The sequence below is a fragment of the Mirounga angustirostris genome, unplaced genomic scaffold (genome assembly GCF_029215605.1).
Source record: "Mirounga angustirostris isolate CCGP_5_RB_7025 unplaced genomic scaffold, mMirAng1.0.hap1 SCAF_16, whole genome shotgun sequence".
Taxonomy (NCBI): domain Eukaryota; kingdom Metazoa; phylum Chordata; class Mammalia; order Carnivora; family Phocidae; genus Mirounga; species Mirounga angustirostris.
Window position 1 is genome coordinate 47,523,833 of NW_026991724.1, and position 429,855 is coordinate 47,953,687.

The following is a 429,855-nucleotide window of genomic DNA, read 5'->3' on the forward strand; positions in this document are numbered from 1 at the left end:
AGAGGAATCACAAAGGTGCCCTGGGGGGTGGGGTGCACAGGGGTTATCCTGTGCACTTGCTTAGTCATCCAAGACCCCATTTAAAAGCCAGTGGGAAGGTGGGCCTTCTTTCCTGATCCCAGCGCACATGCTCAGGGCTGATGGTTTCAGTTATAGGTGCTCCCAGGCCCGCACAGAATCCCCACGCTTGGTGGGCACCTTGGGCGGAAAGTAGCCGCGCAGGTGGGCGTCATGGGTGAGGGCACGTGGCAGCACGCTGATGCAGCGCTGGATCTCGTGCAGCACGGCGTTCGTGTAGGGCAGGTGCTCCCGGTCCTCCAGCCTTGGGGTGCACATCCGCCCTACCACAGCATCCAGCTCGGCCCGCACTTTGGCTGGTGTGGGCAGAGGATGTGAGCTGCGCACGCCCTGGCTGCCAGCCATCCCCAAACCCTAGCCCCCACACCCCAGGCTTTCCAGCTCCCGGACCTGCCACCTCTGGGTACTTAAGCAGAATGAGGAGCCCATAGCGCAGAGTGGTGCTCGTGGTCTCGGTGCCGCCGAAGAAAAGGTTATGCGTCGTCATCACCAATGTCTCCTCCTGGAAATGGCTCTCTGGGTCTTTCTGTGGACAGAGATGGGTGCTGCGGCGTGCCTGGCACCTCCTGGTGGGCGGCAAGGGGAGAGTTCTATGGTCGCAGGGGCCTGCACCTTATCCATCTGATCCAGGAACCAATCGATGAAATCACGGGGCTCCCCAGGCCGCCGCGTCTGCTAGTGCCGCTGGATTTGCTCAGAGATAAAGACCCGAAGCTCCGTGAAGTTTTGAAAGATTCGGTGGTGCGGGCCCGGGAGCCAGTCAAGGAAGGAGGGGAAAATGTTGTACATCTAGGGCGACAAGACCGCAACAAGACCTCGAACAAGTCCACTAGTTCCCCTGTGGGGAGATTGCACCAGGACTTTGATGTTCTAAGTTCTAGAACTCTCCCCTTCCAAGATTCTAAGACTTGACCTAATGATCCAAGGTCGGTAGGTCTATGTACTCCGGGTTTGGCGTAGGTTAGACACAGGAGGGAGGGTCTGAGGCTGGCCCTCTCACCTCGCCCCATCTGGAACTCATAATGCGGAAGTTGTCATGGAAGAGGTCCAGGAGCCTCAGGAACTCCGGGTCCTCATAGCCATAGCGGTTCCCGAAGACCACTGAACAGATAACGTTAGACACAGCATCATCTAGTAGCCGCCGGGGGTCGAATGGCGTTCCTGGGAGTCGGAACAGGACAGGGTCTTTTCGCTGTGGCTCCGCTTACTGACTTCGTTCCACGACAAATGTCTTCCCGCGTCCCCCGCCTTGCTTTTTAAATATTTTATTTTTAAGTAATCGCTACACCAAACCTGTGGCTGGAACCTACAACCCTGACGGAGAGTCGCTTGCTCTACCGACTGAGCTAGCCAGACACCCCACCCTACCCCTTCTTGATCATTGGCCACATCCCCACCAGGCCGCACCAATGGTGCCTTGAAATTCGCCGAGCAGACAAGCCGCTTCCTCCAGGATGCGCTCCTCTATGGTCCGCGTTCCCAGTCCGAACTCCTTTAGTGCTCCCAGCGCAAAATTGCGCAGCGTCCCCCAGCGCCGCCCGTTCGAAAACACGATGCCTGGGGGTGGGGCACGGAAGGGGCGGGCCGGGGATTGGCCACGCCCCATCGTGGAAGCGTCCAGTGTTGGAGCCGGCTTCCTCGCAACCCTTCAATTCTGCTGCTTTCAGACCTCTTGGTTGCCACCCAGCCTTCTCGGCCTTGTCCGCACCTTGGCCCCACCACTGCTGCTCTCGATCCCTCACCAGTGCTTGCTACCTTTGGCTTTGACTCTTGGGCTCGTCTCTTCTAGTGGCTGCAGCAGAAACCAGCGCCCACCTCCCCCCCCCCGCCCATTCGGCTCCTACACTTTAGCTCCGCCCCACCGTCTCGCTGTTTGCCTTCATTGGCCTTCTCATTCGGCCCCGCCCCATCCCCCGGCCCCGCCCTTTATCGCTCAAACTGGGTGGTCCAGGCCCTCACTTCCACAGCCTGGGGCTCACCGTTTCCGCGGGTGAAGCGTTCGAAAACAGCCATGGTCCCGCGGCCGGAGAAGGCATCCGCTTGCAGCACTAATGCGTCCCGCAGCGCTGAGTAGCCGCACAGCACCACTGCAGGACGCGGGCCCAGCCGCACTGTGAACACTGGGCCCCAGCGGCCAGAGAGCTACGCGGAGCGGGTGCTCAGCGCGTCCTGGTCCGGGCTCCTGACCCCTCCTCCACCCCAGAGCCCCCGCCCCCTGCTCCCTTTCCTTCCGACCCAGGAGTCCCCATCTCATCCCCTCATCACTGGCGGAGGAGGTCAGATCCCCACCTCCTTCCTCCATCCGCAGGAGTCCAGGCCCCCAGCTCCCTCTTCCCAGGGGATTTACAAGACCAGGGCCCGAGCCCTCTGCACCCTCAGAACTAGCCGTCTTGGCCCTCGGTACTCTCCTCCCCGCCTTGAACCAGGAGAACAGACCCCTCGGCACCCCTTCCCGCCGCCCCCCGACCTGCCTTCTCACTCTAGGCTCCTCCTCCCTCAGGACCCAGGAGTGGGGCGGGGGGGGGAGGGGAGAGGGGGATCCCAGAGCGACTCTGCCAGGAACCAGGAACTCAGGCCCACTGTCCCTCTCCTCTCTCAAGCAGATGTCCAGGCTCCCGGCTTCCACCCCTAGTCTCCTTCCTTCCTGGAACACAGGACTCCGGCCCCTCAACCCTCCTCAGGACTCATGGGGTAAGAGCCCTCAGCTGTCTTCATTCAGAGAACCAGGACCTCCAGCCCCCCAGCCCACGGTCGGGGCTACCTCCATGAGTGCACGGTCCAGGCGTCCGGACTCCAGCTGCAGCAGGTTCCCCAGCAGTGGGAGTGCTGTAGGCCCCGAGGGTAGGGCCCCCTGAGTCTGGGCACCCTGAGCACTCCAACCCCACCTGGCTAGGGCCAGCAGCAGGAGGAGCAGCGGCACTGTGATGCCCATGAGCATCATGCCCTTTAACCTCCCTGCCTGCCCCCCTTCGCCTTTATTTGATTCCCTTTGGGTCTTGGGTGGAGCCCCCGCCAGATACCTGGATACCCAGAGTGGGAGTGGTGGGAGAGGTGGGCGTCTCCAGGCTGCTCATATTGCAGATTCCCCAACCCAAGGTCTCCACTGAGCCCCCCAGCTCTGTCACTGTTGTGCATTCCATTCCATATCAATACACCTGACCAACAGGTGCACCCTACTGAGCCTTTGGGTCCTTGGGGTCCATCTTCCTTGACCCGTAGGTGTGCATTTCTGAACCCCCTGGCCACCTTTGGGCCCGTGACCCCCTGAATGCTCTACCTTATACTTCTGATTCCTAAATACATGTTTGACTTCCAAATACACTTCTAAAAACACCCCTGGTGACATACCCGTTAGCCTGGCACTCCTGTGCCCTGTGCTTGTGATTCCTAGGGACAGGCGCCTGAGCCCCTGTCACTTCCATGCCCTTGCTCTTGGAACCGTGTATGCTGTACCCGTTCACTGTTCAGGAAGGCGACCCACCCTCCTGCAGGCCCCTGCCTGGCCGGATCCAGCCTTCCGCCAGGTGCCTGGCACAGGGCCCAGACCTGGGGAGAGGGTGGGGACGGCACAGCCTCTGGGACTGGCCTTGTCTCTGGGAGTGTCTCTCAGGGTCTCTGTCTCTCTCTGTTTATCTTTGTTTCAGCTCTCAGCGTCTTCCTCTGTGTTTCTTTGTTCATCTCTCTCTCTCTCTTTCCGCCTCTGTTTTACTCTGCTTCTGTTCCTGTTGGTATCCCTCTCAGTTCTCTTTCCCTTCATCTCCCCCTTCCCCGTCTCCCTGCCTCTGTCTCTGCCCTGGATCTCCCGACCTGTCAGGCTTTCTCCGTCCAGGAACCCTGGTGAGCCGCCCTCTCTGGGTCGCTTCAAGAGCAGGCGTTTGTCCTGTTCGCTTCTGTATCCCCAGCACTAAAACAGTGCTCAGCGCACAGAGGGTGCTCAGTATATGTTTGTAGAGCCAATGCATGACTCTGTCCCGATTTCTGTCTGTCTCTGTCTTTAACTCGGACTCTATTTTCCTCCGTCTCTGTCTTTTGCCAGATCCTTGTGACCGTCTCTCTCCTTGTCTGTCTCTGTGTCTCACCTTGTATGGCTCCTGTCTCTCTAGTTCCCTTTTCCTCCTGCTCTCAGATCTCTGTCTCTCTTCATCTCTGTTCCTCTCAATTTCTAGCTCTGCTTTAGAATCTCCTTGTCTTCCTTCTCTCTGGGCATGTCTCTCCCTTCCTGTCAGTGCCTCCCTGTCTCTCTGTGTCTCTCCTAGTCTGTGGTTTTCAGGATCTCTCCTGTCTGTCTCTCTGCATCTCTCTGTCTCTCTGCATCTCTTTTTTAGTACGTCCATGTGTTTCTCTTTGCTGTCTCTTCATCTTTCTTCCTCAAGACCTTGGAGTCTCTCCCTCTCTCTCTTCATCTTTCTTCCTCAAGACCTCGGAGTCTCTCCCTCTCTCTCTCCCCCTCCGTGTCCCTGCCTGGGCCCTTGGGGCAGACTCTGTGGTTGGCCTGTGGTGAGAACAGCGTGGGGATTAAGGAGCCAACGCCTGGTATGGGGACCGCCTATAAGTCTCAGCAGAGCATGTCCCAGTTTCTGGATGGCCTTGGGGAGACCCCGTTTAGGGTATGGTCATCCGGGCCACCTCCACCCATGGCTGGGGAGCCACCACCACTCTGCCTAACTCTGACTCCACGGAACCGAAGACGCCCCATTCATTGAGAAATGCTTCTGTCAGCAGGATGTCAGGCTGACAAATCCAGTCCCAGGTCAGGAGGCCCCATGCCCGGGACTGCTATCCCCACCCCAAAGGGAGGAATTGCAAGACAAAGGAATAGTCTGAGTAGTCTTCCAGTGTCTTACTTCTCCCCTTCATAGCTCTTCCTCTCTGGACTTCTCTGGCCATTTCTGTTTCTTTATCGCTCTCTCTCTTCTCTCTGTCTCCCCATTTCTCCATCCGTGTACCCCTCTGCGTCTCTGACTTGTGATGTGGAAGGGAGCAGTGTTGGAGTCTGAGTTCTGTTCCCAGCCCTGCCTGCTTCCGGCTATGTGATCTTGGCCAAGTCATTTCACCTCTCCGAGTCTCTAAAAGTGTATAATGTGGGATGCTTGGGTGGCTCAATCGGTTGAGCATCTGCCTTCAGCTCAGGTCATGATCCCGGAGTCCTAGGATGGAGCCCTGCGTCGGACTCCCTGCTCAGTGGGGAGTCTGTTTCTCCCTCTCTTCCTTGCTCGTGGTTTTTCTCACTGTCTCAAATAAATAAATAAAATCTTTAAAAAAGTGTATAATGCTTCTTTGTCTTATAGGGAGATTTAGATGGGGGGCATTTATAGTGAATAGGAAGCACTGTGTAAGTATTAGTGTTATTTCTCAGTCTCTGTGTCCCTGTCTCTGGGTCTGTCAAGTTCTCCCTGCTTCCATCTCCATCTCCATCTTGTATGGCACCCTGCATCTCTTGCAGACCCGTCCTGTGTATCTTTGGGCTTCTGCCTTTTTCTCTGTCTTGGTTTCTCTGCCTCTCTGTCGTCAGGCTGTCGTCCGACCCTTACCCCAGGACACAATTTCTCCCAATTTCTAGCCACTCTAAGAGTGAAGGTAGAACTAGTCAGTTCGGTGTCTCCTTTGAGCCAGACCTTCCTTCTCCCCATCCTAGGGGGCTGCCCTCCTCCCTGTAATTCAGCCCAGGCAGGTTTGAATCTTTTATAAAGATACTTTATTAGAAAATTATAAAAACAGCCCCCAAAAGGGCGCGCGATAGAACGAGGCAAGCTCTTCTCCTTCCCCTTGCGTTTCTCTGCCTCTGGGGGCGCAGACCAGGTCAGGATGGGGGTTGGGGGCTGGGGAGGCGGCAGGCACAGGTGCGGGGAAGCGAGCGTGAGGGCGATGGGATGGGGGCACAGCGGAACGAGCAGGTGACTGGGGCAGCCCCCGGCGGGCCTCCCCGCCACCCGCGAATCTGGAAGGGCCGTAGCGTCAGCGCATGCGCAGGCACAGCTGGAAAGGCCGCGGTAAGTTGCCCAGCCCGGAGCTGAGCGGCGTCAGGTCGATGTCCTCGGGCGCCCCCAGCGGCTGCAGCGAGAAGCTCTGCAGGATGGCGGTGAGGTAGAGGAAGAGCTCCATGCGCGCCAGCGACTCGCCCAGGCACAGTCGGCGACCTGCGGGGGTGGGAGGGTGCGGAGGGGCGGCGAGATAAGATGGGGTGAGGGGCTCCAGTCGCAAATTCTCGGAGAAGAACATACGAAGCTAATGACTGGCGACGTCACAGAGCCACCCTTCTAAAGGTCTGGGAAAGATGCATTAAGTAAATCCGGGGCCAAAAAGGATCTGGCCGATACAAGGACAAGTTCATGGGTTCGAATTCTGACTCTGCCATTACTAGTTCTGTGATCTTGGGCAAGCCAGTTTCTGGGTACTTAAAATGGGGATGATAAAAAATAAAATAAAACAAAATAAAATAGGGCGCCTGGGTGGCTCAGTTGGTTAAGCGACTGCCTTCGGCTCAGGTCATGATCCCGGAGTCCTGGGATCGAGTCCCGCATCGGGCTCCCGGCTCGGCGGGGAGCCTGCTTCTCCCTCTGACCCTATCCCTTCTCATGCTGTTTCTCTCTCTCTCTCTCAAATAAATAAATAAATAAATAAAATCTTTTTAAAAAAATAATAAAATAAAATAAAATAAAATAAATGATAGTATTGCTTCATTAGGTTGCTATGAATGCTAAATGCAGGTAAAGAAATGAGAATATAATGCCATGTAGGTCATACTGCGTGTCATATGTTACTCTAGGCACTATACTGATATTAATTAATTTAATCCTAACAATTCCAAGAGGTGGGCCTTGGAATTCTATCGATCATTCTCCATTTTATAGATGTGGAAGTTGAGGCACAGAGAGGTGAAGTAACATATTCAAGGCCATTATAGCTGGGAGACGACAGAGCTGGGGTCTTGCTGGAAAACCTAACTCTTAGCCACCACTCTAATAGCTCTTCTTAAAAGTAGCGCCTGGCACACAGTGGGCAATATGGTAGGTGGCTTATTATTATTATTCCTCCCTCCCCCTTTTTATTTCTGCTACTGGGTTAAACAGGAAAGATTTTTTTCAGCAGGATAAAGACCAAAGCCAAGGAAACTAGAACTGCTCACCTGCGCCACCCAGTGGGGAGATTGACGGTGATCGCTTCCAAGTTGAATTAATATCCTACTTGCCCCTCCTCCCTCCTCAAGGATTTTAGCCATTATCTGCCTATGGGAGCAGAGTTGGGAGGGAGAACAAATGTCTCCGCACATCCAAAGCTGAGGATGAGGTGGGATGAAGAAACGAGAGGGTTTGGAGAGTGGAATGAGGTAGGAATATGGGACCCCAAAGACCCTTATTCTTGTCCCCATGGCTCTCACCAGCTGAGAAAGGCATGAAGGCAAGGTTCTTCTTGAAGGACTGATTGGCATCCAGAAAATGCTCAGGGTTGAATTCCTGGGGCGTCAGGTAATGGCTGGGGTCATAGTGGACTGTGTTAAGGAGGGTGATGATATCCGTGCCCTGTGTGGGTGGGGAGGCAGAATCAGTAGGGGTAGAAGGTCTGGGAGATTCTCAAGCTGAAATCTCACTCCACAGGGCTGGAGGCCCCCGGAACTTGATAAAGGGGCATGGAGCCCAGGACTCCCAACAGGGATTCGGGAAATGTGTGTCGCTGTCTGGAGTTACACGAGATGGGTGCTAGAAGCTGTGTTGACAGGGATGGGGGGTACCTCCCCTTGTCAGAGCAGATTTGGGGTTTCTGGGACTAGGGAGAGTTCTCTCAGAACAGTGTTTAGGCACAGTGGGTCCCCAAGATGAAGTCTTAGACCCTGGGGATGCTGGAGAGGGGTCCTAGGAAGGGGAGCTGTATTGGGCAAGGGGTCTGAGGTTCAGGTCAGGGTCCAGTCCATTATAGTACTGAATAGGCCCTGGGAAGGGGCTGAGGTTCTGGATTTAAGAGCTTCAGATGTCTGTTGCTAGGGCTTGGGATGCCAGTCACTAAGGCCCGGGGTACTGATGGCTAGGGCCTGGGATCCTCCTTGCTAGAGACCCGGATGCCATTCGCAAGTCTGGGATGCCTCTTGCTAGTGTGCCAGACGTCCATTGCCAGGTGCCCAGCACACCTTGGGTATCAGGAAGCCGCGAAAGGCTGTGTCCCGAGTGACGCGGTGGGGCAAGTTCATGGGGATGACGTCTGCGAAGCGCTGCACCTCGTGGATCACCGCGTCTGTATAAGGCATGGCCGCTCGGTCGTCCAGCGCAGGCAGCCGCGCGCGACCCACCACGCGGTCGATCTCCTCCTGTACGCGGGCTGGAGGTGGAGGGGGGAGCGTTAGTCAAGGGTACCAGTGGGCTCGACTGGGCTCCCAGTCGTGTGCATGTGTGCATGTGTGTGTGTGGGGGGTCCAGCCTACGCTTCCCAGTAGGGACGCCGCTACAGAGATGCCTATGATGGTTAGCAGGAGCCTCGAAGGGCAGGGTTGGTTTGGGAGACGTAGGTGAGAGTGAAAATTAGGTTGGTGCCCGGGCTCCTAGGGGCGGGGTTGTGCGGGCGGGGCTTAGGGGCTGCCGGGAGTCCAGGTCCCGGATGGGACAGCGGGCGGGGTTCGAGGACCAGGCCGGATGGAGGGTGGGTCGAGTGGGTAGGCTGTACGAAAGCCCGGAGAGATCGGGGGTGGGGCAGGCGGTATGGACCCTAATAGACTCAGTGCTGGAGGCCAGGGTTCCGGGATCCGCCCAGAGGCGGGGTTTGGAGAGGTGGGGGTCCCAGACCGTGCTGTGTGGGCGGGTGGTCAGACAGCGAGGGTCAGACTGATGGTTCCTGGCTGGCCCTGTGGCTGAGGCTCGGGGCCAGGCTCTAGCCGACTGTTGAGATCGGGGCGCTGAGGCCGGACGCGTGCTGTGTGGTCAGGGTCAGGGGTGGGGCGCAAAGCAAGGCCACGAGGGCGGGGTCCAGGTTCCGGCCGACTGTGTGGACCGCGGGAGCCTGCGGATGGGGTCGGCCTCCGTGTGGGTTTGTGGGTTTGGCTGGGGGTCTCAGGCGTAAACTGGAGGCCTGGGCTATCTGGCATGCTGGGCGGGGCCGTGCCCATTGGTTGTGGGCGGGGCTTAGAGGTAGGCGAGTTGAGGCTCGTGGGGCCCGAGTGCCCAGCAGGTGTGCCCCGCGGCGCTGTGTGCAGGATCTCCGAGCCAGGCTTGGGGCGCGCGCACCTTGCACTTTTGGGTACTTCATGAGCACTAGGAAGGCGTGGCGCAGCGTGGTGCCCACGGTCTCGGTGCCGCCAAAGAGCAGGTTATGTGTGGTCATCAGCAGGGTATCCATGTGGAAGTGGCTGTGCGGGTCCTGCTTCTCCTGCGGGGGTTGAGGGGTGGCGATATGAGCCCGGGCCGGATCACTGACCACAGGCTCGGAGTCTGTGCGACCCGCTCCCCACAGATCTGCACGCCTCCTGCTGGGTGTGTCCGTTCAGTCCCTACCCTGTTTAACTTTCTTTCCTCGGGGAAGCTGGGGAGCGCGAAAGGGCCGGGTAGAGAAAATCTCAGCCGCAGGGCCCACGGTTAACAGATCCTTAAGGACTTCCTAATGAGCTGTTAATTGGCGATGGGCCCCCTAGTGGCCAGGTGTTCCAACTTCACTCCCCAGATGTAGGGAGACCCGTCTCAAACCCGCTCAACCCGGGATCCTCGTTGGTCTGAGGCGGAGGGAAGCAGGTCAGACCAGAGATGCGACTTCCAGGCCAGGCTTACTTGTGCCATCTTGTTGAGAAAGCAATCGATGAAATCCCGGGGAGAGCTGGGGTCGAGGGAGTCCTGGTGGTCGCGGACGCTGCGGGCGATGAGGTCCTTCATGCACCCGTAGTTCTGGAAAAGGCGTCGGTGCGGCCCGGGTACCCAGTCCAGGAGGCTTGGAAAGATGTTGTACAACTGGGGATGAGGGAGAGTCGGAGGGGTTTGGAGGATCAGGTAGCGCAAGCGCGCGCTCGTATGTGTGGAGGGGTTGCCAGCGAGGTCAGGGTGGAGCAGGTAGGCACGGGCGGGGTTTTGTGGGTCAGCTGGGTTCTGGAGAGACCGAGGTGGGGCGGGGGCCCTCGGTGTCTGTGGAGACTGACCTTGGCTAGACAGCTTAGGGCGATGCGGGGGCGGAGCCAGACGGGAAGGGGCGGGGCCAGGGAGGGTCCAACGCATCCTCTCCCCGCCCACTGTTTCCCGTTTCCCAGGACTGGATGAACCCCAACCCTGTCCCGCCCAACCTGGGCCTCCTGACCTCTCCCCAGGGGCCGCTCATGATTTGGAAGTTGTCACTGATGAGGCGGATAATGGTGAGCAGACGCTCATCGTCGTAGTCAAAGCGGCTGCCGAAGATCACAGAGCAGATAATGTTGGACACGGAGCGGCTGAGCACAAACGTGGGGTCGAAGGGCTTGCCTGCGAGTGAGGGGCGGAGGGGGTCAGGGGGCGCGTTGTGCAACACCCCAGACCCCGAGCGGCACTAGAGCGCACGACATCCAGCCCAACCATGCCTATGGGACTCGCAGCACAGAGCAAATGGTCTTGGCCACCTGACCTGCAGCGTAACACCCCGGGTCCTTGGCAACACGCCAGGCAGGACAGAACCCACAACATCCTTTGGCACAATGACAACACCACCAAGCAGCGGAACAGGCTATTCTTCACGATACAACACACAGCACACACCACGCAAAACAACATACATACGATACACAACACAATACAATCGCGCATCAGGGTCTGCCAACACCACGACCTCACCCAGAAATGGCACAGCAACACGACGCGACACCTGACACCCAATGATCCGACGACGGAACAGATCACAGACAATAACACATGAGGCATCACAACAACAGCATGGCCCGGAAACTGAGTCTGGAGTTAGGTCGACATAGTTTGGATTTTGGCTTGGCCGCTCAGTTTCGGTGTGGCCCGGATGAGCCGACTTCCCTTCTCTGAGCCTTGGTTTTCTCGTCTGTAAAATGGGCTTGATGACAGTCTTCTCCTCATGGAGCTGTTTTAAGGAGTCAGTAAAAGTGTGACTGGCTAAGGGCCTGGCCCATCATGAGCCTGTGTGAACCACGGTGGTGTGGTAGGCTGAATAGTGGCCCCCCCAAATATCCATGTCCTCCTCTCTAAGAGCCTGTGAACACGTGATTAAGTTAAGGATTTTGAGATGCGGAGATTATTCTGGTTTATCCACGGGGGCCTAATGTAATCACAAGGGAGGCAGAAGGGTCTGAGTAAGAAAAGGTGACGTGTTGGTGGGGAGAGAGGGAGAAAGAGAGAGAAGAGAGGGAGAGATTTTGGAAGGTGCTATGTTGCTGGCTTTGAAGATAGGGGAAGGGGCCACAAGGCAAGGATGCAGGGCACCTGTAGAGGCTGGAAAAGGCAAGGAAATGGATTCTCCCCTAGAGCTTCCAGAAGGAGCCAGCCCTGCCAACCCATTTTAGTTTTATGGACTTCCAGAACTGTAAGAGAATAAATTTGTGTTGCTTTAAGTCACTAAGTTTGTGGCTTTTCTTTTCTTTTTTTTTTTAAATAGCAGCCATAGGAAACTAACTCAGGCAGTCATTATTGCTTTATTTACATCATATCATTTAATCCCTGAAGCATCACTGGCCACATTTCCCCCCTCAAAAGCCAGCAAGATTTGGAGATCAGGGTAGAGGGCTGTTTGCTTCTCTGCTTCAGTTTCTTCTCCTGTAAATTGGGGTTTATAATAGGATCTCCTTCACAAAGTTCTTGGAACAGTGCTGGTTACTTTTATTTTTATTTATTTTTATTTTTTAAGTAGGCTCCATGCCCAGCATGGAGCCCAATGCAGGGCTTGAACTCACGACCCTGAGATCAAGACCTGAGCTGAGATCAAGAGTCAGATGCCTAACCAACTGAGCTACTCAGGTGCCCTAAGTGTTGGTCATTTTTATTTTTTTTTCATGGGTGAGCAGCTTTGACCTGGGTTCACATCCCAGCTCTGCCACTTCCTGGGCACGTGACTTAAATCTTTCTGGGCCTCAGGTTTATCCTTGTAATAATTTCCCAGGGTTTCAGGGGAGGTGAGATGTGTTCATACATTTGAAGAGTTTAGTATAGTGCCTGGTCCCCAGGAAGCACTCAGTAAATGGGCATTAGTGTGTTGAGTATGGACCTTAGACACAGGTTTAAATCTTGGCTCCTCCACTGACTAGCTTTATTATTTCAAGCCAGTTAATTGACCTTTCTGTGCCTCTGTTTCCTCATCTGCAAAATGGATCGTTCAGAGGCTTAAGGGGCTTATGCGTGAAAGTGTGCTTAACACAGGGCCCCACAAGTCGTGCGTTCTCAAGAGTGTCATCATCACCATCATCTTCCACCACAATTATACAAACTGCGTTCAAAATACCACACGGAGGGGCGCCTGGGTGGCTCAGTCGGTTAAGTGTCTGCCTTCCGCTCAGGTCATGATCCCGGAGTCCCCCTGATCGAGTCCCAGGTGGGGCTCCCCGCTCAGCGGGGAGTCTGCTTCTCCCTCTGCCCCTCCCCCCTCTCATGCTTTCTCTCTCTCTCTCTCTCAAATACATAAATAAAATCTTTTAAAAAATAAAAAATAAAAATCTTTCCTTTAAAAAATTACCACACGGAGGGGGCATCTGGGTGGCTCAGTGGGTTAAGTGGTGGACTCCTGTTTTCTGCTCAGGTCATGATCTCAAGGTCAGGAGATCAAGCCCCGTGTGTGTCACCGCACTCAGCAGGGAGCCGGCTTGAAGATTCTCTCCTTCTGCCCCTCCCTGCCCACTCTCTCTCCCTCCCTCTCTCTCTCTGATAAATAAATCTTAAAAAAAAACCCCAAAAAACACCACACAGAGACAGCAACAGAGAGGCCGCCACATATCCGCTCACCATTACCTCAAGGAACACAGCACCGGAAGCCGATCCACCTCCAGGGGGCGCCACTCTTACTGCGGGTCAAGTGAGGAGCCTCCAGGGGTTTTGAGCTGGTGCCCACACTCTCTGGCCAGTCCTGACTACTAAGTAGGATGGGTGTGAGTTAGGGGTTATCTACTGCGTTTGGGGACCCCAACCTTCAGTTTTCTTTAGCTCTGCCAGCAGGAAGCTGCCTTCCTCCAGGATCCGCTCCTCAATGCTCCTCTTTCCCATCCCGAAGTTCCGCAGAATCTGGACAGAGAACCTCCTCAGGACCTTCCACCGGTCCCCGTTGGAGAAGGCGATACCTGGAGAGAGGAGAGGGGCCAGCTCAACTGATGCACTTGTCCCCAAGACTACTGCCATCCGAGTCCCCTTTCCTGGTGTTTGCTGGGAGAGAGACTGAGAATTTGGAATCTACCCCCTCCTGGGAAGTCCTACATAACCCTCCAGGCTAGGTCAGGTGCCACAGCTGAGCTTCCATAGGGCTCTGGGCTTCCTCACCATAGTCTTTATCACCCTGCCTCTGTTTCCCTCAACATAGACCTGGTCACTCTGGATTATCACAGTGTGGCCATCGGGCTATCTCCTTCTCTAAGCTGTGAAGGTGGGGGTGGGAGTGGAAGGACGGAGGGGCTGTCTTGGTCACCACTGTGTCCCCAGCATTGCCAGAGCAGAGCTTACCACATGGGAGATGTTGGTGAATGCTTATTAATTAATGAAAGCACAAATAAGGGAGAAAGGAGAAATAAACACTGAGACATTGGGACTTCATCCAGGAACAAGACAGACCCTGTTCTCTTCTTTCCCTGGACTCAGGGTCTTTGCACAGGCTGGTCCTTCTTCCAGAACACTCTTCACCCTCTGTCTGCTCCTGACTGGTGATCTTCATCTTTTAGGTCTCAACTGAGAGGTCCCTTCCTCCAGGAAGCCCTTGCTGGCCCTCCCTCCCTGCCTGACTCAAGTGCTTCCTCTGGGCTCCCAAAGTTTCCCTGCCTCCCCATCCCAGCCCTGACCACTGTAGGTGGTCATAGTCTGTTGATGGGACTACAGTAGGATAAGGTCTCCGATGTGTTTATCTCTGATTTCCCCGGAGCAAGCAGAGAACTAGATGCTGAAGAAGAAAAAAATCTCAGTGATTGCCTTGTATTGTCTGCATTATCTCATTGACTTGTAACAACTTTTTCATGCTAGCTGACTCAGGGTCAGAGAGAGGAAGCCACTTGTCCAAAGGTACATAGCCAGTAAGCAGCAGAACCCTGTTTTTTGTTACCCTCTGTACTATGTATTGAAGAATTAGATGGTAGCTATTTTTAGTAACAGATAATGTATGTATCCAGATGTTCTCTGTGCAAAAGTAGCAAGGTGACTTTCTCAATTGCTCTGTGTCCACCTCCTTGCATTTGGTGTACGTGGGCTGGTGAGGTCATAAGATCAAGCCCAGGAAGGGGACATGAAGGTGGAAAGTGTATTCAATACACAATAGTGGGTTTTTGCCTTTAACCAGAGCGCTTTACTTCCAAATTCTGGAACAGCTGGGACTCATCTAGTCAAGGGGACCGGGGGAGCCCTAGGGCTTCTTTAGGAGTAGAAGAATAGTCCAAGGTGCAAGCCTCCAAGATCTCCTTTTCAATCAGAGCAACTTTCTGCCAACTTACTCTCTCTCTCTCCTTTGTCATTTATTGGGCCCCGTCATATATGGCTTCTTTTGAATAAATGATTAATGTTAAAAAAAAAAAAAGAAAACCCACAAGACTAGGTGATTTCCAAACCTAAGGAGGACAGGATATTGAGATAGAAGAGGTTTGGAGTTGATGTGAGTTGCTGGATGGGTGGATTTGGGTTTGGCTTTGGATGGGGATGACAATGGGCAATGGGGGGGGCGGTTATGGGACTCAGGATAAAATTGGGTTTGAGGTTGCCGATGGGAATGGAGTTGTGTGGAATGGGAAGGACTGGTAGACTGGGGTTGAGATTGAGCTTGGGCTTGGGTAGATATGTGACAGGGTTGGTTTTGGTGTTGGTAGTTTGATTAGGGTTGAAAATGGAAGTGGGGACTGAAAACTTCAATAGGTGATTGAGATAGAAGATAGGGCGGGGGAGAAAAATGATGGTGGAGTTCAGTTTGACTGAAGGGTTAGGATGGGGTTGATAACAGATTTTCAAGTGGAGACTGGGAGAGGGTTCATAATGGAAATGGAGGGAGGGAGATGAATCAGCGTTGCAGATACAGATGAAGTTGATTTTGGAATGGGGAACATGGAGGTAAGGTTGATGAGGACTGGGTTGAGGTGGGCAATGTGGGCTGGGCCAGATAATTTGGCCACTTGACTGAGATGGAAATTTGATGATGTGGTTAGGCTAGAGGTAGGGATTGGGATGAGAATGGAGTTGGAGTTGGATGGAGGTGGGGATTGGTGTGGAAGTGCATTTCAAGATGGTGGTGGGATGTGGGGATAGGGAAGGTGAAACAGACTACCTCGACTAGCGCTGTCTGGCACCATCCTAGCTGGTGTAATTGGTGAGATCAGTGGCCCTGAGTATCACTAAAATTGGGAGGACAGTCCCTCACCCTTACCCGCTCCCTCAGTGTGGAATGAGTTGGGGTGGAGAAGATGGGGGGCAGGCTTACCATTGCCCTTAGTGAAGTTGAAAAAGACAGGGTAGTCACCACGGCCACTAAAATCCTCCCCTTGGTCCACAAGGGCCTCCTTCACAGCTTGGTATCCGCTGAGGACAACCACACGCCTGGGCCCCAGGTGCACCGTGTACACGGAGCCATACTCCTTGCTCAGCTGGGAGTAGGAAGACAGACGTCACAGGGGGGTCTGGGGCCCTGAGACCCCTCCCCCAGTTATTCCCTCCTCCTCCAAGCCTAGGTCCTTGCACCTTGGTGAGAGAGGCCAGCATGTCTTGGGAGCGCAGCTGCAGCAGGTTTCCCAGGAATGGGAGAGGCCTGGGGCCTGGAGGCAGCCGGCCCTTGCCCTTGGAACTGAGGATCAGGAACAGACAGGTGAGAGCCAGGAGCCCGAGCAAGATGGCTATGCTCAGACTGTCCATGGTGAAAGCAGCTGCAAGCATCTGGAGGGCAGAGTGGGAAAGGGCAGGACTGGGAAGGGAGTGGGATCCCTTCATTCCGCATCTCCTGGGACTTGCCTTCCCCAGGCCCTAGAAGTGAGGGCAGGTGAAGAAAAGAAAGGAGGTAGGGAGAGTCAGGGACAGGGAAAGGCCAGGGATTGAGGGAAGAGAAGGGGAGAGGAGGGGAGGGAGAGAGAGAGGACACGGAGACAGGCAGAGACAGTCAAAATACAGTGAGACTGACAGTAAGAGAGACAGCAACAGACAGAGACAGACAGAGAGACAGAGAGACACATGGAGATAATGAGGGATATGGAAAAACCAAGTGAGGTATCTGAGTATCTGTAGATGTCCGCCTATCATCTATCTGTCTGTCTATCATCATCTATCATGAGACCGAATCTCACACAGAGACAGTGATAAGAGACAGAGACACACGGGTAGAGACAGACAAATGAAGACACAGAGCTAGAGAAAGACAGAAGACAGAGATGGAGAGACAGAGAGACACATACTTCCTGAGAGACATACAGACAGACATTGAAAGAGAAAGAGCAGGAAAGAGACAGAGCTAAACAGAGACTGAGGGAGAGAGAGAGAGAGTGACACAAAAGAGAGATGCACTGAGACAGACACACAGACACACACACGGAACATTAGACAGAGACACGCAGAGACAGAGACCAAGACAGACTGGAGACAGGGAAGGGGGCAGAAGCAGAAGCGGAAGTAGAGGGGAAAGAACCAGGGGTTCTGACCCCAGGGGCTCAGTCCACAGAGAGATGCCACCTTCTGGGTAAAGCACCAGTACCGAGGTCCTGGTGCCCAGCCCCGCTGTGGGCTCTAAAACACGTGTCTAATGAATGAACACAGAGCCAGAGAAAGCCCCAGAAAGACAAGCCCAGGGGCCTTGAGAACCCTTGGAGGAGGTGACAAGGGAGATCCCAGCCAGTCTTAGCGACAGATGAAGCCGGTGACCCCTCTCTTGAGAACCCTCCTCCTCTGTGACCTGCACCTTGTCCTTTACCTGCTGAGCGGAGGTGTGATCTGCTCCAGTTCTGTGCCCTGCAGCTCTGGGTATGCCTGAGGGGTGGGGGCTGCTCTTAAATCATCTCTGTCCACACCCCCTGCTCCCCCCCACCCTGCGCCGTTTTCCCAAGGACTTTTAATCCCTTCTATTTTCTTGCCTTACCTTACGAATGGCTTGGGGCTCGCAGCCAGCTGGAGTGATGCCTCGGCTGGGTACCACTCCTTGGGAGCCCTCCAGTGGCCTCTTTGAGGCTGACCTCAGCTCTCCTTACTGTGCTCAGTAGTGCCATTTGCCCTGCAGTAGGCAAAATCTTTTCCACTATTTCTTTAAAGATTTTATTTACTTATTTGAGGGGAGGGGCGTGAGCGAGGAGAGGGGGAGGGAGAGGGAGTATCTGAAGTAGGCTCCAAGCCCCGAGTGAGCTTGACACTGGGCTCCATCTCATGACCCTGAGATCATGACCTGAGCCGAAATCAAGAATCAGAGGCTTAACCAACTGAGCCACCCAGGTGCCCCCAAATTTTCCTTTTTTTTTTGCCATTTGGGGTCCTGGGTCTGGTTTTGGGTCTGATCTGAGGTTTCGGGGCTTGGCCAAATGAGCCAGGGATTGGGGCAGGGTCTTTTTGGTGTGTGGGGCACTTGGCTCTATTTCTCTGGGTTCAAGTTCATTTCTGCCCCTGACTGGTCACATGACCCCAGGCAAGTTCCTTTCTGTTCTGGGTTGGAGTTCTCCCATTCTCTGTCTCTCGTGGTTTGTCTCTGAAATTCTGTGTGTCTCACTTTGCTTCTGCCTCTGAAACTTTTTGTCTCTCTTTATGTCTCTGTCTCTCTCGTCCTCCCACCCTCTGCGTCTCTGGGTCTCTCATCTCTGTCCTGTCTCTAATTCTCTCTGTGCTTTTTCTCTTTCTCTCTGACTCCTTCTCCCTGTAAGTCTTTCTCAGTCATCGTCTCCTCCTGACTCTCTGGGAGTCTCTCTCTTTCTGTCTCTCACGCCTCTATGAGTCAGACTACAGTGAAGTGGGCTGAGGTTGAGGGAGGATTTGGGGGAAATGCAGGAGAACGGACTTCAGATTTGGGTTTGTGGTTGTTTTTTTTTTTTAAGATTTTACTTTATTTTAGAGAGAGGGCAGAGAGAGCGTGAGTGGGTCAGGGAGGGGCAGAGGGAGAGGGAGAAAAAGAATTCCAAGCAGGCTCCACGCTCAGCGTGGAGCCCGATGTGGGGCTCGATCTCACGACCCTGAGATCACGATCTGAGCCAAAATCAAGAGTCACACGCTTAACTGACCGAGCCACCCAGGCGCCCCTAAAGATTTTATTTTTAAGTAATCTCTATACTCAACGTGGAGCTCGAACTCATAACCCTGAGATCAAGAGTCTCATGCTCTCCCAATCGAGCCACCCGGCACCCCTGGACCTCAGATTTGAATGACTCCCCTGCTGCCTTCTGCCTACACAGTCTTCCCCCTGCTCTCCTCAGCCCCCACCAACTGTATCTGCTCCGGGTTACTGCCCCAAACACTGGCCAGGTCAGAAGGGCTGGTTGTAGGGGTGCCTGGGTGGCTCAGTTGTTAAGCATCTGCCTTCGGCTCAGGTAATGGTCCCAGGGTCCTGGGATCGAGCCCCGCATCCGGCTCCCTACTTGGCGGGAAGCCTGCTTCTCCCTCTCCCACTCCCCCTGCTTGTGTTCCCTCTCTCGCTGTGTCTCTCTCTGTCAAATAAATAAATAAATCTTTAAAAAAAAAAAAAAAAAGAAGGGCAGGTTGCAAAAGCATGGATCTAGGCTAGGACTCCAGTGCTAGGAGTTAGGGTAGGGGAGAGAGCCCCTGAGGTCAAGGCTCAGGGAGCCTAGGTGGAAGTGTGGGTGTCCCCAAAGGTCCGTGGGTATACACCGTGTTTGCCTTTCCCATGGAGGCAAGGGAGGAAGTGCTTGAAGATCCTGGGAAACCTGACACCCCAGGTCCTAGGCACGTGGCAGGATGGAGGTGGGGCCCGTGCTCTTGGGTAAGTCCCAGAGAGGCTGGTTAGGGGTGAGTCCTGGAAGAGGGGTGAAGGCTTGATTATAGGATTATATATCTCAAGTTTCCCTTGGCATCTACTCCTACTTCTGGGGGAGGGGGCAGGACTGGATCCATCTGAAGCCTGTAAGTTACTTTTCACTGACCCTAGAACTGAGTTGAGAGGGTCTTGATGGGGCTGCCTCACTGGGGAACTTGGCATTCATGAGAAGGGTTTTTTTTTTTTTTAAGATTTTATTTATTTAATTAACAGAGAGAGAGAGAGAGAGACAGCGTGAGAGGGAACACAAGCAGGGGGAGTGGGAGAGGGAGAAGCAGGCTTCCGGCCGAGTAGGAAGCCCAATGAGGGGCTCGATCCCAGGAGCCCGGGATCATGACCTGAGCTGAGGCAGTCGCTTAACCAACTGAGCCACCCAGGCGCCCCATGAGAAGGGGTTTTAAGGGGCTTTGAGTTCTTCTTGTAGTCTGACTTGCTCTTCTGCTACAGAGAAAACGTTGGGTAGGGAGGGCTGTGTTGTAGGGTTTCAGACACTTAAATGACTGAGACACCCAGGCATCCCTAGAGCTGCTGATTGATTAAATGAATGAAATGAATTTCCCGTCATATGCTTTCTAAGTACCTCTAGCTTGGAGGTCAAGGAATAGGGAGAGTTTGGGGAGAGATGTCCAGGCACAGGCTTTATCATCATGCCGTGGAAGGGAACTCCTTATAGGCTCCAAGTTCCTCTGCACGGTCGATGAGACTTTTTTCAGAACCTCTAACCCGGACAGCACTCTTCCGTGTTGGAGGGCTCATGAACTGCTCTGCACAGAAGCCATACTGGATGCTATGTGTTGGGGAGTGAGGATGGGGGACACCAAGGGACACAGCTCTGGATTTTCAAGGGAATCAGAAGTTGGGAAGATTTGGTTAGGAGATAAGCCTTGTCTAATACCATGTGAAACAAGATTTTTTTTTTTTAAGATTTTATTTATTTATTTGACAGAGAGAGATACAGCGAGAGAGGGAACACAAGCAGGGGGAGGAGTGGGAGAGGGAGAAGCAGGCTTCCCGCCGAGCAGGGAGCCCGATGTGGGGCTCGATCCCAGGACCCCGGGACCACGACCCGAGCCGAAGGCAGACGCTTAACAACTGAGCCACCCAGGCGCCCCGTGAAACAAGATTTTTAAAAAATCTACCTTCTAAGAATATACAATGGTGAAAAGACAGTCTTCAATAAATGGTGCTGGATTCCCAACTACTGGACAGCTACATGCAAACAAATGAAACTGGACCACTTTCTTACACCATACACAAAAATAAACTCAAAATGGATTAAGACCCAAACTTAAGACCTGAAATCACAAAACTCCTGGAAGGAAACAGGCAGTAATCTCTTTGATATCTGCTTTAGCCATATTTTTCTAGATATATCTCCTAAGACAGGGGAAACAAGAGCAAAAATAAACTATTGAGACTATACCAAAATAAAAAACTTTTGCACAGCGAAGAAAACCAACAAAACAGCACAGAAAATCAACAAAGCAAAAACGCAACCTACTGTATAGGAAAAGATATTTGCAAATGCTATATCTGATAAGGGGTTAATATCCAAAATATATAAAATACTTATACAACTGAACACCAAAAAAGCAAACAATCTGATAAAAAAAAAATGGGCAGGGGGCTCGAATAGACATTTTTCCAAAGAAGACATCCAGATGACCAATAGACACATGAAAAGAGGCTCAGCATCACTTGTCGTCAGGGAAATGCAAATCAAAACCACAATGATGGGGGCCTGACCAGCTCAGCTGGAAGAACTCGTGACTCTTGATCTTAGGGTTGTGAGTTCGAGCCCCATGTTGGGTGTAGAGATTACTTAAATAAAACTTAAAAAAAAAAAACAAACACACCAGACCCATAAACACAGAGAACACACACAGAGAGAACGGATGGTTCCCAGAGCAGGGAGGGGGAAGGGCTAAATGGGTGAAGGGGGGCGGGTAGAGCCTTCCAGTTATAAGTCATGGGGATGAAAGGTACAGCATAGGGAATATGGTGAATGGTATCACAAAAGCACAATAGCTTTGTTTGGTGACAGATGGGAGCTACACTTGTGGTGAACGTAGCATAACATATAGAATTGTCCAATCGCTATGTGGTACCCCTAAACTAATGTCACATTGTGTGCCAACTACACTTCAATAAAAAAAATAATCTGCATGGGGCACCTGGGTGGCTTAGTCAGTTAAGCGTCTGCCATAGGCTCAGGTCATGATCTCAAGAGTCCTGGGATCGAGTCCCATGTCGGTCTCCCAGCTCAGTGGGGAGACTGCTTCTTCCTCTCCCTCTTCCTGCCTCTCCCCTGCTTGTACTCTCTCTGTCTCTCTCTCAAATGAATAAATAAAACCTTAAAAAATAATAAAAAAAATAAAACCCCAGTCTTCAAGTTAAAAAAAAAAAATCTGCATGCTGGGTTTAGCTCCACAGATCGCCTTCTCTGTTCTTCAAACTCATCTGCATGGCTCACTCCTTCATTCAGATCCCTAATCAAATTCTCTTCCTCACAGAAGCTTTTCTGATCATCTTATGGGAAACAGGCACCTTCATCCCTCTGCAGCCATGAATTGCTGTATCTTCTTGAGGCGCTCACTGCTCCCTGACGTTTAGAATACATGTGTGTTTATCTATTTACAGCCTCTGTGCTCCTGGAAAGTGATAAGAGTGTCCACCGTGCTTGACTCATAGTAGGTGCTCAAGGAATGTTTAGTGAACCAACAGACATTAGAGAGGCGTGGACTCTGGAATCAGACAGACTTGGGCATGAGTACCAGCTCTACCTTGTCCTTTCTGTGTGTCCTGGATAAGTGAGCCACAGTGACCTCAACTGACAAATGGGGTATTGGTCTCTGCACCATCAGGCTGTTGAGAGAACTCTGTGAACTTAAGCATGTCATGCTCCTCCTCTGTTCCTGGGCACAAGGAGCTCCCGCAGAAAAGAACAGTCACATCCCTCCAGAGCCTTCTCCATTTCAACCCTGGGGACTCACAGACACTCCCGCTCATTATCCCTTCAGCCTCCCTTTGGCATGCAAAGGGTCAAGGGCAGTGGGAACGTGGCTTCCTTATTCAGTCCCAGACCTGGAGACTTGACCCGGGGTTCGGGGTTCAAAGCAAAGATGGGGGAGCTGAGGAAGTAAAGACAGACTTAAGGACCTAGAGATTTGAGTGGAGCAGAAGGGGATGAACCCTCTCTCCTCCCACAGGCACATCAATGCAGGTGAGAACACAATATTAACCCGTATCCCTAGAAAGAGCCATTAGTGGAGAATAAGTAAGAGATTGGAGAATAAGCCAAGGAGAAACATGTGGAAGAAGGTTACAGGCAGAATCAAACAACCACAGATATTCCATATCAGTGGGACAGATAACACTGGGGGGAGAACCCTTGAAGGGCTTGGAGGAGGGGCTGGCTTTATGAGGACAAGACACTGAGAAACTGCAAGCACAGGAGCTCCGGAGAAGAGCTGCCTGGGAAGAAGGGGCAAGAATCAGAGAAGCACAACTAGAAGACACTGGGAGGGGAGTTCTCACACGGGATGGGGTGTGGGGGGCAGGCAAAGACAGACTCCCAGGGGAGGAAGATCCCAGAGGTGAGAGTGATGGACAGACGGAGCAGGTCGGAAGGATTGTCCTATTGTCTGCTGGGCTGATGGTGGCTGCCCACTTTAGATGGGGCACCTGCTCTCAGCCCCCAGTCCCCTCCCAGCCCAAATCTCTTGCTGGTGACCTGGGGGCATTTGAGTGTAGGGGACGGTAGGTATTAAAGGGCATTGGATGCCAGGCTGAGGAGCTCAGACTTTGTTTCCTAGGTCCTGGAACATGGTTGCTGAGTGATGAGCCCCATTGCACCCAGTGCTTGACTCCCAGTTTACTAAAGATGAGACTAAGGACCTCCTGGCTGAGAGCTGAGGCAGAGACCCCCAGGCTGTCTGGGATCAGAGAAAGAAGGAGAGGAGTCTACCAGGGAATAACTGAGTGGTACAATTGGGACAATCACTCCATCCGAACTGGCCTCCATAATAGAGGACACTGTCATTTTCCACCTGTATCATTGTATATCCCTCTTCCTGCCTCTAGCCAGTCCTCACCTTCTTGATGGAGCCAGAGTAATCTCTCTCAAAATCACCACGTCTTTAGTTCATTCATTAATCGAGTCAACAAATATTAATCGAACATCAATAAGTATAGGCACTGGAGATAGAGCAAAGAATAAAACAGACAAAAATGCCCTGTTCTCACGGAGTTGACATTTTAGCTGGGTTACCTCCCGTGCACAGCTGTGAGTGTATCCCTAGGATCGATGGCTAGAGCCAGGATTGCTGGCTTGGATTTGGCATTGCCAAATTGCTCTGCAAAGCAGCTGAACTAATTTGTACTCCCACCAACAGTATATAAAGAAAGATTCCTGTGTTGTCATTCAATCCTCGATCCCATCAGTTATAAAATTTTGCTAATCCAATGAGTGTGAAATTCTATCCCGCTTTCATTTACTTTTCTTCAATTGGCCAGCTGCTGAGTTGAGTGTGGGTGTTGGCCATTCAGTTTCCTGGACTGAGGACTGCCTCTGAATATCTTTTTTTTTTTCTTATTGGTTTATAGGAGTTTATTTTTAGTCTGATCACTAATTCTTGGTTGGAAGGCCTCAGTCTCTTCCGAGGGCTCAGCCCCTGGCTGGGTCAGGCCCTCCTGGGATGATCTTACTTTATGATTAACCTCAAGATCAATGGATTTGGTACTCTAATTACAACTGGAAAATCCCTTTTGTCATATAATGTAACATAGTCATGGGAGTGACATACTATCCTATTCACACGTCCCACCCACACCCAAGGGAAAGAGATTATATGAAGGTGTGTGTCCTTGGAGGATCATTTTTAGAATTCTGCTTACCACACTTATTACAAGAAGTTAAATGATTTTTTTCTTCTTAAAGGAGGAGTGTTTGATTTCATAGATTCTCTCTACAGTTTTTGTTGTTGTTTTGTGCTTCATTCATTGCTGCTATTAAGTTTATTATTTCTTTCCCTTTCCCTTTTAGAACAGATTTCTCTGTTGTTTTTTATTTTTCCTATATTGGATGCTAAACTCCTTAATTTGCAGTTTTCCTATTTTCACACATAAGCACTTCTCTTGAAAGTCTGCTTTACCTGCCTCCTCTGAGTGTTGAGATGTAGATTCAGCTGTAAACATTTTAAATTTCCAATGTGATTTCTACTTGGTTCGTCCATTATAGAGCAGTATGCTTCAACATTCCTAAGCATTTTGGTGTTTGATCTCCTCTTTATTGTCGATGATTTCTTTCTCTCTTTCTCCCTCTCTTTCTGCATTGCAAACAGACTGTATTGTCTATGATATCATTTCCTCAACATTTATAAACATTTATGTCTTGGCCTGGTTTGGGGCTAATATTTATAAAACCTCACATGTGATCGAAAGGAATGAGGATTCACAAATGAAGAGTTTAGGGATCTACAGTGGTTAATTGGATCAACCTAATTATCTTTTTCAAATATTCTATACCTTTACTAATTTTTTTATCTGTTTGATTTATCAAACTTACTGCTGGGGTAAGTTACAATCTTGTAATTTAGAGCTATATTGTCATATGTCGGGATTTGTATATTTTCTTGGTGCATCGCTCCTTTTATCACAATATTCCTGTTGCTCCTAATAATTCTGTTAAAATAAAAAAGTGGAGACCAGCCTTGAAAACACCCTGACCAGACAAAACCAGTGCAGTCATTAAAAACTAAGCTTCGTGTAGCTTATGTTGGAAGATTAACTTGACCTGGATCATTTCTTGCTTATGCTTCTGGAAATGATGTGCAAAACTTGACCTGTTTCCCAAGGTTGATATAAGGTAACCACTGACCAATAATTAAGAAAATCTTCATGGGCGCCTGGGTGGCTCAGTCAGTTGAGCATCTGCCTTCGGCTCAGGTCGTGATCTCAGGTCCTGGGATCGAGCCCCACATCAGGGCTCCCTACTTAGTGGGGGGTCTGCTTCTCCCTCTGCCCCTCCCCCAGCTTATGCTCTTTCTTTCTCAAATAAATAAATAAAATCTTAAAAAAAAAGAAAACTTTCAATCGTTTAAGAAAACTCCAATATTATAACCAATCCCTGTGAAGAATAAACAGTCACTGCTTTCTCACAATATAAGCTGCTTTATAACAGCAATATACCCCTGAGCCTCATTCTATGTTTTGGTTTGAATGCTCCTAGTTTGCAAACTCTTTCTGGTGTGTGCACAATAAACTTCTACTAATTGCTATTTAAACAATTCATTGGTTTTACTTCTTTTATTTCTGTACTTTTGACATTTCCTTTTGCCATAATGTCAATTTTATATTATAGAAGTATAGCCACACTGTCTTTCTTTCAGAGGACATTGGGCTGCTTTGTCTTCTCCCATTCATTGATATTTATCCTTTCTGTGCCCTGTGAGATTTGTTTTTTATTTTTTAAAAGATACTAGCTTTTATTTATTTATTTTAAAGTATTTGTTCATTTATTTGTTTATTTATTTAGAGTGCAAGCAGCGGGAGGGGCAGGGGAAGTGGGAGAGAGAGACTCTCAAGCTGACTTCCTGCTGAGCACGGAGCCTGACCTGGGACTCAATCTCAGGATCCTGAGATCATGACCTGAGATGAAATCAAGTGTCGGATGCTTAACCAACCAAGCCACCTAGGTGCCCCTTTTACTCTTTCTATAAAGGGGATCGTGCAGAATGTACCTTATGCCTGATTTCTTTGGCTCAGTATTTTCCCAGGACAGTGTGGTGAATGAGAGTGTGGGCTCTATAGCCAGGCTGCCTTGGGCGAGTTATTGAATTTCTCTGTGCCTCAGTTTACTCATCTGTGCAATGAAGATAATAGCAGCAACTAACTCTTGGGGTTGTTGTAAGGATTCAATCAGTTGAAAATTTAAAAGCACTTAGAACAGTGCTTGACATGTAGGGAACACTGAGCACATGCTTAATGTTTACTGGAGTCATTGACAGTTTCCAAGCTCTTGGCCATCTGGTTACACTTTGGCTTTTGTGGAAGACTTTCAAAGGAGGGAGCAATGGCCATCATCGTACCCAAGATTACATCATACCTAAGATTACATTTATGGCCAAGCCTGGGCAAGATCCCTACACCCCTGCCTTCCCTAATTCTTCCTTCCCCTAAGCCCCAGAGATGCCTGGGATCTCAGTTGAGAGCTGAGTTGGGTTTAGCTGCTATGTGGGGAGTGACCCTTCCAAACTGTTGGAGTGGGGATGGGCTGGGTTTGGACAAGAAAGCTCTGGAAAGTTGGTGGATGGAGGTGATTCCTCTCATTGCTTCTGGTACTACTTGCAGTCACACCCATGTTCTCTATTAGCTTTGGGATTTGGGGGATTAGCCTTCATTCCTTCTTCTGTGTTGTCTTTCCCTGTGTGTGGCAGTCAGCCAACCTCAAACCCTTCTTTTGCAGGAGCTCTGCGTTAGCAAACCAAACTGGTTCCAGCCATCCCTTCCTCACAAGAGGTGAGTAGGGAGGATTTATGATGACTGGTGGAAAGAAACCTCATTTTCTTAGAAGAGATTTGCTACCAAGGAGAGCTATAGATGTCATTGGTAAAGATGAATGCAGAAGAATCTTGGAATCTAGATTTTTGGGTGTCCTTGATTCTAAGATTGGGGGAGTCTGAGATTCTCAGATGCTTATTCTAGTACTAAAATTTGTTTCTGAGTGTCAAGGGAAGTCTCATCTTGAAGAATTACAAAATGATGACAATTTGTGAATTGTCAAGGGTCAAAGTGCACTGATGTCTGCCACTTATTTTGAAATGTATCAAGAAATAGATGAATTGGTGGAAGGATCAGAGAATGTATAGATGGATAGATGTGTCATAAAGCAAGTATGGTAATGCTGACTACAGAATCTAGGTAGTGGTTTACTGTATAATTCTTTCAACTTTTCTATATATTTCCAAACTATCGTAAGAAAATGTTAGGAGAATACGATACTATTCACCTTTGTCTCTTAGTGGAGACAGCTGATTCCCTTGGAAGAGTTAATCAGTTGAGATTTTTTTAAAAAAGATTTTATTTATTTATCAGAGAGAGAGAGCACAAGCAGGGGGAGCAGCAGAGAAGAAGGGAGAAGCAGGCTCCCACTGAGCAGGGAGCCCAATGCAGGACTCGATCCCAGAACCTCGGGATCATGACCTGAGCTGAAATCAGATGCTTAACCGACTGAGCCACCCAGGTGCTCCTCATCAGCTGAGATTTTCAAATGGGAGTTGAGTCAGCACTCAAGACTGCTGGAAGGATGTAACAGAGCTTGACAAAGGCTTTCCTCCCAAAGATCCGGGATTAGGACTTCTGTTACAAGTGGCGGAAATCTAACTCAAACTAGTTTAAACAAAAATGGGCATCTATTTTTGGGAGCTATGGGGCAAGCCATGAGGAGGCAGATAGGCTGGATTCAGGCTTTATGTGATGTCTTCAAGGACTCTGTTTTTCTTAATCTCTTTGCACTCTTTGCCCTATCTATCTATCTATCTATCTATCTATCTATCTATCTATCTATCTATCATCTATCATCTATCTATTTTTATTAAGTAGGCTCCCTGCCCAGCATGGAGCCCAAAGCAGAGCTTGAACACACAACCCTGAGCTACAGACCTGAGCCGAGATCAATAGTCAGATGCCTACCCAACTAAGCCACCCAGGTGCCCTGCTTCTTTCTGACTTTACTGTCTGACAGGCATTATCCCTGTGAGGGAGAAGAGCTGCTGGAAGTCTGAGGCTTACCTTGGCTGTGGTGGATTGTTTTATTTTCAAAATGTCTTCTTCCCTCCCATGGGTCCTTTCCTTAGGAGAAGATTACACTTTCCTGTGTCCGCTGACAGGCTTGGTCATGTAATTCGCTTTGGCCATGCCTCCTGTTGGCCCTCCTTGTACCTATAGGTCTTGTCGGGTTCCAACAACTGCGCCCTCCCTCTGAACCTTCAAGGATGCAGTGCAGCCTCTCCGTAGCTAATATTCCGCCACCCCTCGCTGGATTTCCCTCAGTTTTGTAAATAGTCCTGTCATTAAACTCTAAACGATCCCATTTGTGTGTGACTCACCTTTCCTGCTGGGATCCTGACTGACACAGCATTTCACGGTATGGCTGCTCCATAATTTGTGTGGTTGGTCATCGGACTACAGTTATTTCCAATCTTTCACTATTGCACGAAGCTGCAACACGTAAGCGTGCGCATAGGTCATTTTGCACACATTTGGGTAAACCTGTAGGATGAACTCTTAGATGAGGGACTGCTGAGTCAAATAATACATATCTTTATAATTTGGGCTGATAGTGTTAAATCGTGCTCAGGGGTTGTAGTAATCCACAACTCCAGTAGCAGTGGATGAGAGTGAGGGTTGTTTTTTAGACTAAATCCACAATCCAAAACGTTTGGACACCTGTCCTGGAGGCTACTAAGAATTCTCAAGATAGGGATGCCAGATTTCTGGTTAGTAATAGGCAGGTATCTGGAATAACAAATTGAATAAATGAGGCGTGTGAATGTATTTGTTTTCCATCTTGGAATCTCTGATCACAGTAGTTAAGAGAAATTTTTGAAAGTTCATATTAGAATATTTTTATTTTTAAGGGACTATGATTCTGTGTACAGTGATTATAATATTTCAAGTCTTTGGTACTGAGACCGTGGTTCCCAGATCTCATGAATCTTTATGCCGTACCTCGAAGATTGTGTGAGTCAAAGGTCTTCAGCTTCTTCCCAAGAGACAGTGCACGTGGATGGTTATAGTCTGAATAGGCACTTGTTATTAGTGTGCTTGTTATGAAACAAGATACGTTTGGGGTTTCCTCGTACCCTCCCATCCCTCCCCCATGGAAAGCATCCGAAACTGGAACCTGAGCTGTTCACACAAATCTGAAAATGTTCGGAACCGGATAACTATGGTGTATTATTGGGGTGCCTGGGTGGCTCAGTTGGTTAAGCGACTGCCTTCGGCTCAGGTCATGATCCCAGAGTCCTGGGATCGAGTCCCACATCAGGCTCCCAGCTCAGCAGGGAGCCTGCTTCTCCCTCTGACCCTCTCCCCTCTCATGCTGTTTCTCTCTCTCAAATAAATAAATAAAATCTTAAAACAAAACAAACTATGGTGTATTATGAAACACACAGGGCTCTGGAGGTTAAGTTACTTCATACTTGACTTTTTTTTGCCTGTGTGTAGAATGAGAAAGGGCATGAAAGAGCCAAAAAGATCTGATTCAAGTCTGGGTATGGCTACTTTTTAGCTGTGTAATCATGACTATGTCATTCAGTGGCTCTGAGACTCCATTTCCTCACTAGCAAAATGAGAATAATGGTCATAAGGAATCAAGGGCCCCAAAGTCATCAATTTGCCTGTCCCACCATGATATATTTTGCTATCCCAACTAGGTCTCCCCAGAATGGCACTCCTCTCATCTCAGAAACATCCCACCCAAGTTTGGTAAAATTCAACCTTTTCCCCATGCATGGAAACCATGGTGCCTTGGCACATTATCCTCGCCACCATATCCTCCCCGTCCTGATATTTATATTTCCTTCTACCACTGTCAAATTGCATGGTTCTTTTTCTCTCAACCAGGACCTTAGCTGGTTTGGGTCACTTACGAGTGATGTAACCCAAAACTTTGTATCTGAATTATCTGACTCTTCAATAGCTTGAGGTGTTTTTTTTTTTTTGCCGTTGTTATAATTTTCTTTTCTTTTTTTTTTTTTAAAGATTTTATTTATTTATTTGGCAGAGAGAGACACAGCGAGAGAGGGAACACAGGCAGGGGGAGTGGGAGAGGGAGAAGCAGGCTTCCCGCGGAGCAGGGAGCCCGATGCGGGGCTCGATCCCAGGACCTTGGGATCATGACCTGAGCCGAAGGCAGACGCTTAACGACTGAGCCACCCAGGTGCCCCCGTTGTTATAATTTTCCACAAACATTCCATAATCAGGCTTTCAGTCTCTGCTAGGGGACACTAGCAAGCAAGGAACTGTATCCTCCTTGTGGATAATCTTTGTGGATTTTCTCTGGTCCAAGGAGAGCCCAGAGAAACAGTACAAGACTGTGATTAAGAGTCGTGGCTTTGCATCTAGACTGCTTCGGTTCAAATACCCAATTCACCATTTACTTGTTCTGCGAGTTTAAGCAAATCATTTCACCTACTGAAGTCTTACTTATTCTCTTTGAAAATGAACACAAACTAGTGGTGTACTGGAACACGCCGGTACCGACTCACGAGAGCCACTGTGCATCTCTTCACAATTCCACTGTTTAGTGACTTTATGTTGAGTTGCTAGCTTGGAATCAGCTAGAAGCCAGAGCATCCCCCTACCCTGACTGCCGAAAGCCAGCTGTTAAACACTTCCCAGTAGGGCGCCTGGGTGGCTCAGTTGGTTAGGTGACTGCCTTCGGCTCAGGTCATGATCCTATAGTCCCGGGTTCGATTCCCGCATCGGGCTCCCTGCTCGGCGGGGGTCTGCTTCTCCCTCTGACCCTCCCCCCTCTCCTGCTCTCTCTCTCTAATAAATAAATTAAAAAAAAAACAAAAACAGGGCGCCTGGGTGGCCCAGATGGTTAAGCGTCTGCCTTCGGCTCAGGTCATGATCCCAGGGTCCTGGGATCGAGTCCCGCATCGGGCTCCCTGCTCGGCGGGGAGTCTGCTTCTCCCTCTGACCCTCCCCCCTCTCCTGCTCTCTCTCTCTAATAAATAAATTAAAACAAAAACAAAAACAAAACACTTCCCAGTATGCCAGTATACTGTCCCTTCCTCTCGAATTTGTTGTAAAGACATGGTGACACCACGCAAGACAGATGGTTATCATGTCTACTGACACACTCAACAAATGTTAACCCTTATCATTATTATTATATGGGTAAGACAAAACAGTCACTCAACAATTGTTTATTATTATTATCTGATTGCTATTTTTTAGGACAGGCCTCTCAGAGCTGCTTAACCTTCCAACTAACGCCATGAATTGAGATGTTCACTACATGGGGAGTCACCTTTCAAAATTCTGGAGCTGGGCATGGCAACAGTTTGGTCTCAGAAGAGCAGGGGCGTAGTTGGCTCGGAGATGATTCAGCTCAGCACCTCTGCTGAAATCTGGTCACACCTACTTTCTCTGTTAGCTCTGCGATTATAGGATTAATTGTTTCTCCCTCTTCCCATCCATCCTCTCCTGCCTATTGATCAGCCAATCACATGTCCTTCTCTGGGATGAGCCCCAGGCTTACAGAACCAAGCCGAATATAGCCACCTCCTTCATTATAAGCAGTGGTGGGAAGGATTTTTGATGGGTGTTGGGAAGAAATACCAACCTCTTCAGATAGAGATCTGCCGTAGTTCTAGGGGATCTTCTGATGTAGTCTCTAGATATGAGTGATGCTAAGATTTAGAGAGTTAGTGATTTTCAGGTTCTTATGCTACGGCTCTGGTTCTGTGTATCAAGGTGTGGCTCATTAGGGAGAACGAGGAAGAGAAAAGTTGTTTGCTTCTAGGTGTCTTCGTGATCATACCTGTTCATGTTAGAACAGACTCCAGTTTGAGTTGAATTATCCCTCAAATCCCTGGGAGAGGTGTAGGACAGGGATAAACAGAAGCCTCTCCAATAGCCCTGGGTCAGGACTCTTCTGTTGCAAGTGGTAGAGACTCAATTCAGACCAACTTTAGCAAAAATAGTAATTGTTAACTCACCCTGAGTTTGGATTCGGGTGCTCAGATGAGTCTTCCGGACCCTGTCCATAACTGCATTTTTTGGATCTACTGGTCTATGTATGACTTTGTTCTCTTTTAGGGCTTCCCCAAGTGGTTGTATGATGGTTTTTTACAGTCTTAGGCCTACCTTGTCTTTGGCAGATTATATTCCTTCCCTACTGGGCCTTACCCTATGGGCAGATTATATTTCTTGCCCTTCTACTTCAGGTTTGCCCATTTAACTTGCTTTGGGGAATAAATTGTGAGTGAAAATGAGCTGGTAAGCATAAACTTTAAGGATCGTCTCATTGCTTTGGTACTTTTCTTCCCTCACATGGTACTGGCCGATCCCAGGTAGATGCTCCCTCTTCAGCATCAGTCCAGCAACAAGAGGACAAGTAGTAAATCCATAGCTAATTAGCAACAAGCATGACTTTGTGTGAGTACTGTATCCTCGTTGAATCATCCCTTAGTGCTGTGTAACTTAGTTTAAGCTGACTGATACATTGTATTTATGGTTCTAGTTTTTAGAGAAGGGGCAACTCTTTCCCCCAGTTGCTCAAGCAAAAGTTTCAGGAAAAAATCCCAGTGGTCATGTGGCCATCTCTTATGAAATCATGGTGGTTGGCAGGGAGTGGTGTACTGTGATTGGTCATGCCGTCATCATGATCCCACCCTTACCTTCTCCATCCCAAACCACACATGAACTTGAGCAAGTTTCCATGGAATGGGGGAGGCACTGTTCCCAAAGGAAGAGATACTGATAAGGGATAAAGTATGTCCAGTGCAGATCTGTTCTTCAGTGGAGAGCTGGTGTCTGGGTTAGAATGAGATGTTTGCCTAGGGATCAAGGAACCTGGTAGGACATTCTAACCTCTCCCCTTCTGAAGCTCATTTTTCTTTCTTTTTAATTAATTAATTAATTAATTAGTCAGAGAGAGAGAGCACACAAGCGGGGGGAGTGGCAGGCAGAGGGAGAAGCAGGTTCCCTGCTGAGCAAGGAGCCTGACATGGGGCTCAATCCCAGGACCCCAGGATCATGACCTGAGATGAAGGCACATGCTTAACCGACTGAGCAATCCAGATGCTCTGAAGCTCATTTTTCTTAGAACCCCTCTCATAGATTGGGATGTGTCTGATGTTTAAGTCTGATACCACAAAAAGACTCCAAGGCCCCCAGCGGGAATCTCACTTTGAGGGCAGAAGGGACCTGTAGTAGGTCACCTTGCATACATGTTGATGGAAAAGGAAATGGTCCAGGCAGAGTGCAAGGTAGAAGCTGGAAGAGCCTTCAACTTCACTCATCATGACTTGGGAACCCCATCTGAACATGTGAATGTAGCAGAAGAGCCATAATCCTAGAAGCTCATTTTTGGGATTTTATATATATATATATATATACACATCTGTATACACCATGTACACCATGTACATGTACATGCAGTAATGGGCATGGATATTGAATTAATGGGTTTGAAGAATTTCTACATCTGTATACACCATGTACATACTACTCAGAATGTTTCTGATACTTTGGGATACTTCTAATTTGATGGGCATTTGGGTTGTTTCCAATGTTTGGCTATTTTGACAAACTCTGCTGTAAACATTCTAGTACTTACCTTTTGTGGGACGTGTGCACTCATCACTCCTGGATATATACCAAGGTTTTGCTTCCTCATTCGTTAAGCATATGTTTAGTCTTAGTAAACTGCCAGTTTCCTAAAGGGATTGTATGACTATACATCCCCAACAGCAAAGTATGAAACTTCCTTTTTTTTTTTTTTAAGATTTTATTTATTTATTTGAGAGAGAGACAGAGAGAGCACGAGCAGGGAGGAGAGGGAGGAGCAGGGAGAGCAGGGGGAACAGGGAGAAGCAGCCTCCCTGCTGAGCAAGGAGCTGAACACAGGGCTCCATCCCAGGACCTGGAATCATGACCTGAGCTGAAGGCAGACGCTTAACCGACTGAGCCACCCAGGCGCCCCCACCCTCCCTTTTTCTTTAGGATTTTATTCTCTGTTGATAGCTGTTATTTTCAGGATGCTTGACCCAGTAGGAGCTACTCAACCATTACCAGACTCAGAAACTCCCCAAAGCACTTCTAGAGTATGACCCTCCACCCTCTTATGAAAACCCTTCCTTTTTGGAGTCTTTCTCCTTCATCCCCGTCTTCTGTCAAACTTTCTCCCTCTCTCTCCTCTAATACCAGTCCTGCTCCTGTAAGGAGGCACACAAGTGGCCATGGGCATGAGCTGTCCTCACAACCAGAGAGAAAGAACCTTGACTTTCTTCTGCTCCTTGACCTTCCCCTCCCTCAGCTCACCCTGATCCTTGCTGCCATCTGAAACCTGAACACAAACACTTTGCTCTCTAGCCAAACCCCTCATTCTGCTCACTCTCCACTTCACCGTGGTGACAATGCTTGACCGGGTATTTGGTTAATGTTTTAAAGAGCGCAAACTCAACAGAAGGTCAAATATCGCTCCTATTGAGAGACCTGTTTTATTTATATTTCTTTTATCACATTCGTAATCTGCTGCTTTAGGCTTACAGGGAAGTTTTTCAAGAACCACAGGATTATCAGGAACAGTCTTCTGATGTCTCATAAAGAGAAAAGGTGGTAGGGCTTAGCAGTTCAGCATGGTGGTTAAGAGCATGAAATCTAGAGTCAACAACACAAGGCCATGCCCAGGTTTTACCCTGATCAGCTGTGGTGCCCGAAACAACTCACTTCCACCTCTTTGGGCCTTGCTTAACTCATCTGCAACTGGGGATGGTAAACCCAACCTCACGGGCTTGCTATGAGGACTTAAGTAAGATCATGCCCATAAAAAGCTTCACACAATAAGTAAGATAATAAGCTCACTGAATGCTACCAAGAAGGTTTACCTAAGATACTCACGTGGGAATGTTTTGAAACTAGTTAGAGGTGGTTGGTTTCTCAACTCTGTGAATGTACTAAATGCCACTGAACTGTTTGCTTTAAAAAGGGTAATTTTTAATAAGTATTTCTTGATTTATTTTTTAAAATTTATGTATTTATTTATTTAAGCTCTACACCCAACGTGGGGCTTGAACTCACAACCCCAAGATCAAGAGTTGCATGCTCTACTGACTGAGCCAGCCAGGTATCCCTTCAATTAAAAACAAAAACATGTTCATTTGGGAGAGGGTCATAGATTTCAGCCACACTTGTGGGCATGAGCCAGGTTTTTTGGAGAGTTTTGGGTCAGGCTGGGAGGTAGAGGACAACAAGTTGATTGATGAGGTTGCAGAGGGAGAAGGGGGTGTAGCAGTCACATAAGTCCGTTGTGTCCCACCATCTCATGTGTGCAAACCTGGCCTGTGAGGCTCTCTCTGCCCGGCCCTCCTCTCCTCCCCCACCTGTGAACTCATCCGGCAAGACCCAGTTCAAACGACACTGTCTCTAGGAAGCCCTCCCAATCCTCAGCCCCAAGTACTAAATTATTACACATAATTATTAATGAATGCTAATGGAATCATGAGGACTTCAGTTTATCTGGGTCTGCTCTCCCACTAGTCTAAGAAATCCCTAGAAGCATGGATAGTGCCCGGTTCCCAACATGTCCAAGGTGGAACTCATCATCTCCTTCCTCAAACCTGCTCCTGATCTGTGTCCCCAAACTAATAAACGACACTACCATGTACCCCCACACTGGGCTCCTCCCTCACCTTACCCCACACAGCCACACATAACCAAGTAAGAATTGGTTCTTCCCTCTGTATCTTTCTCCAACCCATGCCTCCTCCCCGTGCTCATGGCCCTGTCCTCTGTCCCCTGGAGCCTATAGAAGCCATTTCCGTGTCTCCGGACCTCTAGTCTCATCTTCTCCAAAGATATGAACCATCTGTCTGAAACACAAATTTGGCCATTTTGTTCCCCTGCCTAAGACCCTTCTGGGGCTCCCCATCATCTTAGGACAGAATCCACACTCCCCACCCAGTCACATAAGGTCCAGCAGGTCTGACTCAAACAGCTTGGGTACATGTCTGGACCCAAACAGCTATGGATACCCACTTATGCACACACACACACTCCATAGACAGGTGTGTTCATAAATACATATATCAACATGGACATGCTGATACAGACATGCACTCAGATGTGCAAAGATTTCACACACATGCCCAGAATGACACAATATACGATGTATAAGTAAGAAGATACACAACAGAGGCTTCTAGGAGAACCCACTGCACACACTGGCACGAACAGAAAGACCCAGAAGCACACAAGAGGGTTGAAGGGCAGGCTGACTTGCAGGGAAGACAAAGAACAAGACAGACACAAGGGGAGACGCAGATGATGGGCAAGGTGCTGTGTGGGGGCCATGCCTCCCCACCCCCAAACAACCCCCGACCCACCCTCCTCACACAATGCCTACTCCACTGTCAAGGCCGCCTCCAAGGTCAATGTTCCATTCGCAGCTCCTGGGGGAAGGCTCAGCTGGGTCAAAGAAGGAAGGGCAGGCAGGTTCCCGCAAGGCTTTCTCTCCCTTCCTCCCTTACCAAAGAAAAGGTATTCGGAACTTTAGACCAGAGAATATAAAATCTGGAAGGGGGTTTAGAGAATCCCTTATTCCCGCCTTCATCCTGCAGATTAATAGGAACAGCTAGTACTTGCTGGCACTTACTGCCAGGTACTTCAAACCAATAAATCAATGACTCCTCCCATAATAAACTAAGAGGTACATCCTGTTATTGGCCCCAGGAGGCTCAGAGAGGTGAGGTGACCTGTTTAAAGTCCCACAACAAAGAAGCAATAAGGTATTCCAATCCATGCCTTAACTGTGCTCTTAACTGCTGTACCATTGTCCAGAAAGGGAAACTGAGTACCAGGGAGGGAAAGAGTTTCCTGGGCGCTCCCCTAACTCATCCTGGAAGCTGATACCCAGGCCCTTGCACGCTGACCTGCCATACTCCTGCCCCCGAGGGAGAAGTCATATGATGACAGATGCTAGCCTCACTCCATGTTGCCAGGTTACCAACACGGCCAAGCGCACTTGACCTCTCTGTGCTAAGTACTTCTGTCGGCCATATGCCCTACTCCTCCCCAGCTCATGGCAGCCTGTCTGAACACTCAGTGCCCTGGCTGGTGCCAACTTCACTGACAAACAAACTCTTGAAATTCTACCTCCCTCCTTGCCAAGGAACAGCAAGGGGAAGGCGGGGGTGGGGGGCACCGCAGGCTTGTAGCCAGCCCAGGTGCAGGCTGGTGTTTGGGATTAGGGGGACTGATACCTGCCAAACCTGTGCTAATCCTTCCCTCCTCTGCTCCCTTTAAAACCAACAAACAACTTTCCTCTCTGCTTTGTTCTCTGCTCTTGGTTCCCTCCCCACAGGATTCCAGCTTAGAGGTCTAGAACACTTTGAGCCACATGCCAGTCCTGAGAGCGCCAACCTCACCCACCTGCACTCGTCCAAAGTTGGAGCTGGCCTGAGTGGGCGGAGGGAGGTTTCTAACCTTCAGATGCTGCCTCGTGCCCATGGGGGCCCCTGTCAGGCCCACGGAAGACCAACCCAGCACCCACATGGTGCTCATGTCACAGCCGGCTGGGGCCACCTCAGAGCTACATGGTGCCACCCTGATGACCCCCAGAAGCCAGCCCCAGTGGCCACCGGGGCCTACTCTCAGACCCTCCTGGCGCCAGAGGTGGCTCTGTGAGTGTTCTCCTGGCATCAAGTTCAGGGTCAACTTGCTTTCAATTCCCATGTCTAGCGGGGGCGAGCTGATGCCAACAGCAAAAGTTGCTAGTGTATCTCTGTGTCCAGCGCCGATGCCAATCCCACACCACCCCTTGCTAAACTTGGTCTCCACTTGGCCCTCAGGGTGGGCTAGGCCAGTCAGTGGAGGAAGGAGAAGACACGCTTCAAATCCCAGCTCCCTACCTGCTATCCGGGTGCCTCGAGCAAGTGGCAGTAGGGAAGGCCTGCTCTTCTGAACAGCAAAAGGAGGATGCTATGAATGGGACCCCTGCTAGAAGGATTCCATGAGACCACATGTCCACACACTGGCTCTGCACAATGAGTGCTCGCCAAAGGCTAGCGCCCTATTGTTAAGGAAGAAGGTCGCTGAGGGAAGGACAGCAAGGCTACCATCTTCCCTCACTCCCACTTCCAGCCTCCAGGGCCTGGCTCTCTCCCCACTCAGGAGTTTTCCCAAACCTCTCCCGCCATCGAGAGGGGAGATCCCAGGGAGTGGATCTGAGGGTCTTGGGGTGAGGGAGGACCCCTGGCTGTGATGGGGGTTTCCCAGAAGAAGTATATGGGAGTCCAGCAGGATCAAAGAGTCGGTACCTCCCCCAGGCTTTGACCGACCTTTGCTTTGGACACAGTACCTCCTCTGGTGCCCAGAATCCCCATTGGGACCTCAGAGCAAGGTCAGGATCAGTGTCATTGCCTGTCTGTGTTTGGAAAAGGGGTAGAAGTCCAGAGCCACGTTTAAGTGGAACCTTTCTCAGGAAAGAAGAGTAACTTGTGGTCTCCGTGGCAAAGGGGCATAATTTACAGAAAGCCTCACTGGTCCTACCCAGATCCCTGGGGGAGCTCACTAGGTTCATCATTTCCATTGTTGCTGTTAGTAGTCGTGCTACTAATGTTCCCCATTTGGTGTGTGAGAATACTGAGGACAGACAGCAGAGGGTGGGCAGGGGCTCCTGTGTCTCCTGGTCTGCATGCTTACTCCCCCTTCCCGGGGCTGGGTTTCCCCGCCAGTGGGAAGGGGGCACTTGAGAAGAGGAGGTGGAGTGTGAGGGTGTGGGAGGTCCCTCTGGGGTGATTCTGGGTTTGGCAGGGCTGCTGGCAGCAAAGAGAGGGAGTGATGGCGGGAGAGGATTGGGAAAACTCCTGAGTGAGGAGAGAGCCAGGGAGACCTTTTTTATTTTTAAAGTAGGCTCCACACCCAGCCTGGAGCCCTACACTGGGTTTGAATTCATGACCATGAGATTAAGACCTGTGCCAAGACCAAGAGTCCAATGCTTCACTGACTGAGCCACCCAACAATCTGCTCCCCTCCTGAGACCTTTATTTTATTTATTTATTTATTTTTAAAGATTTTATTTATTTGACAGAGAGAGACAGCTAGAGAGGGAACACAAGCAGGGGGAGGGGGAGAGGGAGAAGCAGGCTTCCCGCTGAGCAGGGAGCCCGATGTGGGGCTCGATCCCAGGATCCTGGGACCATGACCTGAGCCTAAGGCAGGCGCTAATGACTGAGCCACCCAGGTGCCCCCTGAGACCTTTAAACATACATTCCTCCTCATCAAAAACCCCAAATCCACAGCCACAGCCACACATGCTGTCCCATTTCAACTCTTTTTTCTTTCTTTCTCTTTCTTTCTTTCTTTCTTTCTTTCTTTCTTTCTTTCTTTCTTTCTTTCTTTCTTTCTTTCTTTCTTTTCTTCCTCTTTCCTTCCTTCCTTCCTTTCTTCCTCTCTTTCCTTCTTTCTTTTTTTAGAGAGAGAGTGAGGTAGTGCTGGCAGGAAGGAGGGGGGGACAGAAGGCAGAGGAAGGGGGAGGGGCAGAAGGAGAGGAGGGTGGAGAGGAAGGAGAGGGAGAGATAGAATCTTAAGAAGGCTCCCTGCCCAGCCCAGAGCCTGATGCTGGGCTTATCTCACAACACTGAGATCACGAACTGAGCCAAAATCAAGAGTCAGAAGCTTAACTGACTGAGCCATCTGGGCGCTCCCCATTCCAACACCCAGATCTCTGGATTCTTTTCTCTGGAGACCTCAAAATCTACAATGTTAGGGTCCCTTCTCACTCTGAGACCGAAAATCCAAAGCTCAAGAGGCTCCACATACAAGTAGTCTAAACTCTTCAGTTCTGGAATTTGTCTACTGCTTCAATCAATTCTACAGCCCTGGGGTGGTCCCTCCTGAGGGGCAACACACTCTGTCTTGGGACTTACTCCTTGTTAATCCTCCTGGGGTTCCCTCCTCCTGCCTCATTGGCTGTGTGCCAAGCTCAGCAGTGAGCCCAGGGTGGGGGTGGTGTAACTGGAAACTGAAATGGTACAATTATATAATCAGCACCTAACTCTGCCTTTCTCTCCCAGGTCATATAAAGGCAAACAACCCCAGTCAGCATCATCTGACCGTCTCTCCCAGTGCCACCATGCTGGCCTCAGGGTTGCTTCTGGTGGCTTTGCTCACCTGCCTGACCACAATGGTCTTGATGTCTGTCTGGAGGCAGAAGAAACTCTCGGGGAAGCTTCCTCCGGGACCCACCCCATTGCCCTTCATTGGAAACTACCTGCAGCTGAATACACAGCAGATGTACAACTCTCTCATGAAGGTGTCAGGACAGGGGATGGGTGGAATGGGGGTGGGGCTGGGAGCCTGCCTAAATGAGCTGGGACTTGGTGGCAGGGGATGGGCAAGGTTGGGCCAGAGTCTTAAGAAAGTGGAAATTTGCAGGTTGGCCAGCAGGGTCCTACATAAGAAAGAGCAGATTTTGGGATGTCCAGGCCCTTCAGTATCAGAACCTGGGGAAGTGCATGCAGTAGGTGAGGGCTGGGCACAGGCCCAGTTCCCAGTGCGGGCCGCAGCCTCTAAGCATTCACCTGCATCAGATCAGCGAGCGATATGGCCCAGTCTTCACGGTCCACCTGGGGCCCCGGCGCATCGTGGTGCTGTGTGGACACGAGGCGGTGAAGGAGGCTCTGGTGGACCAGGCTGAGGAGTTCAGCGGCCGAGGCGAGCAGGCCCTCTTCAACTGGCTCTTCAAAGGCTATGGTGAGGAGCTCCGGGTGGGGGCGTGTGGTCAGGCAGACTTGATGGCCTCAGTTTCCCCACTGCTCTTCTCCTGACTCACTCACCCAAGGCTGTGGCCGAGTTCTACCCCTGCTTCCCTCTGTCCTTATCCCTGGTTATTGTGGCCTCTCCTTGGTCTTCTCTAGCTTGACTCAGGGTGTCTGAACCCCTGCTTCTCGGCCCACCTCTCTGTTCTCTCTCATGGATGCCTCTTCTTTCTCTGGGTCTGGGAGGAGTTCTTTGGGATTTCTGCCTTGGAGGCCCGGTCTTCCATCCCTGTGTCCTTGCCTCTTACTCCTTCTCAGCTTCTGAGCTTCCCCGTGCTTCTGCCTCCCTCTGTCTGCCTTTTCCTCCTCTGTGTGAGAATCTCACCTTGTTTCTGCTTCATACCCCATGGCTCTATCTCTGGAAACATCTTCTCTCTCCAGATCCTCTCTGTTGTCTCTCCGTATTTTCCTCTTTCTCCAGCTCAGCGTTAGGATCCTTGTGATTTTTATTGCCACTTCCCAGTTCTCCACAGAGGTCAGACTCCTCCTCCCTCCCCTCCCTCTTTCTCTCTGCTTACATGTCTCCGTATCTCGGTTTCTCTGGGCATCTGACTTGCCTGTCTCCTGATTGTTTTCTTCCAACCCCGTCTTGATCTCTTTCAGTATTTCTCTGACCCTGAGTTGTATTTCTCCCTGTCTCCCTCACCCCCCAACCCATCCTCCCACTCCTGCTATCCACTCACCTTTGCCCACCTCTGTCCCCACCCCTCCCTGACTCACCACACCCCTACGCTCCCTCCCCAGGCTTGGCATTCAGCAACGGGGAGCGGGCCAAGCAGCTCCGGCGCTTCTCCATCACCACGCTGCGGGACTTTGGAGTGGGCAAGCGCGGCATTGAGGAGCGCATCCAGGAGGAGGCGGGCTTCCTCATCGAGGCCCTCCAGGGCACACGCGGTGAGTGGCGGCGGGGGGGGGGGGGGGCGGGTTGGGAGTGAGCAAGAAGGAAGGGTCCACCCACACGGACGGGCACTTTCTCCACCGGGAAGGGGACTGGCTTGGGGGAAGGCATCTGGGCTCCAGACTCTGGGATCTTGTGCTGGAAGTTTGGCTCCTCACTCCAGTGCCCTCCTCCAATACTCAGGCTGGCATCAGACCGCCCAGTTGACGCTCCCCCAAATCCCTGTGTCTTCCCCACCCCATCCCATTTCCCAGGTGCCTTCATCGATCCCACCTTCTTCCTGAGCCGAACAGTGTCCAATGTCATCAGCTCCATTGTCTTTGGGGACCGCTTTGACTATGAGGACAAAGAGTTCCTGTCACTGTTGCGTATGATGCTGGGAAGCTTCCAGTTCACAGCTACCTCTATGGGGCAGGTAACCCGTCCAGTCTGGCTCTACAACACCCTTACCACAACCCACCAATTGCTTTCCCACATGGAGACAGGTGCCCTGAACTGCCATCCTCCTCCAGACCAGGTTCCATCAAAACCACTCTTGTGACAATGGAAAGGTTACACCAGAACACCCACTTTCCAAGGACACCTGGATATCTCAACAGATGCTCCCCCCCACCAAAAAACCAAAAACCAAACCAAACAAACAATGAACAGAGCCTGCAGGCAAGGTACATGTTATTGGCCCAGCCATGCCACCTGGGGATGTGTTCCCATCCCAGCTTACCTACTGGTCCCTATTACGATAGTCCATCTCTTAATACCTTAACACCTGAACAAGTGACCACCTCAGCCCACCTCCTGAATATCTGAACACCTGGCGCTATAAAATCCAGCCTGCCAAAGTCATTTGGTAATTACACACGTGTCCCAAACCACCTAGATAAGTGCCCCTATAGAGCCCACTGAAACACCTGAACATCTGGACAGGTGACCCAACCAAGAAGACCCCTACACATGTAAATACCTGGATAGATGTTTCCCCAAACACCCAAATAGTGTCCCCCAACCCAGCTGACTCATTTACAGAAGTGCCCCCCATCAGCCCCTGTGAACATCTGAAACACATGAACAGGTATCTCCCCCACCTCAACACTTGCATACCTGTCCCACTTTCACACCTCAACCCCTAATCAGAAGCCACCATTCTATATCCCTGAAATATCTGGATAGTTGTCTCCAACTGAGCCTACTCCATACCTAGAGATCTAAACAGGTGATCCACCATATCAGTCAGAAAAAATAGGTCAACACCTGAACATGAGTCTCCCAATTCAACCACATCTGAATATCCGAACACCCAGATGTGTTCTGCAATCCAGCCTCACCCCAATACCTGAAACCTGGCTATGTGTCCCAACCCATCTCACCTACATTCTGGGACGGAGGCCTTCACACTCACACACTTCACACACACTGAAACTCAGCTATCTCCTCCCATCCAGCCCCATATAAATCCTAAACACCTGCAGAGGTGCCTTTAACCCACTGCCTTCCTTGCCCTGAGAAAGGTCCTGCTCCCAGCAGGACCTGCCAGTGAACAACTATCCTTCCCTTTCTTCTCTCCCCATCCTCAGCTCTATGAGATGTTTTACTCAGTGATGAAGCACCTGCCAGGGCCACAGCAACAGGCATTTAAGGAGCTGCAGGGTCTGGAGGACTTCATAGCCAAGAAGGTGGAGCAGAATCAACGCACCCTGGACCCCAACTCCCCGAGGAACTTCATCGACTCCTTCCTCATTCGCATGCAGGAGGTACAGCTCAGCAGCCAGGGTGGACAGCTGCAAAGCCAGGCAGAGGGAAACCAGGCTGGGATGGGGCGAGCAGAGGCCCCTTCAAATCATCCCCCTCATAACATCCTCACAATCTCAAGAATAATAACCGTGGCTGCTCCATCCACCAGCACTTGTCCATGGGCAGGACCTGTGTGCGAACCATAAAGCAACACTTCCATACCATGCACTCGCTCTCTGTATCCCTCTCCTAAATATTCCTACCTTAAAAAAGTGACACCAGGGCTGATGAGTAAAGGACAGGTAGGCAGCCAGGTAAAGAGTGTGGGAAGGACATTTTGGGCAGAGCCAGCAGCCTGAACAAAACCCTGGCAGAACTAGGGTCTCTCTTCCCACCTCTGGTCTGGACCTAAGAGAGGTGGGTCCAAATGGAAAGACCCCAGAAGGGCTCTGAGAGCCCTGAAGGGAGTGGGCCTGGCCTGAAGGCCTCTCTCCCTTCAGGAGCAGAACAACCCCAACACGGAGTTCTACATGAAGAACCTGGTGCTGACCACACTGAACCTCTTCTTTGCGGGCACTGAGACGGTCAGCACAACCCTGCGGTACGGCTTCCTGCTGCTCATGAAGCACCCAGAGGTGGAGGGTAAGACTGTGGGGGCGGGGCAGTGAAGTGGTGGCCACAGACCCTCACACTTCCTCTGAGCCCACTGCAATGTCCCCACATTTCCCAGATGTCTGGAACCTCAGACATACCCTGTTATCCAGACGCTAGGTGATATTCTGCTGATAAGCACCAGCTGAGTTTCACTGGCTGTTAAAATCCTGAAATATCTGAACGGATGGGTAAATAGCTCCTGTGCTGAGTCACAGCTCCTGTGTTGAGACCAGGTGAATAGGACACTGCACCAACAATGCTTATGGTCAAGGTCTGTTTTGAATGATCTACGTCCATATCACACATGGATGTACATATTTGGACTATCATCTCCACCCTGAGACCCCTAGATACCTAAACACTTTCCCCTCCTCCCACAGCCAAGGTCCATGAAGAGATTGACCGGGTGATTGGCAAGAACCGTCAGCCCAAGTTTGAGGACCGGGCCAAGATGCCCTACACAGAGGCGGTGATCCATGAGATCCAAAGATTTGGAGACATGATCCCCATGGGCCTGGCCCGCAGAGTCACCAAGGACACCAAGTTTCGAGAGTTCCTCCTCCCCAAGGTACTTTCCTGCCCCACCTAAGGGGACCTCCAACCTGCTCCCTGTGACCCAGCACCCCATTCCCCTTAGAAGCTTCCCAGCCTCTGTCCCACTACCTCAATCAAACACTTCCCCAACCACCATGACCCTTCAACCTTCCCACTCAGAGATTCTTGAATCCAGTATCTCCCCAGAGCTCTTGCTGCAGGGATTATGAACCCCATGTCCCCAAACGTCTTCTCTCAAAAGACATGAACTTCATTTCTAGACCTCCTCCCTCAAGGACACGAGGCTCGTGTCTCCCAAAACATCCCGCCTAGGAGACATAAACCCAATGTTTTTCAAACTTCCTGCCTCTGGAAGCATGAACCCCCATGTCCTCTCAACCTCCTGCCTTGGGAGACATGAACTGCACATCCCCTACACCTTCTGTCCTAAGAGACACAGAACCTGTGTTCTTCAAACTTCCCTTCTCAGGAGACGTAAACCCCATGTCTGCATAGCTTCCTGTCTCAGAGACCTGAATCTCCTGTCTCCCAAAGCTCCTCCCTAAGAGGACCCACACTCCTCCCACACCTCCCATTTCTCATCACCTAGGGCATCCCAATCGTCCCTCCAAGCTCCATGCCTTTTCAGCATACTCTACCCCCACTCCACCTTATCAAATACCCCTTCTCCTCCTCACCAGGGCACTGAAGTGTTCCCTATGCTGGGCTCCGTGCTGAGAGACCCCAAGTTCTTCTCCAACCCCCGAGACTTCCACCCCCAGCACTTCCTGGATGAGAATGGGCAGTTTAAGAAGAGTGATGCTTTTGTGCCCTTCTCCATTGGTAAGAGACCACTGTCTGCTGCCAAGCCACCACTCCCACCAACAGGGGCTCCTTCATCCCAGCTCTCTTCTCTAAGGTGTAGCCTGGTGTCTTTCTCCAGCTTGGAAGTCCCTCTCATGATCTACCTTGGAACCCCTCAGCTGCAACCCCCAGAACGACTTGAGCTTAAGCAGAAGGATAAGGATGATCACACCTGTTTCAGAGATGGGGAAAATCAAAGTCCTTAGTGAGTCAGACACTTGTCCAAAGTCATTTAAATTCTTTAGATTCCTCAGTTGGAGGTGAGGGCCCAGCAGCCATATCTGAGTGTGTACTTGGAGGGAAGGGGCATCTAAATTTCCCATTGCTACAGCTAGCTCATCCCCATCCCATGCACAAGGGAACCTGATGCTCAGAGAGGATTAGAGACATCTCTGGAAGTCTCTGAGGCCACGCTATTCCAGCCCCTCCTCCCTGGGAGAAAGCTTCTGGGGGTGGGTAGAGGGGCAAGGGAGCAGGCCTCACCTCCAGCCCTCCGGTTCTGTGTCTTCAGGAAAGCGGTACTGTTTTGGAGAAGGCCTGGCTAGAATGGAGCTCTTTCTCTTCCTCACCACCATCTTGCAGAACTTCTGCTTCAAGTCCCCGCAGCTGCCCCAAGATATCGACGTGTCCCCCAAGCTCGTGGGGTTTGCTACCATCCCACGAAATTACACCATGAGCTTCCAGCGCCGCTGACCAAGGGCTGTGGGAGCGCAGGGCTAAGGGGAAGAACAAGGTGGAGGGAGGAATCAGGGGTGGGGCTACTGAATCGGGTGGGGTTAAGGGAAGGGCGGGGCTAGTAGGGGGGAGGTGACTTAGGGGGAATGAAGGCACAAGGTGAATAGGAGAGGAAGAGGAAAGGAAAGGCCTTTTGTCTGTTGACTTTGCTGCAGATAGATCCTTAAGAGGTGGGGTAAGAGGGAGAACCTTACACTCTACTGTTAATAATAATAATAATAATAATAATAACGCTTAATTATTTATTGTATCAAATTATGCATCAGTTCTGTGCTAAAAGCGTCACTTACATCACTTAATGCTCACAAACCTATGTGCCAGGGAACGGTGTTCATGTCCATTTTACAGGTGTCAAAGCTTAACTGATTCCCAAGGAATCTACAGCAAGAACAAAAAAATCCTCTTTATTATTAATGAGTTTAGTAAGGTCACTAAACATACAAAAGTCTTTTTCTGTTGTTGTTTTTCTATATATTTTAGAAAACCAAAATTAAAAACACAATAACACTTTAGTCACTGAAAAAAACAAAATACTTAAGTATAAATCTGACAACACGTGTACCGAGCCTGTATGGTAAAAATTACAAAATACTGATGAAAGAAATAAAAAATATATATATTTTTTAAAGATTTTATTTATTTATTTGACAGAGAGAGACACAGCAAGAGAGGCAGCACAAGCAGGGGAAGTGAGAGAGGGAGAAGCAGGCTTCCTGCCTAGCAGGGAGCCCAATGTGGGGGCTCGATCCCAGGACCCTGGGATCATGACCTAAGCTGAAGGCAGATGCTTAACGACTGAGCCACCCAGGTGCCCCAGAAATAAAAAATATTTTTAAAGATTTTATTTATTTGAGAGAGAGAGAGAGAAAGAATGAGCACAAGTAGGGGGAAGGGGCAGAGGGAGAGGAAGAAGCAGACTCCCCACTGAGCAGGGAGCCCTATGTGGGACTTGATCCCAGGACCCTGGGATCAGGACCTGAGCCGAAGGTAGATGCTTAACTGACTGAGCCACCCAGGCGCTCCGAAATAAAATATTTTTTAAATAAATAGACATACTATGTTCATAGATTGGAAGATCAGTACAGTAAAGATGCCAACTTCCCCCAAATTGGTTTAACACAATTATTATAGAAATGACAGCAAGATTTTTTTGGTATGGATTTAGACATTTATTTGAAAATTTATAGGAAGGCAAAGGAAGAGCTAAAACAGTTTTAAAGAAGGGTAAAGAGTGAAGAAACACACTTTCTGATTTGTTCCCTTGGGATTCAGAAAAAGCTCTGTTTAGAGATAAGTTTGTAGCCTTACATTTTCATATTGGAGAGGAAGGAAATCTAAAAATTAATGTAAAAATTAAGTGTCCATCTTTAAAAGTTAGAAAACGGCCTCCTGGGTGGTTCAGATGGTTAAGCGTCTGCCTTCGGCTCAGGTCATGATCCCAGGGTCCTGGGATTGAGCCCCACATCAGGCTCCCTGCTTAGTGGGAAGCCTGCTTCTCCCTCTCCTTCTCCTGCTCCCCCTGCTTGTGCTCTCTCGCTCTCTCTGTCAAATAAATAAATAAAATCTTTAAAGAAAAAGTTAGAAAAAGAACAACATAGAAAATCAAAGATAGGAGTGCTTGGGTGGCTCAGTTGATTAAGCCTTCAGCTCAGGTCGTGATCCCAGGGTCGTGGAATTGAGCCCTGCCTTGGGTTTCCTGCTGGGCGGGGAGCCTGCTTCTCCCTCTCCCTCTCTCTGTGTCAAATAAATAAATAAAATCTTAAAAAAAAGAAAAAGAAAATTCAAAGATAGTGTAAGGAAGGAGACAACAAATATCAATGCAGAAATTAATGGAAAAAACTTTTAAGTTGTTATGAAGAGTATGGATTCAATATCTCTTGTCAACATGGCTACACTTCCTCTTCTTTTTATTTTGATATAGATTCACAAGAAGTTGTAAAAATAAAAAGTACAAAGAAGTTCTGTGTATTCTTCCTCCAGTTCCCCCCTATGGTAACATTTTGCATAACTGTAAGTACAATATCAAAAGCCAGGAAATTGATGTTGGTACAATCTACAGAATTTGTTCAGATTTTACAAGTTTTACGTGTGTGTGTGTGTGTGTGTGTGTGTGTGTGTTTCAATGCAGTTTTATCACACCTGTAGATTCAGGTAAGCACCACTCATATATAAAACAAAGGACTTATATACGGAGTATGTAAAGAACTTTCAAACCTCAACATAAGAAAACAAACAACCCAATTTAAAAATGGGCTAAATTTTTGGACATGCACTTCACTAAAAAAAATATGTGAATGACAAACAAGCTCATGAATCAATGCTCAACATCATAGTCATTAGGGAAATGCAAATTAAAACCTAATGAGATAACCCACACACCTATTAGAATGACTAAAATAAAAAGTACTAGTGATACCTAGCATTGGCAAAGATTTGGAGCAACTGGAATTCTTATATATTGCTGATGGAAATACAAAATAGTACAGTTACTCGAGAGAAAGATTTGGCAGTTTCCTTAAAAGCTAAATATAATTTAATCAGATGACCCAAAGTCCCATTTCCAGGTATTTATTCTCAAGAAATGAAAATTCATGTTCACACAAAACCTGTACATGAATACCTATGGAAACTTTATTGATAATCTCCACAAACTAGAAACAACCCAAATGTTTTTCAGAGTTAAATGGATGAACACACTGTGTCACATTCATGCAACAATATTACTCAGCAATAAAACTAACAACTGTCGATACACAGAATTTGGATGAATTGCAAAGGCATTGTGCTAGGTGGAAGAACCCAGTCTCAAAAGGTTATATACAGTATTATTCCATTTATATGAAATTCTGGAAAGAGGCAAAAATATTGATACAGAGAACACATCCATGGTTATCAGGAGGTAGAGGTAGGGTAAGGATATGAAAACAAAATATAGCATAAGATAATCCTTTGGGCTCTTGAAATTGTTCAGTATCCTGTCTGCAGTGGTGGTAATAAGAATCTATACATTTGTAAAACCTCACTGTAAAAAGGAAGTTTTACTGTATTTGAAATTGTTTTTTTAAAAGAGTAACTAGTATTTTTTTTTTTTTAGGAGTGAGCCAAATCTATAGGCAGATTATGGGGCAAAAATCTTAGCTGCAGATGATCTAAAATGTGCTATTAGCTTGAGGTTACTGTGAACAGTCATGTGTCTTTTTAAAAATTATTTATTTATTTATTTGAGGGAGTGGAGTTGGGATTCCCACATGTATGGATGCAAATGGAGGAGACAACACAGCCTAATTACCTTGATGTGGCAGCTGAATGGGATGTGATGGAGAGAGAAATAAGTAACAGGAGAATTTGGGGAAAGGAGAAGCTAAGAAGGAAGAAAACAGGCAGACTCCAACAACACAGTGCTTGAGGGGTGCCGATGGATTTCTGATGTTTATGCCACTCGGGTGCTGTACTTCGTTCTCACAGCCCTAGCAAGCTAATATGCCCAGCATGGCCAGGAACAATGACTCAGTAGGAGGCACCGAAGACCTTCCTCCCCATCATCTCCTTTGGGCTTGATGCAAGATGCCCTGATAAGACCTGGGAGCAGCTGACAGTAGTGATTCAAGAACATACAGGACCTGGTCACTGCTGTGTGGTTCTCAGGCTTCCTCCTCAGTACCCTTGGGCCATAGCTCATCAGTCCTGCAGCCAAGCACTTTGTAAGAAATATCCTGGGTGTGCATGTGGAGAATCTGTTGAAATCCCTGAAGGAGGTGGTGGGGAAGCCAGGGATGAAGGAGGAGAATGTGGGCACCTGCTCTTCTCCCCGTTTCTCCAAGCTGACAGTCAGGATAGCAGGGGGAGAGTACGTGAACTCAGGAGGGGAGTTCTGGTCTCAGATAGGAGATGACAGTGTGGGGCGCCTGGCTGGCTCAGTCGTTAAGCGTCTGCCTTCAGCTCAGGTCGTGATCCCGGGGTCCTGGGATTGAGCCCCGCATGGCGTTCCCTGCTCAGCGGAAGCCTGCTTCTCCCTCTCCCACTCCCCCTGCTTGTGTTCCCTCTCTTGCTGTGTCTCTCTCTGTCAAATAAATAAATAAAATCTTTAAAAAAAAAAGAGATGAGACAGCGTGAAGGTACAATGGGTATGTTTTAGAGATGTGGATCTCTGCCCACCTCTGCCACTGATGCTTTGTGTGGAAATTCACAGTCCAAAAAATAGACAAAATCCCTGCTTTCATGGAGCTTACATTCTACAGGATTGAGGAGTCTATGATTCTAAGTTTCATGGTTCTAAGACTGATTGGATCTAAGGGTAAATGTTTCCAGGATTTTGTCTGTTATCTAAAAAATAGTCACAATGTACTATTCTGAGGACTGCCAATTTCTCACTCACAGTGCCTATCACACAGGATCCCAGGGGCCATGAGGAAGAGAGGGACAACCCCTGGGTCTCCTGATCCTACATCTCCCAGCTCACAACCCTGAGATCAAGACCTGAGCTGAGATCAAGAGTTGGACACTCAACGGACTAAGCCACCCAGATGCCCTGACTTCTTCTTATTTTTTAAAAACTCTTTAAAAAGTATTTGGGTGTTAAAGGCAAAAATAATGATGATACATGGTAGGATTTCTAATACATGCACAACTCTTGACAATAGCACAAAGACCAGGAGAAAGAAAATTGCACAATGCTATCCTGAGGTTCTTAAACCATGGGTGAGGTGGTACATATTACTTGAAGGTAGACTGTGATATGTTTAAGATACATAATATAAACCTAGAGCAAACACTTGGAAAACCAGATTTACAACTAGGAAATAGCACTACTGTGTATTATGAATTATCCTTAATGTTTTACATTTATAAAATGAATCCTTACCGTAATGTATGAGGTAGACACTACCTTATTTATTTATTTATTTATTTATTTTAAATATTTTATTTATTTATTTGACAGAGAGAGAGAGATAGCGAGAGCAGGAACACAAGCAGGGGGAGTGGGAGAGGGAGAAGCAGGCTTCCCACCGAGCAGGGAGCCCGATGTGGGACCCGATCCCAGGACCCTGGGATCATGACCTGAGCGGAAGGCAGACGCTTAACGACTGAGCCACCCAGGTGCCCGATACTACCTTTTTAAAAAAGATTTATTTATTTGACAGAGAGAGAGAGAGACAGTGAGCGAGGGAACACAAGCCGGGGGGAGCGGGAGAGGGAGAAGCAGGCTTCCCGCTGAGGAGGGAGCCCGATGTGGGGCTCGATCCCAGGACCCTGGGATCATGACCTGAGCCTAAGACAGATGCTTAAAGACGGAGCCACCCGGGCACCCCGAGGTAGATACTACTTTAACCTCATTTTATTTTATTTTATTTTTAAAGTAGATTCCACATCCAATGTGGGGCTCAAATTTACGACTCCGAGATCAGTAGCCGCATGTTCTTCCGACTGAGCCAGCCAGGCACCCCTAGCCTCATTTTTTTTTTTAAAGATTTTATTTATTTATTTGAGAGAGAGAGAGAGAGCACAAGAGGGGGGAGTGGGAGAGGGAGAAGCAGACTCCCTGCCGAGCAGGTAGCCCGATGCGGGACTCGATTCCGGGACTCCAGGATCATGACCTGAGCCGAAGGCAGTCGCCCAACCAACTGAGCCACCCAGGCGCCCCCCCCCAGCCTCACTTTAAAGAAGAAAATTAGATAAAGAGATTTACAGCTCTATTCCTTGATCTTTGAGCCTTCATAACTTGTGGGTAGACAAATGTATCAGGTGACTGCAGGTTTTAGTTAAATGATGTTTTGTTGTTGCTTGAAATTTTGATGTCATTGCATTGCCATTCATCATCTTGTTTTGCACTGTGTTCCAGAATATTCTAGCTGCATGCTGTTATTATTCAGCTGTGTATTTTGTACTGTGCCACTGGGTCTTGCGAAGTGTTCTGAGCTTCCCTGTGATTACTCTTAGTATCGGGCTTTGTTGTGTACCACAATACAGTTGTCATGTTTGCTGTGTGTTTGGCTGCCATGTGTTCTTAGGTGTTCTCTGGGGGCCTGCTGAGCTACGACATACTTAGGAGCTTTTGTTAGGCTATATCTTGCATAGCCATGTGCATGTTCTGTGCTGCCAAGTATATTTCTGTAGATTAGTCCTATGTTGTGTGAACCAGTAAGTATATTTCTGTAGATTAGTCCTATGTTGTGTGAACCAGTTTTGTGGTTGCACAAACTCTGTTGTGTTCTACACTGGGCTTCCTGACTGGTGGGGCAACCACTGTCCCACCTTCTTTATCTCCCACCCATAGGCCAACCCTTTGACTCCACTTTAGTGCTGAGTCACTCTTTGTGCAACACCATCTGCTCCGTGCTCTTCAGTAGCTGCTCTGACTATAAGGAGAAGCATCTGGTGTTGATCACCTGGTTCCTCCAAGACAACTTCCAGATCATCAACAACCTCTAGGGCAAGGTCAGCCACCTTCTGATCTTCCATCTAGGAGGGGCTGGAGATCTTTGAGAACTTGGGGACAAAAATTATGAGACTGGGGGGTAGGACAATGGAGAATGGGGAGCAGAGAGTTTAGGATGTGGGGAGAAGGCACCAAGGATCAGGGGATACTGCGGTAGAGAGACTAAAGCTGAAGTGGAGTGAAGATTACCCCACAGGGCAGGTGTTGGAGACACCGCAATGATCACTTCACGCACCTCACCTCTAACTTCCTGACTGACCTCACCATTCCCCACCTGATACCTCAGCACCTCCTTCCATGTCTCACCTCTCCGCTCTCTCCCCGCCCCCACCCCTTTCTACATGAGGGAACCCTCCTTTTTCTGACCCCGTGTGTTCCCACCTGCCTCTCCTGCTTCTGCCCCATCCTCAGGCTCTGAGACTGGCTGCCCGGGCCACATCATGGAGTGGTGGCCACATCATGGTCTTCCAGAGCTTGGAGTGCCTAAACGACCTCATCACTCAGTGTTCTTGAACCCCAGGCCTCCTTCCACCCCAGCTTTCCCTGGGACTTCATCAATTGCTTCCTCGCCAAGATGGCACAAGTATTAACTGCTTGGAAGTCCCATCTCTGTCTGCAGACCCTGCCACAGGGAGAGACTGGGAGCCCAGCCTTGGGTTGAGCAAGCTCAGAGGACAGGAAGGGGTGTTCTGAGATCCTCATCCCCACGACTCTCAAGCAGAGCACAAACACCTAGCCATTTTGGTCTGGAAAAATCAGCCAAACTCACCCAGGTCCTGGCTTGCCAATTCACAGCTTTTTAAGAAGTCCTTAAGGCACCCACAACCCCTGACTCCCCCAAGGGAGGGTTTAGACCAGGGAGAAATTGACATCCAGGGACTGGAGTGCACATCCGGTGGGTTAATGTCACAGAGGCTCCAGCCCCAGACCGTGGCTCCATACACCCTACCCCAGTACCATCAGAACCTGCTGATGCACACCAACTTGGAGACCTTGCTGATCACCATGCACAGTCTGCTCTTTTCTGGCATGGAACCCTTGGGTATCAGGATGCTCCATGCCTTCCTTCCTCTGCTGAAGCACCCGACTGCAGAAGCCCCGCCCACAAAGCACAGAGCCTGTCCCAAGCCTCCCACTGAGAGCCTTCCCAGCCCCGCCCCATCACACACCTAGAATTTCAAAGGCTCCTGTTTTCCCTTCTAACACACCCGCTTATCACTCCCCATACTCCCCAGGACTTTTTTGAATCCTGCCCACACCCCAGTGGGGTACCTGACTGGAACCTCCCTGCCCAGAAGCCCCGCCCACATACCCAGTTCTAATCGCCCCAAACTCACCCATATCTCCAGGACTTCATGACCTGTCCACCCACTTCCCCTAAAAACAACCCGGTCGGGCGCCTGGGTGGCTCAGTTGGTTAAGCGACTGCCTTCGGCTCAGGTCGTGATCCTGGAGTCCCAGGATCGAGTCCCGCATCGGGCTCCCTGCTCGGCAGGGAGTCTGCTTCTCCCTCTGACCCTCCTCCCTCTCATGTGCTCTCTCTCATTCTCTCTCTCTCAAATAAATAAAATCTTAAAAAACAAACAAACAAAAAAAACAACCCGGTCTCTCAGCACTGTGACCCAATGCAACCACTTACCACCATACCATTTGTGAATCCATTAACCCCATTAGCACCATCCCTTCCTTCCCAGTCTGTGGCAAACCCCAAGAATTTCCTATGCCCCTGCCTTCTGCTTCTAAAAACAAGAACAGATTCCCCTGGCCACCCCACATATCCCCACAGAGAGGCCCAACCTAAATGACAGTGCCTGCCCCCTCTAAGGCCCCCACTTGCAGTCCGTGTGCAGCAGGAGAACCACCGCATGGTGGGGCATGCAGGGCTGTGGGTGCTGGAGGATCACCAGGCCTTGCCTTACACGTACCCCAAGATCCATGAGGTGCAGGGCTTGCAGATGTCATTCCCCTAAACTTTCAATCCGTGTCTCTAGGGCATACCACCAATTTCCTCTTCCCCTATAACAGAGCACAGATATCATCACCCTCCTCAACACTGTTGCCACAACCCCAGCCAATTCTTGATGCCCCAGGAGTTCAACTGCGAGCACTTTCTGGATGCCAGTCAGTCCTTCAGGAAGATCCCCGCCTTCATGCCCTTCTCAGCTGGAGAGAGTGATCAGGGTGGGAATCACAGCTTTGGAATGTCCAGATTCCCATTCTCCTATCTCCACCCATCCCTGATCCCACTCCCCCTCTCACTGCCTCCTTTCCAGCTATGGAAATACGGGAAGCTTCGAACAGTGTTTGCTTCCTGGGCTCAGAGACACCCCCAGCTCTGACTGTCCAGTTCTGCAGTTGTAGGCAGAGAGTGATGAAACCCTTTGAGGTAGAGCTTACGCGAGCATTGTCATCTGGTACAATAAAAGTGGTTCTAGTTCTTCGTATTTAGTCTACTACTAGTATGGGGGAAAATATTAATGTTTACAGAGTAGCAGAAAAATGGAATAATTGTAAGAGGTAACACTTATATTGCCAACAGTGCGCACCCAGCACATGCGAGGAAGACTACAGGGGCGGGTTAAGAAGACACAGAAGCCAGGCCTCTGCTTCTGCGTCTTGGCTCGGTCACTGTTAGCTGTGTGGCCTTGAGCAAGTCACAACCTCTCTTCTCAGCTATCATTTCAACTCACACCCTGTCCTTACTCCGGGGAGTCCGATGTGCCCTGGGCGAGTCGCTGGCGCGCACGGAGCTCTTCCTCTGCCTCACCGCCATCCTGCGGAGCTTCTCGCTGCAGCCGCTGGGGGCGCCCGAGGACATCGACCCGGCCCCGATTGATTCTGGCCGCAACAGGCCACCTAGGCTCGTCCCAATGCGCCTGCGCAAGCGCTGAGTTTTGTGTGTGTGTGTGTGTGTGTGTGTGTGTGTGTGGCTTCCCCCCCCACCCCCCTCCCCACGTGGGCTGATCTCTCTCCTCGTCACACTCTTTTGGCTGCATCATCCTTGCCATCAAACCCTCCTACCCCCCCCACAATCAGTCTTCCACATGCTCTGTCGCCCTCCCATGGTTACCTACCAACCCGGAGTCAACAAAAGACCTTAAGGAGGAGAAGCCTTATGTTTTAGCCACTTACAGACCCTGAAACTCGCCCGTGTCTCTCCCCTTTCTCTGGAGCATTTGTTTCGTTTCCTAGGAAAGTTATCTTGGAAATGAACACAACACAGGCTGCCTGAGTTTAAGGGAGGAGGATGGTTCCTTGCGAAAGAGAGTGAGTTCACCTCTGCCGGTTCTGGCTGCAAGGAGGGGAGACACTGAGCTGGAACTTCTGCTCTCACCTCAGGGAGCCCACGGTGTAGAATCTGAGTCCCTGGAGGCAGGCTTGGGGATAAAGACTGTGAAAGACTAAAGAGGAAGGGCAGAGAAAGAAGAATCAAGGCGGAAGGGCGGGAAAAAACCAACAACCTACAAGATAGTCTGGGCAGAGAGAGAACAGGAGACTAACAGAGGGATGGGCAGAGAAAGAGGCACGTGTCAAGCGAAAAATTGACGCAAGAGAAAGAGAGTAAGAAGTAACCTGTTACCCATGAGAAATCACCTGTCCCCTAGGATTCTGAATGCTTGACACATACTCACTCATTTATGTCCCAAAATAGACTCATGAAATAGAGGCTGAGACTATTATCTCCCCTTAGAGATTGGAAAAATGAGGCACAGAGGCACTGAATCACTTCCAGGGTCACGCAGCCAGGGAGAGACAGGGCTGGGATTTAAAAACCCAGCTTGTCTGGCACCAGTGTCCATGATCTTAACCACTGCTTCTCAATAGAAAAGGAAAAGGCAAGGGGGTGCTTGGGTGGCTCAGTCGATGGCTGCCTTGGCTCAGGTCATGATCCCAGGGTCCTGGGATCGAGTCCCGCTCTGAGTCGCTTTGGGCTCCCTGCTCAGCGGGGAGTCTGCTTCTCCCTCTCTCTCTGCCCCTGCTCATGTGCTCTCTCTCTCGCTCACTCTCTATCTCAAATAAATCAAAACCGGGGCGCCTGGGTGGCTCAGATGGTTAAGCGTCTGCCTTCGGCTCAGGTCATGATCCCAGGGTCCTGGGATCGAGCCCTGCATCGGGCTCTTGGCTCAGTGGGGAGCCTGCTTCTCCCTCTCCCTCTGCCTCTCTCTCTGCTCATGCTCTCTCTCTGTGTGTGTATCTCTGTGTCTCAAATGAATAAATAAAATCTTAAAAAAAAATAAATCAAAACCTAAAATAAATAAATAAATAAATAAAAGAAGAAAAGGAAAAGGCAAGAATATTATTCATTCACACTGGTCAACGCCCTGCCATACCAGATGGTTAATATTTAAAAGATCACCCTTGGGGGTGTCCTTGGGGGACACTAATCGGTGCTGGGCACTGTACTAGTTAGTAGAATTATGTTTAACTTCTTTTAACTTGTTGCTTTTTTTCTTTTCGAACTCTGGCTTGATTTATTTTGGCTAACAAATTTATTTGGGTAACAAACAAACCTGTTTGTCTCCTCAGAAACATATGGTCTTTTTGAGGCAGAGCAGGGACTGGACTCAGGTCCCCTCAACCCTGACCACAAAAACCCAATATATTTTTTTTAAGATTTTATTTATTTTTTGACAGAGAGGGACACAGCGAGAGAGGGAACACAAGCAGGGGGAGTGGAGAGGGAGAAGCAGGCTTCCCGCAGACCAGGGAGCCTGATGCAGGGCTCGATCCCGGGACTCTGAGATCATGACCTGAGCCGAAGGCAGACCCTTAATGACTGAGCCACCCAGGTGCCCCTATGATTTTATTTTTTAAGTAATCTCTGCACCCAACATTGGGCTTGAACTCATAACCCCGAGATCAAGAGTCACACCCTCTACCAACTGAGCCAGTCAGGTGCTCCTCTAGCTTCCTCCATAAGAAGGCTTAGTTGACCTGAGCAGATGCTTAACCGACTAAGCCACCCAGGCACCCCTTTATGCCATATTTCTTATGATTTTCAACGGAATCATTTTCATTGGTATGCACACTGTCACCTAAATTAAATATATATAAAATAATTGTCATTATGCTCTTACCAAACTCTACTCCATGTATTAAGTTGACCTGAGCAATCACAAAGGCCTGGTTATTCATCACTTTGAGGTGACTTGTTATCCTTTCTTATAGGGTGTCAGTAAATCCTTTCACCTTTTAGTTCATACATTTTCCTTTCTTTTTAAAATGTTTTTCTTTTTTTTTAATGGTGGAAAGAACATTTAACATGATAACTACCCTCTTAACAAATTAAGTGTACAATACAGTATTGTTAACTATAGACACAATGTTGTGTTGAAGATTTCTAGAAATTACTCAGCTTCCACAATGGAAACTATACCCGTTGAATAGCAACGGCCCCTTTTCCCCTTTCCTCTAGCCCATGGCAACCAATGTTCTACTCTGCTTCTATGAGTTTGACTATTTTAGATTCATCCTACAAGTGGATTCATACATTATTTGTTCTTCTCTCCTTGGCTTATTTCACTTAACATAAAATCCTCAGGGTTCATCCAAGTTGTCACATATGGCAGGATTTCCTTTCCTTTTATGACTGAATAATATTCCGTTGCATGTATATATCACATTTCCTTTATCCATTCATCTACCAAAGGGTATTTAGGTTGTCTATTTAATAATGATTTGATTTCTTTCTTCAATGTTCTGTAGCTTTCAGCATACAAGTTCTGTGCCTGTGTTGTTAGATTTATAGTTACCTATTTCACTTTTTTGAGTGACTATAAATAGTATTGTGTTCTTAATTTTGATTTCCTAGGGTTCATTGCTAGTATATAGAAAAAACAACACAACAAAAAATTTTGGTATGTTTAGTGACCTTGCTAAATTCATTTATTAGGAGGTTTTTTTTTTCTTTCTTTTTTTTTTTTTTTGTCGTTGTTGTAGATTCCTTAGGAATCAGTTAGGATTTGCCACCTGTAAAATGAGCATAAACACTGTTCTCTGTTGCATAGGCTTGTGAGCATTAAGTGAGGTGAACGTGTTAATGCTTTTAGCATGGACCTGACAGAGAATATTTGCTCAATAAATAATTTCCCTTCCTCTCGTCCTATCTCTGAAGGATCTATCTCTACCAAGGTGAACAGACAGAGCCCATTCCTTTCCTCTTCTTCTTCCATCCTCTTTGCCCTTCCTATTTCCCTAAGCCACCTCCCTCCTGCTAGCCCTGCCCTCCGAAACCCCGCCCCCAATAGCCACGCCCCTGACCCTCCGTCTGCTTTGCTTCCCCAACCAGGCCTGTGCTCCCTCAGCCTTTTTTCAGCGGGGCTGGAAGCTCATGGTGTAATTTCGTGGGATGGTGGCTAAGCCCACGAGCTTGGGAGACACGTTGATGTCTTGGGGCAGCTGCGGGGACTTGAAGCGGAAGTTCTGCAAGATGGTGGTGAGGAAGAGAAAGAGCTCCATTCTAGCCAGGCCTTCTCCAAAACAGTACCGCTTTCCTGAAGACACAGAACCGGAGGGCTGGAGGTGAGGTCTGCTCCCTTGCCCCTCTACCCACCCCCAGAAGCTTTCTCCCAGGGAGGAGGGGCTGGAATAGCGTGGCCTCAGAGACTTCCAGAGATGTCTCTAATCCTCTCTGAGCATCAGTTTCCCTTGTGCATGGGATGGGGATGAGCTAGCTGTAGCAATGGGAAATTTAGATGCCCCTTCCCTCCAAGTACACACTCAGATATGGCTGCTGGGCCCTCACCTCCAACTGAGGAATCTAAAGAATTTAAATGACTTTGGACAAATGTCTGACTCACTAAGGGCTTTGATTTTCCCCATCTCTGAAACAGGTGTGATCATCCTTATCCTTCTGCTTAAGCTCAAGTCGTTCTGGGGGTTGCAGCTGAGGGGTTCCAAGGTAGATCATGAGAGGGACTTCCAAGCTGGAGAAAGACACCAGGCTACACCTTAGAGAAGAGAGCTGGGATGAAGGAGCCCCTGTTGGTGGGAGTGGTGGCTTGGCAGCAGACAGTGGTCTCTTACCAATGGAGAAGGGCACAAAAGCATCACTCTTCTTAAACTGCCCATTCTCATCCAGGAAGTGCTGGGGGTGGAAGTCTCGGGGGTTGGAGAAGAACTTGGGGTCTCTCAGCACGGAGCCCAGCATAGGGAACACTTCAGTGCCCTGGTGAGGAGGAGAAGGGGTATTTGATAAGGTGGAGTGGGGGTAGAGTATGCTGAAAAGGCATGGAGCTTGGAGGGACGATTGGGATGCCCTAGGTGATGAGAAATGGGAGGTGTGGGAGGAGTGTGGGTCCTCTTAGGGAGGAGCTTTGGGAGACAGGAGATTCAGGTCTCTGAGACAGGAAGCTATGCAGACATGGGGTTTACGTCTCCTGAGAAGGAAAGTTTGAAGAACACAGGTTCTGTGTCTTTTAGGACAGAAGGTGTAGGGGATGTGCAGTTCATGTCTCCCAAGGCAGGAGGTTGAGAGGACATGGGGGTTCATGCTTCCAGAGGCAGGAAGTTTGAAAAACACTGGGTTCATGTCTCCTAGGCGGGATGTTTTGGGAGACACGAGCCTCGTGTCCTTGAGGGAGGAGGTCTAGAAATGAAGTTCATGTCTTTTGAGAGAAGACGTTTGGGGACATGGGGTTCATAATCCCTGCAGCAAGAGCTCTGGGGAGATACTGGATTCAAGAATCTCTGAGTGTGGGGCGCCTGGGTGGCTCAGTCGTTAAGCGCCTGCCTTCGGCTCAGGTCATGATCCCGGGGTCCCGGGATGGAGCCCCGCATCGGGCTCCCTGCTCCACGGGAAGCCTGCTTCTCCCTCTCCCACTCCCCCTGCTTGTGTTCCTTCTCTCGCTGTGTCTCTGTCAAATAAATAAATAAAATCTTAAAAAAAAAAAAAAGAATCTCTGAGTGGGAAGGTTGAAGGGTCATGGTGGTTGGGGAAGTGTTTGATTGAGGTAGTGGGACAGGGGCTGGGAAGCTTCTAAGGGGAATGGGGTGCTGGGTCACAGGGAGCAGGTTGGAGGTCCCCTTAGGTGGGGCAGGAAAGTACCTTGGGGAGGAGGAACTCTCGAAACTTGGTGTCCTTGGTGACTCTGCGGGCCAGGCCCATGGGGATTATGTCTCCAAATCTTTGGATCTCATGGATCACCGCCTCTGTGTAGGGCATCTTGGCCCGGTCCTCAAACTTGGGCTGACGGTTCTTGCCAATCACCCGGTCAATCTCCTCATGGACCTTGGCTGTGGAAGGAGGAAAGTGTTTAGGTATCTAGGGGTCTCAGGGTGGAGATGATAGTCCAAATATGTACATCCATGTGTGATATGGACGTAGATCATTCAAAACAGACCTTGACCATAAGCATTGTTGGTGCAGTGTCCTATTCACCTGGTCTCAACACAGGAGCTGTGACTCAGCACAGGAGCTATTTACCCATCCGTTCAGATATTTCAGGATTTTAACAGCCAGTGAAACTCAGCTGGTGCTTATCAGCAGAATATCACCTAGCGTCTGGATAACAGGGTATGTCTGAGGTTCCAGACATCTGGGAAATGTGGGGACATTGCAGTGGGCTCAGAGGAAGTGTGAGGGTCTGTGGCCACCACTTCACTGCCCCGCCCCCACAGTCTTACCCTCCACCTCTGGGTGCTTCATGAGCAGCAGGAAGCCGTACCGCAGGGTTGTGCTGACCGTCTCAGTGCCCGCAAAGAAGAGGTTCAGTGTGGTCAGCACCAGGTTCTTCATGTAGAACTCCGTGTTGGGGTTGTTCTGCTCCTGAAGGGAGAGAGGCCTTCAGGCCAGGCCCACTCCCTTCAGGGCTCTCAGAGCCCTTCTGGGGTCTTTCCATTTGGACCCACCTCTCTTAGGTCCAGACCAGAGGTGGGAAGAGAGACCCTAGTTCTGCCAGGGTTTTGTTCAGGCTGCTGGCTCTGCCCAAAATGTCCTTCCCACACTCTTTACCTGGCTGCCTACCTGTCCTTTACTCATCAGCCCTGGTGTCACTTTTTTAAGGTAGGAATATTTAGGAGAGGGATACAGAGAGCGAGTGCATGGTATGGAAGTGTTGCTTTATGGTTCGCACACAGGTCCTGCCCATGGACAAGTGCTGGTGGATGGAGCAGCCACGGTTATTATTCTTGAGATTGTGAGGATGTTATGAGGGGGATGATTTGAAGGGGCCTCTGCTCACCCCATCCCAGCCTGGTTTCCCTCTTTGTCCTGGTGGATGGAGCAGTGCTGGTGGATGGAGCAGCCACGGTTATTATTCTTGAGATTGTGAGGATGTTATGAGGGGGATGATTTGAAGGGGTCTCTGCTCGCCCCATCCCAGCCTGGTTTCCCTCTGCCTGGCTTTGCAGCTGTCCACCCTGGCTGCTGAGCTGTACCTCCTGCATGCGAATGAGGAAGGAGTCGATGAAGTCCCTCGGGGAGTTGGGGTCCAGGGTGCGTTGATTCTGCTCCACCTTCTTGGCTATGAAGTCCTCCAGACCCTGCAGCTCCTTAAATGCCTGTTGCTGTGGCCCTGGCAGGTGCTTCATCACTGAATGGAACATTTCACAGAGCTGAGGATGGGGAGGGAAGAAAGGCAGGGAAGGGTAGTTGTTCACTGGCAAGTCCTGCTGGGAGCGGTGCCTTTCTCGGGGCAAGAAGGGCAGTGGGTTAAAAGCACTTGTCCAGGTATTTATGATTTATATGGAGCTTGATGGGAGGAGATATCTAAGTTTTCATGTGAGTTAAGTATGAGGGCCCTTGTCCCAGAATGTAGGTGAGGTGGATTGGGACACATATCCAGGTTTCAGGTACTCAGGTGAGGCTGGATTGGAGAACACATCTAGGTGTTCAGATAATCAGGCAGGGTTGGGTTGGGAGACACATATCTAGGTGTTTAAGCATTCAATTGGTCTCACAAGTTTGAGACAACTGTCCAGATATTTAGGGGATCTGAATTGGGGGCTTTTGTCCAGGTGTTCACATATTAAGTGGGGCTGGTATACAGGTGTTAAAGTGGGGGGAGACACCTGTTCATGTGTTTCAGATATTCACATGGGCTGATAGGGGGCACATCTGTAGGTGTTTGAGTGAGCTGGGTTGGGGGATACTTATTTCAGTATTTGGGGAGCAGTCTGTCCAGGTGTGTTTACACATTTAGGGAATCATTATTGGAACCTGCCCTGATGTTCAAATATTTAACTGGGCTTGTAGGTGGCACTTACTAGCTATTCTAGTGGGCCAGTGTGGGACACCTGTGTAAATATCAAATGATTCTGATGGGCTGGATTTTATAGCACCTGGTGTTTGGGTGTTTGGGAAGTTGGCTGGGGTGGTTACTTGTCCAGGTGTTAAGATATTCAGATAGAGGGGCGCCTGGGTGGCTCAGTCATTAAGCGTCTGCCTTCGGCTCAGGTCATGATCCCAGGGTCCTGGGATCGAGCCCCGCATCGGGCTCCCTGCTCGGCGGGAAGCCTGCTTCTCCCTCCCCTACTCCCCTGCTGGTGTTCCCTCTCTCGCTGTGTCTCTCTCTGTCAAATAAATAAATAAAATCTTAAAAAAAAAAAGATATTCAGATAGAAAGATGGAATATCTTAATAGGGAGCAACTAACTGTTAGATATTAAGGCAAGTCCAGATGGGAACACTTGCCCAGGTGAGAGAGCTGGTATGAGGATGTGTTTCTTGTCTGCAGGCTCCGGTCACCATCTCCTCCTCCTCCTCCTCCTCCTTCTTTTCTTCTCCTTCTTCTCTTTCTCCCTCTCCCTTTCCCCTCCTCTCTCCCTCCCCTCTTTCTTTTTCTTCTTCTTCTCCTTCTTCTTCTTCTTCTTCTCCACCCTCCTCTTCCTCTTCCTCTCCTCCTCCTTCTTCTCCTTCCTCTCCCCCTCCCCTTCTTCCTCTTCCCTCTTCTTCCTCTTCCTCTCCTCCTCTTTCTCCTCCTCCTCCTCCTCCTTCTCCTTCTTCCTCTTCCCCTCCCCCTCCCCTTCCACCTCCTCCTCTTTCTCCTTCTTCTCCTTCTTTTCCTCCTCCTCCTTTTCCTCCTTCTCTGTCCTCTTCCACTTCCCTGTCCCCTTCCTACTCCTTTTCTTCCTACTCCTTTCCTTCTCCTCCTCTGTCTTCTTCTTCTTCTTCTTCTTCTTCTTCTTCTTCTTTTTCTTCTTCTTCTTCTTCTTCTTCTTCTTCTTCTTCTTCTTCTTCTTCTTCTTCTTTCTTCTTCTTCTTCTCCTTCTCCTCCTTCTCCTTCTGGTGAGGAGCTACTGTTGAGATATCCAAGTGTCTTTGGAAACTGGGTACTGGGCACCTGTCCTCTATTCTGGTGCAACTGTTCAGTTGTCCAAGAGTGGGGGCTGGTTTTGAGGGTACCCTACTATAGGAGGATGGGAGTTTAGGGCACCTGTCTCCATGAGGGAAAGCAATTGGTGGGTTGTGGTAGGGGTGTTATAGAGCCAGACTGGGATAGGTTACCTGCCCCATGGAGGTAGCTGTGAACTGGAAGCTTCCCAGCATCATACGCAGCAGTGACAGGAACTCTTTGTCCTCATAGTCAAAGCGGTCCCCAAAGACAATGGAGCTGATGACATTGGACACTGTTCGGCTCAGGAAGAAGGTGGGATCGATGAAGGCACCTGGGAAATGGGATGGGGTCGGGGAGAGACAGGGATTTGGGGGACCATCAACTGGGCGGTCTAATGCCAGCCTGAGTATTGGAGGAGGGCACTGGAGTGAGGAGCCAAACTTCCAGCACAAGATCCCAGAGTCTGGAGCCCAGATGCCTTCCCCCAAGCCAGTCCCCTTCCCGGAGGAGACAGCGTGGGTCCCTGTGACCCACAGGGACCACTCTTTCTTGTTCACTCCCAGGCCTGCTCACCGTGTGTGCCCCGAAAGGCTTCAATGAGGAAGCCCGCCTCCTCCTGGATGCGCTCCTCAATGCCGCGCTTGCCCACTCCAAAGTCCCGCAGCGTGGTGATGGAGAAGCGCCGGAGCTGCTTGGCGCGCTCCCCGTTGCTGAATGTCACCCCTGGTGAGGCAGAGAGGGGTGGAGACAGAGGTAGGCAGAGAGCAGGAGTAGAGAAGGATGGGTTGGGGGGTGAGGGAGACAGAGAGAGATACAACTGAGGGTCAGAGAAATACTGAAAGAGAGTTGGAAGAAAAGAATCAGGAGAGAGGCAAGGACACGGGGATGTAGGACCAGGGCTTCAAGGCAGAAATCCCAAGAGCTTCTCCCAGACCCAGAGGAAGAAGAGGCATCCATGAGAGAACAGAGAGGTGGGCCGAGAAGCAGGGGTTCAGACACCCTGAGTCAAGCTAGAGAAGACCAAGGAGAGGCCACAATAACCAGGGATAAGGACAGAGGGAAGCAGGGGTAGAACTTGGCCACAGCCTTGGGCGGGTGAGGTCAGGAGAAGAACAGTGGGGAAACTGAGGCCATCAAGTGTGCCTGGCCATGCACCCCCACCCGGAGCTCCTCACCATAGCCTTTGAAGAGATAGTCGAAGGTGGCCTGTGCGCCTCGCCCGCTGAACTCCTCAGCCTGGTCCACCAGAGCTTCCTTCACCGCCTCGTGTCCACACAGCACCACGATGCGCCGGGGCCCCAGGTGGACCGTGAAGACTGGGCCATATCGCTCGCTGATCTGATGCAGGTGAATGCTTAGAGGCTGTGGCCTGCACTGGGAAGCGGCCCTGTGCCCAGCCCTCACCTACTGCATGCACTTCCCCCAGGTTCTGATACTGAAGGGCCTGGACATCCCAAAATCTGCTCTTTCTTTTTTTTTTTTTAAAGATTTTATTTATTTATTCATTTGAGAGAGCGAGAATGAGAGAAAGAGAGAGCACATGAGAGGGTGGAGGGTCAGAGGGAGAAGCAGACTCCCTGCTGAGCAGGGAGCCTGATGCGGGACTCGATCCTGGGACTCCAGGATCATGACCTGAGCCGAAGGCAGTCGCTTAACCAACTGAGCCACCCAGGTGCCCCAAATCTGCTCTTTCTTATGTAGGACCCTGCTGGCCAACCTGAAAATTTCCACTTTCTTAAGACTCTGGTCCAACCTTGCCCATCCCTTGCCGCCAAGTCCCAGCTCATTTAGGCAGGCTCCCAGCCCCACCCCTATTCCACCCATCCCCTGTCCTGACACCTTCATGAAGGAATCAGACATCTGCTGAGTGTTCAGTTGCAGGTAGTTCCCGATGAAGGGCAATGGGGTGGGTCCTGGAGGGAACTTCTCCCAGAGCTTCCTCTGCCTCCAGACAGACATCAAAACCATTGTGGTCAGGCAGGTGAGCAAAGCCACCAGAAGCAGCCCTGAGGCCAGCATGGTGGTACTGGGAGAGATGGTCAGATGGTGCTGACTGGGGTTGTTTGCCTTTATACGACCTGGGAGAGAAGGGTGGACTTTGGTCCTGTTTGTTAATTGCCATTTCACTTCCCAGCTACACTGCCTCCCCACCCCCACCCCCAGACTCACAGCTGAGCTTGGGATAAGCCAGCAAGGCGGGGAAGAGGGGAACTCAGGGAGATTAACAGAGAGTGGTCCCCAAGACTGAATGTGTCACGCCTCAGGAAGGGCCACCCCAAGTCTGTAGACTTGGGTGAAGCAGTAGACAAATTCTGAACCTTAAGATTTTAGAATATATAGATTCAGAGTCCTGAACTTTGGATTTGAGCTCAGAATGAGAATTGGCCCAAAAATTATGTATTAGGGCATCTTAGGAGAAAAGAATCCAGAGATCTGGGTTTAAGAGTGCTGGAATGGGACAGCATGTATGGCCATAGTTTTGGGATTTTTTCCTGAGGAGGGATGTACAGTTAAAGGTCTCTGGAGGGGAGATCCCAGGGAGTGGATTTGAGGGTCTTGGGGTGAGGGAGGACCCCTGGCTGTGATGGGGGGTTCCCAGAAGAAGTATATGGGAGTCCAGCAGGATCAAAGAGTCGGTACCTCCCCCAGGCTTTGACCAACCTTTGCTTTGGACACAGTACCTCCTCTGGTGCCCAGAATCCCCACTGGGACCTCAGAGCAAGGTCAGGATCAGTGTCATTGCCTGTCTGTGGTTGGGAAAGAGGTAGAAGTCCAGAGCCACGTTTAAGTGGAACCTTTCTAAGGAAGGAAGAGTAACTTGTGGTCTCCTTGGCAGAGAGCCTGGGAAGGACTTGGAAATAGTAATGACATCCACCCATATGGTGCCAAATAGTCCCAACTGTCTCAAGGGGCATAATTTACAGAAAGCCTCACCGGTCTTACCCAGGTCCCTGGGGGAGCTCACTAGGTTCATCATTTCCATTGTTGCTGTTAGTAGTCGTGCTACTAATGTTCCCCATTTGGTGTGTGAGAATACTGAGGACAGACAACAGAGGGTGGGCAGGGGCTCCTGTGTCTCCTGGTCTGCATGCTTACTCCCCCTTCCCGGGGCTGGGTTTCCCCGCCAGTGGGAAGGGGGCACTTGAGAAGAGGAGGTGGAGTGTGAGGGTGTGGGAGGTCCCTCTGGGGTGATTCTGGGTTTGGCAGGGCTACCGGCAGCAAAGAGAGGGAGTGATGGCGGGAGAGGATTGGGAAAACTCCTGAGTGGGGAGAGAGCCAGGCCCTGGAGGCTGGAAGTGGGAGTGAGGGAAGATGGTAGCCCTGCTGTCCTTCCCTCAGCGACCTTCTTCCTTAACAATAGGGCGCTAGCCTTTGGCGAGCACTCATTGTGCAGAGCCAGTGTGTGGACATGTGGTCTCATGGAATCCTTCTAGCAGGGGTCCCATTCATAGCATCCTCCTTTTGCTGTTCAGAGAGCAGGCCTCCCCTACTGCCACTTGCTCAGGGCCACACCCGGATAGCAGGTAGGGAGCTGGGATTTGAAGCTTGTCTTCTCCTTCCTCCACTGACTGGCCTAGCCCACCCTGAGGGCCAAGTGGAGACCAAGTTTAGCAAGGGGTGGTGTGGGATTGGCATCGGCGCTGGACACAGAGATACACTAGCAACTTTTGCTGTTGGCATCAGCTCGCCCCCGCTAGACATGGGAATTGAAAGCAAGTTGACCCTGAACTTGATGCCAGGAGAACACTCACGGAGCCACCTCTGGCGCCAGGAGGGTCTGAGAGTAGGCCCCGGTGGCCACTGGGGCTGGCTTCTGGGGGTCATCAGGGTGGCACCATGTAGCTCTGAGGTGGCCCCAGCCGGCTGTGACATGAGCACCATGTGGGTGCTGGGTTGGTCTTCCGTGGGCCTGACAGGGGCCCCCATGGGCACGAGGCAGCATCTGAAGGTTAGAAACCTCCCTCCACCCACTCAGGCCAGTTCCAACTTTGGACGAGTGCAGGTGGGTGAGGTTGGCGCTCTCAGGACTGGCATGTGGCTCAAAGTGTTCTAGACCTCTAAGCTGGAATCCTGTGGGGAGGGAACCAAGAGCAGAGAACAAAGCAGAGAGGAAAGTTGTTTGTTGGTTTTAAAGGGAGCAGAGGAGGGAAGGATTAGCACAGGTTTGGCAGGTATCAGTCCCCCTAATCCCAAACACCAGCCTGCACCTGGGCTGGCTACAAGCCTGCGGTGCCCCCCACCCCCGCCTTCCCCTTGCTGTTCCTTGGCAAGGAGGGAGGTAGAATTTCAAGAGTTTGTTTGTCAGTGAAGTTGGCACCAGCCAGGGCACTGAGTGTTCAGACAGGCTGCCATGAGCTGGGGAGGAGTAGGGCATATGGCCGACAGAAGTACTTAGCACAGAGAGGTCAAGTGCGCTTGGCCGTGTTGGTAACCTGGCTAGCATCTGTCATCATATGACTTCTCCCTCGGGGGCAGGAGTATGGCAGGTCAGCGTGCAAGGGCCTGGGTATCAGCTTCCAGGATGAGTTAGGGGAGCGCCCAGGAAACTCTTTCCCTCCCTGGTACTCAGTTTCCCTTTCTGGACAATGGTACAGCAGTTAAGAGCACAGTTAAGGCATGGATTGGAATACCTTATTGCTTCTTTGTTGTGGGACTTTAAACAGGTCACCTCACCTCTCTGAGCCTCCTGGGGCCAATGACAGGATGTACCTCTTAGTTTATTATGGGAGGAGTCATTGATTTATTGGTTTGAAGTACCTGGCAGTAAGTGCCAGCAAGTACTAGCTGTTCCTATTAATCTGCAGGATGAAGGCGGGAATAAGGGATTCTCTAAACCCCCTTCCAGATTTTATATTCTCTGGTCTAAAGTTCCGAATACCTTTTCTTTGGTAAGGGAGGAAGGGAGAGAAAGCCTTGCGGGAACCTGCCTGCCCTTCCTTCTTTGACCCAGCTGAGCCTTCCCCCAGGAGCTGCGAATGGAACATTGACCTTGGAGGCGGCCTTGACAGTGGAGTAGGCATTGTGTGAGGAGGGTGGGTCGGGGGTTGTTTGGGGGTGGGGAGGCATGGCCCCCACATAGCACCTTGCCCATCATCTGCGTCTCCCCTTGTGTCTGTCTTGTTCTTTGTCTTCCCTGCAAGTCAGCCTGCCCTTCAACCCTCTTGTGTGCTTCTGGGTCTTTCTGTTCGTGCCAGTGTGTGCAGTGGGTTCTCCTAGAAACCTCTGTTGTGTATCTTCTTACTTATACGTGAGAGATCTTTGCACATCTGAGTGCATGTCTGTATCAGCATGTCCATGTTGATATATGTATTTATGAACACACCTGTCTATGGAGTGTGTGTGTGTGCATAAGTGGGTATCCATAGCTGTTTGGGTCCAGACATGTACCCAAGCTGTTTGAGTCAGACCTGCTGGACCTTATGTGACTGGGTGGGGAGTGTGGATTCTGTCCTAAGATGATGGGGAGCCCCAGAAGGGTCTTAGGCAGGGGAACAAAATGGCCAAATTTGTGTTTCAGACAGATGGTTCATATCTTTGGAGAAGATGAGACTAGCGGTCCAGAGACACGGAAATGGCTTCTATAGGCTCCAGGGGACAGAGGACAGGGCCATGAGCACGGGGAGGAGGCATGGGTTGGAGAAAGATACAGAGGGAAGAACCAATTCTTACTTGGTTATGTGTGGCTGTGTGGGGTAAGGTGAGGGAGGAGCCCAGTGTGGGGGTACATGGTAGTGTCGTTTATTGGTTTGGGGACACAGATCAGGAGCAGGTTTGAGGAAGGAGATGATGAGTTCCACCTTGGACATGTTGGGAACCGGGCACTATCCATGCTTCTAGGGATTTCTTAGACTAGTTGCAGACCCAGATAAACTGAAGTCCTCATGATTCCATTAGCATTCATTAATAATTATGTGTAATAATTTAGTACTTGGGGCTGAGGATTGGGAGGGCTTCCTAGAGACAGTGTCGTTTGAACTGGGTCTTGCCGGATGAGTTCACAGGTGGGGGAGGAGAGGAGGGCCGAGCAGAGAGAGCCTCACAGGCCAGGTTTGCACACATGAGATGGTGGGACACAGCGGACTTATGTGACTGCTACACCCCCTTCTCCCTCTGCAACCTCATCAATCAACTTGTCCTCTACCTCCTAGCCTGACCCAAAACTCTCCAAAAAACCTGGCTCATGCCCACAAGTGTGGCTGAAATCTATGACCCTCTCCCAAATGAACATGTTTTTGTTTTTAATTGAAGGGATACCTGGCTGGCTCAGTCAGTAGAGCATGCAACTCTTGATCTTGGGGTTGTGAGTTCAAGCCCCACGTTGGGTGTAGAGCTTAAATAAATAAATACATAAATTTTAAAAAATAAATCAAGAAATACTTATTAAAAATTACCCTTTTTAAAGCAAACAGTTCAGTGGCATTTAGTACATTCACAGAGTTGAGAAACCAACCACCTCTAACTAGTTTCAAAACATTCCCACATGAGTATCTTAGGTAAGCCTTCTTGGTAGCATTCAGTGAGCTTATTATCTTACTTACTGTGTGAAGCTTTTTATGGGCATGATCTTACTTAAGTCCTCATAGCAAGCCCGTGAGGTTGGGTTTACCATCCCCAGTTGCAGATGAGTTAAGCAAGGCCCAAAGAGGTGGAAGTGAGTTGTTTCGGGCACCACAGCTGATCAGGGTAAAACCTGGGCATGGCCTTGTGTTGTTGACTCTAGATTTCATGCCCTTAACCACCATGCTGAACTGCTAAGCCCTACCACCTTTTCTCTTTATGAAACATCAGAAGACTGTTCCTGATAATCCTGTGGTTCTTGAAAAACTTCCCTGTAAGACTAAAACAGCAGATTCCAAATGTGAAAAAAATAAATAAATAAAACAGGTCTCTCAATAGGAGGGATATTTGACCTTTTGCTGAGTTTGCGTTCTTTGGAACATTAACCAAAGACCCGGCCAAGCAGTGTCACCACAGTGAAGTGGAGAGTGAGCAGAACGAGGGGTTTGGCCAGAGAGTGAAGTGTTTGTGTTCAGGTTTCAGATGGCAGCAAGGATCAGGGTGAGCTGAGGGAGGGGAAGGCCAAGGAGCAGAAGAAAGTCAAGATTCTTTCTCTCCGGTTGTTGGGACAGCTCATGCGCACTGGCATGCCTTCTTGCAGGAGCAGGGCAGGTGTTGGAGGAGAGAGAGGGAGAAAGTTTGACAGAAGACAGGGACGAAGGAAGGGTTTTCATAAGAGGGTGGAGGGTTATACTCTAGAAGTGCTCTGGGGAGTTTCTGACTCTGGTAATGGTTGAATAGCTCCTACTGGGTCAAACATCCTGAAAATAACAGCTATCAACTCAGAATAAAATGATAAAAAAAAAAAAAAGAAAAGAAAACCTGATTCCCTGACCTCACTGGAGAGTGAATCAAAGCAGGGGGTCAGAAGGGAGATTCCTGTTATTAAACCTTTTGGCCTGAAGGCAGGTCGGGACAGTGCCTCGAGGATGGCGGAAACCCAAGCAGAAGCTTTGTAAGTTTCCTGAGTTGAAGAACCAGAGGACAGAATGCATGGTGATTACATTGCCTGGTGGTAGCCGTGATAGGGTCTCCAAAAGGTGAGAGGCAGAGTGGGGGAGCCCCAAATCTCTGTATAAACAGTGTCCAAATTTCTGACCTGTTATTGAAGTACTTATGTGCTGAGAAACTCCATGTGGTGACAGGTAAGTCTAAAAAACTGAAAGGAGATTTCAGAGCTGTGCATTTGAGTTCATCCAAGTTAACTGCTCCCTGAAACAAAACAGAACAAAACAAATTAATATTCCTCAGTAGAACATTACAGAATCCAGAGTCTTTACAATGTATCACTTGTCATATCCAGGACAAATCCAAAATAACTAGGCATATGAAGATACAGGAATATATAATCATACTCAAGAGAAAAGGCAATTGATGAAGATTTTCCTTGGCATGCCCATAATGTTGGAATTTAGCAGAGACAGTTTAAAAGCACATATTATGTCTATGCTCCAGGATATCAAGTGGTATTCAGAAGTAAGAGGTATTAACCTACCTTTTGACCATGAGATTCAATGGAGGTGGTCAAATGTGTCACCTTCACTGGAGAGAGTGTTAGGGAAAGCTGTACTCTTGAGAGGAGAGCCTATTTTGAATGAGATTAGGAAATGGACAGAAAATTTAGACAAGCAGTTTATTCAGCAGATATTAATAGAACACCTATTATGTGCTGGGCACTGTGTCAGGTGTTGAGGATATAGCAGTCAACCAAACAATCCAACATCTGACTCTATGCAACTTACATTCTCAATGTGTCCAGGAATTTAGGTCAAAGGCATTCTGCTCAGGAATCCACTTGGGGAGGGACGCCTGGGTGGCTCAGTCGGTTAAGCGTCTGCCTTCAGCTCAGGTCATGATCCCAGGGTCCTGGGATCGGGTCCCGCATCGGGCTCCTTGTTCCGTGGGGAGCCTGCTTCTCCCTCTGCCTCTGCCTCTCTCTCTCTATCTCTCATGAATAAATAAATAAAATCTTTAAAAAAAAAAAAAAGGAATCCACTTGGGGAAAGGGACATGGAAGCAGAAAGGAAATAAATGGCATCTTGTAACAAACCAGCATAATAATGGCTGTATTTATTATTACAGCTAATGATCATTGAATGCCATGTGCAAAGAAGTATGCTAAGTGATCTGCATGCATGACCCTTGCTTAATTCTAGCAACAGCTCTGTGAGATAGGTTATGTTACTATTTACAGCTTTCAAGGGAAGAAGCTGAGGTCACCAACTCGGAAGTTGCAGAGCCAAGACTGGAATCGAGGTGTGTCTGTGCACGGAGCTGGATCTCTTAACCACTACACAATATTGTAGTCTATCAGGCAGGTGTTGGAAATAGTAAGAGGAATAAGAACAGGCTGGTTCGAGTGAAATCTGTTCACATAGAGCTTAAATTGCTAATGCTGCATATATGGAAAAACTCTAAAAGAGGGCAAGAGAATGATAAATAGAAAATTCAGAATGGAAATTTTTTCTCAGGGGAGGCAAGGGATATGATTGGAAAGGGACAGAGTGGATTTCCAAAGTTTTTTTTTTTTTTATTCTTATGTTAATCCCCATACATTACATCATTAGTTTTAGATGAAGTGTTCCATGATTCATTGTTTGTGCACAACACCCAGTCCTCCATGCAGAATGTGCCCTCCTCAATACCCACCACCAGGCCAACCCATCCTCCCACCCCCCTCCCCTCTAGAACCCTCAGTTTGTTTTTCAGAGTCCATCATCTCTCATGGTTCATCTACCCCTCCGATTTCCCCTGCTTCATTCTTCCCCTCCCGCTACCTTCTTCTTCTTCTTCTTTTTTTTTTTTCTTAACATATAATGCATTATTTGTTTCAGAGGTACAGATCTGATTTTCAACAGTCCTGCACAATTCACAGCGCTTACCAGAGCACACACCCTCCCCAGTGTCCATCACCCAGTCACCCCATCCCTCCCACCCCACCCCCCGGATTTCCAAAGTTTTAATGGTGAAGTGGTGAATGTTCATTTTCTTTTCTTGAGACCATTCTTATATATTTTATACAGTCACTAGTATGTATGATAGGTGCAGCAGGTTGAATGGTGACCCTCAAAAGTTATGTCTGTGGGGGCGCCTGGGTGGCTCAGTTGGTTAAGCGACTGCCTTCGGCTCAGGTCATGATCCTGGAGTCCCGGGATCGAGTCCCGCATCGGGCTCCCTGCTTGGCAGGGAGTCTGCTTCTCTCTCTGACCCTCCTCCCTCTCATGTGCTTGCTCTCTCTCTCAAATAAATAAAAATAAAATCTTAAAAAAAAAAAAAAGTTATGTCTGTGTTCTAATATCCAGACCTTGTGAATGTTACCTTGTTTGGAAGAAGGACTTCGCAGGTGTAATTAATGTAAAGATCTTGAGATGAGGAGAACACTGTGGATTATTTGAGTGGGTCATACATCCAGTGACAAGTTTCTTTATAAAAGAAAGGCAGGGCGCCTGGGTGGCTCAGTTGGTTAAGCGACTGCCTTCGGCTCAGGTCATGATCCTGGAGTCCCTGGATCGAGTCCCGCATCAGGCTCCCTGCTCGGCGGGGAGTCTGCTTCTCCCTCTGACCCTCCTCCCTCTGTCTCTCATTCTCTCTGTCTCAAATAAATAAATAAAAAATCTTTAAAAAAAAAAAAAGAAAGGCAAAGAGAGGGATGAGACAGACAGAATTGAAAACAGACACACAGAGGAGGAAGCAATGAGAAGACAGAGGCAGAGATTGGAGTGATGTGGCCAACAAGCCAGGGTTGCAGGGAACCCCATGGGTTGCAGGTAGCTGGCAGAAGCTAGGACAGAGGCTTGCGATGCATTATGGCAGCCTTAAGAAACTCATACAATAAGTTGCACCAAAAATTTAACTGTTTCAAAACTAGACAATAATAAATACACATAAGTAGTTGGACAGCTCTGTTCTCTTTTGTTTTACTTACTTATTTTTTAAATTTGTATTAAATTTTTATTTTATTTTTTTAGAGAGAGAGAGCATGCACACAAGGTGGGGAGGGGCAGAGGGAGAGGGAACCCCAAACAAGCTCCAGGCCCAGCAGGGCTCAATCCCACAATCCCGAGATCCAGACCTGAGCCGAAATCAAGAATTGGTTGTTCAACCAACTGAGCCACCCAGGCGTCCCTATTCTCTTTTGTTTTAAATTGAATGGCTTTATTACTTTTTTTCCCCTGATGTTAAAATGATACACTCTGGTTATTAAAATAGTTTAAATGAGGGCGCCTGGGTGGCTCAGTTGGTTAAGCGACTGCCTTCAGCTCAGGTCATGATCCTGGAGTCCCGGGATCGAGTCCCGCATCGGGCTCCCTGCTCGGCAGGGAGTCTGCTTCTCCCTCTGACCTTCCTCCTTCTCGTGCTCTCTGTCTCTCATTCTCTCTCTCTCAAATAAATAAATAAAATCTTTAAAAAAAATAGTTTAAATGATACAGAAAAGGATAAAGAAAAAAGTGAAACTCAGAGTAAATTATCCTTTAGAAATGGTTACTTCTCCACATCCCCATGGATAGAGAGTGTATGTCTTCACAACTTGATCTTGGGCATGGCCCAGTGACTTGCTTTGCTTCATGGAAGTGGAGTGATCAAAGACACGAAAGGCACTTGTACAGTTGAATTTTCACTCCTGCACTTGTGGTATCACCATGAGAACAGGGCTGGGCTGGGCCACTGGACATGAGGAAGATGATGGCCATGTGGAGGGAAGCCACCTAGCCAAGCTGAGCCCAGACTGGCAATCCCCCAGCTAACCCTCAGAAACCTAAGTTCAGTAAATGCTTATTGTTGAATGAAATGTTATACTTTGTTACCTAGGAAAAGGTAAGCAGTGCAACCTTAAATTCCCTCTCATAGAAATAAGACTTTCTATTCAGGTAAACTCTCTTTCAGACCTTCCTGAATGCACATAAACATATGTTAGTACGCAATTACATTTACCTGTTCCCTTTGCCTGAAACCTTATTCCCCAGCATCTTGCGACAGGCTGCTTCATAATATTCAAGGCTCATCTGAAGTGGGTTTCTTTTCTTTTCCAGCTTCATTTATAATTGACATGTAGCACTGTGTAAGTGGAAAGTGTACAATGTGATGATTTGGTGCATATATATATTGCAAAATGATTACCAGGATAGGGCTAGTTAACACATTGCCTCATATAATCACTATTTTCTTTGGTGGTGAGAACATTCAAGATTTATTTTCTTATCAGTTTTCAAGTATGTAATATAATATACTGTTAAGTATAGTCACCATGCTATACATGATCTGCAGAACTTACTTGTCTTATAATGGGAAGTTTGTACCTTCTGACCAATATCTCCCCATTTCCCCCAGCCCCCAGCTTCTGGAATCACCAATCTAACCTGTGTTTGTTTGTTTGTTTTTTAAAGATTTTATTTATTTATTTAATTGACACAGAGAGAGAGAGACAGCGTGAGGGGGAACACAAGCAGGGTGAGTGGGAGAAGGAGAAGCAGGCTTCCGGCTGAGCAGGGAGCCCAATGCGGGGCTCGATCCCAGGACCCCAGGATCATGACCTGAGCCGAAGGCAGTCACTTAACCAACTGAGCCACCCAGGCGCCCCTCTAACCTGTGTTTTTATAAGTTTGGCTTTTTTAGATTCTCCAGGTGAGTGAGATCATGCAGTATTTGTTTTTCTCAGCTAAGTGAACCCTAGTGAAACTATGGACTGGAGGCAATAACAGGGTAGCAACACTCCCTCATCAATTGCTGTATTCCAAGTGCTCACTTATCACGTATGGCTAGTGGCAATCTTGCTGGATGGTACAGATCTAGAGGAAGAGGAAATACCCCCTCCACTTCTCCTCTCTTGGCCAAAATGGGAAAGGGAAGTTTGTAATTAGGTGTCATTAAAGTCATTTATTTCAGTGGTTAAAGAGAGTCTTGATAGCCTACCCCTTGGGAGCAGTGAGGTGGTCATCCTATCTCCTTCAAGGAGTCTGTTTTGCACACCCCTCTTGGGAGGGTTCGCCAGTGCTCAGATCCTTGAAGTGGAGAGAAGAAACCCCAGCTGCTGAGAACCAAGAAAGTTGCTCAGGTAACATCTGCTTTTCACTTAATATTTTATCAAGTAGAAAATCAAAGAGACTTCGTTGAAACCTTTTTAGTAATGTTTTTTTCTAGTTCTGGATCTTTCTCTTATTGGAGGAAAAGCACCAATTAATTTACTTAGGGCTTGGTAAGAAAGATGGAGTCTTCTGTTTGTCCAAATATTTCCAGAAGATAGTTTCATAACACAAATATTTCACTACAAGTTATAATGTAATTTTATGTGTCTAAATTTCAATTATTACTTTTTATTGGTTGCTTAGTATCTTATTGTGTGAGATATATCAGCCCCCTATAGATTGATGTTGGAAGAGGCTGTCTCAAAGTACACAGTCGTTTGACCTCCTGCTCAGCCACATACAAATGATTCTTGGGCCTGGAACACTTCTTACCAAGAGAGAAAGAGCCTACACAGCCTGTGCTGGGCTTATCACGTGGGCTAGGAATATCTATTCCTGTTTAAGTTCAATGAGTACTCCTTTGTTCTGCTTAAGCATATGGCACCCAGCCAACCCCACTGCTATATCTGTCCCCACAGAATGGGGACAGGGTCTATCCATGTGGCACAAGAGAGGTGTGCCAGAGGTGAATTGCCCTGTGTCACCTGCTAGAAGAGACCTGCTAGCCATGAGGGATGAATGGGCACTATTAAAGCTGATGTTGCTGTCTCTCCTCTATGTCAATTCACCATTGTTCCATCCAGTACTTGACTGTATTGTATTTTCCTTAGCAACTCTGATACCAAGATGCAGTTGGCAGAAGCGTTTGGACTTTTGTTCTTGGTGGTTGTAATGGTGATGATTTTTCCCATCCTTCATGTAGTTGGAGTCCTCTCCTGGGATTGGTAACTAGTGCATAGTGTTCTGCTCCCTTGGTATTGATAACCAATGCATGCTACTCTGCTAGAAAATGCACATGTGGATTATTAATCTTATTTTTGGCTTTATAAACACAGTTGAAATGAACATCCTTGTGTTTCCATCTTTGCACCCTTTTCTAAAGTGTAACTGTTGGGTCAAAAAGTATGTACAGAGAAGAAATTTTTAAAACTAGAGATAGACAAATCACAAAAAATTAGAACTTGACTTCAAAAGTAATAATTTCATTGTTTAAAAAAAACAACAACAACCATGAATTCAAGGGCAAATGCATCATGAAATCTCTTTATCCAAAACCAAGAATAAAGGTCAGCATCTTCATTACATGACAAGTTTATAGAATCAATGAGAAAAATTCTGAATATAGAGTAGGTACATGGGTGAGGGATATAAACTGACAACTCTTTAAAGTAGAAATGTTAGGATAAACACACAAAAGTCCTATCTCATTACTAATCAAAGAAATAAAAACCTAAACCATAGTGTGTCACCTTTTCTTGATCATTAAATTGACAAATTTTGAGAAGAAAGACAATACATATGCTAAGTGAAGTAAGTCAAGCAGAGAACGTCAATTATCATATGGTGTCAGTCATATGTGGAACATAAGGAATAGCATGGAGGACATTAGGAGGAGGAAGGGAAAACTGAAGGGGGCGAAAATCAGAGGGGGTGACGAACCATGAGAGATCATGGACTCTGGAAAACAAACTGAGGGCTTCAGAGGGGTGGGTGGTGAGGGGATGGGTTAGCCTGGTGATGGGTATTAAGGAGGGCACATATTGCAATGAGCACTGGGTGTTATTTGCAAACAATGAATCATGGAACACTACATCAAAAACTAATGAAACACTGTATGGTGACTGACATAATAATAATAATAATAAAAAGAATGGCAATACATGTGTCTCGAGGGAGAAGTGTGGGAAATTCTGATAAGTAAATGATAAAAACCAAACATGAAGGTGCTAAGGACATGACAGATATGGATAGAGAGAGCCTTTCACACACTACAGATTTAAAGTCCCAAGATCTCCTGGACAATCCAATAAAGAATTCGTTTTGTTTTTATTGATGATCCATCTAACTGCCCAAGGGCAGAACCAGCCTTGCTGCCAGTTTGTCAGCAGCCCACTCAAGAAAAGAAAAATGAAGTTCATAGTCTCCACATTGCCTAGTTTTTCCTTCTGCCTCTATCATCTTTGTTCTATAACTCTGATTTTTGTTTTTGTTAGATGAAACCCATCTAATTACTGGTTTTCCTTGATACCAGTAATTTACGTGCTGGACTGTGAGCCATGTAGTCAGTGACTGATTCTCTCCTGGTCACCTTAATGTCAGCAGATCCCAACAGGGTGCAGGACTGAGGGCAGGAATGTGTCTGGAATGGCTGGGTGCCTTGTGGCCCTGGGGATGTCTCCTCATGAGAGAAAGTGAAGGGTCTTTGAGGGTCTAGAGCTCTTCTGTGCTTCACTCAGAGGGAGATGAGCAATCTTTTTCCCTATTTCATGTATTGGACTTGCACACAGGAAAATCCTGCATAAGATTTTCACAGCTAAGAATGTGTTATGACCATTGGTCTATATACTTGCTAAATGTATTGGTAGCTCTAAAGACTACTCATGGAAAGAGTGGTAGGGCTATAATGATGTGTGTTTGGTACGTCTGTGTCTGTGGTGGGCATGGAGATGTGCCTCCAGATCCCCCTTTAAGAACTTGATGTTCAGCTGCTAAGAGAGCAGTGAGCTGACAGCCTCCAGCTGCAGCACCGTCAGGATCCACCTCAGCTTGGAGCTGAGTCCACACTCTTCCAAGAAAGCCTCAGAGACTGAGGACAGTTGGGACATAGGACATGACAATTTGTCCCCAACATGAGACACCCCTAAAAGACAATCTTCAATCTCGATGTACTTTTTTTTTTTTAAAGATTTTATTTATTTATTTGACAGAGAGAGACACAGCGACAGAGGGAACACAAGCAGAGGGAGTGGGGGAGGGAGAAGCAGGCTTCCCGCGGAGCAGGGAGCCCGATGCGGGGCTCGATCCCAGGACCCTGGGATCATGACCTGAGCCGAAGGCAGACGCTTAACGACTGAGCCACCCAGGCGCCCCTCGATGTACTTTTTGATGGAATGAGACTCTGTCAGCTCTGCATGGAGATCTGGGTCTCTTCTTACCCAATTTTCCTTCTTTTTTCATTCCACAAGTGTGTCACGTCTACACCTGGGTTTGAAGACCCTTCTGACCCATTCTGTTTCTTCCCTCTCTTATCATTCACAAGCATTACCCCTCCATGAAATGCTTGCCCTCCTAACTTCAACTTAGCCTCTGAGTCCCAGAAGACCCAATGGACATATTGTGTGTAAGGAATGACATTTGTTGTTTCTTGCCCACCCCATCTCAAAATCCCTTCCAATTTTGGGAGAATCTCCTAATGTGAGATTCTTGGTCAGGAGCAAGGCTTTGCACCACAGCAGCTAGAGGGACCATTTATTCTTCCTCACCAAACCCTGAGCCCTAAGGCTTTAACATGCGATTGACTGGATAGTTCTGCCTGGAACTTTGAATCATGAGGAAGTAACACAAAATCACAAATACAATCAGGAAGTTGTCCACAGTGGCGGCAATGGGTCAAGAGTCCCACAGCCATGGTTCAGTGTCCAGGGTTGCAGGGGTCACTGGGGGGACAGTGGCGGCAGCAGCCCCTGGCTGTTAACTCTTTTTTTCCCTACTCATATTCTGAGCCCCGGTCTCCAGAATTCACAAAATAATATGAACTTATTGATAAACTCACAGCAGCCAGCAGCCTTATATACTTAAGTATCCACAGTCTGTTCATGTTCCCTAAAATTACAAAGCCAACTCTTATGGGGGCTCATGTACCTGGAACATATGAGGTTAAGAGAGAGATTCCAAAGGCTGAGGTCTCATCCCTGACCCTCTTTTTCCCCCACCCCACATCCATTTCATCAGCAAACCCTGCCAGCTCCATCTTCACAGCAGATTCCAAACCCACTCACTTCTCCTTGCCTGTACAGCAGGTATCTCTGCTTCCCCACCCTCAGTCTATTCTTCATGCAGCAGTCAGAGTTTGCTTTTAAAATATGTCAGTCAGTGTATGTCATCCTGTGCTCACCAGGAACCGCCATCTCATTCAGACTAAAAGCCCAGGTCCTTACTGAGGTCCATGAGCCTCCACACCATCTGGCCCTTTAATGCCCTGCCTTTTTCCCATTTCCCCTACCCTTCCTCCTCCACCCCAGCCACAGTCTCCTTGTGGGTTCTAGAACACACATGCACAGCCTCCTGCTTTACAACTCTGCCATTTTTTATCTCCCTGCCAGAAACACTCCCTTCCCAGATACCTGCATAGCTTGTTCCTCCAACACCTTGTGAGATCTACCCTGTCCCGATCATAATCCCAATCCTGGAATCTCTGCTGTTCTAACATACTATATCATTTACTTATTTATTATGTTTATTCTTCATTGTCTACCTCTCCCACTAGAAGGAAACTCTGCCAGGGCAGGAGTTTTGATCTGCTTTGTTCACTGATGGATCCCAAGTACTTGAAGAGGGTACTGGTACATGTTGGGTATTCAGTAAACATTGGTCGAATGAAATGAAGTATGAAGGAAAGCTTTCATCCACTGAGCAAGTTGATGGAGTTTGGAAATAGAATAATAGAAGTTGGGGTGGCTGAACTATTCTTCAAAATGGAATGGGGAGAATTTGGAACTGGGAGTTGTGAAAGAAGTGCCCTCTAGATCAGGAAGGCAGGTTTAGAGGGAGAGATGATTGATGGGGGTTGGAGGAAGGAGCCAGCAAGATGGTTGAGAATGGAGGTGGACCATCAAGTGGAAAATCTCTGGTGGTGGATTGCTAGGAAGGATAAATAGTAACAAGTATGTCTAAAAGGTCATTTTAAGTAGTTTTCTATGACGTACAGTGATGGTGCACGCAACACATAAGAAGCATGCTACACGCAACAGCCTTGATACCCTGGCGTCTTTTATTTTGTGTGGAAGATGATAATCAGGGAGAAGAATGGCGAACTACATTTGGGTCACTATCACATAAAGACATAGAATCTACAACAAGAATTTGGTGGAGACGAGAATCACCCGTAGAGGGGAACATGAGAACACAAATCCTCCAGATTGTTGCTGAAATCTTGGACAGCGCATTGCTTTTCCATGGAATGCAGCCGATACACATCTCTGTATTTGCAGGTAACCTCCCTGACCTGCAGTCCCATGACAGTAGGAATAGTGCCTTCTCTTAGAGTTGTTGTGAGAATTTAAGCTGTTGTGAGCTCCTCTCCAACTTAGAGGAGATGAGGTGGTGCACCTGTATCCGTGAGCAGAACTCTGTTCTCCCACGGTTCCTTCAGCGCCCAGTAGGGGGCGCTCAGCGGGCCTTGAGGCAGAGCTCGTAGGTTGGAGGGATGTTGCCAAAGCCTGAGACCCTGGGTGTGATATCGATGTCAGCGGGCGGCACCAGCGGGTGTAGAGAGAAGTTCTGAAGGATGGATGTGAAGTAAAGAAAGAGTTCCATGCGGGCCATGGCCTCGCCCAGGCAGATGCGCTTTCCTGTGGGCACAGGGGAGGGTGGGAGGGCTGCTCATATCTGTACTGGGATCATGAGGGCGTGGGGTGCGTTCTGGCCCCATCGCCCCTCAGTGCCCCCCTCAGCATCCCTGGGGTCATGATAAAACCTGCTTTGTAGGGGTTACTATAAAGACTCAGTGGGCTTTGCTAGGATCTGCCACTTACAGGGTCTCAACACATGGCCCCTATTTCTCTGATGGCTTGATTCCATCAGCTCCCAAGATGGAATGGTTCTAAAAAATCCTCGAATTTGAAGTTTCTGTTCATTTAAATTTCTCAAAGGTTTATCAAATGCCTGCTAGGTGCCAGATGTTGGTGAGGGGGAAAAAAAATAGAAAAGAAAGCTCACCCTTAAATAATGTTTACTATTTGTTGGTCACCCTTCCAGTGGTTTGGAGAGATGGATCTCCATTTTACAGGCAGAGAACGGAAGTAACTCACCTATGACTCCACCTTTTGTAAGTGGTGGGGTGGGGCCCTGTTTCCTAACCACTGCACTGATTCAGTGTGGCTTATACTTAAAATACTATTCTAAGGTATTATGTCATGGGTCACAAGCTACTGTTCATTAGGCAAATCCACCTGCTGCCTATTTTTGTACTGCCTGCAAACTGTTAAAAAAGAAAACCAGAGGGGCGCTTGGGTGGCTCAGTCGTTAAGCGTCTGCCTTCGGCTCAGGTCATGATCCCAGGGTCCTGGGATGGAGCCCTGCATCAGGCTCCCTGCTCAGCGGGAAGCCTGCTTCTCCCTCTCCCACTCCCCCGCTTGTGTTCCCTCTCTCACTATCTCTCTCTGTCAAATAAATAAAATCTTAAAAAAAAAAAAGAAAATCAGAGGCCCCAAATGGAGTAATTTATGTTAGGCCCAGTCATCAAACCAAGCTCAATATCTAACCTCCCCCAGAAATGTAGTCTTAACCAGTTAATTGGGAATTTTTTGATCAGCACCAATGAAGTGATCTGTCACATGGGCCCTCTCCACCCCCTAAAGGAAGATGAGGTAATCCGCCTAATAAGAACTTGCCATTTGCAATGACATGGATGGAGCTAGACGGCATCATGCAAAGCAAAATAAGTCAATCAGAGAAAGACAAATATCATATGATTTCATTCATATGCGGAATTTAAGAAACAAAACAGAGGATCATAGGGGAAGGGAGGAAAAAATAAAATGAGACGAAATCAGAGAGGGAAACAAACCTTAAGAGACTCTTAACTGGGGCGCCTGGGTGGCTCAGTTGGTTGGGCGACTGCCTTCGGCTCAGGTCATGATCCCAGAGTCCTGGGATCGAGTCCCGCATCGGGCTCCCTGCTCTGCGGGAAGCCTGCTTCTCCCTCTCCCACTCCCCCTGCTTGTGTTCCCTCTCTCGCTGTGTCTCTCTCTGTCAAATAAATGAATAAAATCTTTAAAAAAAAAAAAAAAAAAAAAAAAAAAAAAAAAAAAAAAAAAAAAAAAGAGACTCTTAACTCTCGGTTAAAGGCATTAAGGAGGGCATGTGATGTAATTAGCCCTGGGCATTATATGCAACTGATGAATCACTGAACTTTACCTCTGAAATTAACAATATACTATATGTTAATTAATTAAATTTAAGTTTAAAAAACCCTGCCCTTCCCCTAGGGGAAGGTGACCTTGCCTATAACAATCCTTTCTTTTCTTTTGCTAATAACTTCTTGCCCACTCTCCTCCCTATACAGACCTTCTATTTCTGCAACTCCTGAGGCTCCCCTCTACTTACAGATGGAATACTGCTTGATTCATGGATCATTTAATAAAGCCGATTATATATTCAAATTTACTCAACTGAAGATTTGTTCTTTAACAAAACTAAGGATGCTTTTCACATCTTCAAATAGGTGAAAACGATCAAAAGCAAAATAATATTTTGTGACCTGTGAATTCGATGAAATCAAAATTTCTATGTCCATAAATAAAGGTTTTTGGCATCACAGACATTCTCATGCATTTTCATACTGTCCATGGTCACTTCTGCGGCATAACGGGGCAGCTGAATAGTTCAGAATGCATAGTTCAGACTGAGACACTATGGCTGATGAAAACTAAAATATTTTCTATTCGGTCCTTAACAGAAAAAGTTTGCTGATACCTGTTTAGTGCTATACCTTTTCTAATTATCAGAGTCAATGGTTCTAATAGCCCATGATTCTGGGATTCTGGGAAATAGCATTCAACTTCCCATTCAGACCTGAATGTCAAATACAGACCAGTGATTGGGGGGGTCACATCTAGCATGTTCCTGGGGTGGGAGTGGGGGGGACTCAGACCGTAGAAACCTACCAGAGGAAAAAGGTACAAAGGCTTCATTCTTCTTGAAGTGGCCCTGCTCATCCAGGAAGTGTTGGGGATAGAAGGCATCTGGGTAGCGGAAGTATTTGGGGTCTTTGAGGACAGAGCCAAGCAGGGGGAACACATCAGTGCCCTGGAGTGAAAATGGGGACAGTTAGGAGAAATCTGTGTTGGAGGATGGGGTCAAGGAACCAGGAGGAGAGAGGAGTGAGGTGGAGGGAGAAGTGATAACAATGAGACCCAGCTCTACCTTGGGCAGAAGGTAGCCTCGGAAATGAGTGTCCCGGATGACATTATGGGGGACACCCATGGGTACAATATCTGTCAGTCTCTGTATCTCATGGATCACAGCATCTGTGTAGGGCATCTTGACTCTGTCGTCCACACTTGGGATCCGGTGTGGTCCAATCACCTGGTCAATCTCTTCATGGATCTTGGCTAGAAGGGGCCAGAAAAGAGCCAACAAGGACACAGGAGGTGTTTCTGGAGGCCAAGGCTCAGCTATGGGTTTGTACCGTTAGTACCTGTGGATCCTGAGGGAGCACGCTATATGTGTGTGCATTGCCTCTTTATTCTTAACACCTGACACATTGGTGGGGTGCTCCCATCAGACCACAGGGAGACACGCAGCCTGGAGCCTTGAGTGCCCTCTGGGATGTTTGGTCTTTATCTTGAAAGCACTAACGAGCAGGGCAGTGTCCTGGTTCCAGACGGGCTGTGATACACAGATTTTTGACAGGATGGGAGAAAGGTACAATACATAACCAGGACAGGATTGAAGCAAGTGATAGCAATTATGTAACAGAAATTAAAAACACTATTGGTGCAGTTACCCCTCCCTGCACTTCCTGGATGAGTGACTCTGAGGCAAATAACTTTACCTTCTGAGGCTCTGTTTCTTCATCTTCCAAATGGATGTGATGGTCCAACAAGCTTATAGAGTTGTAAAATTTACATAAAATCCAGCGTGCAAGTAACTACAACAGTGCCTAGGCACATAGCAGGTGTCCATTAAATATCTGATTATTTAGATATTTCGTTATTATTATTATTTGGTAAAACACAACTTAGACAATGGAGGAGGGGCTAGAAAAGTCTGAGTGGAAATAAGTTAGTTTCTCCCATTGTCTATACAGGGAAAAATTTGTTGGCTTGTTTTGAACTGCATTAGAAGGGAGAGATGCCAAAATTGGGGGTTTTCCTTAAGGAAGGAATGAGTTCCTCATCACTAGAGTTACCCAACCAGACCAGATTGCAATTTATTGGAGATGGATTCTACTGGATTCTGGCACTATAGTTGGCTAAATAATGTCCATCAAAGATACTACCTCCTAATCCCTGGAACCTGTGCATGCTACCATAGAGGACAAAAGGGGTTTTGAAGACATCATCAAGTTAAGGCTCTTGAGATGGGCAGATTATCCTGGATTATCCAGGTTGGCCCTAAATATAATCACAAGTGTCTGTATAAGTGGGAAGCAGAAGGGTCAGAGTCAGAGGAGATGTGACAACTGAGGCAGAGAGATTTGAAGATGCTACGCTGCTGGCTTTGAAGATGGAGCAAGGGTCATGAGCCCAGGAATGCAAAAAATACAGCTCTTGAAGCTGAAAAGGCAAGGGAACTGATTCTACCTTGGTTCCACCCAGTGAAATCCTGTGTGGACTTCTGAAATCCAGAACTGTAGGATAATAGATTTATGCTAATTTAAGCTATTAAATTTCTGGTAATTTTACAGCAGCCTAGGAAACTAACACAAGCACCAAGTAGAAGATTAATTAAATGGACTTCTAAATCAGAGATTATGAGATTCTGTAGATTGAGATTCCAAAGTGTGAAGAGTATAAGGCCATGGGGTTCTATGGTTTCAAGATTATGTCTTCTTCTCCGTTGGGAATGGGAGTCACCTGGTAAGCAGCTCAGGTGGACACTCACCTTCCACCTCAGGATACTTCATCATTAGCAGCAATCCATAACGTAGTGTAGAGCTCACAGTCTCTGTGCCAGCAAAGAATAGGTTGAGTGTGGTCAAGACCAAATTCTTGAGATTGAATTCTGTGTGGGGATTATTTGTATCCTGAAAACGAGAGGGATAGGACACAGAATCACCTTCTTCTGTCTTTATCTTCTTATTGTCACCCTTTGTGAAAACACAATAGATGGTTAAACCAAGTGACTATCTGGGAGAGGAAACAGCCAGAACAAAGGTCCTGGGGCAGAAATGTGCCCGGTGTGTAGAGGAACAGCAAGGAGGAGGCCAGTGTGATTGGAGTGGACAGTGAGGAGACTGGGAAGAGAAAAAAGTAGAGATTTGAAAGCTCTAGGACATTAAGCTATGCAATTATAAAATTCCAAGTGCTGAGGTATGTATAACAAAAAAAATCATAAATTTCTAAAATTCTAAGACTCTATGATATAGAAGTATTAAGCTTCTAAATTTCTACATCTTTAAGACTTTTAAGTTTAAAGCTTAAACTCTTAAGCTTCTCAAATTCTTAGTCTAAGCTTCTCAAATTCTAAGACTGTAAAGACTCATTCTGGTTTTCTGTATTTGTAAGTCTCTGGCAGTTATAATCACAAATGATTTAAAAGGTATAAGTTTTAAGTATCCTTGCTCCTAAAATTTCTAGATTCAAAGTTTATTTTAAAAGCGTAAGAGTGGGCGCCTGGGTGGCTCAGTCGTAAAGTGTCTGCCTTCGGCTTTGGTCGTGATCTCAGGGTCCTGGGATCGAGCCCCACATCGGGCTCCCTGCTCAGTGGGAAGCCTGCTTGTCCCTCTCCCATGCCCCCTGCTTGTGTTCCCTCTCTCGCTGTGTCTCTCTGTCAAATAAATAAATAAAATCTTAAAAAAAAAAAGCGTAAGAGTTTATGCATGCCTTTACAGTTTCTATATCTCATCTATAAATAAAAGTCAACCATGTGAAACAGTGCTTGTCTCCAACATGTTTGCAGGTTAAAGTTGCAGGTGCTAGGGAATAGGATGATGAGAGAGAAGGATTGGGGAAAGGGGAAGAGGTACCTGGTACATCTTGATGAGGAAGCAGTCAATGAAGTCCCGAGGGTTTTGTGGGTCAAGAGATGCTTCGTTGATCTTCACCCTAGAGGCAATGAAGTCCTTGAGTTCTTCTACCAAGTAGTAGATGCAATTGTGTCTTCCTGGCAAATATTGCATGATCCCAGAGTACATGTCATATAGCTGTGGGGAATAGACAAGGGGGGTTTGTCAGCAAATGGGCACCTGGGGCCAACATAGGCTGAGTCTGGAGTCAGCTAGCTGGGCTCAACATCCAGCACTGGGTCTGAGGATTGGGTGAGTCCATTTGTTTCTTGGAGACTCCAGGTGTATTGTTACTTGACTCCCAGGGTTGTGGGGAGGATTAAGTGAGGTATAGGCAGGTACTTAGTTAACTGAGGTTGGCGGTGAGCAGGGAAGTGTTGGTGGGCACCTGTGCCCAAGGTGTGCTCATCTCAATGAAACTCTGATTGATCATCTGCAGCAGCTTCAGGAACTGCTTGTCCTCATAATCAAAGCGGCTTCCAAAGACGATAGAACTGATGACGTTGGAGACAGTGCGGCTCAGGAAGAAGGTGGGTTCGATGGGAGAACCTGGATGGTGGAAATTGTCTAGGTTGGAGACAATGATTAAGAGCACAGGATGGGGAATCATTCAGTCATGGATACGAGTCCTGACACCACTGCTTAATAGCAAGTGTTAGTTACTTCATTTTTGTGTTTTGAGTCTAGATTTTCCAGTATGTAAATTGGTTTAGTAACCACTAAACCTGAGGCTTCAATATAATTATCCATGTGAAATGCTTAGCACAGTCCTTGCCATGTAGTAAGCACTCAAGAAATGCTGGTGGAGTTTAATCATTACTTTTCGGTATTAGTATTTAACTGTGTTTGTGCTGTAGAGCCACAGATTTGGGAAAGAAGTCATGGTATGGGACACATTAAAAAAAAAAAAGGATGACTGGATTCCATATATCTCTATCAATGATTCTATTTGAGCTATTAAGAAAATTCTACCCTTGGCCTCAGCTGCACCATCTAAAACAAGGATGCTGGATCTGGAGACAATGCTCATATTCACAAATACACAATTTTGCAAATAATTTCTGGGGTACATAGATATTCAAAGCCTTTATGTAGACTGTTTAGTTAGCATCCATGAAGCCTAAAAGAAAAACTCTGATTTAGAGAAATTTATCTCTTTGTCTATATCTTATCTATTCCTCTTTGTATTTCTTAGCTGCTGTCTTTTTTCCTCTAAATCCCATTGGTTCCAGACCTTATTTGGAGGCAGTGATTGGATTCCTTAAAAAATATAATCAAATGGGCATAGAGTTTCAGATCTGCAAGATTACAAAGTTCTAAAGATCTGTTTCACAACAATGCAAATACACTGAAAAAGACTCTTAAGAATTGTTAGGATGGTAAAATTTTATGTTGTATGATTTTTATGACAATTGCATGTATGTATTATATGTATACATAAGTATGCAATTAAATTTGATCCTGTCACCAGAAAAAAGCACTAATTTACATATTGCAAAAGTCTGCACATGATTTCAGGGGCTCACAAAATCCCTGAGATCCACTGATTAAAGCTTCTGAACAAGTGGTCTCTAAGGGGCTTGCATGTTAACTTTTAACATGGAACCAGGCTAGAAATCTCAGTAAATCCTTAGTCTTTTTCATCCTCTCCCATTCTAGAGCTTTCTCTCACCAAGGCCCATCTTCTCATGACTGAGCTCTCTATAACCATTCAGTTACCTTTTAGCCCTGCCCCGTGTGCCCCCACCCCACCCCATACCCTTGGTTTTCCGTAATTCCTCTAGTAAGAAGCCAGCCTCCTCCTGGATCCGCTCTTCAATGCTCCGCTTTCCCATTCCGAAGTCCCGAAGAATGGTCAGGGAGAAGCGTCGGAGGATCCTCCATCGTTCTCCATTAGCCAGAGCTACACCTGCCAGAATCTCCGTGTCAGCCTCCTGCCTCCCCTTCCCTTCCTGTGTCCAACTCTGTGCTACACAAGGATGGGGACAAATTATGAAAACTCTACACTCTGGTCTCAGGGAAGCCCCTCCCAACCTCCCAGGCTTGATGGAGAGACTATGGTTCCCTCTCTAAAGGACCCTCAAAAACAGTCTAGGATTGAGATGAAGGGAAAGGAAATCAAGCTAGGAATGATTCAGGGAGATCAAGGAGAGTTTCTTACAGGATAAAGACCTAGAACTGGATAAATAGGAAGGTTGGATGCGTAGGAAGGTGGAGGGAGGTGGATGCATAGGAAAGTGGAGGGAGGTGTAGGTAGAATGCCATTTACAGTACCTTGGAAAGAAGAACTACTTTTATCTTCTATACACCACTTGGATTCTCTAGATATATGCATACATGTACATAGAAGCTCACACCTGTACATCACTATACCTACCTTGTAGTAAGAAACATTTAGAAATTACCAGATGTGCATGGATTGATAATTAATGTTTGGAAATTTAATGAAATTATTTCAGTGGATTAATGAATGGAAGGAAGAGTTTTTTGACTGGAATAACTGATAGATGGATGGACAAAAGACTCAATGGATGAGTAAAGGGTTAATGAACAGATAGTTTGAGATGAATGGATAAATGGTTGGAAAGATTTATGGATTGGAAGATTAATTGATGGGTGAATAATAGAAGGGTTAACAAATGGAATGATGGATAGATGGGTAAATAGAGAGTTAATTCATAGATGTACAGATAAATTAGATAGAAAGATATTTGTATAGAAAGGCTAATTAATAAATGGATGTTTTTTGTGGATGTATGGATCAATAGAAAAGTGGATAAATGGAATGGAATAGACAGGGATAGATAGATGGATGGAAGTATGGAAAGAATAGCATGAGGCTTCTTGAAACTGAAGGGTGTGAGCAGTTAAAGATGGATGTATAAGACACACTAGAAAGATATCTACCTAAATGGAGGTGGCAGAGACCTATGGGTTGGGTGTGTATGTATGTATAGAGAGATAAGAAGTAAGGTTGGCTGAAAGGGCTTCAGTGGGTACACAGTGCCACTAATCCATTAAAAACAGAAGTAATGCAGCAGATACTCAAGAGTCAGATGGTTTGGGTTCAAAACAAAATGGTTCCACTTACTGTGTGATATTACCCAAACTTTCTCAACCTCAGCTTCCTCATTTGAAAAATTAGTAGGACATTAATAGTTCTCTCAATGGAGTCAATGCAATGATTCATACAGAGTACTTATCAAAGAACCTGGGACATAGGAAGTATATTATAATCATTTTGTTGTTGTTGTTACTTACCATGACCTTGGAAATTTCGCTCTATTGAAGCCAGTTTTCCGCGGCCACTGAACTCATCTGCTCGGTCTACCAGGGCCTCCTTCACTGCCTCATGTCCACATAAAACAACTACTGGCCGGGGACCCATGTACACAGTGAAGACTGGGCCATACTTCTCCTTGAGCTGGGAGTAAAGGAAGACATAAGAGGAGGGAGCTGATTGGAGCACCAAGTATAGATCAATTGAGGATTTTAGGGTGGGAATTTCAAGAGGGTACAAATGTAGGAATAACAGATAAAGGTGAGTCTTGGTCTTGGAAGGACTATTGAGAAAAAGGCACAAATGCCTTGGCTCCTGTGATCCTGGGCAAGACCCCCCAAAGTCTCCAAAAGCCTTAGTTTCTTCATCTGTAAAATGGTGGACCTCGATGAGTTGGACTCCAAGATCTATGCTTCTCTTTCTGCAATGCTCAATTTCTAGAACCCTAAGATTTCATGATACTGAGTGTCAAAGTTCTAAGTCCATGAGTTCTTGTGTTTAAGTGTGTAAGGTACTGCGACTCCAAAGTCTGAGATTGTGAGAGTCTTAATTTCCAGTGTGCCAGGAGTCTGTGTTTCCAAGCGTTTAAGATTCTGGAATTTCAGTATTCATAGGCTTTATGAAGTCTGTGTTTCCAAGAGTCTGTGTTTTAGATGTTACAAGGTTATACATATGTCTATAGAATTAGTTGCTTCCAGCTCTGTGAGAGGAGTCGTCAGACTTACCTTCATTAAAGACTGAAAAGTGGCATCAGTACGGACTTGCAACACGTTCCCCAGGAAGGGTATTGGTGTGGGCCCAGGGGGCAGCTTCCCCCCCTTGTTGTTCCGTTTCCAGGCAATGAGGATGAGTAGACAAGACAAGGAGAGTGCCAGAAAGATGGTGAAGGCCCCTCCTAGCTCCATGGTGTCAGGTTGAAGGGTTGTGTCCAGGGAACCAGATCCTGCTTAAATATGTTCTGAGAAATCAGCTGTGCAGAAATCTGAACACCCTGAGATTCAAGTTTTCCGGGTATGGATGCCATTAGAGAGGATATTGCTTTATCTGGGGGGTTGGTTATATAACTTGTAATCTCCCACCTGAATAAAGATGGATTGAATTCACCCAGGGAAATCCACTGGGGCCATCCCTCTTTCTTCATATTTCTAGTCTCTCAGCTCAACCCCTAGTTCAACATGTCTTGGTAGAATGTGGGAGGCAGTCTAGCTGTAGCTAGACTATTGTATTCAAGAATCAGACAATCTGGGTTCAAATTTCAACTCCACCTCTTCTTCATTGGTGAGTCACCTAACCCTCTTGGCCTCAGTTTCTGGAATCTGTCAAAAATAGGGTAACCATACTGTTTTAGAAAGTCTTGGTAGAGAACAAATATGACTCCTTTCTCTTTGCCAGACCCCAATTAATCATTTTTTTTTAAACACAGTAAGATGAAGATTTAGAATAGCAAAAGAAATAATTCAGTTGTAAGGGTTTTATTTTTTTTTTTTTTAAGATTTTACTTATTTATTTTTAGAGAGAGAGAGACAGAGTGCAAGCAGGGGAAGTTGCAGAAGGGATGGGAGAAGGCAGGGAAAGAATCTCAAGCAGATTCCACGCTGAGTGCAGAGTCCAACGTCGGGCTTGATCTCACCACCCTGAGATCATGACCCCAGCCTAAACCAAGAGTTGTATGCTCAATTGACTGAGCCACTCAGGGGGCCAGAAAGGGTTTTATTCAATAAGTTCTCTTGTTTCTATTCAAGGTGATATTAAATAGTAATAATCAAAGATTACTTGTGTTGGTTTATCAGGACTTTGCTGGTGTGTGTGTGTACATTGATTTTCAAAGTCTAAGATATAGAGACCATCTCTGAGCCCCAGTCTCCAGAGAGGAAGACCATCTCTAGAATCATGGCATACTGATTGCTATCTGTAATAATCTAAATAAATAGTTTTTCAACTCCTTTTGTACCAAATATTTGTAAATCTTTACTGTCCTGAAGCAAAATTCCAGGGTGTTATATCTTGACTATACATGTTATTAAACAAAATCAAATGTCCTTCTCATGTGTCCAGATTCTCAGACTTGGGAAATAAATCCCTTAGGAAAGCTGCTGGTTTTGGAGTAAGGCATGGATGGCTGAGTTAAGGCATCTTGTATCCAAAAGAAGTGGTGGGGATTCTGGGAAAACTGAGCGACTCACACAGCACCACCTTCTAGGTCTTCGAGGCTGCTAGGATGTCTTTTTTGGGAGTAAGAAAAGACATAGCTCTAGGCTGCCTTCTAGGACCCTTCCAGCTCTGGCTTCTCCCTTCCATTCTGAACTCCCCCACAACACACACACACACTTACATCCATTCAGGACTAGTCCCTTAATTGTCTGTGATGGTGGGGTTGAGTCTGGTCCTCCCATTCAGACAGGAAAGGAGAGGTGTCCTTAGAACAGTCCCTCTTGCCATCCCACTCTAGGCAAGAAGCCAGGAGTGGAGGCATTTGAACTCAAGAGTGCAAGCAAGTTAATGAGGAAAAATAACTGCAGAGAAACACAGGGAGAGGTGGATTGTGTCAGGTGTTGTATGAGACCAAGAGATGGAGACCAAGACTAGAGAGAAACAAAGAGAAAAGAAGGGAGCAGAAGTGCCTGGGTGGCTCAGTTGGTTAAGTATCTGACTCTTGATTTTGGTTCAGGTCATGATCTCAGGGTCCTGGGATCCAGCCCCAGGTCAGGCTCCGTGCTCAGTGTGGAGTTGGCTTGTCCTTCTCCCTCTGCTCCCTGCCCCCTCCCCGCCATGCATGCTTTCTGTCAAATAAATAAATAAAATCTTAAAAAAAAAAAAAAGAAAAGAAAAAAGGGTGCAGAGAAATAGAACAAGAGTGAGAGTAAAATAGAGTAGAGAGAGAGAATGAGTCAAAGATAGGTATCAAGGAAGACACAAGAGACTAAAGGAAATTCAAAGAAACAGAGAGAGGGAGAGACAATCAGAAAAGAAAAAAAAAATACAGGAAAAAAAAAAAGCTTCATTGAGACAGAGCTAGAGACTGAGAAAGAGACATATGGCCAAGGAAGAAGACACAAGAGAAACCCAGAGAGCTAGCACTCGCTCTCCCTCTCCTCTCCTCCCTCTCTCATCACTGAAAAACCATTGACTCAGAGGTGGAGATGAAGAGCGAGACAGAGGCAAAGAAATACAAAGAAATATAGAGAAAGAAACCCAGAGCAAAGTGAAACGGAGAGAGAATGATTTGGGCTTCACAGGGTGCGAGCATGAAATGGAGCCTGGATCATTTTATGCCTAGTCACACACCTCACCTCTGGGACCAAGAAATGCTCTGATGCTACCAGGGATGTTATTATTTATTTATTGTCATCTCTGTGCCAGGCACTGAGCTGTGTGCTTGACAAGCAGGGTACCTTCTAACCCAAACGTCCAGCTTACAGGATAGGGCGTATGGACAATGCTATACAGGGGGCAGCACTCTAACATGTCTGGAAACCGACAGACATGAAGCCCCTAAGAAAATGAGCCTCCCTCTTGGAGACTTCCTCCTCTGCGTTTCAGAGATGACAATAGTACCTCCCTCATAGGGTTTTAGAGGTTTGACACAGGATAAAGAGCTCAACCAATGTGAGGTTTTTAGCAGCATCAGATGGTTGTTGTCCTAAGATTCCCTGAATACGCCTTGGACAGTATCTGTGCCTCAGTTTTCCCATTTGGAAAATGGGGCAAATGATTGTATTGATCTTTTGGGGTTTGGGGAATTATTCAGTGAGTTACAGCACACAACAAGCACTTAATAAATATCAGTTGAAATGAAACTTAGAGTGCCACTGGGCACAGAGCCAGGACCTGGAAAAGCTGAGTGGTGAAAGGACATGGAAACCTGGAGAAGTCTACTGGTTTCTCTTTTGGCTGTAGTAGAGCTGAGAATACCTAGAATTGAATATTTTTTTCTAAGAAGGCAAGATAAGGATCTAGAGATCTTTATGCATTGTCTAAGAAGACCCATTATGGGAATTGTTTTATGGGATCATTCCAAGACTGAGCTAAACAGCCTCTCCAAGCTGGCATTTTTCTAAGATTCTGTGGTTCTCAGAATCTGTTGTTCTAATGTTTGAGGATTCCAGAATTCTATGATTTTCAGCTTTCAGGGATCTACAGGTTCTTCTAGTTGGGAGTGGGGGTGAGCTTTAGAAGAGGGAAGAGCTGTGGGGAGAGGGGCAGGATGACCTCTCACCTTCTTCTGGATGTTTTCCTCAGGAGTAGGAAGGTATGGCAGGCACGTACCTGTTGCTCTCAGTCACAACCAAAATAAACTCATAGAATCTTAGGATCCAAATTCTAGATGGTGAATGTGGCATAGAGATCATTTTTCTACTGGACATTCTATTGGAAATATAGTGAATGGGGCTTCTGAATTTCTTTCCTTCTGCTAAGAAAAATTATTCAAAACACGAATAAAGAAAAAATGATTTATGGGACTTTTTCATGTCAAGCTAGGCATATTTTCTAACAGGTCCACTTAAACATAATCTCATTCCAAAAATGGAATGTTACTTTGTTTATACAATTAATCAGGATTTAAACTTTTTACAGTTCTGCAAAACTACTAAGTCTTTTCTGTTTGGTAGAGAAGGTGATCTTCAACCAAAAGTTTTTTAAAAATAATAATGCTATTAAATCAGACATTAGCCAGTTTTGTATTTAACTCAGAACTTCTTTTTATTCCTATAAAAAAATCCTACTGTTTCATTTGTCTTTTGAACCAGTTTTGTTTATATCTGGATCCCTCATTAATGGATTAAATAATCTTTGACACATATATATCTATTTTGAGAATTATTTTTTTATCATTTGGAGAATTATCCTTCCTTTATTTCCCTCATTTTCTTCTTCTCTTCCTTCCTAAGTGTCTCTCTTCACCGCCCCCTCCGTCTATTCCCCCTCTCTTTTCTTCTCATCTCTTTCTCTCTCTATCCCCCTTCTCCCCCTGCTCTTCTCTCTTTCAAAGACCCTCTCTTCTTTCTTCCTTCGTTCTCTCTTTCATCTCTCTGCTTCCCTCATTTTGTATTTTCTCTTCTCTTTCTTTCTCCTCCCCTTTCTTCTATCCCTCCCTCCATCAAATGGTGTGTGCCTGACTGGAATGCCAGAGCAAGATGAAGAAGAGAGACATAATGGGACAATGTAAATATTACAAGAAAGAAAGGATGGGTTTTTTCCAAAAGTCATGACAAACACCAAACCACAGATCCAAGAAGCTCAAAGAACACTAATGGAGTACATACCAAAAAACCCACATGTAAGCATATTATATTCAAACTTCAGGAAACCAAAGACAAAGAGAAAATTTTACAGGCAACCAGAAGAAAAAATGCACCTTACCTATGAGGAACAAGGGTAAGTATCATAACACACTTCTCTTAGAAATTATGCAAGCAAGAAAAAAATGGAGGGACATCTTTTAAGTGTTGGAAGAAAAAACTGTCAAGCAAGAATTCTATATACAGCAAAGACATCATTCAAAAGTAAAGCAGAAATTGTAATAGTGATGTATGGTGACAGATGGTAGCTATACCTGTAATGAGCATAGCATAATGTATAAGGGTCTCACAGAATCCTAAGATCAGGACCTGAGCAGAAATCAAGAGATGGATGTTTAACCAACTAAGCCACCCAGGTGCCCCAGCACAGAAAATTATTCTGGCAAGAAACAGAATCTTTGCTGTCTAGGCAGATTACACAGAAAGTAAAGAACAACATTTTATATTGTAGACAGTCATTAATGAATAAGCCAAAGAGACAAGCCCATCAAACCTGAATGAACTTACTAATATTTTAACACACTTCATAGCATCCTTTAAGACTGTGGAATTATAAATGAAGGCAAGTAAAATTCACTTTCCAAGTGTTATCCTTCATTTTGCTCTTTGACATTTTATTTTATTTTATTTATTAATTTTTTATTAATTTTATTTTATTATGTTATGTTAGTCACCATACATTACATCATTAGTTTCTGATGTAGTGTTCCATGATTCATTGTTTGTGCATAACACCCAGTGCTCCGCGCAATACGTGTGCTCTTTCATATTTTAAAACAAACTGACACTATACCGGAGGACAGCAAGTCTCTCTGAGGGGGTCCACAGGTCAAAACAATACCAAGATGTTATTTATGCAAATATGCCATGCTCTCATCATTGTTATCTTCAAATGGATCCATAAATATTTAAAAATTTCCTCAGTCTCAACCTCCACTATGGTAAATATAAATAAACCTTGCCCACATAAACAAAGCTCTTTGGGGTCCTCAATAAAAGATTAAAGAAAAAGTAACCTGAGAACCACTGTTTTTGGACAAAATTACTTTATTCCCTAAAAAAACAAAAGCACACACACAATTGTATTTCTCTGTCATTATTTATCCTAGTCTGAACCACTCATATTTAAAAAAAAATTTTTTTAAGATTTTTATTTATTTAAGAGGGGGTTGTGGATTGAGGGGCAAGGAGGAGGAATCTGAAGCAGACTCCATACTTAGCACAGAGCCCGACATGGGGTTGGATCCCACCACAGGGAGATCATGACCTGAGCCCAAACCAAGAGTCAGCCGCTTAACTGACTGCACCACCCAGGTGCCCCAAACCACTCATACTATTTCTAATTTTTAACCAAAGTAACTAGCGTCTATTTCACAGAGAAAACTGGTGGTGGGGAAGGAGACAGTTGAGAACTGTCTCTCTCATACCAGCACTTCAGCAGACCAGCAAAACTTTCAATACAACTTCCTACAAACCTGGTACATCCCTTTTACACCTTTTAAAAAGTGACAGAATGGGGGCACCTGGGTGGCTCAGCTGGTTAAGCATCCGACTCTTCATCTCAGCTCAGGTCTTGATCTCAGGGTTTTGATCTCAGGGTTTTGAGATCAAGTCCCACGTTGGGGTTCCATACTGGGCATGGAGCCTGCTTAAAAAAATTAAAAGTGACAAAATGAACATGTTCATTAAAGTGACTCTAAGTCAGGATATCTCCATAGCATGTAAAAATAGAAATAAAATTTATATATGTTTACAATTATGCTTAGTCACCTCTGTTGCAAGATTGTGACTATCCATTAAATTTTAATGAAGTCCAAGATTTCAAGACCTTGGCAATTACTTCAAACTGACATACAAGGGTGCCTGGGTGGCTCAGTCGTTAAGCGTCTGCCTTCCGCTCAGGTCATGATCCCAGGGTCCTGGGATGGAGCCCCGCATCGGGCTCCCTGCTCCGCGGGAAGCCTATTTCTCCCTCTCCCACTCCCCCTGCTGTGTTCCCTCTCTCACTGTCTCTCTCTCTGTCAAATAAATAAAAAATTAAAAAAAAAAAAACAATTGACATACAAAAGACATAATTACTATTGAAATAAAGTTTTTCAGAATAATGACTCAATTTAATTGAGCAAAAACTTACATTTTTAAATATCTTAACCATTATGTGGGAAGTAATGTTAGGTTTTTTTTTTTTTAAAGATTTTTCATTTATTTATTTGACAGAGAGAGACACAGTGAGAGAGGGAACACAAGCAGGGGGAGTGGGAGAGGGAGAAGCAGGCCTCCCGCTGAGCAGGGAGCCCGATGCGGGGCTCGATCCCAGGACCCTGGGATCGTGACCTGAGCCGAAGGCAGATGCTTAACAACTGAGCCACCCAGGCGCCCCAGTAATGTTAGTCTTGATCCCAAGGGCTATGTACCTGGATCTGCAAGTTATTCAGCTAGTTGCTCTAACAAGCCCTAAATCTCATTAACTTAATGCAAGAAGGTTTATTTCTTACTTACATGAGACACAAGCTGATGTTCCTGTCCTAACCTAGCTACAAGAGTTATTAGGAAATGTAAATCTTGTATGCCCAAGAGAAAGAAATAGGGTTGGCGAACACTTAGCCAGTTTCTGTCACGATGCCTTCATTCTTTTCTTTTTTTTTTTTTTAAGATTGTATTTATTTATTTGAGAGAGAAAGCACGAGCAGGGGGAGGGGCAGAGGGACAAGCCGACTCCATGCTGAACCCGATGTGGGGCTTGATCCCAGGACCCTGAGATCAGGACCCAAGCCGAAGTCAGATGCTTAACCGACTGAGCCACCCAGGCATCCTTCTTTTTCTTTTCATCGCGATCTCTTTTTACTGTCCTGATATAAAGACAAATAACAGTTGCAACATGCTTTTAATTAATTTTGAAGCAGGACTATGCTTTCCTGAATGTGACACTATTTCCAAACTGGACCTCATGGATATTTCTGCTAAGGGGGTTTTGCACACCATTTCACGGGTTTCGCAGAAACCCTCTAATCCTAGTTATGGACCCTAGGTTAAGATTAATGACCTTTCCTATAAAGAGGCAACCAGGGGTCCCAGTTTATATCCAGGAACACCAGCCCAGACCTTCCCAAGGAGACCAACCCACCTCAGACTCAATGGGACCCCTAGCATGTGGTTTAAGCTTCTCAGGGCTGAACCCATAATCCCCATATTAGTTTCCTAGGGCTGCTGTAACAAAGTACTACAAACTAGATGGCTTAATACAACAGACATTTATTCTCTCACAGTTCTGGAGGCCAGAAGTCCAAAATCAAGGTGTCAGTGGGTGTCATGTTCTCTCTGAAGGTGCTAGGGGATGACTATTGCTTAACTCTTCCTAGCTTCTGGTGATTGCTGGTAGTCCTTGGTGTTCCTTGGCTTCTAGAAGCATTATCCCAATCTCCACCTCCATACGTGGCATTCTTCCTGTGTGTCTGTGTGTGACTTCACATACCGTTCTCCTCTTTGTGTCTGTGTCTCTGTTTTCTCTTCTTATAGGATGCTAGCCATTGGATTAGGACCCACCCTAGTCCGGCAGGACCTCATCTTAAGTAATTGTATCTGCAAAGACCCTGCTTCCAAATAAGGTCGCATTTTGAGGCTCTGGATGGACATGAATTGGGGGGTATGTACTATTCAACCCAGTACAATACCATATCCTTCTTCTCACCCTTAATGCACCCCATGCACATAGTCTTCTGGGACACCTCCGACAGGAAGCCAGCCTCTTCCTGGATCTGCTCTTTTTCCCCAACCTTAAGTCTTAAAGAAAATTCAAGATCTTCCCATGCTCCCTGTTGACCTGTCGCACCTGCTAGCACCTTAAGGTCTGGTTTTGCTTCCTCTTATTCATAGGCCAGGACTGGGGACATGCAAGGAGCTGTCTTGGATCCTTCTTTTAAGGAGGTCCCTCTTTCCTTCATGTGCCCAGCTTCATGGCGAGCCATGCTGTAGGGAGAGTGGAGTGGGGGCAGCACCAGACCCTTATGAGTCCCATTCTTCTTTACCCTCGTTCTATCCCTCACAGCCCTGGAGGCTGAAACCCAGGATAGGAGCACTTCCAGGGGAGAACATAGGGTGGTGGCTCAGTCAGTGATAGGGAGTGAGCATATGTGTTGGGATGAGACCAGTGTATGAGTGATGAAGAAGAACCCAGCCTGGGTCATCTGGAACCTCCCAGAAGCCCATTTTTTATTTTTCCTGCTGTGCCTTCTCCCCATAAGGGCCCAGCTCATTGTTCCTTCCCTCCCTTTCCTCTTTTCTTCTAAAATTGGACAAGGAGATCAGACCTCAAATTTTTCACTCCAAAAAACAAATAAATTCAAATAAATGAAAGGACCAGCAGGACAATGGGGCACGGGAGTGGAAGGCACAACCTGGAAGTGGTCACACATCACCCTCTCATGCCCAAATCTCATCTGGGCACAGTCTTAAAGTCATGCCTCACTGCAAGAGATGCTGGGAAATGTAGTCTTATTTTGGATGGGCTTGAGCCCATCAGAGATTCTATTACTAAAGAAAGAAGGGGTAAATAGATGTAAGGGGTTCTATTACTAAAGAAAGAAGGGGTAAATGGATGTAAGGGAACAATTAACAGCATCTGCCATGGGGATCGACCCCCGGGGCGGATAAGGAAACAAAAGAAAAACTGCAAACAGCACCGTTGATATTCAAGCTGACGCACTCATTGTTATGAATGTCTGGGATAGAGAGTGGGGTCCTAGAAAGGTTCCTGGACATGGCAGAGATGAATACTTTGGGCATCTTGCTGCTTTTGTTCACATGCTTCCAGATGATAAAGCTCACCAGGACAGATATGTGGTAAACAGGAAGAGGGTGAGGACCTCTCAGATCTCCAGGTCACCGGGAAGAAGGAACTGTACTTGGCCATGGATCCTGGCTACAGAGATCCTGGGACTCAGGTTCTTGTAACCCGAATACCTTTGGATTAAAATCCCTGGGGGTTGGATCCCACGTGGGAGCTCGCCAGGGCTGTGGAGCTTATGTAACTTCTAGTCTCCTCTGAGCTCGCCATTGAGTGCGGTGTCTTCATCCTTTCAGTCCCTCTTCACGAACGCCCGCATCCTCCACGTTTGTCCTCCAAGAACATGTCCAAGGTCATGGACGTTCTAGGGTCGGGTGAGAACCAGGTTTGCGTTCTGCCTCTGCTCCTTTTTCTGGGGAGTGTGATCTGGAACAAGACACCTAAATTCTTTGACCCCCTGTTTCCACTTCCATAAAATAAGAATACCTGTAACAGTACCTCCCTTGCCAAACCTGGGGGTTAGTACGGATTAAATGTATTTAAAGCCATCAGCATGGTACCATTACTGTCATTCAACAGCCAACTCTCTAACCTGGGCTTCTCAGCCCTTTGAAATCTGTTCTCAGGGAAGAATTTGCTGTAAGTGCGGCTGATGGCTAGGGCAGGGAGGCTGAGCAAGGCTGAGTGCAGGCTGCGGTAGGTGGCAGGTCATGAGCAGACTACAGGACGGACTGTCAATGGGTGCTGGACTAGCAGAGAGAAGAGGTGGGGGCTGCCCATTCCTGAGCCTCTTCTGTGCTAAACTCCTGACTGTCATACTCTCAGGGATCTTCACGTCTTTGTGCATCATTCCCATTTTACACACAAACAGACTGAGGCTCGCCCAGGTTACTGGGCTCTCAAGGGCAGAATTAGAATTAGCATGCCTGTTTGCCTCTCTAGGAACTCTTTCCCACCAGTGACTTGCCTGGGGGGTCCTCTCCATGTTGGGGGAAGGTTTGGGGATGGGACCAGCTGGTAGGTATCAGAGAGGGGTAAGAATGAGGGAGACTGAGTGGAGTGAGAGGTTCCTGCTGCTGAAACGGAGGTTTGGGAGGGTAACTGCTTACTGTTTTTCTCCGGTGGGTGGAGCCATGGCCTACCGAATTTTCAGGAGCACCATGGTGACCAAGAGTCCCCAGGGAGGGGGCAGAATCCAAAGCACTGTCTCCCTAGCTGAAGCCCCAAATCAGTGGGCTGGGGGAGACACCAGCCATCCTTCCTTCTGTCCTCAGAGTCCTCCGCTCAGCTGAATTGAACAGTTCCCCTAAGTTTCCATTACCACCTTGTTTGCACTGCTTGGCACTTTTTCTAGGGGCTGGGCGAGAGCCCTAGTGCCTGCCTCTCTCCTCCGGGAAGCCCCGTGACTGCAGCCTCTGACCTTTTTATTCTGTTTCTAGGTAAGGGAGGCAGTTATCTGATCTCTGCACCCAATCCAGGAAGAATGAGCTGGGAGAGCATGTATGAGGCCGGGTTGGTGGACTGAGAAAAAAAGAGAGAGCTAAGAAGGGTGAGAAGAAAGAAAATGTTCTTCCTGGCCTCCTCCTCATCCCCCATGGGCCACTATTCATAACAAACAATTACATAATCAGCTCTATCCAAATCCGCAGGAGCCAGAAGGGGAGGGATCTGGGCAAAGGACATGTGTCAGTAAGAAAGGAACAAAGAAAGTGATCTTAAGGTGACAGAAATCAAGAGAGAGAAAAAATATCAGAGAGATGGGGGGAGGAGGGGATGGGAGGGAGGGGTCAACTAGGACCCAGAAAAACAGGAAGAAGGAATCAGAAAAACATATAAGATGGAGACAGAGCCTAGGAGGGAAAGACACAGTCAGACATTCTTTTTCTAGTCCGTGTTACGTGTCGGGTCCTGACAGACCAGATCCCTTGGAGTCCCAACCACAAGCCTCAGTGACAAGGGCACCAGTTAACACTTACAGAACCCTGACTACGTCCCGGGATGGTCTAAGCACCAGCACACACCCACCAGGTGCCACAGCAACCCCACGCGGTAAGGACAGTTATGATCTCCATTGCACAGAGGAGGAGACTGAGGCATGAAGAGGGTTAAGTCAAGGTCACCAGCTAGGAGTCAGGAGTCGACACCCAGGCATCTGGCCCCGATCTGCCATTTTAAGTTCTCCACTCCCAAGAAAGAGCTGGGGACCCTAAAGATGTGGCCTCTAAATTTGAAGAAGGGTTCTTGGCCTTGAGTCCAAAGAGTGATGGAAGGAGCCTCTGAAAGCCCCAAATGATCATGCATCGTGGGGATCTGTCATGCCCACCGGAGACACTGAGTTCAAATACCTTGGATAGGTACAGCTAGAAGGTACAGCCGGAAGGTACAGCTCTAATTGATTCCCAACATGGTTATTGTGCACCCTACTACATGTTGAACACTGTTTGAAAGGATGGGGATCCACAGAGACCAAAGCAAACAATTGCAACAACAATGAATAAATCAGTGAGAATCTCTGTCCTCGGAGATATTATTTGAATGGAGAGAGTCATTGATCCCAGTCTCTTGCCTCAGGCCTTTTGCCCTTGCTGTGCCCTCTGCCAGGAATGCTTCTCCCCACACCTTCCCGCAGCTGACTTTCAGAAGTCACCTCCTCCAAGAAGCCTTCCCTGACCACCCAATCCCCAGCAGCCCCCATCAGTCAGTATCCAACATAGTTCCTTGTTTAATTTTCTTCGTGGTGTTTATCACTAGCTGAAGTCATCGTATTGATTCAGTAGGCTGCTCGCTTTTCGTCAGCCTCACCTGCTAGCATTTACAGCCTTCATGAGGGGAGGGATTTTGATTTTCATGTTCTTTTTTTTCCCTTTAGATTTATGTATTTATTTTTGAGAGAGAGAGAGAGTGCGCACGCCTGTGAGCAGGGGTGGGGGGCAGAAGGAGAGAGAGAGAGAGACTCTCAAGCCAACTCCACGCTGGGCACAGAGCCCGACGTGAGACTCAATCTCACGACCCTGAGATCATAACCGGAGCTGAAATCAAGAGCCAGCTGCCCAACCGACTGAGCCACCCAGGCGCCCCTGATTTTCATGTTCTTTGCTACAGCCCCTATGCCTACATTAGTATGTAGTCTGTGCTCACTAAATCGTTGTCGATTTGTATTGACAACAGACTCATGTGTAAACTCCCCCTGGACCACGAGAGGCGCTATCTGCCTTCCTCCTAAGTATTAACTCAGTTAATCTCCCCGCAGGCCTTGGAGGAGGGGACTGGATGGGGACAAAGAGCTTAAGAAACTTGCTAGGATTCACAGCACTGGATGATTCGAACTCAGGCACAAATACAGAAGCTAAGAAAACACAGAACGAAGGTTAAGAACCAGATCCCCAAATATGGTGCATTAACAGAGTAAAGCATGCCAGGCTGGAAATACTTTTGGGAGGGAAACTTCCTTCCTTAGATTTCACCAGAATATTACAGTGCTGGGTGCTGGGAACACAGCAGTGACGTCTGCCGCCCATCGCCTCCCCTCACAGTGTTCCTGGTGGAGGGACAGCTCTTCCCCGGGGCGGGAGGCCCTCTCTCCAGGTCTCGCTCCTGCTGACAGCAGGCTCATGGACTCTCATCCCAGCCCTCAGCCCTCCCAGCCTTGCATTTCCCGGCTGAGAGAGGCATGGCTGGGGAGGATGGGAGTGAAACTGCCACTCAGCTCAGGAGACACCTCTGAGGAAACCAGGGGAGGGAAGAGATGGACAGTGACAGGAGGGCGTGAGACAGGAGGGCACGGAGGAACAGCGAGAGGTTGGCTGTCCAAACACCCTGCCATCTCACCATGTGGGCCCAAGCCCTCTGCCTGTGCCTCCGGTCTCAGCCCTGACCCCTCTGGACTGTTGCTCTTGAGGGCAGGTTTGTCCCTCCGACCCGACTGTGTGCTCTGTGAGGACACGAACCCCGGCCCATCTCAGTCTTTGCTGTGTCCCCGCTGCTCCCCAATAAATACTAAGGGTCAGACAACTTGAAAGTAGACAGCAGGCTGCTGGAACATTCCAGGGGAGAGGTGAGGAGGCCTGAGTTGGGGCTGGAGAGGTGCGCTAGGGTGAAGGCAGCTGACCCTCTTTTTTCCTCCTCCCCCTCCTCCCCTTGCTCCTCCTCCCTGCTCCCTCACACCCCCTTCATCTCTCCGCATCCCACTCCACCCCCCTCCCCCCTGCACCGCGCCCCCCACGCCCATTCCCGGCTAGGCAGGACCTCTGATTTCATAATCTCAGTTCTGGCTCCTGCTGTCGACACTGTTTCCTTTAGAAACAAAACAACGGTCAGTCTTGGCCGAGGCTGGCCCCTTCCCCACCCACACACAGATCTGGGCCCGCCAGGAAGAGAGCGGATTCTGGAGCGGCGGGGTGCACGGGAAGGCAGCTCAGGCTGGAGGACCTCCGGGCGGGCGGGGGACGGCGGCGCGGGTAACCGGGGGTGGGGGTGAGGGTGGGGGTGTTAGTGCGCCCCCTGCAGGAGGAGGGCTGCAACCGCAGGGCCCGGGCGGCGGGAAGATGGGGAGGAGGCGGGGGCGGGGGCGGGGAGGCTGGGGCGGGTGGGTCGGGGCTGCCAGGATTTCCCTGAGCAAGCAGCACCGTCTTTGCGGTGCCCTGATGTTTAGAAAGCCCATACCCGACTTCTTTCTCTGGTCTCTGCCTTCCCCCAAGTGATAGGGCCATTGGGTACCCGGGGGTGGGGGGTGGGGGGAAGCCATGAGGAGACAGAAGGGAGAGGCTGACGGGGGCGGCAGGGGAGGAGTGCTGGAGGCTGTGACTGCCACAGGATCCAGTAAGTTTTTAATATCAGTTTATTTTTTTATTTTGGCAAAATACACATAACACAAAGTTTACCATTGTAACCACTCAAAAGTGTAGAATTCAGTGGCATTAACTACAGTCACAATTCTGTGCGACCATTATCACTGCCTTGTTCCAGAATATTTGCACCAGGGCAAGGGGAAATCCCAAACCCATCAGGCTGGCGCTCCCCAGTTCCCTCCCCAGCCGCTGGTAACCACTAGTCTAAGCTCTGTCTCTGTGAATTTGTCTATTCTGGACGTTTCGTGTAAGTGAAAGCATACATAGTTGACTCTTGAACAACAGGTTTGAACTGTATATCCACTTACATGTGGATTTTTTTCAATAAATATAGTACAGTGCTGCGTATGTATTTTCTCTACCTTATGATTTTTGTAATAACATTTTCTTTTCTCTAGCTTCCTTTACTGTAAGAATACAATATATACTGGATATAACACACCAAATATGTGTTAATCAATTGTTTATGTTATCAGTAAGACTTCTGGTCAATAGTAAATATCAGTAGTTAGGTTTGGGGGAAGTCAAGGTTATATATGGATTTTCAACTACAAAAGAGGTTTGGTGCCCCTAACCCCCAAGTTGTTCAAGGGTTAACTGTCATATATGATCTTCTGTGACTGGCTTCTTTTACTTAACATGTTTTCAAGGCTTTTGACGCATTTCAGTGTTGTGGCATGAATCAGAACTTTGTTCCTTTTCATGGCTGAATACTATTCCATTGTATGGATAGATCACAGTTTGTTGTCAATGGCTGTTTGGGTTGTGTCCACCTCTTGGCTGTTGTGAATAGAGCTGCTACAAACATTCATGGAAAGCTTTGGTTTGAACATCTATTTTCAAGGACCTAATAATTTTTAAATTATTATGTTGGGTGAGTTTGGCAAGTGAATTTCACTGATGTTGATATTAGTTTGTGTGTTGTTATTTCAGTCCCTGCCTTGTTTTCCTTTACTTTGGAGCTAATGCCAACTGCTTGTCTAGGTTCAAGTGCAGGAAAATAGAATCAGTAAATCCCATTTATTTTTCCTCCTTTTCCAGCATTGTGTTTGTTTCTGTAGCAGCTGTGTATGTCAATCTTTCCTATATATTGCCTTTTTGCTGGAAAATGTATATTGAGTCAAACTTTCTATAAAAATTGAGAGGGAGGCACCTGGGTAGCTCAGTCAGCTAAGCGTCCAACTCTTGGTTTCGGCTCAGATCATGATCACACAGTTGTGAGACTGAGCCCCACCTGGGGCTCTGCACTCAGTGAAGAGTCTGCTTCAGATTCTCTCTCCCTCGCACTCTCTCTCAAACAAATAAATAAATAAAATCTTTTTAAAAATTGGAGAGAGAGGGAGAGAGAGAAAGGGCCACCTCACCCAAGATCATGCCCTCCTAGGGCAGCCCACTTCAGTGAAAGATGGAGATGCAGGACAATTCTAATGGTCTGTGTTTGCTCCAGAGTGCCCATGGAGTTGGCCAAGGCTGGTGTTGTATCTTCAATAGAGCTTAACTTCTCCCTCCACCCACTCCTGCTTCCTTCTCTCCCTTCTACAGTTGTTGGTTGATCCCAATAACACTCCCTAATAAATAAATATCTTGCACACAAAACTCCATATCAGAGTCTGCTTCCCAGAGAACCCAACTTGCAATAGCCATGAACTGCATGAAGATGGTCATCTAAGTATCTAAGTAGATAGAAGTTAACCGTGTGTTCCACTGGGTGAGCACCCAATGTTGTGGGTGCATTAAGAAGTACATTCAGGACATGCCTACCACCTGCTGGCTATCTGTCACGTGTTTTTCGTGTTGTTATGTGCCACATCCACTTCATACACCACGGAGGGAACCATAAGAGGAATCTGGAGAGAGAGTCTGAGAACTGGTACCATTTCAGGAGCTTCTAAGACCTCTGAGACTCTTCAGATGCTTCCAGTTTCCTTGGCCTGGACTGTGGTCGCCCAAGTGGATTCAGGTGAGCCCAGGTTAGCTTGCCAAGGATATCCCTTCTTTGCGGTTCTGTTCTCATAACCTGAGCCGTGTAAACTGTAAAGCCATAGCAGATATGAGACACTGGAGACTAGGTAAGCTGGGTAGCTAGGATATAGGTAGAAACTTGACCATCACCATGCAAACAAAATGTGCCTGATGGGTGCAGCCAAACCACAACGGCGTGGCCTATTTCACTAGATTAGGATATGAGCCTGGTACACATTGTAGTCAGCCCCAGCTGCCATAACAAAAAAACCACAGACTGTGTGGGAAGTCCAAGATCAAGGTGCTCGCAGATTCATTTCTCAGTGAGTACTTCTGGCTTGCAGATGGCTGCCTTTTCCCTCTATCCTTACATGGTGCAGAGAGGATACAAGGTGCCTGCTGTCTCTCCTTTTTTTTTTAATATCTCATTTATATATTTTAGAGAGAGAGAGTGTGTGCACATGGGGAGGAGAGGCAGAGGGAGAGGGAGAGTCTTTGACTAGACTCTGCACTGAGTGCAGAGCCCAACATGGGGCTCAGTCTCACAACCCAAGATCATGACCTGAGCCAAAACCAAGAGTTGGACGCTTAACTGACTGTGCCACCCAGTGTCCTACTTCCTCTTCTTATAAGTGCACTAATTTAACTGAGGGGGCTCCACCCGCATGACCTCATCTAAACCTAATTTCCAAGGGTGCCTGGGTAGCTCAGTCGGTTAAGCATCTGCCTTCGGCTCAGGTCATGATCCGGGGGTCCTGGGATTGAGCCCCACATTGCACTCTCTGCTCAGCGGGGAGCCTGCTTCTCCCTTTCCCTCTGCCTGCCGCTCCCCCTGCTTGTGATCTTTCTCTCTCTCTCTCTCTGCCAAATAAATAAATAAAATTAAAAAAAAAAAACACCTGATTTCCTCCCAAAGGCCTTATCTCCTATACCATCACATTGGTGGTTAGGGCTTCAACCTCTTACTTTGGGGAAAACATAATCAGTACACCATCTTTGTTTTCTAGTTAATCACTTGAGACCTCACATGCCAATATTAGCAAGAATCCAGTGTTTACCTCTCCTTCCCAAATTGTTGAGGAATCTGCTCAGGTCATGATCTCAGGGTCATGAGATTGAGCCTCATGTCAGGCTCCATGCTGGGCGTGAAGCCTGTTTAAAATTCTCTTTCTCCCTCTCCCTCTGCCCTTCCCCTCTCCCTCTCTAAAAAATAATAAAAAGAAAAAAAAATAATAAAAATCTGGAGATGTTTCAATATTAGGAAATGTATTAACATAAGCCATCACATTAATAGATCAAAGGGGGAAAAACCATATGCTCTTACTATGGACCAGGCACTGCAGATACTGCAGAGAGTGACATAGTGTAGAGGAAGTAGACAATAAAAAAATTAACACATAAACAAGGTGTTGGCTAGTGAGTGTAACCAAGAAAATAAAACAAAGTAAGAAAATTAAAAGTAATTTAATTGGAGGGCTACTTTAAATAAGTTGATTCAATCTTAAAAAGAGCAATTATGTAGAGGTCTGGAGGATGAAAGTGAAGCCACCTGAGAAATAAAGAGGAAAGAGAATCACAGGCAAAGGAACAGCAAGTGCAGGAGCCCTCAGCCCAAAAGGGTGTCTGGGGTTCAGGAAACAGAGAGGCCAGTGGGACTGGGGTGTGGTGATTGATGGGGGATGCAGCAGAAGAGGATAACTCTGGCTATGTTTGGAAACAGGAGTCTGGGTTCTCCTGTTTGAATCACTCAACCGCTCAAAATTCAAAATCCAGAGAGGAGTACTTGGTGGATCTGACGTGGATCATGTGGCCCAGGGGAACTTGCAGGGGCAACTTGATCAACCCCCAAATAGATTTCATCTAGTAGGGATGGGGAGATACCCAGAGCTAAATATAGGGGCTGCTACCTAAAGAAGGGGGAATGGAAGCTGGGAGATCCCAAACAAAAGATACCCATTGTACCAATTCAGTGGCACAAGAGCTTCACCCCCAGTGAGAAAAAAATACATTATTTCTTTTTTTTTTTAAGATTTTATTTATTTTTATTTGAGAGAGAGAATGAGAGAGAGGGAGTACATGAGAGGGGGGAGTGTCAGAGGGAGAAGCAGACTCCCTGCCGAGCAGGGAGCCCGATGCGGGACTCGATCCAGGGACTCCAAGATCATGACCTGAGCCGAAGGCAGTCGCTTAACCAACTGAGCCACCCAGGCGCCCAAAATACATTATTTCTTAATAGGAGCAATTATTGGAAAATGATGTCAACATGAATCTCTCCTTCTTCCTGGCTCTCTGTCATGCTGCCACTTCAACAGCTTTTGTACATTTGTTTCTCCCTCTGTTCAGGTGCCTTTCCTTCTCTTCCCATAGAATTCCTTCCTCTGCAGCATCAGATGCTTTGGAGGTTTGTGGAAGTCCCCATTTCTTCAGGACTGGGAGAAAGAGCCACAGGACAGAAAGGCACCCACTCAGCACCACGAACAGCAGCCCACAAACCTCCTTTTCCCTCCCAAACCTTTTCAACCTCATGGTGGTTTTTAGAAATGCCCCTAAACTCTATGACACTCCTCCAGTCAGAGGAAGAGTCTGATACCCCTTCTCTTGAATATGGGTCTGACTTCCCGACTTGTTTCTCTTTGAATCTGGTGGACGAACGGTCTGATTGGGCTGGTGATTAAGCAAGGCTCATCTAAAATAATCTCCCTTTTGATTAACCCAGTTAAGGAAATGCAAGTAAAAATACAGAAGTTACTTTCATGGACCCCATTATGGGAATTAGGGCTGTATCTCACTATCTCTCTCTGGGGACTCATAGCCTGTTTTGCTTCACTCAACATGCCTACTTATTCCCCTTTTTGTAGATCAACTTCTTCTAGGTAGCTTTTAAAGATTTTATTTACTTATTTATCTGAGAGAGAAAGAGAGAGCACGCATGTGCAAATGAGGGGCGGAGCAGAGGGGGAGCGAGAGGGAGGAAGAATCTCAAGCAGACTCCCTGCTGAGAGTGGAGCCTGACACAGGGCTCAATCTCATGACCCTGAGATCATGACCTGAGCCAAAACCAAGAGTCGGATACTTAACTGACTGAGCCACCCAGGTGCCCCATTCTAAATGGCTTTTAATTTGTGAACCCACAAACTATAGCATGAATATGTCTCTGGCTTTCCCTGGCATTGTGCCCTATCCAAGCAAAAGTGACTTTGGGTTCACAGTGTCAAAAAAGAGAATTAGATTGATCTAACCCATGGATTGTTTCCTTGTCCTCTTACCATGTCAGAAGATAATCCTTAGTCCAAACCACCGTGGCCAAGAAGGTGAGGTAATATAGTAAAAATTATATGACTGCCTAACACATCCCTTTGGAAGAGACTAGGGGTGGGGAGTAATTTCAAAATGTCCCTCTGGCCAGATTTTTGTCAATCTCATTGACCACCCATCCAGCCTCTAGAAAGCTGCCTTCTTTTGGTGCAGATGTGGAAACTTTGGCCTCAGGAACAGGGTCACATGATGTAAATCATGGAAACTGATGCAGAAGGAACCAATCTTTTCTCAGAGGTAGATATTGAGACTGTGATGGATTCCCTTCTGGAACACTTTTCCAAGTATCTTCTAGACTCTCTCCTAAGTACTGAATCCTCCAGGGTTCCTAAAACTGTTGTAACAAGAAAGACCTGGGGGGAAGGGGTCTACAAGGATGGACTGTGTCAGAACTCCTGTTGCTGACAGCTGAAATGAATGTTTGAATGTGTGGATTTAAAAAAAAAACAAACACACAACTGGATGATTTAGGAAGAATGGATACTCTAAGTAATGTACAGGCAGAACTGGTAGAAAGTGTGGGCCCTTGGAGAAGAGTCGCTCTAGAGACAAGAAGTGGTAGAAGCTCTTAGTACAGGTGAGCCAAGAAAGAGGTCTTGGAAGGCTGTAAATGAGTCATAGAACCCATAACTGCTGATGGCTGACCTCCAAACATTCTATCTTTTCTTGTCAGTCATCGGCTCAAAGCCCAAGGAATGAGCACTTGATGAATATAGATTAGATTAAGTGCCTGCCCTCTGGCTATATGGTGGCTGGGTAAGGAAAGAGCCCTACTCTCTGAAAGAGACTAAATTGTTCCCAAATTTTCACTCTTCTGGTATAACACTATACACCCACATCCTTTGCCAAGTACCTTTGCAATGCCTTTCACTTGGGGAAGAATGTATAGCCCTGCCCCGCTGATGTTGGTCTTGATCACGTGACTTGCTTTAACCAATGGAATGCAAGCAGATGCTTTAAATCTGTGGGCCCAGGTTGGGTAGCTTCTTCTTTTTTAAGATTTTATTTATTTATTTGACAAAGAGAGCACAAGTGGGGTGAGGGGCAGAGGGAGAAGCAGAATCCCCGCTGAGCAGGGAGCCCGACGCAGGACTCCATCCCAGGACTCTGGGATCATGACCCTGGCGGAAGGCACACGCTTAACCAACTGAGCCACCCAGGCGCCCCAGGTTGGGTAGCTTCTTATGCTGTTATCATCTGCAGCAGCTCAAGTAGCTGCTTCCCCATCAGCTTGGGCCCCAGAAGGACTGAAGGACTCCAGACTTTCAGTTGGATTCAGGTCTTAACAAACAGATTTCCTGGCATATATAATATACATTATCAAACCATAGGAACACACTTGCTACATTGCCTGGCACATAAAAGGTCATTTCATGGGTGCCTGGGTGGCTCAGTTGGTTAAGCGACTGCCTTCGGCTCAGGTCATGATCCTGGAGTCCCTGGATCGAGTCCCGCATCGGGCTCCCTGCTCAGCAGGGAGTCTGCTTCTCCCTCTGACCCTCCCCCCTCTCATGCTCTCTCTATCTCATTCTCTCTCAAATGAATAAATAAAATCTTTAAAAAAAAAAAAGGTCATTTCATTCATTCACTCGTTCAGTTCATTCATTCATTTACCATCTTCCTGTGTATCTTTGTCACACTATTACCCACTATTCCCCCTCCTTCTAGTGTTGCCCTTCCTTTCCGTTGCCTCTCCTCCTCTCCTTCCTCTTTCCCTGATTCTTTTCCTCCCTTTGCTTCTGTGTCTGTCTTGTCATCCATTCTCTGACACCAACAAGGTGTTATACAATCCAGCTCCATTCTGACACTAACTGCCTTGGGTCAGCATCACATTTCATAGATTTAAGGGCTCCATCCCACAAGACTGCCCCCACTTCAGATGCTACCTTCAAGTTTCGGGTATCCTGAGGCCACCCACGCTTCTGCCTAACTGGCTACAAATTCACGGCTTCCTACAACCCTCTCATTAATTCACTAATTCGCTAGAACAACTCACAGAACTCAGGAAAGCACTATACTTAGGACTACAGTTTTACTACAAAGGATACAACTCAAGAGCAGCCAAATGAAGAAGGCACACATAAGGGAAAGGGATGCAGAAATTCTGCACCCTCTCCTTGTGGAATATGGGCATCTTCCCAGCACATCAACCAGGTAAGGATAAACCAGTTTTTATCTGGGTTTCGTTATACAGGAGTGATTGATTAAATCACTGGCCACATGATTGAACTCAGTCTCCAGCCCCCTTCTCCTTCCCAGAGGTCAGACTAGCTTAAAGTTCCAATTCTCTAATTATGTAGTTGGTCATTCTGGTTGACCAGCCACCATCCTATCTCAGGGCCCACCAGGAGTCACCTCATTAGCATAACAAAGTCTCAAGAACCAGGAACAACTACTAGATATATAGTTTTAAAATCATATTTTATCTCATTTTCTTATATTTAAGATTTGTCCATTTGTTTCCCTTAGGGAGACTGAATAAATAGGGAACAAGGGTGCCTCTCCCTGGTCCAGGAGGAGAAGTCAGTCCCAACACCAAGTCCCCACGTGTGGAGAATGGATGTGATCTGCTTACCTCAAGAGATGGGAATAAAGACCAGATCCTCCTCTAATGTCTCCTCCTCATCTAGGCTAAGAAAGAAAATATTTAACTTCTCACAACAGTGAAACCTTAAAAGACTAGGCTCAGGGTAGAGTATATCCTGGGGTTGAGTGATCTTAGGAGAGTTACAGTCTCCTTCCCAAAAAAAACCTGGGAGAAAACACTCTGCACTTCAGTGAACAAAAGAGTCTCTCAGGATAAAGACCCTCATTCCAAGTTTTCCTGGCCTGAGCTAGTCTTATCTTGCAGGTGAATTATTGCTAAAACTAAGACTTATTGGGATGGCAAAGCACTTCAACAAGGGGGAGGTTACAGGGTCTCTGGATCTCACAAGGAACAGCTTTAGTTCAGACATTTTTTTCTAGGTGGTCAAGTGCTTGTGGGTCAGCAGGCCAATCACCTTGTAAACCTCTTCCTGTGCTTCTCCTGGATGAAGTAAGTCTTGGGGAACCTCACTGACAAGGAGCAGCCTTCCAAGAAAGCCTTAGAAGGACTGGTGAGTCTGGAAAAATTGGTCCCAAATGGTTGAGTCATGTCCATTCCATACTCTAACCAATAGGATCAAAAGTCAGGTCTCAGATACCCACTATTTAGTGAGATCATCAAGTGTTGTATGAATAAAAGTCCTATATGGACATTCCTTTGATTTTTAATTCCAGCTGATTTTTGTAAACATGCATGTGATGGAGTGGGGGAAGTCATGAGGAGTCTGGAATCCTGTATTCCAAGTTTTGCCCACACTACTGATCTCCTTTGAGATATTGGATAACCACCTCCCTCTTTAGATCCTAATGTCTAAGAAGTAGGGTTGGTCTAGATAACATCTTCCATCTCCCAAAGCTATCTGAAGAGTCAAGTGTGATGATAACTTCAAAAGTGCTTTGTAAACAGGAGAGCATTCTGTAGATGGCTAGTTGGTGGGGGATGTCTTTTGCAGTGTTCTCTGACTGAAAACCTTTTCTCTAAATTAGCTCCCCACCTCTTCCTATTTGTTTCCTATCTTCACCAGTTCTGAGCTCTCTTCATAGCGCTTATCACTGTCTGCCATGATTTTGTTTATTTATTTTCTCCCCCACTTGATGTCAGTTCCAGTAGGGCAGGGACATCTCCCTGGTTTGCTGCCTAATCCCATCTTAGCATCCTAACATCAGATGAAGGCTGGAGGGCTTGTAAACTGCCCCCCAAGTGCTTTGGAAACGTTTAAGCCTTCATCAAGTGCTGTTCTATTTTGACTTGTTCTATAGGTAGAAATAAAGCCCTTTGTGAATGACAACTTCTCTGTGAATGTTACAAAGGAATTAATAAATATGCACTTTGTAAAATGGAAAAATCACTTTATTACAATGCACTCTGCCACTCTGCTAAGATCTTTTGTAAACAGAAAAATTTTTGTGTTACAAAATGCTGTACAAACCACATGCAATGTTTACAAATACTCTATCCCATGTGCCATCTAGAATCTTTGCAAATGGTAAAGTGCTTTGTAAATGTCAAGCTACTTAAAAACTACAAAATGTTCTGTAAACAACAAGGAGTTCTGTATACTACAGAATCCTCTGCAAACCTCAAAGGGTTTTGCTGAAGGTAAACAATATTTTTAAATGCAAAATTATCTGTCCACATCAAATTCCTTTGTAATTATAAAGTGCTCTTAAACTGCAAAACACTTTATATTTTGGATAGATAAATAAGTTGCTACGTGCTTCATAATAAATTACTGACAAGAGGCAAAGTTTCTTACACAATGTAAAGTCCTGCAAACACTAAATAGTAATTTGTAAATAGGTGCATGTTTGTTGATGGTCACCTGCTTTGTTAAGTACGTGATTTGTTGATTATCCAATGTCATCTCTTTCCCCTCCTCTGGAATCTGGGTGGAATTTGTAGCTGCTTTGGCCTATGGAATGCATAGGAAGTAACAGTGCCAGGCTTCTAAGGCAAGGTCCTAAAACAAGTAGTTTCTACCTGGCTCTCTCTGCTCCACCCTCCACTCACTGATTCCCCATGAGACTAGTGCCAGGAACCCAATCTCATCCCTACTGGAGGATCCCTGGACTGTTCCATCAACTGCTCTTGAGCAACCTCAGTCCCACACAGTTCAGCCACCGACCAGAGCCCTTGAAAGAAAGACCAATGCCCTGTTTTCCTTCTAAAGTTAGAGTATAGCTTCCACAGCTTTCCTTCTGGCCACCTGCTTCGGTTGAACCTGAATCTTACTGCCCATGGCCCCAGTAGGGAAGGGAAGGAACACTGGTTAGGTCCACATGTGACCTCGACCATGACCTATCCCTCAGCAGTGAAGGTGTAGCTCAGACTGTCCAAAGACCATAATCTGAGATGCAGTAAGCCCTCACCCACCCCAGACCCCAGCCTCCCTTCTCCTGAGCACTGGGATGAAGCACCTGCCTGGGGTTGAGGCAGAGAGGATGGAACAGGGAAGGGGGGTTACCTTGGCTGACTGGGACCCCCATCCCCACATCCATCCTCTCAGGCATAGGAACCAGCTACCTCTCCCACCCTTCTCTCTGAAATAGCCTCACTCCAGACATGCCTTGAATGGCCCCTCAGCATGAGACAGGAGGAAAACCAAAGCACGGGGTTGATGGGACAGGCCACCCTTCTCCACAGCACCTCAGTGTCAAGAGCTCAGCCTTGGGAGTCACTGGGCTCTGGTGTTGTCAGGCTCTGCCTTCAGGCCAGTGACTTCACCTCCTGGAGAATGTATTTACTTGTCAGACACTTAAGTGGTATTCACTTGGTGCCAAACACTGTTCTAGCCACTCTGTCAGTACTATCTCATTGAATCTTCAATACCGCCTGTGAAGAGCGTTTGGGTGGGAAGGTCTGGCCCTGTCCTTCCAGAGCCTCAGGTCTGAAGGCAGAAACTAAAGAACACCTTCCTTCCATTCCTGATGGAGAGTAAAACAAACACAGGGCCACCCTGCATGCAAATATCCACAGTGGCACTGTTGACAAGAGCCAAAAGGTGCCAACAACCCACATGCCAATTACCTGATGGAGGGATAAACCAAATGTGGTGTTTCCATACAGCAGAATATTATTCAGGCCTCAAAAGTACAGAACTTCCTTTTGGGGTGATGAAAATGATTGGACCCTGGACAGAGACAATGGTTGCATGATACTGTGATTGTACTAAATGCCATTGAATTGTATACTTTAAGATGGTTAGTGGTTAATTTTATGTTATGTGAATTTTAGTTCAAAAAAAGAAAAAAAAAAGAGCATGGTAGCACAGATAGCCTTGGGTCCAGAAAGAGCGGAACTTTATTTTGATCTCACTGGTTTTGGTGGATGTGATCAGAGAAATATGGACGATGTTTTAAAGTCACAAGCACAGAGGCTGAGGGCTGTCTCTCATTCTCTCTCTCAAATAAATAAATAAAATCCTTAAAAAAAAAGAGTTGAAAATGAACCAATAATTTTTTTAAAGATTTTATTTATTTATTTATTTGAGAGAGAGAGAATGAGAGAGAGCACATGAGAGGGGGGAGGGCCAGAGGGAGAAGCAGACTCCCTGCTGAGCAGGGAGCCCGATGCGGGACTTGATCCAGGGACTCCAGGATCATGACCTGAGCCGAAGGCAGTCGCTTAACCAACTGAGCCACCCAGGCGCCCGAAAATGAACTCATAATTATTGTGTGTCTCTTACAGACCACACTGTGCTAGGTCTTCAGGAATATAACAATGAAATAGATCAACAGATTAACCCGTGAAAAACTGGATAAATAAATGAATACATAAATCAATCAACTTATGAATGGAAAGATTGATGAATGGAAGAGCACTAATGAATGCATGTATGTATTTATTTCTCAACATGTGAATTAATGAATCATTAATCATTGATTAATAAATGGCCCATAGACAAATGAACCTGATTAACCAACAAATCACATAAATGGATGGCTGGCTAGATCTATAGAGGAATAAGTAAGTAATTAAATTAATGAAGGAATAGGTAAATAAAGGAATGGATGGATGGATTGAATGATAAAACAATAAATCAGTGATGAATAACCGAGTGAATTAATAAATGAATAATAGATGGATGAAGGATGGAATGAAAGAATGATGGAAGGGGCACCTGGGTGGCTCAGTGGGTTAAGCATCTGTCTTTGGCCCTGGTCATGATCCGGGGAATCTGGGGATCAAGTCCCACATCAGGTTCTCTGCTCAACAGGGAGTTTGCTTCTCCCTCTGCCCGTCACCCTGCTCTGGTGCACTCTCTCTTTCTCTCAAATAAATAAAATAAAATCTTTTTTTTTTTTTAAAGAAAGAACGATGGAAGAATTAAGGAATGAAATCTAGTTCATAGGACAGATGAATACATGCATGAATGAATGAGCCAATGAATCAATGACAAATACTTCATCTGATTAATCACTGTTTCAAAAGATCAACAGATGAATCAATGAATCCAAATAAAGAATGGAAGTCTATGTCATTGGATTAATCATTAATGAAAGAATCTGAGTGTACAGGTTAATTAGTAAGTAAAAGGATGGATGGGTGAGTGGATAGATGAGTCTGCCTTTAAGTGATGGGAGGAAACAGTGGGAGAACACACTCACAGATTGGTCATCCATCCACCCACAGGACTGGCTTAGTTAGGGGCTCATTCAATACCTGCAGTGGTCCTGGTGTAAGAGATGAACACCGCCTCTCTCATTCGGGAAGGACGCCAACACCACCCCCCTGCAGCCCCCAAAGCGGTCAGAAGATCCCCCCCTCCATGGGCTGTCCCCGGCCCCCCACCTGTGATGTGGGGGTATTTGAGCAGGAGCAGGAATCCATAGCGGAGCGTGATGCTGGTGGTCTCCGTGCCGGCAAAGATGAGCGACAGCACCGTGTAGATGAGGTTCCGCTGGTGGAACTCGCTGCGGGGGTCGGCCTTCTCCTGAATCCATGGGGAAGCAGGGGGCTTTGCTGCACGCTCGTCCCTCGTCCCTCCCTCGGGGCGCCCTCCCCAGCTTCTGGGTTTCTCACACCGTCTAGTCCAGTTGACATTTCTGTGCCCTCTGTGCGCCCACCTAGGAATCCCTCTCCGTCTCTCTGCACTCTGTCTCGGCTCCAGTGCATTTCCCATCTCTCTGCTGTGTTTGTCTGCCCCTGGCTCCCAGCCTCTTTAGGCTTCTGTGAGTCTTGTCACCTGTTGCTGTCCTTCGGTCCACGCGTCCTGCGTTCCCTGTTTCTCTCTCTTCCTCTCTCTTCCCGTCATTTCCCTTTTGCGTCTCCCGTCCCTGTCCCCAATCTCCCTCCATATCCTGCGTCCTTCCCTCCTTCTTCCCCATTTCTTTCCCCTCGCCCCTCCCTTCTTCTCACTCCCCCATCTTTTCTTCCCTTCCCGTCCCTCCCATTTCCCTTCTCCAAACCCCACTTTGTCCATGCGGATCAGGTAGGCGTCAATGAAGTCCTGGGGGGAGCTGGGGTCCAGGGTTTCACGGTGCTTCTCCACAACGCGGTCAATGAAGTGGGTGATTTCCTGCAGGTTTTTGTAGACTTGCCTGTGTGTACCAGGGAAGTACTTCAAGAAGTTGTGGAAAAGCTCAAACACCTGCGGGAGAGAAGGGGCTGTGAGGTCGTCCTGGGGCTGAGTTGTAGGTCCCAGGGAGGGGAGCCCTCCTGGGCCCTAACACTTGGGGTGGGGGAGAGGCTCTCTTCTCCCTGTGTCTCTCTCTGTCTCTGTTGCTCTCTGTCTCTGTCTCCCCCTCACTGATCCTAAGTCTCCTTTGATCTGTTATTCTCCCATTTTTCTCCTTCTGCATCTTTCTCCCTCATCCTCACATCTTGTTTTGGTCCTTGCCCCGCCCCACCTCTCCGTCTCTCTCCTTTGCGCCTCTCCTTACCTCTGTGTCTCTAATCACTCTGACCTTCTTCTTCTTTTTTTTTTTTTTAAGTAATCTCTTCACCCAGCGTGGGGCCCGAACTCACAACCCTGAGATCAAGAGTCCCAGGCTCCACTGACTGAGACAGCCAGGCACCCTCTGGGCACTTCTCTTGTCTACTTCAGCCAATTGATCTGTGTAGCTCAGACCTCTCTGACTCTTTCCACTGCCACATCTCCCTTGCTGTGCCCAACAGTGAGAACATGATGTTTACACAAGATGAACCTACTGACTACCTAGGACTATATTTATTTTGAAACATATTTCTACTGGATCATCTGAAGATTAATGTAATACCTAAGTTCCTGTAAAAAAATAATTGTTTTGTTCCCAAAAAATGTGGGAACAGAGAGAGTACAATGTAAAATTCTTTTAATCCCTCCTTCTAGGGATAACCATTGTTAACTCTGGTGAATCTCCTTCCAGAGTTTTCTCTCTGTGGTTTTCTATGGGAGGAGAAAAGTGAAATCACCTTTTGCGCTTCTCTCAAATACTCACCCTGGGCCCCATTCCAGATTTTTGGAGCAGATTCTCCAGTAGGTGGTCATGGGAATTTGTATTTGTGACAGTCCTACGCACGCATCTGACATCCATTCCTGGTTAAGAACCATAGACAGGCATAGCGCTCTTAAGTTTAATTTCTTTTCTTTTCTTTCTTTCTTTCTTTTTTTTTTTTTTTTAAGACAGGGAGAGAGAAGTGGGGGAGGAGCAGAAGGCGAGCGAGAAAGAGAATCTTAAGTAGGCTCCATGCTCTGAGCGGAGCCTGAGGTGGGGTTCCATCTCACATCCCTGAGATCAGGACCTGAGCCGAAATCAAGAGTTGGAGACTTAACCAACTGAGCTACCCAGGTGCTCCTGCAGTTTAATTTTTTTTTTTAAGATTTTATTTTTATTATTTATTTGACAGAGAGACACAGTGAGAGAGGGAACACAAGCAGGGGGAGTGGGAGAGGGAGAAGCAGGCTCCCTGCAGAGCGGGGAGCCCGACGCGGGACTCGATCCCAGGACCCCGGGATCATGACCTAAGCCGAAGGCAGTCGCTCAACCAACTGAGCCACCTAGGCGCCCTGCAGTTTAATTTTTTAAACTTAATATACAATTGGGGTATTTCCAGGTTCTTTGAGAAAGAGAAACGATACTATTTTGTTTTTAAAGTGGAGCATATTACTTTATTATCTGGGAGACATTTAAAAAAATAACAGAAAGAGGAAGGAGAAATGGCAAAAACAAAGAAATGTCATTCCTTATTTTCATGTGTCCTTTGAATTGTTTCAAGCAAGGGGTTTTGCCAAAGACAGAGGTGAAGGTTTGGAGAAATCAGGGACAGAAGAGGAGAGAGCCTGACAGTCTGATCCATATTCTGTCCCCCGTCTCTTCATCTTTGCCTCGTCATACTAGGCTCTCCAGTCCCTGTCTCCCGTCCCTCCCTTCCGCCCCCCAGCGCTCAGTGTCCCTGGTTCAGTGTCCCTGTCCCTCTCGGTTGTCTCTGCCCCACCTTCCAGCCTGAAGCTGCATTGCTGGGCTCCCAAAGCAGATTGCCCCTCTCCCCTACCCTAGATGCCCACCTCATGCCCACCCTCCTGCACCCTCTCCCTGACCTGGCTGGAGAAGGAGCTGATGAGCGTGAAGGACTGGTAGAACAGGTCCAACAGCCACAGGAATTCAGGGTCTCTGTAGCCAAAGCGTTTTCCAAAGACAATGGAACAGATGATGTTAGTGGTCATGGAGTGGAAGAATAATGTGGGGTCCTGGAGGGCTCCTAGGAGGAGGAGGCACAAGTCGTGGGACACAGACTCAAACAGATGCCTTGGGAGCATTTGTCTACCACCCCATCTCTGCATATCTGCCTTCCCTCGCCCAGTGACAGTAAAGGAAAGGGGACAGGAACAGCTAACATGCACCAGCCCAGATGATGTGCCAGGCCCTATTCTAAGCCCTTCGTATATTATTTTCTTAAATTCCCACCACAACCCTGGAGGAAAGTGCCATTCTGTTATTATTTCCATCTTACAGATGGGCAGAGAGGTGGAGTAACTTGACCAGTGTTCCCCAGCTCCTCATCCCTGGGGTCATGATTCAGACCCAGGGGCTGTGCAGATAGTCCCTCTCAGGTCTCAGCTCTGACCCTGGGAGCAGGGAGTTAAGTCCCAGGGGCAGAGGGGTGCAGAGCGGATGATCAGTCAATCACATGTGCAAATTAAAAAGCTCTGCTCTCCCTATCCCTTGTCTGTCACTGCCCCTTCATCTCTTCTCTCCACCTCTAGGGCTCTCTGGTGTCCAGAGAATTGTTCTGTACTTGCTAGTCGACGTCTATATACATTCTGGTCTCCCTGACTGTGTGCCCAAGAGCAACATGTCATCAGCCTCTCTCTGCGGGTCTCACCTGTCCATCTGGTCTTGTTCCCTCAGCAGACCCTTCCCTGAACCTGTCTGTCTGCCTGTCTCATTTTCTCTGCCTTGGTTTCTTTCTGCCTGTCCCAGGCTCTTCCAGTCTCTCTCTGTCTTGGTCCCTCCATCTCTGCCTCTTTCTCCTTCCCTGTCTCTCCATCTGAGTCACTCTGTTTCTTCCGGTCTGTCTTCTTAGTCCTCTGTCCCTATTCCTTTATTTCTCCCTATGTCTCTGCCTCTGCCTCTCCCTCCCAGCCTCTACATTTATGTCTCAAAATATCTCTTATAGAAGGACCCGGACATCTTTATGTCCGCTTTCTCTTTGCCTTCTTTTTATAAGTCCTATTTTCGCCTTTGATAGATACAATTAATCCATGAGTTGGTTTCCCTGAATCCAAGTAAATAGTGTGCTAATATCTAAGTTTATGCCTTTGAGTTATTCTCGACACTATACACCCCACATCTCTTCTGCCTCCCCGTGTTCCTCTCCTACTCATCTCTGTCTGTTCCTCTGCCTGATGATCTCTCGGGATCATTCTCTATCTCTACCTCTCTTTCTCTGCCCACGGGTGCCCCATGCACCCTGCCTTCCCCAGGACTCACCCTGGGTTTTCCGTAGCTCCTCCACCAGACACTGAGCCTCCTCCTGAATCCGCTCCTCCATACTCCACTTCCCCATCCCGAAGTCCCTCATGGTGGCCAGAGAGAATCGGCGAAGGGTCTTCCGGCATTCCCCATTGGCAAAGACCACAACTGGGGGTGTAGGGAAGGCATGGTTTGCTGAGGAGATTGGAAGGGAACTCTGGGTCCCTCAGCACCCCCTTATCTTCTCTTCCCGGATCCATCCTCCCCAGTTCCCCTTGTCCATCATTCCCCTCCAGGTGCCTTTGAGGCCCTTACCATATCCCTGGAAGACTGCCTCTAGTATAGCAATTTTCCCCTGGCCGGAGAAGGTCTCAGCCTGGTCCACCAGGGCCTCCCGTATGGCCTTTATCCCACATAGCATGACCACAGGCCTTGGCCCCAGGTACACCGTGAAGACATCCCCATATTTCTCTCGGAACTGTGAAGCACATCCACACCGAGGGTTGCTATTAGTCCATATGCACCGATGCGGCCATCCCAGTTGTTTAGCCATAAAGACACTTACGTATAGATTGATCTTGCTGCCCCCAAGACCCTCCACCCCAGGCTGCCTTTCCCCTTCCCAGGATCCAACAACTAAAGGATTAACCCATGACCCAGCCAGGCTCTGCATGAGTGGTGCCCTAAGCAGTATAGATGGTTACATATCTCTTACTCCTGCCCATACCCCTGAGTCTAGCCAGATCTCCCCAGCATTGAAACCGAAAGGTCATCCTCCTTGTGACCCGACATCAACCTGCTGTCTGCCTCCTGACTTTATTTCCCCACAGAACTACCCTGAACCACCCACTGGGTAGACATGAAGGGAAAACAATGGCTTCTGGGATGATCATGAAATCTGAGGAATCATAACATCAGTGCGGCCACTTGCAAAACTGCTCGGTGCTGGGGGCACCTGGGTGGCTCAGTCGTTAGGTGTCTGCCTTCCGCTCAGGTCATGGTCCCAGGGTCCTGGGATCAAGCCCCGCATCGGGCTCCCTGCTTGGCGGGAAGCCTGCTTCTCCCTCTCCCACTCCCCCTGCCTGTGTTCCCTCTCTCGCTGTGTCTCTCTCGGTCGAATAAATAAATAAAATCTTTTTTTTTTTTTAAAGATTTTATTTATTTATTCATGAGAGACAGAGAGAGAGAGACAGAGGGAGAAGCAGGCTCCCAAGGAGCAGAGAGCCTGATGCGGGACTCGATCCCAGGACCCTGGGATCATGACCTGAGCCGAAGGCAGACGCTTAACCATCTGAGCCACCCAGGCGCCCCTAAATAAATAAAATCTTAAAAAAAAAACAAACCTGAAACTAAACACATGTATACTCAGTGACCCAGCATCCCCACCACCAGATGCACACCCAGCAAAAATGTGCACATAGATTCACCAAAATACAAACAAGAAGATTCCTGGAAGCTCAGCAACACAGATGGAGGATAAATATATAGTGATATATTCATGCCGTGGAATACTATGTAGCAATTAAAAAGAATGGGCTCTGTAGCCAGCAACATGAATGAAACTCAACAGGCATAGTGTTGAGTGAAAGCAATCAGACACAAAAGTGTCCATAGGTCATAATTCTATTTATTTATTTACTTTAGAGAGAGAGCATGAAGTGCAAGCAGGAGGGAGTCGGGGAGGAAGGGTGGGGCAGAGGGAGAGGGAGAGGGAGAGAGATGATCTTAAGCAAGCTCCACGCCCAGAGTGGAGCCTGACCTGGGGGGGGGGGGTTCTATCTTACAACCTTGAGATCATCAAGAGTCTGAACCCCAAAAGACTGAGCCACCCAGGCGTCCCCGGTCATAATTCTATTTATATGAAGCCAGGATAGTGGGAGGGTGGTGACTGGAAGTGGGCTTCTGGGGACAGAACGTGTTGTTACTTATCTGTATGTCAATTACATGAGTATGCTCCTTTGAGAGAATTCACTGAGCTGAACACTTAGGGTTTGTGCACTTTTAGGGGTGATGCTAAACCTCAATAACAGTTGACTTAAAATCATAAAAAAGTTAAGGGGCGCCTGGGTGGCTCAGTCGTTAGTGTCTGCCTTTGGCTCAGGTCATGATCCCAGGGCCCTGGGATGGAGCCCCGTGTCGGGCTCCCTGCTCCGCGGGAAGCCTGCTTCTCCCTCTCCCACTCCCCCTGCTTATGTCCCCTCTCTCGCTGTGTTTCTCTCTGTCAAATAAATAAATAAAAGCTTTTTTAAAAAAAATAATAAAAATAAAAGCAAAAGGATGGCAAGGCCAAGATTCAGGAGCATGGTCGCCATGGGGCGAGGGGTAGACAGAGGAGAATGGGGCAACTGGAAGTTCCTGTTGGTCATCCAGTTCCTCTGTTGGGAAGTCAGTTCGTGGGTGTGGACAACATTATTAATAAATAAATGGATCATCAAGCAAGAAATCATGCTGGAAAGCAGTGATCCGGGACCTGGTAAATACCCCGGCGTTAGTTATTACAGCTCATTCATGGTCATTATTGCTAAGCACTCTGTGTCTGGCCTCCCATCCTCCTCACCCCTCTTCCTCCCGACACCAGCACCGACCTGGGCCTCTTTTTTGGGCAGGAGAGGCCTATTTGATTGGTGGCACCGCCCCTTTTTTTTGTTCTTCCAGCACCCGGCAGGCACCCGAGGGGTGGCTGAAGAATGAAATTCTACACCATGGCTCACACCCAGACACCTCTTCAAACCCACTTGCCTGCTCCAGAGACAGTGCCCACACACCTCAACCGAGCAGGGACACCTGATTCTCTGAGCACCATCCAGCATGCTGCACCTCCATGCCCCTTCCTCACCCCACGCCCACGCCTTCTGGGGAGTGATCTCCAAGTACAGAGGCAGGGAGCCCCCCTCAGACCCCATCCAATCTGCATCTCACCCTGAGGGAGGATTTGAGTAAGCCACTTCTGTCCATCTGAAGAAGGTTCCCCAAGAAAGGCAGAGGATGGGGGCCTGGCTGCAGGCAGCCATAGGCCTTTGGGTGGCACCTGGCCAGCAGAAGCAAGAGTCCCGTGAGGAGAGCAAGGAGGAGAAGGACGCTGAGCTCCATGACTTGGTCTGGCTGCCTTCCTCCCAACTGCAGCCTTGAGCTGTGACTTTTATCCCGAACCTGCCTTCCGACCACGTTATGTAACTTCATCCCCACCCCACCTCTCCTCTCATCAAGGCCAGGAGTGTGAACTTGAAAGAAAGAGTGGTACTGACAGACCCATACTTTCTGTTTGGGCAACCCTACGTGTTGGCCAAGACAATGTGGTAACGATTCCAAAGTCCACAGGAATGTGTGAGGCACTTACGTTGTATTTGTCTTGCGGGCACAGGTAAGCGTGCATTGTCCACTTGTGTGCATAAGCTAGCGTGTGTGTGTGTAAGATTTTATATGTGAATTGGTGTTTGCATTGCATGAATGTGCAGATGTGTTTCTGTGTATGAGTCTGCATGACATTGTGTATATATTTTTGCATGTGTATGGGCTTATATGTATTTATGTGGCTTCATACACAAGGGTGTGTTTGCATTTGGGTGGTGGTGGTGGTGTGTGTCCCTGTGCATGAGCCGGTGTGTGCCCGTGTGTTTGTGCATCCCCCAGTCCCTGTCCGTGGGGCGTTCAGGTGCTCTGTGTCTACCTCCAACCCTCCATCCTTCACCCTCCCTTGGCAACCGCCACAGATGGGAGTGATGGGGCCACAGATGGGAGTGATGGGGCAACAGGACGGTGGGGGTGGGGGGGAGAGACACAGAACTGGTGAGACTCAGAGGTGCAGAGAGAGAGAGACTGAGGCCACGCAGGTACGGTGTTCAGGCCCACTGGCTCTCTGATTGCTCTGAGCAGGGCCGGGTGCTTCTCTTTCTGCCTCCAGCTCCATAGGATGTTTCTCTGACCCTCTCTTTGTGACTGTCTCTCTCTTGCTATCTCTCTCTGTCTCGGTGTCTCTGTTTCTGCCTTTACACTCTGAGCTCCACGAGCCCAGAGACTGGGTCCATGTTGGCTGATGTCCCCTGGGCTCCTGTCTGTCTCCATCATAGCACCGGACCTCTGGCAAGCTCAGTCCCGTATTTTGCCCAGTGTGTGAATGAATGTGGCCACATCCACCAGTCGTGCTCTGGGCCTGGCTTTCCACTTCTCTCTGTCTCTCTCCTTCAAAAGGAAATGGGGGGGCGGGGAGCAACCACTGATCTGTTTTTGTTTTTTTTTTTTTAAGATTTTATTTATTTATTTGAGAGAGAGAATGAGAGACAGAGAGCATAAGAGTCAGAGGGAGAAGTAGACTCCCTGCCGAGCAGGGAGCCCGATGCGGGACTCGATCCCGGGACTCCAGGATCATGACCTGAGCCGAAGGCAGTCGCTTAACCAACTGAGCCACCCAGGCACCCCACTGATCTGTTTTTTGTCACTAGAGATTAGCTTGTACTTTTCTCAATTTTATGTGAAGGGAGTCATGTAGTATGCACTATTTTTTGCCTGTCTTCTTTCCACTCTGTATCATTATTTTAAAGTTTGGGGTAAGCTGAATAGTGGCCTCCCAAATATGTCCTTATCCTAACCCCCATAACCTGTGAATGCTACCTAATATGGTAGAAGGGATTTTGTAGATGGGATTAAATTAAAGACCATCAAATGAGGAGTAGGCCAATGCTGTAATCACTTGGCCAATTATAAGGCGGCCAAGTACATGAATTCACCACTCATCATCACTCATTATCAGGGAAATGCCGATCAAAACTACAGTGACATATCACCTCACAGCTGCTAGGATGGATGTTATTACAAAGACAAGAAACAGGAGTGCTTGGCTGGCTCAGTTGGTGGAGCATGTGACTCTTGATCTTGGGGTTGTGAGTTTGAGCCCCACATTGGGTATAGAAATTACTTAAAAAAAAAAAAAAGACAAGAAACAACAAGTGTTGGTGAAGGTGTGGAGAAAAAGGAATTCTTGTGTACCATTGGCGAGAATGTAAGTTGGTGCAGCCAGTGTGGAAAACAGTATGGAGTTTCCTCCAAAAATTAAAATAGAACTACCCAACTAACAAATAGAACTATCCAACTAACCCAAGCAGGAGCTTGCTCTGTCCACTCCACACATCCACCTGGTTTAACGGTGCATCCCTCCCCTCGGGGGCAATACTAATGGTGCAAAAAGCAAAAAAAAGAACTACCGGGGCGCCTGGGTGGCTCAGTCATTAAGTGTCTGCCTTCCACTCGGGTCATGATCCTGGGGTCCTGGGATCGAGCCCCACATCCGGCTCCCTGCTCAGCAGGAAGCCTGCTTCTCCCTCTCCCACTCCCCCTGCTTGTGTTCCCTGTCTCGCTGTCTTTCCCTCTCTGTCAAAAAAAAAAAAAAAAAAAAAAAGAACTACCATAAGATCCAACAATTGCACTTCTGGGTATTTATCTGAAGAAAATGAAAACACTAACTCCAAAAGATACCTGAACACACCACACACACACACACACACACACACACACACACACACCTTTTATTGCAGCATTATCTACAACAGCCAAACATGGAAGTACTCTGCCATTGTAGGGTACTATATATTTATAGGAGTGCTATAAATGTTACTCAGGTCAAATTGGTTGATAGTGTTGTTCACTGCTACCGTATCCTGGTTGAGTTTCCACCCACTTGTTCTGTAAGTTATTAAAAGAGAGGTAACCAAATCTGAGTATAACTGGGATTTGTCTATGTCCCCTTGCAGTTTTATTTGTTTTTGCTTAATGTATTTTGAAGCTTAGTTATCAAGCCCATACACTTTTGTACTTCTGAGTCACCCCGCATGCATGGGAGTGAGGCAAGGTCAATGCTTTATCTGAGTCTGAAAGTCAAAGCTTCACCCCATATGGCTCTAACCCAGGAGGAGAGGACTGACAATCCTGACACCTTGAATTCAGGGGTGGAACCCGTACTTTCCTAACCTTGGAAAGGTGCCACTGTGGACTTTCCTGACCAGAGGTCTTCACTCCTGCTGTGCTGTGTGATTTAGCACTGAGCTTGGGGCCTCATTCCAGCCCCAGGAGTCACTGATGGCAAGGCATGAAGGGCTTCACACAGAGTAACTCACTTAATCCTCACCCTCTCAGTTAGGTATTGCTGTTATCCCCATTTTATAGATGGGGAGAGTGAAACCCAGAGAGGTTAAGACCATGCCCAAGGTAGCACAGCACTCTACAAGTATGAATCAGGTGTCAAATCCCGTCTCGTTGCAGAACATGCTATTCAACTACTTCATTCTACTGCCTTTCTGAGAGAGACGCAGAGACACAGAGACACAGAGAGAGATAGCAGGTGGTGAGAGGCAGAAGGAAAAAGAGAGGGTGAGAGGCAAAAGAGGACAGTAAATTCTGGGGAAAAGGGATTCTTTGGAAAAATAATCAAGGGAGAGACTGGATTGAACAAAGACAAACTGGTTCCTTTCTTGCAGGACTTCTCAGGGCCTTTAGAATGCTAATTTGCACTAATGACCCAGCAAAAGGGGAGGAGGGTTGCCAGCAGCTGCTCAGCACATCTGACTTCATTTTTTTCTTTCTTTCCCTCCTTTTTTTTTTGAAGACCCACCCCCACCTCCAGATCTAGGGCTAGGCTCTGAGGGGACACACTCTAGGAAGCGCTCACGTGTCAGAAGAAAGCACTAATCAGACAGACTCAGTCTCAAACCTCAGCTTCGACCTGTACTTGTCATGCCAAAGACACCTGGGCAAGTGTCTGCTTCTCGAGAGTCTCAGGTTGCCTCCTGGAGTGTGGGTACCTAGCCCATGGGGTCACTATGAAGATGGAGATGAGACCCAATACATATGGCCTGGCACATAGTAAGTGCTCGGTGAATGCACAGTGGCCACAGGAGAGACCCAGAGGCCCAGAGGCCAAGGCTAAAGGGAGTAGAGGCTCAGGCAGACCCAGAAGGAGGGACTCATGATTGACCAAGATGGCAAGAGAGTGAGAAATCGAAGGTGAGACAGCGAGACACACGACAATTACTCATTCATTCAACAAACATTCATCAGTGTGTGCCAGGCCCTACTCTAGGCACCGGGGAGGCAGCAGAGACAAGACAGGTAAATACCTGGCTCTCACAGAGCTAACATGCTAGTGGTGGAGACAGACGACAAGGAGACAGAAATGAATACAGAGTAATTCAGAGTGACAGGGTGATATTCGGGCATTGTGCCCTCAGTTGTCTTTCCTGGCTGTTTCCACTCCAGTGCTCATTGTGGTCGGTCAGCGGCTGCGGGTGCTGAGAGGAAGGTAGCGTGAGCTTCTCCTTGGAGGGCAGCAAGTCTCACTATCTGGGCAGGAGGCAAAGGATGGAACCCTGATACCTGAGGCTGTGAAGGGAAAGATGGGGCCAAGGGGCAGGCGGAGAGATGACGAGATGGCCAGAGAGACACGGGAGCACAGAGACTGAGGACCCGAAGACAGACAGACTCATGGAGACCTGAAGTCTCACTGAGAGGCAGAACAGGAAAGACATGGGTGCTGAGAGACTAGTGATGGGCTGAGGGATTAGGCAGGGGTTGAGGGACTAGTGAGGAGCTGAGGGACTAGTGAGGGTCAAGGGAAGCTAGTGAGGGGCTGAGGGACTAGTGAGGGGCTGAGGGACTAGTGAGGGTCAAGGGAAGTTAGTGAGGGGCAAAGAGAGTGAGGGGGGAGCTGGGGCAATGAGAGTTAGGATCCAGGCTGAAAGGCTGAGAGAAAGGCCAATGCATCATGGCCCAGTGATTAACCTGGGTTCAAGTCCCAGCCCCAGCACTTTCTATATGACAGCTGGAGGGTTACTTAGCCTCTCTGTGCCTCTTTCCTCACCTGTGAAATGGTATAATGATGCTCATTCCCCACCCCCCAGGGATGCTGTGAGATTTCAGGCAGTTATATGTGTAAAGCACTTAGATCCTGGCACATAGTATGTGCTCGCTGAACATTTGTTTTTCTGCTAAAAGCCAATTCATTCGACAAGAAGTTTGCTACAAATCCTCTTTTGCCCATTTACACATTTCAATGCACTATGGTGCCATGGGGGGTCTTAGGATAATGGGTTTATCTATCTATCTATCTATCTATCTATCTATCTATCTATCATCTATCTATCTATTTATTTATTTATTTGACAAAGAGAGACACAGCGAGAGAGGGAACACAGCAGGGGGAGGGGGAGAGGGAGAAGCAGGCTTCCTGCCGAACAGGGAGCCCGATGCGGGGGGTTCGATCCCAGGACTCTGGGATTGTGACCTAAGTCAAAGGCAGACACTTAACTGCTGAGCCAGCCAGGCGCCCCTTAGGATAATGTTTTTAACTGAGTAAAATCGAATTCATGAGATAAGCCAGACATAAAAGGTCACATATTGCCTATGATTCCGTTAATATGAAATGTGCAGAATAGGCAAATCCATAGACACAGAAAGCAAATCTGTCTTTGCCTGCTACTGAAGGAAGAGGAATGGGGAGTGACTGCCTAATGCTAATGTTTTCCTTTTGGGTGATGAAAAAAGTTCTGGAACTAGCTCGTGGTGTGGTTGTACAATATTGTGCATGTACTTAATGCCACTGAACTATATAATTTCAAATAGTTAAAATAGTAAATCTTATGTGTATTTTACCACAATTAAAAAAATTAATTCGTGGGCGCCTGGGTGGCTCAGTCGGTTAAGCGACTGCCTTCGGCTCAGGTCATGATCCTGGAGTCCCAGGATCGAGTCCCACATCGGGCTCCCAGCTCTGCGGAAAGCCTGCTTCTCCCTCTGACCCTCCCCCCTCTCATGTGCTCTCTCTCTCATTCTCTCTGTCAAATAAAAAAAAAAAATCTTAAAAAAAAATTAATTCGTAGGATTCCCACAAAAGTGAATTTTATTGAAAGTTATCAGATTTTATTGATTTTCTTAAAGATTTTGTTTATTTATTTGAGAGAGAGAGAGCACGACCAGGGGGCGGGTGGAGCGACAGGGGGAAAAGCAGACTCCTCGCTGGGCAAGGAGCCAGAGATGGGGCTCGATCCCAGGACCCTGAGATCATGACATGAGCCAAAGGCAGATGCTTAACGAACTGAGCCATCCAGCTGCCCCGAAATTTACTTGGTTATTTAAAAATAAACCAAATATGTGATGTAGTATGTTCTTCCTCATAAACACATCAGATAACAAGATCTAGTCGCAGGTCCACAGCACCATAATTTCAGAGTGGTAATGAATCTAAATGATATTTCAAGAGCTAGAGCTGTGTATATATAATATGTAATATATAACATATATTGCTGAATTCTGTGTGTGGGTCCCCTTCTCCTACATACAAGAACAAAGAATGTCAGAATCAGTGAGGAGCCAAAAGAGGCCATCTGTCTAGACCAGGGATGAGAGACACAGGACACTCCTTAGCATACTCCCACTTCCTTAGTCTTTGCCCACAGCAGGCATCACCAATCAATCCCAGCACTCTTGTGCAAAAAAACTCAGAATCCTTCTCAGACTCCCATTATCAAATGAACAAACTTGACAAATGAGACGAAGCCCATTTAGAGTTCAAGATCTAGCCCAAAAGCTCTGTTATCAGTACATCAATTTTACTGATGGAAAACCTGAGATCCAGAGATGCAGAGAAAATTGTACCTGGTCACGCAGGAAACTAAGGAGTAGAGTGAAGGATTTGGGACCCAGATCTCTTAAGTCCCCTCCAAGAATGCTCCAAGACCCTCAACCCCCACAGATCTTAAAAAAAAAAAAGTCAGACACCTAACCAACTGCATCACCCCAGCGCCCCCAAAGTGACAAAATATTTTAAAAGCAAATACATTGTTGTGAGCAAAACTTACCTCTTTTTTTTTTTTTTATTTGACAGAGAGAGACAGTGAGAGAGGGAACACAAGCCGGCAGAGTGGGAGAGGGAGAAGCAGGCTCCCTTTTGAACAGAGAGCCCGATGTGGGGCTTGATCCCAGGACCCTGGGACATGACCTGAGCCCAAGGCAGACGCCCAACGACTGAGCCACCCAGGTGCTCCAACTTACCTCTTTTAATATTGAGAAGACTTGGCTTTCTTAAGTAATCAAAGACCCGATTAAGACAACACGAAGAACAGGAAATTATTTTTAAGTTTTTTATTTACTTAAGTAATCTTTAGACCCAGTGTGGGGCTTGAACTCACAACCCTGAAATCAAGAGTCACATACTTCTCCAACTGAGCCAGTGGGTGCCCCCGCAGGAAATTATTTTGATAGGACACAAACTTTGCTTTCTAGGTAGATTACTTAAAATGTAAAGAAAACCAGGGGCGCCTGGGTGGCTCAGTTGGTTAAGCGACTGCCTTCGGCTCAGGTCATGATCCTGGAGTCCCTGGATCAAGTCCCGCATCAGGCTCCCTGCTCGGTGGGGAGTCTGCTTCTCCCTCTGACCCTCCCCCCTTTCATGTGCTCTCTCTCATTCTCTCTCTCTCAAATAAATAAATAAAATCTTTAAAAAAAAAAATGTAAAGAAAACCAAACTGAGGGTTCTAGAGGGGACGGGGTGGAGGGATGGGGTAGCCCAGAAATGGGTATTAAAGAGGGCACGTTCTGCATGGAGCACTGGGTGTAATATATATATTTTAAAGATTTTTATTTATTTATTTGACAGAGAGAGACACAGCGAAAGAGGGAACACAAGCAGGGGGAGAGGGAGAGGGAGAAGCAGACTCCCCGCTGAGCAGGGAGCCCGATGCGGGGCTTGATCCCAGGACCCTGGGATCATGACCTGAGCCGAAGGCAGACGCTTAACGACTGAGCCACCCAGGCGCCCCGAGCACTGGGTGTTATACTCAAACAATGAATCATGGAACACTACATCAAAAACTAATGATGTATTGTTTGGTGATTAACATAACATAATAATAAAAAAAAAAGTAAAGAAAACCTTTCACAATGTTTTATCTGGAGCTGACAAATACTTCAGGAAAGCTTAGTCCTTTCAGCAGATGAAAGAAAATTACATACATATACTATTGATATTAAAGCTTTTTTTTCTTAAACACCTTATAGTAACAATTCGATTTTGGCCAACTTGACCACACAAGGTAAAATTCTCTCTTTCTCTCTCTCTCTCCCCAACTTTCTATACCATTTTGTCCTTTATTTTTCTTTTTCTCATTCTGAAACAAGCAGCTTTACTTTAGGACAAAATTATTTTCATTTCCCTTAACAAAAATGCATTTCCACACCCCCTTACCTTTCTTACTCAAAAAAGGATCTTACTTTCCTTGCATACAGAAATGTTTCCCTTATTACTTCTAGTAGTTTTAAATTTTTTTTTTTAAGATTTTATTTATTTGTTTGACACAGAGAGAGAGACAGCGAGAGAGGGAACACAAGCAGGGGGAGTGGGAGAGGGAGAAGCAGGCTTCCCACCAAGCAGGGAGCCCAATGCGGGGTTCGATCCCAGGACCCTGGGATCATGACCTGAGCCGAAGGCAGATGCTTAACGACTGAGCCACCCAGGCGCCCCAGTGATCTAGATATTCAATGAATGTCTCACCACTTAATTTAACTTAGCAAAACTTCACAAAGTTTCAAGTTATACAAGAGATTTGGGAAAATATTTTTTAAGATTTTTTTAAAGTAATCTCTATATTCAATGTGGGGCTCGAGCCCACAACTATGAAATTAAGAGTTGCACACTCTACAGACTGAGCCAGCCATGTGCCCCTGGGGAACTATTTTTTTTGGGGGGGGGAACTATTTTTTTTTAAAGATTTATTTTAGAGAGGGGCGCCTGGGTGGCTCAGTTGTTAAACATCTGCTTTCGGCTCAGGTAATGATCCTGGGGTCCTGGGATCGAGCCCCGCATCGGGCTCCCTGCTCCGCAGGAAGCCTGCTTCTCCTTCTCCCACTCCCCCTGCTTGTGTTCCTGCTCTCACTGTGTCTCTCTCTGTCAAATAAATAAACAAAATCTTAAAAAAAAAAAAAAAGATTTATTTTAGAGAGAGAGTGTGTGAGCATGAGTGGGAGTGGGAGGAGGGACAGAGGGAGAGAATCTTCAAGCCAACTCCCCACAATAAGCATATAAGACAGACTTATATGAATAGTAAACCCAGGCAGAGCAAAAGTACATGCCTATTTAGTTAAACCAACAAACTTAATCTAGCTTTTATTCACTGAAGATTATCCCCGAGCACACGAACTTTAAAAACATTTGGATTATTTCTATATTTCTGAATTTTAGGAATACTTAATTCATAAGTGCTTATTTTTAAGCCAGTTAAATGCCACTCTTTTACAAATTAATATTGGCGGGGAGCCTGGGTGGCTCAGTTGGTTAAGCATCCAACTCTTGATTTCCTCTCAGATATGATCCCAAGGTTGAGCCTGAGACTTGCATCAGGCTCTGTGCTGGGCATGGAGCCCGATTTGGAGTCTCTCTTTCCCTCACCTCTGCTCCTCCCCACCCCTCTCTCTTTCTCTCCCTGTCCAAAATAATAATAATAATAATAATATTGGCAATACCATCGGAGGTAGAGAAAAAAACATATACACAACATAAATTCATACATATACATGCAGACACAGAGATCACAGCTTGCTTTTGTTACAAAATTTCAGCCATAAATCTGGTACAATATAAAACTCACTAGTTTGTTAATTATATTTGAATCCACATTGTATCTGGCAAACAAGAAATTAAGGCTATCCTTTTCAATGGCTAAAACTTTTTACTAGTATTTGTGCAGAAGACTTTTAAGATTTGTGTTTGTCTTTGATGAGCAATCTTAAGGAGGCTGTGGACTAAATTTTGGGCAAGAGAGCTTTTTAAAAAGATTTTATTTATTTATCTGAGAGAGAGCGAGCACAGGTGGGGGGCTGGGGAGAGGCAGAGGGAGAAAGAGAAGCAGACTCCCTGCTGAGCAGAAAGCCTGATGCAGGGCAGGATCCCAGGACCCCAAGATCATGACCTGAGCCGAAGGCAGATGCTTAACCGACAGCCACTCAGGCGCCCCTGTGCAAAAAAGTGTTTATAGCAGTTTGCATTTTAAAAGACCTCTTTTGCATTTTAAAAGACCTCTTTTCCTCTTTTTTTATTTCCTTCAGTCTCAGGCACATTGTGGGCAGAATTTTAGGCACTTCCTGATGGTATTTACATTTCAAAGACTTGGTAAGAGGTACATCTTCAAGGGAACTAGAAAAGGAATGCACGTTTCTTCCTAGGAGATTAGGGTTTTGGTAGTCCCCCCAAAATGTAGTAGCGCAGCCCTGTAATTAGGGGAGCCCTGGTAAAAATAATTCTCTGGACTCAGTGTCAAGTGGGGCCCCTTCAGGGTTGGAAATGAGGAGGGGGTCACTGGAATCACCATGGTCATGGGAATGAGAGACCCATTAGACCATGCCCTTTGTTGCACCCAGGAGTTGGGCCTCACCTTAATGTTTTCCATTCACTGTGAGCCTTAGCAGTGATCACTGTCATGGCAGGATAGGCATGGTGCCAGGCAGTGAATGCCCAAGGGAAGAGAGGGAGGGCCCTGGTACCAATATCAGTGGTTCTGGGAGCCTTTGCCTTCCCTTTCCCCTTTCCTTCTCACTAGAGGCCTCCATGACCCTGTCAGCTTTTCCAAGTGGCAGGGATGCCATTTCTTAGTTCTGCCCCATTCAGGGGAAAGCCAAGGGGACTCAGCATCTGTGGTATCTCAGAGGAAATGAGCACACAGCCTGGACGGATCTGTAAGAAAGTTATGGCTTTTAAAAATAGAAGTACCCTATGACCCAGCAATTGCACCACTAGGTATTTATTCAAAGGATACAAAAATAGTGATTCGAAGGGCTACATGCACCCCAGTGTTTATAGCAACATTATCAACAATAACCAAACTATGGAGCCCAGACATCCATCGACAGATGAACGGATAAAGAAGATGTGGTGTGGGTATAACACACACACACGCACACACACAATGGAATATTACTCAGCCATCAAAAAGAATGAAATCTTGCCATTTGCGATGATGAGGATGGAACTAGAGGGTATTATGCTGAGTGAAATAAGTCAGAGAAAGACAAATACCATATGATTTCACTCATATGTGGGGTTTAAGAAAAAAAATAGATGAACATAGGGGAAGGGAAGGAAAAATAAAATAAGATGAAAACAGAGAGGGAGGCAAACCATAAGAGACTCTTAACTCCAGGGAACAGACTGAGGGTTGCTGGAGGGGAGGTGGGTGGGGGGATGGGTAACCAGGTGATGGGCATTAAGGAGGGCACTTGAGGTAATGAGCACTGGGTGTTACATGCAACTGAAGAATCACTAAATTCTACCCCTGAAACTAATAATACATTATATGTTAACTAAATTGAATTTGAATTTTAAAAAAAGAAAAAAATAAAGCTATGGATTTTTAGGGTCTTTAGAAATACCAGCCAGTTGACACATTTTGGCAGCTGTGAGTAACAATTCAAAGCCTGTTTCTAACAAACAAGAAAACTCAAAATAGCGAATTAGCTCCCCTCTCTCCTTCCTGCTGCATAAAATCTTTAAGAAAGATTTGAATTTCAGGTAAGGTATAGTTTTTGATCTCAGTTTCCACTTCTTGTTTTTCTCCTGTTGCCTAAATCATATGTGCTGTTACTGGCAAGTTTTGGATGATGTCACCGTGAGCCCTCTTGGTAAGTGGCTACTTTCCTGTCCAGGGTGTTCCAAGAGACCTCTCCAGGAGGGAGGGTCTGCCTCCACTAGTGTGATATCCACAGAGTCTTTGGGAAGAGCCCTTAGACCTCTGGAGTCTTAGCATGTTGGTGTGCATGGCCCAGCAAACACCCGTGGAGCTTTGCATTTACCAAGGAGCGGCTGTACCTCCCCAGGGTCCTTAGACGGCAGTGGCATCAGATGTTCAGGACATAGACATCTGTCCATTAATTTTTTAGCAACAGGAGGGCCTGGGTGGCTCAGTCGGTTAAGCGTCTGCCTTCGGCTCAGGTCATGATCTCAGGGTCCCCGGGATCAAGCCCCACATCAGGCTCCCTGCTTGGTGAGGAGTCTGCTTCTCCCTCTCTCTTCTGCCCCTGTCCCCCACTCATGCTCTCTCTCTCTCTCTCTCAAGTAAATAAATAAAATCTTTAAAAAAAATTTGGGGGGGGGGCGCCTGGGTGGCTCAGTCGTTAAGCGTCTGCCTTCAGCTCAGGTCATGATCCCAGGGTCCTGGGATCGAGTCCCACATCGGGCTCCCTGCTCAGCGGGAAGCCTGCTTCTCCCTCTCCCACTCCCCCTGCTTGTGTTCCTGTTCTCGCTGTCTCTCTCTGTCATATAAATAAATAAAATCTTTAAAAAAAAAAAATTGGGGGGGGGGGCGCCTGGGTGGCTACAACTTAAACAGGGCCTGACCTCAGAGCTCAAGCTTTTAACCATAACATCATTTTGTCTCACAAATAACCGAGCAACCACTCCCATGCAGTGATCATTTACTTTGTGCTAATCCTGTGCTCATACATGACAAGCATTATTATGTATGGCTTGATACATGATACAGGAACTCCAAGAGGTGAAGGAACTGGAAGGGCAGAGTTGAAGGCAAGGCTGTCTAAAATTTAACTCCATGCTTTTCCTGGGTATTGCTTCATTGACACGTGGAGCTATGGAGTCCTTAAATTATGGAACTTCAACATTTTAGGATCTTGGGGACATGGCTGACATGCCTGCAATGTTGGTAAAATATCTAAGTACTTCCCAGGCTGGTTGGTAAATAGCCACTACCCCAAGGATTTCCCCATATGGCTCCCATATGGCTCCAGACCGCCCCAGAATCCAACACCTAAAGGGTTAACACTGGGCTCAGCCTCCCCACCCTACTCCTGCCATCTATCAGGTGCCTAATTTTATTGTACAGGTGTCAGACACTTGTAATATCACCCCTAGCTGAGTCTATGATGTGTCATTTCTGGAAGGAGGCGGGATCTTCAGCTCAAAGAATTAACATCAAGTTCACCGGGCAAAGGTATAGAGAAAGGGGCCAAAGCCGGGGCGTCTTCTCAGTAGACATTCCTGAGCGCAGACCTCATCTGGACCCATCTCTCAGGGCAAATACATCCTCGGCACCAAGCCTTTAATCTCCGGTGGAATTCCACCCTCATTCCTGGAGCCTGCTAATATTTGCTGTGTTGTCCACCAAATTACTGCAGCTATCGTCCATTCCTTCCAACGAAGGGAAGGACGTGGGCTCCCGTCCTGCTTCTTCTGGCCGACCCTGGTCAACACACTGCGCACCCCTCTGAGGTTCACCATCTGCGTGGTTGAGGCAGAGGCCACCTACAAACACCAATACCTAGCTTCCCTCCCCTCCCCGGGCACACGCCAGGACAACATTTCCCAGCAGCCCTTGTAGGGAGGCGTGGCCATGTGATACATTCTGGCCAATGGGATGTGAGCGGAAGTCGTGTTCTCTGCAGGTTGCAAACCTGCTCTCCAAGAACTTCCCACGTGCGGTGCTCTTTCTGCCTGCCCGCGGTTGCTGGCTGAGTGACAAGGACTCTGTGACCCCGAAGATGGAAGGAGCTGAGTTTCTGAATGATCACTGGAAAGCCCACCCACCAACTACATACACCCAACTAGACTTTACATAAGTGAAGAGTAGACTTCTATTGAGTTAAGCCAGTGGACTTTGGGAGTTTGTTACAGAAACTGGTGTTACTTATCCTAACTAATTCAGTTTTGTCAGGAACTTGACAAAATCATCTCACCGCTCATCTATGAATTGGGAATAATGAAACGCATAGGTTGTTGAGAAGATTAAGTAGGATGGTGTATGAGTGGCGCACCTGGGTGGCTCAGCTGGTTGAGCATCTGCCTTCAGCTCAGGTCAGGATCTCAGGGTCCTGGGATCCAGCCCCGCATTGGGCTCCCTGCTCAGCAGAGAGTCTGCTTCTCCCTCTCCCTCTGCCCCTCCCTCCCCACTGCTCATGCTCTCACTCGCTCTTCTCTCTCTCAAATAAGTAAATAAAATCTTTTTTAAAAAAGATGGTGTGTCACTATTGCTGGGACATAGACATTTCAGTTCAATATGTACTCATCCTTTCCCTTCCTTCTGTTTCTAATATGTCCATAAGACAGCCTACTAAAAGGAGGGGACTTCCATAAGTGAGGTATCACGGGAGTCTGGGGATGTGGTGCTCTGTGGATGGGCAGGAGACTGTGGAGGCAGGGCCATGGCTGAAGTGATCTCTGGGGAACTCCACATCTGATGCTTAGAAATTAAAATATCTCCCCTGGGTCTAAATGAACAGAGCCAGGACAATCTCAAAATTGCAGGTGACTGCCAAAAAGTAGATCTTCCAAGAGACTGGAAAATTAGCAGCCCTGGTTCTTATCCTGGCTCCAGAATTAGCCTCTACATTCCAGAAGAATCAGCAGGAGAAAAGCCAGCAGGCATGAAAATGGATGGTGTTCTGGGGGTCTGGCGAGAAGCATGGGTTACTTAGAAAAGAGACATGTAGAGAAGATGGTGGGAGAAGGGGCTGGGGTTTGAGAATGCAAGTCTTCCGTGTCAGGCTGAGAATGCCTGTCATCCAAAGGATGATGGGGAGCCATGGAAGGTTTTAAGCAGGGAATGATATGGTACAGCTATGTTCTAGGTAAAGCCCAAGGCAATGGCAAGAAGAAGTGACTGACTGGGTCAGAAGTTGACTTGTGGGGCGCCTGGGTGGCTCAGTCGGTTAAGCGTCTGCCTTCAGCTCAGGTCATGATCCCGGGGTCCTGGGATTGAGCCCCACATCGAGCTCCCTGCTCAGCGGGGAGCCTGCTTCTCCCTCTGCCTCTGTCTGCCTGCCACTCCCCCTGCTTGTGCTCTCTCTCTATCAAACAAATACAATCTTAAAAAAAAAAAAGAAGTTGATTTGTGTCTCCACCCCTCCCACCCCATACTCACATGTCAAACTCCCAGCCCCCAGTGTCTCAGAACATGACCTTATTTGGGAACAGGACCTTTTTTTTTTATTTTTTAAGATTTTATTTATTTATTTGACAGAGAGAGAGACAGGGAGAGCAGGAACACAAGCAGGGGGAGTGGGAGAGGGAGAAGCAGGCTTCCCGCTGAGCAGGGAGCCCGATGTGGGGCTCAATCCCAGGACCCTGGGACCATGACCTGAGCCGAAGGCAGACGCTTAACGACTGAGCCACCCAGGCGCCCGGGAACAGGACCTTTGCAGAGCGCATTAGTTAAGATGAGGTCATACTGGAGTAGGGTGGACCCCAAATCAAATATGGCGGTGTCCTTCTAAAACAGGGAAATTTGGACATAGACATGCACACAGGGAGAACGCCATGTGAAGATGAGGGCAGAGATTGGGGTGATGATTCCTCAAGCCAAGAAATGCCAAGGACTGCTGGCAAAGCACCGGAAGCTGAGAGGAAGGCAGGGAGGGGGCTGTCCCTCGCAGCCTCTGAAGGAACAGGCCTTGCCCACACCTCGGTGATGGACTTCTGGCTCCCGGAACTGAGAGGATGACATTCCTGTTGTTTAGGCCGCCCAGTCTGAGGCACTTTGCTATACAGCAGCCCCGGGGGAGCGAATCCTGAGGCCCTTCCCAGATAGCCACTCCGAGGTCACCCACCCACTCCTTCATTTATTCCATAAATACCTGTATCCACGTCTGGGCCTCTTGGGGCTTGCATTCTTGTGGGAGCGACAGACAATACAAGGAGCACAGAGGAAACTCTGGGCCAGGTAGCAAGCCCTCTGAAGGAAACTAGAGCTCGGGGAGGCCGCCGCCTCAGCTGGGCAGTCAGACAAGGGGGTGACACACGGCAGTGGCCCCCAGCCACTGAGGGCATGAGTCACGAATATGCCCACTGACCCGACAGGAAGGCCGAGCCAACGGTGACCTGGCCAATGGTGACCCCCGGCTTGGACTTTTGTCCCAAGAGCAATGTGGGGGCCACAGTCGGACCTGCATTTTGATGAGAACGCTATGGGCATGAGGGAGAGCGGGCGGCCGGGCAGAGGGCCACTGTTGGAGGCCGTGTGATGCCCAGAGCTGCCCTAGCAAAGCACCACAGCCTGGATGGCCCGAACACCGGAAATGGGTTACCTAGAGGCTGGATGAATGACCTCATCTTAACTCAGTTATCTGCAGAGAACTGATTTCCAAATGAGGTCACATTCACAGACACGGGGGCGTCAGGGTCTCAAGGCCTTTCGTGGTGACATAGTTCAATCCACGGAAGTGGTGGAGATGCAGAGAAGTGGACACATTGGAAAGGTAATTAGGAGGTAAAAGTCACATGGCAGTGAGTTGCACCAAGGCATGGGGAGAGGGATGGGCCGAGGGTGAGGCTGGAGCCAGGGTTCTGGTGGGATCCATGGCTGGCTGGGAAATCACTAAACATGCGAAGGGCTGGGAGTTGTTCTGGTCTTACTACTGTTGCAGGCAAGCAGGTGGGGGCAGGAGCGCCTTTGTGTGGGGGGTGGGGGAGGCCATCCTCAGCAGGTGCCGTACTGGAAGTGAGGAAGCAGCGGGAGGTGCCCCCATGGCAGACTGAATCCTGGAACCTTACAACGAATTTTCTTTTTAAGATTTTATTTATTTCTTTGACAGAGAGAGAGAGCAAGAGAGCACAAGCAGGGGTAGCGACAGGCAGAGGGAGAGGGAGAAGCAGGCTCCTAGCTAGGTGGGGAGCCCGACGCGGAGCTCTATCCCAGGACCCTGGGGTCATGACCTGAGCCGAAGGCAGACGCTTAACCGACTGAGCCACCCAGGCGCCCACAACGAATGTTTTTAATCTTAAAATTAGAGACTCTTCCAACTGTGTGATCTTGTTACTAGGATTCCAAAATCCTAGTAACAAGTTGACATCGGCCAGAGTCTTTCTTAGTCCGAGCAATTTACATTTGTGACCTTGGTGAGCTCTTCCATTGTCTTCTAAGACAACCTCCCAATTTCCAGGAGGAGGAAACAGCACAGACGGAGTTGTCTCCAGCAGAAGTGGATTTGATCCCAGGTCTGCCCGACTCCAAGACCCTCGCCCATTAAGCCTTCCTCAAATTACTGCCGGTATTAATACTTTTAACCACAACGGTCATGATAATGACAAGAATGCTGTCATCACGGAACCTGCTGTGAGTCAGCACTGCCTGGGTGTTTGACCAGCCTCGCGTCACTTAACGCCCCCCCTACCACTTCACAGAGGTAGAAACCGAGGCTCAGCGGTGCTAAGCACCTTGTTCAAGGTCACCAGAAAGGAGGTGGCAGAGGTGTGGTCTGAATCCAAGCTGTGCCTGTTTCCAAAGTCCAGCTTAGGACCGTGGAAAGGGGGACGGGGGGGCGCCTGGGAGGCTCAGTCAGTTGAGGGTCCGACTCTTGGGTTCAGCTCAGGTTGTGACCTCATGGGCCATGAGATTGAGCCCCCAGTCAGGCTCCACGGTAAGTGGGGAGTCTGCTTGCAGATTCTCTCCCTCTGTCTCTGCCCCTCTCCCCACTCGCTCACTTGCTCTAAAATTAATAAGTAAATCTTAAAAAAAAAAAAAAAAGAACAGAACAGTGGAAGGGATCTGCTTGTCTACCCTGATACTACAAAATGAAGGAACCAAAGGCCAGAGAAGGAAAGGTCTCATGCAAGGTGCAAGCCCCCATTCAACACAAAAGGAACTCTCCCACACACGACCAAAAATTCATTTACCCTCCTTCCCCAAATGACATCGAACCCTTATGGCAATGTCTACTGAAGGAACTCTGAGCGAGGTATGAGGTGCAGGCTACTGTGAGGTGTCAGTCGGATGTCCAAAACCTATAGCCGAGTGGCGACTGAAACCATGCTCCGTGCACCTGCGGTGGGTGAAGCCTGTGTCTGTCAGCACCTCAGACGTCCCCATTCTCTTTCTTCTGCCGATAAAGGCCTGTGTCCCACAAAAGAGCTTGGGAATGTTCATTTCCCCAGCACTCCTTTTGGCTAGGAGTACCCATGTGTCAGAGTTTCGGTCAACAGGACATAAGGGGGATTCCTGCTATCGTGTTCCCAAAAAATGATTATTCCCCTTTCATAAAAAGAGAATAGAATGTGAGGTAAGTCGTCTTAAAGTGCAGGCTGCCCTCTGCTTGCTTTCTTTGGAGACAGCTGAGGGGCTCCTGGGTGGCTCAGTCTGTTAAGCCTTCGGCTCAGGTCATGATCCCAGGGTCCTGGGATCGAGCCCCGCATCGGGCTCCCTGCTCGGCAGGAGGCCTGCTTCTCCCTCTCCCTCTGTGAGCCTTCTCGCTCCCTTTGGAGACAGCTGGGTAAGGACTAATGGTCAACGGAGGGAGCAAACAAATGGAGTAAAACACAGGTTTTCTATTTGTTGAGTTATCGAATGCATTCTGACACTGCTTACCTCCAGACTTCTCTGTAAGAGAATTAACTATCTTTATTGTTAAATCCACTGTTGGGCCAAGATTGTTGTTTCACTGCCACAGTTCAAGGTCATCGAGAGCAGACACCACGCACACCAGGCTCAAGTGATACAGCCTTGACTTACAGCAAGGGAGGAGATGGAGTGCACAAGATCCCCCACGATCCAGGCCCCCACGACGGGCAGATCCACCCCACAGCCAACACCAGTATGTACATTGAACACATCCCACTTCATGCTGCCCTGGAAGGGCCCAGACCCCTCCCCCGTGGGATCTGAAATTCAGAAAGTTAGGGACCCACCTGGGGCCACTGACACACGCCCTTAAATAGAACAAGGGAGCGTTAAATCAGAAAAAGAGAGAGATGTTTGCTCACAAGGCGGTAGGTAAAGCCCAGCCCAGGCGGTGAGGGCTTTGGGCCTCTTGGTAAGGAATTGTTCCAGGCCCAAGGCGTGTTCTTCTGCAGCTGAATGGGTGTTGAAAGACTGCCCATGGGAGACTGACTGCCTTTCGCAATGATTCTGCCACTTGCAGAAGTTGGCATTCTAACCGCCAACACCTTGGACGTGCAGCGAGTCCCTGTGACACCCAGCATGGCTGCCTCTAATTCTCTTCTCTGGAAGTTAATTCTCCCTCTTGTCCTCCACGTCCAGCCTGAAGGGAGTTCACAGGAGGATTTCCCTTCTGGGGACGCACTGCTTTACTTCTGGGAGATGCTTGGGCATTCCATGGAAGTTGTCTGTAAAGCCAGAAATCTTGACAGCTCTTAGTTCTTAAATCTGAACTCGGGGTCAATCTGGTGCCCTTGTGTTAATTAAAAAGGCACTCCCTCTAGATGGATAAATTAGGGAAAAAAGGATCTCATCTGGGCAGATCCATTCTTCAGAATGCTAAATTTGATGAGTATCATTTTTAAAAGATTTTTATTTTTTTATTTGAGAGAGTGCGTGCGCATGAGCTGGGGGGAGGGGCAGAGGGAGAGGGAGAAGCAGACCCCCCTCTGAGCAGGGAGCCCTTTGTGGGACTTGATTCCAGGACCCTGGGATCATGACCTGAGCTGAAGGCAGACGCTTAACTGACTGAGCCACCCAGACTCCCCAAGCTCCTTTAATCCTGTTCTGCCATAGTTCAGCGATTCTCAAGTGTAGCCCCCACATAAGCACTCTCAGCATCATCTGGAACTTGTTAAAAATGCAAATTCTCAGGCCCTACCCTGGACCTACTGAAGTAAAACCTCTGGGGGTGGACCCAGCAATCTGTGTTTCACCAAGGCTTCCAGGTGATTCTGATGGAGGACCGCTACTCTACGGTGCTCCCCGGACCTTCATGGGCAAAACGTAGGAAAGACTTGGTGTTTTTTTGTGTTTTTTTTTTAAGTAGGCTCCTCGCCCAATGCAGGGCTCGAACTCACAACCCTGAGATCAAGACCTGAGATCAAGACCTGAGATCAAGAGTGGATGCTCCACTGACTGAGCCACCCAGGTGCCCCAGGACTTTGTACTCCTTGAATCATCCTTTCCTTGGCAGGAGATGGCCTGAATGGAGATCCTCTGGCTGTTCAAAGACCTCGGGCCCAGAGGAAACTTGAATCCTGGGCATGCAACCTGGTTTGAGAGGGTGAGGGAGTCTCGTGGAGCATAAGAGCTTGTGGTACAGATTCTAAACAGGCTGCCTCGGTTTAAATCCCAAAGTTGGGAGCGCCTGGGCGGCTCAATGGGTTAAGCACCTGCCTTTAGCTCAGGTCATGATCTCAGGGTCCTGGGATCGAGTCCCGCATCGGGCTCCCTGCTCAGCCGGGAGCCTGCTTCTCCCTCTTCCGTTCCCCCTGCTTGTTCTCTCTCTCTGTCAAATAAATAAATAAAATCCTAAAAAATAAATAAATAAATCCCAAAGTTGCCATGTACCAGCTGCGTGACTTTCAGGAAGTGACTTCTCACTGAGCTTCCCTATCCCATGGGGGATCATTACTATATCAATCTCCTGGTGCTACTGTGAGAAATCGTGGTGTTATTATATAACCTACATATATGAGCCCTCAAAATATTAGCTCAATTATCTTAATATTTTCACGTTGGTAGGAGCTACTCTCTGTTCACCAAACCTTGTATTGAATGCTTCCCCTATAATATCACACTGAGTCCTCATGATGATTGTGATAGGTGTGTTTTATATAGGGATACTCATTTTATAAAGGAAGAACCTGAAGGGCAGACTGGTAAGGTCAGGTGGGTTACAGGTAATGGAATAGGATTTCTAAAAGTTCCCATCTGGGAAGACTGGCACCATTTCATGGCTGGAGGACTGATCGGCGATAGGAATGGAGAAGGTTCTCACCCTGTTTATAGCCTCTCTAGATTTTCTCAATCACTCAGGTAAGTAGCAGAATCTCCACAGGAAAAACAAGGAACACTGTGCCCAGAGGCAGATCCAGCCCCAGAAACAAGTGTCCAGAAACATATACACCAGAGACTTCATCAGGCACTTTACATCATTGTCTCGGAATCATCCTAACAACTCAGAAGTTGATACTATGATTCATTTTATAAATGAATAAAGGCTCAGAAATAGTCAATGTTCAGGATCTCAGCTAGGAAGCAGCAGAGCAGAATTCAAACTCAAGGCTAGTAATAATCATCACCCCACCCAGCCCCGCTCCCTGTGGAGCTGGGAGACAGCGCCACCTAGTGGTGACAAAATAAAAAGTAATAGCTAACAGCATTAGCCAGGCACTGTTCTAAATGCTTAATTTAGATTTAATTTAAATTAAATTGTTTAACGCCTCCTCCTAACCCCAATTATTAATTATCCTTGCAGGAAGGTGATTAATAATAATCTCCACCCCTCCCCATGTTTATTTTTCTTTTCTTTCTTTGAAAAAACTATTTTTATTGTGGAAGATTTCAAGCATATACAAAGGTAGATATACAATATATCCATCATCCCGTTTCAGCAATGATCAACTCATGGTCCACTCGTTCTCTCGACAATCCCCTCCCCCTACACCTCCAAAAATCAGGATTATTTTGAAACAAAGCCCAGAGATTGTACCAACTGGCCTATAAATATTTTTAGTTATGTACCCCTAGAAGTATCCCCATTCTACTGTCAGGGAAACTGAGGCATCAAGAGGTTACATGACCTGGGGCGCCTGGGTGGCTCAGTCGGTTAAGCATCTGCCTTCAGCTCAGGTCATGATCTCAAGGTCCTGGGATCGAGCCCCACATCGGGCTCCCTGCTCAGCAGAGCCTGCTTCTCCCTCTACCCCACCCCCGCTTGTGCTCTCTTGCTCTCTCACTCTCTCTCAAATAAATAAATAAAATCTTTAAAAAAAAGAATACAAACAGTAGAGATGAAAGTATTGTATCAATGTTAACTTTACTCAAGTTGATAACTATGGTAACTGCATCACAGAACCTCACTGTTCCTGAGAAATACACACTGAAGGATTTAGGGGTAAAGGGCCATGTTGTGTGTAACTGACCCTAAATGATTCAGAAAAAGTACAAGATAGATGAGAGAGAGAGAGACAGGACAAATTAGGAAATGGGATAAGATGTCAACTCAAGGTGAATCTGGGTAAAGAGTACAATGAATGTTATTTGTATTCTATTTATTCTTTTTTTTTTTTAAGGTTTTATTTATTTGACAGAGAGAGACACAGCAAGAGAGGGAACACAAGCAGGGGGAGTGGGAGAGGGAGAAGCAGGCTTCCCGCCAAGCAGGGAGCCCGCTGCAGGGCTTGATCCCAGGACCCTGGGATCATGACCTGAGCCGAAGGCAGACGCTTAATGACTGAGCCACCCAGGTGCCCCTGTATTCTATTTATTCTTGAAACTTTTCTGCGTGCTTGAAATTACTTCCCCTCAAAAGTTTTAGAATTTAGAAGAAGAATGCTTACTATAAATAATATATGATTCTATATGTGTGAAGTTTTCAAACAGGCAGAAGTACTCTAGATGACAGAGGTCAGAACAGTGGTTCCATTTGGTGGGTATCTGCTGGAGACAGGGCAGAGCACAGCTATCCAGGGTACCCCCAAAATTCTATTATGAATGTGTCTCATTAAGCTTTGTGCTTAATTAAAAGCTTTGCACTTGGGGCTCCTGGGTTTCTCAGTCGGTTAAGTAGCCGACTCTTGATTTTGGCTTGGGTCATGTTCTCAAGGTCCTGGGGTCGAGCCCCACCTAGACAGCTGAGGGGCACCTGGGTGGCTCAGTCCATTAGGCATCTGCCTTCAACTCAGGTCATGATCTCAGGGTCCTGGATTGAGCCCTGCGACGGGCTCAGTGCTCAGCGTAGAGTCTGCTTAGGATTCTCTCTCTCCCTCTCCCTCTGCCCCTCCCTCCGCCCCTGTTCATTCTCTCTCTAAAAAAAATAATTAAAATCTTAAAAAAAAAAAAATTAGACCCTGAGAAAGGTCTTGTGGACCTAGAACTCTGAAAGTTAAGTGTAGGATTGTGTATTCAGAAACCCCTGATCCAAAGTTCTGCCCTTGGGTTGGAAACCACAGTTGCTTCCCAATATCAGAGTGCCTTAGATCCACCAGGCAAGGGGGGAGTGCTTCATTCTTCCCATCATAACTCCAAACAGCAAAACTTGCAATCATCTATGACTTAAAGGACAAGGTTTTCTGAGTAAGAAAGCAGTAGTCACTCAAGAAGGGGAATCGTTGTGACACTTCCAGTTGCAGGGTGACCTTGGGAGGAATACTGTTTCCTCCTAACATTGTAGCTGGCTTTATCCCGCGGTTATGCCAGCCTGCCGAATAGCCGGGCATATTTTTACTCTCTGACTAGGAGCTAATTTTTACTTTCTCTATTGAAAATTCAAATATAATACTCTACTTTGCAGTGATAATGGCAAGATTTAGCAAGACACTGACTCTCTGAGCCTCAGTTTCCTCTATGTAGGATGGGACTGACTCATGAGTGTAGTTCCCGTGGGATTTTGCGAGGATTAAAAGGGATCATCTTAGGGGCACCTGGGTGGCTCAGTCGTTAAGCGTCTGCCTTCGGCTCAGGTCATGATCCCAGAGTCCTGGGATCGAGTCCTGGGATCGAGTCCCAGATCGGGCTCCTGCTCCACGGGGGGCCTGCTTCTCCCTCTCCCACTCCCCCTGCTTGTGTTCCCTCTCTCGCTGTGTCTTTCTCTCTCAAACAAATAAATAAAATCTTAAAAAAAAAAAAAAGGGATCATCTTATTATTGCTACTATTTCTTCCTCCGTGTCTTGCCTTCTACCTCTCCAGCCATTTCTGTCCCCACCTCACCGCCTCCCATCCCTCCACCTTCCCGCCTCAGCCCCACATCTGGAGCCGACATTTGTAGGCTCACAGCGCCATCTGGTGGTCTGAAGGGTCTGATCCTTGTGGCAAGTGCAAGACGAGGTGCGGGTAAACGCGAGGGTGGGTGCTGGGCTGGAGAGGGTTATAGAGCCCTGGGACGTTCGTTAGCTGTTACTGCTGGAAGAACATGGTCCGTGTGTGGGAGAGAGAGGGTGCCCCTGTGCACGATGTGCTGAGTCTCGGTGGGTCTGAGCTCGGTGAACGCGTGGGTGCGTCCGTGTAAGGTAGTATGTGAAGGGCCCTTGAAAAGTCTGAGACATACCTGGAGGTTTCTGAGTATGAAAGACAAGGCGGGCACAAGTCTCTCGGAGGGGGAGTATCAACGCTAGGTCTGGGCCCCAACTGCATATCTGTGTTGTTGGGACACTGTGTGTAAATGTGAATATGTGAGTGTACCATATGGACACAATACCTCCCTGAAAACAAAAAGAAATGTAAGACATCTTAAGTGGCTTTCATTAATGATATCATAATAATATATTTTTTAAAGATTTTATTTATTTATTTGAGAGAGAGAGAATGAGAGACAGAGAGCATGAGAGGGAGGAGGGTCAGAGGGAGAAGCAGACTCCCTGCCGAGCAGGGAGCCCAATGCGGGACTCGATCCTGTGACTCCAGGATCATGAGCCTGGAGGCAGTTGCCCAACCAACTGAGCCACCCAGGTGCCCCTCCCTGAAGTTTTATAAGCAGACCACATCTCGTAAAGGTCCCTCCCCTCCCCCAGTTTTATTCCCCAAAATGATTTTGGCTGGTCATTTCCCCTCTAGTAGTGGATCATTTTTTTTTAAATATATATTTTTAAAGATTTTATTTATTTATTTGAGACAGAATGAGAGAGAGAGAGCACATGAGAGGGGGGAGGGTCAGAGGGAGAAGCAGGCTCCCTGCCGAGCAGGGAGCCCGATGCAGGACTCGATCCTGTGACTCCAGGATCATGACCTGAGCCAAAGGCAGTCGCTTAACCAACTGAGCCACCCAGGCGCCCATATATCATAATAATATTGATGCTGTTATTCTGAAACCATTAGTTAGATACAAATATAGACTATGGATATATAATATTAGCATAGGTATATGTATATGGTATTGATATAGATAGACGGTATAAACATATAGTATAAAGGTGACAGAATATAGATAAAAGGATAAATTAATAAATAAAAGGAGATGACATAGAGGTAAACAATCTAAATAGAGGTGGTATAAATATGGTACAGACATATGATATTGATGCATAAATAGGTACAGGGGATAAGAACATAAAGCAGGTAACTGCGTTAATCCTATTAAGAACCAAGATCTTCCACTTCAGAGAAAGGGGGTCCTGAAAAAGCCAGAGGAATGCTTGATTCTTCTATTGCTTTATCAACTTTCAAATAATCAGTTGGTTCTTTTGCATCCTTCAAAGGTGACCCGTGAGGTTCTTTTAAGTATCATGATGCTAATTCCCTGATATGCTTTATCAGAGTTTTACGGTTGTATCAGAATCTAGGGAGGAAATACAAACAAGCGCTTAGAAAGGTAAACAAAAGAAAAATAAGGCGGTTACTAACTCCAGGAAAAACGAGCCTGTAGGAGAAGGAAAATGTAACTGGAGGTCACTCTCTGTGGACTTTATACACAGTTATGATAATGTAAACACTGAATATTGATTTAACTAGAGATGGAGATAAATTCAACTGAGGGACCATGGAGAGGGGAAGGAGTGCTTGCAAAGGCACCCCAGGATTTGGTCCCGGAAGGAATTCCATAGAAGACTAAAGTCCCTGCACCTGCTTTGTCCTGGTGTGGAGGGCTGGAAATACCCACCACCCCCATAGATGCCCACGCCCTCATCCCCAGATGTTCTCCCTTACATGGTGAAAGAGACTTTGCGGGTGTGATTAAATTAAGGACCTTGAGATGGGGAGATTATTCTGGATCATCCTGGTGACCCAAGGTTCTTATTACAAGGGTGGCAGGAGGGTCGGAGTTGGAGGGGAGTGATACAGCCAGCAGCCAAGAAATGAGAGCAGCCTCCAGATACTAGAAGAGGCTGGGCCTTTGCCTAGGCTCTCCCCATTCCCTTGTGCTTGGATGGAGGTCCAATGAAGAGCTAGGGTTCATATTCATTCTGAGGCCTCAATCAGCAGTTCGTTTGTCCTTGGGGTCAGGACTCTGCTGACTTTTACCCTCTTGGAATGTCCAACGATGGAGAGATCACCCAGCCCCTGCTCGTTTAGTCCCTGGAAGAAAAGCCAAGCTGCTGTAGCATCTGGCTTGGGCTTCCCTGAAGTCACCTCAGCCATGCCCTTGCCTCCTGGAGGAATTTCCCAAGAGATTAAGGAACTCGTTCAGCTACTGGCATTAAGTGTTTATCTTCAAGAGAAACTGTGCCGAAGTCCTTGGTATCAGAATGTCAACAGGGAGAGACTCCCACCCATGCCTCCACCTCCCACCCCCCAACTCCTCATACCTATTATGCCTGAGTGCAAGCCACTCCCTGACTCTGGTCTCAGGCTCTCCTTTGCAAAACAAAGGTGATGGGTAAGAGGGCCTCTAGTGAGGTTCCAAGGTTAAAATCCTACAGTTCTGAGAACCTAGAGTCCCCAGGCAGTTTAGCACGGGTCTTGGATTCGGACTGGAGCTCAAGCCTTCACGCCTGCCAGTTACTGGTTGGGTGCTCTTGGGAAAGTGACTGCACACTCCTGAGTATCCGTTTCATCTGTAAAATGGGCATTAAACATGTAATGGTTATTTATAACTAGGTCTGTGCTGGTGGTGCTTGGCCCAGCAACGTAGGGCCAAGCATCCATCAGCACACACAGGCCTGGACACTCTGGGTTGTAATAAATTAAGTGTGGCCAACTCCTTTATTAACCCAGGGCACAAGAGATCAGAGTGTAACAACAGAAAACACAGACTGCTCTTCAAGGTGGAGACCAGTCCTTAATCTGGAATACAAACACACGTGCAAGGATCCATGAAGATTTTCCACCAGATAAGAAGACACAGGGACAAGTGAAAGGAAATTAATGCCCAGATCCTCATCTTCCCAGTGGACAATTCCCTGGGAACTGTCTAAACAAATCTAAACATGATCTAAACAAATCTGCCTGAGAAAGCACCTGGTTATGTAGGACTTAGCCATTTCCTATTTTCGTCCTTCACCCACCTTCTTAAAATACAAACAAACAAACAGAACAAAACAAAACAAAAAACCTGACTTTCCTCCCATCCTCAATTCATACTCTTGGGGCAGAAAATCCCCGGTGACTGAAGAAAGAGATTTAGAACGCTGACACTGGTGTTGAGAAAGGGAGGAACTCTAATGACTGGATAATGAATCCTTGCGCAAGTCTTTGCTTTTCAGGTTTTTGCTTCCAACACTTTTCATTCAACAAAATTGGGGGAGGGCTGGACAAACTGTCAGCTGAGAAATCATTAAACTATGTTCTGGAGATAGATCAGAATTGATTTCTGGCATACAGCTTAAGAGTTAAAAGAATTAAGGGACACCACTATACTGATATGTGTTGGATTCCCATCTAATTTAATGGTGTGAACACATTTTCTCCATGCTTGCTTAAAAAGAGAGAGAAAGGGGACATACTCATTTTCCCCTGGGTATCTCCTATGTATACATAAGATATATGTGTTAATAAACTTCTGTTTATTTTTCTTCTGTTTAAGACAAAAAGAGAGAGAGAAAGGAATGAATTTTTTTTTTAAACAAAAACAAACATAAGAAAGAATACCAGACCAGGGGCGCCTGGGTGGCTCAGTTGGTTAAGTGACTGCCTTCGGCTCAGGTCATGATCCTGGAGTCCCGGGATCGAGTCCCACGTCGGGCTCCCTGCTCAGCAGGGAGTCTGCTTCTCCCTCTGACCCTCCTCCCTCTCATGCTCTCTGTCTCTCATTCTCTCTCTTGCAAATAAATAAAATCTAAAAAAAAAAAAAAAGAATACCAGACCAATCTTAAGACAAAAATTTTTGAAAAATAAACTAAGTAGACAAATACCTGATAAAATAATAATAACAAGGGGCGCCTGGGTGGTACAGTCGTTAAGCAGCCAACTCTTGGTTTCAGCTCAGGTCACGATCTCAGGGTCTTGCGATCAAGCCCCACATCGGCCTCCGCACTCAGTCCGGAGTCTGCTTAAGACTCTCGCTCCCTCTGCCCCTCCCCCCCATAAATAAATAAAATTTTAAATCATAATAATAATAGAACTTGCCAAAACTGACATAAGAAGAAAGAATAAACATGAATAGTCCTATAATGATTAAAGAAATTGAATCTATAATTAAACACTTTCCCCTCTAATGTCTCTGAGAGCCTCACTAGTCAACTTTACCGAACAGGTAAAGAGGAAATAATGCCAACCTTACACAAAGTCTTTCAGGGAATAGAAAAAGAGCAGCTTGGGGCCCCTGGGTGGCTCAGTCGGTTAAGCATCTGCCTTCGGCTCAGGTCATGATCTCTGGGTCCTGAGGTCAAGCCTCTGGTTGGCTCCCTGCTCAGCCAGGAGTCTGCTTCTCCCTCTCCCTTGCTCCTTCTCTCTCTCTCTTGCTCACTCTCTCTCTCTCTCTCAAACAAATAAAAATCTATATATATATATATATATATATATACATTTTAAAAAAAGAAATACAAGTTCAAAGAGAAAAAAGAACACAGAGAACTAAAGAAAAAATTGCTTGTCTTTTTGTAAATAGTTAATAGTAGATCTCAGTTCTCGAAGACTCCACTGGCTATATTTTTAAAAATGGCATACTTTTTATTTTTAAATGTCAATATTTACTATACACCAATGGTAACAATTTAAACTGATGGGAAAAAGTTTTCCATCTACTTGAAAGTGTGAAGATATAAAATTCTAAAAAGAATTTTTATGTACTACATAAGCAAAATAGTGAGACTACTGCTTTTCGGGTATCTGAAAAGGAACTCAGGCAAAATTGTGGCACCTAATTCAGGGATTCACAGAGCAAGATCCCCAAAGCTATGCTTTTGAACAGTAGTCAACTCTGGTTATAAAATTTACAGTATTGATAAAAACGTCCTCAAAAATAGTAAGGGAAGGTAGAAGCATCTCCAGGGATCTCCAAGGCTGGCACAAAGTCCTGAGAAATTTGAATGCAAAATAAATATTAGCCACACATTATTTTTGAAAAATATTACAAAATACAAATTCTGAAGGGGAGTCAGTTGAGAACCTGTGCTTCCTCTTGCTGGTGGTGGCAGGTGGCCTTCTCTCCCGGGCCCTCATCGTCAGTTCCTTGATCCCCCTTCCTCCTCTGACCCACCTCCAAAAGCTGGGATTCCTGGGGGCTAGAACCCACGGTCTCTCTCTCTCTCTCTCTCTCTCTCCTGGTGAGTCCAGCCATTCTGAGGCTTCGAATGCCACCTCTGTCCACTAAGTGTGGGGCATCCCGATGCAGGCAGTGAAAGAATTCACCTCAGGCAGAACAAAGGGGTTAGAAGTTATTGAATATACTGCAAGGGAGGAGCGGGTAGGACAGAAAAAGAGACTGTGCCACGTGGCAGTGGCGAGGGGCTATAGTTATAGGGCCGAATGGAGGAGTATGGGAACGTATGGAATTTTCCCTTTTTCTGGTAATCTTAGGAACTGTGCCTGGTTTTAAGTAGCCCATTGGTCGGTTAGGGCCTATGGCTTAATGAGCTTGTTGGCATTAGCTCAGTAGTCACTGTGTGGGCCCTTTTGCCTTGCTAAAATTTCCATTGCTCAAGCCTGTTGCCTAAAAGCAGCCTCTTCACTAAGGACCCCCAAACCTATGCCTGCTGCCCAGATCTGGTATCATCTGGCCCCTGCCTGTTCCCTTCCCACTCCAGCCACAAAGGCCTTGTTGGGCCTCCAGGCTACCGCTCAGGTCTCAGGACAGGCTGTTTCCCCACCTAGAATGTTCACTCCCTCTTTCCGCCCAAGCCCTGCCCTCCCCGGAGGTGAAAAACCAACTGCCCTGCCTGCTCCCCAACACACTGTGCTGGAATCATCAATCACAACCCCGAGTTCCTCTAATCCCCTGCACCACCCTCTGAACCTCCCAACAGGCTGTTCCCTCTGCAGGGAACACTCTTGCCCATGATCTTCCTCTACTCATTCTTTGGATTCACATATGCCCTAATTTTGGGAAGCCCTCCCTGACGCCACCCTCTGCCCAGGCTAGCAGGCACTTACTCTGGGTTCCCACAGTCCCCTGTGCTCCCCAATCCAGTCCTGATCACACTGGGCAGTAAATGGTGACTGAACTGTCCTCCCACTGAGCTCCATGACGGCAGGGCTGCCTCTGTCCCCACTGTGACCCCAGCATCACCCAGCCAGGCCTGGACACAGAGCTGGCTGGCATCCACTCTGGATGTAACGAACTGAGGCCTGGGGTCTCCAGGGCCTCCAGCATCTGGCACGGGCAGAGGGGCCTTCTGCATCCTCACCTTCTCATTGCCTCCACTTATTCTGGAAGCTAGAGCAAGTTGAAATAAAACAGGGGATTACATGCAGATGGAATTTACTACAGATTTGGAGACACGGGTGCACATAGGGGAATGTGACTTCCCCAAAGTAACACCAGGAGCCAGTAACCCCATGACCCTGGGCCCCACCTTTTGTCAGCTCTCCAAGGGTGGGTCTCACTTTGTGGGAAGATAGAAAGCAATGGAACCAGGCCAGGCTGGTTCTTGCAGGTGAACTAAGAACATCAGTGACTTTAGGAACTCCTCACAACTGGGGTAGGAACAAGGAGCGAGGAGCTGAAGGGATAAAGGGACTTCGTGGGGCGTTTGGGTGGCTCAGTCAGTTAAGCGTCTGCCTTCAGCTCAGGTCACGATCCCAGGGTCCTGGGATCAAGCCCCGCATGGGGGGGGGGGGGGAGTCCCTGCTCAGCGGGGAGTCTGCCTCTCCTTCTCCATCTGCCCCTCCCCCAGCTTATGCTCTGTCTCGCAAAAATAAATAAATAAAATCTTTTAAAAAAGGAGGGGCCTTCTTTTTCTGTAGTCTTGGAAATTTTTATGAGCCCATAATCCTCTACTACGTGTATAATTGACTATGTACGAAAAATTATAGGAGATAAAGGCACTGCGTTTGGGCTGGCCGTCCTGCGGTTTGGGCACCACGCCCGGCTCATAGCAAACACCCAGAGCAAGATAGCAGCAAAGTGTGGCACCCTGCTGGCTGTCTGCCAGGGTTAGTCATTAACCAGGTGATGCCCTTCAGCTTCTGAGGGAGGCACTAATATACCGTTCCCATCCTACTGAGAACTAGAACGAGGGAGGTCAAGTCGCCCGCCCAAGGTCATAGAGCTCAAGGCCAGCGCGGGATTCGAACCCACGTAGCTCCTGGCCACACAGGGCAAGTGAATAGGAAGACAGGGAGAGGTCAGTTCCTCTCGGGTTCTCCTCACCCCCCTCGCCTCCAACCCAAAGCAGTAACCTGTGGGGCAGAGGGCGCCCCCTGGTGGAGCGGCGGAGGGAGGACGCGAGCAGATGGGGGTGCAGCCGTTTGGGGTCCCACCAGGATATGGAAAGGGTGGGCGTCAGAGCGGGGCTCACTCATTCATTTCTTCATCACCACGCAGAGCGACCGGTCTGTACCGTGCAGACTGGGAGTAGGGATGGAGCGAAACAGTCCTCTCAAACCCAGAGAGGGGACAGGGAAGGAAGGGCAGGAGTGGAGAAACAACCCAGAACAGCAGGTGCTTAAGAGCTGTGTGACCTGGAGCAGGTAATAGAACTTTCTTCTGCCCCCATTTCCTCGTCTGAGGTGGGGAATATTTTAGCACCTCCCTCAAAGCAGTAATGTGAGGTTAACAGGATTCGTGCCTTTTGTTGGAGGCGCTCAAAGGGGATTCCTTAACCCAGCCAGGGGTTGGGAGGAGTGAGGGGTCAGGACTTTAAAGGCTGCCCAGTCCCTCCTCTCACGGGCTTACCAAAAAGTTGTGTGTTGTGTGCAGGATTCGGTGCAGACTAGCACCATTATGACATTTGATCGGTACTACATCCTTGGGAGGTAGGTGCAGTTAGGAGCGCATTTACCAGTGGGGAAAACCGAGAGGTTTAACTTGGCTGAAACCACACAGAGATATGGCAGCCGCAGGGCAGAGCTGCATTCAGCTGACTCCTGGTCCCAGAAGTTCCCTCCAAAACTCCCTGTCCTCCTCCCACACCGCACCACCTCCCCGAACATTTCCTGTTCCTTTTGTTGTTGTTGTTGTTGTTGTTGAGTAAGCTCTATTTGGGGCTTGAACTCAGGACCAGATCAAAAGTCCTATACTCTACCGACTGAGCCAGGAATGCAAAACCTCTAAGCCACTCCCTTGCTGCCCTGGCTCCAGCCAATCAGTTCTTAAGACACTGCCCTCCACCAACCGGCTGAGCCACATATTTTTTCCTACCCCAAGACACTTCTTGCCCTATGAGAATTCCAAAGCCAGCTGCTGAAACTGGGACATTTTCATCTCACTTAATGTGTCTTCCCGGTCAGGTGCCCCGGCAGGCAGGGCGCTCAGGGGTGAGGAAGATGCCCTGTTCCCACCCTTGTCCAGCTCTGGGCTTGGGGGTACATCCAGTGTCAGGCACGTGATCACAGACGTGCAGTTTTAAGGCCCCCAGCTTCAAGTGGAGAGTGGAAAGAGAAGAAGGAAGGAGAGCCTGGGGAGCCTGGAGCTCTGGTAGGGGACTGGGGTGGACTGGAGAGGGGAGGACAGGAGGAGGTGGAGTGAGATCAAACGCTGTAGGCTTAAGGAACCAGACCCCCATGACTGGACATTAGAAATGAGGAAGTTATCAGGGTGCCTGGCTGGCTCAGTTGGTAGAGCATGTGACTCTGGATCTCGAGGTTGTGAGTTCGAGTCCCACATTGGGTGTAGAGATTACTTAAAAAAATAAATAAGATGAAATGAGGAACTTCTCAACTAAGTGACAGATGCAGTGTTGTCTGTAAGAGGGAAAACTGAAATACCCCGGAAATTAATCCAAGGGGGAAATGGATGGAGACTCTGCAACAAAGCCATTCCCTGAAATACCTCCCAGGAGTTAAAACAAATGAACCAGAGCCGCATGTATGGGTATGAACAAATCTCAAAAAGTGAAGAAGAAAGGCCAGTTGTTTTTTTTTTTTAAGATTTTTACTTATTTATTTGAGAGAGAGACTGAGAGAGAGAGAGCATGAGAGGGGGGAGGGTCGGGAGGGTCAGAGGGAGAAGCAGACTCCCTGCTGAGCAGGGAGCCCGATGCGGGACTCGATCCCGGGACTCCAGGATCATGACCTGAGCCGAAGGCAGTCGCTTAACCAACTGAGCCACCCAGGCGCCCGAAAGGCCAGTTTTTAAACCTGCAAAGGAATGCTTTCCCAAATGTGGTATGTGGATGCACAGATATGTAGTAAAAGATAAAAACTAAAAAGGTATCTCAGGCATAGAGATATTATTAACTATAAGAGAGCGGTGCCCTGGGGGAGGGAGGGAGGGAGGGAGGAATATGACATCTGGCAGGGGGTACAAGAGACCCCACCTCACTTGGGATTATTTTATTTCTCTAAATAAATAAATGGTTAAAATGTCAGGATATAATAAAAGTGCATGTGCACACATGGCTTAGCATTGTTGCATTCAGCTGACAATTCCTCTAAACCTGTCCTGTCTCTGTGTTTGAAATAATTTTTTTATTTTTATTTTTATTTATTTATTTATTTATTTATTTATTTATTTATTTATTTATTTAGATTTTATTTATTTACCTGACAGAGAGAGATAAAGCTAGAGAAGGAACATAAGCACGGGGAGTGGGAGAGGGAGAAGCAGGCTTCCCGCAGAGCAGGGAGCCCGATGCGGGGCTCGATCCCAGGACCCTGGGATCATGACCTGAGCCTAAGGCAGACGCTTAACGACTGAGCCACCCAGGCACCCCTGAAATAATTTTTTTATTTTTAAAAAGATCTCATTTATTCCTTTGTCAGGGGGAGAGAGAGAGAGAGAGCACAAGCAGGGGGAGTGGCAGGCAGAGGGAGATGCCTCAGCAGGGAGCCCGATGTGGGGCTCGATCCCAGGACCCTGGGATCATGACCTGAGCCAAAGGCAGATGCTTAACTGACTGAGCCACCCAGGTGTCCCTTGAAATAGTTATCTTTAAAACAGAAGAAAGGGCTGGCGGGTATGGAACCCACTGATAAATGGATACAGACAAGGAGAAGAGGGAGCAAGGATAATCACGAAGACCTGCAATTTTATTTTGCTCATCTTTTGGCTGCCTTCCTGATGCGAATTTGTGGGAGCAGTGCCTTACTTTTTTTTACCATCAACACCATCCCATCTCCCCCGCACCCCTCCTGCTCCCCACAGGTTATGGCACGTAGAAGGTATGCAAAAACAGTGGGTGGGCTGCTGTGGAGGAGGAATGGGATCTAGGGAGGGGGTGAGGGGACAGCAGTAGAAGAGTTGTGAAAAAGAAAACCACAAGGGGGCACCTGGCTGGCTCGGTTGGTAGAGCATGTGACTCTTGATCTCTGGAGTCCTGAGTTCAAGCTCCATGTTGGGCAGAGAACTTACTTAAAAAACAAACAAAACAAACAAACCAAAAAACAAAAAACCACACACACAAAGGCTCCAAGTGGTGTCATTTTAAGATTTTATTTATTTATTCATAAGAGACAGAGAGAGAGAGAGGCAGGCTCCCCGCTGAGCAGAGAGCCCAATGCGGTACTCGATCCCGGGACTCCAGGATCATGACCTGAGCCGAAGGCAGACGCTTAACCATCTGAGCCACCCAGGCGCCCTCCAAGTGGTGTCATTTAGACTAAGTTCCTAAACCAGGGCTTGATACTTAATCTAACTGCAGTTTCAACCTCCCCCAAAAATGTAGACTTACCCTGTCAGTCAGGAATTTTTCAATGAGCGCCACGAGTTGGCCACTTGGACCCTCTCCAGTCCCCAAAGAAAGATGAGGTAATCTGCACGGTAAGACCCTTGCTTTTCCCAAACAATGTAACGATGCTAATAACTTTCTTGCCCCACCTCCTGTAAAAACCTTCCATTTTGTACATTTCCTTGGAGTGCCCCTTTATTTGCTAGATGGGATGCTGCCAGATTGATGAATCATTTAATAAGGCCAATTAGAGCTTTAAAATTCACTCAGCTGAATTTCTGTTCCTTAACAGATTAACGAATATTGCTGCTTTGCTTCCTGTGACTGTCCATTCCCTGATGTTACTCACAGCCAAGGATGCTCTTAGAATCTAGGGAAGCATGAGGGCAGGGGTGCCAGGAAGAAAGCAAGACTCATCTTTAACTTCTCCTTTTGCCCAGTTCTCGGTGCTGGGTGGGGCAGCTTTGAGGGAGGGAAGGGCTGTGAGGAGAGAAAGTCGGGGGGAAGGCACATGGGCCAAACACCAGGCAGGTCATGGCTTATCCCCACACAAGTTCTAGAACCATAAGGCTTGGAGGATCCCAAGCAAAATAAACACACACACACACACACACCCAGCAATTTCCAGAACCCACCCACCACTCAGCCTGCTGGATCCCTGGGGATGGCGGCCTGTAGAGTGATCTAAGAAAATACATGGTAGGAGCTAAATTTAAAGAGGGTCATGCTTCAGCCTCACCCAGCCCAGATCAGAGGGTGTCTGATGAGAAGTAGCTGGTAGGGGAGAGGGGTCAGTTGTCGGCCGCCCAGGGTAAAGAGAGACCAGGATCCACCAGAGATGATTCTGTTACTGTGAAATCTATATTGGGAACCAGACTTCTTTGGTCTTTAGACTCGAGAATTTGGAGACCTTGATTGCTCTTTACACAAATTTGAGAGACTAACAAATTGTATTCATTCATTTAACAAAATATTTATTGGACATCTACTGTGTGCCAGACACTGGGAATATATCTGTGAACCAGACAGAAGTCCCTGCCCTTCCTGGAGAGAACATTCTGGTAGGGGAAGGCAGAATAAAAATGCAAATGCATATATAACATGCTTTCAGGTAGTGATAGAGGCTATGAAGAAAATTTTTACATGTTTAACAAACACATTGAAAGCTTCCTATATGCCAGGCACCATGGTAAGTGCTTTAAAAACTTGTTTAATATTTATTAAATGCCTTATTTAATGAATTAAAGCAGGGTCTGGGATTGGGAGAGAGAGCTAATTCCGTTTGTGTGGTCTGGGAAAGTGTCTTCTAGAGGGAACTGGCCTTGAGCTGGGAACAGAAAATGAGCCAACCTCAATCTCCAGGCCAAACATTTCAGGCCGAGAGCTAGTGCAAAGGCCCTGAGGCTGGCTTTGGTGTTCAAGAAACTGAAAGAAGGCCAGTGTGAGTGGAGTTTCATGAGCAGAGAACAGAGTGGGCCAAGGTGATGTCAAACTTAGCAGCCAGTGGACAGATTCTGAAGGGCAATGGCAGCCACCATTTGGGGCTTGAAGTTTATTACCAGGGTAGTGGTTAAGCCTTGTCTTGGAACCTTTAGAATCTTGGGGACTTGGAAGTTTTCTTATCTACAGGATCTTGTGTAAAAATGAATAAAGGGCAACCTCACTAAAATGGGAGTCAGGAGGGTGCCTGGGTGGCTCAGTCGTTAAGCGTCTGCCTTCAGCTCAGGTCATGATCCCAGGGTCCTGGGATCGAGCCCCACATCAGGCTCCCTGCTCGGCGGGAAGCCTGCTTCTCCCTCTCCCACTCCCCCTGCTTGTGTTCCTGCTCTCGCTATCTCTCTCTCTGTCAAATAAATAAATAAATTCTTTAAAAAATAAAATAAAATAAAATGGGAGTCAGGAGGTTGGACAGAGAGAGGTCACGCCCTACCACTCAAAGTCAATCACAAATCCAACAGGAAGAGAAGAACCTTGCCCATGGATACTATGGAGGAAGAAAGGAAGGCTTGGCTCCTCCCCACCCCAATAGCCCAGCTAATGACAGACAGTCACAACCAGCCAATGAGAAGCCACTCTACTTCCAACTCCCATTGTGCTCAAATGGACTTTTTGTTTAAACAGCCTTTCCAACGCCCCACTTCTTCCTCTATAAAAGAGCATACCTCCGCTGTGTTCTCTGGATTTGCCTATCTGTGATTTTGCCATAGCCTGCTTTCCCTGTATTGCAATTCTCTGCTGCTCCCAAAGAAACCCATATTTTGCTAGTAAAATACCTGGCAGTTTTATTTTTAAGGTTGACGTTTGTAATCTAAGCCATCTTATAACATTAGACTCCTAGAACCTTTGCAGTCTTCTAATTTCTCTCCTAGGCCAGAGCCGCGTCCCTCAAAACGTGGCCACCATGTTCCCTGCCGTCTCCTCTGGTCTTGATTCTAGCCTCTTGCATCCAAGGGGTGTGCCCTGAAACCGGGGAAGAGGAGGTGGGGAGGCTGGCCTACACTTTGTTGCTACAAAGTAGGTGCCAGTTCTCAGTTCCTCCTTTGCCTTGTTCTGGAGAGTTCCGGGAGGTCCCCAAACGAACCTCTACCCTTTCTGTCCATTGGGGCTTTAGTTCTGGGACAGCCAACAGGCATCTCAAACTTAATGAAACCAAATGAGAATTCCTGATTCCTTGACCTCCCGTAAAACCTGCTCCATCAGCTTCCCACCTCTGGTTCCCATGGGTTCCCTAATCTCCTTTCTAGCCTCTAGAAGAGGCATCACCATCTTTCTACTTGCCCAGGGCAACAAATCTAGGAGTAGGAGTAAAAAAATTTGTTTCACTAGAAAACATCCTTCTGGGTTATCAGATTCTGGTCTTGTTTCCTGTCTCATGCAGTAGTCTCTTCTCTCTCCTGTAATAGTCTTCCAGCAGAAAATCTCTCCTTACCTGACACCAGAACTGTTTGTATTTGACAGGTTGACCTCGATTCCTTCCTTTGCTGTCAAACCCAGTTTGTCAGTAAATCCTGCATGCTCTACCTCCATAGACATCCCAGATTTATCCATTTCTTTCTCTCTCCCCACTGCCGCCCACTGGGCTCCAGGCCACGGGTATCACTTGCCTGGACCTTGCTTACCCTAGGTTCTTGGCTTTTTCTTCACTTGCTCCCCGGTCACCTGCTGCCCCAGTCATCCACAATTCATTCACCAGAGGGTAGCCAAAAAGATCTCTTTAAATGCAAAGGGAAGGGATGCCTGGGTGGCTCAGTCGGTTAAGCGTCTACCTTCGGCTCAGTTCATGATCTTAGAGTCCTGGGATCGAGTCCCGCATCGGGCTCCTTGCTCAGTGGGGAGCCTACTTCCCCCTGCTTGTGCTCTCTCACTCTCACTCGTTCTCTCTCTCTGACAAATAAATAAATAAAATCTTTTAAAAAAAATAATAAATTCAAAGAAAAAACTAATCTGGGAGGGGGCAGGCATTGATCGGTGCTAGGGGCGAGGAGGAGGGTTTGACTGAGAAGGGGTATGGGGCGGTTTCTGGAAAGACGGTAACTGTATCCTTTTTTTTTTTTTTTTTTTTAAAGATTTTATTTATTTATTTGAGACAGAGAGAATGAGATACAGAGAGCATGAGAGGGAAGGAGGGTCAGAGGGAGAAGCAGACTCCCTGCCGAGCAGGGAGCCCGATGCGGGACTCGATCCCGGGACTCCAGGACCATGACCTGAGCCGAAGGCAGTCGCTTAACCAACTGAGCCACCCAGGCACCCGGTAACTGTATCCTAATAGGAGTTGGGGTCACATAGACGTATGCAGTTGTTGAAATGCATCTTGGGGCACCTGGGTGGCTCAGTCATTAAGTGTCTGCCTTCGGCTCAGGTCATGATCCCAGGGTCCTGGGATAGAGCCCTGCATCGGGCTCCCCGCTCGGCGGTGAGCCTGCTTCTCCCTCTCCCACTCCCCCTGCTTGTGTTCCCTCTCTCGCTGTGTCTCTCTCTGTCAAATAAATAAATAAAATCTTTAAAAAAAAATGCATCTTAAACGCACTTAAGATTTGTGCATTTCACCATATGTAAATTTACCTGGGGTGGGGGGAAATGCCCTGTAAACAAATATTGAACTCTAGCAAATGATGCATGCTGTTGTGCTTAACAGTGAAGTGTCCTGGCGTCTGCAACTGTCTAAAATGCATCCAAATAATAATAATAATAATATGGATGGATGCGGCAAGATGAATAGGTAAGCAACACAGCAAGGATAGTAACATGTTATTGGTGGAATCTAGGTGGTGTCTACTGTATGTTTGAAAGTTTTCATAATAAAATGTTTAATGAAAGTAGAAAGGGAACTAAGTACCTATTCTGCTGAACACTCCGGCACCTGCTTGCTTTTGCAGGAGAAATACAATGCTGATTGTTTTCCAGGTCCCTGCATACCTCCCCGCTGACTTCATCTCGTACGCTCAATCTTCGATGCAACAAATATTTACTGAGCACCTACTGTGTGCCCAGCACTGCTCTAGACACTGGGGCTAGAGCTTTGTACCAAACAGCATGGACCTGACATTGTAACTGTCTTCCCCAACAGAGCTCGTTGCCCTGGCAAACCTTTGAACAACTTGAGATTATCTTAATTTATGACTTCATTTGCATGTCAATATGAGCTCAGGGAAGGCAGGGCCCATGTCTCTTACTCATACCTGCATCTCCAGGCCTAGACAATCTTGTTTATGGTTGGACCTCCATAACGACTAGTTGAGAGAATATTCGCTAACATTTACTTGATAACTCGTTATCTACGCACCTGGCCCTGTTTGAAGTTGTTTGCACATGAACCCATTAATCCTGAAAACTATCCCCATTTCACAAGAGTTAACAGAGGCACCCAGAAGCTAGGCTGTGAACTCAAGCAGTCTGGCTTCAGACATCATGTTCCCAACCACTACAGGAAACTGCTAAGTGAAGGAATGATTCAATCATTCGGCATGGCCCGAGTTCAAATCCCAGCTCTGTGGCCCGGAGCCAACCGATTTATCTCCCTGAACCTCAGATTCTTTCTTGTTCAAGGTCAAGTCCTCCTCCTAGTTCATGGCGAGGATGGAGGATGCTGGAGGAAATTGGCTCCAAGACGCGCACACGCCCAACTCACACCCCGACAACCGTGAGCAGGGAGGTGGGAGCTGGGGAGGGCGGCGCCGGGTCACCGCTCCAGGCACGGGGTGTGGCCTCCTGGAGGCAAAGTCTCCGGCTTCCAGGTTCCTCCAGTGTGCTCACGCCCTACCTGGGGCCCCAGGCGCTGTCTCCGCCCCCCGAACCTGGGTGATCCGGTAGACAGCGGAGCCACAGCCGGTTCCCAAGCAGGCAGCCGCGGTGGTCTGCAGGAAAGAAATCCGGCGGCGGGGATATAATCCTGCCTGTAGGTAGCGGGAGGGGCTGGCGGCCCCGCCCACCTCCCCTCCGCCAGATTTCGTCCAGAAGGAGCCGCCGGGCTCCCGGCCCCGACCCGCCGATAAGCGTGGAGCGTCTGGGAACCGCGCGGAGGAGCCGACCCGCGGCGATGGGGGGCTGCCGGCACCTGGACGGGGCTGCTGGTGCTGCAGCTGTTCTTGGTGCTGAAGCTGGCGCTGCCCCGGACCCGAGGCCACCTGCCCCCCGGGCCCACGCCGCTGCCGCTGCTGGTGAAACTCCTGCAGCTCCGGCCCGGGGCGCTGTACTCGGGGCTCTTGCGGGGGACTCCCTGTGCTGGGGCGGGGGGGGGGGGCCGCAGGGCCGGGCGGGCGCGGGGGATGCCCAGGGAGAGAAAGCGGAGCGCCAGGGCACAGAGGCCCTGGGGTATCCTAGAGGAGGCGGGCCAAGGGTGCAAGGGCAGAGGGGCTAGGGGCGTTCTGGGGTGGGGCGGGCCAAGGGTGCAAGGGCAGAGGGGCTAGGGGCGTTCTGGGGTGGGGCGGGCCAAGGGTGCAAGGGCAGAGGGGCTAAGGGCGTTCTGGGGTGGGGCGGGCCAAGGGTGCAAGGGCAGAGGGGCTAGGGGCGTTCTGGGGTGGGGCGGGAGCAGGGCCAAGGGTGCAAGGGCAGAGGGGCTAGGGGCGTTCTGGGGTGGGGCGGGAGCAGGGCCAAGGGTGCAAGGGCAGAGGGGCTAGGGGCGTTCTGGGGTGGGGAGGGCCAAGGGTGCAAGGGCAGAGGGGCTAGGGGCGTTCTGGGGTGGGGCGGGAGCAGGGCCAAGGGTGCAAGGGCAGAGGGGCTAGGGGCGTTCTGGGGTGGGGCGGGAGCTGAGAAGGTCCAGTGGAACGGGGTGGGGGCAGGGGGGTCTGGGGAGAGAGGACCCTGGTGTGCTAGACTCGGGCTAGGAGGGGCAGAGACTTCTGCCCGCGGAATCCTGGAGAGGATGAGAACAGAGAAGGAAGCAGGATCCGGTGGCAGGGGTACCGGGCAGAGGGGCCCACAGAACCTGGGGCAGGTGATGGAAGGAGGGGATTAAAGCCAGAGGCAGGAGCCCTCTCGCAGAAGAGAAGCGGATGCTGGGATGCTGGGGGGTTTATCTCCCGGGGAGAGGTAGCTGGGGAGGGGCAGAGAAGAAAAGCGGGAGGGGTCGCTGGCAGGAGGGGGGGGCTTGGCTGGAGGGTTTCAGGTATATGCCTGCAGAATCTGGGCACCGGAGTTCTGTGGAGCTCAACTAGGAGGGAGCTAGAAGTCCCCGGGGCAGCAGGGAAAGAAGGCAGAAAGGAAGGCTGAGTTCTAACCTTTGGGGCAGGAGGGGGAGGAAGAGGCCAGAGGTTCTCTGTCGAAAGGAGTCTGGGGGACTTCAGGACATGGGGAGGGGGTGGGGGTCTTGGGGAAAGATGGGGCAGGTGCCCAGCAGTAGCTGCTCCAGAACTTGAGGGTTTAGCAGAGTGATAGAAAAGCGTGGCTGGTTTTGGGGTGGGGGAAGAGCTGAGGAACTGGGAGAGGCCAAAGTCTCAGCTGCCCATTTTTGCAGCCTTATATCTGAGCTGGGGGTTAGGGGTGGTTCTTGGTTGTCCCAGGGTCCGAACTTGGGGCTCTGTAGGAGGTAAGGGGTTGGGGACTCTATGGAGAAGGGAACTGGGAGCCTGGTGCAAAAAGAGAACTGAACCTCCCAAGGGGGTTATTTCTGTCTGGGGGCGGGGGGAGGGGTCCCTCCTAGGTGCCTCATCCAGTGACGGGGCCATGATGGGGACACCTAGACCGAAAGAGGCAATAGCCTGCCACACAGCATGCTCCCCTTCTCCCTCCCTGCCCCCAGTTGAGTAAGAAGTACGGACCAGTGTTCACCATGTACCTGGGACCCTGGCGGCGTGTGGTGGTCCTGGTCGGGCACGAAGCTGTGCAAGAGGCCCTGGGAGGTCAGGCTGAGGAGTTCAGTGGACGGGGGATGTTGGCGACGCTGGACGGGACCTTTGACAGTTATGGAGAGTCATGAGCAGAGCTGGGGACTGCTGGCTCCTTCGCTCAGAGCCTGCCACCGCTGACCAGTGTGACTTTTGTGCATGGCTTAGTGTCTCTGGGCCTGTTTTCCCCATCCATCAAATGGGGTCATAATAATGCTTATTACATAGAGTCATCCTGAGGATTCAATGAGGCCTGGGTGAGGTGTCGTGGTGTTCTCGCTGCTCCAGGTGAAGCCCCCAGGCCTGGGAGGGACAGGGAGAGCTTTCTAGGCACTGGGAATGGGTGGGACCACTTAATGTGTAGAAACTATTCTCTGCTAAGCCTGAAAGTAGAAGCCTAGTGTTGGGGCCTCTGTCGGGACCCAGCCATGACCCCGAGCTTGTTGGCCAGTGGGGAGAAAGACCTATCACCAGGCTAGGATGGGGAAGGCAGAAGGGTCAGGGCCAGGCTAGGGGAAGTCCTGAACTGCTGGGACCAGAGGACGTGTCTGACCCAGCCTGTTCGGTGGGAGATGTCCAGGAAGTCTTGAAAGACGGTACAGGTTGCCTGGCGATGACTCCTAGGATGAGCGGGAAGGGTGTTCCAGGCAGAGGAGTTAAAAAACCATGGAGGGGAGAGAAGAAGCATTCATTTGTTCAGTTGACAAATTTTTATCATGCCTGCCCCCATAGTGGTTACTGGGGACACAGAGGTGACCAAGACAGATGTGGTGTCCTGTCATACCATAGGAGAGATGGACGTGTCATGGGACTGGAGGGGGGGAATAGAATTCTAAAATGAGAGGTACAGCGCTCAGAGCAGGACACAGGGGAACTGTACTGGCCCAGGTCAGGGGAGGGGAGGGAGACAGGGAGGAATCAAGGAAGGCTTCTCGGAGGAGGTGACAATTGCAGTGAGACCTGAGGATGAATGGAGTTAGTTCATCAAGTATGGAGAGGTGAGTGGGGGGGGGGGGATCCTGAAACCACTGAGGAAGTGAGAGGCCAATGCAATTGTAGCAGGATGAGTAACGAAGCTGGAGAAATGGGTCATGCAGGGCCTCAGTCACACCAGAGTGCTCAGCTTTGGGATTTTCTGGAGGCTATAGATGGAAGCAGGGAAGAAGTAAGTCAGAGCTAGAAGGATCCTCGGGTTGCTGTGCGGGAGCCCAGGGAGAGGACTGTGCTGTTCTGGGGCTGGGGGTGTGGGGAAGGGAGGGGGTGGTTGGAAGAGGCATCCAGGGCTCTGGCCAGGGGCCAGGGGCCAGTGGGCTGAGATAGGAAGGAAGAGAGCTGCTGACGCCAGTTTGGGACATGGTGGGAGGGTGGGCAGGGGACACCCTGGAGGAGGCTTCCAGGAGGCCCTGAGGGGCCAGCATTGTACATGTGAGACCCTGGGCTCAGAGAAGCAACGTTTTGTCCAGAGCAGACCCTTAGCTAAAGGAGGAAAATGTCAGTTCCATCCTCCTCTCTCCCGGTTCAGCTTCCAAATGACATGGGGCAGGGAACCCAATAGTACAATGTAAATGTTGGGAAGGAGGCAGGGAGGGAGGGAGGGAGGGAGGGAGGGAGGGAGGAAGGAAGGAAGGAAGGAAGGAAGGAAGGAAGAGAAGGAGGGAGGGAGGAAGGGAGGGAGGGAGATGGATGGATGGATGAAGGAAAGGAGGAAGAAGAAGTCTTCACTCATCCGGGTTCATCACAGAACAGAGGGAGCCTGGATAATCCCAGTTACCAGCTTCTCAGGAAAATGTCACCCTCTGCCCCAAGGTTAGGCATTTATGGAGCACCTACTGAGTCCTCAACCCTGAGCTAGGCTGGAATGGACTCAGCACAGGGCCTGCAGAGTCCCTCTCTGGCACCTCACTGGGAGGGAGGGAGTAGTCCTGGGGAATGGGGAGAGGGGCCAGTCCCTCCTTGAGTCTCATCTTCTGCACAGGGGTTTTCTTCTCCAACGGGGAACGGTGGCGGCAGCTGCGGAGATTCACCCTGCTGGCCCTGCGGGACCTGGGCACGGGAAAGCGAGAAGGTGAGGAGCTGATCCAGGCAGAAGCTCAGGGTCTGGTGGAGACATTCCGGGGGACGGAAGGTCAGCAGGGTGGGGTGAGCCTGGGGTCCCCTGCGGCGTGCCTGAGTGGGCGGAGTCCGGGGCTGGGCTGAGGGCTCTGTTCACCTGCACCTCTGGCTCCTCCTCTACTTTCCGTCTCTGTCCTCCTGTCTCCCCAGGGAACTCTGTGTCCCCAGTACTGTCACTTCACTCTTCCTGCTTCATTTCTTTCTCTATTCTTCTGTTTTTCTCTCCTGTGAAAGTCTGTCTCTGTCTTTGCCTCTCTCCTTGTCTCTCTCCCTTTCTATCTTTTGCCCAGTCTTTCCCAGTCTGTCTCTCTTTCCATGTGTGTTTCTCTGTCTCTCCCTGTCTGTCTGTCTCTTTCCCCCTTGCCGTCTGTTTCTCTGTCTGTCTTTCTTTCCCTGTCTGTCTCTCTCAATGCCACTCCAGCACGGCCCTCCCCCCTGCCCTCTCCCCCTCAGGACGGCCCTTTGCTGGCTCAGGCCACCTCCAACATCATCTGCTCCCTCACCTTCGGCCTCCGCTTCCCCTACGACGATGAGTTCCAGGCCGTGGTCCGGGCGACTGGTGACACCATGCTGGGTGGGGGTCAGCTCCCCGTGGGGCCAGGTAAATGGGCGGGACCCCTGTCCAGCCACCTTTTCCAAGTAACCCCCAGAGCACCCCTCCACGCTGGTGCAGGGCCAGGCCCCATGGGAACAGCTGCCCTTCTCTCCGCAGACCTGTGAGATGTTCTCCCGGCTCCTGAAGCCCTGCCGGACCCCCACACACAGCTCCTGGGCCACTTGAGCATCCTGGCCACCTTCCACTGTCCAGCAGGTGCAGTGACACAAGGAGAGCCTGGACACCTCAGCCCCCCCTATGTGACATTGTGGATGCCTTCCTGCTGAAGATGGCAAAGGTAGGGGAAGGTCAGGCTTGGAGGGGGCCTCCTGAACGGGGCTGGTGGCCTGGCCAGCCCCTACTCAGGTATAGCTGGGAATCTGTCTGTTGTGTAGACGATCTCCAGAACTTTTTTCATCTGCTCAAACTGAAACTCTTGACTTGTTAAATAACAACTCCCCAGTCCCCCTCCCCAGCCCCTGGCAACCACCTTTCTGTCTCTCTGTGTTTTCCAACTCTCGGGACCCCATATAAGTGGAATCCTACAGTATTTATCCTTTTGCAACTGGCTTATTTCACTTAGCGTGATGTCCTCAAAGTCCATCCGTGTCATAGTGGGTGACGGCATTTCCTTCCTTTTTAAGGCTGAATCCTTATTCCGCTACATGGAATGGCTTATCCATTCATCCATCAGTGGACCCTTGGGGCGCCTTGGCCGTTGTGAATAACGCTGCTGGGAATGTGGGTGTACAGATACCCCTTTGAGACCTTGCTTCCTGCTTGTTGGGGGACATGCCCAGAAATGGAATTGCTGGATCGTATGGTAATTCTAGTTTAATTTGTTAAGGGACCTAATACCATTGTCCATAGCAGCTGCACCATATGACAGCCTCACCGATGGGGACAGAGCTCCCGTTTGTCCACATCCTAACCACATGTCATTCTCTGTTTGTTTTTTATAGTGGCCATGCTCTTTCATTTTCAAAAACATCGCAGCCAAAGAGAACTAATATCAAGAGTCCACTTCCCCGCTTGCCCAAACATTTATACAAACCCCCTGATAAAGCTTGAACTTGCTGTGTCGCACCCCAGGCGTGGCTGGGCTGGGCCTCTATTATTCCCTGCAGCCTGAGTTCTCTGAGCCCCTCTGCCTGGTTTCTCCCAGGAGGAGCAGGACCCAAGCACAGAATTGACAAGAACTTGCTGATAACAGCCATTTATCTGCTGTTCATCGGGATGGTCACGGTCAGCACCACGGTCCGCTACACCCTCTTGCTTCTGCTGAAGTACCCTCAGGTCCAAGGTAGGAGGCTTTTGCACCAGCCAGCCCTGGGGACGGAAATGAGGGCTCAAGAGGAGAATGTTCAGGAGAAAGGAGAGCCTGAGCCAGAGCCTGGAAGCAAGAATGAGCCCGGCATCGGGGGTGTCTGAAGAGCGAGAAGTTGGGCGGTGGCTGGTGGCAGTGTGAGGCTCAGTGAAGTGAGAAATGGGGCAGGAGAACTCTCAGGGCCTTGTCGCCTTGGTGGTACCTTGTATGCCTGATCCTGAGCAATGGGGAACCATGGAAGGATGCTGAGCAGGGGAGGGCAGGGTCAAATTGGCATTTTAGAAAAATCCTTTGGGCTGAAAGAGGTAAGGTGTGCAAGAGGATGCCAGGAGCCCAGGGAAGAGGACGGGATAGGGACCTGGGCAGGAGAGGACAGTCCTGGGCCAAGTGTGGGGAGGGAAGAGGGACCATGTGGGCAAGTAGAGCATGACCCGGGAGGCCCAGGGGACAGGGGGATGGTGTGTGGGGGGGACAATGGGGCCACCCTGAGATGGGGACAGAAGGAATGAGGAGCTGTTTCAGGGGAGACACTGAGGCCAGTTTGGGACAAGTGTGAAGAGCCTGGGGCCACCTGCAGGGAGGCATCCAGGAGACCACAAGACCCCTAGTTCAGGACTGGAGATAACAAACTGGGGAACTTGCTCTCAGGGTCCTGGGTTCCAGCAGCATGTTGGGGATAGAGTTTTCTTAAAAGGGGGAGGACACCTGGCTGGCTCAGTTGATCAAGCATGTGACTCCTGATTCCGGGGTTGTGACTCTGAGCCCCACATTGGGTGTAGAGATTACTTAAAAAAAAAAAAAAAAAAAAAAAAAAGCTGGGGTCATCAGGGCCCAGGCAGGAAGTGAAGCTGCGGGAGAGTATCTGGCTGAGAGGCAGAGCGGGGCTTGAGCTCCAGGGAAGCCCAGGATTTTGAGGTCAGGCAACTGCATTAAATGCTGTCAAGCCAGTGGGGTGGGCTGACCTGGAAGATGGGGCTTAGGGTCTGGTGGCCTTGGCAGGGAATGGAGCCCACTGTGACCAGTTCTCTGGGCCTCAGTTTCCTCATCTGGGAAATGGGGATGGATAATGGTACCCACCTCACAGGATTGCTGTGGGAATGCACCCAGCACGAGGGACATCAGGGACCCAAGCTCAGTGAAGCCTGGGGGGACTCCTCCTCCCCACCTGCCAGCCACCCCCCCAGCCACTGCCACTTTGAGAAGATGCAGGTTCCCAGGGTAGAGTCGTAGAGCCCCCACCCCACTCTGACCTCCCTCCCGTCTCCCTCTTCCTGGGTGCAGAGCTTGTGAGGGAGGAGCTGACCCGGGAGCTGGGGGCCGGCCGCGCACCGGGCGGGAGGACCGAGCCCACCTCCCCTACACCGACGCCGTTCTGCACGAGGTGCAGCGGCTGCTGGCTCTGGTGCCCATGGGAGTGCCCCGCGCCCTCTCGAGGACCACCTGCTTCCGAGGGTGCACCCTGCCCCAGGTGGGCCTGCCCTCAGTCACACCCAGCGGCTGTCTCCGCCTCCCGCCTGAGTCTGTGGCTGGGTGTCTGACTTTTTCTGATTACTGGTCTCTATCTCTCCTCTCTGATATCTCCTCTTTCTCTGTGTCCCTCTCTCTGCACCTCTGTCCCTCTGTCTTTCTTTCTGTGTGCCCTTCTCCTGCCTTTGACTCTGTCTCTGGCCCTCACTTTCCCCATCTGTCCAACGGATATCCTAATTCTACCTCCTTCCAAGGTGGCTGGGACAATCACGTGCCAGGGTTGACAGGTGACACAATTTGAGAACTGAGGGCAGAAGGAGTCTCAAAATCAAATGAGTCCCCTTCCTTCCCTCCCTTCTTTCCGCCCCGCCCCCCGCTCCTGCCATCCATTAGAGAGCAACTCATCGCCAGCACCACCAGGGGGTGATGTCCGCCCGGAAACCCCAAGTGCCTTCCCGCAAGCGGCTCCCTCCTTGAGCTTCGTTGTAGAATCAGACCCTTAGCGGTTATGATCTGGTCCTGGTGTTTCCTCGGTGGGACCTTGGGCAAATCACTTCACCCCCTGCATCTCCCTCTACCCCTCTTCTAAATCGGGAACAGTAAGAGTATTAACTTGGGATCTCAAGGAACCTGCGAAATAATGCTTGCAAAACACCACCTCAGCTCTGGGTGCAGGGAGCTGGCGGTTCCCCCCGGGTTCTCCCGGGTTCCCCGATCCTGGCAGCGGCAACCATTGCTAACTCAGTGACTGTCGCCACTCTTGATAATGATTACAGAACCACGGGCATCAATGACTTGAGCACTTGCTCTCCACCAGGTATTATTCTTTTTTATTTTTTTATTTTTTTAAAAGATTTTATTTATTTATTTGAGACAGAGAGAATGAGAGACAGAGAGCACGAGAGGGAGGAGGGTCAGAGGGAGAAGCAGACCCCCCGCCGAGCAGGGAGCCCGATGCGGGACTCGATCCCGGGACTCCAGGATCATGACCTGAGCCAAAGGCAGTCGCTTAACCAACTGAGCCACCCAGGCGCCCCAGGTATTATTCTAAATGCTTCACGAACATAGTACCTTGTTTAATCTTTGGAGCAATCCTACACTATTATCGTGCCCAATTTATAGATGAGGAAACTGGCCTTGAAGGCTGAGAAGACTTGCCGGGGTCACCCAGCCTACAATGGTAGAGGCAGGATTTACACCCAGGGCTTATGCTTTAGCCACAGCTGTCTGCCTTATTTTAATAGCCGTAGTATGACCCTGTCTTCTCCTGAAGCCCCCCCTCCCCGTCCCAGCTCCGACCCTGCTAGCCATAGTCCCTGGCAAACGAGGTCCCTCTCCCTCGCATCTCCTCCACTGAACAGCCCTGGGATCACAGTCACTGATCTCGGCTGCCACTCAGGGACCCGGGCTGGGGAGCCTTCATGGACAGCCCTCACCTACCCACCCTTGGCTTTACCTCTGGAAGAGCCCAGTGGGAAAGAGCTGGACCCGGGCCATGTGGCTTAGGACAGCCACAGATGGATCACAACACAGTTTAAAAACAACATGTAGGGGCGCCTGGGTGGCTCAGTCGTTAAGTGTCTGTCTTCGGCTCAGGTCATGATCCCAGGGTCCTGGGATGGAGCCCCGCATCGGGCTCCCTGCTTGGCGGGAAGCCTGCTTCTCCCTCTCCCACTTCCCCTGCTTGTGTTCCCTCTCTCGCTGTGTCTCTCTCTGTCAAATAAATAAATAAAATCTTAAATAAAATAAAAAATAAAAACAACATGTAAAAACAACTAGCCCCCTCCCAGGTCCAGATGCTATGTTGGGCAAGTTGTGTAAGTTTGGGGGACCTCAGTTTTCCCACCTTTCAAATGGGAATCATGTTAGGAATGGCTTCATAGACCTGTTAAAAAGATTTAGTGAGTTTGAGGGCATATTTGTGTGTGTGTGAGAGAGAGAGAGAGCAAGAAACATGTGCCTATTGCATAACAGAGAGTATATAGGAAATGCTTAATAAAGTGCCTGGCCCGTAATATGTCCTTGAAATACGTGGATGCCTGCGGATGCCGTGGTGCTTTGTGAACTGATGTCCCTCTTGTGTTCTGCCCTCGGGCCTGCGTAGGGAAGAATATTTGTAATCTTATTATTGCTCCCCCTCAGGGCATTGAGGTCTCCCCCCTCCTCAGCTCTGTCCTGCATGATCCTGAGGTCTTCGGTCAGCCAGACGAATTCAATCCAGACCGATTCCTAGATGCGGGCGGACGGTTCCAGAAGCAGGAAGCATTCTTGCCCTTCTCCTTAGGTACCTGCTGGGCCGGTCCTTGTTCACCTGCCAGTCCCTCCCCACGCCTGGGTGTGAGGAGGGCTGACCCAGTCCCATCTCCCTGTTCCCTCCAGGTAAGCGTGTCTGCCTCGGAGAGGGCCTGGCTCGGGCAGAACTCTTCCTCCTTCTCACCACCATCCTGCAGGCCTTCTCCCTGGAGAGCCCCTGCCCGCCGGGGGCCCTGAGCATCCAGCCAGCTGTCAGCGGCTTTTTCAACATCCCCCCAGCCTTCCATCTGCAAGTCCAGCCCCACTAACCTCCCCACCTGTGTGCACCAGATGAAGGAGGGAGGGAGCCGTGGGAGGGGGTGGCCTCCTCATGGAGGTGGGTATGCACATGGTTGTGTCTCCAGAGCCGGCAGCCACACTCACACCTGTAGCTGTTCTAGAGTCGGTCACGCAGACGCTCGGCCGACATGTCCCCAGGGCCCCGCTCACTCAGCCCAGGCAGCTGTTGAGACACACAGCCACGTACCTCATGCAGCCACGAGGGCCACGAGGCAGCTCTGCCACACAGGCTTTCTGGAGGCACAGATTTAGCTCGTCTGGAATCACGATCACGGGCCCAGATAACACACTATCCCGTACACAACACAGCCCCCCTGGGTTCACAACCCACGTGTGGGAGTTCGGCCCCTTCCTTCACAAGCCACGGAAACAGCCACTGTGTTCAGGGCCCACGAGCCCTCTTCATCCAGCCACCTGCCAATTCTGGGAGCCTGGTGCAGAGGTGAACATGCCCCTTTCTGGGTCATGTCCCCGCACAGAGAGACCGTCCCTGTCTTCAGCCCCAACGTGGCCTCTCTCGTGCAGCACATGACCATTGCCGTCCGCATGCCCCCAACCATAGAACCACACAGCCAGCCCACACATGACACCGTCCCACTCCCAAATATCCTCCCAGTGAGACACACCATTCCTGGGGAAGGGGGAGGGCACAGCCCCAGGCTCCTCCAGGCCTTCAGCCCTCAAGGACAACCCTTTCCAAGCACCTTGATCCTCAGATTCTCCCAAATATAAATATACGTCCAGCGTGCAATTGTGCACACAGCCCTGGGAACCAAGTAAACTTGGACACACGGGGACCCTCTGATCAGAAAAACACCTCCCCCTCCTGCTTATGTAACGGTGTTACAAGTCTCCCCAGCCTGCCCCCCGCCCACACACACACACACTGACCCACCTCCCGTCCTCAAGTCCCAGTTAGACCTGGTGGAAGAGGCTAGATGACCAAGGAGGGACCTCATTCCAACTCCCTGTGTCAGGCAAGAGGCCAGCTCTGACGTCCTTGTGACTCGAAGGTCCCCATTTTGCAGTAAAAGCTCATTTCTGGCCCCGGGTCTGGCCCATGGCAGGGCCTGGTGTGCCTGTGACAGTGTCTGTCATTGTGAGTTAAGGGGTGGGGAAGGGGGGTCCGCCCCTCCCTGGAGGCTGGGCGGGAGCTAAAAATCAGGGCCCCCGCCCGCCCGCCCTGGCTGTTGACATCAGTACCAGATGTGGAGGTGGGGGGAGGGGGGCCTGTGCTGGGCCTCACTTCCGGCGAGGCTGATGTGGGGAGGGGGGTGTGGGCAGGGAGAAGGTAGCCGGCAGAGCTGCGGGCCTGGGGTGGGCTGGGGAGGGGGAGCAGGGTGCCCACCCAGAGAAAGCCTGCAGGTGACGCTCCTGATCCAGGCCCTAGGAACTCTCCCAATCTGAAAATGCTGGAGCCTGTCTTCCACAGGCTCTTTTCCTCCTGCCTTCGCTCCACAAGGAAAGCAGACACATCTTTTTATCTGTCAATTACCTAGTAAGGAAGTTTTCAAGCATGGAAAAGTAGAGAGCCTAGTACAGTGAACCCCTGTGCCCATCACCTGGCCGCATTCCATAGCCTGTCAACTTTCTGCCAGTTTCATTTCTGCTATCACTCTCATAATTGTTTTTATTTTATTTTTTTAAGTTTTTATTTTTTTAGCTTTTATTTTTAAGTAATCTCTCCACCTAACGTGGGGCTCAAACTCAAAACCCCGAGATCAACGGTCACACGCTCCGCCCACTAAGCCGGCCAGGCGCCCCTGTTTTTGTTTTAAAGCAAATCCCAGGGGCACCTGGGTGGCTCAGTCAGTTAAGCGTCGCCTCTTGGTTTTGGATCAGGTCATGATCTCAGGGTCGTGAGATTGAGCCCCTGTATCGGGCTCTAAGGTCAGCATGGAGTCTGCTTGTCCCTCTCCCTCGCTCCTCCCCCCACTCAGGTGCTCTCACTCTCTCTCTAAAAATAAATAAATCTTAAAAAAAAAAAAAGCAAATTCCAGAAAATCATTGAACATGCATTTCTAATAGTAAAGGACATTCCCCCTGCCCCCAACATCTTATGACAGTTTTCCAACATGCAGCAAACTGGAAGGAATGACACAGTGGGCAGTCCACCATGCTGCTGAGCACATTGCCATCCACCTGCCCCTGCAGCTCGATTTTTAGGTTTTTCAAAGTGAACTGCACACGTGGGTTCGTCTTCCCCTGGATGCTTCAGCAAAGCATATATGATTACTTTAGAAGTTTCCATGTTTAAAAAGTTTTTCAGGAGGGGCACCTGGCCGGCTCAGTTGGTAGAGAGTGAGACTTGATCTTCGGGTGGTGAGTTTGAGCCCCACGCTGGGCGTAGAGATGATTATACATAAATAAACAAACAAACAAATAAATAAAATTCACACTGAGGGAAGTCTGGAATCAGAAATATCATCAGACTCCCTTAGGGAGGGATGGACCGTATACTGCATCAGTATGAAAGCTGCCATGAGTTAGGGTCATTCCAGGAGCAAGTAAAAGAAAAATCTAAACTCAGAAGGGCTTAATAGGAATTATTGGACCCTTACAGGAATTAATGGAAAGGGAAAATGTAGAATTAGTGTGGTCTTCAGTTCTGTGTGTGTGTGTGCTAAAATACGTATAACATTGATCATTTTAACCATTCCTAAGTGTGTTAAGTCCGTGGCATTAAACACATCCACAATGCTGTGTAACCATCACCACTCTCCTCAAAAATGTTTATCATCCGGGACACCTGGGTGGCTCAGTCGGTTAAGCGTCTGCCTTCGGCTCATGTCATGATCCTGGGATCCTGGGATCAAGTCCCACATCGGGCTCCTTGCTACTCGGGGAGTCTGCTTCTCCCTCTCCCTCTGCCGTTCCCCCTGCTTGTGCTCTCTCTCTCTCTGACAAATAAATAAATAAAATCTTAACAAAAAAAAATGTTTATCATCCCCCCAAAAGATTCTTTACTTACTAAGCAGTAATTCCCCCTTTCAATTTTTTTTTAAGATTTATTTATTTGAGAGAGAGCATGAGAGCATGGGGTGGGTGGGGCAGAGGGAGGGGGAGAGAGAATCTCTAGCAGGACCCCCCTCCCCACTGCTGAACGCGGGGCTCTATCTCAGGATCCTGAGACCATGACCTGAGCCCAAATCAAGAGTAGGACATTTAACCGACTGAGCCACCTAGGCGCCCCTCCCCCTTTCAATTTTTTTTTTAAATTTATTTGACAGAGAGAGAGAGAACAAGCAGGGGGAGCAGCAGAGGCAGAGGGAGAAGCAGACTCCCCGCTGAGCGGAGAGCCCAAAATGGGGCTTGATCCCAAGACCCTGAGATCAGGGCCTGAGCCGAAGGCAGATGCTTAACCGACTGAGCCACCCAGGGGCCCCTCCCCCTTTCAGTTTTTTAAAAGGCACAACAAACAAGCATTTCACTCCTCTCACAGTTACCGAACCTGCGGTCTCCATATTCACGTTTCCCTCACAGTCTCATAAATGTACTTGGGTAGTTGGGTTTGTTCAAACAAGGATCCCAAAACTCACCACACAGTGCCTTCCTGTGAGCCTCTCAGGTCTTTGAAATCTGTTAGCCATTCCTCAACTTGTATACGCCACTTGTTTCTTAAGAAACTAGGTCACTTGCCCTGCACAAATTTTCACATCCTGGATTTGGCTGACACCATCTTTGCGGTGCCACTCAAGATGTCTTTCCATTCCACGAATACCCCGTAAAGTGGGAATTAGGGACGCCTGGATGACTCAGTGGGTTAAGTGTCTGCCTTCCGCTCAGGTCATGATTCTGGGGTCCTGGGATAGAGCCCTGCATCTGACTCCTTGCTCAGCAGGGAGCCTGCTTCTCCCTCTGCCTGCCACTCCCCCTGCTTGTGCTCATTCTCTACTCTCTCTGACAAATAAGTAAATAAAATCTTTAGGAAAAAAACAAAGTGGGAATTACATCAGATTGGGGCTCATTCTGGCAAGAGCTCCTCACTGAAGTTGCTGGGTCCCTTCCTGGTGCATCATGTTGCAGTAATCTATGGCTCCATATATAGGCCAGGTCCTAATCTCTCTGTTAGAAAGTTTCCCACCAACCTTTCACTTACTGGTCTTAGAGGGATCCTCTAAAACCAGATCAAACCAGGTCTCTCTCCTGCTCAAAGCCCCCCTCAGTGGGGAACTCTCCCACACCGTTGGTGGGAAGATAAATTGGTGTAGCCATAACGGAAAACAGTGTGGAAGTTTCTCAAAAAATTAAAACTAGAACTACCATATGACCCCGCAACCCTCCTTCTGGGTATATATCCAAAGGAAACAAAATCAGTATCTCAAAGAGAGATCTGCACTCCCGTGTTCATGGCAGCATTATTCAGAGTAGCCAAAACAGAAACAACCCTGGTGTCCATCAGCAGATGAATGGATAAAGGAAATGTGATATATATGTCTATGATGGAATATTATTCAGCCACGAAAAAGAAGAAAATCCTGCCATTTGCAACGACATGGATGGACCTTGGCAGCATCATGCTAAGTAAGTCAGACAAGACAAATACTGTATGATCTCACTTAAGTGTGGAATCTAAAAAAAGCCGAATTCCTAGAAACAGGGATATAATATACAGCGTGGAGTCTATGGTTAACAATACTATAGGGACACCTGGCTGGTTCAGTCGGTAGGGCATGTGACTCTTGATCTTGGGGTCCTGAGTTTGAGCCCCACGTCAGGGGGGTAGAATTTACTTTAAAAAAAGAAAGAAGATACCGTATTGCGTATTTGAAAGGGGGTCTCACTCTCCACCAACTGAGCCGGCCAGGTGCCCCTCCTGAAAAACTTTTTAAACATGGAAACTTCTAAGGTAATCATATATGCTTTGCTGAAGCATCCAGGGGAAGAAAAGTGAAAGGGGGAATTAACTGCTTAATAAGTAAAGAGTCTTTTTGGGGGATGATCAACATTTTGTTGTTGTTGTTAAGATTTTATTTATTTATTTGTCAGAGAGAGAGCACAAGTAGGGGGAACAGCAGAGGGAGAGGGAGAAGCAGACTCCCCGAGTAACAAGGAGCCCGATGTGGGACTTGATCCCAGGATCCCCCTTGCTAAGAGAATAGGTCTTAGAAGTTCTCATCACGGGGTGCCTGGCTGGCTCAGTTAGAAGAGCGTGCAACTCTTGATCTCGGGGTTGTAAGTTTGAGCCCCACATTGGGTGTAGAGATTACTTAAAAATATAAGTCTTTTTATTTATTTGTTTATTTGTTTTTAAGATTTTATTTATTTATTTGACAGAGACATAGAGAGAGAGGGAACACAAGGAGGGGGAGTGCGAGAGGGAGAAGCAGGCTTCCCGCCGAGCAGGGAGCCTGATGCGGGGCTCGATCCCAGGACTCTGGGATCATGACCTGAGCCGAAGGCAGACGCTTAACGACTGAGCCACCCAGGCGCCCCAAAATATGTCTTTTTTAAAAAAGAAGTTCTCATCGCAAGATAAAAAAATTTTGTATCTGTGTAGAGGCAGATGGTAACTGGACTTACTGTGGTAATCATTTGGAAATAGACACAAATATCCTTATCACTATGTTGTGCACCCGAAACTAATGTTCTGTGTCTTCCTTGCTGGGCCAAGGCCCTCCCTAACCTTATCCAGTCCAGACACCGGTTTCCTTGAAGTTCTTCACATGCCTGCCTCCAGGCCTTCCTACTAGCTGTTCCTTCTGCCTAGAATGCCCTTTCCTCCATGATTCACTTGCTAATTTACTTCAGATCTTTTTATTATCATTATTATTTGACAGAGAGAGAGAGAGCACGAGTAGGCAGAGCGACAGGCAGAGGAAGAGGGAGAAGCAAGCTCCCTGCTGAGCAGAGAGCCCCACAGAGGACAGACGGACATGGGGCTCGATCCCAGGACTCTGGGATCATGACCTGAGCCAAAGGCAGATGCTTCACCGACCGAGCCACCCAGATGCCCCTAATTTACTTCAGATCTTAATCATAGCCTCAGAGGGGTCTTTAAACAGGACCACCCTGTTTAAAATGGCACCCTCGCCCCTTGCTGTTCCCTCCCCTGCTTTGTTTTTCTTTGCTGTGCATACTGTGCCCTGATAAATGTTTTATCTGGTTGTGGTATCTCCTTCCCTTTGGAATATGAACTCCATGAGGGCAGACGTTCATCTTGCCTACTGTGGAATCCCCAGCCCCCCTCACAGGGAACATTTCTGTCCACCCATCTGTCTCATTTTTCTTTCTTTTTTTAATATTTTATTTATTTATCTGACAGATAGAGAGACAGCGAGAGAGGGAACACAAGCAGGGGGAGTGAGAGAGGGAGAAGCAGGCCTCCCGCCAAGCAGGGAGCCCGATGCGGGGCTCGATCCCAGGACCCTGGGACCATGACCTGAGCCGAAGGCAGACCCCCAACGACTGAGCCACCCAGGCGCTCCCGTCTGTCTCATTTTTCTAAATGCATTTGGAAGTCAATTGCTAGCACATAATAGGTGCTCAGCAAATTGTTCTTGAGTGAGCAAAGACACATTCCAGTTGGCAATGCACACAGCCAGGTGCGCAGAGCCCCAGGCGTGTAGGGACCCCCAGCATATTTAAACAGGTGGGCAGAACTTGGCACAAAATTTGCACTCAAAAAAAAAAAAAAGGCCACAATAATTAATTGGCCCCTTTATCACAGGCCTTTTATAGGGTGGTGGGGATGCAGTGGTGATACACCCCAAGATATAGCCTGTCCCTGCTCTCTCAGAGACCACAAAGCAACAGGAGGAGACGGACAGGAGACACATAATAGTGCCAGTAAATTTATCATGACGATCCGTGCGGCGCCACCAAAGAAAAAGACAGAGTGTTGAGGGTGGACAACGGGAGACCTAGGTTAGACTGGGAAGGGCCGGCAGAGTCGTAACGGAGGGCGGATGGAGGACATGGGGCTGACAGATGTGCAGGAGGTGGGGACAAGGCTGCAGGAAGATGCCCCAATGCCTGTGAGCTGGGAGAGAAGCCTGGGGACAGGAAAGGGAGGCTCAAGTGGACTTGGAGGCGAGAGAAGCTGAGGAAGCAGTCTGAGATTTTATCTTGGAAGGTTTGGGGCAAAAGAGGGAAAAGGTCTGATGGGGGATTGAGAAACATTTGTCTTGTCTGGCTGGTGACAGGTTAGAGGGAGGGAGTGAGGTGGTGGTGGCTGGGAGACCAGGGAGGAGGCCAGGCTGGACCAGGGTGAGGGCATGGGTGGCAGAGAGGTCTGTGAAGCTGGGTCCTCCATGGGGACTTAGTAACTTACTGCTGGGCGGGGGATGTCCAAGAGGACGCTGAGGACTGCTGAGGCTGGCACTGAAATGGGACAGGCGTGAGACGTGAGACGGCTCAGGGAAGCTCCTGGTGAAGAGCCCTGAGTGCCGGGCTAAGGAGCTGGGAGCTCAGCCCCAGCACAGTGGGGAGTCACGGTTAAGCGGGAGAGGGACAGGGTCAGATGTGAGTTTCAGAAACACGCCTCTGAAAATGAAGCAGGGGAAACCAGAGGGGGAGACGAAGAACCATGAGAGGCCATGGACTCTGAGAAACAAACTGAGGGTTCTAGAGGAAGGGGGTGGGGGGATGGGTTAGTCTGGTGATGGGTATTAAAGAGGGCACGTTCTGCATGGAACACTGGGTATTTTACGCAAACAATGAATCATGGAACACTACATCAAAAACTAATGATGTAATGTATGGGGATTAACATAACATAATAAAATTAAATTTAAAAGATTAAAAAAAAAACTGTGAAAAAAAAAAAAAGAAACACACCTCTGGCAGAGCGGAGGCATGGAGGCCAGGGAGGAGGCCAGGGCAGTAGCCCTGTGGGGAAGGATGGGGCTGGACGACAGGGCTGGGGAGGGGCACACCAGTGCACAAACAGAATGGCCCAGCGCACAGAGACGAACGTCCATGCAGTCCCCGCCCCTGCACAGACACTCAGGCTTGCAGAGACCTACCCCCTGTGCAAAACACAGAGGGGCACGGAAAACAGACAAGCCACCACATGGGCACCAGATCTATCCACAAGGACCAGGATGCACAGTCCCACCAGAGGGAGACGGCCATTCGAGACACAACAGATGAGGGAAAAATAGACCAGTCGCCAAAACTCAAGGGCACCTTGTCAGCTATGTTACCACGTGCGAAGAACTGCCCGTTCCTTGACCTAAGACATCCTCCCTCTGGCCTACTAAGCGGGTTCTATTCGGATTCCCATCTTAGAGATGGACAAACCGAGGCCCAGGGAGGCCAGTCACTTGCAAGGTCACACAGTTAGAAGTAGAGCTGGGCTGCCAACCCAGGTCTTTGGGCACCCCTGTGAGCCGCCCAGACGCTGGTGTCCTGTCTCTGTGACCACGTGGGTCTTTTTTGTTATGATGACCCACGTCTGCCCGAGTCGATCCCCGATCCCCGGAGATGCCCACCCAGCTGGGTCCTCCCGTTTCTGGTTTCTGAGTTTCTGCCCGAACGGAGTTCCTGATCCGGCTTGTCGAGTGGGTCCGTGGGCCAGAAGCGTGCCCCTGCATGCCTCCTGCTGTCCCAGCCTCTGTGTGTGTGTGTGTGTGTGGATGACATCTGAGTGTGTGTGTCCTCGCCAGCCAGAGGAGCGGGGAGTGTGGGGGGGTGCCTGGCTGGGGCTGGGCTGGGGGGTGGAGGCAGGGGAAGGGGCTGTCGCAAGGACTGAGAGAGGAGTGGAGTTCTGGAGGAATGTTTACCAGACACTGAGAGAGCCCAGAGGGACAGCGCCCAGAGCCAGGATAGAGAGCCGCACAGCCTCCCTGCCTCGCTGGCCCAAGATTCGGGGTGCAGCCCTCGGGGCCCCTTCCCCCTCCTCAGCCTCCCTCCGGGGCCCCTTTAAGACCGGGCTGGTCCTCTCCTCCCCGAGTTAACCCCTCCAAGCCCAGGTGGCCCCCTGGGCTCCGGCCCGGTGGGCGGAGGCAGAGGGGGAGCCAGGGGCCAGGGGCGGGGAAAGGGTTGCCCAAAGTCTGGGAGGGAGAATAGGAGGCTGGGGAGCAAGGAAGGCGGCCGCTGAGCAGAGCCGGCGAGGGGGCCCCCGCCGTGGCAGGCGGGCAGTGCCGAATCCGGGGAGCCCGGAGCTGGGGGGGAGGGCCGGGGACAGCCCGGCCCTGCCCCCTCCCCCGCAGGGTGCCCAGCAACTTCTGAGGAAAGTTTGGCATCGTTTGCGCGGTGCCCCGAGGATGGGCAGGGTCCTGCTGGCCTGGTGCTTGGCGCTGTGCTGCTGGGAGTGCGCGGCCCCCAAGGGTGAGTGATGGAGGTCTGTCGGGGAGGACCACCCGGGGCTGGGCTGGGGCAGGAGGGAGCAGAGTGGGGGTGTATGGCAGGTGTTGGGGGGAGTCTGGGCTGGCTCGAGGAGCGTCTTTGGGACAGCAGAGAGGGAGACAGGGAGGCACCGAGTCAAACGGAGAGAGGCCAGGGAGAGAAAGGGGCTCAGAGAGGAACTGGACAAGAAACAGAAACTGGGAGGGTCAGAGACGGAAAGAGGTGGACACAGAGGGAGATAGAGAGACAGAAAAGCTGGGGGCCAGAGTGGGGCTGGACTTGACTCGGGGAGCCTTAGGGAGAGGGGCTGAGCTGGGGGCTGCCCCGGAAGGAATCTTCCAGAAAGGAGTACGAAGTCAGGCAGTGTGATGAGGAGGGCTCCGGAGCTCTAGGGGAAAACCCTCGTCACTGTCACCCCCCCCACTTGTCCTTACCCCATCACTGTCTGCTCCATTTCTGGGGTGGGGGTCTCTGGTGCTGGTTCTAGCTCCACCATCTCTGTAGGGTTTCATTTCTCTGTCCCGGTCTCCGACTTTCTCTCTCCCTACTTTCTAGGTGTCTTTATAATGTCTCTCTATCTCTGTCTCTGTCTCTCTCTCTGTTTGCCTCGGTGTCTCTCCTCCAACATTTTTCCCGTCTCAGGGGTATCTCTGTCCTCATCTCTCATCCTCTGTGTCTCTCCCTCTCTCTCTCCTCTCCCTCCCCACCTCTTTTTCTTCCGCACCATCCACCAGCCCGATCTGTCAAGTCTCTAGAGACCCTAAGGGTGGGGGGGCAGGGGCTGGCCCTACCAGGCAGTCTGGGGCGTGGGAGGCTGCCAGATCCCCGGCCTACTTCCCAACCGACCAAGGGTCGGGGCCCCTAGGAAGGATGGAGGCCGGACCCCAGTCCCCTGGGAAGGCTCCCATCCTCCCCCAAAGCCTCCACCCTCCACCCCCCCACCCCCACCCCCCCGCTGAGGTCACTTTACAACTATGTGGGCCTAAGGGCCTGGCAGGCTGGGAGGAAAGCAGGGGTTCCTAAGCTAACTATTCCCCATCTCCCCCAGGCGCACAGGCTGAGGCAGACCCCTTTGTGGGGAGTCCAAGGAATATCACCGGTGCCCGGGGACTCATGGGGGCCCTTCAGTGCGAGCTCCAGGTTCAGGGGGAGCCCCCCGAGGTGACCTGGCTTCGGGACGGACAGACACTAGAACTGGCGGACAGTACCCAGACCCAGGTGCCCCTCGGTGAAGACGGGCAGGATGACTGGAAAGTGGTCAGCCAACTCAGGTGCCCAGCCTCCCCCTGACCAGCCGCATCCCTCCTGATCCCTGTCCCCCCACCCCCGGCCTCCATCCCATGGTGGCTGAAAAATTATGGGCGGGAGCCCCACCTGGGCTGGAACCCCAGTGAAGCCCCTCGTTGGCTGTGTGGCTTGGAGCATGTGATGTAACCCTGGGTTTCACTTTCCTCTTCTGTAAAACGAGTTAATAATAGTACCCACTTCTTAGCTCTGAGGAGTTTCTAGGCCAGACCCCCCCCCCTTTCAGTTCTGATGACCCCCGCCCAGTGTCCAGCACAGACCCTGAACCTTTCTGTCTCTCCTCTTGCCCTGTTAGAATCTCCTCCCTGCAGCTCTCGGACGCGGGGAGGTACCAGTGTGCCGTGGTCCTGGGAGGAAAGACCTTCATATCCCAGCCTGGCTACGTTGGGCTGGAGGGTGAGCCCTGGGCACAGAGGTCGTGGGCAGGCAGGAAACCGGAGTGGTCAGAGGGTGCTGGAGAATTCAGGGGACATGCAACCTGGGAGTGTCAGAGACCCTTAGCGGGTCGGGAAGCTGGGGAGTCTCAGAATTACTGGGGGCAGGCCTGGGTGAGATGATATGTCCTGGGGGAGAAAACATCTTGGGGGCTGTGACATGTCCTAGGGTCAACACGGTTGGGGTAGGACATTCTGGGGATCGGAGGTACAACTTAACTCTCTCCCCAACCCCTGGGGGCCTCGCTTTCCTCACTGGGATTCAGAAGTCCCGTGGGTCAGATGCTGGTGGGGGAGTCAGGTATTGGGATCGTGTGTTCTTGGGGTAGAGGCCTGAGGGGTTGGACATCTGAAGCAAGTTCGGGTGTCCTGAGAGCTCAGATCTAGGGGTCAAAGAATCTGCAGCCGCAACATCCTAGCAGTGAGTTAGACACCTGGGGGGCTCAGAGGGACCTCAGCAACTACCACGTCCCCAGGCCTGCCTTACTTCCTGGAGGAGCCTGAGGACAGGACTGTGGCCGCCAACACCCCCTTCAACCTGAGCTGCCGGGCCCAGGGACCCCCAGAGCCTGTGGACCTACTCTGGCTCCGGGACGCTGTCCCCCTGTCTCTAGCCACGAGCCATGGCCCCCAGCAAACGCTTCGAGTTCCAGGTAAGTCTGGGGATGTGCTCAGCCTAGAGGGCCAGGCAGGATGGGAATGGGGAGCAAGGGAGGCTTTTGTGCCCCTGTGTGAGTGTCTGCCTGTCCCTCTGTCCATTGTTTCTTTCTGTCCCTCTCTCTCTCTCTCTCTCTTTGAGTTTCTCTGTCTCTGCATCTCTGTCCATATCTATCCCCTCGTTTCTCTCTCTATGCTTTCTCTGTCTCTTTCTGTCCCTCTGTCCTCTGACTCTCTGTTTCTCTGTCTCTTTCTGCTTCTCTGTATGTGTCTATCTCCCTGTCCCTCTGTCTCTCTTCATTTCCCCCAGCCTATCTGAATAGAATTCTTTGTCCCGGGTTTCCTCTAGCTGTCCCATGGCCCAAATGTGTGTGTGGGCCTGATGCCCCTTTGTCAGCCCTTGACCCCAAGCCGGGCACCGGAAGCAACCAGGCCCTCCTCTCCTCCACCTCCTTCAACCTGCCCACTTCTGTATTGGAAGAGCTTCCCTGGGGGGACAGAGCTGAAAGCAGAGAAAGAGGAGAAAGTGGAAGACAGAGAAGGACAGTTACAGGGAGAGAGAGAGAGAGAATGAGAGACACAGGAAGGGACAGACCACGGAGGTAACCTAAGATGGAGAGAGACAGGACAGGGAGGTCTGAGGGACAGCAAAAAGTCTCTTAGCTTCAGGGTGACCATCCCCTTCTGCACCACAGAGATGGGGCAGGACCTAGCTTGGGATCACAGAACGGTCCAGCGCTAGGACCCCTGGACACAGAGGTTTCTGCCTCAATGAGGAAGGAGGGATGGAGGAACACAGCCGGGGGAGATCAGTCAGAGGGAGGCAGCTGGACCCTGGAGGGCATCAGCTTCCAGCAACCCCAACCCGCGACCTCCATCTGCTGGGATTGGGGGAGGGGAACTCTGCCTGAGGGTCTCCCGGGCTAAAGGGAGGTGTCCACATTCTCAACATTCCGGGGGCCCTGAGTGTGCAAGGAAGAGGTTGGTGAGCATGCCAGCCCCTAGAGGGGTGACTCAGGCCCCGTGGCTCTGGGGTCTGAGTCAGCCTGGTGGGACCCTGGAGATGGGAAGGGAGAGGGGGATGGGCCACCCAGCCCAGCCCAGGAAGAACTTGGGGGTGGGGGGGTGGGGGCAACAGGCGTGAGAGGACCTGTGTGTGTTTCAGTGTGTATGTGAGGTCTGGCTGTGTATGTATCCATGTCCCTCTGGATCTGGGTCTCAGTGTGTCTGTCAGCATCATCCTCCTTATTGGGTTGTGCGTGCTTTAGGGAAGGCCAGCTTATATGGTGTTTAGTGTGTGTGTGTGTGTAAGAATACCAGTGTCAGCCTGGTGTCTGTCCTCCTTTGCGTTTGTGTGTTCCCAGCTGTGACTCACTGCGTGAAGGTGGGGTGTGTCTGTGGGGGGGGCAGGGGAGATGGCAGAGTGAGGGGAGGCAGTGTTTTGTGGCGATTTTCCATACAGCTCCTTGTGGAGAAGTGACAGTGTCCCCTCACAGGTGTTCATCTATGGGTGTGAGTGTGTCTTGGTGTGGGCACCTGTTTGCTGGTGGAGGCAGGATGTATCAGCGGACGACTTGGTGTTCCTCGGTGTGTTTCCACCGACCGTGACTGTCCGTGTGTATTTGTGTCCTTGCGTGTCTCTGTGGTTTCCGTGTCTAGGTCCCAAGGTGAGGGTGTTGGTCTGTGACTCTCACATGGACCCCATATCTGCGTGTGTGTGTGTGTGTGTGTGAGAGAGAGAGAGAGAGAGAGATTCACAGCAGGCAGTAACGACTCGCTCCTGCTTCTGTCCTGTCGCCCCTTGTATCAACCCCAGCCCTGATTGTCTCTCGGTAGATAGACTTACCAACCACTGTGTGTGTGTGTGTGTGTGTGTTCCACCCCTAGGCTCATGGCAGCTTTGTGTCCCCATCAGTGTTTACACAAGAGTGTGTTTTTGTATAGTCTGCATCTCCGTAACTGTCCGAAGCAACCTGAGTGTCCAGCTGTGTTTGTTTGCAAGCAAGTCAGCATTAACCTTATTCATGTCCCGGTGCGTGTCTGTTGGGCCACTTCAACCTCAAGGTCTGTGTGTTGCTCGGTGTGTGTATTTCAGCCCGCGGGGCTGGGTGTTGGTCGGTTTCAGCGGGGGCAGGATGTTGCGTTGCTGGGTGTTCGCAGCCCACGAACCCATGGTTGGTTGTGTGTTTATGCTTGTGGACATGTATGTGTTTCTTTGTGTATGTATGTGTATCAGTGTCGCCCCTGTGTGTAGATACCCGCAAGTCACTGGGTGGATATTGGTGTCACTGCGCGTTTGCGACAACATCGGCCCCTAATGTAGCTTAGCCAGTGCCCCGTTTTCTGCTTTTGGGCCAGCAACGGCCCCTGTGTGTTAAGTGTGATTCATCGTGTGTGCGCGAGGGTGGGGGTTGGTGCTGTGTCAAGGCATTCTGTCCGTTTGTGTGTGTCCGTCCCTCCATCTGACTCAGGGCGTGCCCCCGCTCCTTCCATCCCTCTGATTCCCTCGGAAAAAGCGCGGGGGCGGGGGGAGGAGGAGCGGGAGCGGAGAGAGAGAGGGACAGCGCATCTGGAAAGCACATCTGGAGTGGGCCCGCTCCCGTCGCGGAGGGAGAGCCCGCTGGAGGGGAGGCGGGCGTCCCAGGCCCCTCCACCCCTGCTCTGCTCGTCCTCAAGGTGCGCGCTGAGGCCAAGGACGGGGGATCCTGGGCCGCGCGCGCCCCCGGCCGCCGCCGGAAGTGCCGGAGCGGGAGGGGGGCGCCCCGGTGACTCACGCGGGGGCAGGAATGCTGCGGTCGGAACAGGACCCGACTCCAGAACTCCCTCCCGCCCCGGGGCTCCTCGGGCGGGCAGCGCCAGCCCCCGCGCGGTGACCCTGGCGGGCCCCCACGTGCCAGGTGGCTGGACGGGACCCAGGCGCCCGCCCCCTCCGGCAGCCGGCCCGGGGCCGTCCTGCCCCTCCCCCGCCGGCGGGGGCTGCGGCGGGGCACCTGACCTTGGCTGCGAGCTGCCGCCCGGGCAGCGGCGCTGGGGAGCTTCCCTGCCCACCCCCTTCCGGCCTCGGCCGACTTTCCTTCATTCCACTCCCTCTGCCGACTGAGGAAAGGAAACTTTGTGTCTGCGGGTAGACGGTGCTGGTGGTGGGAACACGCACAAGCCTGCAACATCCCTAGACACGCACAGAACTGCGGTCACACGTGCAGACGCAAGACTTGGTCCTCTTACGTCCTGTCACCCACACACTGTGTGTGTGTCTGTATTTCCCTGTGTGTGCGTCTCCGGGTGTTGTATAGCTGCGTGTGCGGTGTGTGTGTGTCTGTGTTTGTCTCTCTACTTGTGTCTTTGTGCGTGTGTGTGTCTGCCTGTGTACCCACCACCACAACACTGGGGAGGGGAGGCAATCTACCCCCAGACACCCAGAAATGCTCAAGACACATACTGGGGAGCTTGGGTGGCTCAGTGAAGCGTCTGCCTTCGGCTCAGGTCACGATCTCAGGGTCCTGGGGTCTATCCCTACTTGGGGCTCCCTGCCCTCTCTCTCTCTCTCTCAAATAAATAAATCTAAAAAAAAAAAAAAAGACATATTAAGTCACTTACCCGTGGAATTACACAGGCTCATATTTCTACATACATACCCAGAAACACTCGTGGATACGCAAAGGCATACATATAAAGTCATTCACTCATTTAACAAGCATTTATGGAGCACCTACTGTGTGCAAGGCCATCGTGGGCCCTGGGGCATACAGCAGGGGACAGAACAGACAGAAACCCCAGCCTTCCTGGAGCTGACATACAGCGGAGTTGACAACCAGTGAGCAAGACATACAGGTAACAGGTAAAGTATGTTGTGACGAGAAGAGCCAAAGAGGAAAAGTAAAGCTGGGGAGAAGTTAGACATGGATGTGAGGTCCTGGCTCTGAACAGGGCAGCCGGGGACAGAGTGACAGAGAAGGTGGGGTCTGAGTCCCAAATGTGAAGGAGGACGGGAGGGAGCCATGTGCACATCTGTGGCAAGACAGAGAGGACAGAAATGCAAAGTTCCCAAGATGGGAATGTATCTGATGCCTGAGTTCCAGAAACACCCAGGGGCCAATGGCTGGGCGGGGGGCGGGGGAAGGGGGACAGGGGTTGGTAGGAGCTGAGCTTAGAGCTTATAAAGGAGCAAACACCTTAGCTTGACACACACCCAGGAGGGCCTGTTTCTTAAGTGTGTGTCTACTAGGGATACATGCTTCTACGTGTGTCTGTGTGGGTCAGTGTGATCGTGTCTGTGTTTGTGCAAGTATGTGATTGTGTGTGTGTGTGCATGTGGATGTCTGTGTGTGTGCCTGTGTGTGTCTGCATGTGTGTGTGTCTGTGTGGTGGGGCATTAGGATTGAGGCCACCAGCCTGTTCTTGTGGCTGGGGATGGAGGCCTGTGTTCCCAACTCATCCCGTCCCCTTCAAGCAGGTGCCCGTGTGGGCCGCACTGATTGTCAGGCAGGGCATGGTGGGAGGTGGCCCAGCATGGCCTGGGAAACCCTCCTTCCCCTCTCTGACACTGGGCCTCTCCTTCTATGACTCCCAGGCTTGAACAAGACGTCTTCTTTCTCCTGTGAAGCCCATAACGCCAAGGGGGTCACCACATCCCGCACGGCCACCATCACAGGTGACAGGAAAGGGAGCTGGGGAGCTGGGTGTCAGAGGGTGTGGGGTCTGGGCCAAAGGTTAGAGCTGGGGTAGAGGGCAGGGGGGCTGGGGGGGAGGAGCTTTGGGCAAAGGCCCCCCCCCAGGGTCAGTCCCTCCCCTCATCTCTCCACAGTGCTCCCCCAGCGGCCTCGTGACCTCCACCTGGTTTCCCGCCAGCCCACAGAGCTGGAGGCGGCTTGGACCCCAGGCCTGAGCGGCATCTACCCCCTCACGCACTGCACCCTGCAGGTGAGACCTCAGACTTTGCTCAGCCCTCCTTCCGCCACACGTAAGCCGCCAGCCCCATCCTGGGAAACCAGCCCTTCCCAGCCATTCCTGCGTTGAGAGGCAGTAGGAGCCTCGAGTGATGCCAGATGTCCTGGCTTCGAATCCTGACTCCGCCAGCAGTGGCTGCGGGAGCTTGGGCCCGTGGTTAACCTCACTGGACCTCAGTCCTCTCATCTGTAAAATGGGCAGATAAGCTTGTTGTAAGAATTCAATGAGTGAATGCCAGGAGCAACCTTAAAATAGTATCTGGAACACAGGAAATGCATAATAAACTATCAGCTGTTTTAACTTTTATTCTTTTTTTAGGATTAGTAATATTGACTCTGGCCAGAGTGGGAATCCTGAGACAGCAGGGCTCAGAGCCATCTCTGTCACCACCGGGTACCCACAGCCCCGTGCTTCTCCCATCCCAGCCCTGATCACTCTGGGTTGTCACTGTCTGGGGGTGAGTCTGTCTCCCCACCGGACTGGGAGCTCTGGGAGGGCTGGTCCTGGCCTGTCTCAGTTGCCACTGGGTCCTCACGATTACCCAGCGCAGAGTCAGACCTAGAGTAGGACACGTTTGCTGGAGGAGACCTGAAATGCTCTAGACCCAGCCTTGGGCACCAAAGTCGTATCTATTCTACGCTAAGAAAAACAAACGCAGATCTCTGAATACGAGACCCAGTCCTGGCCTGAAGTTCTTTGAGATTTGGAAGTTGGAGTGAGGGTGGGACAGTGCCTGCCACGACAGATGACAATAATTAGTAATGACCAGCTTTTATGGAGCGTCAACTCTGTGCTGGGCCTTATGTGGTGGCTTTATGCACACCCCTTTGTGTGTTCATGGAGCAGGGTCTGTGGAGACACCCGCTTTCCAGATGAAGAAACTAAGGCTCAAGAGTAGTTAAACAACCTGGCCAAGATCGCAGCCGGGAAGTGGCCGAGGTGGGATTCGAATCCTCGTCTCCCCAAACCCAACCAGCCCCCCTCACCTCCTTAGAGACCATTCAGAGCCAGCGCTTGATTAAGTAAGAGCTGTCATTCTGGTAATTACGTGCCCTGGACATTATCTCATCCACTTGTCATTTTAACCCTAGAAAATAATCTGCAAACCTTCCCGTTTCCGAGGTAGGGAACTGAGGCCCAGAGAGGGGAAATGACGTGCCCTCCCCACGGGCTTAAAAGGATAAAACTGATTCAATCCCCAAGGCTGGGCCCACTTGGGAGACCTCAAATGCCAGGTCAGGCATCAGATGTTCCCCCCCCACCACCCACATGCGTCCAGTGCCCAAAAAAAGCAGAAGTGTGACCTCTTACTTCTCCAGGGCTCACTTCCTGCTGTGCTTGGCCTGGGGCAGGAGGGTTCAAATGGGAGGGTCACAGGGAAAAGAGAAGTGAGAGTGAGCACCAGGAGGCTGACTGTCTGGACCTAGGTCCCTGTGTCCCCTTTGTCCCAGCAGAGGTTCCCCTTCTCATCTGTCACTGCAGGTCAGAGAGCAGGCATGGGACAGCTCCCCCAGCTCCCCCATCCTGTTACCCACCATCTGCCCATGCCCTCCCAGGCCTCGTGGTGGGATCCTCTCCCCACAGGGGTCTGTGTGACTTTGGGCAAGCTGCTGAACCTCTCTGGGCCTCTGTTTCCTCATCTGTAAAATGGGAATGAAAAAAGAAGGTGACCTCAGAGGGTGGCAGTAAAAAGGCTGTGGGTTCATCCAGGATTGCACTTGCCACGGTGCATGATACAGAGTCGGCACTCGAGAAATGTTAACTGTTGATAGACTGTGCACACCCACTTACGTGCGGCATGTCATTAAGCCTCACACCCTGCCAGGTAGGGGCTCTTGGATGCCCGTTTTCCAGAGATAGGAATGGAGACTTAGAGAAGTAAAGACACCCACTCTAGGTCACACAACAAATGCTACCCAAGCCAGGACGTGGATATCCAAGATCCTTTGGGTGCACACCCATAAGCAGTAAACTCCCTCCGAACACGCGGTGTGGCGGTGTGGTTGGGTCTCTGGGCTGCTTCGCAGGGGCTGGGGGCGGGGCGGGGACCGGCAGCGTCTTTGCGGTGTGGAGCTGTGATGTGTGGCTGTAGAGGGTTTGTGGTTCTGTGTGGCAGGGCTGTAGAGATGTCTTCCCCCGCTGTGGCCCCTGCCATGCTGATCGTGCTGTTCCCAGGGACCAGGCGAGCGTCCCAGGTTGGGACGCTGTGTAGGACATGCAGTTTGACCCTTGCAGCCCGGCAACCTCTCACGCACACACACACAATAATAACAATAAACACTCCGTGTGCACCAGCTCTTCTAAACGCTTACAAGCATCAATTCAGTCAACCTGCAAGTTAGGGAGCCATTGTTATTATCCCATTTAACAGATGAGGAAACTAAGGCAGAGTGCTAGGGTCTGGTAGAGGCTGGAACTGAACCCCAGATCCAGCATCTCTGTGTAGCACTAAGCTCCACTGCCTCTCTGAACAGAGGAGAAATATTGTTACTATCGCCGATGTTCTTTTTTTTTTTTTTAAGATTTTTATTTATTTCTTTGAGAGAGAGAGAGTGAGCACAAGCAGGGGGGAGGGGCAGAGGGAGAGGGAGAAGCAGGCTCCCCGCTGAGTGTGGAGCCTTACGTGGGGCTTGATCCCAGGACCCTGAGATCATGACCTGAGCCGAAGGCAGATGCTTAACCGACTGAGCCACCCAGGCGCCCCAAGGCAAAAGTTTTGAAGACAGGTTAGGGTTTAGTTTCCAGCTTCATCAGTGACAAGCTGGTGACCTTGGGCAAGTGATTCCATCTCTCTGAGACTCACTGTCCTCATCTGTAAGTGGGGATGCACACGGTACCCACACACAGGGCTGAGGTCAGGGTCAAATGAGTTTTCAGATGTGTAAAGGGCTTTTCTTTTTTATTCAGATATACATGATGTGCATAATCTTTGGTGTACTCCTAGATTGTTAAACATGAATATTCACCCATGTCACTACCCTCCAGATCACCACCCACCAGCTCCCCCCAAGGATCCCTCAGCTCCCAGAGGTGCCCACTCTTCTGACTTCTCTTGTAAGATTTTGCTTTGCCTGTGGTTGAATGTCATTGTCATTTTATCGGTGCTGACCACCTGCCATGTGCTGTGCAGCTTGTCCGACATCCAGCCTTTAGGTAGTCCTGGAAGGCATTCACTCCTCCAAGTGCGCATGTTCCAGATGAGGAAACAGGCTCAAAGAGGGAAAGTCTTGCCAGAGGTGGCTTTTGCAAGTGATGACAGAGCCACATCGTGCAACTGGGGGGTCTTCTCGCTTTGCCAACGTAGGTGCCCATGTTACACCAGCATGGAGCTTATACACACACATGCACCCTTGCGAAGTTGTATTATCACCCTGGGACCACCACCACCGACTTGTGTGACCCCCTCTTGAGATTTCATGGCTGTCCTTTACTCACGCCCCATCCCTCTCCCCAGGCTGTGCTGTCAGATGATGGGGTGGGCGTCTGGCTGGGAGAGCCAGACCCCCCAGAGGAGCCTCTCACCTTGCAAGCGTCCGTTCCCCCTCACCGACTTCGGCTGGGTAGCCTCCATCCTCACACTCCTTATCACATCCGGCTGGCCTGTATCAGTAGTCAGGGCCCCTCACCCTGGACCCACTGGCTTCCTGTGGAGACACCAGAGGGAGGTAAGAAGGGGCTGGTGTGAGGCAGACGTTGCTGCTCGCCTCAGTGCCACCCCGAGCATCTCCTATCACCCATTGACCCCTTGTGGCCTCAGGCCTTCCCGCCCAGCCCCAGACTCCTCAGTGTGGCCCACTGGCATCTCTCCCAGTCCTCTTCCCTATGCTTCCGCTCATGGGAGGCCTGCACGAGGTGCCCACGCTCATGCCCTTTGCACCCTGTCCCCGCTTCCTGGGAACAGGGGAGGGGGTCAGGAAGAGGTGGGGGTGCCAGCTTCCCCTCTCCCCTGTCCTCCAGTGCCCCTGGGCCCCCCCGAGAATGTTAGCGCTATGCGGAATGGGAGCCAAGCCCTCGTGCGTTGGCAGGAGCCAAGGGCGCCCCTGCAGGGCACCCTGTTGGGGTACCGGCTGGCCTATCGAGGCCAGGACACCCCCGAGGTGGGTGCTGCTGGCGGGGCTGGGGCGGAATGGCTGGGAGGAGGGAGATGGGGAGGGGATGGCAAGGCAGACAGGACAGTGGTGCGGGTTGGGGTAGTATGAGATCATACTGCACCTAGGAGAGCACATTCTGGAGGCTTAAGGGGTCCGGGGAAGTTCTACGATTCCATAGCAGATCATCGTAGAACATCTTGAAGAACTGGTGACTTTTCCTAATGGGCGCAAAGGTGGTCTTGGAGCTAGCAGCACCCTGGGTTGGAGAGATGGGGTGGGAAAGGGGGTGGGGGGTTAGGAGGGGGTAGAGGAGTGTGGGTCGAAAGATGAGGGTTCAGTCTCTCCCTTGCTAGCACTTGACGATGGGCGATAAATGAGGCAAAGCCCCGGTCCTGGTGGAGCTGATGGTGGAGCGGGAGTGGGGATGGAGAATGGAGGTAGGGGTGATGGCAAGGGATGAAGCTTAGGAGGAGGTAGGGGGCAGGGGCTGCGGGGGAAGTGGGGGCTTTGAGAAAGATGGGGACTTGAGGCTGAGGGTGAAGTCTTAAGAGTTAGGGGCGGGTGGGGGGGCTCTACCCTGATGCTACATCCGGACGTCCTAGGTGCTCATGGACATAGGGCTAAAAAGAGAGGTGACCCTGGAGCTGCGGGGAGACGGGACTGTCCCCAACCTGACGGTGTGTGTGGCAGCCTACACTGCCGCTGGGGATGGACCCTGGAGCCTCCCTGTGCCCCTAGAGCCCTGGCGCCCAGGTAACTCCACGGCCTTGTTCAGCCCTCTTCAACCAATTCACAAGGACCCTGTCTCGCGCAGATACCCCTGACTTGCTCCCTGTACCTTTCAGCGTTACTTACCCCAATCTAGGCTCTTTTCCCACCCGGAAGCTTAATGGGAGCCTCACCCATTAAGACACCAGTCTTACCCTCTCTGAGTATGTCCTGCCTCTGTCCTTTCTCCTCACAGGACAAGGACAACCAGTCCACCAGCTGGGTAAGGCTTCGCACCCTCTCTCCTCCCTCCTTTCCCTCAACGCCCACTGAGGACCCCATCACCACAAACATACCCATTGCCATGGCTTTCATGTTTCTCAAACTCATCGCTCTAATCTTCTACTTCTTGGGTTTGTGTGGTCCTTGTTGGAGTTACCTGGAATGGCCCCACACATTGTAGGTACTCAATGAATGGTGGATGGATGGATGGATGGATGGATGGATGTGGGATGGATGGATGGATGGATGGATGGATGGATGTGGGATGGATGGATGGATGGATGGATGGATGGATGGATGGATGTGGGATGGATGGATGGGCAGACAGATGAATTATCCCCTTCAAATCCATGCCTCTCAAATATTTCTCCAGCAATTCTCAAACATTCCTTCTACACCCATTGTACCCTCCTAGTACTATTACAGCTCACCTCTTGTAACTCTACCTTAGGTATTCTTTACGTGCCTTCCTGCATTTCTTTGCATACCCTTTCCACACTAATCCCAGCCTCCTTTCCCTTTCATCCTATTACAGTCCTTTGTTCCTCACCCATGCCTCCAAAACCCAGTGCACACCCGCAATTCTCATTCACAGACTCTGCATACTTTTCACACCCTCACCATATATCCCACATTACAAATACTGGGAAGCTTTGGGTTGACACTATCCCACACTCTTCAGTTCTCCTTGTACACCCATTGATACTCCTCACCCCTCGCCAATCATAACCCATTCCCACTCTGTACCCACCCACACCAAACTCCTGGTACACTCAGCATGTACCCATTCCCACCTTTTTACACACCATTTCAGCCCATCCCATGCCCACACTCCCCTCACACCAGTTACATCTTTATTAAATCACTACTCACTACTTGTACCCAAAACTCCTTGACTACTCCTCACTCACATACCCCAAACTCCTTGAACACTCATTGACATTCTGTGCACCCTTCTTTGCATATGTATTTCTCTCCCATCCTTCGCTTTATGGAAACCCCTCCATCATTAGCATACACTCCTCAAGACCGTTCCTTGGCCATTTGTCCACAAGTCTCATACTCTTTGCGCACGCCCCACACACCCGTCCTACACTCCACGAATTCTCTCCCCCGCCCACCTGTTTTCCACACCTCAGTCCATCTCCTTGGATAAGTGAATGCACCCTACCACATGCCTCATTAGATATTTCCACATCTGTCTCCCTCTAACATCACATCTTTGGGGCCTGGGGAGCAGGATCCAGGGCTTCCCCCATGACCTGTGTGCCATACTCCCTGACAGTGAGTGAGCCCCCAGCCCCTGCCTTCTCATGGCCCTGGTGGTATGTACTGCTGGGAGCAGTTGTGGCCGCCGGCTGTGTCCTCATCTTGGCCCTGTTCCTCGTCCACCGGCGGAAGAAGGAGACCCGCTATGGGTAAGTTGGAACTACGTAAATAGGGAGGCTTGTGTGGACTGGGATGGAGAGGCTGGAGTCAGGGAGACCATGAGGAGGCTGGTGTGGGACAAGAGATTTCCAAGAATCAGAATGAGATCAAGGGTCTGGGTGATGGATGGAAGGCAGAGGGTAGAAATCCAAGACATGCTCAGCAAATAAATGATGGAGGGGAGGGCGGGCAGGGCTTGGGGTTAGGGTGGTGTTCACTTTCACTGCTATCAGAAGGAGGGGGGTGCCCCTGGTTCTGCCCTGCCCTCACCTCTGCCCATTCTCCCCAGAGAGGTCTTTGAACCAACAGTGGAGAGGGGTGAGCTGGTGGTCAGGTACCGTGTTCGCAAGTCCTACAGTCGCCGGACCACTGAAGCCACCCGTAAGTGAACCTCACTCCTCCCCGCCCTGGTGGGGGGATGACGAGTGTAGAGATTGGGGCCTGCTGGGCTTCTGTTGATGCATGAACCAAAAGTTTCCAAAAACCTTGGAATGCTAGGACGTTAGAACCACAGACCCTAAGAACAACAGAACTGTGAAACCACACAGACCCTTAGAATAATAGGGTCTTAGACAAAAAAATCATAGACCAAATCTCAGAGCCACATGATCCTAGAACAATGTAATGATGATGATGATAAATATAACGATGATGGCAATGAAGAGGACAGGATGGTAGGATGAGTGTGAAGCCAGTGATGATAGCCAACCCTAGCACTTCCTATGTGACAGGTGCTACACATGTCATTTAATTGAATCCTCACGACAACCCAATGAGGTAGGTACGTCACCCCACCCCCCACTTCATAGACGAGGAAGCTATGGCAAAAGAGTGGTTAAGTAACTTCCTCAAGACCACACAGCTTGCAAGTTGGACAGCTGGGCTTCAAAACCAGGTCATTTTGCTCTGAAGTCCATCCTTGAACTGCCTCTTGGAATTATAGAATGTTAGAGAGAGAGAGTCAGTCTTGGATGAAACAATCACAGGCTCAATACCTTAGATCCTTAAGATCTTGAAAACCACAGGCTCTTAGAACTCTAGACTCTCTCTAAGGCTGTGGAGTTATGGAGGGTCCCAGCTCTGAAGGGACCTCAGAGGCCACCTCGTCAAATGTCTTCATCTTTCCAGCTGGGAAAGCTTAAATCCAGAAGGAAAGGGACAGAGTGATGTCTCTCCCCAGCACACCGTGAGAAGGCTGCCGGGGCCCCCGGGAAATATCAGAAGGGGCTGGGAAAGACATTTATTTAAGAGGAGCAAGAATAGGAAACAAGGAGGGTGCCTGGGTGGCTCAGTTGGTTAGGCGACTACCTTCGGCTCAGGTCATGATCCTGGAGTCCCGGGATCGAGTCCCGCATCGGGCTCCCTGCTCGGCAGGGAGCCTGCTTCTCCCTCTGACCCTCCCCCCTCTCATGTGCTTTCTCTCTCTCATTCTCTCTGTCTCAAATAAATAAATAAAATCTTAAACAAACAAACAAACAAAAAAAAGAATAGGAAACAAGGAGGTCATGGTGCTCTAGTAGAGTAACGTGCAGCTGAGGTTCTCATAGTGTGAGTGGGGTCCCAGTGGGCCCCTGAGACCTCTGCAGGGGGTCCATGAGGTCAAAACTATTTTCATAATAATTACAAGATGTTATTTGCCCTTTTACACTCCCGTTCTCTCACACGTGTTCCGTGGAGTTTTCCAGAAGCTCTCTAATACGTGATGATGTCATCACTCTGTTGGTTGACGAATTCGTGCTCGTTTTTTCTTGTGTTTGAAAGATCTATCCATTTTAACTTGGAATACACTAAGTGTTGATCTATATAAGCCCCCTGAATGAAAGCTCTTTGCCGTCCTCAGTAATTTTAAGAATGTGAAGGGGTCCTGAAGTTTGAGAACTGTTGCTATAGGGCAATGAAAATAAATTACAACTACGCATGATGGGGCACCTGGGTGGCTCAGTTGTTAAGCATCTGCCTTCGGCTCAGGTCATGATCCCAGGGTCCTGGGATTGAGCCCCACATCGGGTTCCCTGCTCCGCGGGAAGCCTGCTTCTCCCTCTCCCATTCCCCCTGCTTGTGTTCCCTCTCTCGCTGTGTCTCTCTCTGTCAAATAAACAAATAAAATCTTTAAAAAAAAAAACAACAACTACGCACGAGAGCTACATTATGGCTGTCTCATAGACACCGTGTTGAGTGAAAGAAGCCAGACACAAAAGAGAACATAGTATATGATTCCACATTGATAATAATATCTCCAAACAGAGAAGGCCAATCTATGGTAAGAGAAATCAGGAAGGTGGCCACACTTGAGAGGGCAGGTCATGGTCTGTTCTTGACCTGGGTGCTAGTTACACTGTTGTCTTTGCTTTGTAAAAATCCACTGAGTTGGGGCGCCTGGGTGGCTCCATTGGTTGAGCGTCCAACTCTTGGTTTCGGCTCAGGTCATGATCTCATGGGTCCTGAGATCAAGCCCTGTGTGGGGATCCCCGCTCATCGGGGAGTCTGCTTGAAGATTCCCTCCTTCTGCCCCTCCCCACCCCACTCGCATGCACACTCTCTGTAGAATAAATAAATCTTTTTAAAAAGTTGGGGGTGGGGAGCACCTGGGTGGCTCAGTCTGTTAAGCAGCCAACTCTTGATTTCAGCTCAAGTCATGATCTCAGAGTTGTGAGATTGAGCCCCGTGTTGGGCTCCACGCTCAGCAGGGAGTCTGCTTGGAATTCTCTCTCTCCCTCTCTCTCTGCCCCTCCTCCCGATCTCGCATGTGGGAGTGTGTGTGCTCTCTCTCTCTCTCTCTCTCTCAGAAAGAAATCCCTGAGCTGCTCCCTTATGATTTGTGCAAATTATAATTCAATAAAAAGTTGCTAAAAATATTTTTAGCAACTGGTATGGCAGAACACTGACTAATCGGGGTGCCCAGTGGTGCAAGATTATGTTCCAGGCTCCAACCCTTCAGCTGCTGGTTTGGGAGAAGATTCAGGGGGTCTACAGGAGGAGCTAGGGTGGGATGTGTGCTCAGGGCAGTAGCTGGTTTTGAATGAATACAGAAGTATTTCAGTACAATAATGGGCACATCCCTCTTGACATCCAAATGTCTTCTGAGTGTCAGCCCTGCTCCATGGCTCTGTCCACCTCCCCCTCCCCCCCCATGCAGTGAACAGCCTGGGCATCAGTGAAGAGCTGAAGGAGAAGCTTCGGGATGTGATGGTAGACCGGCATAAGGTGGCCCTGGGGAAGACGCTGGGAGAAGGTGAGTCTGCCCCATCTCCCCCAGCACATTCCCCTGAACCATGAAGTCCTTCACTTCCCCACCCATACCCAGTCACAGGAAATCAAGAAATGCAGTCCCCACAAGCCCCCCTGAGGTCAGTGTCTCCCTCCGGTCCCCCGCAGGAGAATTTGGAGCCGTGATGGAGGGCCAGCTCAACCAGGATGACTCCATCCTCAAGGTGGCTGTGAAGACAATGAAGAGTGAGTCTGAGCTTGCATGTCCGCTCAGATGGGACCTCCACCCCCTAACCCTAGGCCTTTTCCCTATGCCCCTAACTAGGCAGGAGAGCAGAAAAGCGGGTAGCAAATTAGCCCTGCCACAGAATCTCGGGGTTTCCAGACAGGAAGTGGAGTCCATGCTAGGTACTTCGAGAGAAGGAATTTAATATGGGGAGGTTTACTACAAAGGTGCAGGAATGACTGGGAGCAGTGAGGATGGAGATTAGCGGGAGCAGCACGTTACTTCCACCCCAAGGCGTGAAGGGCAGAAGGAGGAAGTGGTGTTACCAGAGCCCACAGCCAGGGACTCCTGGTGGGATTTGGGATTGCAGATTTAGAGGCTGCCTTGTGGGAGCTCGAAACACACAGCCACCATTGAGGCAATGCTGGAAGTAGTAAGGGACAGGGTGAAATACCCTGACTTCTCCTTCTCCGCCCACCCCCCTGCCGGTCTCCCATTGGTGGTTCCCATTGGCAAACTCCAACAGGAAAACAGTATGAAAGGGGGCCTGGGAAATGTAGTTTTTGGGGACCAGCCCCCTGTGATACCTAACAGAACAGGGGAAGGTCTGGAACGAGGCACACCTGGCTTCATCATTTATCAGCTGTGTGATCTCAGGTAAATGACTCTCCCTCCCTGAGCTGCATTTCTTCATCTGGAAAAAAAAGAATCATAATATTCTTACCTCCTAGGGTGAGCTGAAGCACTTAATGCTAGGGGTGGTATGTAGTATGTGCAATTAATGTGGACTGCGACTATATTATTTACGTGGTCAGAGAGGGTGGGAGCCAGTCTAGGGCCACACAGCACAGGAAGTCCAGGGCCAAGTCCTTTCCATACAGGGAAGAGGCATTGAGGGTCAGGCTGCAGCTGGTGGTGAGGGAAGAAGGATCCTTTCTCTCAATCACTGGGGCGAAAAGCTTGGGTTATGGAGTCATCAGTGTCTCCCCATTCATTCATTATTGAGCACTTCTTATGTCCCCAGTTACGCTCTCCACCTAGGTTTGAGTCCCAGCTGTGTGACCTTGGGTGACTTGCTTTGCCTCTATGAGCCACTGTCCCGAGTTATAAAAGGAGTAATCGTATGGATCCCCAGGGAAGCAGCCTAGCATGGTGTGTGTACCTGGACCTCAGAGCTGGCCCACCTGGCTTTCACTTCTGCCTCTCCCACTTGCAAGTTGTGTGTGCTCTTAGGCAGATTCCTTAACCATTTCATGCCTTGGTTTCCCCATCGTTAAAACAGGGAGAATAATAGTTGCCCGTCAGAGGGTTAAATGAGTTAATATATGTATATATAAAGTGCTGAGTGCAGCACCAGGTACTTAGTAATCATTTTGATGAAGATGATGATGATGATGAAGGAGAGGAGGGGAGGAAGAGTCCTCCCTCCCCTCCTCTCCTCCTTATCCACCTTCCTCTCTCCCCCAAGTTGCCATCTGTACAAGGTCGGAGCTGGAGGATTTCCTGAGTGAAGCCGTCTGCATGAAGGAATTTGACCACCCCAACGTCATGAGGCTCATTGGTGAGGGAGGGGCAGGTTTAAGGAGTCCCCAGGCTCCATGGAGGCCACTCCAGAAGGAAGACCCCTCCCTCTGGCACTGGGAAGATCAAACTTCCAGGCTCCCTGCTCCCCGCCCTCCCTCAGAGTCAGCAAGCTCTCCCCCCTCCTTCTTTCCCTCAGCTTGGAATGTGACCTCTGACCTTTCCCAGAAATAGCTGAGGTCCCCAGGAGGGCTCTGGAAACTTCCCTGGGAACAGTGCTGGAAATGGCTTCTCTGAAGCTTGGTCCTTGCCACCGCCCCCACCCCCAACAATTTGGAAACGAGATTTGAGGGGGAGGGAGAGACAGAGCTGAGGGAGGGGATGGCTTCCCCTCCTGCCCAGCTGGAGTGACAGGGCTGCCTGGGGGGGGGGGGGGCAGGTGTCTGTTTCCAGGGTTCCGAACGAGAGGGCTTCCCAGCACCCGTGGTCATCTTACCTTTCATGAAACATGGAGACCTGCACAGTTTCCTTCTCTATTCCCGGCTCGGGGACCAGCCAGTGGTGAGGGACATTTACTTGTCTGGTTCGCAGGTACTAATTGAGCACCCGTCAGGTACCCAGCCCCGCTCAGACACTGGGAAGACCATGGTGACAAGAGCTTGCTCTCATGGAGTCGTCTGCCAGTGAGGGCACCAGGAAATAAATAAGTTAACAAAAAAATGAGCAAGAGAACTTTAAGTGCTAGGAAGGAAAGAGAGTCAGATGAACCACAGAGAAGCCAGGCAGTTAGTTTGGGTGGACAGAGAAGGTCTTACTGAGGAGGTGACCTTGAAGGAAGAGCCAACTGGCAGGAAGTGGGGAGATCGGCAGGGGAGGGGGGGCGGGGAAGCAGTCCTGGCAGAGGGCACAGCACACAGGCAAAGGCTTAGAGGCCGAAACAAGCATAGTTTGTCTGAAAACCAGAAAGGAGACCCCTGGCTGGAGCGTAGGTAGCACGTCCAGGGCAAGGACAGTAAGAGATCAGCTTGGATGGGAAGGCAGGAGGGGATTATATAGGGCCTTGTCGGAAAAAGGTTGGATTTAATGCTCGGAGCCATGGGAAGCCACTGCAGAGCAGAGATAGGAACACACAGGAAAGGAATGAGAGAGGAGGAATGGATCTCAGGGACTCTGCTGACCTCTACCGCCCCCAGTTCCTGCCCACTCAGATGCTGGTGAAGTTCATGGCAGACATTGCCAGTGGCATGGAGTATCTGAGTACCAAGAGATTCATACACCGAGACCTGGCCGCCAGGAACTGCATGTGAGTGCTGAGCCTTCCACAGACCCCCCCGCCCCCCGCTGTCCGCTCCTCAGGGGAGCTGCATCCCTCCTTTCAGGATGGAAGAGGGGTCTAGACACACGTACCCCTCAGGCAGGCCAGAACCCAGGACTGGGATAGAGAGGTCAGCAAGGGGATTGGAGAAGCCTTCCTGGAGGAGGGGGACCTGGAACTGAGATCCTGGAGGGGTATTTGGATGTGGAGAGAGGAGAGGCAAGAGGGTGGGCTCAGTGGGTGGCATGAGGTGAACAAGGGGGCCGAGATGACCAATGACAGTGGGGACATTGAAAGCCTCATCTCTGTCCCCCTCCATGCTGAGTGTCTTGCCTGGGGCTGCCCGTAGGGAGGGGCCACATCGAATAAGGGGAGCAGACACCCTCCCCACACCGCCCAGCTGACAGACATGCCAGAAAATAGGCCAGACTTAGGTGAGGATGGTGCATGTATATATAAACACAGGCTTCGACTATTAGTTTCATTACAATATGAACTCAGAAACTGGAGCTGGAGAATCGGAATCTTCTTCAAGATGTGTAAACGTTCGCAACTCTTGGGAATATGAACGTTTCTTTGTTTTCCCCCAATTCTTCATGTGGAAAGTTAAAAGCCTTGTACAGTGGATGCCCATACACCATCCTGGTGGAGATTATGCCATATTTGTCCTCTCTTCTCTGTCCTTCTCTCTTTCCTCAACCACTTCAAAGCGAGTTGCCAAGGTGGCAATGCCAGACCCCTAAATCTTCAGTACGTATCTCCTAAGAATGAGATGTAAATGATTACAGTTCTATTGTCACACCTAAGAAGATTAACCATAATTCTGCAACATAACTTCATATCCATCCAATCCATATTCAAATTCAGTTGTCCTCCGAAATGTCTTTTAGGGCTGTTTCTTTTTTGCCCCAAATCAGGATCTATTCAAGGTCCCCCCCACTACATTTGGTTGCTATGCCCCTTTGGGGCTTTTTAATCTGGAATAGCGTCCCCCATCACCACTTTTTTTTTAAGATTTATTCATTGAGAGAAAGTGTGTGCGTACGTGCCGGGGGAGGGGCAGAAGGGGAGGGAGAGGGATAAGCAGACTCTGCACTGAGTGTGGAGCCCTACAAGGGGCTCAAAGCAGGGCTCGATCTCAGGACCCTGAGATCATGACCTGAGCTGAAACCAAGAGTCGGACACTTAACTGACTGAGCCACCCAGGTGCCGTGCCCCCTTTAATATTTTTACAGCATATTCTTTTGGAAGAGACCATGCCTGTTGTCTTGTAGGATATGACATATATGTCTGTTTCCTTGTGGTGGCATTTGCCTCGTTCCTCTGTTCCCTGTATTTCCTGTTAAGTGGAAAATGTATGTAAAGGCTTCAGTAGATTCAGTCAAAATGGAACTTCCTTTCCTTCTGCAACTTGGGCTGATCCTAGGCAAGCCCCCTATGAAATAATGACACTGAAAATCAGAGTAGACAACCCACTGTAATGCACCTGTTGCTTTTTTGTTAAGTTAAAATATTGAGGGGTGCCTGGCTGGCTCAGTCAGTGGAGTGTGCGACTCTTGGTCGCCAGGTTGTGATTTTGAGCCCCATGTTGAGTGTAGAGATAACTTAAAAAAAAATTTAGGGGGTGCCTGGCTGGCTCAGTGAGTAGAGCATGCAACTCTTGATCTCGGGTCGTTGAGTTCAAGCTGCACATTGGGCATGGAGCCTACTTAAAAAATAAATAAATAAAATCTTTTTTTTTAAGAAAGTTCTTGGGGCACCTGGGTGGCTTAGTCAGTTAAGCATCCAACTCTTGATTTCAGCTCAGGTCATGATCTCAGGGTTGTGAGATGGAGCCCCACGTTAGGCTCTGTGCTGAGTGTGGAGCATGCTTAAGATTCTCTCTCTCCCACTGCCCCAACTCTCCCTTAAAAAATAAACAAAAGAAAAGGAAAAAAAAAAGTTCTTTGAAAAAAAAAATTGGAATACTTCCTTACCTAGTTGGCAACTGGCCACTACCCCAAGCCTCCCACCCTCTTCACAGCCACCAGCCTGGATGCCTAAGCATCACTCTTCTCTGCCTCCCTGCCATGATCCTCCAGACCTTCCCTGGACCCAGCAGTTGAAGGGTAACTCCTGCCATATGAGGGGCCTCTGGGGTCTCTTCTGATTGGCCACTGCCCAAGCCCATCACCCTGGCTAGAACTCATCGATTCTTAAAAAAATAGAATCCCAGAAACTCAGATGCAAAAATTAGAGAATCTTCTATTAAAGCACAAAAGCAAGCAAAAGCAATCCATGCTGTTAGAAGTGAAGATTGTGGGGGTGCCTTAGTGGCTCAGTCGGTTAAGTGTCTGATTCTTGGTTTCGGCTCAGGTCATGATCTCATGGGTGGTGGGATCAAGCCCCACATCCCACATCCTGGCTCCGTGCTCAGCAGGAAGTCTGCTTGAAGATTCTCTCCCTCTGCCCCTCCCCCCCAAATAAATAAATAAATAAACAAATAAAAGAAGAAAGGAAGATTATGGCTTCCCTTGGAGGGCTAGGAAGGAGGACTGGTAATGTAATGTGTTTCTTTCTCATACTTAAAAAAAAAAATCAATGTATATTTTACATACACTAAGACACACCTTATGTGTGCAGCTTAATGAATGTTTACTTGTCTATAGACTCATGTAAACAACCAGTACTGGATCAAAATAAAGAACATTTCTAGGCCCTGGCAGGCTCCCTAATGGACTTCCCAGTCACTGCCGCAAGAGAAAACCCTTATTCTGGACTTGAGTCACCTGTTCTTAAATGTCATGTAAATAGAATCATGCAGTTTGTACTCCTTTGTGTCTGGTTTCTTTTGCTCAGTGTGATGTTTTTGAGTTTAGCCCATGTCTCTGTACATATTGGTTAGTTCCTTCTTTTTCTGTGCTCTGTGGTATTCCTTATCCAGATGATGTCCCACGATGTTGTTTCTTAATCTGGGTGCTAGTTACATGGGTGTGTTTGTGAAACTTCATATGGAGGGAACAAGACACGACACATTTCCCTTCAGTCTGGGGTTGACAGATCCTCACCCCCAAGGAGGACAGCCAGAGCGGGAGATGGAGATGTGTCTGAGAGGGAGGGCAGGCTTCCTGATGGAGGGGGCAGTGCGATCATCCCGTTCCTCTCCCCATTCTGGGCAGGCTGAATGAGAACATGTCCGTGTGTGTGGCGGACTTCGGGCTCTCCAAGAAGATCTACAATGGGGACTACTACCGTCAGGGACGCATCGCCAAGATGCCAGTCAAGTGGATCGCCATCGAGAGCCTGGCTGACCGTGTCTACACCAGCAAGAGCGATGTGGTAGGTGCCTCCCTGACAGGAGAGGGGGTCAGTGACCTGTTTGTCTCACACTGCAGCTGGGAAGCACAGGGGCCTAACTGCAGGGGTTAGGCACGTTTGGGCGTGTGGTGGGCATCTGTGAACGGTGGTGTGGACACACTGGGGAGATGTACAGGTCCACGTGTGCATGGTGGCAGGTTCATACGAGGGACGTGTAGACAGTTTAGGTTGGGAGAGGCGGTGGTATGTATATGTGTGTACAGCCAGGGTGTGGAGGGTGACACACGAGACCCTGTGTCTGTGAAGTGTGTAAATGTGTGCGTGGATGAGCATGTCTGTACGTGCACAGAAGAGACCTCTGTCAGCATGTCCCTGCGCCGGCGTTGCTGTGAAGAGCTATGAGACACCTGCTAAGGTAGCTGCGGACACGTGCGCACATAAATGTGGGTGTACCCATGAACCCATGTGTTTGGGGGTGTCTTTGTGCAGGAGAGACCCTCTAATTCTCTCCCCTTTGCCCCCCACAGTGGTCCTTCGGGGTGACGATGTGGGAGATTGCCACACGGGGCCAAACCCCATATCCCGGAGTGGAGAACAGCGAGATTTATGACTACCTGTGTCAGGGAAACCGGCTGAAGCAGCCTGTGGGCTGTCTGGATGGACTGTGAGGATCCTCAGGACCCCACCCTGCCCCCTGCCCCATCCCAGATTTCACTCCAAAACCCTGAGCACCCCACATGGCCTCAACTCTCTAAAACCTGCACAGAACCCCTCAGACTGTTGAGGAAGCCACGCTGAGACCCCACCTCCCAAATTCTAATTCACCCCAGACTTCTGAGCTCCTGCACTTCCCCAATGCTCTTCAACACCGAGGACCCTCTGCCAGCCCTCCAGTTTGCCATCTTAAGCTTCTCCAAACTCACGGGTCTCCTCTGAGATATCCTCAGGATCCTTTAGGACAGAGCTTATCAAACTTTGCTGTCTCACAGCACACAGAGGAGAGCAGAATGTTCATCCAGCGCTTTGAGGGCAAAGTCTGCTCTAGCAAACCCTCACTAGAACACCACCCGATACCCAGAGAGCCTCCCCAAGACCCTTTCCAGCTCCTGAGTGTCCCAGGATCCCCCTTCGGAAACTCTTGAGAATTCCCAAATCCCAATGGAAGCCCCCAAACTGCTCATGATTCCTTCCAGTTCCATGAAATGCCCCCAAACTCCCAGAATGCTCCCCTTCTGAGCTCCTGCTCAGTCTCCCACCCCTCACTTTGCTGCCGTAGGTATGCCCTGATGTCCCGGTGCTGGGAGCTAAACCCCCGTGACCGGCCAAGTTTCTCAGAGCTTCGGGAAGATCTGGAGAACACGCTGAAGGCCCTGCCCCCTGCCCAGGAGCCTGACGAAATCCTCTATGTCAACATGGATGAGGGGGGGGGTCATCCTGAACCACTTGGAGCTGCTGGAGGAGCTGACCCCCCAACCCAGCCTGACCCTAAGGATTCCTGCAGTTGCCTCACCGCGGCTGAGGTCCATCCTGCTGGACGCTATGTCCTCTGCCCTTCTACAGCCCCTGGCCCCACCCTGCCCGCCGACAGGAGCTCCCCAGCTCCCCCAGGGCAGGAGGATGGAGCCTGAGACAACACTCCACCGGGGACTCCCTCTCAGGACCCAAGCTAGGCACTGCCACTGGGGGAGCCTCCCCCCCAACTATTTCCCCACTCCAGGCCTCACCCCCAACTACAGCCTTCTCTTCCTACCTATTCCGCTTCCATCCCAGACAGATCCTCTCTCTTCTCCATGCCTTAGTGTCCCCAGGTGTAAAAGGAAGGGGTTGGGCTGCAATCCCTAGGGGTCCTCCCAGTTCTAGCATTCCAAGATTCTGGATTCTAAGGTTGAAAGGGTCTAGATGCAAAGGTTTGAGGTTTCAAAGATGCTATTAGTCTTCAGCTCTAAGGACCTAAAATCCCAAAGTCTCTAATTCTAAAGTGCTGAGGTTCCAGACATGGAAGTTGCAAGGCCTATATTCTAAGGCTCTGAGAGTCTGTGACTCGAGATTTTTCTGGTTCCAGAATTCTTGATACAGCCCGCAAGATTTTAGGTTCTGAAGCTCTAAGATTCTAGTTCTAGGATCTAAGGCTCTATGATTCTAGGTTTTGTTATTCTAGGGTTCTGAGTCCTTAGCGTATAAGATTCTAGATTCTACAATTCTAGACACGGAGGTTTTAAGGCCTAATGTTCTAAAATTTGAAGTTGTAAGCCTCTTAGACTGTAAATCCTTGGGCTATAAGACTCTACATCATAAGGCTTCAAGATTTTATCTTCTCAAGTTCTAAGTAATGGTTAATTATAAGTTCTAAGGCTTTATGATCCTTCAAACTCTTATTATGAGATTCTGGATCCTAAAGAGCTAAGATTCTAGAATCTGCAATTGAAAAGTTCTAAGAGTCTAAAGATGGAGGTTCGAAGGTCTAATGTTCTATGATGGGATGTTCTAAGACTTAGTCTAAGAACCTAGATTCTGTGTCTAAGATTCTAGACCATATGCTTCAAGATTCTAGATTATTAAACTCTAAGATTCTACTGTTGTTCTGTTCTGTGTTCCAAGACACTCTAGACTATTGGTCCAAGATTCTGGATCCTTAGCATCTAAGGTATAAGACTACAGTTAGTTGTAACTAGCTAGATACCAAAGTTCTAATCATTTCTAATGTTGGACACATTTAGGTTCTACGCTGCGTTCTGCCTTTCTAGGGTTTTAGTTAAGCGTCCAAGAATCCACAGTTCTAAGTCTTAAGATCCTAGGCACTGTAGTTCTACGATTCAAACGTTGTCAGATTCTAAAGGTCTACAGGTCTAGAATTCCAGGGTATGATTCCAAGGTTCTAATCTTATAGTATTCTGTGTGACTCTCCCCTTCTGAGCCACCTCTGCTTCCTCCTCCCCTCATGTGGGGGCATGCCTCCTCTCAAGCCTGTGCAGTAATGCATTAGGGATGCCTCCTTTCCCCAGGAGACAATTTCCCTCCTTTTGGTCCATGCTGCCCCCCTGAGCCAATCCCTCAAGCCCCCTTGTACAGAGGTGTGGACTCTGGCACCTCTAGAGGGGCTCAGATCACATAAAACTTTATAACCACACTTCTGTCTCCTCTTGTTTCCACTCAGCTGTCATGTGGCCCCTCTCCCTGGCAGCTCCGTTTCCCCATCAGTAAAAAGAAGGGTTTGGTGGGGTCTAGGAGTTCTCCCTTTACAAAGAGGGTAGAAGTGAGCATACCCGTAAACAACCTAGACAAAAAGACACGAAACAAACACAGACTGTCTGAGATCCCTAGTGAGGAACAGGCAGTTAGATACTCAGTGTCAGAGACACTCTCCTCCCCACCCCAAAGTAACAGACCCATTAGGACATACTCAGGCACTTTGCCACAAATAAGAGACACTGAAATTCAGACACAAATAGTAACAGACGGGAAAAATGACATAGATACAAACATATTTACAAACATCTGAGAGGCAGATATTCACCAGGAATAGGAAGAAACTAGAGTAACACAGATTACAAAGAGTAAACACAGAGACACACAGAGTACAACAGGTACTCACAGACTCAAATGTTCAGATGCACACAGAAACACAGCACAGAACACCTCCAATCATCACGGGCCCACAAAGGGATTCCTGCCAAGACAAACCACAGTGCTTTGCACGCAATCGAGGGCCCGCGTTCCTGGGTGTTTCCGGCAGCACATGGAGACACCCTCGGCAGCGCCCGGACGCCCCCCGGTGGCGCCTCCTGGGAACCGAGGACAGTTCAATCCGGGCCACGAACTTTTTTAGAACAAATCCTTGTGGGAAGCTGGGAGGAGAGGAAGTCGGACGTGGGCGAGGGGCGGGGTGTCTGGACTGGAACCTCCGGGCCCACGTGAGTGTCTGCCCCGTTTCTGAGTGGGTGCTGTGCGTCGAGGCGGCCGTGTCAGCGTGTAGCGTAACTGTCCTTTGTCTTTCTCATTTGATGCCGCCTGTCTGTGCGGACCTGAGTGGCCACATCGACACCGCAGTTTGGTGTATTTGTGCCCTTCATTGATGATGCATCTGATCTGACTCACGGCCATTTGTTTATCTGTGTCGTGTGTGTTTTTGTCTAAGTAGTGTGCGTTTTTTGTGGGCTTACGGTATGGCTCAGTGGGCAGCGGGCGTTTGCATTGTGTATCCCGATTGTGTATCTTATACAGAAGTTTTGTGTCTTTTGAGTTAAGAGGCGACAGGTGGTGCAGCGGTAGACATTGCGAAACTCTGTGGCGTTTGCGTTTGTAGCGTGAGGCTGAACTACGAACCTTGTGTGCTTGAACTTGTCAGTACAGACGCCAAACAGCCAGAACTACTGAACAGCGGTTTAGAGGATTTGGGGTAGAGACCCGCGAACTTCTGGAGGTCTTCCCGGAGGGGAAGGCTCTATGGTCGCGTGCAGAGCGCCCATTCCACGTAAGATACCAACCATAGAGAAAGACGGCGGCGAAGCTAGGATCGTGGAAAGAGGCGCCCCTTGAGATGAACTATCAAAGGGAAGAGGGTGCGATTTCCTTTTCAACTTTTCTCCCGTTGTCAGCTTAGCCTCTGTCTTCAAACCTGCGGTACTCTCTGAAGTCAAAAGGTTCCTTTCCATAAAGGCAACTGAGTTTCTTCCAGATTAAGGATAATTTATCTACTTTATCTCGTCGGCCTCCCTCTACAGCGACGTTTGTGAAGCCGTCCGCTGAAGAACGGCCAATCTGGTTAGCTTTTCCTAAAGCGATCCCACTGTTCTAGCTACAGTGAGATAAAACAATAATTGCGATTGGTGGGCAGATTGTTTTGAAACCGCCCGAACGGCAAGGGGCGGACCCTTCGCGAATTCATCCTTCCGGTTTCTTAAAGGCAACAGTGAAAGGAGGCGGGGGAGTTGGTCGGCCGACCCTCCGTTTGATTGGTTCTAGTGGTTTTACCCGCTTGGACTCCTCTAGGGGCGGGAGATCTAGACCAATCAGGGTATGTGTTACAGGAGACCCCAGTTTGATGAAAGGACCGCGCAGGAAAGGCCGAGAGTGTTTTGGGGGGGCGGGACGGGCTGCTTTCTGAGATCCCATCGCTGATTGGACCAGGTCTTTACTCCTTTTTCTTCATTTGACCCTACGGGAGCGGGCGCGCGGGGGCTACCCAATCACCGCGTGCTCCGCCTCCCGCCTTTTCCCGCCCTCCGCCCCGGCGGCGGCAGCGACGTAGGCCAACGCTTCCTCCCTGCAGCTCCTGAGCCCTTTCATTGCCGTTCTTTTGAAAGCTGCTCTCTGATTGGCTGAGTCTCCCGGCCCGCGCCCGTTGCCTTCACGCGATGGCCAATTGGCACCCGTGTTGCATCGCATGGGGCCACGGAGGAGGGGGAGGTGGCGGCGGCGGCCATTTTGAGCCGCCGCCGCCATTGGAGTGGGCCCCCCCCCCTTCCCCCTTCGCCTCCTGACAGGAAAGGTTTAAGGGGGACAGAGCCCTGGGAGGCCGGGCCGGGCTCGGGGGCCGCCCCGGGGGCCCGGGCCATGGATGTGCGCCGTCTGAAGGTGAACGAACTTCGCGAGGAGCTGCAGCGCCGCGGCCTGGACACTCGCGGCCTCAAGGCCGAGCTTGCTGAGCGGCTGCAGGCGGCGCTGGAGGCCGAGGAGCCCGACGACGAGCGGGAGCTCGAGGCCGACGACGAACCGGGGCGACCCGGGCACAACAACGAGGAGGTCGAGACCGAGGGGGGCTCCGAGCTGGAGGGGACCGCGCAGCCACCGCCGTCCGGGCTGCAGCCGCACTCGGAGCCTGGCGGCTACTCGGGGCCGGACGGACATTGTGAGAGCGCGCGGGGCGGGGGTCGGGGAGCCCGGAGTCCGGGCCGAGGAAGGGCTGTGGGACGCGGAGCCCGGCGCCTGAGGTCGGGGAGATGGCCTGAGGATTGGGGGATCCCGCTACCCTCCGCTGAAAAGGATCTAGGGCCGTGGGCCTCGGGACGACCGGAGGGTGGACCCTGGCATTCGGGGCAGGGGAGATACTGGAGTGGGGGCACTGGGTTTCGGAGATGAGGAAGGTCCGGGGGGTGTAGAGGATTCCGGAGCCTAGTGCTCGGAGACCGGAAGCCGTGGTTTCTGGAGCCCAAGTGTCGGAAGAACAAGAGGTTTTCTAATCGCGGGCTGAGGAGGGTCTTGGAAATGACGATTTCAGGGTTTGGAGCTGGGTGGGCTTGAGGGCTCTGCTAAGCCCAGCGTATGGGCTGGGCGTCGGGAGCCGTGTTTTTAGAGCTGGGAGTTTTGAGAATAGAGGATCTTGGAGTTTGCTGCTGGGTGGGGTATAGGGAATTCTCCTATTTGGTACTGGGATGGGTTAGTGAGATGGAGGTGCTGGTGTCTGGCCAGGGGGAGGATCTGATGGACTGGGTGCTCTGGTATTTGGCTAGTGAGCATTTAGGGAATGTGGGAGACTACTGTGTGTTTGGACTGTGAGGGACCCACCTCTGTCCGAGGATGGCCTGGGAGACTCTGAGATCCAGGGCTGGAAGGCCAACGTTGAGGCAGGGCCAACTTGGGCATTCGGTGCTGGGAAATCTGGGGACCTTCTGGTTGACTTCAGAGGAGGTTTAGGGAACCCTGGTCACTGGAGGCAGGCAGGGGAGGGAAGGATGCTTCACTGGGCAGCGAACCAAGAGGTCTTGAGCTGGGTAGGTTCTGAGGACAGGTAATCCGGTGGCTACTGCTGAATGGTCTTGGATTAACAGAATGGAGTGTTTGAAGAACAGAGATAGCTGGGAGTGGGGTGGGGCAGATAGCAGTTGGTGGAGTTTGAAGTTGATGAAGGATCTGGGGGACAGAGGATCCTTGTGTCCAGTACAGGAGTGTCTATGTGGCTAGCAAATATGGGAGAGGAGAGAGTATAGAATGGAAAGAGAAAGAAAATCTGTTGACTTGGCTAGGGGCCTCAGGATGGAGCGAGGGAAGTGTTTCTGAGGCTGAGTGTCTCCTTCACGGGAAGGCTCCTTGGTGCCCAGAAAAAGACCCCCAGGGATTGGGGGTCTCAGGGTGTAGTAGGGAACCGCTGTAAGAGCCAGAAGGTATGACTCAAAACGAGAAGTTATAGGGTAGCTCTATGATTGTCTGAAGAGAGAAGGCCCTGGTATGGAAGGGAGGAGATCTGGAGTTATAAAAGTGTGGTTTTCTAGCCGGAGTGGGGATTGGAGAAGTTAAGGAGTAAGTAGAAAAGACTCTGGCATCCAGCGTTTGTGGTATTTCTCTGAAAAGAGGGTGCCATGGGGTAAGAGAATGAGGAGAGCAAGGAGGCGAGAGAAGAGACAAGAAATTGAGTTGGCATTGGGTGCTTACTGACTCGTTCATGAAAGGTGGGATGTCCTGGAGTATAGATTTGCAGTGGGGGCAGCCTAGGGATTGTCCAGGGCCCATGTGCCCGTGTGGGGAAGAATACTTCCCCTTGCAGAGACCTGTGAAGGGAGGAGGAGTGGCCCAGTGTGCATGTGTAGGGCAGGAGAGGCCCTGGCAGGAATGCCTAAGAGGAAGGCCCAGTGGCCAGAGGTGCCTCAGAAGAGGGCATGTTAGACTCAGACGGACTTTGTTTTAAAGATGGCTCTATGACTTGGGCAAGTCAGTGTACCTCCAAGTGGTTTCCTTGTGTGCACAACAGGGATAATAATAGTGCCCCCCAGGATTGTTATTGAATGAGGTCACATGTGTAGGGAGCTTAGCACTGGGCCTGCCTGTTATTAGGAGGTGGATGTTTTAGAGTGGAGAAGGACCCCAGAATCATGGCTTATCCGGGTGTGGCTTCCTCTGTGGGCACAGGAGAAATTCTTGAGAAGAGAGATGTGAATATTTGTGGGAAGAAGAGCACTGTGCTTGGAGCCTAGAAGAAACCGAATGGTTTGAAAAGCCCTCCCTGTGTTCCAATTAAGGAGATACTCTATTTCTTCCTTTTTCCCTTTACCCCTGCAACAAAATCCTCTGAGCCCCCTTCATGCCCTGCTGCAACCCTTCCTTCAAGCTCTGGTAAACAGGGCTGTAACAAACCATGTGATCTGTTATTTTCCTCCCTTTGGGCTGCACCTGGTTTGTGCCCAGATGTATTTGTCCTCTGAGAAAGGATCCAATCAGTTAGCAAGTGGCAGAAGAGTCTCTCCTTCCCTGTGGTTCTGCCGGTCCTGGCACAGCCACTAGAAGGGCCCTAGAGGCACCTAGCAGAGCTTGCCCCTGGGGTGGAAAGCCTGCTTGCTGCTCATCCTGGGTTTCCAAACTTCTCTCTGGCTTGGGCTGCAAGGGTTTTCTTGAGTTTGCTACTCTGGTTTTAGTCTCACCTCTGAGCTTTCACATGTTATTCCAACCCCATGAATGTTTCCTCTGTTCTCATCACTGAGCTCTCTCCTATGTATTCTTTGAGTCAAGGCTTCTCTGTTACTTTCTGGGTCCCTGTCTTAATTTCTTCATAGATGTGAGCACAATTAGAATTTGCTTTTTGTGTTTAAGTATTTGTTTAATGTATGTCTGTTTCACTAACCTGAAGGCTTCAGTGGGGCAAGCTTACTCTTAGCTGTACCCCAGGGTCTGGTGTGTAGTATGCACTCCATGGATAGTTAATATTATTCTAATAAGAATAAGCTTCTATTCTTAGTCTTATTCTATAAGACACTTTCTCAGGACCCTTCCCACCTAGCTCTAAATATTTCAGGACATATTCCCTAATGACTCTAAAGGCCACTGTTAGGACTCCTGTTTTCTTAACAGTTCCTTTCCTTCTCCCTCCCCCCATTTCCCATTTCCCTTTCAGCTGTGTTGGATACCCTTTATCTTTTTTTTTTTTTTTTTAAGATTTTATTTATTTATTTATTAGAGAGAGAGAGCACAAGCAGGGGGAGCGGCAGGCAGAGGGAGAAGCAAAGCAGGCTCCCTGCTGAGCAAGGAGCCCGATGCCTGGGACTCAATCCCAGGACCCTGGGATCATGACCTGAGCTGAAGGCAGGCGTTGAACCAACTGAGCCACCGAGGCACCCATGGATACCTTTATCTTTGCAGCTATTGGGGGGTGGAAGAGCTTCGTAAAGAGGGTTGACTGTGCAGATGGGAGTGAATTGGGCCAGGCAGAGGACTGATTTGTGCCCTAAAGCCAACTCCTTACGCATTACACCATGTCAGAGGACAGCCAGACTGGTGGATTTTAAACTGCTGCATGGAGTCCCAGGTGTCTGTAGAGTTGCCCCAGCCCTGGAGTCGGGACTTTGGGGGTAAGGTCAAGCTGGATACCTTCTCTGATCCTCCTGTCTCCTCACTTTAACCAGAGCAGTTGTACCTCAGTTGGTTTTATTTGTTGGGATTCTGTACAACCCAGTCACAGATGCATCACCCGCCAGCCATTTGAGGGATGAGAGGGCATGTCCTCAGGCAGCTGGGGCCACTGACTGCCCAGATCGGTTTCCGTCTGAAGGTGGTGTCCCACCTTTTAGCCTTTGGCAGACTGTTTCCAGTGGGGATGACATCGTGTAGCACCAGAAAGCCACCTCCGGTCCTAAGAAGCACCCTTCTAACTGGCCGTCTTTTGTTTTAAGATGTCATGGACAATATTACCAGGCAAAACCAATTCTATGAGAGCCCGGTCATCAAGCAAGAGAACGAGTCTGGCTACGAGAGGAGACCGCTGGAAATGGAGCAGCAGCAGGCCTATCGCCCAGGTGGGAACGTGCGCGTTGCACATCTCTTTTGAGGGAAGCAGAATCTGTACGTGGCCCGTGCCCTCTGCCTAAAGCCTGTCTTCCTCTTGGGCAGTCCATTTGGCAGTCACTCTCGCAAGGTTCTTCTGAAGGAGAGAATTTAATCCTGCTCCCAGGTGTTGAGAGAGGGCAGTCTTCATGGTATCTGTTTTCAGATGTTAGTACCAACACCCTGGAGAGTTTAGACTCAGAGGCCAGTACTTGAGTCTTATTTAAAATCTTAGAATGTAGAATCCAGCAAGGACCTTCTGAATCTAGTCCAGTTGTTCCCATGTTCTGAAGAATATTGTTCTAGGAGATATCATTAGGGACTTCCCAGGAAAGGGTTCCCTGGCCAAAATATATCTGGAAAATGCAGCATGTGCTATCCCACCCCTGGGAGAATCACTGTACTCAGAGCATTAAAGGCCCTGAGAAGTCCTGGACTGAAAAAAACCCTGTGTCATATTATTTAAACCCAGGGTTTCCCAAGTATGTCTTTGTAGAACAAAGTTCCCTGTAGTGTCAGTTTGGGAACACCAGATGTAACTCCACTCTTGCCTCCCATTTTATAGACTGGGGAGGTGGCTTGTCTGATGGCAGAGCTGGGGTTAGAACCTGGGAAAGGTGCCTGGGCCACTGCTATTGGTTAATGAGCATTCCCAACCATTTGCGTCCTATTATTTGGAAAGCAAGGTCCCATTGTTGAGTAATGACAGAGCCAGGACTGCCTCCCAGTCTTGTGTTCCTTTCACTGTGTTGTGGCCCTCGTGCCTTTTCTTAGTGAATCTAGTTGATTGTATCTAATTCCCATCTTGGTTCATCCACAAAGTGAAATCCTCAGGATTTTAATTTTAATGTAGGTTAAACTGTAGATTTGTGTCAGGCTCTGTGAGACTTGTGGGATCATTTGGCCCAAGGAGAGTATTTTCTGTGTGTTACCAACAGACACTTATCAGGGCCTCCTGTGAGCGCAGCTCTGTGCTGGGACCACAGACGCTCTCTTCAGATGGGTGAGCGCAGTCCCTGCCCTGGAGGCCCAGGAGCCTTCTCTGTATGTGCCAGAGCTAGGGAGTGATCCAAGGTGGTCTTGGGTTGAGTGCTGAAGTGAGGAGATGTGAGTGATCCACAGCATCAGGCATAGATTCTGGTTCCAGTTTGCTCTTGATTAGGTTCTTAGATTCTTGGTTCTGATTCTTGAGGTCTGCCTGAGACTGGGCCTTTCCTGTGGTTTACAGCATGTTATCCCATCCTGACTTTCTATTTGTGGTGTGACTTATTAAGGCCGTCACACCTATAGGCTGGCCTGAGTGCAGACCCCCCACCCACCTCCCACTTCTGCAGTGATTCTGGGCTTTGTGGTAGAGTGATTGAAGCCAGTGGTGTTTGCTGTGGGACCACAATGTCCTGTTGAATTGACACCCACCCCCCCAGCCACCAGACTAAAGAAGCTTTGTAAGAACTGAGTTGGGAGAGATTCTCTGGGAGGAGAAATTGGAGAATGTCGGATCATGGGATCTCAGTTTAAAGGGATCTTAGAAATTTTCTAGGGCTCTCTCCTGCTTGGTGTGGGCCCAGGTAGCTGCCAGCTTTCATGGGGCCTTTGGCAAAGTAGCCAAAGGCAGCCATTCTACCTTTGGGTGGGCCTTTAAGAGAGCTTGCCTTTATTCAGTACTGAAGTCCCCTCTTCCTCCCCCTGAAGCCTGAGAGTGATTTGACTGACATCTGTCACCTCATCAACTGCCAGCGCTGATGGGCCTGGCTGGCCATCTCCGGCCCCCCTTTACCCTGGCCCTGTTCTCCAGTACGGCCTTCTTGGCTCCCTTGGCAGGCTTCCATTGAACCCAGTAAGCTGCCTGTGCCCAGCCCATCATCACTGTAGTCAGGACCCTGCCAACATCTCCTGAGGTAAAAGGGACCAGAAAAGTGATAACTAGGGAGTTTCCAAGTGTCTTGACTGTCTGGATTTGTCCTGACAGAAGTGAAGACAGAGATGAAGCAAGAAGCACCCGCCAGCTTCCTCCCGCCCGAAGCATCTCAACTCAAGCCAGACAGACAGCAGTTCCAGAGTCGCAAGAGGCCTTATGAAGAAAACCGGGGACGGGGATACTTCGAGCACCGAGAAGATAGGAGGTGGGTGTGTGAGGCCATAGTCCCCCCCCTTTCCCAGTAGGTTTCTGTGTCCGTAGCCTGGTGCCCGCTGGGACCTTTGGACTAACAAAGGGGGCAGGGCTCTCCCTGCCCTTACACACTCGCTCAGCCCTCCCTGCACTCACTGCCAGATTCAGCTTTGCTAAACTTTTGCTCCTTCCCTCAGCTCCTCCCTTCTCATTACCTTCAGGATAAAGTCCAAACACTTTGCTTTTCGCATGTGAGGTGCCAACCTGCCTTTTCAGTCCTTTGCCTCACAGCCCTGTTGTCCTGTATGGTGTCCTTTTCTTCGTGGCTGCTTAATATGCCTTGATGGAAAGATTTATTTCCTGACTCTTCCCCCAAACACACCCTTCCGTCTGTCTCCTCGTTTATTCATCGTCACACTCATGCTCCTTTCACAAGGTGCTTGCCCTTGGGCTGGACACTGGGGACATGGATGATTTGGACAGTGGGTTTTGCCCTCTTTTGGTCCCAGTGTAGGGCCTGAGATAGACACACAAGTACGCCACAACCTAGTGGGGCCAGTAGGCAGGATGCGTGTGAGTGTCAGGAGATTTAGAGGAGGGAGTGGCCTCTCTACCCTGGGCATTTTCCTTTCCTGACAAGCCCTCTCCAACCCTCTGCTCAGCCCCAATCAATCCTACCCTCCCCTCCTTCAGCTTCTGGGTGAAGAGTTTTCTGATCACAAACTAGGAATGACCATTCCTTCTCTACTCATCTAGACTAGTTGTCTGACACATTTTATTTCCTACTTGGTGGACTCCATCCTCTCATGGCTTGTGACTCTGAGACAGGGCCTGGGTCTCTTGGCTGTGACTAAAGGTACGATGTGGAACCACCTCTTAGGAGTTTTCTCCCAGTGCCTCCTGCAGAGCAGAGGCCTAAGCTGCCTGCCTGTGGAGAGCAAAGGAGGAATACTTGCTCCAACTTGAGGTTGGCAGGGAAAGCTTTCTAGGATAGACTTCCTGTGTGATGCGCTCCTTCCTTGTACAGGTCTCTGTGCTGGCCCTGGACTGGCAGGGCTGGAAGGGCACTCACCAGAGGGAAGCCTCCCAGATGGGCCTCGGCTACTTGATCCAGGCACACGGTGGACAAGGGCCCAGTGTCCCAGGCAGGACCCTGCACGTTGGGCCCCATTCTACGTTTCTCCTTTATTCCTATAAGTGGAAACCAGCAGTATTTTAACATTAGTCCCATTTTGGTGTTTTGGTAGGAGATGAGTCTCATTCATAATTTAGGACACTTGACCGAAAGAGACTGAAAAAAAAATGGGTCATTTCAAACACTTGCGGATATAGAGTCTTAGGAAGATGTGGACAGATTGTGATGACTGGGGTTGATCTGAGCCCTTGCATAGTCCCCTTTCTGGCCCAGTCCCTGCTGGACTACTGTATCCTCCCATTGGTAACAGAGGCCAGTATGGAGGCAGCTCTCACCATGCACAGGGCGTGGCTTAGAATCTTGGGGTGTGAGGGGAGTCATCTTTGAACAAGCTAGCTAAATGATTCTGCTGGCCCTCTTGAGCAGAGGGCACCTTCTCTAGTCCCTGTCCCCACTCTAGGAGCTAACAGTCATTGCTCTCATGGCAAGGGTGTAGGGTGGCCGAGTGCTTTTGCTAAGCTCTGTGGGAAGAAACTGAAATCCAGGAAGCAATCTGGAGGCCACTTGTCAATTCCAGCAGAACCTTCATTTCCCTTCCTTTGTGCTCATCCAACTGTTCTCATGGGACTTAACCCTTTTTCTTGACAGGGGCCGCTCTCCTCAACCTCCCGCTGAAGAGGACGAAGATGACTTTGATGACACCCTTGTTGCCATCGACACATGTGAGTCCTTGGGGTGCCTATCTGATTCTACTTTGTAGTCAGTACTGGGAAACTGGGATGTGAGAAACTGGGCTCTGGAGCGAGGGTACTGGTTCAGAGGCTGAAGATCTCCCAGCTCTACCTGGGATCCTGGGCAGGTCGTTTTTCTTCTTTCACCTTCTCTTCAGGGAGGTATAACCCTGCCCTGATACCTTAGAGAACTTTCAGTAACACTCCTCAGAATGGGTACGAGGGCAATTTGGAAAACCCCGAACACCCAGGGGGTTGTCAGCTAACCAAGAAGGGAACCTGAGTGCAGCTGGGGAAACTTAACTCTTTGATGACCAGTCCCCCAGTTTCCATCTACTACTCACATTCCTGGTGAAACTAATGCCACCTTGTCCTCAGAGGCATTAGCCTGGCCCGCCCTGCTCTCCGTCCTCCAGTTTCTTTCCACTGGATAAGTGGCTTCCCCTTGACTATGCATCTGAACCCTAGGGGTAGTGGTGATAAGAGATCCTGCCTCTCCTCAGACAGGATCTCAGCGGTAGAACCTGGGAACCTGACTTTAAATGAAGCCAGATCGTGTCTGAGAACACTGTACTTTTCAACAGAGCCAAAACTTAACAACAATTTGTGTATTTTTTTGCATAGCTCACATTTATAGAGCAGTGGCTTTGTACTTTGGAAGAGAGAAAGACACCTCGTACACAGTCCCTTCTATCATAGGATCTCAAAGCCCATATACCCAGAGTAAAGCTAAACTTTTTTTAAGTATAGGGTGGCAGTGGTCAGTGAAGTGGTGGCCGATCAAATGCCAAATGTACAGACCACAACTCTCAGCCTTTACAGAAAAGATGGGGTGGTCAGGAAAGACTTTCTTGGAGGCCTGACGGGCCCTTTGAAGAGTGGGAAGAGTCGGAGCTCCAGCAGGAGAGTCCAAGACCCACAGAAAAGGTGGGAGCCTGTGGTGCACCTGGACAGTGGTGCCTGGTGGCAAGTGTGGGTCTGGGTCAGATGTTTGTGCAGCTCTTGACAGCAGGAGTCTGGCTCCCAAACCGATAGACTTAGCATGTAAAGGCTAATCCCAGAGCTATACACCCTAACCATTTCCCTGTGCTAAGTCCCTTGAACATGATGAGATACGGACCCTTTCCCTATCACATGTACCTTCCCGGAAAGTGCATTTGTGTACAATTTCTGGGGGCTCCTCCGACCGCCATCCTTGGACCGCAGCCACGTGGAGAGCCCAGTTCCTTTGTGTGATGGCTGCTTTTCCTGTGCCGGCGAGTTTGCAGTAGTTCGGAGCCTTGCTACCGAGTGGGAGAACGGCTAGCTGGTGTGCTGGTTTCTCAGGACCCTGCCCACACGATGTGTCTGCTTGCGTACTCCTGGTTAACGCTCTTGGAGGACTTTTCTTTGCCTGTGCCTCTCCCTCTCTTGATCTTCAAGATATCAGCTAATTCCCAGCTTTTTCCTCACAGATAACTGCGATCTCCACTTCAAGGTGGCCCGAGACCGGAGCAGTGGCTACCCTCTCACGATTGAGGGCTTTGCCTACCTGTGGTCAGGAGCCCGTGCCAGCTATGGAGTCAGAAGGGGCCGTGTGTGCTTTGAGATGAAGGTGAGTGGGAGCAACTGAGGGGTTAGGAACGGAAAGCAGGTCCATCCTTTGGCATGAGCCATTCATCAGCTACTGGGTCAGAGCCACGACTGTAAAAGAGACTGAGCATAGACTGTGTGTGTCCAAGCAAAAAAAGCACGATGGACTCGAGAACCATGTCGTTGCTGAACGCCCTATTGGGAAAGCAAGCCAACCGTACAGTGCCTCATCAAGCTGATTTTTCCTTGGTGGGATTTCTAAAAATTTTTTCCTTCAGTGAGATTTGACCCAGGTATCATACAGCCAACCTCGCTAGGGATAACATGTTTGTAGAACTGGGAAAAGGATTTGTTTGGAAGAAAAATAAGCTAGAAAGAATGGAAGTGGACCCTGCCAGTTAAAGAGAGGCCAGAAGGAGAGCTGGGCAAAGAGCCACCAGGCCGTCCTCTACCATTGTCTCCCCACGGTTCGTGTCAGGTTATGTTTAGAAAAATGGCACAGTCTCGTGTTCAGCGAAAATTCGGATAGCACAGAAGAGTGTAGGGTAAAAAAAGCAGAAATTAGACTCAGATCCTCCTAGTCCCCATTCTACTCTCCAGAAATAACAATGTTAACAGTTTCTTGCGTGTTCCTTGTAAATCCAAACTTATTTATGACCGCTAGTATTTACAGAACTGTTTGCATGCACTAGATAACGGTGCCGGGCTCTTTACATGGACATCTCCGTTAATCCCCACTGTACCATCGTGAAATAGGCACTACGCTCCTCGTTTTTTAGAGGGGCAAGCTGACCAAGGATTATCATTTTTGATTGACTAAGTCTGTCGTTTTTGAGTTGCACATTGTTTTGTGTGCCACTCAGAGAAACACTGTCAATTAAACCTCCAGAGTGCTTTCTTACCACATCAGTTGTAAGATCTACCCTGATTGGGACACATCAAAATGTGGAAATGTGCATCCAAAAGTCAACAGAATAGGTTAACTTTACAGAAGCCACCAACTAATACAGATAGGTAGGGTTGTTAGGCAGTCTAACCTGTAAGGTAAGTCAGAAGGCGCGGTTCATTCTTTCTGCTTTTTGTACTTAGTACCGTGTCTTGGATGACAGGTTCCGTCCCTGTACCTCAGCCATGCTTCGCTCTCTGGCTGCTTCATCTATTCTGTGGCATGGATGTGCCGTAACGTGGCAGTGCCTTATTTTTTAATTTTATTTTTGGCAGTGCCCTACTGATGGTTTGTGGGGGGAGGGGGAGTTGTTTTTAATATAAACAGTGTCACACTGAATATCCTTGTGCGTGTGTCGTGTGGTCACGCGTACACCTATGGGTGCATCTGTAAACTGGAAGTTGAATTGCTGGGTTATAGAGCATATGCATTTGCAGTTTTGATAGAGGTTGCTAAATTGCCTGCCAAAGACATGGTGCCAATTTATCCTTCTACGCTAAGTAGGAAAGTCCCCATTTCCCTTGCAGCATGTTAAAATTGAAAAATAACTGTATTTATGGAGTGCCTGGGAGGCTCAGTTGATTAAGAATCTGCCTTCAGCTCAGGTCATGATTCCAGGGTCCTGGGATCAAGCCCCGCGTCGGGCTTCCTGCTCAGAGGGGAGCCTGCTTCTCTCTCTCCCTCTGCCCCTCCCCCTGCTTGTGCTCTCTTTCTCTGTCAAAAAAATAAATAAATTTTTTTTTTTTTTAAACAACTACATTTTGAAGTGCCTGTCTCTGTGGCGCTGTACTTCCTGAGCCCCTCAGAGTTCCTGGGTTCAGTGCCACAGGCCCTTCTGAGCGGCTTTTCCCCAGCAACAAGAGCCACTGCTGATTTTTAATACCTGCGTGCTGCCCTCTTGTATTGCCTTGTAATCTGCAAGCCTCCGAGCATCAGTTCTGAGCCCTCTTATTCTTTGTCCCCAGATCAATGAGGAAATCTCTGTGAAGCACCTTCCTTCCACAGAGCCCGACCCGCACGTCGTCCGTATCGGCTGGTCCCTGGACTCCTGCAGCACGCAGCTGGGTAAGGGGAGGGCAGCCTAGCAGTCCAGATACTAGAGCAGCTGCCTCTGTCCCTGGATTCTCAAGCTTCCTAAACTTCTCTTCCCAGCATGGGACTCAGAACACAGCTAGCCCAGGGTGGGACACCTCCTGCCTGTCTTCAGGTGTACAGGATTCAACTGGAAGGACCACAGTCATCTTAACTTTTCTATGAGAAATTGATTCTTTATCTTTTAGGAGAGGGTCCACAGTTCTCTTTAGAAGGCTGATCCCTTTCTTTAAAAAGATCTGTTGTCTTCTGTCCTCAAACCATGCTGAAAATAAGTTCCTCAAGTCCCATTCAGTTCTGTCTGGGGTTTTCTGTCCAGAGCCAAACCCAGAGTAGAAGGGGAAGCAGAGAGCAGGGGGCTGGTTGGCAGAGAGAGGGGCTGCCCATTGAGAGGGTTTGAATGTTCAACGGGCCTCAAGTGACATCCGGCCCCAGGTGACTGATTTCGATGACCCATGCAGAGACCTTTTGCTTTGGTCATACAAACATTCTGATTATGAGAATGTGTACTCTTTATAACAGTTCAGGCCGTACGGAGAGGGGGAAATGAAAATCCTCCCAAACTTGCGAGATAACCAGTGTTAACATTTTTATCTGCAGTCTTCTGGACAGTTCTTTTGTTCTTTGTATATCTCAAACTGGGTCACACCATGGTACTATCTTGTAGCCTGGTTTTTTTTCTCTACTTAATAGATGCTGGGCGTATTTTTGTAAGTAAGTAGAGCTGTTTGACCACTGCACAATTTTCCATTTTGTAGTAGTGTCACTTACAAGTAAGTGTTCTGTGGATCATGTAAGTTGATTGCAATTTTTTGCAGTTAAACTCTTGAGCTATCCTTGTGTGTAATGATCTGACTGTTCACTTAAGACTGACCCTTAAAAGTAGAAATGTTAAGTCAGGAGTGTACAGTTCCATTTAGATAGATATTCACACTTTTTATTTCAGATGCCTATGTCCTCTCGATTTCTCTCTGTCTGAGTTTTTGGGTGTAAATGGTGGGTAGTTGATACAGGTAAAGGTTCAAAGCCCAGAGTGGTCAGATGTCCGGGGCGAGCAGCTGGTATGTAGAAGCATTGGGCCTGGAATTCATGCCTGTCAGCGCCTGCATTTCTGGCAGGATGCTCCTTGGGTTCCTGGCCAAGGATCTCCATACACCCTGGGTGTCAGGCAGGGCCCTCAGGATCTCACTCCTCCTCCCATTGCTTCAGCCCCCAGTTCTGTAGCCTGAGCAAATCCAGTGCCTTCCCTAGCGTGTAAACCTCACAGTCTCCAGAAGCAGACAGAACCCAGGCCCTTGCCTGATTTCTGCCCAGAACCCACTGGCACAAAAAATGGATGTCATTAGTAGACTCAACTGTATGTTGAGTGTCACGAGGAAGGTTGCGCCTCTGCATGCAGTCCGCCTTCATCCTAGCTCCTCTTTCCCCTCCTCCCTCTCTTTCCAGATTCTCCCTCTGTTTGTGCAGTGGTTCAGGTCGGCTCCCATCCCCAGACTTCATACCTAAACCCACCAAGCCCCCCCTAGAATTCTGCATAATGAGGGGCTTCCTTTCAGCAGGACCTTCCTCACCTCCTCCCCTCACCCCAAAAGCATCTGATTAGTAAAACGAGTAAAGAAACTAATTTTTTTTCTTTAAAAGTATGTGGCAGCCATAAAGGCTGTTGGGACCATGGTGGGCTTAACCAGTCGTTGACTGTTTCTTCCATCAGGCGAAGAGCCTTTCTCCTATGGCTACGGAGGCACTGGGAAGAAGTCCACCAACAGCCGGTTTGAGAATTATGGAGACAAGTTTGCAGAGAATGACGTGATTGGCTGCTTTGCGGTGAGTGCCAGCAGCCTGTGGGAGTTGGCAGAACCAAACGTTGGTCCTGTCAGCTGGACCTGCAGGCTTCTTTCTCAGAATACCTCTGTCCATCGTCCGCCCCATCCAGCAGCTCTTGCTATAGCTCTTTGCCTCTCTTTACCAGACGGGAATGTTGGCTCTCGTTTTGGGCAAGATTCTGCCATTCTACCCTCTTTGGTTTTTCGTGCGAAGCTGTCACACGGCACCTTGGAGAGGTTTGGGGATGTCAGGTGTGTGCAGCCTTCCTCCAGTCCTAGATACCAGAGGGACATTTTCTAAACACACCCAGGAATTTCTTTTCTCTTCGCTGTGGAATAGCCTGTCTGCTCACAAAGGCAGTGCTGTTGGCGCTTGGCCCGCTGTGGCATCCCCTCATCCCAAAACCTCTCCCTTCCTTCACATCATACTGCTTGAGCCAGGCTTCCTACAGTGCACAGTCTTCTAGAAGTGTGGGGATGGATGCAAAACAGAACAAGATAGAGGGTGGCGGTCCTGCGGTCCAACTTGAGTCCCTGAGAACCGTGACTGACACTTGACAATGCTGTACACGGGACCATGGCTGCAGCTCTGGGGCCAGACTCTGTGGACCCAGCTCCTGCTCGTCCGCTCACAGCCCTGGACAGCCCCCCTCCCTGTATTTCAGCTTGCTCTCAATGGGAGTCACTGAGTTGGGTGTAGGGCCATTAAGCCAGTCCATTAGAACACTTCTACCAATGCCTGGAGCGTAGTAAGTGCTCAGTAAATACTACTTAACGCCGTTATCAGTAGGAGCTCTAGATGTAAAGTGTGTCACGAGACCTCAGGCAGGGTGGCTTCCCCGGGTGCTTCCTCTTGGTCTTCTTCTCCTTCCTCCCTCTTATTTGTACCCGTGTACTCTTTTTTTTTCTCCCCTTCACTCTCACTGGAAGATGATTTCAAACTCAAAAGCCCTAAGAAATCTCAGTCTTGCCCAGATTCTAACATTTGCCAATTTGCTTTCACCATTTCTCAAACACAGAGTATCTGTGTCTGATTCCTATCTGGTCCACGAGAGTAGGGTGCCTACATCATGTCTTTAGTTTTTAGTCTTCAGCCTGCATTTCCTAAGAATAAAGATGCTGTCTTAACCACAGTACAGTTATCGAATTTAACATTGATATAATGTTATTATCTCCTCCACAGTCCACATTTAAATTTTGTCAGTTGTCCCAGCAGTTTCCTTTAGAGCAATTGTGTTCCTGGTCCAGGATCCAGTCCAGGATCATGGATTGCGTTCTCTTGTCAGGGCTCTTTAGTGTGAAACAGTTTCCCAGTGTTCATTTTGTCTTTCGTGACCTCATTATCTTTTTAATAAAAAACATGTTTTCTTAACCAAAAATTCACCACGTTTATGCTCTACAAACTGCTCTAAACCTTGCATTTTTTTTCCCCCATTTAACAATCTTGGCTGTCTTTCCTTCACACAGATAATACAGATCTAGCTCAGTTAAAAACATTTTTGAATAGTTAATGAATTTATGTGGTTTCCAAAGATACTAAGAGAGAGATGTCAGAAGATAACGCAGTGTAAAGTCTCCTGGAGACCTTCCCCGTCCCCACATTGTTCACTTATGCCCTCCCCACACGGGAACCCCCAGTCTTCGGGATTTCTTTATCCAAATACAAGAAAGATGATTGTCATTTTTCTTCTCTTAACACAAAAGGTAGCACAGTATTTCACATGGTTTGTTTGTTTTTAAGATTTTATTTATTTGACACAGAGAGACACAGTGAGAGAGGGAACACAAGCAGGGGGAGCGGGAGAGGGAGAAGCAGGCTTCCCGCCGAGCGAGGAGCCCGACGTGGGGCCCGATCCCAGGACCCCGGGATCATGACCTGAGCCGAAGGCAGACGCTTAACGACTGAACCACCCAGGCGCCCCTTCACATTGGTTTTTACTTAATTATTTATCTTAGAGATTTTTTCTGTTGCTACGTAGGAGATTTTGTTCTTCCACATGGTCTGCAGTCGTTGTGTGTACCTACCATATTCACATCATCAGTTCTCCGTTAGTGGACATTTGCTTAGTTTCTCCCCTTTTTATTTGGTGGCTGCCTCGTATTTTGATGCAGCCATCAGTTTACTCTGTGTTAATTTAGCCGGTCTCCTGTTGGGGGCCCGGGAAGCTTTCTGCTGGGGTAGTCGATGCTGCAGTGACACCTTGTCCTTTTCCCACGTACCACAGTCTCTTGGGGATCTTTCTGTGTTTCCACACTTGGATCTCCTCTGTCCTGTGGCGTCTCCTGCTTCCCCATTGGAGCACAGTGGGCAGTGCTGGGCTGAGGGACTGGCACATCCATCTTTGCATTCTTGTGGGGAGCCACCTGTAGTGTTGATTCCTGGAAGTGTAATTCCTGGGTCAGAGGTGTATTCTTACATTTCGATCGCCGCCACCGAGACCGCACTCCAGAGAGGCTGCGGCAGTTTAACATGTCCTCAGTGTATGGCAGCATCCCCCAGACTCTGTCCCGTCCAAGCGTGAGGCTCTGAGCGTGCGCCAGTGTGGAACTGTAGGCCTTGACTCCTGCTGCAACTATACTTTCAGTCGGGGCACCTCTGCTTCTCTTTTTAAGGTGCCATGCGCAGTTTCTTTGTTTCAAAGGGTGCCATAACTTTTTAAAAGGCTTGGGGTGACAGGTTAGAGGAGGTGTGGAAACCAATGACCTGAGGGAAGCCAGGGGGAGCCCGTTTGTGTTAGATCTCGAGTTCTCAACAGTCACAAAACAGAGGACACAATGCCTTGCCAGGCAGCGAGAACAGTAGAACCCATTTCAGCAGACCGTAAAGAGTGTTGTACTTGGAGCCTTAGGGACGACCGAGGAGGTGTGAGCGATGAGGCCGTAAAACCGGTGGGCTCTGAGTAACACCGGGCATGATGACTTTGAGGTTTGAGGCCCTGGACCGGCACCAGGGTGTTTTAGCAGGAGTAATAGGGCCACACTTGCCTCTTGGACAGATGGCCCCATGGGTGGTGGATTTGTCAGTTGAGGGTGCTGGTTTCTGTACAATGTGGTAAGTTCCCCGAGTGAAGCTGGTGGCCATGAGGAAGACTGACCCCCGGGATGCTCATCTCCATGTGGAGCAAAGGTGACCTGGGCCACTCTTGCTCAGGTGGGAAGATATGGCAGGGATCCTGCTGCAGGGAGTGGGCAGGATTCACTCTGGCAGATGTTTGTGTGTCTGCTGTGCATGATCTTGATCTCTGTGGGCACTTAGAGATGAACAGATAAGGACCGTATAGAGCTGTGTCCTGTGAGCACTGAGGACAGTGGTGAGGAAGCCATTTAGGGAAAGGGGCTCTCATTCCTTCTTAAAGGACAAGTTCCAAGGTGGTCTCCCCGTTCAAGAGGGAAAGAATACCAGGTCTTGTACTTTTATATCAGGAACCTGACCTTGTGCTTTGCTTTAGCTGCCATCTGATCTCAAGTTTTGAGTCTCCCTTAAATGTAAACCTTTACCCTGCACCCAGAGTGATCTTCCTAAAATGGCTTTGAGCAGGCCACTGCCCTGCTCGAAATAAGTCAGGGGCTGTGCTCTGCCATCAGCGTGGAGTCCAAACTCCTGAGGTGACAGAGAGCCTCTCACAATGCTGAGGTCAGAGACCATGTCTCCCCACAGTGCCTGGCATCTCAGACTCATTGGTCCCACTAACCCACTTAGTCCTCTTTGCAGCATAGAATCTTGTCATGCCCCCCCCCTTGTTTGATAAGGAAACTGTAGATGAAACCCCAAGGTCACACAGTTAGTAAATAGCAGAGCTGAAGCAGTCTGCCTTCCCAGTCTTAACCACTACGCTCCAGCTGCTCCGTAAGAACTCTTCGGTTGTTGAATGAACAAATACGCCTGACTCTCCCGCTGCACCTGAAGTTACTTCTCCCTCATCTTTTCTGCTTCAGCCAGGCTGACCCTTTGTTCTCTCACCATCGGATTTATACACAAACAACACTTCTCTGTAGGATTGTCTCCTCCCACCGCAGACTTGGCTCATTTCCATGTATTATTCAGGACTTGGCTTACAGGTCCCCTCCTCAGAGAATCTTGCTCCTGGGTAGGTGCTCTTACCAAATTAGGATAGTGTCCTTGTCTGATTCCCCACCAGGCCCTGAGCCCTGTCAGGCCCGGATCACCAATAGGCCTATGCACCAGGAAGAGCAGGAGCTGCGGAACATGTGGTGAACAAACAAATGAAAGCATTTGTAGAGCTGGACTTGACTCAAAAGGCCCTGCTGTGGCTTTCTTTCCATCTGTTCTCTTCGCAGACTGCCCTGGCTAGGCTTGAGGACACACAGAATCAACCTTTTCCTTCACATTTGTCCCAGGCTAGGCACAAGACTTGGAGCTTCCTAAAATGACACGTGTCCCATCCCCCAGCTTTGGCGTTTGGGGGCAAGGAGGGCTTTGGCCGCACCTTCTCCGCTGTTTCCTGGTGCCGCCTCATGTATCTGCTGGGGGAGGGAGGCTGTCTTTTCCACTCCCTGCATCTCCTTCCTCCCAGCTTTGGCTCCTGATGCCTGACGCTGAGTGTTGGCAATTATCTTCCTTTGGCTTTTTCTCCTAGGACTTTGAATGTGGAAATGACGTGGAACTTTCCTTCACCAAGAATGGGAAGTGGATGGGCATTGCCTTCCGAATCCAGAAGGAAGCCTTGGGTGGTCAGGCCCTCTACCCTCATGTCCTGGTGAAGAATTGTGCAGTGGAGTTCAACTTCGGGCAGCGGGCGGAGCCCTACTGTTCCGTCCTCCCAGGCTTCACCTTTATCCAGCACCTTCCCCTGAGTGAGCGGATCCGGGGCACCGTTGGACCAAAGAGCAAAGCAGAGTGTGAGGTGAGTGGGCCTGGAAGACCGAATTGGAGGCCACCTCCCCAGAGCCCTGTTGGTGGCCAAGGCAGAGGGGAGACACTGCAGCTGGGTGGTGAGAGCAGCCCAGCCTCTTGGGGCGGGGGCGGTGCGCGGGAGCCTCTTCGTCCAGGCTTCCCAGGGCTGGGAGAGAGGGGGGAGGCCAGTGGGTGTGGCTTGGGCTGAAGAGGGAGGGGCTGAGGTGAGAGACCTAAATCTTGGAAAGGTTCCGGTAGGAAGTTGTCGTGTGGCTTCTTCCGCACCGCTGCTTCAGGGAGACCAAGACTGTCTAAGAACAAAAATGACAACAGATCTTGGGGGTTATTTGGCAGCAGAAGCTGTACTAGTGAGCTTTGCTCTCAAAATAATATTTTTTCAGATACGTAAGTGATTTTATGTTTATTTCTAAAAAACTAAACATGAAGATTAATTTCCCATAATTGAGATTGTAAAGTATAAGCATTTTGACATCTGCCCTTTTCACTCAACATTATTTTGTGAGCTTTATCCCACTACATGAAACCCTCTTTTTAAACTCACTTTTAATGGCCTTACAAACAAATCGTTCCCCTCTTGGTGGGCCTTTAGGTTGTATCTAGTGTTTACCAAATTCTAAATGTATTAAATAAATACCATGTTTGTCCTCGTGCGTATAGTCTGTCCCCTTCTCGGACTCCAGGAAGGTTGTACCACTTCTCGTGGCCACTATGTGCACCATTCCCAGTGCATGACCCTCTGTGGGCTTTTCCCTGTCAGAAGCCGCTTAATCCTGAACAGAAATGTAATATTCACGATAACAGCACTTGATTTTGTGCTCGCCCCATTCGAGGCCCTCTGTTTAGAGTCTGACACCCTTGGTGTCTTTGAATTCCAACAGCAACACTGTGAGGTAGATGCTGTTACTGCTTCTGTTTTCCAGAGGCAGCCATGAAGTTGAGTTACCCTTGAGGTCACCAGTGAGTGAGGGCCGTGCCAGGCCGCCATGCCACCCACTGCTACTGCTTCAGTGTCCCTCTTTGTCCCATTTTTGTAGATTCTGATGATGGTGGGCCTGCCCGCTGCCGGTAAGACCACGTGGGCCATCAAACACGCAGCCTCCAACCCCTCCAAGAAGTACAATATTCTGGGTACCAATGCCATCATGGATAAAATGCGGGTAAGGATGGTCCCTGGTCCCTCCATATCCACCCCCTTCGTCCACCAGAGTGCTGCCTGCAGCCAGGACCACCCACCCCTTCACCCTCTGCCCGCAGGTGATGGGCCTACGCCGGCAGCGGAACTATGCTGGCCGCTGGGACGTCCTGATCCAGCAGGCCACCCAGTGCCTCAACCGCCTCATCCAGATCGCTGCCCGCAAGAAACGCAACTATATCCTAGATCAGGTACTTAACTGGTGACCCTCATGCCCCAGGAAATGGCAGGGGCCTGTTAGATGCCTGGTCCTTTTATTTTTTCCCTGTAATGCTCAGACTACAGCGCTGATCAGGGAGTCAGCTCTACATGATGACACAGTCCCAGACTCTTAGCCTAGGTCTCTGAGGCCAGTCTGTGGGTGGGCTCTGGGGCCATGATCCAGACATAACTCAGGCTCTCAGCAGCCCAGAAGAACATCATCACGTGAGAGCTATTTAGTGAATTGGAAGGGACATGGATTTCTGAGCTGGACAAACGGGCTTGAATCCGAGCTCTGCCGCTTCCTAGCTGCATGCCTGTGGGCAGCTGACTTCATCCCCCAAATCTCAGTCTCTTGGTCTGTAAAAGAGAGATCATAATGGTGCCCATGAAACACGGTCTGGCCCATAGTAGCTGGAGGTTGTTGTTAATTGCTCTACAAAATAGGTATGTCTCAGCTTCTGTTAGCATGTTTTTATGACTGTCGGGTACGTATCTAAGTCACGTGTTGTCTACCAGTTAAGAGGAAGGCTGGTATGAAATTAAACCAGAATTTTGTACACAGGCACAGATCCTTTGAAAACAAGCAAACAACTGGACATTTTGAGTTAGGATAGGAAAGTCGTCCATGGCTTTCAGCATTCTCAAAAGGATGAGTGACCCAAACATGGTTAAGGAAGGATTCCTGTCTCGGAGTAACAAGTTCCTCATGTTTACTGCCTATGAGACATCATTCTTGACATTGTCCCGAAGGCTTTCTCAAGTAGCAGATCCTGTATTTGGGGACCTGTGAACAAGCCTCTGCTCCCCTTAGCCTTGCACTTGTGCTTTCTTAAAAATCTGTGAGTGCAACTGTGTAACCTTAGTAGCGCCCCTGCCCTGGCAGCCTTACTGGGGTGCCTTCCATACATGTAGCCCTGGGTACTTGGTTCCCATGAGTTCAGAGTTCCTAATGAGGATGGAGCTGGTGGTGGTGGCAGGCTTATCAGGAAGGTGGTTGGAAACTCCAGGGAACCAAGTTGGCTTTGCATTGGAGTGAGCATCTTAAACAAAACAATTGAGCAGGAGCTCCCAGGCTGGTGGACAGTGGAGATTTGGGAAGAGTGGTCCCCCGCCCCTGCGCACCTTCCCTGTATCTCGCCCTAAGCATCTCTTCCATGTGGTTATTCCCGAGGTACATCCTATTCATAATAAACCAGTAAGCTGCTGTTTACAGTGGAAGAAATGAGGCCTCATAGCCAACATTTGAAAAGAGCACATAATAGGAAACTAGTTTTTTTTTAAATAATTTTTTTAAAGATTTTTTAAAAATAATTTCTTACATAAGTGGGGGCACGCGAGTTGGGGGAGGGGCGGGGGGGAGAAAGAGAAGCCGACTCCCCTCTGAGCTCCAAGCACAATGCGTTGTGGGGATTAATCTCAACCCTGAGAACATGACCTGAGCCGATAAGTTGAATGCTTAACGAACTGAGCCACCCAGATGCCCCAAGAAGAAATTAGTCCTTAAAGACAAAAAGAAAAAAAGCTATTAGCTGTGATAGTTCTTTATGATAGACAAATTAAAGGATCTTGCCAAGCAGTTAAGTGTTGAGAGTGGAAATCTGTGGTTTGCTGGTGAAACAGCATGCTACAAAAACTCAACGTTGGCCAAGGCTGTGCCACACTTCTGGCATCCTTATGTGATGCTAGAGATGTGAGATTCGCTCTGGGTGTTGCTCTTGTGGAAAGTGGGCCTGAAAAGGTGTACTTCCGGGGTGCCTGGGTGGCTCAGTCGTTAAGCGTCTGCCTTCAGCTCAGGTCGTGATCCTAGGGTCCTGGGATCGAGCCCCGCATCGGGCTCCCTGCTCGGCGGGGAGCCTGCTTCTCCCTCTCCTACTCTGCCTGCTTGTGTTCCCTCTCTCACTATCTCTCTCTGTCAAATAAATAAATAAAATCTTTAAAAAAAAAAAAAAAAAGAAAAGAAAAGGTGTACTTTCATCCAGTGAGCAAGGATGCAATCATAGGATTGAGCCCTGAAGACCCGCATTTGTAAAAAACACAGGACATGGTCCCATAATACTAAACTTTCATAAAAATAACTCATTGAGCTAATGGGGGGGAAAAAACACACACACACACACAGTTGAGCACAGGATAGTCTAAGAGCCACTGTGGGTTACTGCCCCAGCTCAGCCCCATTTATGATACATATAGCCAACCTTCTCTCCCCTTAAAAGACTTTGTTCTTTATCTTTCTTTTCTTTTCTTTTCTTTTCTTTTTTTTTAAGATTTTTAAGATTTTTTTCTTGGGGCGCCTGGGTGGCTCAGTCGATTAAGCGTCTGCCTTCAGCTCAGGTCATGATCCCAGGGTTCTGGGATCGAGCCCCGCATCGGGCTCCCTGCTCAGCTGGGACCCACCTGCTTCTCCCTCTCCCTCTGCCCCTCCACTCTTGCTCTCTCTCTCTCCAATAAATATAAAATCTTAAAAAAAATTAAAAATAAAGATTCTATTATTAACTTCTATACCCAGCGTGGGGCTCATACTTGTAACCCCATGATCAAGAGTCGCGTGCTCTAACAACTGAGCCAGCCAGGCATCCCAAAGACTTTGTTTTTTAAACAAGCCTCACTTTGCCCCATTCTTCTTGTCAGGGCATTTTGAAATTGTAGTCCAACTTGGCCTCAGTGGGACTCCGGGTCCTGAAAAGTAGAGAGCAATGCCCTGAGGATTCCTTGTTTGGATACCAAGAAGTATTCCCTGCCTCCTTACCCCACCCCCCCGCCCCGTCCCCAGTTTGCTGGTTCAATCATCTGTGAAACCCATTTCAAATATGTGGCCCAGTGGAAAAGGATTATAGTCCTAGGGGTAGATAATCTTAACATCTGTGTTCAACATCTCAAGGTGGGCTTTCCCTGGAAGTCAGGCCCCCAGCCTCTCAGCCAGGCACAGAACAGCTGAGCTCTGTAAAGACTCACCGTTGGCTTTCTCGTCCTCTGCTGGCTTATTCAGGGACAGGGTCCAGGGCTGTACCGGGTGCGCCTGTGCTCTTCAGGGCTGCTGGCCTCCTGGTGAAGGACCTGCTGGTCAGGTGAAGTGACCCAAGCCAACAAGGAAGCAAAATAACCTAAACTCTGAAGGAGGGGGAGGAGGGTTCTCGGATTAACCGCAGATTGGAGGATTGACTTGGGGCCTCAAGCTGTAGGTTGGTCAGGCCTGGGAAGAGGTCTAAAGCCAGTGGTTTCACCTATTTTGACTTAAGCCCCAAAAGTGGGTTCCAGAAAACCCTGGAGGTAGGATGTAAGGTTCAGAGCAGACCCCTGGCAAGATGGCCGGCACTTTCCACTCCACCAGCTTCGACAGTGATAAGGGGTAAGTTGATGCATAGCTGTCTCCTGAGCTAGAAAGAACTCCCAAAGCAGAGACAGTATAGCACGCAAAGTTCCTGCAGTCCCGGGATCTCAGCTCAGGGCTGTCTTCTCCCTTTCTTCTCTGATTCAGAGTGGTCAGACCTCCCTGTATTTGGCTCTCCTGGCTCTCCTGTGTAGGTTGGCCTCAGAAATGCTCATCCTTGAGAGGGAAGGAGAAAGAGGCTTCTGTGTACCAGGATTCTGCCTTTGGCCAGGATCCCAGCCCCTCTCCCAGGATGTGTCTCATTGAGCACAAGCTCTCAGGTGTATAGGGGCCCGGACCTACATTTCGTGATGACTTGAGTCCTCTTGAGATCATGGAGGTGTTAAGCTGTGGGACATCTGAGGAAGGCAGGAAAAAAAATGGACCAGAGGGGAAGCTGAGGCCTCATCTGGGAAAGGAACCTATTTGAAGTTTGCATTCGGTTTACTGGTAGAACCGGCCTCTGCTGACTTCCCAGAAAGTCACAGCCAAAAATGGTGGGGGCCCTGGTGGAAAATTAGGAAAGCTTTCTGGAGGTGGGGTGCCGGCCAGGACATGGACGATGATAAAAAGAGTTGAGACTTTGTCCTGAGGGCAGTGGTGAACCATGGTCATGTTTTCATCAGAGAGGGACATGGCTCACTTCGCCTGGCTGGTGAAAGGCTGAAGAGAAAGGGGAACAGAGAAGTAGGAGGCCACATCACTTCAACTGTCCTTTGGGGTCCTTTCTTACCTGTGGAAAGCCTCTGGAATGAGGTGCTGCCTGCCCTGGCCCACCACGGAGCTTCGAGACGGTACAGGGCAGGAGCAGGAGCTGACCTGGAGGCCTCGAGAAGGCCTCTGCAGGTCCCTGTATGAAGGCCCCAAACCACCCCCAGAGTCAAGACTGCGGCTCTAACAGCCCAGCGCCAGGCCAGGCAGTAATCAGAAGCAGGGCTGCATGTGACAGCGTTGCCAGCCCTGCCTCAGCCCCGCCTCAGTCAGCAGAACATGTGGGTCTAGTCTTGCTTTGCATCCCTGTTGACAAGTGCCATGCCTTCGCATGAGACAGAAACCTAGGGCTAAGAGCAGAGGTCCAGAGTAAACGGCCTCTTGTTGGCAGGCGTTGGAGAGGGAGGTGGTTCTCTTCTCCACCTTCCTCATCCCCAGAGCCTCAGCCTGTTCCACTGTTGACACTCCAGCCAGTTCTCTTGCTACATGTGTGGTTTCTCCCACTGAGTTCACCTCACTCTGCCAGAGTGAGCTCTTTTGTCACCAGCTTTAAATGTGCTCCTGTGGGTCCAGCCAGGTTTTCTCTCCCTGCCAGCCTGACCCTGTTGAGCTCTGGACAGGGGACAGTGGGACTCTCACAGAACCTGGGCTGTATTTCTCCCTCATGCCACCGGACCGCCACACACCAGAACTACCCACATAGCTTCTCGGAGAAACCCAGCTCCTGTCCTTTGGCCCCCATTGCTAGGGATGGGGATAGCTGGGGAGCCAGGGAACATAGACAGCCCCAGACCTTCTCAGAGCCAGCATCTTCAGGGTGGGACTGGGAGAAGCAGGAGCTGGGCAGAGGGATCCCACGCAGCTGGAAAAGCTGACCTAGCTGTTGTGCTCGTCTCCTAGCAACAGCCACCAGCAGCCCCCAGTGACCAGAGCAGTGCTGGGCTGGCCTAAGGGCTCTGACCTCACTGTGTTTGCTGTAGCAACAGCCACCAGCAGCTAACTCCCTTTCCTCCAGGAAGCCAAGCATTTGCATTTCTGCTGGCCTGGTTCGGATCCTCTTCTTCCCTTCCCCAAGCCCAGGAATAAGGGGAGGGAGAGGCCGTCTCAGAAACGCTCGCCAAGTGTGTTCTCAGCACCTCTGTTCCAGGGTGTCTGAGCAGCCATCCCTCAGAGTCTAGCCACTTCCCAGGACAGGGGCTGGCTATTATTAGGAGCCCAGTCTGCTCTGCCCCGTCTCCCCCCATCCTGCAAAGCTGCAGGGACTAGCGCTCTTGACAGCATTGCTTCTCTTCTTTGCCCCCTCGTCAGCACCTTAATAGGGCAGGTCTGCCCCTTGGAAAACTCCAGGGGGTGTTTATCCCTGCCCCTTGGGGTTCGAGGCAGTCAAAATAGGATCACTTCTTCCAGGCGAGAACCGTGGAATGGGTTGTCCACAGAATGGTTTAGGGCCACAGTCACTCTGGCTTTGTGCCAGGAGAAAACCTCATTATTTAGCTGGAGGAGGCCAAATTCTATCTTGCTATGATCAGATGCCACCTTCTGCTTTGCTTTTAGGAGTGAGTCCAGGAAGAGCAGTGGGGAAAGAGACTTTTCCTCTGTAATCTGATGTGCCTTTTAACCATTTGTGGCCCAAGGCCTCTCCATGGGCCAGTTCTCAGGGCCCAGATCACAGCATGGATGTGTGCTTGCGGCATACATGGTCCTCCCTGTCCTTGAAGGGTGGGACATTTTCCCCGGGGAACGGGGAGGAACATCCCCACCTGGTGTGTGTCAGGACCAGGGGTCTGATTGGTTTAGAGAACAGCTGCACCCACCGCCCAGATCTCCCAGCAGATGTGCACTGGGGTCCCTGGCCTCTGGCTGACCCACAGCCCAGCTTCCTGTTCCATGTCTTGGGAGAGGATCTCTTGTGACTTGTCTTTTCTTCGAATTTAACTTTCCTTGGTCCTTTCCTTTGGGAAGTCTCTCCTGGGACAGTGTCAGTCCTGTTGGCCCTATTTTCAGATCCACCCTATGTGTGTTGACTTGGAACTTTCCCTGCCCCCTTCCTGCCACATGCCAGACATTTTCACATCTGCAAATCCTCATCAGAGCCAGAAGAGCCAGAAGGAGGGTGATCTGATCCCTGTCTTTCAGAGGAAGAAATTTGAGACACAGGCTAATTGGGTGACTTGTCTACAGTCTCACAAATAGTAGAAGGCACAGCTGGGATTTCAACCCCAAGCTTCTTCCCCAAAGCCTGTGTTCTCTCTACCCTGTCTTCTTTTTTTTTGTTTTTTTCTTTTCTTTTTTCTTTTTTTTTTTTTTTTAAGATTTTACTTATTTATTTAGAGTGTGAGCAGGGGGAGGGGGAGGGAGAGAATCCCAGGTGGACTCCAGGCTGAGCACAGAGCCTGACTCGGGGCTCGATCTTACAACCCTGAAATCACGACCTCAGCCAAAACCAAGAGTCGGATGCTTAACCAACGGAGCCACCCAGGCGCCCCCGTCCCTGCCTTTCTGATGGGAAGTCACTATAGCTTGGTCTTCCCTGGCTTCACATCTACTTTACGGTGAGGCTCGTCATGGCACACCTCCCTCCCCAGTGACGGCCGTAACTACAGTGGCTCCCAGTTGTTGGCTTCGCTGTGATCCAGGCCCGGAGCTAACCAAGGGCTTTGACCCACATGAACTCCAGCAGGCTTAATAGTGACCATCTGACATTCATACTCTTCTCCCTTTTCAGGGTTTGAGACTCGTTAAATGCGCAGTGGGTTGATTTTACAGACAAGTAGGCTGAGTGGCACTTGTTCACCCAGAGCCACACGGCTGTGACCTGAGCAAGTCCGATTAGAGCTGGGGTGGCCAGGCCACCCGTACACACACACACTCTCTGTCTCCGTGCTGGAGGCTGCCTCTGAACCCCCAGTCAAGGACTTCCTTGCACCAGGACATTTGTTCTGTCATCCTTTTCTGCTCCATCCTCACCAGCCCTGGCAGGGAGGCTCTTCATCTCTGTTTTCCAGATGAAGCCACTATAAGGACTGGCCAGAGTGAGTTAAAGGCCACACTAGGACTTGACCCGGGGCTTTTCCACCCTGCCAGGCTGTTGATTCAAAATACAGTATTTTTGTGTGTGCGTGCCCCTTTACGACTGCTCCCCGCTGTGGCTTCTCCCTTGAGTCCCTGTCAGAGCCTACAAGTTGTTCAAAGGCAGGTACTTCTCATCACTCCAGTTGTATTGACTGTCTGAGTTTAGATAGAGTGGATACCCATACAGGTTTCTGGATCCCACTTCCAGAGATGGGTTTGGAAATTCCGAGTGGCATTAGGGCCGCTCTCCTTTTCAGTAGCATCTAGGTGGTTTGGATGTACGGGCTGAATCCGGGGAGCCCTGGGGTCCCATGGTCTAGGCCCCGGTTCCAAAGGGCCCGGCATGTAGGAGGTACTCCGTAAATGGAAGCCGTTGGCAACTGCGGCTCTTGGTCAGGTGTGTTCTAGAGCACCACTTTGTGCCACCACTGGCCCAGCATGCACCTGCGCATTACCTGGAGGAAGGGAGCAGAACGTTAGCAGCAAAACTGCACTTGGGAAAAGCACAGGCTGTTGCCTTGCCCAGCTCCATGGTTAAAAGCCTGTGGTTGAGGCTGATGCTTTAGAGAAGGACTGAGGGAGTAAAAGAACCACAGTGTTGATGACAAGAATCCATACAGCTGTCAGAAAGGGCTGGTTAATTATGGCAACCATCCTATAAGTATTATGTAGCCATTAAAAGAGAACACTGGCATGGAAAAATGTGAGAGAAACATTAAGTGGAAAAGCCTTCAGGAGGGGCGCCTGGGTGGCTCAGATGGTTAAGCGTCTGCCTTCGGCTCGGGTCATGGTCCCAGGGTCCTGGGATCGAGCCCCATATCGGGCTCCTTGCTCAGTGGGAGGCCTGCTTCTCCCTCTCTCACTCCCCCTGCTTGTGTTCCTCTCTAGCTGTCTCTCTCTGTCAAATAAGTAAAATCTTAAAAAGAAAAAAAAGAAAGAAAAAGCCTTCAGGAGAGTATGTAGCCTGAGTCCACTTGTGTTATTTTTTGTTTGTTGTTGTTTAGAGATTTTACTTATTTATCTGAGAGAGAGAATGCCAGCAGGAGAGGGCCAGTAGGGGCAGAGGGAGAAGGAGAAGCAGACTCCCCGCTGAGCAGGGAGCCCGATACGGGACTCGGTCCCAGGACTCTGGGACAATGACCTGAGCCGAAGGCAGACACTCAACCGACTGAGCCACCCAGGCGCCCCTCCAATTGTGTTAAAAATCACAGAGATCTCTGCTGGCTTCAGCAGCACATACACTAAAATTGGCCCCTGTGTGAGGATGACCCACAGATTTGTGAAGCGTTCCATATTTTAACTGAGCACTTTCCCACGTGTTGTACCTCTAAGATGTTCCAATTATGTCTCAAAGTAAATGCTTTAAGAAAGAAAAGAAGATTACACAGATCTTTTTAGAAATACATGTTTTCAGTACAGGTCATCTCTGGGAAGGAGGACTGGCAGTAAGCAGATGAAGGGATTCTACTCTAAATTCTTACTCTACCTTGTACTCTGAAGTTTTTACCATGAGCCTGTGTTACTTTTATTTTTTTAAAGATTTTATTTATTTGACAGAGAGAGACCGCTAGAGAGGGAACACAAGCAGGGGGAGTGGGAGAGGGAGAAGCAGGCTTCCCGCCGAGCAGGGAGCCCGATGTGGGGCTCGATCCTAGGACCCTGGGATCACGACCTGAGCCGAAGGCAGACACTTAACGACTGAGCCACCCAGGCGCCCCATCCTGTGTTACTTTTAGAATTGGGGGGAGGATGTAAGGTGGCATACCAAGAACAAATAGGGGTTAAAAGCCCAACCTCTGGGAACCCTTTGTCCTGTGACTTGTCAGCAGCCACTTTCCCAAGTCCGTTTTCTGAGGATGGGCTCAAGAATCTTAAAAGCAGGGGTGCCTGGGTGGCTCAGTCGTTAAGCGTCTGCCTTCGGCTCAGGTCGTGATCCCAGGGTCCTGGGATCGAGCCCCGCATCGGGTTCCCTGCTCAGCGGGAAGCCTGCTTCTCCCTCTCCCACTACCCCTGCTTGTGTTCCCTCTCTCACTGTGTCTCTGTCAAATAAATAAATAAAATCTTTAAAAAGCAAAAAAAAAGAATCTTAAAAGTACAAAAAGAGTAGTTTCCTGAGTTTTTCTGCTTTGGAGAACTAGCGTGCTTTTCTCAGTTCCTGGCCTGCATAATACATGGCAGGAAAAAACCTAAGTCGTAATGTACCATCTCTTGCCTCTTCTGTTACCTACCCCTAGACAAATGTTTATGGATCAGCCCAGAGACGAAAAATGAGACCATTTGAAGGCTTCCAGCGCAAAGCCATTGTAATTTGTCCCACTGATGAGGACCTAAAAGACCGGACAATAAAGCGAACCGACGAGGAAGGGAAGGATGTCCCAGATCACGCGGTCCTAGAAATGAAAGGTAGGAGATGAGCGGTTCCCAGGGGGCCAACACAACAGGATCCTCCAGAGAAAAGCTCCTTCCACAGTCCCTTCCTCCCCAGCTCCTGGCTTACTCCTTTTTTGACCTTGTCCGTTCTTTCCTCCTCCTGTTCTGCCCTTCCCTGTCTGGTGCAGCTGTGAACAGAAGAGCTACCAACAGTCTCTTGGGGCACGGTTTTCAGACTTGCTGGGGCTGGGGCTGGGACAGGATGCGGGAGAGGATGTGAGGGAGCAGACGCTGAAAGTCCCGCACAGTCACTGCCTCTGGCTCCCTCCGGTGCAGTGCTGAGCTGGCCTCTGTCCGCTCCTCTGTAGAAAATAAGGATGCTGATTCCACCTGCCTGCCCACTCCCTGGGGAGGCTGGAGGGAGTGTTTATATTTGGTGGGGCTTAGGCCACCTCTTCAGAAGAGAGACAGGAGGGTCTTTGTTAACCCCTGAACATTGTCAGAGAGGTTGAGACCCTTTCTCGCTACTGTCACTCACTGCTTGTCCCCTCTGCCATCTCCCTTCTGGCAGGCCAGTGTCCTGGGGGTGTAGGGAACCAGACCGCGGAAGGTACTGACCTCTCCCTGTTCCCTCTGGGGCCCTGCCTTCTTCCTAGCCAACTTCACATTGCCAGACGTTGGGGACTTCCTGGACGAGGTGCTGTTCATTGAGCTGCAGCGGGAAGAAGCAGACAAGCTGGTGAGGCAGTACAACGAGGAGGGTCGCAAGGCCGGGCCACCCCCTGAAAAGCGCTTTGACAACAGAGGCAGTGGTGGCTTCCGGGGCCGCGGGGGTGGTGGCGGCTTCCAGCGCTATGACAACAGAGGCCCACCAGGGGGCAACCGAGGAGGCTTCCAGAACCGAGGGGGCGGCAGCGGTGGAGGAGGCAACTACCGAGGAGGTAAGACATCTCAAACAGAGCTTTCTTGGCTTTTGGCTCCCGGGACAGGGTTGAGCGTTGTGACTGCTTACTCAGTCAGCAGGTGGATTTCCCTAGCACCAGCTGTGGGCTGAATTCTGGCAGAGAACCGCAGTGAGTTAAACTCTGGGCCCTCAGGGGACCTCTCCCACTGTCCTGCTTCCCCTAGGCATTGCTCCTGAAGCCCATGCCCCTTTGCAGGTCACTCTGGTGTCATTTTTGCAATTCTTCCTTGCCATCTGACCATAAGCGCCTTAAGAAGAGCGGCCAGACCGAGTTTACTGCCAGTCTTAGGTTCCTGCTCAGGAGCTAGCACAAGACAAATGCCAGGACTGTTTTTGGTTGTTTGGCATTAAAACAAATAGAGAAGTGGGCTTAAGGAGGTTAATTTGCCCCAGACAGACACATCTGCCTATAGTGGCCGTCCAGAAGGCTTCTGGGCTGAGTGGCAAAGCCCTGGGTTAGCGTGAGCTTGGGTGACACCTGATCCAGCCTGGGAGGGAGCAGGCTCGGGAAAGGCCTGCCAAGACACCAGTGTCTAGGCTGAGGTCCAGAGACCAGTGGGAGTTGGCAGGGGGCAGGGTTCTGGGCCCAGCCACAGCAGCTCAAGGGCTCAGGAGAGACCTACCCATTTGACCAAGCCTGAAAAGGACTGTCCTGGATGCTTAGTTTTGTCTTCCTGACCACCTCTTCCGGTTTGTTCAGCAGCTGTTGGGATGCTGGGGACACAGTAGAAACCCAAGCAGCCCTGGTCCCAAGCTCACAGTCCGGTGAGCAAGACAAGCCTGTCAGCAGACAGTGATGACTGAGTTACAGGGCTGCACAGGGGGCATGCCTGGGGATCTGGGGAGACCCAGAGTGGAGCCCCGCTCCTGAGGGTCACCAGTTCAGAGTGACAGGGCCTCTCCCCTGGCTTCTCCGACACAGGCTTCAACCGCAGCGGAGGTGGTGGCTACAACCAGAACCGCTGGGGTAACAACAGCCGGGATAACAACAACTCCAACAACCGAGGCAGCTACAACCGGGCTCCCCAGCAACAGCCACCGCCCCAGCAGCCGCCGCCGCCGCAGCCACCGCCCCAGCAGCCGCCGCCGCCACCCAGCTACAGCCCTGCTCGGAACCCACCGGGGGCCAGCAGCTACAACAAGAACAGCAACATCCCTGGCTCGAGTGCCAGTACCAGCACCCCCACTGTCAGCAGCTACAGCCCTCCACAGGTGAGAGAACACATAGGCGTGTATGCGGGCCAGAGGAGGTGGGCCCGGGGAATGGCCAACAGGCGCTCCGGCCACGGCTCTCCACTCTTCCCTCCAGCCCTGCCCTTCTTCCTGGCAGTGCTTTTGACTGTGATGGACCCTAGACTTTCCTGCCAGACCCAGATTAATCGGGACCCTACTTGTTCTCCCACCCCCTCACAGTCATGTGCAATGAGTGTTGGTTGCTCCAGCAAGTACATTTCTCTCGGTGGTGTCACTGGCCTCTACTGAATCCCCAAGAAAGTACTTGATTGGAGTTACTTTTGCCTAGGCTGGCAGGGGCTGACCCCCTTATCTCCAGCATATGGAGACAGGCCCTAAGCTTGGGAGGTCTTGCCCAGTGTCCTGAGAACTTCACTCTGGAGCAGCTCCTGGCTCAGTTCCAGTTCTCCAAAAACCGGTGCACAGGCTCTGGAATGCACAGGCCCCTGTTAACCAGAACAGTCCACTGCCGTTTCCTGAGCGCCTTCCACATGCCAGGCCTGGGGACAGCTGCCAAGAGACAGATGAATGGCTCCCAGTCCTGGTCTAACCAGAATGTTTCCTAGAACAGGGTGGGTAGGCACAGATTCAAACCCCAGCCCCACAGTGTCTCGGTTTTATAACCTTGCACAAACGGTTTCACCTCCCTGGACCTCATTTTCTTTATAAAAGACCATGGAGTTGTTGGTAGAACTCATTTGCGAGGTTTGTTGTGAGGGATGGGTGGTATTTTAGCTTTGTGGGTAAGGTTCTGGAACGAGGCAGACCGAAGGTCAAATCCAGCTCCACCACTTTTTACTGTGTGACTCGGGTCAACTAATTTCACCTCCCTGAGCTTCAAGTTTTGAACCTCTCTGTAAAATGAGGCTAGTGGAGCCTGCCTCACAGAGTTGATGGGGCAATTAGGTGGGTTAATGGTACAGTCTGCATGTGGGCAGCACTTGAGAAATCGCTACTTCTGTTCTCAGCAGACCTTTTCCCAAAACAACTACCACCATTTATGGAGTGCCCTAGTGGCCTGTGCACTCAGGCTTCCTGAATACGCAAGGCAATCGGAAGGGGTAGTTCTGTTGTAATTCTCATTTTACGGTGCTGCGGGGGGAGCAGTGGAATTTCAAGAGATGCTGTGTGCCTTGCTCCCCCAGGATCTTGGAGCTGAGAGTAGAGTCCAGAACACAACCCTGTCTCCTTCCCTGTCCCACCATGTCACAGAGCTGACCCATTTCCTCAGCCCTCAAACAGCCTCCACCAGGGAAGTTCCTTTGTCATCCACTGCTTACAAAGACCCTTACTCTGTCCCAGCTGAGCCATTTCACAGCACCCTGGTTTTCTCCCCCCTTTACAGCCGAGTTACAGCCAGCCACCCTACAACCAGGGAGGTTACAGCCAGGGCTACACGGCCCCACCACCTCCACCTCCACCACCACCTGCCTACAACTATGGGAGCTATGGCGGCTACAACCCGGCTCCCTACACCCCACCGCCGCCCCCCACCGCACAGACCTACCCTCAGCCCAGCTATAACCAGTATCAGCAGGTAGGTGCCAGACTCGGGGTGGGGGAGCAGGGGGAGGGTGGGCATAGAGACTTCCAGGGCACCCGCATGAATGTATATTCCCAGACTGGAGTCCCTGTTTATTCCTACAGAGATGGGCTGGCCTCAGGCTGGCATTCACCTGATGTAGCCATTCCACTTACTGAAATTTCTGCACTGGCTGCTAAATAACTGGTATCCGAACCTCTTCTCCCCAGTGAAGCCACTAAATGGCCTAGCAAGGGCCTCCGAATCCTGCTTCAGCACCATGGCCAGTGTCCATTCCCCTTGGCTGGTGCTGGGCCATCATACCTGTTAAGTGTTTTGAATGTGGTATCTACCTATACCTGAAAGGACATTAGGTTGGCAAGCCAGGAGGTCTGGGCTTCCGTCCCTGACTCCCCACCCATGGGGCATCAGGTCGGTCACTTGTCCTCCCGAGGGACCTTGATTTCTCTGTCAGGGGACCCATGTCAGTACACTCACCTCTGACCTGCGTGGGAGTGGGGTCAAGGCAGGAGCCAAATACGGGTCTGGGTAAGGACAACGTGTGCTCTTGGTTTCTCTCTCCAGTATGCCCAGCAGTGGAACCAGTACTATCAGAACCAGGGCCAGTGGCCACCATACTACGGGAACTACGACTACGGGAGCTACTCCGGGAACACACAGGGAGGCACAAGCACACAGTAGCCAGTGTGCTCTGGAGGCCCCTGCCGGCTTCCTCCACCAGCGCCCACCCTGGCCCCCTCGTCTGCCCACACTGGGTCCTGCGGTGCTGGGGGACGGGTCATCCCAGGGCTGCCTCCTTTCAGCCCACTGCCTCCCCTCCGAGGGGCTTCTTCCCCAACACAGGGCCGGGCATTTTTCTCTGGATTCAAACAGGCAACAATGACCTTTTATTTTCTGTTTGTCCCCTCACCTTCTTCCTTTCCCTCCTCCTCTTCTTCCTCCTCCCCACCTCCTTTTTGACTAAAGACCCCCCCCCCCTTGGTCATACAGTGAGGCTACAGTGGCTGAGGGAGGGCCCCTTCTGCCCACCTCTCCCAGCCCTGCTCCAGCCCCTCAGCTTCCCAGACCTTCATGTAGTTGGTTGTACATTCTTCCAGGAGCTGTTTTACTGTCTACTTTTCAGGATTAAAAAAAAAAAAAAAAAAAATCAAAAACTTAGGAAAAAAAAACACCAATACAAAAACCCACAAGTTTAAAAAGTAAAATGCGGAGGGAGGAAGCAGTGACAGATATTTTTTGGTAATTATGCTTTTTTTTTTTTTTTAATTTTTAGAATTTCTCTGTTTTTACTGTGGCTGTTGATATTTCATCAGGATAACCATTTCTTTGCTGAGTTCAGGTGACCGAGGAAGAGCCACACCCTCAAAACAAAACACACACAAAAACAAAACCACAGAATCATCTTTAACCTAACTTTTTATACGATGTCTCAGTTTCCCGTAACCTTGCACACAAGCTTCTGTGTTGAGTTGAATTGTAACTGCTTTTTGTATTTGGAGAGAGTGTGACTATTGAACTTGAAACCTTTTATTCCGGGCGTCTTGGTAGTTTCTGGTGGGATTAAGTGGGTGAGAGGGAAGAAGGGGAGGTTGGGGGGGGGGGCTCCTTCCCTTCAGAACCTGAAATTTCTCCCACCGCCTCCTCTCCAGAGGTCTTCCAGGTGCCAGACCTAAAGGTTTTTCCTACAATGATCCTTTGATTATTTTTACTCCCCCTTGGCCCATATGTTTTAACAGAATTTTAACAAACTGCACTTATTAAGAAATGTGTTTGCTTTGTTTTGTTTTCTTTCAATAAATGACATGGCACCTCCTAGCAGGAATGAAGCAGGGTTGAAACCCTGAAGTATTACTGCAGTTGGCCTTTAATTGGGGTGGGACGTTTTCAAAGGGGACATTATTTACTCCTCCATTAAACACTTACTGAGGGTTTCACGTGCCTGGCCCTGTTTTTGGTGCTGGGGCTCTCAGTTTAAAATCCACTTTCATTTTAAAGTAGTTCTCTGGTCCCTCCTCTTTCTGGTCCATTCACAGCCCCAATTCTCTCCAGGAATTTGTGACTAGAAGGCATGGCAGGTCCCTAGGCAGAGGGTGAGGTAGGGCTGATGGGATGGAGACCAGGGCTGGACTGTTGGGGGTCCTCATGGGGTGTGACTGCCCAGCCACCTCGGTCCTGGCTTTGGGTGCTGGACTTAGGACGTGTCCTGCCTGCAGTCCTGGATCCAGGCTCGTGGGGATTCCAGGAACTTCTTTATCCAGCCACTGTGTGTTAGGTGCTTGCCTCGTGCCTCACTCTCTGGACAGTGCTGGGGATACAGCACGGTCAGGGCAGTCCTGAGCCCGGCTCTCACGGGTCTCCCAGTCCAGAGGTAACACAGACTTGTCATCAGATGGTGACAGCACCAAGTGGTCAGCTGTGAAAGCCCGAGGGTTAGGAGTGTGGTAAGGGGAGGTCTTCCTGGAGAAGGGAACAATTTTTTAAGTAGCCAGGGTAGAAGACTTTCGTGTTTGCATCTCCATGGAGCCTAGTGGCCTCTCCTGGCAACTGGAGTCATTTCTTTATCCCCTCTGGATATGTGGTGTTCCCAGTGATACTGTGAGGGACAATGCTGGGGCACAGGAGTGCCAGCTGAGCCCCATCCCTTGCCTAACAGGAAGTACCTCAGAGCCTTATGAATGGGACATAGGCTGCAAGAGGAGGAGGAAGGCTGACTAGTTTTGAGGTCAGGGATGAGGCATCTGAATGTGAGATGGAGCCAAAATTGGTAGCTAGTTGGGCTAAAAGGGACCCTAGAGTGCCACCCTCTGCCTGCTCAGGGAGAGCAGGAGGGGAAGGGCCTCATCTCTGGAAAGTCCCCTTCCTTGCTGGTCCACGTGTTGGGCAACAGCACCCTCTGCTGGCCTCTCTGAGTAAACTCTTAAATGTAGTTCCCACCCATCGGCTGTGGCAAATGGGCCTCTAGGTCCCTTATCCTGGCAATGCAAATGGGAAGTTATTTCTCTGCTCCTGTCCACAGTGTCTGGATCATTGCACCAGCCTCCTCACAGATCTCCCTTACCTCCAGTCCCTTACCCTCATGCTTTCCCCCCTCCTGCCTGCTACCCGAAGGATAAAGGAACTCAAGCTACTTAGTATGGCTTAGAGAGGCCCTGTGTACCTGACCCCTGGTGACCTCTCTGGCTTCATATCCTGGTGCTCCCCCTTCAAACTTAAGATTGGTGGTTGGTTCTGGGGGGGTCACAAATCTCTAAATCCAAATGCCATGAACTCTGCTTTGGAAAATATACATGTACATGGAATTTTGCATAAATATTCAAGAGGTTCTCAAATCCTCTGCAGCCCAACCATGGCCTTCCAAGTTAGAACATTTTTATTCCTTGACCACACTGAAGTCGTTGGCAGTAGCCAGAAAGATCCATGCCTGCCTTCCCCTCTGGGTCTTTGCCTCGCCCTTCCTGCTGCCTGAAACCTCCCTTTTTAATTCCTGCTCATCCTTTAGGTCTCAGCTTGGGTGTCCCCTCCTCCTAGAAGGGAATCTTCCCTGACCCTCTAGGCTGGGGTGGACAACCCCATCAGAGCCCGGGCCACTCAGGGTGGTCACTTGTGATAGTCTGTTGCTTTGTTGGTAACACACCTGAATGAGTCACTACCATCACCCAGAGCAGATCAGGACCAGGGTTGTCCCCTTTCACATCTGCAAATTCTTCATGTCCTGGAACACAGTAGGAAATTCTATCTGATCTCACCACCCATCTCATGCTAGCCAGGGACTGGCTTTGATCACAGAAGCAAGAAACAAAGCTTAGTAGATATTTTTCGAGGTGGTGACGGAAGAAAGGGATGGATTGGAGTCTAAACCAGAGCACAAACCCTCAAGAGGCTCTGCGCGGTGGCCATTCAACCATCCATCCCAGAAGTAAGCATGCCGGGCTCTGGAGTCCCAGCGGTGAACAGGTTGAACGATGGTTCAGATCCCTCCTGATACTGCAATTCAGTAGCAGGTCAGATGGGGGCGGGGGGGGAGGGCGCGGAAGAGCCTCTCACTCGGGGGACCCTTACGTTCCCCGCGGCGGGGGGCGGGACCTGAGGGAGACACGCATGCGCATGGGAAGGTCCGCCTTCACCCCGGAACTGTTGTTTCGGGCTCGGCGGCGCACCGGGTCCCCCTGGAGTGTGCTCAGCCGGAAGTGGCCGCTGAGGGCCTGGGGCCGGGATCGGCGTGTAGAGCCTCCCGCGGCGGCTAACTAGTAGAGAATCAGGATGGAGGCCGTGGCCCCCGCGGCGGCGGCCAGGGAACCCGATGAAGGTGAGGTCCCGGCCGCGCGGAGGCGGCGGGAGGGTAGGGTGCGGTGTCACTGGGAAATGATTCCCCGTGGGCGCGCAGGAGGACTCTTTATAGGGGGACACCTGCCCTCGGGTCTGCCAGTCCCCTTCGCCACCTTGTCCAGGTTAATCCTTTTCTCGTTGCGAGCTGCCGTCCTTTACCCCGTCCCCTCCCCCGAAATTAACCTCCCCCAAGTTCCGGGCCAGGCTGACCCGATTCCTTACCGGGCTAACTCTCGGGTCAACATAAACTTGCCCCCTGTCCCGGCTGAGTCCCAGTGTCCCAGTCCACCCTGCCTCTCAGTTTCCTCCCCTGCATCGCACTGACCCTCCCCTTGCCCCAGGCTGACCTTCCTCCTGTCCCACGCAAACTCTGCTTATTCCAGACTCACGGTTCCCCCATTTCATTCTCATTCCCCTTTTTCCGAAGTCCACAGTGCCATCTGCCTCCTCGGGTCCTTACTCCGTTTCTGTGCTCCCTGCATCACTCTCCTTTGCATTTTCAGTCTCTATTTCTCCCGATGCCTTCCCATCAGTATCTAAAACGCTTTCGTTTTGCTCATCTTAAAATTTCATCCCGCTGCTTCAGAGTCATCCCAGGTGGGTCGAGGTGTGGTTGGGAGATTGGCGGAAATGTCCCTGGCCAAGAATTGGTCACTGTTGAAGCTGGATGGTGGGGATATGGGGTGGGGGTGGGAATATGGTCGTCTTCTCGACATTTGTGCATGTTGGAAATTTTCCATTTAAAAATGTTTTAACCTGGGGCGCCTGGGTGGCTCAGTCGGTTAAGCGTCTGCCTTCGGCTCAGGTCATGATCCCAGGGTCCTGGGATCGAGTCCCACATCGGGCTCCCTGCTCAGTGGGAAGCCTGCTTCTCCCTCTCGCACTCCCCCTCCTTGTGTTCCCTCTCTCACTATTTCTGTCAAATAAATGAATAAAATCTTTTTTTAAAAAAGTGTTTTAACCTAAAAAGAACGTCTATCCCTCGGTTCCATGCGCCTTCCGATACCAGGTATCTTCTCCAAAGAGTCATTCACACCTGTCTCCGTTTCTTCACCTCCCACCCACTTGCAGTCTGGCTTTTACCTCCAGAAACTGCTCTGATCAAGGTTGCCAGTGGCCTCTCTGTGCACCCCCCCCACCCCCGGTGTAGTTAAACGGAGTCACCCCATTCAGGTTTTCTCTTACTAGACTTGGAGAGTTCAATGCCATTGATCTCTCCATCCTTCTTGAAAGTTGTCTCTTGCTTTCTTTTGTTTTCGTTTTAAGATTTATTTATTTTAGAAAGAAAGAAAGAAGGAGAGAGTGGGGGTAGGGGCAGAGGGAGAGAATCTTCAAGGGGACTCCCCATTGAGCAAGGAGCCCATAGCCCGACTCAGCTCCATCACAAGACCCATGAGATCATGACCTGAGCCGAAACCAAGAGTTGGACGCTCGACCTACTGAGCCACCAGGCGCCCCCTCCTTGGTTTCTGTGACACCACTCTTTCCCTTTCTCTTCCTCTCTCTCAGGCTCCTCCCGCTCAGCCTCGATCAGTTTTCTATGGCTGCTGCAGCAGATGACAAGCTGGGGGGCTTAAAACAAGAGAAATGTATTCTGTTTTGAGGGCCAGAGGTCTGAAATCGGTACCACAAGGCTGAAATCAAGGTGTTAGCAGGACTGAGGAGGGCCTCCCTCAGAGGCTCTTCCAGCTTCTGGTGGCTCCTGGCGTTCCTTGGCTTGTGGCCACATCACTCCGATCTCTGCTTCTGTCCGTCTTCACATGGCCTTCTCTTCTGTGTATGTCCAGTCTCCTTTGGACTCTCTCTTATGGATACTCATCATGACCCACCTGGACAATCCAAGATAATCTCCCTGTCCCAAGATCCTTAACTTGATCACATCTGCAGACACCCATTTTGGCCATCAACAGTAACACAGGCTCCAGGAATTAAAGCGTGGCTGTCTTTCAGCGGCCCATTTTGTAGCCTTGCATGGCCTCCTTCGTAGGCATGGCTTCTCCCTATCCAGTCGGGGCTCTTTCCTAGCCCACTCTTCTCTTGTCCCTCACACTCCCCTTGCCCTCCCCATGACCTCTCATTTCCTTCGGCTTTGGTTCCTGTCTTGGCTCCATAGCTCTGTCCCCAGCCCTGCACTTTTCTCCTGAGAAGTCTCTAGCCCCACAGACCAGCAGTCTCTTAGATGGTCCCCTTGGATGTCCCCTGGGCCCGTCCTACCTTCCATGTCTCAAACTGGCCTCAGCATCTCCCCCCACCCCCAAATCTGCTCCTTGTCCGTGACTGTCTCAAGGACAGTTTGATTAGTCCCCAGACCTGAACCCCGGACCTGAACTGGATGCATCCCTTGCCTCCCAGCCCTTCAGCCCCATGGCTTGTCTACTCAGCCTCCTGAGCATCTTTCTAACTACCACCCCTTCCTGTGCCCTCCCCCACACCCCTTGCCCTGGTCCAGCTCAGTCTTCTCTGGTCTCAGTGATTAAAACCCTCCCGGAAACCCACTGCACTTGTAACCCTCACCCCCTCCCTCTTCCCCGTCCCAGCCAAGCTGCCCAAAGGAGTTGCCTATACTTTGTCTTCTCTTATTTCCTGGCCGCTCAGCCTCACTCCAGTTCCCACACCTTTTGAGAAACAGCTCTTGACAAGGTTTGCCTAGCGCCCAGCTTGCCTGTTACCAGCACCCGTGTTGTCTTTGACCGTCCTGGCTCCCGCATCACACTGGCTGTTTCCTGAGGGCAGATGTTGGGCTGCCTCACTCCCGTGGATCCTCAGCACGGCCCAGCTCGGGACCTCACACAGATTTAGAGTTGCTGAAGAGTGGCTGGATGAATGTGTGAATGAGTAGGAGAGAGAGGGAATGAGTGAACAATTTAGTGGATGTGTTAGTGATTTTGTGTGCAAGTGAAAAGGCAAAGAATTGTGTCAGTCAGTGAATGAGGTGGTAAAGGACCAAGAAAACACACCAAGCACCCTCCTGCCTCAGGGCCTTTGCACTGGCTGTTCCCTTTCCATAGCCACCCAGGCGCCCCTCTACGTAGCTCTTGGAACCACCCAACAGACTGTATGTCTGCTAACGCATCATATGTTTTCAGTAATTAGGTTTTTCACGGTCCATGTCCCCTACTAAAATGTCAACTTTGTGCATCCTGTGGTATCTTTGGGACCTAGAACAGTGCCCAGGACATAGTAGGTGATCAGGAAACATAAAATGAGTCTTTTCCACCCACCCCACCTTCCCCCGCACTCCCATCCCCGGACTAACACATCTCCCCTCCCCCCACAGGCTGCACGCAGCCCGGTACTGGACACTGGGGGGAGCTGAGCTGGACACCGGTCCCACCCAGACCCCAGGACAAGGTGGAGGCCGCGGAAGGAGCGCCAAGGGCCCCAGATGATGACGCCCTGGGGGCTGAGAACACAGCAGTGAGTGCCATGCTGCGCGCCGTGGCCGCCAGCCGCCTGCCTGTGTGCAGCCAGCAGCAGGGCGAGCCTGACCTCACCGAGCGGGAGAAGGTGGCCATCCTGGGCCAGCTGTACCATGAGAAGCCGCTGGTGTTCCTGGAGCGCTTCCGCACGGGCCTCCGCGAGGAGCACCTGGCCTGCTTTGGCCACTTGCGCGGCGACCATCGTGCAGACTTCTACTGTGCTGAGGTGGCCCGGCAGGGCAGTGCCCGACCCCGCACCCTGCGCACCCGCCTGCGTAACCGGCGCTACGCTGCCCTGCGTGAGCTCATCCAAGGTGTGAGGACAGGTGGGCTGGGCGGGCGGGGAGACTGAGGCAGAGGAAGTAAGAAACAAGGATGCAAGAGCGGAGACACAGACAGAGGTCCTGGAGATAAGTTTTGAGACAGGGACACAGGGAGGTTGAAAGAGACACGTGAAGCGATGAGGCAAGATAGGTAGAGGCAGACGGGAACCCAGGGGAAGAGAATGGGACAGGCAGTGAGAAGGGTCAGGATTTAGTAGATGACACAAGTGCCATTTCACAGAACCCAGCACTGTGATAAGTGCTTATCCCTCAGGAAAACGAGACTCTCTTACACCATGCACAGAGGCGCTGAGGAAACCCAGGGGAGTCTGTCTGTGACTCTGGGGACACACAGGCCCTCTGAAACAAGGCACGCGTCTGGAGGGCACGATACCTTCTTGACCGCAGCATAATTACAAGCATCTCTGTGACCAGAGACACCAGAACTAAAGTTGAAAGAGGAGAGCAGGGGCGCCTGGGTGGCTCGGTTGTTAAGCGTCTGCCTTCGGCTCGGGTCATGATCCCAGGATCCTGGGATCAAGCCCCACATTGGGCTCTCTGCTCCACGGGAAGCCTGCTTCTCCCTCTCCCACTCCCCCTGCTTGTGTTCCCTCTCTTGCTGTGTCTCTGCCTGTCAAATAAATAAAAGCTTAGAAAAAAAAATAGAGGAGAGCAAACGAGGCAGAAAGCGAGTGAAGATTCTGGTTAGGGTGAAGACTCAGGCCCTAGGGCCAGGGAGATGGAGAGGGTGGGGCGCAGCGACAGGTCGGGAAGAAGGAGATGGGAGGGAGGAGGGATGAATGAATGGGGGTTGAGGTGACAGACACGGGAGGCCTGAGTCTTCACCGGGAGGGACAGGTGGGTGGAGGCAGAGCGGCAGAAACAGAGCCAGGGAAACGGAGGGAGGGAAACAGAATATGGTGGGTAACACCAGAGGGAGAGAGATGGGTAAGAGAGGGGGCAGGACAAGGACGGTCACAGACCCCAGTGCTGCAGAGGCCAGAATTCTGGGCAGATTCTCACCCTGGGCTCTGAAGGCGGGGCTGGGACCGGTGGGTGGGAGGGACTGGGCAGGTGTAACGGTTTTCTGAGGGACAGAGCCCCCTGCAGGAACAGGCAGCCAGCCAGGGGAGACAAGAAGGTCCCGGGTTTGGGGGTGGTGGGGAAGCCAAGCCCACCCGAGGGATGGCTGCAAAGGAGAGCACTCTGGGGAGAGGTTAGATCTGGGGTCTGGAAGAACACCAGGGGTACCCACATCTGGCACGGCCAGCTGTGTGCGCAGCCAGCCACACGTGATCTGCATCCTGGCTCCTGTGTGCAGGACCCTTGCCTGTGGCCTGCTGCACGCTGCCTCGCAGACACTCGCAGACACGCACGCAGGAGGGTGTGCACACCTGTGTGACCAGGCACAGCGACGGGCAGGGGCCCCACACCACCAGCGCCTCGGGGCCCGGGCTGGCCAGGGCCGGGCGTGCGCACACAGGTGTACACGTGCAGCCGCGGGGCCGCTGACGCGCCCACGCTCAGACGCATGCGTGCTCGCGGCCACGGGCCCTCAGGCGGCTGCGTGCTCCCCCGCCCGTCCGAGTGCGCACGCGCGCGCTGGCCCTTGTGCGCGCTTGGCTTCCTACGAGCGCGATCGTGGGCGCGCGTGTGCTCAGACAGGCTGGCCCCGCGCCCAAGCCCCTGACCCCGGGCGCGCCGTGTCTCTGTGCAGGCGGCGAGTACTTCAGCGACGAGCAGATGCGCTTCCGGGCCCCGCTGCTGTACGAGCAGTACATCGGGCAGTACCTAACCCAGGAGGAGCTCAGTGCCCGCGCTCCGGCCCACCAGCCGCCCAAGCCCGGCGCCCTCGGCACCCCCGCCTGCCCGCTCTCTGATCTGCTGCTCCAGTCCTACCAGGAGCGGGAGCTGCAGCAGCGGCTGCTCCAGCAGCAGGAGGAGGAGGAGGCCTGCCTGGAGGAGGAGGAAGATGAGGAGGACAGCGATGAGGAAGGTGAGGGCCAGTTCCAGGGGGCTCCAGGCTGGGCCCCCGAACTGCAAGAGCAGACCTCGCGTCCCTCCCCTGCCTGCCCTGAGTGCCCAGGCTCTTCCCAGTCCTTCCAGCATCTCTGTCCCCCACTCCTCAAAGGCACCCAGCAGTCGCTCCCCTCCAGGCCGTTGCCCACGCTGTTTCCTCTGCCAAGAATGCCTTCCCTTCACCAGCCTCCAGGTAGCAGGTCCTGATCCTGTTCTCCAGTCTCCAGAGCACTGTATTGTCATTGTGTGTTTGGCGTGTGGCCGGGGAGGGCAGGACAGGGGCTGTCTTGGTCACCACTGTGTTCCCAGTGCCACCAGGACAGAGGAGGCGGCTCTCCATGGCTTTGTTCTCAGCCCTTCCCCGAGTGCGCCGCTCACATCCTCCCCGCTGTGGGTGTCTGCCCCTACAGACCAGAGCCCCAGCAAAGACTCGGAGGCCTGGGTCCCCGACTCAGAAGAGAGGCTGATCCTGCGGGAAGAGTTCACCAGCCGGATGCACCAGCGCTTCCTGGACGGCAAGGACGGGGACTTTGACTACAGGTGACTCAGGCTCCCCCTCCCCCCCCAGCCCGGCACCCCACGGCCCTCGGCCCGGCTCAGATGGCATAAGGGTCTCAGATGAACCAGAGATCAGTGGGCGTCCTTGGACTAGCTTTGTGCATCTCTGAGCATCAGTCCCCTCACCTGAAGAAGGGACTGAGCAGGGCTGACCGCTCAAATTTGACAAAACACTGAAATATTTGCATTCGGGTGAGTGGTGGTGGCCTGGTAGGATGCCACTGCCCCAAGCCCCCCAGGTGTCCCCCAGGCAAGCCAGCTTCTTCCTCAGGCCCCCAGACCTCCTCGTGCTTCAGGAAGTAGCCACTGGCAGGGTTAATGCCTAGCACGGAGGGGCCTGTGGTGGCCGCCCTGCAGTCTGTTTGCTGTCCCCACCGTAACCCCAGGGCGAGACACACAACCACTGCTTTGGAAAGGATTTTGCCATCAGGGAAAAGGACACTGAAATATCAAGTATCGGAGTCAGAGATAAAAGGTTTTGACAACTGAGGCAGTCTTGCCTGGTGGGTGTGCTAGCCGAGGGCCCGGCTTCAAACCCAGCCCCGGCAACACACGAATAGGCCGACCCTCACCAGTTGGGTGGGGAGCGCCAATGCCACGGCCCCCAGGAGCACCGCCGGCCTGATCTAGGGCCCCCTGGCTCCAGAGGCAGGTCTGGCTGATCCACCTTCCAGCTGGGGTGGAGCCTCTCGGCCTGAGTTCCCACAAAAAGCGGGTGCAGAGCACCTGGGCCGTGGGGAGCCCCCAGAAAGCCAGGTGCCCATGAGGAAATTGGGCCTGGCGTGAGGATTAGGGATGAGGGGGGATCAAAGCCCAACCCCCCTGTAGGGCAGCTACTGGGCAGCAGGGACAGTGGGTCCCTTCTCTGCGTTCCGCCACCATGTGCTGAGCACCTGCTGTGTCCAGACTCTGGGGATGAAGCAGTGACCAAATCCAGTGACGAAAGGGTTCCCTGCCCTGAAGGGAGTTCCGCTCTAGTGAGGAAGCAAAAGAAGTATGGAGCATCTGGTGCTGACGGGGCCATAAAGAAAATTAAGGCAGGGTCCAGGGGCGGGGGGTTGGAACGAGGTGGCCAGGGAAGGATCTCTGAGCAGGTGACGTTTCAGCAAAGGCGTGCAGGATGTGATGGGTGAGCAACATGAATGTCTGGGGTCAGAGTGTTCCTGGCGGGGGGAGCAGCAGGTGCAAGGATCCTGTTGACAATTTAGGATCACTTGACACCTTAGGGCAAACACTTCTCAGCACCGTTGACCTTTCGGGCCAGATCATTCTTCTGTGGAGCATTGGCCTGGGCGCAGCAGCGGGTTGAGAGGCGTCCCTGGTGTCGAGTCATTGGGGGCCAGTAGGAGCCCCCCAGTTGTGACAACCAGAATGGCTCCAGTTATCCCCCCATGTCCCCTGAGGGGCAGAATCGTCCTGGTTCAGAACCACTCTCTGGGGAATGGGGGTCCTCCTGTCCCCACATGTTCCAGCTTTTTGAGAGAAACCAGAAGTTTTTATGGAAAATCTCTACTTTGGAAAATGTTCCTTTTGTTTGAAGCCCTGAGAGACTCCTAGCCTCGCCCCCTGCAGGGGGGCAGCTTCCATTTACAGCTGCCAGCATGTGGCCTTCGACTCTGGGGGTCCCACCTCCTCTGAAGAGTGAGAAGCAGCCGGGCCCCCAGAGCCAGCCCCTGACAGCCCCCTCCCCCTGCAGCACCGTGGACGACAACCCCGACTTTGACAACCTGGACATTGTGGCGCGGGATGAGGAGGAGAGGTACTTCGACGAGGAGGAGCCCGAGGACGCGCCCAGCCCAGAGCTGGATGGGGACTGATGGCCGCGGCCGCCCGCCCCGCCCATGACTCCGTCTAGGGGACAGCCTCGCTGGCTCTGGTGCCATCCCTGCCCCCTCTTTGTGCGGGGTTCCCTCCCTTCCCCCCCACCCCCCACTCCACCTCTGTCTCTCGTGGTCTCTCTGGCTCACTCGCTTTTTCTCCCTGCCTTTGTGTCTCTTGCTTTCTGCGTCCCCCTCCCTCTTGCAGCACCTCACTGTCTTTTCTCTGTGCCTTTCTCTCTGTCCCTTTCCCTGCGCCCAGGCCTCTGTCCCCACGATAGGGCCCAGGCTGAAGGTCGTCCCCTTGACCGAGGCCCTTCGTAGCCGGAGCCGGCCGGGACGATATCAGTGTCCTGTGTAGGGTCCAGGTGAACCCCGGGCTTCGCCCCCGGCCTCTGCCTGTTTCCCACCTCTGTGCCGATGCGGCTCGTGCCTCCCTGCCTCTGTTTCGGTCCCATCTCCCTCAGCCTCGCTCTGGGCCTCTGGCTCTTCCCGCTGTACGCTCCCATCTCTCGGCCCCCACGCTACCTCTGGCCCTCCGTCTGCCTCTCAGCCTCTCTCTCTCTCTCTGTTTCCGTGTCGTTTCCCCCCCACCCCCTGGCCCAGCCACTGTGGGCAGCAGAGCCCTGACTGCTGAGGAAGGTGGCCTCGCTGGGCGGGCTACCAGCTGTCACTTCTCCCTCAGGACCCAGACTTGGGAGGGGGGTGCAGGGGCAGCACCAGGGCCACGGGCCTGCCAGCTTGGGTGTGGTGGGAGGGGGCACGGGGAGGGGGGCTCTCCCCTCTCAGCCCCACCGGCCTCTCTCTTTCCCCGGCCACAATGTTCCCTTCCTTCACTTCCTCCGCCTCCTTCTCCCTCCTGTTTACACTCCCCAAATACGCACAGGCTGTTATCATGGGTCCTGAGTCATCCCACACACAGCCTGCCCCAGCATCCCTGCCCCCAGCTGGCCACAGGGCCCGCCCCGCAGAGCCCCCCGCCGCCCCCGGCTAATGCGAGCCAGATGGCCTCCCGGTGACTCAGCCACTGGCCTGTGGGAACCCAGGCGTCTCACCTTCCCATGCCCCCACACCCAGCTCCTGCTCCCCCAGTAGACATGCACATGGAGAAGGGGTCAGCTGCTTGCCGGGAGGGCCATGGGGCAAAGAGGTGGGGCCTGGGGACCCCTCGCTCCTGGGAGCCAGAATGATGGCACCCCACCATAGCCAAGCCTGCAGGACCCTCAAAACCACCTCCTCAGGCACATGGCCCAGAGTAAGGGGGAGACCCTGAGGCCTCCCAGGGCCACAGCTCTTGACCCCTGGGCCTCAGCTCTGCCCTCTGGGTCAAGCAGGACTAGAGCCAGACACAGAAAGTGAGAGCTGGCCTAGAGGCCAAGGGACATTCACACGGAGAGACTTAAATACGGAAGCTCCCAGTTAGCAGTTCTATCCTCTGCCGGACCTGACGCCACACTGAATCCTCCTGACGACCCTGTGAACTAGGGACTCGCCTCCATTCCATAGGTGAGTCAGGGGAGGCCAGAAGGGAGGTGTTAGTTGGTCGAGGCTGCACGGCCAGTGAAGATGAAAAACCAGGTCTAGACCCTCACAGGTCCTGGGGACCATCCTCCTAGGTTGCGTGTCAGGTCAGGGCCACCCGGAGCGGTCGGATGCACGGATTTGCTCAAGAAGAGCAAGGAAGAGGTGGCTATGGAGGGTGATACCAGCAGCTAAGCTTGGGCGGGGAGGGGGGGCGTCCCATGTGCTCGGCACCGCCCTGCACACGGGCGCCGAGGTCGGCACCTGGACAGGAAGCCCCGCGGCCCTCCTGCGCCACATGGACGGTCCACACTGCCACCCTGGCTGCCACGGAAGCCCAGGGTGGGCCAGCCGGCGCGACGCGCCCTCGGAGAGCCCGAGGCTGACGGGGGTTTGCCCCTCGGGTACATGTGCGCGCCCGCCCGCGGGCCCAGGGAGCTTTTCTAGCACGGGGAGCAGCCCTGCGTGATGTGCGCGGTTTGGGCCAGCTTGTCATTGGATCCTTAACGTTGTTTGTGATATACTTTGCCGGACGCAGACTTGTTACATAATAAAGTGATGAGAGACTACAGCAGCTGAGTCAGAATTAGGGTTAGTCAGATGGCGGAGACAGAGGTGGGGCCAGTCAAGAGGGACTGCGGGAGACACGCCCCCGGCACAGCCCCCGCCACTGCGACCCGGAGGTGCCCCGGGGGGCGCCTGGCCCTCCGCCCCCAGCCCTGGGTCAGGGCGGACGGAGAGGCTGAGTCAGGGAGGGAGAGCCCCTCCGTGGGCATCCGGCCCCCACCCCGTCTCCCGTCTGTCCTGCCGGCTGCCGCCCGCACCCCCGTCTGACCCCCCTGCGTGTCCTGCCCTCTCATCCTGGTCTCCCACTGCTGCCCCGCTGCGCCTCTCCCTCTCCCCCTACTCTGCTTTGCCTCTGGCCGCCCGAAGCTCCCATCACTTCCCCCCTCCACTCTTGCCCCGCCAGTCCTGCCCAGAAGCTCTGCCACCCCTCTCGCTTCCCTCCCGCTCATCCCCCCACACCGGTCCCTGAGCCTCCGAGACCATTCCTGTGCCTTCCTCCTGGAGTCTCCACCCCCACGTCTCCCCCTCCCTGCGGTCCCCGGCCCGCCCCCTCACGCCTGTCGGCTGGCCCCTCTTCTCTGTCTCCCAGACCCTGGGAACCCCAGTGAGGACGTCCAGAGGGTGGCTGGTGGCCCCTGGGAGCCCAGGATGAGGGGTCACCGCCACACCCCCATCCAGAAAGGGGGCGGGAAGGGGCAGTGAGGCCGTAGCCTGTCTGGCCAGAAGGAAGTGTATTTGCTGTGGCCTGGTCACCCCCGCCCCCAGGACCTGCAGGGCTGCCGCCGCCGCCGCCCTCCACCCCCCCCCCCGCCCCCCGGACTGGGGCCGAGTAAACACAGCCGCCCGGCAGCTGGGATATTTATACCGAGGTCTGGGCGCAGGTCCAGTGCCCACCACAGCCCCTGCCCTGCCCGCCCGCCACGGCCAGCCCCGGGCCAGCGTGGCACCAGCCGGCGAGGGGACACACCGCAGATGCAGCCTCCACTCAGCACAGAGGCCTCTGGGTGTGTCACTCGGGATGCCGGCGGCTTCCCTGGGGACACACCATGCCCCTCCTGCCCTGGAAACACCAGCACAGAATGCAGACCTGCAGGACACACGGCCACCCCACCGAAAATTCAAAACACCTCGAAGATCACGTGGTGCAAACAGAGAGACCCACACCACAGCTCACACGCCAGAGTCACCAGCCCACATACGGGGAGACAAAATGCAAACCCCATCTGCGCATGGAGTGTGTGTCCAGTCTCGGCGTGGACACACACTCACACAAGCACACGAGGAGGATGACAGCAAGCGTGTTGGAGACACACCCCACAGACACAACGCGCTCAGAATAGCAGCAGGGCACACATGGATCACAGACCTCCCCCAGAAACAAGCCGCCCACAGACGCACCAACACCGGGCACTGGCCCCCCGCCACACACACACACCCCCCCGCACTGAAAACACAGCTCGGCTAGCAAACACAGAGCACAGCAGCTCCCGGAAACACGCCTCCCTCACAGACATGCAGACAGGCACAGAAAACATCCGCACTTCGAGTCACACTTACCGAAGAACGCACAGATTTACACCCAGAGAGCAAGAGCAAAGATGCTGAGAAAAAACACAGACACACAGCGCGCCCCAGGGATGGGACCCCACTCCTCCACACAGACTTGCTGAGACACGGTGTCATGTCACAGAGCCCAGAGAGGACACCGGCTTCTAGACAGAAACACAAAACTCGGACCCACACGCAGCACAGCCAGACACACGGAGGGGACACGTGCTGGGGACGCACACTTGGACAGAAGCTGTCCACACTCAGCATGGCCAGCCGGCGCCCGCTGGTGTGTTAGAAACCCCCATGCTGCACACACAAAATCCACAGCACAAAGCTTGTAGACACACACACACACACACACACACACGGGTTCTGAACATGTTCAAATTTACATTAGGAACCCAAAAGAGGGGCGCCTGGGTGGCTCAGTCGGTTGAGCGACTGCCTTCGGCTCAGGTCATGATCCCAGGGTCCTGGGATCGAGCCCCGCATCGGGCTCCCTGCTCAGCGGGAAGCCTGCTTCTCCCTCGCCCACTCCCCCTACTTGTGTTCCCCCTCATGCTGTCTCTCTCTCTCTCTCTATTAAATAAATAAATAAAATCTTAAAAAAAAAAAAAAAAGAAACCCAAAAGACACCAATCACGAAGTTGGGGGGAGGGGCTTTCTCATCCCCCCCCGCCCCCTCCCTTGCTCGCCCCACTCCTTCCAGCTGACCCAGCTCCCAGGCCTGTCTGGGGGAGGGGGCAGGAAGGCCTGAGCTGGCCTCCCCGGCCCCGCTTCCTGCCCCGTGGGGGCCGGACGGGAAGCTGGGGCTCCAGCCGGAACCCAGGCTCCCCCCACGACTTCCCTCCCCTCCCGGGGCTGCCCGCAGGAGCGGGGGAGGGGAGCGGGACTCCCTGAACCCCGGGTCCTGCCCCCGCGCTTGGGCGCTGGGCCAGAGGCCAGGACTCCCTTGTCCCCACGGGGCCTGCCCCCCGCCCCCCCCCCGCGGGGTCGGGGGTGCCGCGTAGCAGGGCAGGGGCAGCCCGCAGGCAGTCCAAGAAGGTGCTGAGCCCGCAAGTTTCCCTTCCTGGGCGGCCTCCGCGCCAGCTCAGCCGGGCCGGCAGGTGGGCGGGGTGTGTCACGAGGGCGTGGCGAGGGCTCGGGCCACCGCGGGGTGTGCAGCCCTGTGCGGCCAGGACTTGTCCTCGGGCCGGGCCCGGGCTGGGCGTGCGAGGGCCGCGACCCTGGGGGTGTGTCTGGGTGTGTGGGACTGCTCCGTCTGGGACCCGGGGTGTGACAGCGCGTCTGGGTATGACGGGGCCAGCTGCTGTCTGCGCGGCCTCGTGGGACTCCCCAGGCCTCAGCGTGTGGGGCCCAGAGACGTCAGGCTGAGTGGGCACGACCGGCCTGCAGTCTGCGCCACCGTGCCGTGTGTCTCCATGTGTGGCGTGTGTCTGGGTGGGACTGGGATGCGTCCGGTTGTGCCTGTTCGCGAGCGGGGACCCCGCGGAGGACGTTTGTGTAACTGTTGGCGGGTCCCAGCAGGAGTCTCTGTTTCACTTCCTGATGGGGCTCTGAGGCTGGGCGGTGTGTGTCTGCACGTGGCACCCTCTCGAAATCCGTATCTGGTGTGCGGGGGTCGTGTTTGTGTGACCGTGTCCGGCTGTGTCCCGGTGAAGCTCCGAGGCTGGGCTGGGCGCGCGTGGGCTGTGGCCGCCGCCCCTTGTCACAAGCTTCTGTGGAGCCACTGTGGCTCTGAAAGGTGGATGCGTTTGCGAGACTGTGGGACACGGTCCACATTCGAGCCTCTGTTGTGAGTGTGAACGTGTGTGTAGCTGTGCCACATTTTCACGGGGCTACAGTGACGACGGTCTGTGTCACCGTGTGCTTGCAAGTGTGTGCACACAGGAGGCTCGTGAAAATGGCAGCATGTCCCTACACAGGGACCCCCACCCTAGGGCCATCCCTGGGCCAGGAGCAGGTGAGGGCCAGGCCCTGGGAAGGGCAGGAGAGCGTGGGGCGGTGGGGGCAGGACCAAAACCTGGGAAACTGGAGAGGCTGAGGAGGAAGCAGGAGAGAGTCCACGGGCAAGACCAGAGCAGATGGGAAGAAACGGGGCAGCCGCTGGGGAGCCACCCTGGCTCAGGGCGGTGGCATTGCTCCCTTGGACAAATGGTCTCCCTGCAGCTCCCCTGGCCCGCATTCAGTCTACTCAACCATCAGCCAGAGGGACTCTCTGAGCACCAAAGTCCAATCACTCTCCGCTTCTGTTCCGAACCCTGACGCGGCTCCCACCTCCCTCGGAGCACAAGTTCCCACAGGCCCCCACAGGTCCCCACAGGCCCAGTGTGGACGGGGAAGCAGTCCCCGTGCAGAGGTCAGGTGCCTAGATCCTCAACTCCAGCTGTTTGGGCTCGAATCCCAGCTCTGCCGCCTGCTAGCTGTGTGACCTTAGCAAGTAACTGAGCCTCTCTGTGCCTCGGTCTTCCCGCCTGTAAAATGGGGCGCAAAGGGTCTCTATAGTAGGAGCTGGCACGCTGTTTCTGTAAAGGGCTAGACAGTAACTATTCGTGACTTTGCATACAGTTTTTACTCAGCCCCGCCCTTGTAGCACCGAAACAGCCCTAGGTGATGCACAAAGGAATGAGCATGGCTGTGCTCCAATAAAACTTTATTTACAGACACAGGCAGCGGGCCAGGATTGGCCTGCAGGCGGTAATTTGCTAATCCCCTGCTCTGCTGGGCTGTGGGGAGGATGCGGGGAGCTCCTACAGCCCTACCTGGCAGGGGGAATATTATTACTCTCTGGCCCATGAGCGTTAATCAACTGACTCAGCTCCCAGCACCCTTCTTCCCCTTGTCCCTCCCTTCCAACCACATTGGCCTCTCCTCTCAGTGTCGCTCACTCCAAGTTCATCCTCATGGCCAGGCTGTGCCTAGGTCTTCCTACGGAGAACACTCTCCCCGAGTGCTCCCCCAGACTGCCTGCCTCCTTGACTTCCTTCAAGTCCCAGACGCTGCCTCCTCCAAGGAGCCCTCCCTCCTCCCCCAAACCATCTCTGGCTCCATCCTGCTTTCCTGTCTTAGCGTCGCTTCCCGCATCTGTCTCCTCCCCAGAAAGCAGGTTCCTGGTGGGCGGCAACTATTCCCTTAACCTCGTGGGGCTCTGGCTTCCTCACCTTTAAAGTGAGTGTTACCTCAGATGACACTGTATCTCAGAGTTTTGTTATGGTGATTACATGAGTTAGTCAATGTAAGGCATTTGGAACAGGGCACAAGGTGCTCAATAAATAAATCTAGCGGCCGCCGGGAGTACTTGGTACTTCAGGAGCGCTCAGCAGGTGTTTGTGGGAGGAAATGAATGGTGGAGAGCGACAGGAGGGGGGCACATGGAGCGGGAACCCGGGAGCGTCGGGAATGCCGAGAGGGAGACCCCAGTCAGGGACCCAACGACACGCACAGAGACCCCAGTCCTCTCTCCACCTTTAATGGGCCCCAGGGGCGGGGGGGGGGCGGGGCTGGGGCGCGGTGTCCTTAAATACAGCCCGGCGCAGCGGGCGGGGGCGGGGCCGGGCCTGCCGGTGGGCGGGGCCTGCCGGGCGGGGCGGGGCCTCAGCTGCACTTGCAGGAGCGCACGATCATGTTGGACAGCTGCTCCACCTTGGGCTTGCGGCCCACGTAGTACACGATGGGCAGCGGCTCCAGCGCCTGAGGCACGCAGCACGGCGCCGCCGACGCGCCCGGGTTGTGCTGGTTGTACAGGGCCAGGACCTGCGGGCGGGGGCGGGGTGGGGGGGCGTGGGCAGGGTGCCCCCTCCCCCGCTCCCTCTGTCTCATCTCGGGCGGTTCCGTTCTCGGTTGCAGCCTCACTCTCCCCATTTGCCACCCTTGCCTTGTCCTCAGTGTCTCTCTGTCTCGGTGGCGGTCTGTGGACTCCGGCCTTTTTCTCGCATACTGACCCTGCCGTTCCCTCTCCTTCCGCCTTCCCGCCTCCCGCGCCCCGTCACTCGGTCTCCGTGGGTCTCCCGCTGCGCCCTGTCTCGCTACCTACTCTGACCCTGTCTCCTCCCGTCTCGGCTCCGTCCCCTCCGATCGACACCCGCCCCCCCCCCCCCCCCCCCGCCCCGGTCTCTCTCTACTTCTCAGCTGGCCCATTCCTCTCTGGTTTTACCTGTTTGTCTCCCTCCACTCCCTTGATCCCTGCTCCTCCCAGCGCACCCCCTGTCCGAGGCCAGACGCACCTTGCTGTACTGCGTGTCCAGGCTCCAAATGTAGGGGCAGGGCCCCAGGCAGAAGTTGGCGTGGTAGCCCTTGGGCTCGTGGATCCACTTCCAGCCCAGATCCTTCCGGAAGTCGATATAGAGCTGCCGCACGCAGCAGTTCTTCTCGGTGGAGCTGCGGGCGGGAGGGAGGAGCCCGGGTCAGGAGGGGCTGCTGCAAAGGCGGCTGGGCCCCGGGGGGCACCCTGGTCCCCCCCAGCACAGTCCCCATCTCGGTCCCCCTTGCACCGCCTGTGACAATGACAGCAATAGCGGTGAGAGCAATCATACGCACTAACGCTGATAAAGCACTCGGGCTAGGCAAGCACCGTGCTAAGGGCATCATAGTAAACCTTATCTCACGCCAGGCTCAGAACAACCTGCAAGAAGCCAAATGACCGTCCACATGCACTAAGTTCTACGTGTGCAACAAATGTTTGCTGAACCCCACTACGATGTGCTTGGCTGGGATCTACTAGGGACTCAGTGCAAACGACACAGACGGAAATCCTCGCCTTCTGGGGCCACATGCTAGAGACTGTCGTGTCGTTCCTCTGCTCCGAACGAACGTGGCTCAAACATCACTCGGGGCAAATGCCCAAGTCCTCACCAGGAACCCCAAGATGCTGCCTGGTCGGCTGAGCTCAACTCCCTCCCCACTCTCCTTGACTGCCGGCCACATTAGCATCCTCCCTGTTCCTCAAACACAGTCCTGTCCCAGGACCTCTGCACTTGTTCTTCCCTCTTCCTGGCTTGCTATTCGCACAGATCTCCATCCACTCTGGCTCGGTTCTTCAGTTCATTTAGACATATGCTCACATGTCCTTTACACAGGGAGCCTTAACTCCTAGAACACCGGCTGACATGCAGCAGGTGCTCAGTAAATATCCAAAATACCAATCCAAATGATCATGAATTCCATTCAGTGTAATAATGGCATTTCAGTTATGCAAGAAAACATGACAATGTCTATATTAGAAGTGGGGCAAATTTTTCTGGAAGATTTTATTTTTAAGTAATCTCTACACCCAATGTGGGGCTCGAACTCATAACCCTGAGATCAAGAGTCACACGCTCTACTGACTGAGCCAGCCAGGTATGCCAAGTGGGACAAATCTTAATACCTGTTGAAGCTGGATGAGAATTCATGGGACTTCATTATACTATATCTTGGCTGCTTTTGTTTACATTTCAAATTTCCATAATAGAAAAAATTTAACCAGGATAGAAAGAATCGTCCCCAATATCTAGTTTTTTTCCTCTCCTCTTCCTCTGATTTATTTTCCTTCTTAATACTTATTGCCACATGGGGCGCATGGTTGGTTCAGTCAGGAGAGTGTGCAATTCTTGATCTTGGGGTTGTGAGTTCAAGCGCCATGTTGGGCATAGAGATTAATATTGTGTGTGTGTGTGTTTGTTAGATTTTTAAAAATCACGTTGGAGAATAGTGGTGTATAATACTCTACTGCTCTGGACTCATAATCTCTGTCCCATGCTCAGAAGCAAAAACCAGTCCTCCCCAGCCAGGAGCCCGGGCTCCTGCTTGTCTGGAAGGAACTGGGACATTTTATGTGCTGGCCTCTGAGGCCATGGCTGAGCTGGGCAGGGACCTTGGCTAAAAAGCTTGATTTATGGGCAGCCGAGAATGCTTTATATTCCAGGTTCATAACATATGAAAGAAACACTAGGCAAAGCTCAAGGACAGTATGATCCAAATTCTGTTTTTGCATAAAAGAACTGGAAGGAACTATATTCAAATGTCGACTTTTTACATGTGGTGGAGTGATGGGTGCTACCTTTCTGTATTTTCCAAATTCTTGACAGTGGGTGTGTGTTACTTTTAGAAGAAGGAAGGAAGGAAGGGAGGGAGGGAGGGAGGGAGGAAAAGAAAGAAGGATGGGAGAGCGGGAGGGAGGAAAAAGTATGCAGCGCCTTCTCCACATCCACCCCAAAGGATTCTACAATTTGGTCAAAATAAAAAAATACATGGAGGGACGCCTGAGAACGGAACAGACCAAGATGAGACAGAGGGAGCGGGGGAGGGGGCACCCTGCCCACGCCCCCCCACCCCGCCCCCACCCACAGGTCACACAGCTAGCAGGTGGCAGAGCTGGGATTCGAGCTGGGTGGCTCAGTCGGTTAAGCATCTGCCTTCGGCTCAGGTCATGTTCCCAGGGGCCTGGGATCGGGCCTGCTTCTCCCTCTCCCTCTGCCTGCTGCCCCCACCCCCACTTGGGCTCTCTCTCTCCCCCGCCTCTGTCAAATAAATAAATAAAAGCTTTAAAAAAATATATTGGTTATGTATAAGTGTTTCAGAGACTGTCTCTGGAAAGAGACACAGAGACAAAAAAACAGGCTGCCTCCTCCTCAGGGGCGGGGGGCGGTGGTGGTCAGAGCTGGAGGGTCTCTGAGTATTCTTTCTAGGTTTGGTCCACGTGCACGTATTTACCTAGTCAAAAATTAATCAACAGAGAATGAATTAATCTCAAAACCCTGTGAGGCAGGCCTTATTATTATTCCCATTTGAAGGGTGAAGAAACTGAACCCAGAGAAGGGAGCGCTCCCTGCTCACATGCAGCGGGCAAGCGGTGGAGCTTGGGGCCGGCTTCACCACCAGCTCTGCACCACCCAGGGGCCTGGGCACGGCCATGTCAGCTCAAGCAGAGCAGGAAGAGGTGATGATACAGATTTCTCCGGGGCAAGACAAGGCCTCTCCAAAAGCCACAGAGCCCTGAGAAGGGAGCCAGGAATCTGAGATCCCTATGAGCTCAGCCCAGTTCCTCCCCAGTCTGGTTGGGCCTCAGTTTCCCTATCTGTCCAAAGACACAGGGGATGTTAGGTCAACTAAGGTGTTGTTAAGGGCCAAGGAGGCATCAGGAAGTCCATGTGTGGGTTCAGCGAGGGTCTTGAGCTCCTGAAACCACAGGCACATACGTGTGCCTTTATAGACATTTGTCTGGGGCGATTGTCTGGCTTTCAGCTTCTCAAGGGGGTCCTAAACTCAGAAAAGGGAAAGAACCCCTGTCCAGAATAGTCTTTCACTTCTGGTTCACCTCTGACCGGGGGTTCTGAGGTCCTAAGATTTGAATAGCCTGTGACTCTTATCACCCACCTGGGACATGCTCCATGTGGGCTCCCCACAGCGGCAGATGCACCACCTGTGAACTTGTACAAAATGCAGATTCTCCGGCCCCACCCCAGACTTACTGAATCTGAACACGGGGGTGGGCTTGGGGCTGTTGGGGGACAGCAGGCCATATTTAACAAGCCTGCAGGTGACTCTGAGACACTGTGTAACCCATGTGTTCAGTACAAGTTCAAGGCCTTTTGCAAAGCTTTTAAGTACGCTCTGTGCTCAATGTGGGGCTTGAACTCACGACCCGGAGATCAAGAGTCGCATGGTCTACTGACTGGGCCAGCCAGGTGCCCCTCTTGCAAAGCTCTTGCAGAGCCCCTCTGCCATCCAGTCAGGGCCTGAGAGGTAAAAGAAACCTACTTGGGGCCCCAGGACAGGCCAAAGGGCCTCACATCGTCCTTGGACACTAGGGAAGCGTTCAGGGAGGCTAGCTTCCACAGTCTCACGTCATGGCCAAGTTCACTGCATCTCTGCCCCCTACCCACTTCCTCTCCCCCACTGGACAGTTTCGAAGCACATGCCATCCACCATGTCATTTCATCCACAAATATTTCCACATGTATCTCCAAGAAAATCAGAACTATTTTAAAACATCACCACAATACCACATAAAAAAAATTCACAACGATTCTGTGATATCATCAGATACACAGAGTTCACATTTCCCCAACTGTCTCCCAAACGTCTTTTCATTTTTACTCGCCTGCATAAAGATCCAAATAAGGTCTACACATTGCAATTGGTTGATCTATCTCTTCAGATTCTTTTAGAAATCTAAAGAACCATCTCTGTCCTTCCCCCCGCTCTGCCTTGTGTTTGTTGAAGAAAGTGGGTCAGGTTTCCCACAATCTAACTGCAGCTGACTGCAAGCATGTGGTGTTGTTTCACATGTTCCTCTGTCCCTGGGTTTCTGGAAAATTGGTAGTTGGATCTACTATCTTGATCAGCTTAACGTTCAATTTTTTGGCCCAGCTTCCTAGGTAACACTGTGTCCCTCCCTACAGAGCCTCACATGGCTGCCTGCCTCCCTTTGTAAGTTTGTTAATGTTAGAAGCAGTCAAAGCTTCAATTCGTGCATTCATTCATTCACAAGATTGCTGGGCTGAAGGCTGGGGCTGGGGCTGAGCTCAGGAGCAGAACTGACTCTCCAGGAGGGGAACAGCATATAAGAAAGCCCAGAGGTGCCATCAAAATATTAAGCAGGGGAGGGACAAGGTCAGGTTATCGTTCTAATTCTGCAACATCCAACTCTGAATGTCCACATTCTAAGGAATCCAACTTTTCGACTCTCTTAGATCGCAATACTCCAGCATCTCGAGGTTCTCACACTCCAGCGGCATTTCCAACTTGCTGGGATCCCCACATTCCTGCCCCACATTCCTGTGCATACGAGCGTTCCACAATCCTGAGCCCATCTCTCAAGAGGTCCAAACTACCACCTCCTAAGATCCCAGCCCTCCGAGATTCTAACACTGAGCCCCAACACTCTAGGATCCACTCTGGCTTTCTCCAACCCCAACATTTGTGGATGCTGGTATTTTAACACAGGCTTGCCCCATCCTGAGCCCAATATTCAAGGTCTCCAATCTGCCAATGGCATAAGGAATCCAACATGCGCGATCTTCCAATTCTGAATGCCCAAATTCTAGGATCCCAACGTTCCTGGAGTGCAGCGTTCGCAGATTTCAATCATTCACACGGAATCCTAGTGTCCTAGCATCCCAACCTTCTAGAACCGCAACCTGCTACCACTGAACTCCCACACGCTCGGTGTCCCTCATTCCAACATTCTGGTTCCAACACACCAGCAAGAAAGCAACCTGACCTCCACGTTCTGGGGCTCCTGGGGCACCCATCCCAGCATTCTAGCACTCGGACCTCGTCCGCTGAGCCTTCCAGGCTGGAGGAGAGGCCCACGCACGTGTAGCCAGATGCCCAGTGTGGCCGCCTGGGCAGGAGCCGACCATCACGCCCCCCCCCCAGGAGGCCCCGGGCGAAGGCAGAAAGGTCACCTGAAGCAGTAGTTGGTGTCCAGGGCCCGGCGCTGCCGGGAGCTGTGAAGGTGCTGGGCCCTCTCCAGTGGGGTGGCCATGAGGAGCAGGAAGGGCCGGTTCATGCCGTGAATGGTGGCCAGGTCACCTCGGCGGCTGGAACGGAGCCCTGCTTTGGTTTGGAGGGGTGGGGGGTGGGGGGGAGACAGAGACACACACTCTCAGATGGATGAACGGGGGCAGGGGCAGGGGGAAGAAGACACACACGCGCATGCGCGCGCGGGCACGCTGCCATGGGGCCAAGCCAGGGAGATGGGCCTCACCGTTGATGTCCACTTGCAGTGTGTTATCTTTGCTGTCACACGAACAGTGGGCACTGAGGCGAAAGCCCTCTACTTCCCCTGTGGGAGTGGAAAGAGGGAAGCCATTGTGAGGTGTGGTTCACCCTGAGGCTGCAAGGGGAGGGAGCAACCCTGGGGGCAGGCGGGGGTGGGAGGGCCCTGCCTGCCTCCCTCTTCCCCTGCCTGCCCTCTCCCTGCACCCTCTTGCTTCCTCCTCCTTCTCTTTCAGGTCTCAGCTCAGAGGTCACCTCCTCCAAGAGGCCCTCCGGGACACAGGCCCCTCCCCCACAGTGACATCACTTTATTTTCTCCATAGTACTTACCCTCCCTGACATTTGTATTTGGCTATTTAGTTCCCTCATTGTTCCCTCAGTGGAAAGCATGGGGGCAGGGATGCCCGTTTTCTTGTTCCCCGCTGGGCCTAGCCCACAGTCCAGAAAAACAAACATCTACCGGGTGGCCCTGTTCTAAACGCTGTGAGCATGTGAGCATTATCTCCTTCAATCCTCACCAAAGCTTCCCATTTTGCAGACATGGAAGCCGAGGCCCACGGAGAGGAGAGGACTTGCCCCAAGTGGGAAAAGGTAGGGCCAGGATGCAAACCCACAGGGCAGCTGGGGGAGAAAGGTTTCTTGAATGAATGAATGAATGAATGGGTGATTTTCTAAGCTGCTCCTAGGTGCTGGGCCCTGTGCTGGGTGCTCTAGACCCAGCAGTGACCGAGAATGGCCTTTGTCCAGCCGCACAGGACACTCCTCCCAGCTCCCACCTGCTCCTGAACCCCCACCTTTCAACACCTGGACGAACCACCACTTATCCCGCAAGTCTCAACACTATCACCTTCCCCAGGAGGCCCTCCCAGACCCTCGGATGGGCGCAGATACCTGGGCCGGCTCCTGCAGCGCCTCCCCGCCCCGACACTGCTCCCTGGGGTCATCACTGCCGCCTCGGGCTTTGGCAAGACTTTCTAGGTATCTGGAAGTGACTGTGGGCCCCTGGAGGGCAGGGTCTAGAAGTGGTCTTAGTTACCACCGCGTACCCAGCATCAAGAGGGAGATTAGGAAAGGAGATGTGGGTGCTGTGGACTCCGTCGGGCAGGACAGACCCAGTCCTCTTACAGACAGATCAGGTGTGCCAGGCACTCCCTGGACTCAGGGTCTGCCTCGAACGCTCTTGCCCCTCCTTCTTTTGATGTCCTCCTCCAGGAAGCCCTCCCTGACCGGAGGCTGGGTCAGGCATCTCCTCTGGGCTCCCCAGCCCAGCCCTACCCAGTTTTCAGGACTTTCCCCACTTCCCCCACCCCAACAATGGACCACGGGCTCTGGGAGGGTAAGGATGGGGCTGTTTGGGTCGCTGCTGTGTCCCCAGCATCCCCCAGCACAGGGCAGGTGATCAGGAAATGGATTAAGCGCTAATCACTCACGTTTCTGAGGGTCTGGGAGGAAGGCCAGGTCTTGGCTCTTTGGCACCAACATGGGGTGGCAGCTGGTAGGCAGGGCAGCCCCAGGACAAACAAGGGGATCGATCCCATTACAAAATAGGGGCGGGGCAGAGAAGCAGTCCTCACCTCCGTGGCTCAGCCACTGCCGCACAACTCCAGTGACATCGAAGGACAGCCATTCTGGCGCGTCGCTGGGCGCCAGCAGCCGGTTGCTGAGGTAGCGCCAGGAATCGTTGCTGTATTTCTAGGGGATGATGAATTTGGGGGGGGAGACAGTGAGTAGATGGTGCTCCACACCCCCAAATGCATTGACTGTACCCCCCTCCTTCTGCTCCACCACACAGGCCTCCAGAGAGCCCCTCACACGGTTCCCTCCCAGACATCCACGCTGTGGGACCCTGCGGGAACCCCCCCCCAGAGCGGCCCTGGGAGGAGAGGAGGGAGACCCCCGGGCCGGGCGAGGGGGAAGTGGGGGTCAAGGCACCTGGCCGGCTCAGCCTCTGCCCTGAGCCCCAGGCCTGAGTTCCCTCACTGGTGAAACGCCAGGCCCCCTTCAGCTTGGACAGCCCACCACACTAAGATCCTCCGAGGACATCCTTTTTTTTTTAAAGATTTTATTTATTTATTTGAGAGAATGAGATAGAGAGAGAGAGCATGAGAGGGGGGAGGGTCAGAGGGAGAAGCAGACTCCCTGCCGAGCAGGGTGCCCGATGCGGGACTCGATCCCGGGACTCCAGGATCATGACCTGAGCCGAAGGCAGTGGCTTAACCAACTGAGCCACCCAGGCGCCCCCTTCCGAGGACATCCTGAGGTCCACCGAGCGAGCATACAATTCTGCAAATCTGACGCCCTGCCTTCTGAGAGTCTGTAACTTCCTAGGGGCTTATGTTAGAAGTCATTCCAGAACTCCAGTGCTCAGGAGCCCCCGAAGAATTACGCACTCAATGAGCCTGAGAAGTTCTACACGCCCAGGAGTCTGACACGCCCCAAACCCAGATGCTGCCAACGCCTCACACCCCCGTGTGGTGATCCTCTGGGGCCGGGCAGAACACTCCAGGCCCTGGCAGCATAAAGCTGAATTCTCCAGAATCCAAGAAGTTTGACGATCGACCGCATGCCTTTGTTCTAAGAGTCTAACACCCACCCTTGAAACCTTATGTTCCATAGGACATGGATTCTAGGTCACATAGCCTTCTGGACACTCCAGCCCTTCCGGAGGCCCCAGCCTTCCTGGAGACTCGAAATCTTCTAAAACAGAGCTATCCAAGGGAACTTTCTCTGGCGATGGAAATGTTCTTTATCTGTGGCATCCAAAATAGCAGCCGCTAACCACATGTGACTACAGAGTACTTGAAATATGGCCAGTGAGACTGACGAACTGAATTTTCCTTTTACTTAATTTTGGTCAACTTAAATGGCCATGTGAGGCTAGTGATTACCCTATTGGACAGAACGGTCTAAGAGCCTCAGACCTTTCAAGATCCCAGCCTTCCGAGTGGTTACTACCCGAGGGTGCTAGGAGTCTGCAAGTTTCAAAGAGCCCTACGATCCACGGTGTCTGCACCTCCGTCCTCCGAAGTTTGTCTCTGCGGACTTGGCAGCCACTAGCTGCCCTTGGCCCCAGCGCCCGGGCACACGCGGCCCCCCCGCCTCCGGGGCTCGGGCCCCCCCACCTGGTACAGCTCCACGTGCTGCTCCACTTTTAACTTGAGCCTCAGCAGGCGCAACTCTGCCCGGGAGAGCAAGACGGGCTCGGGCACTGCTTCTCGGAGCTCCGACGTGTTGAAGAGCATATATATGCTGTGCGGGCTTTTCTTGATTTTCTCATAGATTTCTAGGCGGGAGGAGCAGAGAGGAGGGTTGTCAGGGGTTTGGCGGGGAGCCGGCTGGCACACCCCAAGTCTAAGAGCGTAGGTTCCCGGGCTGACAACGCTGGGTGGGAACCCAACTCTGACACTTTTTAGCTGTGGGACCTTGGGCGAGTGGCTTGCCCTCTCTGGGTTCGTCTCCTCCCTCTGTAAAAGGGGTCTGAACCACCCCTGTCCCCCACCGTCGGTAAAGTGTCCACTCAGGACATGGCTGTAGGGGGCTGCTGTGCTTGCTCAGGCCCCCGCCCCCCAGCACTTGGAGTCTCAGGTGCGAAATGGGCTCAAGGGCATTTGGACCAGCCCTGGCCTCTGCTGCCTTCCAGCTCTGTGACTTTGGGCAAGTCGCATTCCTTCCCAGAGCCTCACTTTCCAGCTGCTGTTTGGGAATCGGCAACCACATCGAGCTCCCTAACTCCCAACCAGGCTCTCCTCACTGAAGCGCTGCGTAACTTTGGGCAAGTGAATTCCACTCTCCGAGCCAGATCCTCATCTGCAAAGCGAGGACCGACCGCGGGGTTATTGTGTGACACGAGAGAGATGTCGCAGGTAAAGCGTGTAGGAGAGCCTGCACATGCGGGGTGCGCTCCTTGGGGTGTGTGTGTGTGTGTGTGTGTGTGTGTGTGTGTGTGTGTGTTAAAGAGCGCTCACTATTTGCAGGTACTGTTCACAACACTTCACAAGGGTTAAGACATTTAAACCTCACAACCAACCACCGCATGAGGAAAAGACGATTATTATACCCATTTTAGAGCTGGGGAAACAGGTCATTTGCCCCATGGTGACGGACGTAGGGAGCTACAGAGCTGGGATTCAAACCCGGGCAGTCTGCTCCCAAAGACTGTGCTCTCAGCCCCTAGGCTAAGCTGCTCCCCTGCTACTGTGACCTTGTTATGATTATTAATTGCTTCCTCTCTTCTCTTCCCTCCCTCAGCTGGTTAGACAAGGCAAAGTTCATTCTAGGGAGGAATGGCTTTGGGCGGGGGAGGGCGGAAGTTAGGAAGAGTGCTTTCTAGTCTAGGAAAAGTTTGGGATGAGCGGACAGGCCAATGACCTTCTAGACTGACTGGGGCACATGCTTTAGGCCTCTGCAGTGGGGGTGCAGAAATGGTGGGGACAGGATCTGATGAGAAAGGGCAGAGGAAGCTCCTTGCATGGCCCCTGCCCCTACTCCTCCCTACTCCAGCGAGACCAGCCTGGTTCCCCACAAAGAAGTCCTATCTTGACCCAGGGGTTACTCAGCAAACCCCAAAGGAAGGGTGGCGCAGGGGCGTTGAGGGGGGTAGGGGGGGCAGATAGGGAGGAAGGAGAAAGGAAGGGCAGGACCGGTCAGAAGGAGAGATGGAGAAACCGCAGAGACAGGGAGACACGAGGAGCACGGCGAGGAGGCGAGAAAGAGGGAGGAGACAGACAGGAACGGGGAGCCCCACGCATGGGGATGCGGGAGAGACGCAAGGCAGAGATGGGGCAGACACACACAGGAAGAGAGACATAGGGTTTGGGGGGCGAGAGGGAGGCAGACTGGGAGGGGAGACGAGGATGGAAGGTGTCAGTGTTAAAGAAATCTCTACAACGAAGGTGAAGTGGCCACAGAAAAGGTGAGGCCGAGAGATGGGTGGGGAGGGGCGTCATGCGGCTGGAGCTGCAAACTAGGCGCACGCAGGGCCCGGGGACCCACAGGTGCATCACCCAAGGCAGAGAGGGCAAGCGGGGGGGCCGCCCCCAAACCTCCCGGCCCCAAGGGACACCTGGGTCCCCGCGTGGGCGCCGGGGGGGCGGGCCCAGCGGCAGCCCCGCCCCGAGCTGGGGTGAAGAGGACTGGAGGCGCCGCCGCCGCCGCGAGGGCGGGGACCCGACCTGCCCGGTCTCGCCCCAGGCTCCGCGCGCGATCCCCGCCCCCCGGGCACGGGAAGGAAAGGGAAGGGAGGGCGAGGCGGCCGGACGCTGGGGTTTCCCCAGCCTCCCCGAGAGGAACTGGGACTCTGGGGTCCAGACTCTCCCCCTTCAGCTCTGCAGGGTCCTCCTCCCCCCCCTTCCGGGAGGGCAGGCTCCTCCCTCCGCGCGTGGCACCCACGTGGGGCTCCCTCACCCCGACCCAGTCAGTTTTCTCACTCCGATCTTGCAGAGTCGCACCCATCCACCTCTCCCCCTAAGGCTCGACTCCTCACTCAGCCCACTTGCTCCCCTCCCGCGGCGTGGGGGGCTCGCGGCTCCCAGCAGGGCACTGTTCGTACGGTTCCCCCCTTTCTCATGCTTGTCTCCCCTCTCTCTAAACCCCTTCCCACCACCCAGTATTCTAGGTGTCTTGGGGGCTCGCTTCCCCCGCTGGGCTTGCTCCTCTCACGTCCCTATGCCAAATACTCGGGGCACCTCGCGCGCATCCCCGGCGCCCCCCTGGGGTCTCCGCTGCTCTCCGACCTCCCCCCAACCCACGACCTCGGGTCCCCTTTTCCCCCGCATGTATCAGCCCCCTCGCCGCCTCTCTGTGGGCCTTCCCCCAGTCCCGCGTGTTCTTCGCGCACGCTGCAAGCGGGTCCACTCTCCACTTTCCCGGCACCTAGTTTTCCTGTCCTTCTTGAATTTTCTCGCCTCGTGAGCCCTGAGCTCTGGGTCAGCTTTCCCCACTGCCTCTCCTTTCTCAAATGCTGGGGTCTTCGCTTCTCCCAAAGCGGGCTCTCTCTCTGCAGCCCTCACCCCACGACTCCCCAAACTCTAGTGTCGGGTGGAGAGGGAAGTCTTTCTACCCCTCCACCCCCCAATCGCTTCTCTCCCTCTAGGGAACTGCCCCCACGATCCCGCATGTTCCCATGGCCCTCTTCTAGAAGCGGTCCACCTCGCTCACTAGCTCCTCGTCTTCAAGGGCCAGATGCCTGGTGGTGGGGCGGGGGGGGGGGTAGGGAGCTCAGTCCTATCCACTTTGAGACCCCCCTCCCGCGTTCCCGGCAACCCCGGGGGTCCTCTTCCTCTAGCCAGTTTCCTCTGCCAGTAATTTCCTCCCCGTGACCCCTGCACTCCGGCGCCCCCTGGGGGCTCCCCTCCAGGGTCCCCGGCCCCTCGGAGCTCACTGTTGCTGTTTTCCACCATTAGCACGCGGGTGACCTCCTTGGCGTAGTAGTCCGCCTCAGGCTCGGGCTCCGGCTCGGCGCTCTCCCCCGCCACCCGGTCGCGGGTGCTGTTGTAAAGGGCCAGCACAGCCTCGGGCAGCGGGCCGGGCGGCACCTCCCCCTGGCTCGGGGGGCTGGCGAGCCGCAGCTTGGACAGGATCTGGCCGCGGATGGCCTCGATGCGCTTCCGCTTCACCAGTTCCATGTCGATGGTCTTGCAGGTGGACAGTCCGGCGGCCGGCCGGCCAGGCGTCAGCACTAGTAGCCACAGCAGCGGCAGCAGCAGCGGCAGCAGCCGCAGCCCGGAGGGCGGCATGGGGGAGGCGGCGCCCCCGGCACTGCCGAGAGCGCGAGCCGGGCTGGGGTGGGAAAAGGGAGGCCCCGCCCCGACAGGGGCTGGGGGTCTCCCGAAGAAAGGTAGGAGGGTCGGGGTGGGGGTGGGGGAGCTGATGCCCTCGGGGAGAAGGGAGCGGAGGTGGACGGGAGGCTCTGATGGGTGGTTTCTCGGTATCCCAAGGAAAAAAACCGAGATGGGCGAGATCTGGTACCAGAGGTGGGTGGTCTTGAGTAGGGGAGTTGAGGCAGGTCTGAGAGTGATCCCGTCTCCCGGATCCCGGAGGAGAAGGGTCCTTGGATGCGCGGGGGCTCGGGAGAGAGGCTGCGGGTGGGGGGAGCGGCGTGCAGGGGGGTGCGCCCGAGGTCTGGGGTCAGGTCTTCGCGGGAGTCCGGGTTGGCGGCTCCTGAGGGCTGGTCCGGAATGGGGGCGCCTGGGGGGGACGCCGTGGAGGGGGCAGGGAGGGAGCGAGCGGCCGAGGCGGTGGTGGAGGCGGTCTGGGGTCCCCGAGTCCTGCCTCCTGGCGGGGCAGCGCCGCGCCAATCGGTCCCCGCGCCTCCGGCTCCCAGCGGCAGCGGAAAAGTCTCAAAACTTTTTTTCCTCTTCTCCCAACCAGCTCGTCCCTCCTCCCGCTCCTCCTCCCCCTCCTCCCCGCAGTGGCGGCGGCGGCGGCGGCGGCGGGGGCGGCGGCGGCTCGTCTCCGACTCTGGGGCCTCGGGCTGCTCCTCGGCGGCTCCTTCCTCCGCTCCCGGCCGAGGCCGGCCCGCGGGCGGCTCCGAGCCGGGGGGTGCCCCGGAGGGGGCGTCCCCCCTGCCCCCGGCCGGGGGCCTCGCTGTCTGGCGGATCCGCGGCGGGAGGAGGGGGTGGGACGGCCCCGGGGCGCGAAGGGCGGCGGCGGCGGCGGCGGCGGCGGCGGCGGCGGCGGGGACCGGCTGGGGCGGCGGGGGGTTTTGAATCCGCCCCGGCCCCACCCAGGAAGCGCGCGGGGCGGGGGCGGCCCCCAGGGGGAGGACATGCGGGGGGGCCGGGCCACCGTCCTCATCTCGCGTGGGCGGGCTCCGAGGGGGGTCCCTTAAGCCCCTGGGGGAGGGGGAGGGCACCCCGGCTCCGCCCCGCGAACGGGGTGCTGCCTCCTGGCGGCCGAGCGCGACCACAGCGGGCAGGCGGGTTGCGTGTGGCTCAGAGGGCTGCGCCGGGTCACGGAGGGAATGAAGACCTGGCGGGGAGGGCTCACTCAGAGGTTGGGGACACCGGGTCCGGGGGTGGGGGGGGAATCAGAGAACGGGGACCCCAGCGGGCAGAGAGTGGGAGGCTGGGGAAGAGGGTCAGCCAGAAGACGGGGGTCCCAGTGGGGAGAGGGGCACAGAGAAGGGAGAAGCCCCAACGGGTGGGGTCCTGAGAGGGGCACCCAGAGTGGGGAGGGGGGCAGAGGCTGAGGCAGAGGATGGGGGAAGTAGGAGTGTCAGAAAGGGGGGGCCTGAAGGAGGGTGTCAGCGGGAGGATAGGGCACAAGACATCTGACCGAAGAAGGAAGTCAGGAAGGCACCCACACCTGTAAGAACTGCTCTCCTTTATTGAGCACTTCCGTGGGCCCAGCAGCCTCTTCTCCCCCAGCACCCTGCCGCCCCACACGCTTCCTGCCCCCGTTTTACAGATGGGCCAACTGGACCTGTGGGGGCAGCCACTGGGCTGGAGGTGCTCGCCGGGACAGAAGCCACGGTGGTCGCTGGCTGGGGTCAGACCCGACAGCGTCCCGAGCCCCCGCTTCGGAGCCCTGGGCCATGCGGGCCCTGGACAGGCGCGCAGGGCTGGGGACAGGGGCCTGCCCTCGGGGGCACGGTCAGCACTGGACGCCGTAGCGGTCAAAGTGGCGCAGCAGTAGCCCCAGCTCCAGGTGCACGAGGCCGCCGGCCACCGTGCGCAGGCGGTAGCGGTCCGCTCCGCTGTACACGGCGTCCCCGTGCAGCAGCTGGGGGCCGCCACCCACGAAGGCCCGGGCCAGCTGCTCGCGCCAGGGGCCCAGGGGCCGCCATGTGGGACAGTGCAGCTGGTGGCTGCCGGGACTGCTGGGCACGTGGCAAAAGCCGTAGCCCGCAAGCTGACAGCGGCCGAAGCCGTCCTGGGACCACACCTGGAGGTGGAGCCGGGGCCAGCCTGCAGGATGGGGAGGGAAGGAGGAAGGAAATTTCGGAGAGGTGGAGTAGCTCGGTCTCCCTGTCCCGGATCCCCACCTCCTCGATCTCCACAGGTCCCCGCTGGGGTGTCTGCCCCCGCCCCGGCCTTCTCTCTGGCCGCCCATTCACAAGGGAGCTTTCTGAATCTGTGGTCCTCCCCTGCTGAAAACCCTTCCAGGGCTCCCCAGTGCCCTCAGGAGAAGTCCAACCTCGACATTCCAGGCCCTCTGGACCTGGCCTCAGCTGACATCCCTTTCTACGGCCTCTTCTTCTGGGTCCCCAGATCAGGGCAGCGCAGTCCCGAGGTGAAGGCTTTGGGCCTAGTCCCGGACACCTCCCTTCTTCCCTCACAGTGGCCCACTCTGTGCGCCCTGGGCCCAGGGCCTTCCTTCTTGCCCCGCCAATGCACTGTCCACCTGGCAGCTGGAAGCATCTTTCTCCCGCTTCCTTAGGTTTCTCACGCTCCTTAGAACATGGTTCAGCTCCTCAACCCGGTAGGCAAAGCCCTTGGAGATCTGGCCCCATTTCACCCTCCTTTCTGTGCCCCTCTGTGCTAGGCCCTATTCTAGAAGCTGAGGACACAGTGGTGAACGGAGCAGACAAAAATTCCTGACATCCTAGACAACGAATGTAGTAAATAAGCAAATTACAGGGTATGTCAGATGGTGATCACCGCTCTGGAGAAAAATAAAGCTGGGTATGGTGGGGGTGGGGATGCAGTTTTAGAAAGTGGGTGAGCAAGGGAAGCTTCACTGAGAAGGTGACATGTGGGCGAATGCTTAAAGGAGGGAAGGGTGCGGGCCATGTAGACGGACATCTAGGGAAGAACACCCAGGAGAGGGAGCAGCCAGTGCAAAGGCCCTGAGGTGGGAGCTGCGGGGTGGGGCCGGTGTGGCTGGAGCAGACTGAGAGACGGGGAGGGAGAGGAGGGGACAGGCCAGATTCCACGATCCACGATGAGGCTTTGGCTTTTACCCTGAGTAAGATGCGGACCGTGGAGGGTTCTGCATGGGGAAGGAATGTGACCCAACCTGGGTGTTCACAGAGGGACCGACTCTGGGGGCAGGGTGGGAGCACAGGGATGAGGTTGCTGTAATTGTCCAAGTGAGAGGTGAGGGTGGGCAGACCAGGGTGCCCGGGGAGAGAAGTGGGGGGATTTAGGATACATTTGAAAGGTAGAGCCAAAGGGATTTCCTGATGGGCAGAATGGGGGGTGAGGAAAGAGGAGGCAAGGTTGGGGCCCACACTGGAGGATGTGGGGTCTGCAGAGCTGAAGGACAGCCGCCAGAAGGATCTTTTAAAATTGATATCTGACTTGTGAGTCACATGTTGTGACTCCCCAGTGCCTTCAGGAGATGGCCTCAGCTCCATGGCCCGTCCCCTGTCCCCTGCCACCTCACCCCTGGCCCTCCTCTTATTCACCCTCAATCCTCCAAATGCCCCTGGCTCACTTTCCCTTTTGGGCCTTTCACACACAGCTCTCTGCCTAGAACCCGCTTCCGTCCCTCGGGCTTATCAGTTCCTACTAGCCCTTCATGGCAAAGCTCAAATATCCCCTCCTCCAGGAAGCTCTCCCTGAACTCCCTGGCAGTCAGACATCTCCTCTGGGCTCCCCTACCCTTTAGGATCCCCCCGCAAGCCCACTTTGAGCTGCCCTGTCTGGGGACAGCTCTGTCTCTCCCAAGGGGATGGTGAACCCCGTGAGGACAGGGCTGGGGGGGGGGTTGCTGTCTCAATCACCAACATTTCCAGGGCATCACCCAACACAGGCGGGGCACAGGGCAGACACTCAGTAAATATTATTTGTATTGTTGAAATACATGGCATGTTTACCTAGGCTATTTCCTAGAATCCACTCCTCTCCAGTGATTTAAATTTTCCACGAGAAAAGGTTTTCTGATACCCTTCCTCCCCCGCATACTCGTTTCCCCTGTGAGCAGCTGAGCCGAGCCTGCAGAACAGAAGGGCAACCAGCCTGCCTCTCTCCCTCATAACCCAGTCCCAGCTTCCTCCTGATGGAAGACTCCTGTTTGTCTCTTTGCTAATATAATCCCCATTTTACACCTCCCTTCTCTCCCTGGTCCCCACCTTCCCCTCGCCCCCTGCAGCCCTGGCCTCTGGCCTCATCCTACACACTCCAGAGCCAGCCAGCAGAGATGCCAGCTCAGCCTCTCCGGGGCCAGGTCTGGCCAGGAAAGGGACCCAAAGGGCCCAGGGAACACGGGTGGGACTTGGTGTTCCAAGTGCTGCTAGCCCCCCTCCCCTCAGCCTGGCCCGGGGCTCATGCAGGGAACCTACCTTGGAGGCCTTTGGTGGCGAAGTGCAGGTCGATGGGGTGGGACCAGTAGGCCATGTCCCCTACTTGGGGGGTGTCCACCTGTGTTTGGCCCTCCCGCACGCCCGACAGGAGCTTCCATGCTGCCCCTGCAGGGAGGGACGGGAAGCAGACATCAGGAAGGGGAGGACAGTGGGGTTGGAGGACCCTGTCTCTCCCTGGCAGGGGGGTCAGGGGTTATAAAGTGTGGACTCAAGGGGCGCCTGGGTGGCTCAGTCGTTAGGCGTCTGCCTTCAGCTCAGGTCATGATCCCAGGGTCCTGGGATCGAGCCCCGCATCGGGCTCCCTGCTCGGCGGGAAGCCTGCTTCTCCCTCTCCCACTCCTCCTGCTTGTGCTCCCTCTCTCGCTGTGTCTCTCTCTGTCAAATAAATAAAATCTTTAAACAACAACAACAACACCAAAGTGTGGACTCAAGAGCCAAATGTCTCGGTTCAAATCCTGGTACTACTTCACCCTGCCTGTGCAACCTCAGGCGAGTTACTGGTCTCTGCCTTGGTCTCCCCTTCTGTAAAATGGGTGCATAAGGATGCATCCCTCATGGTTTTGTGAAAAGATTAAATGAGCCAATACACAGAAAGCCCTTAGGACAGCGTCTGGGGCACAGTGAGTACTGAGTAAGCGCTGGATAGCATTTTATTACTCTTCTCAGCCCACGTTAGAGGCCTCGTCCAAGGACTAAGATGGGGCCGAGGGTGTCCTTCAAGAGCTCCGGCACATGGTGAAAGGTGCGTAGTAATAGCAATCCTCCCGGGGCTGATAATAATAGCGAAAGAAAGTCAGACGCTGTGCTAAGCGCTTTATCCATGAATTCATTTAATCTGCCCTCTGGGATTTTTAATCCCCCCCACCCCCACTTTAGTCTCCCCTCGGGAGCCCACAAGGCCCTGCATGGCCTGACCTGTGCGCCTGTCCTGAACTCACCTCCCACCATTCTCCCCATCCCTCACCACCCTCTAGCCTCGCTGGCCCGATTTCTGTTCCCCTCCTCAGGGCCTTTGCACTGGCTTTGGCCTCTGCCCAGAAGGTTCTGCTCCTGGATGTGCCCGTGCCTGTTTTTTTCTCATCCTTCAGGGATCAGTTCAAGTGTGCCACCTCTCACAGAAGGGTGCTCCCTCACCCTCCTATCCGAATGCTAGTCCCTGGCACGTCATCTCCTCTCATTTTTTCCCTGAGCTCATTTTCTTATCTGCTTTTTAAAATTTCTGTCTCCTCTACTTGGGAGCCCCAGGAGAGCACCCCTCTTGCACACTGCTGGGTCCCCAGGACCTCAAAACTCTGATCTTCTTACACAGAAGGTGCTCAATAAATGTTTGTTGGACAAATAAGTGCTCCTAGGAGGTGGATGCTAATATAATCCCCATTTTACAGGTAAAGAAACACTCTGAGGGTGCCTGGGTGGCTCAGTTGGTTAAGCGACTGCCTTCAGCTCAGGTCATGATCCCAGGGTCCTGGGATCGAGTCCCACATCAGGCTCCCCCTGCTCTGCGGGGAGCCTGCTTCTCCCTCTGCCTCTGCCTGCCACTCCCCCTGCTTGTGCTCTCTCTGTCAAATAAATAAATAAAATCTTAAAAAAAAAAAAAGTTTAAAAAAAAAAGAAACACTCTGAGAAGGAAAGTTACTTGGCCATTTATTCCATGAACACTTACTTCACACCTGCTGTGTGCCAAGCACGGTTGTCCATGCTGGGCACAGCAAGAACATGGCTGACCACTGTCCCACGGTGATGTTGGACTCAAACTGTGCTTTCTCTGACTGCAGGGCCTAAGCCCTTGATCTGGCTGCCCCTGAGTTCTCTGCTGGATTAACTGTCCCCCCCACCAAGGGCCCCCTGAAATAATAAAAATCATGTCGGCTATCGCTCCCTTCTGGGCCAGGTGAGGAAAGTACCAGGCCTCGAGTCAGGCTCTTCACATACAAGATTTCCCAACATCCCTCTGAAAGATAAATATTCCCACTTTACAGATGAGGAAGAAACTAAGTCTGACTCCAGAGCCTGCCTCTTATCTGCTCAGCTACAGGACCCCCTCCCCTTTCCCCGGGAATCTCAGCCACCATCCTACCTACCGGTGAAATCGCAAAGGACCCAGGACCTCCAGAGATGACAATGGCAAGAGCCATTTTGTGAGTGTTTACTCTACGTGGGGCAGCACCCCCAAGGCTTTCCCAACAGAACCCCATCCAGTTGTTCCACAAGCCAGGCAAACACTTACTGGGCCAGGCCCTCTCCTCAGTGCTGTTGCTATTCATTTGGCCCTCGAGACAAGCCCATGAAATGAGCGCTGTTATTATTCCCATTGTACAGACAGGCAAATCAAGGCAAAGACGAGTGCCCAAGGCCACATAGCTAATATGCAGCTTCAAACTCAGGCAGTCTGCTCTTAACCTCAACACTCTACTGCTGCTTGGCTGCTGTTGGCTTCATTTTTAGACATGGAAACAGAGGTCAAGTCCAAAGGGCACCAATCACTAGGGGAGGGAGTTAGTGTTTGAGCCCAGATCTGGCGGCCTAGGGCCCTACCCGTTCCACTGGATGCTATGCTGCCTCTGATGGGGAGGCATGAAAACTGGGGGCCCCGCAGTCTCTCCTGGGCTTGTGTGCATGAACATGGATGACTGATCGGAAGGGGTCCCTATTCTCACAGAGAATTATGAATACAGGAGGGTGGCCTCTCCTCTGTAAATCTGGGATGGAAACCCATTTTACAGTCAGAACTCAATAAAGCAAAGAATGAAGATGAGGGAGGGACCCAGGGCACACCTAAGTCCAGTGGGGTTAGGCTGGCTAGTGTTTTGAGGATTGGGAGTGTGTGTGTGGGGGGGGGGGAGGTGTCTATCCCCACATCGTTGGGGGCCGTGTGTCCAGAGATGGGGAGCCGGAGCCCCCAGAGAGATGGGATGGGAAGAACAATGTGCGTTTCACATTGTCAGAGTATGGTCATGGCTAGGAGTCCCGGGAGCCAATGGAAGATGAGGGTCAGGGATTAGGCCAGGGGGGTGAAGGAAGGAGGGTAGAAATTCTGGGCTGGGGGTATGGGTGGGGAAGTGAACCAGGCCCAGGAATACCTGTGTGGACGCCCCACTTGCAGAAGAGGCTACTTTCTGAGAAACCGGTGGCCCCCATGATCTGCCCGATCACGTGCACCTCAGCCATGGCCCTGAGGGAAAAATGTAATCACACAAGTCAGTGTACTATTATCTCCAACTTGACAGATGGGAAAACTGAGGCCTACCAAGTTAACTAGCATTCCCAGCTAGTTTCGTCAAACTACTGAGGTTGCAGTCTTAACCACGATGCTGACCGCCTCCCCAGGAGAGCCCCGGAAAAGTGAGGGCGGTGGGCTGAAGTCTGGGAGTTGGCGCCTAACTACCCGCCTCTAAAACAACTTCTTGCTTTTACTCAGCGCGGCGGAAAACCCCGCCCCAAGGGCCTGTGGCCACGCCCACACGCATAAAGCTCCGCCTCTTCGCGTCCGACCACCGACTACCAAGAAGCGCATGCGTCTTAAGTGCAGGGCTGCCTTAGCCCCGCCTCTAAGCCCGCGCATGCGTTATTCCTACCTCAAAGCACCTAACGGTTAGGTGGGGGGAAGAGGTAGCAGGGATTGCAGTTCATGGGCCTGACCTTTCGCTCTCTCAGCGGACGCCGACTTCCTAGGCTTGGCTCGCGCTTCTCCCAGGATCTTCCTGGAAGCGAGGGACCTGAGGCGCCGATACCTCCGAGGCTGTGCCCGCCTTCGGGATCCCTGCTTGTTGCTGGGGCAACAGCAGCCTCCTCTCCTAGTCTGGCCCCCGCCCTGCGGGCCGCTAATTGGCCCTAGCAGCCGGGGGGGCGGGGCTAAGATGTGATGGACGTTTTCTCTCCCCTCTCTCTCCATTTTGGGAAAAGCGTCTCTCCAAACACGACTCGTGGTTCCGCCATTTGGGGCGTGGTCCGGCAGCTGCCATCTTGAGTGTGGCTGAAGAAGCTTGCTCGCCAACTACTGCTGCGGGACACCTTCCTTACTAAGTAATGGAAGCCCTCGACGCTGTAAGCCTCCCGAAACGCTCTCCCAGCCGGGACCACAAATCAGAGATTTGAGCCGGGACCAAGGGGGAGGCTCCCTGTGGTCATTGCGTGCATCCCCATTTCTTACCATGAAAAAAAAAAAATCCTTCCTCTTTCAGAGAGACTCAAGTTTGGGAGGGGGTTTTCCTTCCTTTTTTAGAGTTTCCCGTGGCTCCTCAAGTAATGATAAATGTCACTTCCTTCTCCGGAATACGGCCCAGTTCACTATTAGTAATGATTCTGATCAAGGAGGGGGAGCGTGGGGAAGGGGGTTGAGAAATGAGGAACTGAGGCCCCTCTTTATCTGCAGAAAATCTGGTTCTTGAAGGCTGGACTCTGCCGGTAACTTGTCATGTGACCCTGCACGACTCCAGGCCTCAGTTAACTCATCCGTGTAATGGGTGCAAGTAGAGTGACTGAGTCAGAGGCGCTGACACATTCTGATGTCCTGAGCAGTGTGCCTTCTCCACCCTCTAAATCCACTTGAACCCTAGTCCGAATTCCTCCAGCCCAGACCACGAGTCCAAAGGAAACTCATTTTCCTACTTTTTAGCAAAATGGGACTACACAAGTTAGAGTCACCACCTCAAAACTACAGGGAGGGAGAGTGGCTGGGGGGCTCAGTCAGCTAAGCGTCTGCCTTGGGCTCAGGTCATGATCCCCGGGTCCTGGGATCCAGCCCAGCATGGGGCTCCCTGCTCAGCGGGGAGCCTGCTTCTCCCTCTGCCTCTGCCCCACCTCCCCCACTCATTTTCTCTCTCTCTCTCTCTCTGTCAAACGAAGAAATAAAATCTTCAAAATTACAGGGAGGGGGCAACATTTTAATAGAATGGTATTTACGTAAATAAAATAATTCAATAAAATAATTTCACTAAGAGAGATATTTGAAAGCTACCATTTAGCGAGTGTTTTTTCTGTGCCAGACCCTGTAAACTGAACGTTTTACACGCATGATTTTGTTTAATCCTCAGACATCCGACAGGGTAGTTAATATTATCAGCTTTATTTAAGATGAAGAAATAAGGGCGCCTGGGTGGCTCAGTTGGTTAAGCAACTGCCTTCGGCTCAGGTCATGATCCTGGAGTCCTTGGATCGAGTCCCGCAACGGGCTCCCTGCTAGGCAGGGAGCCTGCTTCTCCCTCTGACCTCCCCTCTCTCATGTGCTCTCTCTCTCTCATTCTCGCTCTCTCAAATAAATAAATAAATCTTTAAAAAAAAAAAAAGATGAAGAAATAAGGGCCTGGGTGGCTCAGTCTGCCTTCTGCATCTGCCTTCTGCTCAGATCATGATCCAGGGGTCCTGGGATCGAGCCCCACATCGGGCTCCCTGCTCTGCGGGAAGCCTGCTTCTCCCTCTCCCACTCCCCCTGCTTGTGTTCCCTCTCTCGCTGTGTCTCTATCAAATAAATAAGTAAAATCGTTAAAAAAGATGAAATTAGGGCAACATCATTTACCTTAAGCCAAATTGACTATAGTTCTATCTAACTCTGTCACTAAACCTTATGTACTTTTTTTTTTTTAAGATTTTATTTATTCATTTCTCAGAGAGAGAGCTCACAAGCAGGGGGAGCCGGAGGAAGAGGGAGAGGGAGAAGCAGGCTCCCCGCTGAGCAAGGAGCCCGACGAGGGACTTGATCCCAGAATCTTGGGATCATGACCTGAGCCAAAGGCAGACGCTTAACTGACTGAGCCATCCAGGTGCCCCTAAACGTTCTGTTCTTAACATCTCTGCTGTACTTCCTTCCTTGAATGCATGTCTTTCAGTTTTCAAAGGAATATGGAGGTTGTGTCTGGGTGTGATCCAAGACTCCATCACTTCCCACGTCCAACCAGTCAAGTGCTGTCAGTGCTCCTTCATTTCTTTGTAAAGATTTATTTATTTTAGAGAGAGACAGCATGGGTGGGGGGAGGGGCAGAGGGAGAGAGAATCCCAAGCCTACTCCACGCTGAGCAAGGAACCAGAGGCAGGGCTCTATTGGAGGACCCTGAGGTCATGACCCAAGTCATGAGTCGGACCCAAGAGTCAGAGGCTTAACCAACTTGCCACCTAGGCTCCCCAGTGCTCCTTCTTAAATATCTTCTCTTTAATTGGTTTTCTCCCTACTGGTTGATTTTAGTGATTACGAAAATGGTTCCCAGGTCAACTACCTGGATTTAAGTCTCGGCTCTGCCCCTTCTGTGTGACCTATAGCCTCTCTGTACCATGGTTTTCTTTTCTGTAATGTGAGGATGAATGATGGGACCCAACTTGTTGGACTATCGTCAGGACTGGATGACTTAATGTATGAAGCTGTTTTAAACTGTGCCTATAGATTTTTTCTTTTTTCTTTTTTTAAGAAAGCGCAATGTCCAAATGTGGGGCTCAAACTCATGACCTGGAGATCAAGAGTGACATGCACTTCTGACTGAGCCAGCCAGCGCCCCTGTCCACAGATTCTTTGATATGCTTGTTTTCTTCTTTTTTTCTTTCTTTTCTTTCTTTCTTTATAAAGATTTTATTTATTTTTTAGAGAGCGAGCGAGAGAGAAACAGCATGAGAGGGGAGAGGGTCAGAGGGAGAAGCAGGCTCCCCGCTGAGCCGGGAGCCCGACGTGGGACTCGATCCCAGGACCCTGGGACCATGACCCAAGCCGAAGGCAGACGCTTAACCATCTGAGCCACCCAGGTGCCCTCTTTCTTTTTCTTTTATTATTATTATTATTTTAGTTTCTATTTCTTTAAGTAATATCTACACCCATGTAGGGCAAGACTCTCATGCTCTTCTGACTGAGCCAGCCAGGCGCCCTGATATGCCTTCTTTCGATACGTGGAAGCTAATTCCTTTCCCCCTGGATTATGGGCTGCACTTAAAACTTGCTTCTGGCCAATACAGCATGACACAGGTGTTGCTCTGCGACTTCCAAGACTAGGTCATAAAAGGCATTGAAGCTTCCTCCTTGCTCTTTCTCTTGGGTGGCTCCCTGGGAGGGAGGTCAGCCACCAGGTTGTGACAGCAGAGAAGCAGCCAATGGAGAGACCCGGAAGGGGACAAACTGGAGCCTCCTGCCAACAATGCCAGCAATCCACGTTGGAAGCAGATCTTCCAACACCAGTCAGATCTTCAAATGACTGCGGCCCTGGCCGGCATGGGACACCTGGAGTTAGAGCCACCCAGCTTTGGGCGCCTGGCTGGCTCAGTCGTTAAGCATCTGCCTTCAGCTCAGGTCATGATCCCAGGGTCCTGGGATTGGGTCCCGCATCGGGCTCCCTGCTCAGCAGGGATTCTGCTTCTCCCTCTCTGTCTGCCGCTTCCCCTGCTTGTGCTCACTCTCTCTCTCGCTGTCAAATAAATAAAATCTTAAAAAAAAAAACAAACCACCCAGCTAAGCCACTGCCAGATCCCTGACCAGCAGAAACTATGTCAGATGATAAATGTTTGTTTTAAGCCACTAGGTTTTGGGGAATGATTTGTTATGGGGCAATAGATAACTAATACAAATACGTAATAAATCTAGGACGGTACCTAGATTTAGGTGTGATAAATGTTTGCTATTAATTTTTTTTAAAGATTTTATTTATTTCTTTGAGAGAGACACCACGAGAGAGGGAACACAAGCAGGGGGAGTGGAGGAGAAGCAGGCTTCCCGCCCAACAGGGAGCCCGATGCGGGGCTTGATCCCACCTGGGATCGTGACCCCAGCCGAAGGCAGATGCTTAATGACTGAACCACCTAGGCGCCCTGCAAACTGAATATTTAGTTATTTTTTACTTTTTATTTTTAAATTTTAAACGAACTGTGGTAAAAGATACATAACATAAAAGTTACCATTTTAGCCATTTTTAGGTGTACAGATCTGTGGCATTAAGTCCATTCACATAAATGTGTAACCAATCTCTACAACTCTTTTCATCTTGCAAAACTGAATCTCTGTGCCCATGAAGGAACAATGTCCCTGGGGTACCCAGATGGCTCAGTCAGTTAAGCATCCAACTCTTGGTTTCAACTTAGGTCATGATCTCAGGGTCATAAGATGGAGCCCTGCACTGGGCTCCACATTAGGCGTGGAGCCTGTTTAAGATTTTCTCTCTCCCTCTCCCTCTGCCCCTCTCACCCCCCCACCCCTGGTCTCTCTCTCCCCCTTTCTAAAATAAATCAATAAATAAGTAATAAAAATAAAAACGTCCCAAGATGATGCTTTCTGATGGTTGCCAGAGGGAAGGGGCCTGGGGGATGGGCGAGCTGCATGAGGGGAAGTGAGAGAAGGAGGCTTTCAGTTGTGGAATGAATGAATCGGGGATGGAACATGCAGAATAGGGCGTATGGTCAATGATATTGTCATGGCGCCGTGGGGTGACAGATGGTAGCTACACCTGTGGTCAGCATAGCATAAGGCATAGTGAAGTTGGGTCACTATGTTTATACCTGAAACTAACGTAACACTGTGTGTCAACTATACTTTAAAAAGCCAAAAAAACTAAAAAACTAAAAAAAAACTAAACTAAAAACAAACAGGGGTGCCTGGCTGTCTCAGTCAGTGGAGCTTGCGACTCTGGATCTCAGTGTCATGACTTGGAGTCCCACATTGGGCTTACTTAAAAATATATTAAATAGGGCGCCTGGGTGGCTCAGATGGTTAAGCATCTGCCTACGGCTCAGGTCATGATCTCAGGGTCCTGGGATCGAGTCCCGCATTGGGCTCCCTGCTCCTTGGGAGCCTGCTTCTCCCTCTGCCTCTCTCTCTCTCTCTCTCTCTGTCATGAATAAATAAATAAAATCTTTAAAAAAAATATATATATATATATTAAATAAACAAACAAACAAACTACAAGCAAAAACCAACAACACCCCCGCCCCCCAATCTTTCCAGGTCCTGGCAACCACCATTCTGCTTTCTTTTTTTTTTTTTTTTTTTTTTAAAGATTTTATTTATTTATTTGAGAGAGAGAATGAGATAGAGAGCATGAGAGGGGGGAGGGTCAGACGGAGAAGCAGGCTCCCCGCTGAGCAGGGAGCCCGATGCGGGACTCGATCCCGGGACTCCAGGATCATGACCTGAGCCGAAGGCAGTCGCTTAACCAACTGAGCCACCCAGGTGCCCGCTTTCTTTTTTTTTTTTTTTAAGATTTTATTTATTTATTTTGACAGAGAGAGACAGCGAGAGCGGGAACACAGCAGGGAGCCGGATGCAGGGCTCGATCCCAGGACCCTGGGATCATGACCTGAGCCGAAGGCAGACACTTAACGACTGAGCCACCCAGGCGCCCCACCTCTCTGCTTTCTGTCTCTATTAATACGACTATCCGGGTGCCTCACAGAGGTGGAATGGTTGAGCAGCTGTCCTTTTATAATGTCCTCATGGTTAGTCCATCTTGTCACGCACGTCCTAATTTTCTCCCTTTTTGTTTTATTTATTTTATCATTTTTTTAAAGTAGGCTCCACACCCAACGTGGGGCTTGAACTCACAACCCTGAGATCAAGAGTCGCACGCTTTACTGACTGAGCCAGCCAGGCGCCCTGGAATTTTCTTCCTCTTTTTTAAGGCTGGATAATAGGTACCCCATTTTCTTCATCCAGTCATCTGTTGATGGACCCTGGGGTTGCTTCCATCTCGTGGCTCTAGTGAATAACACTGCTCTGAACATGGCTGTACAGATGTCTCTTCAAGACCCTGCTTTCAGCTCTTCGGGGTACCTACCCAGAAGTAGAACTGCTGGGTTATATGGTAATTCTATTTTTAATTTTTGGAGGAACTGCCATACTGTTTTCCATAGCGACGGTATGTAGTGTTTTTTATCTTGCTTTTTCCCCTCAGTGATACATCTTAAGAAGTGACCCAGGTCAGTCTGCAGAGATCCAACTCACTTTAAAAAAAACTGTTTTGAAGTATAATCTATGTCCAGAAAAGTGCATAAATCATAAGTGAACAACAGCTGGATTAAATTCCAGAAACTAACCACACCTGATAATCAGAGGTCAGCTCAAGAGAAGAACATGACCTTTCCTCAGAGTGCCCCCGAGGGTAACGACTAACTGGACTTCTACCAACATGGATTACTTTTGCCTGGTTTTGAATTTTATATAAATGAAATCACACCGTACACACTGTTTTGTGTCTCCCGTCTTGTGCTCAGCATTTCGATGGTGAAACTCACCCACACTGTTGCACGTGGCTGTGGATCTTTCCTTTTCTTTGCTGTATAGTTTTCTTGGTAGGAAGATGCTACAACTTATTTACCCATCCATCGGATGGAGATTTGCCTTGTGGGGGACATATATTCACATCTGGTTGGAATGGAATTTCTGGGTCATCGGATATGCCGAGCGATAGTAGAAAGTGCTCCAAGATTTGGTGGAAAACCGATGCCCCCCGCCCCCATTTCCTACAAATATGTACTGAAGGGCTACTTTGTGCCAGGCACTGTTCCAGGCCCTGAGGCAGAGCAGTGAACAAAAGCGATCAGATCAAATCCCAGCCCTCCTGAAGCGGATACTGATGGGGGGAGGATTCAGACTACAAACAACAGAAGTATAGACTATGTTTCGTAGTGATAAGCTGGATGAAAAAACAACCAGAGCCTGGTTAAGGAGCTAGTGACAGGTTATCTCTCTCAGATAAAACAACCCCGCTCCAGGTCCCTCTCATCTAGCCTCCAGTGGGTCTCCCCGCTTGTCGTCTGTCAGAAACTTTGGCTGAGCCAAGTGCACTTGCAGACACCATCTGCTCTCCCCCGGAGTGGGGCCCGTGCCAACTCCAGCGTCTGGACTCTTGGCACGGAGCCCTGGAGCCCTGGAGCCCTCGAGCGAGGGAACTCTGGCCAGCCCCACGTCGGGAGGGGAATCCTCCAGTTTGGCTGACTGGGTTGGCTGAGATGGAGGGCCTCTGGGAAGGAGAAGGCGGTGTAAGCCGGGTGGGCTCGGTGAGGGAGGGGTGAGGAGGGTCCCTTATTCAGACTGACAGAGCCAGTACCGCATAATGATATCCCTCAACATCATCAAATATATTCAGAGTGCCTGCATTTGCCAGGCTTTGGGGAAATGTGGGACATTGGTTATCACACCTGATGTGAGTGCTTTGTGTATGTGATCTACACCGACATCCCCGAGGCAGGGAGTGTGTCGCCCATTTCACAGATGAAAGAGTTAGGGTTCAGAGAGGTGATGCCATCATCCAGAGGTCACACAGCAAGTGCCTTGAAGAGCCTGGAAGGCCAGTCGGGCCTGTGTGGGTCCAAACACTGAGGCATGACAGCCTCTTGTACCACCTGATAACCAGCACATCACCCCTTTCCCGGGCCACACCCTCCTCTCCCTCCTTTCCCTGGACGCCCCCCCCCACCCGCCACCCCGCCAGCCCCGAATACAGCCCCGGGGTGCAATCTGCGGGTCTTAGCTCCAGTTGTTTACCTCGGCCAAGAGAGCACACGCCTCGGAACCTCAGTTTCTTTATCTGTAAAACAGAGACAGAAAGAGAGCTGCCGAGAAGAGTCAATGCGATGGTGACTAAAGCGTCTCAGGCACCGGCCAGGGGTCCGGCCTTAGTCGGCGCTCAGCGAGCCGGCGGCGTGCAAGTCCCCAGCCTCTCTGCGCCCGTTTCCTTCTGCGTCCCACAGGACAGTACCTGACGGGGCCTGTTCGGCCGTGCTCAAGAATCAGGGTGTGCGTGCCCATGCACGGCCCCAAGAGCATTGCACCCACCTAGCCGCCGTGGCTGTTATTAGTACTGGGCAAGGAGAGTGGCGGGGTGGAGGCGGGGCCGAGCCAGGAAGGCCCTGGAGAATCGGGGGCGCCCCCTCCTCCTCCCCGCAGCGCTTGGGCCTGGGCTCGAGGCGGGGGCGGGGTGGCAGGGTCCGCCGTCCTCGGAGTCCCTCCGCACCCGCGCTGCGCTGGCTCCCGCACACCTGCGTTGGCAGGGTTTCTGCGCTGGGCGCTGACGTCGGCCTTCAAGGCCCCCTCCCCGGCCGCGGCGGAGGGCGGAGCCGGCCGCCCGCAGCCCCGCCCCCATCCCCGCCCCCGCGCGCTGCGGGCCTGGGGCGCCGAGAGGGGAGCCCAGCGCAACGCGCAGACCCCGCGCCCCCCAGGCCCGGGGTCCCGGGGAGCGCGGGCCTCCCTGAGTTCCGTGCCACCCGCGGGGCGCAGGGTCGGGACGGGTGTCGGTGCAGGGGCCCAGGAGGTCCCGACATATGGCCGTGGGCGGTGAGTGAGGGGCACAGGTGGGCGGCACGGCCCCTCCGCCGGGTCCTAGTGTTGGGGATGGGGAGGCGAACCCTTGGTGAGGAAATCGGCTCCAGCCAGGTTTGGAATGAGGGCGGGAGGCTTGGGAGGCCCCGGGGGGGATCGTGGGGTGGCAATATTCCTGGTGGTTGAGTGTGTATGAGTGTGGTAGGTTGGGGCTGTTATGGGGGAATGGTGCAGAGGTGGATTCTGGTAAAAGAGGAGCGTAGGGGAGCTGGTGCGTGTGCAGGCAATTGTGTAGCGCCGTGGATGTGGGTGGGGTAGGGGAAGGATGCGTGGACCGGGTGTTTGGGGCAGGTGCGCAAGGGAAGTAAGTGATGGGGTGCTTGCGTGGAAAACCCGTGCTTATGTGTGCAAATAGGGGGTCTGATGCTGGGAGGATTAGGAGTGTGCAAGGGGTCATTTGGGAGGAGTGTGTAAGAAGGTTGGGGCTCCAGAGGGGTATTTAATGGGAGCTGATGTTGTTCAGGGCAAGTATGCAAGGAGCCCTTTGGGAGATGAGTGCCTGGAGGTGGGGGTTGGGCTTGCCTGGTTGAGTGTGTAGCAGGGGACTTGGGTATTCAGGGTGCAGACTTGTAGGCACAGGGGATGTGTGGTTCATGGGGCAAGTAAGTGTGCAAAGCATGGTTTGGAATAAGTGCGCAACAGGTATGTGGTTTTTGCCCGAGGAGACAGAATCCCAGAACTGAGTATCTAGACCCCGCGAATTCTCTTTGCAACTTGGCCCAGCTTTTATTCTGTGGGCCTCAGTTTCAGTCTCTGTCAAACGAGTCTGAGGGTCAATGAACTAACTAGTCTCTGCCAGGAATCTCTCCAGAGTCAGGAGTCAGGGGAAAGATGGTGAGACTTTTTCAACTTGTCTTTTTGCTTTCCTCTACCTCCAGAAAACCCCTCCGGGAGCCTCTCCCCAACCATGGACAGCCCCAGTCTTCGAGAGCTCCAACAGCCTCTGCTGGCGGGCGTGGGCTGTGGGCCCCCCATCCAGAAGCCTGGGGAACCCCAGCTGGGGCCTCCCTTTCGAGAGACAGAGTCCCTGGGGGGTTGGCAGTTCCTACCACTGCCTCTTCCCTCTGTGAGCGCTGGTCTTGGGGAGCCAGGGCCCCCTGACCTGGAGGTAGGAACAGCAGGCCTTAGTGGGAGCTGGGGGAGGGGGCTTGGAGGTGAACGAACTGGGCTGTGGCCAACCCCGGGTAGGTCGGAGGCTGGGGTATCTGCCTTCAGCCTGGAGTCTCACTTCCCAACTGTGTGGGGGCTTCCTAGATGTCCAGTTGTGGTTTTGCCTGTTTTATGCCTCCCCTGGTTTCACCTTTTTCTCTCCAGATTTGTCCCTCATCTTTCTTCCCGCACCTTTGGCTCTCTGTCTTCCCTCTGATTTCTGACTCCCCTATTCTCTGTCTTTCCATCTCTCTCTCTCTCTCTCGGTCCTGGTCTCTTTCTTTCAAATTAATGTGTTAATTTGTACAATTTCTTATTCCTTGTGTATACTGTGAAGCTTGTCTTCTACTTATTGATTTATTTTTAAAAAAGATTTTGAGTAATCTCTACACCCAGCTTGGGGCTCGAACTCACGACCCCGAGATCAAGAGTTGCACACTCTACCGACTGAGCCGGCCAGACTCCCCGCTTGTCTTTTATTATCTTAACACATGGTTTTCCAGTTACTATTCCTGCGTAAGAAATCACCCCGAAACTCAGTTGCTTAAAACAGCAACAATCATTATGGCTCATGGTTTCCACGGGTCAGGAATTTGGGAGGGCCTGGGTTGGGTGGTTCTGCCTCAGGGTCTTCCATGAGGTTGCGGTCAGCCAGTGGCTGGAGCTGAAACGGTCGGGGGCTGAAGGAGCTGGGCGCTGGGTGGGTATCTCTTAATGTAGTCTTGGGGCTTCTGCCTGAGGCTCCCCTTGTGGAGTGGTTTGGGCCTCCTCACAACATGGCGGCTTCAGCATGGTCCACATCCTCCTGTGCCCCCAGCCCCCAGCCCGAGTGCTTCTGCAAGGCAGAAACGGCCTCACCTTTTCTGACTTATGCTTGGAAGTCATGTGGCATCCTTTCCACCACATTCTACCAATTATGAGTGAGTCACAGCCTGCCCAGACCCAAGGAGAGAGGACACAGACCTCACCCCTTGGTGGGAAGAGTATCAGTCACACTATAAGAAGAGCATGTGGGATGAGAGCTGGTTGTGGCCGTTTTTGGAAACACCGTCTGCCACAGTGAGGCGGTTGGGGTCACTTTGACATCTCGTTATGTGTCTGGTAATTCCATTCTTTGAAGATTTTGAGGGAGGGCCTTATTATTTCTGCTATTTAGGGTTTCTTGTGTGCCCGGTTATCTTTGGACTGTATGCTGGTCATCACGGTTCAAAAACTATCTTTAGGAAAAATTATTTTGAGGCCTAGACTGAAGGTAAGTACCTTTCTCCAGAGAGGAGTTGGTCTGCTTCTGCCAGCTAGCTGCCTGGGGGCGCCACAGTGGTTAGAGATCACTTTTCATCTAGTTCACGGTTGGATTGAGAGGCTATTTTTCTGGGATTGACAATTGGCTGCAGGGCCAAAAGAGGCCTTCTCTGTTTGTTTGCCCTCTCTAACTTGGATTTTTTTTTTCCCCCAAAGATTTTATTTATTTGACAGAGAGAGACACAGTGAGAGAGGGAACACAAGCAGGGGAAATGGGAGAGGGAGAAGCAGGCTTCCCACTGAGCAGGGCTCGATCCCAGAACCCTGGGATCCTGACCTGAGCCGAAGGCAGACGCTTAATGACTGAGCCACCCAGCCGCCCCCTAACTTGGATTTTAATTGCAGTTTTGGCCTTACAAGAATTGCTTAAAATCATGTGCGCTATTTAATGCAAGATTTAAAAAAAGCAAACTTTTTTAAATCTAGAATTTATAGTTTTCAGCTGGCAGGTTTGTCCTAGTAACTTAGGCCACCAGAGCTGTTTATCTCCAACTTTTTGCTGGTTCCTGTCCCCATTGGTGTCTGCCTCCAGTTTTTTTTTTTTTTAAGATTTATTTGACAGAGAGAGAGAGAGCACAAGTAGGCAGAGAGGCAGGCAGAGGGAGAGGGAGAAGCGGACTCTCCACTGAGCAGGGAGCCCAACGTGGGGCTCGATCCCAGGACCCTGGGATCATGACCTGAGCCGAAGGCAGCCGCTTAACCGACTGAGCCACCCAGGCGCCTCTCTGCCTCCAGTTTTAACTCTGAAATTGTGGTATCCATGGTGGGACCTTGTCTTTGACATTGAACATAAAGCTTTGGCTGTGGATGGGGGTTCTTCTTTGGAGAGAGGTTACCCAGCTTCCCCTCAAGGGGATCCAGGCTGGAGAGAGTTAAGAGCCTACTTCTGGATCATTTTCCTCTTTTTGGTGTTTCTGGGGAAGGCCCTGGTATTGGTCTTTGGGGGCTACGGGGAGCAGAGCAGTGGGGCAGGGAAGGTGGGCAGAGAAGCCCACTCAGGCCCTTTCCTACCCACAGGATGCATCATCCAGTGACAGCGACTCGGACTGGGACGGGGGCAGCCTTCTCTCCCCGCTCCTACCCCACGACCACCTCGGCTTGGCTGTCTTTTCCATGTTATGCTGTTTCTGGCCTGTGGGCATCGCTGCCTTCTGCCTGGCCCAGAAGGTCAGTCTGTGGGTGGGGCCGGGAGGGGGCTGGATAGAAGAGAAAAGGTGCATTCAGAACAAAACAGAGGTGCTATGCGTGGGGGGCGGGGGAGGGAGAACAAAGGTGGAGAGAAGGATCGGCATAGAAACATGGAAAGGTAAAACGAGTGTCTCAGAGTGAAAGCCCAGAGCGGTGGTTAGGAACCTGAGCTCAAATCCTAGGTCTGACACACCCCGTTAGGATTTTTGGGCAAGCCACTTCAACCTCCCTGTGCCTCCTTGTCCTCAACTGTGAAATGGGAATAATTCCTCCCTCTGGGTCATTGTGAAGCTCCAATGAGTTAGAACGGTGGCACCGAGTAATAGAGGTCTGTTCTTACTGACCACCCCGGGCTCCCCTGTGCCCAGCTGTGCCTGACCCGCAGTAGCTGCTCCCTGGTTTTGGAATCTATGAATGAGCCCGTGGGTGTGCCGGTGTGGGCGGGCGCAGGGGAAGGGTCTGGGGCTGCGGGCAGCGGGGTGGGATGAGGGGATGCCTGAGTCACCCTGCCCAACGCCTCCACAGACCAACAAGGCTTGGGCCAAGGGGGACGTCCAGGGGGCAGGGGCTGCCTCCCGCCGCGCCTTCCTGCTGGGGGTCCTCGCCGTCGGGCTGGGCGTGTGCACATATGCGGCCGCCCTGGTGACCCTGGCCGCCTACCTGGCCTCCCGAGAGCCGCCCTAGTTGCCCCTGCGGCCCCCACTGTGAATCAGGGGCCGGGACCCTGGCGCGTCGGCAGGCAACGTGGAGAACCCGGGTGGATGAGGCGGCGGCGGCCGCAAGCCCCTCCTTCCTGGCCGCCACAGCGTGAGATTAAACGCCACTCTTGCAGCCAAACCTGTGTGTGTGTGCGTGCGTGTTGGGGGGCGGGGGGAGGAAGGAGGGAGCTCGGGGCACTGAGACCAGGTCAGGGTGACGACAGGCTGTCCCCAGAGACCTTGGAGCTGGAGAAGGGGGAATCCGAGGGGCAGAGGGTTCCCAACTGCAGAATGTTCTCCTCGAAGCACCGTGGTCTGTAAAGAATTAGGGAGAGCTGGGTTCCAAGGGCTTACTTCTCCTTAGCTGTGCCACCTTGGCCCGAGTGACTTCTTTTTGAGCCTCACATTTTCCCTTCTGCAAAATGGGACTTTCTCCACCCCTGGGAGCTCTGGGGAGGACCGAATGGGTCACACCTGTAGAGGGCAGTATCCCTCTGAGCTCTTCCCACAGCAAGTGGCAGAAACTGGACTTGGGGGCTCAAATGAAATGAGCGGTCTGGTCTCTCCATCTCTTGGCCCTCCTTTCCCGTTGGCCTCATTCTGTGCAGGCTTCTGGGGGAGAAAGATGGCCCCAGGAGCTGAGGCACCCCATGGGAATGACATGGCCAGAGACCAGGAGGGCTGGAACCTTAAGGCACTAGGGCACTAGCCCCCCCCCCCCCGCCCTGGCAGACGGACCCCCAAGTGCTCCCCAGAGGCACAGGTGTGCTCACTGAGCGGGCCTGAGAGATGACCAAGTAATGGTATGACAGGTGGTTTAGTTCTCTGTTTAATGCCATTCCAGTGGATCTTACTAGAAGAAAACACTTTCCCGTTTGGAGTTCTCCCGTCTCACGGCACGGAATTTCAAGCTAAAGACTTTGATGCTTCTCCTTCTCGGTTACTGGGGACGAAAATGACACAGGCTCTAAGGGGGCAATTGTGGGAACTGCGTGAACTAGTTCAAGCATGTGAAGCACGCAGCAGAGGGCCCGCCAGACATATAATTTTCACTGCAAACCCCCAAATGTCAATGCCCCACAGAATCTGGTGACCATGTGGCCCAGCTGTGGGACGGTTACTCCTCGAGGGATGCTCTCATGTTCTTAGCTCCTGCCCGCTAAATACGGGGGCGAGGGACCGAGCGGTCAAATGGCAACTAACCACCCCCCCATATTTCCATACACCCTGGGGGGGGTGCTACCACGCCACGAGAAACATGGGCCCCAGTCACTTCCGGTTACAGATGGGGAACTGCAGTCAAGACTGTGCTGGTGTCTCCCCAGCCTTTCTGAGCAGTGACAGGCTCTGGGGCTGGACTCGGACTCACTGGTGACATCTGGCAGCTCACTGGCTGCTGAGCCCGTTTCTTCAGGCTAAGACCGGGATGCTAAGACCCACAGGGCCTCACCACTGTGCCCGTTCCCTCCCCGACCCATCTCGCTCTGCTCCAGCCACCACCAGAGCCACACGGAAGCCTTGCTGGTGCCCCACCTCCCGGAGGCCTCCTCCCGGGCTTCCCTCGGATGCACCCCACCCCCCGCAGATGTCCCTCACTAACGTATTAAATTCGCCCTCCCCAAACCCCGTCCCTGCTCTTCGCTTTCTTCATAGCATTTACCACCACCTGACAAACGCTGATTTTCTTTGCCCCTCACCCTGCTGCTCCTTGAACCTGGGACCTGGAGGGGGGGTCATTCTTTACCCCGGGTGCCCCACAGGTATCGGTCAGACTGGCGGGTGGAGAAGGGGGGTTTCCCAGTCGGAAAGGCTTTTGGGGGGAGCAAGGTGGGTCCGTGCCCCCAGGCCCACAAGCGCATCTGGGTGCACAGGGACTGAGAGGCGAGGCCAGCTGCTGGTTTATTTTCCGCGGAGGTAGTGGGGGGCGGCGGCAGCCACGGGAGGGGCGCCCTGCCCCGGCTTGTCTCAGCTCTTGGAGTAACGCCTCTGCAGCGATTCCCGGTAGAAGCGGAAGACGTGTTGCGAGGCAGCCTGGGCCGTGGCCAGGCACTGCTGGAGCTGGAGGCGGAGAGAGAGCTGGTGGTGCTGGGGCCTCCCTGCTCCCGCCCGGCTGACCCCACAGCCTGCCCCGACCCCGGCTGGTTCCTGGAGCTCCCAGGCCTCCTGCCTCCCCTGAAGTAGGGCAGGTGGCCAGGGGAGTATTTCAAAGGCCTTTCTTTCTTCCCCACTTGGTGGGCTCTTTCTTAGATAGGGAACAGAGAAAAAGGGGAGGGCTTCGGGGGTCTGATTCCGGCAGCTCCAGGAGCGTGGACAGGTGGGAGCAGGCATCCTGACCCCTGGAAGAGGCCTCATGAACCTGGCCCATCTCCAACTGGAGATCTAGAATTTCTGAGCCACAGGCCCTGTGATGCCAGATCATCTTGGAAGCTGTGGAATCTGGGACCCCAGCTCCTGAGCACCACACATTCCTAGGCTCATAGGAGGAACGGGTCGGAAGTGCTCTCGGAGACCAGAGCACTGGGATTCTGGGAGCGCACTGCTCTGAACTGGAGGTGCCTCACATCCCGATCCCAACCCGAGCTCTCTCCTCTCTGCTCTCATGACTGGGGCTTCCCTTTAAAATTCCCACAAGGGTTGGGCGCCTGGGTGGCTCAGTTGGTTAAGCGACTGCCTCCGGCTCAGGTCATGATCCTGGAGTCCCGGGATCAAGTCCCTCCTTAAGCAGGGAGTCTGCTTCTCCCTCTGACCCTCCTCCCTCTCATGCTCTCTGTCTCTCATTCTCTCTCTCGCAAATAAATAAAATCTTAAAAAAAAAATTAAAAAAAAATTCCCACAAGGGTTTCTGTGCCTACTATGTTTGAAAATGCCTTTTACATACAGAAGGGACGTAAGGAAGGGGCTCTCCTTCAATCTCGCAGGGTCCCAACAAGACCTCACATCCAGGAGGGATCTGGCCCTCACCCCATCTTCACACAGGTACCTCAGCATCGGAGTAGAGCCCCTTGGTGGTGGACATCAGCAGCTTCCGTTCCACGCTGTCGAGCGCAAAGGTCAGGACGGCCCGGGCCTCCTAGGGATGAGGTAGGAAGGACACCTGGACTCTCCCCTCGGGCAGAGTCTCAGCTAGTCCCAAAGAGGGGACCTGCCCTTCCCCCAGCCCGCACTCCCAAGTGTAGGTGTTTTGTCTACGCACCGCCCCTGCTTCCCTGGGCAACGCTCTTGGCCCTTCCTTCTGTGGAAGTGCTTCCCATGCCCCGATGCCACCCACATGGTCCCAACAGGGGCTTCCGGACACAGTATTCCCGCCTGTAGGGGTGGCCGTGCAGCCAGTCATCAGCCGGTACCTCTCAGCCCCCTGCTCCCCTTCCCGGCTCTGTCCCACCAGGGCTGGAAGCTGGCAAACTGTTTCCCAGACTCCCTGGCCAGTTAGGTGCCCCCGGTAATCTGGGGGTGAGGCTGAAGGACGGAGGGCCACATCCCGCCGTCACTGACAGAAGCAGGGGCTGTGTCGTGGAGGCTGGGGTTGTGGGGGGCTCCAGGGCCAAGCCAGGACGCCTCATGTGTGTCCAGACCACCTATGACTCCCAACAGTGCAGACTGGGAGCTCCCTACAGGCTGTTAGTGTCTGGGTATCGCCCTCCCTCCTGTTTGCTCCTTTGGCTCTTCCAACACGATCATGACCCATTTCCTGCAGTAAATTCCCTATCTGGTCTGAAATACCTCAGGTGGGTTCGGCTTTCCTGACGGGATGTGCCCATCACAGGACGGGGTGAGTATCTCGGAATAACCAGAGCCCTGGGTGCTGTGAACTTGAGCTGGTGAGGAAAGCATGGAGCTCTAGGGGCTGATCACAGGCTCGGGCAAGATGCTGGCTAGAGAATGGAACCCAGTGGAACCAATGTGCATAAGACAGCAGAGGCTGAGAAGCCAGACGAGGAAATCCTTATGGTATTTGAGACCCTGGGTCTAGCTGGACCTCTGTTCTGAGTTTCATAGCGAAGGTCCACACGTTCCCTTTTAACTTAAGTGGGTCTGAGCCGGGGTTCTAGCACCTGCCCTGAAGAACAGACCAGAGCTTGCCAGCTGGGACCGACGTGATAGGAGCCAAGTGTTTTGGGGAAGCGAGGCCGCGAGAGGCAGGGTCTGCTCGCAGCCGTTCACCAGCCCGGCCTTCAAACCTACCTTTTCTTGCTTGGCTGTGGGATCCAGCACGAGGGTGCCGTCAGAGTTCAGAGCACAGGTGACCCCACAGAAGAGGGCCCGCATGGGCACCCCTGCATCCACCAACGCCATGCAGGCGGCGTTCAGGCAACAGGCCAGGAGCTGGGTGCCACAGGGCGGGGTTAAGAAGCGCTCCCACCACAGGGATGGCCCACCAGCGCTTGTGGCCAGACTTCCCTAACTGACCACGGGGAGGCGGGAGGGCACAGTGCTTCTAGGTGGTTCTGGAATCAAGCAGCCTTGGGTTCCTGACCCGCCTTTGCCACCTCTCAGCTGTGTGAGCTTGAGCAAGTGACTTACTCTCTCTGAGCCTCAATCAGGGGTCATAACGATACTCGACAGATTTGTCCTGAAGCACGTGCCAAGCACTTTCAGGGAAACTGAAGGCGGGGAGAGGAGGAACCTCCCATAATCACATGTGGAGGCAGCCACCACCAGGTGACAGAGGGAGGAGCGAGCCCGGGCCTGGAGCCAGACAGCCGGCCCTCGCTCAGTTTCCTCTAGTCTCTGCCCCCAGCCCCATCACAGCGGCTAAGGGTCCAGCTCTAGGGTCAGTCAGTCCCAGCTCTGCCACTGCCCCTCCACTCCACCTCCCTTCTGGGCTTCAGTTTCCTGCTCTGTGAAGCCCCTCTAGAAACGCCCATTTCTGGTCCTCAGCCCCAACCTCTCACCCAACCACAGGGGTCTTTCTAGGCCAAGCTGCTGACCCAACTGCTCAGCCTGCTCAGGACTCCCCTAGCATTGCGCCAGGGCAGAGTGGAGGTCAACGGCACAGGCTTTGCAGGCAGTCAGGCCTGGGCGTGAGTTCTCTCTGCTGCCTTCCAGCTGTGTGACCCTGGGCAAGCAACTTTCCCTCTCGGGGCCTGCTTCCTCACTGCAAACATGAAGACACAAGAACACCCATCTGCCAGGGGCCTTGGGCTCTGGGAGCAGATGGCTTGGGCTCAAATCCTGGCTCCGCCAATCACTAGATAGGAACCGACCTTGCTGTGCCTTAGTTTCCCCATTTGGAACACGGGGATTATAAAAGTGGCACCTATTTGTTATGCTGTGAGAATTAAGTGAGTTAATATGTGTCAAGCACTCAGTAAGTCCTCAAGCAGTGTCTGCTATTCTGTTCTTCAACAAGCGGGTGACTATCAAGTGTCTGGAGGCCTTCTGGCTAACAGAGCAGGGGAGGCCATCAGGGAGCTTCTGAGGGACTTCCTGGAGGTGGCGGCCCAGGGGAAAGGATACAGAGCCAGCGTCGCTGACGACCTGCAGCACCACAGTGATGGAGGTGCGGGGGTGCAGCGTTCCCAATACCACAGCTTCACACGTGTTCCTGATCAGCCGCTCCCGGCTCTTCTCCGCGACGCCTGGGGAAATCAGGGGTGGGGTGGGGTGGGGTGGGGTTGTCAGCCTCTTCCCTTCCCTCTGGCTCACCTTCCTCCATATGCCCCACCCAAGGCCTCTGGAAAGGGCCTGCTGTCTCCGCCAGGGTTGGCGCAGGACCCTGCATGGATGACAGAGGATCCCCAGTGGGAAGGAGGCAGGGCCTGACTGATACCCACCTCACCCCTGCCCCCTCTGGCTCCAGCAAGGGAGCCTCTTGCAGGAGGAAAACCCCAGAGTTCCCTGGTCCCCTGCTGCTGCCCACTCCCATCCCCATGTACCCAGCCCCGGGAGTGAGGGGGCGAGTAAATGAATGGAATGTAAATGAGTGGAACGCCAGGTTAGTGGAGAGGAGGAGGGATAGAGCCAGGAAAGAGGAGTGAGGGAGGACAGACTAAGGTGGGGAGGAGACACCAAGAGCTGGGGAGGGGGGGAGGGCGGAGGGGGCACTGGGGACAGCGGTGAGGAAGAAGCTGGAGATCCTGCTGGGCCCAATTACCAGGCAGCCCGATCTTCGGCCGCAGGATCACCTCCAGGGTGGCCTTGTTGAAGATCTCTTTGCTGACCTTCACCTCGGCTGGCCCATACACGCCCGCCAGGACCGATGTATCCCCTGGGGAGACAGCAGGGGAGGCCTCATGCACATCTTGCTTTCCTGGGGCGGGGGGGCAGCGCAGCGCCCTGAGAGTGTGGGGACCAGGCCAGCAGCCAGGCCTCCCCACCCCCGTCAGCCCCAGTCCAGCCCACCATTTGCTGGCAGTGATTCTCTGAGCATCTGCTTCACTCACGTCTCTGCCTATGCTTCCTCATCTGTGAAATGGGGATGATAATGGCGCCTCGCCCATTGTGTCGATCATAAGACACTGAGGACACTGCGGGGCATGTGTGGATGTTGACTTTAGCTGTTGTTTACTTGTACAGAAAGTTCTTCCCAAGAGCTAACCTTCCTCCCCCTTACTGCAGTTGGTCTCAGCTCCTTCCAAAGCTTCCTCCAACCTGGCTCTCTTCCCTCAGGCTCACATCCCCAAACTCTGCAGGAGTTGGGACCCCTGAGAAAGAGGAGTCTGCTTCTCCCTCTCCCTCTGCCTGCCGCTCCCCCCGTTTGTGCTCTCTCTGTCAAATAAATGAAGTCTTTAAAAAAAAAAAGGGGGGGGGGAGAAGAAGCCTGGCTTCCAGTCCTGTCTGCCTCCTGCTGGCTCTGTAACTTTGGCTGATTGTGCTCACTTTTCTGGGCCTCAGTTTTATCCTCTGCAAAATGAAGAGACTGGACTACACCAGTGGCTTCCAAACTTTTCTCTCCATAACTCCCAATAAGACACATATTGCATGGGCGCCGCTCCACACTCATGCAAATGTCTGCGTGTGTAAACAGAACAAAGGCCTCACAAAACAACTCTTACTGTCACTGCTCCAACACACTCTGATGCTTTCTACTCTATTCCAGTTAATTTACTTTTCCTTATTTACTTTTAAGATTTTTAAGTGACCTCCACACCACACGTGGGGCTCGAACTCAGCACCCTGGAATCAAGAGTTACATGCTCCTTGGACGGAGCCAGCCCGGCGCCCCTACTCTATTCCATTTAAAAACAAAAACAGAAAAACACTACGGAACGCAGCTGTGGTTTCTCAAGCCCGGCTGCACACTGGAATCGGCTGCACACTGGAATCACTGGGGAGCCTGAGAAGATCCTGATGCCCAGCCCCCTCCCCCAGAGATTCCGATTCAACTGCGGGGGGGGGGGGGGGTGGGGACAGGCACTGGGCGCATCCGAGCTCCACGGGCCATTCCAGCGTGCAGCTGGGCCCACAATCTGCAGTGGGAAACACAGGGCAGGAGCACAGCTTCAAAACACCGGCCTGCACACAGAATCTTCGCGGTGCTTACAAGTGCAGAGGGGCCAACCTTGGCAGGTGCGCAGTGCATTCTGGGACTCCGCTTTTTTAACAACCCCGTTAAGAGACGCCGAGGCCAGAAGCGGGTGGGACATACTCTCCAGAGTCTGCATGGGGTCCTGGGGTTTGGGAGTTTTAGAACACGGGAGGGGCCACCCTCCTCAATATTTCTGACGTCGAAGAAACTCCAGGCATGTGAATGGAGCAGAAGAGCTAAGTCTTGGGGAGGACCTGGGAAGGTCCCCGGGGTCAGGGCACCTTTCCTGGGTTGGGGAGGAGGAGCTGCAGAACTGAGGGATTCTCTTGGCTCCCGGAGAATCTGCCCTCAGAGGGGAACTTAACCACACCGACAGAATGAGATCCACACAGTGGTCTTCATTCTTGTTAGTCTGGACGAGCTGCCTGTGGCCCCCATGAACCTAGGGAGACCCTCCCTGTCACCTTCTCAAGGACGTGGCTCCCACAATTCTCTCTTCTCTGGACCCACATCCACCTTCAACTCCTGCCCCATGTATCTGATCCCCATACAGCAAAGCTCCTAAAGACAGTCTCTAACTTGCGGTCTTTTTCTTTTCCACCCCGACCCCACCACTCCACCAGAGCAGCTTTTTTTTTTTTTTTTTTAGATTTTATTTATTCATCTGACAGAGAGAGACACAGCGAGAGAGGGAACACAAGCAGGGGGAGAGGGAGAAGCAGGCTTCCCGCTGAGCAGGGAGCCTGATGCAGGGGCTCCATCCCAGGACCCTGGGATCATGACCTGAGCCGAAGGCAGACGCCCAACGACTGAGCCACCCAGGTGCCCCAACCGGAGCAGCTCTTGACGGCGTCATGGATGACATACGTCCAGACTGTCCAGTCACAGGTCTGGAGGATGGATGCAGCTGGTGGGCCCTTACATCTCAAACACTTCTCCAGGCCCCAGGTCAGTGCCCTCTCTTGGTTTGCCTCCTACCTTCCTAGCTGCTATTCTCTCTTTTCCTAGCTCCTCACAGGTTAGAGGACCCAGGGTTGAGTCCTGTGATGTCTTCTCTTTCCCATCTACACTCCTTTTCTTGATTTCATCCAATCAGTGGCTGAAATACCACCTATAGCCAGAGGATTCCAAATTATGTGTCCAGATGGGGTCTCTCTTCTGAACTGCAGACTTGCATTTCCTAATGCCCTGTCCATGTGATTGCTGTGATGTCTACCAGGCCCTGCAAACTTAATGTTCCAAACTGACCTCCTCAGCTTCTCCCAGTACAGCTCATTCGGGAAAAACACCTCGGTTGTTATCCCTCTCCTTTTCACACCCCAACACCGAACCACCTACAGATTTTGTCAGTTTTACTTTCTTTCTTTCTTTTTTTTTTAAAGATCTTATTTATTTATTTGACAGAGAGATAGAGAGACAGCATAAGTAGCCAGAGCGGCAGGCAGAGGGAGAGGGAGAAGCAGGCTCCCCGCTGAGCAGGGAGCTCGACGTGGGGCTCGGTCCCAGGATCCTGTGATCATGACTTGAGCCGAAGGCAGTCGCTTAACCAACTGAGCCACCTAGGCGCCCTCAGTCTTACTGTCAATATACACCCTGAATCTCACCATCTCCACTGCTTCCACTCTGGTCCGAGCCACCACCATCTCCCCTTCTCTCCCATACCTCTACAGTCAACCCCACAGCCAGAGAGTCTGTTAAAATATATTCAGATCATGTCACCACTCTGAGCAAAATTTGGGAGCAGTGGCCCCCAGCTCATTCATTAGGCCTCAAATGACAGGCCATCCTCCTTACCTCTCTCCAGCTTCCTCACTGCTCCAGCCACACCATCTGCAGACTATTCCTCAAATATACCAGGCACGTCCTTGCCTCAGAGTCTTTGCCCCCCCCCCCCCCCGTTCTCCACCCTCAGTATGCTTTTCCTCCTGCTATCTTTAGGGTTTGCTCCCTTACCTTTAGGTCTTTATTCAAATGTTACCATCTCATCAAGGTCTTTCCTGACCATCCTGTTAAGAGTGCAATCCTTGGGGCCCCTGGGTGGCTCAGATGGTTAAGCGTCTGCCTTCAGCTCAGGTCACGATCCCAGGGTCCTCGGATCGAGCCCCCATCAGGCTCCCTGCTCGGCGGGAGGCCTGCTTCTCGCTCTCCCTCTGTCTGCTGCTTCCCCTGCTTGTACACACTCTCTGTCAAAAATAAATAAAATCTTAAAGAAAAAAAAAAAGTGCAATCCTCTCTGGCACACCCTATTCCCCATTCCCTACTATATTTTTCTCCACAGCATTTCCCTATATATTTTATTTAGTTATCTTTGGTCTGTCTCCCCAACTAGAATGTAAACTGTTAGGTCAGGAATTAAAATGTTTTTTATCAACGTATTCCCAATGCCCAGAACAGTGCCTATCTCGAGAGGAATGTTTACCTGGGTCAGGGAGTTGAGTCTAGTCTGAGATGCATTTGGCTAGGGCAAGGGGATATTTACCCAATAGGGAAGACCTGCCCCAAACTTAGAGAGAGACTCATATGGAGAGATGTATATCACAGTCAAAGGGATATTTACCGCATCTGTGGGGAAGAAGGGGGACATCACTCTCAATCTGAAAAGTATTTACTTGGGTAAAAGACATGCCACAGTCCAAAGAGTAATGAGGCCGGTGGTGGTGATCCACCAGTCTAGGGTATTTTTTTTTTTTTTAATTTTATTTATTTATTTGACAGAGAGAGACAGAGCAAGAGAGAGAACACAAACGGGGGAGTGGGAGAGGGAGAAGCAGGCTTCCTGCGGAGCAGGGAGCCCTATGTGGGGCTTGATCCCAGGATCCTGGGATCACGAGCCTAGCGGAAGGCAGACGCCTAACGACTGAGCCACCCAGGTGCCCCCAGTCTAGGGTATTTATGCATATGGACAGGTCCGCCTCAGCCTGGCGTGTACGGACCCTGCGTGTGCGTGGGGGAGGCGGGAGACGAAATTAGTCAAGAGAGATATTCACTTTGGTGGGGAGCGCTTCTCTATTCTGGAGTATTTGGTCTTATGAGGAGGTCTGCCCCTTTCTCATCTGAGTATTTGACAGGATTGGCGATACCGTCTCCCTTGCAGGCGGGAAGGAGAGATATGTTATTCTGGCACATCCGGTAGCATCCCCCCGGGCAAGAACTGCAACAGTCCAGGGGGGACATTTATCAGCTAGTGGCACTCCTTTGCAAGGTACACTGTAACATCCTTCTAAAACAAATACAATGTGGCGAACATGGCCCGCGCAGTATTTACGTAGGTTAAGTTCTTACCTTGCAGGAAAGAGGCAGAGCCGTCAGGCCGGGAGAGCAGGTTCTGTTCACACGCAAAGTGCCGGAGGCTGCAGCCAGGGCCCCGTGGGCCGGACTCTGTTCCGGACTCAGTGCGGATCTTGGCATCAGGCAGCATCGCCCCCTCCATCGCCCCAGACCCCACGTGCAGCCGCGGACTCTCGCTTCCGCCCTAGAGCGCGCGCCTGCGTACTGGCTGCGTATCCAGTGCGCACGCGCCGCTCCGGGGCGCCAGGACCCGCGCCCGCACGTGGCTCCGCGTTTACTAACAATCTGGCCCCTCCCACTCCCGCCTCGCAAATCCAGGAATGCCATTGGAGAGTAGAGATGAGGGGGAGGGCCCTGGCATGAGCTCGTCCTACCCGAGGCCCCCTGGCCCTAAAGCCCTGAGGCTCCGGTTAGGTTGTCCTCTTCTTTGCCTGTTACAGAAACAACTAAGATGAGGCGATCAGAGTAATTTTTGGCAAGCTAGATTGTTTGGTCCACCCATACCCGTGCCCTAGAGACTGCAGGATTGGTAACTCGCGGTTTCTTGGCAGGGCGGTGCTAACATTTCAATCAGGTTCATAAAGGGGCAGCCCGCAGTCTAGCCGAGGAGAGGGGCGGAGGGCTGAGGGGTTGTTAGCCAAGATGGCGGTGGCGGCTGCAGCAGCGAGGGTCTGGGGCTCAAGTCGAGGCTTGGGCCAGGCTGGCCTCCTGCTCCTGCGGCGGCCTGGGGCTCGGGGGCTGGCCAGATCTGTGAGTACCTGGGGAGTTTTCCCCGAGGGAGAGTAAGGATGTCAACCCCGTCTTCCGATGTGGGGTCTGTGCAGGGAGTGAAGGAAGGGCTGTCACAGAAGGGACTGGGGCTGGGAGAACTAATCGGAGAAGACAGTCGGGAAGAACTTCATTTCCTCAGGAAATGAGAAGTGAGGCAGCTCCTTTGTGGACCCGGAGGGAGGGAGACAACTTGGAGAGAGGGAGGGGATTCCTCTTTAGTTGCCACTCAGCCCTACGGGAGGCCGCGTGGAGGGACACGGGGGGAAGGCGAGACATTTCCTCGCAGGCATTGGAGAGTGAAACTGCACGAAGGAGAGACTTTCTTCTTGGTAAAGGCCCCCCCTCCCCCTTCAAAAAGGAGAAAAAAGAGATCGGGTTCTCCGACGCGGGCTTTCAAAGTGCCCTGCATTTCTTTGTTCCTTTACTACTGTTCTGATTTTAAATGAATTGCGTAACAAAGTCGTTTGATCCTGTGTCCCTGATCGAATGCCAGAACAGGGACCTTGTCTAATGTTTTGGTCACTCAACAGAGGAGATAATCAGTAAAATTTTGTTGGGGAAAAGAGGAGGGAGAGAGGTCCAGACAGGGCACCACCTTGCCCACGTTTCTGAGTAACACTTGAGAAATGCCTAATTCTTCTTCTTCTTTTTTTTTTTTTTTTAAGATTTTATTTATTTGGGGTGCCGGGGTGGCTCAGTCAGTCGAGCGTCTGCCTTCGGCTCAGGTCACGATCCCAGGATCCCAGGATCCTGCCGGCGTTGGGCTCCCTGCTCGGCGGGGAGTCTGCCTCTCCCTCTCTATCTGCCTCTCCCTCAGCTCATGCTCTCTCTCGCACTCCCTCTTTCTCGCAAAAATAAATAAATAAAATCTTAAAAATAAAAAAAGATTTTATTTATTTATGTGAGAGCGAGAGAGAGAGCATGAGCAGGGTGAGTGAGGGGCAGAAGGAGAAGTGGACTCTGCTGAGCGGGGAGCCGGATGTTGGGCTCATCCCAGGACTCCGGGATCATGACCTGAGCCGAAGGCAGACGCTTAACCTGAGGCAGATGCTTAACCCACTGAGCCACCTAGGGGCCCCCGAGAAATGCTTAATTCTTACCAAAGGGATCAAAAGGGTCAGAATCCCCTTGCGTTGATGCTGCTAACAGTTTAAGTTCACACAGCAGAAGTCTAGCTGGAAGTTCCGATTACAGGGAGAGAGGCATTGGGCTGCGGAAGAGTCATGAACTGAAATTTTACAGATCAGAGAGTAGTGTTTTGGAAGGTGAATTCATATTCCTAAACTGCTGCTTTTCAGCTGTGTGGCCTTGGGCAAAGGACTGCTCCTCTGGACCTCTACAGAGGGGTGCATTTCCCTCTTTCTAAAATGCTAACTGCCCACCTTGTAGGATTGTAGTAAAAATAAAAAATGCAAAGTGCTGAGAACTGGACCTGGTATTTAATAAGGGCAATAGGAAAGTGAGGGTGGAGGGAAGGGACAGAAACTGACCTTGGAGATCAGAAGAAAGGAGGTGACCTTGGCAGGACCTGGATTGGTGAGGGCCCTTGGAGGGAAAACTGTCCAGGTCTTGTGAGGTTGGGTCTGACCCTCTGATCCCTAATCCATTAGGAAAGGAAGGTAGAATTGGTGGGAAGACACTCTAGATAGGGAGAGAAGCAGGGGAGGAGAATGAAGAGGGTGGGCCAGGTGTGAGGGGGAGGGGACATAGATAGGAAAAGGAGTCACCTTAAAGCAGGTAATTGTGGAAATGGTTGCTGGAGCAGGCTGGGGGTGGGGCAGCTTCCTGCCTTTGGGCTGTTGTTTGTAGCTTTTTTTGGAGCAATCAGATCCTGCGTGGCTGATTCCAGTCCCAAGAGTCCATTGGCTGGGCCTGTGGGGCGGGAGGTGGGCAGGCCTGGGGCAGAAAGTAGGGAGAGGTCATTTATGGCTGATTAAATCTGTTTCCTTCCAGGCTCAGTCTCCCTGCTGCTTTTCTCTCTTGACTCCCCTCCTTAATTTTTTTTGGTGGGTGATGGGATGGGGGGATTTTTTTGGAGGGGGTTTTTCAGGGTATTTACCTTTTGTGTATTTTTAAGTTTATATATATATATATATATATATATATATATATATATGTTTTTTTTTTTTTTTAGGATTTTTTTTTTTTTTAAGATTTTATTGATTTATTTGACAGAGAGAGACACAGCGAGAGAGGGAACACAAGCAGGGGGAGTGGGAGAGGGGCCTCCCGCCGAAAAGGGAGCCCGATACGGGGCTCGATCCCAGGACCCTGGGATCATGACCTGAGCTGAAGGCAGACGCTTAACCAACTGAGCCACCCAAGCATCCCTAAGTTTATATATTTTTTATAGTCCTTGCTTTCTCTTCCCACTTTTATTACTCCAATTTTTTTTTTAAAGATTTTATATTTTTGAAGTAATTTATACACCCAGTGTGGGGCTTGAACTCATAACCCAGAAATCAAGAGTCGCATGCTCTACCAACTGAGCCAACGCGGCACCCCTCTCCCACTTGTTTTTTCTAAGATTAAAAAGGAGATTTTTTTGAGTTAAGGGAAGGAGTGGTGGGATTTAGTTAAAAAAGATTTTAAACAATGTTTTTAAAGATTTTATTTATTTTTTTGAGAGCGTGTGCTCGTGCATGAGCGGGTGGGGGGAGGGAGAGGGAGAAGCAGATTCCCTGCTGAGCCCATTGAGCAGGGAGGCTGACGCAGGGCTGGATCCCAGGACCCCGGGATCATGACCTGAGCTGAAGGCAGACGCTTGATTGACTGAGCCACCCAGGCGCCCCTAGTCAAAGAAGATTGTAGACCAGGATCTGTGGAACATTTTGTGATGATGATGGTCTTCTAGATCTGTGCAGCCCAGTACGGTAGCCACTTGACTACACATGGCTACTGAGCTCTCAGTGTGGTTAGTAGGGCCCAGGAACTGAAGTTTTCATTTTATTTAATTTCAATAAGTTTAAATAGCCACGAGTGGCTGGTGGCTGCCATATTGGATGGTGCAGTTTCAGCCCATCAAGGCCGAGCCTAGAGATAGTGCTTTGGGGGAAGGTTGAGAGGCTGTGTTGTAGCTGACGGATGGGTTGTTGGAGCAGGCGGGGTTGGGGAAAAGGCTGGGGCTGCCTGACTTCATCTCTGCCTGCTTGCCTCTCCTTTCACCATGTTCTTGACTGAAAGCCCTGTTGCTCAGGAGGCCTTCGTCTGATTCTCCGTCCCTCCCCGCCCAGGTGAGAGCAGATGTTTTAGTGCTCAGGGAGAAGAGGAGAAAGGAAACTTAATTGTCAGGGAGTCCTGAGCTGGTTTCTCAGCCACCACCCCAAGAAGCAAGAGGGACCCCAGCCAAGTCACTTCACTTCTCTGAGCCTAGCAGGTGGGGTGAGTGGAGTCTCTCCTCTGGGACAGAGCTGCGTGTGTGGATCATCAGTGATGTTTTCCTGACCCAGCTGTCGGGGGCAGCCTGTTGGGGACCGCAGTGCCCCAGCGCCCCGTGCACTATCTCCAAGTGGCGGTGCCCAATGTGTGTTGAGGGACGAATGGAGATGGTCATTGCTTGTCTCCTCACCGTATGGGTCCGTCTCCCTCTTGGCTAGTGTCTTAAGGTACGAGGCCTCGTTTTTCACGTTAGGAAGCACTTATGAGTTATGCTACCAGTTCACTCCATTATTCTGTCTAATATAGCCACACTAATAGGTACCGGCAGTTTTCTCCTATCACAAGTGGGGAAACCGAGGCCCAGGGAGGTGAGGTCTGAACTTGGAGTTCTGGACTCTAAAGCCCAGTTTCTCGCCATAGTACCAGGCTGCTAGGAGAAGCGCTAGGGCTTCGGTTCAAGTCTTGCAACATCGTGCTCGGTCCGGTCTTGGCGTGTATCAGCAGCTTCTGCCTGGGGCCTTCGGGGCTGGTGAGAAGCTGGGATAGAGGGGCTGGCCTCAGCCCCCACCGTGCCCTTCCCTCCCTGCGCTTCAGCCCCACCGGCCCTTTTACCCCTCCCTTGGGTGAGTTCCTTACATCTGGTGGCCTTTGTAGGAATATGGTCCTTTAGGTGTCAGGTGACAGGCCACTTCCTCGGACAACCATTCCTGACCCCCCTGCCCCGTGACCATCTGTAAAATGGGGACAGCAGTAACACTTCCCTCAGAGAGACGTGAAGATGAAAGGAAATGGTCTTTAGGAGGCACTTACCACGTATCCCAAGTACTGAGTAAGGTCTCAAGAAGTGTGGGTTGCAGTTTTTCTCCGGGGCCAGTAAACGTGCAGTCAGGGGAAGGGTGTCCTCCCTCGGGACTGCCCACTAGTACTGCCCCGGGCCGCATCGTGCTTGCCAGAGCCCCTGGCTTCCGTGGCCCTCGCTGTCTTAGATGCAGAGGACTCAGCCCACTGGCACCATCCCCAAAACCGTCCACGGCTGGACCCCACCTTTTTTGGGGCAGCTGTAGTCAGGCTGCCTGGCTTCGTGTGCTGACATCACTCATGATCTCCCTGCCCCAGGACAAGTCACTCCCGGCCCCCCACCCGAGCCTCAGGGCCAGCTCTGTTTTACCAAAGCGAGACAGCAGTGCCTGCCTCATGGGGTTCAGAGAGCACAGAGGCAGAGAGGAGGTGCTTTGTGTGGCACCGAGTTTGCGCTCCTTACTAACATGCCGTGGCCTCGCTGGGCCCCAGGCTCTCTCTTCTTGCCTTGGCCTTGGTAGTTCCCGGGGACTGGCGCTTTCTTCCCCCTAGCCTCTGCCTGCCTCACCCCTGCTGGTCCAGCAGGCCTCGGCGTAACTCCCCCTCCTCCAGAGAGCTTTTCCTCGCGTTCCCTCTGACCCTGGCCACAAAAGTTCCCCCTTGAGCCATAGCAGGTGCTTTGTACCCTCCTCACCCCAGGCCTGTGGAGTGGCAATCCTCATCCTTTCCACAAGGGGACACCAGTTCAGGGTGACGTGGTGGCGCTGCCGGAAAGGGACAGAGCCGGGACAGAGCCGGGACAGAACTGTTTAGCCCGGAGTCTCTCATCCTGGGTAACCATCTGGTAGTCCTGCCCCAGTCTGTACCCTGCATGTTCGGTGTTCGTCACCCGGCCCTCCCTCTCCTCTCCAGGCACTTCAGGGCCCGGCATGGCTCCATTCAGTAGCTTCCTGCTGGGCAGTAATGATCATCAAATACATGAGCTGCTCGTGTTTGCGGATTGTTCTGTGTGCTGGGCCCTGGGCTGAGCGCTCTGAACTCGTCCCTGTGATGCCCTGGGAGATAGGTAGTCCTGCCACTGCTTCTGGGGGAGGAAACAGGCTCAGGGAGCTCTCTTTATACAGCCTGGAGGCTGGAGTCTACTCTGTGGGGAGTCTTAACCTTAACCTCGGGGCCAGAGGGAGTGGCTCCACAGGGGGGCAGGCACCCCAGTGCCTGCTGGGTGGACCAGACCCTCCAGAGCAGGCCTCTCTGTTTCCTGTGTGGTCAGAGCAAGGCTTTGTGTAGATCTCTATAGCCTCTGCCATTGTAAGTTACTGGCCACCACGACAAACCCATCCCCACCCCCCACCATATTCTGAAGAAAAAGAGGGTGGAGTCACATCCTTCCTTGGGCTATTCTACCCCGCCCCCCCCCCCCCCGACATTTCCTCCGCCCAGCCGCTCACGCAGTCCACACAGTAGCTCTGGGGTCCAGACCCCAGCATCTCCACGGGCCTAGGAAGGAAGCCCCCCCTGCCCCGCAAGGCTGGAGGCCAGTGTGGGGTGTGCCAGGGTGCCCTGATGGCAGCTGTCCATGGTCCAGAGGCAGGCAGTCCTGTCCTGACAGCCCAGTCTGTTCTCAGCCCTGTGACCTTGTCCTCTGCCCCCTGCCGGCCCCAAACCCCCAGCCGGCCTGTCCACGGTTTGCTGTTACCGTCTGGGGTTCCCTGCTGCTAGACCTTCTCCCCAGCTCTTCCCTCTCCTCTTTCCAAAGGGCCAGCCATTTTCTGCTTCCTGTTTCCTACCCGTCTGAGATTTTGGGGTGGTTTCCCTTTCTGCCAAGTTTTGAGCTTATAAACAGTGTTCCCATCCCTGTGCTGAGCCCTTTGTGTGCCTCATGGCAGGAACTTTCTGCGACAGCCCTCTGCGGCCTTCCTACAGATGAGGAAATTCACGGGGACAGGGCATTTTGCAAAGAGCCATGCGGGGAGCTCAGATCCTGGCACCCACATCATCGGCCTCCAAGGCCAGTGAACCCAAGTGCTCATCCCTCCGTCCCTTCAGTGATGGGCTGCCGAGTGCCTGCTGTGTGAACCAACACTGCCTTCCCCGAGCTTGTGATCTGTGCTGGAGGCAGACACAGACCGCTGATCCTCCGGGGGGGATGGAAAGGTCTGGCCGGTGTGGGTGCTCTTGGCGGGGGGCGCAGGCGGCCGGAGTTAGCGGCTTCCCTCGCAAGCAGGGGAAGCCGTGGTCAGGCCTGGACCTGCCCTGCCGTGGGGAGTGTCATTTCCTTTATTTCCTCACAGCCACAAGCGCAGATAAATGCCCTGGTGCTCGGCTTCCCCCCCGGATGCTCGGCCGCTCTGCTGGGCAATTTGATGGGGGGAGTGGGGCGCACACCTGAGCCCACTGGCTGTGCTTGAGCTCCTCTGGAAGCGAAGCCGCCATCACCGGCAGCCACGGGAAGGGAGCTGTAGCTGGGGGGGCTGGGTCAGTCATGGCAGTTGGGGTGAGGTGCAGGGCTTTGGGGTCTGCATGTCAGCCCGGTCTGCGTTGGAAGCCCCATCCTGACTGACCTATTTTTAGCTGTGGTGCAGGTGACTCCCCCCCCCCCCCCCCAGTATCTCCGCTTCCTCCCTCCTCAGGGCCATAGTAGGTGGTCTGTGCCTCAGACACGCTCTGAGGACCCAGTGAGACTGTGGGTACAGAGCTCCGCCGGTGGCCGGCAAGTGCTGGATAGAGGGGAGCAGGGCAGTGCTGAGACCAGGTCAAGGCTGAGAAATGGGGTTGGCGTGCATCCTGTGGCACCCGGAGCCTGCCCAGTGGTCTTTTCCCGGGCTTTCCCTGCCAGCTGAGGAGGTGCCATGCCCCCCACAGGGCTCTCCAGCCACTCAACTTCTTCCAGGCTCCGCGAGTGACATCCCGTCCCTCGCTTTCTGCCTTTGGCGTGTTCTTTGACCCCGGGGCTCCTTCCCTGACACCCGGCTGCCCTCCGGCTCTCAGCTCTCAGCTCTCAGGATGCTTCCTCAGAGAAGCCTGGCTCCTTCCCACTCTCCCGTGCTCAAGGCTTCTCTTGGGCAAAGACAGATCAGCCCCAGCCTCAGCCATACTTGCTCAGCAGCCGGCTTCCCCGCTGGGCCCCAGTGACAGATGTCTTGCTTCTCTTAGGTCCCCAGAACCCAGCACAGGGCTCAGAACAAAGCAGGTGCTCAAATATTTGTTGAAGGAGTCAGTCTGGGCCTGGAGGGGTGGGGGTTAGGACTGGAGCGCAGAGGCCATCGAAGCGGGGAAGTTTCCCTGGGGGTGGGGGTGGGGGAGCAGACATTCTAGTAAAGAGATGGGCGTAGCCATGTGGTGGCAGAAGTGACAGTTGACCTTTCCTGAGTGTTTGCTGTATGACTTCCAAGTACTCTGCTAACCAGTTCTATGTGCAGGATCCCATTTAAGCCTCACGACACTTCCATGAGGTGGTCTCCCTTTTACAGATGATGAAGGAGAGTCTGGCGGAGGGGAAGTCACTTTCCTCTGGTCACCTCGCAAGGGATTTGAACCCAGGCAGGCTGACACCTAAGAGCTCACAGACTCCCTTGATTCTGGGTGGCTGCCCTGGTTGTGTGGGGCCACTGGAGAGCCCATCTGGCTGGACTCGAGGGCACGGGGGGCAGGTGGGCTCTCCAGTGGAGAGAGGGGGTGTCTGGCCAGACTGGAGAGGCCTTGAATGCCAGGGTGAAGTGGCCAGGCCCTGATAGAACAGCTACCGGTTCCTGAGCCGACTGCCCCTCTGCTGAGTTGTGTACTCTTTACAGCTGCCCTGGGGGATAGATAGTATCTTCCCCCCAATTTTACAGATGAGGAATGGAGACACAAAGGAGTCTGGTGACTTGCCTAAGGTCACACATCAAGAAAGCGGTGGAGCTGGGATCCATAACCGGTGTGTCAGGGCCCTCTGGGGCCCCGGGGGCTTAACTACCAGGCCATCCTGCCTGGCGCTGTGAGGTCGAGCCAGGGAACCCTCTGCTGCTCTGGACATGAGAACCCCCACCCCCACCCTGCTCTCTCCCCAGCTCCCCCAGAGACAGGCGCAGCAGCACTTCCCGTCCCTGGATGACAAGCCCCAGTTCCCAGGGGCCTCGGCGGAGTTTGTAGACAAGCTAGAATTCATCCAGCCCAATGTCATCTCTGGGATCCCCGTCTACCGTGTCATGGATCGCCAGGGCCAGATCATCAACCCCAGCGAGGATCCCCACGTGAGAGGCCCCCACCTTACCCCCACTGTGTCTCTCACGCCCGGGCCCCTTGTCCGTCTCCTCTCTGGTCCCAACTGCCCCATGTCTGTCTGTGCCTCTGTCCGCAGCTGCCCCAGGAGAAGGTGCTCAAGTTTTACAAGAGCATGACTTTGCTCAACACCATGGACCGCATCCTCTATGAGTCCCAGCGACAGGTGCGTGGCCTGGGGCTGGGAAGGGGGGTTCCCTGAGGTCGCCCTGCCTATGTTCAAGCCAGAAGATGACTCCTAAGGAGGAGAGGGTGGGATGGAGATCCTTTGTCTCGGGGTCCTCAGAGTCCGAGGACTCTTGGGGTTCTCTCGGTGCTATGGAGGAAGAGTGTGGGAAGGGTGCTGCCCAAGAGCAGGAGGATGGATCAGATCCTCCTGTGCTCCTGGTTGGGGGCATGGCTGTGCCAGGGGCGGACGGGCAGGAAGATCTGACGGGCCTTCCCCTTGGGAGCTCACGGTCCTGAGAAACGGGGTGCCCCTCTGGGCTTCCTGGGGCACCTGTGTCAGATGGGCTTTGAGCCTCAGCCGTGTTCATGTCAGCGGGCAGAGACCCGGTCCTAGCAGCGTCCACAAGGAGCAATTTTTGGACTCAAATAACATCACATCCGGAGGGTCCAGTTTCAGGCATGGCTGGATCCCAGGGGCTTAGTGTTATCAGACCTGTTTCTCTGTCCGAGTGTCTTTTTCCTGTCTCAGCGTCCTTCATTCCCAGACAGCAGTGGTCTCTGGCAGGTCTAGGCTCGTGGACAGATGGCAGAGAAGGGATCAGGGTACGGGCTCTGGAGCAGGACTTTACAACCAAAGTCTTCATTCTCCCACTTTGTAGCTACGTCCTGGGGCAGTCGCTTCATCTGTCAGGTCTTCCGTTTTCTTGTCTGTACTCCATTCGTGGGGTTGCCTTAAGGACTTCGGTGGCATGTGTCATGGCCTTAGGAAGAGTGATGCTGGTGTTTATCGTAACCCTGCCAGCCTCACGACGACTGTCCTTTCTGCTTAGCAGTGGAAAGAGAATGTCTGCTCCCTGACGTTCCAGCAGAAGGCTGGGGCTAATGCTCGCCGTCTGGGCTTTGGTCACAGGCCCCGCCTTGAGCTAGCCCCTGGCCACGAGGACCATGTGCCCATCCCCAGGATCCAAGGGAGCCGTGGAATCCGTCCCTCCCAAGGCCCAGGGTTCCTGTGGGAAAGGGGAGAAGAATGTTGGGCAGTGGGCCCTTGGGTGCCCACTGCACCTGCTGGGTCAGGAGTAGGGATGGGCTTAAGAATAGAGCCCCCAGGCCATCCCCCTGTGGACTAAAGCATGAGGCCCCCTGGCCTACGGGACAGTACTGAGCAGACTCCCACCCACAGGGCACTATGTGTGGGTTTTCCAAGTTAGGGTAGTGCCTCCACTCTGAAACTTGCCCAGAAACTTCCTTGGCTCCCGCAGCCCACAGGGGCAGGCCAGGCCCTTCCTCTTCCTCTGTCTCCTGTTTCCCTGTGGCCTCGGCTCTCCGCAGCCTTACCACCAGGCCAGGCCACCCCTCCCACCCTCTCAACATGCCTGGGCTCCTTCCTGCCTGCGTTGGCTGTGCATATGGGGGCTTTGGAATCAAGTGGCTATGGGTCCAATCACAGCTGTGACTTTGGGCAGCGATTTTTCCTGGCTTTGCCTCAGTTTCTTCAGTATGCTAAAAAGTGAGGAAAGCAAGGTTAGGGGTAGGAATTCTGTTGAGGCCCAGCACAGAAACTCCCTTCTGTGGCTGCCACAGAGGAGGCCTCAGTAAGATCAGCTCGTGTGTCAAGGCTCAGCTTATGTTAGCTAGGCTTCTGTTTAGCTGTAAGTAACAGACCTCCCCCAAAGCACCCCCCACCCCAAATCCTAACAGAAACAAATGCAGTAGCTTAAACAGATTAGGAGGGTTTTTATCTTGCATAAAAGAAATCTGAAAACGGGGTTTGGGGCTGGTATGGTGGCACCACAATGTCACTGGATACCCAGCTTTGGCTTCTCGCCTTCAGGGCCCTTCATGAGCCAAATGGCTGCTGGAGCTCCCTCCATCACACCTCATTCCAGGCAGGAAGCGGAAGGAAGGTGGCAGGTCAGACATGGTATGTCCCAGCTATCTCCTCATACCCACCTTTCTAGACCTTTGCAGGCAGTCCCACCCAGTAGCATCTGACATTGCATAGGTCGCTCCCAGCTGCAAGGGAGGCCGAAATGTGGTCTTTCCATCTGGGCAGTTGCTGCCTATGGAATGGGATCTCAGTTAGCAAGCAGGAAGAGGGGTAGGATACAGGGTAGGCAACCAGTGACCTCTGCCTCCTGCCAGGTCCTGTTTCCTGGGTGGGAAGGCACTCAGGCTCCTCCCCGCACCACCCTCGACAGCCCTCCCAGGCCTTGAGCACCCAGCATCCGCCCACGTGGCTGTGGGAGGTCAATTAACTTTTAATTGGCTCCCCACTTAGAAGAAAGCTTTATTCATCTAGTTCTCCCACCACGACAGAAAGCCTGGACTGCAGAACACATGAGGACTGGGCAGGGGGCGTCCGTCAGATACTGACCCGAGCTCTCTCACTTTACACATGGTGCTGGGGAGCTTAGTTCTGGCCCTGTGCCAGGGGTGCCCCAAATCTCCAGCCAGACTTCACCTCTTAGCCCCAGATCTACTTGGCTTCTTGCCTTGGGTGTCCCACACCAAATTCAGCCTGTCCAGACTTGACCTCAGCGTCTTCCTCCCTTAGGCCGTTTCTCAGCGGAGGGTGCTACTGTCCGCCCACTGCCCAAGCTGGAGACCTGCATCTCCTCCCTGTTTTCTGTTCTCCCCCTCGTATCACTTTCTCCCATCTTATTTACTTTGTCCCTACGGGTTTAGTTAGAAATCCATTCTGCTGCTCAGCACCACGCCAGGAGCCCAGACTTCCTACCTTCCTGCTTCACCATCGTGGGCGAGTTGGCTTTCATCCCACACGTGTTGCCTCATTTTCGCAAGATGGCTGCCACCGGTCCAGCCTCCCAGCGGTGTGCCAGGCAGAAGAAGGGCTGGCGCCTGTTACACTCCTCTCTTTTGTCAGGAAAGCAAAAGCAGACTTCCACTTAAGTCTCTGGCTAGAACTGTATCTGCGGCCACCTCTGGCTATAAGGGAGATTGGGAGAATGTTTGGCTTTTCCAGGCTCTAGAATTGGGGGCGGGGGGCGGCTCAGGAGAAGGGAGTCGGCCGGGGTGCCGGTGTGGCCCGCCAGCAAGGGTCTGCCGCTCCCTTGGTGCTCTCCCCTCTGCTCCTCTGCCTGTCTCCTGCCACGACCAGGCCCAGCCACCACCCACTCTTGCCTGGTGGGCTGCACCCAGTCCTGTCTCCACCATCCATTTCCCACAAGACAACCAGAGAGCTGTTTCTAAAATGTTGCTCTGAGGAGAGCCATGGGTGCAGTTCTCAAGGTAAAGTCCCGGTGTGTCATTCATTCACTGCCTCACTGGGTCCTGCCTCTCCTGCCTTGTCTGTCCCCACCCCTCCCACATTCTGGCCTCATGGTCTTGACTATTCCCTCTGCCTGGAAACCTGCATCTAGCCTCAGCTGTGCCCGGCCCAGGCATTTCTCCCTGCCGCCCCTCGGGTGGGCCGGGCACGCACGTCGGCCTCCCATCACACAGCCCCTGCGCTTGGCTCTCACCGACCTGGCAGTTCCTCCGTGGAGGCGGGAAGCCCGGCCTGGCCTGGCCCGGGACGTGTGTATGGTGATGAATGAAGTCTCCAGAAGCAGGCCAGTTATCCGGATGGTTCCGTGTCATTGCCCAGCATAACGGATCCCGGGCCCCCGGGCCCTCCCGCACCCCCAGGGCCGGATCTCCTTCTACATGACCAACTACGGCGAGGAGGGGACGCACGTGGGGAGCGCAGCAGCGCTGGACAACACGGACCTGGTGTTCGGCCAGTACCGGGAGGCAGGTATGTCTGCCCTGCTGGTGCGGCCTGTGTCTGCGGTCCCCGTGGGGGCAGGTCAGGCCCAGTCCCCCTGGACGGGAAGGCGAGGCCCGTGTTAGCTACCCGGCGTGCTCTGCTGGGAAGAGCTTTCCGAGCAAGGAAGAGCCAAGCCGGGGCCAGGGGTGTGTGGCGGCGGGCTTCCTCCGTCTGGAGTCCCTGCAGGCGGGGTGGTAGGGCAGAGCCTGTGCTCGGGGTCGCTCTGTGCTCTGCCGGCTGTCACATTTGGGGCAAGGTGCTTCTCTTCTGTGAGCCTCAGTTTTCTGGCCTCGGCCACGGAGCTGATGATGGCGCCGTGCCCCCTGCCCTGGGAGTGCTGTGGCAGCATGCGGTCAGGGCGGGCCTGGCCCCCCGTGGGCCCGCACGGGGACCCCTGTCCTGGCCTCTCCGGGCGCCGTGCCCCTGAGGGAGCAGAGCAAACAGGGCCTGGCAGTGGCAGCCGGGGCGGCCCCTTCTGAGTGAGGGAGTGACAGGACCGGAGGGTCGGAGATGGGCGTGAAGCAGGCAGGAGTGACGGGGCCAAAGGCTGTGGAGGGGGGTCACGGGGCAGGGGACGCAAAGCCCTCAGCACAGGGCCCGGCAGCGGGTAAGTGCTCCGAGTCGGAGGTGATGTGCGAGTCGGAGGTGATGTGCGGGGTGGGGGGCTCTCTCTTCAGCAGGGGGCAGGCTGGCCGGGCAGGCGGGTGCCCACTGCACCCGACTCCCCATGCCCCGCACTCTAGGGGGACAGACGCCCTGTGTATTGGGTGTCCCCAGACACTGGGCTGTGCGCCCGGCCCCAGCCAGCTTTGCTGTTTCTGCGGAAGGGGCCTCTCGGGTGAGGACTCCAGGCAGGACGAGCGGGGGGCTTGGAGCCATGGGCAGCCACCGGGCTCTCCAACCCGGGTGGGGAGGGTGTTGGGGGGCGTCTGGTCCTGGCCGCCCTGCTGGAGGGAGCCCTCCGCGCCGAGGCCCCTGCAAAAGGCAGCCCGCATCAGGGCAGACAGGAGGGGTGTGCGCTCCGCGGGGAAGGCGCCGCGGAGACCTGCGCCTGGCCTTGCCAAGGCAGCCGCTCACCTCAGGCCCCTCCTGTGCGGAGAACGGGGGCGCTCAGAAAAATAGCCGCCCTCCGCCAAGCTCTTCAAGGCCAAGGTGCTGTTCTGAGTGCTGGAAGCAGAGGGGGCGCTACCTCCTTTCACCTGCCGCGACCCCACCGGAGGAAGGAGCCTCCCAGCAGCCATGTTTCCTGTCTGAGCCAGGCGGCAGGCAGCCCAGAAGGTTCCGTGCCAGGGCCCAGGCTACATGCCTCCTGAGGGGTGGAGCAGGGGGTCCCGGCATCAGCCCTCTGTGGTGCTGCCCACGTGGGGCCGTTTGGTATAAACCAAGGATGTCCGTGGAGTGCCGACCGGGGCACCAGCAGGAAGGGGCGCTTGTCAAAGGGAGCTCAGAGGCAGCACATTTCCATGTAGAGCGGTAGTTCCCACAGGGCCTGCAGTTTCCTGGGGCGAGTCAGAGCCACCTGGGGCCTGGGCCCAGGACTCCTGGCCCTGCCTGCCATTCTCACGTGCTAGACCACAGACTGCACCGTGAGGAACCCCCCCTTTCCCGCTTCGAGCGCAGCACCTCCTCTGTGCTCTGTGTTACGTACGGCGTGGCCACTCCGTGTGTGAGTCTGTGTCGCCCGACAGGAAATCCCACGTCTAGTTCTATGAAAGGCGAAGGCTGACGTCACGCCCCGTGCCCCTCACCCCAACTCCCATTTCAGGTGCGTGCTCGGGGCCGATTGTCCAGGTAGCGCTCACCATGTGCGGGGGTCTCAGTGGTGGCACCCCGTTAGCTGGGGAACACTCTCCCCCAGCCCCACCGCCCTGCTGCAGCCTCAGCCGTGAAGGGTGAGCTTTGCGTGGCCCCCACAGCCCAGCCCGCCACCTCACAGTGTGACCTTGAGCCGGCTCTGGGAGCTCTCCTACCTCAGTTTTCTCATCTGCCAATGGGGAGAATAATCCCCCTCCCTTGGGGGTTATTGTGAGGATTAATCAAGTTAATCTCTGGAAAGTGCTCAGAATAAAGGCGCCTGGCACCAAACGTTATATTCACATTGCATTCATTCGGGGAACGTGTGCACAGCCCGTGCAAACTGTGTCTTCTGTGCAGTGTGACCCCCGTTACGTCATCACGTGAAGAAAGTTCTCTAATAAAGCAGAGATTTGGAAATGCCTGCACCAGCCAGTTGCCCCTCTGCATTGCTCAGGTTCTGGGTGCTTCCATGGGCGTCCTTGAACCCCCAGTGCGGCCCCTCAGGTGTGGGCGTTTCGATTGTCCTCCTTTTCAGGGGGCGGCCCAGAGCGGGTCTGTCCCCATCCCAGGACCACCTCAACCCCCTCCTGTCCTCTGACTCAGCAGGCAAGGCCCCCTTCACCAGAGCGGTTCTGTTTGAAGACAGGATTTTACACCCACAAGCAGGTTCAAATATCGTCTCTCTAGTTCAGAAGTTGTGAGCTAGCGGGCAGTAGTTTTATTTAGTTCATACAATGATTTTTGAAGTAATTGCGTGAGTGGAAACATCGACATCAGGTAGTTTCTTGTTAAAAAAAAAAAAAAAAAAAGCAAGCCAGGTTTTGCCTTCTTTTGAAGAGCTGGGCCATCTGGTGTCTCCAAGCAGCAGTTGGGTGGTTGGAACCAGGGAAGGTGGGTGGCCTCCCTTTCGGGACAGGTCCAAGCTCTCTAGTGTGCACCCCCTGCCTGCCCCCCCACCCCCCCCGTGAGCCTGTGAATCGGCCTCCCCTGCTTGAGTCCAGTTCTCATCTGGGACCCACAGGGAGATGCAGCCTGGGCTGCAGGGGCGTCGCCCCGGGACCCCCAGGGCTCAGTCTGCCCCCGCACCCCAGCCGCAGGCTCACGCAGCCGTCCCCCCCCACCCCCAGGTGTGCTCATGTACCGGGACTACCCCCTGGAGCTGTTCATGGCCCAGTGCTACGGCAATTCGAGTGACCTGGGCAAGGGCCGCCAGATGCCTGTGCACTACGGCTGCAAGGAGCGCCACTTTGTCACCATCTCCTCTCCGCTGGCCACGCAGATCCCGCAGGGTGAGAACTCGTCCCGGGTTGGGGGCTCGCAGACCAGCATCCTCCCCTGCGCTGGCCCAGCCCTTCCGGGGGCCTCCCCGTGGGTGCCGGGCTCAGAGCGCTGGTCCGGGCTCCAGACTTTACATTTACAGACCCCTCTGGTCCAGCAGTCTCCACAGGAGGGCTGTGGTTTGGCAGGCTGGAGCTGGCGTGGGAAGCTCTCGTTTCCCAAACTGCCCATCCTGTTGGTCCGCTCACCGACCCGGCAACTGTGCCTGACTGAGCGGGTACCAACTTCCTCGCAAGGGTCTCTGGGCAGAGCTGGGTTCTTGCCCCTGACCCTGCTCCGCTTCACTCCTCGGAGTCCGGCTCCCCTGAAGCTTACTCTGGAAGCCCACGCTCCCTCGAGCAGTCAGAGCAGACCCTCTCGGGGCCAGGCCCCTCGGGGAGACCCTGGAACCTGCTCTCTGGACCCTGCAGTCCGGTTGAGGGCCGCGCTGGGCTTCGGCTCTCTCTGCCCCGGCGGCCGAGGTACACACGTTGCTGTGTCCGTGGGGCTGAGTGGCGTGCTGGTTGCGAGGCCCATTCGTACGTGTTAGCTCAGTGCCTGGAATGAGGAGCTGTTTGCGCCTCTGACGTGGGAGGCGGGCAGGGCAGCTTTGTGAGGGGAGGCGGCATGTTACCTGCGGGGAGGTAGGATTTCCAGAAGGCTGGGCCCTGGCCCTTACCTTCCATTTGAGTGACCATTCAGCTGTTCAGCGGGCGAATGTATGGAGTCTCTGTGGGCGCCATGCGGGGCGCAGTGAGCAGGAGACAAACACCTCAGCTCTCCTCCATGTGGAGGAGACAGACAGGAAGCATGCAGGAGGAGCCCAGGGAGGGGATCAGGGATGAGCAGTCCTGCAGGGAGAAACAGCCGAGATGTGATGGAAGAAGGTGGGGGGTTGCATCACAGGTGACATTTCTTACAGACCAGGAGCCAGGGAGGGCACCATGTGGGGTCTTGAGGCAAGTGCCTGCTTGACCGCTTGAGGGGGCAGGAGGGGCCCTGAGGCAGGTGTGGAACTGGGTAGGGAGGCCAGGAGGGGGCGCAGAGAGGTGCGGGAAGGCTGCAGATGCAGGGGAGTCTGAGGGCAGTGGGAGCCGCAGGGGGGAGAGGCGCTGGGCCGGAATGTCAGCCTGGTTCACATTTTAACCATTTTAACTGGCCTCTGGCTGTCCCAGGGTAACGGGTGGGGGCGGGAGGAGCAGGGGGCCTGTGAGGAGGCCGCTGGGAGCTCAGGCGGGAGGTGACTGGGCAAGCCGACTGGCGGGAAGGGGTGGGGCACAGGGTCAGGTTCTAGCGGAGTTTTGAAGGTGGAAGAGGTGTGGGGAGCGGCCATCAGTGGGGGGGGAGGGGGGGCTGAGGCAGTTTGTGGGGTGCAGCGGGAGGGCAGAGCCGGGTGGGGAGAGTGTGCGGCTCTGCTCCTGCTCACCCCCCTCTCCCCCTGCAGCGGTGGGGGCGGCCTACGCAGCCAAGCGGGCCAACGCCAACAGGGTGGTCATCTGCTACTTCGGGGAGGGGGCGGCCAGCGAGGGGGACGCACACGCCGGCTTCAACTTCGCCGCCACCCTCGAGTGCCCCATCATCTTCTTCTGCCGGAACAACGGCTATGCCATCTCCACGCCCACCTCAGAGCAGTACCGCGGGGACGGCATCGGTAGGGGCCCCACGGGCCACTCCCCAGTCCTTTCCCTGTCGCGGGTCTGCAACAAGGGAGGCCGCAAGAACGCTGCTTTGCTGCCCCCCGCACTGTCCCCATCTGAGTGCCGGGGCCGCCCTGCCTCTCTGTCCCCACAGCTGCCCGAGGCCCCGGCTATGGCATCATGTCCATCCGCGTGGATGGCAACGACGTGTTTGCTGTGTACAACGCCACCAAGGAGGCCCGGCGGCGCGCTGTGGCGGAGAACCAGCCCTTCCTCATCGAGGCCATGACCTACAGGTGCCTGCCTCCCCCATCCTCCCCCGCGGCCTTGACCGCATCTCCCCTGCACGGGCCACTGGCCCCGGAGCAGGACCACATCCCCCTATTGGATCCCCTTGTGGGTTGCGCCCCATCGCCACCCCTTCTCCCCTGGTCCGCCCCCTCCCTCCTGACCCTGGGCCCCCTCCACAGGATCGGCCACCACAGCACTAGTGATGACAGCTCAGCCTACCGCTCGGTGGACGAGGTCAATTACTGGGACAAGCAGGACCACCCCATCTCCCGGCTGCGCCACTACCTGCAGAGCCGGGGCTGGTGGGACGACGAGCAGGAGAAGGCCTGGAGGAAGCAGTCCCGCAAGAAGGTGGGGGCCTTCCTCCGTTGGGAATCGTGCCCTGGGGGCATGGTCTGGGGCGGCATGAGGTGGAGAAGCCTGGAAGGGTTGGGGGGCACGGAACTGGGAGACCTGGGCACAGCCCGGCAGGGTCTCTAAGTGCGGTCCTCGGTGCCAGGCTGCCTGGGCGGGCGCCTCTGCCGGGTCCTAGCTGCGTCCTTGGCACGCCGCCTGCCCTCCACGCCCTCCTGCCTGAGGACGGACACGGCGTCCTCGTCAGAAGGTGGGCAAGGGGTAGGCGACCTAATTCGTGTGCAGTGTGAGTGTCCCACTGTCCTCGGCCGGGAGCCGGGCGGTGTGCCCAGTGGGACGGGCCACCCTCCCTCCGGGCCTCGGTTTCCTCACCTCTAAAGGGCCTGCTGCCCGGTTCTGCATTTAGCGTCGGACCGGACAGTGCGGGGGAGGAGAGGCCGGGCTTGGGTGGGGGGGTGCTGAAAAGGTGGTTCTCACCCTGCCAATCCTCGCCTGTTGTCCAGATGGGAGCCCCCTGCTGGGGTCCCACAGGTGGCGGCGGGGGGGCTGGTTGCGTGTCTACTGTCCCACCTCCCCCAGGTGATGGAGGCCTTTGAGCAGGCGGAGCGGAAGCCAAAGCCCAGCCCCAGCCTGCTCTTCTCAGACGTGTACCAGGAGATGCCCGCCCAGCTCCGCAAGCAGCAGGAGGCCCTGGCCCGGCACCTCCAGACCTACGGGGAGCACTACCCCCTGGACCACTTTGAGAAGTGAGGCCTGCTCATCCCCCGACCCCCACCTCAACCACCCCGAGGGGCAGCCCCACTGTGGGGGGGGTTGCCCAGGGAGCGGCAGGATGCCACCCTCCTTCCCCAGTCAGCTCCCTCCAAAATACTGGGGCCAGGGCTCTAGCCCCCCCATCCCCACTCCTCCAGGCTGTTACCCTGGGGGGCCTCAGTCGGCCCCCTCCTTGCCTGTTACAGTGCCTTCTCCCAGGGGCTGGGTCAGGGCGCCTCCAGGACTAGAAGCCCCTCTGGGGTGGGCGTGGCGGGTCAGCCTGTGGAAAGCCACTCCCTCAAAGTGAGAGGTGGTTAGCAGGTGGCCAATAAACTCTATTTGGCTCTGTACCCCCCCCTGCCGCTGGTCTGTTTCCTGGCGTTTGGGAGGTGGGAGGAGAGCCCAGCGTGACTGGTTTGGGACCACCTCTTGGTTCTCCCCTCTAGATAAAGAAAGCCGGGGCCATTGAGACATGTAACTTCCCCCGGAAACTTTAGCAAGCTGGAGGGTCCGTTTCTGCAGACAGGGTCGGGGGGGGGGGGGTCCTCCCCAGATGGTCTCCTGTTCTCCCTTAGGTGGGACAATGCTGCCATTCAGCAAAGTGAACAGGAGGCCACCAGAGCTGGTCCTGCCCAGTAATGGGGGGGGCGGGGGAAGGCATCCAGTGTGAAGGTCAGGGTGCAGCTGTGTCACTGGGTCAGCCCTCCAGGGCCCCACAGGCACAAAGACGACGCCAGGTCTCAGAGTGGGGGTGGGCATATTTTTCAAAAACAAGAAGTAGACAAAAACAGTCTGTTGCCTCCTGCTGCCCAGCCCCCTCGCCTGGGAGGGCCCCAGAGGGGCTCAGGCTGTCACGATGCTAGGATTCCTCCCTCACGCTGAGGCCCAGGAGGAGAGGCCGAGCCAGGGACGGGCACCCGGGTGCAGGCCAGGGCCGCCCTCCCCCTCCTCTCCCCAGCTCCCCCCAGGCTCAGCACCGGAACTGGGGGTCCTGCAGCTGCTTCCAGAGCCGAATGCTCTTCTGGGGGCTGAGGGGCCGCACCAGCAACAGGTCCCGGAACGCGCAGGGGTTGGCCGTCCGGTCTGCCGGCCAGGCCGTGCGGAAGCCTTTGTGATCCCTGGGTGCCAGGCCCAGGGCACGGAAGCATAGGCCCATGTAGACATCGTCGAAGGGGAAGGGGGCCACGCGGGCCGCGGCCTGCAGCAGCCAGGGGGCCAGGCGCCCGGCGATGACATAGCCACCCCCGCTTGCGTAGGCCGGGTAGTGACCTTTAAAGAAGGACAGGGGCACGTAGAAGGGTCCTCTGGGCTTCCGGAGGGGTTTGGCCTGGGTAAAGACCTCCCCCAGGTAGAGGCCTCGGGCCCAGCTGGGTGGCAGGCCCCGCAGGTGGTCCAGAAGGGCAGGTGTGTGCACAAAGGCATCGTCCCGAGCTTGCAGGACGAAGCTCACGCCCGGGCAGTGGCGGCCCAGCCAGGCCAGCAGCAGCAAGTCTTTGAGCGTCCGATTGAAGGGGACGTCGAGGAAGTCCCAGAGCAGCAGGTCACTGTAGCGGCGGCTCTCCCAGGCCACCAGGGAGCTCAGGTCGGGCCCCCCCTCACCCTCGGGCGACCCCAGCAGGAAGAGCAGCTGGACTCCGGGAGCCGGACTGCCCCACGTCTCCCTCACGGCCTGCCGTTCCTCGAAGTGCCCCGGTTCCGACTTGACGGCCAGCAGCAGGTAGGGGACGTCGGTGTCCGAGCAGCTGGCCACTTGGCCGCCGCTGCTCCCGGGCCGCCACGGTGGGAAGGTCCGGCAGGCTGCCGACAGCAGGAAGCGGCGGAGGCCCTTAGGGTAGGACTTGAAGTCCGGGATTTCGGCGGCAGCAGCGGCCCCCCAAGCCCGGCAGCCCCCTGCCTCCGCGCTGTCCCCACTGGGCAGGGACCCCAGCCGCCACTGCTGCTGGTTCCAGTAAGCCGAGGGCAGTGGGCCGGTGTGGCCCAGACGGGTGGAGAGGTTAGCTGGCAGGGTGGGCTCGGGGCTGGTGGGTGTGGGTCCGGGTGGGGTGTCCCGGGGTCCCTGGTAGGCTTTGCTTAGCCAAGACTCGGATGTCCACTCGATGTACACCTTGAGGCCCAGGAGCGTGAGCAGCGCTGACAGGCAGAGAAGGCACTTGGGGCAGCGCATGACCCAGGCCAGGGAAGGGGTGGCCGCGGGAGCTGCAAAGGAGCCACAGAGGCCTCTGGGGTGCAGGGATGGGCGCCAGCAGTCCCCACCGGCCCCTGTAACCCCTTCTCTCGGCCCCAGCCCCTAATCCACCCCCCCCCGGCCCCGCCCCGCCAAGGACCCAGCTCTTCCCTATTCCTGGAGCCCGAAACCCTGTTCGAATTCTTTCGACACCCTGCCCAGCCCACCCCAGCCCAGCCCGGCCCATTCCACCGACCTATTCCGCAGCCCCACCCCAGGGACTGGGGACTTGGCCATTCCAGCCCCCCTTCATTCCCTTACCGGGAGTCAGAATCACAGGGTCAGCCCTTTCACCTTCTAGAAACCCAGCCTCCCTCGTCCCAACAGTCCCCACCCCAGGGAAGGGGGGCCAGGGACCTGCTCGCTCCTCTTTACCTCTGGGTCCAGCTCCCGCCTGCGCCGCGTCCGGGGCCTCTGGTCGGGCCCCCGCTCCCGCTCCCTCCCTTCTGCCCCTGCCGAGCGGCGGAGCTGTACTCGGAGCCCTGCCCAGCCAGTCCGGAGGGGCGGGGAGGGGCGGGGAGGGAGGCCGCCAGGGCCCCAGGGGCCGGGAGGGGCTGGGGCGGGGCTGAGGGAGGAGGGGACGGGAGGGGAGGGCAGGAGGCCGACCTGAGGGATGGGGCTCTGGCGTGTTGGGGCTGGTTTTCTGGTGAGACAGCGGAAAGGTGCAGGGTGGCCAAAGACACAGACGGGGGACCCGGCGAGGGCCGGCGGGGAGAGCCAGGGGCCTGGGAGAGTCTGGGGGGGCGTTGCGCTGAGGGGCCAGGGCCGAGCTCGGGCTGGGCAATGGCGAGATGGCCCAGGGACAGGCAGAGTCCCAAAGTGGTAGAGCTGGGCGGGGAGGGGGGGGCGCTGGCGCCTGGTCTTGGAGTCGGCGGCGGCAGCGACTGTGCTGAGGGGATGGGTCGGCCGTGCCCGGGATGGGGTGTGTTGTGGCCGCCGGAGTCAGGGTGGGGGTGGGGAAAGGGCTGGTGGGGAGGAGAGACGGACTGCGTGGGTGGGGAAGGAGGGGTGGGGGAGACCTCTGGGGCAGGCGGGGGAAGGGAGAGGAGGGACGGAGGGGGAGGTGGAGAGAAGAGGGAGGGGGGGATGTGGAGATGGGGAGTGAGAGATCCCGGGTAGCCCGAGGCCCCCGTGCGGGAGGGAAGAGAGACGTTAGAGGCAGGTGGGCGACCCTCGGGGTGGGACTGAGAAGGGCGTCTGCGGACCTCCGGAGCCAGGGAGGAGCAGGAGGGGACTCGATGGAAGGGGAGGGGGAGGGGGAGGGGGGTGCCAAGCTAGAGGCCAGTGGAGGGTGGGGTGGGGGCACCGGGGGCCCTCGAGCTGAGCTGAGCCCCGCACCTCCTCCGCCCCCTTTGGTGCCGGGTGTTTGCATTGCGGGGGCGCGGATCCATCCCTACCCCGTACCCCCCAGCCCCGCCCCCAGCCCCGCCCCCAGCTGCGCGGTGACTCCGGGAACACTCACATCCGGCCCCCCGGGACAGGAGAGGGTGTCTGCCTGTGTTTGCGTCCCCGCCCTCCGGGGCCCCTGCTGTTGGGGCTGCATCAGCCGTCTGGGGAGGTGGGCAGGCGGGGCCTCCTTATCCCTGACCAAGGGCCCCACAGAGCCTGGTCTGACCCCCTTCGCTCCATCCTGGGTTGGGAGGACTGTCTGGATCCTCTCATCCTTGGCACCTTGTCTGTCAGCAGCTGCTGGTTATCTGTCCAGAGCTGATTTCCAACCACCAAGTTCGAGTAATGGAGCCCGTGGGAGCAGCTGGAGGAAAGCGTGCAGAGGAAGTGTCAGATATTAAGGCCCTAGAAGCCAGAGTGGGCAAGGACAGCCAGGGCCCCCGGGGCAGGGAGGGGTCTCCCAGCCTCCGCCTCCCGCCCCGGGCCTGGGAGAGGCGGCAGGGCCCCCGCCGCCAGAGCTCCCCCCAGCTCATCTCACTTCTCCCAGGGGTGCCGACACTGCCCCTCCTGAGGGTGGTTGGAAATCTCAAGGTACGGTTTGGGTTGCTCTGGGCATCAGAGTCCAATCAGGAGAAACGGCCCAGCAGTGGGAACGGGGTAGTCCATCATTGAGAATGACCCAAGAGGTGCCTTCTTGTGGAACACAGTAGGGGGTGGAAGTGCGCCTCCCACATGAGCAACCTGGTCCGACACCGACCTGCCTGAGCTCTGGGGGGTGCCCCCTCCGGATTATGCCAGGGCGGCTCAGCTCCGTGCCTCGGTAACCGGAGGCCGCGCTTGAGTGGAGTTCTAGTCAGCGACCTGAGAAAGCCATTAGAACCACCCCGCTGCACTAGCTAGCTATCTCGTTACCTCAAGTGCGTGCCCCGGACCGTGAACTTGGCCCTCACTGGTCTAACGCCCTTAGACTGGAGCCGCCCCGCCCCCCAGGTTTCTGACTGTATGTTTGCCAGTCTTGCCATTCTTCTAGTGTAGAGGCTGCCCCCTCGGAGTCCTCGTGGGCGGCTGTGCCCTGGAGCCTGTTGGGGCGTAAGCCTGGGGGTCTGGGGGCCTGGTGAGAGCAGGGGCGCTTGTGAGGAGTCTGAGGAAGGACACACACCTGCTGCCAGAGCATCTGCCCCGGGCAGGGGGGGGGCACAGCGTTTCCAGCCCAGGCAGGCCGCTGGTTCCCTCACACACTGGGCACGGACGCTCGAGTGACTAGGGGGTTCAAGATCGACCACCCCATTCCAGATTTCAGGGTCCCTCTGTGTACCAGGCGGCGCCCTCACTTGCACATGAGAAACCGGTCGAGACGGGATTCGGCAGCCCGCAGACTTAACTGCCGCGCTGTCAGCGCTCCGAGGACCTCGGGGGCAGCACGGAAGCTCGCCGTCCCCTTCTCAGAAGGCCGCCTGAGCTGAGCCAACAGACCCGAGCCTGCCCTTGTCTGTGAGCGCTTAAAGGCACTCCGCAGTCTGCCCAGCACCTATCTTTGGAGTTGTCATCACCGCCATGGCGGTCAGGTGCAGCGGCCGCAGGGCTTCCGGGGCTCCCCGGGCTCCTCAGCCGGCACCCCGTCCCAACCCCCCGGCCGGAGGTGGGCCAGAGCTGGGCCGCGCGCCCCCGCGGGTTTCCCCAGCCCGCTTCCCGCCGCTGCGGAACCGACCCCAAATCCCCTCTTGGTGCGTCCCTCTCCTGGAACACTCCAGATGCCAGTGCCGGATCAGTGTGGATCCAGTCAGGAGAGAAAAACCACACAGTAATTCGAACAGGTGAAGTTTAACAGGAATTGTTGACTTTGAACAGCGAATTGAAATAAGGGATTCACGGAGAAGGAGCCTTGGCATCTGCTGAAATCCCCCTTCCGGGACGCAGCTGGAGAGCCCTCCGCAGGCGGGTGCCTCAGTGGGGGGCACTGCTCTCAGACTGCTGGCGGGGCCGGGGAAGCTGCCGGCCGCCCGGCACTCCAGGATCCACCTGCTGGGGAGGCCGCGCGCCCGGCAGGAGCCCGGGAGCGCGCAGAGCTCACCCACGGAAGCCGAGGCTCTCCTCCTGGGGTCTCTCGGGCGCCCTCTACCGACAAGCCTTACCACGCCACTTAGCGAGGAAAACTACTGCAAAGGCCCAGGCCTGTTTTCACTAGAGCTGCATTTGTGGCGGACGGATTAGCGGGAACGCGGTGGGGGGGGGGGGGGGGGGGGGAGGGAGCAGGGGGGTTCCGGGCGTTTGGCGAGTGGAGGCCAGGGATGCCGCAGCGGGCCGTGAGCTGAGGGGTGCCCCACAGGGAACCGGGCCAGCAGCACGTTCGAGTAAGGATACTTTGAGTCTCGGGACAAGTCAAGAGCAGGGTTTCTTGACGTGGTAGTGGCCATGTCTGGGGAAGTCACGGGATTGGGGGAGTGCGGCTCCCCAGGGCGGCTTACCTCCCCCGGGCCTGGGAGGCTGTTGGAACCCAGGAGAGAAGCCTGTGGAAAGAGGGGCCTAACCGATGACACAGGAGCTGTGACCTTGCAGCCTAGGGTGCAGCCAGCGCGAGCCCCCGAGGTGAGGAACAGGTACGCCAGCCTCCCGCTCTCCCCTCAGACCTGCTGGCGGTGCCCCCCACCCCCCATGTGGAGTGAACCCAGACGGAAGCCCCGCTGCTGCCCAGCTTGATGGGGCGGGGGGCCGAGGCCTAGGCAGGGATGGGGCTGGCCTTGTCCTGGGACTGCTCCTCCGGCCCCGACGGGAGGCCCTGGGCCCAGTCAGCCCCCAGAACCTGGCAGCTGGGTAGCATCTCCTCCACCAGGATGCGCGTGAGGCCCGGGTTGGACACGGCGTGGAGGTCCGAGATGTCCAGCCTGCGGAGGTTCCTGAGGGGAGGCAGCAAGGGGGAGGCCTGCGTAAGGAGGGCCTCTGTGCGGGGGTGTGGAGGGGGTGCGCCAGCCCCGGCTTCAGCCCCGAGCTCTGTAGCTGCCCAGAGAATGTTAGAGCTGGCCAAGTACAGACATCCACCGTGGGGACCCCAGATGCACACTCCGGCTCCTCCTGTTTGTGACGGTGTAAACGTCACTGAGTTGTCATTAAAACAAAAAGGAAGAAAAACCAGGAGTGGTCATGTGTCCGTCCGTGTCCGCCCCCCGGACAGATTCACTGCAAATGCTCACCTGGGCAGACCCCACACACGCTCCAGGTTGGTCATGGAGGCAGGGCTATGGGGACTGCCCGACCGCCCGCTCCCCACCTCCCCAACTCTGTGTCGGGCACCCCCCGCCAAGCTTGGGGCCCAGCCTGAGCTGCGGTCTCACTGCAGGTGGTGGAGGCTGGCGAGGCCCCGTTCGGAGATTCGGGGACAACCGGCCAGCGAGAGCTCCTGCAACGAGTTGGCTAGCGGGTGGAGGCGTCCGAGACACCAGTCATCCACGTGGGGACAGCGCTGCAGCCACAGGGACTGGAGCTCCTTCAGGGCCACTGTGGGGGGGAGGCCACTGTGGTCCTTTCTGGAGACCCCCACAGAAGGGCAAGTGCACGGCCCCACCCGCCTCCGCCCACTCACAGAGGCTGTCCAGGCCCTGGTAGTTGATGGCACAGCCACTGGCATCGATGGCCTCTACGGGCACCGCCTGGAACTTCAAGAAGTCAAGAGAGAAGTGGCCACGCGCATCTGACCGGATCCACTCCTTGCCCTGAAACCTGGAAGGCGACGGCAGGTGTGAGCAGGGCACCTCCCCTCCCTGGCCCCGTGTGATGACGTGGTCGCCCCGCGTCTGGTGCACTCGCTACCCATCAGGCCCTGCACAAAGCCCTTAGTGTGGGGTCTCCCTGGGTCCCCGACATTCCCATGAAAGATGCGATGTTTGGCCTTTTTTTTTTTTTTTTTTTTTTAAAGTAGGCTCCATGCCGAGCGTGAAGCCCAACATGGGGCCTGAACTCATGACCCTGAGATAGAGACCTGAGCTGAGATCAAGAGTTGCTCAACGGACTGAGCCACCCGGGCGCCCCTATTTGAAAAACTCCCATAACATCAGAGAAAAGGGCAAGAATTACAAGAGTCTTCATAGGCTGGCAAAAAAAAAAAAAAAACCCAACATACTCAGACATCTGTGCTGTTTCTGAGGAAAGTGCTGGAGGAAGGTGCTCAAACCAAGGGAACATTTTAGTTGGAGCCAAGTGAGGGGTAGGTGCATGAGCTACGTTTTTCAAAAAAGAGGAAAAAGGGGAGAAAAAAGAGGAGGAAGGGAAGGAGAAAGGAAGGGGAGAAGGAAGGAAAAGGAACAGCGACATGTACTGAGCTCCTGTGCTGTGCCAGGTCTGTTCCAAGCGCTTCCACTGCAAAATGTCTTTGAATCTTTCCAGCAAACCTTGTAGGTTCCATACGACCACCGCCCCACTTTACAGGTGACGGAGCAGAAGCTCAGGAACAAGAAGTCCCAAGAGCCTCGGGCTCAGCGCTCCACGCCTCCCCCCCACCCCCTGCTGACACTTTTGCCCTCATACTTGACCGCGCCTCCCTGCTTCAGGATGAAATAGGCGCCCGCGGCGTGGGGACCAAAGCGCTCCTTGATGTAGGTGAAGGGCCTGTGGAGAGAGCAGTGGCTGAGGCTGAGCACCGCACCCTGGCGTCACACCCCCCTGCCGCTGCGAGGGTCAGAGTCCACAGCACCAGGACTGAGCCAGGCTGCAAATATTTACTGAGTGTCCCCATTAAGCACTGGGCACCAAGGCAGATAGCGGTCCCTGCTCTGTGAGGCTCATTTACAGAAGGAAACAGATAAGAAACCTGGAAGTTAAGAGCAAATTGCAGATCCATGATGGAAGTAACAGAGGGACTGACTCAGGAGTGGCTTGGCCCAGGGCTGGGGAGGGAGAAGGCTACTTCAGTTTGGGTGTCAGGAGGTGATGCTTGAGCAGAGATTTGAGTGGTGGGAAGAAATTGAAAGGTCAAGGCAAGAGCCTGCCAGGCCAAGGGAACAGCTGGTGCAAATGCTCAGAGGCTCAACTTAGGAAGGCAGAACAAACAGCAATAAGGACACCGTGCTGGTGGGGGTAAGGGGAGTCCCTGGTAGGGGTCTCAAAGCTCAGATGTTAGGCCTTGGGGTCCGGCTTTTATTGTAGTTGCAATGGGAAACCATTTGAGGGCTTTAAGCAAGGTGGTGGTTTTCTATTTTAGTTTTTTTTTTAAGATTTTATTTATTCATTTGACGGAGAGAGCGAGCAAGCACAAGCAAGGGGAGCAGCAGAGGGAGAGAGAGAAGCAGGCTCCCCACTGAGCAAGGAGCCCGACAGGAGACTCGAACCTGAGCCGAAGGCAGATGCTTAACAGACTGAGCCACCCAGGCGCCCCTCTATTTTATAGTTTGAGTCCTGTGGATGACTTATAGACCATAACAGACTGGAGGGGGCAAAAGATGACCAGTTCAGATTACTGTGCTCAACCAACCATAAAATGAAGGGGCTCAGACCAGGCTACGAATAGTGAGGAGCTTAACAACTGGGCACATCTGGGATGGTCTGGTATTTTATTGGTGGACTGGATGTGGAAGAGAAGCAAGAAGAATCAGGAAGACTCCTTAGAATTTGGCCTGAGTAAGGGGGACAGTGCTGCTGTTTCCTGGGATGGGAAGGCTTGGGGGTGAGCAGACTTTCTTAGGGGGAAGTCAAGGGTTTGCCGTGGGCCATGTTAGGTTTGAGGTGCCGGTGTGACCTCCAAGAGATGGTGGGCAGCGGGTCACCTATATGAGCTGGAGCCCTTGGGAAGGGTGTGGCCAGAGAGGATGCAATTCGGCGGGCCTGGTATAGCAGCTGCAGGGGCAGGATCTGAGTTCTGCCTGGTAAGGCCCCCGCAGCAGGGTCGTGCCCGCCAAGAGTGCTCACCGATTTTTCTGGTGCACCTTCAACACCTGCTTTTGGAGTAGGTACTCCCTGAGAGCCTGCACGTCATAGAAGCGGTCAGCCAGGAACTGGAGCAGGGACCTCCCCTTCTTCTGACTGCCCTCCAGGGCTACTGCCCTGCTCAGGCCACGGATGCCCCTGGTACCCCGGTTCCATACTGGCATCACCAGGTGCAGGGGCTGGGGAGGACAGGAAAGGAGAGGCTGAGCCTGGAGCCTCCTGTGAGAGTCAGAGTTGGATCCCCCTGTTCTTGGTCCTCCTCCTGCTGCACCCCCCCCCCCACTGCTTCTTCCTGGTTCACAAAATTCTCCTTTCAGAACTTCCAAATTCTGCTTTTGAGATCCCCCAAATTTCCTCATGTTTCTCCCAAGTTCTTCCCCTTAATCAACCTAAATTCTCTCTGATTTGGCCAAACATTCTTGGTCTTACCATTTTCCCCCTGATCTTTTCCTAAACCCGTATTTTTCTTTGAAGACCTCTATTATCTGACCTCTCAATTTCCCACAAAATACCCCCTTAATTTTATCCAATTTTCCCTGGAGTCTTCCTGAATAACCCATTTCTTAACCCCAAAATATCTTAATTTCACTCCAAACCACCCTTAATTTACCTGTTAAAGCCCCCAAACTCTTCCTTCAATTTCCCTTCAGTGTTCTCTTGGCCTGCTCCAATTTCTTTTTCTGCTTCAACCAAATTTTCTCGGTAATTTGCCCAAATCCTTATTTTCCCTCAAAAATTCCTAGGTCCCCAACCACTCACCTTAGTCTTCCCTAAACCCATTCCTTGACTTTAGCTCTTTCTTCCTAAATTCTCTCCTCGAATATCGCAAATTCTCCCCTTAATTTCCCTTAGGTCGGGCGCCTGGGTGGCTCAGTTGGTTAAGCGACTGCCTTCGGCTCAGGTCATGATCCCAGAGTCCTGGGATCGAGTCCCGCATCGGGCTCCCTGCTCAGCGAGGAGCCTGCTTCTCCCTCTGACCCTCCCCCCTCTCATGTACTCTCTCTCTCTCTCATTCTCGCTCTCTCAAATAAATACATCTTTAAAAAAAAAAAAATTCCCTTAGGTCTTTCCCTTGGAACTTCCATGTTCACGTTTTGGTTCCTGTCCCCGACCTCCATCGTCCCTTTGGCTTTCCATAAAAATGCATAACTCTCCCATGAGCTTCCCTCACCTGTACCCTTTGATCTCCTACCCTTGGATCTCAAACCCCAGCTTCTCCACCGAACTCACCCAAACCCTCTTCCCTGGAAGGTCCCACTCGCGCCCGCCCGACTCCCAGCGCCCACAATCGGGTCCCTTCCTCTGATTGGCTGGGTGCGCCATCTTCGGAACGCGCTCCCTGCTTCCCCATTGGTTTCTCTCCAGCAAGTCCCCGCCCCGCTTCCTCTCTAAAGCGCCCCGGCTGTCTGCGACTCGCACCGATCCTTCTCGGCTCTCGAAGGTCGCATGTCAGCGCTCCCAGCATAAGCCTTAGCGGGAGAGGCCTCCTGCTCTCTCTTGCCCCTTGCTGCCTGGGTGTTGACAGAAACCCTGAAGGCGGGGGCAGCAGAGCGGACTTCAATTTTGGGGCTCTAGGAGCTCCGGTCACTTACCGCCCTGGGCGCCGCCATCTTGCTAGGATTACGTAAACGGAAGGGGCCGGTTTTTCTCTGTCCACCCTCGAGGTTCAGACCGAGACGTCTTTTCCTGTGGCCACGCCCCCTTCATGCTCCAGCTCTCCTTTTAAAGGCACCGCACTTTTTACTCTAGTTGAGCGATTGCTTCGAAAGCCATTTCCATGGTCTTTAACAGTGAGTCTCTGCAGCCTTTCCCTGGGAGACCGTTCAGTCCTTCCTGTTAGAGTACCCTCCCTCCGACTGTACTCACAGTCCCCCTGAGCTTGCCTCTTCCTCCAGCTTTCATTCGCTACCTCCTTAATGGCTAGGCAACTGACCCAGTCATTCTTTACGCCTGGGTCAGGAAAGGAAAAGGTCTAGTGGGTGGTGAGGTTAGACTTTAGGGTAGGAGAGGTGAGATCTCAAAGTACTGTGATCGCGACTTTAGTTTGGAGTCCAGCGCTCTCTCTCAGTGTGAAGATTTAATGTGAAGTCTTGTGGGTAGAATCATTCATTTATTCGCAGAGGTTTACTGAACACCTGCCACGTGGCCTACACTGTTTTGGGTGCTCAGGTTACCATGGTGAACAAGACAGACCTTATTTCAGGGAGTCAGCATTCCAGGTGGGGAGAGGATGGACAAGAAACAAATGAATAAGCAAGATAATTTCAGATAATGTTTGATAAGAGGCACATAAGAACAGGCAGTATAATTGGCAGTGACTAGAGGGTAAGGGAATCGGCAAAAGCCTTTCTGAAGAGATGATATTTAAGCGGAGGTGAAGGATGAGAAGGAAACAGTCGTTCAAAGATCTGGGAGAAAGGTATTCCAGGCAGACTAACAGCGAGTGCAAAGGCCCAGGGGTGGGAACCAGCTGGCACAGAGAAGTAGGAGATGAGGTCAGAGAGGTGGGCAGGAAGCTGACTGTGCCGAATTCCATTCTCAGGGGCATATCATGATCTGATTTATGCCTTTTTTTAATTTATTTTTTTGATTTTATTTATTTATTTTAGAGATATAGAGAGAGCAAGTGGGGGGAGGAGCAAAGGGAGAGGGACAAGCAGACTGTGCTGAGTACAGAGCCCAACTACTCGGGGCTCGATCCCATGACTGGGAGATCATTACCTGAGCTGAAATCAAAAGTCAGACGATTAACCGACTAAGCCACCCAGGTGCTCCGATTTATGTTTTTCAAAGATCATTTCGGGGCGCCTGGGTGGCTCAGTCAGTAAAGTGTCTGCCTTCGGCTCAGGTTATGATCCCAGTGTGCTGGGATCGAGCCCAGTGTCAGGCTCTCTGCTCAGTTGGGAGCCTGTTTCTCCCTCTTCCTCTGCCCCTCCCCCTGCTTGTGTTTGTTCTCTCTGTCAAATAAATAAATAAAGTCTTTTAAAAATATATCATTTGTGCCAGGTGGAGAACAGACTTTAGGCAGCAAGGGTGGAAGTGGGAGCCAGCAAAGAGGCTACTGCAGGAGTCCAGGCAAGAGAGGAGTGGAGACAGGAGCAGGGGTGGGGCAATAGGAACTGGTGAGAAGTGCTCAGATTATGAGTTTATTTTGAAGGTTGAGCCAATAGCTCCAGAAACTAAAGGGATAGGGATACCACTTAGGGAGACGGGGAGACTGGGAAAGTGACAGGTTTGAAAGGCAGGTGTGGTGGGCTGAATAATGGACCCCCCCCCAAAAAAAACTCATGCCCTGATCCTTGGAACTTGTGAATCTGTTACTTCATATGGTAAATGGAAGATGTGATCAAGTTAAGAATCTGGAGATGGGGGGCGCCTGGGTGGCTCCGTCGTTAAGCGTCTGCCTCCGGCTCAGGTCATGGTCCCAGGGTCCTGGGATCGAGCCCCGCATCGGGCTCCCTGCTTAGCGGGAAGCCTGCTTCTCTCTCTCCCACTCCCCCTGCTTGCATTCTCTCTCTCTCTCTGTCGAAAAATAAAAATAAAATCTAAAAAAAAAAAAAAAGATTTAAAAAAAATCTGGAGATGGGGAGATTATCCTGGGCGATCAGGATGGGCCAAATTCAATGACAAGGGTCCTGTTAGATCGAGGCAGGGGGTCAGTCAGTAGGAGATGTGATGGTAGGTGCAAGAGTGATACAGGGAAGGGGCAGCGAGCCAAGGACTGCAGTGGTGGCGGCTTCTGGAAGCGGAGGGAGGCCCGCGTCCCAGTCTTCGCCGAGGCAGGGCCCTTGCTGACAGTGATGGTATCCATGGGCAGGTCAGGGGTCAGCAGAGCTGGCTGCTCAGTTAGCCAGTAGCCTGGACACTGAGGTACCACAGCTGAGGGATCGGGGCTCCTCAGACACACTAATTGGGAAGCCCTGGGGTGGCCCAAGTGCAGAAGACAAGGTCCAAGCTGGAGCAAGCCAGAGAGTAGAGAGGAAGGAAGGATGGAAGCTGAGGAGGAGGGGGTGGGGAGGGGCCCAGGAGAGACCCAGGGCGGGACAGGTGAGGCCAGCCATCCCCAGACACCCAGCCCCCACGAGGGGTTCGGCCTGAGAAGGGGTCAAGAGGGGTGGGGGTTTTGTCTCTGCCAGAGAGGCCGTGGCTGGACCCTTGTGAGCAGAGTTGAAGTTAGACTTTAGAAGGAAGAAAATCCTCGCGAGGCCGTCAGTTCTCACCTGAGAGCGGACTTTGAAATGCTGACCCAGGCACCCCCTCACGCCCTTTGCTCCCCCCTTGCCTCGCCGGCTCCTCAGAGGACTGGGTCATTCTGGACCTTGTCACTTTCTGCTCCTGGCACCACTGCTCAGGGACTATGGAGCTTTGGAGGCAACTGAGGCAGGCGGGACTGGTGCCTCCGGGGCTGGGCCCCCCTCCCCGGGCCCTGAGGGAGGTCCCCCCAGTGGGGAGAGCTGGCCAGACCCTCCTGTCCCCAGGGGCAGAGGCTGCAGGTGCCAGGGAGAGTCTGCTGTGGATCTGGGAGGAGCTGGTGAGTGAGGGGTTCGGAGGGGCAAGAGATGGGGCGCAGGTGGGGGTGGGGAGAGAGAACAGGTGCGTGTATGGAAACGAATGGAATTGCAAAGGACCAGAGATTGAAGGACAGAAATTGAGAGACAATAAAAGAGAAACAAGCAGAGAGACAGATAAATCCAAAGAGTGAGACAAGGGAGTAGAGAGAGACAGGGACAGAGACGAACAGAGGGAGAGACAGATAGAAAGCAGAGACTGAGAGCGACAACAGAGACAGAGACTCAGATTAAATCTGAGACGGAGAGATAGAGACGGTCAAAGGCAGGGGCAGAGAAATAGAGACAGAAAGGGTTATGGAAAGACAGAGACAGAGGCAGAGACAGGCAAGGTGGGGCAGAGAGCAGAGAGACATCGTAAGGAAGGCACAGAGACACAGAGATAGTGAGGGACAAAATGGAGAGACAAAGCCAGGGAGAGACAGAGGCAGAGATCAAGAGCCCCTGGGAGAAGCCAGCTGACAGTCAAGGTCTGGGACAAAGTGAGGACCCTGTCGTGTGCCGCGGGCCCGGATTGTTAAAGAGAAGCTTACTTATGGCATCTATTAAAGACGGTGAAGTGGGGCGCCTGGGTGACTCAGTCGTTAAGCGTCTGCCTTCGGCTCAGGTCATGATCCCAGGGTCCTGGGATCGAGCCCTGCATTGGGCTTCCTGCTTCGCGGGGAGTCTGCTTCTCCCTCTCCCACTCCCCCTGCTTGTGTTCCCTCTCTCGCTGTCTCTCTCTCTCTGTCAAATAAATAAATAAAATCTTAAAAAAAAAAAAAAGACGGTGAAGTAGTAGGTGTAGGGGCCACTGTAGTGGGGGGGCAAGGGGGGCTGCGGAGAGATGGGCTCAGCTCTGAGCACAGCAGGGGCAAGTGGGGATTTCTAGCAAAGGAGAGGGTGGGGGTCAGAAGATGGGAAATCACTCGGCAGGGCATCTGGCTGAATGGACCAACAGGATTCATGCTGGAGGCAGGTGGGGGAGATGAGGTGGGGCCTGGGCGTGGATGGGGGATGAGTAAACAGATGAGATATTGGGAGTGATCAGACGTGGAGGATGGAAGATTCTTGGTAAAACAGGATTTTACAAGGAAGTGCACAGATGGGCCTGGGAGAAGGTTTAGGAGCTTAGCTGAAGTTTGGTCAAGCAAAGAATCTTGGCCAGGACTCGAACAGGTTTGAGGTCAGGGGCACGCTGATATCCCCGCCCCCCTCCCCCCGCCCTCCGGGGTGGGATGCCCACGACTCCACCTTCCCACTGGCAGGGGCACCTCCGCCAAGTGGACGTCCAGCTGCTGGGCCAGCTGTGCGGTCTGGGACTGGAGATGGGGGCACTGCGGGAGGAACTGGTCACCTTCCTGGAAGAGGAGGAGAGCCTCATCGAGGAAGAGGAGGAGGAAGAGGAGGAGGAAGAGCCTGAGGGGAAGCAGGAGGAGGGACACCCGGGGGCCTCCTGCTCAGCCCCACACCACCACCTCCCTGACTTCGAGATGACCATCTGAGGCCCTGCTAGATGCTTCTGATTGACACATGAATGAGATGCAAATTTATGCAAAGGAGGGGGCTTTTGCAGTCAGATCAACCTGCCAAGGTTGGGAATCAACCTGGGCAAATGCATTCTCTGAAGATGTCTGTCTGCACCCAGACTGAGGGGCTGGCCTGTGGGTTTTGCTGCCCATGTGGGAGGTTTGCAGGTTTATTTGCCGATGAACTGCATGCAAGACTGTTGCAGGGGACACGTGGGTTTTTGCAGATAGGATGGGAGATGCTTGCTGATGATGAAGGCCGTCCAGTACCGTGGCCAGGGCCTGCAAGTGGCCACTGAAACGTGGCTGGTCTGAACTGCGGTGTGCAGGGCGCGTAACCACAGATCGCATTTCAAAGGCTTAGTATGATAAAAAGAATGTAAAACAGTTCAATAATCTAAAAAATTTGTTGGAATGCTAATATTTTCCACATAATGGGATAAATAAAAATATTACTAAAGTGAATTTCACCTGGGTATTTGAAAATTTTTTAATGTGGTAAAATATATATAATAAAATTTACCATTTTCTCCATTTTTAAGTGTACAGCTCAGTGGTATTAAATCCATCCACACTGTTGTACAACCATCATCACCATCCGTTTCCAGAACTCTTCATCTTATAACCCCGAAACTGGACCCATTAAACAACTCCCCAGTTCCCCTTTTTATTTAAGGGGGGGAGGGAGAGAGAGCAGGGGGAGGGGCAGAGGGAGACGGAGAAGCAGACTCCGTGCTGAGCAGGGAGCCTCACGTGGGGCTCAATCCCAGGACCCTGAGACCATGACCTGAGCCAAAATCAAGAGTCTGATGCTTAACCAACTGAGCTAGCCAGGCGCCCCTTTTTCCGTTTTTAAATATGACTGCTAGAAAATTTTAAATTACATACGATTCTCCCGTTGTACTTCTATTGCACAGCACTATTTGAGACGTTTGAAAATGGAATGTGGGTGTGAGCAGAGGAGCGGTGGGGGTTTCTAGATGTTCCCAGATGTGTTGCAAATGTGTCATATCTGTGGATGGTGGCCGGCCAAGGAGAAGCCCACTGCACTGTGTAACTATTCCCGGAGGTCTAGGTTTGCAGAAAAGAGGCCAAGTCAGCGGGTGGAGGGCTCCAGCCTGGGGAGAGACAGCTCTTCCAGGGAGACATTTGGACATTCGTAGAATCATTACTCCCAGTGAAGACAAACACATGCTTACATTTTTGCAATTCTTCATCAAAACACTTTCTAGGTAAAAAAAAAAAAAGGATGTGGGGGCGATCCGGCTGTGACATTTGTCACCCCATTGATCGCCAGGGTTGATTCGGCCAATCTGGCTCGCTAGGGGGGTGTCCCCTTCCTCCCTCACCGCTCCGTGTGCGTCCTTCCCAAAGCTTCACACTCAGTCCAAGAGGACGACCTTCCCTGATAGAGGAGGGCCATTCTTCAGTCAAGGGTATATGAGTAGCTGCACTCCCCTGCTAGAACCTCCAAACAAGCTCTCAAGGTCCATTAAAAATCCAACCAACCAACCAACCAACCAAAAAAACCCACAAAAAAACCACGTTCTAGTTGGGAGTGAGGATGTTCCCAGAGAAATGAGATGTTGGTGGAAGAGGTGGGTGCTGAGTCCCTAGCTGTGGGAATTTCCTCCTTGAAAACAACCTGCTGCTTTTTGTCCAGTGGAGTCCTCCAAGACTAGGGGAGGGGTGCAGGGGATTTAAGGGGTTCAGGTCCATCCCCAAACTGGTCCTCCTTTGCCAACCTTAGCCAGGTCGGCAGCTCCTGGGAGATCCGCTGTGGGGGTGGGGGAGGGTTGGAAGTCAGACCCCAGCACCCAGGGAAGGAGAAAGACACCCCAAGAGCGTGCAGATGAAGAGTTCCTCTCCCTTGTGAGGCACTCCAGAAAGAAGCTGGGGGCAGTCCGGGGTCTCTCGGCAGCTGTGTCCAGGCTGTGGGCGTCATGAGGGCTGAGGAGGTTGCTACGGGGTCTGGGTTGCTCTTGGGAGGGAAGAGATGGGAGGCAGGACACTGAGGGGGGCTGGGGGGGCACTAGGGAGGGAACGCTCACTCTGCAAGGACAGCATGGCGGGTTCAGTAAGACTCTCCTCTTTGTTAATGGAATATACTTGGAAACATCGGTGAGACAATCAAGGCTCTGATTCCAATGTCCTAGTTGAGACTGATGCCCACTGGATCAGATATGACCCCACCCTTTAAGGAGCTAAGGTCAACTTGATGGATATTTTGGGGACCTGGAGGAGAGAGGATGTCACGTAAAGCTGTAGAGTTGCAGAAGAAGTCTGAGGGGGGAGGCTTTTTTAAAGGGAAGAGGCTGTTAGACGTCCAATCTGAGATTCCTTAAGAAAACCTGCATCAGAGCAATCTTTGCGGTGGATATGCGACCCTTCTGCACCTGTGTAAATAATCAGGACAAATCCAGTGAGACCAGCCATGTTTTAGGATCAAGAATAGTCTTCCTTGGGGGGCTTCTTGGGGGCTCAGTCGGTTAAGCATCCGACTCTTGATTTCGGCTCAGGTCATGATCTCAGGGTTGTGAGATTGAGCCCCTGTTGGGAGCTCAGTGGGGAGTCTGCTTGAAGTTCTCTCTCTCCCTCTCCCTGTGCACAACACCCCCCCCCCTTTGCTCTCTCTCTCTCAAATAAATAGACAAATCTTTAAAAGAAAAAAAAAAGAATAGTCTTCCTTGGGGATAATGTTTGATCAAGGGGAAGTAACGATAGAGAGAAATGTGTCTCCATGGAAAATGCCAGCAAGCACAGCTTTCTGAGTGATGACATTCAGGCCATTCACTGTCTCTTACCTGTTTTGCCCCTCTTCATAACCGAAGGTTGCTGATGGAGATGCAGACCAGGTCCGAGGGATGTAGCTGAGTGTCCCACCCGCTGAGCAGAAAGCAGGTTCAAGGGGCGCCCGGGTGGCTCAGTCGTTAAGCGTCTGCTCAGGTAATGATCCCAGGCTCATGCGGATCGAGCCCCCAGTTGAGCCCCCTGCTCAGCAGGGAGTCTGTTTCTCCCTCTCCTTTAGCCCCTCCCCCCCACCTCATGCTCTCTCTCTCTCTCTCAAATAAATAAATAAATAAATAAATAAAATCTTTAAATAAATTTTACAAAGCCTCATGTCAGTCTTAGGACCCAGGGACTGGCTTCAGAGGTCCATCCCTCTGAAATGAATCCTCCGGCAGACAGTGCCCGCACCTCCCGGGCTCTGAGGGACCTAAGTTCCGTGGGTCACCTTTCAAACGGAGATGTAAAACTACCTTCTGTCAGGGTTTTATGAGAACTTTCACTGTTCTTTCAAGGAAGGCTAATTAGCCAACAAAGATGGCCTGTAATTCCCTCGCTCCAATTTAGTCGCTCCAGCTGTGTTTCAGGAGGGCCAAGTTCAATCGTCCTCCCCTGTTGCACTGGCCTCGAATGAAAGCCTTCCTCACCTCTTTGCTTTGTCAGTGCAAGTTTTACTGAGGTGAGCTGCCGGTCGGTAGCTGAGCTGTCACCTTGCATGTGGCGTCAATCTTTGCCATCTTTTCAAATCTTCCAGTCTCTTCCCTTATCTGGCTCCATCTTCCAAACCCAGGTTTCCAATTTTCCTCCCTCCTGAGTTGGCATCCACAGCAGGAGGTAGCCTGACTGCCCAGACTCTTCGGGGGGGCCTCGGGTCGCCTTGTAGCTGGCCTTTGTCCCCAGGATATGAGAAGCGGCGTGAGCTAAGGCACAGGACTTCCTAGAGACCTGGAGGGACGCCAGCCCCAGTGGCCCCAACTCCAACAGTGTTCGAATGCACAGACGTTTTCACTTCACCCTCAACGAGCGAAATCACACCAGCTTTAGAAGACATTCTGTCGTAAAACACAACAGCTCTAGTGGGCGGGCAGATCCTTGCACAGTGGGCCACCTGCACGCCCGCACCGACAGCTCGGGGCATCATTGCAGGGGTGAGGGCTGATGGAGAGAGGCTGCACCTGACCGTGGGTCTCTGGAGCACGCAGTGCAGTCTGGAGCCAGCCTCTCTTTGGGCTCCAGCGCCCCGTGCCACGCCCACCCTGGCTGCTGGCTGCCCTCGGATCGGCGGGGGCAACCGCCTGGGGAAGGGGCCAGCGCCAGGCTGGGGGCGGATCTCAGCAGTCAGGGCCTCAGATACTCTGGCTCTTGGAGAGCTTACATTTCATGAGGTGGGAGTTTAGCACCTGATATCCCCAGAGTTTGTTCCCTTGGCCCCGCATGGAGCCCGATGTGGGGCTTGAACTCACGACCCTGAGATCAAGACCTGAGTTGAGATCAAGTGTCCGATGCTCAACGGACTGAGCCACCCAGGCGCCCTCCCCAGAGTTTACTTAAATTGGGAATTTCCATCCAATCTGTTTTCCTCTCTAAATAGGATACAGGCACACATTTGCCTGATGTTAATGTTTACATAGAGGGGAAAGTATCTTTTTATTTTGAAAAAGTGTAACATACAAACAGAAAGAAAATCAGTCACATATCCACCACAGAGTCATCATTTTTTTGGTCATATTTGTCATCCGTTTGTCTCCATTTATCTATCATCTACTAGTTTTCTTCTGGAACATTTACAACTTAATTACAGATGTCATCACTCTCTCCCTGAATGTTTCTAGCTGCCTCTCTTCGAAGATGAGCATTCCCTCTCACGCCATTGGCAATACCTGACAGAATCATAATTCCCTAACATCGAATACCCCGTCCATGTTCAAACTTCCCCATGAGTCTCTGGTCATTGGTAACAGAGCAATAGGATCTGCCCCAGACTTGCTGAAAGGCTATGTTTAAAATATATGAACAGCTTTATTTTCATTTTTTATTTAAAATATTTTTTTAAGGATTTTTTTTTTTAAATTTATTTGACAGAGACACCGCGAGAGAGGGAACACAAGCAGGGGGAGGGGGAGAAGGAGAAGCAGGTTTCCCGCCGAGCAGGGAGCCCGATGCGGGGCTCGATCCCAGGACCCTGAGATCATGACCTGAGCCGAAGGCAGACGCTTAACAACTGAGCCACCCAGGAGCCCCATTTTTTAAGAGATTTTATTTATTTATTTGAGAGAGAGAGAGAATGAGCAGTGGGGGGGGGGGCAAGAGGGGGGGAGAGAGGGAGAGAGAAGCAGATTCCCTACTGAGAGGGAAGCCCAATGCGGGGCTCAATCCCAGGACTCTGGGATCATGACCTGAGCCAAAAGCAGACGCTTAACTGACTGAGCCACCCAGGCGCCCCTCCCATTCCTTTTTATGATCAGATAATATTCCACTGTCTGGATATACAGCATTTGTCTGTCTATTCATAGGTTGATGGACATTTGCGTTGTTTCCACATTTTGGTTATTGGGAATAAAGTGCTATGTAAGAGTTTTGGAGGAATGTATGTTTTCCTTTCTCTTGGGCATATGCCTAGGGGTGGAATGGGTGCATCATACGGTAACTCAATGTTTAATGGTTTGAGGAACGGCCCTCATATTTTCCAAAGCAGCCCATACAAGCAGTGTATGAGGATTCATACTATCCGTCTGTGATTCTGCCGTGCTGGTGGGTGGCCAGTGGTATCTCACTGTGGTTTTCATCTGCATTTCACTTAGGCTAATAATGTTGAGCATTCTTCCACGTGCTTATTGGTCCTTTGTATATCTTCTTTATTTAAAAAAAAATGTTTTTTAAGATTTTATTTTTTAGTAATCTCTACACCCAAGGTGGGGCTCGAACTCACAACCTCAACAGTCGTATCAAGAGTCGCATGCTCCACTGATAGCCGGCCAGGAGCCCCTTTATATCTTCTTTAGACATCTGTCTACATCCTTTGCCAATTTTTAATATGAAATATTTGTTTTTTTATCATTGAGTTGCGTATGCTCTTTGTATATTGTAGATACAAGTCCCTTATCCGATATGTGGTTGGCAGGATTTTTTCACCTGTTCTGCGGGTTGTTTTTTTCACGTTTGTGACGATGTCTTTTGAAGCACAAAAGTTTTCACTTCTGATGAGGTCCAGTTTATGATTTTCACTTTTGTTGCTTGTCTCCAAATGTATTTTATGCCATTTTTCTCTAGCCAGGATCTATACAAGGGTCCCACACTGCATGTGATATTTAGAAAGCCCTTCTTTTTCTACAGACTTGACTGCGTTTGGGGTTCAGGCTGGTCTTTGGGGGTCAATGTTTGAGTCTGTCTGGCAGATTTCTCCTGGGGCCTCCTGCTTGCCCCTCCAAGTCCCCCCCCTCCGCCACCGCCCACTCCTGTAGACTGCAGGGCAAGCCTAGACTTAGGGGGACTCATCACAGTTTAGGGGAAGCCCCATGTGTGCTGTTCTGAACATCACCCCTATTCCCATCAGGGACCGGACCAGAGGGTCAGGCTGGCTGTAGTGGGTTGAATGGTGACCCCCCCCCAAAGATATGTCCACGTCCTAAACCCCAGAGCCTGTGAATGTGACCTTATTTGGAAAAAGTTTCTTTGATGATACAATGAAGTTAAGGATCTTGGGATAAAATCATCCTGGGGGATCTGTGTTGAGTCCTAAATCCAATGAGAAGTGTCCTTATAAGAAATGGAAGAGGAGAAGACACACAGAGGAGAAGGCCACATGAAGCCAGAGGCAGAGGTTGGAGTGATTCAGCCACAAGCCAAGGAATGCCGTCGGCCACCAAAAGCTGGAAGAGGAAAGGGACAGAATGTCTCCTAGAGTCTCTGGAGGGAATGTGGTCCTGCCGATACTTTATTTTGGATTTCTGGCCACCAGAACTGTGGTAGAATAAACTCTCTCTTGTTTTAAACCATGCATTGTGTGGTAATTTGTCATGGCGGTCACAAGAAACTCATGCACCGTCCCCCTCGAGGGCGAGAAAACCATCCACCCAATAGGAATGGGGAGATCTGTCTCCTCAGCATTCTCTCTCTAATCCCTCAGATCCTGTGGGGCCCTGAGGGGACACCTAATGCCTGTGGATGTCACATCCCCAGACCCCATCCCCCATCCCACTACCCCCATCCTTCATCCTGTTCCTGGCCTGAACCCACTGTGTACAAGGACAGTCACTAACTGTCACCCCTCTGGGTTCAGACACACACACCTTCTGTGCAAAGGGGCTTCCCTCACCCCTGAACCCTGGTATCTGCTGGAAGGACAGGACCCAGTCTTTCAGGGAGAGGAGTTGCTTTTTGGCACCCCCAGTGGGGATAGGTTAGGGGATGGGTTTTGCTGCCTCTTTTTTGAGGGTAACTATAGATTTTTATATAGTCAATGTGTTTCATTGATTTTTTTCATGCTAGCATCATCTCCAATTTGGTCATTGATTTGGCCAGAGCCAAATACCAGGTGAAATTTTCAAAAGAAAGGAAACTCAAAGCTCTCCCGTTGGGGATTGCAAGACAGCCAGGGCTCACCGTTTCTGTAGGTTTTAGGTGGCTTGAGTTGATGTGGAATTCACATGGAGGATGAACACATCCATTACCCTGCGAGGCAGGGCTGGCTTCCCAGGCTGGTGATCTGTGCAATCACTCAAGCATTTACAAGGGCCTGTGGCCGGGTGTAGTACTGTGCTTTTGCCATCTTGAAATTCTTAATGATTTTTGAGCAAGGAGCCCTGCATTTTCACTTTACATTGGGTCCTGCCGTTGATGTAGCTGGTTGCCCCAGGAGTGACCGTGGTGACTGACAGTCTCCTCTTGGAAAAAGAAAGGTATGATGCCACCAGGGGCTGTAATGCATACTATAGCCACCAGAGGGCGGCACAACCACAGGGTAACCTGGGAGGTTGGCGATGAGCACCTGCAGTTTGGCTTTTTCACTTCTCTTTGGGTCCTCATAGGTCTCTAACTGGCTCCACCCCTTTCCCTCTGTCCAGCTCACGGAGGGAATGTTCTCCAGCCCTGATGTACTTCGGGGATACACATTTTTGAGTCCACAATCAAGGCCGGGAGCCGGGTGATCACAACTATTTGGCTCAAATATAATGGCATTAAATAACCATCATAACGTCTAAACTAAATATTGGTCTTAGGAAAATACTGCAGAGATAGGGACTGGAAGAGGTTTTGTGTGTTGTGGTGATGGGGAAGATCTGTCTGAGTCCCCATTTTCCAGGAGGGAAGACCTTAGCGCCTAAAGGTGAAACATCACTAAGTAGCCTCAGAGCCTGTTGAGCAGAGACGATTGGGGCTCCATCCAGGGGCGCTGGTGCTGTTCCTGGCAGATCTCCCCGGCACGGCCCCAGACAGAGAAGCCAGGGCTTTCCTGGGATCATCTGAGACCCAACACACAGCAACGTCCAGTGTGGTCACCAATATAAGAAAGGGAACGTCGGCGGGAGTGAGCCAGACCCGTTTTGCTCACAGTGTGAATATCAGGACTGAGTAATAATTTCACCATTGGAGCTGCAGGGGGCTCCATGACGGCAAGGTCACATCTCTCTGGGGTTGTGGGTCAGCCGCATCAAAATGATATGTCTGCTCTGGGCCAGCCTTACACACCTGATTAAGATTCATCCAAGAAGCCCAAACTTCTTCAGTGTTTGTCCATATGACATATCTTGGGGGCTGACTTTTTTCTGTCTTTCTCTCTGTTTTGACATCGGGGGACGGAATTAAAAACTTGTAATCTTCGGTTGATAGATGACCCAGGATCATCACCAGTCCCTAAATGGCCTGCCTTCCTTTTTTAGAGAAATATTACTTCTTTAACTGAATTTTTTATTTTTTACTCATATATTTGGAAGCAGGCTTAAGTTGCAGGTTCCGGAAAGACCTCCAATGTAGGATTGGAGAGACAGCTTGGTAAGGAAGCTGTTGCTACTTCCTGGAGGGGAAACCCTGGGAAATCAAGATGCTGTGCTGGCTTGGGGCCACGCACCTCTGCAGCCTTTTGGTCGCACCAAGGTTGGGATCCAGTGGCCCTGTGGCCCTGAGTGCCCGGGAGGCGCAACCAGCATCTCACAGACCCACACTGCCCACGTGTGACTCTGATGTCACTGAGTCCAGGAATTGCCATGTGTAGCTCATCGGGCTTTCATGTGCTTTGCAAGGGGATTGGAGGAGCATGAGTTAAGTCAAGCTGGGGCATCTCTCCTAGACCTCATCAGGGTATCTCCTCAGCCGAGACCTTAATTCTTGCCACCTCCCGACCTCATCCTCCCTGAGTCTTCCTCTTCTCAGGCAGAGTCAAGTGCTTCCTGCAGGGGCTCAGGCCAGGAATCTTGGCATTATCCTGGAGGCTTCTAGTCCATCAACAAACCCTGCCATCTGTCTACAGCCTATCAATAGAGTGTAAGCACTTGTCCAAACCGCCATCACTCCCAAATGAGGGTATTGTGACAGTCTCGTGACAGGTCTCCCTGCTGCCTCCTTGTCCCCACCTTCCCGTACAAGTCTCCTCACTGTAAGATCTCTGATCCTCGGAGAGGAGTTCCTTTCAAACCCAAGGTCGTCTTCTTCTGCTCAAAACCCTCCTGTCTACTCACATCTCAATCACACCATGATCCAAAGTCCTCCCCCACCTCCTCCCCACAGGCCCTACACTGGGGCTACTCAGAGTGTTGGTCGGCAAGAACATGAGGAGTTTCTGCCAAAGGGTTCAGCACTCAGAGCTTTGGTAGAGAAAGTCTTGCAATGAAGAAAATGTCACTGGAAATCAACAGGGCGCTTAGTGATGTGGACCATCTGCTTTCTGGCCCAAGCTCCTTGGCTCCTTGCAGACAACCCTTGAGTAGCAGCACTGCCCCTACACAGCTGGTTCCTGCCCCTACTTCTGCTGTCCCGCTCACCCCATGTGCTCTGGCCGCCATGGCTTCCTGACCCTTCCTCAACACTCAAGCAAGCTCCTGCCCCGGGCATCTCACGAGCTATTCCCTCTCCTGGGAATAATCTTTGTCCAGAGACTTACAGGACTGCCCATCTGTCTGTTCAGGTCTCACTCAGATGTCACCTGCCCATGGAGGGTTTCACTGACCGTCTTAGACAAAGGAGAAAGACCTCCTCGTGACACCCTCACTCTATGTCCTTCACTCAATTTTGTTTTCCGTTTGAGGACTTGAGAAGACACAAATACTGCTTTTGATATCTTTTTTTCCACAGATATAATTGACATTTAACATGGTATTAGTCGAGGTGTAGTTCAGGTGTACAGCGCACGGATCTGACCAACGTACATATTGTGAAATGATCACCACAGTAAGGATAGTTAATGTCCATCAGCTCACGTAGTCATAATTGTTTCTCTTAGCAACTTTCAAACATGCAGTGCAGTATTGTTAACAGTAGTCACCATGCTGTGCGTACCACCTCCAGGACTTACTTAGCTGGAAGATTTTATCATTTGCTCACCTTTACTCATCCTCACCACCTTGCCCCTCAGCCAAGGCAACCGCCAACGGTTCTCTGAAAGATTCCACCTATAAGTGAGATCCTGCGGTATCTTTCTCTGGCTGACTGGTTGCACTTAGCACAATGCCCTCAAGGTCCATCCATGTTGTCGCAAATGGCAAGAGTGCCTTCTTTTTTATGGCTGAATAATATTCCACCGTATAAGGTCCCGCCTTTTCTTTACCCATTTATCCCTTGACGGACTTTCGGGTTGTTTCCGTGCCTTGGCCCTTGTGAATAATGCTGCAATAAACGTGGGGATGCAGATACATTTGTAAAGCAGTGATTTCATTTCTTTTGGGGATACACCCAGAAGTGGAATTGTTAGATCAGATGGTAGTTCTATTTATAATTTTTGGAGGACTCTCCATATTGCTTTCTATAGTAGTTGGGCCAATTTCCTTTCCAACCAAGAGTGCACAAGGGTTCCTTGTGCTCTCCGTCCTCTCTAGCACTTGTTCTTTCTTGTCTTTTTGATAATAGCCATTCTAGCAGGTGTGGAGCAATATTACTGGGGTTTTGACTTGCATTTCCTGATGACTAAGGATGTTGAGCACCTTTTCGTGTACCTGACGGCCAGCCAAATGTCTCCTTTGAGAAAATGTCTATTCAGTTCATCTGCCTCTGTGAATCAGATGATTTGGGCTTTTTGGTTTGTTTTCTGTTTTTGCAGTTCAGTTGTAAACGTTCTTTCTCTCTCTATATATATTTTTAATTAGGCTTCCTCCCAGCATGGAGCCCAAGCTGGGGCTTGAACTCACGACCCTGAGATTAAGGCCTGAGTTGATCAGACATTTAACTGACTGAGCAACTCGGGTATCCCTCTTTCTTTTTTCTTTCTCTTTGCATTACTTTATTTATTTATTTATTTGAGAGAGAGAGAGAACACATGAGTTGGGGATGAGGGGCAGAGGGAGAGGGAGAGAGAGAGAATCCCAAGTGGACACCAAGCTCAGTCTGGAGTCCAACACGGGGCTCAATCTCATGACCCCGAGATCATGACCCTCGGCCGAAATCAAGAGTCAGATGTTCAACTGACTTAGCCACCCCCTCCCCAGGGGCCCTTCTTTCTATATTTTGGATATCAATCCTTTATAATACAGATGATTTAAAAATTTTCTCCCATTGGGTAGGTTGCCTTTTCATTTTGGTCATGGTTTCCTTTGCTGTGCAGAAGCTTTTCAGTTTGATGTCGTCCCACTTGTTGATTTTTACTTTTCTTGCCTTTACTTTTCGTGTGACATCCAAAAAATCATTGCCATGTCTGATGTCATGGAACTGTGTGTGTTTTCTTCTGATAGTTTTGTGGTTTCAGATCTTACATTCAAGCCTTTAATCCAATTGAGCAAATGCCTTTGATGCAAGATAGTGGTCCAGTTTCAATCTTTTGTATATGACTGTCTAGTTTTCCCTACACCATTTATTGGAGAGACTGCCCTTTCTCCACTGTATATTCTTGGCTCCTTTCTTCTCAATTAATTGCCCCTGTATCTGTGGATTTATTTCTGGGCTCTCTACTCTGCTTCAGTGATCCACTCAAGAATTGGAGGGATGGGATGGGGACTGAGGGCCTGATGACCTTAGAGTGTGTGGATCCCAAAAGGGGAGAAAAGTGAACACTCCGAAGGATGGGGGAGAAAGTCTGAGGGAGGGCACTTCTCTAGGCATCAGAGCTATTCCCATACAGTTTTCCTTCTTTATCCATTAAGCTCTCTTAGAGTATATGTGCTATTTCATTTCATTTATTTTTTTTAAAGATTTTTAAATTTATTTATTGAATGAGAGAGAGAAAGCACACGAGAGGGAGAAGAGTCAGAGGGAGAAGCAGACTCCCCGCCGAGCAGGGAGCCCGATGCGGGACTCGATCCCGGGACTCCAGGATCACGACCTGAGCCGAAGGCAGTCGCTTAACCGACTGAGCCACCCAGGTGCCCCTATTTCATTTATTTTTAAGATTTTATTTATTTAGGGCGCCTGGGTGGCTAAGTCATTAAGCGTCTGCCTTCGGCTCAGGTTCTGATCCCAGGGTTCTGGGATCGAGCCCTGCATCAGGCTCCCTGCTCAGCAGCAAGCCTGCTTCTCCCTCTCCACTGCCCCTGCTTGTGTTCCCTCTCTCGCTGTGTCTCTCCCTGTCTCTGTCAAATAAATAAAGAAAAATCTCAAAGAAAAAGATTTTATTTATTTATTTGAGAGAGAGACAGAGATTGGGCGACAGAGATAGTGAGAGAGAGCACAAGTGGCGAGGAGAGGGAGAAGCAGGCTCCCCGATGAACAGGGGGCCCAATGTGGGGCTCGACTCCAGGACCTGGGATCATGACCTGAGCCAAAGGCAGACACGTAGCTGACTGAGCCACCCAGGCGCCCCTGTGTGCTATTTCAAACACTTCTGCAAACTTGCCCATTGAGGACATAGGTCTCCCACCATCAGGGGCTTTAATGTGAAACTACTCAGAGTCACAAACTGTGTGTGAACTCGATGTGCTCAAAGCAGCGCCGTGGTACAGATTTTGACCCTCGAGAGCATGCAGCGCCCTCCTGTTACAACCACCCGACAAGTGCCGACAATACTGGAGCAGTGGATCCAAGGGAGCTAAAGCGCCATCAGGCCCGGGTCCCTGTGTTTCGTTTGAAAGTGACAGCACTTCTTGCAGCTGTAATAGGCGCTGTTGATGAAATACATTGTTGTGAGTGATGAGGCGCAAGAGCCAGAACACGGCAGGCTGCACATTTCCAGGTGGCCCCAGGAGAGATGCCCCACGGGGTGGTTGCTCCACGCACACCCTCTCCCCTCCATGGTCTCTCTTGAGCCAGGCCCTTCCTGGGTCTTCAGGTTCATCACGTGCCTTCACCCCTGCCCACGTGGACCCGGGAGGGCAGCCCCTGCACGGAAGGTCCCTCAGGCCACCGGCAGGGGCGAGGCCGGGGCTTCGTGGACCCAAGCTGCAAAGACTCCTACAGAAAGGGAAGGTCCGCTCAATAAGCCCAGGCCTGGTGAGCCCAGCGTGGCTACCACGTCCCAGGGCTGCGTGGGGGTCAAAACCTGTGGTAAGAAATCCCGTCTGTTAATGTGAACCCCAACGGTACCCTTGAGCTCAGAAAGAGGACAGGCCCCAGAGCACCAGCTGGCTCTCTTGGGTGAGGATGGCTGATATTCCAAGAAGCATTTGCTCTGGTCCCTTTCCTGTGACTTTGCAGCTCTGCCCGCTCGGAGGGGTTCCCTCCATGCCTATCCTGGAGCCCATGAGTGGGAGGAATGTCACCAAGACACATGTTTTGGGCCCTTTGCAAAGTGTCTTCTTTGCCCTCACCGTTTGTTAACGCCATGAGGGACTCTCCTCCTCTCTCCTCTGCACTGCCTGCTAGAAGCTTCCCCTTTAGGGTGCTAATTCCATTTAGTATCTTCAGAAAAGGCAAAGGTTTTCTTAAACACAAGGGAACTCCCATGGCCACACAGAGCACCTGACTCAGGAGCTTCCCAACCTGCTCATCTAAGGTGTCTCCCTCCACACCATCCCCTGTCCTCATTCTTCCTTTTTTGATTTCCAGTATTTTAAATTTTATTATTAATTAAAACACATTCTTTTTAGTAGGCTTCATGCCCAGCATGCAGTCCAACACGGGGCTAGAACACAATCTCTGAGATAAATACCTGAGCTGAGATCAAGAGTTGGACGCTTAACCAACTGAGCCACCCAAGAACTTCTATTTTTATTTTTTAAAGTAAGCTTGAGATAACCACCTAGAGACAAGAGTCTCCTACTCTGTGGACTGAGTCAACCAGGCACCCCCTTTTTTCTTTTTATTTTTTTTATCTTTAAGATTTTATTTATTTATTTATTTGACAGAGAGAGACAATGAGACAGGGAACACATGGAGGGGGAGTGGGAGAGGGAGAAGCAGGCCTCACGCTGAACAGGGAGCCCGATGCGGGGCTCGATCCCAGGACTCTGGGATCATGACCTGAGCCGAAGGCAGACACATAACAACTGAGCCACCCAGGCGCCCCACTTTCTTTTTATTTTTTAATGTCACGTCTTAGGTTCCTCAGCTCTCTTGAATCCCTTCATCTGTCCCCCTTCCACACTGCTACCTCCTCTACCCCTGTTTCCATCCCTGCCCGGACCTTCTCCTGATATCTCCCGATAATCACTGGAGCTTTGAGCCACTTCCCCACTGTGGGCTCTTGAGGGGCTCAGAGACCCCACAAGCAACCATCTGGGGTGAAACGGCCCGACTGAGAAGAGGAATTGAAACTCACCCACTAACACTTTGTATTTGTCACACCCAGAACTTCCTCTTTGAAGGCAAGAAGGTTTCAAAGGCCCCAGACTCTTCACCCCAATTTTCTCTCTTAAAGAAATGTGTTCAAAAGTATAGTAGGTTGAAAACAATCACATTACATTTACTACCATTAGCCATACACCAGCGTATGGGACAGCAGGGGTATGCAAATTCTCATTGCCATACAACGCATCTCTAGCACCTGTTCATTTTGTGACTGAACATCTGTACCCACAGCTCTGCGTTTCCTCTTCCCTGCCCCCACGGGATCCCATCGTTCTTTCTGTTTCTATAAATTTGACTACTTTAGATACCACGTGTAAGGAGAATCATAGGGTATTTGTCTTTCTGTGACTTGCTCATTTCATTTGGCAGAAGGGCCAGAATATCCTTCTTTTCTAAGATGGAAGAACATTCCGTTGTTATGTAGATGCCTCCGGTTCTTTCTCCATTCCTGTGTGTGGGGACATGTGGGTGCTTGACTCTGGAGAAGAACACTGCATCGAACGGGGATGTGCAAGTGTCCTTCGTCACGTTGCTTCCAATTCTTGGAAGTGATGTAACATCGGGAGTGAGACGGCTCCATCACGTGGTAAGTCTATTTCTTCCTTTGGAGAACACTCTGCACCGTGTTCCACGGCCGATGGGCCATTTTACATTTTCACCGACATGGGGCCAGGGTTCCAATGCCTCCAGATCCTCCCCAACACAAGTTGTTTTACGGTTTTTGGGTTTTGGGTTCTTTTGGTTATTGTTGATAGTGGCCATCCTAACGGGTGTGACATGATATGTCTTTGTTCTTTGATTTGCTTTCTGTAATGATTACTGGTGCTGAGCCTGTTCTCAGAAGCTTGGTGGCCGTTGCATATCTTTGGAGAAATGTCTCTTCAAGATTTTTGCCCATTGTTTACTTGGGTAGTTTGTTTTCCTTGTTGTTGTGAATTGTAGAGTTTCTTTACACCTTCTCGATTTGAATCCCTTACCAGACATAGGAACCGCAAGTCGTTTCCCCATTGTGTAGGTTCCCTTTTCCCCAAGTTGATTGTTTCTCCTGAGGGCCAACAGTCTGTAAGCTTGAACTGGCCCCGGTTTTCTCGTTGGTTTTGTTGCCTGTGTTTTTGGTGTCATGTCCCCGACATCATTGCCAAGTCCAATGTCATGAAGCTTTTCTCCGCTTTTCCTCTCTCAGCGTCACGGTCTTAGGTTCTCTGTTGAGACGCATTATCTATTTTCAGTTAATTTTTGTGTATGGTGGAAAGGAAGGGTCCGGATTCCTTCTTTGTATGTGGATATCCTGTCTTCCCAAGCCTTTTCATTGAAGAGACTGTCCCTTCTCATTCGAGTGGGATTGGCACCCTGGGGAAGATCATTTGGCCATGTGTGGAAGGCTCTGCAATTTAGGGGCTCTCTGTTCTGTTCATTTGGTCTACGTGTGTCTCTGTGTATGCCAGGACCTCACTCTTTTGTTTCCTGTAGCTCAGTAATACGTTTTGAAATCGGGAAGTACAAGCTGCCCACTTCTACTATTTCTAGATTGTTCTGGCTCCTTGGGGTCTGTTGAGATACCATATGAATTGAAGGATGAATTTTTTCGCCTTCCTGCCCACAATGCCATTAGGATTTTAATGTGGATTGCGTGTGTATATCACTTTGGGGGTATGGACTTTTTAAACAAGATTTTATTTATATGTGAGTGAGAGAGAGTACGAGTGGGGCAAGACGCAGAGGGAGAGGGAGAAGTAGACTCCACGCTGAACAGGGAGCCCGACACAGGCAGGCTCCACATTTCCTGGTCACCCCAAGGACCTCCGAGTTCCCCACTCACACCCTTTCCCTTCCACGGGTCTCTCCTGACCCGGGGGCGGGGGGGGGGCGTTCTCGTGAGCCTTAGGAGTCTCACCACTGCCCACACCGCAATGTGGGTCCCCTGGAACCTGAGTTTGGGGACCCTATTCCTTCCCCCAGCTCAGTCCTCATCCCAGCCGGCTCTACTCTGGCCAAATTTGGGATACATGCCCCACAACTGGTAAAGACGCCTTCGACCAGTTCATGGTTCGCACTTCTCTCACCTTGAACTTCTCCCGGGGAGAGGAGACATCTCTAAAACCCCTGGGATGCTGAGCCCCAGAATATAGGCTGAGAAACCACCCCACCCCCATCCACCACGCAGCAAATCTCAGCCAGGCTTCAGACCCCTCCCTCCCCTGCCCACCCTACGCCATGGCATGGAGCTCTCTTTCTCACCCACCCTGGTTTGTCCCTCGGATCCTGGCCACAGAGCCTGAGCCACACAGGAGAAAGAAGTCAGCCTAGGGCGGGGAAATAAGGCTGCAGACACTCTATTTGTTGGTAAGAAGTTTATTTGCTCCTTTGTGTCAAAAAAGAAAGAACTGAGGCTGCAAAGCGAAACAAAACTTCTTTTGAAATCTGGGAGACACAGATTCAAGAGGAACCGTAAATGTGCTCTGAGCGGGGGAGGAGATACAGTGGATGAAGGTAAACCCGCAGGCTTGTGGAAGTTCTTCTGAAAGAAAGATGATCGGTGGGGCGCCTGGGTAGATCAGTCGTTAAGCGTCTGCCTTCAGCTCAGGTCATGCTCCCAGGGTCCTGGGATCGAGCCCCGAATCGGGCTCCCTGCTCCGCGGGACGCCTGCTTCTCCCTCCCCTACTCCCCTGCTGGTGTTCCCTCTCTCGCTGTGTCTCTCTCTGTCAAATAAAGAAATCAATAAAATATTAAAAAAAAACAAAGATGATGGGTGCGGCATAAAAAAGTGGCTTTACTATATACATAGACGATAGTTGCGAGGTGGAGCTCAGCAAAATAAGCTTCCAGCTGAGAACCATGGCAGAATGTAGCGGTTTGTGGTAGGCACAGGCTGGGTCCAGACGTGGACGTGCATAGGACCAATTTCTACAGTGGCCTCTGGGCTCCACGTTAGGAGTGCTTAACATTAGTGATTCAGTTGCGGTGTTTCCATTCACAGTTGTGAGCCAGTCTTGTTTGCGAGTGTGGTACAAGGCGCCAGGCTCAGGGACAGAGCTGAGCACACACACAAGCCTCCCATGGCAGTAGATCAGCTAGTAAAGTAATTTGCTCTCCTCCTGGTGCTAAGTATCCCCCCAAGGAACCCCGATCGCTTAGGTGTTTAAGAGTAGCTAAAGCACAACCACCTCTGTGGGTTCAGCAAACCTCCTCCTGTGTCGAGAATAACATGGCATATTTAGGAAGACTTCTCGGACCTTCAGGTTGTGTATGAGGGAAGCAAGATTGCTCAGGACATAAATAAGGGTCTTCTTCAACAGACGCCAGCACATCTTTTTTAAACAATCCGTGAACTTCCATTGGTTCTCCAGTAATGTCTGGAATAACGGAGGAACATAAAATCTGATCCTATCCAGGACAAAGGTAGCTACCAGTTCCACCACTAACTCCACGATCCAACGTTTGATACCGAACATAATCGAATTGTGAGAGCCCAAAAGCGCGTACACTTACTTGTCCGCTCCGGTCGCAGAAAAGACGATCAAGCCCCGAGGTCCGGCCTTTTATAGTCTCTGCCGTGAGGCGTCATGCTGCGTCATCACGTTCTCCCACGCAGGGAGGGCTCCTGGCCAATCAGCTCGTCGGACGTGTCCCAGCAGCCCGCCGACGTTGCAGCGGGGTCGCAGAAGCGCAGTGTCACTGCTCACGACTCGAGGCTTGTGTCTCCTGCTGGCTCAGCGAGAGCCCCGAGTTTACCGTTTGGCTCTTGGTGCCGCGCGGATTCTGTAAATGTCAGCTCTGTGTGGACAGGAACCTTGCAGTTGTCCCACCCGCCAGTGGGGCTCCCTTTCCTCTAGGACCCGGGGATTGTGTATGGGAGGAGAGTAGTCACCGGGACAATTTGATCCTGAGGCTGAATTTTAGGTAGAGGTTGTTTTTTTAATGCATCTGTCGAAAAAAAGCACATGGCTTCCCTCCTTAAACCATTAATGCTGTGAATTGCTTTGATTTTCTACTGTTAAACTAACTATATTCCTGGAATAAACCCTACATTTCATGCACATTATCTTTTTCATTCACTGCAGCATTGTGTCTCCTATTCCTGTAGGATGTTTGTAATGCTGACTTTGGCCTATTCTTTTCATTTCTGTATTTTTTCTGGTTTGGGGGTCAAGGTATTTCTAGCCCCACAGTAAGAGCTGGGGATGTGTTCTCTCTTTCTCTTTTCTGTAGGAGTAGGGGTAAGATTAAAATGGACTCTGAATGTTTAAAAATCTCTCCTACCAATTGATCTAGGTTCCAAAATAGTAACTCAATTTGTTGGTTCATATGGCTACTCATTACTCTTTTGGTAGATTTGAGCCTATGTCTCTCAGTAATCAGAGAGCAAACTAATCAGGAAGGATATAGAATATTGGAGCAGTGCAAGAAGCTGGCCTCTCTCTCTATAAAATGTTGCAATACATTTTTTCAAGCACACATGGCAATTTTATGAATATTTGCCACATACTAGACCAAAGAGCAAATTTCAGTAAATATTCATAGATGGAATGCTCTGTGAACACTGTGCTATGAAGTGAAAATCACCATCTTCATGGAAACCATCTTTTAAAAAACTTGTGCTTGAACAAAGAACGATAATGGCAATTTCACATTATGTATAATTAACTGTAAAAATACTTTCTGTAGGGGCGCCTGGGTGGCTCAGTTGGTTAAGCGACTCTTGATCCCAGCTGAGGTCTTGATCTCTTGAGTTCAGCCCCTCATTGGGCTCCACACTGGCCATGGAGCCTATTTTAAACCAAACCAAACCAAAACAAAACAAAACTTTCTGTAGAACACACAGGATGCAACTGAGGCCAGCTTGTGGGCAAATTTAAAATGCTAAGATGCTTAACATAGAAAAGAATGAAAGAATGGTTATTTATGAGCTAATTATCCACTTGTGGAAGTAAGAAAAGGAACAAACTCAAAGGAGAAAGAACATAAGAGATGAGCAAGAAACACAAAAATCTAGAGGGGTGGCTCTTTCAAAATAAATTTCTGACCATGTGATTGGAAAAAATGAGACAAGGCACAAGAAGCAACGTTAGGAGTGGAAAAGGGAAAAAGGAGGATGGCCTTGAAGTAGATCATGAACATTCTGATTGCAAAATCTGAATAATTTGTTCAGTGATTACCTACAAAAATGGACCAGACTGATTCAGAAAGAAAGAAATGCATGAGTAGCTATGTGTGGTTAAAAAAGAACTATAACGGTAGAGGAATATCTTGTATAATGCAGCTGGGGGTGGGGTGGGTTGGGAGTGGGGCTGGCCAGGAACACACAGGGCTGTGGGGTGCTGATTCTCTTCTTCCTTAAGCTGAGTGAAGACACATAGTAAGGTGTTTGGTTTTTTTGTTTTTTGTTTTTTTATTTTTGCTCTCCATGCCACCACAGATGCCATAAGCAATTATTTTTAATATCTCCAGTATGCAATATGAAAACAAGAAAAAGTTTTAAAGTTTTTGCTGTCAATTTAAGAAGAAAAGGCTTCAGTATGGACTCATACAAATACAGAGCAAACCTTTATCATACGCCCAGGATAATCAACCGAGTCCTAGTAAATATGTACTTTACAACCAAAGCATATAACACATTTGAGAAAAATCCATAAGGAAATAGGAAAACAGGGCAAAGAAGGAGAAAACTGGTGGCCAGTGCACACACATCTGAGGAGAGCCAGTGGAGTGAGGTCGGGGAGCAATCGCCCGATGTACAAATGGAACCCATGACTGCTAGAAACATCGTGTACTAGTTCAGAAGGAAACTTCTCAACGTCTTCTGACCATCAGGGATTCAAGGAGATGTCTGATGAACTCCCATGGAAAGGCTGCCGGCAGAAGAAGAAAGACTTCCCAGAAATTAAAAAAACAAATAAACACACAAAAAATTGAGTGTAATTGCTGAATAACTGGAATGTCGCTGCTGAAAAATCTACCAGATGACCTGGAAGCTACAACTGAGGAAATCAACCATAAATCAGGGAGCAAAGATGGAATGTGTGAGAGAGAAGTGCTTGGGGAGTTGCGCACATTTGTTTAGTGCCTCTAATGGGTGCCAGGCACTACGTCAGTGACATATAGGAATTACTGTACTCTTCAGGCAGCTGTAGGAGGATGTGAATGTGTTCCTTTCCTAGTGTCCTCCCAGAGTCAAAGGATTTTTTTTTTTTTAGAATTAGGGTTGAATTTTATCAAATAATTTTACTAAATCTATTGAGATAAGTATTTTTCTCCTTTAGTCTGTTGTCATGGAGAGTTACTTTCTGATACTGAAACACACTTGCATTCCTTTTTTTTCTTTTCAGAGAGAGAGAGAGAGTGAGTGCAAGTGGGGCAGGAAGGGGCAGAGGGAAAGAGAGAGAATCTGAAGGAAGCTTCACACCCAGTTTGGAGCCCAAAGTGGGGCTCGATCTCACGACCCTGAGATCACGGTCTGAGCTGAAATCAAGCGTCGGATGCTTAACCAACTGAGATGCCCAGGTGCTCCCTCCCCCACTTATTTTTAAAAACACACTTGCAATCCTGATAGAAATCCTACTTGTTCATAACTTTTCTGTCTATTTGCTTTTTTGACATGATTAATTCTGCATTTGGTTTCCTAATGTTTCCTTTGATTTTGTATTTGTATTGGTAAGTGAAATTGGTCTGTAATGTTCTTGCCTGGTTTTCTAGTCTCATAAACTAGTTAGGAAGTGATCTCCTTTTACCACTTTTTATTCTCTGGAGGAGTTTGTTGAGAATTATCTTTAATTTGAAGATTTGTTAAAGTTCATCCATAAAGACAATGGGGGCCTGGTACTATTTTTTTGGTAGAGGGTAATTAGTGGCTCTCATTTTAATTTCTTTAATGGTTATTGCTCTGCTCATATTATCCATTTTTTTCTGAGGTCAGTTTTGGTGATTTACATTTATCTAGATAATTGTTCATTAATCCATAATTGAAAATATATTGGCCTAGCTTTTGTGGTAATCTCCAATAAAGTTTACAATCTCTCTTATATCTCCCTAGTAAGTCCTTAAAGATTTTTATCAATATATCAATTGATTTCTTTCTCTTTTTTTAAAGACTTATTTATATGAGAGAGAGACAGGGAGGGAGGGAGGGACAGAGGGAGAGAGAACCTCCAGCAGACTGCATGTTGAGCGGGGAGCCCAACACAGGGCTCGATCTCACAACCCTGAGATCACAACCTGAGGCAAAACCAAAAGTCGGGTGCTTTACCAACTGTATCATCCAGGTGCCCCTCAATTGATCCTTTCTCTGTTTCTCTCTCTCTGTCTCTGTGAACACCTTGGTTTAGTGGTGAATGGTGCAGGGTAGAGGGAAACTTACAGCAAAGATTCTCTCCTGGCCAGACTTTAGTCAGGTTCTCTGAGCCTTCTCCTTGACTAGGCCTGACCATATGCTTCAGGTCCAGTTTGAGAAGAAACCTACTAATTAGCTGAGCCAGAATCCCCCACCCTCGATATCTGACCAAATTCTTCACGTCCCAGCATCCCCTAGGTAGTATGTGATCTCTCCAGCCTGTCTTCAGTGAAAGCCCTTAGTGAGCTTAGCAAGAATTACTCTACCTCCTGGTAACTTTCCATCCACTGACTGCCCCACCCTGTCTCTTGGCTATAAATCCGCACTCTTCTTGTTGATTTGGAGTGGGGTCCAATCTGTGTCCCCCACTGCAAACGCACTGTAGTAGTCTGCCTCAATAAAGTGTGCCTGACCATCCTTAACGAGTGTCAGAATAATTTTTTCGGTAACATTGAAAATGAGTAATTATAATATGGTTGATGAGGATTAGAAGAAAGTGCATTAACAGGGGCTATGTGGTTATAAGGGAATCCCTGAGGGGCTTGTAAAGGTTCAAGAATTTGGAAAATATTAAGACAAGTGAGGAGATGGTATTTAGGATGAACCAAAAGACTGGGGAAATAACAGGTGGGGGAGACTGAAAGAAATTAGTCCATCTTTAGTGGCAGGGCTAGTAAGGACCCCACAGAACAAGTGTCCAGAGGGCTTAGCTGTCTAATAGGCATTTCAATATTTTATGTCCAAAAGGAAGCTCTTGAGTTATTTTTTCCCCCAGTGTTTTCCCCGAAAATACTAACTCCGTTTCCCAGATCACAAACTGGAACCACTATCCCTTTTGTGTTGAACAAGCCAGAAGCTTCAGAAAGAGCAGGGTGGGTTACATTCTGGATGTACTTTTCTTCCTTTTATTTTATTATATTTTATCTGATTTTATTTTATTTTATTTTATTTTATTTTATTTTTTAGTTTATTTTAGAGAGAGGGCTCACGCAAGCTAGTGAGGTGGGGTGTGAAGGGGCAGATGGAGAGGGAGAGAATCCAAAGCAGACTTCCCGCTGTGCGTGGAACCTGATGTGGGGCTGGATCCCATGACCGTGAGATCATGACCTGAACCTAAATCAAGAGTCAGATACTTAACTGACTGAGCCACCAGGTGTCCCACTTGATGTACTTTTCAAGTGTGTGCGGGGACACGTGGGGCTTGATGGATGCCTTTCCAACATTCTGTGGTCTGTAAACTTTGTCCTGGCAGTTCTGAGTGCTGGACTATCAGAAACCCATCAGTGGGGATACTTTCAAAGATAGCAGGGGCTGTAAGAAACTACAGGAGTAACGATAATTTTGATCAAAAATGAGAGTTCTGGGTGAAGAAGTACAGTGGATGTTCCTCATAGTCACCCATGGTGGGGGAAACAGGACAATTCATACACCCTTACACTGTTCAGATGAATTAGTTGAGAGGAAAATCCAAACCTTTAAACTTTGTTTCAGAAGCGACAAGTTGAGTGTCATCGTCGGAAAACAGGCAGCTGATGGTCCATTGCCAACGTGACCCTTTCGTCCAGATGATTCTTCGAGACTCTCTGGGTATGACCCAAGCCATATATCTGAAAGCACATCGTACATGTGGACTCACAGAGTCAGGTAGGTGCCCCGGAAGTCTGTTGTGTTGGAAATGTGAGCCCAGCAAGTTTTTCTGGTTTGCTGGTCACCAGGGACACCTGATGTCACCCCACACAGATGTCAGTGGTTCGCACTCTTGTTCCTGGTCCTGTGAGGACATGTGGTGTCTGAGGGGAGAAGGGGGGATGAGTCTTTCGACTGAAGGGGTGTTTGCTTCTGCCGGTACCTTGGTGATGGTGGATTTTGATTTGTATTTTCTTTTCTTCCTTTTCTTTCTTTCTTTCTTTCTTTCTTTCTTTCTTTCTTTCTTTCTTTCTTTCTTTCTTTCTTTCTTTCTTTCTTCTTTCTTCCTTTCTTTCTTTCTTCCTTCCTTCCTTCCTTCCTTCCTTCCTTCCTTCCTTCCTTCCTTCCTTTCCTTTCCTTTCCTTTCCTTTCCTTTCCTTCCTTCCTTCCTTCCTTCCTTCCTTCCTTCCTTCCTTCCTTCCTTCCTTCCTTCCTTTCTTTCTTTCTTTCTTTCTTTCTTTCTTTCTTTTCTTTCTTTCTTTTTTGTAGTCTCTTCAAGCTCCATGAGGAAAGGAAGAGAGGACAAAATGTGGTTTGGATCCCCTTCATTCTACTCGGCCCGTAAAGTACAGACATGGAGTCATTTCCCTTGAACACAGAACACAGGGAAGAAGAAAGGATGCGGGCGGTGAATAGGGACCCGGCCAGTGACGCTCTGAGTCTTCAGCTGCAGCATCCGGGCCATGCTGGCCACCGGCAGGCTGTGGGACCCAGAGATGCTGCTCGAGGAGGGACCTCGCTGCCGTCTGTGCTCTGTCAGCTGTCCCACCGCCACCCACATCCACCCCCACCGGGTCTGAGGACCTCCAGGCCCCGGTGGACACCGTGAGGATCGTGTCCTGCTGGATGGACGGCCCCACCTCTCCTCTCTGGCCTCTCGCACGAGCTGGGATCAAGCCGAACCCGTCCCAGCGCCCCCTCTCAGCGCCTTAACTGCACACATACTTCCAGCATTCACTTCCCGTCTCCACACAGGCTCAGCCTGCACACATCTCCTTCTCTTGAAGGTCTTTCCCGCCACGTGGGGGCCGCAGCAAGAATCATGAGAGTCACTCTTGAGTCTTTGGTCCCCCTGCCCCACGGGGAATCTGTCACCCACACCTCTCCAGGTCCCCCACCTGCCCCGCCATTTCTCCTATTTCTCTACCACTTTCTCCTCCACCGTGACCACGAGTCCAAACTGTCATTCCCTCCGTGGACCGGGCAGGGTCCAACCAGCCTTGCAGGGCGTGAGGTTCCTCCTGTTGCCGTAACAAATGACCACAACCGCGGTGGCTTCACACAACACAACGTGTTAATCCTAGAGTTTTGTAGGTCCGAAGCCTGACACAGAGCCACAGGGATCGCCCAAGGCCGTCTCCCCATTTAAAGGCCAGCCTGGTAACAACCTTAATTCCCCGTTGCCTTGTCCAGTCACGTATTCACAGGCGCTGGGGAGCAGGGTGTGGACATCCTTGGGGGTCACTTCTGCCTATGACAGCTTCCACCGTCTCCTCTCTCTGGGGTCTTCTCTGCGCGCAAGCAGAGCGATACCACTAGAATAACGCCATGTAAATAGATCATGTCGCTTCTAGAAAAGAGATCAAACAACGAATAAACAGTCTCTTCACACACGTCCGACTGCACTTCGAATGAGACACAGGGTCCCTCATGTGGCCTCCAAAGCCCTGCATGATGGGCCCCCAGGCTTCAGGCGCACTGGCCGCTCCAGGTTTGAGGGGAGGTGGGTGCGAGTAGAGAGGGTGGGTGTCCCTGTCCTTTCATTCCTGGGGGTAGATCCCCTTTCTTGTAATTGTGTGGTGGGGTCATGAACCTTCCGTGTGGCTCTTTTTTTTCTTTTTAAGGTTTATTTATTTATTTATTTATTTGAGAGAGCGAGATTGAGAGAGAGAGAGAGCACATGAGAGGGGGGAGGATCAGAGGCAGAAGCAGGCTTTCCGCTGAGCCAGGAGCCCGATGCGGGACTCGATCCCGGGACTCCAGGATCACCACCTGAGCGGAAAGCATCGCTTAACCAACTGAGCCACCCAGGCACCCCCCGTGTAGCTCTTTAGACACCGTGCCAGCGTGTGACACACGCTTGTCTGAAGTCCCCAGTGTGGGAGGATGGAGAATTGTAGCTTCGACTAGGATGCTTTTCTGCTATATTCTGAGGGGAGCTCAGAGCCACAAGTCATCTTTTTGTCTCTAGGATTCTGGGTACCTCTACATAACTGATTCCATAATTACTTGAGAACTTTGGTTTCCTTATTTTAATCGTGATATAATCGACCCACAACGTTATATTAGTTTCTGGTACAACGTAACTCTTCGACGTTTGTATATATTGAGAAGTGACCACAGCAAGCCTAGTTAACATCTGTTCCCACACACGTTACAAAATTTATTTTTCTTTTGATAAGAACTGTTAAGATCTACTCTCTTAGGAACTTTCAAATATGCAATACAGGGTTGTTAGCTCTAGTCCCCATGCTGTGTGTTCCATTCCCCAGGACTTATTTATATTATAACCGGACGTGCGTACCTGTTGAACACCTTCACCCTTTGTTAGGAGTCCCATCCCATTCTGCTTCTGGCAACAACCGGTCTCTTCTCTGTATCTGTGAACTTGGTTTTTTTAATTTTCTTCTTGTGATCCACATATAAGTGAGATCATATGGTATTTGTCTTTCTCTGACTTATTTCATTTAGCATATTGCTCTGAAGGTCTATCCATGGTGTCACAAGATTTCCTTCTTAAAAAAAAAATAGATTTTATTTATTTATTTATTTATTTATTTATTTATTTATTTATTTATCTATCTATCTAGAGAGAGCGTGTGAGCAAGGGGAGGAACACAGGGAGAGACAGAAAGAGAATTTCAAGCCCATTCTGAGCCGAGCACAGAGCCCGATGCGGGGCTCCATTTCAAGACCCCGAGATCACAACCTGAGCCAAAATCAAGAGTCGGGCGCCTAAACAACTGAGCCACCCAGGTGCCCCCAAATCTCCTTCTTTTTAAGAGCTCAATAAAATTCCAGGGCACCTGGGTGGCTCAGTCGGTTAAGCGGCTGCTTTGGGCTGGAGTCATGATCCCAGAGTCCTGGTATCGAGCCCCGCATCTGGCTCCCTGCTCATTGGGAAGTCTGTTTCTATCTCTGCCTGCCGCTCTCCCTGCTTGTACTCTCTCTCTCTCAAATCTTTTAAAAAAATAAAAAACATAGGTGAATAACATTCCATTTTACATACATACCACATTTTCTTTTTCCATTCATCCATGGAGGGACACTTAGTTTGCTTTGCTTTAGCTTTGTAGATTAGGATAAGGAGGACTGACTTGCAAATCTCCTGTAAACTACAATGTGGCAATGATCTGTCCTCCTGGTGGAATCTGTGGAATTATACAGATTATAGATTTTATATATATTTATATATATTTTATATTATATGTAATACAATTATATATATTTTGGGAAACATTCTCAGATTCTCGGTGTTCTTGAGAATGACATAGGGTGCTTTTTGAGACTGGAGATTCCTTTGGATGCCTGGGTGGCTCAGTCGTTAAGCGTCTGCCTTCGGCTCAGGTCATGATCCCAGGGTCCTGGGATCGAGTCCCACATCAGGCTCCCTGCTCAGCGGGGAGCCTGCTTCTCCCTCTCCCTCTGCCTGCCACTCCCCCTGCTTTTGCTCTCTCTCTCTGACAAATAAATAAAATCTTTTTAAAAAAGGAAAGAAAATGGAGATCCCTGGTGTGTATGTTCCTTCGGCCAAGTCTCAGATAAACACACTCCTTTTAGTGGGAGGAGCTGCAAGGGGTGGGCACAGGGTGTGGATGGGTCACTCTAGCACTGGGCAGGCAGGAAGATTAAGAAAAGGGATTCAATACAACACAAATTGTCGCTTACTTGATATGGAGTCCTAACTGCGAATCCTTGAATGTAAAGTAAGTATTTATTGAATGAATCTCAAATTCCTTCAACCTCAGATTTTGCATGTGCGCAGGGGCTTATCACACACACATACACACACACACACACACACACACACACCCCTATACCTCAGGGAACCTACAGGATCCTGGACAGCTCCAGACAGGCAGCAGCAGTGAGGGAGGGAGCACACGATGCCCGTGGGGCAGGTGTCCCTGAGGGGTGGGGGCCTGCAGGGAGAGGGGCAGGGACCGTGGAGCTGGGTGCTGACACCCTGGGAGGAACAGAGTACATCTCTGCAGCAGCTGTGCAGAGAGGCTCCCCTGGGCCGCGCTGCCAGTGTCTTGGCCCCAATACCAAACCTGCACTAGGGTGTGGAATTTGCAGTCTGTGCCCCAGATGGGTGGGACTGAGGTTGACGGCGACATCCAAGGAAAACTCGTCATTCCAAACTCAAAAGCCTGTGCCTAGAAAATAAGAAAATACCCGTGTATTCCCCTATGGATTTCCCAGGGCAACACTATCCAAGTTGAAATGAGCAGGCAGTTCCGTCATTTTCCTGGTTCCTCTCCCATGGGTGGACTTGGGGGCTCGCAGAGTAGCTGACAATTGTTCCTGCATCCTCTCCTTTGTGCGGCAGCGGCCCCCTCCCGGCAGATGATTGATACTCAGGACAGAGAGCCTGGTCCCGCGGCCTCCAGACTGGTGGGGACAGAGGGGCAATGACTGCTCTGAGGCCCCGGGAGGTCGGGACAGCTGGGCACAGCGAGCTGCCCAGGTGTGAAGGGGACAAAGAGCTAGCTGATGTAGGATTGGCTTGGTGAACAGGAATGAGGCACCTCAGCAAGCAGCGCTGGGCGGGGAGGGGGGGTGAGCAAATGTTTGCAGGGAAAAGGCTGAAGTCTCCAGAGGAAAACCTCTCAGTTAGTGAATCAGTGGCCGCTGCTGTGTCCCACGTGTGCGCCCGTCACCTAACCACTCCTCCCTCCAGAAATGAGGGTCTCTCCTCAGCCCCCCTGCCCGAACTCTCCTGTGCTCCCTCACTGTCCAAGTCTGAGAGGACTTCGGGGTCTCATTCCTGCACTGCAGTCAAGGGGTGGGGAGGTCGGGTTCCCCATGGACAGCCCAGCAGTGGTGTCCTGCAGAGCCAGGCCAGGCAAGACCTCAACTCTCCTAACGTCTTGGGGCCTAATCTGGAGTTGGGGGTAAAGCCTGAACACCACCTGCTCCCTCAGGCCCGGAGAGATCCTGTGCCATGTCAATGAATGACACCCCTCTACCAATTCTCCCAGGTAAGAAGGTTCTTGAAATACCCAGGAGGCCTAGTCTGGAATGTTCCACAGAAGCCCCACCAAGGCCCACATGCACAGATCCTAAGTGACAGGGCCTTTAGGGACACAGGCTCACAGTCATTTTCCCCAGGGCCCACTCATGGGTCTGGGGCATCTGGGCCCTGAGTGTCCAGCCTACATTGCCCACTGTCCCTGGCACCATCCCCTCTCCAATGCCTTGGACCTGGGGTTGGTTCCAGGTCCCCAGTCCATTCTGCTATGTCCTCCATTGTGAGGTTCTTCTCTGGGGACCCTGATTTCTTCCCCCCAGAGCTTCCTTCTGAGCAAATCTTAAGAGTATTTGAGGGTTGGGGGTTGTGGCAATGAAAACACTTGCATTGGTCTCAGGAGATGGGAAAGGGGGACAAGAAGGGTTCAGGGAGGAGCGTGAGTGCCCTCTAGTGGATTGTTCCTGCTGGTGGAGGAGCAAAGAGGGCCCTGAAGGGGAGACAGTAGGGCTCAGCCTGGACAAAGGGCACGGTCAGGTTCCAAAGGAGGCATATTTAAGGGAGATTAATGTATGGCTACCTTGGCTCACCAGCTGGAAGATTGGTTTTGCAAAAAGTGTAACCATACATCAGAAGGATACCCACTGGGTTATACTGCCAAGTCGGCTGAGGGAAAACGGTAGACATTAGGATACAAAAACATACATGAGCACAAATCTATCTGCAATGTCATTGGACAGTGTTCTCTGATGTTCTCACCATTTGAGAGGCATCTTAGCAATGATTGCAAAGTCATACAATCATTTGGAAGAAATAACAAGAAGAACATTAGGGGCACCTGGGTGCCTCCTGTGGGTGAGGGGCGGACTCTGGATTTTGACTCAGGTCATGATCTCAGGGGTGAGATTGAGCCCCCAGTGGCCTCCATGATGGGCATGGAGTTTGCTTAAGATTCTCTCTCTCCCTCCGCCTCTTCCCACTTCCCCTCACGTCCCAGGCTCACTCCCTCTCAAAAAAAAAGTACATTATATCACAGGAGTGTCTAGCTTCAGAATCATATACCTTGGCAGCATTCCTTATGTATGAATCTACACCCCACAGAATGGAGTTTAGTCGTGGACTGGCCAGTGTTGGTCTGGTTCCCAGCACCTGTGGGCTGACAGCACCCTGCCCTCCAACCCTGGGCCCGTCTCTGAACCACAGGAGCCTCTGATGCTCCGTCACTTAAGGGAGTGGCCTTTTCAGTGCCCTCACCAAGCACCCAGCCACCTCTGGATTCAGCGGGGTCGAGGGACGGGTTATCCCTGCGAGTGCGCGGGTCGCTGATTGGCAGGTGTGGGGCCCCCGGGGGCTCCCTTGTGGCTCAACCCGGGCCATCACCAGAGCCTCGATCCCCTGGACACAGGCCACGTCCACCGACATAGATTGAGAAGTTCAGGAAACCGAATCTCTTCCAGAAAGCACCGACCCACACTCAGCTCTTATGGGCAGCAGGCTGGAGCTCCAGGGCCCAGCCCGCACCGGTTCTGCCCAGACCCCGTGACCACCCGCCAAGATGCGGCAGGATGGGACACGCGAGTCCCAGCACGTGGGGGTCACCTCGGTGTGGAGGCGCTTCTCCAGGAGGCGGCCCCGATCCTATAACCGAGCCCTTCTGTCCCACACGAAGAAGGTTATATGAGGTTGGACGCACCCGAGAGGGCCCGGATCCCTGGGCCAGGGAGACTGTGCTGAGGCAATGGGAAGACAGAAGACAAGCTGTGTCAAGGTACCAGCCAGGAGAGCAGCACGCGGAACCGGGGTGCAGGCCATCTGCAACAAAGCCCCTGATGAGAAATGGGGCGGTGCTCTCCTTGTGCCCAGTGGGGACTCTGAACAGACACTGCTCCAGTGACAATGTCTCGGAGGATGAGACGGCAGCCAGGTCAGATATCCAGGCGTCCCTGTCTGCACCCAGCAAGAGAAGCTCAATAAACACATGTGGAATCCATAAGGACCACCACACCATAGAAGCATGTCACCCATGTGTAACACCGGCGGTCAAAGTCCGTTCCCTGCAGACCCAGGCCGCTGGCATCAGCATGGGAGGGGGCCAGCACGTGCCCGAGGCTGTCCCAGGGACGGGTCCTTCCCCCTTCTAGATTCAGGAGGGAGGACAGAGGCCTCCTGACAGTGAGCATCAGATACCCATTCATTCCCAGAATGACATCCCCCACTCCATCTCTACCTTGTGAGCCACTTCTCCTTTCCCTGGGGATCCTGGGTGGGCAGCCTGTGTCCTTCCTCTTCTCTCAGAGATCTGACCTGGCACAAAGTAGATCTTGACCCCAGGTGGAGTTACCATCAGGAGGTCAGAGCCCCACTCTGACCTTAAAGGAAGTCAGGAGGTAACTCCTCATCCCTAGGGTCTCTGGTCTGTGGGGACCTGGCTATGGTCCCCTGAAGACATCTTACCACCCCAGGAATCCTGGGGAATGAGGGGAACTTCCCGTGCAGGACGGGACAGGAGAACCCAGGATGTGAATTTGCTTCCATCTCAGAGGGGCTGAGGGTCCCATGGAGGCCAGACTCCCTGGTTGAGTCTCCAGGTGGAGCTGCTCCAGCTCCTGGGCCTGATGGGGAGGCCTAGAGCAAAGAGACGGACAGCTGTAACTTGAATGCAACAGGCCTCAGTGCTGTGATGGGGGAGCAGGGCATTCTGACGTGCCCTCCCCCAAAAGCCAAAAGAGACCCTTCCTTGGTCCTTCCTTTGGAAGTCTGGGAACAGAGAGCACCACCAGAGGCAACACATCCCCCTGGGTAGACCGTTCTGATGTTGGGTCAGGAATCTTCTGGGCAACAACTGTCCTCTCCTGGGCCTTACCCTGCACTGGGATGGAGTCAAGAAGCCTGGGACCCACAGAGACCAGGATCAGGGCTGACCAGCCCATCAGCCTGAAGTTCAGCCCATCTCTGCCCAGGGCTTAGGGCCCCTCTCTTCCTTTGGAGCCTGGTCGGCATCCCTGGTGCAGCCCCTGACATCACCTCCAGGGGGCGACATTGGGACGCACAGACAACACAGGAAATCCACACCTGAAGTCCGCTTTGGCTACGGAGGTGGATAAGGAGCCTGACTTCTATCCCCTGTTCCAACAGACACTTATGGGTTCCTACCATGTGCCTGTTCTGTCCTGTGTGCTCCTTCCTGAGGCCTCGAAGGACTCTGCTCTGTCAAGAGTCCCTGTGCAGCTCCCCACTCCCTACCTGGCACCACCCATGGGCAAAGGCAAGTGACCACAGGAAAGCCCCCAGGCAGAGGACAGAGGCTGCCCGGGATGGTCAGCAGCCTGAATGATATTCTGTTGTGCTTATCCATTAATTCGTTGATGGCATTTGGGTTGTTTCCACATTTTGGCTCTCTTCTACGAAGATGGGTGTACAAATATCTCTTTCAGTTCCTGCTTTCGTTTCTTTAGGGTTTATACTCAGAAGTGAAATTACCAGACCATATGGCATTTTTATGTACAATATTTGGAAAATCACAATACCGTTTTCCATAGTGTTTTCCACAGTACCGTTTTCCATTTTACCGTCCTGTCAAAAATGCACAAGGTTCCAAATTCTCCACATCCTCTCCAGCAGTTGTTGTTTTCTGGGCTTCTTTGATAATAGCCATTCTAATTGGTGTGAGGGAGTATCTCACTGTAGTTTTGATTTGCATCTCCCTGATGACTGGTGATGTTGAGCTACTTTTTATGTGGTTATTGGCCATTTGTATGTCTTCTTTGGCGAAATGTCTATTCAAGAGCTTTGCCCATTTTAAGAGCAGGTTTAAATTTGGTTTTGTTGTTGCTTAGTTGTAGGAGTTCTTTGTATATTCTGGTCATTAACCCCTTGTCTGATACATGATTTGCAAGTTATTTTCTCTCATTCTGTTACTAGTGGGAGGTTAGCGCTGTGGTGGTCTCGGTTCTTGGATTCCCCACGAAAGGTTTCCGTGAGGACCCATGCTCGAAAAAGACGGCCAGAAGGAAGGAAGTAGGCACAAAGCAGTTTCTCAAGGACAGGACCCTCGCAAGATGGGAGAGTGGACAGGCCCAGAAACGGCAAGTGCCCCAGGCTTAGGGGTGTCTCTTTATGTTTGTATAGGTTATGGATCACAGCTGGGGTTGTTTCCTGTCATCTCAGAGACCCCCCCTACCGGTTGGGAGGAGGAGTTGTCGGCCCTACAAGGTTCTTGCAGGAGCTGTCCTGGCTGTCTTCCCCCAGGGTGGAGGGCGGGGGTGGGGGTGGGGGAAGGTGTCCAGAGGGCAGTGTAAATATATGATAAAGAAGCTACAGGTTATTGTAGGACACAGGCTAGACAGGAGAGCGCATGCCCTGCACCTGTTGTTCTTGGCCCCGGAAGGTGGGGAAACCATGAAACCACTCTGTACACCATCCTTTCTCCAGCTCATATCTAGCTCACTGCCTGCCTGCTCTATCAAAGTCCACAGGTTGATCCTGCTTCTCCCCCTCCCACTCCCCCTGCTTGTGTTCCTTCTCTCACTGTGTCTCTCTCTGTCAAATAAATAAAGAAAAATCTTAAAAAAAAAAAAATCCATAGGTTGCCTTCCACTCTGTTAATTGTGTCCCTTGATAAATGGGCTTTTTTTTTTTATGTTGATGCAAGTCTGGTTTATCTATTTTTTTTTCTTTTTCTTTTTTCTTTTTGCCTGTGTTCTTAGTGTTCTATTCAAGACATCACTGCCAAATCCAATGTCATGAAGCCTTGCCCCTATACCTTCTTTTAAGAGTCTTATAGTTTTAGGTCTTACCTTTAGGATTTGGTCCATTTTGAGTTAATTTCTGTAGGTGGTGTAAGGCAGTGGTCCACCTTCATTTTTTTGCATCTGGATATCCAGTTTTCCAACACCATTTGTCGAAAAGATGGTCCTTTTTCCATTAAAAGGTCGTGGCACCCTTGTCTAAAATAATTTCATCAAATAATTGGGGCTTTTCATCTGGGCTCTCTATTGTATTCCATGGTATCTATATGTCTTTATGCCAGCACCATACTCTTTTGATTCCTTTAGCTCTGTAGTAAGTTTTGAAAGTGGGAAGCACGAGACCTCCAATTTTGTTCTTTTTTAAAGATTGTCTTAACTATTTGGGATTCCATACGAATTTTAGGATGGATTTTCCTATTTATGCAAAAAAGTCACTGGCATTTTTCATAGGGATTATATCAAATATGTACATAGTTTGGGGTAACGTTGACATCTTAATACTAAGCCTTGCAATCCATGAACATGGATGTCTTTCTCCTTATTTGGGTCTTCTTTAATTTCCTTCCGAACACCTGGTAGCTTTCAGTGTATACATCTTTCACCTCCCAGGTTAAGTTTATTTCTAAGCATTTTATTCTTTTTTTTTTTTTTAAAGATTTTGTTTATTTATTTGAGAGAGAGAATGAGACAGAGAGAGAGAGCATGAGAGGGGAGAGGGTCAGAGGGAGAAGCAGACTCCCTGCTGAGCAAGGAGTCCGATGCGGGACTCGATCCCCGGACTCCAGGATCATGACCTGAGCCGAAGGCAGTCGCTTAACCAACTGAGCCACCCAGGCGCCCCATAAGCATTTTATTCTTTTTGATTCTATTATAAATGGAATAAGCTCCATCCCTTCTCTCCACAACTTTGTCACGTCAGTGTCCCCAGAGAAGCCTGGGGACAAGACCTGGGTCCAAGAAATACACAGGATCAAAGAAAGGGGAGAGGGAGGTTGGGGGGAAAGGGGCTACATGGGGTCCATCTGGGCCCTGCAGGTTTTCCCTCCCAAAGGCATGTCCTGGGGACACTGTCCAAGCGGAGGCCCCTGCATTGCTCAGGCCACTCACTATGTCCTTCTCCATCCCTGATATGGCTGGACCCCCTTAGGATGTAAATTTGGAGGAGCCAAGTCCTTTGGACATGTGTCTGAGACACACATAAGAAAACATTTCTTATCTCCAGGACAGGGAAAGGGGGGCTGGGGCTCTGGCTTCCCCATGGTTTTTTTTTATTCTTATGTTAATCCCCATACATTACATCATTAGTTTTAGATGAAGTGTTCCATGATTCATTGTTTGTGCATAACACCCAGTGCTCCATGCAGAATGTGCCCTCCTCAATACCCACCACCAGGCTAACCCATCCTCCCACCCCCCTCCCCTCTAGAACCCTGTTAGTTTTTCAGAGTCCATCGTCTCTCATGGTTCGTCTACCCCTCCAACTTCCCCCGCTTCATTCTTCCCCTCCCGCTACCTTCTTCTTCTTTTTTTTTTCTTAACATATATTGCATTACCCCTACTCCTAGAGAAAAGAGGAAGAGGCCGCCTGGGCAGCTCAGTCATTAAGCCTCTGCCTTGGGCTCAGGTCATGGTCCCAGGGTTGGGATCGAGCCCCGGGTTGGGTTCCCTGCTCTGCGGAGAGCCTGCTTCTCCCTCTCCCTCTGCCTGCCACTCTGCCTACTTGTGTTCTCTCTCTGCCTGTGGAATGAATACATAAAATCTTAAAAAAAAAAAAAAAAGAATATGATCAGACGGGTGAATAGAAAGAGCCATACACTAGATTTTGAGTGTATTTTGGTCTATTAGAAGAAACTGCATCCCAACATTGTAAAGAAAGAAAACTTCTATATGTACAAAAACAAGATTAAATACCTTGAAAGGATAGAATGTAACTTTAGAGAAAAAAAGAATTTAAAAAGACTTTTAAAAAAAGAAAATTTAAAAAGACTTTAACCAAGCAAAAAAATGACAAAACAAAAAAATAAAACAAACTAAACCAAAAAAAAAAAAAAAAGGGAGAAGAAAAAAAAGATAAAGCAACGACACACTTACACAGAAATGTATAAATAATATTATCAGACAGGTGAATAGAACAGAGCCATACACTAGATTTTGAGTGTATTTTGGTCTATTAGAAGAAACTGCATCCCAAAATTGTAAAGAAAGAAAACTTCTATATGTACAAAAACAAGATTAAATAGCTTGAAAGGATAGAATGTAACTTTAGAGAAAAAAAATAAAATTTAAGAAGACTTTTAATAAAAGAAAATTTAAAAAGACTTTAACAGAACAAAAAAACAATGACAACAATTAAAAAAATAAAGCAAACCAAACAAAAAAAAAAGTGGGGGAGGGAAAAAAAGCAAGGCCCCACACACTAGAAATGAAGAAAAGAATATGATCAGACAGGTGAATAGAACAGAGCCATACACCAGATTTTGAGTGTATTTTCTCATGTTAGAAGCCACTGCATCCTATAACTGTCAAGAAAGAAAACTTATAAATGCACAAAAACAAGATTAAATACCTTGAAAAGATAGAATGTAACTTAAGAGATGAATATTTAAAAAAACTTTAACAGAACAAGAAAAAGACAAAACAAAGAAATAAAGCACACCAAACAGAAACAAAGGAAGAAGAAGAAAAAAAAGAATAACCGCACAAACACACAGAAATGAAAAAAAGAATATGATCAGACAGGCGAATGGAGCAGAGGCATACACTAGACTTTCGAGTGTATTTTGTTCTGTTAGAAGACACTGCATCCCAAAATGTAAAGAAAGAAAACTTACTTACATATGTACAAAAACAAGATTAAATACTTTGGAAGGATAGAATGTAACTGTAGAGATGAATATTTAAAAAGACTTTAACAGAACAAAAAAACAACAAAAAAATAAAGCAAACCCACCAACCAAACAAAAAAGGGCTGGGGGGTGGGTGGGGGTTAGAAAAAACAACCACACACACACAGAGAGAAAAGAAAAAAGAATAGGATCAGACAGGTGAATAGACCAGAGCCATACACTAGATTTTGAGTGTATTTTGTGATGTTAGAAGACACTGCATCCCAAAATAGTAAAGAAAGAAAATGTACATATGTGCAAAAACAAGATTAAATACTTTGAAAGGATAGAATAAAGCAAACCAACAGATAAAGAGGGAGAACAAAGGTAAAAAAATGAAAAAACAACCACACACACATAAAAAGAAGAAAGAATATGATCAGACAGGTGAATAGAAAGAGCCATACACTAGATTTTGAGTGTATTTTGGTCTATTAGAAGAAACTGCATCCCAAAATTGTAAAGAAAGAAAACTTATATATGTACAAAAACAAGATTAAATACCTTGAAAGGATAGAATGTAACTTTAGAGAAAAAAAGAATTTTTTTTTAAAGATTTTATTTATTTATTTGAGAGAGCGAATGAGATAGAGAGCATGAGAGGGGGGAGGGTCAGAGAGAGAAGCAGACTCCCTGCTGAGCAAGGAGCCCGACGTGGGACCCGATCCGGGGACTCCAGGATCATGACCTGAGCCGAAGGCAGTCGCTTAACCAACTGAGCCACCCAGGCGCCCTAGAGAAAAAAAGAATTTAAAAAACTTAAAAAAAAAGAAAATTTAAAAAGACTTTAACTGAGCAAAAAAATTACAAAACAAAAAAATAAAACAAACTAAACCAAAAAAAAAAAGGAGAGAAGAAAAAAAAGATAAAGCAACCACACACATACACAGAAATGTATAAAATAATATGATCAGACAGGTGAATAGAAAGAGCCAGACACTAGATTTTGAGTGTATTTTGTTTTGTTAGAACACACTGCATCCCAAAGTTGTAAACAAAGAAAACTTAACAAATGTACAAAAACTAGATTAAATACCTTGAAGGATAGAATGTAACTTTAGAGATGACAATTTAAAAAGACTTTAACAGAGGGGGCGCCTGGGTGGCTCAGTCGTTAAGCGTCTGCCTTGGGCTCAGGTCACATGATCCCAGGGTCCTGGGATCGAGGTCATGATCCCAGAGTCCTGGGATCGACCCCCGCATCGGGCTCCCTGCTTGGCATGAAGCCTGCTTCTCCCTCTCCCACTGCCCCTGCTTGTGTTCCCTCTCTCGCTGTGTCTCTCTCTGTCTCTGTCAAATAAATAAAGAAAAATCTCAAAGAAAAAGCTTTTATTTATTTATTTGAGAGAGAGACAGAGACTGGGCGACAGAGATAGTGAGAGAGAGCACAAGTGGCGAGGAGAGGGAGAAGCAGGCTCCCCGCTGAACAGGGGGCCCGATGTGGGGCTCCACTCCAGGACCTGGGATCATGACCTGAGCCAAAGGCAGACACGTAGCTGACTGAGCCACCCAGGAGCCCCTGTGTGCTATTTCAAACACTTCTGCAAACTTGCCCATTGAGGACATAGGTCGCCCACCATCAGGGGCTTTAATGTGAAACTACTCAGAGTCACAAACTGTGTGTGAACTCGATGTGCTCAAAGCAGCGCCGTGGTACAGATTTTGACCCTCGAGAGCATGCAGCGCCCTCCTGTTACAACCACCCGACAAGTGCCGACAATACTGGAGCAGTGGATCCAAGGGAGCTAAAGCGCCATCAGGCCCGGGTCCCTGTGTTTCGTTTGAAAGTGACAGCACTTCTTGTAGCTGTAATAGGCGCTGTTGATGAAATACATTGTTGTGAGTGATGAGGCGCAAGAGCCAGAACACGGCAGGCTGCACATTTCCAGGTGGCCCCAGGAGAGATGCCCCACGGGGTGGTTGCTCCACGCACACCCTCTCCCCTCCATGGTCTCTCTTGAGCCAGGCCCTTCCTCTGGGTCTTCAGGTTCATCACGTGCCTTCACCCCTGCCCACGTGGACCCGGGAGGGCAGCCCCTGCACGGAAGGTCCCTCAGGCCACCGGCAGGGGGGAGGCCGGGGCTTCGTGGACCCAAGCTGCAAAGACTCCTACAGAAAGGGAAGGTCCGCTCAATAAGCCCAGGCCTGGTGAGCCCAGCGTGGCTACCACGTCCCAGGGCTGCGTGGGGGTCAAAACCTGTGGTAAGAAATCCCGTCTGTTAATGTGAACCCCAACGGTACCCTTGAGCCCAGAAAGAGGACAGGCCCCAGAGCACCAGCTGGCTCTCTTGGGTGAGGATGGTTGATATTCCAAGAAGCAGTTGCTCTGGTCCCTTTCCTGTGACTTTGCGGCTCTGCCCGCTCGGAGGGGTTCCCTCCATGCCTATCCTGGAGCCCGTGAGTGGGAGGAACGTCACCAAGAGACATGTTTTGTGCCCTCTGCAAAGTGTCCTCTTTGCCCTCACCGTTTGTTAACGCCAGAGGGACTCTCCTCCTGTCTGCTCTGCACTGCGTGCTAGACGCTTCCCCTTTAGGGTGCTAATTCTATTTAGTATCTTCAGAAAAGGCAAAGGTTTTCTTAAACACAAGGGAGCTCCCATGGCCACACAGAGCACCTGACTCAGGAGCTTCCCAACCTGCTCATCTAAGGTGTCTCCCTCCACACCATCCCCTGTCCTCATTCTTCCTTTTTTGATTTCCATTATTTTAAATTTTATTATTAATTAAAACACATTGTTTTTAATAGGCTTCATGCCCAGCATGCAGCCCAACACGGGGCTAGAACACAATCCCTGAGATCAATACCTGAGCTGAGATCAAGAGTTGGACGCTTAACCAACTGAGCCACCCAAGAACTTCTATTTTTATTTTTTAAAGTAAGCTTGAGACCACCACAAGAGTCTCCTACTCTATGGACTGAGTCAACCAGGCACCCCCTTTTTTCTTTTTATTTTTTTTATCTTTAAGATTTTATTTATGGGGCGCCTGGGTGGCTCAGTCGTTAAGCGTCTGCCTTCGGCTCAGGTCATGATCCCAGGGTCCTGGGATCGAGCCCTGCGTCGGGCTCCCTGCTGGGCGGGAAGCCTGCTTCTCCCTCTCCGACTCCCCCTGCTTGTGTTCCCTCTCTCGCTGTGTCTCTCTCTGTCAAATAAATAAATAAAAATCTTAAAAAAAAAGATTTTATTTATTTACTTATTTGACAGAGAGAGACAACGAGACAGGGAACACATGGAGGGGGAGTGGGAGAGGGAGAAGCAAGCCTCACGCCGAACAGGGAGCCCGATGCGGGGCTCGATCCCAAGACTCTCGGATCATGACCTGAGCCGAAGGCAGACGCATAACAACTGAGCCACCCAGGCGCCCCACTTTCTTTTTATTTTTTAATGTCACGTCTTAGGTTCCTCAGCTCTCTTGAATCCTTTCATCTGTCCCCCTTCCACACTGCTACCTCCTCTACCCCTGTTTCCATCCCTGCCCGGCTCTTCTCCTGGTATCTCCCGATAATCACTGGAGCTTTGAGACAGTTCCCCACTGTGGGCTCTTGAGGGGCTCAGAGACCCCACAAGCAACCATCTGGGGTGAAACGGCCCGACTGAGAACAGGAATTGAAACTCACCCACTAACACTTTGTATTTGTCACACCCAGAACTTCCTCTTTGAAGGCAAGAAGGTTTCAAAGGCCCCAGACTCTTCACCCCAATTTTCTCTCTTAAAGAAATGTGTTCAAAAGTATAGTAGGTTGAAAACAATCACATTACATTTACTACCATTAGCCATACACCAGCGTATGGGACAGCAGGGGTATGCAAATTCTCATTGCCATACAACGCATCTCTAGCACCTGTTCATTTTGTGACTGAACATCTGTACCCACAGCTCTGCGTTTCCTCTTCCCTGCCCCCACGGGATCCCATCGTTCTTTCTGTTTCTATAAATTTGACTACTTTAGATACCACGTGTAAGGAGAATCATAGGGTATTTGTCTTTCTGTGACTTGCTCATTTCACTTGGCAGAAGGGCCAGAATATCCTTCTTTTCTAAGATGGAAGAACATTCCGTTGTATGTAGATGCCTCAGGTTCTTTCTCCATTCCTGTGTGTGGGGACATGTGGGTGCTTGACGCTGGAGAAGAACACTGCATCGAACGGGGATGTGCAAGTGTCCTTCGTCACGTTGCTTCCAATTCTTGGATGTGATGTAACATCGGGAATGAGACGGCTCCATCACGTGGTAAGTCTATTTCTTCCTTTGGAGGAAACTCTGCACCGTGTTCCACGGCCGATGGGCCATTTTACATTTTCACCGACATGGGGCCAGGGTTCCAATGCCTCCAGATCCTCCCCAACACAAGTTGTTTTACGGTTTTTGGGTTTTGGGTTCTTTTGGTTATTGTTGATAGTGGCCATCCTAACGGGTGTGACATGATATGTCTTTGTTCTTTGATTTGCTTTCTGTAATGATTACTGGTGCTGAGCCTGTTCTCAGAGGCTTGGTGGCCGTTGCATATCTTTGGAGAAATGTCTCTTTAAGATTTTTGCCCATTGTTTACTTGGGTAGTTTGTTTTCCTTGTTGTTGTGAATTGTAGAGTTTCTTTACACCTTCTCGATTTGAATCCCTTCCCAGACATAGGAACCGCAAGTCTTTTCCCCATTGTGTAGGTTCCCTTTTCCCCAAGTTGATTGTTTCTCCTGAGGGCCAACAGTCTGTAAGCTTGAACTGGCCCCGGTTTTCTCGTTGGTTTTGTTGCCTGTGTTTTTGGTGTCATGTCCCCGACATCATTGCCAAGTCCAATGTCATGAAGCTTTTCTCCGCTTTTCCTCTCTCAGCGTCACGGTCTTAGGTTCTCTTTTGAGACGCATTATCTATTTTCAGTTAATTTTTGTGTATGGTGGAAAGGAAGGGTCCGGATTCCTTCTTTGTATGTGGATATCCTGTCTTCCCAAGCCTTTTCATTGAAGAGACTGTCCCTTCTCATTCGAGTGGGATTGGCACCCTGGGGAAGATCATTTGGCCATGTGTGGAAGGCTCTGCAATTTAGGGGCTCTCTGTTCTGTTCATTTGGTCTACGTGTGTCTCTGTGTCTATGCCAGGACCTCACTCTTTTGTTTCCTGTAGCTCAGTAATACGTTTTGAAATCGGGAAGTACAAGCTGCCCACTTCTACTATTTCTAGATTGTTCTGGCTCCTTGGGGTCTGTTGAGATACCATATGAATTGAAGGATGAATTTTTTCGCCTTCCTGCCCACAATGCCATTAGGATTTTAATGTGGATTGCGTGTGTATATCACTTTGGGGGTATGGACTTTTTAAACAAGATTTTATTTATATGTGAGTGAGAGAGAGTACGAGTGGGGCAAGACGCAGAGGGAGAGGGAGAAGTAGACTCCACGCTGAACAGGGAGCCCGACACAGGCAGGCTCCACATTTCCTGGTCACCCCAAGGACCTCCGAGTTCCCCACTCACACCCTTTCCCTTCCACGGGTCTCTCCTGACCCGGGGGCGGGGGCGTTCTCGTGAGCCTTAGGAGTCTCACCACTGCCCACACCGCAACGTGGGTCCCCTGGAACCTGAGTTTGGGGACCCTATTCCTTCCCCCAGCTCAGTCCTCATCCCAGCCGGCTCTACTCTGGCCAAATTTGGGATACATGCCCCACAACTGGTAAAGACGCCTTCGACCAGTTCATGGTTCGCACTTCTCTCACCTTGAACTTCTCCCGGGGAGAGGAGACATCTCTAAAACCCCTGGGATGCTGAGACCCAGAATATAGGCTGAGAAACCACCCCACCCCCATCCACCACGCAGCAAATCTCAGCCAGGCTTCAGACCCCTCCCTCCCCTGCCCACCCTACGCCATGGCATGGAGCTCTCTTTCTCACCCACCCTGGTTTTTCCCTCGGATCCTGGCCACAGAGCCTGAGCCACACAGGAGAAAGAAGTCAGCCTAGGGCGGGGGAATAAGGCTGCAGACACTCTATTTGTTGGTAAGAAGTTTATTTGCTCCTTTGTGTCAAAAAAGAAAGAACTGAGGCTGCAAAGCGAAACAAAACTTCTTTTGAAATCTGGGAGACACAGATTCAAGAGGAACCGTAAATGTGCTCTGATCGGGGGAGGAGATACAGTGGATGAAGGTAAACCCGCAGGCTTGTGGAAGTTCTTCTGAAAGAAAGATGATCGGTGGGGCGCCTGGGTAGATCAGTCGTTAAGCGTCTGCCTTCAGCTCAGGTCATGCTCCCAGGGTCCTGGGATCGAGCCCCGAATCGGGCTCCCTGCTCCGCGGGACGCCTGCTTTTCCCTCCCCTACTCCCCTGCTGGTGTTCCCTCTCTCGCTGTGTCTCTCTCTGTCAAATAAAGAAATCAATAAAATATTAGAAAAAAAACAAAGATGATGGGTGCGGCATAAAAAAGTGGCTTTACTATATACATAGACGATAGTTGCGAGGTGGAGCTCAGCAAAATAAGCTTCCAGCTGAGAACCATGGCAGAATGTAGCGGTTTGTGGTAGGCACAGGCTGGGTCCAGACGTGGACGTGCATAGGACCAATTTGTACAGTGGCCTCTGGGCTCCACGTTAGGAGTGCTTAACATTAGTGATTCAGTTGCGGTGTTTCCATTCACAGTTGTGAGCCAGTCTTGTTTGCGAGTTTGGTACAAGGCGCCAGGCTCAGGGACAGAGCTGAGCACACACACAAGCCTCCCATGGCAGTAGATCAGCTAGTAAAGTAATTTGCTCTCCTCCTGGTGCTAAGTATCCCCCCAAGGAACCCCGATCGCTTAGGTGTTTAAGAGTAGCTAAAGCACAACCACCTCTGTGGGTTCAGCAAACCTCCTCCTGTGTCCAGAATAACATGGCATATTTAGGAAGACTTCTCGGACCTTCAGGTTGTGTATGAGGGAAGCAAGATTGCTCAGGACATAAATAAGGGTCTTCTTCAACAGACGCCAGCACATCTTTTTTAAACAATCCGTGAACTTCCATTGGTTCTCGAGTAATGTCTGGAATAATTCAGGAACATAAAATCTGATCTTATCCTGCACAAAGGTAGCTACCAGTTCCACCACTAACTCCACGATCCAACGTTTGATACTGAACATAATCGAATTGTGAGACCCCAAAAGCGAGTACACTTACTTGTACGCTCTGGTCGCAGAAAAGACGATCAAGCCCCGAGGGCCGGCCTTTTATAGTCTCTGCCGTGAGGCGTCCTGCTGCGTCATCACGTTCTCCCACGCAGGGAGGGCTCCTGGCCAATCAGGTCGTCGGACGTGTCCCAGCAGCCCGCTGACATTGCAGCGGGGTCGCAGAAGCGGGATCGCAGAAGCGGGATCCTGGCAGAAGCGGCATCGCAGAAGCGGCATCGCAGTAGCGGGATCCTGGCAGAAGCGACATCGCAGTAGCGGGATCCTGGCAGAAGCGGCATCGCAGTAGCGGGATCCTGGCAGAAGCGGCATCGCAGAAGCGGGATCCTGGCAGAAGCGGCATCGCAGAAGCGGGATCCTGGCAGAAGCGGCATCGCAGAGGCGGCATCGCAGTAGCGGGATCCTGGCAGAAGCGACATCGCAGTAGCGGGATCCTGGCAGAAGCGACATCGCAGTAGCGGGATCCTGGCAGAAGCGACATCGCAGAAGCGGGATCCTGGCAGAAGCGACATCGCAGAAGCGGGATCCTGGCAGAAGCGGCATCGCAGAAGCGGGATCCTGGCAGAAGCGGCATCGCAGAGGCGGCATCGCAGTAGCGGGATCCTGGCAGAAGCGGCATCGCAGTAGCGGGATCCTGGCAGAAGCGACATCGCAGTAGCGGGATCCTGGCAGAAGCGACATCGCAGTAGCGGGATCCTGGCAGAAGCGGCATCGCAGAAGCGGGATCCTGGAAGAAGCGGCATCGCAGAAGCGGGATCCTGGCAGAAGCGGCATCGCAGAGGCGGCATCGCAGTAGCGGGATCCTGGCAGAAGCGACATCGCAGTAGCGGGATCCTGGCAGAAGCGACATCGCAGTAGCGGGATCCTGGCAGAAGCGACATCGCAGAAGCGGGATCCTGGCAGAAGCGACATCGCAGAAGCGGGATCCTGGCAGAAGCGGCATCGCAGAAGCGGGATCCTGGCAGAAGCGGCATCGCAGAGGCGGCATCGCAGTAGCGGGATCCTGGCAGAAGCGACATCGCAGTAGCGGGATCCTGGCAGAAGCGACATCGCAGAAGCGGGATCCTGGCAGAAGCGACATCGCAGAAGCGGGATCCTGGCAGAAGCGGCATCGCAGAAGCGGGATCCTGGCAGAAGCGGCATCGCAGAGGCGGCATCGCAGAGGCGGCATCGCAGAAGCGGGATCGCGGAGGCGGCATCGCGGAGGCGGCATCGCAGAAGCGGGATCGCAGAAGCGGCATCGCGGAGGCGGCATCGCGGAGGCGGCATCGCGGAGGCGGCATCGCGGAGGCGGCATCGCGGAGGCGGCATCGCAGTAGCGGGATCCTGGCAGAAGCGGCATCGCGGAAGCGGCATCGCAGAAGCGGGATCGCAGAGGCGGCATCGCGGAGGCGGCATCGCAGTAGCGGGATCCTGGCAGAAGCGGCATCGCGGAAGCGGCATCGCAGAAGCGCAGTGTCACTGCTCACGACTCGAGGCTTGTGTCTCCTGCTGGCTCAGCGAGAGCCCCGAGTTTACCGTTTGGCTCTTGGTGCCGCGCGGATTCTGTACATGTCAGCTCTGTGTGGACAGGAACCTTGCAGTTGTCCCACGCGCCGGTGGGGCTCCCTTTCCTCTAGGACCCCGGCATTGTGTGTGAGAGGAAAGGAGTCATTTGGGACAATTTGGATTTCAGGCTGAATTGTAGGTAGAGTGTATCTATATACATACGTACATACTAATTTCAAATGAGAATTATCATTTGAAGAAATCACACGCCTCTCCTCCTTTAAGGCATGAATGCTGTGAATTACACTGAATTTCTACTGTTTCATTATATTCCTGGAATAAACCGTGTATTCAGTGATTACCTACAAAAATGGACCAGACGGAGTCAAAAAGAAAGAAACGCTTGAGTAGCCATATGAACCAACAAACAAATTGGGTTACTATTTTGGACCTAGATCGATTGGTAGGAGAGATTTTTAAACATTAAACGAGAAACATTCTGATCTTACCCCTACTCCTAGAGAAAAGAGGAAGAGGCCGCCTGGGCAGCTCAGTCGTTAAGCCTCTGCCTTGGGCTCAGGTCATGGTCCCAGGGTTGGGATCGAGCCCCGGGTTGGGTTCCCTGCTCTGCGGAGAGCCTGCTTCTCCCTCTTCCTCTGCCTGCCACTCTGCCTACTTGTGCTCTCTCTCTGCTTGTCGAATAAATACGTAAAATCTTAAAAAAAAAAAAAAAAAAAAGAATATGATCAGACGGGTGAAAGAAAGAGCCAGACAGTAGATTTTGAGTGTATTTTGGTCTATTAGAAGAAACTGCATCCCAAAATTGTAAACAAAGAAAACTTCTATATGTACAAAAACAAGATTAAATATCTTGAAAGGATAGAATGTACCTTTAGAGAAAAAAAAATTTAAAAAGACTTTTAAAAAAAGAAAATTTAAAAAGACTTTAACCAAGCAAAAAAATGACAAAACAAACAATCAAAAAAAAAGGGAGAAGAAAAAAAAAGATAAAGCAACCACACACACATACACAGAAATGTAAAAAATAATATTTTGACACAAGTGAATAGAACAGAGCCATACACTAGACTTTGAGTGTATTTATTTTGTTAGAAGACACTGCATCCCAAAATTGTAAAGAAAGAAACTTACAAAGGTACAAAAACAAGATTAAATAACTTGAAGGATAGAGTGTAACTTTAGAGATGAAAATTTTATTAAAAAGACTTTAACAGAATAAAAAACGACACAAAAATAAAGCCAACCAACCAACCAAACAAAAAAAGTGGAGGGGGTGAAGGAAGAAAAAGCAACCCCCCACACACTAGAAATGGTGAAAAGAGTGTGATCAGACAGGTGATTAGAACAGAGCCATCCACTAGATTTTGAGTGTATTTTGTTCTGTTAGAAGACACTTCATCCCCAAATTGTAAAGAAAGAAAACTTACATAGATACAAAAACAAGATGAAATACATTGAAATGACAGAATGTAACTGGAGAGATGAAAATTTTAAGACTTTAATAGAACAACAAAAAAATAAAGCAAACCAAACAAAAAAAGGGGAGGGAAAAACAAAAAACAACAACTGCACACACACACAGAAATGCAAAAAAGAATATGATCCGACAGGTGAATAGAACAGAGCCAGACACTATATTTTGAGTGTATTTTGTGATGTTAGAAGAAACTGCATCCCAAAATTGTAAAGAAAGAAAATGTACGTATGTGCAAAAACAAGATTAAATACTTTGAAAGGATTGAATAAAGCAAACCAACAGATAAAGAGGGAGAAAAAAAGGAAAAAAACAAAAAACCAACCACACACACAAAAAAAAGAAAAAAGAATATGATCAGCCAGGTGAATAGAAAGAGCCAGACACTAGATTTTGAGTGTATTTTGTGATGTTAGAAGACACTGCATCCCAAAATTGTAAAGAAAGAAAACTTATATATGTACAAAAACAAGATTAAATACCTTGAAAGGATAGAATGTAACTTTAGAGAAAAAAAGAATTTAAAAAACTTAAAAAAAAAAAAAGAAAATTTAAGAAGACTTTAACCGAGCAAAAAAATGACAAAACAAAAAAATAAAACAAACTAAACCAAAAAAAAGGGAGAAGAAAAAAAAAGATAAAGCAACCACATACATACACAGAAATGTATAAAATAATATGATCAGACAGGTGAATAGAACAGAGCCATACACTTGATTTTGAGTGTATTTTGTTTTGTTAGAACACACTGCACTCCAAAGTTGTAAACAAAGAAAACTTAACAAATGCACAAAAACTAGATTAAATACCTTGAAGGATAGAATGTAACTTTAGAGATGAAAATTTAAAAAGACTTTAACAGAGGGGGCGCCTGGGTGGCTCAGTCGTTAAGCGTCTGCCTTGGGCTCAGGTCACATGATCCCAGGGTCCTGGGATCGAGGTCATGGTCCCAGAGTCCTGGGATCGACCCCCGCATCGGGCTCCCTGCTGGGCGGGAGGCCTGCTTCTCCCTCTCCCACTGCCCCTGCTTGTGTTCCCTCTCTCGCTGTGTCTCTCTCTGTCTCTGTCAAATAAATAAAGAAAAATCTCAAAGAAAAAGCTTTTATTTATTTATTTGAGAGAGAGACAGAGACTGGGCGACAGAGATAGAGAGAAAGAGCACAAGTGGCGAGGAGAGGGAGAAGCAGGCTCCCCGCTGAACAGGGGGCCCGATGTGGGGCTCGACTCCAGGACCTGGGATCATGACCTGAGCCAAAGGCAGACACGTAGCTGACTGAGCCACCCAGGAGCCCCTGTGTGCTATTTCAAACACTTCTGCAAACTTGCCCATTGAGGACATAGGTCTCCCACCATCAGGGGCTTTAATGTGAAACTACTCAGAGTCACAAACTGTGTGTGAACTCGATGTGCTCAAAGCAGCGCCGTGGTACAGATTTTGACCCTCGAGAGCATGCAGCGCCCTCCTGTTACAACCACCCGACAAGTGCCGACAATACTGGAGCAGTGGATCCAAGGGAGCTAAAGCGCCATCAGGCCCGGGTCCCTGTGTTTCGTTTGAAAGTGACAGCACTTCTTGTAGCTGTAATAAGCGCTGTTGATGAAATACATTGTTGTGAGTGATGAGGCGCAAGAGCCAGAACACGGCAGGCTGCACATTTCCAGGTGGCCCCAGGAGAGATGCCCCACGGGGTGGTTGCTCCACGCACACCCTCTCCCCTCCATGGTCTCTCTTGAGCCAGGCCCTTCCTCTGGGTCTTCAGGTTCATCACGTGCCTTCACCCCTGCCCACGTGGACCCGGGAGGGCAGCCCCTGCACGGAAGGTCCCTCAGGCCACCGGCAGGGGGGAGGCCGGGGCTTCGTGGACCCAAGCTGCAAAGACTCCTACAGAAAGGGAAGGTCCGCTCAATAAGCCCAGGCCTGGTGAGCCCAGCGTGGCTACCACGTCCCAGGGCTGCGTGGGGGTCAAAACCTGTGGTAAGAAATCCCGTCTGTTAATGTGAACCCCAACGGTACCCTTGAGCCCAGAAAGAGGACAGGCCCCAGAGCACCAGCTGGCTCTCTTGGGTGAGGATGGTTGATATTCCAAGAAGCAGTTGCTCTGGTCCCTTTCCTGTGACTTTGCAGCTCTGCCCGCTCGGAGGGGTTCCCTCCATGCCTATCCTGGAGCCCGTGAGTGGGAGGAACGTCACCAAGAGACATGTTTTGGGCCCTCTGCAAAGTGTCCTCTTTGCCCTCACCGTTTGTTAATGCCGGAGGGACTCTCCTCCTCTCTCCTCTGCACTGCCTGCTAGACGCTTCCCCTTTAGGGTGCTAATTCTATTTAGTATCTTCAGAAAAGGCAAAGGTTTTCTTAAACACAAGGGAGCTCCCATGGCCACACAGAGCACCTGACTCAGGAGCTTCCCAACCTGCTCATCTAAGGTGTCTCCCTCCCCTTTCCTCATTCTGCCTTTTTGATTTCCATTATTTAAAATTTTATTTTTATTTAAGACACATTGTTTTTAGTAGGCTTCATGCCCAGCATGGAGCGCAACACGGGGCTGGAACACAAACCCTGAGATCAAAACCTGAGCTGAGATCAACATTTGGATGCTAAACCAACTGAGCCACCCAAGAACTTCTATTTTTATTTTTTAAACTAAGCTTGAGATCACTACCTAGAGACAAGAGTCTCATACTCTATGGACTGAGCCAGCCACGCACCCCTTTTTTCTTTTTCTTTTTTTTACTTTTAAGATTTTACTTATTTATTTACTTGACAGAGAGAGACAAAGCGAGAGAGGGAACACATGGAGGGGGAGTGGGAGAGGGAGAAGCAGGCCTCACGGCGAACAGGGAGCCCGATACGGGGCTCAATCCCAGGACTCTGGGATCGTGACCTGAGCCGAAGGCAGACACATAACAACTGAGCCACCCAGGCGCCCCACTTTCTTTTCATTTTTTAATGTCACGTCTTAGGTTCCTCAGCTCTCTTGAATCCTTTCATCTGTCCCCCTTCCACACTGCTACCTCCTCTACCCCTGTTTCCATCCCTGCCCGGCTCTTCTCCTGGTATCTCCCGATAATCACTGGAGCTTTGAGACAGTTCCCCACTGTGGGCTCTTGAGGGGCTCAGAGACCCCACAAGCAACCATCTGGGGTGAAACGGCCCGACTGAGAACAGGAATTGAAACTCACCCACTAACACTTTGTATTTGTCACACCCAGAACTTCCTCTTTGAAGGCAAGAAGGTTTCAAAGGCCCCAGACTCTTCACCCCAATTTTCTCTCTTAAAGAAATGTGTTCAAAAGTATAGTAGGTTGAAAACAATCACATTACATTTACTACCATTAGCCATACACCAGCGTATGGGACAGCAGGGGTATGCAAATTCTCATTGCCATACAACGCATCTCTAGCACCTGTTCATTTTGTGACTGAACATCTGTACCCACAGCTCTGCGTTTCCTCTTCCCTGCCCCCACGGGATCCCATCGTTCTTTCTGTTTCTATAAATTTGACTACTTTAGATACCACGTGTAAGGAGAATCATAGGGTATTTGTCTTTCTGTGACTTGCTCATTTCACTTGGCAGAAGGGCCAGAATATCCTTCTTTTCTAAGATGGAAGAACATTCCGTTGTATGTAGATGCCTCAGGTTCTTTCTCCATTCCTGTGTGTGGGGACATGTGGGTGCTTGACGCTGGAGAAGAACACTGCATCGAACGGGGATGTGCAAGTGTCCTTCGTCACGTTGCTTCCAATTCTTGGATGTGATGTAACATCGGGAATGAGACGGCTCCATCACGTGGTAAGTCTATTTCTTCCTTTGGAGGAAACTCTGCACCGTGTTCCACGGCCGATGGGCCATTTTACATTTTCACCGACATGGGGCCAGGGTTCCAATGCCTCCAGATCCTCCCCAACACAAGTTGTTTTACGGTTTTTGGGTTTTGGGTTCTTTTGGTTATTGTTGATAGTGGCCATCCTAACGGGTGTGACATGATATGTCTTTGTTCTTTGATTTGCTTTCTGTAATGATTACTGGTGCTGAGCCTGTTCTCAGAGGCTTGGTGGCCGTTGCATATCTTTGGAGAAATGTCTCTTTAAGATTTTTGCCCATTGTTTACTTGGGTAGTTTGTTTTCCTTGTTGTTGTGAATTGTAGAGTTTCTTTACACCTTCTCGATTTGAATCCCTTCCCAGACATAGGAACCGCAAGTCTTTTCCCCATTGTGTAGGTTCCCTTTTCCCCAAGTTGATTGTTTCTCCTGAGGGCCAACAGTCTGTAAGCTTGAACTGGCCCCGGTTTTCTCGTTGGTTTTGTTGCCTGTGTTTTTGGTGTCATGTCCCCGACATCATTGCCAAGTCCAATGTCATGAAGCTTTTCTCCGCTTTTCCTCTCTCAGCGTCACGGTCTTAGGTTCTCTTTTGAGACGCATTATCTATTTTCAGTTAATTTTTGTGTATGGTGGAAAGGAAGGGTCCGGATTCCTTCTTTGTATGTGGATATCCTGTCTTCCCAAGCCTTTTCATTGAAGAGACTGTCCCTTCTCATTCGAGTGGGATTGGCACCCTGGGGAAGATCATTTGGCCATGTGTGGAAGGCTCTGCAATTTAGGGGCTCTCTGTTCTGTTCATTTGGTCTACGTGTGTCTCTGTGTCTATGCCAGGACCTCACTCTTTTGTTTCCTGTAGCTCAGTAATACGTTTTGAAATCGGGAAGTACAAGCTGCCCACTTCTACTATTTCTAGATTGTTCTGGCTCCTTGGGGTCTGTTGAGATACCATATGAATTGAAGGATGAATTTTTTCGCCTTCCTGCCCACAATGCCATTAGGATTTTAATGTGGATTGCGTGTGTATATCACTTTGGGGGTATGGACTTTTTAAACAAGATTTTATTTATATGTGAGTGAGAGAGAGTACGAGTGGGGCAAGACGCAGAGGGAGAGGGAGAAGTAGACTCCACGCTGAACAGGGAGCCCGACACAGGCAGGCTCCACATTTCCTGGTCACCCCAAGGACCTCCGAGTTCCCCACTCACACCCTTTCCCTTCCACGGGTCTCTCCTGACCCGGGGGCGGGGGCGTTCTCGTGAGCCTTAGGAGTCTCACCACTGCCCACACCGCAACGTGGGTCCCCTGGAACCTGAGTTTGGGGACCCTATTCCTTCCCCCAGCTCAGTCCTCATCCCAGCCGGCTCTACTCTGGCCAAATTTGGGATACATGCCCCACAACTGGTAAAGACGCCTTCGACCAGTTCATGGTTCGCACTTCTCTCACCTTGAACTTCTCCCGGGGAGAGGAGACATCTCTAAAACCCCTGGGATGCTGAGACCCAGAATATAGGCTGAGAAACCACCCCACCCCCATCCACCACGCAGCAAATCTCAGCCAGGCTTCAGACCCCTCCCTCCCCTGCCCACCCTACGCCATGGCATGGAGCTCTCTTTCTCACCCACCCTGGTTTTTCCCTCGGATCCTGGCCACAGAGCCTGAGCCACACAGGAGAAAGAAGTCAGCCTAGGGCGGGGGAATAAGGCTGCAGACACTCTATTTGTTGGTAAGAAGTTTATTTGCTCCTTTGTGTCAAAAAAGAAAGAACTGAGGCTGCAAAGCGAAACAAAACTTCTTTTGAAATCTGGGAGACACAGATTCAAGAGGAACCGTAAATGTGCTCTGATCGGGGGAGGAGATACAGTGGATGAAGGTAAACCCGCAGGCTTGTGGAAGTTCTTCTGAAAGAAAGATGATCGGTGGGGCGCCTGGGTAGATCAGTCGTTAAGCGTCTGCCTTCAGCTCAGGTCATGCTCCCAGGGTCCTGGGATCGAGCCCCGAATCGGGCTCCCTGCTCCGCGGGACGCCTGCTTTTCCCTCCCCTACTCCCCTGCTGGTGTTCCCTCTCTCGCTGTGTCTCTCTCTGTCAAATAAAGAAATCAATAAAATATTAGAAAAAAAACAAAGATGATGGGTGCGGCATAAAAAAGTGGCTTTACTATATACATAGACGATAGTTGCGAGGTGGAGCTCAGCAAAATAAGCTTCCAGCTGAGAACCATGGCAGAATGTAGCGGTTTGTGGTAGGCACAGGCTGGGTCCAGACGTGGACGTGCATAGGACCAATTTGTACAGTGGCCTCTGGGCTCCACGTTAGGAGTGCTTAACATTAGTGATTCAGTTGCGGTGTTTCCATTCACAGTTGTGAGCCAGTCTTGTTTGCGAGTTTGGTACAAGGCGCCAGGCTCAGGGACAGAGCTGAGCACACACACAAGCCTCCCATGGCAGTAGATCAGCTAGTAAAGTAATTTGCTCTCCTCCTGGTGCTAAGTATCCCCCCAAGGAACCCCGATCGCTTAGGTGTTTAAGAGTAGCTAAAGCACAACCACGTCTGTGGGTTCAGCAAACCTCCTCCTGTGTCCAGAATAACATGGCATATTTAGGAAGACTTCTCGGACCTTCAGGTTGTGTATGAGGGAAGCAAGATTGCTCAGGACATAAATAAGGGTCTTCTTCAACAGACGCCAGCACATCTTTTTTAAACAATCTGTGAACTTCCATTGGTTCTCGAGTAATGTCTGGAATAATTCAGGAACATAAAATCTGATCCTATCCAGGACAAAGGTAGCTACCAGTTCCACCACTAACTCCACGATCCAACGTTTGATACCGAACATAATCGAATTGTGAGAGGCCAAAAGCGAGTACACTTACTTGTCCGCTCCTGTCGCAGAAAAGACGATCAAGCCCCGAGGGCCGGCCTTTTATAGTCTCTGCCGTGAGGCGTCCTGCTGCGTCATCACGTTCTCCCACGCAGGGAGGGCTCCTGGCCAATCAGGTCGTCGGACGTGTCCCAGCAGCCCGCTGACGTTGCAGCGGGGTCGCAGAAGCGGGATCGCAGAAGCGGGATCCTGGCAGAAGCGGCATCGCAGAAGCGGCATCGCAGTAGCGGGATCCTGGCAGAAGCGACATCGCAGTAGCGGGATCCTGGCAGAAGCGGCATCGCAGTAGCGGGATCCTGGCAGAAGCGGCATCGCAGAAGCGGGATCCTGGCAGAAGCGGCATCGCAGAGGCGGCATCGCAGTAGCGGGATCCTGGCAGAAGCGACATCGCAGTAGCGGGATCCTGGCAGAAGCGACATCGCAGTAGCGGGATCCTGGCAGAAGCGACATCGCAGAAGCGGGATCCTGGCAGAAGCGGCATCGCAGAAGCGGCATCGCAGAGGCGGCATCGCAGAAGCGCAGTGTCACTGCTCACGACACGAGGCTTGTGTCTCCTGCTGGCTCAGCGAGAGCCCCGAGTTTACCGTTTGGCTCTTGGTGCCGCGCGGATTCTGTAAATGTCAGCTCTGTGTGGACAGGAACCTTGCAGTTGTCCCACCCGCCAGTGGGGCTCCCTTTCCTCTAGGACCCCGGCATTGTGTGTGAGAGGAAAGGAGTCATTTGGGACAATTTGGATTTCAGGCTGAATTGTAGGTAGAGTGTATCTATATACATACGTACATACTAATTTCAAATGAGAATTATCATTTGAAGAAATCACACGCCTCTCCTCCTTTAAGGCATGAATGCTGTGAATTACACTGAATTTCTACTGTTTCATTATATTCCTGGAATAAACCGTGTATTCAGTGATTACCTACAAAAATGGACCAGACGGAGTCAAAAAGAAAGAAACGCTTGAGTAGCCATATGAACCAACAAACAAATTGGGTTACTATTTTGGACCTAGATCGATTGGTAGGAGAGATTTTTAAACATTAAACGAGAAACATTCTGATCTTACCCCTACTCCTAGAGAAAAGAGGAAGAGGCCGCCTGGGCAGCTCAGTCGTTAAGCCTCTGCCTTGGGCTCAGGTCATGGTCCCAGGGTTGGGATCGAGCCCCGGGTTGGGTTCCCTGCTCTGCGGAGAGCCTGCTTCTCCCTCTTCCTCTGCCTGCCACTCTGCCTACTTGTGCTCTCTCTCTGCTTGTCGAATAAATACGTAAAATCTTAAAAAAAAAAAAAAAAAAAGAATATGATCAGACGGGTGAAAGAAAGAGCCAGACAGTAGATTTTGAGTGTATTTTGGTCTATTAGAAGAAACTGCATCCCAAAATTGTAAACAAAGAAAACTTCTATATGTACAAAAACAAGATTAAATACCTTGAAAGGATAGAATGTACCTTTAGAGAAAAAAAAATTTAAAAAGACTTTTAAAAAAAGAAAATTTAAAAAGACTTTAACCAAGCAAAAAAATGACAAAACAAACAATCAAAAAAAAAGGGAGAAGAAAAAAAAAGATAAAGCAACCACACACACATACACAGAAATGTAAAAAATAATATTTTGACACAAGTGAATAGAACAGAGCCATACACTAGACTTTGAGTGTATTTATTTTGTTAGAAGACACTGCATCCCAAAATTGTAAAGAAAGAAACTTACAAAGGTACAAAAACAAGATTAAATAACTTGAAGGATAGAGTGTAACTTTAGAGATGAAAATTTTATTAAAAAGACTTTAACAGAATAAAAAACGACACAAAAATAAAGCCAACCAACCAACCAAACAAAAAAAGTGGAGGGGGTGAAGGAAGAAAAAGCAACCCCCCACACACTAGAAATGGTGAAAAGAGTGTGATCAGACAGGTGATTAGAACAGAGCCATCCACTAGATTTTGAGTGTATTTTGTTCTGTTAGAAGACACTTCATCCCCAAATTGTAAAGAAAGAAAACTTACATAGATACAAAAACAAGATGAAATACATTGAAATGACAGAATGTAACTGGAGAGATGAAAATTTTAAGACTTTAATAGAACAACAAAAAAATAAAGCAAACCAAACAAAAAAAGGGGAGGGAAAAACAAAAAACAACAACTGCACACACACACAGAAATGCAAAAAAGAATATGATCCGACAGGTGAATAGAACAGAGCCAGACACTATATTTTGAGTGTATTTTGTGATGTTAGAAGAAACTGCATCCCAAAATTGTAAAGAAAGAAAATGTACGTATGTGCAAAAACAAGATTAAATACTTTGAAAGGATTGAATAAAGCAAACCAACAGATAAAGAGGGAGAAAAAAAGGAAAAAAACAAAAAACCAACCACACACACAAAAAAAAGAAAAAAGAATATGATCAGCCAGGTGAATAGAAAGAGCCAGACACTAGATTTTGAGTGTATTTTGTGATGTTAGAAGACACTGCATCCCAAAATTGTAAAGAAAGAAAACTTATATATGTACAAAAACAAGATTAAATACCTTGAAAGGATAGAATGTAACTTTAGAGAAAAAAAGAATTTAAAAAACTTAAAAAAAAAAAAAAGAAAATTTAAGAAGACTTTAACCGAGCAAAAAAATGACAAAACAAAAAAATAAAACAAACTAAACCAAAAAAAAGGGAGAAGAAAAAAAAAGATAAAGCAACCACATACATACACAGAAATGTATAAAATAATATGATCAGACAGGTGAATAGAACAGAGCCATACACTTGATTTTGAGTGTATTTTGTTTTGTTAGAACACACTGCACTCCAAAGTTGTAAACAAAGAAAACTTAACAAATGCACAAAAACTAGATTAAATACCTTGAAGGATAGAATGTAACTTTAGAGATGAAAATTTAAAAAGACTTTAACAGAGGGGGCGCCTGGGTGGCTCAGTCGTTAAGCGTCTGCCTTGGGCTCAGGTCACATGATCCCAGGGTCCTGGGATCGAGGTCATGGTCCCAGAGTCCTGGGATCGACCCCCGCATCGGGCTCCCTGCTGGGCGGGAGGCCTGCTTCTCCCTCTCCCACTGCCCCTGCTTGTGTTCCCTCTCTCGCTGTGTCTCTCTCTGTCTCTGTCAAATAAATAAAGAAAAATCTCAAAGAAAAAGCTTTTATTTATTTATTTGAGAGAGAGACAGAGACTGGGCGACAGAGATAGAGAGAAAGAGCACAAGTGGCGAGGAGAGGGAGAAGCAGGCTCCCCGCTGAACAGGGGGCCCGATGTGGGGCTCGACTCCAGGACCTGGGATCATGACCTGAGCCAAAGGCAGACACGTAGCTGACTGAGCCACCCAGGAGCCCCTGTGTGCTATTTCAAACACTTCTGCAAACTTGCCCATTGAGGACATAGGTCTCCCACCATCAGGGGCTTTAATGTGAAACTACTCAGAGTCACAAACTGTGTGTGAACTCGATGTGCTCAAAGCAGCGCCGTGGTACAGATTTTGACCCTCGAGAGCATGCAGCGCCCTCCTGTTACAACCACCCGACAAGTGCCGACAATACTGGAGCAGTGGATCCAAGGGAGCTAAAGCGCCATCAGGCCCGGGTCCCTGTGTTTCGTTTGAAAGTGACAGCACTTCTTGTAGCTGTAATAAGCGCTGTTGATGAAATACATTGTTGTGAGTGATGAGGCGCAAGAGCCAGAACACGGCAGGCTGCACATTTCCAGGTGGCCCCAGGAGAGATGCCCCACGGGGTGGTTGCTCCACGCACACCCTCTCCCCTCCATGGTCTCTCTTGAGCCAGGCCCTTCCTCTGGGTCTTCAGGTTCATCACGTGCCTTCACCCCTGCCCACGTGGACCCGGGAGGGCAGCCCCTGCACGGAAGGTCCCTCAGGCCACCGGCAGGGGGGAGGCCGGGGCTTCGTGGACCCAAGCTGCAAAGACTCCTACAGAAAGGGAAGGTCCGCTCAGTAAGCCCAGGCCTGGTGAGCCCAGCGTGGCTACCACGTCCCAGGGCTGCGTGGGGGTCAAAACCTGTGGTAAGAAATCCCGTCTGTTAATGTGAACCCCAACGGTACCCTTGAGCCCAGAAAGAGGACAGGCCCCAGAGCACCAGCTGGCTCTCTTGGGTGAGGATGGTTGATATTCCAAGAAGCAGTTGCTCTGGTCCCTTTCCTGTGACTTTGCAGCTCTGCCCGCTCGGAGGGGTTCCCTCCATGCCTATCCTGGAGCCCGTGAGTGGGAGGAACGTCACCAAGAGACATGTTTTGGGCCCTCTGCAAAGTGTCCTCTTTGCCCTCACCGTTTGTTAATGCCGGAGGGACTCTCCTCCTCTCTCCTCTGCACTGCCTGCTAGACGCTTCCCCTTTAGGGTGCTAATTCTATTTAGTATCTTCAGAAAAGGCAAAGGTTTTCTTAAACACAAGGGAGCTCCCATGGCCACACAGAGCACCTGACTCAGGAGCTTCCCAACCTGCTCATCTAAGGTGTCTCCCTCCCCTTTCCTCATTCTGCCTTTTTGATTTCCATTATTTAAAATTTTATTTTTATTTAAGACACATTGTTTTTAGTAGGCTTCATGCCCAGCATGGAGCGCAACACGGGGCTGGAACACAAACCCTGAGATCAAAACCTGAGCTGAGATCAACATTTGGATGCTTAACCAACTGAGCCACCCAAGAACTTCTATTTTTATTTTTTAAACTAAGCTTGAGATCACTACCTAGAGACAAGAGTCTCATACTCTATGGACTGAGCCAGCCACGCACCCCTTTTTTCTTTTTCTTTTTTTTACTTTTAAGATTTTACTTATTTATTTACTTGACAGAGAGAGACAAAGCGAGAGAGGGAACACATGGAGGGGGAGTGGGAGAGGGAGAAGCAGGCCTCACGGCGAACAGGGAGCCCGATACGGGGCTCAATCCCAGGACTCTGGGATCATGACCTGAGCCGAAGGCAGACACATAACAACTGAGCCACCCAGGCGCCCCACTTTCTTTTCATTTTTTAATGTCACGTCTTAGGTTCCTCAGCTCTCTTGAATCCTTTCATCTGTCCCCCTTCCACACTGCTACCTCCTCTACCCCTGTTTCCATCCCTGCCCGGCTCTTCTCCTGGTATCTCCCGATAATCACTGGAGCTTTGAGACAGTTCCCCACTGTGGGCTCTTGAGGGGCTCAGAGACCCCACAAGCAACCATCTGGGGTGAAACGGCCCGACTGAGAACAGGAATTGAAACTCACCCACTAACACTTTGTATTTGTCACACCCAGAACTTCCTCTTTGAAGGCAAGAAGGTTTCAAAGGCCCCAGACTCTTCACCCCAATTTTCTCTCTTAAAGAAATGTGTTCAAAAGTATAGTAGGTTGAAAACAATCACATTACATTTACTACCATTAGCCATACACCAGCGTATGGGACAGCAGGGGTATGCAAATTCTCATTGCCATACAACGCATCTCTAGCACCTGTTCATTTTGTGACTGAACATCTGTACCCACAGCTCTGCGTTTCCTCTTCCCTGCCCCCACGGGATCCCATCGTTCTTTCTGTTTCTATAAATTTGACTACTTTAGATACCACGTGTAAGGAGAATCATAGGGTATTTGTCTTTCTGTGACTTGCTCATTTCACTTGGCAGAAGGGCCAGAATATCCTTCTTTTCTAAGATGGAAGAACATTCCGTTGTTATGTAGATGCCTCCGGTTCTTTCTCCATTCCTGTGTGTGGGGACATGTGGGTGCTTGACTCTGGAGAAGAACACTGCATCGAACGGGGATGTGCAAGTGTCCTTCGTCACGTTGCTTCCAATTCTTGGAAGTGATGTAACATCGGGAGTGAGACGGCTCCATCACGTGGTAAGTCTATTTCTTCCTTTGGAGAACACTCTGCACCGTGTTCCACGGCCGATGGGCCATTTTACATTTTCACCGACATGGGGCCAGGGTTCCAATGCCTCCAGATCCTCCCCAACACAAGTTGTTTTACAGTTTTTGGGTCTTGGGTTCTTTTGGTTATTGTTGATAGTGGCCATCCTAACGGGTGTGACATGATATGTCTTTGTTCTTTGATTTGCTTTCTGTAATGATTACTGGTGCTGAGCCTGTTCTCAGAAGCTTGGTGGCCGTTGCATATCTTTGGAGAAATGTCTCTTTAAGATTTTTGCCCATTGTTTACTTGGGTAGTTTGTTTTCCTTGCTGTTGTGAATTGTAGAGTTTCTTTACACCTTCTTGATTTGAATCCCTTCCCAGACATAGGAACCGCAAGTCTTTTCCCCATTGTGTAGGTTCCCTTTTCCCCAAGTTGATTGTTTCTCCTGAGGGCCAACAGTCTGTAAGCTTGAACTGGCCCCGGTTTTCTCGTTGGTTTTGTTGCCTGTGTTTTTGGTGTCATGTCCCCGACATCATTGCCAAGTCCAATGTCATGAAGCTTTTCTCCGCTTTTCCTCTCTCAGCGTCACGGTCTTAGGTTCTCTGTTGAGACGCATTATCTATTTTCAGTTAATTTTTGTGTATAGTGGAAAGGAAGGGTCCGGATTCCTTCTTTGTATGTGGATATCCTGTCTTCCCAAGCCTTTTCATTGAAGAGACTGTCCCTTCTCATTCGAGTGGGATTGGCACCCTGGGGAAGAATATTTGGCCATGTGTGGAAGGCTCTGCAATTTAGGGGCTCTCTGTTCTGTTCATTTGGTCTACGTGTGTCTCTGTGTCTATGCCAGGACCTCACTCTTTTGTTTCCTGTAGCTCAGTAATACGTTTTGAAATCGGGAAGTACAAGCTGCCCACTTCTACTATTTCTAGATTGTTCTGGCTCCTTGGGGTCTGTTGAGATACCATATGAATTGAAGGATGAATTTTTTTCGCCTTCCTGCCCACAATGCCATTAGGATTTTAATGTGGATTGCGTGTGTATATCACTTTGGGGGTATGGACTTTTTAAACAAGATTTTATTTATATGTGAGTGAGAGAGAGTACGAGTGGGGCAAGACGCAGAGGGAGAGGGAGAAGTAGACTCCATGCTGAACAGGGAGCCCGACACAGGCAGGCTCCACATTTCCTGGTCACCCCAAGGACCTCCGAGTTCCCCACTCACACCCTTTCCCTTCCACGGGTCTCTCCTGACCCGGGGGCGGGGGCGTTCTCGTGAGCCTTAGGAGTCTCACCACTGCCCACACCGCAATGTGGGTCCCCTGGAACCTGAGTTTGGGGACCCTATTCCTTCCCCCAGCTCAGTCCTCATCCCAGCCGGCTCTACTCTGGCCAAATTTGGGATACATGCCCCACAACTGGTAAAGACGCCTTCGACCAGTTCATGGTTCGTACTTCTCTCACCTTGAACTTCTCCCGGGGAGAGGAGACATCTCTAAAACCCCTGGGATGCTGAGCCCCAGAATATAGGCTGAGAAACCACCCCACCCCCATCCACCACGCAGCAAATCTCAGCCAGGCTTCAGACCCCTCCCTCCCCTGCCCACCCTACGCCATGGCATGGAGCTCTCTTTCTCACCCACCCTGGTTTTTCCCTCGGATCCTGGCCACAGAGCCTGAGCCACACAGGAGAAAGAAGTCAGCCTAGGGCGGGGGAATAAGGCTGCAGACACTCTATTTGTTGGTAAGAAGTTTATTTGCTCCTTTGTGTCAAAAAAGAAAGAACTGAGGCTGCAAAGCGAAACAAAACTTCTTTTGAAATCTGGGAGACACAGATTCAAGAGGAACCGTAAATGTGCTCTGAGCGGGGGAGGAGATACAGTGGATGAAGGTAAACCCGCAGGCTTGTGGAAGTTCTTCTGAAAGAAAGATGATCGGTGGGGCGCCTGGGTAGATCAGTCGTTAAGCGTCTGCCTTCAGCTCAGGTCATGCTCCCAGGGTCCTGGGATCGAGCCCCGAATCGGGCTCCCTGCTCCGCGGGACGCCTGCTTTTCCCTCCCCTACTCCCCTGCTGGTGTTCCCTCTCTCGCTGTGTCTCTCTCTGTCAAATAAAGAAATCAATAAAATATTAGAAAAAAAACAAAGATGATGGGTGCGGCATAAAAAAGTGGCTTTACTATATACATAGACGATAGTTGCGAGGTGGAGCTCAGCAAAATAAGCTTCCAGCTGAGAACCATGGCAGAATGTAGCGGTTTGTGGTAGGCACAGGCTGGGTCCAGACGTGGACGTGCATAGGACCAATTTGTACAGTGGCCTCTGGGCTCCACGTTAGGAGTGCTTAACATTAGTGATTCAGTTGCGGTGTTTCCGTTCACAGTTGTGAGCCAGTCTTGTTTGCGAGTGTGGTACAAGGCGCCAGGCTCAGGGACAGAGCTGAGCACACACACAAGCCTCCCATGGCAGTAGATCAGCTAGTAAAGTAATTTGCTCTCCTCCTGGTGCTAAGTATCCCCCCAAGGAACCCCGATCGCTTAGGTGTTTAAGAGTAGCTAAAGCACAACCACCTCTGTGGGTTCAGCAAACCTCCTCCTGTGTCCAGAATAACATGGCATATTTAGGAAGACTTCTCGGACCATCAGGTTGTGTATGAGGGAAGCAAGATTGCTCAGGACATAAATAAGGGTCTTCTTCAACAGACGCCGGCACATCTTTTTTAAACAATCCGTGAACTTCCATTGGTTCTCCAGTAATGTCTGGAATAATTCAGGAACATAAAATCTGATCCTATCCAGGACAAAGGTAGCTACCAGTTCCACCACTAACTCCACGATCCAACGTTTGATACCGAACATAATCGAATTGTGAGAGGCCAAAAGCGAGTACACTTACTTGTCCGCTCCTGTCGCAGAAAAGACGATCAAGCCCCGAGGGCCGGCCTTTTATAGTCTCTGCCGTGAGGCGTCCTGCTGCGTCATCACGTTCTCCCACGCAGGGAGGGCTCCTGGCCAATCAGCTCGTCGGACGTGTCCCAGCAGCCCGCCCACGTTGCAGCGGGGTCGCAGAAGCGCAGTGTCACTGCTCACGACTCGAGGCTTGTGTCTCCTGCGGGCTCAGCGAGAGCCCCGAGTTTACCGTTTGGCTCTTGGTGCCGCGCGGATTCTGTACATGTCAGCTCTGTGTGGACAGGAACCTTGCAGTTGTCCCACCCGCCAGTGGGGCTCCCTTTCCTCTAGGACCCGGGGATTGTGTATGGGAGGAGAGTAGTCACCGGGACAATTTGATCCTGAGGCTGAATTTTAGGTAGAGGTTGTTTTTTTAATGCATCTGTCGAAAAAAAGCACATGGCTTCCCTCCTTAAACCATTAATGCTGTGAATTGCTTTGATTTTCTACTGTTAAACTAACTATATTCCTGGAATAAACCCTACATTTCATGCACATTATCTTTTTCATTCACTGCAGCATTGTGTCTCCTATTCCTGTAGGATGTTTGTAATGCTGACTTTGGCCTATTCTTTTCATTTCTGTATTTTTTCTGGTTTGGGGGTCAAGGTATTTCTAGCCCCACAGTAAGAGCTGGGGATGTGTTCTCTCTTTCTCTTTTCTGTAGGAGTAGGGGTAAGATTAAAATGGACTCTGAAGGTTTAAAAATCTCTCCTACCAATTGATCTAGGTTCCAAAATAGTAACTCAATTTGTTGGTTCATATGGCTACTCATTACTCTTTTGGTAGATTTGAGCCTATGTCTCTCAGTAATCAGAGAGCAAACTAATCAGGAAGGATATAGAATATTGGAGCAGTGCAAGAAGCTGGCCTCTCTCTCTATAAAATGTTGCAATACATTTTTTCAAGCACACATGGCAATTTTATGAATATTTGCCACATACTAGACCAAAGAGCAAATTTCAGTAAATATTCATAGATGGAATGCTCTGTGAACACTGTGCTATGAAGTGAAAATCACCATCTTCATGGAAACCATCTTTTAAAAAACTTGTGCTTGAACAAAGAACGATAATGGCAATTTCAAATTATGTATAATTAACTGTAAAACTACTTTCTGTAGGGGCGCCTGGGTGGCTCAGTTGGTTAAGCGACTCTTGATCCCAGCTGAGGTCTTGATCTCGTGAGTTCAGCCCCTCATTGGGCTCCACACTGGCCATGGAGCCTATTTTAAACCAAACCAAACCAAACCAAACCAAACCAAACCAAACCAAAACAAAACAAAACAAAACTTTCTGTAGAACACACAGGATGCAACTGAGGCCAGCTCGTGGGCAAATTTAAAATGCTAAGATGCTTAACATAGAAAAGAACGAAAGAATGGTTATTTATGAGCTAATTATCCACTTGTGGAAGTAAGAAAAGGAACAAACTCAAAGGAGAAAGAACATAAGAGATGAGCAAGAAACACAAAAGTCTAGAGGGGTGGCTCTTTCAAAATAAATTTCTGACCATGTGATTGGAAAAAATGAGACAAGGCACAAGAAGCAACGTTAGGAGTGGAAAAGGGAAAAAGGAGGATGGCCTTGAAGGAGATCATGAACATTCTGATTGCAAAATCTGAATAATTTGTTCAGTGATTACCTACAAAAATGGACCAGACTGAGTCAGAAAGAAAGAAATGCATGAGTAGCTATGTGTGGTTAAAAAAGAACTATAACGGTAGAGGAATATCTTGTATAATGCAGCTGGGGGTGGGGTGGGTTGGGGAGTGGGGCTGGCCAGGAACACACAGGGCTGTGGGGTGCTGATTCTCTTCTTCCTTAAGCTGAGTGAAGACACATAGTAAGGTGTTTGGTTTTTTTGTTTTTTTTTTTTTAATTTTTGCTCTCCATGCCACCACAGATGCCATAAGCAATTATTTTTAATATCTCCAGTATGCAATATGAAAACAAGAAAAAGTTTTAAAGTTTTTGCTGTCAATTTAAGAAGAAAAGGCTTCAGTATGGACTCATACAAATACAGAGCAAACCTTTATCATACGCCCAGGATAATCAACCGAGTCCTAGTAAATATGTACTTTACAACCAAAGCATATAACACATTTGAGAAAAATCCATAAGGAAATAGGAAAACAGGGCAATGAAGGAGAAAACTGGTGGCCAGTGCACACACATCTGAGGAGAGCCAGTGGAGTGAGGTCGGGGAGCAATCGCCCGATGTACAAATGGAACCCATGACTGCTAGAAACATCGTGTACTAGTTCAGAAGGAAACTTCTCAAGGTCCTTCTGACCATCAGGGATTCAAGGAGATGGCTGTTGAACTCCCATGGAAAGGGTGCCGGCAGAAGAAGAAAGACTTCCCAGAAATTAAAAAAACAAATAAACACACAAAAAATTGAGTGTAATTGCTGAATAACTGGAATGTCGCTGCTGAAAAATCTACCAAATGACCTGGAAGCTACAACTGAGGAAATCAACCATAAATCAGGGAGCAAAGATGGAATGTGTGAGAGAGAAGTGCTTGGGGAGTTGCGCACATTTGTTTAGTGCCTCTAATGGGTGCCAGGCACTACGTCAGTGACATATAGGAATTACTTTACTCTTCAGGCAGCTGTAGGAGGATGTGAATGTGTTCCTTTCCTAGTGTCCTCCCAGAGTCAAAGGATTTTTTTTTTTTTTAGAATTAGGGTTGAATTTTATCAAATAATTTTACCAAATCTATTGAGATAAGTATTTTTCTCCTTTAGTCTGTTGTCATGGAGAGTTACTTTCTGATACTGAAACACACTTGCATTCCTTTTTTTTCTTTTCAGAGAGAGAGAGAGAGTGAGTGCAAGTGGGGCAGGAAGGGGCAGAGGGAAAGAGAGAGAATCTGAAGGAGGCTTCACATCCAGATTGGAGCCCAAAGTGGGGCTCGATCTCACGACCCTGAGATCACGGTCTGAGCTGAAATCAAGCGTCGGATGCTTAACCAACTGAGATGCCCAGGTGCTCCCTCCCCCACTTATTTTTAAAAACACACTTGCAATCCTGATAGAAATCCTACTTGTTCATAACTTTTCTATTTGCTTTTTTGACATGATTAATTCTGCATTTGGTTTCCTAATGTTTCCTTTGATTTTGTATTTGTATTGGTAAGTGAAATTGGTCTGTAATGTTCTTGCCTGGTTTTCTAGTCTCATAAACTAGTTAGGAAGTGATCTCCTTTTACCACTTTTTATTCTCTGGAGGAGTTTGTTGAGAATTATCTTTAATTTGAAGATTTGTTAAAGTTCATCCATAAAGACAATGGGGGCCTGGTACTATTTTTTTGGTAGAGGGTAATTAGTGGCTCTCATTTTAATTTCTTTAATGGTTATTGCTCTGCTCATATTATCCATTTTTTTCTGAGGTCAGTTTTGGTGATTTACATTTATCTAGATAATTGTTCATTAATCCATAATTGAAAATATATTGGCCTAGCTTTTGTGGTAATCTCCGATAAAGTTTACAATCTCTCTTATATCTCCCTAGTAAGTCCTTAAAGATTTTTATCAATATATCAATTGATTCCTTTCTCTTTTTTTAAAGACTTATTTATATGAGAGAGAGACAGGGAGGGAGGGAGGGAGGGAGGGAGGGAGGGAGGGAGGGACAGAGGGAGAGAGAACCTCCAGCAGACTGCATGTTGAGCGGGGAGCCCAACACAGGGCTCGATCTCACAACCCTGAGATCACAACCTGAGCCAAAACAAAAAGTCGGGTGCTTTACCAACTGTATCATCCAGGTGCCCCTCAATTGATCCTTTCTCTGTTTCTCTCTCTCTGTCTCTGTGAACACCTTGGTTTAGTGGTGAATGGTGCAGGGTAGAGGGAAACTTACAGCAAAGATTCTCTCCTGGCCAGACTTTAGTCAGGTTCTCTGAGCCTTCTCCTTGACTAGGCCTGACCATATGCTTCAGGTCCAGTTTGAGAAGAAACCTACTAATTAGCTGAGCCAGAATCCCCCACCCTCGATATCTGACCAAATTCTTCACGTCCCAGCATCCCCTAGGTAGTATGTGATCTCTCCAGCCTGTCTTCAGTGAAAGCCCTTAGTGAGCTTAGCAAGAATTACTCTACCTCCTGGTAACTTTCAATCCACTGACTGCCCCACCCTGTCTCTTGGCTATAAATCCGCACTCTTCTTGTTGATTTGGAGTGGGGTCCAATCTGTCTCCCCCACTGCAAACGCACTGTAGTAGTCTGCCTCAATAAAGTGTGCCTGACCATCCTTAACGAGGGTCAGAATAATTTTTTCGGTAACATTGAAAATGAGTAATTATAATATGGTTGATGAGGATTAGAAGAAAGTGCATTAACAGGGGCTATGTGGTTATAAGGGAATCCCTGAGGGGCTTGTAAAGGTTCAAGAATTTGGAAAATATTAAGACAAGTGAGGAGATGGTATTTAGGATGAACCAAAAGACTGGGGAAATAACAGGTGGGGGAGACTGAAAGAAATTAGTCCATCTTTAGTGGCAGGGCTAGTAAGGACCCCACAGAACAAGTGTTCAGAGGGCTTAGCTGTCTAATAGGCATTTCAATATTTTATGTCCAAAAGGAAGCTCTTGAGTTATTTTTTCCCCCAGTGTTTTCCCCGAAAATACTAACTCCGTTTCCCAGATCACAAACTGGAACCACTATCCCTTTTGTGTTGAACAAGCCAGAAGCTTCAGAAAGAGCAGTGTGGGTTACATTCTGGATGTACTTTTCTTCCTTTTATTTTATTATATTTTATCTGATTTTATTTTATTTTATTTTTTAGTTTATTTTAGAGAGAGGGCTCACGCAAGCTAGTGAGGTGGGGTGTGAAGGGGCAGATGGAGAGGGAGAGAATCCAAAGCAGACTTCCCACTGTGCGTGGAACCTGATGTGGGGCTGGATCCCATGACCGTGAGATCATGACCTGAACCTAAATCAAGAGTCAGATACTTAACTGACTGAGCCACCAGGTGTCCCACTTGATGTACTTTTCAAGTGTGTGCGGGGACACGTGGGGCTTGATCGATGCCTTTCCAACATTCTGTGGTCTGTAAACTTTGTCCTGGCAGTTCTGAGTGCTGGACTATCAGAAACCCATCAGTGGGGATACTTTCAAAGATAGCAGGGGCTGTAAGAAACTACAGGAGTAATGATAATTTTGATCAAAAATGAGAGTTCTGGGTGAAGAAGTACAGTGGATGTTCCTCATAGTCACCCATGGTGGGGGAAACAGGACAATTCATACACCCTTACAGTGTTCAGATGAATTAGTTGAGAGGAAAATCCAAACCTTTAAACTTTGTTTCAGAAGCGACAAGTTGAGTGTCATCGTCGGAAAACAGGCAGCTGATGGTCCATTGCCAACGTGACCCTTTCGTCCAGATGATTCTTCCAGACTCTCTGGGTATGACCCAAGCCATATATCTGAAAGCACGTCGTACATGTGGACTCACAGAGTCAGGTAGGTGCCCCGGAAGTCTGTTGTGTTGGAAATGTGAGCCCAACAAGTTTTTCTGGTTTGCTGGTCACCAGGGACACCTGATGTCACCCCACACAGATGTCAGTGGTTCGCACTCTTGTTCCTGGTCCTGTGAGGACATGTGGTGTCTGAGGGGAGAAGGGGGGATGAGTCTTTCGACTGAAGGGGTGTTTGCTTCTGCCGGTACCCTGGTGATGGTGGATTTTGATTTGTATTTTCTTTTCTTCTCTTTCTTTCTTTCTTTTTTCTTTCTTTTTTCTTTCTTTCTTTCTTTCTTTCTTTCTTTCTTTCTTTCTTTCTTTCTTTCTTTCTTTCCTTTCTTTCTTTCCTTTCTTTCTTTTTTGTAGTCTCTTCAAGCTCCATGAGGAAAGGAAGAGAGGACAAAATGTGGTTTGGATCCCCTTCATTCTACTCGGCCCGTAAAGTACAGACATGGAGTCATTTCCCTTGAACACAGAACACAGGGAAGAAGAAAGGATGCGGGTGGTCAATAGGGACCCGGCCAGTGACGCTCTGAGTCTTCAGCTGCAGCATCCGGGCCATGCTGGCCACCGGCAGGCTGTGGGACCCAGAGATGCTGCTCGAGGAGGGACCTCGCTCCCGTCTGTGCTCTGTCAGCTGTCCCACCGCCACCCACATCCACCCCCACCGGGTCTGAGGACCTCCAGGCCCCGGTGGACACCGTGAGGATCGTGTCCTGCTGGATGGACGGCCCCACCTCTCCTCTCTGGCCTCTCGCACGAGCTGGGATCAAGCCGAACCCGTCCCAGCGCCCCCTCTCAGCGCCTTAACGGCACACATACTTCCAGCATTCACTTCCGGTCTCCACACAGGCTCAGCCTGCACACATCTCCTTCTCTTGAAGGTCTTTCCCGCCACGTGGGGGCCGCAGCAAGAATCATGAGAGTCACTCTTGAGTCTTTGGTACCCCTGCCCCACGGGGAATCTGTCACCCACACCTCTCCATGTCCCCCACCTGCCCCGCCATTTCTCCTATTTCTCTACCACTTTCTCCTCCACCGTGACCACGAGTCCAAACTGTCATTCCCTCCGTGGACCGGGCAGGGTCCAACCAGCCTTGCAGGGCGTGAGGTTCCTCCTGTTGCCGTAACAAATGACCACAACTGCGGTGGCTTCACACAACACAACGTGTTAATCCTAGAGTTTTGTAGGTCAGAAGCCTGACACAGAGCCACAGGGATCGCCCAAGGCCGTCTCCCCATTTAAAGGCCAGCCTGGTAACAACCTTAATTCCCCGTTGCCTTGTCCAGTCACGTATTCACAGGCGCTGGGGACATCCTTGGGGGTCACTTCTGCCTATGACAGCTTCCACCGTCTCCTCTCTCTGGGGTCTTCTCTGCGCGCAAGCAGAGCGATACCACTAGAATAACGCCATGTAAATAGATCATGTCGCTTCTAGAAAAGAGATCAAACAACGAATAAACAGTCTCTTCACACACGTCCGACTGCACTTCGAATGAGACACAGGGTCCCTCATGTGGCCTCCAAAGCCCTGCATGATGGGCCCCCAGGCTTCAGGCGCACTGGCCGCTCCAGGTTTGAGGGGAGGTGGGTGCGAGTAGAGAGGGTGGGTCTCCCTGTCCTTTCATTCCTGGGGGTAGATCCCCTTTCTTGTAATTTTGTGGTGGGGTCATGAACCTTCCGTGTGGCTCTTTTTTTTCTTTTTAAGGTTTATTTATTTATTTATTTGAGAGAGCGAGATTGAGAGAGAGAGAGAGCACATGAGAGGGGGGAGGATCAGAGGCAGAAGCAGGCTTTCCGCTGAGCCAGGAGCCCGATGCGGGACTCGATCCCGGGACTCCAGGATGACGACCTGAGCGGAAAGCAGTCGCTTAACCAATTGAGCCACCCAGGCGCCCCCCGTGTAGGTCTTTAGACACCGTGCCAGCCCTGCTGGGATCATCTGCCCAGCGTGTTCCAACAGCTTTATGGACTCGGTCCGTATGTGAGCTGTAGATCCAGCTGTGCCAAAAGAATAACAGTCTGTGACACACGCTTGTCTGAAGTCCCCAGTGTGGGAGGATGGAGAATTGTAGCTTCGACTAGGATCCTTTTCTGCTATATTCTGAGGGGAGCTCAGAGCCACAAGTCATCTTTTTGTCTCTAGGATTCTGGGTACCTCTACATAACTGATTCCATAATTACTTGAGAACTTTGGTTTCCTTATTTTAATCGTGATATAATCGACCCACAACGTTATATTAGTTTCTGGTACAACGTAACTCTTCGACGTTTGTATATATTGAGAAGTGACCACAGCAAGCCTAGTTAACATCTGTTCCCACACACGTTACAAAGTTTATTTTTCTTGTTATAAGAACTGTTAAGATCTACTCTCTTAGCAACTTTCAAATATGCAATACAGGGTTGTTAGCTCTAGTCCCCATGCTGTGTGTTCCATTCCCCAGGACTTATTTATATTATAACCGGACGTGCGTACCTGTTGAACACCTTCACCCTTTGTTAGGAGTCCCATCCCATTCTGCTTCTGGCAACCACCAGTCTCTTCTCTGTATCTGTGAACTTGGTTTTTTTAATTCTCTTCTTGTGATCCACATATAAGTGAGATCATATGGTATTTGTCTTTCTCTGACTTATTTCATTTAGCATATTGCTCTGAAGGTCTATCCATGGTGTCACAAGATTTCCTTCTTTAAATAAAAAAAAGACTGATTTTATTTATTTATTTATTTATTTATTTATTTATTTATTTATTTATTTATCTAGAGAGAGCGTGTGAGCAAGGGGAGGAACACAGGGAGAGACAGAAAGAGAATTTCAAGCCCATTCTGAGCCGAGCACAGAGCCCGACGCGGGGCTCCATTTCAAGACCCGAGATCACAACCTGAGCCTAAATCAAGAGTTGGGCGCCTAAACAACTGAGCCACCCAGGTGCCCCCAAATCTCCTTCTTTTTAAGAGCTGAATAAAATTCCAGGGCACCTGGGTGGCTCCGTCGGTTAAGCGGCTGCCTTGGGCTGGAGTCATGATCCCAGAGTCCTGGTATCGAGCCCCGCATCTGGCTCCCTGCTCATTGGGAAGTCTGTTTCTATCTCTGCCTGCCGCTCTCCCTGCTTGTACTCTCTCTCTCTCAAATCTTTTAAAAAAATAAAAAACATAGGTGAATAACATTCCATTTTACATACATACCACATTTTCTTTTTCCATTCATCCATGGAGGGACACTTAGTTTGCTTTGCTTTAGCTTTGTAGATTAGGATAAGGAGGACTGACTTGCAAATCTCCTGTAAACTACAATGTGGCAATGATCTGTCCTCCTGGTGGAATCTGTGGAATTATACAGATTATAGATTTTATATATATTTATATATATTTTATATTATATATAATACAATTATATATATTTTGGGAAACATTCTCAGATTCTCGGTGTTCTTGAGAATGACATAGGTTGCTTTTTGAGACTGGAGATTCCTTTGGATGCCTGGGTGGCTCAGTCGTTAAGCGTCTGCCTTCGGCTCAGGTCATGATCCCAGGGTCCTGGGATCGAGTCCCACATCAGGCTCCCTGCTCAGCGGGGAGCCTGCTTCTCCCTCTCCCTCTGCCTGCCACTCCCCCTGCTTTTGCTCTCTCTCTCTGACAAATAAATAAAATCTTTAAAAAAAAGGAAAGAAAATGGAGATCCCTGGTGTGTATGTTCCTTCGGCCAAGTCTCAGATAAACACACTCCTTTTAGTGGGAGGAGCTGCAAGGGGTGGGCAGAGGGTGTGGATGGGTCACTCTACCACTGGGTAGGCAGGAAGATTAAGAAAAGGGATTCAATACAACACAAATTGTCGCTTACTTGATATGGAGTCCTAACTGCGAATCCTTGAATGTAAAGTAAGTATTTATTGAATGAATCTCAAATTCCTTCAACCTCAGATTTTGCATGTGCGCAGGGGCTTATCACACACACACACACACACACACACACACACACACACCCCTATACCTCAGGGAACCTACAGGATCCTGGACAGCTCCAGACAGGCAGCAGCAGTGAGGGAGGGAGCACACGATGCCCGTGGGGCAGGTGTCCCTGAGGGGTGGGGGCCTGCAGGGAGAGGGGCAGGGACCGTGGAGCTGGGTGCTGACACCCTGGGAGGAACAGAGTACATCTCTGTAGCAGCTGTGCAGAGAGGCTCCCCTGGGCCGCGCTGCCAGTGTCTTGGCCCCAATACCACACCTGCACTAGGGTGTGGAATTTGCAGTCTGTGCCCCAGATGGGTGGGACTGAGGTTGACGGCGACATCCAAGGAAAACTCGTCATTCCAAACTCAAAAGCCTGTGCCTAGAAAATAAGAAAATACCCGTGTATTCCCCTATGGATTTCCCAGGGCAACACTATCCCAGTTGAAATGAGCAGGCAGTTCCGTCATTTTCCTGGTTCCTCTCCCATGGGTGGACTTGCGGGCTCGCAGAGTAGCTAACAATTGTTCCTGCATCCTCTCCTTTGTGCGGCAGCGGCCCCCTCCCGGCAGATGATTGATACTCAGGACAGAGAGCCTGGTCCCGCGGCCTCCAGACTGGTGGGGACAGAGGGGCAATGACTGCTCTGAGGCCCCGGGAGGTCGGGACAGCTGGGCACAGCGAGCTGCCCAGGTGTGAAGGGGACAAAGAGCTAGCTGATGTAGGATTGGCTTGGTGAGCAGGAATGAGGCACCTCAGCAAGCAGCGCTGGGCGGGGAGGTGGGGTGAGCAAATGTTTGCAGGGAAAAGGCTGAAGTCTCCAGAGGAAAACCTCTCAGTTAGTGAATCAGTGGCCGCTGCTGTGTCCCACGTGTGCGCCCATCACCTAACCACTCCTCCCTCCAGAAATGACGGTCTCTCCTCAGCCCCCCTGCCCGAACTCTCCTGTGCTCCCTCACTGTCCAAGTCTGAGGGGACTTCGGGGTCTCATTCCTGCACTGCAGTCAAGGGGTGGGGAGTTCGGGTTCCCCATGGACAGCCCAGCAGTGGTGTCCTGCAGAGCCAGGCCAGGCAAGACCTCAACTCTCCTAACGTCTTGGGGCCTAATCTGGAGTTGGGGGTAAAGCCTGAACACCACCTGCTCCCTCAGGCCCGGAGAGATCCTGTGCCATGTCAGTGAATGACACCCCTCTCCCAATTCTTCCAGGTAAGAAGGTTCTTGAAATACCCAGGAGGCCTAGTCTGGAATGTTCCACAGAAGCCCCACCAAGGCCCACATGCACAGATCCTAAGTGACAGGGCCTTTAGGGACACAGGCTCACAGTCATTTTCCCCAGGGCCCACTCATGGGTCTGGGGCATCTGGCCCTGAGTGTCCAGCCTACATTGCCCACTGTCCCTGGCACCATCCCCTCTCCAATGCCTTGGACCTGGGGTTGGTTCCAGGTCCCCAGTCCATTCTGCTATGTCCTCCATTGTGAGGTTCTTCTCTGGGGACCCTGATTTCTTCCCCCCAGAGCTTCCTTCTGAGCAAATCTTAAGAGTATTTGAGGGTTGGGGGTTGTGGCAATGAAAACACTTGCATTGGTCTCAGGAGATGGGAAAGGGGGACAAGAAGGGTTCAGGGAGGAGCGTGAGTGCCCTCTAGTGGATTGTTCCTGCTGGTGGAGGAGCAAAGAGGGCCCTGAAGGGGAGACAGTAGGGCTCAGCCTGGACAAAGGGCACAGTCAGGTTCCAAAGGAGGCATATTTAAGGGAGATTAATGTATGGCTACCTTGGCTCACCAGCTGGAAGATTGGTTTTGCAAAAAGTGTAACCATACATCAGAAGGATACCCACTGGGTTATACTGCCAAGTCGGCTGAGGGAAAACTGTAGACATTAGGATACAAAAACATACATGAGCACAAATCTATCTGCAATGTCATTGGACAGTGTTCTCTGATGTTCTCACCATTTGAGAGGCATCTTAGCAATGATTGCAAAGTCATATAATCATTTGGAAGAAATAACAAGAAGAACATTAGGGGCACCTGGGTGCCTCCTGTGGGTGAGGGGCGGACTCTTGATTTTGACTCAGGTCATGATCTCAGGGGTGAGATTGAGCCCCCAGTGGGCTCCACGATGGGCATGGAGTTTGCTTAAGATTCTCTCTCTCCCTCCGCCTCTTCCCACTTCCCCTCACGTCCCAGGCTCACTCCCTCTCAAAAAAAAAGTACATTATATCACAGGAGTGTCTAGCTTCAGAATCATATACCTTGGCAGCATTCCTTATGTATGAATCTACACCCCACAGAATGGAGTTTAGTCGTGGACTGGCCAGTGTTGGTCTGGTTCCCAGCACCTGTGGGCTGACAGCACCCTGCCCTCCAATCCTGGGCCCGTCTCTGAACCACAGGAGCCTCTGATGCTCCGTCACTTAAGGGAGTGGCCTTTTCAGTGCCCTCACCAAGCACCCAGCCACCTCTGGATTCAGCGGGGTCGAGGCACGGGTTATCCCTGCGAGTGCGCGGGTCGCTGATTGGCAGGTGTGGGGCCCCCGGGGGCTCCCTTGTGGCTCAACCCGGGCCATCACCAGAGCCTCGATCCCCTGGACACAGGCCACGTCCACCGACATAGATTGAGAAGTTCAGGAAACCGAATCTCTTCCAGAAAGCACCGACCCACACTCAGCTCTTACGGGCAGCAGGCTGGAGCTCCAGGGCCCAGCCCGCACCGGTTCTGCCCAGACCCCGTGACCACCCGCCAAGATGCGGCAGGATGGGACACGCGAGTCCCAGCACGTGGGGGTCACCTCGGTGTGGAGGCGCTTCTCCAGGAGGCGGCCCCGATCCTATAACCGAGCCCTTCTGTCCCACACGAAGAAGGTTACATGAGGATGGACGCACCCGAGAGGGCCCGGATCCCTGTGCCAGGGAGACTGTGCTGAGGCAATGGGAAGACAGAAGACAAGCTGTGTCAAGGTACCAGCCAGGAGAGCAGCACGCGGAACCGGGGTGCAGGCCATCTGCAACAAAGCCCCTGATGAGAAATGGGGCGGTGCTCTCCTTGTGCCCAGTGGGGACTCTGAACAGACACTGCTCCAGTGACAATGTCTCGGAGGATGAGACGGCAGCCAGGTCAGATATCCAGGCGTCCCTGTCTGCACCCAGCAAGAGAAGCTCAATAAACACATGTGGAATCCATAAGGACCACCACACCATAGAAGCATGTCACCCATGTGTAACACCGGCGGTCAAAGTCCGTTCCCTGCAGACCCAGGCCGCTGGCATCAGCATGGGAGGGGGCCAGCACGTGCCTAAGGCTGTCCCAGAGACGGGTCCTTCCCCCTTCTAGATTCAGGAGGGAGGACAGAGGCCTCCTGACAGTGAGCATCAGATACCCATTCATTCCCAGAATGACATCCCCCACTCCATCTCTACCTTGTGAGCCACTTCTCCTTTCCCTGGGGATCCTGGGTGGGCAGCCTGTGTCCTTCCTCTTCTCTCAGAGATCTGACCTGGCACAAAGTAGATCTTGACCCCAGGTGGAGTTACCATCAGGAGGTCAGAGCCCCACTCTGACCTTAAAGGAAGTCAGGAGGTAACTCCTCATCCCTAGGGTCTCTGGTCTGTGGGGACCTGGCTATGGTCCCCTGAAGACATCTTACCACCCCAGGAATCCTGGGGAATGAGGGGAACTTCCCATGCACGATGGGACAGGAGAACCCAGGATGTGAATTTGCTTCCATCTCAGAGGGGCTGAGGGTCCCATGGAGGCCAGACTCCCTGGTTGAGTCTCCAGGTGGAGCTGCTCCAGCTCCTGGGCCTGATGGGGAGGCCTAGAGCAAAGAGACGGACAGCTGTAACTTGAATGCAACAGGCCTCAGTGCTGTGATGGGGGAGCAGGGCATTCTGACGTGCCCTCTCCCAAAAGCCAAAAGAGACCCTTCCTTGGCCCTTCCTTTGGAAGTCTGGGAACAGAGAGCACCACCAGAGGCAACACATCCCCCTGGGTAGACCGTTCTGATGTTGGATCAGGAATCTTCTGGGCAACAACTGTCCTCTCCTGGGCCTTACCCTGCACTGGGATGGAGTCAAGAAGCCTGGGACCCACAGAGACCAGGATCAGGGCTGACCAGCCCATCAGCCTGAAGGTCAGCCCATCTCTGCCCAGGGCTTAGGGCCCCTCTCTTCCTTTGGAGCCTGGTCGGCATCCCTGGTGCAGCCCCTGACATCACCTCCAGGGGGCGACATTGGGACGCACAGACAACACAGGAAATCCACACCTGAAGTCCGCTTTGGCTAAGGAGGTGGATAAGGAGCCTGACTTCTATCCCCTGTTCCAACAGACACTTATGGGTTCCTACCATGTGCCTGTTCTGTCCTGTGTGCTCCTTCGTGAGGCCTCGAAGGACTCTGCTCTGTCAAGAGTCCCTGTGCAGCTCCCCACTCCCTACCTGGCACCACCCATGGGCAAAGGCAAGTGACCACAGGAAAGCCCCCAGGCAGAGGACAGAGGCTGCCCGGGATGGTCAGCAGCCTGAATGATATTCTATTGTGCTTATCCATTAATTCGTTGATGGCATTTGGGTTGTTTCCACATTTTGGCTCTCTTCTACGAAGATGGGTGTACAAATATCTCTTTCAGTTCCTTCTTTCGTTTCTTTAGGGTATATACTCAGAAGTGAAATTACCAGACCATATGGCATTTTTATGTACAATATTTGGAAAATCACAATACCGTTTTCCATAGTGTTTTCCACAGTACCGTTTTCCATTTTACCGTCCTGTCAAAAATGCACAAGGTTCCAAATTCTCCGCATCCTCTCCAGCAGTTGTTGTTTTCTGGGCTTCTTTGATACTAGCCATTCTAATTGGTGTGAGGGAGTATATCACTGTAGTTTTGATTTGCATCTCCCTGATGATTGGTGATGTTGAGCTACTTTTTATGTGGTTATTGGCCATTTGTATGTCTTCTTCGGCGAAATGTCTATTCAAGAGCTTTTTGCCCATTTTAAAATCAGGTTTAAATTTGGTTTTGTTGTTGCTTAGTTGTAGGAGTTCTTTGTATATTCTGGTCATTAACCCCTTGTCTGATACATGATTTGCAAGTTATTTTCTCTCATTCTGTTACTGGTGGGAGGTTAGCGCTGTGGTGGTCTCGGTTCTTGGATTCCCCACGAAAGGTTTCCGTGAGGACCCATGCTCGAAAAAGACGGCCAGAAGGAAGGAAGTAGGCACAAAGCAGTTTCTCAAGGACAGGACCCTCGCAAGATGGGAGAGTGGACAGGCCCAGAAACGGCAAGTGCCCCAGGCTTAGGGGTGTCTCTTTATGTTTGTATAGGTTATGGATCACAGCTGGGGTTGTTTCCTGTCATCTCAGAGACTCCCCCTACCGGTTGGGAGGAGGAGTTGTCGGCCCTACAAGGTTCTTGCAGGAGCTGTCCTGGCTGTCTTCCCCCAGGGTGGAGGGCGGGGGTGGGGGTGGGGGAGGGTGTCCAGAGGGCAGTGTAAATATATGATAAAGAAGCTACAGGTTATTGTAGGACACAGGCTAGACAGGAGAGCGCATGCCCTGCACCTGTTGTTCTTGGCCCCGGAAGGTGGGGAAACCATGAAACCACTCTGTACACCATCCTTTCTCCAGCTCATATCTAGCTCACTGCCTGCCTGCTCTATCAAAGTCCACAGGTTGATCCTGCTTCTCCCCCTCCCACTCCCCCTGCTTGTGTTCCTTCTCTCACTGTGTCTCTCTCTGTCAAATAAATAAAGAAAAATCTTAAAAAAAAAAAAAATTCCATAGGTTGCCTTCCACTCTGTTAATTGTGTCCTTTGATAAATGGGCTTTTTTTTTTTTATGTTGATGCAAGTCTGGTTTATCTATTTTTTTTTCTTTTTCTTTTTTTTTTTGCCTGTGTTCTTAGTGTTCTATTCAAGACATCACTGCCAAATCCAATGTCATGAAGCCTTGCCCCTATACCTTCTTTTAAGAGTCTTATAGTTTTAGGTCTTACCTTTAGGATTTGGTCCATTTTGAGTTAATTTCTGTAGGTGGTATAAGGCAGTGGTCCACCTTCATTTTTTTGCATCTGGATATCCAGTTTTCCAACACCATTTGTCGAAAAGATGGTCCTTTTTCCATTAAAAGGTCGTGGCACCCTTGTCTAAAATAATTTCATCAAATAATTGGGGCTTTTCATCTGGGCTCTCTATTGTATTCCATGGTATCTATATGTCTTTATGCCAGCACCATACTCTTTTGATTCCTTTAGCTCTGTAGTAAGTTTTGAAAGTGGGAAGCACGAGACCTCCAATTTTGTTCTTTTTTAAAGATTGTCTTAACTATTTGGGATTCCATACGAATTTTAGGATGGATTTTCCTATTTATGCAAAAAAGTCACTGGCATTTTTCATAGGGATTATATCAAATATGTACATAGTTTGGGGTAACGTTGACATCTTAATATTAAGCCTTGCAATCCATGAACATGGATGTCTTTCTCCTTATTTGGGTCTTCTTTAATTTCCTTCCGAACACCTGGTAGCTTTCAGTGTATACATCTTTCACCTCCCAGGTTAAGTTTATTTCTAAGCATTTTATTCTTTTTGATGCTATTATAAATGGAATAAGCTCCATCCCTTCTCTCCACAACTTTGTCATGTCAGTGTCCCCAGAGAAGCCTGGGGACAAGACCTGGGTCCAAGAAATACACAGGATCAAAGAAAGGGGAGAGGGAGGTTGGAGGGAAAGGGGCTACATGGGGTCCATCTGGGCCCTGCAGGTTCTCCCTCCCAAAGGCATGTCCTGGGGACACTGGCCAAGCGGAGGCCCCTGCATTGCTCAGGCCACTCACTATGTCCTTCTCCATCCCTGATATGGCTGGACCCCCTTAGGATGTAAATTTGGAGGAGCCAAGTCCTTTGGACATGTGTCTGAGAGACACATAAGAAAACATTTCTTATCTCCAGGACAGGGAAAGGGGGGCTGGGGCTCTGGCTCCCCCATGTTTTACGGGAGGCGCTGACCCTGGGTTGCCAGGGTACTGCCACATTTCCATCTGCCAAGGGTCCCATCCTAGTTGCCCTGGAGACCCTGGGGGCTCAGGCCCTGCAGGGGCAGTGCACCCTGGAGAGAAGCTGGGCCCAGGGGAGTTATTCCTCTGTGCATGAGAGACTGCCACACGGCTCTGCCTGGATGTTTTAAATATTTGGTACTTGGTTAAAAATAATACTTCTAGCAAAACTTATGGGATACAGCTAAAGTGGTGCTCCCAAGGGAATTCATTGCCATAAATGCTGATACTGGAAAAGGCTGATTACAAATGAGTTCATCATCCAGCTAAAGGAGTTGGGATAAAACAAAGGGAAGGAAGAAAGTGACCATAAACTTCAGAGAAAAAAATAATAAGCTAGAAGACAGATACAGAATCAAGAAGATCCACACACCCCAAAATTCCTTTTTTTGAAAAGGTTTCTCAATTTTTAACACCTCTGGAAAAGTTCATCAGCAAAACAATAGAGGAAGCACAAATAAGCTACATTAGTCACAGGAAATAGTGGCCATCGCTAAAGCTGCAGCAGAGATTGAAGAGTCTAAAAAATCTTCATGGCTGGGGCGCCTGGGTGGCTCAGTCAGAAGAGCATGTGACTCTTGGTCTTGGGGACATGAGTTCGAGCCCCATAAAGATTGGGGCGCCTGGGTGGCTCAGTCGTTAAGTGTCTGCCTTCGGCTCAGGTCATGATCCCCGGGTCCTGGGATCGAGCCCCGCATCAGGCTCCCTGCTCCACGGGAAGCCTGCTTCTCCCTCTCCTACTCCCTCTGCTTGTGTTCCCTCTCTCACTGTGTCTCTCTCTGTCAAATAAATAAATAAAATCTGGGCGCCTGGGTGGCTCAGTCGTTGAGCGTCTGCCTTCGGCTCAGGTCATGATCCCAGGGTCCTGGGATCGAGTCCCACATCGGGCTCCCTGCTCTGCGGGAAGCCTGCTTCTCCCTCTCCCACTCCCCCTGCTTGTGTTCCTGCTCTCGCTATGTCTCTCTCTGTCAAAAAAATAAACAAAATCTTTTAAAAAAAAAAATAAATAAAATCTTTAAAAAATAATAATAAAAAAATAATAATAAAAAATCTTCATGGCCATAACTCACAATTTAGACAAAACTGACAATGTTCCTAGTAAAATTAGAAATAACATAAGCTGGGCGCCTGGGTGGCTCAGATGGTTGGGCATCTGCCTTTGGCTCAGGTCATGATCCCAGGGTCCTGGGATCGAGTCCCGCATTGGGCTTCCCGCTCCTTGGGAGCCTACTTCTCCCTCTGTTTCTCTCTGTCTCTCATGAATAAATAAATAAAATCTTTAAAAAAAAAAAAAAGAAATAACATAAACTAACTCATGAAGATATAGGAAATCTGACCTGTGCTATAACTATTAAAGGAAATTTAGTTAATAGTTAAAGTGTTTTTACACACACACATACACACACGTGCACACACACAGAAAATACAGACGGCTTTAGAATGAATATGAAGGGGGGCGTCTGGGCGGCTCAGTTGGTTAAGCATCTGTCTTCGGCTCAGGTCATGATCCCGGGGTCCTGGGATCGAGCCCCGCCTCGGGCTCCCTGCATGGTGGGGAGCCTGCTTCTCCCTTTGCCTGCCGCTCCCCCTGCTTGGGCTCTCTCTCTCTCTGACAAATAAATAAATAAAATCTTTAAAAACAATGAAATAAAATGAATATGAATATCTCTATGGAGGAAAAATAGGAACCCTAACTCACACCATGCAATCTTTTAGAAATCTATTTAAATTTATTAAATTAGAATTTCTGGTCTTCAGAAGACACCCAATTCTCTCTCCCTCTCTCTTTCATACATATGCAAGTTACATATGTGTGTGTGTGTGTGTGTGTATCTACAGGATGAAGCCATGTCCAAAGTGCATTACAGAATCTTCCAAAAGCAATAAGAAAAAGACTGACAATCCAATTGTTTAAGATGGCTAATAACTCTAAGAGACACTGAACAGTAGAACATGTGAAAATAGCCAACAAGCATATGAAAAGCTGCATTTGCTTTACTGTTTATTTGGGAAGCACACAGTAGAACCCTTATGAACTATCATGTCAGCCACACGAGAATAGCTGAAATTAAAAGACTGACAATACCAAGAGTTGGAACATCAGAAAGTGTAAACACTGCGGGTGGGGTTAAAGATTGGTTCAACTATCTGGCAGGAGAATCTAAAATTTCTATATATTTTAGAAGATGTTCCAGCAAATACAATGGTATCTACGCCCGAGGAAATGAGTTAGATACATTAGAACTGCAACAGACATGCATAAGAATATTCATATCAGTATTATTCAGAAGAGCCAAAGAGTAGAGGAATCCAAATGTCCAACGGTACAATGGGCAAAGACTGTGATGTATTCAAACAATATTAAGCAACATGAAAAAGGAGTGAATTGAGGCTACACAACAACGTGGATAAATCCCACAGCACAGACTTGAAGGAGAGCAGCCAAATGCAGAAGGGAACAAATTGATTCTACCAATCTCTGGCGGTAGAGGTCAGACCGGAGGTGATGGTGAGGGTCCTAAGGGCGAGGAGGGGCATGAGAGCATTTCCTGGTGTGGGGAACGTTCTCTACTTTGAGCTGGGCAATGGTTTCATAGGCACACACCTATGCAGAAATTTATTGCAATGTTCATGTTACTTAACAAAAAAAGTATAAAATCTCTTCAGGTCACACAAAAAAGCAACATCCACAAAACAATCAAAGACCAGCTCATTCCAAACTTCAACAATTCTTCCAGAGAACAGGACAAATACGGAACACTCACAAACTCATTTTATGTGGCAGTATAACCTTCACGTCAAAACGAGACCAGGAAAGAATGAGGAAGTAAAGGTGTAGCCTTTCTCATGACCAGGGATGAAAAATCCCCAAATGAAATGCTACCGAAATGGATCAGGAATTACCAAGCTGAATTTCTTGCCCAAATTGCAAGGTCGATTTAGCATTCAAAATCAACCATTGCCTTCTACCACATTAAGACATTAACCAGAAAATCATTACTAACGGCGAGAAGAGAAGCAAAATGTCCTTTGATGAGGTTCCACACCCACTCAGATTGGGGCAATAGGGAAACCAATGGCAAACTATTCCAGGAGGGGAGCTCTTGGCCTGCTGAAGGCCACTACGACCTGCAGCAAGCACCAAGTTACTGGAGGATCCTTAAAAACATCAATTTCATCAGGAGTGGGGCAAGGCTGTCTGGGTTCATCACCTGAACTCCAAACCCCTGGGCCTCAGCCCTGTTCCAGATGCTCTCCCTGGGCCACACCCAGGGGCAGAGCCACAGGCAGGGCTGGTGAGCAGAAGCCCTGCTGGGGTCAGAGCATCCTGAAAACACCTGGGCCTGAGGGAGGACGGCTCCCTCGAACCAGAGAACCAGACTCACGGCTCTGACCTCAGACTGCAGATGGCCGTGATGTGTAGCAGGTTTCCTAAATGCACCAGAGGAAAGGGGGTCACCGGTAGACACTCTTCCTGTAGCTGATGTGGAGATAGTGAGGACAACGTGCTGGGCCTCCTATGGCGTCGCCCCAAACCGGCCCAGATCTCTCCTCCCACAGTCCATTAGCCTCAGCAAGCATACAGCTAAGCTTGAGATGAATGAAGGAATGGGGGTGGGGGTGGGGGGACATGCTCCTCTTCCAGTGGGAAGAACTGCAAGGTCGCAGACAAAGGGTATGGGTGTATAATTCCACGACAGGGAGGGCAGGGACAGTTAAGAAAGGTGATCCAGTCCTTCAGAGTCATGGACTTACAGTCACTTCCCGCAGTGCCAACAGGGAGAGTGGGGGCATCTTGTTCTGCACGTCCTGCCTAAGCTGCCCACTATGTGTGGAACCATCCCCTCCCCATGACTTGGGCCCTGGGGCTGCTTCTGGCTCACCAGTCCATCTCCCCACAGTCCTCCAATGTGAGAGTCCTCGCCTCCCATCCTCATCCCTCATCCCCCATTCCATGACATTCTCTTGCCCTCAGCTAAAGAGGATGGCTTTTCCATAGGCCTTTGACCCAGGCAACCCCAGACATCCAAAACTTCCCCTAACTCTGTCATATGAGCCCAGGGAGCAGCTGGGAATGAGGACTCCAAGGACACGCACATCCTCCGTCCCCTACCTCCTTGCATTGGCTTCTCAGTCACCTGGCCTGAGTTCCCTTCAAATCAAAAGCCTCAGCACGAAGTACCTCACACTCTCGGCCAGGCACAGGACATTCCCATGCAACACACACACCCCAAGAGAGGAGACCCTCCAGACTGACCATGTCAGGCCTGACCAGAGGGTGCACATCCAGGGGTATTTCCTCACCTGGCTCACTCCCCTCGGGCACTCCAGGAGAATCTGAGACTCTTTGTGGAATAGTCTCTCCCTCCCCTGGGGTTCCATGCACTGGGACACCTCTCTGAGGAAAGTATCTTCAAATCCTCCCCCACTCAGCTTACCAGTTCACTGCTAAGTTTTGCATCTGTATTTGTTTATTTTGACACACCCATGAGTTCTCTGCATCAGAGAATAGCCCTGAGACTCAGAGACAGAGGAAGGGATCCAAAGGCTAAGGGAGACTGGAACGTGGCGTGGACTTAGCACTTAAGACCTGCTCATCCAGGGGCGCCTGGGTGGCTCAGTTGGTTAAGCGACTGCCTTCGGCTCAGGTCATGATCCTGGAGTCCCGGGATAGAGTCCCACATCGGGCTCCCTGCTCCGCAGGGAGTCTGCTTCTCCCTCTCCCGCTCCCCCTTCTTGTGCTCTTTCTCTCTCTCACTCTCTCTCTCAAATAAATAAAAAAAATCTTAAAAAAAAAAAAAAGACCTGCTTATCCACCCTGGCTGGGAGAGTTCAGAGGACACACCTTAGTCTTTCATGACTGTGAGGTATGAGTTCACAGCACACCTGAACAGCTCTGTGATTGCTCTTCTCTGTAGGTCAGAAATTACAATGGAAGCTGCTGCCACTGAACTGGGAAACCTAAATGCAATGTCACCATAATGGACAGCAGACCCAAAGCAGCAATCAGAATGGTCAGATTCACGGGGAACAATGACAATGACGTTGGCTAGGTGATCATGATGTTCCTAGAAATGAGATAGATGGGAAGCTACTAAATTCTTACTTGGTCTGTTTAAGGAGAGTTCTAGGTCAAGTGAACAAAAGTCTATCTTGAATCATAGCAACTGAGTTTTATGGCCCTCAGTCAATTCCCAGACTTGAGCCAGTTTAAAGAGCCAGAACTCCTTGAATAAAGGAGGGGCCAGGTCCCCTTGAGGAAGGGCCCCAGTATGCTGCTAAAAATGTATACTGTTAACCTTTCTCCCAGTC

At 51.0% G+C, this 429,855-nt stretch overlaps 17 protein-coding genes, 5 long non-coding RNA genes and 1 other non-coding gene across 43 annotated transcripts; 12 read left to right on the top strand and 11 right to left on the bottom strand.

The window, feature by feature from the left end:
* Positions 1-5,750: 5,750 nt before the first annotated feature.
* Positions 5,751-17,152, bottom strand: LOC123855022 (cytochrome P450 2F5). The gene is made up of 10 exons (XM_045890382.3): positions 17,101-17,152; positions 15,885-16,076; positions 15,628-15,790; positions 13,154-13,303; positions 10,342-10,502; positions 9,825-10,001; positions 9,288-9,429; positions 8,201-8,388; positions 7,457-7,598; positions 5,751-6,215 (listed from the first exon to the last, which is right to left on the bottom strand). The coding sequence occupies exons 2-10, from the start codon at positions 16,074-16,076 to the stop codon at positions 6,034-6,036; spliced, it is 1,497 nt and encodes a 498-aa protein (XP_045746338.1). The 5' UTR covers positions 17,101-17,152; the 3' UTR covers positions 5,751-6,033.
* Positions 17,153-39,981: 22,829 nt separating this feature from the next.
* LOC123842222 (cytochrome P450 2A13) lies at positions 39,982-47,577 on the top strand. The gene is made up of 9 exons (XM_064580454.1): positions 39,982-40,207; positions 40,485-40,647; positions 41,457-41,606; positions 41,865-42,025; positions 43,182-43,358; positions 43,839-43,980; positions 44,373-44,560; positions 45,228-45,369; positions 45,902-47,577. Exons 1-9 carry the CDS (start codon positions 40,028-40,030, stop codon positions 46,081-46,083), a joined length of 1,485 nt encoding a protein of 494 aa, XP_064436524.1. The 5' UTR covers positions 39,982-40,027; the 3' UTR covers positions 46,084-47,577.
* Positions 47,578-58,490: 10,913 nt separating this feature from the next.
* Positions 58,491-65,873, bottom strand: LOC123842171 (cytochrome P450 2A13-like). Its single transcript, XM_064581731.1, has 9 exons — positions 65,676-65,873; positions 65,012-65,174; positions 64,410-64,559; positions 64,007-64,167; positions 61,940-62,116; positions 61,187-61,328; positions 60,609-60,796; positions 59,588-59,729; positions 58,491-59,055 (listed from the first exon to the last, which is right to left on the bottom strand). The coding sequence occupies exons 1-9, from the start codon at positions 65,853-65,855 to the stop codon at positions 58,874-58,876; spliced, it is 1,485 nt and encodes a 494-aa protein (XP_064437801.1). The 5' UTR covers positions 65,856-65,873; the 3' UTR covers positions 58,491-58,873.
* Positions 65,874-81,340: 15,467 nt separating this feature from the next.
* LOC123855684 (cytochrome P450 2G1) lies at positions 81,341-91,509 on the bottom strand. Of its 2 annotated transcripts, XM_045891580.2 has the most exons (9): positions 91,314-91,509; positions 90,570-90,732; positions 89,068-89,217; positions 87,697-87,857; positions 87,270-87,446; positions 86,186-86,327; positions 84,503-84,690; positions 84,244-84,385; positions 81,341-81,927 (listed from the first exon to the last, which is right to left on the bottom strand). In XM_045891580.2, the coding sequence occupies exons 1-9, from the start codon at positions 91,491-91,493 to the stop codon at positions 81,746-81,748; spliced, it is 1,485 nt and encodes a 494-aa protein (XP_045747536.1). In that variant the 5' UTR covers positions 91,494-91,509; the 3' UTR covers positions 81,341-81,745. The 2 variants fall into 2 exon arrangements, with proteins under 2 accessions (XP_045747536.1, XP_064437994.1); XM_064581924.1 differs by lacking the exon at positions 90,570-90,732 and having other exon boundaries at positions 89,068-89,227.
* Positions 91,510-99,825: 8,316 nt separating this feature from the next.
* LOC135362880 (cytochrome P450 2B11-like) lies at positions 99,826-125,510 on the bottom strand. The gene is made up of 7 exons (XM_064581621.1): positions 125,196-125,510; positions 122,592-122,754; positions 122,295-122,444; positions 120,902-121,062; positions 118,796-118,972; positions 118,174-118,315; positions 99,826-99,854 (listed from the first exon to the last, which is right to left on the bottom strand). The coding sequence occupies exons 1-7, from the start codon at positions 125,454-125,456 to the stop codon at positions 99,826-99,828; spliced, it is 1,083 nt and encodes a 360-aa protein (XP_064437691.1). The 5' UTR covers positions 125,457-125,510.
* Positions 125,511-157,766: 32,256 nt separating this feature from the next.
* TRNAQ-CUG (transfer RNA glutamine (anticodon CUG)) lies at positions 157,767-157,839 on the top strand. The gene has a single exon. It is a non-coding gene; the product is annotated as a tRNA-Gln (tRNA).
* Positions 157,840-164,911: 7,072 nt separating this feature from the next.
* On the top strand, positions 164,912-175,222 carry LOC123856062 (cytochrome P450 2S1). The gene is given in 15 exon segments (XM_064581622.1): positions 164,912-164,975; positions 165,329-165,555; positions 167,073-167,242; positions 169,116-169,296; positions 169,723-169,860; positions 169,982-170,012; positions 170,015-170,067; positions 170,069-170,125; positions 170,127-170,162; positions 171,030-171,051; positions 171,054-171,167; positions 172,473-172,523; positions 172,526-172,659; positions 174,801-174,942; positions 175,038-175,222. Coding segments are annotated over 15 exon segments (1,602 nt in total). The 3' UTR covers positions 175,220-175,222.
* An 8,949-nt stretch (positions 175,223-184,171) lies between these two features.
* On the top strand, positions 184,172-211,086 carry AXL (AXL receptor tyrosine kinase). The gene is made up of 20 exons (XM_045891583.2): positions 184,172-184,523; positions 185,590-185,812; positions 186,142-186,242; positions 186,757-186,933; positions 191,508-191,588; positions 191,742-191,857; positions 195,339-195,549; positions 195,842-195,981; positions 196,578-196,728; positions 196,940-196,966; positions 198,251-198,383; positions 198,683-198,774; positions 201,530-201,625; positions 201,769-201,846; positions 203,295-203,387; positions 203,787-203,908; positions 204,541-204,650; positions 207,821-207,980; positions 208,487-208,623; positions 209,236-211,086. The coding sequence occupies exons 1-20, from the start codon at positions 184,460-184,462 to the stop codon at positions 209,585-209,587; spliced, it is 2,664 nt and encodes an 887-aa protein (XP_045747539.1). The 5' UTR covers positions 184,172-184,459; the 3' UTR covers positions 209,588-211,086.
* A 2,284-nt stretch (positions 211,087-213,370) lies between these two features.
* On the top strand, positions 213,371-248,462 carry HNRNPUL1 (heterogeneous nuclear ribonucleoprotein U like 1). Of its 4 annotated transcripts, none has more exons than XM_054511429.2 (15): positions 213,371-213,807; positions 217,556-217,678; positions 219,679-219,829; positions 221,600-221,673; positions 223,137-223,276; positions 225,166-225,265; positions 227,004-227,116; positions 231,714-231,980; positions 233,026-233,148; positions 233,246-233,374; positions 242,772-242,940; positions 243,564-243,848; positions 244,794-245,083; positions 246,450-246,641; positions 247,212-248,462. In XM_054511429.2, the coding sequence occupies exons 1-15, from the start codon at positions 213,513-213,515 to the stop codon at positions 247,326-247,328; spliced, it is 2,568 nt and encodes an 855-aa protein (XP_054367404.1). In that variant the 5' UTR covers positions 213,371-213,512; the 3' UTR covers positions 247,329-248,462. The 4 variants fall into 4 exon arrangements, with proteins under 4 accessions (XP_054367404.1, XP_045747537.1, XP_054367405.1 ...); XM_045891581.3 differs by having other exon boundaries at positions 213,372-213,807; positions 219,676-219,829; XM_054511430.2 differs by having other exon boundaries at positions 213,383-213,701; positions 219,676-219,829.
* A 2,294-nt stretch (positions 248,463-250,756) lies between these two features.
* CCDC97 (coiled-coil domain containing 97) lies at positions 250,757-261,201 on the top strand. 2 transcript variants are annotated; one of them, XM_045891584.3, is made up of 5 exons: positions 250,757-250,953; positions 254,251-254,706; positions 256,433-256,711; positions 257,145-257,274; positions 258,989-261,201. In XM_045891584.3, the coding sequence occupies exons 1-5, from the start codon at positions 250,908-250,910 to the stop codon at positions 259,107-259,109; spliced, it is 1,032 nt and encodes a 343-aa protein (XP_045747540.1). In that variant the 5' UTR covers positions 250,757-250,907; the 3' UTR covers positions 259,110-261,201. The 2 variants fall into 2 exon arrangements, with proteins under 2 accessions (XP_045747540.1, XP_064436987.1); XM_064580917.1 differs by lacking the exon at positions 250,757-250,953 and adding an exon at positions 251,717-252,750.
* A 4,183-nt stretch (positions 261,202-265,384) lies between these two features.
* Positions 265,385-280,128, bottom strand: TGFB1 (transforming growth factor beta 1). 2 transcript variants are annotated; one of them, XM_064580916.1, is made up of 7 exons: positions 278,830-280,128; positions 275,573-275,733; positions 274,025-274,142; positions 272,440-272,517; positions 272,138-272,285; positions 266,972-267,125; positions 265,385-266,501 (listed from the first exon to the last, which is right to left on the bottom strand). In XM_064580916.1, exons 1-7 carry the CDS (start codon positions 279,182-279,184, stop codon positions 266,343-266,345), a joined length of 1,173 nt encoding a protein of 390 aa, XP_064436986.1. In that variant the 5' UTR covers positions 279,185-280,128; the 3' UTR covers positions 265,385-266,342. The 2 variants fall into 2 exon arrangements, with proteins under 2 accessions (XP_064436986.1, XP_064436985.1); XM_064580915.1 differs by having other exon boundaries at positions 272,138-272,288.
* A 627-nt stretch (positions 280,129-280,755) lies between these two features.
* B9D2 (B9 domain containing 2) lies at positions 280,756-287,475 on the bottom strand. Its single transcript, XM_045891585.3, has 4 exons — positions 287,335-287,475; positions 286,776-286,867; positions 283,675-283,800; positions 280,756-281,356 (listed from the first exon to the last, which is right to left on the bottom strand). The coding sequence occupies exons 2-4, from the start codon at positions 286,861-286,863 to the stop codon at positions 281,043-281,045; spliced, it is 528 nt and encodes a 175-aa protein (XP_045747541.1). The 5' UTR covers positions 286,864-286,867; positions 287,335-287,475; the 3' UTR covers positions 280,756-281,042.
* Positions 287,476-287,580: 105 nt separating this feature from the next.
* On the top strand, positions 287,581-293,835 carry LOC123855023 (uncharacterized). Of its 2 annotated transcripts, XR_006793439.3 has the most exons (4): positions 287,581-287,739; positions 290,267-290,421; positions 292,882-293,459; positions 293,550-293,835. It is a non-coding gene; the product is annotated as an uncharacterized LOC123855023 (long non-coding RNA). The 2 variants fall into 2 exon arrangements; XR_008507344.2 differs by having other exon boundaries at positions 287,600-287,739; positions 292,882-293,835.
* Positions 293,836-296,733: 2,898 nt separating this feature from the next.
* TMEM91 (transmembrane protein 91) lies at positions 296,734-300,442 on the top strand. Its single transcript, XM_045890383.2, has 3 exons — positions 296,734-297,083; positions 299,444-299,593; positions 300,140-300,442. Exons 1-3 carry the CDS (start codon positions 296,883-296,885, stop codon positions 300,296-300,298), a joined length of 510 nt encoding a protein of 169 aa, XP_045746339.1. The 5' UTR covers positions 296,734-296,882; the 3' UTR covers positions 300,299-300,442.
* Positions 300,443-301,128: 686 nt separating this feature from the next.
* EXOSC5 (exosome component 5) lies at positions 301,129-311,278 on the bottom strand. Its single transcript, XM_045891587.3, has 6 exons — positions 311,063-311,278; positions 306,407-306,520; positions 305,770-305,891; positions 304,495-304,635; positions 303,293-303,382; positions 301,129-302,370 (listed from the first exon to the last, which is right to left on the bottom strand). The coding sequence occupies exons 1-6, from the start codon at positions 311,208-311,210 to the stop codon at positions 302,278-302,280; spliced, it is 708 nt and encodes a 235-aa protein (XP_045747543.1). The 5' UTR covers positions 311,211-311,278; the 3' UTR covers positions 301,129-302,277.
* Positions 311,279-311,660: 382 nt separating this feature from the next.
* On the top strand, positions 311,661-330,711 carry BCKDHA (branched chain keto acid dehydrogenase E1 subunit alpha). Of its 2 annotated transcripts, XR_006793574.3 has the most exons (10): positions 311,661-311,818; positions 320,065-320,247; positions 320,355-320,441; positions 324,092-324,200; positions 327,137-327,298; positions 328,771-328,977; positions 329,118-329,259; positions 329,434-329,605; positions 329,754-329,858; positions 330,188-330,323. XR_006793574.3 is itself a non-coding variant. In XM_045891590.3 (9 exons), the coding sequence occupies exons 1-9, from the start codon at positions 311,711-311,713 to the stop codon at positions 330,356-330,358; spliced, it is 1,341 nt and encodes a 446-aa protein (XP_045747546.1). In that variant the 5' UTR covers positions 311,661-311,710; the 3' UTR covers positions 330,359-330,711. The 2 variants fall into 2 exon arrangements, 1 of the variants encoding a protein (XP_045747546.1); XM_045891590.3 differs by lacking the exon at positions 329,754-329,858 and having other exon boundaries at positions 330,188-330,711.
* Positions 330,712-331,101: 390 nt separating this feature from the next.
* Positions 331,102-333,475, bottom strand: B3GNT8 (UDP-GlcNAc:betaGal beta-1,3-N-acetylglucosaminyltransferase 8). Its single transcript, XM_045891591.3, has 2 exons — positions 332,961-333,475; positions 331,102-332,557 (listed from the first exon to the last, which is right to left on the bottom strand). Exon 2 carries the CDS (start codon positions 332,523-332,525, stop codon positions 331,332-331,334), a length of 1,194 nt encoding a protein of 397 aa, XP_045747547.1. The 5' UTR covers positions 332,526-332,557; positions 332,961-333,475; the 3' UTR covers positions 331,102-331,331.
* Positions 333,476-335,779: 2,304 nt separating this feature from the next.
* Positions 335,780-341,562, bottom strand: DMAC2 (distal membrane arm assembly component 2). Of its 5 annotated transcripts, none has more exons than XM_045891593.3 (6): positions 341,480-341,562; positions 339,870-340,066; positions 338,493-338,573; positions 337,552-337,688; positions 337,304-337,466; positions 335,780-336,868 (listed from the first exon to the last, which is right to left on the bottom strand). In XM_045891593.3, the coding sequence occupies exons 1-6, from the start codon at positions 341,495-341,497 to the stop codon at positions 336,691-336,693; spliced, it is 774 nt and encodes a 257-aa protein (XP_045747549.1). In that variant the 5' UTR covers positions 341,498-341,562; the 3' UTR covers positions 335,780-336,690. The 5 variants fall into 5 exon arrangements, with proteins under 5 accessions (XP_045747549.1, XP_064436988.1, XP_045747550.1 ...); XM_064580918.1 differs by lacking the exon at positions 341,480-341,562 and adding an exon at positions 341,118-341,258; XM_045891594.3 differs by lacking the exon at positions 341,480-341,562 and adding an exon at positions 340,498-340,567.
* Positions 341,549-346,422, top strand: ERICH4 (glutamate rich 4). 2 transcript variants are annotated; one of them, XR_006793577.2, is made up of 2 exons: positions 341,549-341,677; positions 345,703-345,776. XR_006793577.2 is itself a non-coding variant. In XM_045891595.3 (2 exons), exons 1-2 carry the CDS (start codon positions 344,245-344,247, stop codon positions 345,937-345,939), a joined length of 411 nt encoding a protein of 136 aa, XP_045747551.1. In that variant the 5' UTR covers positions 343,954-344,244; the 3' UTR covers positions 345,940-346,422. The 2 variants fall into 2 exon arrangements, 1 of the variants encoding a protein (XP_045747551.1); XM_045891595.3 differs by lacking the exon at positions 341,549-341,677 and adding an exon at positions 343,954-344,418 and having other exon boundaries at positions 345,703-346,422.
* A 13,961-nt stretch (positions 346,423-360,383) lies between these two features.
* LOC135362862 (uncharacterized) lies at positions 360,384-370,249 on the top strand. 2 transcript variants are annotated; one of them, XR_010408244.1, is made up of 4 exons: positions 360,384-361,198; positions 366,940-367,114; positions 369,432-369,584; positions 370,116-370,249. It is a non-coding gene; the product is annotated as an uncharacterized LOC135362862 (long non-coding RNA). The 2 variants fall into 2 exon arrangements; XR_010408243.1 differs by lacking the exon at positions 366,940-367,114 and having other exon boundaries at positions 360,396-361,198.
* Positions 362,949-429,240, bottom strand: LOC135362860 (uncharacterized). 6 transcript variants are annotated; one of them, XR_010408239.1, is made up of 6 exons: positions 417,768-429,240; positions 413,370-416,866; positions 373,901-374,005; positions 364,103-372,997; positions 363,778-363,966; positions 362,949-363,312 (listed from the first exon to the last, which is right to left on the bottom strand). It is a non-coding gene; the product is annotated as an uncharacterized LOC135362860 (long non-coding RNA). The 6 variants fall into 6 exon arrangements; XR_010408238.1 differs by having other exon boundaries at positions 413,370-416,230; positions 416,729-429,240; XR_010408237.1 differs by lacking the exon at positions 417,768-429,240 and having other exon boundaries at positions 364,103-372,361; positions 372,860-372,997; positions 413,370-413,492.
* Positions 388,424-389,575, bottom strand: LOC135362787 (uncharacterized). Of its 2 annotated transcripts, none has more exons than XR_010407991.1 (2): positions 389,258-389,575; positions 388,424-388,791 (listed from the first exon to the last, which is right to left on the bottom strand). It is a non-coding gene; the product is annotated as an uncharacterized LOC135362787 (long non-coding RNA). The 2 variants fall into 2 exon arrangements; XR_010407992.1 differs by having other exon boundaries at positions 389,255-389,575.
* On the top strand, positions 404,133-414,039 carry LOC135362861 (uncharacterized). Its single transcript, XR_010408242.1, has 3 exons — positions 404,133-405,117; positions 413,388-413,540; positions 413,906-414,039. It is a non-coding gene; the product is annotated as an uncharacterized LOC135362861 (long non-coding RNA).
* Positions 429,241-429,855: the final 615 nt, after the last annotated feature.

Bases quoted from the DNA above. Each gene is read 5' to 3' on its own strand.
- LOC123855022 (XM_045890382.3), bottom strand. From the start codon at position 16,076: ATGCTTGCAGCTGCTTTCACCATGGACAGTCTGAGCATAGCCATCTTG. The intron at 10,002-10,341 runs GTCAGGAGGCCC...CCTCATCCCCAG, and splicing joins TGAGCGGCCCCTGGGGAGAG to TTGTACAACATCTTTCCAAG. The intron at 7,599-8,200 runs GTGTGCTGGGCA...CCACCCACACAG, and splicing joins GCGGCTTCCTGATACCCAAG to GGCACGGATATCATCACCCT.
- LOC123842222 (XM_064580454.1), top strand. From the start codon at position 40,028: ATGCTGGCCTCAGGGTTGCTTCTGGTGGCTTTGCTCACCTGCCTGACC. The intron at 40,208-40,484 runs GTGTCAGGACAG...CACCTGCATCAG, and splicing joins TGTACAACTCTCTCATGAAG to ATCAGCGAGCGATATGGCCC. The intron at 43,359-43,838 runs GTACAGCTCAGC...CTCTCCCTTCAG, and splicing joins TCCTCATTCGCATGCAGGAG to GAGCAGAACAACCCCAACAC.
- TMEM91 (XM_045890383.2), top strand. From the start codon at position 296,883: ATGGACAGCCCCAGTCTTCGAGAGCTCCAACAGCCTCTGCTGGCGGGC. The intron at 297,084-299,443 runs GTAGGAACAGCA...TCCTACCCACAG, and splicing joins CAGGGCCCCCTGACCTGGAG to GATGCATCATCCAGTGACAG. The intron at 299,594-300,139 runs GTCAGTCTGTGG...ACGCCTCCACAG, and splicing joins CCTTCTGCCTGGCCCAGAAG to ACCAACAAGGCTTGGGCCAA.
- HNRNPUL1 (XM_045891581.3), top strand. From the start codon at position 213,513: ATGGATGTGCGCCGTCTGAAGGTGAACGAACTTCGCGAGGAGCTGCAG. The intron at 217,679-219,675 runs GTGGGAACGTGC...TTGTCCTGACAG, and splicing joins GCAGCAGGCCTATCGCCCAG to AAGTGAAGACAGAGATGAAG. The intron at 245,084-246,449 runs GTGAGAGAACAC...CCCCCTTTACAG, and splicing joins GCAGCTACAGCCCTCCACAG to CCGAGTTACAGCCAGCCACC.
- CCDC97 (XM_045891584.3), top strand. From the start codon at position 250,908: ATGGAGGCCGTGGCCCCCGCGGCGGCGGCCAGGGAACCCGATGAAG. The intron at 254,707-256,432 runs GTGTGAGGACAG...GTCTCTGTGCAG, and splicing joins CCTGCGTGAGCTCATCCAAG to GCGGCGAGTACTTCAGCGAC. The intron at 256,712-257,144 runs GTGAGGGCCAGT...CTGCCCCTACAG, and splicing joins GGAGGACAGCGATGAGGAAG to ACCAGAGCCCCAGCAAAGAC.
- LOC123842171 (XM_064581731.1), bottom strand. From the start codon at position 65,855: ATGCTGGCCTCAGGGCTGCTTCTGGTGGCTTTGCTCACCTGCCTGACC. The intron at 61,329-61,939 runs GTACAGCTCAGC...CTCTCCCTTCAG, and splicing joins TCCTCATTCGCATGCAGGAG to GAGCAGAACAACCCCAACAC. The intron at 60,797-61,186 runs GTAAGACTGTGG...CTCCTTCCACAG, and splicing joins GAAGCACCCAGAGGTGGAGG to CCAAGGTCCATGAGGAGATT.
- LOC135362880 (XM_064581621.1), bottom strand. From the start codon at position 125,456: ATGAAGTTACATAACGTGGTCGGAAGGCAGGTTCGGGATAAAAGTCAC. The intron at 118,973-120,901 runs GTCAGGGAGAGG...TCTCTCCCGCAG, and splicing joins TCAGCTCCTTCTCCAGCCAG to GTGTTTGAGCTTTTCCACAA. The intron at 99,855-118,173 runs GTGGGGGGCCGG...CTCTCCCTACAG, and splicing joins CAAATACCCCCACATCACAG to CATGGCTCGCCATGAAGCTG.
- BCKDHA (XM_045891590.3), top strand. From the start codon at position 311,711: ATGGCGGTGGCGGCTGCAGCAGCGAGGGTCTGGGGCTCAAGTCGAGGC. The intron at 311,819-320,064 runs GTGAGTACCTGG...CTCTCTCCCCAG, and splicing joins CTCGGGGGCTGGCCAGATCT to CTCCCCCAGAGACAGGCGCA. The intron at 320,442-324,091 runs GTGCGTGGCCTG...CCGCACCCCCAG, and splicing joins TCTATGAGTCCCAGCGACAG to GGCCGGATCTCCTTCTACAT.
- EXOSC5 (XM_045891587.3), bottom strand. From the start codon at position 311,210: ATGGAGGGGGCGATGCTGCCTGATGCCAAGATCCGCACTGAGTCCGGA. The intron at 304,636-305,769 runs GTATCCTTTCCC...TGTGGCACCCAG, and splicing joins TCGTCAGCGACGCTGGCTCT to CTCCTGGCCTGTTGCCTGAA. The intron at 302,371-303,292 runs GTACCTGTGTGA...CTCCGCCTCCAG, and splicing joins GGCTCTACTCCGATGCTGAG to CTCCAGCAGTGCCTGGCCAC.
- TGFB1 (XM_064580915.1), bottom strand. From the start codon at position 279,184: ATGCCGCCCTCCGGGCTGCGGCTGCTGCCGCTGCTGCTGCCGCTGCTG. The intron at 274,143-275,572 runs GTGGGGGGGCCC...ATCATCCCCTAG, and splicing joins AGCACGTGGAGCTGTACCAG to AAATACAGCAACGATTCCTG. The intron at 267,126-272,137 runs GTGACCTTTCTG...TCCCGCCCGCAG, and splicing joins GACACCAACTACTGCTTCAG to CTCCACCGAGAAGAACTGCT.
- LOC123855684 (XM_045891580.2), bottom strand. From the start codon at position 91,493: ATGGAGCTAGGAGGGGCCTTCACCATCTTTCTGGCACTCTCCTTGTCT. The intron at 89,218-90,569 runs GTAAGTAACAAC...AGATTCTGGCAG, and splicing joins GCGAAATTTCCAAGGTCATG to GTGTAGCTCTGGCTAATGGA. The intron at 84,386-84,502 runs GTAGAGCTGGGT...TTTTCACTCCAG, and splicing joins GAGGCTACCTTCTGCCCAAG to GGCACTGATGTGTTCCCCCT.
- ERICH4 (XM_045891595.3), top strand. From the start codon at position 344,245: ATGGAGCTTTGGAGGCAACTGAGGCAGGCGGGACTGGTGCCTCCGGGG. The intron at 344,419-345,702 runs GTGAGTGAGGGG...TCCCACTGGCAG, and splicing joins TGTGGATCTGGGAGGAGCTG to GGGCACCTCCGCCAAGTGGA.
- AXL (XM_045891583.2), top strand. From the start codon at position 184,460: ATGGGCAGGGTCCTGCTGGCCTGGTGCTTGGCGCTGTGCTGCTGGGAG. The intron at 184,524-185,589 runs GTGAGTGATGGA...CATCTCCCCCAG, and splicing joins GGAGTGCGCGGCCCCCAAGG to GCGCACAGGCTGAGGCAGAC. The intron at 198,384-198,682 runs GTAAGTTGGAAC...CATTCTCCCCAG, and splicing joins AAGAAGGAGACCCGCTATGG to AGAGGTCTTTGAACCAACAG.
- DMAC2 (XM_064580918.1), bottom strand. From the start codon at position 341,210: ATGGCGCACCCAGCCAATCAGAGGAAGGGACCCGATTGTGGGCGCTGG. The intron at 340,067-341,117 runs GTGAGTTCGGTG...TGTCCTCCCCAG, and splicing joins TTCCAGGGAAGAGGGTTTGG to CCCCTGCACCTGGTGATGCC. The intron at 336,869-337,303 runs GTGAGACCGCAG...GCCTCCCCTCAG, and splicing joins GCCAGCCTCCACCACCTGCA to GAACCTCCGCAGGCTGGACA.
- B9D2 (XM_045891585.3), bottom strand. From the start codon at position 286,863: ATGGCTGAGGTGCACGTGATCGGGCAGATCATGGGGGCCACCGGTTTC. The intron at 283,801-286,775 runs GTATTCCTGGGC...CCCTCCCTGCAG, and splicing joins CAAGTGGGGCGTCCACACAG to GGGCAGCATGGAAGCTCCTG. The intron at 281,357-283,674 runs GTAGGTTCCCTG...CCCATCCTGCAG, and splicing joins CGCCACCAAAGGCCTCCAAG to GCTGGCCCCGGCTCCACCTC.
- B3GNT8 (XM_045891591.3), bottom strand. From the start codon at position 332,525: ATGCGCTGCCCCAAGTGCCTTCTCTGCCTGTCAGCGCTGCTCACGCTC.